The sequence below is a fragment of the Chrysemys picta genome, chromosome 4, assembly GCF_011386835.1.
Source record: "Chrysemys picta bellii isolate R12L10 chromosome 4, ASM1138683v2, whole genome shotgun sequence".
NCBI lineage: Eukaryota > Metazoa > Chordata > Testudines > Emydidae > Chrysemys > Chrysemys picta.
In genome coordinates, this window is record NC_088794.1 from 680549 (window position 1) to 1234027 (window position 553479).

General features: G+C 58.1%; 22 protein-coding genes, 4 long non-coding RNA genes and 1 pseudogene across 50 annotated transcripts; 10 read left to right on the forward strand and 17 right to left on the reverse strand.

Moving 5' to 3' along the window:
* The first annotated feature begins 14590 nt into the window (after window positions 1-14590).
* Window positions 14591-19290, forward strand: LOC135983280 (uncharacterized). The gene is made up of 3 exons (XM_065594105.1): window positions 14591-14913; window positions 15451-15783; window positions 16433-19290. The coding sequence occupies exons 1-3, from the start codon at window positions 14718-14720 to the stop codon at window positions 16651-16653; spliced, it is 750 nt and encodes a 249-aa protein (XP_065450177.1). The 5' UTR covers window positions 14591-14717; the 3' UTR covers window positions 16654-19290.
* On the reverse strand, window positions 18574-36321 carry LOC122172971 (tapasin-related protein-like). Its single transcript, XM_065594104.1, has 6 exons — window positions 36148-36321; window positions 33678-34004; window positions 32884-33183; window positions 20803-21103; window positions 20065-20171; window positions 18574-19643 (listed from the first exon to the last, which is right to left on the reverse strand). The coding sequence occupies exons 1-4, from the start codon at window positions 36227-36229 to the stop codon at window positions 20970-20972; spliced, it is 843 nt and encodes a 280-aa protein (XP_065450176.1). The 5' UTR covers window positions 36230-36321; the 3' UTR covers window positions 18574-19643; window positions 20065-20171; window positions 20803-20969.
* A 2413-nt stretch (window positions 36322-38734) lies between these two features.
* On the reverse strand, window positions 38735-225877 carry LOC122172980 (uncharacterized). Of its 10 annotated transcripts, XM_065594091.1 has the most exons (21): window positions 225625-225874; window positions 222774-222883; window positions 222106-222432; window positions 221495-221794; window positions 220513-220629; window positions 219673-219870; window positions 214605-214892; window positions 213909-214262; window positions 195690-195884; window positions 194945-195232; window positions 194247-194600; window positions 184869-185222; window positions 81277-81588; window positions 79787-80140; window positions 74276-74587; window positions 72994-73347; window positions 43571-43882; window positions 41621-41974; window positions 40611-40922; window positions 40152-40505; window positions 38735-39934 (listed from the first exon to the last, which is right to left on the reverse strand). In XM_065594091.1, exons 3-21 carry the CDS (start codon window positions 222200-222202, stop codon window positions 39921-39923), a joined length of 5223 nt encoding a protein of 1740 aa, XP_065450163.1. In that variant the 5' UTR covers window positions 222203-222432; window positions 222774-222883; window positions 225625-225874; the 3' UTR covers window positions 38735-39920. The 10 variants fall into 10 exon arrangements, with proteins under 10 accessions (XP_065450163.1, XP_065450161.1, XP_065450160.1 ...); XM_065594089.1 differs by lacking the exon at window positions 222774-222883 and having other exon boundaries at window positions 220513-220617; window positions 225625-225870; XM_065594088.1 differs by lacking the exon at window positions 222774-222883 and having other exon boundaries at window positions 225625-225869.
* LOC122173365 (uncharacterized) lies at window positions 143659-164958 on the reverse strand. Its single transcript, XM_065594099.1, has 7 exons — window positions 164187-164958; window positions 161092-161263; window positions 154974-155101; window positions 153812-153916; window positions 152152-152535; window positions 145595-145906; window positions 143659-144989 (listed from the first exon to the last, which is right to left on the reverse strand). Exons 1-7 carry the CDS (start codon window positions 164533-164535, stop codon window positions 144571-144573), a joined length of 1869 nt encoding a protein of 622 aa, XP_065450171.1. The 5' UTR covers window positions 164536-164958; the 3' UTR covers window positions 143659-144570.
* An 8068-nt stretch (window positions 225878-233945) lies between the features above and the next one.
* LOC135983278 (uncharacterized) lies at window positions 233946-265634 on the forward strand. Its single transcript, XM_065594098.1, has 2 exons — window positions 233946-234026; window positions 261703-265634. The coding sequence occupies exon 2, from the start codon at window positions 262506-262508 to the stop codon at window positions 265251-265253; it is 2748 nt and encodes a 915-aa protein (XP_065450170.1). The 5' UTR covers window positions 233946-234026; window positions 261703-262505; the 3' UTR covers window positions 265254-265634.
* On the reverse strand, window positions 237506-245243 carry LOC101937075 (natural cytotoxicity triggering receptor 3 ligand 1-like). Of its 3 annotated transcripts, none has more exons than XM_065594103.1 (5): window positions 245103-245243; window positions 239892-240227; window positions 239321-239623; window positions 238630-238745; window positions 237506-238125 (listed from the first exon to the last, which is right to left on the reverse strand). In XM_065594103.1, exons 2-5 carry the CDS (start codon window positions 240166-240168, stop codon window positions 238036-238038), a joined length of 786 nt encoding a protein of 261 aa, XP_065450175.1. In that variant the 5' UTR covers window positions 240169-240227; window positions 245103-245243; the 3' UTR covers window positions 237506-238035. The 3 variants fall into 3 exon arrangements, with proteins under 3 accessions (XP_065450175.1, XP_065450174.1, XP_065450173.1); XM_065594102.1 differs by lacking the exon at window positions 245103-245243 and adding an exon at window positions 240607-240878; XM_065594101.1 differs by lacking the exon at window positions 245103-245243 and having other exon boundaries at window positions 239892-240876.
* Window positions 245570-248374, reverse strand: LOC135983279 (uncharacterized). The gene is made up of 2 exons (XM_065594100.1): window positions 247357-248374; window positions 245570-246616 (listed from the first exon to the last, which is right to left on the reverse strand). The coding sequence occupies exon 2, from the start codon at window positions 246575-246577 to the stop codon at window positions 245570-245572; it is 1008 nt and encodes a 335-aa protein (XP_065450172.1). The 5' UTR covers window positions 246578-246616; window positions 247357-248374.
* LOC135983281 (uncharacterized) lies at window positions 253430-257669 on the reverse strand. The gene is made up of 3 exons (XM_065594107.1): window positions 257128-257669; window positions 255484-255816; window positions 253430-254717 (listed from the first exon to the last, which is right to left on the reverse strand). The coding sequence occupies exons 1-3, from the start codon at window positions 257321-257323 to the stop codon at window positions 254497-254499; spliced, it is 750 nt and encodes a 249-aa protein (XP_065450179.1). The 5' UTR covers window positions 257324-257669; the 3' UTR covers window positions 253430-254496.
* On the reverse strand, window positions 257819-260256 carry LOC112061608 (programmed cell death 1 ligand 1-like). The gene is made up of 3 exons (XM_065594108.1): window positions 260097-260256; window positions 259396-259728; window positions 257819-258351 (listed from the first exon to the last, which is right to left on the reverse strand). Exons 1-3 carry the CDS (start codon window positions 260149-260151, stop codon window positions 258185-258187), a joined length of 555 nt encoding a protein of 184 aa, XP_065450180.1. The 5' UTR covers window positions 260152-260256; the 3' UTR covers window positions 257819-258184.
* Window positions 265635-297123: 31489 nt separating the features above from the next.
* Window positions 297124-325444, reverse strand: LOC101943929 (guanylate-binding protein 1-like; annotated as a pseudogene).
* Window positions 325445-342615: 17171 nt separating this feature from the next.
* LOC101945830 (interferon-induced very large GTPase 1-like) lies at window positions 342616-365476 on the reverse strand. Of its 2 annotated transcripts, XM_065594109.1 has the most exons (9): window positions 365441-365476; window positions 358416-358513; window positions 357947-358294; window positions 357292-357576; window positions 356262-356405; window positions 355517-355573; window positions 355340-355396; window positions 355161-355217; window positions 342616-347324 (listed from the first exon to the last, which is right to left on the reverse strand). In XM_065594109.1, the coding sequence occupies exons 2-9, from the start codon at window positions 358468-358470 to the stop codon at window positions 342616-342618; spliced, it is 5712 nt and encodes a 1903-aa protein (XP_065450181.1). In that variant the 5' UTR covers window positions 358471-358513; window positions 365441-365476. The 2 variants fall into 2 exon arrangements, with proteins under 2 accessions (XP_065450181.1, XP_065450182.1); XM_065594110.1 differs by lacking the exon at window positions 355517-355573.
* Window positions 365477-392034: 26558 nt separating this feature from the next.
* LOC112061356 (uncharacterized) lies at window positions 392035-398519 on the reverse strand. The gene is made up of 5 exons (XM_065594111.1): window positions 398335-398519; window positions 397672-398046; window positions 396410-396550; window positions 394558-394637; window positions 392035-394346 (listed from the first exon to the last, which is right to left on the reverse strand). The coding sequence occupies exons 1-5, from the start codon at window positions 398396-398398 to the stop codon at window positions 394107-394109; spliced, it is 900 nt and encodes a 299-aa protein (XP_065450183.1). The 5' UTR covers window positions 398399-398519; the 3' UTR covers window positions 392035-394106.
* A 14500-nt stretch (window positions 398520-413019) lies between these two features.
* On the forward strand, window positions 413020-424029 carry LOC135983283 (uncharacterized). The gene is made up of 3 exons (XR_010600862.1): window positions 413020-416584; window positions 417400-418791; window positions 421213-424029. It is a non-coding gene; the product is annotated as an uncharacterized LOC135983283 (long non-coding RNA).
* On the reverse strand, window positions 422009-426538 carry LOC135983284 (uncharacterized). Its single transcript, XR_010600863.1, has 2 exons — window positions 426154-426538; window positions 422009-422373 (listed from the first exon to the last, which is right to left on the reverse strand). It is a non-coding gene; the product is annotated as an uncharacterized LOC135983284 (long non-coding RNA).
* A 1325-nt stretch (window positions 426539-427863) lies between these two features.
* LOC101938812 (CD276 antigen-like) lies at window positions 427864-437678 on the forward strand. Of its 3 annotated transcripts, none has more exons than XM_065591031.1 (4): window positions 427864-428426; window positions 429289-429651; window positions 430895-431179; window positions 436857-437678. In XM_065591031.1, exons 1-4 carry the CDS (start codon window positions 428372-428374, stop codon window positions 437219-437221), a joined length of 1068 nt encoding a protein of 355 aa, XP_065447103.1. In that variant the 5' UTR covers window positions 427864-428371; the 3' UTR covers window positions 437222-437678. The 3 variants fall into 3 exon arrangements, with proteins under 3 accessions (XP_065447103.1, XP_065447104.1, XP_065447105.1); XM_065591032.1 differs by lacking the exon at window positions 436857-437678 and adding an exon at window positions 432012-434263; XM_065591033.1 differs by lacking the exon at window positions 430895-431179.
* Window positions 437679-437907: 229 nt separating this feature from the next.
* Window positions 437908-464993, forward strand: LOC135982824 (uncharacterized). Its single transcript, XR_010600323.1, has 2 exons — window positions 437908-439499; window positions 464877-464993. It is a non-coding gene; the product is annotated as an uncharacterized LOC135982824 (long non-coding RNA).
* Window positions 441303-450331, reverse strand: LOC112060913 (uncharacterized). 2 transcript variants are annotated; one of them, XR_010600322.1, is made up of 2 exons: window positions 449656-450331; window positions 441303-443258 (listed from the first exon to the last, which is right to left on the reverse strand). It is a non-coding gene; the product is annotated as an uncharacterized LOC112060913 (long non-coding RNA). The 2 variants fall into 2 exon arrangements; XR_010600321.1 differs by lacking the exon at window positions 449656-450331 and adding an exon at window positions 444044-448149.
* On the reverse strand, window positions 452750-456085 carry LOC112060909 (uncharacterized). Its single transcript, XM_042847617.2, has 3 exons — window positions 455651-456085; window positions 454626-454940; window positions 452750-453769 (listed from the first exon to the last, which is right to left on the reverse strand). Exons 1-3 carry the CDS (start codon window positions 456060-456062, stop codon window positions 453582-453584), a joined length of 915 nt encoding a protein of 304 aa, XP_042703551.2. The 5' UTR covers window positions 456063-456085; the 3' UTR covers window positions 452750-453581.
* LOC101936712 (ADP-ribosylhydrolase ARH1-like) lies at window positions 457545-462674 on the forward strand. 2 transcript variants are annotated; one of them, XM_008176647.4, is made up of 7 exons: window positions 457545-457769; window positions 458946-459044; window positions 459346-459451; window positions 459666-459745; window positions 460002-460185; window positions 460494-460708; window positions 462199-462674. In XM_008176647.4, exons 1-7 carry the CDS (start codon window positions 457577-457579, stop codon window positions 462360-462362), a joined length of 1041 nt encoding a protein of 346 aa, XP_008174869.3. In that variant the 5' UTR covers window positions 457545-457576; the 3' UTR covers window positions 462363-462674. The 2 variants fall into 2 exon arrangements, with proteins under 2 accessions (XP_008174869.3, XP_065447106.1); XM_065591034.1 differs by lacking the exon at window positions 460494-460708.
* Window positions 464994-465776: 783 nt separating the features above from the next.
* On the forward strand, window positions 465777-469346 carry LOC101939076 (calcium-binding protein 5). Of its 2 annotated transcripts, XM_065591036.1 has the most exons (6): window positions 465777-466866; window positions 467124-467154; window positions 467569-467712; window positions 468060-468169; window positions 468400-468547; window positions 468861-469346. In XM_065591036.1, exons 1-6 carry the CDS (start codon window positions 466804-466806, stop codon window positions 468884-468886), a joined length of 522 nt encoding a protein of 173 aa, XP_065447108.1. In that variant the 5' UTR covers window positions 465777-466803; the 3' UTR covers window positions 468887-469346. The 2 variants fall into 2 exon arrangements, with proteins under 2 accessions (XP_065447108.1, XP_065447107.1); XM_065591035.1 differs by having other exon boundaries at window positions 468400-469346.
* A 2859-nt stretch (window positions 469347-472205) lies between these two features.
* Window positions 472206-476213, forward strand: LOC122173327 (clathrin heavy chain 2-like). 3 transcript variants are annotated; one of them, XM_042847619.2, is made up of 8 exons: window positions 472206-472390; window positions 472619-472844; window positions 473687-473836; window positions 474252-474370; window positions 474469-474636; window positions 475053-475166; window positions 475293-475466; window positions 475611-476210. In XM_042847619.2, the coding sequence occupies exons 1-8, from the start codon at window positions 472352-472354 to the stop codon at window positions 475788-475790; spliced, it is 1170 nt and encodes a 389-aa protein (XP_042703553.2). In that variant the 5' UTR covers window positions 472206-472351; the 3' UTR covers window positions 475791-476210. The 3 variants fall into 3 exon arrangements, with proteins under 3 accessions (XP_042703553.2, XP_065447102.1, XP_065447101.1); XM_065591030.1 differs by lacking the exon at window positions 473687-473836 and having other exon boundaries at window positions 475611-476213; XM_065591029.1 differs by lacking the exon at window positions 475053-475166 and having other exon boundaries at window positions 475611-476212.
* Window positions 476214-476576: 363 nt separating this feature from the next.
* On the reverse strand, window positions 476577-496601 carry LOC122173328 (inactive serine/threonine-protein kinase TEX14-like). 4 transcript variants are annotated; one of them, XM_065591041.1, is made up of 19 exons: window positions 496223-496600; window positions 495255-495397; window positions 494880-494994; window positions 494471-494636; window positions 491498-493827; window positions 491074-491204; window positions 490894-491004; window positions 490394-490517; window positions 489822-490003; window positions 489607-489746; window positions 488898-489088; window positions 488702-488810; window positions 488547-488623; window positions 488075-488236; window positions 477939-478206; window positions 477483-477577; window positions 477324-477388; window positions 476850-476936; window positions 476577-476765 (listed from the first exon to the last, which is right to left on the reverse strand). In XM_065591041.1, exons 5-19 carry the CDS (start codon window positions 491654-491656, stop codon window positions 476687-476689), a joined length of 1980 nt encoding a protein of 659 aa, XP_065447113.1. In that variant the 5' UTR covers window positions 491657-493827; window positions 494471-494636; window positions 494880-494994; window positions 495255-495397; window positions 496223-496600; the 3' UTR covers window positions 476577-476686. The 4 variants fall into 4 exon arrangements, 3 of the variants coding, with proteins under 3 accessions (XP_065447113.1, XP_065447111.1, XP_065447112.1); XM_065591039.1 differs by having other exon boundaries at window positions 488547-488810; window positions 496223-496601; XM_065591040.1 differs by lacking the exon at window positions 477324-477388 and having other exon boundaries at window positions 488547-488810.
* LOC135982781 (CD276 antigen-like) lies at window positions 487915-506427 on the forward strand. The gene is made up of 8 exons (XM_065590956.1): window positions 487915-487989; window positions 489815-489890; window positions 502405-502464; window positions 503968-504309; window positions 505206-505490; window positions 505590-505681; window positions 505769-505789; window positions 506141-506427. Exons 1-8 carry the CDS (start codon window positions 487915-487917, stop codon window positions 506348-506350), a joined length of 1161 nt encoding a protein of 386 aa, XP_065447028.1. The 3' UTR covers window positions 506351-506427.
* A 139-nt stretch (window positions 506428-506566) lies between these two features.
* Window positions 506567-515936, reverse strand: LOC103306964 (hydroxyproline dehydrogenase). The gene is given in 14 exon segments (XM_065591042.1): window positions 506567-506986; window positions 507423-507511; window positions 507650-507760; window positions 508691-508857; window positions 509179-509325; window positions 512992-513072; window positions 513464-513547; window positions 514567-514589; window positions 514592-514609; window positions 514612-514685; window positions 515205-515229; window positions 515232-515264; window positions 515267-515396; window positions 515691-515936. Coding segments are annotated over 14 exon segments (1332 nt in total). The 5' UTR covers window positions 515871-515936; the 3' UTR covers window positions 506567-506816.
* Window positions 515937-516164: 228 nt separating this feature from the next.
* On the reverse strand, window positions 516165-529106 carry EIF3C (eukaryotic translation initiation factor 3 subunit C). 2 transcript variants are annotated; one of them, XM_065591037.1, is made up of 21 exons: window positions 528948-529106; window positions 528536-528646; window positions 528022-528087; window positions 527406-527595; window positions 526900-527025; window positions 526759-526813; window positions 526557-526669; window positions 524778-524905; window positions 524243-524384; window positions 523961-524064; window positions 522430-522571; window positions 522009-522134; window positions 521647-521740; window positions 520914-521101; window positions 520044-520268; window positions 519064-519427; window positions 518337-518496; window positions 517449-517514; window positions 517273-517360; window positions 516685-516847; window positions 516165-516341 (listed from the first exon to the last, which is right to left on the reverse strand). In XM_065591037.1, exons 2-21 carry the CDS (start codon window positions 528631-528633, stop codon window positions 516256-516258), a joined length of 2724 nt encoding a protein of 907 aa, XP_065447109.1. In that variant the 5' UTR covers window positions 528634-528646; window positions 528948-529106; the 3' UTR covers window positions 516165-516255. The 2 variants fall into 2 exon arrangements, with proteins under 2 accessions (XP_065447109.1, XP_065447110.1); XM_065591038.1 differs by having other exon boundaries at window positions 528536-528641; window positions 528948-529079.
* A 1476-nt stretch (window positions 529107-530582) lies between these two features.
* CLN3 (CLN3 lysosomal/endosomal transmembrane protein, battenin) lies at window positions 530583-538734 on the reverse strand. The gene is given in 13 exon segments (XM_065591043.1): window positions 530583-531131; window positions 531989-532129; window positions 534305-534398; window positions 534587-534642; window positions 535848-535916; window positions 536452-536501; window positions 536718-536842; window positions 537123-537171; window positions 537174-537236; window positions 537239-537264; window positions 537369-537441; window positions 538002-538087; window positions 538655-538734. Coding segments are annotated over 12 exon segments (906 nt in total). The 5' UTR covers window positions 538042-538087; window positions 538655-538734; the 3' UTR covers window positions 530583-531011.
* A 3880-nt stretch (window positions 538735-542614) lies between these two features.
* Window positions 542615-552967, forward strand: LOC122173458 (collagen, type I, alpha 1b-like). 2 transcript variants are annotated; one of them, XM_065591045.1, is made up of 6 exons: window positions 542615-542660; window positions 543186-543294; window positions 543917-544068; window positions 551858-551909; window positions 551983-552097; window positions 552308-552967. In XM_065591045.1, the coding sequence occupies exons 2-6, from the start codon at window positions 543238-543240 to the stop codon at window positions 552661-552663; spliced, it is 732 nt and encodes a 243-aa protein (XP_065447117.1). In that variant the 5' UTR covers window positions 542615-542660; window positions 543186-543237; the 3' UTR covers window positions 552664-552967. The 2 variants fall into 2 exon arrangements, with proteins under 2 accessions (XP_065447117.1, XP_065447116.1); XM_065591044.1 differs by lacking the exon at window positions 542615-542660 and having other exon boundaries at window positions 543108-543294; window positions 552308-552965.
* Window positions 552968-553479: the final 512 nt, after the last annotated feature.

Genomic DNA, 553479 nt, shown 5'->3' on the forward strand with positions numbered 1-553479 from the left:
GATACCGGAGTGAATGTGGGGTCAGGTCCAGTTGGCACCGCTCCGCAGTCTCCTCCTAAAGCATCAATTGGGTAAAGGTCAGGAGCCCACTGGGCGCTCTCGTCAGGCAGGCGACTCCTCTGAGGGAGACGTATAAAAATCAGGCAAATTAAATGACTGCTCATCATCGGCATGTTCCTATTACGCCTCTGGCGTTCAGAGCAGCGACGCCGCTCCCCCACCCCCGTCTGTGTCTGAGTCCTTCGATGCTTCCCCAGCCGTGTCCCCGGCTTTCAGCTCGGCTTCCACAGCCCTTCACCCCCTATAGCCCCCCATATAACCCCTCACCTCGCCCCCTGCGTCCCCATAACCCCCATATAACCCCTCACTTCACCTCCTGCGTCCCCATAGCCCCCTATAACCCCTCACCTCGCCACCTGCATCCCCATACCCCCTATAACCCCTCACCTCGCCCCCTGCACTCCCATAGCCCCCCATATAACCCCTCACCTCGCCCCCTGCGTCCCCATAGCCCCCTATAACCCCTCACCTCGCCCCCTGCGTCCCCATAGCCCCTATAACCCCTCACCTCACCCCCTGCACTCCCATAGCCCATATAACCCCTCACCTCGCCCCCTGCGTCCCCATAGCCCCCTATAACCCCCTCACCTCGCCCCCTGCGTCCCCATAGCCCCTATAACCCCTCACCTCACCCCCTGCACTCCCATAGCCCCTATAACCCCTCACCTCGCCTCCTGCGTCCCATAGCCCCCATATAACCCCTCACCTCACCCCCTGCACTCCCATAGCCCCTATAACCCCTCACCTCGCCTCCTGCGTCCCCATAGCCCCCTATAACCCCTCACCTCGCCCCCTGCATCCCCCATAACCCCCATATAACCCCTCACCTCGCCCCCCTGCGTCCCATAGCCCCCATATAACCCCTCACCTCGCCCCCTGCGTCCCCATAGCCCCCTATAACCCCTCACCTCGCCCCCCTGCGTCCCCATAGCCCCTATAACCCCTCACCTCACCCCCTGCACTCCCATAGCCCCTATAACCCCTCACCTCGCCTCCTGCGTCCCATAGCCCCCATATAACCCCTCACCTCACCCCCTGCACTCCCATAGCCCCTATAACCCCTCACCTCGCCTCCTGCGTCCCCATAGCCCCCTATAACCCCTCACCTCGCCCCCTGCATCCCCATAACCCCCATATAACCCCTCACCTCGCCCCCTGCGTCCCATAGCCCCCATATAACCCCTCACCTTGCCTCCTGCGTCCCCATAGCCCCCTATAACCCCTCACCTTGCCTCCTGCACTCCCATAGCCCCCCATATAACCCCTCACCTCACCCCCTGCGTCCCATAGCCCCCTATAACCCCTCACCTCGCCCCCTGCGACCCCCATAGCCCCCCTATAACCCCTCACCTCGCCCCCTGCGTCCCATAGCCCCCCATATAACCCCTCACCTTGCCTCTGGCGTCCCCATAGCCCCCTATAACCCCTCACCTCGCCCCCCTGCACTCCCATAGCCCCCTATAACCCCTCACCTCACCCCCTGCGTCCCCATAGCCCCCCTATAACCCCTCACCTCACCCCCCTGCGTCCCCATAGCCCCCATATAACCCCTCACCTCGCCCCCTGCACTCCCATAGCCCCCCATATAACCCCTCACCTCACCCCCTGCGTCCCCATAGCCCCCTATAACCTCTCACCTCGCCCCCCTGCACCCCCATAGCCCCCCATATAACCCCTCACTTCGCCCCCTGCGTCCTCATAGCCCCCCTATAACCCCTCACCTCGCCCCCTGCACTACCATAGCCCCATATAACCCCTCACCTCACCCCCTGCATCCCCATAGCCCCCCATATAACCCCTCACCTTGCCCCCTGCACTCCCATAGCCCCCTATAACCCCTCACCTCACCCCCTGCGTCCCCATAGCCCCCTATAACCCCTCACCTCGCCCCCTGCATCCCCATAGCCCCACATATAACCCCTCACCTCGCCCCCTGTGTCCCCCATAGCCCCCCCCTATAACCCCTCACCTCGCCCCCTGCGTCCCCATAGCCCCCCATATAACCCCTCACCTCGCCCCCTGCGTCCCCATAGCCCCCCATATAACCCCTCACCTCGCCCCCCTGCGTCCCCATAGCCCCCTATAACCCCTCACCACGCCCCCTGCATCCCCATAGCCCCCCATAATAACCCCTCACCTCGCACCCTGCGTCCACATAGCCCCACATATAACCCCTCACCTCGCCCCCTGCGTCCCCATAGCCCCCCCATATAACCCCTCATCTCACCCCCTGCGTCCACATAGCCCCACATATAACCCCTCACCTCGCCCCCTGCGTCCCCATAGCCCCATATAACCCCTCACCTCGCCCCCTGCACTCCCATAGCCCCCATATAACTCCTCACCTCGCCCCCTGCATCCCCATAGCCCCCCATATAACCCCTCACCTCGCCCCCTGCGTCCCCATAGCCCACATATAACCCCTCACCTCGCCCCCGCACCCCCATAGCCCCCACATATAACCCCTCACCTCGCCCCCTGCGTCCCCATAGCCCCCCATATAACCCCTCATCTCACCCCCTGCGTCCACATAGCCCCACATATAACCCCTCACCTCGCCCCCTGCGTCCCCATAGCCCCATATAACCCCCTCACCTCGCCCCCTGCACTCCCATAGCCCCCATATAACTCCTCACCTCGCCCCCTGCATTCCCATAGCCCCCCATATAACCCCTCACCTCGCCCCCTGCGTCCCCATAGCCCCATATAACCCCTCACCTCGCCCCCTGCGTCCCCATAGCCCCCCATATAACCGCTCCACCTCGCCCCCTGTGTCCCCATAGCCCCATATAATCCCTCACCTGGCCCCCTGCACTCCCATAGGCTCCCATATAACCCCTCACCTCGCCCCCTGCGTCCCATAGCCCCCCATATAACCCCTCACCTCGCCCCCTGCATCCCCATAGCCCCCCATATAACCCCTCACCTCGCCCCCTGCACCCCCATAGCCCCCCATATAACCCCTCACCTCGCCCCCCTGCGTCCCCCATAGCCCCCCATATAACCCCTCACCTCGCCCCCTGCACCCCCATAGCCCCCCATATAACCCCTCACCTCGCCCCCTGCATCCCCATAGCCCCCTATAACCGCTCTCCTCGCCCCCCTGCGTCCCCATAGCCCGGCATAACCCCTCACCTCGCCCCCTGCACCCCCATAGCCCCCATATAACCCCTCACTTCGCCCCCAGCATCCCCATAGCCCCACATAGAACCCACTGCCCCTGCACCCCTGTAGCTCCCCATCATAACCCCCTCACCTCGCCCCTGCATCCATAGCCAGCCCCCCATATAACGCCTTCACCTCGCCCCCTGTGTCCCCATAGCCCCCCCATAATCCCTCACCTCGCCCCCTGAACCCCCATAGCCCCCAATATAACCCTTCACCTCGCCCCCTCCGTCCCCATAGCCCCCTATTACCCCTCACCTTGCCCCCCTGCACCCCCCAGAGCTCCCCATATAACCCCTCACCTTGCCCCCTGCACCCCCCATAGCCCCCCATATAACCCCTCACCTCACCCCCTGTGTCCCCATAGCCCCATATTACCCCTCACCTGGCCCCCTGCATCCCAATAGCCCCCTATAACCGCTCACCTCGCCCCCTGCATCCCCATAGCCCGGCATATAACCCCTCACCTCGCCCCCGCACCCCCATAGCCCCCATATAACCCTTCACCTCGCCCCCTGCACCCCCATAGCCCCCCATATAACCCTTCACCTCGCCTCCTGCACCCCACATAACAGCCACATGGCTCCCTCTTTCCTCCTATTATCCACCACATGCCCCTCCCCACCCCGTGTCCCCTCGTGCCCCTGCCCCCTTAACAGCCCTTCAACCCCCAGCCACAGAATGTGCCCCCCAAACCCATATACCCCCTTCAGCCCCAGTTTACTCCTCCGCCCTGAGCTCCAGAACTGGAACCCGCCCCCCAGCTCCCTCCCACCCCATCTACTCAGCCCCACTTTTAACCCCCCCAAATCCTTTCACCTCCCACCCTCAACCAGCCCCCCCAGTCCTGCCCCCCTCAGCCTGTCCCCTGCAAACTCCCCACCCAGCTCCCTGCCCTTCCCTACTGACCCCCCAGTGATCTACTCACCCCAGCCCCCAACCCCTCTGCCCCCAACAGCCCCAGCCATGCCCCTCAGCCCCCCACTGCCCCAAACCTCCCCCTCTGCCCCTAACAGCCACAGCCCTGCCCATCAGCCCCCCTGCCCCAACCTCCCCCTCAGACCCCAACAGCCGCAGCCCTGCCCATCAGCCCCCCCACTGCCCCAAACCTCCCCCTCGGCCCCCAACAGCCCCAGCCCTGCCCCCTCAGCCTCCCACTGCCCCAAACCTCCCCCTCTGCCCCTAACAGCCGCAGCCCCTGCCCCCAGCCCCCCACTGCTCCAAACCTCCCCCTCGGCCCCCAACAGCCCCAGCCCTGCCCCTCAGCCTCCCACTGCCCCAACCTCCCCCTCAGACCCCACCCCAAAGTCCTGCTCAGCTCCAATTGCCCCAAACCTCCCCCATCAGCCTCAAGCCTCTCCTTCAACCTCCCTATGGTGCCCAGCCCTCCACCCCCTCATCCCCAAGTGCCCCTCAGATGCACCAAACAACCCCTCCAGCCCCCTGAACAGCCCCAAACCCACCTTGATGGGTGGGACCCCCCTTGTGGGGTGCCACGGGATGTGCTGGGGTCCCCCCGAGCCCGCCGGCCCTGACAGCCTGGGTTCCCGGGCACTGGGCTGCTGTGTCAGGCTCTCAAATCCCTTCCCAGCACACACCAGGCCAGGCCAGGCCAGACCCAGCTGCAGACACAGACTGAAACCGGCTCTGTGTAGGCGGATCCAGCTAGGGGCTGCCGGGGTCTTGTTCTGGCCCGGGGGGAAGGGGAGGGGAAAGGCTGTTTGGGGCGGCTCTGGGGCCAGAAGGGCTGGGTCAAGCTCACCTACAAGGCCCTAGTGGGGGCAGGAGTGGGGAGTGCGGTGTGTTCCTAGCTGGTGCCGGGGCCCGTCTCTTGGAGCGGGAGGAGCTGGGAACCAGGCCTGCCCGCCACTGCTGGGTTAAGGTTGGCAGGTGTCCATTTTTTTGACTGGAACGCCTGGTCAGAAAGGGACCCTGGTGGCTCTGGTCGGCACCGCTGACCGGGCTGTTAAAAGTTAATTTATCAATTTGTTCCAAAACCTCTGTGACGTTGCACTCCATAATGTTTATGGAAATGTGCTTATGAGAGTGAAGATAATGTAACTGGAATATGCTTCATGCAAAAGGTCTCTTGTAAGGTATCATTACAAAGCTCATAATCTACTGAATGTGGTCATCCTATTTGCATGTATTATTTCTATGTCTGGAGTTAGGAGAATAAGATTTAAACTTGTGTTACTGATGTAAACATGTTAAGTGGAAGCCATTAAGGGTGCTTCAGAATCAATAAACTGTGAATGGGTTTGTTTACCTGCAAGTCTTCCTGGGTACAAGTCAGCCAGCTCCTAGGTAATGAAGAAGGAGGTCTTAGGCCTGGTCTACACTACGAGTTTAGGTCGAATTTAGCAGCATTAAATCGAATTAACCCTGCACCCGTCCACACAACAAAGCCATTTACTTCGACATAAAGGGCTCTTAAAATCGATTTCTGTACTCCTCCCCAACGAGGGAAGTAACGCCGAAATCAACATTGCCATTTCGAATTAGGGTTAGTGTGGACGCAATTCAACGGTATTGGCTTCCAGGAGCTATCCCACAGTGCACCATTGTGACCGCTCTGGACAGCAATCTGAACTCAGATGCACTGGCCAGGTAGACAGGAAAAGGCCCACAAACTTTTGAATTTCATTTCCTGTTTGTCCAGCGTGGAGAGCACAGGTGACCACAGATAGCTCATCAGCACAGGTAACCATGCAGGCTGATAATCGAAAAAGAGCACCAGCATGGACCGTGAGGGAGGTACTGGATCTGATCGCTATATGGGGAGAGGATTCAGTGCTTGCAGAACTTCGTTCGAAAAGACAAAATGCCAAAACTTTTGCAAAAATCTCCAAGGGCATGATGGAGAGAGGCCACAGTAGGGACTCAGATCAGTGCCGCGTGAAAGTCAAGGAGCTCAGACAAGCCTATCAGAAAACAAAGGAGGCAAACGGTCGCTCCGGGTCAGAGCCGCAGACATGCCACTTCTACGCCGAGCTGCATGCAGTTCTCGGGGGGGGGGGGGGGGGCGGCGCCACTACCCCATCTCTGACCGTGGATTCCGAGGTGGGGGTAATCTCAGCCATGCCTGAGGATTCTGCAGACAGGGAAGAGGAGGAGGAGGACGACGACGAGCTTGCGGAGAGCACACAGCACTCTGTTCTCCCCAACAGCCAGGAACTTTTTCTCAGCCTGACTGAAGTACCCTCCCAACCCCCAGACAATGAGGCCATGGAAGGGACCTCCGGTGAGTGTACCTTTGTAAATATAAAACATGGTTTAAAAGCAAGCGTTTTTTAATGATTAATTTGCCCTGAGGACTTGGGATGCATTCGCGGCCAGTACAGCTACTGGAAAAGTCTGTTAACGTGTCTGGGGATGGAGTGGAAATCCTCCAGGGACATCTCCATGAAGCTCTCCTGGAGGTACTCTAAAAGCCTCCTGGGCAGTGCAGCCTTATTCCATCCTCCATGGTAGGACACTTGACCGCGCCATGCTAGTAGCAAGTAATCTGGTATCATTGAATGACAAAGCCTGGCAGCGTATGGTCCCGGGGGTTGGTGGCATTCAAGCAACATCCGTTCTTTATCTCGCTGTGTTATCCTCAGAAAGTGATATCGCTCATGGTAACCTGGTTGAAATACAGGAATTTAATTAAGGGGTTACAGAGGTGGCCGTTCCTACTGGGCTGTTTGCCTGTGGCTGAAAAGAAATCCTTCCCTGCAGTTAGCCAAGGGGTGGGGGGGAATTGGCGCTGAGCGTTTCGCATTTGGCTAGCAGGGATCTTCCCTGATCCCAGCCACGCGGTGGGGGGAGGGGTAAAGCGATCATCCCAGATAATTTATGGGGGGGGGTTAGTTTGGTTTCTGCTGCTGCACGTTAACACAAAAACTGCAGCACTCAATGGGCTTTGCTTGGTATGGGAAAGGAGGGCGCTGCTTTTCTGAAGGCTACAGAAGCCGAAAGACAATGGCTTACCATGGCCGCATGCAAGCCGAATTCTGTTGCCCGGCCTTGCGTCTGTGATCTCTAACACCAAAGCCACAGGCACTCAATATTAAGATGCAAAATGCGACCTTGTACCGAAATCACATGTGCTATGTAATCTGAATAGTGGTGTTCACTGTGAAAGAGTATAAGCATTGTTCTGTAAAATGTATCTTTTAAAATACTTCTCTCCCTTTTTTCCCTCCCGCAGCTGCAAATTTTTCCTCCTCCGTCCCGAAGGCTATCTCAGATAAGGCGGTGAAAAAAACGCACACGAGATGAGATGTTCTCTGAGATCATGCAGTCGACCTGCAATGAAAGAGCTCATCTGAATGAGTGGAAGGACATGGTATCAAAGTACAGGAAAGCGGCCAATGAACGTGAGGACAAGAGGGATGCTCGAGATGAGAAGTGGCAGCAGGAAGATCAGAGGAGGCAGGATGCAGTGCTGGGGCTACTGCATGATCAAACAGACATGCTCCGGCGTCTGGTGGAGCTTCAGGAACGGCAGCAGGATCACAGACCACCGCAGCCCCTGTTAAACCACCCTTCCCCCCTCCCCAAGTTCCATAGCTGTCTCCTCACCCAGATGCCCAAGAACGCGGGGGAGGGAGGGAGGCTCCATGAACCCTGCCACTCCACCCCCAGTGGACAGCCCTTTTGCTTGGGGTTTTGAAGTGGCCTTTTCCTTCCCTCCTCCCTTCCTCCCAAACTCCACCTGGGCTACCGTGGACATGGAGCTGCTGGTGGTGCAGTGGAAGCTGGGGGGCCGCCTGGTGGCCGAGTTCGATAGCACCCCGTCGTACCCCAGGGCCGGGGCCAGCCTGTCCCTGGAGGGGCTGCGGGTCGGCAACGCCTCCCTGCTCCTCCCGCGGGTGGGGGGCGCCGACGCCGGGCTCTACACCTGCATGGTCGTCCACGCCCCAAGCCGGGAGAGCCGGCAGGTGGAGCTGCGCGTGGAAGGTAACTGCAGGATGGGCTGGGGGTGCACGGCTGGTTGGGGGGTCAGGGCTGGTTGGGGGGCAGGGCTGGTTGGGGGGCAGGGTCCCAGGGCAGAGGCCAGAGGGGCCGTGGCTCCAGCGTTGGGTCCAGAGCCGCCCCGTGGTCCCAGCACCTCTGGATAGATCCATTTTGGGAGCTCCTGCCCACGTGGCGATCAATGGGGGGAGGGTCCCAGCTGCATTGAGGGGTCAGCCCCACTAAGCCACCTCCCCAGCGGGGCAGCAGCTGCCCCTTCCCCATGGCCCAGCCAAGTCTCCATGGACAGCACCGTGGGGGCAGATGGGGGCGGTTGGGGGCCAGAGCCCCATCCCCCTCTGCACTCCCACTTCTATATACACCTCCGCAGCACCCCCCACTGCCAGAGTCCCACCCCCCATTGCACCCCATTCCCCACACAGAACCCCCATTTCACTACATGCCTCCGCAGCTGTCGCGGAGTATTGGGGAACTCAGGGCCCTGCACCCCCGGCTCCCTGAGATTCACCATGACTCTCAGCCAGCCAGTAAAGTAGAAGGTTTATTTGGATGACAGGAATACAGTCCAAGACAGGTCTTGCAGGCACAGACAACAGGATCCCCCTCAGTTAAGTCCAGCTTGGGGTCCCAGGGCATCCCAGCCCACCCCCCTTTGGGGGGTCAGAGCCATCTCTGCCTCCCAGCCATCTCTCCAGCTCGCTTCCAGCCCTCTGCCTTCAGCGACCCCTCCCACAGCCTTTGTCCAGTTTCCCGGGCTAAGGAGTCACCTGGCCTTCAACCCCTTCCTGGGTTCTCATGTTACACACTCAGGTATGCGCCTGGGGAAACTCCCATCCCCCAATGCAGACTATCCGAGCCACACTCCCCTGTCAGCATTCACAGACCACAGTGAGAACAGGCCCAGTTCATCACATCTCCCCCCTTCGAGACCGAACTGAGCAGGGTCACTTTAGCCAGTGACCCGGGGAAGTTCGAACCTACCCCCGTTCCCATGGATGCCCCCGCATCCCTCCCATTCCTTGGTGAGAATTACACCAGGCCCCTCCAGTTTCACGCCCCCCCTTAGGTTGGGGGTGCTTGATGGCACTCGCAGTTCGCATGTGGGAAGGTTTATGCGGCCTGTGCCCTTTTCCCACCCCAATACCTCTGGGGCTCCAACTGGGCTGTGGTCTTCTCCCAGCGCTCCAGTCTGGAGGTCTGTGCTTTGGGCTCTCTTGGTTTAGAGCCGCCCTTTTAACCTTGGCCACCCTCCGGAAAGGCTCCTCTATGCTGGGCAAGGGTCCTAAAGCTGTTTTCCCCTTGTCCCAGGCCTTCCTCCCCCTCTGACAGGGGTCACAGGATCCGCAGTACTGTCGGACAGTAACAAAGACCCCAGGCCAGTAAAAGCTCCGTAGCAGCCTCTGCTGGGTACGCCAGGTTCCCTGGTGCCCTGAGAGGGGAATGTCATGGGCCCGGCACAGCAGCTGGCGGCGATACTTCTGGGGTATCACCAGCTGCCTCCTGATCCCCCCGACTCCATTTTCCCTGGGGGAGCCCATTCTCGGTACAGGAACCCCTTCTCCCACAGGAACCTTTTCCGGCCACCTCGTCCCATGGTCTGTACCGCATTGAGGTCGGCCAGGTCCCTTATCTTCCGCAAGGAGGGATCTCTCTGCACCTCGGCCTGGAACTCAGCAGCTGGGACAGGGATGGCCACCTGCTCTTTCTCGCCCGCTGGGTCAGAAGCTGCAGCCTCCCTGAGCCGTGTCCCTGGGCGTTCCCTCCCCACCAGGTTAGGGTCCTGCGCCTCAGGCAAGGCACTCCCCCCAAGGCCAGGGCGCAGTGCCCCTCGCCGGCTCTGACTGCGGGTCACAACTAAGGCGGTCTGGGGGCTGCTTGGCCAGTCCTCTAGGTCCCCCCCCATCAACACCTCAGTGGGCAAATGGTGGTGCACTCCCACGTCCTTGGGGCCCTCCTTGGCCCCCCATTTCAGGTGTACCCTTGCTACGGGAACCTTGAATGGGGTCCCGCCCACCCCGGTCAGGGTCAGGAAGGTGTTGGGCACCACCCAATCTGGGGCCACCACCTCGGGCCGGGCCAGTGTCACCTCTGCGCCCGTGTCCCAGTATCCATAAACTTGCTTCCCATCCACCTCCAGGGGAACAAGGCACTCGCTCCGCAGGGACAGCCCCGCGCCAACCCTGTAAACGGAGAACTTTGAATCCGGAGCATCTGGCCCCCCAGAGAAGCTGGCCTGGGGCCCTTCTCTCTCTTGAGCAGTTGATAAGCTGCCAGCCCCTCTTGCGTGAGAAGCCTGCCCCTCGTCCGTCTGGGCCTCCACCAAGTTAACCCGGTGTGGGTTCGGTCTGCTCAGTCTGTCCTTGAGCTTGGGGCACTGGGCCCGAACGTGGCCTCTTCGGCCGCAGTAATAGCAGCTCATGTCCCGTGGGTCCCCTCGAGCCGGTCGGTTGTCCCTGATGCTGGGCATTCCCCGTGGGAGGGGATTCCCCATATTCCCCCTTTGGGAGGTCCCAGGGTGACTCTCTCTCTGCATCGCGGCGGGCCTGTTCCTTCGGGGCTCCTCCCTGCCACCCCCTGACCAGCTCTTTACAAACTCATCAGCCAGCTGCCCTGCGTGTCGCGGGTTCTCTGGCTTTCTGTCCACCAACCACAGCCTCAGGTCGGATGGGCACCGCTCATACAGTTGCTCCAGTACCAGCAGTTTAATCAGGTCCTCCTTCGTCTGGGCCCCACCAGCCCACTTGCTGGCGTATCTTTCCATGTGGACGGCTAGTTGCAGATATGAGATCTCAGGGGTTTTATCTTGACTCCGGAACCTTTCCCGGTACATCTCAGGTGTCAGCCCAGACTCACGTAGCAGGGCCTTTTTGAATAGTTCGTAGTCCCCTTTCTCTGCCTCTTCTAGTTGGCGGTACAATGCCACGGCTTTGGGGTCCAGTAAGGGGGTAAGGACCCGGAGTCTGTCCGCGGGATCAACCCGGTGCAGCTCGCAGGCTGTCTCAAAGGCCTCCAGGAAGTCATCCATGTCCTCCCCCTCCTTGCGTGGGGCCAGGATGCACTTATCAAAGCTCCGTGCAGTCCTGGGTCCCCCCTCACTCACCGCAGCCGGGGGTTCGCTGCCCTTCAATCTCGCCAGTTCCAGGTCATGCTGACGCTGTCTCTCATTCTCCTCCCGTTCATGCTGACGCTGTCTCTCATTCTCCTGTCTCTGTCTCTCTTTCTCCTCCCGTTCATGCTGACGCTGTCTCTGTTGTTCACGATCCTCCAGCTCTCTCAGTTTTAGCTCTTTCTCCCATTCCAGCCAATTCCGCTCCACGGATGCTGGACGTCGCCGGGAGGATCCTCTGCTGGCCGGCGAGTTTCGCCGGGAGGGTCCCCTGCTGGCCGGGGGGGCCACGGCGCCTTCGGTATTTGCTGGGCTCCTCCCCACCCTTCCCCTAGGCATAGGAAGGAGGGGTCCCGGGAAGCCCTCAGCAGCCAGCTGACCACTCCCAGCTGGGACAGACACTGGTGCCTGCGCTGCATTTGCCAGGCTGCTTCCCTGAGACACAGGGATCAGTTCATTCGCGCGATCTTCCGCCTCCAGCCGGGCAATGAGCTGTTCTTTGGTGAGCCTCCCAATGCACAGCCCCCTCTGCTTGCACAGCTCCACCAGGTCGCTCTTAAGCCGCTTGGCATACATCTTCCTGCTGGCCACTCACCGGCCTGTGTGCTCACAGCTCCCCACAGTTCCCAGGGGGCCCCCTAGTGTGCCAGCCCTTCTCGAGGTCACCACCTTTCTGCCAGGGTCGAGCTGCAGACTCCTCCGCCCCTGGGACCACTCGCTGCGATCCCCCCGGGGGGACCCTGTTACTGCAAAAGTCCTTCTCGCTGGTCACACACTCCCAGGGGTAATAACCGTCTCTCTCTCACTCTTCAGCACGCCTGGTCCCCGTCAATCCCCCTTCGTTTTACTGCTCCCCAGTCACTTACTGCAGGAAGCGCCGTCCACGGGGTGCAGTAGATCCCGCCGCTGCCACCAGTTGTCGCGGAGTATTGGGGAACTCAGGGCCCTGCACCCCCGGCTCCCTGCGATTCACCATGACTCTCAGCCAGCCAGTAAAGCAGAAGGTTTATTTGGATGACAGGAATACAGTCCAAGACAGGTCTTGCAGGCACAGACAACAGGACCCCCTCAGTTAAGTCCAGCTTGGGGTCCCAGGGCATCCCAGCCCACCCCCCTTTGGGGGGTCAGAGCCATCTCTGCCTCCCAGCCATCTCTCCAGCTCGCTTCCAGCCCTCTGCCTTCAGCGACCCCTCCCACAGCCTTTGTCCAGTTTCCCGGGCTCAGGAGTCACCTGGCCTTCAACCCCTTCCTGGGTTCTCATGTTACACACTCAGGTATGCGCCTGGGGAAACTCCCATCCCCCAATGCAGACTATCCAAGCCACACTCCCCTGTCAGCATTCACAGACCACAGTGAGAACAGGCCCAGTTCGTCACAGCAGCACCCCCCACTGCCCATCCCCGGCCAGAGCCCCACTTCCCACTGCTGCACCCCATTTCCCCCACAGAACCCCATCCTCCCCACAGCACTCCCACGTCTATACACGCTTCCACAGCACCCCTCACTGTCCATCTGTCACAGAGTGTGGGGGGACACAAGGCCCTGCACCCCCGGCTTCCTGCGATTCACCATGACTCTCAGCCAGCCAGTAAAGCAGAAGGTTTATTTAGACGACAGGAACACAGTCCAAGACAGGTCTTGCAGGCACAGACAACAGGACCCCCTCAGTTAGGTCCATCTTGGGGTCCCCAGGCACCCCAGCCCCCTTGGGAGGTCAGCGCCCCATCTGCCTCCCAGCCCTTCCACCAGCCAGCTCCTGAAAATCTCTTCCTTCAGCAACCCCTCCCACAGCCTTTGTTCAGTTTCCCGGGCCAAGGTGTCACCTGGCCTCTAACCCCTTCCTGGGTTCTCATGTTACACGCTCAGGTATTCTCCGTCGGTCAGTCTCCCATCCCCCAATGCAGACTATCCTAGCCACACTCCCCTGTCAGCATTCACACACCACAGTAAGAACAGTCCCAGTTCGTCACACCCCCCACAGCGCCCCCTGCTGGGCGAGGCGGGGGCGGGAGTAGGTGGGAGCTCCCCCCACAGCGCTGCCCCTGTGATGGAGGCGGCAGGGGCAGGCGTGCGCCGGTCGTGGTGACGGGTGTCCCCGGTTTGTGCCCCGCAGACCCCGCGAAGCCGCCCGCGGAGGAGCCGGAGGCCGTGGCCCCTCACGCCTGCGCCCCCGACCCCCTGGTGCTGGAGAAGCTGGACCAGGCGCTGACCCTCCTGCAGCAGATCAGCCGCACGCTGGAGGCGGCGGGCGCCGGGGGTGGGGGGAAGGCCTGAGCCCGGCCCTGAGCCCAGGGGGCGCCCGGGCAGCGCGGGGGGGAGGGGCTGATCTCGGCGCTGTGGGGTCTCTATGGGGCCAGCTGGGGGGGGATATGGAGAGAGCAGCAGGGGAGGCATCGCGGAGGGAAAGCACCAGGGAGCTGCTGGAACAGGATCGGGGCTGGGGGGGCAGAGGGGGGTGGGGGCTTTGCTTGGTGCTGCCTGTGGGGGATGTGGCAGGGGGCTGTGCATTGGGGCAGGGCGGGGGTTGTGTATTGGGGGGGATGGGGTGGGGGGGCTGTGCATTGGGGGGATGCTGTGGGGGGCTGTGCATTGGGGCAGGGTGGGGGCTGTGCATTGGGGGGATGGGGTGGGGGGGCTGTGCATTGGGGGGATGCTGTGGGGGGCTGTGCATTGGGGGATGCTGTGTGGGGGGGGCTGTGCATTGGGGCAGGGCGGGGTCTGTGCATTGGGGGATGCTGTGGGGGGGGCTGTGCATTGGGGCGGGGCGGGGTCTGTGCATTGGGGGGATGCTGTGGGGGGGCTGTGCATTGGGGCAGGGCGGGAGTTGTGTATTAGGGGAGATGGGGGCTCAGCTTTCGGGTGGCCCCATGGGGTGGCACTGGGACGCAGGTTGTGAGCTGTTGTCTGAATAAAGCCACTGGTGATGCACGATCTGTGTCCTTGTCTGCAATGCGGGGGGTGGGGGGTGAACCCCACAGCTGGGCCCCCATCCCCGCCCCACACTCTCTGTGCCTGGGGTGGTGGGACAGGCCCCCCCGGAGGGGAACGGGGGTTGCCCCATCCCAGGGAGTGCAGGGTCTGGCCCCTCTCCCTGCTGGGACGCTGCCCGGGAGGGAGGAGAGGGTGTCCCGTGGCCGGGGCATTGGCTGAGGCCTGGCCAGGCTCGGGCAGCGCTGCCCCCGGGAAGGGGCGACTATAACCCGAGGGGAGCGGAGCCCAGAGCCGGGTGGGGGGGTCACACACCCCTGGGCTGGGGTCCCCGCGCCGACACAGAGCAGGGCTGGGGCAGGGACCCGCCTCCGCAGGCCCGGCTGGGACAGCCCTACACGGGGGTCCGGGGGTCCCTGGGTCCCGGCCCCACGAGGTTACCGGCTGCCCCAGGATAAAAACAACCCGGGCAGACGGCGCTGACGTGCCTGGGGGGATGGGACGGGACGTCCCAGCCAATCAGGGGGCTGCTGGCCACGTTCGGGGCTTATCGGGGCCCTGCCACACGGCTGGCCCTTTATCAGTACGGCCCTGGCACTCCGGTGCAGTGACGATGCCTCCTGCCCCCCTGCGCGCACCCCCAGAGATGTGTCTGCGCGGGGCCGTGCTGGCCCTGTGCTGCGTGGCAGCTGGTGAGTATGGGGCCTGTCCCGCCGCAGGCCCCCCGGGTCTCCCCGAGACCGGCCCCTCGCTGCCCCGGGATCTCCCCGAGACTGGCCCCTCGCTGCCCCTGGGGTTCCCCTGTGACCTCCCCGAGACAGGGCCCCTTGCTGCCTTGGGGGTTCCCCCTGAATCTGCTCAAGATGGGCAGGAGGGCAGAGCCAGCTCAGGGGGGAGAGGGCCAGGCAGTTCCCCCCATCATCCCAGGGCAGGGTGTGGGGACCCCAACAGGAACGACCTGGCCTGGAGAGATTCAAGGCCCATCCAAAGGTTTGGGGGCAGTGGGAACTTTCCAGCAGGGAGCAGAGGCAACCCCAGCCCAGGAGGGGTCCGCCCGCCCCAGAGGATGCTGGGAGTGAACGGGGCACCCCCCCGCCCCAGAGGATGCTGGGGGAGAACGGTCACGCCCCAGACGATGCTGGGAGGGACGGGCGCCCGGCTGGCGGTGCAGTGGGCGGGCCCATGGCAGACCAGCCCCGGCGGGGGTGACCCTGCCCCTCTCCCCGCAGCGGCCTGGCTGCAGGTGTCGGTGGGCCCCTCGCCGGTGCGGGCGCGCCCCGGGCAGCGCGTGGTGCTGGAGTGCCTCGTCGGGGCTGACTACCCGCCCCTGGAGCTGGAGCAGCTGCAGGTGCGCTGGCGGCACGAGGGGCGCACGGTGCTGGAGTTCGCCGGGGCGGTGCGGGCGGCGCGGGCGGGACTCAGCCTGGCCGAGGACGAGGTGAGGAACGGGAACGTCTCGCTGGTGCTGCAGCGCGTCACCGTCAGCGACAGCGGGGAGTGGACCTGCTACATCCTCTACCCGCCCGACCAGGCCCAGGGCAGCCTCACCCTGCGCGTGGCAGGTGAGCACGGGGGGTGGGGGGGCAAAACAGCACCAGCACCCCCTGCTGGGGGGCACCGACCCACCCGCATGGCCTGTCCCCCCCCCCGGGCACCCGCACCCGCCCGCATGGCCATCTCCTGTCCCCCCACTGGGCAGTCCCCATCCGCCCGCACGGCCAGTTCTCCTGCCCCCACAGCGCCCCCTGCTGGGGGCACCGACCCGCCCGCACGGCCAGTTCTCCTGTCCCCTCCCCGGGCAGCCCCCTCCCGCCCCTCTCCTGCCCCCACAGCGCCCCCTGCTGGGGGGCACCGACCCGCCCGCACGGCCAGTTCTCCTGTCCCCTCCCCGGGCAGCCCCCACCCGCCCGCACGGCCAGTTCTCCTGCCCCCCCGGGCAGCCCCCACCCGCCCGCACGGCCAGTTCTCCTGCCCCCCGCCGGGCAGCCCCCACCCGCCCACACGGCCAGTTCTCCTGCCCCCACAGCGCCCCCTCCTGGGGGGCACCGCCCCACCCCACTCCTCATACTGCCTGCACCCACATGCCTTGCCAGTACCCGCCCTGCTCCGCATCACCGCCCTGCAGGGTGAGGCCGTGGTTGGAGTGGGGCAGGCTGCCAAGGGGCTGGGACCCTGCAGCGACCCTGACGCGATGCCGTGCTGTTGTTGCAGACCCGACGGTGCCCCCCAACACCTGCCCCCTGGGCGGGGGTGCCCCACGGCTGCGGCAGCTGGAGGAGGTGATCGGGGGCTGTGTCCGCTCGGCCAGCGAGCTCCAGCGGCACCTGGCCCGGCTGGCTGCCGAGGTGAAGGAGTGTCTGGGCAGCCCGGAGGCCGAGGAGAGCCCACCCCGGGCACAGGCTGAGAGCGCCAACCAGACGGCACAGGCATGAGCCCTCGGTCGTCCACCCAGCACCCGCTGGGCTCGCAATGTCCCCGGACACAGCTCCCGCAGCAACGGGGCTGGGATCCCCGGGGACGGACGGGGACACCCACATCACAGCAACGGCTTCGCTTCCGCAGGGTGTGACCGCAAATCCGGGGGGCCGGGATCCTGCGCGCACATGGGGACACAGGCCCCGTCTTCCCTAAGGGGCTTTGGGACGTCTCGAGCCGCTGGGGACGCCAGGGGCCGGATGTCAGATGGGGGAGGCTGGCAGGGTCAGGGGCTGACGGCTGGACGCCCATGGGGGGGTCTATCTGCATGCACTGTGGCTGTGCCGCTGGGAGACCCCGGGTAGCGAGCTGGGCGGGGACAGCGGGGGTGGGGGGCGTCCATGGGGGGCTGTTGTTCGGCGTGTCGGGAGGGGACTGCGTGGGGTGTGATCAGCTCCCAGTGCGGTGCCAGCTGCAGCGCGCGGATAAGGAATAAAACGCTCGTCACGCTCCGTGTCCTGCTGCCAGTCGGTGGCCGCGTGTCCCTATCCCCCGCGGCTCCGGCCCCTGTGGGGGGTGCAGGGACAGGTCCGATTCTTCTCCCCACAGTCATTTGCCCTGGGCTTCACCCCCCCATACCCCGATTCCCCACTGGGCTGAAGCCCACACTGGGTCTGCCGGCCCAGAGCCCCTCAGTAGCACCGGGCCCCCCCACCCGCTAGGGAAGGAGGTGCCGGGCGGTGGCGTCAGGGTGAGCAGAGGCGGGTACACCGGTGCAAGCCGGGCATAGCCGAGCAGTTGCCCAGCATGACGGGCTGTAGCTAGGGTGACCCAAAGGGAAAACGGGGCACCGCATGGGGCTGGCCGGAGCCGTCTCCCATCCCCCCATGCAGGGTTGGCATCGCCGCTCGTCCCCCCCATATGTTCCTCCACACCCCACTTTTTTGACAAAACTGGGCATTTGACCCAACTGTTGGCCAGAGCAAACGGGACAGATGCCTTCTTCTGCCAAAAGCCAGGATGGCCGGGACAGGGCTTGCAGAAGGGACTGTCCTGGCCAAACCGGGATGTACCGTCACCCCGTAGCCAACACATACCTCGGCGGTGGTGCCCGGGCAGCCAGCGTGTGCTTAGCCCCGCAGCACAAGAGGGAGGAAATGCCGCATGCCCCATGGAGATGGGGCCAGGCCCACTGCACCGGGCCTCAGGGGACACCCCGTCTGCCCCCCGGGGATTGGGGAAGGAGCTCTCCGAATGCACCTCTCCCTCTCCACCAAGCCCAGGGCGCACTGGGCAGGGGCTGCACCCCTCTCTTTGCACCCTGCCCTGGGCAGTGGCATCTGCAGGAGACCTCAGAGAACGATGGCCCCCCTGTGCCCAGTGGGATGGGGGAGCTGCTGCCCCATACCTGGCTGGGAGGGGGCTTGACAGACGGGGGTGTGGACAGAGCAGGCCAGGGAGAACGTGGGAGTCTCCATGGGGTCTCCCTGTCACTGATTTGGTCACAGAGACCCCCTTGGGACTGTCACCTGACGTGCTGAAGTTACCTCTGAGCCTATTTTCCCTGCCAGTTTGGGACTCCAGAACCCTGCCTTGTGGAGCCAGACGCCAGCCTGCTGCAACACAGACCCAGGTCTGGTCCACACCCCCAAAGCTGCAGACTTTAACCCCAAACTGCTCAGCAGGTCACCTGTCTCCAGCACCCAGACACCCAGCTCCCAATGGGATCCAAACCCCAAATCAATCCGTTTTACTCTGTATAAAGCTTATACGGGGTAAACTCATAAATTGTCCCCACTCTATATCACTGATAGAGAGATCTGCACAGCTGTTTGCTCCCCCAGGTATTAAATAATTATAAAAAGTAGGATTGAAGTGGTTCCAAGTAATAACAGACAGAACAAAGTCAGTCACAAAGCAAAATAAAACAAAACACGCAAGTCTAAGCCTGATACATTAAGAAACTGAATACAGGTAAATCTCACCCTCAGAGATGTTCCAATAAGCCTCTTTCACAGACTTGACTCCTTCCTAGTCTGGGCCCAATCCTTTCACCTGGTACAGCCCTTGTTCCAGCTCAGGTGGTAGCTAGGGGATTTCTCATGACTGGCAGCCCCCTTTATCCTGTGTCACGGACTCACAGATCGTGCCCACTCTTGGCCCCGTGCGGTCCCTGGGGGGAGCCCCCTTCAGTGCGACAGCCCTTCTCGGGGGTCCACTCTCTCTCGGGGTCAGGTCCCTCCACCTCCTGGAGCCGCACCTCTCTGAGCCTGAGCACGTCTGTCTCTGCCGTGGGCCCCCTCAGGGAGTCCACTCGCTCTGGACCCCCGCGGCCTCCACCCCCCCAAAGGGAATAACGCAACCCTGTTCTCTAGACTGGAAAATATTCCCCAAAGCCCCTTCACCCCCTTTCCTGGGGAGGCTAGAGAATAATATACCAACCAATTGCTTAGCAATGTGAGCACAGACCAACCCCCCCCCCCCCCCGCACCTCCCCATACTCTACAGAGATCCCCTGGAGAGGGGAAGCAGGACTGGGTCCAGGCAGGAGGCCGAACTGCGCCCACTCAGCTCTGTGGAGTACCAGAGACTGTGGGGTATTCCCCCGTCCCGTCTCCATACTGCCCGGTGATGGAAGTAACTCCATAGGCTGTGACTCATGCCGCTACACTGCGAAAGGGAGGTCTCGTTGGGGCCTTATCGAGTTTCTGAGGCCACTGAATGCGCCCAGAAGCGCAGGACCCACTGACACAGACTCGGGACTTTGCTACAGCTTGCAGCGTCCAGCGGGCCTAGCTTCCCAGGGCTGTGTCTGGGACCAGAGATATCGGCTGGTGTCATTCGGTCGCACAAACCAAGGAGCAGCTGACACACCAGAGGCTGTGTGTGACCAGCCCAGGGGTGGGGAGTCTCACAGCAGAGCAGGGTAAGGCTGGCTCCCAGAGTCAAGCGTTGGAGTGACCGAGCAGATCACTGATCCGGATAGCAACAGAGGGGAACGTCACAACTGGAAAGGAACAAAAAGACAAGTGAACATGGGCACAAACTGGAGAACAGCCTCCAGAGACTGAGACGACCTTCAGGAAGTGGAGAGCTTCCCGGTACCCCGGCACTTGGTACTTGGGCCCCTACCCGTTCCGTCTGACCTAGTTTATCTACCAGATGCACATGGTCAGAAACTATAAATAACGATTCTGTCTGAAAATCTATAAAGGTGAAAAATTGATTAAGCCTAAATTGGGTGGACGTGTGCCTCAGTTTCCCACCTTACAGGGCACTCCAGCCCCCCACAGGCCATTCCAGTCCCCCATAGCCTCTGGTGGTGACCCAGGGTATGTCACTGTCACCTCAACCTTACCCAGACTCTGAGCGAACTCTGAGGTCACGTAGCTCCTCCCCCCCGTGACAATGGGATTGATGTTTGTTACCTGCCAGGTGGATCTTCGTTGACAGACCCGGCGTGCACAGGCAACTAGGAAAATCACAAGGAAGACGAGGATCCATATGACAACTGCGACTGTGTCACCTGTTGACCCTGCGCCATGAGAGAGAGAGTCCGGCCGTGTTACCAGCATCAGAGCCAGGAGCAGTGGAACGGGGGCGGGGGGGGGGCGGGGGGAGGGACAGACACACATGGCCTGTGCACTGTTTAATGTGGCAGTAATTTGGGGGCGGGGGCTGCACTGTCTCCCCACCCTGCAAGCCTCGGCGCTGGCAGCGGGAGCTGATAAAGCTCCCTCCCCTCAACGCGCAGCCCCTGTCAGCGGCGCCAGCCACTTCCTGGGGGAGGGGAGACAAAATTCCCCTTCACCCCACTAAAGATCCTACTGCCACTGGCCCCCCATCCCTGAGGGCTCCAGCCCCAAGATACTCTCCCCACTGAACCAATCCCCATCCCTGAGAGCGCCAACCCCCAAATACCAGCCCCACTGTACCAGCCCCCCAGCCCTGAGGGCTCCAGTATTTCCCCCTCCCCTTGAATTTCCTCTGCACTTGTACATTCGATCCCCTCGTTAGCTCACTCTCTGGTCCCACGGCCCCAGGAATCTCTCCCCTCTGATGGGAGCTGGGCACTGGGGTGTGACGCGGGAAGAGTCTCCCCTGAGCAGTGACCGATCGGGGTGAGGGGCCCCCAAGGGAACCATTCCCCCTGCACAGACGCTTACATGTGACAGCCAGGGCGAACGCCTCCTGCAGGGGTTGAACCAGAGACGCGTGGCTGACGCGGCAGGTTAAGATGCTGCCTCTGTCCCTAAACATTGGGGTGAAGGTGTAGGTCAGGGTGAGGTTAAAGGTCCCATCCAGGTTCCTCTGCAGGGGAGAATATGTGGATTCAGGCCGAACCCGCCCATCTCTCAGCCACATGACGGCGATGTCCCGGGGGTAGAATCCCCAAACGTGGCAGGGGAAGGAGGGTTGTTGTGAATTTCGTTCCCGATCGCTGGGGGATGGAGATCCTGGGAGCGGCTGGAAATAAGGGAGAGAGGCAGAGTTGGAATCTGATGCACCGAGAGGCAAACGGCCCTGGTCGGTCTGAGCTCCCTGGGATCCTGCAGGAGCGAAAGGCCCATTTGCCTGGCTGGGCCAAGGACACGTTTGTGTGGCCCCCGACTGATCCAGTCCTGCAGGGGACAGCCAGGGAACTGGTCCTGCCCCATAGCTCCTTCTCCGCCCTGGTCAGTCTGGCCTCAGCAGCTCCCCCCTGCTCCCCACATGCTGCTGGCTCTGCCCACAAACGCCAGGGAGCTGCTGGATATTCCAGGTCTCTCGCCCCCGACGGCAGCTGGCTTCCCAGCAGCAGTGCCCCAGAGCCCAGCAGGAAGGGGGCAGGGTGGGTAATTCTGCTGTAGGAAAGTCCTGGGGCTCCCGCCAGGCAGCGGCTGCCAGGAGGCAGCAGGGTGGGAACGAGGTTTCAGTGAAGGTCTCAGGAGCGGCCGTCCTGGAGTGTGGATCTGACCTGAGCTTTGGGGAGCTCTGGCCAGGCCTATGTCGGTTATTCCCTAGTTAATCAGCTCTGATCGTTTGTGCCTCTGTTTCGAAGTGGGAATTTTCTGTACTATTTGTATGACTCCAGTGCGTGCCTCAGTTTCCCTGGGCACTTTGCATTGTTCCCAGTGGGCAGAGCAGGGTAAAAAGCTGCTCCGGGGGCAGAGCAGGAGCCGTGAGGTGTGTGTGTCACATAACTGGCGGGGGTGGGGGGGGGAATGGGTCATTACACGACTGGCTGAAACCAGAGGGTCAGAAAGACAAAGGGAGCCCCAAGGACTGAACAGCTGACACCTGCCCCCAGGAAATCCCAGCCGGCGAGCGGGTGACCCCAGCAGGGCTCGGCGGGAGGACAATGGACGCAGGTGACAGGAGGCTGGGATAAGAACTGGCTTTGGAGACACTGCAGCTCTGCCCTGGCCCGGGACTGACAGACAAAGGGCCGGGAACAGGGAGAGGGAACCCAGGTGACCCCAGTCTCCATAGGGGGTGTACCCCACAGGGCTCGGAGAGTCACTGGGCTCGGTGGCTCACAGGACAGTTTGGTTACATGCCTGCGGGGCCGTCAGATATTTTCTGAGGACAAGTCTACACTGTAAAATTAACGTGACCTAAATTACATCAGCGTACAGCTAGCACAGGAATTCAATTGCTTTGGCACGTCCATGCTACGGCCCTTGTGTCGGCGGTGCGCGTCTCTGGTGAGGTGGGAATGTTCTTAATGTTCTGTCAGAATGCTGCGTGTGCCTCAGTTTCCCCTATGGGTATCTAGGTGGTGGGACAAGGGTGTGTGATCGCTGCAGAGACCCCTAGGGGGCAGGTGTGACTGCGACTGGCAGCCTGGGCACAGAGAACGTCCGACACTGTATCCTGGCAACTGATGGCCGGGCCCATCCTCTGCAAGGAGCCAGACGGAGGTGATGGAGAACAAAGAGACCAGGTGACGGGTTTGCCCAGGAAAGAGACAGAGCCCGGAGGTGGGCAGCTGGGCATGACTGAGGCTGGGCTGCTGGAAGGTGGTCAGTCTCCTGGTGTCGGACTCAGGGGTGTGGGGGGAAGCCCACAGCCCTGGGCTCTGGACCCCCGCAAGACGGACTTTGCCGAATCTTCCTAATTTCTGTGCTAACAAGCTGTGTTCCATGCTGGGTTCCCAATGATTAATAAACCTTCTGTGACACACACTGGCTGGGAGTCACTGCTGACTGCGGAGTTGGGGTGCAGGGCCCTTTGGGGGCATGTAGGCTCCCCAGGTGTCCCAGCCAGGTGGACTCTCACTGCAGGAAGCTCACGGTGTAAACAGGGGGATGAATGCTCCCAGGACAGATCCAGGAAGCTCTGAAGACAAGGAGGCTCCTTGCCCTGGTGAGAGTGAGCCCTGAGGGGAGACACGCTGCACTAGACTCCTGGTGCTGCCAGAGCACCGAGACTGGGACTCTCCAGAGCTGGTGGCAGCAGTGGGATAACTGCACCCCGTGGATGGTTGGCTGCTGAGGTCACCAGAAGCGTCCAGCAGGAAGCGACTGGGAGCGGTGAAAGAAAGGAGAGTTAGAGGGAAGAGCAAAGAGATGGCCTAGAACCGTCTCCGTAGGAAAGATGTTGCAGACCTGTGCCGGGGAGGGGGCTGCACACTGGAAGGTGCATCGGGGCCGAGCTGATTGTGCAGCTAGAGGAGGAGGATTGATCTCAGGAGCAGGGTCCTGACCCACGCGGGGCGACCAAAGTGTCTGGGAGCAGCCGGAGCGGCAGCCAGGCATCCCCAAGACTCGCGTCCCCAGCCAGCAGGGGGTCTTCACGACCGGATTCCCCAACAGTGGCCTGGACTTGGAGCTGAGACTAAAAGAGCCGGGGGGCCACAAGAAGGAATGAAGGCCAGAGGCACCGACTCTGTGGGTGCTCCGGGGCTGGAGCACCCATGGGCAGCCCCCCATCAGCTCCCACCCACCCCCGGTGCCTCCTGCCTGCCGGTGGCCCTGCAGATCAGCATCTCCCGCCTCCCTCCCCGCACCTCCCACCCATTACAAACAGCTGTTCCGCGGCGTGCAGGGAGGCTGGGAAGATGGGGGAGAGCCGGGACATGGCGCACTCAGGGGAGAGGTCGGAACTGGGTGGGAAGAGGCGGGGTGGGGGTGGAGTGGGGATGGGAAAAGGTGGGGCAGGGGTGGGGCCTTGGGGAAAGGGGTGGAGTGGGGGCAGGGCCTGGGGCAGAGCAGGGGGTTGAGCCCCTCCCGGCAGTTTGAAAACTCGGCGCCTGTGTCGAGAGGACCATGGCAAACAGCGAAAGCACAAGGATGAGCTGCAGGAGAAGCAGCGGCAGCATGAACTTTACTGTCCAAGATGGACTTTGCTGGGTGAGTCACTGCTGAGTGCGAAGTGGGGGTGCAGGGCCCACCTGGCTTCCCCAGGAGTCCCGCCCAAGTGGACCTGCTGTGGGACGTGCACGGGGAGAACAGGGACGCTGAATGCTCGGAGGTCAGAACCAGGAAGGTGAAAAGGTCCCCAAGGGGGGCAGCACGCTACACCAGAGTCTGGGTGAGCCCCACACCGAGCAGTTCCAATGCACCGAAACTGCGACTCGGTGAGACCTGGGGTGAGGGGTGGGAAAACTGCAACCCATGGACGGTCGGCTGCTGAGGTGTGACGAAGCAGGGAGTTTTCTTCTTGTTTTTACTGGTTTGCATGCAGAGGGCGTAGGTGTCACGGAGTGTGGGGGAGTCAGGGCCCTGCACCCCCGGCTTCCTGCGATTCACCATCACTCTCAGCCAGCCAGTAAAGCAGAAGGTTTATTTAGACGACAGGAACACAGTCCAAGACAGGTCTTGCAGGCACAGACAACAGGACCCCCCCCCCAGTTAGGTGCATCTTGAGGTCCCAGGGCACCACAGCCCCCTTGGGAGGTCAGCGCCCCGTCTGCTTCCCAGCCACTCCACCAGCCAGCTCCTGAAACTCCCCCCTCAGCGACCCCTCCCACAGCCTTTGTTCAGTTCCCCGGCAAAGGCGTCACCTGGCCTCCAACCCCTTCCTGGGTTCTCATGTTACATGCTCAGGTCTCCTCCCTCTGCCAGTCTCCCATCCCCCAATGCAGACCGTCCTAGCCACACTCCCCTGCCTTCCCAGCCAACACTCCCCACTCAGCATTCAAAGACCACATTAAGAACAGTCCCAGTTCATCACAGTAGGACTCAGTTTCCCTGGGTGTTACTGGTTTAACAAGGTGGTGGGAGAGGGAGTTTGTGGTTACAGAAGGCCAGTGAATGGCCTGGAGGATGGATGCCCCAGTGACTGGTGACCTGAATTACTTTCCAAAAACTTATCAAAAATAGCATCCTGAAAAGCTGGGACCTGGATTGGGGTTCCCTCCGCCACCCCCTTCTCTGTCCCTGAGAAGTGTGACTGCTCCCCTCCAGGAGGTCAGTGACAGTTCCGTCTCAAAACCTGGGTAACGGCCTGATCAGATGCTGACTCATCCATTTGGTCCTGGGCATCCTCTCCCAAGTGACCAGTGAGGAGACATCCCTGTACCCCACTATTCCTTCCCCAGTTCCCTCCTCGGGGCCCCTCCTAAGACACATTTCTCTGTGCTCCCTAGGAAGGCGCCTGTCCCTTGTTCATCTGCAGAACTCTGCCAGCTAACAACTGGGACAGTTTCCTTAATCACGTCAGGGACAACAGCTCTCCTGCCCCTGCGCCTGAGGGCATGTTGCCTTCTGATGGAAAGGAGCCAGTCTCAGCCCCTCTCACACTTGGGACCACCCTGCTTCCCTGTGTTACAGAGTCACAGGGACCCCTCACCACCTCAGTGGTTTCTGAGATCCCCTCCCCCTTCTCTGGGTTCTCCTCTGGGACACATTGCTCTCTGCTCCCTAGAGCCGGGTCTGTCTCTGGTTCAGCTGCGACCGGCTGGCAGCTCACAACCTGGACAGTTCTCTCCCTGGTCGGCATCACACCCCCATCCCTTCCTGAGGTGGTGTTGCCTCCAGTTGCAGTGCAGGGGTTGGTCTCAACCACCACCCCTACCTGGAAGCATGTGGCTTCCCCCTGCTGTAGAAGAATCAAGGAGACTCTCCCCCATTCTCTCAGCAGTTCCTGAGACCTTCCCCTTTCCCTCGGGGGTCCTAGCATAACACTCCCTCCTGCTGCAGGCAAATACTGTAACCTGAGCGACCCGGAAAACATCATTACCAAGGAGCAGGTCGAAGAGGAGCTGTTCCATCACCCCCACAGTCACAACACTTTCCAAACCTTCCCACCCCACATGGATTTCAGCTAGTGGTACGAGGAACCTGCTTTCGCCCACCCCCACAATCTCTGCCATTTGGCCAGGCAACATACTGGCCTTTGGGACCACACGCTGCTTAACCAGAGAGATCTGGGCCCCTGTATCCCTCTGCCCCAAGTATTCCCTGCCATCAATTCTGACAATCTTAACGTGCTCCACATCTGGTTCTGCAGAGGCGAACCTCACAGAACCAATGACAGTTTGTGACGAACTGGGACTGTTCTTGCTGGGGTGTGTGAATGCTGACAGGGGAGTGTGACTAGGATGGTCTGCATCGGGGGATGGGAGCCAGCCCAAGGGAACATACCTGAGCTTGTAACATGAGAACCCAGGAGGGGGTTGGAGGTCAGATGACTCCGGGGCCCGGGAAACTGAACAAAGGCTGTGGGAGGGGTCGCTGAGGGCAGAGGGCTGGAAGCAGGCTGGAAGGAGGCTGGAGAGATGGCTGGGAGGCAGAGATGGCTCTGACCCCCCAAGGGGGGTGGGCTGGCATGCCCTGGGACCCCAAGCTGGACCTAACTGAGGGGGGCCCTGTTGTCTGTGCCTGCAAGACCTGTCTTGGACTGTATTCCTGTCATCCAAATAAACCTTCTGCTTTACTGGCTGGCTGAGAGTCATGGTGAATCGCAGGAAGCCGGGGGTGCAGGGCCCTGAGTTCCCCAAAACTCCGTGACAACTGGTGGCAGCGGTGGGATCTACTGCACCCCGTGGACGGCGCTTCCTGCAGTAAGTGACTGGGGAGCAGTAAAACGAAGGGGGATTGACGGGGACCAGGCACGCTGAAGAGTGGGAGAGAGACGGTTATTACCCCTGGGAGTGTGTGACCAGCGAGAAGGACTTTTGCAGTAACAGGGTCCCCTGGGGGGATCGCAGCGAGTGGTCCCAGGGGCGGAGGAGTCTGCAGCTCGACCCTGGCAGAGAGGTGGTGACCTCGAGAAGGGCTGGCACACTAGGGGTCCCCCTGGGAACTGTGGGGAGCTGTGAGCACACAGGCCAGTGAGTGGCCAGCAGGAAGATGTATGCCAAGCGGCTTAAGAGCGACCTGGTGGAGCTGTGCAAGCAGAGGCGGCTGCGCATTGGGAGGCTCACCAAAGAACAGCTCATTGCCCAGCTGGAGGCGGAAGATCGCGCGAATGAACTGATCCCTGTGTCTCAGGGAAGCAGCCTGGCAAATGCAGCGCAGGCACCAGTGTCTGTCCCAGCTGGGAGTGGTCAGCCCGCTGCTGAGGGCTTCCCGAGACCCCTCCTTCCTATGCCTAGGGGAAGGGTGGGGAGGAGCCCAGCAAATACCGAAGGCGCCGTGACCCCCCCGGCCAGCAGGGGGTCCCCCCGGCGAAGCTCGCCGGCCAGCAGAGGATCCTCCCGGCGACGTTCGGCATCCGGGGAGCGGAATTGGCTGGAATGGGAGAAAGAGCTAAAACTGAGGGAGCTGGAGGATCGTGAACAACAGAGACAGCATGAACGGGAGGAGAAAGAGAGACAGCATCAGCGTGAACGGGAGGAGAAAGAGAGACAGCATCAGCGTGAAGAGAGACAGAGACAGCATGAACGGGAGGAGAATGAGAGACAGAGACAGCATGAAGAGAGACAGCGTCAGCATGACCTGGAACTGGCGAGATTGAAGGGCAGCGAACCCCCGGCTGCGGTGAGTGAGGGGGGACCCAGGACTGCACGGAGCTTTGATAAGTGCATCATGGCCCCATACAAGGAGGGGGAGGACATGGATGACTTCCTGGAGGCCTTTGAGACAGCCTGCGAGCTGCACCGGGTGGATCCCGCGGACAGACTCCGGGTCCTTACCCCCTTACTGGACCCCAAATCCGTGGCATTGTACCGCCAACTGGGAGAGGCAGAGAAAGGGGACTACGAACTATTCAAAAAGGCCCTGCTACGTGAGTTTGGGCTGACTCCTGAGATGTACCGGGAAAGGTTCCGGAGCCAGGATAAAACCCCTGAGATCTCATATCTGCAACTAGCCGCCCGCATGGAAAGATACGCCAGCAAGTGGGCTGGTGGGGCCCAGACGAAGGAGGACCTGATTAAACTGCTGGTACTGGAGCAACTGTATGAGCGGTGCCCATCCGACCTGAGGCTGTGGTTGGTGGACAGAAAGCCAGAGAACCCGCGACACGCCGGGCAGCTGGCTGATGAGTTTGTAAAGAGCCGGTCAGGGGGTGGCAGGGAGGAGCCCCAAAGGAACAGGCCCGCCGTGATGCAGAGAGAGAGTCACCCTGGGACCTCCCAAAGAGGGAATATGGGGAATCCCCTCCCACGGGGAATGCCCAGCGTCAGGGACAACCGACCGGCTCGAGGGGACCCACAGGACATGAGCTGCTATTACTGCGGCCGAAGAGGCCACGTTCGGGCCCAGTGCCCCAAGCTCAAGGACAGACTGAGCAGACCGAACCCGCATAGGGTTAACGTGGTAGAGGCCCAGACGGACGAGGGGCAGGCTTCTCACGCAAGAGGGGCTGGCAGCTTATCAACTGCTCAAGAGAGAGAAGGGCCCCAGGCCAGCTCCTCTAGGGGGCTGGATGCCCCAGACTCAGGGTTTTTGGTTTATACGGTGGGCGCGGGGCTGTCCCTCCGGAGAGAGTACCTTGTTCCCCTGGAGGTGGATGGGAGGAAGGTCAATGGATACTGGGATACGGGCGCAGAGGTGACGCTGGCCCGGCCCGAGGTGGTGGCCCCAGATCAGGTGGTGCCCAACTCCTACCTGACCCTGACGGGGGTGGGCGGAACACCAGTCAAAGTGCCCGTGGCAAGGGTACACCTGAAGTGGGGGGCCAAGGAGGGCCCCAAGGATGTGGGGGTACACCCGTATCTGCCCACTGAGGTATTGATGGGGGGGGACCTGGAGAACTGGCCAAGCAACCCCCAAAAGGCACTGGTTGTGACCCACAGTCAGAGCCGGCGAGGGGCCCTGCGCCCTGGCCTTGGGGGGGGGTGCCTTGCCTGAGGCGCAGGACCCTAACCTGGTGGGGAGGGAACGCCCAGGGACGCGGCTCAGGGAGGCTGCAGCTTCGGACCCAGCGGGCGAGAAAGAGCAGGTGGCCATCCCTGTCCCAGCTGCTGAGTTCCAGGCCGAGTTACAGAGAGACCCCTCCTTGCGGAAGATAAGGGACCTGGCCGACCTCAATGCGGTACAGACCATGGGACGAGATGGCCGGAAAAGGTTCCTGTGGGAGAAGGGGTTCCTGTACCGAGAATGGGCTCCCCCAGGGAAAATGGAGTCAGGGGGGATCAGGAGGCAGCTGGTGGTACCCCAGAAGTATCGCCGCCAGCTGCTGTGCCGGGCCCATGACATTCCCCTCTCAGGGCACCAGGGAACCTGGCGTACCCAGCAGAGGCTGCTACGGAGCTTTTACTGGCCTGGGGTCTTTGTTACTGTCCGACAGTACTGCGGATCCTGTGACCCCTGTCAGAGGGGGAGGAAGGCCTGGGACAAGGGGAAAACAGCTTTAGGACCCTTGCCCAGCATAAAGGATCCTTTCCAGAGGGTGGCCAAGGTTAAAAGGGCGGCTCTAAACCAAGAGAGCCCAAAGCACAGACCTCCAGACTGGAGCGCTGGGAGAAGACCACAGCCCAGTTGGAACCCCAGAGGTATGGGGGTGGGAAAAGGGCACAGGCCGCATAAACCTTCCCACATGCGAACTGCGAGTGCCATCAAGCACCCCCGACCTAAGGGGGGGCGTGAAACTGGAGGGGCCTGGTGTAATTCTCACCAAGGAACTGGAGGGATGCGGGGGCATCCATGGGAACGGGGGTAGGTTCGAACTTCCCCGGGTCACTGGCTAAAGTGACCCTGCTCAGTTCGGTCTCGAAGGGGGGAGAGATGTGACGAACTGGGACTGTTCTTGCTGGGGTGTGTGAATGCTGACAGGGGAGTGTGACTAGGATGGTCTGCATCGGGGGATGGGAGCCAGCCCAAGGGAACATACCTGAGCTTGTAACATGAGAACCCAGGAGGGGGTTGGAGGTCAGATGACTCCGGGGCCCGGGAAACTGAACAAAGGCTGTGGGAGGGGTCGCTGAGGGCAGAGGGCTGGAAGCAGGCTGGAAGGAGGCTGGAGAGATGGCTGGGAGGCAGAGATGGCTCTGACCCCCCAAGGGGGGTGGGCTGGCATGCCCTGGGACCCCAAGCTGGACCTAACTGAGGGGGGCCCTGTTGTCTGTGCCTGCAAGACCTGTCTTGGACTGTATTCCTGTCATCCAAATAAACCTTCTGCTTTACTGGCTGGCTGAGAGTCATGGTGAATCGCAGGAAGCCGGGGGTGCAGGGCCCTGAGTTCCCCAAAACTCCGTGACACAGTTCCAATCGCCTGGGGGGTTCTGTGGTGTGGACAGCAGAACTAACATGAGCTATTGTTTGCCTGCTTCCGCCTAACACAGGGTATTTATTGCTCAGGTGATCAGTGGAATTACACCGATAGCACCTTCTGGGCTCTTCCGCTCTTCCAGGAGGTTTGGGATGAGGGTTAGAGGGATGGTTTTGGGGAGGTGAGAACCCAGCCCCCCAGCCTCTTGCTAGGGATAAAATGGGATCTCCCCGTCCCACCAGCTTCAAAGCCTCTTTCAGTGGTTTGTTTTCAAGAGATGCCTGGGTCGGTTCAATGGCATCAGCAGTAGACGCCATCTCCTGCACAGACCTTACGTCTTTGTCCCATGGACACGGCTTCACATCCGCCTGACACACGCCCAGGAAATGCCCTTGGGCAACCAGATCCAACAGGCCCTCACCTCTGCCCCTCACCCACTTTCCCAGCAAATCTTTCATTTTGTTCACAGATTCCCCATTACTCATCCCAATATCCCTCTTCAGACCCCTAAATGTAACTCTACACGTTTCAGGGGGAATCTGAAACCTTTGCAAAACAGTGTTTTTAAGTGTACAATAGTCTAAAGCATCTTCAATGGGCATTTCATTGAATGCATTCAGAGCGTTGCCAGTTAATTGTGCAGTCAGGGTAGGAACTCTCTTGGCATGAGGGATTCACGCACTGCACACGGCCTTTCAACGGTGGTCAGATACTTAGCAATATCATCCTCCTCATAAGTGTTCCCATTTGTGGATTTTGGGAGTGATGGGAATCGCTGGGGTTGGAGGGTTCTGGTTCTGCTTCTCTAGCAGCTCCAGTTGGTGTTTTCACTCTCTCTCTCCTCCCGCTTCTCCTTTGTCTCCAGTTCTTTCAGTTCCAACAGTCTCTGATGTTCTCTCTCCTTCTCTGCAACCTGCAGCCTAAAAAGCTCCAACTTCGCAATCACTTCACTGCTTTCTGTCATTTTCCTGCTCCTCTGTCCCTACTTCCCTTTCCCGAAATAAGCAAATAGGAAATAACAAACCAGTAGCCTCCTCCTAACGCTCATTAGCCACCACACTTAAAGCCTCACTTAAAATCTTTGCACCAGTGTTTGAAGTGCAAATCTTGCTAAGTACAAGCAGCTGTGTATTTCCCCCTGCTCGCTGCGCCACTGTGACAGGATCCCCGGGGTGCAGCCTGGGACTGTGGGACCACTGGGCCCCCTGAACTCTCTCCAGCCTGGGCTGTCTCTCACAGTGCCTTGCTAGTGACCAGCAGCAAACCCCTCCAGGCGCTGTGATCACTCAGCACAACCACATGTGGAGCCCCACACCCAGCTAGATTGCACGAATGCTCCCAGAGCCACTCGTGAATCACACCGAGAAAGGCACCTGCCAAATCTTCCCAGCTCCCAGCCTTGCCCCACAGGAATATACCTTCTTGCGCTGCTCAAGACGAGCAATGCAGATTTATTAATTGGTTCACCACTTCATGAATGGAAAGTGGACATACACCAGCCTTTGTAACCTGAGCAGATTCACCAGACACTTCTTACAAACTGACTGGTAAAGATAAACAGTTAAACAAGTGTATTGACTACAAAAGATAGATTTTAAGTGATAGTCAGTAACAGGCAAAAAGAGTTAGTTACCAACAGAAATAAAACATAAGCCTGCAGTCTAACCTCTCAACCCTATTAGACTGGACAACATCTAGGCTAAGTAGCTTTTCTCCCCCCACTGGATATTGCAGTTCCTAGTACACAGATTTCACCCTTGAAACCTGGCCCAGTGCCCTCAGTTGGGGTCTTCAGAGTGTCCTTGTTGCTTGCAGCGTAGGTAGGGGGAGGAGAAAGGCCCAGCGTGGGGCCCGTGTCTGTTTCATACCCTCAGTCCATGGGCTTGGGACACATAAGGCCAGGCCTGTCTGGGGGCATTACTGAGTCCCCAGGCCAGGTTGAGCAATTCCCCTGGTGGGGCCTCGTGCAGGTGAGTCATTGCGTTGTAGCTCCCTGGCTGGACAATGGCTGGTGATGGTTGTTTGACACCCGTCCGGGTGTTAGTTACTTTCCTTGCTGTTGCCTCTGGGGGAGCCAATATGTGGCTAATTCCCCAATTTACAGCATGTTTTAGTGACAGCCCTACAACACAATCTCATAACTTCACATGCACTAAAGATACACATCTATGGATAGAGAAATGACTCTCAGCAGATCATAACCTTTCCCCTGATACCTTACAAGACCTGCTTTCTATGTGAGATCACAATTACAAAAAATAAAGAGTATGGGGGTTACAGGACGCTCCCCCAAGATATAGAGTGCCACAATACCCATGTCCCAACAACGATTCAGTATTTTGTCAGGCAGAATTAGAGTCTTCTTCTGTCCCCAGCCTATGCAGTGTGTGTGTGTGTGTGTATGGGGACAGCTGGGGGTCAGAGGGAGCCGGCTGGCCTGGCATTTCTGTTATAAAGCCAAAGTCAGATCTGAGTGTTCCTCCGGCCTCCCACTGTCCCCACTACTGTACTGGGCCCCTTCAGCCCTAAGGGCTCCAGCATCGCACCCCCCACCCCCAATATTGCCCTAAAGTACCAGCATGGGTCTCTGCTGGGGTCCCATGTCAGACTCAACTGAGTGCCCCCTTCAGTCCATAACATCCAGTTGGGAGCCCAGCACCCCTCACCTGTGACAGCCAGGGGGAACTCCTCCCGCAGGGGCTGGGCCAGAGCCGCGTGGCTGACGTGGCAGGAGAAGATGCTGCCGGAGTCGCTCGCGCTGGGGGTGAAGGTGTAGGTCAGGGTGAGGTTAAAGGTCCCGTCCGGGTTCCTCTGGGGGGCAGAGTGGGTGGCGTCGGTAAGAACCCGCCTGTCTCTCAGCCACGTGATGGTGACGTCCCCGGGGTAGAATCCCCACACGTGGCAGGGGAAGGAGGTCGCTGCGTCTGTCCTGGCCGATCGCCGGGGGATGGAGAGTCTGGGAGCAGCTGGAATGAGAGAGACAGTCATTGAGCTGTGTCTCGACATATATGTGATAATTTTGGGTTACCCCCATGAGCCAATCTGAGTGTAAGTTACACAGATATCCCCAGTTCAGTATGGTGGGGCACGAAACACCCCGGGTCACTGTGAGGTTCTACCCCAGTAGGATGTAGGAAGGCGCGTCAGACACGGTGACTGAGGTGCGTGGTACAGAAGGTGTCAGTGCCGGGCAGGGCAGGAGGGGGCTGGGTTACAATTTCCCCGGCTCACATCTCTTAGGAGCAGGAAGCGAGTGGGCAGCAGAACCCGGCACTCAGCTGTGTGAGTGCACTTCACGTACCCGTTGGGCAGCTGGATTCCCCCTGAAGGAATTACATCCGGTGGGCAGGAGTCCTCACCCCCACCCCCTCCTCCACCTGCTGGATTGTGGGACCAACACAGGAACAGCCAGTCCCCAGTTCCCAGCCAGGGAACGTCCGAGCTCTTCTCCTGTCCTTACCGAGCACACGGAGGGTCATCTCTCCCTGCAGCTGCTCCGTACCGTAACCAACGACACATTTATACAGTCCCTCATCCGACACCATCACACTGGAGAGCGACAGGGATGCGTTCCCGTTCTCCAACTCCTGCTCCGACACGCTCGCTCCGGGCTGGGATTCTCCCCTGCCCTGGTCGTACTGCGCGATCTTCTCTTTCCACAGATACCACTGAACCCGCAGGGAGGTCAGATCAATCGGCCCCCCGACGTCGAACCGACATTCCAGCAGTGCCCCAGAGCCCAGCAGCGCCCGGGAGGAGGGATCTGTGAATATCTGCAGCCGGGAACCTGCGCAGGGAAAGAGAAAAATCACACTCTGGGGCTCGGTACAGGGCTGGGCCGGGGACAGGTCGCTGTCTGGGGATGGACGTGCCAGTGATGGGATCTGGTACCCCAGGGAGGGGGAGATGGTGGGGTACCTGGGGCAGGTGCCGGCTGTGCTCTGGCTCCCCTGGGTGTATCAGTTACTAGACACACCCACCCTTTCTCCTTCCCAAACTGTCCCACACAGGGTCCCTCCGAGCCGGGACAATGCAGCAAGGGGAGGTTTTGCAAATAGCTCTGGGCTTCTTCCCACATTCACTCCGGCCCTGTTCACACCCCTCGAGCGATCTCTGGTGCCCTGTCTGCACTAGCCCGGCTCACCCCACTGGGGCACAGAGCTGGGGCAGAGCTGGGGCAGAGCAGGGTTAGACGATACAGCGATAGAGTGCAATAAACACCGCCCCCCTTCCCCCCGTCTACACGCGCTCCCTGCTGGGCTATGGCACAGGGGGGACCCAGCAGAAGGGCTCTAACCCCCCTGCTTCCTTCTGGGCCTGAGCCAGCCCCACACCGAGTGGTCATAGGGGGGGCTCCTCTGGGGGCAGGTTAGTCCGTGGATGTTCCTGTCCCAATATCGGGGGCCAGCTGCTGTGGGAGGCAGGACCCAGACTAGAGGGGCGCTGGGATGCTCCGGCCTGGCTGTTCCCAAGCGCCTGTCCCCGGAGTAGGGTCAGGAGGTGACCTAGGGTTACCATACGTCCGGTTTTTCCCGGACATGTCCGGCTTTTCAGCAATCAAACCCCCGTCCGGGGGGAATTGCCGAAAAGCCACACATGTCCGGGAAAATGGCCGGCACTTCCTCTCCCCCTGCGGCTCTGCTCCACTCCTCCTCTCTCAGATTTACAGAGCCAAGCTGCCCGAGCCAGCGCTACTGGCTTCGGGCAGCCCCCCCCTGCCTCCAGACCCTGAGCCCCCAGCCAGGCACTTCTCCTACCCGGCTCTAGCTGAGCTGCTCCCGCGGTGCAAGGTCCGGAGGCAGGGGGGGCTGCCCGAAGCTGGTAACGCTGGCTCGGGCAGCTCTGCTCTGTAAGTCTGAGGGGGAGGAGCCGAGCAGCTCAGCTGGAGCCGGGGAAGGGACGTGCCCAGCCAGCTCTGGGTCCTGAGGCAGGGGAGGGCTGCCCGAAGCCAGCAGCTCGGCTCTTACAGTCTGAGCGGGGAGGAGCAGCTCAGCTGGAGCCCAGGTAGGAGAAGTGGGGTCCGGAGGCGGGGCTGGGGGGTGCTGAGCGGGCCGGAGGGGCCGGGGGGTGCTGAGCGGGCCGGGGGGCTGGCGGGGCTGGGGGGTGCTGAGCGGACCGGGGGGGCCGGGGGGTGCTGAGCGGGCCGGGGGGCCGGCGGGGCTGGGGGGTGCTGAGCGGGCCGGGGGATGCTTGGCCGGGGGTCCGGGGGCTGGCGGGGCCAGGGGGTGCTCGGCCGGGGATCGGGGGCCGGGCCGGGGGGTGCTGAGCGGGCCGGGGGGCCGGCGGGGCTGGGGGCCGCTGAGCGGGCCGGGGGATGCTCGGCCGGGGGCCGGCCCAGGCATGAAACGCCGGGGGAGGGGCAGCCTGGGCCGCTCCTCCTCCCCCCACACCCCCCCTTACCTGCTTCAGGCTTCCCGCGAATCAAATGTTCGCGGGAAGCAGGGGAGGGGGCGGAGTTGGGGTGGGGACTTTGGGGAAGGGGCGGAGTTGGGGCGGGGGGCATGGGCGGGGCTGGGGGTGGGGCTGGGGTCCGGTGGAGTGTCCTCCTTTTGGAGGCTCGAAATATGGTAACCCTAGGTGACCGGCCGGGTCACCGCTGAGAGGTTTTGCCCTGACAGACACCAAGATATTGGGCAGCAGCAGGTCCCCGGTGCCCTGTCTGAGCTCTGTGTGCCCGTCCCTTCGCTCAGACCCCGACCCCCCTCTCCTGCCCCCGGGATTCCCCGCGGCTCCCCCATTCCCTCCCCTGGCTCCTGTCACACCCTGGGGCATTCACACGGGCTCAGGGCAGACTCGGCGGCTGAGGCCGGGCAGAGCTGGGCAGTGACTGACCCACCGGTACCCAGGGCCCGTCCCCGGGACTTTACTCTGCTGGGAGCCCTGGGGCCCCGCCCTGCCCGCCCCCAGGACACCGGGGGGTCTGTACTTACCGGCCACCCCAAGGACGAGGAGGGGGAGGAGGAGACCCCCCCGACCCATGGTCCCCACCCTTCGTCCCCACAGAGTCGCCATCTCCGGGGCTGGCAGGGCCCCCAGCGAATTCCCTTTCACTTTCTGTGGCTGTAACAACAGGAAACGGGCGGAGAGAAGAGTTTACAGTTACTGATCCGGTTACACCCAGACACTCATCAAGCCAGAGCAGCCAGAGGGAAGGGCCCAGCCCCCCCACCCCCCGTGACCCCTTCCGCTGGTCTGGGGGTGAATCCCCTGGGGTTGGGGGGGCTAGGTCCTCCCAGGAATGGTGATGGGGTCAGTGGGGTGTTGTGTGGGGTGTGGGAGCCATGGGGGCTACTGGGTGTAAGGGGGGTTCTGTGAGGTGTGGGAGCCGTGCGTGTTACAGGCTGTAAGGGGAGTTATGTGGGGTGGGGGTTATATGGGGTCATGGAGGGCACACAGAGCTGGGGGGCTGTGGGGACAGGGAGGGATTTCTGAGGGGAGGTGGGCTATGCGGGGACAGACTCCCAGAGGGGATTTGGAGCTGGGGGGAACAGGGCGCTTGCTCCCCCTCGCTGGCCCCACAGACACGGCTCAGGCCCCGGCTCGGTGCCCGCGCTGGGCAGCTTATTTCTGTCCCTTCCACACCAGTGTCAGGCCCACGGGCAGCGCCACTATTCACAGCGTCCATCTGTCTGTCCATTAGCCGCCAGCCCTTCCCAGGCCCAAGAGGGGACCAGGCTCCCTGCCCCGAGCTCTCTCTGGGCCTGGGCGCAGCTCGCCCGGTTCCACTGTGCCCTGGGCCTTGGGATCACGTTAATCCTTGGCTCCCCCAGCCTAATGAGCTAATCACACCCCGAGCTTTCTGGGAAACTAATTAGGGGCAGGGCAATCACTGTGCTGGGGGCTAGCAGGGAGAGCCTGCCTCCGGTCAGGGGGCTGTGGAGGCAAAGGGGTTTGGGGGTGTGATAAAGTTATGAGGGAAAGTGGAGGGATGGGGTTGGAGTGTGGAGGCTTTGAGGTTTTAAGGGGCTGGGTGGGTGTGGGGCTGTGAGGGAGGCTGTGGATGGGGGGGATGTGGGGGGAGGAGGTAACGAGGGGGATTTGGGGCTCAGAGGAATGTCTGGGTGAAAGGGAGTTTATGAGGCAGTACGGGCAGCATCTGGGCTGGGGGATAAGGGTTGAGCCCCTGCCGTTGGGGCTCCTGCCCCTCCCTGGCACCCACAGACCCACCCGCCCCAGCGGTGCCCCTCGCCAGGCGCCCTGACCCAGAGCTGGAAGGAGCCCGGCTGCTCCACCTGCCCCCAGGGTCCCGGCCTCCCCCAGCTGGGCAGTGCCCGCGAGGAGCCCCCGTGCCAGCCGGCAGGAGGGAGAGGGCACTGAGATGTTTCTTTGCTGGGCTCTGGGGTCTCGTGTCCCTGGTGCTGCCTCCGGGCCCCTGGGAGGTGAATGCCGCCGGCGTCTCCAGTCGGACCCCAGGTCGCTCGGTCGCTGGGGACTCTGCAGTGTGTGGGTGGCTCAGCCGTGCTGCGTATTCGGGGTGTTGCGGTGGTGCTGGGAGCCCAGCCAGGGAGCAGGCCCCCTTGCGCCGGGCGCTGCACAGACACAGAACTCGGAGATGGGCCCTGCCCCGAGGAGCTCACACGCCCCGGGCTGTGGGTCGTTCCAGATGCCCTGGCTAGACGGTCCCTGTCTGGGCAGCTGGGGGCGCTAGACAGCGCAGTGAGAGCAGGGGGCGCCCGGCGGCTGGGGGCTCTGGTGGGAACGTTGCTCTCTGGGCTGGCATCACTCTGCCCTCGGTGGCTGCTGCCCCCTTTACGCCTGGTCAGTGCCCAGCCCTGGGTCTTTCTGTCCCCGCCCCATCACAGGCCCTGGGACCCGATACACGGGGGGATGGGGCCAATAGCGCTGGGAAAATAGCGAGAGTCGCACGTGGCCCTGATGATTCTTGTTACAGCTGCAGGTCTGTCGTGGTGGAAGAGAGTCACAGCCTGATTTTCCGGTGCCCGTGACTCACCCAGCAGCTGCAGCTCCTGTCCCACCGTGTCGCCGCTCAGTCCCAGGGACACAGGAGCTGCTGCTGCCCGGGGTGAGTGCGAGGCCGGCTCCCTTTCCAGCTCCCCGCCCTGGGGGAGCGTGCTGCTGCGGGTGGTCGGCGCCCCCGGCTTTGTCAGGGCATTTTTAAATCCCTCTTCCCCCCCTTCCCAACTTTCACTAAACTCACCATGTGTGAGCGGTGCCTAGGAGGGACCACACTGAGAATGCCACGCTCAGGGCAGACTGCAAGAAGCAGGGCAGACACACCCCAAAAACTGGCAGTTTGCTCTAGAATTAGATTCACCCAACCAGTACCAAAGTGAGCGTCTGCAGCCCCCCACTGGTTAACCAGAAGCCAAACACAGCCCCCGTTAGACACCCCAGCCCCTGACTCCCGGCCAGGCAAACAGGGCTCATCTAGGGAGAGGTGACTGAAAACCCAGTTCACCACACAGGAGGTTCTTCCAATCCCAAAGGATCAGACTCTGATGCCCAGGGCAATTCGTATCTCAGATCTTACCCCAGTACCACGCTGTCAGCCAGTCCTTAGTGAGCTAACGGAAGATTTATTAATAAAAGAAGAGAGAGTTATAAATGGTTCATAGATCACGTACATACAAACTCTCCCGATCAGCTCTGTCGCAGCGATGCAATGGACGGCTGGCTGGAAAAGTCTCTCTGGTAACTTCCAAACGAAGTTCAAAATGCTCCTTTTAGTTGTAAATCCACAGTCCAGAGAACTGGAGCAGGAATGAGGCAAATGGAGGGTCTCTGGTGTCTTTTATACCCTCTGCCACGTGCGTGGACATTTACTGTCCCAAGCAAAGCCACAACCCCCGTATATGGAAAGTTACTGACCAAGATGGAGTTCGAGGTCACATGTTCACATCACATGTCCTTACGTGTTTTGCTGAATCACAGGGGTAGCCATTGGCATAGGCACCGACTTCCCCGCTAGCCGGGGGATGCTCGACCCCCCTCTCCTGCCCCAGGCCCCGCCCCCACTCCACCCCTTCCCCCAAGCCCTGCCCCCACTCCACCCCTTCCCCCAAGCCCCTGCCCCACCTCTTCCCACCCCGCCTCTTCCCCTCCTCTTACCGCCTCCTCCCCTGAGTTCGCCCCATCCCCACTCCTCCCAGAGCCTCAGGCACGCCATGAAACAGCTGTTCACAGAAGGCGAGAGGCGGTGGGAGGGAGGGGGAGGAGTAGATCCGAGGGGCTGTGGGTGGGCGAGAGGTGCAGGAGGGCCTGGGGAGGAAGCTTAGGTGCTGGTGGGTGCTGAGCACCCGCTAATTTCTCTCCGTGGGTGCCCCAGCCCCGGAGCACCCTCGGAGTCGGTGCCTATGACCATTGGCTCCCGGCTGTCAGAGGTGTTGTCAGGAAGAGTTTTCTGGAGAGTTGATTCTTCCTAATGGCCCATCAAGCTCGAATGGCCCATTCACAAGGGGCTGGCGAGACGGGATGTGAACTACCTTGGGGGGTGTCATCCCCAGAACAAAACACATCTGAGATCCAAGCACACGGCCAATACTCAGCACTTCAGGCGCAGCGACGGTACCTGGGTTTCACCAGGGCAATCAGACTAGACAGACCGTCACTTTCCCATTGACACCACACGACCGGCTGCGACGCCGGCTGGGCAGGGCTGTTTCTATCTTCCAGGGGCACCTGGTCTCTGCTGGGGACTCCTGCTGCTTCTCTCTGCTCTGTGACCGTCTGGGGGTCCGGGCTGTCACGGGGAGGGGGCTAGAGAGAAGAGCACAAAGGCACTAAGGCCCCTGCCTGGGAATCCTCCCGCACCGTGCGGCCGCTCCCTGCTGGAGAGACCACCTCCCCCCTCAGGCCCAGAGAGCCCCGGGCAGGGCCGGCACCTGCTGTGTCGGGAGCAGACCTGGGGTAACGGGGAGAAATTACCCAGGTAACGTGTCTGGGCAAGATGATAAATCCAGCAGGGCTGGCTCACCTGTCACCTGCAGCTCCCGGCTGCGTCTCTCCAGGGGGGTCTGTAGGGTGACGTGTCCCACCCGGCAGACGTACTCGGCCCCCTGGTCTCTCTGCACCGAGGGGGTGAAGCTGAGTCTTGTCTCCTGCTGGAAGCTTTTCCCGTCCTGTGTGCGGGGACCTCCGGGCTCGATTCTGTACTCGGCAGAGCCCTGCAGGGGAACAGCAGCCCCGGCCCCCCGGCCCCTCCTGAGCCAGGTCACACTCAGCACCCCGGGGAAATGCCCCGTCATGCGGCAGCTCAGGGTGATTTCCTCCCCCGCCGTCACTGACTGGGGTTGGGAGATTTCCGACACCTCCGGGGGCCGCAGGAGACCTGGGGAATGAAACATCCAGAGACAGTTACAGGCCCTGCAAGGGGGAGACGGGTCCATCAGTGATTCCTGCTCATTCCCCATCTGACCCCAGGGAGCCCCCTCACCTGTATCCCCAGCTCTGATCTCTCTCTTGATCGAAGGCCCTTCGGGGCTTTGCTGAACGAACACTAGGATGCTGCGCTCTGGACGGGTCAGTCTCTGGCTGGGGATTCTCCAGACGCTGGTAGCGCTGAACGTGAGATCCGGGTTCTCACTGATTTCTGGGCTCTCGTCTTTCCAGCTCTCTGCCCCGTCACAGCTCCACCGGATCCGGTGAATCCCCCTGGGGTAAAAGTTCTGGATCTGGACGGCAAATGGCACCTCCTCCGGGGGCTCCCACTGCGGTAACACCTGGATCTTGGACACCTGCGGCCGGGCTGGGCAGACAGCAGGAACGTCAGTGACGGGGGCAGTCGGAGGCCGGGGGCTACATGTGACTCTGTGACGCCCCGTCCGTCTCAACCTCGATCCCCAGGGCCGGCGTGTCGTCCCAGCAGGAATTATTTCCCCAGCTTGGAGTGAGCTCCCCGCTGCCTGACCTCCCCCGGCCGAGTGCCAGGCCCTGAGCGTGGGGCTCTGTGACCCCCTCAGATCTGGGGGACTCCCCGCTGCCCAGGAGGAGAGGGGAGCCGGACATGGGCTCGTTCCCACTGGGAGACTCAGGGCTGTGCGGGGCCTGGCCCAGAAGTGGGGAGCAGGGGGAGGGAACAAGGAGCCACCCCCCAGCCCATCCCCCACCCCAGTGAGAGCCCCAGAGACAGCTGCAGCCCCTTCACTTGCGGGAGCCTGGGGCTGCAGCCCCCCAGAGGGAGCAGGGGGAGGTGGGGCTGCCCTCCGAGGGTACATGGCCCCGACTGGCAGGGAGAGGGGAGGGGCTGCACCCGCCAGGGGTGAGGGACTGAGCACTCGGCCCCTGCACAAACTGGGCTCCAGAGTGGGGGGCACGTGAGGGTCAGTGAGGGGCTGATGGGGCCAGAACTGCTCCGATTTCACGGACTGTGTTCGGCCGTTTCCCTTCACCCCCGGAATGGACCAGACGCTCCAGTGACCAGAGATTTCAGACAGAGACACTGACCCGTCACCTGCAGCTCCCGGCTGCGTCTCTCCAGGGGGGTCTGTAGGGCGACGTGTCCCACCCGGCAGACGTACTCAGCCCCCTGGTCTCTCTGCACCGAGGGGGTGAAGCTGAGTCTCGTCTCCTGCTGGAAGCTTTTCCCGTCCTGTGTGCAGGGAGCTCCGGGCTCGATTCTGTACTCGGCAGAGCCCTGCAGGGGAACAGCAGCCCCGGCCCCCCGGCTCCTCCGGAGCCAGGTCACACTCAGCGCCCCGGGGAAATGCCCCGTCATGCGGCAGCTCAGGGTGATTTCCTCCCCCGCCGTCACTGACTCGGGTTGGGAGATTTCCGACACCTCCGGGGGCCGCAGGAGACCTGGGGAATGAAACATCCAGAGACAGTTACAGGCCCCATAAGGGGGAGACGGGGCCTGGGGCGGGGGCTGCTCCCCCCTCACTTCAGACAGGAGATCTGACCCCTCAGTGGGGCTGTGTGACAAAGTGAGGGATTTTCTTGTTTTCTGTGGGGTTTCAATGGTTTGCATGCGGAGGGGGTGGGACTCAGTTTCCTTGGGTGTTACTGGTTTAACGAGGTGAGGGGAGAGGGAGTGTGTTTTGCAGAGGACCAGAGAGAGGACTTGGGGACCCAGCCGATGGCCGGGAGGATGGAGACCCCAGCGACCAGTGACCTGGCGACCTGGTGACCCAGCTGAGGAGACGCAGCCGGTTCTGGCCAGTGGGAGGACAATGGGCTGTAGAGTGAGGACCCAGTGACCCAACCAGCCGGTTCCAGCCAGAGGACAGAAGGGAGGAGAGGAGGCCCCGGTTTACGGCCCTGTTTACCTGGAGAGAAGACAATGGACAGAGGTGGGGCCTGGGACCGGGGATCTCAGATGCCCAGCTGGGAGTAGGGGGGCTCTGGGCTGGAGAGGGGGAGCAGGCAGAGCCCACCTGGATGCAGAGAGACTGGGATGTGCTGGGCTGAGGGAGGCCAGGCCTGAGGCCCTGAGAGTTTCCTGTGCTGTGTTCAACTCTCAATAAACCCTCCTGTTTTACGCTGGCTGAGAGTCACTCCGGTCTAGAGAACAGGGTTACATCAACCCCTTTGGGGGTGGAGGCCCCGGGGGTCCAGAGCGAGTGGACTCCCTGAGGGGGCCCATGGCAGAGACAGACTGTCACGGAGTATTGGGGGACTCAGGGCCCTGCACCCCCGGCTTCCTGCGATTCACCATGACTCTCAGCCAGCCAGTAAAGCAGAAGGTTTATTTGGATGACAGGAATACAGTCCAAGACAGGTCTTGCAGGCACAGACAACAGGGCCCCCCTCAATTAGGTCCAGCTTGGGGTCCCAGGGCATTCCAGCCCACCCCCCTTTGGGGGGTCAGAGCCATCTCTGCCTCCCAGCCATCTCTCCAGCCCGCTTCCAGCACTCTGCCTTCAGCGACCCCTCCCACAGCCTTTGTTCAGTTTCCCGGGCCAAGGTGTCACCTGGCCTCCAACCCCTTCCTGGGTTCTCATGTTACACGCTCAGGTATGTTCCCTCGGGCAGACTCCCATCCCCCGATGCAGACTATCCTAGCCACACTCCCCTGTCAGCATTCACAGACCACAGTAAGAACAGGCCCAGTTCGTCACACAGACGTGCTAAGGCTCAGAGAGGTGCGGCTCCAGAAGGTGGAGGGGCCGGACCCCGAGAGAGAGTGGACCCCCGAGAAGGTCTGTCGCACTGAAAGGGGCACCCCCCACGGACCGCACGGGGCCAAGAGTGGGCACGATCTGTGAGTCCGTGACAGGCTGTTACCGCATAAAATCACCCCATGTGTGACACTGTTACACCCCGACCCATCAGCGTCTCCAGCCGGAAAGGGGGACAAGGAATATTAGCTCCCAAAACTCCTTCATCCCTCAGGGACCCCGCGGGGGGCAGCGATTCCTGCTCATTCCCCGTCTGACCCCAGGGAGCCCCCCTCACCTGTGTCTCTGGCTCTGATCTCTCTCTCGATCGGGGGCTCTCGGGGGCTTTGCTGAACGGACACGGTGACTATAAATTCCGGACGGGTGATTTGGTCACTGGGGATTCTCCAGACACTGGTAGCACTGAACGTGAGATCTGGGTTCTGGCTGATTTCTGGGGTCTCGTCTCTCCAGCTCTCTGCCCCGTCCCAGCTCCACTGGATCCGGTGAATCTCCCTGGGGTAAAAGTTCTGGATCTGGACGGCAAACGGCACCTCCTCCGGGGGCTCCCAGTGCGGTAACACCTGGATCCCGGACACCTGCGGCCGGGCTGGGGGTGGGCAGACAGCAGGAGTGTCAGTGAGAGCAGGGGCTGGGGAGCTGAGGGGATTCACCCCACACTGGGATCCCATAGGGGGAAATCCCGTCCCTGCTCACTGTGTAATTCACAATCCCTTCTCAGATTGTTCTTCCTGCTTCCCATCCCCCTGGGGAACCAGAGACTGGGCAGCGGAGGGGGTGGGGATCTCAGATCTCTGCTTGTTCCCCTCACAACCTCCATCCCCCTCCCATCCGAGCCCCCATCACCGAGGGGAGACTGGGGACGGAATCCGGCCCAGGAACCTCCCTCCCTGCACCCTGGCTCAGCAGGGCAGGGGGGGCAGGTAGAGACCTGAAATCAAAGCAACACCCCACCCCAGACCGGCTCCCCCAGCCCTCACCGGCGACGTCCTCAGCGAGCAGGGAGCAGCCCCAGGCCCCCCAGACCCCGGAGACCGAACTCCTCTCGCCCGGCATCTCCTGACCCCCTCCAGGCCCAGCAACCCTGCTGGCAGGACGGGATCCCCCCCCGGCCATGAGGGGGAACTCAGCCCTGGGGACACTCACCCCACGGCCGGATCTCCCCGGACTCTCGCTGCTCTCGGATCCCGCTGGCCTTGTGGTGGAAGCTGCACCTGACCCGCGCCCCGTCGTCCTGCACCGTGGGGGTGAAGCTCAGGGAGGCCGCGAGGCAGGTCCCTGATCTGTCCTGTAAACAAAGCAATGAGCAGTGAAGTGGCACCTTAAAGACTAACAGATTTATTTGGGAATAAGCTTTCGTGGGTAAAAAACCCACTTCTTCAGATGCCTGGAGTGAAAATTACAGATACAGGCCTAGATATACTGGCACATGAAGAGAAGGGAGTTACCTTACAAGGGGATCTCTCCTCTGTCGCTCTCCAGCGCTGGGGCTGGGGGTGTAACAGCGGCTGGTGCTCAGGCCCCTCCCCAGCCTCGCTGACCCCGTCTGTCCCAATCACCGTCCTGTCCTCTCCGTGTATCCGCTCCCACGTCACAGCCATGTCCTCGGGGAACGTCCCCTCCATGGAGCAGCTCAGGGTCACCTCCTGTCCCAGGAGACACCGCGCCGGCCCCAGCACCTCGGAGACGGAGTAGGGGGCTCCCATACCTGGGGTCAGAGCGACACAGGGGGTCAGTGGGGGGGGAGTCTGGGCGACGCGTCCGGCCGGAGTTTGGGGCCGGGAACGTCATGGACCCAGAGCAGCCGGTGTGAGAAGCGGCTTCGTGCTGCCCCCAGCTGCCTGGGAGAGCGGCCAAGCGAGCTGTGGGGAGGCGCGGTGGGAGAAGGACAGAGACACCCCCCGGCCCGTAACTCTAGTGGGCGGAGAACGGCAGCCCCCACGCTGGGCACAGGGCGGGGGGGTCACTGGAGGGGGTGCTGGGAGCAGGTTCCCTGGCCCCTGCTGAGCTGGAGATAGGGGCACTGCCCGTCCCCCCCCCCCCGCCCACACTGCGGTGTCTGCGACCTCTGGGGAGACACTGGTGCTGTGAATCTCTCAGGGCCAGGGCTGGCCCCAGACAGGCCCAGAGGCACGTGCTCCCCGCCCCTGTGGTCCCAGCCCCCCAGGAGCCGGGGGGGTGATTGGCTGCCCTGGCCCAGGGAGGTGGGGCTGGAAGTTCCTCCCAGAGGTGACACGTGGGGCAGTCACTGTCCCCTCTTTACATTGTGCCCCCCAGTATCAGGAGGGGCGAGTCGTCTGCTGCGGGGGGCTCAGTCTGCAGAGACCCCCCTGGGGTGTCCCTGTTTGTGTCCCTGTCCCCTCAGCCTCCCCAGACTCTGCTCCCTCTGGGGCCACGCAGCCCCCCACCCCCCACTGGCCAATGGCACCGTCCCCCCGTTACCTTCCCGCCTCCTCCTCCTCCTCCAGCAGGAAATGGCAGCTGCAGCTCCCCCTGCGACCAGGATCCCCACGGTCGCCCCGATCGCGGCGCTGGTGTGATCCGCTCCGGTTCTTGGGACTAGAAGGAGAGAAAGTCAGACCCGGTGTGATGGTGCATCCCATAAGGCTTCATGGGGATATGCTTATGAATGTATATATGATATAACTGGAGTATGCTGTATGCTACATATGCCACGTGACATATCTCTGCAAAGGGTATGATCTACTGAATACATTCCTCCTATTTGTATGCATGTGTCATTTTTGTACTTGAAGTTATGAATATTGGCTGTGTACTTGCTTGATTTTTAAGAATCCTTTGTAAAGCATTTGTCAGCTTCTTGAGAAAGGAATGTGCAAGTTAAGTGCCCAATCAAGAAGCACTTAAGGGACAATGGATCCTGGGAGGCTCCAATCCACATAAGAAGGCTACATGAGGACATTCAAGGTAGCATGTGAACCATGGCTGCTGCCTGTAAAAACGGAGTCATGCATGGACATGTGACTTGCCCATGTGACTTCAAAACTCCATCTTGGAGCTGGACTTTGCATAGGAGAGAGGAGGGGGTCTCCCCCACAAGATAAAGTCTATTTAAACCCAGAGGAGACCCCTCCATTTTGTCTTCAGCTGGCTAAAGAGAGAGCCTCTCCAGCCCAAGGATACCTGAACAGGGCCGCCCAGAGGATTCAGGGGGCCTGGGGCAAAGCAATTTTGGGGGCCCCTTCCATAAAAAAAAGTTGCAATACTATATTCTCGTGGGGGCCCCTCTGGGGCCCAGGCTGCCCCCCCCCCCCCCCCCCCGGGCGGCCCTGTACCTGAAAGGAACTGGAACAAAGGACAATAACCATGGGGGTGTGAGTAATTGCTGGACCCGGACTAGGAGGCTAGGCTGTAAAAGGGAGCATTCTGGAACACCTCTGAGGGTGAAGTTTTATCTGTATTCAGTTTTCTTACTGTATTAGGCATAGACTTGCGTGTTCTATTTTATTTTGCTTGGTAATTCACTTTGTTCTGTCGCCTATTACTTGGAACCACTTAAATCCTACTTTCTGTATTTAATAAAAAAACTTTTTACTTATTAATTAACTCAGAGTATGTGTTAATACCTGGGGGGCAAACAGCTGTGCATATCTCTCTATCAGTGTTATAGAGGGCGAACAATTTATGAGTTTACCCTGCATAAGCTTTGGGTAGAACAGATTTATTTGGGTTTAGACCCCACTGGGAGTTGGGCATCTGAGTATTAAAGACAAGAACACTACTGTGAGCTGCTTTCAGTTAAGTCTGCAGCTTTGGGGCATGTGGTTCAGACCCTGGGTCTGTGTTGGAGCAGATGGGCATCTGGCTCATCAAGACAGGGTGCTGGGGTCCCAGGCTGGCAGGGAAAGCAGGAGCAGAAGTAGTCTTGGTACATCAGTTGGCAGCCCCAAGGGGGTTTCTGTGATCCAACCCTCACACCTGGCTCACGGCACCTCCCTGTGAGGCGCGGTGCCCTCCCCGCGCTCCCCCACCCGCCAGGGGGTGCAGGACGGAGGCGCAGGGCTGCCTGGGGTTGCTGGGCCTGGCCCTTTACAGTTTATTTTGTCAGGCAGAATTACAGCCTTGTTCTGTCCCCAACCCGGGGCCTGCGGAGTGTGTGTGTGTGTGTGTGTGTGTGTGTGTGTGTGTGTGTGTGTGTGTGTAGGAAAAGCTGGGGGGGCGGTCAGAGGGTGCCGGATGTGACGAAGTGGGGGGTTGTCTTGTTTTCGGTGGGGTTTCAATGGTTTGCATGCGGAGGGGGTGGGACTCAATTTCCCTGGGTGATACTGGTTTAACGAGGGGAGGGGAGAGGGAGTTTGTTTTGCAGAGGACTGGAGAGGGAACTTGGGACCCCAGCCAATGGCCTGGAGGATGGATACCCCAGCGACCGGTGACCTGAGACCCCGACCCGGAGACCCAGCTCAGGAGTTGCAGCTGGTTCTGGCCAGTGGGAGGACAATGGGCTGCAGAGTGAGGACCCAGTGACCCAACCAGCCGGTTCCAGCCAGAGGACAGAAGCGAGGAGAGGAGGCCCCGGTTTACAACCCTGTTTCCCTGGAGAGAAGACAATGGACAGAGGCGGGGCCTGGGGCCGGTGATCTCAGATGCCCAGCGGGGAAGCAGGGGGGCTCTGGGCTGGAGACGGGGAGCAGGCAGAGCCCACCTGGATGCAGAGAGACTGGGGTGTGCTGGGCTGAGGGAGGCCAGGCCTGAGGCCCTGAGAGTTTCCTGTGCTGTGTTCAACTCTCAATAAACCTCCTGTTTTATGCTGGCTGAGAGTCACTCCGGTCTAGAGAACAGGGCGGGGGGGGGGCATCGTCCCCTTCCGGGGTGGAGGCTCTGGGGGCCCAGAGCGAGTGGACTCCCTGGGGGGCCCACGACAGAGACAGACGTGCTAAGGCTCAGAGAGGTGCGGCTCCAGGAGGTGGAGGGGCCTGACCTCAGGAGAGAGTGGACCCCCGAGAAGGGCTGCCGCACTGAAAGGGGCACCCCCCACGGACCGCACGGGGCCAAGAGTGGGCACAATTTGTGAGTCCGTGACACCGGCTGCCTGGCATTTCTGTTATAAAGCCACAGTCAGATCTGAGCCCTCCTCCGGCCTCCCGCCGCCCCCCACTACTGTACTGGCCCCCTTCAGCCCTGGGGGCACCAGCATCCCATCCTCCACCCTCAATATTCCCCCATACCAGCATGGGTCTCTGCTGGGGTCCCATGTCAGACTCAACTGACTAACATCCAGCTGGGAGCCCAACACCCCTCACCTGTGACATCCAGGGGGAACTCCTCCCGCAGGGGCTGGGCCAGAGCCGCGTGGGTGACACGGCAGGAGAAGATGCTGCCGGAGTCGCTCGCAGTGGGGGTGAAGGTGTGGGTCAGGGTCAGGTTAAAGGTCCCGTCTGGGTTCCTCTGGGGGGCAGAGCGGGTGGCGTTGGTCAGAACCCGCCCGTCTCTCAGCCACGTGACGGTGACGTCCCCGGGGTAGAATCCCCACACGTGGCAGGGGAAGGAGGTCGCTGCGTCTATCCCGGCCGATCGCCGGGGGATGGAGAGTCTGGGAGCAGCTGGAATGAGAGAGACGGTCCTGGGGCCGTGTCTGGATGTATACATGATAATTTGGGGTTAACCCCATGTAACGATGCTGACTTTGGCACTCTCAGAAGTGTCCCACCAATGTGGAGAAAGTAGATAAGGAAAAGTTATTTACTTATTCCCATAATACAAGAACTAGGAGTCAAATGAAATTAATAGGCAGCAGGTATAAAACAAATAAAAGGAAGTTCTTCCTCACATAGCGCACAGGCAACCTGTGGAACTCCTTGCCTGAGGAGGTTGTGAAGGCTAGGACTATAACAGCGTTTAAAAGAGAACTGGATAAATTCATGGGGGTTAAGTCCATTAATGGCTATTAGCCAGGATGGGTAAGGAATGGTGTCCCTAGCCTCTGTTTGTCAGAGGGTGGAGATGGATGGCAGGAGAGAGATCACTTGATCATTACCTGTTAGGTTCACTCCCTCTGGGGCACCTGGCATTGGCCACTGTCGGTAGACAGGATACTGGGCTGGATGGACCTTTGGTCTGACCCCAGTATGGCCTTTCTTATGTTCTTAATTCAGACAAATTGCTTAGAGCAGGGCAGTTACAGCCCAAATCTGGGGTCCTTTGCACACCAAGGCACCAAACCAGCCAAACAGAGAAGACTTTGGTCTCACCCCACTGGCTAACCGCAAGTCACACAAGCAATTCCCTCAGACACTCCAGTTTCCCAGTATCACCACCAGTGCCACTCGTTATGGGGACGAATGGTTATGAAAACCAATACCCCAGTAAAAGAAAAATGGTTCTCTTGATCCCAAAGGACCAAACCCCAGACCCAGGTCAATGTACAAATCAGATCTTACCCACAAATCACGCTGTTGCCAATCCTTTAGAATCTAAAATCTAAAGGTTTATTCATAAAAGGAAAAAGACAGAGATGAGAGTTAGAATTGGTTAAATGGAATCAATTACATACAGTAATGGCAAAGTTCTTGGTTCAGGCTTGCAGCCGGGATGGAATAAACTGCAGGTTCAAATCAAGTCTCTGGAATACATCCCCCGCTGGGATGGGTCATTCAGTCCTTTGTTCAAAGCTTCAGCTTGTAGCAAAGTTCCTCCAGAGGTGAGAAGCAGGAGTGAAGACAAGATGGAGAAGATGCAGCAGCTTTTTATAGTCTCTTGTCATGTGGTCTCTGGTTTCTTTGTCCCAAGGACACTATCCAGCACATGGCTGGACACCTCCGAGTTCGGTCCCTAGGCCTGTCCCTGCCTTGCTGAGTCACCAGGTGTATCTGCTTCTCTCAATGGGTCAGTTGTGTAGCTGATGGTCCTCAATGGGCCATCAAGCAGGCTAGGCAGAGCTAATCTCAGCTTGTCTGGGGTGTCACCCAGAAGCAGAGCACAAGTGTGAACTACAGACAGTGTAGAGCCAATATTTATAACTTTAAATACAAAATTGATACACACACAGAGAGCATCATCATAACCAGCAAACCATAACCTTGTCTTAGACACCTTATTTGACCCCCTTTATACAAGTTTTGGTGCCACTACAGGACCTTGGTTGTAAAAATGATCTATACGGTCCCAGTTTGTAAATAACTTCACACCCCATGAGTAAATCTGAGTGCAAATTACACAGATATACCCATGTCCTGCCAGCAATAATTCAGTATTGTTCTGGTGCACAAAACACCATGGGTCACCTGTGAGGTTTTAATCCAGTAGGATGTCACGGGGTACTCAGGCGATGCCCTGGAACTGCTTCCTACAAAGCCAGTCGGGACTTTGGGGAGTCTCCTCTCTGTGAGCAGACTGTCACCAGGGCAAGGAGCTCACATGGCTTCACCTTCCTGGGTCTGACCTCGGAGCATTCAGCATATGCCCCTCCGTGCACTTTCCACAGTGAGTCCGTCCAGGCGGGGTCCTGGGGGAGCCAGAGGGTCCTGCACCCCCACTTCGCAGTCAGACGTGACTCTCAGCCAGCCGGGGACACAGACGGTTTATTAGCCGACGGGAACACGGCGTAGGGCAGAGCTTGTTAGCACAGAAATCAGTGACTTTCAGCCAAGTCCATCTTGGGGGGAGGGGAGCCCAGAACCAGGGCTCTGCCTCCCCCCGCACAAGCCCCAAGCCAGCTGAGACCGACTCGCTTCCAGCTGCCCGGCCCCTGCCGGCCCGTTGCTCCTCCTCTGTCCTGGGCCAAGAGTCACCTGGTCGCATCCCCCCCTGGGTCTCAGGTTACGAAGGGGCCACAGCATCCCTGCAGGCAGCTGGAGCAGCCCCCGCAAGTCACCCCCCCTTATTCCCACATAAGACTCACATAGGCTCACATACAACATAAGGAAAAATCCCCACTACCTCACACATGTAGGAAGGCGCGTCAGACACGGTGACTGAGGTGCGTGGTACAGAAGGTGTCAGTGCCGGGCAGGGCAGGAGGGGGCTGGGTTACAATTTCCCCGGCTCACATCTCTTAGGAGCAGGAAGCGAGTGGGCAGCAGAACCCGGCACTCAGCTGTGTGAGTGCACTTCACGTACCCGTTGGGCAGCTGGATTCCCCTGAAGGAATTACATCTGGGGGCAGGAGTCACAGATTTTACGGCCAGAAAGGACCATTATGATCATCTCGTCTGACCTGCCACATACACAGATCCGAGAGCCCCCCAGTCATTCCCGGCGCCAGCCCGGCACGTCTGGCGGAGCTAGAGAGTGTGTGTTAGAAAGACGTCCCGTCGGTAGTTAGAGACTCGGGAGAACCCACCACTTCCCTCGGTGAGTTGTTCCAGCCTTTGATTCTCCGCCCTGGGAAAGACGTGCACATGGTCTCTAGGCTGAATGGGTCTTGCTTCAACTTCGAGCCACTAGATCTCGTTCTGCCTTTGCCGGCTGGACTAAACAGCTGTCTGCTCTCAGACATCGGTTCCCCAGGCAGGTCCGTAGGGCCTGTGATCACGTCGCCCCTGAACCGGCTCTTGGTTACACCGGTTGGCTGTGCTCACAGGATACGGCCAACAGGGCTGTCAGTCACGGTGCCCGCGGTGAGACCACTGTGGGTCTGACGTGCGCAGGAGGGACTCCTGGCCTGAGGAACACAGGCCTCAGAAACTTGCTTATGGTGATAATTCCTGGGACAGGAACCTGTGTATAGGTAACACAGCTCCGGTGCCTGTGGCCTCGCATCCCTGCTGAAGCATTTGTTAAACATGTCCCTGAGTTCGCAGCAGTCAGGACCCGGATGCACCAGGAGGGTAGCAGGGATTCCGGTCACCCAGAAGAAGGAGAGGGCAGTAGCTAGACAGAGAAACCCCAACAAAACTAAACAGCCTGAGTGTCTTGCTGTAAGAGTTGTTTTCCAGAGCTCAGATCTGCTCAGGAATGTGACTCATCCCATGAGGGGTCAGTAAATACGGATTACACATTTAATTAGTGCCTGTCTAATTCCTCTTGTTTATTGCCAGGCTGCTAGCACTGGTGTACAGGCCACTGCTGAATTTCTTCTCTTTACATCCCTTGGTACCTTGATCCTTTCCATTCCGGTTACCTTGTCTCTGAGCTGTGTCCGAGCACATGAACTGCGTTTGCCCCCTGAGCACCCTCCCCTGGGATGCTAGTTTAAATCTCTCCTGACCACGGGCCTGTCACCCAGCAGATCGGTTCCCCTTCTCCCGAGATGGAGGCAGCCCAAGCCAGGCAGCCTGCTCTCCCCACAGAAGGCCACCCACATGGGCAGAACGTAACGGAGGCGGGTGGAGGCTAAGCCTCCCCAAACCTCACACCGCTGGTGTAGAACTGATGAATGAAATTGTTTTTAATTGTTCACTTTATTAATGTAACTTCATAAGCAAAGTTTTATGAATGAAACAATATTCATTCATAAAACCAGTTACCCCAATAACTGGCTAATTAACAGTTAAGATGCTTGTTAAGAGCCATAGCTGTTCAGTCAGCTGCCTTTGTAAGTTTCACTATCAATCCAATTCCTGCTTAAATCACTGAGACTTGCTCTGTTTCAGAATTGTAACTTCTGTTCACTGTTTGCCCTATTGTAATTCAAACCCCATTTTAAAACGCTTACTCCGTTTTGTAAAAGCTCACTGTTGCAAACCTTCATTGTTGCAAACCCTGCTGTAATCTTATTAGTTTAGGTTAGATGTGTGAATGAGGTATGTATGGATGATGGACTCAACCTCCAGGCCCAGCCTGTCCTGATGAAACAAAGTTCAAACACCAACGGCTGAAGATGTAGACAAGAGCCCTAACAAAGTAAGACGAGTCCACCCGAAAAAAAAAAGAACAAAGGTGCAAATGAAGGAAGATCAAAGATCTAAGCTAAGATCAAAGCCAGGTCCAAGGCTGAAAGTCACTCCTGCAATTGATGGGAGATCAGTCACACTGAACCCAGAGGCAGCGTGACACAGCAAGACCTATAGACTCTGGATTCAAACTAAAGCCTACAAAAAAGGATGGATGATATGGAAAACTTTGGAGGGTAACATTCTGCTGCCAACATGGAAGGGCATCGGTGCGCCCGACAGAGACCCAGCTCGTCCTTGTGCCCGGCTTTCCTGGCCAGTTACCGCCACAAGCTACGAACCCAAACTGCAAACTCAAGCCACAGACTCAAGCTACGTGCAGGACTGGTAACGATGCAGCAGCTGCAGAACATCTGATGGGTGTGTGTGTGTGTGTGTGTGTGTGTGTGTGTGTGTGCGCGCATAGGTATTAGGTATAAGATGTGTGTATAAGGATTAAGATATTAGTTATTGGTCATAAATCAAATTGTTATCATAATAAATGTGGCATCTTTGTCTTGCCCCCTGAAAAGATCCTGTGTAGTTTTGTCTGCATAACACTGGGGAGGGGGACAGTGGCGGATTACCACATGGGCCCATAGGGCCTATGTCCAGAGGCCACAGCCAATTTGGGGTCCCTGAAAAAATCTCCCCCTGCTGTGGCCCCAGGACTGGAGGAGCTTTTCCGGTCTCAGGGCCATGGGGGTGGGGGGCCGGAAAGGAGCAAACGGGGGGCAGGGCCACGGGGGAAAGGCAGAAGGGGTGGGGCCATGGCTGGAAGAGGCGGGGCAGGGGCTAGCCTCCCCAAGGGGAAGCTTCACCCGTCGCCCATGGTGGCCCAGCGCTCTAGGAAACCACCCAGGCTGCACCTCCAGTATCTGCCGGCGTCTCTCCTCTCGCTTGTGGGACAGGAAGGATCTCTGAGAAGGTCACTCGTGCTTTCCTCTTTCAGCTCCTTTCCAGGATACCTGGGGCTCCAGTGATCTGTGAAGGGTTTTCTGAACCCGTGTCATTGTATCATCGCCCAGGGAGCCTTGCCCGAGTCTCCAGACGCCCACCCGGTCCTGCAGTGAGGTGTATGGATGTTGCTCCAGGATAACAGCCTGACGTCCCGCTGGCCTTGTGGCCCCTGCTGAAGTCCTTTTAACACTGAGTCCCTGCTGAGGGCTGTTTGCCTTCTTTGGAGCGTCTCTTGGGCCTGTTTGACCTCCCCAAGGATTTGGCCGAGAATCCATCCCCCAACATGTCCTGTTCAGACCCCGGTTCCTTTGCCACAGCTCAGATTTCCAAGACGTTCTTCTCACCTACTGCACTGAGCACCTGACAACAACTGGACACGTCTCTACGCTTTGAATTTCTCCTTGTTCTCTTTCCTCTGGTGGTCACACCCAGTTCTGCTTCTGGCTCTGGGAGTGTCTCCTCTTTCCCCCTTGGTCACAATCTGCCGATCCTCCTCTTGGTTTTCCACCCTCCCCTGCTCCCTTGGAACCAATTCCTGTGTGTGGTGTGACGTGCAGCGATGCAGCCCGGCTGCCCAAGGACTCTGGTGGCTCTGATGCGACATGGGGCTGGTGGCGTCCGTCAGCACCAGGAATCTTTCCCTGCACTCGGGCCAGCAACCTGCGCACCTCATGCACAGGAAGTGTCGGTGGTCAAGCAGGAAACAGACCATGTGTCAAGGCTGATTCCCCACTCTGGCACTTCGAGTGCAGAAGGTGGGGGCCCACAAGGACTCTACAAATTAATACTGGTCACTTCAGGCTTGTATTGAACTCCCAAGGTTACAGCTTCTCTCTGACCTTGGCTTGGTAAACGCTGCCACCACCCAAATGCAACAAAACCCCCTGGGACCCAGGAAGGCACACACGGGAATTCCTCCCTGTGGGGTGCCCTCAAGCCCTTTCAACCCCCCCTCCGGGGAAGAGCTGAGAAAGAAAACAAAGGAAATTAGCTGTGGTTACCAACTAATCAAACAACATGCACAACCCTCTTAGGGACACAAACACCCAATCCTGTTCTTAAAAAAGGTAAATTTCATTAAAAACAAAAGAAAGAAAATACATCTGGAATTTGGCATTTTGCTGGATTTAAAAAGAGCAATTCCAAAAATCAAGCACCCAAAATAGCTTTCTTGGGGGTTCAGCTTAAAGGTTACAAGCAAACAAAAGCATCAGGGGTTAGCACAGAGGAATCCACAAGCCAATAAGAAATAAAAGAAATAACCCTGATCGCAACTAGCTAAACATTCTGATCTATGTACACATTTGGAGTTCAGACAAGTAGTTCTAGGCGGGATCTGATGATTTATGATCATACCTGGCTTAGCTGCTTATAGCATGGCTGCTCTGTCCCTCCAGCCCAGAGAACAACCGACAAAGGGGAAGTTTCTTTCCCAATTTTAAAAGGTTCTACCTTCCCATTGCTAGGCTACCGTGCCTGCCCGCCCCTCACAGCCCTTGTCCCAAAACTCTTTCCCATGTGCCCCCATGTCACCTCCAACCCACTTTCCCCAACATCCGGGTTCTTATCACCACCAGCTGCCTCCAACACCTGTAGCTTCACCACTCAGCCCTGAAAACTACGACCCTTACCCACTGCACTCAACCCCCATCACCATGCAGTATAGCCAGCCTGAAGTGCAGCACTCACTGCACAGCACTCCAGACAGGACATACGCAGATCTGTGATTGTACGGTTCCCTCACCCCACCCCCTGGCCCTTTCTGATTCCCAAACAGTTGTGTTTCTTTCAATAAATGAATTTTCTTTTCAATAAATGGATTTTTTGGCTCTGAAAACATTCTATATTATTTCATAAAGTAAAAGATACCTTAGCCCAGGAAAGCAACAGGCACTGCAAGTCAGCGTAGCAAACACAGATTCCTACTAACATTGGAACCACTGCTCTTCATTCCCGTGCAGGGCACCAAACATTACTGGTGGCTTTCAGCCTCAAATTGCTCCCTCAAGGCATCCCTAATCCTTGCAGCCGCGCTGGGCCCCTCTAATAGCCCTGCTCTCTGGCTGTTCAAATTCAGCCTCCAGGTGTTGAACGTCCGAGTTCCATGCCTCAGTGAATCTTTCACCCTTCCCTTCCCAAATGTTATGGAGGGCACAGCACGCGGATATAACCGCGGGGATGCTGTCATCGGCCAAGTCCAGCTTCCCATACAGAGATCGCCAGCGGCCCTTTAAACAGCCAAAAGCACACTCCACAGTCATTCTGCACCGGCTCAGCCTGTTGTTGAATGGCTCCTTGCTGCTGTCAAGGCTCCCTGTGTAGGGTTTCATGAGCCATGGCATTAACGGGTAAGCGGGATCTCCAAGGATCACAATGGGCATTTTGACTTCCCCTATGGTGATCTTCTGCTCTGGGAAAAAAGTCCCGGCCTGCATCTTCCTGAACAGCCAAGTGTTCCGAAAGATGCGTGTGTCATGCACCTTTCCGGGCCAGCCTGTGTTAATGTCAATGAAACACCCTCGGTGATCCACAAGCGCCTGGAGAACCATAGAGAAATACCCCTTCCGATTAACGTACTCGGATCCTAGGTGGGGTGGTGCCAGAATAGGAATGTGCGTCCCATCTATCGCCCCTCCACAGTTAGGGAACCCCATTTGTGCAAAGCCTTCCCTATTTCCTGCACGTTACCCAGAGTCACAGTTCTTCTGAGTAGGATGCGATTAATGGCCTTGCAAACTTGCATCAACACAATTCCAAGGGTCGACTTTCCCACACCAATCTGGTTTGCGACCGACCGGTAGCTGTCTGGAGTTGCCAGCTTCCAGATTGCAATAGCCACCCGCTTCTCCACTGGCAGGGCAGCTCTCAATCTCGTGTGCTTGAGCCGCAGGGTGGGGGTTAGGTCCTCACACAGTCCCATGAAAGTGGCTTTTCTCATCCAAAAGTTCTGCAGCCACTGCTCGTCATCCCAGACTTGCATGACGATGTGATCCCACCACTCGGTGCTTGTTTCCCGAGCCCAAAAGCGGCGTTCCACGGTGCTGAGCATGTCCGTGAATGCCACAAGCCATCTCGTGTCGTATGCGTTATGCGAGTCATCAGACTCCTCACTGTCAGTTTGGATCTTAAGCAGTAACTCCACTGCCAAATGTGCCGTGCTGGCGAGACTCGTCAGCATACTCCGCAGCGTGGGCTCCATTCCCACAGACCGAAAGGGAAGACAGAGCGTGCAGTACAGAAAACATTGAAAGATGGCGCCAAATGTGGACGGAAGCAGAGGGATTGCTGGGATGCGAACCGATGCATCATGGGGTGTTGGGACAGGACCCAAAATGCCCCCCCCACCCTTCCCATAAGCCACAGCACCAGAATGGGAAGAGGTGCTCTGTGGGATAGCTGCCCATAATGCACCGCTCCCAATGCTGCTGCAAGTGCCGCAAATGTGGCCACGCCAGTGCACTTGCAGCTGTCTGTGTGGACACACTGCAGCGCTTTCCCTACTGTGCTTTCCGAAGGCTGGTTTAACCCAAGGAGCTCTACCGCTGCAAGTGTAGCCATGCCCTAACTAACCACGTCTGGTGGAAGCCAGAGCGTAGCTGGTGTTTGCTGACGGGCTGTGGGGGTCAGAGCTGCTGGCCCAGGGCTGTGGCTACACACAGACACTCAGGGTGTGACCTGCAGGCTGTTGGTCTGGTTCTCAGGAGCCCAGGGTGGAAGCGACAGCAGGAAGCACTGGGAGGCTCCCCAGGGTACAGGGCAGGTGGTGACACAGCTGCTGACCGGTCTGGACTCACTGTCCCAGCAATATTAACCCACAGGTGAGCCAGGCCGATCCCAGCTCCGTATCTATCAGTGTTCAGCTGAGACACGGAGACCCTGGCATGAGCTGGCACCTGGTCTGCCAGCGTCACAGTCACACTTCAGGGGGGAGAGCGGCTGTGTCTGAAACCCATCACTGCCTCGCTCTGCCCGGGCCAGTGTTCGCATCCTCGCCTGCCTCGTCTACACATCCTGCCACTGGTTTAACTTTCCCTGTTTCACTGTCACTTACACCCGACACTTACCAGTTCACCCAGAACGGCTGTACACCGGTCACAGCCTGCAATCAGAGCGTCCACTGGGGGGTTGTGTTGGGTTACTGAACTTGGCTTCAGTTCACACCTTTAGTTAAACCAGAGCAACCCTGTGTAGACAAGTCCTCACTCCCTCCTCCCACCTGCTGGATTGTGGGACCAACGCAGGAACAGCCAGTCCCCAGTTCCCAGCCAGGGAACGTCCGAGCTCTTCTCCTGTCCTTACCGAGCACACGGAGGGTCGTCTCTCCCTGCAGCTGCTCCGTACCGTAACCAACGACGCATTTATACAGCCCCTCATCCGACACCGACACACCAGAGAGCGACAGGGATGCGTTCCCGTTCTCCAACTCCTGCTCTGACACGCTCGCTCCGGGCTGGGATTCTTCCCTGCCCTGGTTGTACTGCGCGATCCTCTCCTCCCACAGATACCACTGAACCCGCAGGGAGCTCAGATCGACCGGCCCCCCGACGTCGAACCGACATTTCAGCAGCGCCCCAGAGCCCAGCAGGGCCTGGGAGAAGGGATCTGTGACTATCTGCAGCCGGGAACCTGTGCAGGGAAAGAGAAAATCACGCTCTGGGGCTCGGTGCAGGGCTGGGCCGGGGGGAGGTCGCTGCCTGGGGATGGACGAGCCAGTGATGGGATCTGGTACCCCAGGGAGGGGAGATGGTGGGGTACCTGGGGCAGGTGCCGGCTGTGCTCTGGCTCCCCTGGGTGTATCAGTTACTAGACACCCCCCCCCCCTTTCTCCTTCCCAAACCGTCCCACACGGGGTCCCTCCAAGCCAGGACAATGCAGCAAAGGGAGGTTTTGCAAATAGCTCTGGGCTTCTTCCCACATTCACTCCGGCTGCTGAGGCCGGGCAGAGCTGGGCAGTGACTGACCCACAGGTACCCAGGCCCCGTCCCCGGGACTTCACTCTGCTGGGGAGCCGCGGGGCCCTGCCCTGCCCTCCCCCAGGACACCAGGGGGTCTGTACTTACCGGCCACTCCGAGGACGAGGAGGGGGAGGAGGAGACCCCCCAGCCCCATGGTCCCTGCCCTCCGTCCCCCCAGACCCATGGTCCCTGCCCTCCGTCCCCACAGAGTCGCCATCTCCGCACCTGGCAGGGCCCGTAGCGACTTCCCTTTCGCTTTCCGTGGTTCACAGGGAGCGGCTGTAACACCGGGCAAAGGGCAGAGATAAGAGTTTACAGTTACTGATCCCGTGACACCCAGACACTCACTGAGCCGGATCAGCCAGAGGGAAGGGCCCAGCCCCCCGCCCCCTGCCCATGACTCCCTCCCCGCTGGGCTGGGGGTGAATCCCCTGGGGTCGGGGGGCCTGGGTCCCCCCAGGAATGGTTATGGGGCTCAGCCCCCATCCCACCCTGTGCTGGCTGCGGGGTGAATTCCCCCACCCACCCCTGGGGATTCACCCCTGGAGGAAAGAGGAGGGTTTGGCCCCAGTATGTGGGAGGCTGGAGTCCCAGGAGGCCCCGTCTCTTCCCTTGGGGGGCTCCCGGTCAGTCAGGGGCTGCCCTGCGGGCAGAGGTGAACCTGTTCTTGCCCATCCTGCCCCAGGGTGAGGGCACCCCTGGACCCTGTTAGCACCCAGGCAAAGGGGCCCCATGTGAACCCCAGACTCCCCGCTGAGACGGCGGGAGGGATCAGGGAGCAGCCCGGCGTGACAGGAGCGATGGTCCAGCCGGGCTGCAGGGGGGTCAAGGCGGAGGCTGGGGGTGCCCAGAAACCCCCCAACCCCTCCCCCCAGGCTGGGGAGGATGTAATGGCCACACGGCTCAGGCCGTGGCTACACTCGAAACTTGACAGCGCTCCTGCAGCAGTGCTTTGACGTGCGAGTGTGGTCGCGCGCCAGCGTTGGGAGAGAGCTCTCACTCCCCCACAGAGAGCTCTCCCAGCGCTGCGGTACTCCACCTCCCCGAGGGGCGTAGCTCCCAGCGCAGGGGCACTGTTTACACGGGCGCGTTACAGCGCTGTAACTTGCTGTGCTCGGGGGGGGGGGGCGTTTTTTCACACCCCTGAGCGAGAAAGTTGCAGCGCTGTACAGCGCCCGTGTAGCCAAAGCCTCACACTTGCGTCTCCTCCACCTCATCCTCCCCACGCGCCACCCAGCCGAGTGTTAAACCCCTGCCTGGCTCTGCCTCTCCCCCACTGCCACTGCCCAGGGGGGAGCCGTGGGGGTTACTGGCTGTAAGGGGGATTACGGGGGGTGAGAGCTGTGGGGGAGGGGTCTGGGGGATAATGGGGCCGGTTGGGGGGGTCATGGGGGCAGTGGCAGCATTTGGAGGGTGAGGGATGTTGGGAGGCAGGTGGGTTATGGGGGGATAATGGGGCTCAGGGTTGAGAGGGTAACATGGTGCTGGGAGAGGGTCCAGGGGCAAGGGGTGTCATGGGGCTTAGTGGGGCTGATAACTGGGGCTGTGGGGGGCAATCAGGAGGGTTAATGGGCTGTGGGGGGGTTATGAGATGATGGGGGGTGATGGGGCACTAGGGGTCAGGTAGGGACAATGGAGCTGACAGGGATTATGGAGGCCAAGGGGGTTGTGGGGGCTGTGGGGGTCAGTTAGGGGCCAGAGGTAACAGGCCTCATGGAGGGACAATGGGGCAGGGAGGAGGTTATGGGGCACAGGGGCTGTCAGAGTTGTGAGGACCCACTGGGGCTGTGGGGGGCACACAGAGCTGTGGGGCTGGGGGGACTGGGAGGGATTTCTGAGGGGAGGTGGGCTATGCGGGGGCAGACTCCCAGAGGGGATTTGGAGCTGGGGGGAACAGGGCGCTTGCTCCCCCTCGCTGCCCCACAGACACGGCTCAGGCCCCGGCTCGGTGCCCACGCTGGGCAGCTGATTTCTGTCCCTTCCACACCAGTGTCAGGCCCACGGGCAGCGCCACTATTCACAGCGTCCGGCTGTCTGTCTGTCGGTCACCAGCCCTTCCCGGGCCTGAGAGGGGAGCAGGCTTCCTGCCCCGAGCTCTCTCTGGGCCTGGGCGCAGCTCGCCCGGTTCCACTGCGTCTTGGGCCTTGCGATCCGGTCTCAGCCAGGGGCTCGTTAATCCTTGGCTCCCCCAGCCTAATGAGCTAATCCCAGCCCCAGCTTTCTGGGAAACTAATTAGGGCCGGGCGATGAGCTAGCGGGGAGCCTGCCCCCGGTCAGGGGAGCTGTGGAGGCAAAAGGGTTCAGGGCAGCGTTATGAGGGGAAGTGAAGGGATGGGGGATGAGGGGGGAGGACAGGCGTGACAGGGGGAGTTTGGAGGCTTTGAGGTTTTCAGGGGCTGGGGGGGTGTGGGGCTGTGAGGGAGGCTGCGGATGGGGGGAGGATAGGTGTGTGGGAAGGTTTTAAGGGGCTGGGGGGGTATGGGGCTGTGAGGGAGGCTGTGGGTGAGGGGAGGATAGGTGTGTGGGGAGGTTTTCAGGGGCTGGGGGGGTATGGGGCTGTGAGGGAGGCTGTGGATGGGGGGGATGTGGGGGGAGGAGGTGTTGCGGATTGTGGGGGAGTTAGGGCCCTGCACCCCTCTTCCCGAGATTCACTGCGACTCTCAACCAGCCAGTAAAGCAGAAGGTTTATTTAAGGACAGGCACACAGTCTCAAGCAGAGCGTGTAGGTACGACCAGACCCCCTCAATTAGGTCCCTCTGGGAGGTTCAGGGAGCTTAGACCCCAGCTTGGGGTTCCCTGCGTTGCACCACCCAGCCCCAACCGAAACTAAACTCCCAACTCCTCCCGCTGCTCCTCTCCTTTGTTCAGTCTCCCGGGCAGAAGGTGTTAATTCTCCCCACCCCCGTTCCTGGCTCAGGTTACAGCTCAGGTAGCTTCCTTCAAGGGAAGTCCCACATCCCCACTGCAACCCCCCTGCAACATTCCCAGGTCAAATCTGCCCTGCTCCCTGCTCCGTCACATCTCTCCCCCCTTCGAGACTGAACTGAGCGGGGTCACTCTGACCAGTGACCTGGGGAAGTTCAGGGCTCCCTCTCCGGGACAATGCGTCCGCTATCAGGTTGTCACGTCCCTTCACATGGACCACGTCCATGTCATAATCCTGCAGGAGCAGGCTCCATCTCAGGAGCTTGGCGTTGGCTCCTTTCATCTGGTGCAGCCAGGTCAGGGGAGAGTGGTCGGTGTGCACGGTGAAGTGACGCCCAAAGAGATATGGCTCTAGTTTCTTGAGGGCCCACACCATGGCCAGGCATTCCTTCTCGATGGCCGCGTAGTTCTGCTCCCGGGGTAGCAACTTCTTGCTCAGGTACACGATGGGGTGTCTCTCCCCCTTTTCATCCTCCTGCATTAACACCGCCCCCAGTCCTGTGTCTGAGGCGTCGGTGAACACCATAAAGGGCTTGTCAAAGTCTGGGTTTGCCAGAACTGGGCCACTGACCAGAGCCTCCTTCAGCGCCCGGAGAGCCTCCTGGCACTCCTCGGTCCAGACCACTTTGTCTGGCTTCCCCTTCTTGCACAGCTCAGTGATGGGGGCGGCTATGGCGCTAAAGTGGGGCACGAACCTCCGATAGTACCCTGCCATCCCAATAAAGGCTTGGACCTGCTTTTTGGTTTGAGGAGCGGGCCAGTCTCTGATCACCTCCACTTTGGCTGGTTCCGGCTTTAGGCAGCCGCTTCCCACCCGGTGGCCTAGGTAGGATACCTCAGCCATCCCCACCTTGCACTTCTCCGGTTTTACGGTCAGCCCAGCCTTCTGGAGTCGGTCCAGCACTTGTCTAACCTGGGATATGTGGTCCTCCCAGGTCTGGCTAAAGACACAGATGTCATCGATATACGCCACGGCAAAACTCTCCATCCCCCTCAGTAGCTGATCCACCAGGCGCTGGAAGGTGGCCGGCGCTCCCTTGAGGCCGAAGGGCAGGGTCAGGAACTCATAGAGCCCCAGAGGGGTGACAAAGGCCGATTTCAGCCTGGCATCTGCATCCAGCGGCACTTGCCAATAGCCCTTTGTAAGATCCATGGTGGTAAGGTACCGAGCACCTCCCAGCTTGTCTAGGAGCTCGTCCGGCCTGGGCATGGGATAGGCATCGGCTACAGTGATGGCATTGAGCTTCCGATAGTCCACACAGAACCGGATCGACCCGTCCTTTTTGGGGACCAGCACCACCGGCGAGGCCCAAGGGCTGGAAGACGGCTGGATCACCCCCAAAGCCAGCATGTCATTGACCTCTCTTTCCAGGTCCTGAGCAGTTTTCCCTGTGGCTCGGAAGGGGGAGCATTTTATAGGCGGGTGCGATCCTGTCTGCACCCAGTGGACAGTCAGATTAGTGCGTCCAGGCTGGTTGGAAAACAGCTGCTGGTACAGATGCAGCACCCCTCCGATCTCAGCTCGCTGGGCAGGGGTTAGCCGATCAGAGAGGGGAATTGCTTCCAGGGGGAAGCCAACTCTTGTCCCAGGGAATAGATCTACTAAAGGGTCATCTCCCTGCCCCTCCCACTGTCCACACACGGCCAACACCATATTCCCCCTGTCATAATATGGCTTCATCATATTCACATGGTACACCCGGTGGTGGTGTGCCCGGTTCGACAGCTCCACCACATAGTTTACCTCGTTTAGCTGCTTGACAACCTTGAAGGGCCCTTCCCAGGCGGCCTGGAGTTTGTTTTTCCTCACGGGGATGAGGACCATCACCTGATCCCCAGTGGCGAAGGCGCGGGCCCGTGCTGTGCGGTCATACCAGACCTTCTGCTTCCTCTGGGCTCTGGCCAGATTCTCCCTGGCCAGGCCCATGAGCTCGGCAAGTCGTTCCCGGAAGGTCAGGACATACTCCACCACCGACTCTCCGTCAGGAGTGGCCTTCCCCTCCCATTCGTCTCTCATCAGGTCCAGGGGCCCCCTTACCCGCCTTCCATATAGCAGTTCGAAAGGCGAAAACCCGGTAGACTCCTGGGGTACCTCCCTGTACGCAAACAGCAGGTGAGGTAAGTACTTGTCCCAGTCATAGAATCATAGATTATAGGACTGGAAGGGACCTCGAGAGGTCATCGAGTCCAGTCCCCTGCCCGCATGGCAGGACCAAATACTGTCTAGACCATCCCTGATAGACATTTATCTAACCTACTCTTAAATATCTCCAGAGACGGAGATTCCACAACCTCCCTAGGCAATTTGTTCCAGTGTTTAACCACCCTGACAGTTAGGAACTTTTTCCTAATGTCCAACCTAGACCTCCCTTGCTGCAGTTTAAACCCATTGTTTCTGGTTCTATCCTTAGAGGCTAAGGTGAACAAGTTCTCTCCCTCCTCCTCATGACACCCTTTTAGATACCTGAAAACTGCTATCATGTCCCCTCTCAGTCTTCTCTTCTCCAAACTAAACAAACCCAGTTCTTTCAGCCTTCCTTCATAGGTCATGTTCTCAAGACCTTTAATCATTCTTGTTGCTCTTCTTTGGACCCTTTCCAATTTCTCCACATCTTTTTTAAAATGCGGCGCCCAGAACTGGACACAATACTCCAGCTGAGGCCTAACCAGAGCAGAGTAGAGCGGAAGAATGACTTCTCGTGTCTTGCTCACAACACACCTGCTAATGCATCCCAGAATCATGTTTGCTTTTTTTGCAACAGCATCACACTGTTGACTCATATTTAGCTTGTGGTCCACTACAACCCCTAGATCCCTTTCTGCCGTACTCCTTCCTAGACAGTCTTTTCCCATTCTGTATGTGTGAAACTGATTTTTCCTTCCTAAGTGGAGCACTTTGCATTTGTCTTTGTTAAACTTCATCCTGTTTAACTCAGACCATTTCTCCAATTTGTCCAGATCATTTTGAATTATGACCCTGTCCTCCAAAGTAGTTGCAATCCCTCCCAGTTTGGTATCATCCGCAAATTTAATAAGCGTACTTTCTATGCCAATATCTAAGTCGTTGATGAAGATATTGAACAGAGCCGGTCCCAAAACAGACCCCTGCGGAACCCCACTCGTTACGCCTTTCCAGCAGGATTGGGAACCATTAATAACAACTCTCTGAGTACGGTTATCCAGCCAGTTATGCACCCACCTTATAGTAGCCCCATCTAATTTGTATTTGCCTAGTTTATCGATAAGAATATCATGCGAGACCGTATCAAATGCCTTACTAAAGTCTAGGTATACCACATCCACCGCTTCACCCTTATCCACAAGGCTCGTTATTCTATCAAAGAAAGCTATCAGATTGGTTTGACATGATTTGTTCTTCACAAATCCATGCTGGCTGTTCCCTATCACCTTACCACCTTCCAAGTGTTTGCAGATGATTTCCTTAATTACTTGCTCCATTATCTTCCCTGGCACAGAAGTTAAACTAACTGGTCTGTAGTTACCTGGGTTGTTTTTATTTCCCTTTTTATAGATGGGCACTATATTTGCCCTTTTCCAGTCTTCTGGAATCTCTCCCGTCTCCCATGACTTTCCAAAGATAATAGCTAGAGGCTCAGATACCTCCTCTATTAGCTCCTTGAGTATTCTTGGATGTATTTCATCAGGCCCGGGTGACTTGCAGGCATCTAACTTTTCTAAGTGATTTTTAACTTGTTCTTTTTTTATTTTATCCGCTAAACCTACCCCCTTCCCATTAGCATTCACTATGTTAGGCATTGCTTCAGACTTCTCAGTGAAGACCGAAACAAAGAAGTCATTAAGCATCTCTGCCATTTCCAAGTTTCCTGTTACTGTTTCTCCCTCTTCACTAAGCAGTGGGCCTACCCTGTCTTTGGTCTTCCTCTTGCTTCTAATGTATTGATAAAAAGTCTTCTTGTTTCCTTTTATTCCCGTAGCTAGTTTGAGCTCATTTTGTGCCTTTGCCTTTCTAATCTTGCCCCTGCATTCCTGTGTTGTTTGCCTATATTCATCCTTTGTAATCTGTCCTAGTTTCCATTTTTTATATGACTCCTTTTTATTTTTTAGATCGTGCAAGATCTCGTGGTTAAGCCAAGGTGGTCTTTTGCCACATTTTCTATCTTTCCTAACCAGCGGAATAGCTTGCTTTTGGGCCCTTAATAGTGTCCCTTTGAAAAACTGCCAACTCTCCTCAGTTGTTTTTCCCCTCAGTCTTGATTCCCATGGGACCTTACCTATCAGCTCTCTGAGCTTACCGAAATCTGCCTTCCTGAAATCCATTGTCTCTATTTTGCTGTTCTCCCTTCTACCCTTCGTTAGAATTGCAAACTCTATGATTTCATGATCACTTTCACCCAGGCTGCCTTCTACTTTCACATTCTCAACGAGTTCCTCCCTATTTGTTAAAATCAAGTCTAGAACAGCTTCCCCCCTAGTAGCTTTTTCAACCTTCTGAAATAAAAAGTTGTCTCCAATGCAGTCCAAGAATTTGTTGGATAGTCTGTGCCCCGCTGTGTTATTTTCCCAACATATATCCGGATAGTTGAAGTCCCCCATCACCACCAAATCTTGGGCTTTGGATGATTTTGTTAGTTGCTTGAAAAAAGCCTCATCCACCTCTTCCACCTGGTTAGGTGGCCTGTAGTAGACTCCTGCGGGTGCTGATTCATAAATGTTTTCAGCATCATTTTTAGCGTCCCATTGAACCTCTCCACCAGCCCGTTGGATTGGGGGTGATATGCTGAGGCCCAGTTGTGCCGGACCCCACATCTCTCCCACAAGCACCGGAGTAGGGCCGACATGAAGTTGGACCCTTGGTCCGTCAAGACTTCCTTGGGGAACCCCACTCGGCTGAAAATGGTCAGCAGCGCATCCGCCACAGTGTCTGCTTCAATGGACGATAAGGGCACTGCCTCGGGGTAGCGGGTGGCGAAATCTACCACCACCAGGATGTATTTCTTCCCAGACCGGGTCGTCTTGCTGAGAGGTCCCACTATGTCCATGGCCACCTTCTGGAAAGGCTCCTCTATGATGGGCAAAGGTCTCAATGCTGCCTTCCCCTTGTCCCGGGCCTTCCCCACCCTCTGGCAGGGGTCACAGGATCGGCAGTACTGCCGGACGTTGGTGAAGACCCCGGGCCAGTAAAAGTTCTGTAGCAGCCTCTGCCTGGTGCGCCGGATCCCCTGGTGCCCTGCGAGAGGGATGTCATGGGCCAGGTACAGTAGCTTGTGGCAAAACTTCTGGGGAACCACCAGCTGCCTCCTGATCCCCCACGACTCCACTTCCCCTGGGGGAGCCCACTCTCGGTACAGGAACCCCTTCTCCCACAGGAACCTCTCCTTGCATCCTCTCCTCATGGTCTGTACCACACTGAGGTCAGCCAGGCCCCTTAGCTTCCGCAGGGAGGGGTCCTTCTGCAACTCGGCCTGGAACTCGGCGGCTGGGGAAGGGATGGGAACCGGCTCCCTCTCGTCGGCTGGGTCGGAAGCCCCAGCCACCCCGCGGCCTGTCCTTGGGTGTTCCCTCCCCACCCGGGAAGGGTTCGGTGCCTCCTGTGGGACATCCTTCCCAAGGTCAGGGCGTAGTGCCCCTCGCCGGCTCTGGCTACGGGTCACGACTAAGGCGGTCTGGGGGCTGCTTGGCCAGTCCTCTAGGTCCCCCCCCATCAACACCTCAGTGGGCAAATGGTGGTGCACTCCCACGTCCTTGGGGCCCTCCTTGGCCCCCCATTTCAGGTGTACCCTCGCTACGGGAACCTTGAATGGGGTCCCGCCCACCCCGGTCAGGGTCAGGAAGGTGTTGGGCACCACCCGATCTGGGGCCACCACCTCGGGCCGGGCCAGTGTCACCTCTGCGCCCGTGTCCCAGTATCCATAAACTTTCTTCCCATCCACCTCCAGGGGAACAAGGCACTCGCTCCGCAGGGACAGCCCCGCGCCAACCCTGTAAACGGAGAACTTTGAATCCGGAGCATCTGGCCCCCCAGAGAAGCTGGCCGGGGGCCCTGCTCTCTCTTGAGCAGTTGATAAGCTGCCAGCCCCTCTTGCGTGGGAAGCCTGCCCCTTGTCCGTCTGGGCCTCTACCAAGTTAACCCGGTGCGGGTTCGGTCTGCTCAGTCTGTCCTTGAGCTTGGGGCACTGGGCCTGAACGTGGCCTCTTCGGCCGCAGTAATAGCAGCTCAGGTCCCGTGGGTCCCCTCGAGCCGGTCGGTTGTCCCTGATGCTGGGCATTCCCCGTGGGAGGGGATTCCCCATATTCCCCCTTTGGGAGGTCCCAGGGTGACTCTCTCTCTGCATCGCGGCGGGCCTGTTCCTTTGGGGCTCCTCCCTGCCACCCCCTGACCGGCTCTTTACAAACTCATCGGCCAGCTGCCCAGCGTGTCGCGGGTTCTCTGGCTTTCTGTCCACCAACCACAGCCTCAGGTCGGATGGGCACCGCTCATACAGTTGCTCCAGTACCAGCAGTTTAATCAGGTCCTCCTTCGTCTGGGCCCCACCAGCCCACTTGCTGGCGTATCTTTCCATGCGGACAGCTAGTTGCAGATATGAGATCTCAGGGGTTTTATCTTGACTCCGGAACCTTTCCCGGTACATCTCAGGAGTCAGCCCAAACTCACGTAGCAGGGCCTTTTTGAATAGTTGGTAGTCCCCTTTCTCTGCCTCTCCCAGCTGGCGGTACAATGCCACGGCTTTGGGGTCCAGTAAGGGGGTAAGGACCCGGAGTCTGTCCGCGGGATCAACCCGGTGCAGCTCGCAGGCCGTCTCAAAGGCCTCCAGGAAGTCATCCATGTCCTCCCCCTCCTTGCGTGGGGCCAGGATGCACTTATCAAAGCTCCGTGCAGTCCTGGGTCCCCCCTCACTCACCGCAGCCGGGGGTTCGCTGCCCTTCAATCTCGCCAGTTCCAGGTCATGCTGACGCTGTCTCTCATTCTCCTCCCGCTCATGCTGATGCTGTCTCTCTTCATGCTGTCTCTGTCGTTCATGATCCTCCAGCTCTCTCAGTTTTAGCTCTTTCTCCCATTCCAGCCAATTCCGCTCCCCGGATGCCGAACGTCGCCGGGAGGATCCCCTGCTGGCCGGCGAGCTTCGCCGGGAGGATCCCCTGCTGGCGCCCTCGGTATTTGCTGGGCTCCTCCCCACCCTTCCCCTAGGCATAGGAAGGGGGGATCTCGGGAAGCCCTCAGCAGCGGGCTGACCACTCCCAGCTGGGACAGACACTGGTGCCTGCGCTGCATTTGCCAGGCTGCTTCCCTGAGACACAGGGATCAGTTCATTCGCGCGATCTTCCGCCTCCAGCTGGGCAATGAGCTGTTCTTTGGTGAGCCTCCCAATGCGCAGCCGCCTCTGCTTGCACAGCTCCACCAGGTCGCTCTTAAGCCGCTTGGCATACATCTTCCTGCTGGCCACTCACCGGCCTGTGTGCTCACAGCTCCCCACAGTTCCCAGGGGGACCCCTAGTGTGCCAGCCCTTCTCGAGGTCACCACCTCTCTGCCAGGGTCGAGCTGCAGACTCCTCCGCCCCTGGGACCACTCGCTGCGATCCCCCCGGGGGACCCTGTTACTGCAAAAGTCCTTCTCGCTGGTCACACACTCCCAGGGGTAATAACCGTCTCTCTCTCACTCTTCAGCGCGCCTGGTCCCCGTCAATCCCCCTTCGTTTTACTGCTCCCCAGTCACTTACTGCAGGAAGCGCCGTCCACGGGGTGCAGAAGATCCCGCCTCTGCCACCAGTTGTTGCGGATTGTGGGGGAGTCAGGGCCCTGCACCCCTCTTCCCGAGATTCACTGCGACTCTCAACCAGCCAGTAAAGCAGAAGGTTTATTTAAGGACAGGAACACAGTCTCAAGCAGAGCGTGTAGGTACGACCAGACCCCCTCAATTAGGTCCCTCTGGGAGGTTCAGGGAGCTTAGACCCCAGCTTGGGGTTCCCTGCGTTGCACCACCCAGCCCCAACCGAAACTAAACTCCCAACTCCTCCCGCTGCTCCTCTCCTTTGTTCAGTCTCCCGGGCAGAAGGTGTTAATTCTCCCCACCCCCGTTCCTGGCTCAGGTTACAGCTCAGGTAGCTTCCTTCAAGGGAAGTCCCACATCCCCACTGCAACCCCCCTGCAACATTCCCAGGTCAAATCTGCCCTGCTCCCTGCTCCGTCACAGGAGGTAACGAGGGGGATTTGGGGCTCAGAGGAATGTCTGGGTGAAAGGGAGTTTATGAGGCAGTACGGGCAGCACCTGGGCTGGGGGATAAGGGTTGAGCCCCTGCCATTGGGTACCTGCCCCTCCCTGGCACCCACAGACCCACCCGCCCCAGCGGTGCCCCCCGCCAGGCGTCCTGACCCAGAGCTGGAAGGAGCCCGGCTGCTCCACCTGCCCCCAGGGTCCCGGCATCCCCCAGCCGGGCAGTGCCCGCGAGGAGCCCCCGTGCCAGCCGGCAGGAGGGAGAAGGCACTGAGATGTTTCTCTGCTGGGCTCTGGGGTCTCGTGTCCCTGGCGCTGCCTCCGGGCCCCTGGGAGGTGAATGCCGCCGGCGTCTCCAGTCGGACCCCAGGTCGCTCGGTCGCTGGGGACTCTGCAGTGTCTGGGTGGCTCAGCCGTGCTGCGTATTCGGTGTGTTGCGGTGGTGCTGGGAGCCCAGCCATGGAGCAGGCCCCCTCGGAGATGGGCCCTGCCCCGAGGAGCTCACACGCCCCGGGCTGTGGGTCGTTCCAGACGCCCTGGCTAGACGGTCCCTGTCTGGGCAGCTGGGGGCGCTGGACGGTGCGGTGAGAGCAGGGGGCGCCCGGCGGCTGGGGGCTCTGGTGGGAACGTTGCTCTCTGGACTGGCGTCACTCTGCCCTCAGTGGCTGCTGCCCCCTTTACGCCTGGTCAGTGCCCTGCCCTGGGTCTTTCTGCCCCCGCCCCAGCACAGGCCCTGGGACCCGATACACGGGGGGACGGGGCCAATAGCGCTGGGAAAATAGCGAGAGCCGCACTTGGCCCTGATGATTCTTGTTACAGCTGCAGGTCTGTCGTGGTGGAAGAGAGTCACAGTCCGATTTTCCTGTGCCCGTGACTCACCCAGCAGCTGCAACTCCTGTCCCACCGTGGCCCCGCTCAGTCCCAGGGACACAGGAGCTGCTGCTGACCAGGGTGAGTGCGAGGCCGGCTCCCTTTCCAGCTCCCCGCCCTGGGGGAGCGTGCTGCTGCGGGTGGTCGGCGCCCCCGGCTTTGTCAGGGCATTTTTAAATCCCTCTTCCCCCCCTTCCCAACTTTCACTAAACTCACCACGTGCGAGCGGTGCCTAGGAGGGACCACCCTGAGAATGCCACACACAGGGCAGACTGCAAGAAGCAGGGCAGACCCACCCCCCCAAAGATTGGCAGTTTGTTCTTTAATTAGATTCACCCAACCAGTACCAAAGTGAGCGTCTGCAGCCCCCCACTGGTTAACCAGAAGCCAAACACAGCCCCCGTTAGACACCCCAGCCCCTGGCTCCCAGCCAGACAAACAGGGCTCATCTAGTGAGAGGTGACTGAAAACCCAGTTCACCACACAGGAGGTTCTTCCAATCCCAAAGGATCAGACTCTGATGCCCAGGGCAATTCGTATCTCAGATCTTACCCCAGTACCACGCTCTCAGCCAGTCCTTAGTGAGCTAACGGAAGATTTATTAATAAAAGAAGAGAGAGTTATAAATGGTTCATACATCACGTACATACAAGTGATTGCAAGCTCTGTCGCAGCGATGCAATGGACGCTGGCTGGAAAAGTCTCTCTGGTAACTTCCAAACGAAGTTCAAAATGCTCCTTTTAGTTGTAAATCCACAGTCCAGAGAACTGGAGCAGGAATGAGGCAAATGGAGGGTCTCTGGTGTCTTTTATACCCTCTGCCGCGTGCGTGGACATTTACTGTCCCAAGCAAAGCCGCAGCCCCCGTATATGGAAAGTTACTGACCAAGATGGCGTTCGAGGTCACATGTTCACATCACATGTCCTTACGTGTTTTGCTGAATCACGGGGTAGCCATTGGCATAGGCACCGACTTCCCCACTATCCGGGGGATGCTCGACCCCCCTCTCCTGCCCCAGGCCCTGCTCCCACTCCACCCCTTCCCACAAGCCCCTGCCCCACCTCTTCCCACCCCGCCTCTTCCCCTCCTCTTCCCGCCTCCTCCCCTGAGTTCGCCCCGTCCCCGCTCCTCCCCCTCCCTCCCCGAGCCTCAGGCACGCCATGAAACAGCTGTTCACGGCAGGCGGGAGGCGGTGGGAGGGAGGGGGAGGAGTAGATCCGAGGGGCTGTGGGTGGGCGAGAGGTGCAGGAGGGCCGGGGGGGAGCTTGGCTGCCGGTGGGTGCTGAGCACCCGCTAATTTCTCTCTGTGGGTGCCCCAGCCCCGGAGCACCCTCAGAGTCGGCGCCTATGGCCATTGGCTCCCGGCTGTCCGAGGTGTTGTCAGGAAGAGTTTTCTGGAGCGTTGATTCTTCCTAATGGCCCATCAAGTCGAATGGTCCATTCACAAGGGGCTGGCGAGACGGGATGTGAACCACCTTGTGGGGGTCTCATCCCCAGAACAAAACACAGCTGAGATCCAAGCACACGGCCAATATTCAACACTTCAGGCGCAGCGACGGTACATGGGTTTCACCAGGACAATCAGACTAGACAGACTGTCTCTTTTCCATTGACACCACACGACCGGCTGTGACGCCGGCTGGGCAGGGCTGTTTCTATCTTCCAGGGGCACCTGGTCTCTGCTGGGGGCTCCTGCTGCTTCTCTCTGCTCTGTGACCGTCTGGGGGTCCGGGCTCTCACGGGGTGGGGGCTAGAGAGAAGAGCACAAAGGCACTAAGGCCCCTGCCTGGGAATCCTCCCGCACGGTGCGGCCGCTCCCTGCTGGAGAGACCACCTCCCCCCTCAGGCCCAGAGAGCCCCGGGCAGGGCCGGCACCTGCTGTGTCGGGAGCAGACCTGGGGTAACGGGGAGAAATTACCCAGGTAACGTGTCTGGGCAAGATGATAAATCCAGCAGGGCTGGCTCACCTGTCACCTGCAGCTCCTGGCTGCGTCTCTCCAGGGGGGTCTGTAGGGTGACGTGTCCCACCCGGCAGACGTACTCGGCCCCCTGGTCTCTCTGCACCGAGGGGGTGAAGCTGAGTCTCGTCTCCTGCTGGAAGCTCTTCCCGTCCTGTGTGTGGGGAGCTCCGGGATCGATTCTGTACTCGGCAGAGCCCTGCAGGGGAACAGCAGCCCCGGCCCCCCGACCCCTCCTGAGCCAGGTCACACTCAGCGCCCCGGGGAAATGCCCCGTCATGCGGCAGCTCAGGGTGATTTCCTCCCCCGCCGTCACTGACTGGGGTTGGGAGATTTCCGACACCTCCGGGGGCCGCAGGAGACCTGGGGAATGAAACACCCAGAGACAGTTACAGGCCCCGTAAGGGGGAGACGGGTCCATCAGTGATTCCTGCTCATTCCCCATCTGACCCCAGGGAGCAGGGCCGGCTTTAGCAAGAGCGGGGCCCGATTCCTGGGGGCGGGGCTTGCTGCAAGCCCCGCCCCCAGGACCCGAGCCGCGCCGCGGGGGGGACGGGGACGGGGGGGACGAGACGCACTGCGCGGGGGGACGAGACGGGGGGACCCGAGCCGCGCCGCGGGGGGGGACCGAGCCGCACCGTGGGGGGGACGGGGACGGGGGGACCCGAGCTGCGCCGCAGGGGGACGGGGACGGGGCGGGGAGAGCCGAGCCGCGCCGCGGGGGGGGAGGGGGGAGGGGAGAGCCGCGCCGCGGGGGGGACGAGGGGAAAGCCGAGCCGCGGGGACGGGGACGGGGGGGACGGGGGGGAGAGCCGAGCCGCGGGGACGGGGGAGACGGGGGGGACGGGGAGAGCCGAGCCGCGGGGACGGGGACGGGGGGGACGGGGAGAGCCGAGCCGCGCCGCGGGGGGGGACGGGGACGGGGGGGACGGGGAGAGCCGCGCCGCGCCGCGGGGGGGACGGGGACGGGGGGGGGGAGCCGGGCCCCGGGGGCCGGGCTGGAGCCAAGCCGGGCCAGAGCCGCTGGGGTCTGCAGGAACGGGCCGCGCCTCCCCGGAGCCCTTCTCCCGCCCCCACCACCCCAGCTTACCTCGTGCTGCCGGCCCGCCCCTGCTTCCTCTCAGACTTCCCGCGAATCAGAGATTCGTGGGAAGCAGGGGAGGGGGCGGGGCGTGCAGAGGAGGGGAGGAGGGGCCGGGGAAGTGAGCTGGGGGCGGGGCGGACAGCTGCAGCGCTGGGCCCTCTTGGCGCGGGGCCCAATTGAGCCGGCCCTGCCAGGGATCCCCCTCACCTGTGTCCCCAGCTCTGATCTCTCTCCTGATTGAAGGCCCTTCGGGGCTTTGCTGAATGAACACTAGGATGTTGCGCTCTGGACGGGCCAGTCTCTGGCTGGGGATTCTCCAGACGCTGGTAGCACTGAACGTGAGATCCGGGTTCTGGCTGATTTCTGGGCTCTCGTCTCTCCAGCTCTCTGCCCCACCACAGCTCCACTGGATCCGGTGAATCTCCCTGGGGTAAAAGTTCTGGATCTGGATGGCAAACGGCACCTCGTCCCGGGGCTCCCAGTGGGGTAACACCTGGATCCCGGACACCTGCGGCTGGGCTGAGCAGACAGCAGGAGCGTCAGTGACGGGGCAGTCGGAGGCTGTAGATCAATCTCTGATAATTTTCATATGACTTTACATTGTGCCTCTTCATATAACCTTGTGGTGGGTCTACCCACGTGTGACCTCTGTTATCAAAGCCTCATTTAGAAACTTTGCATTGCCCTTGGTATAATATTATAGCCCCTAAGGATAGAATAAGATAGAAGAAAATTTATTTTTGCTAGCAGTAGAACAAGAGCTCTCCCCCCCCCCCTTAATCAATTGCCCTGTTGAATGAATGAGGTGTGGATGAGCAAGGCATGGAAGGCAGCACCTCCAGACAGCCTCAACTGTTGGAGAGGGGCTGGGAGCCAGACCCAAGGACAATAAAACGTGTCAAGTGGGCTCATTAAAGACAAGCAGACATACCGACGGCCTCAGGGGTTAGAAGCAAGCACCTTCTTTTGGAAACACCCTCTTTGCAGCATTGGGACAACACCCAGAAGGAAGCAGCACAAAGGACCAATGGACACAGCCACAGAGTTTGAATCTGGTCTAGATTTGCATAAGAGGAAAGCTGCTATAAAAGTGAGGTGTCTTGCAGAGGACCCCGGGTCTCGTCTTGTCAACATGGGAGCATCGATCCGGATCGGCAGAAGCCCGGCTCCACCCCCTCCCCCATCTAACTCACCTGGCCAGTGAAGTTAAGGGGAGCAACTAATTGGTAACAACAAGACGGAGTGTGTTTGTGTGTGTGTGTGAGTGTAAGTGTAATATATTATATGCATATAATACAGTGTTAATGAATACATGTATCACTAATAAATGTGGCGTTTTGCCTTATTCCCCCTGAAAAGATCCTGTGCAGTACTTTAAGTACAACATTTTGGTGGAGAATGCGAAAGGGGGAGCAAGCATAAAATCCACAGTTATTATAAAACCGGTGTGCACACCGCCAGCTTTAGCAAGCCTGGCACTAGAGGAAAAAGAGTGTAAACTTTCAGTTAATTAACCAAACTCTGAAGGATATAGGAGTTTAGGTTTAAATTGTGTTCATGACTGAGCTAAAGAGGAGAACTTAGTGTTTCTCACTCTGATCCGGGGAAGGATTAACCAAACTCTGAAGGATATAGGAGTTTAGGTTTAAATTGTGTTATAAAGGTACATACACCCTCAGCCGTAGCAAGACTGAGCTAAAGAGGAGAACTTAGTGTTTCTCACTCTGATCCGGGGAAGGATCTAATCCGGGGAAGGATTTGTATAATTGGTGTATGAACCCTCGGTGGTAGCAGACCGAGCAATACAGAGGGAAGCTTAGCGTCTCTCCCTCTGGCCCAGAGTAGGTTAAAAACGTAAGATGCAGATCTTGTTCTTTTAAACCAAACTCTGAAGGATATAGGAGTTTGGGCAGTGTAGTGTGGTTTATGTTTGTTTGTTTTATTTGTTTTGTTTTTGGTAAGTAATATTGTGGTAATTTCACAATTTTGAAGGAAATGTTTAAGGAATGGGACCAGGAAGGGGGGGGGCTAGTTGGAAAGCCCACCCTCCTTGCTAAATTGGTAGTGGAACAAGGCTTGTGCCCATGGAAAGGAACTGTTTATTGGAAAAAGCAGGATCGGGCCCAGGCAAGCAACAGATAGAAAAACTGAAAACAGGTTGGGTACAGAGAGTTAAAACAGCACTCTCAAATCTTACAGCAGCAGTAACATCAGGAGAAGAAACATTTAAGACCCCAGAAGGGGGCAGACCTTTGGGACCCCTCTGGAGATTGGGAAGGGGGATATTTGGGTAAATTCCTCCTCCCAGGGCCAAAATGCCATTGAAACAGTTAACAACAGTGCCTGCTTCTGCCTCAGATCTCCAGGCCATGGCAAAATGGCTGGAAATTTTAAAACAGAAATTTTTTTTCTAAATGAAGTGTTAACGCCCTTTTACTGAAAAAAAAAAAAAGGGAGGATTTACACTCACAAAAAATGCACCACTTAATTAGCATTTGTGCAGCCCCAAGTACCAAACACACTGTGGCAGAGACTAAGCAGGTTCTGCCATGGTGGAAGCACTGTGCTAATTTGTTTCCAAGCTTCTATCTTTCAGGCTCTGAACCAGAACATCAGGAGAGCTGGTACCAGCTGAAGAGTTATAAAATACCATGGTTATAGTGTCATAACAAAGTCTGTGTTCAGTGTTGTGTGTTGCATGTTCTGTGTCTGTCTCTAGTGGTGTCCTGTGCTAGCATTGGGTCCAGAGAGAGAGGGGATACTACACTAGACAGGGTAAATGTCTTTTCCTCTCTCTACTTCCCCCATCTCCATCCAACTTATCAATCACCCCTTGTGTCCAAAAAACTTTGGTTCCCGGTGCATCAGGTTTATTTGTTTTGTCAGGTTCTCTAATAATCATTTTGTCGTTGATTTTTGTTCTTGATACATTTGCATTGTTAGGTACATTTGCTTGTATTATTATTAATTCCACACTTTCCTCTATGCACTCTGGTTCTATTTCCCCAAGCCCTGAAGGGTAGTTCTTGGGCCCCCATAACCTGTAAGACCTTGGCCCATAATTGTATGGCCCCATCTTTCAGGTCCCCAGAAACCTCTAAGAACAACTGTAAAAAATAGGGAATTCTACAACATTTTAGCAACTGAATGTTAGTTTAAGTCCAAATCAGCTTAACCTTGGATAACAACTGTGGTACTCCTACAAAATCTTATTTGTTGTGTGTGCTTAAGAAGGTCCTGACCTCAGTGACTTTTATTGTTTGGTTTCAGAGTAACAGCCGTGTTAGTCTGTATCCGCAAAAAGAAGAACAGGAGTACTTGTGGCACCTTAGAGACTAACAAATTTATTAGAGCATAAGCTTTCGTGGACTACAGCCCACTTCTTCGGATGCATATAGAATGGAACATATATTGAGGAGATATATATACACACATACAGAGAGCATAAACAGGTGGGAGTTGTCTTACCAACTCTGAGAGGCCAATTAATTAAGAGAAAAAAAAAACTTTTGAAGTGATAATCAAGCTAGCCGAGTACAGACAGTTTGATAATAAGTGTGAGAGTACTTACAAGGGGAGATAGTCAATGTCTGTAATGGCTCAGCCATTCCCAGTCCTTATGAATAAGGACTGGGAATGGCTGAGCCATTACAGACATTGACTATCTCCCCTTGTAAGTACTCTCACACTTATTATCAAACTGTCTGTACTCGGCTAGCTTGATTATCACTTCAAAAGTTTTTTTTTTCTCTTAATTAATTGGCCTCTCAGAGTTGGTAAGACAACTCCCACCTGTTTATGCTCTCTGTATGTGTGTATATATATCTCCTCAATATATGTTCCATTCTATATGCATCCGAAGAAGTGGGCTGTAGTCCACGAAAGCTTATGCTCTAATAAATTTGTTAGTCTCTAAGGTGCCACAAGTACTCCTGTTCTTCTTTTTATTGTTTGATGGCTATTGCAGCATCAAACTTGGGCCTCATTTTGTTTGTCAATGTACCCAATTATTGTAATGGTAATGGTTTTGTTGTATTTCCAATTATTATAATTATAATTGTTTGCATTTGTGTTTATGTTATATCTGGTGTTTAGTCAATTGTAATGGTTTTAGTTATATTCACCTGGTTATAATTGTTTGGTTTGTTTGCAACAAATACAAAAGATTTATATGGTGACCACTCAAGAATTGTTCTTGAGAGGTCAAAAGGGGGACAATGTAGATCAATCTCTGATAATTTTCATATGACTTTACATTGTGCCTCTTCATATAACCTTGTGGTGGGTCTACCCACGTGTGACCTCTGTTTTCATGGAACTTTGTATCAAAGCCTCATTTAGAAACTTTGCATTGCCCTTGGTATAATATTATAGCCCCTAAGGATAGAATAAGATAGAAGAAAATTTATTTTTGCTAGCAGTAGAACAAGAGCTCTCCCCCCCCCCCCTTAATCAATTGCCCTGTTGAATGAATGAGGTGTGGATGAGGAAGGCATGGAAGGCAGCACCTCCAGACAGCCTCAACTGTTGGAGAGGGGCTGGGAGCCAGACCCAAGGACAATAAAACATGTCAAGTGGGCTCATTAAAGACAAGCAGACATACCGACGGCCTCAGGGGTTAGAAGCAAGCACCTTCTTTTGGAAACACCCTCTTTGCAGCATTGGGACAACACCCAGAAGGAAGCAGCACAAAGGACCAATGGACACAGACACAGAGTTTGAATCTGGTATAGATTTGCATAAGAGGAAAGCTGCTATAAAAGTGAGGTGTCTTGCAGAGGACCCCGGGTCTCGTCTTGTCAACATGGGAGCATCGATCCGGATCGGCAGAAGCCCGGCTCCACCCCCTCCCCCATCTAACTCACCTGGCCAGTGAAGTTAAGGGGAGCAACTAATTGGTAACAACAAGACGGAGTGTGTTTGTGTGTGTGTGTGAGTGTAAGTGTAATATATTATATGCATATAATACAGTGTTAATGAATACATGTATTACTAATAAATGTGGCGTTTTGCCTTATTCCCCCTGAAAAGATCCTGTGCAGTACTTTAAGTACAACAAGGCCGGGGGGCTACATGTGGCTCTGTGACACCCCGTCCATCTCAGCCTCGATCCCCAGGGCCGGCGTGTCGTCCCAGCAGGAATTATTTCCCCAGCTTGGAGCGAGCTCCCCCCTGTCTGACCTCCCCCGGCCGAGCGCCAGGCCCTGAGCGTGGGGCTCTGTGACCCCCAGAGCCGGGGGACTCCCCGCTGCCGAGGAGGGGAGGGGAGCCGGACGTGGGCTTGTTCCCACTGGGAGACTCAGGGCTGTGCGGGGCCTGACCCAGAAGTGGGGAGCACAGGGAGGGAACAAGGAGCCACCCCCCAGCCCATCTCCCACCCCAGTGAGAGCCCCAGAGACAGCTGCAGCCCCTTCACTCACGGGAACCTGGGGCTGCAGCCCCCCAGAGGGAGCGGGGGGAGGTGTGTCTGCCCCCCGAGGGTACATGGCCACGGCTGGCAGGGAGAGGGGAGGGGCTGCACCGTCCCCAGGGGTGAGGGACTGAGCACCCGGCCCCTGCACTCACTGGGGCTCCAGCGTGGGGGGCACGTGGGGGTCAGCGAGGGGCTGATGTGGGCAGAACTGCTCCGATTTCACGGGCTGTGTTCGGCCATTTCCCTTCACCCCCGGAATGGACGAGACGCTCCAGTGACCAGAGATTTCAGACAGAGACACTGACCCGTCACCTGCAGCTCCCGGCTGCGTCTCTCCAGGGGGGTCTGTAGGGCGACGTGTCCCACCCGGCAGATGTACTCTGCCCCCTGGTCTCTCTGCACCGAGAGGGTGAAGCTGAGTCTCGTCTCCTGCTGGAAGCTTTTCCCGTCCTGTGTGTGGGGAGCTCCGGGGTCGATTCTGTACTCGGCAGAGCCCTGCAGGGGAACAGCAGCCCCGGCCCCCCGGCCCCTCCTGAGCCAGGTCACACTCAGCGCCCCGGGGAAATGCCCCCCCATGCGGCAGCTCAGGGTGATTTCCTCCCCTGCCGTCACTGACTCGGGTTGGGAGATTTCCGACACCTCCGGGGGCCGCAGGAGACCTGGGGAATGAAACACCCAGAGACAGTTACAGGCCCCGTAAGGGGGAGACGGGGCCTGGCGGGGGCTGCTCCCCCCTCACTTCAGACAGGAGATCTGACCCCTGAGTGGGGCTGTGTGACGAAGTGGGGGATTTTCTTGTTTTCTGTGGGGTTTCAATGGTTTGCATGCAGAGGGGGTGGGACTCAGTTTCCCTGGGTGTTACTGGTTTAACGAGGTGAGGGGAGAGGGAGTTTGTTTTGCAGAGGACCGGAGAGGGAACTTGGGACCCCAGCCAATGGCCTGGAGGATGGACACCCCAGCGACCGGTGACCTGAGACCCCGACCCAGAGGCCAAGCTGAGGAGATGCAGCCGGTTCTGGCCAGTGGGCGGACAATGGGCTGTAGAGTGAGGACCCAGTGACCTAACCAGCCGGTTCCAGCCAGAGGACAGAAGCGAGGAGAGGAGGCCCCGGTGTACGACCCTGTTTACCTGGAGAGAAGATAATGGACAGAGGCGGGGCCTGAGGCCGGGGATCTCAGATGCTCAGCTGGGAGCAGTGGGGCTCTGGGCTGGAGAGGGGGAGCAGGCAGAGCCCCCCTGGATGCAGGGAGACTGGGGTGTGCTGGGCTGAGGGAGACCAGGCCTGAGGCCCTGAGAGTTTCCTGTGCTGTGTTCAACCCTCAATAAACCCTCCTGTTTTATGCTGGCTGAGAGTCGCTCTGGGCTAGAGGACAGGGTTGCGTCAACCCCCTTCGGGGAGTGGAGGCCTGGGGGGTCCAGAGCGAGGGGACTCCCTGAGGGGGCCCACGGCGAGAGACAGACATGCTAAGGCTCAGAGAGGTGCGGCTCTAGGAGGTGGTGGGGCCTGACCCCGAGAGAGAGTGGACCCCCGAGAAGGGCTGTCGCACTGAAAGGGGCACCCCCCACGGACCGCACGGGGCCAAGAGTGGGCACGATCTGTGAGTCCGTGACAAGCTGTTACCGCATAAAATCACCCCATGTGTGACACTGTTACACCCCAACCCATCGGCGTCTCCAGCCGAAAAGGGGGACGAGGAATATTAGCTCCCAAAACTCCTTCATCCCTCAGGGACCCTGTGGGGGGCAGCGATTCCTGCTCATTCCCCGTCCGACCCCAGGGAGTCCCCCCCTCACCTGTGTCCCCGGCTTTGATCTCTCTCTCGATCAGGGGCTCTTGGGGGCTTTGCTGAACGGACACGGTGACTATAAATTCCGGACGGGTGATTTGGTCACTGGGGATTCTCCAGACGCTGGTAGCACTGAACGTGAGATCCGGGTTCTGGCTGATTTCTGGGGTCTCGTCTCTCCCGCTCTCTGCCCCGTACCAGCTCCACCTGATCCGGTGAATCCCCCTGGGGTAAAAGTTCTGGATCTGGATGGCAAACGGCACCTCCTCCGGGGGCTCCCAGTGCGGTAACACCTGGATCCCGGACACCTGCGGCCGGGCTGGGGGTGGGAAGATAGCAGGAGTGTCAGTGAGAGCAGGGGCTGGGGAGCTGAGGGGATTCACCCCACACTCCGATCCCATAGGGGGAAATCCCGTCCCTGTCACTGTGTAATTCACAATCCCGTCTCAGCTTGTTCTTCCTGCTTCCCATCCCCCTGGGGAACCAGAGACTGGGCAGTGGAGGGGGTGGGGATCTCAGATCTCTGCTTGTACCTCTCACAACCTCCATCCCCCACCCATCCGAGCCCCCATCACCGAGGGGAGACTGGGACGGAATCCGGCCCAGGAACCTCCCTCCCTGCACCCTGGCTCAGCAGGGCAGGGGGGGCAGGTAGAGACCTGAAATCACAGCAACATCCCACCCCAGACTGGCTCCCCCAGCCCTCACCGGCGACGTCCTCAGCGAGCAGGGAGCAGCCCCAGGCTCACCAGACCCCAGAGACCGAACTCCTCTCACCCGGCATCTCCTGACGCCCTCCAGGCCCAGCAACCGTGCAGGCAGGACGGGATCCCCCCCCGGCCATGAGGGGGAACTCAGCCCTGGGGACACTCACCCCACGGCCGGATCTCCCCAGACTCTCGCTGCTCTCGGATCCCGCTGGCCTCGTGGTGGAAGCTGCACCTGACCCGCGCCCCTTCGTCCTGCACCGTGGGGGTGAAGCTCAGGGAGGCCGCGAGGCAGGTCCCTGATCTGTCCTGTAAACAAAGCAATGAGCAATGCAGCGGTGTGACGGAGCAGGGAGTGGGGCAGATTTGACCTGGGAATGTTGCAGGGGGGTTGCAGTGGGGATGGGGGACTTCCCTTGAAGGAAGCTACCTGAGCTGTAACCTGAGCCAGGAACGGGGGTGGGGAGAATTAACACCTTCTGCCCTGGAGACGGAACAAAGGAGAGGAGGAGCTGGGGGGAGGGGGAGAGAGGAGTTGCAGGAGGAGTTTTGGTTTAGTTTCAGTTTGGGCTGGGTGGTGCAACGCAGGGAACCCCAAGCTGGGGTCTAAGCTCCCTAAACCCCCCAGAAGGACTTGATTGAGGGGTTTTGGTTGTACCTACAAGCCCTGCTTGGGACTGTGTTCCTGTCATCTAATAAACCTTCTGTTTTACTGGCTGGCTGAGAGTCGCAGTGAATCCCAGGAAGAGGGGTACAGGGCTCTGACTCCCCCACACTCCGTGACAAGTGGCACCTTAAAGACTAACAGATTTATTTGGGAATAATCTTTCGTGGGTTAAAAAAACCCACTTCATCAGATGCATGGAGTGAAAATTACAGATACAGGCCTAGATATACTGGGACATGAAGAGAAGGGAGTTACCTTACAAGGGGATCTCTCCTGTGTCGCTCTCCAGCGCTGGGGCTGTGGGTGTAACAGCGGCTGGTGCTCAGGCCCCTCCCCGACCTCGCTGACCCCGTTTGTCCCGATCAGCATCCTGTCCTCTCCGTGTATCCGCTCCCACGTCACAGCCATGTCCTCGGGGAACATCCCCTCCATGGAGCAGCTCAGGGTCACCTCCTGTCCCAGGAGACACCGCGCCGGCCCCAGCACCTCGGAGACGGAGTAGGGGGCTCCCGTGCCTGGGGTCAGAGAGACACGCGGGGTCTGTGGGGGGGGTGTCTGGGAGACGCATCCAGCCGGAGCTCGGGGCTGGGAACGGTGGATCCCTGAGAGCAGGATGGTGAAACCTCCCCTGGGGATGGGCCCTGCCCTAGGTGACGCGTAGGGGGGCAGGAGGGGTGAAGGTCCCCCACAGATTTCTTCTTGGGCTGTTGGGGGAGGGAGGGAGTCCCGCTGTACCTGCCCCTCGGCTCTCAGCCCCTGTCCCTGGCAGTGGGGCCCTGGCGGGGAGCAGAGGGGGTGGCCCCCACCTGCCCTGTTGGGGGTCTCTCTCCGTCAGTCGCCACTCGGCATGTCAGCGACCCAGAGCAGCCGGCATGAGAAGCGGCTCCCTCCTGCCCCCAGCTGTCAAGGAGAGCGGCCAAGCAAGCTGGGGGGAGGCACAGCGGGAGAAGGACAGAGACACCCCCCTGCAGGTAAGTCTGGTGGGGGGCAGAGCACGGCAGCCCCCACGCTGGGCGCAGGGCAGAGGGTCACTGGGGGGGGCGCTGGGAGCAGGTTCCCTGGCCCCTGCTGAGCTGGAGGTAGGGGCACTGCCCGCCCCCGCCCCACACTGCGGTGTCTGCGACCTCTGGGGAGACACTGGTGCTGTGAGTCTCCCAGCGCCAGGGCTGGCCCCAGACAGGCCCAGAGGCACGTGCTCCCCGCCCGTGTCCCCAGCCCCCCAGGAACTGGGGCGGGGGGGGGTGATTGGCTGCCCTGGCCCAGGGAGGTGGGGCTGGAAGTTCCTCCCAGAGGTGACACGTGGGGCGGTCACTGTCCCCTCTTTACATTGTGCCCCCCAGTATCAGGAGGGGCGAGTCGTCTGCTGCAGGGGGCTCAGTCTGCAGAGACCCCCCTGGGGTGTCCCTGGCTGTGTCCCTGTCCCCTCAGCCTCCCCGGACTCTGCTCCCACTGGGACAACGCAGACCCCCCCTCCCCACTGGCCAATGGCACCGTCCCCCCCGTTACCTTCCCGCCTCTTCCTCCGTCTCCAGCAGTAAATGGCTAATGCAGCCGCAGCTCCCCCTGCGACCAGGATCCCCAGAGTCGCCCCGATCGCGGCGCTGGTGTGATCCACTCCTGCACCCGGACGGGAAAGGGAGAGAAAGTCAGACCCGGCTCACGGCACCTCCCCGTGAGGTGCGGTGCCCTCCCCGCGCTGCCCCCACCTGCCAGGGGTGCAGGACGGAGGCGCAGGGCTGCCTGGGGTCGCTGGGCCTGTCCCTTTACAGCATATTTTGTCAGGCAGAATTACAGCCTTGTTGTGCCCCCAGCCTGGGGCCTGCGCAGTGTGTGGAGGGGGGAAGATGAGGGTCAGAGGGAGCCGGCTGGCCTGGCATTTCTGTTATAAAGCCACAATCAGACCTGAGCGCTCCTCCGGCCTCCCACTGCCACCCACTACTGTACTGGGCCCCTTCAGCCCTGGGGGCTCCAGCATCCCACCCCCCACCCCCAATATTCCCCTAAAGTACCAGCATGGGTCTCTGCTGGGGTCCCAGGTCAGACTCAACTGAGTGCCCCCTTGTTGCGGATTGTGGGGGAGTTAGGGCCCTGCACCCCTCTTCCCGAGATTCACTGCGACTCTCAACCAGCCAGTAAAGCAGAAGGTTTATTTAAGGACAGGAACACAGTCTCAAGCAGAGCGTGTAGGTACGACCAGACCCCCTCAATTAGGTCCCTCTGGGAGGTTCAGGGAGCTTAGACCCCAGCTTGGGGTTCCCTGCGTTGCACCACCCAGCCCAAACCGCAACTAAACCCCAAGCCCCTCCCGCTGCTCCTCTCCTTTGTTCAGTCTCCCGGGCAGAAGGTGTTAATTCTCCCCACCCCCGTTCCTGGCTCAGGTTACAGCTCAGGTAGCTTCCTTCAAGGGAAGTCCCACATCCCCACTGCAACCCCCCTGCAACATTCCCAGGTCAAATCTGCCCTGCTCCCTGCTCCGTCACATCTCTCCCCCCTTCGAGACTGAACTGAGCGGGGTCACTCTGACCAGTGACCTGGGGAAGTTCAGGGCTCCCTCTCCGGGACAATGCGTCCGCTATCAGGTTGTCACGTCCCTTCACATGGACCACGTCCATGTCATAATCCTGCAGGAGCAGGCTCCATCTCAGGAGCTTGGCGTTGGCTCCTTTCATCTGGTGCAGCCAGGTCAGGGGAGAGTGGTCGGTGTGCACGGTGAAGTGACGCCCAAAGAGATATGGCTCTAGTTTCTTGAGGGCCCACACCATGGCCAGGCATTCCTTCTCGATGGCCGCGTAGTTCTGCTCCCGGGGTAGCAACTTCTTGCTCAGGTACACGATGGGGTGTCTCTCCCCCTTTTCATCCTCCTGCATTAACACCGCCCCCAGTCCTGTGTCTGAGGCGTCGGTGAACACCATAAAGGGCTTGTCAAAGTCTGGGTTTGCCAGAACTGGGCCACTGACCAGAGCCTCCTTCAGCGCCCGGAGAGCCTCCTGGCACTCCTCGGTCCAGACCACCTTGTCTGGCTTCCCCTTCTTGCACAGCTCAGTGATGGGGGCGGCTATGGTGCTAAAGTGGGGCACGAACCTCCGATAGTACCCTGCCATCCCAATAAAGGCTTGGACCTGCTTTTTGGTTTGAGGAGCGGGCCAGTCTCTGATCACCTCCACTTTGGCTGGTTCCGGCTTTAGGCAGCCGCTTCCCACCCGGTGGCCTAGGTAGGATACCTCAGCCATCCCCACCTTGCACTTCTCCGGTTTTACGGTCAGCCCAGCCTTCTGGAGTCGGTCCAGCACTTGTCTAACCTGGGATATGTGGTCCTCCCAGGTCTGGCTAAAGACACAGATGTCATCGATATACGCCACGGCAAAACTCTCCATCCCCCTCAGTAGCTGATCCACCAGGCGCTGGAAGGTGGCCGGCGCTCCCTTGAGGCCGAAGGGCAGGGTCAGGAACTCATAGAGCCCCAGAGGGGTGACAAAGGCCGATTTCAGCCTGGCATCTGCATCCAGCGGCACTTGCCAATAGCCCTTTGTAAGATCCATGGTGGTAAGGTACCGAGCACCTCCCAGCTTGTCTAGGAGCTCGTCCGGCCTGGGCATGGGGTAGGCATCGGCTACAGTGATGGCATTGAGCTTCCGATAGTCCACACAGAACCGGATCGACCCGTCCTTTTTGGGGACCAGCACCACCGGCGAGGCCCAAGGGCTGGAAGACGGCTGGATCACCCCCAAAGCCAGCATGTCATTGACCTCTCTTTCCAGGTCCTGAGCAGTTTTCCCTGTGGCTCGGAAGGGGGAGCATTTTATAGGCGGGTGCGATCCTGTCTGCACCCGGTGGACAGTCAGATTAGTGCGTCCAGGCTGGTTGGAAAACAGCTGCTGGTACAGATGCAGCACCCCTCCGATCTCAGCTCGCTGGGCAGGGGTTAGCCGATCAGAGAGGGGAATTGCTTCCAGGGGGAAGCCAACTCTTGTCCCAGGGAATAGATCTACTAAAGGGTCATCTCCCTGCCCCTCCCACTGTCCACACACGGCCAACACCATATTCCCCCTGTCATAATATGGCTTCATCATATTCACATGGTACACCCGGTGGTGGTGTGCCCGGTTCGACAGCTCCACCACATAGTTTACCTCGTTTAGTTGCTTGACAACCTTGAAGGGCCCTTCCCAGGCGGCCTGGAGTTTGTTTTTCCTCACGGGGATGAGGACCATCACCTGATCCCCAGTGGCGAAGGCGCGGGCCCGTGCTGTGCGGTCATACCAGACCTTCTGCTTCCTCTGGGCCCTGGCCAGATTCTCCCTGGCCAGGCCCATGAGCTCGGCAAGTCGTTCCCGGGTCAGGACATACTCCACCACCGACTCTCCGTCAGGAGTGGCCTTCCCCTCCCATTCGTCTCTCATCAGGTCCAGGGGCCCCCTTACCCGCCTTCCATATAGCAGTTCGAAAGGCGAAAACCCGGTAGACTCCTGGGGTACCTCCCTGTACGCAAACAGCAGGTGAGGTAAGTACTTGTCCCAGTCCTGCGGGTGCTGATTCATAAATGTTTTCAGCATCATTTTTAGCGTCCCATTGAACCTCTCCACCAGCCCGTTGGATTGGGGGTGATATGCTGAGGCCCAGTTGTGCCGGACCCCACATCTCTCCCACAAGCACCGGAGTAGGGCCGACATGAAGTTGGACCCTTGGTCCGTCAAGACTTCCTTGGGGAACCCCACTCGGCTGAAAATGGTCAGCAGCGCATCCGCCACAGTATCTGCTTCAATGGACGATAAGGGCACTGCCTCGGGGTAGCGGGTGGCGAAATCTACCACCACCAGGATGTATTTCTTCCTAGACCGGGTCGTCTTGCTGAGAGGTCCCACTATGTCCATGGCCACCTTCTGGAAAGGCTCCTCTATGATGGGCAAAGGTCTCAATGCTGCCTTCCCCTTGTCCCGGGCCTTCCCCACCCTCTGGCAGGGGTCACAGGATCGGCAGTACTGCCGGACGTTGGTGAAGACCCCGGGCCAGTAAAAGTTCTGTAGCAGCCTCTGCCTGGTGCGCCGGATCCCCTGGTGCCCTGCGAGAGGGATGTCATGGGCCAGGTACAGTAGCTTGTGGCGAAACTTCTGGGGAACCACCAGCTGCCTCCTGATCCCCCACGACTCCACTTCCCCTGGGGGAGCCCACTCTCGGTACAGGAACCCCTTCTCCCACAGGAACCTCTCCTTGCATCCTCTCCTCATGGTCTGTACCACACTGAGGTCAGCCAGGCCCCTTAGCTTCCGCAGGGAGGGGTCCTACTGCAACTCGGCCTGGAACTCGGCGGCTGGGGAAGGGATGGGGACCTGCTCCCTCTCGTCGGCTGGGTCGGAAGCCCCAGCCACCCCGCGGCCTGTCCTTGGGTGTTCCCTCCCCACCCGGGAAGGGTTCGGTGCCTCCGGTGGGACATCCTTCCCAAGGTCAGGGCGTAGTGCCCCTCGCCGGCTCTGGCTACGGGTCACGACTAAGGCAGTCTGGGGGCTGCTTGGCCAGTCCTCTAGGTCCCCCCCCATCGGCCCTTTGGGGCTCCTCCCTGCCACCCCCTGACCGGCTCTTTACAAACTCATCAGCCAGCTGCCCGGCGTGTCGCGGGTTCTCTGGCTTTCTGTCCACCAACCACAGCCTCAGGTCGGATGGGCACCGCTCATACAGTTGCTCCAGTACCAGCAGTTTAACCAGGTCCTCCTTCGTCTGGGCCCCATCAGCCCACTTGCTGGCGTATCTTTCCATGCGGACGGCTAGTTGCAGATATGAGATCTCAGGGGTTTTATCTTGACTCCGGAACCTTTCCCGGTACATCTCAGGAGTCAGCCCAAACTCTCATAGCAGGGCCCTTTTGAATAGTTCGTAGTCCCCTTTCTCTGCCTCGATGCAGAGAGAGAGTCACCCTGGGACCTCCCAAAGGGGGAATATGGGGAATCCCCTCCCACGGGGAATGCCCAGCATCAGGGACAACCGACCGGCTCGAGGGGACCCACGGGACCTGAGCTGCTATTACTGCGGCCGAAGAGGCCACGTTCGGGCCCAGTGCCCCAAGCTCAAGGACAGACTGAGCAGACCGAACCCGCACCGGGTTAACTTGGTAGAGGCCCAGACGGACGAGGGGCAGGCTTCCCACGCAAGAGGGGCTGGCAGCTTATCAACTGCCAGGTGACACCTTTGCCTGGGAAACTGAACAAAGGTAGGGGAGAGGTTTTTTTCAGGAACTGGCTGGTAATGGAGGGAGCCCAGATGGGGTTCTGCCCCCCTACAGGGCTGTGGTGCCCTGGGACCCCAAGATGGACCTAACTGGGGGGGGGGGGTCCCTGTTGTCTGTGCCTGCAAGACCTGTCTTGGACTGTATTCCTGTCATGTAAATAAACCTTCTGCTTTACTGGCTGGCTGAGAGTCATGGTGAATCGCAGGAAGCCGGGCGTGCAGGGCCTTGTCTCCCCCACACTCCGTGACAGGAGGTCAAGTGGGCCCAAAAGAAGTTCCAAAGAAGGCAAACAGACCTCAGCAGGGACTCAAAAGGAGTGGGCAGAACCATCACCAGGGCCCCCCACACACCCTGGATCTGTCCGGGTCCTAGGGTGACCAGATGTCCTGATTTTATAGGGACAGTCCCAATTTTTTGAACTTTTTGTTGTATAGGATCCTATTACGCCCCCCACCCCCTGTCCCTACCGGGTCCTGACTGCTGGGAACTCAGGGACGTGTGTAACAAATGCTTCAGGCCGGGTGCGAGGCCACAGGCACCGGAGCTGTTCTGCAGGCAGAGCCGTGGGGAGTGACCTGCCCAGCACGGAGCGCCCAGAACTGGTGACAGCGCCCGGCGAATGTAAACACAGGAACCAGTCAGCACAGAGCGGAGCTGTCGGGGGGTGCACAGGTTAACCACTCAGGAGCTGAGTGGAGATTAAGGATAATCTAGGCATGGCACAATATCTAAATGAATATTTTGCATCGGTCTTCAATGAGGCTAATGAAGGATTTAGGAATAGTGGCAGCATGACGGATGGGAATAAAGGAGGGGGGATTGACATTACCGTATCCGAGGTAGAAGCCAAACTCGAACAGCTTAACGGGACTAAATCGGGTGGACCGGATGATCTTCATCCGAGAATATTAAAGGAACCGGCGCGAGAAATTGCAAGCCCGTTAGTGATAATTTTTAATGAATCTGTAAACTCGGGGGTGGTACCATTGGACTGGAGAATAGCTAATGTGGTTCCTATTTTTAAGAAGGGGAAAAAAAGTGACCCGGGTAACTACAGGCCTGTTAGTTTAACATCTGTAATATGCAAAGTCTTGGAAAAAATTTTGAAGGAGAAAGTAGTTAAGGACCTTGAGATCAATGGCAATAGGGACAAATTACAACATGATTTTACGATAGGTAGATTGTGCCAAACCAACCTGATCTCCTTCTTTGAGAAAGTAACAGATTTTTTAGATAAAGGAAATGCGGTGGATCTAATATACCTCGATTTCAGCAAAGCGTTTGATACGGTACTGTGACGGAGCAGGGAGCAGGGCAGATTTGACCTGGGAATGTTGCAGTGGGGATGTGGGACTTCCCTTGAAGGAAGCTACCTGAGCTGTAACCTGAGCCAGGAACGGGGGTGGGGAGAATTAACACCTTCTGCCCGGGAGACTGAACAAAGGAGAGGAGCAGCGGGAGGGGCTTTGAGTTTAGTTTTCGGTTGGGGCTGGGTGGTGCAACGCAGGGAACCCCAAGCTGGGGTCTAAGCTCCCTGAACCTCCCAGAGGGACCTAATTGAGGGGGTCTGGTCGTACCTACACGCTCTGCTTGAGACAGTGTTCCTGTCCTTAAATAAACCTTCTGCTTTACTGGCTGGTTGAGAGTCGCAGTGAATCTCGGGAAGAGGGGTGCAGGGCCCTAACTCCCCCACAATCCGCAACAACTGGTGGCAGCGGCGGGATCTACTGCACCCCGTGGACGGCGCTTCCTGCAGTAAGTGACTGGGGAGCAGTAAAACGAAGGGGGATTGACGGGGACCAGGCGCGCTGAAGAGTGAGAGAGAGACGGTTATTACCCCTGGGAGTGTGTGACCAGCGAGAAGGACTTTTGCAGTAACAGGGTCCCCCGGGGGGATCGCAGCGAGTGGTCCCAGGGGCGGAGGAGTCTGCAGCTCAACCCTGGCAGAGAGGTGGTGACCTCGAGAAGGGCTGGAACACTAGGGGTCCCCCTGGGAACTGTGGGGAGCTGTGAGCACACAGGCCGGTGAGTGGCCAGCAGGAAGATGTATGCCAAGCGGCTTAAGAGCGACCTGGTGGAGCTGTGCAAGCAGAGGGGGCTGCGCATTGGGAGGCTCACCAAAGAACAGCTCATTGCCCAGCTGGAGGCGGAAGATCGCGCGAATGAACTGATCTCTGTGTCTCAGGGAAGCAGCCTGGCAAATGCAGCGCAGGCACCAGTGTCTGTTCCAGCTGGGAGTGGTCAGCCGGCTGCTGAGGGCTTCCCGAGACCCCTCCTTCCTATGCCTAGGGGAAGGGTGGGGAGGAGCCCAGCAAATACCGAAGGCGCCGTGACCCCCCCGGCCAGCAGGGAATCCTCCCAGCGAAGCCCGCCGGCCAGCAGAGGATCCTCCCGGCGACATTCGGCATCCGGGGAGCGGAATTGGCTGGAATGGGAGAAAGAGCTAAAACTGAGAGAGCTGGAGGATCGTGAACAACAGAGACAGCATGAAGAGAGACAGCGTCAGCATGAACGGGAGGAGAAAGAGAGACAGCATCAGCATGAACGGGAGGAGAAAGAGAGACAGCATCAGCGTGAAGAGAGACAGAGACAGCATGAACGGGAGGAGAATGAGAGACAGCGTCAGCATGACCTGGAACTGGCGAGATTGAAGGGCAGCGAACCCCCGGCTGCGGTGAGTGAGGGGGGACCCAGGACTGCACGGAGCTTTGATAAGTGCATCATGGCCCCATACAAGGAGGGGGAGGACATGGATGACTTCCTGGAGGCCTTTGAGACGGCCTGCGAGCTGCACCGGGTGGATCCCGCGGACAGACTCCGGGTCCTTACCCCCTTACTGGACCCCAAAGCCGTGGCATTGTACCGCCAACTGGGAGAGGCAGAGAAAGGGGACTACGAACTATTCAAAAGGGCCCTCAAAGCCCCTCCCGCTGCTCCTCTCCTTTGTTCAGTCTCCCGGGCAGAAGGTGTTAATTCTCCCCACCCCCGTTCCTGGCTCAGGTTACAGCTCAGGTAGCTTCTTTCAAGGGAAGTCCCACATCCCCACTGCAACCCCCCTGCAACATTCCCAGGTCAAATCTGCCCTGCTCCCTGCTCCGTCACACCCCTTCAGCCCATAACATCCAGCTGGGAACCCAGCACCCCTCACCTGTGACATCCAGGGGGAACTCCTCCCACAGGGGCTGGGCCAGAGCCGTGTGGGTGACGTGGCAGGAGAAGATGCTGCCGGAGTCGCTCGCGCTGGGGGTGAAGGTGTAGGTCAGGGTGAGGTTAAAGGTCCCGTCCGGGTTCCTCTGGGGGGCAGAGCGGGTGGCGTCGGTCAGGACCCGCCCGTCTCTCAGCCACGTGATGGTGACGTCCCCAGGGTAGAATCCCCACACGTGGCAGGGGAAGGAGGTCGCTGTGTCTGTCCCGGCCGATCGCCGGGGGATGAAGAGTCTGGGAGCAGCTGGAATGAGAGAGACAGTCCTGGGGCCGTGTCTGGACACATAATTATGGGTTACCCCCATGAGCCAATCTGAGTGTAAGTTACACAGATATCCCCAGTTCAGTATGGTGGGGCACGAAACACCCCGGGTCACTGTGAGGTTCTACCCCAGTAGGATGTAGGAAGGCGCGTCAGACACGGTGACTGAGGTGCGTGGTACAGAAGGTGTCAGTGCCGGGCAGGGCAGGAGGTGGCTGGGTTACAATTTCCCCGGCTCACATCTATTAGGAGCAGGAAGCGAGTGGGCAGCAGAACCCGGCACCAGCTGTGTGAGTGCACTTCACGTACCCGTTGGGCAGCTGGATTCCCCCTGAAGGAATTACCTCCGGGGGCAGGAGTCACAGATCTTACGGCCAGAAGGGACCATTATGATCATCTCGTCTGACCTGCCGCATACACAGAGCCGAGAGCCCCCCCCCAGTCATTCTTGCCGCCAGCCTGGCACGTCTGGTGGAGCTGGAGAGTGTCTGTTAGAAAGACGTCCATTCGGGAGTTAGAGACTAGGGAAAATCCACCACTTCCCCCGGTGAGTTGTTCCAGACATTGATTCTCCACCCTGGGAAAGACGTGCACATGGACTCTAGTCCCCAAAGAGAAACCGCTGAGCTTGAATTAATATGCAAACTAGATACCATTAACTGGGGTTTGAATAGAGACTGGGAGTGGCTGGGTCATTACACATATTGAATCTATTCCCCATGTTAAGTATCCTCACACCTTGTCAACTGTCTTAAACGGGCCATCTTGATTATCACTACAAACGTTTTTTTCCTCCTGATGATTACAGCTCATCTTAATTAATTAGCCTCTTACAGTTGGTCTGGCTACTTCCACTTTTTCATGTTCTCTGTATGTATAAATATCTTCTTACTGTATGTTCCAGTCTATGCATTTGATGAACTGGGCTGTAGCCCACGAAAGCTTAGGCTTCAATAAATTTGTTAGTCTCTAAGGTACCACAAGGACTCCTTGTTGTTTTTGCTGATACAGACTAACACGGCTGCTACTCTGAAATCTAGTCTGAATGTGTCTTGCTTCAACTTCGAGCCACTAGATCTCGGACTAAACAGCTGTCTGCTCTCAGACATCGGTCCCCCAGGCAGGACCATAGGGCCTGTGATCACGTCGCCTCTGAACCGGCTCTTGGTTACACTGGTCGGCTGTGCTCACAGGATACGGCCAGTGGTCAGTGCCTCCAGGGCTGTCAGTCACGGTGCCCGCAGTGAGACCTCTGCGGTCTGACGTGCGCAGGAGGGACTCCTGGCCTGAGGAACGCAGGCCTCAGAAACTTGCTTATGGTGATAATTCCTGGGACAGGTACCTGTGTAGACTCATAGACTATAAGGTCAGAAGGGACCATTATGATCATCTAGTCTGACCTCCTGCACAACGCAGGCCACAGAATCTCACCCACCCACTCCTGGAATAATTCTCTCCCTTGACTCGGCTGTTGAAGTCCCCAAATCATGATTTAAAGACTTCAGGTCGCAGAGAATCCACCAGCAAGTGACCCCTGCCCCACGCTGCAGAGGAAAGCGAAAAACCTCCAGGGCCTCTGCCAATCTACCCTGGAGGAAAATTCCTTCCCGACCCCAAATATGGCGATCAGCTGAACCCTGAGCATGCAGACAAGATTCTCCAGCCAGACCCTCCAGAAAAAGTTCTCTGTAGTAACTTTTAATATCCCATCATTGACCATTGTTACTAATTACCAGCGATGGCACGTTATTGACCTATTAACTAAAATCATGTTATCCCATCAAACCATCCCCTCTATAAACTTATCAAGCTTAATCTTAAAGCCAGAGAGATCTTTCGCCCCCACTGTTTCCCTGGAAGGCTGTTCCAGAACTTCACCCCTCTGATGGTTAGAAACCTTCGTCTAATTTCAAGCCTAAACTTCCCCACGGCCAGTTTATATCCATTAGTACTGAGCTGAAATAATTCCTCTCCCTCCCTGGTATTTATCCCTCTGATATATTTAAAGAGAGCAATCATATCTCCCCTCAGCCTTCTTTTGGTTAGGGTAAACAAACCGAGCGCCTCGAGTCTCCTTTCATACGACAGGTTTTCCATTCCTCTGATCATCCTAGTGGCCCTTCTCTGTACCCGTTCCAGTTTGAGTTCATCCTTTTTAAACATGGGAGACCAGAACTGCACACAGTACTCCAAATGAGGTCTCACCAGTGCCTTGTATAACGGAACCAGCTCCTCCTTATCCCTACTAGAAATACCTCGCCTAATGCATCCCAGGACTGCATTAGCTTTTTTCACGGCCACGTCACATTGCCGACTCATAGTCATCCTGCGATCGACCAGGACTCCGAGGTCCTTCTCCTCTTCCGTTACATCCAACTGATGCATCCCCAGCTTATAACTAAAATTCTTGTTAGTCATCCCTAAATGCATCAACTTACACTTCTCACTATTAAATTTCATCCTATTACTATTACTCCAGTTTACAAGGTCATCCAAATCTCCCTGCAGGATATCCCGATCCTTCTCTGAACTGGCAATACCTCCCAACTTTGTATCATCCGCAAACTTTATCAGGGTGTCCTGTGGCACCTTTGAGACTAACAGAAGTACTGGGAGCATAAGCTTTCGTGGGTAAGAACCTCACTTCTTCAGATGCAAGACTTGCATCTGAAGAAGTGACCTTCTTACCCACGAAAGCTTATGCTCCCAATACTTCTGTTAGTCTCAAAGGTGCCACAGGACCCTCTGTTGCGTTTTACAGATTCAGACTAACACGGCTACCCCTCTGATACTTGAAACTTTATCAGCCCACTCCTACATTTGGTACCGAGGTCAGTAATGAATAGATTAAATAAAATCGGACCCAAAACCGAACCTTGAGGAACTCCACTGGTAACCTCCATCCAACCTGACAGTTCACCTTTCAGTATGACCCACTGCAGTCTCCCCTTTAACCAGTTCTTTATCCACCTCTGGATTTTCATATTGATCCCCATCTTTTCCAATTTAACCAATAATTCCTCATGCGGTACCTGTGACGGAGCAGGGAGCAGGGCAGATTTGACCTGGGAATGTTGCAGTGGGGATGTGGGACTTCCCTTGAAGGAAGCTACCTGAGCTGTAACCTGAGCCAGGAACGGGGGTGGGGAGAATTAACACCTTCTGCCCGGGAGACTGAACAAAGGAGAGGAGCAGCGGGAGGGGCTTTGAGTTTAGTTTTCGGTTGGGGCTGGGTGGTGCAACGCAGGGAACCCCAAGCTGGGGTCTAAGCTCCCTGAACCTCCCAGAGGGACCTAATTGAGGGGGTCTGGTCGTACCTACACGCTCTGCTTGAGACTGTGTTCCTGTCCTTAAATAAACCTTCTGCTTTACTGGCTGGTTGAGAGTCGCAGTGAATCTCGGGAAGAGGGGTGCAGGGCCCTAACTCCCCCACAATCCGCAACAACTATCTCTCCCCCCTTCGAGACTGAACTGAGCGGGGTCACTCTGACCAGTGACCTGGGGAAGTTCAGGGCTCCCTCTCCGGGACAACGCGTCCGCTATCAGGTTGTCACGTCCCTTCACATGGACCACGTCCATGTCATAATCCTGCAGGAGCAGGCTCCATCTCAGGAGCTTGGCGTTGGCTCCTTTCATCTGGTGCAGCCAGGTCAGGGGAGAGTGGTCGGTGTGCACGGTGAAGTGACGCCCAAAGAGATATGGCTCTAGTTTCTTGAGGGCCCACACCATGGCCAGGCATTCCTTCTCGATGGCCGCGTAGTTCTGCTCCCGGGGTAGCAACTTCTTGCTCAGGTACACGATGGGGTGTCTCTCCCCCTTTTCATCCTCCTGCATTAACACCGCCCCCAGTCCTGTGTCTGAGGCGTCGGTGAACACCATAAAGGGCTTGTCAAAGTCTGGGTTTGCCAGAACTGGGCCACTGACCAGAGCCTCCTTCAGCGCCCGGAGAGCCTCCTGGCACTCCTCGGTCCAGACCACTTTGTCTGGCTTCCCCTTCTTGCACAGCTCAGTGATGGGGGCGGCTATGGCGCTAAAGTGGGGCACGAACCTCCGATAGTACCCTGCCATCCCAATAAAGGCTTGGACCTGCTTTTTGGTTTGAGGAGCGGGCCAGTCTCTGATCACCTCCACTTTGGCTGGTTCCGGCTTTAGGCAGCCGCTTCCCACCCGGTGGCCTAGGTAGGATACCTCAGCCATCCCCACCTTGCACTTCTCCGGTTTTACGGTCAGCCCAGCCTTCTGGAGTCGGTCCAGCACTTGTCTAACCTGGGATATGTGGTCCTCCCAGGTCTGGCTAAAGACACAGATGTCATCGATATACGCCACGGCAAAACTCTCCATCCCCCTCAGTAGCTGATCCACCAGGCGCTGGAAGGTGGCCGGCGCTCCCTTGAGGCCGAAGGGCAGGGTCAGGAACTCATAGAGCCCCAGAGGGGTGATAAAGGCGGATTTCAGCCTGGCATCTGCATCCAGCGGCACTTGCCAATAGCCCTTTGTAAGATCCATGGTGGTAAGGTACCGAGCACCTCCCAGCTTGTCTAGGAGCTCGTCCGGCCTGGGCATGGGGTAGGCATCGGCTACAGTGATGGCATTGAGCTTCCGATAGTCCACACAGAACCGGATCGACCCGTCCTTTTTGGGGACCAGCACCACCGGCGAGGCCCAAGGGCTGGAAGACGGCTGGATCACCCCCAAAGCCAGCATGTCATTGACCTCTCTTTCCAGGTCCTGAGCAGTTTTCCCTGTGGCTCGGAAGGGGGAGCATTTTATAGGCGGGTGCGATCCTGTCTGCACCCGGTGGACAGTCAGATTAGTGCGTCCAGGCTGGTTGGAAAACAGCTGCTGGTACAGATGCAGCACCCCTCCGATCTCAGCTCGCTGGGCAGGGGTTAGCCGATCAGAGAGGGGAATTGCTTCCAGGGGGAAGCCAACTCTTGTCCCAGGGAATAGATCTACTAAAGGGTCTTCTCCCTGCCCCTCCCACTGTCCACACACGGCCAACACCATATTCCCCCTGTCATAATATGGCTTCATCATATTCACATGGTACACCCGGTGGTGGTGTGCCCGGTTCGACAGCTCCACCACATAGTTTACCTCGTTTAGTTGCTTGACAACCTTGAAGGGCCCTTCCCAGGCGGCCTGGAGTTTGTTTTTCCTCACGGGGATGAGGACCATCACCTGATCCCCAGTGGCGAAGGCGCGGGCCCGTGCTGTGCGGTCATACCAGACCTTCTGCTTCCTCTGGGCCCTGGCCAGATTCTCCCTGGCCAGGCCCATGAGCTCGGCAAGTCGTTCCCGGAAGGTCAGGACATACTCCACCACCGACTCTCCGTCAGGAGTGGCCTTCCCCTCCCATTCGTCTCTCATCAGGTCCAGGGGCCCCCTTACCCGCCTTCCATATAACAGTTCAAAAGGCGAAAACCCGGTAGACTCCTGGGGTACCTCCCTGTACGCAAACAGCAGGTGAGGTAAGTACTTGTCCCAGTCCTGCGGGTGCTGATTCATAAATGTTTTCAGCATCATTTTTAGCGTCCCATTGAACCTCTCCACCAGCCCGTTGGATTGGGGGTGATATGCTGAGGCCCAGTTGTGCCGGACCCCACATCTCTCCCACAAGCACCGGAGTAGGGCCGACATGAAGTTGGACCCTTGGTCCGTCAAGACTTCCTTGGGGAACCCCACTCGGCTGAAAATGGTCAGCAGCGCATCCGCCACAGTGTCTGCTTCAATGGACAATAAGGGCACTGCCTCGGGGTAGCGGGTGGCGAAATCTACCACCACCAGGATGTATTTCTTCCCAGACCGGGTCGTCTTGCTGAGAGGTCCCACTATGTCCATGGCCACCTTCTGGAAGGCTCCTCTATGATGGGCAAAGGTCTCAATGCTGCCTTCCCCTTGTCCCGGGCCTTCCCCACCCTCTGGCAGGGGTCACAGGATCGGCAGTACTGCCGGATGTTGGTGAAGACCCCGGGCCAGTAAAAGTTCTGTAGCAGCCTCTGCCTGGTGCGCCGGATCCCCTGGTGCCCTGCGAGAGGGATGTCATGGGCCAGGTACAGTAGCTTGTGGCGAAACTTCTGGGGAACCACCAGCTGCCTCCTGATCCCCCACGACTCCACTTCCCCCGGGGGAGCCCACTCTCGGTACAGGAACCCCTTCTCCCACAGGAACCTCTCCTTGCATCCTCTCCTCATGGTCTGTACCACACTGAGGTCAGCCAGGCCCCTTAGCTTCCGCAGGGAGGGGTCCTTCTGCAACTCGGCCTGGAACTCGGCGGCTGGGGAAGGGATGGGGACCTGCTCCCTCTCGTCGGCTGGGTCGGAAGCCCCAGCCACCCTGCGGCCTGTCCTTGGGTGTTCCCTCCCCACCCGGGAAGGGTTCGGTGCCTCCGGTGGGACATCCTTCCCAAGGTCAGGGCGTAGTGCCCCTCGCCGGCTCTGGCTACGGGTCACGACTAAGGCGGTCTGGGGGCTGCTTGGCCAGTCCTCTAGGTCCCCCCCCATCGGCCCTTTGGGGCTCCTCCCTGCCACCCCCTGACCGGCTCTTTACAAACTCATCAGCCAGCTGCCCGGCGTGTCGCGGGTTCTCTGGCTTTCTGTCCACCAACCACAGCCTCAGGTCGGATGGGCACCGCTCATACAGTTGCTCCAGTACCAGCAGTTTAACCAGGTCCTCCTTCGTCTGGGCCCCATCAGCCCACTTGCTGGCGTATCTTTCCATGCGGACGGCTAGTTGCAGATATGAGATCTCAGGGGTTTTATCTTGACTCCGGAACCTTTCCCGGTACATCTCAGGAGTCAGCCCAAACTCACGTAGCAGGGCCTTTTTGAATAGTTCGTAGTCCCCTTTCTCTGCCTCTCCCAGTTGGCGGTACAATGCCACGGATTTGGGGTCCAGTAAGGGGGTAAGGACCCGGAGTCTGTCCGCGGGATCCACCCGGTGCAGCTCGCAGGCCGTCTCAAAGGCCTCCAGGAAGTCATCCATGTCCTCCCCCTCCTTGTATGGGGCCATGATGCACTTATCAAAGCTCCGTGCAGTCCTGGGTCCCCCCTCACTCACCGCAGCTGGGGGTTCGCTGCCCTTCAATCTCGCCAGTTCCAGGTCATGCTGTCTTTGTCTCTCTTCACGCTGATGCTGTCTCTCTTTCTCCTCCCGTTCATGCTGATGCTGTCTCTCTTTCTCCTCCCGTTCATGCTGACGCTGTCTCTCTTCATGCTGTCTCTGTTGTTCACGATCCTCCAGCTCTCTCAGTTTTAGCTCTTTCTCCCATTCCAGCCAATTCCGCTCCACGGATGCCGAACGTCGCCGGGAGGATCCCCTGCTGGCCGGGGGGGTCACGGCGCCTTCGGTATTTGCTGGGCTCCTCCCCACCCTTCCCCTAGGCATAGGAAGGAGGGGTCTCGGGAAGCCCTCAGCAGCCGGCTGACCACTCCCAGCTGGAACAGACACTGGTGCCTGCGCTGCATTTGCCAGGCTGCTTCCCTGAGACACAGGGATCAGTTCATTCGCGCGATCTTCCGCCTCCAGCTGGGCAATGAGCTGTTCTTTGGTGAGCCTCCCAATGCACAGCCCCCTCTGCTTGCACAGCTCCACCAGGTCGCTCTTAAGCCGCTTGGCGTACATCTTCCTGCTGGCCACTCACCGGCCTGTGTGCTCACAGCTCCCCACAGTTCCCAGGGGGCCCCCTAGTGTGCCAGCCCTTCTCGAGGTCACCACCTCTCTGCCAGGGTCGAGCTGCAGACTCCTCCGCCCCTGGGACCACTCGCTGCGATCCCCCCGGGGGACCCTGTTACTGCAAAAGTCCTTCTCGCTGGTCACACACTCCCAGGGGTAATAACCGTCTCTCTCTCACTCTTCAGCACGCCTGGTCCCCGTCAATCCCCCTTCGTTTTACTGCTCCCCAGTCACTTACTGCAGGAAGCGCCGTCCATGGGGTGCAGTAGATCCCGCCGCTGCCACCAGTTGTTGCGGATTGTGGGGGAGTTAGGGCCCTGCACCCCTCTTCCCGAGATTCACTGCGACTCTCAACCAGCCAGTAAAGCAGAAGGTTTATTTAAGGACAGGAACACTGTCTCAAGCAGAGCGTGTAGGTACGACCAGACCCCCTCAATTAGGTCCCTCTGGGAGGTTCAGGGAGCTTAGACCCCAGCTTGGGGTTCCCTGCGTTGCACCACCCAGCCCCAACCGAAAACTAAACTCAAAGCCCCTCCCGCTGCTCCTCTCCTTTGTTCAGTCTCCCGGGCAGAAGGTGTTAATTCTCCCCACCCCCGTTCCTGGCTCAGGTTACAGCTCAGGTAGCTTCCTTCAAGGGAAGTCCCACATCCCCACTGCAACATTCCCAGGTCAAATCTGCCCTGCTCCCTGCTCCGTCACAGTACCGTATCAAACGCTTTGCTGAAATCGAGGTATATTAGATCCACCGCATTTCCTTTATCTAAAAAATCTGTTACTTTCTCAAAGAAGGAGATCAGGTTGGTTTGGCACAATCTACCTATCGTAAAATCATGTTGTAATTTGTCCCTATTGCCATTGATCTCAAGGTCCTTAACTACTTTCTCCTTCAAAATTTTTTCCAAGACTTTGCATATTACAGATGTTAAACTAACAGGCCTGTAGTTACCCGGGTCACTTTTTTTCCCCTTCTTAAAAATAGGAACCACATTAGCTATTCTCCAGTCCAATGGTACCACCCCCGAGTTTACAGATTCATTAAAAATTATCACTAACGGGCTTGCAATTTCTCGCGCCGGTTCCTTTAATATTCTCGGATGAAGATCATCCGGTCCACCCGATTTAGTCCCGTTAAGCTGTTCGAGTTTGGCTTCTACCTCGGATACGGTAATGTCAATCCCCCCTCCTTTATTCCCATCCGTCATGCTGCCACTATTCCTAAATCCTTCATTAGCCTCATTGAAGACCGATGCAAAATATTCATTTAGATATTGTGCCATGCCTAGATTATCCTTAATCTCCACTCAGCTCCTGAGTGGTTAACCTGTGCACCCCCCGACAGCTCCGCTCTGTGCTGACTGGTTCCTGTGTTTACATTCGCCGGGCGCTGTCACCAGTTCTGGGCGCTCCGTGCTGGGCAGGTCACTCCCCACGGCTCTGCCTGCAGAACAGCTCCGGTGCCTGTGGCCTCGCACCCGGCCTGAAGCGTTTGTTACACACGTCCCTGAGTTCCCAGCAGTCAGGACCCGGTAGGGACAGGGGGTGGGGGGCGTAATAGGATCCTATACAACAAAAAGTTCAAAAAATTGGGACTGTCCCTATAAAATCAGGACATCTGGTCACCCTAGGACCCGGACAGATCCAGGGTGTGTGGGGGGCCCTGGTGATGGTTCTGCCCACTCCTTTTGAGTCCCTGCTGAGGTCTGTTTGCCTTCTTTGGAACTTCTTTTGGGCCCACTTGACCTCCTGTCACGGAGTGTGGGGGAGACAAGGCCCTGCACGCCCGGCTTCCTGCGATTCACCATGACTCTCAGCCAGCCAGTAAAGCAGAAGGTTTATTTACATGACAGGAATACAGTCCAAGACAGGTCTTGCAGGCACAGACAACAGGGACCCCCCCCCCAGTTAGGTCCATCTTGGGGTCCCAGGGCACCACAGCCCTGTAGGGGGGCAGAACCCCATCTGGGCTCCCTCCATTACCAGCCAGTTCCTGAAAAAAACCTCTCCCCTACCTTTGTTCAGTTTCCCAGGCAAAGGTGTCACCTGGCCTCTGACCCCTTCCTGTGTTCTCATGTTACATGCTCAGGTATTCTCCGTTGGTCAGTCTCCCCTTCCCCAATGCAGACTATCCTAGCCACACTCCCTTGTCAGCATTCAAAGACCACAGTAAGAACAGTCCCAGTTCGCCACATCTCTCCCCCCTTCGAGACCGAACTGAGCAGGGTCACTTCAGCCAGTGACCCGGGGAAGTTCGAACCTACCCCCGTGTCACGGAGTATTGGGGGACTCAGGGCCCTGCACCCCCGGCTCCCTGCGATTCACCATGACTCTCAGCCAGCCAGTAAAGCAGAAGGTTTATTTGGATGACAGGAATACAGTCCAAGACAGGTCTTGCAGGCACAGACAACAGGATCCCCCTCAGTTAAGTCCAGTTTGGGGTCCCAGGGCATCCCAGCCCACCCCCCTTTGGGGGGTCAGAGCCATCTCTGCCTCCCAGCCATCTCTCCAGCTCGCTTCCAGCCCTTCCGCCTTCAGCGACCCCTCCCACAGCCTTTGTTCAGTTTCCCGGGCCCCGGAGTCACCTGGCCTCCAACCCCTTCCTGGGTTCTCATGTTACAAGCTCAGGTATGTTCCCTCGGGCATCCCGATGCAGACCATCCTAGTCACACTCCCCTGTCAGCATCCACACACCCCAGCAAGAACAGTCCCAGTTCGTCACACCCCGTTCCCATGGATGCTCCAACATCCCTCCCATTCCTTGGTGAGAATTACACCAGGCGCCTCCAGTTTCACGCGCCCCCCCTTAGGTTGGGGGTGCTTGATGGCACTCGTAGTTCGCATGTGGGAAGGTTTATGCGGCCTGTGCCCTTTTCCCACCCCCATACCTCTGGGGCTCCAACTGGGCTGGGGTCTTCTCCCAGCGCTCCAGTCTGGAGGTTTGTGATTTGGGATCGCTTGGTTCAGAGCCCCCCTTTTTACCCTGGCCACCCTCTGGAAAGGTTCCTCTATGCTGGGCAAGGGTCCTAAAGCTGTTTTCCCCTTGTCCCAGGCCTTCCTCCCCCTCTGACAGGGGTCACAGGATCCGCAGTACTGTCGGACAGTAACAAAGACCCCAGGCCAGTAAAAGCTCCGTAGCAGCCTCTGCTGGGTACGCCAGGTTCCCTGGTGCCCTGAGAGAGGAATGTCATGGGCCCGGCACAGCAGCTGGCGGCGATACTTCTGGGGTACCACCAGCTGCCTCCTGATCCCCCCTGACTCCCTTTTCCCTGGGGGAGCCCATTCTCGGTACAGGAACCCCTTCTCCCACAGGAACCTTTTCCGGCCACCTCGTCCCATGGTCTGTACCGCATTGAGGTCGGCCAGGACCCTTATCTTCCGCAAGGAGGGATCTCTCTGTAACTCGGCCTGGAACTCAGCAGCTGGGACAGGGATGGCCACCTGCTTTCTCTCCCCGCTGGGTCTGAAGCCGTAGCCTCCCTGAGCCGCGTCCCTGGGCGTTCCCTCCCGACCAGGTTAGGGTCCTGCGCCTCGGGCAAGGCACCCTCCCCAAGGCCAGGGCGCAGTGCCCCTCGCCGGCTCTGACTACGGGTCACAACCAGGGCACCCTGGGGGTTGCTTGGCCAGTCCTCCAGGTCCCCCCCATTAACAACTCAGTGGGCAAATACGGGTGTACCCCCACGTCCTTGGGGCCCTCCTTGGCCCCCCACTTCAGGTGTACCCTCGCCACAGGCACCTTGAATGGGGTCCCGCCCATCCCCATCAGGGTCAGGTAGGTGTTGGGCACCACCTGATCTGGGGCCACCACCTCGGGCCGGGCCAGCGTCACCTTTGTGCCCATATCCCAGTATCCATTGACCTTCCTCCCATCCACCTCCAGGGGAACAAGGTACTCACTCCGGAGGGACAGCCCTGCGCCCACCGTATAAACCAAAAACCCTGAGTCTGGAGCATCCAGCCCCCAGGAGGAGCTGTCCTGGAGCTCTCCTCCCTCCTTAGCAGGTGGTATGCTGCCAGCCCCCGTTCCCTGGGAATGCTGCCTCTCGCCGGGCTGGGTCTCTACCCAGTCAACCCTCTGTGGGTTCGGTCTGCTCAGTCTGTCCCTGAGCCTGGGGCACTGGGCCCGTATGTGACCTCTCTGGTCACAGTGATAGCAGCCCATGTCCCGTGGGTCCCCTCGAGCGGGTCAGATGGCCCTGACGCTGGATGTTCCCCTTGGGTGGGGGTTCTCCATATTTCCCCGCTGGGAGGTCCCATGGTGACTCTCGCTCTGCGTTGTGACGGGCCTGTTCCTTTGGGACTCCTCCCGGTTATCCCCTGCCAGGCTGTTCACAAACTCGTCGGCCAGCTGGCCTGCGTGCTGCAGGTTCTCTGGCTTTTGGTCCATCAACCATCGCCTCAGGTCGGATGGGCACTGCTCATACACGTGCTCCAGTACGACTAGGTCAAGCTGGTCCTCTTTAGTTTGGGCCCCAGCTGTCCACTTGCGGGCATACCCCTGCGCCCGGTTGGCCAGTTGTAGGTATGTGACCTCACAGGTTTTACGCTGACTCCGGAACCTTTTCCGGCACATCTCAGGGGTCAGCCCAAACTCGCGGAGCAGGGCCTTTCTGAACAGTTCATAGTCCCCTGTCTCCGCCCCTTTCAGTCGGCTGTACACCTCCCTGGCTGTGGGGTCCAGTGAGGGGATGAGAAACTGGAGCCTGTCTGCAGGGTCAACCTGGAGCAGCTCGCAGGTATTCTCAAAGGCCGTCAGGAAGGTATCCATGTCCTCCCCCTCCTTACGCTGGGCCAGGAAGCACTTATCAAAGCTCTTTGCAGTCTTGGGTCCCCCCTCGCTCACCGCAGCCGGGGCCCCACTGCTCCTCAGCCTGGCCAGTTCCAGCTCATGCTGACGTTGTCTCTCCTTCTCTTCCCGCTCCTGCTTCAGTTCTTGCTGCCTTAACTCAAGCTCTTCTCGTCTTATCTCCCATTCGCATTCCAGCCGTATCTGTTCCAGGGACAGGGAGCTCTACCGGGACGATCCCCTGCTGGCTGCCGGGGTCAGGGTGCCCTCGGTATTCGCTGGGCTTCCCCCAACCCCTCCCCTAGGTATAGGTAGGCCGGGTCTCGGGATGTCCTCGGCAGCAGTCTGACCCCTCCCAGCCATGTCAGGCCCTGGGACCCACGCTGCATCCGCCGGGCAGCTTCCCTCAGGGACAGGGCTCGTTTTACTGCTCCCCAGTCACTTACTGCAGGAAGCGCTGTCCATGGGGTGCAGTACATCCCACCTCTGCCACCAGTTGTCACGGAGTGTGGGGGGACACAAGGCCCTGCACCCCCGGCTTCCTGCGATTTACCATGACTCTCAGCCAGCCAGTAAAGCAGAAGGTTTATTTAGAAGACAGAAATACAGTCCAAGACAGGTCTTGTAGGCACAGACAACAGGACCCCCCCCCAGTTAGGTCCATCTTGGGGTCCCAGGGGTACCACAGCCCCATTGGGGGGGGCAGAGCCCCGTCTGGGCTCCCTCGGTTACCAGCCAGTTCCTGAAAAAAACCTCTCCCCCTCCTTTGTTCAGTTCCCTGGGCAAAGGTGTCACCTGGCCTCTAACCCCTTCCTGGGTTCTCATGTAACATGCTCAGGTATCCTCCCTCAAGGCCAGTCTCCCATCCCCCAATGCAGACTATCCTAGCCACACTCCCCTGCCTTCCCAGGCCAACACTCCCCACTCAGCATTCAAAGACCACATTAAGAACAGTCCCAGTTCGTCACACCTCCCCAAGGATTTGGCCGAGAATCCATCCCCCAGCATGTCCCGTTGAGATCCTGGTTCCTTTGCCACAGCTCAGATTTCCAAGACGTTCTTCTCATCTGCTGCACTGAGCACCTGACAACAACTGGACACATCTCTGTGCTCTGAATTTCTCCTTGTTCTCTTTCCTCTGGTGATCACACCCAGTTCTGCTTCTGGCTCCATGGAGTGTCTCCTCTTTTCCCCCCTTGGTCACAATCTGTCAATTCTTCTCTTGGTTTTCCACCCTCCCCTGCTCCCTTGGAACCAATTCCTGTGTGTGGTGGGACGTGCAGCGATGCAGCCCGGCTGCCCAAGGACTCTGGTGGCTCTGATGTGACACGGGGCTGGTGACTGTCCATCAGCACCAGGAATCTTTCCCTGCACTCGAGCCAGGAACCTGCACGTCATGCACAGGAAGTGTCGGTCGTCAGGCAGGAAACAGACCATGGCACGTCCCTCGCATATCACAACAGCTGTTCCGACGCTGGCCACCACCGGTTATATAGAACTGGAGCCGGAGAAAGAGCTCGTCCCCTCCCCTCCTGCAAACTCCCTCCCTGCCCAACGCGGAGTGAGAATTAAATCCCAGACAGAGGCACAGAATTTCCAAACCCCGTCCCAGGAAGGAGCCGTTGGCTGCCCCCAGTGTTTGGCAGGAACCTTTCCCGAGAAGGGAACTTTGACACTCCCAGCAGCGGTTCAAAGGCGCCAGCACCAACCTCAGGGCAGACTGTTAAAACCCAGCCACAAACCCCACCGGGGCTGTGAGTTCCACACTTACATTTCACCAACCAGCTGCACCAAGTGCAAACTTCTCAGGCACATTAACAGCCTTGAACGGAGTCACAGGCGGTCTCCTGGGACACTCTGGTTCTCCCATTGCTGTAGTTAACCCACCTCCCCTAGAGGTGGTTGCTAGGTGGAGAGAAGAATTTGTCCTCGACCTAGTGCTGTTACACCGGGCATTACCTCAGCTTAACGCCGTCACTTAGGGGGGTGGGTTTCTCATGCCCCGAGTGACACACCTGGGTCAGTCTAACGTTTTAGTGTAGCCCAGGCCTCACTTCCTCTAGTTTGGGGGGTTTATCCCCCTCCTGCCATGTGGTCTGAGCTGCAAACTCCGCTGATGGGAGGAGTCCACTCGCCTGACTCATCTTCACGGGGCGGGGAGTAGACCCACAGGAAGAGTCGTTAGCCCTTTTGTGGACGGTTTCTCAATCCAGGTGTCAGAAGTTTCCAGCTGTGAGATCCAACCCTGCCCTGGCTGGTATCGGTGGGTCTCCTCTTTCGGGGGGGACATGACAATGTCTGTGTAAAAGCAGCTCTTCCACTAACGTCCCTCTCCGGTGATTCCTACAGCCACCAGGAAAAGTTGGCGCCTATGTGGGGAGGGGTCATTTGGAAACTAAGAACTCACTGGTCAATAATATCCTGGTGAATAGCAACAGAGGGTCCTGTGGCACCTTTGAGACTAACAGAAGTACTGGGAGCATAAGCTTTCGTGGGTAAGAACCTCACTCCTTCAGATGCAAGACTTGCATCTGAAGAAGTGAGGTTCTTACCCACGAAAGCTTATGCTCCCAGTACTTCTGTTAGTCTCAAAGGTGCCACAGGACCCTCTGTTGCTTTTTACAGATTCAGACTAACACGGCTACCCCTCTGATCCTGGTGAATGTGTGTGGCAACATGACATGTCAAGTTCTGGATCCCCCGAATAACGCTGGTTGCCACGTTCCAGCCCACGTAGCCCCGATTACACAGGACTGGACAGGCAGGGCTTTAACAAAGGAATGTGAGTTTACCTCACCTTGAACCAAGTCTACTTTGTTACGTGCAGAAAACGTTTTATCTTTATTTCTCCTGTAGCCATTTCTGACTTTAGCGTCTAAGACTTGTGCCCACTTAAAATCTCTCTCGTTGTAGTTAAATTAATTTTATTCCTTAGTTAAAATGAATCCAGTGCTGTGAATTGTTGGGGTAATTCCCTGTACGGCAGCAGACTGTTGTACACTGATCCCTGTAGAGGGCAACGGACCTGAGCTGTCTGGACTGCCCAGGAGAGGGCTGGACTGTGCAGAACACAGACTATTGGGGGAACGTCAGGGATGGAGAGCACGTTGTAAGCAAGTAACCACGTCTGGTGGAAGCCAGAGCGTAGCTGGTGTTTGCTGACGGGCTGTGGGGGTCAGAGCTGCTGGCCCAGGGCTGTGGTTACACACAGACACTCAGGGTGGGACCTGCAGGCTGTTGGTCTGGTTCTCAGGAGCCCAGGGTGGAAGTGACAGCAGGAAGCACTGGGAGGCACCCCAGGGTGCAGGGCAGGAGGGGACACAGCTGCTGACCGGTCTGGACTCACTGTCCTAGCAATATTAACCCACAGGTGAGCCAGGCCGATCCCAGCTCCGTCTCTGTCAGTGTTCAGCTGAGACACGGGGACTCTGGCATGAGCTGGCACCTGGTCTGCCAGCGTCACAGTCACACCTTCAGGTGGGAGAGCGGCTGTGTCTGAAACCCATCACTGCCCCACTCTGCCCGGGCCAGTGTTCGCATCCTCGCCTGCCCTGTCTACACACCCTGCCACTGGTTTAACTTTCCCTGTTTCACTTTCACTCACACCTGACACTGATCAGCTCACCCTGAACGGCTGTACACCGGTCACAGCCTGCAATCAGAGCGTCCCCTGGGGGGTTGTGTTGGGTTACTGCACTCGGTTTCAATTCACACCTTTAGTTAAACCGGCGCAACCCTGTGTAGACAAGTCCTCACCCCCACCCCCTCCTCCACCTGCGGGATTGTGGGACCAACGCAGGAACAGCCAGTCCCGAGTTCCCAGCCAGGGAACGTCCGAGCTCTTCTCCTGTCCTTACCGAGCACACGGAGGGTCGTCTCTCCCTGCAGCTGCTCCGTACTGTATCCAACAACACATTTATACGGCCCCTCGTCCAACACCGTCACCCTGGAGAGCGACAGGGATGCGTTCCCGTTCTCCAACTCCTGCTGCGACATGCTCGCTCCGGGCTGGGATTCTCCCCTGCCCTGGTTGTACTGCGCGATCCTCTCCTCAAACAGATACCACTGAACCCGCAGGGAGCTCAGATCGACCGGCCCCCCGACGTCGAACTGACATTTCAGCAGCGCCCCAGAGCCCAGCAGGGCCCGGGAGGAGGGATCTGTGAATATCTGCAGCCGGGAACCTGCGCAGGGAAAGAGAAAATCACGCTCTGGGGCTCGGTGCAGGGCTGGGCCGGGGGGAGGTTGCTGCCTGGGGATGGACGAGCCAGCGATGGGATCTGGTACCCCAGGGACCTGGGGCAAGTGCTGGCTGTGCTCTGGCTCCCCTGGGTGTATCACTTACTAGACAACCCCCCCCCTTCTCCTTCCCAAACCATCCCACACGGGGTCCCTCCGAGCCAGGACAATGCAGCAAAGGGAGGTTTTGCAAATAGCTCTGGGCTTCTTCCCACATTCACTCCGGCCCTGTTCACGCCCCTCGAGTGATCTCCGGTGCCCTGTCTGAGATCTCAGTGTGCCCGTCCCTTCGCTCAGACCCCGACTCCCCTCTCCTGCCTCTGGGATTCCCCATGGATCCCTCATTCCCCCCCCGCCCCGGCTCCTGTCACACTCTGGGACATTCACACGGGCTCAGGGCAGACTCGGCAGCTGAGGCCGGGCACAGCTGGGCAGTGACTGACCCACCGGTACCCAGGCCCCGTCCCCGGGACTTTACTCTGCCGGGAAGCCCCAGAGCCCTGCCCTGCCCGCCCCCAGGGGGTCTGTACTTACCGGCCACCCCGAGGAAGAGGAGGGGGACGAGGAGACACCCCAGCCCCATCGTCCCTGCCCTCCGTCCCCACAGAATCGCTTTCTCTGCACCTGGCAGGGCCCCCAGTGACTTCCCTTTCACTTTCCATGGGTCACAGGGAGCGGCTGTAACAACGGGCAAAGTCCAGAGATAAGAGTTTACAGTTACTGATCCCGTGACACCCAGACACTCACCGAACCGGATCAGCCAGGGGAAGGGCCCAGCCCCCCACCCCTGCCCTGTAATCCCCTCTCTGGTGGGCTGGGGGTGAATCCCCTGGGGTCAGTAGGAGCTGGGTCCCCAGGAATGGTGATGGGGCTCAGCCCCTGTCCCACCTCGTGCTAGCCAGAACAGCCCCCTGCATACCTCCCAGACTCGGGCTTGGGGAGCATGTGGGGGGTTTAACCCCATCTGGGGTTGCCAATTTGCTAATCCCGGAAAACTGAACAGCCTGGCCCTGCCCCTTCCCCTGAGGCCCCGCCCCCTGTGCTGCCCCTTCCCCCTGAGGCCCCGCCCCTGCTGTGTCCCTTCCCTTGAGGCCCCGCTCCCATCTCACCTGTCCCCCCCGCTCCATTGCTTGCTCTGCACCCCCGTCCCTGTCACTCACTCCCCCATCCCCAGTCGAAAAGGGACCCCAGTGGCTCTGGGCAGCACCGCCGACCGGGTCATTAAAAGTCTGGTCAGTGGTGCTGCAGGGCTAAGGCAGGCTAGTCTCTACCTGTCCTGGCACCGCACCACGCCCCGGAAGCAGCCAGCAGGTCCCGCTCCTAGGCGGGGGGGCATGGGGGCTCCGTGCGCTGCCCCTGGCCCAAGCACCAACTCCGCTCTCCCATGGGCCGGAAACTGGCTAATAGGAGCTGGGGGTGGGGGTGGGGGGTGCCTACAGGTGAGAGCAGCACACGGAACCTCCTGGGCCCCTCGCCTAGGAGCCGGACCTGCTGGCCGCTTCCGGGGCGCAACACAGTGTCAGGACACGCAGGCAGCCTGCCTTAGCCCCCCGACCCCACCCTGCTGTGCCGCTGACGGGGAGCTGACCGAGGTAAGCCTGAGCCCCAACCCCCTGCCCCAGCCCTTAGCCCCCCCCAAACCCAGAGCCTCCTCCAGCACCCCTAAACCCCCATCCCCAGCCTCTCCCCAGAGCCCATACCCCCCACACACCTCAACCCCCTGGCACAGCCCAGTGACAGCGAGTGAGGGTGGGGGAGAGCGAGCCACTGAGTGAGGGGGATGTAGTGAGTGGGGGCAGGGCCTGGAGGGAGGGGTAGAGCAGCGGGTGGGGCCTCGGGGAAGGGGTTGGGCTAGGGTGTTCAGTTTTGTGTGATTAGAAAGTTGGCAACCCTACCCTGGAGCAAGGAGCCAGGGTGGGGAAATCGGGGCACAGCGTGGGGGGGGGGGTCGGTCCCTGGAGCAAGCGGCTGGGGAAATAGAGGTGCAGGGACAGACAGGTTAGCCCCCCCGACAGCACCGGTCCCTACTTTGGAGCTCGGTCCAGGAGCCAGGCAGTTCTCGCCCTCGGGCTGGGGTCGGGAACAGCAGCCGCTAAGCCGAGCCGCTCCTCCAGGTCCCAGCAGCAGCAGCTCTTCCCGCCCCCAGTGCAGAGGCTGGTCACTGCAGGTAACTGGACTTTTAGTGTCCAGTCAGTGGTGCCGACCGGACGTTCCAGTCGAAAAGCGGACGCATGGTAACCCTAATTTCCCATCTCGGGATCTCCTGCAGTCAGGGGCATCCAGCAGCTCCTCTCAGCGCAGGGGGGAGAGCGGCCCCGCTGACTCCCCCATCACTGACCCCCCCCGTGTCACTGGTGCCTACTGAGCCCACCAGCTCCCTGGGCCCCAAACTCAGGGAATGGGGGCGAGAGGCGGGGGCTCCGAGCGCGGGAAACTGCCAGCTCTGCAGGGCGAGTGGGGCCAGAGCTGCCGTTACAGCCCTGCCCCCAGCAGCCGTTACAGCCTGTTACCGCCCCCCCGGGGGAGCCATGTGGGGAGGAGTTTGGGGTTGGGCTGAGAGCGGTGTTGTGGGGGGGATGGGGCTGAGAGGGAGCCATGGGGACAGTTGAAGGGGTGAGGTTGGGGGGCTGAGGAGGGAGTAGGTGGAGGGCTGGGGGCAGGAAGGGGTTGAAGGAGAAGTTTGGAGCAGTTGGGGAAAGTGTTGGGGCAATTGGGGGGGCTGAGGCAGGGCGGGTGCAAGGATGTTTCACGCCCTAGGTGAAACTTCCACATTGCGCCCCCCCCAGCCCTGCTGCAGCTCCCCACCCCCCCTCCGCCCCACAGCAGCTCCCCCCCTCCACCCTGAGCCCCCCACGGCAGCTCTCTCCGGCCCGCCATGCGGCAGCTCCCCACCCCAGCTCACCTCTGCTCTGCCTCCTCCCCGCGCACGCCGTCGCTAATCACTTCTCCCGCCTCCCAGGCTTGCGGCGCCAATCAGCTGTTTGGCACCGCAAGCTTGGGAGGGAGAGAAACAGAGCAAGGCGGCGTGCTCAGGGGAGGAAGCGGAGCAGAGGTGAGCTGGGGCGGGGAGTTCCCCTGCGTGCTGCCCCCCCTTACTTGCTGTAGGTGGCCCTCCCCATGTGCCCCTGTCCCAGCTCCCTCCGCCTAAATGTAGACGACGACTGGGGCGGCTAAAGATCCGGTCGCCACCAAAGGACCCAAAATGCCACCCCCCAAAGTGCTAGTGCCCTAGGCTAATTGGGGTCTAGTAATCCTGGGCCAGTGGGGGCACGTGTGGGAATGATCCACATCTGCCCGTGAGCAAACCCACGCAGTGTCGGGGAGGGGGATTAGTGACACAGGGCGTGCTCCTGGCCTGCCACTGGCACTGGGTTTCCGTGTGAATATTTTGGTTTCAGGGCTTTGCAATAGGGGGCCATCGGGGAGGGGTCAGGCAGGACGGAGGAGACGGTCGACTAACTGCTTCCCCTTACACGACTCGGTTTGATTCCCCTCCCAACCCACAGAGCTGGTTTGACCAGGTGGGGCCAAAGTCCAAGAAGCCATGAAGACACCTCCTGGAGAACAGCCAATGCTGGCAGGGTGGCAGATGACACTCCCTGGCTCGGTGCATTGTCTAGGGCTTGTCCCTCCAGAGGTCAGAAGCAGCATTGAAGACAAGATGGAGGAGATGCAGCAGCCTCTTATAGTCTCTTGCCATGTGGTCTCTGCTTTCTTTGTCCCAAAGCCACCTATCCAGCACATGGCCTGGGAAAACCTTAGCGTTCGGTCCATAGGCAGATCCCTGGTGCTTTGCTGAGGTACAAGGCGTATCTGCCTTCTCTCAATGGGTCAATTGTGTAGCTGATGGCCCTTAATGGGCCATCAAGCAGGCTAGGCAGAGCTAACACCAACTTGTGCTATGCTTCTGGGTGACACTCCAGACAAGTTTGAAATACAGACAGTATAGAGCCAATATTCATAACTTCCACTACAAAAATGATACACACATACAGATAGCATAATCAAAACCAGCCAATCATAACCTTTCCGTAGACACCTTACATGATAACCTTTGTACAATATTTGCTGCAAATGTATAACAGTGGTTACAACAATGATCTATATGGTTACAGATTATGTCAATAATATCACACCCCCAACGCAAAATTGATGCAAACATCACTGACTGCATCCCAAGAGCTCCCCATCCTGGGTTCTGTCTCACTACAGCTAGTACTGGGTTAGAAGCCGTACCAGTGTATAACAGAAATGGTTTATCAAAGTCATGTTCAATAACATGATTGAATATCTTTACAAACATGAAGTGTGTTCATGTGAATCACTTTTAACATGTTCAAGGGATTTTCCAAAAGATTAGGCACATTGTACATTTTTACAGTTTGTGGTAATAGCAACGGATTGGTTACAAAAATCACCATTAGCAATAACAAGAAATCCATTGCAAGTGTCCATCTACAGTCATGTTTGTTATGCCACACCTTTGGCTCAATACCATTGGGGTTTTGGCATTTTAGGGTTACCCTGTGGCTTCCCTTTGCAAAATTATGGTCTCTCTTTCCTCCTTGTCCTGAAGAATCAAACCCTGATTTCTCTTGCTTAACAGAATTCACTGGCTGATTGGGTGGGCTCTCTGTGCTGACAGCCACAAGTACTCCTGTTCTTCTTTCTTCCCCCAGTCAGTCAGGTAATTTGCATCAATACAGACAGAAGCCTGTCATCAGTTTTTAGATCCTTAACTGCTACCAATTCCAAGGCTGAACTCTGTCTTAAAGAGATACCACACAAATCCAAAGAGTCTGAGGGTGAGAGTTTGCTTGCTCTCCCCTGCATCCTTAAGCATTCAGCCATAAAACTGCTCTGCTCTGACACACCAGTAACCAAATCTGTCCTGAGACCCTGAAGCACAGACTGCTCACTTAAAGAATTAGCATGGAGACATTCCTGTTCCAACACCATCGTCTTCCCAACAAGCTGACCAAACACAGCCACTTGGTTATAGGGCTGCTCAACTTTCTTAACAGCTTTTGCTTCATCTGAGACCTTCTCTAAACTATTCACACTGGATCTTTCAAAAGGACAGTCAGTGGATCCATTCATCCTGTTTACCTCAGCCCATTTCTCCAATTTGTCCAGATCATTTTGAATTATGACCCTGTCCTCCAAAGTAGTTGCAATCCCTCCCAGTTTGGTATCATCCGCAAACTTAATAAGCGTACTTTCTATGCCAATATCTAAGTCGTTGATGAAGATATTGAACAGAGCCGGTCCCAAAACAGACCCCTGCGGTACCCCACTCGTTATGCCTTTCCAGCAGGATTGGGAACCATTAATAACAACTCTCTGAGTACGGTTATCCAGCCAGTTATCCAGCCAATGATAACCTTTCCATAGACACGTTACATGACAACCTTTGTACAATATTTGCTTCAAATATATAACAGTGGTTGCAACAATGATCTATACAGTTACAGATTATGTCAATAACATCACACAGTGCTGACCCCAATGCCCCAGGGCAGGACTAGAAGTGCTGTGCTACAGGAAATGTCTTCTTTAATTAGGTGTAAAATTGAAGCCTTGACATGGTGTGGTTAACAACAAACCCCGTGGTCCAGAGTTGGGGCTTTAACCCAGCATCCTGCCCAGATCTCATTCCAGTGATTCCATTCGGTCTTCCTGAGTTACTGTCACTTCAGTATTTGCAGTTGGTGATCGGTGTGACGGGTTGAATCACAGAAACCCCCTTGGGAGCTGCCACCCGATGTGCAAAGACTACCCCTGCTTCTGTTTTCCCTGCCAGCTCAGGACTCCAGCACCCTGTCTTGCTGAGCCAGACACTCCTGTTTGGCTCCAGACACAGATCCAGGGTCTGAATCTCCTGTCCCAAAGCTGCAAGTTTACCTGAATAGTGCGCTTGTCTTTAGCACTCAGATGCCCAACTCCCAATGGGGTCTAAACCCAGTTAAATCCGTTTTACCCTGTATAAAGCTTATGCAGGGCAAACTCATAAATTGTTCACCCTCTGTAACACTGATAGAGAGATATGCACAGTTGTTTGCTCCCCCAGGTATTAATACATACTCTGAGTAAATTACTAAATAAAAAGTGATTTTATTAAATACAGACAGTAGGATTTAAGTGGTTCAAAGTAGTAACAGACAGAACAAAGTAAGTCACCAAGCAAAATAAAATAAAATGCACAAATCTATGCCTAATCAAACTGAATACAGATAATCTCACCCTCAGAGATGCTTCAGTAAGTTTTTCTCAGACTGGACACCTTCCAGGCCTGGGCACAATTCTTTCCCCTGGTACAGCTCTTGTTGCAGCTCAGGTGGTAGCTAGGGGATTCTTCATGATGGCTTCTCTCCTCTCTGTTCTCTTCCCCCCTTTATATATCTTTTGCATAAGGCGGGAACTCTTTGTCTCTCTGGGTTTCCACCCCCCCTCACTGGAAAAGCACCAGGTTAAAGATGGATTCCAGTTCAGGTGACATGATCACATGTCACTGCAAGACTTCATTACTCACTTGCCAGCACACACATATACAGGAAGACTCACAGGTAAATACAGCCATCTGCAGACAATGGGAGTCGTCAAGATTCCAAACCATCATTAATGGTCCACACTTTACACAATTATAATAAAAAGAAGAACAGGAGGACTTGTGGCACCTTAGAGACTAACAAATTTATTAGAGCATAAGCTTTCGTGGACTACAGCCCACTTCTTCGGATGCATATAGAATGGAACATATATTGAGGAGATATATATACACACACACAGACAGAGAGCATAAACAGGTGGGAGTTGTCTTACCACCTCTGAGAGGCCAATTAATTAAGAGAAAACAAACTTTTGAAGTGATAATCAAGCTAGCTCAGTACAGACAGTTAGATAACAAGTGTGAGAATACTTACAAGGGGAGATAGATTCAATGTTTGTAATGGCTCAGCCATTCCCAGTCTTTATTCAAACCGGAGTTGATTGTGTCTAGTTTGCATATCAATTCTAGCTCAGCAGTTTCTCGTTGGAGTCTGTTTTTGAAGTTTTTCTGTTGTAATATAGCCACCCGCAGGTCTGTCACTGAATGACCAGACAGGTTAAAGTGTTCTCCCACTGGTTTTTGAGTATTTTGATTCCTGATGTCAGATTTGTGTCCATTAATTCTTTTGCGTAGAGACTGTCCGGTTTGGCCAATGTACATGGCAGAGGGGCATTGCTGGCACATGATGGCATATATCACATTGGTAGATGTGCAGGTGAACGAGCCCCTGATGGTATGGCTGATGTGATTAGGTCCTATGATGATGTCACTGGAATAGATATGTGGACAGAGTTGGCATCGGGGTTTGTTACAAGGATAGGTTCCTGGGTTAGTGGTTTTGTTCAGTGATGTGTGGTTGCTGGTGAGTATTTGCTTTAGGTTCGGGGGTTGTCTGTAAGCGAGGACAGGTCTGTCTCCCAAGATCTGTGAGAGTAAAGGATCATCTTTCAGGATAGGTTGTAGATCTCTGATGATGCGCTGGAGAGGTTTTAGTTGGGGGCTGAAGGTGACAGCTAGTGGTGTTCTGTTATTTTCTTTGTTGGGCCTGTCTTGTAGGAGGTGACTTCTGGGTACTCGTCTGGCTCTGTCAATCTGTTTTTTCACTTCAGCAGGTGGGTATTGTAGTTTTAAGAATGCTTGATAGAGATCTTGTAGGTGCTTGTCTCTATCCAAGGGATTGGAGCAAATGCGGTTATATCTTAGGGCTTGGCTGTAGACAATGGATCGTGTGGTGTGTCCTGGATGGAAGCTGGAGGCATGTAGGTAAGTGTAGCGGTCAGTAGGTTTCCGATATAGGGTGGTATTTATGTGACCATCGCTTATTAGCACAGTAGTGTCCAGGAAATGGACCGCTTGTGTGGATTGATCTAGGCTGAGGTTGATGGTGGGATGGAAATTATTGAAATCATGGTGAAATTCCTCAAGGGCTTCTTTTCCATGGGTCCAGATGATGAAGATGTCATCAATGTAGCGCAAGTAGAGTAGGGGCGTTAGGGGACGAGAGCTAAGGAAGCGTTGTTCTAAGTCAGCCATAAAAATGTTGGCATATTGTGGGGCCATGCGGGTACCCATAGCAGTGCCGCTGACTTGAAGGTATATATTGTCCCCAAATGTGAAATAGTTGTGGGTGAGGACAAAATCACAAAGTTCAGCCACCAGGTTAGCTGTGACATTATCAGGGATACTGTTCCTGATAGCTTGTAGTCCATCTTTGTGTGGAATATTGGTGTAGAGGGCTTCTACGTCCATAGTGGCCAGGATGGTGTTTTCTGGAAGATCACCGATGGATTGTAGTTTCCTCAGGAAGTCAGTGGTGTCTCGAAGATAGCTGGGAGTGCTGGTAGCGTAGGGTCTGAGGAGAGAGTCTACATAACCAGACAAGCCTGATGTTAGGGTGCCAATGCCTGAGATGATGGGGCGTCCAGGATATCCAGGTTTATGGATCTTGGGTAGCAAATAGAATACCCCTGGTCGGGGTTCTAGGCATGTGTCTGTACAGATTTGTTCCTGTGCTTTGTCAGGGAGTTTTTTTAGCAGATGGTGTAGTTTCTTTAGGTAATCCTCAGTGGGATCAGAGGATAATGGCCTGTAGAATGTGGTGTTAGAGAGCTGTCTAGCAGCCTCCTGGTCATATTCCAATTTATTCATGATGACGACAGCACCTCCTTTGTCAGCCTTTTTGATTATGATGTCAGGGTTGACCGCTACACTTACCTACATGCCTCCAGCTTCCATCCAGGACACACCACACGATCCATTGTCTACAGCCAAGCCCTAAGATATAACCGCATTTGCTCCAATCCCTTGGATAGAGACAAGCACCTACAAGATCTCTATCAAGCATTCTTAAAACTACAATACCCACCTGCTGAAGTGAAAAAACAGATTGACAGAGCCAGACGAGTACCCAGAAGTCACCTCCTACAAGACAGGCCCAACAAAGAAAATAACAGAACACCACTAGCTGTCACCTTCAGCCCCCAACTAAAACCTCTCCAGCGCATCATCAGAGATCTACAACCTATCCTGAAAGATGATCCTTTACTCTCACAGATCTTGGGAGACAGACCTGTCCTCGCTTACAGACAACCCCCGAACCTAAAGCAAATACTCACCAGCAACCACACATCACTGAACAAAACCACTAACCCAGGAACCTATCCTTGTAACAAACCCCGATGCCAACTCTGTCCACATATCTATTCCAGTGACATCATCATAGGACCTAATCACATCAGCCATACCATCAGGGGCTCGTTCACCTGCACATCTACCAATGTGATATATGCCATCATGTGCCAGCAATGCCCCTCTGCCATGTACATTGGCCAAACCGGACAGTCTCTACGCAAAAGAATTAATGGACACAAATCTGACATCAGGAATCAAAATACTCAAAAACCAGTGGGAGAACACTTTAACCTGTCTGGTCATTCAGTGACAGACCTGCGGGTGGCTATATTACAACAGAAAAACTTCAAAAACAGACTCCAACGAGAAACTGCTGAGCTAGAATTGATATGCAAACTAGACACAATCAACTCCGGTTTGAATAAAGACTGGGAATGGCTGAGCCATTACAAACATTGAATCTATCTCGCCTTGTAAGTATTCTCACACTTGTTATCTAACTGTCTGTACTGAGCTAGCTTGATTATCACTTCAAAAGTTTGTTTTCTCTTAATTAATTGGCCTCTCAGAGGTGGTAAGACAACTCCCACCTGTTTATGCTCTCTGTCTGTGTGTGTATATATATCTCCTCAATATATGTTCCATTCTATATGCATCCGAAGAAGTGGGCTGTAGTCCACGAAAGCTTATGCTCTAATAAATTTGTTAGTCTCTAAGGTGCCACAAGTCCTCCTGTTCTTCTTTTTGCGGATACAGACTAACACGGCTGCTACTCTGAAACAATTATAATAGGCCCTCAGAGTTACATTTTATATTTCTAGTTTTGGATACAAGAGTGGTACATTTATACAAATCAGATGATCATACTCAGTAGATTATAAGCTTTGTAATGATACCTTACAAGAGACCTTTTGCATGAAGCATATCCCAGTTACTTACATTCACTTATTACCGTATTTTCTCTAAAACTATCTCAGTTACATTATATTGACTTATTATCAAGTTTTTATAAAACCATATAGACTGCACAACGTCACACCCTCCTCCTGAACTTACTGCCAGAGACTTGGACACTGACCATGGCGGAGGCAGTATACCTAAAATTCATTTTTGGGCTCCCCTATGGGGCAGACACTCCTGTGTCCCCCAAAAGGGAAAGAGACCCTGACCCAGCTGTAGGCTCACAGCTTCCAGCTATGAGGGACCTTTCGCTGGCCAGCAAAATCCCCCCCCTTTCACTCAGGTTGGGTTTGCTTCCAGCTAGAGTCCTTGGGGTTTGTTCCCACCGCAGCAGTCACCAGGACCCCAACTTCCAGCTCCAGGATACATGTCTCTGTGCACCTCTTCCACTCCATTACAGCCAGGTCATGCTTCTGGGTCTTAATTGCTTTGTCTCTTAAGTCCAGGCTGGTGGGCAGCCTTTTCTTTTTCCAGGTCAGGCTTTCCACAGGCAAATTGTACATCAATTTCCATTTGTCTTCCCTTGAGACCATCACTTGATGAGCTGGGATACCACAGAGAACACCCTCCTGCCAGAACAGGCACCCCTCCACTCCTGTCTTGCTAAATTAGACACCCCAGTCAGCTTCAGCACAGACAGAGGTTGGGCCACACCCATCTGCAGTTCACTGAAACTGAGATGCACTCAGCTCAGGGGTTTCTTAGTTAACAGAGACATTCCCAGCACCCATTGTTCAGTCTTTCTGGGCAATTTGCAACTTGTGTAGTTTTAGCTTCTTTTGATCTTCATTCTTACTTTTCTGTCCCTACTTCCCTTTCCCCAAATAAGCAAACAGAAAATAACAAACCAGTAACCACTTTGTCTGTTCTCCAGCCACCACACTTAAAACTCACTTAAAATCACTACCAGTATCTCAAAGCAATCAGCTGTGCACAGATCCTGCCGACTACGCCACTGTGACGGGTTGGATCACAGGAACCCCCTTGGGAGCTGCCACCCGATGTGCAAAGACTACCCCTGCTCCTGTTTTCCCTGCCAGCTCAGGACTCCAGCACCCTGTCTTGCTGAGCCAGACACTCCTGTTTGGCTCCAGACACAGACCCAGGGTCTGAATCTCCTGTCCCAAAGCTGCAAGTTTACCTGAATAGTGCGCTTGTCTTTAGCACTCAGATGCCCAACTCCCAATGGGGTCTAAACCCAGTTAAATCCGTTTTACCCTGCACAAAGCTTATGCAGGGCAAACTCATAAATTGTTCGCCCTCTATAACACTGATAGAGAGATATGCACAGCTGTTTGCTCCCCCAGGTATTAATACATACTCTGAGTAAATTACTAAATAAAAAGTGATTTTATTAAATACAGACAGTAGGATTTAAGTGGTTCAAAGTAGTAACAGACAGAACAAAGTAAGTCACCAAGCAAAATAAAATAAAATGCGCCAATCTATGCCTAATCAAACTGAATACAGATAATCTCACCCTCAGAGATGCTTCAGTAAGTTTTTCTCAGACTGGACACCTTCCAGGCCTGGGCACAATTCTTTCCCCTGGTACAGCTCTTGTTGCAGCTCAGGTGGTAGCTAGGGGGTTCTTCATGATGGCTTCTCTCCTCTCTGTTCTCTTCCCCCCTTTATATATCTTTTGCATAAGGCGGGAACTCTTTGTCTCTCTGGGTTTCCACCCCCCCCTCACTGGAAAAGCACCAGGTTAAAGATGGATTCCAGTTCAGGTGACATGATCACATGTCACTGCAAGACTTCATTACTCACTTGCCAGCTCACACATATACAGGAAGACTCACAGGTAAATACAGCCATCTGCAGACAATGGGAGTCATCAAGATTCCAAACCATCATTAATGGTCCACACTTTACACAATTACAATAGGCCCTCAGAGTTACATTTTATATTTCTAGTTTTAGATACAAGAGTGGTACATTTATACAAATTGGATGATCATACTCAGTAGATTATAAGCTTTGTAATGATACCTTACAAGAGACCTTTTGCATGAGGCATATCCCAGTTACTTACATTCACTTATTACCGTATTTTCTCTAAAACTATCTCAGTTACATTATATTGACTTATTATCAAGTTTTTATAAAACCATATAGACTGCACAACGTCACAATCGGGTTTCCCTTCACTTCCTAGCCAAACCCACTGGCAGTGTTGCTGTTGTGCAGTTAGTCAGCAGTTGTGCTCCTCCCTGGAGGGGGCTGCATGTCAGTGGTGGTGAGCGTGTATATATCGTCGCCAAGCGCTCTGAGCGCCCTGTGGTGAAAGATGGCAGAGCAACGTGTGTTACTAGGATCTGATCTCTGGCACATGGCTCAGACATGGCTTGTGACAGATTCTCTGGAGCTGCAGTTTTTGTTACCCAGCAATGAACAGCTGCTGTTGTCCTGTCGCAAAGTCCCAACCCCTCCCTCCATCGGGGGAATAAAACCCCTTTGCTATATGCTAGATGTACCCACAGAGAATGCCAGCACTGCTGCCCCTTTCTTTCCCGCTTGTAACTGTTTTGATTGGAATTGTTACTAAAGTAGCCAATTGCTTGACTACACTTGCGGTTCAGCATTAAAATGTTCAGGACACCAAGTGACCCAGTTTAGCCAATGTATTGTCTAAAGCCAAGGCCGTTCAGTACGAAAAGGAGGCATGCGCACAGTATCACTCCTTCCGGCAAGTGGTTCTCGCAGTGAGCGATTCTCCCTAAGCAGACGCTGTGCTCTGAAGTACACATTCAAACTAGCCCGATTTACCCTAGGGCTGTTTATGAATTAAAAGCACTTCATGCGTCACCCAAGACTCAGATTCACCAATCAGCTTGTTCCCTTGTGTTCCTGGAGCACCTCTCTTCTCTGTTGTTTGGGATGCTGCATTCCAAGCGCTAGGGCCGCGAGGGCACAAGCCAACCCGTACTAGGGCACCATGTTGACAGGTTTAGTGCCTGCACCTGCCAAAAGGCACGTTTAGTTGTGCCGAGCATTGTGGGGCAGCTGCATGCTGACATAAGTTAAGAGAATTACGGGAAGAGCAAAGTACACTCAGTTGGCAGAACTTCCCAATATATACACCACTGTAAGCGCATGGAACTCACCCCTGCAGCACCTCCTGCTGGTTGTCTCAGGGAATTAGCTTTTCCAGCCATTGCAGGCTGGTGTCCCGCTGCTGCTGGGCCCCTCCCAGACTCTAGTGCCCTGTTATCTGGGGTGCTGCCCCCTGGCAGTAACCCCTCACTCTCAGGGTCTCCCCTCCCTGGGGACACCCAAATCCCACCTTGCCTCAGCTGGTGGCTACTGCCAGTCAGCAAAGAGCCCCTGCTCCCTGCCAGCTCAGGACTCCAGCACCCTGTCTTGCTGAGACAGCCACTCCCATCTGCTCCAACACAGACCCAGGGTCGGAATTACTTGCCCCAAAGCAGCAGGTTTACCTGAAAACAGCTCCCAGTGGTGTGCTTGTCTTTAGCACTCAGATGCCCAACTCCCAATGGAGTGTAAACCCAAATAAGCTTTATGCAGGGTAAACTCATAAATTGTTCACCCTCTGTAACACTGATAGAGAGATATGCACAGCTGTTTGCCTGCCCAGTATTAATAAAAACAAGGAGTCTGGTGGCACCTTAAAGACTAACAGATTTATTTGGGCATAAGCTTTCGTGAGTAAAAACCTCACTTCTTCGGTGCATCCGAAGAAGTGAGGTTTTTACTCACGAAAGCTTATGCCCAAATAAATCTGTTAGTCTTTAAGGTGCCACCAGACTCCTTGTTGTTTTTGTAGATACAGACTAACACGGCTACCCCCTGATACTTGACACCAGTATTAATACACACTCTGGGTTAGCTAATAAGTAAAAAGTGATTTTATTAAACACAGAAAGTAGCATTTAAGTGATTCCAAGTGGTAACAGACAGAACAAAGTAAGTCACCGAGCAAAATAAAACAAAACACGCAAGTCTATGTCTAATTAAACTGACTACAGATAAAAACCCTCACCAGTTCCAGTAAGCTTCCTTTTACAGACTAGTCTCCTTTTAGACTGGGTCCAGCAATCACTCACAGCCCTGTAGTTACTGTCCTTTGTTCAAGTTTCTTTCAAATATCTTTGGGGGGGGTGGAGAGTCTCTCTCTTTAGCCAGCTGAAGACAAAATGGAGGGGTCTCCCACGGGTTTAAATAGACTTTCTCTTGTGGGTGGAGACCCCCTCCTCTCTCCTATGCAAATTCCACCTCCAAGATCGAGTTCTGGAGTCACCTGGGCAAGTCACATGTCCCTGCATGACTCAGTCTTTACAGGCTGGAGCCATTGTCCACATGGCATCTTGCATGTCTCCAGGAAGACTTCTCATGTGGACTGGAGCATTCCAAGATGCATTGTTCCCCAAGTGTCTCCTGATCAGGTACTTAACCTTGCGAATTCCTTCCTAAAGAAGCTGACCAAATGCCTCCCAAAGCTTACTTAGAAACCAAGCCAGCATACAGCCCATATTCTTAACCTCGAGTGGAAAATGATATATATGTACAAATAGGATGAATAGATATAGTAGACCAGAACCTTTATGGAGATATGTTACATGGCACAGGCAGCACAAAACATTCCAATTATGTCATATTCCCATAAAGCCTTATGGGGTACAGCATCACAATGGGAATGAGGCTTTCCTGTACATGAGGAGCAGAAATCCCTTTGATAAACCATGAGGCAGATACATTTCAGCCAGGAAGGGAGGGGGAATGGTCCCCACTGTACCTGGGTGTATTCAGAAGAGTTCTGGCCAGAATTTCCCTGTGGGAGAATCAGCAGCGGCTGCAGGGGACCTCAGGTCCTTTTGTTACTCCCCATCTTCCCCAAAGCCCGTGTCACAGCAATCTTCCCTCAGCCACTACTGGCCCTTCAAGGGACAAGGCAGGTGGTGTCACTTCAGCAAAGCCAGGGGGTCACTGAGTATGGTTTAGCTGCCTGAAGGTGCTTAGAGCTGGCCTGGGCCCTGCCCTGGAGTGGTTTGAGACCCAACGCTGAGCCTGTTCAGCTCAGTGTGGTGTGGTGCAGAAAACAAAGGTTTTGAAATTAGTTATTTTCAGAAGCTCTCAGCCACAATCAGAGCAACGCATAGGGTCAGTGTGGGATGATCTGGGAGATGTGTCTGACATGAGCTCGGGGCTGGGAACGGTGGATCCCTGAGAGCAGGAGGGTGAAACCTTCCCTGGGGATGGGCCCTGCTGAAGGGGGCTCAGTTTCTAGAGGGCTGTTGGGGAAGAGCTAAGATCCAGGCCCAAAAGCATTGCAAAATGCAACAGTCAAAATTGCTGACAAGGCTTTTTAATGCCAGTGTGACGGAGCAGGGCGGATTGATGTGGGAATGTTGCAGGGGAATTACACTGGGGATGGAGGACTTCCCTTGCAGGAAGATACCTGAGCCAGGAGGGGGGGTTGGGAGGAAACCCCAAGTCCGGGGTCTAAGATCCTTGGCGCCCAGAGGGACCTGGCAGAGGGGTCCTGGTTGTACCTACAAGCCCTGCTTGGGACTGTGTTCCTGTCGTCTAATAAACCTTCTGTGTTACTGGCTGGCTGAGAGTCACGGTGAATTGCAGGAAGTGGGGTGCAGGGCCCTGACTCCCCCACACTCTGGGACACTTAGGAGTTTGGTGCTAAACTTTGAGCAAAGAGTCCCCTGAAATCCCATATTTGGGAAGGATAAAAGCATGCCGCTGTTGGGGCAGGTTGTTCTCCATCACTTCCCTATTCAAAGGAAAACAATAAAGGTTACACCAATGAGTATTTTGGGATGTTACACGCGTACTGAACCATGGTACCGAAAGATGCTGAATGAATATTGGCTGTGTTTTGTTACTTTAGTGTGGATGGTTTTGGACGGTGTCTGTGGAATGGTACAAGGGACAGCTGATGTAATGGTAGCGATTTATACTAACGCAGAATGCTCTGTCTTATAGTTTCTCATCACATGCATATGTGAGATAATAAAACAGATAAGTGACAATGATTCCCTCTGAAAATTTATAAATAAAGGTGAAAAATTGATTAAGCCTAAATTGGGTGGATGTGTGCCTCAGTTTCCCACCTTAGAGGCCACTCCAGCCCCCCACAGGCCCTGGTGGTGACCCAGGCTATGTCACTGGCACCTCAACCCTACCCAGACTTGTAGATCCCCACCCCCCACCCAGTGACAATGGGATCGATGTTTGTTACCTGTCTGGTGGATCTTTTGCTGATAGACACTGGGTCTACACAGAAATAGGAAAGTCATGAGGAGGACAAGGATCCCTGAGGCAAGTGTGACTGTGTCACCTGTCGACCCTGCGCAATGAGAGATAGAGTCCGGCTGCATTACCAGCATCAGAGCCCCAATGTGCCTAGCTGGGATGTAACGGCAGAACCAGGCCCCCTCCCCCAGTAAGTGGGTCAGACTCACCTCTGTGGCACCTCCTGCTGGTCATCTGGGGAATCAGCTCAATCCAGCCCAGAGCGCCCTCTACAGGCTGGTGATCCACCTTGTCATTCGCAGTGGCCCTCATGTCCCTCCCAAGACTGCAGTGCCCCTTTGCCCCAGGGGGTAGTACCCACACACACACCAGGTCTCCCCTCCCAGGGGAACCCCCACCCACTAACCCCACCTTGCCTCAGCACTAGGCCACTGCCAGTCACCAACTAGCCCCCGCTCCCTGGGGCAGACTGCAGTATAGGTAGGGTTACCATATTTCAACAATCAAAAAAGAGGACGGGAGGAGCCCCGCCCTAGCCCCGCCCCCATCCTGTCCTAGCCCCGCCCCTGCCCCTTCCACTCCCTCCCACTTCCTGCCCCCTCAGAACCCCCAACCCTCCCTCCCACTCCTTGTCCCCTGACTGCCCCCCAGGACTCCACCCCCTCCCTAAGCCTCCCTGCCTCTTGTCCCCTGACTGCCCCCTCCTGAGACCTTCCCCACATCCTAACTGGCGCCCTAGGACCCTACCCCCTACCTGTCCCCTGACTGCCCCAACCCTTATCCACACCCCCACCCCCTGACAGCCCCCCCCAGAACTCCTGACACATCTAAACCCCTCTGCTCCCTGTCCCCTGACTGCCCTCTCCTGGGACCCCTGCTCCTAACTGCCCTCCAGAACCCCACCCCCTACCTAAGCCTCCCTGTTCCTTGTCCCCTAACTGCCCCCTGAGACCCCCCCCACCTGTACCCTGACTACCCAAAACCTTACACCCCCAACCCCCAGACAGCCCCCCCCGAACTCCCTGACCCATCCAACCCTCCCCCTGCTCCCTGTCTCTTGATTACCCCCCCCCCCCCCCGAACCTCCCTGCCACGTCTCTGGCCCCCGGCCCCCTTACTGTGCTGCAGTAAACACAGCGGGGGGGGGGGGGGGAAGCAGGCTCGGAGCTCCAGGCAAACGGCCGGCGATCTGTGAGTGCAGGGAGGGCGGGGGAGGGAGGGAGAAAAGGGGAGTGGTGTCAAGTTTCAGGAGGGAGGAGGGGGAAGTGCAAGCAGGGCTCTGGCTCTGGCTTTTGGAGCACCGGCTGCTCTGTAAGCCGCGCGCACGCTCTGCATGGGGGGGGGGGGGGGGGGGAGGAGGAGGAGGGGAAGTCCGGACATTGACAAATTCCCCCCGGACGCTATTTTTAACCTGAAAAAGCCGGACATGTCCGGGGGAATCCGGACGAATGGTAACCCTAGTATAGGCCACTCATCACTGGCAAGGAGGGTTTGGACCTGCTGCCTTGGCCTAGCCCTGGGCTGCCCTCTGCAACCCCCAGTACCCCTTGGCCTTCCGCTAGGCCGCAGCCTGGGGCTATCCAGGCTAGAGCTCCTCAGCCTTTCCCCAGCCCTGCTCCACTACAGGTGCCCTGTCTAGCTCCCTGCAGCCAGGCCCTTCTCCCTCTGAAGACAGAGAGAGACTCTTAAGTGTCTGGATCCCAGCCTTCTTATACAGGCCAGCTGAGTTCTGACTGGGGCGTGGCCCAGCTGCAGCCACTTCCCCAATCAGCCCAGTGTAGCGGAGTGTGGGGGAGTCAGGGCCCTGCACCCCTCTTCCTGAGATTCACTGCGACTCTCAACCAGCCAGTAAAGCAGAAGGTTTATTTAAGGACAGGAACACAGTCTCAAGCAGAGCGTGTAGGTACGACCAGACCCCCTCAATTAGGTCCCTCTGGGAGGTTCAGGGAGCTTAGACCCCAGCTTGGGGTTCCCTGCGTTGCACCACCCAGCCCAAACCGAAACTAAACTCAAAACTCCTCCCGCTGCTCCTCTCCTTTGTCCAGTCTCCCGGGCACAAGGTGTTAATTCTCCCCACCCCCGTTCCTGGCTCAGGTTACAGCTCAGGTAGCTTCCTTCAAGGGAAGTCCCCCCTCCTCACTGCAATCCCCCTGCAACATTCCCAGGTCAAATCTGCCCTGCTCCCTGCTCCGTCACATCTCTCCCCCCTTCGAGACTGAACTGAGCGGGGTCACTCTGACCAGTGACCTGGGGAAGTTCAGGGCTCCCTCTCCGGGACAATGCGTCCGCTATCAGGTTGTCACGTCCCTTCACATGGACCACGTCCATGTCATAATCCTGCAGGAGCAGGCTCCATCTCAGGAGCTTGGCGTTGGCTCCTTTCATCTGGTGCAGCCAGGTCAGGGGAGTGGTCGGTGTGCACGGTGAAGTGACGCCCAAAGAGATATGGCTCTAGTTTCTTGAGGGCCCACACCATGGCCAGGCATTCCTTCTCGATGGCCGCGTAGTTCTGCTCCCGGGGTAGCAACTTCTTGCTCAGGTACACGATGGGGTGTCTCTCCCCCTTTTCATCCTCCTGCATTAACACCGCCCCCAGTTCTGTGTCTGAGGCGTCGGTGAACACCATAAAGGGCTTGTCAAAGCCAGGGTTTGCCAGAACTGGGCCACTGACCAGAGCCTCCTTCAGCGCCCGGAGAGCCTCCTGGCACTCCTCGGTCCAGACCACTTTGTCTGGCTTCCCCTTCTTGCACAGCTCAGTGATGGGGGCGGCTATGGCGCTAAAGTGGGGCACGAACCTCCGATAGTACCCTGCCATCCCGATAAAGACCTGGACCTGCTTTTTGGTTTGAGGAGCGGGCCAGTCTCTGATCACCTCCACTTTGGCTGGTTCTGGCTTTAGGCAGCTGCTTCCCACCCGGTGGCCTAGGTAGGATACCTCAGCCATCCCCACCTTGCACTTCTCCGGTTTTACGGTCAGCCCAGCCTTCTGGAGTCGGTCCAGCACTTGTCTAACCTGGGATATGTGGTCCTCCCAGGTCTGGCTAAAGATACAGATGTCATCAATATACGCCACGGCAAAACTCTCCATCCCCCTCAGTAGCTGATCCACCAGGCGCTGGAAGGTGGCCGGCGCTCCCTTGAGGCCGAAGGGCAGGGTCAGGAACTCATAGAGCCCCAGAGGGGTGACAAAGGCCGATTTCAGCCTGGCATCTGCATCCAGCGGCACTTGCCAATAGCCCTTTGTAAGATCCATGGTGGTAAGGTACCGAGCACCTCCCAGCTTGTCTAGGAGCTCGTCCGGCCTGGGCATAGGGTAGGCATCGGCTACAGTGATGGCATTGAGCTTCCGATAGTCCACACAGAACCGGATCGACCCGTCCTTTTTGGGGACCAGCACCACCGGCGAGGCCCAAGGGCTGGAAGACGGCTGGATCACTTCCAAAGCCAGCATGTCATTGACCTTTCTTTCCAGGTCCTGAGCAGTTTTTCCTGTGGCTCGGAAGGGGGAGCATTTTATAGGCGGGTGCGATCCTGTCTGCACCCGGTGGACAGTCAGATTAGTGCGTCCAGGCTGGTTGGAAAACAGCTGTTGGTACAGATGCAGCACCCCTCCGATTTTAGCTCGCTGGGCAGGGGTTAGCCGATCAGAGAGGGAAATTGCTTCCAGGGGGAAGCCAACTCTTGTCCCAGGGAATAGATTTACTAAAGGGTCATTTTCCTGCCCCTTTCAATGTTCACACACGGCCAACACCACATTCCCCCTGTCATAATATGGCTTCATCATATTCACATGGTACACCCGGTAGTGGTGGGCCCGGTTTGACAGCTCCACCACATAGTTTACCTCGTTTAGTTGCTTGACCACCTTGAAGGGCCCTTCCCAGGCGGCCTGGAGTTTGTTTTTCCTCACGGGGATGAGGACCATCACCTGATCCCCAGTGGCGAAGGCGCGGGCCCGTGCTGTGCGGTCATACCAGACCTTCTGCTTCCTCTGGGCTCTGGCCAGATTCTCCCTGGCCAGGCCCATGAGCTCGGCAAGTCGTTCCCGGAAGGTCAGGACATACTCCACCACCGACTCTCCGTCAGGAGTGGCCTTCCCCTCCCATTTGTCTCTCATCAGGTCCAGGGGCCCCCTTACCCGCCTTCCATATAGCAGTTCGAAAGGCGAAAACCCGGTAGACTCCTGGGGTACCTCCCTGTATGCAAACAGCAGGTGAGGTAAGTACTTGTCCCAGTCCTGCGGGTGCTGATTCATAAATGTTTTCAGCATCATTTTTAGCGTCCCATTGAACCTCTCCACCAGCCCGTTGGATTGGGGGTGATATGCTGAGGCCCAGTTGTGCCGGACCCCACATCTCTCCCACAAGCACCGGAGTAGGGCCGACATGAAGTTGGACCCTTGGTCCGTCAAGACTTTCTTGGGGAACCCCACTCGGCTGAAAATGGTTAGCAGCGCATCCGCCACAGTGTCTGCTTCGATGGATGATAAGGGCACTGCCTCGGGGTAGCGGGTGGCGAAATTTACCACCACCAGGATGTATTTTTTTCCAGACCGGGTCGTCTTGCTGAGAGGTCCCACTATGTCCATGGCCACCTTCTGGAAAGGCTCCTCTATGATGGGCAAAGGTCTCAATGCTGCCTTCCCCTTGTCCCGGGCCTTCCCCACCCTCTGGCAGGGGTCACAGGATCGGCAGTACTGCCGGACGTTGGTGAAGACCCCGGGCCAGTAAAAGTTCTGTAGCAGCCTGTCACAGAGTATTGGGGGACTCAGGGCCCTGCACCCCCGGCTTCCTGCGATTCACCATGACTCTCAGCCAGCCAGTAAAGCAGAAGGTTTATTTGGATGACAGGACTACAGTCCAAGACAGGTCTTGCAGGCACAGACAACAGGGACCCCCTCAGTTAGGTCCATCTTGGGGTCCCCGGGCATCCCAGCCCAGCCCCCCTTGGGAGGTCAGAGCCATCTCTGCCTCCCAGCCATCTCTCCAGCCTGCTTCCAGCACACTCCCTTCAGCGACCCCTCCCACAGCCTTTGTTCAGTTTCCCGGGCCCCGGAGTCACCTGGCCTTCAACCCCCTCCTGGGTTCTCATGTTACAAGCTCAGGTATGTTCCCTTGGGCCGGCTCCCATCCCCCGATGCAGACCATCCTAGTCACACTCCCCTGTCAGCATTCACACACCCCAGCAAGAACAGTCCCAGTTCGTCACATCTCTCCCCCCTTCGAGACCGAACTGAGCAGGGTCACTTTAGCCAGTGACCTGGGGAAGTTCGAACCTACCCCCGTTCCCATGGATGCCCCCGCATCCCTCCAGTTCCTTGGTGGGAGTTACACCAGGCCCCTTCCGTTCCACGCCCCCCCTTAGGTCGGGGGGTGCTTGATGGCACTCGCAGTTCGCCTGTGGGAAGGTTTATGCGGCCTGTGCCCTTTTCCCACCCCCATACCTCTGGGGTTCCAACTGGGCTGTGGTCTTCTCCCAGCGCTCCAGTCTGGAGGTCTGTGCTTTGGGCTCTCTTGGTTTAGAGCCGCCCTTTTAACCTTGGCCACCCTCTGGAAAGGATCCTTTATGCTGGGCAAGGGTCCTAAAGCTGTTTTCCCCTTGTCCCAGGCCTTCCTCCCCCTCTGACAGGGGTCACAGGATCCGCAGTACTGTCGGACAGTAACAAAGACCCCAGGCCAGTAAAAGCTCCGTAGCAGCCTCTGCTGGGTACGCCAGGTTCCCTGGTGCCCTGAGAGGGGAATGTCATGGGCCCGGCACAGCAGCTGGCGGCGATACTTCTGGGGTACCACCAGCTGCCTCCTGATCCCCCCTGACTCCATTTTCCCTGGGGGAGCCCATTCTCGGTACAGGAACCCCTTCTCCCACAGGAACCTTTTCCGGCCACCTCGTTCCATGGTCTGTACCGCATTGAGGTCGGCCAGGTCCCTTATCTTCCGCAAGGAGGGGTCTCTCTGTAACTCGGCCTAGAACTCAGCAGCTGGGACAGGGATGGCCACCTGCTCTTTCTCGCCCGCTGGGTCCGAAGCTGCAGCCTCCCTGAGCCGCGTCCCTGGGCGTTCCCTCCCCACCAGGTTAGGGTCCTGCGCCTCAGGCAAGGCACCCCCCCCAAGGCCAGGGCGCAGGGCCCCTCGCCGGCTCTGACTGCGGGTCACAACCAGTGCCTTTTGGGGGTTGCTTGGCCAGTTCTCCAGGTCCCCCCCCATCAATACCTCAGTGGGCAAATACGGGTGTACCCCCACATCCTTGGGGCCCTCCTTGGCCCCCCACTTCAGGTGTACCCTTGCCACGGGCACTTTGACTGGTGTTCCGCCCACCCCCGTCAGGGTCAGGTAGGAGTTGGGCACCACCTGATCTGGGGCCACCACCTCGGGCCGGGCCAGCGTCACCTCTGCGCCCGTATCCCAGTATCCATTGACCTTCCTCCCATCCACCTCCAGGGGAACAAGGTACTCTCTCCGGAGGGACAGCCCCGCGCCCACCGTATAAACCAAAAACCCTGAGTCTGGGGCATCCAGCCCCCTAGAGGAGCTGGCCTGGGGCCCTTCTCTCTCTTGAGCAGTTGATAAGCTGCCAGCCCCTCTTGCGTGAGAAGCCTGCCCCTCGTCCGTCTGGGCCTCTACCAAGTTAACCCTATGCGGGTTCGGTCTGCTCAGTCTGTCCTTGAGCTTGGGGCACTGGGCCCGAACGTGGCCTCTTCGGCCGCAGTAATAGCAGCTCATGTCCTGTGGGTCCCCTCGAGCCGGTCGGTTGTCCCTGACGCTGGGCATTCCCCGTGGGAGGGGATTCCCCATATTCCCTCTTTGGGAGGTCCCAGGGTGACTCTCTCTCTGCATCACGGCGGGCCTGTTCCTTTGGGGCTCCTCCCTGCCACCCCCTGACCGGCTCTTTACAAACTCATCAGCCAGCTGCCCGGCGTGTCGCGGGTTCTCTGGCTTTCTGTCCACCAACCACAGCCTCAGGTCGGATGGGCACCGCCCATACAGTTGCTCCAGTACCAGCAGTTTAATCAGGTCCTCCTTCGTCTGGGCCCCACCAGCCCACTTGCTGGCGTATCTTTCCATGCGGACGGCTAGTTGCAAATAGGAGATCTCAGGGGTTTTATCTTGACTCCGGAACCTTTCCCGGTACATCTCAGGAGTCAGCCCAAACTCTCGTAGCAGGGCCTTTTTGAATAGTTCGTAGTCCCCTTTCTCTGCCTCTCCCAGTTGGCGGTACAATGCCACGGATTTGGGGTCCAGTAAGGGGGTAAGGACCCGGAGTCTGTCCGCGGGATCCACCCGGTGCAGCTCGCAGGCCGTCTCAAAGGCCTCCAGGAAGTCATCCATGTCCTCCCCCTCCTTGTATGGGGCCATGATGCACTTATCAAAGCTCCGTGCAGTCCTGGGTCCCCCCTCACTCACCGCAGCCGGGGGTTCGCTGCCCTTCAATCTCGCCAGTTCCAGGTCATGCTGACGCTGTCTCTCATTCTCCTGTCTCTGTCTCTCTTTCTCCTCCCGTTCACGCTGATGCTGTCTCTCATTCTCCTCCCGTTCATGCTGTCTCTGTCTCTCTTCACGCTGATGCTGTCTCTCTTTCTCCTCCCGTTCACGCTGATGCTGTCTCTCTTTCTCCTCCCGTTCATGCTGTCTCTGTCGTTCACGATCCTCCAGCTCTCTCAGTTTTAGCTCTTTCTCCCATTCCAGCCAATTCCGCTCCCCGGATGCCGAACGTCGCCGGGAGGATCCTCTGCTGGCCGGCGAGCTTCGCCGGGGGGACCCCCTGCTGGCCGGGGGGGTCACGGCGCCTTCGGTATTTGCTGGGCTCCTCCCCACCCTTCCCCTAGGCATAGGAAGGAGGGGTCTCGGGAAGCCCTCAGCAGCCGGCTGACCACTCCCAGCTGGGACAGACACTGGTGCCTGCGCTGCATTTGCCAGGCTGCTTCCCTGAGACACAGGGATCAGTTCATTCGCGCGATCTTCCGCCTCCAGCTGGGCAATGAGCTGTTCTTTGGTGAGCCTCCCAATGCGCAGCCGCCTCTGCTTGCACAGCTCCACCAGGTCGCTCTTAAGCCGCTTGGCATACATCTTCCTGCTGGCCACTCACCGGCCTGTGTGCTCACAGCTCCCCACAGTTCCCAGGGGGACCCCTAGTGTGCCAGCCCTTCTCGAGGTCACCACCTCTCTGCCAGGGTCGAGCTGCAGACTCCTCCGCCCCTGGGACCACTCGCTGCGATCCCCCCGGGGGACCCTGTTACTGCAAAAGTCCTTCTCGCTGGTCACACGCTCCCAGGGGTAATAACCGTCTCTCTCCCACTCTTCAGCAGGCCTGGTCCCCGTCAATCCCCCTTCGTTTTACTGCTCCCCAGTCACTTACTGCAGGAAGCGCCGTCCACGGGGTGCAGTAGATCCCACCGCTGCCACCAGTTGTCACAGAGTATTGGGGGACTCAGGGCCCTGCACCCCCGGCTTCCTGCGATTCACCATGACTCTCAGCCAGCCAGTAAAGCAGAAGGTTTATTTGGATGACAGGAATACAGTCCAAGACAGGTCTTGCAGGCACAGACAACAGGGACCCCCTCAGTTAGGTCCATCTTGGGGTCCCCGGGCATCCCAGCCCAGCCCCCCTTGGGAGGTCAGAGCCATCTCTGCCTCCCAGCCATCTCTCCAGCCTGCTTCCAGCACACTCCCTTCAGCGACCCCTCCCACAGCCTTTGTTCAGTTTCCCGGGCCCCGGAGTCACCTGGCCTTCAACCCCCTCCTGGGTTCTCATGTTACAAGCTCAGGTATGTTCCCTTGGGCCGGCTCCCATCCCCCGATGCAGACCATCCTAGTCACACTCCCCTGTCAGCATTCACACACCCCAGCAAGAACAGTCCCAGTTCGTCACACAGCCTCTGCCTGGTGCGCCGGATCCCCTGGTGCCCTGCGAGAGGGATGTCATGGGCCAGGTACAGTAGCTTGTGGCGAAACTTCTGGGGAACCACCAGCTGCCTCCTGATCCCCCACGACTCCACTTCCCCCGGGGGAGCCCACTCTCGGTACAGGAACCCCTTCTCCCACAGGAACCTCTCCTTGCATCCTCTCCTCATGGTCTGTACCACACTGAGGTCAGCCAGGCCCCTTAGCTTCCGCAGGGAGGGGTCCTTCTGCAACTCGGCCTGGAACTCGGCGGCTGGGGAAGGGATGGGGACCCTTTCGTCGGCTGGATCGGAAGCCCCAGCCACCCCGCGGCCTGTCCTTGGGTGTTCCCTCCCCACCCAGGAAGGGTTCGGTGCCTCCAGTGGGACATCCTTCCCGAGGTCAGGGCGTAGTGCCCCTCGCCGGCTTTGGCTACGGGTTACGACTAAGGCGGTCTGGGGGCTGCTTGGCCAGTCCTCTAGGTCCCCCCCCATCAACACCTCAGTGGGCAAATGGTGGTGCACTCCCACGTCCTTGGGGCCCTCCTTGGCCCCCCATTTCAGGTGTACCCTCGCTACGGGAACCTTGAATGGGGTCCCGCCCACCCCGGTCAGGGTCAGGAAGATGTTGGACACCACCCGATCTGGGGCCACCACCTCGGGCCGGGCCAGTGTTACCTCTGCGCCCGTGTCCCAGTATCCATAAACTTTTTTCCCATCCACCTTCAGGGGAACAAGGCACTCGCTCCGCAGGGACAGCCCCGCGCCAACCCTGTAAACGGAGAACTTTGAATCCGGAGCATCTGGCCCCCCAAAGAAGCTGGCCTGGGGCCCTTCTTTCTCTTGAGCAGTTGATAAGCTGCCAGCCCCTCTTGCGTGAGAAGCCTGCCCCTCATTCGTCTGGGCCTCTACCAAGTTAACCCGGTGTGGGTTCGGTCTGCTTAGTTTGTCCTTGAGCTTGGGGCACTGGGCCTGAACGTGGCCTCTTCGGCCGCAGTAATAGCAGCTCAGGTCCCGTGGGTCCCCTCGAGCCGGTCGGTTGTCCCTGATGCTGGGCCTTCCCCGTGGGAGGGGATTCCCCATATTCCCCCTTTGGGAGGTCCCAGGGTGACTCTCTTTCTGCATCGCGGCGGGCCTGTTCCTTTGGGGCTCCTCCCTGCCACCCCCTGACCAGCTCTTTACAAACTCATCAGCCAGCTGCCCTGCGTGTCGCGGGTTCTCTGGCTTTCTGTCCAGCAACCACAGCCTCAGGTCGGATGGGCACCGCTCATACAGTTGCTCCAGTACCAGCAGTTTAATCAGGTCCTCCTTCGTCTGGGCCCCACCAGCCCACTTGCTGGCGTATCTTTCCATGCGGACGGCTAGTTGCAGATATGAGATCTCAGGGGTTTTATCTTGACTCCAGAACCTTTCCCGGTACATCTTAGGAGTCAGCCCAAACTTTTGTAGCAGGGCCTTTTTGAATAGTTCGTAGTCCCCTTTCTCTGCCTTTCCCAGTTGGCGGTACAATGCCACGGCTTTGGGGTCCAGTAAGGGGGTAAGGACCCGGAGTCTGTCCGCGGGATCAACCCGGTGCAGCTCGCAGGCCGTCTTAAAGGCCTCCAGGAAGTCATTCATGTCCTCCCCCTCCTTGCGTGGGGCCAGGATGCACTTATCAAAGCTCCGTGCAGTCCTGGGTCCCCCCTCACTCACCGCAGCCGGGGGTTCGCTGCCCTTCAATCTCGCCAGTTCCAGTTTATGCTGACGCTGTCTCTCTTCATGCTGTTTTTGTCTCTCTTTCTTCTTCTGTTCATGCTGATGCTGTCTCTCATTTTTCTGTCTTTGTCTCTCTTTCTCCTCCCGTTCATGCTGTTTTTGTTGTTCGCGATCCTCCAGCTCTCTTAGTTTTAGCTCTTTTTCCCATTCCAGCCAATTCCGCTCCACGGATGCCGAACGTCGCCGGGAGGATCCTCTGCTGGCCGGCGGGCTTCGCCAGGGGGATCCCCTGCTGGCCGGGGGGGTCACGGCGCCTTCGGTATTTGCTGGGCTCCTCCCCACCCTTCCCCTAGGCATAGGAAGGAGGGGTCTCGGGAAGCCCTCAGCAGCCGGCTGACCACTCCCAGCTGGGACAGACACTGGTGCCTGCGCTGCATTTGCCAGGCTGCTTCCCTGAGACACAGGGATCAGTTCATTCGCGCGATCTTCCGCCTCCAGCCGGGCAATGAGCTGTTCTTTGGTGAGCCTCCCAATGCACAGCTCCCTTTGCTTGCACAGCTTCACCAGGTTGCTTTTAAGCCGCTTGGCATACATCTTCCTGCTGGCCACTCACCGGCCTGTGTGCTCACAGCTCCCCACAGTTCCCAGGGGGCCCCCTAGTGTGCCAGCCCTTCTCGAGGTCACCGCCTCTCTGCCAGGGTCGAGCTGCAGACTCCTCCGCCCCTGGGACCACTCGCTGCGATCCCCCCGGGGGACCCTGTTACTGCAAAAGTCCTTCTCGCTGGTCACACACTCCCAGGGGTAATAACCGTCTCTCTCCCACTCTTCAGCACGCCTGGTCCCCATCAATCCCCCTTCGTTTTACTGCTCCCCAGTCACTTACTGCAGGAAGCGCCGTCCACGGGGTGCAGTAGATCCCACCGCTGCCAACAGTTGTTGCGGAGTGTGGGGGAGTCAGGGCCCTGCACCCCTCTTCCCGAGATTCACTGCGACTCTTAACCAGCCAGTAAAGCAGAAGGTTTATTTAAGGACAGGAACACAGTCTCAAGCAGAGCATGTAGGTACGACCAGACCCCCTCAATTAGGTCCGTCTGGGAGGTTCAGGGAGCTTAGACCCCAGCTTGGGGTTCCCTGCATTGCACCACCCAGCCCAAACCGAAACTAAACTCCCCACTCCTCCTGCTGCTCCTCTCCTTTGTCCAGTCTCCCGGGCACAAGGTGTTAATTCTCCCCACCCCCGTTCCTGGCTCAGGTTACAGCTCAGGTAGCTTCCTTCAAGGGAAGTTCCCCCTTCTCACTGCAATCCCCCTGCAACATTCCCAGGTCAAATTTGCCCTGCTCCCTGCTCCGTCACAGTCCCAATTTTAGAGGGACAGTCCCAATATTTGGGTCTTTGTTTTATATAGGCTCCTATTACCCCCCCACTCCCATCCTGATTTTTCACACTTGCTGTCTGGTCAACCTACCCCCTGCCAGGCAGGGCCGAAAAGCAGGGGCTTTAGAGGCTGCAGCCCAGGGCCCCTAAAGCCCCTCTCTTAATCCATTATCCGGCCCTGCAAACATGGGTGGAGGTCTCCGGAGCAGGGCCGGCTCTGGCTTTTTTGCCGCCCCAGGCAAAAAAGCCTCTGGCCGCCCACCCCCCCTCCCCACGGAGCGCCAGGGGGAGGGCGGAGAGCCCAGTCACAGCCCCGCTCTCCCCGGTGGCCAGAGCCGGAGCACCGCACTGCCCCCTCCAGGTGCCGCCCCAAGCACAAGCTTGGTGGGCTGGTGCCTGGAGCCGGCCCTGCTCCGGAGGAGCAGGGGGCATCTGGAGGCCGGAGAGAAGCAGCGGTTTCCCCTTCAAAGCGCCGCTTCTCTCTGTCCGGCTGCGTGGCCGCCCTGTGCTCCTCCTGATCCGCCGACCTGCGTTTGCAGCGCTCCCGCCACCCGCACCTCCCGCCTGCTCCCCCCCCCGACAGCTTCTGCCCCCAGAGCCCCCCCACGGAGTGTCCCCCCCCATGGCAGGGGTGCCGGTGCTCGGCTTCCTGAGTGCCCAGGCCTGGGGACCCCTATTGTCAGGGGGCCTCATGCCAGGACATGGTAGGTTGGTAAATCCGCCCCTGCAACCAACCCAGGGGTTCTCATTCGGCACAGAACCGTCCAGGCCCTGTGCAGCGCGGGGCAGGCCGAGGCCGGCTGCATGGCCTGTAGGGTTACCATAAGTCCAGTTTTTCCCGGACATGTCCGGCTTTTCGGCAATCAAACCCCCGTCCGGGGGGAATTGCCAAAAAGCCGAACATGTCCGGGAAAAATACCGGCCGGGCACTTCCCCTCCCACGGCTGCTCTGCTCCTCCCCTGACTCTTCGGATCTGTTTAAGAGCCGAGCGCTACGGGCTTCGGGCAGCCCCCATACCTCCGGACCCTGCGCCGCCGGAGCCCGGGAGGGGAAGTGCCCGGCCGGGGGTGCAGGGTCTGGAGGCAAGGGGGCTGCCCGAAGCCCAAGCGCTACCGGCTTCACGGTTTGCCGGGCAGCCTCCAGACCCTGCGCCCCCAGCTGGGTGCTTCCCCTCCCGGGCTCCAGCTGCGCTGGGGAAGTGCCGGCCGGGGGCGCAGGGTCTGGGGGCTGCCAGGCAAACCGTGAGGCCGGTAGCGCTCGGGCAGCCCTTTCCGCGTGGTTGGGAGTGGGAGGGAGGAGGGGGCGGAGTTAGGGTGGGGAAGGGGCGGAGTTGAGGCGGGGCTGGGGGTGGGAAATGGGCGGGGCCAGGGCCCCGTGGAGGGTCCTCTTTTTTTATTTGTTAAATATGGTAACCCTAATGGCCTGTCTCACGACTGGGTGATCGCAGCCGGGCTGGGCTGAAAACACCAGGCAGACGAGCCCGGCTCCAGCAGCCAGGCCTGCACGTGGCTGACTCAGCCGGGCCCCGGAGCGCGGGTTGTGATTTGGTTTGCGACGGACCCGCCGCCTTCCGATCGTTCCGTTCACTCGCTGCGGCACGGCTCTCTGGTCTCGTTAGAGAAACCGATGCTGGTTCTCACTGCAGCCCTGCTCAGCGCTGCGGGCCGAGTGAAGCGCTGACCCCGGGAGGGTCCTGTGGGACGGGGGGCCTGGGGAGTCTGAGTGGAAGAGGAGCTGGAGCCTCTGGGGGACAGTGGGGGGCTCGGGGGCTGGTGAGCTCCGCTCGCTGACCTGCAGCGGGACAGCGGAGTCTGGCCGGGCCTGCAGGCGCCCGTCGGGCGGGGGAGCTGAGCCGTGGCATCCTCATGATAGGGGCAGGGAGCAGCGAGGTGGCTCCCAGCCCCAGGTGCCCGGGGAACTGTCACCGCGGGGGTGAGGCTGGCAATCAGTAGCCCCCTCCTCAAACCAGCCCCCACCCGGAGAACCCCTGCTCCCCCCGCCTCCTGGGGGGATGTCTCTCCCACCCCCTCACCTTCCCCACACAGCTCCATGCCCTTGGACTGGTAGTCCCGGAGGTAGTTGACAGAGCCGGAGTACGTCCCGGCCTCTTCCTCCTGCACCCGTGTCCTCTGGGGACAGGTTGGCCTGGCCCTGCTGGCCAGCGCCTCATGCTCAAAGCCGGTCACCACGCTGACCTTACGCCACCATTTCACACTCAGGTGCTTGAGCTCCACGGGCTCTGGGACCACGGAGATGCGACAGCCTAGGGGCACGTCAGAGCCTGGCCGGGCCCACACCGGGGACGGGGGGACAGTTACCACCAGGGCGCCCCCTGCACAGACAGACAGACAGACCGACCGGGTTACGAGCTGTTCTGCGGGGATCACCCTGGGCGTTAGCATGGGGGGTGGGGGGACAGCCCAGGGGGAGACCCGCACTGCACCCAGGGACCCCCCCATCCTGGCTCCTGTATGGTAACATTGATTTGGGGATGAAATTGCTTTGTCCTTTATGAGAAGGTTACTGGATGAAATTGTTTTAATGCAAGTTTATACATTAATGTTCCATGCTGCGTTAGTAATATTGGAGAATTGTTCTGTCCTGTTAGGAGTTAGTTTCTGAAATTACTGTACAGTTCTGTGTGTGAATGAGTGTGTGCGGAATGTAAATAGATACGAGAAAAACTGCCAGTAAATTACAAAAGGGGGAGTGAAGAAACAAGATGCCAGTGTCATCATCCTGAGACCCTGATGGCTGGACGAGAGTGCAAATTAATGACCCTCAAGTGCAAAGGCATCCGCCCTACATGAAGAACAAGACACGAGATCAGGAAATGGAGGATAGTTGTGAAAACATGCTAGTGATGAAAGAGAAACTGCGAAAACAACTCGTTGGTGATTCAAGCATGACCCAGCAGAGTTCATAGGCTACAGGGGGATTTGTTGCTATAAAAGATAGGTGAGAGCTGAAGGGCTTTGGGTTCGTCCTGCCAAGACTTCCCCGGAGCATCATATCGCGACCGACGGAAGAACCTGGCTCCCCCCTACCCATGATCAATCTAGCTGGCCACTGGGGGGGGGGGGGGGGGAGAGAGAGAGAGAGAGACTGTATCGTCTTTTTCATTGTGGGTCTGTGTCCCCTCTGTGAGGGCCCAGTCGGTGCCCACAGGGAGCGGGAACATGAGGGGAGCTCCAGGCTGAGACCTGGCTGTCTCGTGTCCTGTGTGGGCTGGGGCGCTGGCTCCCTGCCCGGAGAGGGTTAATGTGGCACGGACAGGGGGTGAAGGCCAGGGGCATGGTCCCGCTCCCCGGCAGTTCCAAATGGCTGTGGTGGCAGCGACCATGGAGTTTCCTCCTGCCTCCACTGTGGCTCCGGGCCCTGTGCTGATCGGCTGGGATAGGAAAGGGAGAAACAGGCAGGCCAGGCGGGAGGTCAGGGGGCTGGACAGGACCCAAACCCCCTCCCCAAGGGAAGGACGGGAGGCCTGGTGCAGGGCTCTGTTCTGACTGTCTGCCCCCCTTTCGCGGTGCTGGATGGAAACCGACAGTCAGTTCTCGGGGAAATCTTCCAACCATGTTTCTCACAGAGCGCTCGGGTTCTGGTCCCAAAGCCTGAGGCTTTTGCCAAGCCCAGAAAGTTTTGACCAGCCCAGGCCTCGCCAGAGATGAAGGGCCCATTGGATCGGGGCGTAGCACAGACCACAGAATCCAGCTGGTGCTCGTGTGGCATGGGGGAGCGCCAAAGCACAAATCACAGTGATGTTAAACCCCCACCTCCCGTACTCACGCTGCGGCAGTGCCCGAGCCCCGGCACGGGGGTGCTGGGCGCTGCACACACACAGAACCGAAGTCCCCCCCCAACAAGCTCGCAATCGAAGTACCACGGTGGGAGGCTTAGGGCAGTGACAGGGTATCCTGGCCCCACCTTGCTGCCCTGGGTAAGGGGCCAGGTGTAGCCACCTTCTCCCCTGCTTTCAAACGGGCTGCGACTGTCGCTCCCCTCACCCCGGGCAGCTCCCAGATCCCCCCTTCTGAGTGTGGTATCTGTAGGGGTCACCCCTTTGCCCATGTGGTGCTAGCAGGGTCTCTCCACACAGCACTAAAGGGGTACCACCACTCCCGGGCCACACGGGGCCTAGGTCCTGGTCCTCGGAGCAGCTGCAACCGGAGGAAGTTGGGATAAGAGCCCGGTTAGCAGAGGCTCCAACCTGGGTTTCCTCTGCAGGGACCATGGGCACCTCCCACCCCCCGGGACAGGGCAGGTGGGAGCAGCTTCACCTCTGCCCAAAGGGCAGCCCTGACAGAGCAGGATGGGACGCTGGAGGAGGAGACCCCCCAGGGAAAGACGGGGGCTCCTGGGGTCAATGTTTCCCACATACTGAAGCCAAATCCCTCCTCTTTCCTCCTGGGGGTGACTCCCCTAGGGTCCAGGGAGCTGGGTCCCCTGTGACAAAGTGGGTTTTTCCTCCTTATTCTGTTGGACATGACTGAGCCTATGTGAGTTACTGTTTTGCATGAATACTGTGTGTGCCTCGGTTTCCCCGTGTATTGCCCCAATACCTCGGTGGAGGGAATAGGGTGGGTGACTTTTGCTGAGACCCTTGGGGGCAGGTGAGGTGGCTCCAGCTGCCTGTACATAAGCGATGGACGGTGCCCTTCATAACCTGAGACCCAGGAGGGGGATGCGACCAGGTGACACTTTGCCCGGGAAGCGAGACAAAGACCAGGAGGAAGGACAACGGGCGTGTCCAAGGTCGGGTCGCTGGAAGCTGCGCAGTCGGCTGTTTGGGACCATAACCGGGCGTGACTCAGCACCACGGCGCCTCCTGCTGGCTGTTCTGGGAATTAGCCCCCTGCGCAGGTGGCCTCTCGCCGCCGTCACTTCCTCTCTTGGACCCGCCTCGCTCACCAGACTGCGTCATCCTCTTCTGGGCATGGCCCTCTGGCCGTGCCCCACTCCATTCTCACCCCCCTTCCGGGGGGTCGGCAGGCCTCAGTCCCATCCCTCATCTCCACAGCCTGGATACTGCCACTCCCCTCAGTGGCCAGTGGGGGGCCCTCTACTTGGCCCCCACCTACCACCCCTCTGCCAATCTGCTGCCTATTTCTCTGGGCCAGCCCCCTCCCGGACCCACACCAGGGCCCCCATCTGCTCTAGCATGTCTCCCCGCAGCCCATCCTCCTCCCTGGCCCTCCAGGGAGAGCCTGGCCTCTGCTCTGCTGCGGATCAACCCTTTTTATAGGGCCCTGCCCAGCCCTGATTGGCTGCCCTAACAAGCTGTCTCCTTATTGGCTGTCTCAGTAACCCTCTTCCCATTGGTCGGGGCTCTGCACAGCGTCTCTAAGGGCTCCTTTAACCTCCTCTTACCTGTGTGGGGGCAGCTGCCCCACCACAGGGACTAAGAGGGGGGAGCCCAGGGCATCTGGCCTGGGGTCCCCCCAGGATTGACTTTGCTGGAAGTCCTGCTCCCGGTGCTAACAAGCCCTGTTCTAGGCTGGGTTCCCAAGGGCTGATAACCTGCCTGTGTCACACGCTGGCTGGGAGTCCCGGCTGGCGAGGGGGAGTCCCGGCTGGCGGCGGAGTGGGGGGCCAGGGCCCCTCCGGCTGCCCCAGGGCCCCGTCCAGGGGGACTCGCTGCGGGGAGCTCACGGGGTGACCAGGGGGCTGGACGCTCCGAGGTCGGACCCAGGGAGGCTGGAACTGAGCAGGCTCCTTGCCCCGGTGACAGCTGCCCTGCGGGGAGTTGCGCTGCCCGGAGCCCTGGCTGGCTTCCTACAGAGCCATCCCAGCGTGCCAGGCCTGTGGCTTCTGTGACAGGGGAACAGTGACCGACTGTATCTTGGAGTTCACGGGTGCAAGTCCAGCCAGAATCAGCCCTTGGCAGAATCAGCAGCTGCTCCAGGGGATCTGGGGTCTCCCCTTTGTCTTCCCCGAGGCCGGTGGTGTGAGTTCAGCAAAGCCATGTGTCTGCCTGAAGCAGGGAAGCTACATGAAGGCACTAGCTTGGGGCTGGCCTGGGCCTGCCCTGGGGTGGTGTGAGAGCGGACGCCAAGCCAGTGGCAGCGTGATGTGCTGTGTGTAGCCAACAAAAGCTTCGGAAAATGGGTGTTTTAAGAACCTCCCAGGTGTAGCCTTTTATTTGATTTAAAGTGAATTTAGTAAAGTGGTATTACACCACCGCGAGTTCGGCTCTACAGTAGCTACAGTTTCAAGCTCAACAGAGTGAAAGTCGCCTCTGCTGTGTGCTTCACACGGAAAGTCTAGGAACACACAAAGACCAAGGGTAGTGACCCCACAGACATTCACACGTACAAGGTCTCATCTGTTATACAAGTGTTATTAAAGTTACAGTTATACCCATTAGCATACAGAAATCCTATAGAGACCTATGCACAAGTTACAAATATAGCCATACTCACGCCCTTAACGGTATCCCTAGGGTCTGACGGCTGCCTTGCCAATTGACCAGCAGTAGAGGGATGGTTCCGGTTGGAGTTTTCCCCTAGGGAACACATTGTACCCAATTTGGGAGCCCTCGTTATCTTGTGATTCTGATACACCGACCACTCTGAGCATGTTCATGTGTTAGAAACATGTAATGCCCGGTACCTCGTAGTCAAAGTTACTCTGACGGTTAATTTTTCGTAGTATCACCCATCGGTACATCTTTTCCTTAATCTTGTAGCACAGGGTCATTCTTTGGTCACTTACTTAGATTCATAGATTCATAGATTATAGGACTGGAAGGGACCTCGAGAGGTCATCAAGTCCAGTCCCCTGCCCGCATGGCAGGACCAAATACTGTCTAGACCATCCCTGATAGACATTTATGTAACCTACTCTTAAATATCTCCAGAGACGGAGATTCCACAACCTCCCTAGGCAATTTGTTCCAGTGTTTAACCACCCTGACAGTTAGGAACTTTTTCCTAATGTCCAACCTAGACCTCCCTTGCTGCAGTTTAAACCCATTGACATAAGTTTAACCCAGTTTAAACTTATGTCAAGCATTTCTTAAGCCTATGGCCTAGTCTGGCTAAGCCAAAATCTTACAGGCCTCAGCCTGTAGGCCTCGCGTTCCAGCCCTCCTTCCTGAGATGTCTAAAGCATACGTATCCCTTCTGACTATGATCAGTCTCCTACAGCTTAACTCTCGTTAGCATACAGTGATGATACGTGACATGCCATGTTAGTCAATCATAACATCACACAATAAATGAATGATCAAAGGAACTAATTGGCTACACAGGCCTTGTTAGTAATTCCACCCGAAACCCTGATGATGTCAGAGACTTGCTGCTCTCGGATCCCTCTGGCCTCGTGGTGGAAGCTGCACCTGACACGGGCCCCGTCGTCCTGCACCGTGGGGGTGAAGGTCAGAAAAGAGACAAGGACGTTTTCTGACTGTAATTGTGCCACTCTCCAGCACTGGAGATGGGGGTGTAACAGTGGATGGTTCTCAGGTCCCTCCCCGGCCTCGCTGACCCCGTCAGTCACAATCACCATCATGTCCTCTCCATGTATCCGCTCCCACGTCACAGCCGTGTCCTCGGGGAACGTCCCCTCCATGGCGCAGCTCAGGGTCACCTCCTGTCCCAGGAGACACCCTTCCAATCCTCGTACATCTGAGATTCGGTAGCACAATTTCCTGCCTGGGGTCAGAGCGACATGCGGGGTCAGTGGGGGGCTCTGGGAGACACGTCCAGCCGGAGCTCGGGGCTGGGAACGGCAGATCCCTGAGAGCAGGAGGGTAAAACCTCCCCTGGGGATGGGCCCTGCTGCAGGGGGCTCAGTCTGTAGAGAGACCCCCCCAGGGTGTCCCTGGCTGTGTCCCTGTCCCCTCAGCCCTCCCCGGACTCTGCTGTCTGGAGAAGTGAAGGTGTCGATGGTCCCTGTTCACTTCGTTACCAGGAATCGCTGCCCCCCCACAGGGTCAGTGAGGCTCTGGGAGCTGATGTTCCCACCAGGTCTGGGTAGAAAACGCCTCCTTGCTCTGACCCCAGGTTTTTAGCCCCTCATTTATCCCTTAACCCTTTCCTTGCTGGTTCCCCCTGCCCCTTCTGTGCTGCCTCCTCCATTCACCTTCCTTTTGTGTGGATGGAATTTTAGGGCACAGCTGGTTGGCTCAGCCCCACAGCAGGTGTTTCTACCCAGACCTGGTGGGAGCATCAGCCCCAGAGACCGTTCATCCCTCAGGGACCCCGCGGGGAGCAGTGACTCCTGCTCATTCCCCATCTGACCCAGGGAGCCCCCTCACCTGTGTCCCTGGCTCTGATCTCTCTCCAGACTGGTGGGTCTCGCCGGGTCTGCTGAACCAACACTCGGACTCTGAGCTCTGGATTGTTAAATTTCTGGCTGGGGATTCTGCAGACGCTGGTAGCGCTGAACGTGAGATCCGGGTTCTGGGTGATTTCTGGGCTCTCGTCTCTCCAGCTCTCTGCCCCGTCCCAGTGCCACTGGATCCAGTGAATCCCCTTGGGGTAAAAGTTCTGTATCTGGACGGCGAACGGCACCATGTCCTGGGGCTCCCATTGCGGTAACACCTGGATCTGAGACACCTCCGGACAGGCTGATGAAAGACCGCGGGAGGGTTAGTGTGAAGAGCAGGGAATTTGATGAGGCTCATCCCAGCCTGGGATCTAACAATGTGAACTCCCTTCTCTCCCAGAGGTACATGGTGTGACGAACTGGGACTGTTCTTACTGTGGTGTGTGAATGCTGACAGGGGAGTGTGACTAGGATGGTCTGCATCGGGGGATGGGAGCCGGCCCAAGGGAACATACCTGAGCTTGTAACATGAGAACCCAGGAGGGGGTTGGAGGTCAGATGACTCCGGGGCCCGGGAAACTGAACAAAGGCTGTGGGAGGGGTCGCTGAAGCCAGAGTGCTGGAAGCAGGCTGGAGAGATGGCTGGGGGTCAGAGATGGCTCTGACCTCCCAAGGGGGGCTGGGCTGGGATGCCCTGGGACCCCAAGATGGACCTAACTGAGGGGGTCCCTGTTGTCTGTGCCTGCAAGACCTGTCTTGGACTGTATTCCTGTCATCCAAATAAACCTTCTGCTTTACTGGCTGGCTGAGAGTCATGGTGAATCGCAGGAAGCCGGGGGTGCAGGGCCCTGAGTCCCCCAATACTCCGTGACAACTGGTGGCAGCGGTGGGATCTACTGCACCCCGTGGACGGCGCTTCCTGCAGTAAGTGACTGGGGAGCAGTAAAACGAAGGGGGATTGACGGGGACCAGGCGTGCTGAAGAGTGAGAGAGAGACGGTTATTACCCCTGGGAGTGTGTGACCAGCGAGAAGGACTTTTGCAGTAACAGGGTCCCCCGGGGAGATCGCAGCGAGTGGTCCCAGGGGCGGAGGAGTCTGCAGCTCGACCCTGGCAGAGAGGTGGTGACCTCGAGAAGGGCTGGCACACTAGGGGGCCCCCTGGGAACTGTGGGGAGCTGTGAGCACACAGGCCGGTGAGTGGCCAGCAGGAAGATGTATGCCAAGCGGCTTAAGAGCGACCTGGTGGAGCTGTGCAAGCAGAGGCGGCTGCGCATTGGGAGGCTCACCAAAGAACAGCTCATTGCCCAGCTGGAGGCGGAAGATCGCGCGAATGAACTGATCCCTGTGTCTCAGGGAAGCAGCCTGGCAAATGCAGCGCAGGCACCAGTGTCTGTCCCAGCTGGGAGTGGTCAGCCGGCTGCTGAGGGCTTCCCGAGACCCCTCCTTCCTATGCCTAGGGGAAGGGTGGGGAGGAGCCCAGCAAATACCGAAGGCGCCGTGACCCCCCCGGCCAGCAGGGGATCCTCCCGGCGAAGCCCGCCGGCCAGCAGAGGAGCCTCCCGGCGACGTTCGGCATCCGGGGAGCGGAATTGGCTGGAATGGGAGAAAGAGCTAAAACTGAGAGAGCTGGAGGATCGTGAACAACAGAGACAGCATGAAGAGAGACAGCGTCAGCATGAACGGGAGGAGAAAGAGAGACAGCATCAGCATGAAGAGAGACAGAGACAGCATGAACGGGAGGAGAATGAGAGACAGCATCAGCGTGAACGGGAGGAGAAAGAGAGACAGCATCAGCGTGAACGGGAGGAGAAAGAGAGACAGAGACAGGAGAATGAGAGACAGCGTCAGCATGACCTGGAACTGGCGAGATTGAAGGGCAGCGAACCCCCGGCTGCGGTGAGTGAGGGGGGACCCAGGACTGCACGGAGCTTTGATAAGTGCATCATGGCCCCATACAAGGAGGGGGAGGACATGGATGACTTCCTGGAGGCCTTTGAGACGGCCTGCGAGCTGCACCGGGTGGATCCCGCGGACAGACTCCGGGTCCTTACCCCCTTACTGGACCCCAAATCCGTGGCATTGTACCGCCAACTGGGAGAGGCAGGGAAAGGGGACTACGAACTATTCAAAAAGGCCCTGCTACGAGAGTTTGGGCTGACTCCTGAGATGTACCGGGAAAGGTTCCGGAGTCAAGATAAAACCCCTGAGATCTCCTATTTGCAACTAGCCGTCCGCATGGAAAGATACGCCAGCAAGTGGGCTGGTGGGGCCCAGACGAAGGAGGACCTGATTAAACTGCTGGTACTGGAGCAACTGTATGGGCGGTGCCCATCCGACCTGAGGCTGTGGTTGGTGGACAGAAAGCCAGAGAACCCGCGACACGCCGGGCAGCTGGCTGATGAGTTTGTAAAGAGCCGGACAGGGGGTGGCAGGGAGGAGCCCCAAAGGAACAGGCTCGCCGCGATGCAGAGAGAGAGTCACCCTGGGACCTCCCAAAGGGGGAATATGGGGAATCCCCTCCCACGGGGAAGGCCCAGCATCAGGGACAACCGACCGGCTCGAGGGGACCCACGGGACCTGAGCTGCTATTACTGCGGCCGAAGAGGCCACGTTCGGGCCCAGTGCCCCAAGCTCAAGGACAGACTGAGCAGACCGAACCCGCATAGGGTTAACTTGGTAGAGGCCCAGACGGACGAGGGGCAGGCTTCTCACGCAAGAGGGGCTGGCAGCTTATCAACTGCTCAAGAGAGAGAAGGGCCCCAGGCCAGCTCCTCTAGGGGGCTGGATGCCCCAGACTCAGGGTTTTTGGTTTATACGGTGGGCGCGGGGCTGTCCCTCCGGAGAGAGTACCTTGTTCCCCTGGAGGTGGATGGGAGGAAGGTCAATGGATACTGGGATACGGGCGCAGAGGTGACGCTGGCCCGGCCCGAGGTGGTGGCCCCAGATCAGGTGGTGCCCAACTCCTACCTGACCCTGACGGGGGTGGGCGGAACACCAGTCAAAGTGCCCGTGGCAAGGGTACACCTGAAGTGGGGGGCCAAGGAGGGCCCCAAGGATGTGGGGGTACACCCGTATTTGCCCACTGAGATATTGATGGGGGGGGACCTGGAGAACTGGCCAAGCAACCCCCAAAAGGCACTGGTTGTGACCCGCAGTCAGAGCCGGCGAGGGGCCCTGCGCCCTGGCCTTGGGGGGGGTGCCTTGCCTGAGGCGCAGGACCCTAACCTGGTGGGGAGGGAACGCCCAGGGACGCGGCTCAGGGAGGCTGCAGCTTCGGACCCAGCGGGCGAGAAAGAGCAGGTGGCCATCCCTGTCCCAGCTGCTGAGTTCCAGGCCGAGTTACAGAGAGATCCCTCCTTGCGGAAGATAAGGGACCTGGCCGACCTCAATGCGGTACAGACCCTGGAACGAGGTGGCCGGAAAAGGTTCCTGTGGGAGAAGGGGTTCCTGTACCGAGAATGGGCTCCCCCAGGGAAAATGGAGTCAGGGGGGATCAGGAGGCAGCTGGTGGTACCCCAGAAGTATCGCCGCCAGCTGCTGTGCCGGGCCCATGATATTCCCCTCTCAGGGCACCAGGGAACCTGGCGTACCCAGCAGAGGCTGCTACGGAGCTTTTACTGGCCTGGGGTCTTTGTTACTGTCCGACAGTACTGCGGATCCTGTGACCCCTGTCAGAGGGGGAGGAAGGCCTGGGACAAGGGGAAAACAGCTTTAGGACCCTTGCCCAGCATAAAGGATCCTTTCCAGAGGGTGGCCAAGGTTAAAAAGGCGGCTCTAAACCAAGAGAGCCCAAAGCACAGACCTCCAGACTGGAGCGCTGGGAGAAGACCACAGCCCAGTTGGAACCCCAGAGGTATGGGGGTGGGAAAAGGGCACAGGCCGCATAAACCTTCCCACATGCGAACTGCGAGTGCCATCAAGCACCCCCGAACTAAGGGGGGGCGTGGAACGGAAGGGGCCTGGTGTAACTCCCACCAAGGAACTGGAGGGATGCGGGGGCATCCATGGGAACGGGGGTAGGTTCGAACTTCCCCGGGTCACTGGCTAAAGTGACCCTGCTCAGTTCGGTCTCGAAGGGGGGAGAGATGTGACGAACTGGGACTGTTCTTACTGTGGTGTGTGAATGCTGACAGGGGAGTGTGACTAGGATGGTCTGCATCGGGGGATGGGAGCCGGCCCAAGGGAACATACCTGAGCTTGTAACATGAGAACCCAGGAGGGGGTTGGAGGTCAGATGACTCCGGGGCCCGGGAAACTGAACAAAGGCTGTGGGAGGGGTCGCTGAAGCCAGAGTGCTGGAAGCAGGCTGGAGAGATGGCTGGGGGTCAGAGATGGCTCTGACCTCCCAAGGGGGGCTGGGCTGGGATGCCCTGGGACCCCAAGATGGACCTAACTGAGGGGGTCCCTGTTGTCTGTGCCTGCAAGACCTGTCTTGGACTGTATTCCTGTCATCCAAATAAACCTTCTGCTTTACTGGCTGGCTGAGAGTCATGGTGAATCGCAGGAAGCCGGGGGTGCAGGGCCCTGAGTCCCCCAATACTCCGTGACACATGGCAACAGTGGGTGTTGAACAGCAGGGGGAGGACGGGGGGGGGGGGGCGTGTGTGTATGGGAATACTCACTCCTGCTGCTCTGCAGGCCCCTAGGTCAGTGTTCTGCATTGCAAGGCTCGGGAGCCAGTGGCAGCTCCCATCAACCCTAAGTGCGGCTCCCTAAGTTCCCTCTAAGAGAAAGGCCCCTTCCCCCGGAGCTCCGTGCTGCCTGTCGGCAGGGGGGAGAGAGGCCCCTTCCCTGAAGCTAGCTGCTGACGGCAGGGAGAGGGCTTGGGGGAGTCCTCTGTCCCCAGCCCTGGGGCAGCCTGCCTGCACCCCAAACTGCTCATCCCCGGCCCCACCCCAGAGCCCGCACCCCCAGCCAGAGCCCTCATCTCCTCCACATCCCAGCCCTCTGCCCCAGCCCGGAGCCCCTCCTGCACCCTGCACCCTTCATCCCAGGCCCCACCCTGCAGCCCTCACCCCTGCATCCTACACATTGGCCCTCACACTGAAGGTTTTTTGCCAAAGTGGCCTCCACTTTAAAAATAGTGAAGAGCACTGCCTGAGAGCATCCGAAGAAGTGGGCTGTAGTCCACGAAAGCTTATGCTCTAATAAATTTGTTAGTCTCTAAGGTGCCACAAGTCCTCCTGTTCTTTTTGCCTGAGAGTGTAGTTCCCAAACTGTGGGTCAGGACCCCAAATGGGGTCGGACCATCCCGCAGGTGGGTTGCGGGTCCAAGGGACCCGATTCAGCCTGTGAGATGACGCCGTGCGCCCCCGACCGTGTCCAGCCCTGCTCCATGAATGCCGCCCCAACAGGGCATCACTCTGCTCTACAGGGCTCCTCGCAGCCTGACCTCACACACGGTGCAGCGAGGTCGTGCTGTGCGCAGCTCAATGGTGTCTGGGTCCCGGGAGGAAATAGGTCATTGAAATGGGGTCAAGCCAGCAAAGAGTTTGGAGTCACCCTGGCTCCAGCACACATTGGTTGATGCTGGGGTGCAAACTGGCTGCTCTCCTCCACCCTCCTGCCCTGCTTTTCCCCACCCGTTTCCTTTGGGACAGGGTCCCAGAGACACTGTCCTGGGAAAAGGCAGTTGGGCCCTGCCTCACCGGGGAGGGTGGTGGATAAACCCCTCTGTCTCCTCAGCTGCTGCTGGCAGTAGCAGGGGCTTTCACACATAAGTGAGCCCACCAGGCCAGAGCTCTCCCCTTTCCTTTGCTGCCCTTGCTCTTTGCAGGAGCCTTTCCTGGTGCAGGCCAGCCCCTGTGCCGCCTGCTGCTCCGGGCTGCCCCCGCGCCCTGTTGTCTACCTACCCTGCAGGGGGGTTAGCTGAAGTCTCAGGAGGTGCAGGGGGAGGGTTTGGAAGTTTTCCCATTTTGCCTGGCCTGGGAACTGCTGCATTAAATACTTTGTCCTGGGTTCCCCCCACCTCCTTGTCAGCATGCTCCGAACTAAGGGGAACGGCTGGAGTACGTGCAGTGGCTCTGAGCAGGTAGCACACACCTGCCAAAGGGGGAACGATCAAAGGGTTTTTCCCGCTTGTTTTCATGCGGGAAATGCAGACTCTGCCAATGGAGATCTGTTAGACAGTCACCTCTTCCTAGGCCAGGAAACCGGATTCACTGGGACGGTGACGTTTGCTCAGACCATTGAACCCTTTGCTAACCCCCCCATGCTATGCTGGTGGGAATCCCAGATCTCCAGTCAGAGCATTCCAGCTGAGTGCTGCCCAGCGGGGATCTGGGGTACCCAGTTATTAATCAGGGCAGTCTCGCCTACAGGGGCCACCATTCAAGCACCCCCACACACACACCCCTCCTTGCCAGGCCCAGCAGCAGAGAGACCAAGGACGGAAGGGGGCACAGAGCTCCCCTCTCACTCTGAGAGCACGTCCCTCCTTCGGGGTGCAGGACACCCTGGGGCCCTCATTGGCTCTGTCCCAGGCATCCCCCTGCGGCTAGAGGAGGGGGATCTGTGAGACACATCACAGCCCTGGGGACACTCACCCCACGGCCGGATCTCCCCGGACTCTCGCTGCTCTCGGATCCCTCTGGCCTCGTGGTGGAAGCTGCACCTGACCCGCGCCCCGTCGTCCTGCACCGTGGGGGTGAAGCTCAGGGAGGCCGTGAGGCAGGTCCCTGATCTCTCCTGTGTCGCTCTCCAGCGCTGGGGCTGCGGGTGTAACAGCAGCTGGTGCTCAGGCCCCTCCCCGGCCTCACTGACCCCATCAGTCCCAATCACCGTCCTGTCCTGTCCGTGTATCCGCTCCCACGTCACAGCCGTGTCCTTCGGGAACTTCCCCCCCATGGCGTAGCTCAGGGTCATCTCCTGTCCCAGGCGACACCACACTGGCCCCAGCACCTCAGAGATGGAGTAGGGGGCTCCCATGCCTGGGGTCAGAGCGACAAACGGGGTCAGTGGGGGGGGGGGGGTGGTGTCTGGGAGATGCGTCCGGCCGGAGCTTGGGGCTGGGAACGGATCCCTGAGAGCAGGAGGGTCAAACCTCCCGTGGGGATGGACCCTGCTGCAGGGGACTCAGTCTGTAGGTAGGTCTGTTGAGGAACAGCTAAGACTGAAGCCCTAAAAGGGAATAAAGCACCTCACAAACAATGCAACTGGCAAAACTGCTGAAAAGGCTTTTTAATGACTGAGGAGTTTGGTGCTAAACTTTGAGTAAAAAGAGACACTGAAAACCCATGTTTGGGAAGGATAGGAATACAGTGACATTGGGGCACTTTGTTCTCCATAACTTTCCTATTCAAAGAAGAACAATAGAGGTTACATTAATGAACAGTACAGGATGCTACAAGCAGCGCCGGCTTTAGGAAGTGCAGGGCCTGATTCGAACAGTACTCACCGGGCGGCGCTCTGGGTCTTCAGCAGCACTTCGGCGGCGGGTCCTTCACCCACTCCAGGTCTTTGGCGGCACTGAAAGACCCACCGCCGAAGTGCCGCCAAAGACTCGGAGCGCCGCCCGGTGAGTTAAAAAAAGGGATTCTCGGCCAGGGATTCTGGGCGCGGGGCCTGATTTGGGAGAAGCGGGGGAATCGGCCTAAAGCCGGCCCTGCTACATGTGTATGAACCATGGCACCGAAAGACAGCAAATGGGAAAAGTACAGGCTGTGTTGTGTTAGGTTAATGTGAATAGTTTCTGACAGTGTCTGTGGAATGGCACAAGGGACAGCTGACGTAATGGTAGCAATTTATACTAGCGCACAAAGAAGAAAAACAACTTGTGACAGTTTGGGGTCAAGGTGTAATTGGAAAGGAATAAAAACCCAAGTGGACAAGGGCCCAAGTTGGAGAACACCAGCGCAGAGACTGAGACGACCTTCAGGAAGTGGAGGGCTTCCCGGTACCCCAGAACTTGGTACATGGGCACCTACCTGCTCCGTCTCATTTAGTTTATCTATCATCTGCATCTGATCAGAAACTATAAATAGCAACGATCCTGTCTGAAAATCTATGAAGGTGAAAAATTGATTAAGCCTAAATTGGGTGGATGTGTGCCTCAGTTTCCCACTAGGCCACTCCAGGCCCCACAATCGCTGGGGGTGACCCCATGGCTACATCACTGTCACCTCAACCTGAGCCACATGCTCTGCTCCCATTGAGACGATACAACCCCCCCCCACCCCCAGTGTAAATGGAATCGGCGTTAGTTACCTTTCTTGAGGCGCTTCCAGCAGTAGACAGAGTATATCAAACAACAAATGACAATCACTCCGACTAGGACTCCAGATACAATTAAGCCTGTGTCAACTGGCCTCACTGCACCATGAAAGAGAAGAAGAATCAGGCTGCGGTACCAGCATCAGACCCAGGGGCACCAGAACCGGGGTGGGGGGTGGGAGGGGAAATGGCCCGCCCACTTTTCAACATGGATGCAGCCTGGGGGGCAGGGGGCTGCATTGCCCCCAGACAGCAAGCCTCAGACAGGCACGGAGCAGAAGCAGCAGGGGTTCTGCTTCGTGGTGGGGGAGCTGATACAGTGAGGGGGCTTCCCAGTGGGGGGGCCGAGATGGGCCTTAGCCCCCCCAGCCCCATCGCCACAAGGCCCCAGCCCTGCTCCTCCTCTTCCCCCCAAGGCTCCGCCCTGGCCAGGCTGGAAGCCGGAGCCGGGCAGTAGTAGGAGCCACCCGGGGAGCCTGGGTCACTGTGGAAGCCCCGGACCCTCCTCCTGCCCTGGGCGGTACCCCCGGGGGTGGGGACAAGGGCCGGGGGCTGCTCTCGGGCAGGTGCAGGGTCTGGGGCTCCCCACAGTGACCCAGGCTCCCTGGGCGGCTCCTACTACTGCCCAGGGAAGAGGAGGAGCAGGGGCGTGGCCATGGGGAGAGGAGAAGCCAGGTGGGGCCACAGAGGGGGTGGAGACAGCTGGGGCCTCGTGCCCCCGCCCATGTACTGAGGTTCTGGTACTGTTGATCAGACCCCCCATGTGCCTGGCTGTGACGGGCCCCCTCCCCCAGTAAGTGGGCGCCGGAGATACCAGGGAGACGATATCCTCCCCCCCACTCACCCATCTTACCTCTACTGCCCTAGGGCCCCTGCAGCCCCAAGGGGTCCACCCACCTCCCCCAATATTGACCCTATTGTACCAGCCACTACAGCCCTGAGGGGCCCCAGCATTTTCCCCTCCCCCCAAACATTATCTGCTCTTGTGCGTGCGGTCCCCTCTTTAGCTCACTCTCTGGTCCCACAGCCCCAGGAATCTCTCCCCTCTGATGGGAGCTGGGCACTGGGGTGTGATGAGGGAAGAGTCTCCCCTGAGCAGTGACCGATCGGGGTGAGGGGTCCCCAAGGGAACCATTCCCCCTGCACAGACGCTTACATGTGATTATCAGAGCAAACTCCTCCTGCAGGGGTTGAACCAGAGACGCGTGGCTGACGCGGCAGGTTAAGATGCTGCCTTTGTCCCAATCCATGGGGGTGAAGGTGTAGGTCAGGGTGAGGTTAAAGGTCTGTGACGGAGCAGGGAGCAGGGCAGATTTGACCTGGGAATGTTGCAGGGGGGTTGCAGTGGGGATGTGGGACTTCCCTTGAAGGGAGCTACCTGAGCTGTAACCTGAGCCAGGAACGGGGGTGGGGAGAATTAACACCTTCTGCCCGGGAGACTGAACAAAGGAGAGGAGCAGCGGGAGGGGCTGGGAGTTTTAGTTTCGGTTGGGGCTGGGTGGTGCAACGCAGGGAACCCCAAGCTGGGGTCTAAGCTCCCTGAACCTCCCAGAGGGACCTAATTGAGGGGGGGGTCTGGTCGTACCTACACGCTCTGCTTGAGACTGTGTTCCTGTCCTTAAATAAACCTTCTGCTTTACTGGCTGGCTGAGAGTCGCAGTGAATCTCGGGAAGAGGGGTGCAGGGCCCTAACTCCCCCACAATCCGCAACAACTGGTGGCAGCGACGGGATCTACTGCACCCCGTGGACGGCGCTTCCTGCAGTAAGTGACTGGGGAGCAGTAAAACGAAGGGGGATTGACGGGGACCAGGCCTGCTGAAGAGTGGGAGAGAGACGGTTATTACCCCTGGGAGTGTGTGACCAGCGAGAAGGACTTTTGCAGTAACAGGGTCCCCCGTGGGATCGCAGCGAGTGGTCCCAGGGGCGGAGGAGTCTGCAGCTCGACCCTGGCAGAGAGGTGGTGACCTCGAGAAGGGCTGGCACACTAGGGGTCCCCCTGGGAACTGTGGGGAGCTGTGAGCACACAGGCCGGTGAGTGGCCAGCAGGAAGATGTATGCCAAGCGGCTTAAGAGCGACCTGGTGGAGCTGTGCAAGCAGAGGCGGCTGCGCATTGGGAGGCTCACCAAAGAACAGCTCATCGCCCAGCTGGAGGCGGAAGATCGCGCGAATGAACTGATCCCTGTGTCTCAGGGAAGCAGCCTGGCAAATGCAGCGCAGGCACCAGTGTCTGTCCCAGCTGGGAGTGGTCAGCCGGCTGCTGAGGGCTTCCCGAGACCCCTCCTTCCTATGCCTAGGGGAAGGGTGGGGAGGAGCCCAGCAAATACCGAAGGCGCCGTGACCCCCCCAGCCAGCAGGGGGTCCCCCCGGCGAAGCCCGCCGGCCAGCAGAGGAGCCTCCCGGCGACGTTCGGCATCCGGGGAGCGGAATTGGCTGGAATGGGAGAAAGAGCTAAAACTGAGGGAGCTGGAGGATCGTGAACAACAGAGACAGCATGAAGAGAGACAGCATCAGCGTGAACGGGAGGAGAATGAGAGACAAAGACAGCATGAACTGGAACTGGCGAGACTGAGGGGCAGCGAACCCCCGGCTGCGGTGAGTGAGGGGGGACCCAGGACTGCACGGAGCTTTGATAAGTGCATCATGGCCCCATACAAGGAGGGGGAGGACATGGATGACTTCCTGGAGGCCTTTGAGACGGCCTGCGAGCTGCACCGGGTGGATCCCGCGGACAGACTCCGGGTCCTTACCCCCTTACTGGACCCCAAATCCGTGGCATTGTACCGCCAACTGGGAGAGGCAGAGAAAGGGGACTACGAACTATTCAAAAGGGCCCTGCTACGAGAGTTTGGGCTGACTCCTGAGATGTACCGGGAAAGGTTCTGGGGTCAAGATAAAACCCCTGAGATCTCATATTTGCAACTAGCCGTCCGCATGGAAAGATACGCCAGCAAGTGGGCTGGTGGGGCCCAGACGAAGGAGGACCTGATTAAACTGCTGGTACTGGAGCAACTGTATGAGCGGTGCCCATCCGACCTGAGGCTGTGGTTGGTGGACAGAAAGCCAGAGAACCCGCGACACGCCGGGCAGCTGGCTGATGAGTTTGTAAAGAGCCGGTCAGGGGGTGGCAGGGAGGAGCCCCAAAGGAACAGGCCCGCCGCGATGCAGAGAGAGAGTCACCCTGGGACCTCCCAAAGGGGGAATATGGGGAATCCCCTCCCACGGGGAAGGCCCAGCATCAGGGACAACCGACCGGCTCGAGGGGACCCACGGGACCTGAGCTGCTATTACTGCGGCCGAAGAGGCCACGTTCGGGCCCAGTGCCCCAAGCTCAAGGACAGACTGAGCAGACCGAACCCGCACCGGGTTAACTTGGTAGAGGCCCAGACGGACGAGGGGCAGGCTTCCCACGCAAGAGGGGCTGGCAGCTTATCAACTGCTCAAGAGAGAGAAGGGCCCCCGGCCAGCTTCTCTGGGGGGCCAGATGCTCCGGATTCAAAGTTCTCCGTTTACAGGGTTGGCGCGGGGCTGTCCCTGCGGAGCGAGTGCCTTGTTCCCCTGGAGGTGGATGGGAAGAAAGTTTATGGATACTGGGACACGGGCGCAGAGGTGACACTGGCCCGGCCCGAGGTGGTGGCCCCAGATCGGCTGGTGCCCAACACCTTCCTGACCCTGACCGGGGTGGGCGGGACCCCATTCAAGGTTCCCGTAGCGAGGGTACACCTGAAATGGGGGGCCAAGGAGGGCCCCAAGGACGTGGGAGTGCACCACCATTTGCCCACTGAGGTGTTGATGGGGGGGGACCTAGAGGACTGGCCAAGCAGCCCCCAGACCGCCTTAGTCGTGACCCGTAGCCAGAGCCGGCGAGGGGCACTACGCCCTGACCTTGGGAAGGATGTCCCACCGGAGGCACCGAACCCTTCCCGGGTGGGGAGGGAACACCCAAGGACAGGCCGCGGGGTGGCTGGGGCTTCCGACCCAGCCGACGAGAGGGAGCAGGTCCCCATCCCTTCCTCAGCCGCCGAGTTCCAGGCCGAGTTGCAGAAGGACCCCTCCCTGCGGAAGCTAAGGGGCCTGGCTGACCTCAGTGTGGGACAGACCATGAGGAGAGGATGCAAGGAGAGGTTCCTGTGGGAGAAGGGGTTCCTCTACCGAGAGTGGGCTCCCCCGGGGGAAGTGGAGTCGTGGGGGATCAGGAGGCAGCTGGTGGTTCCCCAGAAGTTTCGCCACAAGCTACTGTACCTGGCCCATGACATCCCTCTCGCAGGGCACCAGGGGATCCGGCGCACCAGGCAGAGGCTGCTACAGAACTTTTACTGGCCCGGGGTCTTCACCAACGTCCGGCAGTACTGCCGATCCTGTGACCCCTGCCAGAGGGTGGGGAAGGCCCGGGACAAGGGGAAGGCAGCATTGAGACCTTTGCCCATCATAGAGGAGCCTTTCCAGAAGGTGGCCATGGACATAGTGGGACCTCTCAGCAAGACGACCCGGTCTGGGAAGAAATACATCCTGGTGGTGGTAGATTTCGCCACCCGCTACCCCGAGGCAGTGCCCTTATCGTCCATTGAAGCAGACACTGTGGCGGATGCGCTGCTGACCATTTTCAGCCGAGTGGGGTTCCCCAAGGAAGTCTTGACGGACCAAGGGTCCAACTTCATGTCGGCCCTACTCCGGTGCTTGTGGGAGAGATGTGGGGTCCGGCACAACTGGGCCTCAGCATATCACCCCCAATCCAACGGGCTGGTGGAGAGGTTCAATGGGACGCTAAAAATGATGCTGAAAACATTTATGAATCAGCACCCGCAGGACTGGGACAAGTACTTACCTCACCTGCTGTTTGCGTACAGGGAGGTACCCCAGGAGTCTACCGGGTTTTCGCCTTTCGAACTGCTATATGGAAGGCGGGTAAGGGGGCCCCTGGACCTGATGAGAGACGAATGGGAGGGGAAGGCCACTCCTGACGGAGAGTCGGTGGTGGAGTATGTCCTGACCTTCCGGGAACGACTTGCCGAGCTCATGGGCCTGGCCAGGGAGAATCTGGCCAGAGCCCAGAGGAAGCAGAAGGTCTGGTATGACCGCACAGCACGGGCCCGCGCCTTCGCCACTGGGGATCAGGTGATGGTCCTCATCCCCGTGAGGAAAAACAAACTCCAGGCCGCCTGGGAAGGGCCCTTCAAGGTTGTCAAGCAACTAAACGAGGTAAACTATGTGGTGGAGCTGTCGAACCGGGCACACCACCACCGGGTGTACCATGTGAATATGATGAAGCCATATTATGACAGGGGGAATATGGTGTTGGCCGTGTGTGGACAGTGGGAGGGGCAGGGAGATGACCCTTTAGTAGATCTATTCCCTGGGACAAGAGTTGGCTTCCCCCTGGAAGCAATTCCCCTCTCTGATCGGCTAACCCCTGCCCAGCGAGCTGAGATCGGAGGGGTGCTGCATCTGTACCAGCAGCTGTTTTCCAACCAGCCTGGACGCACTAATCTGACTGTCCACCGGGTGCAGACAGGATCGCACCCGCCTATAAAATGCTCCCCCTTCCGAGCCACAGGGAAAACTGCTCAGGACCTGGAAAGAGAGGTCAATGACATGCTGGCTTTGGGGGTGATCCAGCCGTCTTCCAGCCCTTGGGCCTCGCCGGTGGTGCTGGTCCCCAAAAAGGACGGGTCGATCCGGTTCTGTGTGGACTATCGGAAGCTCAATGCCATCACTGTAGCCGATGCCTACCCCATGCCCAGGCCGGACGAGCTCCTAGACAAGCTGGGAGGTGCTCGGTACCTTACCACCATGGATCTTACAAAGGGCTATTGGCAAGTGCCGCTGGATGCAGATGCCAGGCTGAAATCGGCCTTTGTCACCCCTCTGGGGCTCTATGAGTTCCTGACCCTGCCCTTCGGCCTCAAGGGAGCGCCGGCCACCTTCCAGCGCCTGGTGGATCAGCTACTGAGGGGGATGGAGAGTTTTGCCGTGGCGTATATCGATGACATCTGTGTCTTTAGCCAGACCTGGGAGGACCACATATCCCAGGTTAGACAAGTGCTGGACCGACTCCAGAAGGCTGGGCTGACCGTAAAACCGGAGAAGTGCAAGGTGGGGATGGCTGAGGTATCCTACCTAGGCCACCGGGTGGGAAGCGGCTGCCTAAAGCCGGAACCAGCCAAAGTGGAGGTGATCAGAGACTGGCCCGCTCCTCAAACCAAAAAGCAGGTCCAAGCCTTTATTGGGATGGCAGGGTACTATCGGAGGTTCGTGCCCCACTTTAGCGCCATAGCCGCCCCCATCACTGAGCTGTGCAAGAAGGGGAAGCCAGACAAAGTGGTCTGGACCGAGGAGTGCCAGGAGGCTCTCCGGGCGCTGAAGGAGGCTCTGGTCAGTGGCCCAGTTCTGGCAAACCCAGACTTTGACAAGCCCTTTATGGTGTTCACCGACGCCTCAGACACAGGACTGGGGGCGGTGTTAATGCAGGAGGATGAAAAGGGGGAGAGACACCCCATCGTGTACCTGAGCAAGAAGTTACTACCCCGGGAGCAGAACTACGCGGCCATCGAGAAGGAATGCCTGGCCATGGTGTGGGCCCTCAAGAAACTAGAGCCATATCTCTTTGGGCGTCACTTCACCGTGCACACCGACCACTCTCCCCTGACCTGGCTGCACCAGATGAAAGGAGCCAACGCCAAGCTCCTGAGATGGAGCCTGCTCCTGCAGGATTATGACATGGACGTGGTCCATGTGAAGGGACGTGACAACCTGATAGCGGACGCGTTGTCCCGGAGAGGGAGCCCTGAACTTCCCCAGGTCACTGGTCAGAGTGACCCCGCTCAGTTCAGTCTCGAAGGGGGGAGAGATGTGACGGAGCAGGGAGCAGGGCAGATTTGACCTGGGAATGTTGCAGGGGGGTTGCAGTGGGGATGTGGGACTTCCCTTGAAGGGAGCTACCTGAGCTGTAACCTGAGCCAGGAACGGGGGTGGGGAGAATTAACACCTTCTGCCCGGGAGACTGAACAAAGGAGAGGAGCAGCGGGAGGGGCTGGGAGTTTTAGTTTCGGTTGGGGCTGGGTGGTGCAACGCAGGGAACCCCAAGCTGGGGTCTAAGCTCCCTGAACCTCCCAGAGGGACCTAATTGAGGGGGGGGTCTGGTCGTACCTACACGCTCTGCTTGAGACTGTGTTCCTGTCCTTAAATAAACCTTCTGCTTTACTGGCTGGCTGAGAGTCGCAGTGAATCTCGGGAAGAGGGGTGCAGGGCCCTAACTCCCCCACAATCCGCAACAAGGTCCCGTCCAGGTTCCTCTGCAGGGGAGAATATGTGGATTCAGGCCGAACCCGCCCGTCTCTCAGCCACGTGACGGCGATGTCCCTGGGGTAGAATCCCCACACGTGGCAGGGGAAGGAGGTCTCTCTAAATATAATTCCCAATCGCTGGGGGACGATGATCCTCGGAGCGGCTGGAAATAAGGGAGAGAGGCAGAGTTGGAATCTGATGCACCGAGAGGCAAACGGCCCTGGTCGGTCTGAGCTCCCTGGGATCCTGCAGGAGCGAAAGGCCCGTTTGCCTGGCTGGGCCAAGGACATGTTTGTGTGGTCCCAACTGATCCAGTCCTGTAGGGGATAGCCAGGGAACTGGTCCTGCCCCATAGCTCCTTCTCCGCCCTGGTCAGTCTGGCCTCAGCAGCTCCCCCCTGCTCCCCACATGCTGCTGGCTCTGCCCACAAACGCCAGGGAGCTGCTGGCTATTCCAGGTCACTCGCCAGAGCCGTAACTAGGTATTTTTGCGCCCGAGGCAAGAATATAAATTTGCGCCCCCCCCCAGGGCCGGCTCTTCGGCGTCAATTCAGCAGCGGGTCCCTCAGTCCCTCTCGGAGGGAAGGCCCTGCCGCCGAATTGCCGCCAAAGAATGAATGAGGGGGCGGTGGTAGAGCCTGTGATTTTGGGGGGTCAATTCATGATTTTTGACTGCTTGGGCTGGTAATGGTGCTTCCAAGATGGTCTTTGGTTCCAGTCCAGTTCCAATCCCGAGAGCGACTCACAGGTTAAAGGAGGAGGGAGGTGCTGGATATCAGCAGCGGCCACTAGGGATCAGCAGGTGTCCTGAGAATGCTGGGAGTTCAGGTCTGCAGGACAGGATTACTCTCCTTCTGGTGACTGGGACAGAGATGTGCTGACCATGGAACCCTAACTTCCTTCTGACCATGAGAGGTCTGGCCCCTGCCCTATCTCCCCCGCCGCCATCTGAAGAGAGCCCAGAGGGGCCCCACAAGGTGAAGGTAGCCAGGGGATCGCTCAGGCAAGGCAAGCCCTAGGGCCCTTTCTACACCAGCTGCTGCACAGCCCTGACCCTGGGGGTGAGGGAGATTCACTTCCCATTCGGGCCCAGGTTCCCCCTTCCATCTGGAGTGAAGCCAAGCAGTGACCCCACCTTTCTCCACCCCTCCCTTTCCTCCCCTCTGGCTGGGATAGCAGAGCTCTTATTCAGAAATGATCTCACTGAAACTCGAAGCCACATTTCCCTCCGATTCCACAGACAGACCTCCCTCACTTCCCCACCCCCATGACCTCCCTCCTTCTTTCCCTTCTCACACTGATTGGGCCCCCCTCGTGATCCCCACAGACTGCCCCAGCCATCAGAAATTCCCCCTCTCTTTTATTGTCCCTTCCCCTCACTGCAGACAGATCTGGGGCTCTGCCCGCTGTGGAATTCTCCGCTGCTTTCTGCATCCCGAAGAATGAATGAAGTGGCGGTGGTAGAGCTGCTGCCGAAGCGCCACCAATCGCGACTTTTTTTTTTTCTCCGCTGCTTTCTGCGCCCCTCGGCTTTGTGCGCCCGAGGCAAGTACCTCACTTGCCTCACCCTTGTTATGGCACTGTCACTCGCCCCTGACAGCAGCTGGCTCTCCAGAGCCCAGCAGGAAGGGGGCAGGGGGGGTAATTCTGCTGTCGGAAAGTCCTGGGGCTCCCGCCAGGCAGCGGCTGCCAGGAGGCAGCAGGGTGGGAACGAGGTTTCAGTGAAGGTCTCAGGAGCTGCCGTCCCGGAGTGTGGATCTGACCTGAGCTTTGGGGAGCTCTGGCCAGGCCTATGTCGGTTATTCCCTAGTTAATCAGCTCTGATCATTCGTGCCTCTGTGCCGAAGTGGGAATTTTCTGTGCTATTTTTATGACTCCAGTGCGTGCCTCAGTTTCCCTGGGCACTTTGCATTGCTCCCCAGTGGGCAGAGCAGGGTAAAAAGCTGCTCCGGGGGCAGAGCAGGAGACGTGAGGTGTGTGTGTCTCATAACTGGCGGGGGTGGGGGGGGGAATGGGTCATTACACGACTGGCTGAAACCAGAGGGTCACAAAGACAAAGGGAGCCCCAAGGACTGAACAGCTGACACCTGCCCCCAGGAAATCCCAGCCGGCGAGCGGGTGACCCCAGCAGGGCTCGGCGGGAGGACAATGGACGCAGGTGACAGGAGGCTGGGATAAGAACTGGCTTTGGAGACACTGCAGCTCTGCCCTGGCCCAGGACTGACAGACAAAGGGCCGGGAACAGGGAGAGGGAACCAACGTGGCTCCACAGCAGCAGGGCCCAAGGGAGCCTGGCTTGGCCAGGGTGGACTCGGGCTTCACCTTCATTTCTCTGCGCTAACCTAGGGCCGTGCAGGGCTGGGCCCAGTTCTCTAACACACCCTGCTCTGGTTTGCAAAGGCTGCTGGAGTCACTGCAAATGCTGGCTGAGGTGCATCCGTCACTGCAGGGGGACAAGTCCCTGCCAGGGTCTGGCTCAGCCGGACTCGCTGGGCAGAGCTCACGGGCTGGAGCAGGAGGGCTGCAGCCCAGGTGCTCAGTCTCGCAGGCCCTGAAGCTGCCTGGCCCATCCTTAAGGAAGGGTGGGACCCCTTAGGGGTCTGGCCCACTGAGACCTTCCGCACAGGGACTCTTTAAAAGCTGGGGGCCTAGCACCGATCCTGTGGCTCTGTGACAGTCTCTTACCCTCCCTCTGCCCCCTGGCAGGTGACACTGGAGCTAGGACCCTGGGGCATGGAGCTGTCTGACACGTGTCACGCTCACCCACACACATTCACACCTCTCCTTGCTTCACAGGCCAGCTCAGTGACTCTCAGACTTTTGTACCAGTGACCCCTTTCACACAGCAAGCCTCTGAGTGCGACCCCCCCCCAATATATTAAAAAGTGTTTTTAATTTATTGAACACCATTATAAATGCTGGAGGCAAAGCGGGGTTTGGGGTGGGGGCTGACAGCTCGCGACCCCCCAGGTAATAACCGCACGACCCCCAGTTTGAGAACCCCTGGCCACATGCCTGGCGTGATTCCAGAATCTGCTTGTCCCAATGGCGAAGCATGGAAGATAGGAACTGTTATTTGGCCCTTACCGAGCACATGGAGGGTCGTCTCGCCCTGCAGCTCCTCTCCCCCGTTCTCAATTAAACACTTGTACAGCCCCCCATCAGCCAGCGTCACGTTGGAGAGCGACAGTGAGGCGTTCCCACGCTGCAGCTCCTGCTCCGAGAGGCTTGCTCTGGGAACCTGGGAATCTCCCTTCCCCCAGTTATAGACTGCGATGCGCTGATCCCAGAAATGCCACTGAACCCGCAGGGAGCTCAGATCAATCGGCCCCCCGACGTCGAACCGGCATTTCAGCAGCACCCCAGAGCCCAGCAGGGCCTGGGAGGAGGGTTCTGTGAATATCTGCGGCTGGGAACCTGCAGGAGAGAAAGGCATCTGGGGAAACTGCAACAACTCAGGTCCCTCCTGGACGGTGTGAGAGGAGCTGGCTGGGAGAGACTTGATCTCCACGGGGGGGGGGACCAGACTCCCAACCAGGTACTGCCTGGTCTGAAGGTCCCAAATGCAGCCAGAGATCAGGCCACTGATCGCAGTCACTGGGGAAACCAAAACCAAGGGCTGTGTGTGCAGGAAAATGTGGTGGGAGAAAATCCCAAGTGAATCTTTAACATGTCAAATGCACCTAGAGCCTGGGGGCTTTTTAACATCTTGCATAGTTCCCAATAAACACACACACTGCAGGGTAACAAACCACAGCCCTCACCACAGCTCTGGGGGACGAGCAGGGCCGGTGCAAGCATATTTTGTGCCTTAGCCAAAACTTCCACCTTGCGCCCCACCCCCACTCCCCGTAACATCGGTTCATTGAGGGGCAAATCCCAATGAGCCTTTATAGACCCCAGGGGCTGCCCCCCAGACCAGGTTCCCTCCTCCCCACCCCCTGAACTCCCCTGGAGAGTGCACAGCCGCCCCGTGAGCCCTCCCCACCCCACCTTGGCCACCCCCGCCCCGAGTCCACTCACTGGCTTTGCCAGACATGGGCCGCTGCAGCAGCTCGGCAGGGAGGAGCTGCCTTCTGGGGGCTCCTGCAGCAGATGCATGTGGGCAGAGGCCCCCGTGCACCCCCCCCCCAGCTCCCCCTTCGTCACGCTCGGGCTCTGTGGCTCCCGGAAGTGTGAGCCACCGCCACCGCTACCGCTGCCCCTCCCACAGGCTCAGGGCCCCGTGCCCGGGCGGCGGCGGCTCACATGCCCAGGAGCCGCAGAGCCCGAGCGTGGCGAGGGAGGAGCTGGGGGGGCACACGGGGGCCTCTGCCCGCATGCAGCTGCTGCAGCCTGCAGGAGCCCCCGGGGGGGCGCCAGGCCTCAGGCTGGGCAGGAGGGGAGGGGGGACGCGACTGCTCCCCGCTAGCAACGCTGCCGCCTTTGCAGGGCTCCTGCCCCCCTGTGCCGCGCCGGCTCCTCCACAGCTGGGGCTCGCCGACGCTCTGGCTCCCCGGTGCCTCCGGAAGGCGGCTCCTCCCTGCCGAGCCAGGGCACCGCTTTCTGGCGCCCCCAGGGCCGTCCCTAGGATTTCTGGGGCCCTACGCAGTATTATTAAACATGTGCCCCTATGCCCAACGGCAGCCTGAGCTTGCAGCCCGGCGGGGGTGGGGGCGGAGGGACAAGGCAGAAAGAATAACAAGGGAGAAATGGATGGACAGAAAGGACAGGAAGACTTTGGAAGTAGGTTTTTTTACTATAGTAATTAAAATGTGTACTTTAGATAAGGGGGGTCTTTTGAAGGATTTATTTAAAAAACCATATGTCTGAAGATCCCAGCATTTAAGGCTAAAGATGATTGTGCATCTAAAAATCTATGCAAGGATTTTTTAGAGATGTGATTTTATAATCTTCACCAACTCACTAATGAAATATTTTTAAAGCAAATTTTACACTAAGGTCCCGTAGACTGACATGTCCTGAGTAAATAGTACAGTCATGCACAACTGGTTTTGTCAGTACATTCAGAAACTGACAGGAGATACCTGGGGGTTGGCAAATGCCTGTTAAATGTCTTCACTACCCCTTGAATGGCTCTTGAACAGTTTCAGGGTTGTGCTAATAGGTCTGGCCGGCTGGAGACTGTTTCTCTTTTAACTAGTAGATCCCCTGCCCAGGAAGACTGTGAGCCGGCAGGAAGGGTCAGAACAGGGATAGGAAAGCCAGTCGGGTGGACACGAAGACCCAGTGGTGCCCCAAATTTTCAGGAGCTTTACCCAGCTGCCTCTGCCTGAGGGCGGCCCTGGGCGCCCACAACCACTTGCCGCCCTAGGCCACTGCCTAGTTCACCTAGTGGTTGCACCGGCCCTGGGGATGAGATAGTGCGGGGTCCTCTATGCTCCCCCCATCCCTGCCACCCTCTGATGCCCCAGGGCCGGGCAACCCTCTGGTCTGTGGGCTGGGAGCCCCGCAGGGACCTGCTCTGGCAGCTCCTGTTTTCAGCCCGTTGGGTTTCCTGCCACAGGCTCTTCTCCCTGGGGGCGGGGAGCAGCTGTGTCTTGCCAGGGGGTCGACACCTCCCCCATTGGCAGGGCTGGGGCTCAGCCCCACACTCGCCGCAGTTTGGTTTGACCACAGGGGAAGAGACAAGTGTTGAGCCAGCAGCAGCTGAGGGGTGCAGGGGGAAATCAGGATTTCCTGGTTCCCCAAGGGGCAGCTGAATCCGCTCCCCCACCAAAGCCAGGCTGCCTGGTCTGAGGGGCCCGAATGCAGCCAGAGTGGAGGCCACCGAGTCCAACAACAAAAATAACCAGCATCGAACAAGTAACAAGTCGAAGCAGCGCCAGCCCCACACAGCCAAAATCTGGATCATTCTTCGCCCCCACCTGGCCCAGGGCAGGAGCTGCCCCCAAGAGGCGAGGGGCATTGCACTGTGTGGAGACAGAGGTGCCTAGAAGCTTCCTCTGACTGACAGGGGCTCTCGGCCTCTGCCAGTTTCACTGCCCCCCGCACTAGAACAACGCTCAGACAGGAAGAGCAGGAGGGGGCGAGTACATGGCCATACCTCCGGTAAGGGATACAGGGTAGAGAGGGAAGTGGTTTCCTCCCATGCTCCCCCGTTCGCCCCCCGGCTCCTGTCACACTCTGGGGCATTCACACGGGCTCGGGGCAGACTCAGCGGCTGAGGCCGGGCAGAGCTGGGCAGTGACTGACCCACCGGTACCCAGGCCCCGTCCCTGGGACTTTACTCTGCTGGGGAGCCCCGGGGCCCTGCCCTGCCCATCCCCAGAACACCAGAGGTCTGTACTTACCAGCCACCCCGAGGACGAGGAGGGGGAGGAGGAGACCCCCCAGCCACATGGTCCCTGTCCCCGTCCCCACGTCACTGTCTCCTTCTCTGGGCTGGCAGGGCTCCCAGCGAATTCCCTTTCACTTTCCATAAGTCACGGGGAAGACCATAAAAACAGGTAAAGGGTGGAGCTAAAGAGTTCTGATATCACCGGGCGAGGCTCAGACACACCCGCCAAGTGCTGGCAGGAACGTGCTCCTTGGGGACGTTGCTCTGCACCCCTCAGAGCCCAGCCGCTGGGAGACACTGTCCCAGGCCACCCGTACTCTGCCTAGGCTGGGTTTAAGGTGTGTTCTTCAGCCCTGCTAGCTGCTTTGGTTCAGCTAACACCTGCTAAAGCGCTAGTCGAGCCCAGGGGACCCCCTTAGTCAGGTCCATCTTGGGGCGGGCAGGGAGGCCAGAGCCCCGTTGGGATAGGGTTACCATTGGTCCGGATTTCCCCGGACATGTCCTCCTTTTTGTGCTAAAAATAGCGTCCGGGGGGAATTTGTAAAGCACTCACAATGTCCGGGATTTCCCCCTCCCCCGGCAGAGCGAGCGGCTGGGAGGGCTGCAGGAAAGTCCCGGGCTGGACTACGGAGCAGCTTCCTCCTCCCACCCGCCCCCCTCCCTGCATTCTGAGCCGGCCGGCAGCTCCTCCTCCTGCAGCCCGCTCCGGCAGCCCTGTGCAGGGCCAGGGACCGGGTTTTGTGTTGTGCAGGGGAGCTCAGCCATGTGTCCGGCTCGGCTCGCACAGAGCCCAACACCCTGTTCTGAGCAGCAGGGTAAGGGGGCCAGGGGGCAGGAGAAGGGGCAGGGAGGTTCTGGAGGGGGCAGTCAAGAAACGGGGGGGGGCTTTTTGGGGGGAGTGGAGAAAGTTTTGGGCAGTCAGGGTACAGGTAGGGGGTAGCGTCCTGGGGGGCAGTTGGGGGGGGTCTTAGGAGGGGGCAGTTAGGGGACAAGGAACAGGGAGTCTTAGGTAGGGGGTGGGGTTCTGGAGGGCAGTTAGGAGCAGGGGTCCCAGGAGGGGGCAGTCGGGACAAGGAGCGGAGGGGTGGGGGGCTGGGAGTTCTGGGGGGGAGCTGTCAGGGGGCAGGAGTGGGGAGAGGGATCGGAGCAGTCAGGGGACAGGGAGCAGAGGGGTTTAGATGGGTTGGGAGTTCTGGGGGGGCTGTCAGGGGGCAGGAGTGGGGAGAGGGATCGGAGCAGTCGGGACAGGGAGCAGAGGGGTTTAGATGGGTTGGGAGTTCTGGGGGGGGCTGTCAGGGGGCAGGAGTGGGGAGAGGGATCGGAGCAATCAGGGGACAGGGAGCAGAGGGGTTTAGATGGGTTGGGAGTTCTGGGGGGGGCTGTCAGGGGGTGGGGAGTGGTTGGATGGGGCGTGGGAGTCCCAGGGGTCTGTCTGGGGGTGGGGGTGTGGATAAGGGTTGGGGCAGTCAGGGGACAAGAGGCAAGGAGGCTTAGATAGGGAGTGGAGTCCTGGGGGGCAGTTAGGGGCAGGGGTCCCAGGAGGGGGCAGTCAGGGGACAAGGAACAGGGGGAGGGTTGGGGGTTCTGGGGGGGCGGGAAGTGGGAGGGGCAGGGGCGGGGCTAGGGCGGGGCTCCTCCCGTCCTCTTTTTTGCTTGTTGAAATATGGTAACCCTACGTTGGGAAGCCCGAGCCCCGTCTGGGCTCCCCTCCATTTTCCCAGCCAGCTCCAACTGAAACTCCTTCCAGCGTCTCCCTCAGCCTCCCTCTGGCTCTTCCCACAGCCTTTGTCCAATTTCCCGGCAGAGGTGTCACCTGACCTCCAACCCCCCTTCCTGGGTTCTCATGTTACATGCTCAGGTATCCTCCCTCTGCCAGTCTCCCATCCCCCAGTGCAGACCATCCCAGCAAAACTCCCCTGCAACCTTCCCAGGCCAACACTCCCCGCTCAGCATTCAAAGGCCACATTAAGAACAGTCCCAGTTCGTCACACGTCCCTGCTCCCTGCAGCACGGCGCCCCCTACTGACCCCCTGCCCCACTCTCTGCCGCACAGCACCCCCTACTGGCAGCCCGAGGTCTATCCCCACTCACCCCTGGGGAGCCCCCTATGCCTCTCCGCTCCACCAGCGCCAGTCCATGCTGCCGCTGCTTCTCCTGCAGCTTTTCCTCAGGCTCTCGCTCTCTCTCACGGTCCTCTCGCTCTCTCGGACTCAGCTCCGATCCCGTCCGTCTCCGACCCAGCGATGGGGAACCCGATTGTGAAGACCCCCGTCTGGTTGGGGACCAGACTCTCGGGGATGCCTGGCTACTGCTCCAGCTGCTCCCAGATCCTCTTGTAGCCCCGTCTGGGTCAGGAATCTGCTCCTTAGAGCGGTCCTCGTCCTCCAGCTGCACGATGAACTGGGCCTTGGTGAACTTCCCAATGCGTAACCCTCTCTTTGCACAGGATCACAATGTCCTTCTTGAGGTGATGGGGATAGGCCATCACTCCGCTGTTCCCAAGTTGCTCTGGACTCAGAGGCCTGTGTGCTCTCAGCTTCCCCACAGTTTCCAGAAAGAACCCCTAGTGTGCCAGCCCTTCTCGTGGTCACCACCTCTTTGCCACGGTTGAGCTTCAGACCCCTCCGCCCCTGGGACCGCTCGCTGCAATCCCCAGGGGAACCCTGTTACTGCAAACGTCCTTCTCTCTCCCAGGGTCGAGCGGCAAGCTCCTCCGCCCGAGACTGCTCGCAGGAGTCCTCCGGCGGGGGACCCCGTTACTCCAACAGTCCTTCTCGCTGGTCACACATTCCTAGGGGTTAATCGCCCCCTGAAACCGTCCCCTCTCTGTTTAACTGCTCCCCAGTCACTTACTGCAAGAAGCGCCATTCACGGGCTGCTGTAAATCCCACCGCTGCCACCAGTTGTCACGGAGTCCCCGGGCGATGCTCTGGAACTGCTCCCCACAAAGCCAGTCAGGACTCTGGGGAGCCTCCTCTCCCTCGGAGCAGACTGTCTCCAGGGCAAGGAGCTCACACGGCTTCACCCTCATGGGTCTGACCTTGGAGCATTCAGCATATGCCCCTCCGTGCGCTTCCCACTGCGAGTCCGCCCAGGCGGGGTCCTGGGGAAGCCACAGGGTCCTGCACCCCAACTCCGCAGTCAGACATGACTCTCGGCCAGCCAGTAAAACAGAAGTTTATTAGATGACAGGAACATGGTCTAAAATACAGCTTGTAGGTACAGCAAATGGGACCCCTCCGCTGGGTCCATTCTAGGGCCCAGCGAGGCAGACCCCCGTCTGCCCTCCCTTCCCGTCCCCAGCTAGCTCCAAAACTCAAACCCCGTCCAGCCCCTCCTTCTCTCGGCTTTGTCTCTTTCCTGGGCCAGGAGGTCACCTGATCTCTTTGTTCACCTTTAGCTATTTCCTTGCAGGGGGGGAAGGGCCCTGGCCATTAGTTGCCAGGGAGACAGAGTGTCAGTGATTTATGCACACTGGCCTTTCCCCACCACCTAGAGACTTAAGAAATGCATAGGGGAAACTGAGGCACCCACACAGTATTCAGAGGAAACATTAAGAACAGTCCCACTTCGTCACACACCCCTGGCCTGATTCCAGGATCGGTAACAGCAGCTCGTCCCAATGGCGAAGCTTGGAAGGTAGGAACTGTTCTCTGCTCCTTACCAAGCACGTGGAAGGTCGTGTCACCCTGCAGCTCTTCTGGCCTGTACCCGACTACACATCTGTACAGCCCCTCATCAGACCCCGTCGCATTGGAGAGGGACAGGGAGGTGTTCCCGCGCTGCAGCCCCGCTCCGAGATGGGAATCTGGAAGTCCCCCTTCCCCTGATCATGTGTAGCTATGCGCTGATCCCAGAAATGCCAGTGAACCCGCAGGGAGCTCAGAGCCACCAACGCCTGTTCCCGCCCCCTGGAAGTCAAGGGGCGGGACAGGAAGTATAAAAGCCGGCCGCCGGAGCTCAGTCAGGGCCTGGCCGCCGCAGGGAGCAGACGTGCCGCCGGGAGCTCGCGGCCGGGAGACCTCTGAGACCCGAGACCACTGCCCTAACTGGCCGGACCTGCCCCGAGCCCACTACGAGGAGAAGCCGCAGGAGCCCCCCCACACCCGGTATTGGGAGGAGCCATCGGGCCTGCCTCGCGCCAACTACAAAGGCGAGGAGCCCCCAGAACTCCTCTGCCCCTGCTGTTATCCGGAGGAGCCGCCCGAGCCCCAGTGGCCGGATTTCCCCGAGGAGCTGCCAGACCTGCCCCCAAGCCCCGGACCAGAGGAACCGATGCTGCTGGACTGGCCCGAACCCGGCGTCACCAACGAGGTAGGCCCTGAGGGGGAACACGGAAGTAGCCTGGGGGTAGCCGACCCTGGTCAAGGTGTAGACATATGTGAGCCGATGTCAGTGTGTTTTGGTCAGGACACCCCACGGACCAACAGCGACACGAGCCGCTGCTAGGGCCCCGGGCTGGGACGCAGTGGAGTGGGTGGGCCTGCGTCCCCCCTGCCACCCAACTCACAGGTGTAAGAGCCTGAGTCTACCTACTTCACTGAGTGTTGCTCCGCCCTGCACCAAAGGGCCTGAGCTGTGACGGTTTGTGCCCCGCCCTGATCCAGGGCCTGGGCCTACCAAACAAACTGATTGTTTGCTCAGCCCTGCCTGAGGGCCTGACCTCCCTGAACTGAGGGCCACTCAGCCCTGTACTAAAGGGCCTGGGCGTTGACTATCTGTGCGTGTAGTGAGTCGGTGTGGCTCCCCTCCGCCCAGGAGGGTCGAGCCCCGGCACGAACGTACTACACCCCCCCAATACCAAACTGGCCTTTCAGCAGCACCCCAGAGCCCAGCAGGGCCCAGGAGAAGGACTCTGTGAATATCAGCAGCTGGGAACCTGCACAAGAGGAAAGAAACATCTGGTTTGACTGTAGGGGAAACTACAACAATTCCTGTCCGTCCTGGACGGTGTGAGAGGAGCTGGCTGGGAGAGACCTGCTCTCCCAGGTCCCCAAGGAGCCTCCAGACTCCTAGAGAGCTGCTGCCTGGTCTGAGGGGCCCCACATGGAGCGGGGAGGATACTACTAATGCTAGTCACTGGGGACACCAAAACCAAGTGCCGAGTGTGCTGCAAACTGTGGTGAGAGAGAATCCTGAGTGAATCTTTAACGTGTCAAGAGCACAGCCACATGGACCTTTGGAGAGGCAATTTTTAATCTATCCACACAAACAATAAGGAAGTGTTATTTACTCTGTCTCATAACACAAGGACTAGGGGTCACCCAATGACATTAATCAACAGCAGGTTTAAAACAAAGAAAAGGAAGTATTTTTTCACCCGTCAATCCGTGGAACTCTTTGCCAGAGGATGTTGTGAAGGCCAAGACTATAACACGGTTCAAAAAAGAACTAGATAAGTTCATGGAGGATAGGTCCATAACCGTACTCAGAGAGTTGTTATTAATGGTTCCCAATCCTGCTGGAAAGGCATAACGAGTGGGGTTCCGCAGGGGTCTGTTTTGGGACCGGCTCTGTTCAATATCTTCATTAACGACTTAGATATTGGCATAGAAAGTACGCTTATTAAGTTTGCGGATGATACCAAACTGGGAGGGATTGCAACTGCTTTGGAGGACAGGGTCATAATTCAAAATGATCTGGACAAATTGTAGAAATGGTCTGAGTTAAACAGGATGAAGTTTAACAAAGACAAATGCAAAGTGCTCCACTTAGGAAGGAAAAATCAGTTTCACACATACAGAATGGGAAGAGACTGTCTAGGAAGGAGTACGGCAGAAAGGGATCTAGGGGTTATAGTGGACCACAAGCTAAATATGAGTCAACAGTGTGATGCTGTTGCAAAAAAAGCAAACATGATTCTGGGATGTTTTAACAGGTGTGTTATGACTTCTCGTGTCTTGCTCACTCTTCCACTCTACTCTGCGCTGGTTAGGCCTCAGCTGGAGTATTGTGTCCAGTTCTGGGCACCACATTTCAAGAAAGATGGAGAAATTGGAGAGGGTCCAGAGAAGAGCAACAAGAATGATTAAAGGTCTTGAGAACATGACCTATGAAGAAAGGCTGAAAGAATTGGGTTTGTTTAGTTTGGAAAAGAGAAGACTGAGAGGGGACATGATAGCAGTTTTCAGGTATTTAAAAGGGTGTCATAAGGAGGAGGGAGAAAACTTGTTCACCTTAGCCTCTGAGGATAGAACAAGAAGCAATGGGTTTAAACTGCAGTAAGGGAGGTCTAGGTTGGACATTAAGAAAAAGTTCCTAACTGTCAGGGTGGTTAAACACTGGAACAAATTGCCTAGGGAGGTTGTGGAATCTCCGTCTCTGGAGATATTTAAGAGTAGGTTAGATAAATGTCTATCAGGGATGGTCTAGACAGTATTTGGTCCTGCCATGCGGGCAGGGGACTGGACTCGATGACCTCTCGAGGTCCCTTCCAGTCCTAGAATCTATGAATCAATGGCTATTAGCCAGGATGGACAGGGATGGTGTCTCTAGCCTCTGTTTGCCAGAAGCTGGGAATGGGCGACAGGGGATGGATCACTGGATGATTCCCTGTTCTGTTCATTCCCTCTGGGGCACCTGGCCACTGTCGGCAGACAGGATACTGGGCTAGATGGACCTTTGCTGTGACCGAGTCTGGCCGTTCTTATGACCCGTGGCAGGGGGTACTCACGGGAGCTGCCCCCCTGGAGCAGGAGGACTTAGGAGGAGGAGCCAGTAACAGGCTGAATCTGTGGGGGCGTGGCCGAGGGATGGCTAAGCAGAGCCGGTGCTAACCCGTTGGTAGGTGACCATTTTTCATGAAAGGAAAACGGGACAGTGCGCAGGGCTGGTCTGAGGGCTCGCCTGAGCACGACCCCCCCACCACTCCCCTCGCAGGGCTGGCCCGAGGCCTCCCCCCTCCCACGCACAGGCCTGGAGCTGGCGTCACTGCTCGCTTGAGCCCTGCCTGCCCCCACACCATGAGGCTGGGGCTGGTGTCATTGCACCCCCCCGGCATGTTCCTCTGCACCCCACTTTTTTTGACAACAGTGGACATTTGTCCTGTTTGCTCTTGCCAACTTTTGCCAAAAAAGCCGGGACAGGGCTTAAAAGAGGGACTGGCCCGGCCAAACCGGGACGTACGGTCACCCTACCCATTGGGGGCCCTAAGCAGGAATATTTTGCCCTCCCCCACACACACAATACTAAAAAAACCGGTTACTCACCTTCTTGTAACTGTTGTTCTTCGAGATGTGTTGTTCACGTCCATTCCAATCAGGTGTGCACGCGCGTTGGCCAGAAGGTTTTTCCCTTAGCAGCATCCGTCGGGTCGGCCTGGGCACCCCCTGGAGTCACGGCGCCTAATAGAGAGCCCTGCCGACCCGTCACCCCTTCAGTTCCTTCTTGCCGCCTACTCCGATAGAGGGGTGGGAGGGTGGGTATTGGAACGGACGTGAACAACACATCTTGGAGAACAAGTTACGAGAAGGTGAGTAACCGTTTTTTCTTCTTCGAGTGCTTGTTCATGTCCATTCCAATCAGGTGACTCCCAAGCAAAATTAGGAGGTGGGGTCAGAGCTGTCCATTGACTGGAGCACTGCCCTACCGAAGGCTGCATCATCTCTGGCCTGCCCAGTAATTGCATAATGGGAGGGGGGCCGGGCTGGGGGGGATCCTCAGGAGGGTTTGGCGGGGAGAACGTCCCCCAGCCTCCACGGGTCTGAGAGCCGGGGGAACTGTATCCCCAAAGCAGCCCCCCGCAGCCACCTCTTTGAGTGTCACCTGGGCCCCCTGGCAGGGTTGCCACGGTTCCGGTTCCCATAAAGAGGGCACTGCTGGAGGGGTGGGGAGCAGGGGGGTACAATCGAATCCCTGCCCATGGTGTGCTGGAGGCTGGAGTGGGGGCACTCCCGGGGGGGCAGCAACAGCCGTCAGGCAGCACCTCCCTGCAGGACCCCATCCCCAGCAGGGCCTGGGGGGCGGGATCCTGTGGCTGCAGGGGGATGGACCAATCAGCTGTGGGACTGATAGGGAAACGGACCAATGGAGGCTCCGTCTGAGCTGCAGCTTGTCCACTCTGCAAAGACCTGGAACATGGCCTGTGATTTGTAAACCCCCCCGGACAGAGACAGAACCTCAGACACGAGGCTTTGTCCGGGGACACCCAGACGTGAGCCCCCCTGTCATAACTATAAAGGGAAGGGTAACAGCTGTCCTGTGTACAGTACTATAAAATCCCTCCTGGCCAGAGACTCCAAAATCCTTTTCCCTGTAAAGGTTTAAGAAGCTCAGGTAACCTGGCTGGCATCTGACCTAAAGGACCAATAAGGGGACAAGATACTTTCAAATCTTGGGGGGGGGGGGGGAAGGTTTTTGTTTGTGCTCTTTGTTTTTCTCCGACTCAAAGAATATTTCCAACATACCTCTGAACAGCATACTAACCCACAGAATCCTCCCTACCAGCACTACAAAAAAAAGGATTCTGCGTGGACTCCTCCGGACGGTCGAAACAACAGACTGGATTTCTACATAGATTGCTTCCGTCGACGTGCAAAGGCTGAAATTGTGGAAAAGCAACATCACTTGCCACATAACCTCAGCCATGCAGAACACAACGCCATCTACAGCCTCAGAAACAACCCTGACATCATAATCAAAAAGGCTGACAAAGGAGGTGCTGTCGTCATCATGAATAAATTGGAATATGACCAGGAGGCTGCTAGACAGCTCTCTAACACCACATTCTACAGGCCATTATCCTCTGATCCCACTGAGGATTACCTAAAGAAACTACACCATCTGCTAAAAAAACTCCCTGACAAAGCACAGGAACAAATCTGTACAGACACATGCCTAGAACCCCGACCAGGGGTATTCTATTTGCTACCCAAGATCCATAAACCTGGATATCCTGGATGCCCCATCATCTCAGGCATTGGCACCCTAACATCAGGCTTGTCTGGTTATGTAGACTCTGTCCTCAGACCCTACGCTACCAGCACTCCCAGCTATCTTCGAGACACCACTGACTTCCTGAGGAAACTACAATCCATCGGTGATCTTCCAGAAAACACCATCCTGGCCACTATGGACGTAGAAGCCCTCTACACCAATATTCCACCCAAAGATGGACTACAAGCTATCAGGAACAGTATCCCCGATAATGTCACAGCTAACCTGGTGGCTGAACTCTGTGACTTTGTCCTCACCCACAACTATTTCACATTTGGGGACAATATATACCTTCAAGTCAGCGGCACTGCTATGGGTACCCGCATGGCCCCACAATATGCCAACATTTTTATGGCTGACTTAGAACAACGCTTCCTTAGCTCTCGTCCCCTAACGCCCCTACTCTACTTGCGCTACATTGATGACATCTTCATCATCTGGACCCATGGAAAAGAAGCACTTGAGGAATTTCACCATGATTTCAATAATTTCCATCCCACCATCAACCTCAGCCTAGATCAATCCACACAAGCGGTCCATTTCCTGGACACTACTGTGCTAATAAACGATGGTCACATCAATACCACCCTATACCGGAAACCTACTGACCGCTACACTTACCTACATGCCTCCAGCTTCCATCCAGGACACACCACACGATCCATTGTCTACAGCCAAGCTCTAAGATATAACCACATTTGTTCCAATCCCTCGGATAGAGACAAGCACCTACAAGATCTCTATCAAGCATTCTTAAAACTACAATACCCACCTGCTGAAGTGAAAAAACAGATTGACAGAGCCAGATGAGTACCCAGAAGTCACCTCCTACAAGACAGGCCCAACAAAGAAAATAACAGAACACCACTAGCTGTCACCTTCAGACCCCAACTAAAACCTCTCCACCGCATCATCAGAGATCTACAACCTATCCTGAAAGATGATCCTTTACTCTCACAGATCTTGGGAGACAGACCTGTCCTCGCTTACAGACAACCCCCCAACCTAAAGCAAATACTCACCAGCAACCACACATCACTGAACAAAACCACTAACCCAGGAACCTATCCTTGTAACAAACCCCGATGCCAACTCTGTCCACATATCTATTCAAGTGACATCATCATAGGACCTAATCACATCAGCCATACCATCAGGGGCTCGTTCACCTGCACATCTACCAATGTGATATATGCCATCATGTGCCAGCAATGCCCCTCTGCCATGTACATTGGCCAAACAAGACAGTCTCTACGCAAAAGAATTAATGGTCACAAATCTGACATCAGGAATCAAAATACTCAAAAACCAGTGGGAGAACACTTTAACCTGTCTGGCCATTCAGTGACAGACCTGCGGGTGGCTATCTTACAACAGAAAAACTTCAAAAACAGACTCCAAGGAGAGACTGCTGAGCTAGAATTGATATGCAAACTAGACACAATCAACTCCGGTTTGAATAAGGACTGGGAATGGCTGAGCCATTACAAACATTGACTCTATCTCCCCTTGTAAGTATTCTCACACTTATTATCAAACTGTCTGTACTGGGCTAGCTTGATTATCACTTCAAAAGTTTTTTTTCTCTTAATTAATTGGCCTCTCAGAGTTGGTAAGACAACTCCCACCTGTTTATGCTCTCTGTATGTGTGTATATATATCTCCTCAATATATGTTCCATTCTATATGCATCCGAAGAAGTGGGCTGTAGTCCACGAAAGCTTATGCTCTAATAAATTTGTTAGTCTCTAAGGTGCCACAAGTACTCCTGTTCTTCTTTTTGCGGATACAGACTAACACGGCTGTTACTCTGAAACCTTTGTTTTGGGGGTTGTTCGCTCGCGGGACTGAGAGGGACCAGACATCAATCCAGGTTCTCCAAATCTTTCTAAACAAGTCTCTCCTATTTCAAACTTGTAAGTAAATAGCCAGGCAAGGCGTGTTAGTTTTCCTTTGTTTTCTCAACTTGTAAATGTACCTTTTACTAGAGTGTTTATCTTTGTTTGCTGTACTTTGAACCTGAGACTAGAGGGGAGTCCTCTGAGCTCTTTAAGTTTGATTACCCTGTAAGGTTAATTTCCATACTGATTTTACAGAGATGATTTTTACCTTTTTCTTTAATTAAAATCCTTCTTTTTAAGAACCTGATTGATTTTTCCTTGTTTTAAGATCCAAGGGGGTTGGATCTGTATTCACCAGGGAATTGGTGAAGGTTTCTCAAGGCTTCCCAGGGAAGGGAATTAGCTTTGGGATGGTGGCAGCGGACCAGAGCTAAGCTGGTAGTTAAGTTTTCATGCAGGCCCCTACATTTGTACCCTAAAGTTCAAAGTGGGGATACAGCCTTGACACCCTCCCTGACCTGTGCAGCACGGTTTGCTGCTCCTCCTCCCACCCCCCCCCCCCAGGCGGCCATTCCTGTCGGTCTCGGTCCTGATTCAATGGGCTGGTACGGTCGCTGGACCCAGAACAACTCAGCGTCCCGCCCGGCCCCCAGCTGTGGTGTGGGGTTAGGGATACCGTCCCGTTGGGAGTCTACCATGAGTCTCGTAATATTTGGTGTCAAGTCCCAGCTCCAGGAGTCATGTGATTATGGCAGAGTCTCAGCTTGCATTTAAACAGGCAGCATTTGCTATGGGGTAAGGGGGCAGCCCCCCCACAACTTTCTGTAGGTCCCTATGCTGCATTAGGTTGCGCACTGCCCCACCCCGACTTGGCAATCACAGAGAACGTTCTACACCTGACACAGCTCTGCTCCCGCCCCCAGGTTTTCTGAAATGACGCCCCTGGGTTTAAAAGAGAAGGAAGTTTCTCACCTTTGCCATTGCAGAGAAAAGCTGGAAACGTGACCCCTAAAGGCTCAAACCCTGACTGGGAATAAACAGCCCCACCCTGTAGTACTGGTGGCAGCTCCTGTATTCTGGGGCCTGACTCGTGATCTCTGGGGCTGGCGATGTGGGGTGCAGGGTCACCACCGGACAAAGGGGTGAGCGATGAGGCAAGGAGCCGGAACAGGGAGCATCGGCCCCCAGGCTTCATCCACACCAGGCACGTCAGTGATTTGTGCTTCATCTGCTGCCTTGTGCCGAGGGGCTCCACAGACAGTTCAGGGCGTGTGCACTGGGAGGGAGGGGGGTTGTGTTTAATCACGTCCACGCAGGCAAACAGCTGCAATACCCACCCCACCCGAAGGGGGTGCCCCACACAGCATCCTCTCCTCACTAGGAGAGACCCGGCCTCCGTCAGCCCCTGCTTGTCTCTGCAGCCGGCAGCTCACAGCCAGGCAGTGACACGACGTGGGGCTCAGACCCACAGCCTCAAAGGTGTTTCACCTCCTAGTGTCCGTTGATTAGAGTGAGGAGCCGAGATACCTTGGAGGATCTGGGCCTAATTGCCTTGGACAACATCTCCCCTGAACTGCCCCTCCGCCAATGCACCCCACATTACCCCCTTCTCCCCAGACATGCCCCTGCAGCCCCACAGCCCCAGCCACCCCCCCAAATTGTGACACACACCCCTTGCTCCCACACGCACTGTTCATGTCGTTAGCGAGCAAATGGAATGTGGGTTGTTACCAGTAAATCCCAGCGTGACAAAGCACAGGGAGGTCATTAAACTGGGACGTTCAGTCAGCGACCCCATGGGGCTGGGAGGGCAGCAGAGGAGGCCAGGGGGTCACAACTGGAGGGAGCCAAAGGCTGTAAGTGCCCGCCCAGTTCAGACCCATAGAAGGCCTGTGGCAGTTTCCCCTTTCCCCGGGACACAGACATCCCCAAGCAGGTCCAGCACCCTGTCCCCAGCCATCTCCTCAGTATGTCACCAAGGGGGCATGTGGGTCTCTGCCGAAAACTAAGAACAAGCTGCTTATCGTGGTCACTGTGGGATGTTTGTGGGAACAACTGGAGAGCTCAGGAACATGTCGGGTTTGGTTCCAGATCTGTGGGGAGCGAAACCCACCACCTGAGGAGAGGCTGTTAGAGAGCTGACCCAATCAGCACGAGAACAACGGACATCCCAGCGCAGAGACCAGCCCCGGTCCCTGGGCACCGCTGAGCCCGGACGGAGCAGGGCCCCCGGGGCAGAGACCAGCTCTGGTCCCTGGGCACCGCCGAGCCCGGACGGAGCAGGGCCCCCGGGGCAGAGACCAGGTCCGGTCCCTGGGCACCGCCGAGCCCAGACGGAGCAGGGCCCCCGGGGCAGAGACCAGAGTCTCCGCAGAGGCCAGACGAAGAATTTCTCCAGACCCTGCTGCTCGGCCGCGGCTCCCAGCACCTGCAGGACGGGCGGACACTTCACACCCAGCCCAGGGGACACCGACTGACAGGACACGGGGACTCGCTGAGCGCCTGATTTATTCACCTGAGCACGAACCCCAGGGCCAGACTGGGGCAGTGTGACAGAGATGGTGGCCAGGAGGGGCAGCCCAGAGCCCTGGCCTCCCCCTGCCCAGCCCCTGAGTAAGCAACCCCCAGACCAGCAAGTCCAGGGGGCCTCAGTTACTGTGGCCAGCTCCAGCCCAGGGCAGGGACCCACGTCAGACACAGGGAGAGCAGAGCAAGTGAGCAATGGCTACAGAGCAGCAGCGATCCCTATCTCCCGTCATACATGCTGTCAGGATTCCCCACACACACTCTAAACTCTGGGGTACAGATGTGGGGACCTGCATGAAAGATCCCCTAAGCTTATAGTTTACTAGCTTAGGATAAAAATTCCCCAAGGCACCAATTCCTTTCCTTGTCCTTGGACGGTATTGCTGCCACCACCAAGTGATTTACACAAAAATTCAGGGAAGGGTCACTTGGAATCCCTATCCTCCCAAAATATCCCCCCAAGCCCCTTCACCCCCTTTCCTGGGGAGGCTTGAGAATAAAATACCAACCAGTTCCCTTAGCAATGTGAGCACAGACCAGCCCCTTTGTCTTCAGGACACTGAAATTAATCAGATTCTTAAAAGAAGAACTTTATTATAAAGAAAAAGTAAAAGAAACACACCTGAAACATGAGGATTTCTGGTAACTTTACAGGGTAAATAAAAAGATTTAAAACACAGAGAATTCCCCTCTGGGCTAAGCTTCACAGTTACAAAAACAGGAATAAAACTACCTTTGTAGCATAGGGAAATTCACAAGCTAAAACAAGAGATAACCTAACGCATTTCCTTGCCCTACTTACAGTTTCTGTGGGTTTAGATGGATTATTCCAGGTATATTTTCAGATTTTGTACCTGCTTGGCTTCTCTCCCCGTCTGGAGAGGGAGCAACAAAACCTCCCCGCCCCCCCCCCCCCCCTCCCCAGATTTGAAAGTATCTTCTTTCCTCATTGGTCCTTCTGGTCAGGTGCCAACTCGGTGATTGAACTGTTTAACCCCTTATGGGTAAGGCGATTCAGTACAGCCGCCAAGGAGGGATTTTATGCTACTGCATACAGAAAGGTTGTTACCTTTCCCTCTATATTTATGACACACGCCATCGGCCGCCCCATGCCCCGGCTCCCCGGCTCCCCCAGCAGGGCGGCAATGGCCAGACGACTCCCCTGGTGGGCAGCTGGCACAGCACTGGCTATGCTGTCTGCTCGGAGTTGCCTGGAGAGGCGTCTGCTGTCCCATCTGCCTGGAGTTCTTCCACCCGCTCGGCCCTGTCTGCATCATCTCCCCCGCATGTGGCACTGGCCTCAGCCTCTGGATCCAGGCCCCCAGCTGGTGGGGCACCGACCACGGCATCTGCTGCCACTTTAGTCACTGGGGTGGTGCTGGCGACCCTGTCTCCTACCACACCGATTGCTGGCCTGGCACCGCCTGGGAAACCCTCTGCCAGTTCGGTGGTTGTGTCGTCGGCTGTGTTGCCTCCTGCCTGCTCCTCTGCCGATGTGTCGCTGGATGTGTGCTGATCCACTGTGTTGTCTCCCGCCTGCTCCTTTCCCAATGCGTCGCTGGTTACGCCCCCCTTTGCTGGCGTGGCTCTGGCCGTGTCATTCTGTGTCATCGTGGTGTCTCTGCATGTGTCACTCACTGACTTGGTCTCAGCCCCACCATCTCCCCCTGTGTTGCCTTTTGGTGCCGTGTCACCTGCCCCCTCCTCCACCAGTGGGCCGGTCACAGCAGCCGCCCCCGGGCTACTTGCGGGCTCCTCTTCTTGTCCCCTTTTCTCAGACGTGGATGGTTTGGTTTCTGCAGAATTTGCGCATCCTAGAAAACAAACCAAGCGGTGGGGGGTGAGTCGCTGAGAGGCCCCCCCGGGGTCAGTTCCTTTGGCAGAACCGGAGCCCCCGGGATACCCTGAGCCTGGCAGGGCCACAGGCTGCCCCAGGTCTGCCTGGGAACAGAGGGTTAATCCAGGCCCCAGAGCCCCTGCCCAGGCTGGCGGAGGAGTTTGATTCTGGGGGCCAGTCGTTGCTGAGATCCCCCAGTGGGGGAGGGACATGCTCAGGGTCAGAGATGCTGCGGGACTGAAACCACAAAGCAGCGTTACCAGCTCCCAGCAAATCCTGTCTCCTGCCCCAGGCTGGGTCCCCTCCGTGTTACCCATCCCGGCTCTGCAGCGCTGTCCCCGCAGGAGTCCCTCTGCCACGGCCCAGCCCCCGAGTCCGGCTGGAGCCCAGCTGAGCCCAGTCAGTCACTGTCTGATCAGACCTTCCAGCTCTCAGCTCCCCCCACAGCCAGCCGGGCTCCTCCCCCCTTTCCATCCTCCAGGCTGGGCACTAGGCTCACCTGCCCCCCTGAACCCCAACATTCACCCTGCCCCACTGCTGAGCTCTGTGCCCCCACCTGGACAAGGGACCCTTCTGCCCCCCTCTGCTCTCCTGACCCTTCCCCAGCCTCTCCTGAGAGCAGCATCCCGGGGGCAGCCCGAGAGCCGGGGCCGTATCACGGCGTTTGTAGGGGCAGGCGTGTGACCCTCGCCCCAGGGGTCTCTGCTCTGGGCACTGAGGCGCTTTGGGAGACCCCCAGTGGGGAACAGCCGGCAGCACCGGCTCTGCGGCCATGGGAGAGCTGGGCACAGCTGGGCGCATGTGCTTACACAGGGCAGAGAGGGGCAGATTGTCACCTAACCTGCCTGCACACGGGGCCAGTGCGAGTGAGGGGACCGGGGCTAGTGACTCCAGCCCCAGAGCGGGACGGCTGCCGTCACTGCTGGGCGGGACAGTGTCTGCCAGTGGGGGCAAGATCTGCCGGGTCTGTGACATGAGCCTGTCTGGCCACTGCAGTACCGAAATGTATCCAGTGCTGGGGGGTCGCACACTGCATAGCTTGTGTCGGCTGAGCTCCTTGCACCCAGCCAGGGGCTCCTTGCATCTCCCCATCCTCCCCCCAAAGCTCCCTGGTCCCCCTTCCCAGATCAGCAGGGTCCTGGCCACCGCTGCCCAGACCGTTCCCAGCAGGTTTGGAATTGAGGGGACGTGGTGTTCAGGTGTCACCGTGTTACAGCCAGACGGACACGCAGAGAAATGCCGTTCAGTGTGGGACCTCACCCCCTCGGCCAGCCAACGTCTGACCGTCTGGGACAGCCCCTAGCTCCGATGGCCACCGAGCTCCAGCCGGGCTCCCCTCCGCAGCTGCTCTAGATTAGCCGGAGCTCAGAAACGCCGGCTTGTTCTGGGCGGGCCTTGGGCGCTCAGCAGGGCTGCTGCTGGTCCTACTCCCCGTTATCCTGCTTCTCAAAGCTGGGACCTCACCGGCCCCCCGGGCACAGACGCTGCTCCGGAGCCGGGCCAGGGCCAGGGGGAGAATCCCGCAGCAGGACGGGCCTGGTGACCTAACGCCTGCAGCACAGTGTGCGTGCGTATCCCACCGTGCAGTGCTGGGCGGGTCTGGGGGCAGGAACACCCTGTGGGCAGAGTGACAGTGACCCAAGGGGGTGGTTGTTAACTCCAAGGGAGCGTGTGGATTGGCGTATCCCGGCGGCAGGCGAGCGGCTGTCAGAGGATGACAGGGCGCAGGATTCCCCCTGTGCTCAGGGTCTGTTCTCAGGGCTGGGGCCCAGCAGCCTTGACACAGTGGAGAGTTTGTGTAGGTCCCATAGAGCCCATCCTGTGCTCCTCACTCTCCAGTCGGGTCCCTGAGCCCTGCCACAGCTGGGCTCTCTGGTTATGGACTCTGCAGTGGGTGTGTCTGGCTGGGAGCAGACTCCTGTCCCTGTAGGATCCTGGCCCTATCATGCCAGCGTTAGGGTCCCTGCTCCTCCCGATGTCCCACTGACCCACATGAGGGGTGACACAGGCACCATGCGCTGACATTTGGGGTTCACCTGCTCTCTCCTGGCCATGCTCCTGCATGGCTCCCTGAACAAAAGGGGGCGCTGTGCTCACTCTGCCTGAAAATCTGCCCAGAACAACAGCTCCAGCCACGTTAGCAAGGAGCCGACCTGGACACGGGATGAGATTGGGTTTGGATTTGCAGTGGGTGTGAAGATCCATCGAAACTGACCCGTGTGCCTAAGAGCAAGTGTAGATGCCCAAACGTTTAAAGTACAGATCGTAACATAGCTGATCCCAGCCCAGGGGCTTCACACACAGACACAGCGAGGGTCTGCAAGGATATAAATTCATATCCGGAAACTGACCCGTCACCTGCAGCTCCCGGCTGCGTCTCTCCAGGGGGGTCTGTAGGGCGACGTGTCCCACCCGGCAGACGTACTCTGCCCCCTGGTCTCTCTGCACCGAGGGGGTGAAGCTGAGTCTCGTCTCCTGCTGGAAGCTTTTCCAGTCCTGTGTGTGGGGAGCTCCGGGCTCGATTCTGTACTCGGCAGAGCCCTGCAGGGGAACAGCAGCCCCGGCCCCCCGGCCCCTCCTGAGCCAGGTCACACTCAGCGCCGCGGGGTAATGCCCCGTCATGCGGCAGCTCAGGACGATTTCCTCCCCTGCCGTCACTGACTCGGGTTGGGAGATTTCCGACACCTCCGGGGGCCGCAGGAGACCTGGGGAATGAAACATCCAGAGACAGTTACAGGCCCCGCAAGGGGGAGACGGGGCCTGGTGGCGGCAGCTCCCCCCTCCCTTCAGACAGGAGAGATCTGTCCTCTCAGTGGGGCTGTTACCCCATAAAATCACCCCCGTGTGTGACACTGTTACACCCTGACCCATCGGCATCTCCAGCCGGAAAGGGGGATGAGGAATATTAGCTCCCAAAGCTCATTCATCCCTCAGAGACCCCGCGGGGGGCAGGGATTCCTGCTCATTCCCCCAGGGGTTCCCACAAATCAGCCAGAACCCAGATCTCACGTTCAGTGCTACCAGCGTCTGGAGAATCCTCAGCCGGGAACTGAACCATCCGGAGCTCAGAGTCCGAGTGTCCGTTCAGCAACGCCCCCGAGAGCCCCCGATCGAGAGAGAGATCAGAGCCGGGGACACAGGTGTGACAATGCGGTTCTGGCGGAACCCAACTGAGAGTGCCAACTCAGGACAAATTGCTCAAATAGGGCAGTTACAGCCCAAGGCTGGGGTTTTTTCCACCTCTAAGGCAAACCAAACCAGCCAGACTAGGAGGACTTCGGTCTCACCCCACCGGCTAACCGCAAGTCTCACAAGCAATCTCCTTAGACACTCCAGTTTCCCAGTACTCCCACCAGTGCCACTCGTTATGGGGACAAATGGTTATGAAAACCAATACCCCAGTAAAAGAAGAAAGGTTCTCCTGATCCCAAAGGACCCAGCCCCAGACCCAGGTCAATATACAAATCAGGTATTACCCACAAATCACGCTGCTGCCAATCCTTTAGAATCTAAAATCTAAAGGTTTATTCGTAAAAGGAAAAAGATAGAGATGAGAGCTAGAATTGATTAAATGGAATCAATTACATACAGTAATGGCAAAGTTCTTGGTTCAGGCTTGCAGCAGCGATGGAATAAACTGCAGGTTCAAATCAAGTCTCTGGAATACATCCCCCGCTGGGATGGGTCCTCAGTCCTTTGTTCAAAGCTTCAGCTTGTAGCAAAGTTCCTCCAGAGGTATGAAGCAGGATTGAAGACCCGATGGAGATGAGGCATCAGCCTTATATAGTCTTTTCCAGGTGTAAGAACACCTCTTTGTTCTTACTCTGGAAAATTACAGCAAAATGGAGTCTGGAGTCACATGGGCCAGTCCCTGCACACTTTGCTGAGTTACAAGGCTTATCTGCCTTCTCTCCATGGGTCCATTGTATAGCTGATGGTCCTTAATGGGCCATCAAGCAGGCTAGGCAGAGCTAATCTCAGCTTGTCTGGGATGTCACCCAGAAGCATAGCATAAGTTTGCCATACAGACAGTATAGAGCCAATATTCATAACTTCAACTACAAAACTGATACACACATATAGACAGCATAATCATAACCAGTAAACCATAACCTTGTCCTAGACACCCCATTTGACCCCCTTTATACAAGATTTGGGTGCCACTACGGGACCTTGGTTGCAACAATGATCTATACGGTCCCAGTTTATGTCAATAACGTCACAACAGGTGAGGGGGGCTCCCCAGGGTCAGACGGAGAATCTTGCTAACCATATGCCTGTTGCTCATCTCTCCAGCAGTTGTTGCTTTAGCTTCCTTTAGGGCTTCCTGCTTCACACCTGACACGCCCTTGGCCTTGTCATCAGCCTCTCTCTGAAAGGCTGGAGCAGAGCTCATGTTCCACACTGTCAACTTTCCCCATGTACTGCATCCCTAGATGTCTTTTACATTTTGGAAACAAACTTCATGTGCCAAGTGTCTCTTCATAACCTGGCCTCGTGCAGATCCCTGGAGTAGACCTGCGATATCAGGCACATCATTGCACACTGCTCATCAGGGAGATGGGCTGCCATGTGTTAGAGAGACAAGGTGGGGGAGGTCATCTCTTTTATTGGACCAGGTCACCTGAAGAGCTCTGTGTGAGCTCGAAAGCTGGTCTCTCTCACCAACAGAAGTTGGTCCAATAACAGATATCACCTCCCCAACATTGTCTCTCTAATATCCCGGGACCAGCATGGCTACAACAGCACTGCATATACATCTCATGTGTCAGTCATGCACTGGGCAGCCCTGTGCCCACCCAGCAGAACTCTGGGCAGGCTGCAGGCACCTCCAGCAATTGCATCTCTGATCACATGCAGTGCCCATGCTGCCTGGTCTCTCTGCTCCCCATGCTGGATCCCAGGCAGCACGTGAGGGATTCAAATCTACATCCCCCCACCCCACAGATCCCTTCAACTCCCAGGTGCCCCAGCAGCCCTTTATATCCTGGAAGACTCCTTACCCCAGGTGCCTCCTTGCCTGGGCCGTCTTCCCCTCATCCGACTGGGTCTCTACCAAGTTAACCCTCTGTGGGTTCGGTCGGCTCAGTCTGTCCCTGAGCCTGGGGCACTAGCCCCGTATGTGGCCTCTCTGGCCACAGTGATAGCAGCCCATGTCCCGTGGGTCCCATCGAGTGGGTCGGTTGGTCCTGAAGCTGGGTGTTCCCCTTGGGAGAGGGTTCACCATGTTTCCCCTTTGGGAGGTCCCAGGGTCACTCTCTCTCTGCGTTATGGTGGGACTGTTCCTTTGGGACTCCTCCCTGTTATCCACTGCCCGACTGTTCACAAACTCGTCGGCCAGCTGGCCTGCGTGCTGCGGGTTCTCTGGCTTTTGGTCCATCAACCATCGCCTCAGGTCGGATGGGCACTGCTCATGCACGTGCTCCAGTACGACTAGGTCAAGCAGGTCCTCTATAGTTTGGGCCCCAGCTGTCCACTTGCGGGCATACCCCTGTGCCCGGTTGGCTAGTTGTAGGTATGTGACCTCACGGGTTTTACGCTGACTCTGGAACCTTTTCCGGTACATCTCAGGGGTCAGCCCAAACTCGCAGAGCAGGGCCTTTTTGAACAGTTCGTAGTCCCCTGTCTCCGCCCCTTTCAGTCGGCTGTACACCTCCCTGGCTGTGGGGTCCAGTGAGGGGATGAGAAACTGGAGCCTGTCTGCAGGGTCAACCTGGAGCAGCTCGCAGGTATTCTCAAAGGCCGTCAGGAAGGTATCCATGTCCTCCCCCTCCTTACGCTGGGCCAGGAAGCACTTATCAAAGCTCTTTGCAGTCTTGGGTCCCACCTCGCTCGCCGCAGCCGGGGCCCCACTGCTCCTCAGCCTGGCCAGTTCCAGCTCAGGCTGACGTTGGTTCTCCTTCTCTTCCTGCTCCTGCTTCAGTTCTTGCTGCCTTAACTCAAGCTCTTCCTGTCTCATCTCCCATTCACATTCCAGCCGCATCCGCTCCCGGGACGGGGAGCTCCGCCGGGACGATCCCCTGCTGGCCGCCGGGGTCAGGGTGCCCTCGGTATTCGCTGGGCTTCCCCCAACCCCTCCCCTAGGTATAGGTAGGCAGGGTCTCGGGATGTCCTCGGCAGCAGTCTGACCCCTCCCAGCCATGTCAGGCCCCGGGGCCCACGCTGCATCCGCCGGGCGGCTTCCCTCAGGGACAGGGCTCGGTTCATCCAAGCGACCCCTCTCCTCCAGCCGGGCAATGAGCTGTTCTTTGGTGGACCTATGTGACGAACTGGGACTGTTCTTGCTGGGGTGTGTGAATGCTGACAGGGGAGTGTGACTAGGATGGTCTGCATCGGGGGATGGGAGCCGGCCCAAGGGAACATACCTGAGCTTGTAACATGAGAACCCAGGAGGGGGTTGGAGGTCAGATGACTCCGGGGCCCGGGAAACTGAACAAAGGCTGTGGGAGGGGTCGCTGAAGGAGAGTGCTGGAAGCAGGCTGGAAGGAGGCTGGAGAGATGGCTGGGAGGCAGAGATGGCTCTGACCCCCCAAGGGGGTGGGCTGGCATGCCCTGGGACCCCAAGCTGGACCTAACTGAGGGGGGCCCTGTTGTCTGTGCCTGCAAGACCTGTCTTGGACTGTATTCCTGTCATCCAAATAAACCTTCTGCTTTACTGGCTGGCTGAGAGTCATGGTGAATCGCAGGAAGCCGGGGGTGCAGGGCCCTGAGTTCCCCAATACTCCGTGACAACTGGTGGCAGCGGTGGGATCTACTGCACCCCGTGGACGGCGCTTCCTGCAGTAAGTGACTGGGGAGCAGTAAAACGAAGGGGGATTGACGGGGACCAGGCCTGCTGAAGAGTGGGAGAGAGACGGTTATTACCCCTGGGAGTGTGTGACCAGCGAGAAGGACTTTTGCAGTAACAGGGTCCCCCGTGGGATCGCAGCGAGTGGTCCCAGGGGCGGAGGAGTCTGCAGCTCGACCCTGGCAGAGAGGTGGTGACCTCGAGAAGGGCTGGCACACTAGGGGTCCCCCTGGGAACTGTGGGGAGCTGTGAGCACACAGGCCGGTGAGTGGCCAGCAGGAAGATGTATGCCAAGCGGCTTAAGAGCGACCTGGTGGAGCTGTGCAAGCAGAGGCGGCTGCGCATTGGGAGGCTCACCAAAGAACAGCTCATCGCCCAGCTGGAGGCGGAAGATCGCGCGAATGAACTGATCCCTGTGTCTCAGGGAAGCAGCCTGGCAAATGCAGCGCAGGCACCAGTGTCTGTCCCAGCTGGGAGTGGTCAGCCGGCTGCTGAGGGCTTCCCGAGACCCCTCCTTCCTATGCCTAGGGGAAGGGTGGGGAGGAGCCCAGCAAATACCGAAGGCGCCGTGACCCCCCCAGCCAGCAGGGGGTCCCCCCGGCGAAGCCCGCCGGCCAGCAGAGGAGCCTCCCGGCGACGTTCGGCATCCGGGGAGCGGAATTGGCTGGAATGGGAGAAAGAGCTAAAACTGAGGGAGCTGGAGGATCGTGAACAACAGAGACAGCATGAAGAGAGACAGCATCAGCGTGAACGGGAGGAGAATGAGAGACAAAGACAGCATGAACTGGAACTGGCGAGACTGAGGGGCAGCGAACCCCCGGCTGCGGTGAGTGAGGGGGGACCCAGGACTGCACGGAGCTTTGATAAGTGCATCATGGCCCCATACAAGGAGGGGGAGGACATGGATGACTTCCTGGAGGCCTTTGAGACGGCCTGCGAGCTGCACCGGGTGGATCCCGCGGACAGACTCCGGGTCCTTACCCCCTTACTGGACCCCAAATCCGTGGCATTGTACCGCCAACTGGGAGAGGCAGAGAAAGGGGACTACGAACTATTCAAAAAGGCCCTGCTACGTGAGTTTGGGCTGACTCCTGAGATGTACCGGGAAAGGTTCCGGAGTCAAGATAAAACCCCTGAGATCTCATATCTGCAACTAGCCGTCCGCATGGAAAGATACGCCAGCAAGTGGGCTGGTGGGGCCCAGACGAAGGAGGACCTGATTAAACTGCTGGTACTGGAGCAACTGTATGAGCGGTGCCCATCCGACCTGAGGCTGTGGTTGGTGGACAGAAAGCCAGAGAACCCGCGACACGCCGGGCAGCTGGCTGATGAGTTTGTAAAGAGCCGGTCAGGGGGTGGCAGGGAGGAGCCCCAAAGGAACAGGCCCGCCGTGATGCAGAGAGAGAGTCACCCTGGGACCTCCCAAAGAGGGAATATGGGGAATCCCCTCCCACGGGGAATGCCCAGCGTCAGGGACAACCGACCGGCTCGAGGGGACCCACAGGACATGAGCTGCTATTACTGCGGCCGAAGAGGCCACGTTCGGGCCCAGTGCCCCAAGCTCAAGGACAGACTGAGCAGACCGAACCCGCATAGGGTTAACTTGGTAGAGGCCCAGACGGACGAGGGGCAGGCTTCTCACGCAAGAGGGGCTGGCAGCTTATCAACTGCTCAAGAGAGAGAAGGGCCCCAGGCCAGCTCCTCTAGGGGGCTGGATGCCCCAGACTCAGGGTTTTTGGTTTATACGGTGGGCGCGGGGCTGTCCCTCCGGAGAGAGTACCTTGTTCCCCTGGAGGTGGATGGGAGGAAGGTCAATGGATACTGGGATACGGGCGCAGAGGTGACGCTGGCCCGGCCCGAGGTGGTGGCCCCAGATCAGGTGGTGCCCAACTCCTACCTGACCCTGACGGGGGTGGGCGGAACACCAGTCAAAGTGCCCGTGGCAAGGGTACACCTGAAGTGGGGGGCCAAGGAGGGCCCCAAGGATGTGGGGGTACACCCGTATCTGCCCACTGAGGTATTGATGGGGGGGGACCTGGAGAACTGGCCAAGCAACCCCCAAAAGGCACTGGTTGTGACCCGCAGTCAGAGCCGGCGAGGGGCCCTGCGCCCTGGCCTTGGGGGGGGTGCCTTGCCTGAGGCGCAGGACCCTAACCTGGTGGGGAGGGAACGCCCAGGGACGTGGCTCAGGGAGGCTGCAGCTTCGGACCCAGCGGGCGAGAAAGAGCAGGTGGCCATCCCTGTCCCAGCTGCTGAGTTCCAGGCCGAGTTACAGAGAGACCCCTCCTTGCGGAAGATAAGGGACCTGGCCGACCTCAATGCGGTACAGACCATGGAACGAGGTGGCCGGAAAAGGTTCCTGTGGGAGAAGGGGTTCCTGTACCGAGAATGGGCTCCCCCAGGGAAACTGGAGTCAGGGGGGATCAGGAGGCAGCTGGTGGTACCCCAGAAGTATCGCCGCCAGCTGCTGTGCCGGGCCCATGACATTCCCCTCTCAGGGCACCAGGGAACCTGGCGTACCCAGCAGAGGCTGCTACGGAGCTTTTACTGGCCTGGGGTCTTTGTTACTGTCCGACAGTACTGCGGATCCTGTGACCCCTGTCAGAGGGGGAGGAAGGCCTGGGACAAGGGGAAAAGAGCTTTAGGACCCTTGCCCAGCATAAAGGATCCTTTCCAGAGGGTGGCCAAGGTTAAAAGGGCGGCTCTAAACCAAGAGAGCCCAAAGCACAGACCTCCAGACTGGAGCGCTGGGAGAAGACCACAGCCCAGTTGGAACCCCAGAGGTATGGGGGTGGGAAAAGGGCACAGGCCGCATAAACCTTCCCACATGCGAACTGCGAGTGCCATCAAGCACCCCCGACCTAAGGGGGGGCGTGGAACGGAAGGGGCCTGGTGTAATTCTCACCAAGGAACTGGAGGGATGCGGGGGCATCCATGGGAACGGGGGTAGGTTCGAACTTCCCCGGGTCACTGGCTAAAGTGACCCTGCTCAGTTCGGTCTCGAAGGGGGGAGAGATGTGACGAACTGGGACTGTTCTTGCTGGGGTGTGTGAATGCTGACAGGGGAGTGTGACTAGGATGGTCTGCATCGGGGGATGGGAGCCGGCCCAAGGGAACATACCTGAGCTTGTAACATGAGAACCCAGGAGGGGGTTGGAGGTCAGATGACTCCGGGGCCTGGGAAACTGAACAAAGGCTGTGGGAGGGGTCGCTGAAGGAGAGTGCTGGAAGCAGGCTGGAAGGAGGCTGGAGAGATGGCTGGGAGGCAGAGATGGCTCTGACCCCCCAAGGGGGTGGGCTGGCATGCCCTGGGACCCCAAGCTGGACCTAACTGAGGGGGGCCCTGTTGTCTGTGCCTGCAAGACCTGTCTTGGACTGTATTCCTGTCATCCAAATAAACCTTCTGCTTTACTGGCTGGCTGAGAGTCATGGTGAATCGCAGGAAGCCGGGGGTGCAGGGCCCTGAGTTCCCCAATACTCCGTGACAACCTCCCAGTGCGCAGCCCCCTCTGCCCGCACAGCTCCACCAGGTTGCTCTTAAGGCGTGTAGCATACATCCTCCGGCTGGCCACTCGCCGGCCTGTGCTCTCCGCTTTCCACCGTTCCAGGGAGACCCCTAGTGTGCCAGCCCCTCTTCAGGTCACCCCCTCTCTGCCAGGGTCAAGCTGCAGACTCCTCCGCCCCGGGACCGCTCGCTGCGATCCCTCAGGTATTCTCCGTCGGTCAGTCTCCCATCCCCCAATGAAGACTATCCTAGCCACATTCCCCTGTCAGCATTCACAGACCACAGTAAGAACAGTCCCAGTTCGTCACACATGTGGATTCAGATGTCACCGTGTTACAGACAGACGGACACACAGAGAAATGCCGTTCAGTGTGGGGCCTCACCCCCTCGGCCAGCCAACGTCTGACCGTCTGGGACAGCCCCTAGCTCCGATGGCCACCGAGCTCCAGCCGGGCTCCCCTCTGCAGCCGCTCTAGATTAGCCGGAGCTCAGAAACACCAGCTTGTTCTGGGTGTGTCGGCCTGGGGCGCTCAGCAGGGCTATGCTGTTCCTACTCCCCGTTATCCTGCTTCTCAAAGCACCCCAGGCACAGATGCTGCTCCGGAGCTGGGCCAGGGGGAGAATCCCGCAGAGGGACGGGCCTGGTGACGTAACTCCTGCAGTAGCATTTGTGAAAGGCAGCACAGTGTGTGTGCGTATCTCACCGTGCAGTGCTGGGCGGGTCTGGGGGCAGGAACACGGTGACCCAAGGGGGTGGTTGTTAACTCCAAGGCGTATCTCTGCGGCAGGCGAGTGGCTGTCAGAGGATGACAGGGCGCAGGATTCCCCCCGTGCTCAGGGTCTGTTCTCAGGAATGGGGCCCAGCAGCCTTGACACTGTGGAAAGTCCCATCGAGCCCATCCTGTGCTCCTCACTCTCCAGTCGGGTCCCTGAGCCCTGCCACAGCTGGGATCTCTGGTTACGGACTCTGCAGCAGGTGTGCCTGGCTGGGAGCAGACTCCTGTCCCGTGGATCTCGGCCCCATCATGCCAGCCTAAGGGACCCTGCTCCTCCCGATGTCCCAGTGACCCACATGAGGGATGACATGGGCACCGTGCTCTAGCTGACATTTGGGGTTCACCCGCTCTCTCCTGGCCATGCTCCTGGCACGGCTCCCTGAACAAAAGGGGGCTCTGTGCTCACTCTGCCTGAAAATCTGCCCAGAACAACAGCTCCAGCCACGTTAGCAAGGAGCCGACCTGGACACGGGATGAGATTGGGTTTGGATTTGCAGTGGGTGTGAAGATCCATCGAAACTGACCCGTGTGCCTAAGAGCAAGTGTAGATGCCCAAACGTTTAAAGTACAGATCGTAACATAGCTGATCCCAGCCCAGGGGGCTTCACACCCAGACACAGTGAGGGTCTGCAAGGATATAAATTCATATCCGGAAACTGACCTGCTATCTGCAGCTCCCCGCTGCGTCTCTCCAGGCAGGCCTGCAGGGCTTTGTGTCGCACGCGGCAGATGAACTCTGCCCCCTGGTCTGTCTGCACCGAGGGGGTGAAGCTGAGTCTCGTCTCCTGCTGGAAGCTTTTCCAGTCCTGTGTGTAGGGAACTCCGGACTCGATTTTGTACTGATCAGAGTCCTGCAGGGGAACAGCAGCCCCGGCCCCTCTGTCCCTCCTGAGCCAGGTCACACTCAGATCCGCGGGGAAATGCCCCCTCATGCGGCAGCTCAGGGTGATTTCCTCCCCCGCCGTCACTGACTGGGGTTGGGAGATTTCCGACACCTCCGGGGGCCGCAGGAGACCTGGGGAATGAAACATCCAGAGACAGTTACAGGCCCCGTAAGGGGGAGACAGGGCCTGGCGGGGGCTGCTCCCCCTCCCTTCAGACAGGAGAGATCTGACCCCTCAGTGGGGCTGTTACCCCATAAAATCACCCGTGTGTGACACTGTTACACCCCGACCCATGCAGGCCCCCCAACCCTGCAGCCCCTGGGGTGTCCCTGTCCCCTCAACCTCCCCGGACTCTCTGCTCCCTCTGGCCCTGCACTCCCCTCTGTGCACCTGGGAGCTGCTGCTCTGCCCCTCCAGGCTCCCCCGTTTCTCCTGCCCTCTTTCCTCCCATATTACCCCCCCCACACACACTCACCTTTGTCTCCTGGCTCTCCCTGGACATCTTCCTCCTGTGCAGTAGCTGGCACCATGTTTGGGGCTGTCTCCCTCGTCCCCACTGTAGTGATGCTGGGGGCAGCGTCTCTCCCCTGCTGCCCAGCCAGCTCTGCCGAAGCTCCTGCCATCCCCGGCCCGGCTGGGCCTGCCTCGGCGTTGGCTGAGCTGTCCCCGTTCGGTCCAGGGGCCCTGGGACCTGGAGCAGCAGCGACGGCTTTTCCCCGTTCCTGGCACTCGCTCAGTTCGGATCCAGGAGAATCTGAACGGCCTAGAGAACAAACCGAGCGGGAGGCTGAGTCGCCGAGGGGGGCCCCGGGGTCAGTTCCTTTGGCAGAACAGGAGCCCCCGGGGTTACCCTGAGCCTGGGGGCCACAGGCTGCCCCAGCCCTGCCTGGGAACAGAGGGTTAATTCAGGCCCCACAGCCTCTGTCCAGTTCATCAATCCAGTCTCCTCATATTTAGGCCCAGACCCTCACTAGCCTGGCGTCCATTGAGAGAACTGAAATGGTTTTAAGCCAGTTCCCGATTCGGGGGGGGGGGGGGCTGACTCACGCTTGAGCCATGGGGGTTGGGAATACGGCTGGCCCCATGTGACCCCATCAGCCCCCCCATGCAGTGACCCCCCCCCCATCCTCCCACCGTGGGATCCACAGGCACATGGAGCGGAAGGAGACAGACCCCATAGCGTGACCCCTCTGGAGTCGCTCTCCCCTTCTGCCCCTCACCTGTGCCCTGCGCCCCGTCCTGCTCCTGTGTCTCGCTCTGCTCCTGGCTCTGACCATGTAACAGCGGCTGCTGCTCAGACCCCTCCCCGGCGTCGCTGACCCCGTCATTCCCCATCCCCACCGTGTCCTCGCCGCACGTCTTGTCTCCGCTCCCAGCTGGGTCCTCAGGGGGTGTCTCCACGGCACTGGAAGGACCTAGACAGAGACAATCCGACAGACGGGGTCAGAGCGACACGCGGGGTCAGTGTGGGGGGGTCTGGGAGACGCGTCCGGCCGGAGCTCGGGGCTGGGAACGGATCCCTGAGAGCAGGAGGGTGAAACCTCCCCTGGGGATGGGCCCTGCAGCAGGGGGCTCAGTCTGTAGAGAGACACCCCCCCCCCCCGCCCCTGGGGTGTCCCTGGCTGTGTCCCTGTCACCTCAGCCTCCCCGGACTCTCAGCTCCCTCTGGGGCAGAGCTGGTTGGGCAGCAGGAGAGAGACACTGCCCCCAGCATCACTGCAGTGGGGATGGGGAGACAGCCCCAAACATGGTGCCGGCTACTGCACATGTAAGGGGACTGTTGCCCCCTTACTAACACTCAGTGGGGGTGTTTTGGTGACTAGCTCCCAGCACTAAAAGGGGAGGGGTCGATGGCAAATCAGGAGCCTGAGACTGACAGTCCCCAGGTACAATGGGGAGAGGCCAATGTTCCAGATCAGCCTGATTGACAGGGCGGGCAGCTAATCAGGGAGTCAGGAGGCCAGAGGGGTCCTGTCCTCCGTGTGAACTGGAATGGCCTGGGACAGACAGAGTGGGGCCGAGCTAAGGAGAGAGCAGGGGCCCGAGCTGAGCTGCTGGGAGCAGAGCTGCAGCCCCAAAGCCAGAGCACAGCCCAGAGAGAGCAGAGCTGTAGCAACCAGAGCCAGAGGGGCCAGACAAGCAGCCAGGAAGCAGGTCAGAGCTGGGAGCAGAGTCACAGAAGCAGCCTGCAGAGCAGAGCTGTGCTGGGGGCAGAGCTGCAGCAACCAGAGCCAGAGAGGCCAGAGAAGCAGCCCAGGGAGCTGGAGGCAGAGCAGCAGCAGCAGCCGTGCTGAGGCAGAGTGGAGCTGGAGCCGGGGCTGGAGCAGTCCGGAGCTGGAGCTGGAGCCGGGGCTGGAGCAGTCCGGAGCTGGGGCTGGGGCAGTCCGGAGCCGTGTGCAGTCCGAGTGTGGTGAGCAGCTGGGGAGAGTGAGGGGGACCCTGGGCAGTGGGCCCAGCACAGGGAGACGCCTCAGCCAAGAGGCCTTGCAAGCCAGACTTGCAGGGGGATCATAACCCCGACCGGGCGGGGGCGACGCTGGGAAGAAGGGTCCTGCCACCGAGAGCCTGAGAGCGTGTGGCCACCGCCAGAGCAAGTGTCCAACCCACAGCGTCCCTGCAGCACAGACAGGGCCTGAGAAGCAGGCCTGGGACCTACAAGGAACAGACTGAACTGCCCTGACGTTCCAGAGACACTGGTTGTAATGTTCCCTGCCATAGAGCAGGGTGATGTGTTTTCCTTTAACCTTTCCCATTTTTCCTTATTCTTTTTTAAAATTAATTGTTAATTAAACTTGTATTTGCTTTAAATTGTATGAAATGATCAGTGGGTCAGGGAGGTGCCCAGTGCAGAGAGAGTACCCCGGAGTGGGGACACCCTAGCCCCTGTCCTAGGTGACCACAGCAGGGTTGGGGGTCGAGCCCCCCAGGAATCCTGGGCCCAGCCTTGTCGGGGTCACGAGGACGCTGCCAGACAGGAGAGTGGAAGGGGAGTCCTCAAGGGCAGGGAGGCCTCTGGGTAAAGGAAGTGGGAGCGAGGACTCAGATCCTTTCTCCAGCCCACTTCACCGGGGTAGTGCAGAAGCCAGGAAAGTTCCCCACAATAGCGGGACCATTCCCCCGCTTATACAAAGGAGGAAGATGTCCAGGGAGAGACAGGAGACAAAGGTGAGTGTGTGGGGGTGTGACAAAGTTCCTCCTCTATCTTGGTGGGTCCTGTGCTTATTGGCAGATTTTCTTGCCTCAGAGATTCACCATGTGGGTTGGGGAACAGCCCAGAGACCTTCCCCTCTGGAAGGACCCACAGTCCAGGTCAATTGGGAGGTTTGGGGGGAACCCGGGCCCACCCTCTACTCTGGGTTCCAGCCCAGGGCCCTGTGGACTGCAGCTGTCTATAGTGCCTCCTGTAACAGCTGCATGACAGCTACAACTCCCTGGGCTACTTCCCCATGGCCTCCTCCAAACACCTTCCTTAGTCTCACCACAGGACCTTCCTCCTGGTGTCTGATAATGCTTGTGCTCCTCAGTCCTCCAGCAGCACACCCTCTCACTCTCAGCTCCTTGCTCCCAGCTCTTCACACTCACACCACAAACTGAAGTGAGCTCCTTTTAAAACCCAGGTGCCCTGATTAGCCTGCCTTAATTGATTCTAGCAGCTTCTGCTTAATTGGCTCCAGCTGTCCTAATTAGCCTGCCTGCCTTAACTGGTTCTAGCAGGTTCCTGATTACTCTAGTGCAGCCCCTGCTATGGTCACTCAGGGAACAGAAAACTACTCATCCAGTGACCAGTGTATTTGCCCTCTACCAGACTCATGTACCCCTCTGGTCTGGGTCTGTCACATATCCCTCCCCCCGCTCAACGCCAAGGGGTTGGGCAGCTTGGGACGCCAGACAGTGCACACGTGACAAGCCATCGGCGTTGCCATGACTTGGCTCCCTGCTCTGTGTTGCACACGGAACTGGAAAGGTTGGAGGGATAAGAACCATCTGGTCACCCTTGTGTTCTTCTCCTTGTTCCGCTGCATCCATTGAAGAGGGGCATGGTCGGTCACGAGGACAAATCTGCGCCCGAGCAGGTAGTAGCGCAATGTTTCCATGGCCTATTTTACAGCGAGGCATTCTCTCTCCACCACTGCATATTTTTGTTCCCTTGGAAGGAGTTTCCAACTGAGGTATAGAACTGGGTGTTCCTCCTCCCCGACCATCTGTGATAGAATGGCCCCCAACCCTACTTCCGATGCATCCATCTGCAGGATAAACTCCTTGGTGAAATCAGGGGCTATCAGTACGGGGTTACTGCAGAGGGCAGTCTGTAGGTCTGTGAATGCTTCCTCTGCTGCGTCAGACCATCTCACCAGATCAGGTCCACGGGCTTTCACTAGGTCTGTCAGGGGGCTTGCCTTTGTGGCAAAGTGGGGGATAAATCGTCGGTAATACCCCACCACACCTAGGAACGCCCGGACTTGTTTCTTGCGACTTGGTCGGGGCCAATTTTGGATGGCCTCTAACTTGTTCACTTGGGGTTTTACCAGACCTTTTCCCACAATGTAGCCAAGATATTTGGCCTCCGTAAACCCTACAGCGCACTTGGCAGGGTTTGCTGTAAGGCCAGCTCGTCTGAAGGTATCGAGGACTGCCTCCACCTTCTCCAGGTGGGTTTCCCAGTCTGGGGTATGAATGACCACATCGTCCAAGTAGGCAGCAGCATAACTGTTACGCGGGTGTAATAGCTTGTCCATGAGGCGCTGGAAGGTAGCTGGGGCCCCATGTAGTCCAAAAGGGAGGACACTATATTGAAAAAGACCCTCTGGTGTAGAGAACACAGTCTTTTCCTTTGCGTCTTCCGCCAGGGGAATCTGCCAGTATCCCTTTGTCAAGTCTAGGGTAGTCAAGTACCGGGCATTACCCAAACGGTCCACTAGCTCATCTATGCGAGGTATGGGGTACGCGTCGAACTGGGATACTTCGTTTAGTCGCCAGAAGTCGTTGCAAAAGCTTGTGGTGCCATCAGGTTTGGGCACCAGCACGATTGGGCTGGACCACTGACTGTGGGATTCTTCGATGATCCCCAACTCCAGCATTTTTTTTACTTCTGGTCTGGTGTTAAATCAGGAGACACTCTCACCTGTTTGGAAGGCTTGTTTTCCTGGGTTAGGTCTTTTTGGACCGTTGTGCATGCCTCTTGTGCATGCCAGGGTTTCAGAAGGTTAATGTGATAAATCTGTTCTTGTTTTCTGCATTCTGGCTGCTGCACCTTGTAGGTTACTTCCCCCACGGGTTCAACCACCTCATAGGGCCCCTGCCATTGGGCCCCTGCCATTGGGCCAGAAGCTTGCTTTCTGCCGTGGGTACCAACACCATAACCCGATCCCCTGGTTGGAACTGTCGCACTTTTGCCTGGTGATTGTAATGGATTCGCTGGGCCTCCTGTGCCTTCTCCAAATGTTCCCGTACACTAGGGGTAACCCGGGCTATCCGGTCTCGCATCTGCATTACATGCTCGATTATATTTCTCCCCTCATTGGGTTCCTCTTTCCAGATCTCTTTGGCGATATCTAGTATGCCACGGGGGTGATGCCAGTATAATAACTCGAAGGGGGAAAACCCAGTTGAGGCCTGAGGTACCTCCTGGATAGCGAACATAAGGTAGGGTAGTAACATGTCCCAATCCTTCCCGTCCCGACTTACCACCTTCCTTATCATAGCCTTGAGAGTTCAGTTAAACCTTTCTACCAACCCATCAGTCTGCGGATGGTAGACCGAAGTTCTCAGGGTATGTATATGGAGCAGCGTACAGAGGTCCTTCATTAGCTTCGACATAAATGGGGTTCCTTGGTCGGTTAATATCTCCTTTGGTAGCCCCATTCGGGCAAAGATCCCCACCAGCTCTTTGGCTCTGGGTAGCGAGTAGCATAGTCCAAAACAACAAGTATATATTGGTGGCCCCGCGCCGTCTTCTCCAGGGGTCCCACTAGGTCCATGGCTATTCGCTCGAAGGGGACCTCTATGACCCTAACCTAGTGAGGAGGGCTTTAAACTAGGTTTGACGGGGACAGGTGAGCAAAGCCCACAGGTAAGTGGGGAACATGGAAGCCTGGGAGATGGGTCGGAAACAAGAGGGAGTGTGGGTTATATTGGCAGAGAGAAAGGAGAGTCAGGACAAAACTGGGAGGAAAGATCAAACCAGTATCTTAGATGCCTATATACAAATGCGAGAAGTATGGGGAATAAGCAGGAAGAACTGGAAGTGCTAATAAATAAATACAACTATGACATTGTTGGCATCACTGAAACTTGGTGGGATAATACACGTGATTGGAATGTTGGTGTGGATGGGTACAGCTTGCTCAGGAAGGATAGACAGGGGAAAAAGGGAGGAGGTGTTGCCTTATATATTAAAAATGTACACACTTGGACTGAGGTAGAGATGGACATAGGAGATGGAAGTGTTGAGAGTCTCTGGGTTAGGCTAAAAGGGGGAAAAAACAAGGGAGATGTCATGCTAGGAGTCTACTACAGGCCACCTAACCAGGTGGAAGAGGCTTTTTTTAAACAACTAACAAAATCATCCAAAGCCCAAGATTTGGTGGTGATGGGGGACTTCAACTATCTGGATATATGTTGGGAAAATAACACAGCGGGGCACAGACTATCCAACAAATTCTTGGACTGCATTGGAGACAACTTTTTATTTCAGAAGGTTGAAAAAGCTACTAGGGGGGAAGCTGTTCTAGACTTGATTTTAACAAATAGGGAGGAACTCGTTGAGAATGTGAAAGTAGAAGGCAGCCTGGGTGAAAGTGATCATGAAATCATAGAGTTTGCAACTCTAAGGAAGGGTAGAAGGGAGAACAGCAAAATAGAGACAATGGATTTCAGGAAGGCAGATTTTGGTAAGCTCAGAGAGCTGATAGGTAAGGTCCCATGGGAATCAAGACTGAGGGGAAAAACAACTGAGGAGAGTTGGCAGTTTTTCAAAGGGACACTATTAAGGGCCCAAAAGCAAGCTATTCCGCTGGTTAGGAAAGATAGAAAATGTGGCAAAAGACCACCTTGGCTTAACCACGAGATCTTGCATGATCTAAAAAATAAAAAGGAGTCATAAAAAAATGGAAACTAGGACAGATTACAAAGGATGAATATAGGCAAACACAGGAATGCAGGGGCAAGATTAGAAAGGCAAAGGCACAAAATGAGCTCAAACTAGCTACGGGAATAAAGGGAAACAAGAAGACTTTTTATAGGGTTACCATACGTCCGGATTTCCCCGGACATGTACGGCTTTTTGGTCCCCAAATCCCCGTCCGGGGGGAATTGCCAAAAAGCCGAACATGTCTGGGGAAATAGGGAGGCTAGGATCTCCGAATTTGTGTGTGTGGGTCGCCCGCTGTGACATCATCTCAGTGCGACACTCAGCTCCTGCCCAGGGCATGCTGGGGGCTTTAGTCCGGCCAGGTCTCACGCTCCAGGGAGAGCCGGGAGAGGGGAGCGGCCGAGAACGACAACTCCCAGCGACCCCTGCGACGCGACCAACCTGCCCCTGTGAGGCAGCAAGCCATCGGGGGAGGGGGGGGGCGTGGGCCCCTGTCCTTTGGGTGGGGGGTGTCTCTGGGCTCCGCTCAGCAGCCAGCGCCAGGCTGGAGGGTGCCCCCGGGGGGGGGGGGGTTGTGGATGCCAGCGCGTTGCGGGGAGCCGGCACTGTCCGGATTTGCGTCCCCTGGGGCTGGAGCTGCGCCCCCGGGCACCAGTCACGGGGCAAGCTGGAGAGTCCGGGGCGGCTGGCAAGCCTGGGGCATGAGAGGAGCCGCTAGTCGGGTTGAGCTGCCTGGAGGATGTTGTTGGGGTGTGTCTGCGGGGCAGGATCCCGCCCTTCCCCCTCCCCCCCCCCCCCGTCTCCGTTTACTTTCCTGAATGGAACTGGCGAAAATCAATCGGGCTGCTGCGTGCCCTGTGAGTCCTGTCCGTAACCCATGACCCAGGGGAAACGTTACCCAGGTCTTGCACCTCCATATCTTGTGAGGCGAGGCAAAGGTCAGGCTCCTAGCCACGCACCCCACTCGTGATACACAGCCATAAAAATACTTTATGCTTGTAGAGCTCCTGCAGTGTGAGCATCACAAAGCGCTAAGTGGAAAATCATAAATAGGTGGAAACGGATCGAGTGTAAGGCCTTGGTGGTGCAGGAAAATTCTCTCATTTTAACAGTACCAGTATAATGAAAGTGGGACAACTTCCTGGCATGGACTTGGTATCAAAGTGCTTGTACCAGTATAGAATTACATCCACACTTGGGATTGTACTGGGATAACTAAATTGGTTTAAAAAAACTATACCCCTAACCAAAATAGTTACCCTGGCACAAAATCTGTGTGTAGAGCAGGCCTTAGTGACTGGCCCAGGGTCACCGAATGAGGCAGTGGTATAGTCAGAAATGCAGTGCCAGAAGTCCTGTACACTAACAGCTGTCCTTCAGTTTTAGCAAAATAGCTACTATTGTTTCCATTCTGTCCATCCAAAAATCTGTAATTCAGTGTATTTCAACTATATTAAGGCTCTCCGAATTTGGGGGGGGGGGGTGTCGCCCGCTGTGACATCATCTCGGTGCGAGTTGTTAGTTTTGCTGCAGCCACTCGCACACGGGGTCCCCCGAGCGTCTTTTGCCGGAGCGCTACCGGCTTCACGGTTTGCAAGTTACTGTACCAAATAACTAAACCAGAGAACTGTATTTAAACGGTGAATGTGCTTTGACACAAATACTAAATAGAACCATGGTTACCACCTGGCCCTAGCAGAATCCCTTCTCCTTGACCATCATGATGCTATTCCTACCTCGCCATTATTCCTAATAATCAATATTAATTTTCACTGCATTCTCCATGGTTTAGATTTATTTTCTTGTTTAGAATAAGGTCCCAATCTTAACTGCTTATTTGTAGCATTACCACCATCATCATCATTACTATTTGTATTACCATGGATTCTTAAATAAAAACATCTCATATAGATAACCATGTCTCCCTCACTAGCAGCTTGTTTTGCTCACAGACTTTTCTCTGTTTCACCGTCACTTTGTAGGTTTTATAAACGTTTTACAGTTTATGAAGCACTTAGCAACCCCCAACCAAGAACAGAGTGGGAGGGAGAAGGGGGAATGCGGGGTGCTCAGAGGAGGGGGCAGAGTTGGAGTGGGGACTTTGGGGAAGGGGTTGGAATGGAGTTGGGGAGGGGGCGGAGGCAGGGATGGGGAAGAGGCAGAGTTGGGGTGGGGCCAGAGTCCCCATGGAGGGTCCTCTTTTTTCAGTGTTGAAATATGGTAACCCTACTTTTTATCAATACATTAGAAGCAAGAGGAAGACCAAAGACAGGGTAGGCCCACTGCTTAGTGAAGAGGGAGAAACAGTAACAGGAAACTTGGAAATGGCAGAGATGCTTAATGACTTCTTTGTTTCGGTCTTCACCGAGAAGTCTGAAGGAATGGCTAACACAGTGAATGCTAATGGGAAGGGGGTAGATTTAGCAGATAAAATAAAAAGAGAAGAAGTTAAAAATCACTTAGAAAAGTTAGATGCCTGCAAGTCACCAGGGCCTGATGAAATGCATCCTAGAATACTCAAGGAGCTAATAGAGGAGGTATCTGAGCCTCTAGCTATTATCTTTGGAAAATCATGGGAGACGGGAGAGATTCCAGAAGACTGGAAAAGGGCAAATATAGTGCCCATCTATAAAAAGGGAAATAAAAACAACCCAGGAAACTACAGACCAGTTAGTTTAACTTCTGTGCCAGGGAAGATAATGGAGCAAGTAATTAAGGAAATCATCTGCAAACACTTGGAAGGTGGTAAGGTGATAGGGAACAGCCAGCATGGATTTGTAAAGAACAAATCGTGTCACACCAATCTGATAGCTTTCTTCGATAGGATAACGAGTCTTGTGGATAAGGGAGAAGCTGTGGATGTGGTATACCTAGACTTTAGTAAGGCATTTGATACGGTCTCACATGATATTCTTATCGATAAACTAGGCAAATACAATTTAGATGGGGCTACTATAAGGTGGGTGCATAACTGGCTGGATAACCGTACTCAGAGAGTTGTTATTAATGGTTTCCAATCCTGCTGGAAAGGCGTAACGAGTGGGGTACCGCAGGGGTCTGTTTTGGGACCGGCTCTGTTCAATATCTTCATTAACGACTTAGATATTGGCATAGAAAGTACGCTTATTAAGTTTGCGGATGATACCAAACTGGGAGGGATTGCAACTGCTTTGGAGTACAGGGTCATAATTCAAAGTGATCTGCACAAATTAGAGAAATGGTCTGAGTTAAACAGGATGAAGTTTAACAAAGACAAATGCAAAGTGCTCCACTTAGGAAGGAACAATCAGTTTCACACATACAGAATGGGAAGAGACTGTCTAGGAAGGAGTACGGCAGAAAGGGATCTAGGGGTTATAGTGGACCACAAGCTAAATATGAGTCAACAGTGTGATGCAAAAAAAGCAAACATGATTCTGGGATGTATTAACAGGTGTGTTGTGAGCAAGACACGAGAAGTCATTCTTCTGCTCTACTCTGCTCTGGTTAGGCCTCAGCTGGAGTATTGTGTCCAGTTCTGGGCACCGCATTTCAAGAAGATGTGGAGAAATTGGAAAGAGTCCAGAGAAGAGCAACAAGAATGATTAAAGGTCTTGAGAACATGACCTATGAAGGAAGGCTGAAAGAATTGGGTTTGTTCAGTTTGGAAAAGAGAAGACTGAGAGGGGACATGATAGCAGTTTTCAGGTATCTAAAAGGGTGTCATAAGGAGGAGGGAGAAAACTTGTTCACCTTAGCCTCTGTGGATAGAGCAAGAAGCAATGGGCTTAAACTGCAGCAAGGGAGGTCTAGGTTGGACATTAGGAAAAAGTTCCTAACTGTCAGGGTGGTTAAGCACTGGAATAAATTGCCTAGGGAGGTTGTGGAATCTCCATCTCTGGAGATATTTAAGAATAGGTTAGATAAATGTCTATCAGGGATGGTCTAGACAGTATTTGGTCCTGCTATGCGGGCAGGGGACTGGACTCGATGACCTCTCGAGGTCCCTTCCAGTCCTATAATCTATGAATCTATGATGGGAAGGGGTACTAAAGATGCCCTCAAGTGGGGACGGGGACTGTGAAGCTGACACTTCGGGCAGGAGACACAGTACCTCCACACTTCTTCATGTATTCCGGGCCAGAAGAACCGTCGTAGGACTCGTGCCAGGGTCTTCTCTACCCCCAAATGCCCCCCAAAAAGATGACTATGGGCAAGGCTTAATACAGCGTTCTGGTGTTTTTGAGGTACTAGGATCTGCTGTACCTTCTGCCCCTGCACTGGTGCAACCCGGTATAAGAGATCCTTCTTCATTATGAAGTCGGGTCCTGGTCCCTGGGTTTTTCCTTCCACAGGGACTCCATCTATTTCAGTCACCTCCTTCCTAATGTTGTCATACCTTGGGTCTTCTGCCTGGTCCCATCCAAAATTTCCTCTCCCGGGGCTAATCTGCCCAAGATCTAGGGGCCCAGTCTCTGTTGCCGCTACTGGTTCAGAAGCATTAGGGTGGGGGTCAGACTCAGGTGCTTCTCCCTCCTGCGTGGCCTCCTTTTCAGCTGCGCGGGTCCGCCTACCTACAAGAGCGACCCTCTGGCTTTGGGTCAGTATTCGGGTTCCCAAGCCTTAGCTGCCCTTCTTTCCCTTTTTGTCTTTCTACCCTGTCTGGGAGTGGAGAACAAATCTGGGGATATTTCAGAGAAGATTGGGGGTTGACAGTCTGCTGTGGATGCCTCACCAATTTTAGGGTCCCCATCTTTCTCCAATCCCCCTACTGGGAGTAAGTTTCCAAACCCTGGGAAGTCCCTCCCTATGAGCACCAGGTATGGGAGTTTAGGGACTACACCTGCTGCTACCTCAGTAGTGTTCCCTTGGATCTCGATTTTTATTGGGATGGTGGGGTAGTAACGAACTGCCCCATGGACACAGGTTATCCCCGTACGTTTAACCTGTAGCAGCTGATTACACTTCACGAGCTTCCCTGAGATAAGGGTGATAGCACTCCCTGAATCAATCAGTGCCGTGGTCCCTACCCCAGTTAGTTTCACTGGTCTGGTATACATACGTGGGGTTAGTGAGACCCCCACAAGGTGGATCAGGGAGCATGGATCTGCCCAGTTCCCCAGGTTACACTACATAGGCTCCTCAGCATTGGGACACTGTGCAGCTATGTGTCCCTACTCCCCGCAGGCCTAACATCTGTATGGAGCCCTAGGCATTCCCCGGTCTCTTGGTTTGGGCAGTCTAACATCACGATCCTCTTCTCCCTCAGTGCTCCGACTCTTTGTGGCCTCTGATGGGCCTTCAGCCTCTCTCTTTTTCCAGCTGGGCCCTTCTGGTGGCCCAGTCACCTGAACTTTAGGGCTTGGTGCTGCTAGTGTAACCCGGGGTGCCTCTTCCTTAACTGGTCAGGTCAGCTCCCTCGCTGTCCTTCGCCTCTCTACCAGGGCGACAACCTCGTCATAGGTGGAGGGTTCGTTCTGGCTTACCCAGGCACGAAGGTCTGGTGGTAGTCCCCTCATGTATCGGTCGATGACCAGAACCGCTAGTATCTCTTCCAGACTCCGGGACTCTGTTTGCAACCACTTTCGTGCGAGATGGATGAGGTCATACAATTGGGACCGTGGGGTTTTGTCTTCCTGGTACCTCCAACCGTGATACTGCTGGGCCTGCACTGCTGTCGTTACCCCAGGAAGGGGTATCCCTGGCCAGGATCTCTGCTTTCAGCTGGCGGTAGTCTGCCACAGCCTCTTCAGGCAGATCATGGTAGGCCTTCTGGGCCTCCCCACACAGGAATGGGGCAAGGATGCCAGACCACTGATCTTGAGGCCAGGCCTCCCATAGGGCTGTCCTCTCAAAGGCCAAAAGATATGCCTCTACATCATCCTCCCGTGTCATTTTCTGCAGCCAATGGCTGGCCAGTATGAGCCGCATCCCATCATGGCCGCAATTCAGCTCTGTAAGGGACTTTACCTGGTTTACCAGTTCCCGCAACATAGCTCGGTCTTGAGCCGCCTGGTCCATCAGCAGGCGATTAGTCTTTTGCTGCAGCCGCACTGCCTCCTGTTGGGCGACTGCCTGGACACGGGTAGCCTCCTGCTGGGCCATCGTAGCTTGTATCAGTGCCCGCACTACGTCATCCATTGTGGTGGGAAAAAATAAACCCTCTCTTTTTTTTTTTTTAAATCACCCTCCTTCTTCCGCCGTGCTGTGCACCCCAAGATCCCACTTCTAACACCAGTGTGACAAAGTTCCTCCTCTATCTTGGTGGGTCCTGCGCTTATTGGCAGATTTTCTTGCCTCAGAGATTCACCATGTGGGTTGGGGAACAGCCCAGAGACCTTCCCCTCTGGAAGAACCCACAGTCCAGGTCAATTGGGAGGTTTGGGGGGAACCCGGGCCCGCCCTCTACTCCAGGTTCCAGCCCAGGGCCCTGTGGACTGCAGCTGTCTATAGTGCCTCCTGTAACAGCTGCATGACAGCTACAACTCTCTGGGCTACTTCCCCATGACCTCCTCCAAACACCTTCCTTATTCTCACCACAGGACCTTCCTCCTGGTGTCTGATAACGCTTGTGCTCCTCAGTCCTCCAGCAGCACACCCTCTCACTCTCAGCTCCTTGCGCCTCTTGCTCCCAGCTCCTCACACTCACACCACAAACTGAAGTGAGCTCCTTTTTAAAACCCAGGTGCCCTGATTAGCCTGCCTTAATTGATTCTAGCAGCTTCTTCTTAATTGGCTCCAGGTGTCCTAATTAGCCTGCCTGCCTTAACTGGTTCTAGCAGGTTCCTGATTACTCTAGTGCAGCCCCTGCTCTGGTCACTCAGGGAACAGAAAACTACTCATCCAGTGACCAGTGTATTTGCCCTCTACCAGACTTCTGTACCACACTGGTCTGGGTCTGTCACAGGGGGTAATATGGGAGGAAAGGGGGCAGGAGAAACGGGGGAGCCTGGAGGCACAGAGTAGCAGCTCCCAGGAGCACAGGGGGAGGGAGCAGAGAGTCCGGGGAAGCTGAGGGGACAGGGATACAGCCAGGGACACCTCAGGGGCTGCGGGGTTGAGGTTTAACAGTGTCACACATGGGGGTGATTTTATGAGGTAAAAGCCTCTGTCTAGTTCATCAGTCGGGTGTCCTGATATTTAGGCCCAGACCCTCAGCAGTCCTGGCGTCCATAGCAAGAACTGAAATGGTTTTAAGCCTGTTCCTGATTCTGGGGAGCCAAGGCAGACCCTCCACCTACTCGCAGTGCGGTGGGATGGGGGATGAGAGCAGCCCCCAGCCGTGTCCCTGCCCCCCAGGCTCCCCGCCCGGCAGAGGGAAGGTGGAGGGTCCTCCCCACAGCTGCCCATGGCTCTCCCTGACCCGGCTCTGGGGGTTGGGGGGAGATACCTCGGAGCCTCAGCCCAGTCCCCAGAGCAGAGCCCTGCAAATCCGCGGAGACAGGTATCCACAGATAATGTGTGTGGATCTGGGTCGGATGTGGATACACATTTCTGTGTCCGTGCCGGGCTCTACTGATCAGAGCGTTGAGCTGTGGGCTCTGTCGTTCCCACCTTCCCCCCACAGCCAACCAGGCTCCTCCCCCCTTTCCATCCTCCCAGCTGGGCACTGGGCTCACCTGCCCCCCGCACCCCAACATTCACCCTGCCCCGCTGCTGAGCTCTGTGCCCCCACCTGGACAAGGGCCCTTCTGCCCCCACCCCTCTGCTCTCCTGATCCTTCCCCTGGCCTCTCCTGAGAGCAGCATCCCGGGGGCAGCCCGAGAACCGGGGCCATATCACGGCGTTTGTAGGGGCAGGCGTGTGACCCTCGCCCCAGGGGTCTCTGCTCTGGGCACTGAGGCGCTTTGGGAGACCCCCAGTGGGGAACAGCCGGCAGCACCGGCTCTGCGGCCATGGGAGAGCTGGGCACAGCTGGGCGCATGTGCTTACACAGGGCAGAGAGGGGCAGATTGTCACCTAACCTGCCTGCACACAGGGCCAGTGCGAGTGAGGGGACCGGGGCTAATGACTCCAGCCCCAGAGCGGGACGGCTGCCGTCACTGCTGGGCGGGACAGTGTCTGCCAGTGGGGTCAAGATCTGCCGGGTCTGTGACATGAGCCTGTCCGGCCACTTCAGTACCGAAATGTATCCAGTGCTGGGGGGTTGCACATCACATAGCTTGTGTCGGCTGAGTTCACTTCACCCAGCCAGGGGCTCCTCGCATCTCCCATCCCCCTCACAAGCGCCCTGCTGCCCCCTTCCCAGATCAACAGGGTCCTGGCCACCGCTGCCCAGACCATTCCCGGCAGGTTTGGAATTGACGGGACGTGGTGTTAAGAGCATAAGAGCGGCCGTACCGGGTCAGGCCAAAGGTCCATCCAGCCCTATGTCCTGTCTACCGACAGTGGCCAATGCCAGGTGCCCCAGAGGGAGTGACCCTAACAGGTAATGATCAAGTGATCTCTCTCCTGCCATCCATCTCCACCCTCTGACAAACAGAGGCTACGGACACCATTCCTTACCCATTAATGGACTTAACCTCCATGAATTTATCTAGTTCTCTTTTAAACTCTGTTATAGTCCTAGCCTTCACAACCTCCTCAGGCAAGGAGTTCCACAAGTTGACTGTGCGCTGTGTGAAGAAGAACTTCCTCTTATTTGTTTTTAACCAGCTGCCCATTAATTTCATTTGATGGCCCCTAGTTCTTATATTTTGGGAACAAGTAAATAACTTTTCCTTATTCACTTTTTCCACACCACTCATGATTTTATAGATCTCTATCATATCCCCCCTTAGTCTCCTCTTTTCCAAGCTGAAAAGTCCTAGCCTCTTTAATCTCTCCTCATATGGGACCCGTTCCAAACCCCTAATCATTTTAGTTGCCATTCTCTGAACCTTTTCTAGTGACAGTATATCTTTTTTGAGATGAGGAGACCACATCTGTACGCAGTATTCGAGATGAGGGCGTACCATCGATTTATATAAGGGCAATAAGATATTCTCCATCTTATTCTCTATCCCCTTTTTAATGATTCCTAACATCCTGTTTGCTTTTTTGACTGCCGCTGCACACTGTGCGGACATCTTCAGAGAACTATCCACGATGACTCCAAGATCTCTTTCCTGATTAGTTGTAGCTAAATTAGCCCCCATCATATTGTATGTATAGTTGGGGTTATTTTTTCCAATGTGCATTACTTTACATTTATCCACATTAAATTTCAGTTGCCATTTTGTTGCCCAATCACTTAGTTTTGTGAGATCTTTTTGAAGTTTGTCACAGTCTGCTTTGGTCTTAACTATCTTGAGCAGTTTAGTATCATCTGCAAACTTTGCCACCTCACTGTTTACCCCTTTCTCCAGATCATTTATGAATAAGTTGAATAGGATCGGTCCGAGGACTGACCCTTGGGGAACACCAGTAGTTACCCCTCTCCATTCTGAGAATTTACCATTAATTCCTACCCTTTGTTCCCTGTCTTTTAACCAGTTCTCAATCCATGAAAGGACCTTCCCTTTTATCCCATGACAGCTTAATTTACGTAAGAGCCTTTGGTGAGGGACCTTGTCAAAGGCTTTCTGGAAATCTAAGTACACTATGTCCACTGGATCCCCCTTGTCCACATGTTTGTTGACCCCTTCAAAGAACTCTAATAGATTAGTAAGACACGATTTCCCTTTACAGAAACCATGTTAACTATTGCTCAACAATTTATGTTCTTCTATCAGAGGGGTAGCCGTGTTAGTCTGGATCTGTAAAAAGCAACAGAGTCCTGTGGCACCTTTAAGACTAACAGATGTATAAGCTTTTGTGGGTGAATGCTGCATGCGTCTGATGAAGTGGGTATTCACCCACGAAAGCTTATGCTCCAATACATCTGTTAGTCTTAAAGGTGCCGCAGGACTCTCTGTATGTTCTTCTATGTGCCTGACAATTTTATTCTTTACTATTGTTTCGACTAATTTGCCCGGTACTGACGTTGGACTTACCGGTCTGTAATTGCCGGGATCACCTCTGGAGCCCTTTTAAATATTGGTGTTACATTAGTTATCTTCCAGTCATTGGGTACAGAAGCTGATTTAAAGGACAGGTTACAAACCCTAGTTAATAGTTCTGCAACTTCACATTTGAGTTCTTTCAGAACTCTTGGGTGAATGCCATCTGGTCCCGGTGACTTGTTAATGTTAAATTTATCAATTAATTCCAAAACCTCCTGTTGTGACACTTCAATCTGTGACAGTTCCTCAGATTTGTCACCTACAAAAGCCAGCTCAGGTTTGGGAATCTCCCTAACATCCTCAGCCGTGAAGACTGAAGCAAAGAATTCATTTAGTTTCTCCGCAATGACTTTATCGTCTTTAAGCGCTCCTTTTGTATCTCGATCGTCCAGGGGCCCCACTGGTTGTTTAACAGGCTTCCTGCTTCTGATGTACTTAAAAAACATTTTGTTATTACCTTTGGAGTTTTTGGCTAGCTGTTCTTCAAACTCCTCTTTGGCTTTTCTTATTACATTCTTGCCCTTAATTTGGCAGTGTTTATGCTCCTTTCTATTTACCTCACTAGGATTTGACTTCCACTTTTTAAAAGATGCCTTTTTATCTCTCACTGCTTCTTTTCCATGGTTGTTAAGTCACGGTGGCTCTTTTTTAGTTCTTTTACTGTGTTTTTTAATTTGGGGTCTACATTTAAGTTGGGTCTCTATTATGGTGTCTTTGAAAAGCACCCACGCAGCTTGCAAGGATTTCACTTTAGTCACTTTATCTTTTAACTTCTGTTTAACTAACCCCCTCATTTTTGCATAGTTCCCCTTTCTGAAATTAAATGCCACAGTGTTGGGCTGTCGAGATATTCTTCCCACCACAGGGATGTTGAATGCTATTGTATTATGGTCACTATTTCCAAGCGGTCCTGTTATAGTTACCTCTTGGACCAGCTCCTGCGCTCCACTCAGGACTAAATCGAGAGGTGTCTCTCCCCTTGTGGGTTCCCGTACCAGCTGCTCCATGAAGCAGTCATTTAATGTATCGAGAAATTTTATCTCTGCATTTCGTCCTGAGGTGACGTGTTCCCAGCCAATATGGGGTAATTGAAATCCCCCACTATTATTGAGTTCTTAATTTTGATAGCCTCTCTAATCTCCCTTAGCATTTCATCATCACTATCACTGTCCTGGTCAGGTGGTTGATAATAGATCCCTAATGTTATATTCTTATTACAGCATGAAATTACTATCCATAGAGAGTCTATGGAACATGTGGATTCAGATGTCACCGTGTTACAGACAGACGGACACACAGAGAAATGCCGTTCAGTGTGGGGCCTCACCCCCTCGGCCAGCCAACGTCTGATCGTCTGGGACAGCCCCTAGCTCCGATGGCCACCGAGCTCCAGCCGGGCTCCCCTCTGCAGCCGCTCTAGATTAGCCGGAGCTCAGAAACACCAGCTTGTTCTGGGTGTGTCAGCCTGGGGCGCTCAGCAGGGCTATGCTGTTCCTACTCCCCGTTATCCTGCTTCTCAAAGCACCCCAGGCACAGATGCTGCTCCGGAGCTGGGCCAGGGCCAGGGGGAGAATCCCGCAGAGGGACGGGCCTGGTGACGTAACTCCTGCAGTAGCATTTGTGAAAGGCAGCACAGTGTGTGTGCGTATCTCACCGTGCAGTGCTGGGCGGGTCTGGGGGCAGGAACACGGTGACCCAAGGGGGTGGTTGTTAACTCCAAGGCGTATCTCTGCGGCAGGCGAGTGGCTGTCAGAGGATGACAGGGCGCAGGATTCCCCCCGTGCTCAGGGTCTGTTCTCAGGAATGGGACCCAGCAGCCTTGACACTGTGGAAAGTCCCATCAAGCCCATCCTGTGCTCCTCACTCTCCAGTCGGGTCCCTGAGCCCTGCCACAGCTGGGATCTCTGGTTACGGACTCTGCAGCAGGTGTGCCTGGCTTGGAGCAGACTCCTGTCCCGTGGATCTCGGCCCCATCATGCCAGCCTAAGGGACCCTGCTTCTCCCGATGTCCCAGTGACCCACATGAGGGACGACATGGGCACCGTGCTCTAGCTGACATTTGGGGTTCACCCGCTCTCTCCTGGCCATGCTCCTGGCACGGCTCCCTGAACAAAAGGGGGCTCTGTGCTCACTCTGCCTGAAAATCTGCCCAGAACAACAGCTCCAGCCACGTTAGCAAGGAGCCGACCTGGACACGGGATGAGATTGGGTTTGGATTTGCAGTGGGTGTGAAGATCCATCGAAACTGACCCGTGTGCCTAAGAGCAAGTGTAGATGCCCAAACGTTTAAAGTACAGATCGTAACATAGCTGATCCCAGCCCAGGGGGCTTCACACCCAGACACAGTGAGGGTCTGCAAGGATATAAATTCATATCCGGAAACTGACCTGCTATCTGCAGCTCCCCGCTGCGTCTCTCCAGGCAGGCCTGCAGGGCTTTGTGTCGCACGCGGCAGATGAACTCGGCCCCCTGGTCTGTCTGCACCGAGGGGGTGAAGCTGAGTCTCGTCTCCTGCTGGAAGCTTTTCCAGTCCTGTGTGTAGGGAACTCCGGACTCGATTTTGTACTGATCAGAGTCCTGCAGGGGAACAGCAGCCCCGGCCCCTCTGTCCCTCCTGAGCCAGGTCACACTCAGATCCGCGGGGAAATGCCCCCTCATGCGGTAGCTCAGGGTGATTTCCTCCCCCGCCGTCACTGACTGGGGTTGGGAGATTTCCGACACCTCCGGGGGCCGCAGGAGACCTGGGGAATGAAACATCCAGAGACAGTTACAGGCCCCGTAAGGGGGAGACAGGGCCTGGCGGGGGCTGCTCCCCCTCCCTTCAGACAGGAGAGATCTGACCCCTCAGTGGGGCTGTTACCCCATAAAATCACCCGTGTGTGACACTGTTACACCCCGACCCATGCAGGCCCCCCAACCCTGCAGCCCCTGGGGTGTCCCTGTCCCCTCAACCTCCCCGGACTCTCTGCTCCCTCTGGCCCTGCACTCCCCTCTGTGCACCTGGGAGCTGCTGCTCTGCCCCTCCAGGCTCCCCCGTTTCTCCTGCCCTCTTTCCTCCCATATTACCCCCCACACACACTCACCTTTGTCTCCTGGCTCTCCCTGGACATCTTCCTCCTGTGCAGTAGCTGGCACCATGTTTGGGGCTGTCTCCCTCGTCCCCACTGTAGTGATGCTGGGGGCAGCGTCTCTCCCCTGCTGCCCAGCCAGCTCTGCCGAAGCTCCTGCCATCCCCGGCCCGGCTGGGCCTGCCTCGGCGTTGGCTGAGCTGTCCCCGTTCGGTCCAGGGGCCCTGGGACCTGGAGCAGCAGCGACGGCTTTTCCCCGTTCCTGGCACTCGCTCAGTTCGGATCCAGGAGAATCTGAACGGCCTAGAGAACAAACCGAGCGGGAGGCTGAGTCGCCGAGGGGGGCCCTGGGGTCACTTCCTTTGGCAGAACAGGAGCCCCCGGGGTTACCCTGAGCCTGGGGGCCACAGGCTGCCCCAGCCCTGCCTGGGAACAGAGGGTTAATTCAGGCTCCACAGCCTCTGTCCAGTTCATCGACCCAGTCTCCTGATATTTCGGCCCAGACCCTCACTAGCCTGGCGTCCAGTGCGAGAACTGAAATGGTTTAAAGCCAGTTCCAGATTCTGGGGGGGCCTGACTCATAGTGCGTGAGCCAGGGGGGCTGGGGAATACAGCTGGCCCCATGTGACCCCCTGTAATGTTATTGACATGAACTGGGACCATAAAGATCATTGTTGCAACCAAGGTCCTATAGTGGCACCAAATCTTGTATAAAGGGGGTCAAATGGGGTGTCTAAGACAAGGTTATGGTTTACTGGTTATGATTATGCTGTCTATATGTATGTATCAATTTTGTAGTTGAAGTTATGAATATTGGCTCTATACTGTCTGTATGGCGAATATTGGCTCTATACTGTCTGTATTTCAAACTTATGCTGGTGACTCAGCAAGGGATGCGGGGACATGTGCTGGAACAAAGGAAGCACAGGCAGCATAGCAAGAGACTATAAAAGGCAGCTGCATCTGTTCCATCTGGTCTTCAATCCTGCTTCTTACCTCTGGAGGAACTTTGCTACAAACTGAAGCTCTGAACAAAGGACTGAGGACCCATCCCAGCTGGGGATGTTCCAGAGACTTGATTTGAACCTGCAGTTTATTCTATCGCTGCTGCAAGCCTGAACCAAGAACTTTGCCATTACTGTATGTAATTGATTCCATTTAACCAATTCTAACTCTCATCTCTATCTTCTTCCTTTTATGAATAAACCTTTAGATTTTAGATTCTAAAGCAGCGGTGACCAAGCTGAGCCTGAGAAGGAGCCAGAATTTACCAATGTACATTTCCAAAGAGCCACAATAATACGTCAGCAGCCCCCCATCAGCTCCCCCACCCCCGCTCCCAGCACCTCCCACCCACCAGCAGCCCCGCAGATCAGCGCCTCCCCCTCCCTCCCCACACCTCCTGATCAGCTGTGGCGTGCAGGAGGCTCTGGGGTGGAGGGGGAGGAGCAAGGGCATGGCAGGCTCAGGGGAGGGGGTGGGAAGGGGTGGAGTGGGGGCAGGGCTGTGGCAGAGCCAGGGGTTGAGCAGTGAGCACCCCCCGGCACATTGGAAAGATGGCACCTGTAGCTCGAGTCGGTGCCTATACAAGGAGCTGCATATTAACTTCTGAAGAGCTGCATGTGGCTCCGGAGCCACCGGTTGGCCACCCCTGTTCTAAAGGATTGGCAACAGCGTGATTTGTGGGTAATACCTGATTTGTATATTGACCTGGGTCTGGGGCTTGGTCCTTTGGGATCGGGAGAACCTTTTTTCTTTTACTGGGGTATTGGTTTTCATAACCATTTGTCCCCATAACGAGTGGCACTGGTGGTGATATAGTGGAGTCGCATCATACGCGCATTTAACTTATGCAAATTCAACTTTACGCGCTCGGCAAAAAAAAAGAAAAATAACAATTTAAATACAGTAGTGTGGGCAATTCCGCCCACCATTCCACTCAATGAGCGTATGCCCTGGAGTGAACGTGAGATGGGAGACGTGAATCTGCTGTTCCCTCAGTCAGTCTCAGTTCCCGCGTGCCTCTCATAGTGTGAGCATCTCGCCACGCTGAGTGTGATTCTAGTGTTTAAAGATACGTATTTTTCGTACAACATGGCCCCTAAACGCAAGCCAACTATTTCGTCTGGTGCTCAATTGAAGAAACAGCGATCTGTTCCAACGCTGAAGGAAAAACTGGCTGTGTTGGACTTATTGAGAGATGGTATGTCGGTCTCCAACGTGGCGTGTAAATACGGCCGCAATGAATCTAGCATCCATCCCATCAAGATTCGAGAGAGAGAAATTCGTCAAGCCATGGCATTAAGTGCTCCAATGACTGCTAAGGTGATGAGGCAGGTGCGTGATAAGACTTGGAAAAAAATGCCCAACCGCACTTACATTTCTAAATCAGAAAGACAAGCCCCTGGCTTCAAAGCAGCTAAAGACCATGTGACTGTGTTGTTTTGTGGCAATGCGGCTGGGCATTTAATAAAGCCGGGCTTGCTCTACAGGGCTGCAAATCCCCATGCCCTAAAAGGCAAGAACAAAAATCTCCTGCCTGTGTTCTGGCAATCAAATAAAAAGGCTTGGGTAACGGAAGCATTATTTATGGATTATAGGTTCCACAAGTGTTTCATTCTGGAGGTCAAGCGGTACCTCGAAGAGAAAGGACTTGACTTTAAAGTGTTGCTGATCATAGACAATCCTCCTGGCCATCCTGCAGCACTCCGGTTTGCACATAATGACATTGAAGTCGTCTTTCTCCCCCCTAATACCACCTCCATCCTCCAACCTCTCAACGAAGGCATTATTCACTGTTTCAAGGCCACGTACACGAGGCTTACGTTCTCACGGATAGGTAGCGCTATGGATGCTGATCCCAATCTTAATGTGATGGAGTGTTGGAAGTCCTTCAACATTGCCGATTGCATCACTTACATTAAACAGGCAATGGATGCAATTAAGCCTGAAACAGTCAATGCATGTTGGCGAAACCTATGGAAAGAATGTATGAATGATTTTAAGGGTTTCCCGACCATTGACAAAGAAGTGAAACGCATTGTTCAGGTGGCCAGGCAAGTGGGTGGTGATGACTTCGTCGACATCCCTGAGGAAGAAATTGAAGAATTAATCGAGGGCCATAGAGAAACACTGACTAACGAAGAGTTAGAGGAACTGATAAAATCGTCTACAGAAGACGAAGATGATGATGACGAACAGGAAGAGCCAGCAAGTTGGAATCTTCATAAATTTACTGAAGTGTTCCAAGCAGCGAAACACTTGAATGGTTTAATTTCTGAATAAGATCCCTCTATGGAACGAAGCCTCAAAATCACACAGACGATTTGAAACAGTATCAAGAAATGTTTGAGCAGCTCAAGAGACAACAGCGACAGTTGACAGTCACCATGTTTTTCAAGAAAAAACAACCAGCAGCAGATGAGCCTATGCAATCAACTTCTCGAGCTTAACCAGAGCCAACCACTTGGTCTACGACTCGCTCCCCGTCACCCAAGCTCTCCGTCACCTCCGTCTCCTGGATCGACATCAAGCCCTGATGACCCCCCCAATAGTGTTGTCAGGGGAAGAGGAGGACTAATCATCGGAGTGTGTACAGCATCCATCTTCATCGTCTCATCGTTCATCATACGGGCGCTGTACTAATCATCATCGTCATCGCATCACCATTGTCATAGCCGTTATATCACCATTATCGTTGTCGTCGTAGACTAGCAAGAATATCCAGGATGAATGGTGAGTGGTTAGGTTTTTTGTTTTCCTTTTTTATTCTTTCATTCTTCCATCTCTCTCTCTCTTTTATGTAATTAAAAATACTGTAAAATTATATTTGCATATGTACTCTATTATACACTGTACATTACTGTATACATTTATATATATTACTGTGACATTATTGACATAATCTGGGACCATATAGATCATTGTTGCAACCAAGGTCCTGTAGTGGCACCAAATCTTGTATAAAGGGGGTCAAAGGGGGTGTCTAAGACAAGGTTATGGTTTGCTGGTTATGATTATGCTGTCTATATGTGTGTATCAATTTTGTAGTTGAAGTTATGAATATTGGCTCTATACTGTCTGTATTTCAAACTTATGCTGTGCTGCTGGGTGACATCCCAGACAAACTGGGGTTAGCTCTGCCTAGCCTGCTTGATGGCCCATTAAGGACCATCAGCTATACAACTGAGCCATGGAGAGAAGGCAAATACGCCTTGAGACTCAGCAAAGTATGCAGGAACTTGCCCATGTGACTCCAGACTCCATTTTGCTGTAATTTTCCACAGTAAGAACAAAGAGGTGTTCTTACACCTGGAAAAGACTATATAAGGCTGATGCCTCATCTCCATCTTGTCTTCAATCCTGCTTCATACCTCTGGAGGAACTTTGCTACAAACGGAAGCTCTAAACAAAGGACTGAGGACCCATCCCAGCGGGGGATGTATTCCAGAGACTTGATTTGAACCTGCAGTTTATTCCATCGCTGCTGCAAGCCTGAACCAAGAACTTTGCCATTACTGTATGTCATTGATTCCATTTAACCAATTCTAACTCTCATCTCTATCTTTTTCCTGTTATGAATAAACCTTTAGATTTTAGATGCTAAAGGATTGGCAGCAGCGTGATTTGTGGGTAAGATCTGATTTGTATATTGACCTGGGTCTGGGGCTTGGTCCTTTGGGATCAGGAGAACCCCATTCTTTTAGTGGGGTATTGGTTTTCATAACCATTTGTCCCCCTAACGAGTGGCACTGGTGGTAATACTGGGAAACTGGAGTGTCTGAGGGAATTGCTGGTGTGACTTGTGGTTAGCCAGTGGGGTGAGACCAAAGTCCTCTCTGTCTGGCTGGTTTGGTGTGCAAAGGACCCCAGCCTGGGGCTGTAACTGCCCTGAGCAATTTATCCTGAATTGATACTCTCAGTTGGGTCCCGCCAGAGGCAGCATCGTTCCACCCCCACCCCATCAACCCCCCATGCAGTGACCCCCATCCTCCCACCGTGGGATCCACAGGCACACGCAGCGGAAGGAGACTGACCCCATAGCGTGACCCCTCTGGAGTCGCTCTGCCCTCCTGCCCCTCACCTGTGACCTGCAACCTGTCCTCCTGCTCCTGTGTCTCGCTCTGCTCCTGGCCCTGAGCAGGTAACAGCGGCTGCTGCTCAGACCCCTCCCCGGCGCCGCTGACCCCTTCATTCCCCATCCCCACCGTGTCCTCGCCGCGCGTCTTGTCTCCGCTCCCAGCTGCGTCCTTGGCGGGCGTCTCCACTGCACTGTAAGGACCTAGACAGAGACAAGGAGACAGACGGGGTCACAGCAACACGGGGGGTCAGTGTGGGGGGGTCTGGGACACGCGTCCGGCCGGAGCTTGGGGCCGGGAACAGCAGATCCCTGAGAGCAGGAGGGTGAAACCTCCCCTGGGGATGGGCCCTGCAGCAGGGGGCTCAGTCTGTAGAGAGACCCCCCAGCCCCTCAGCCCCTGGGGTGTCCCTGGCTGTGTCCCTGTCACCTCAGCCTCCCCAGACTCTCTGCTCTCTCTGGGGCCCCACAGTCCCCCACTCCCCCCCCACTGGCCAATGGCACCGTCCCCCCGTTACCAGGGCCGGCTCTAACTTTTTGCTGCCCCAGGCAAAAAAAAAAAGAGTGCCGGCCTGCCATAACACCCCCCCCAGCGCCGCGCTGCCAACCTCCCCCCCGAGCGCCGTGCCGGGCTGCCGAAACCCCCGCGCCCCCCCAACACCACACTGCGCCACCGAAGCCCCTGCCCCCCAAGCGCCACGCCAGCCCCCGCCCCCCCAGTGCTGCGCCACTGAAACAAAAAACCCCAAGCGCCCCCCACCACCCCAAGATTGGCCGCCCCTTCCAAGGTGCCACCCCAAGCACGTGCTTGGTCGGCTGGTGCCTGGAGCCGGCCCTGCCCATTACCTTCCCGCCTCTTCCTCCAGCAGTAAATGGCTATTGCAGCCGCAGCTCCCCCAGCGACCAGGATCCCGAGGGTCGCCCCGATCGCGGCGCTGGTGTGATCCGCTCCTGCTCTTGAGACTAGGAAAGAAAAGTCAGACCCAGCTCACGGCACCTCCCCCAGCCGGGGGCTGGTTCCCCATAGCAAGGGGACACTGGGGGCTGTTCGGCCGGGCCAAGCCCGCCAGGGCCGTTTGCTGTGCTGAGGATGGAGCAGCTGCAGAAGCAGCCAAAGCGGGGGGGGGTGTGAAATGGAGCCTCTCCCAGCACCCCTGAACTCAGATCTCTGCAGGGGAGACACCCCACCCAGGGGGCACTAGCACCCAGGCGGGGCTTCCCTTTCCATGGGGGCGGGGGACGGGACATTGGGAGCAGCCAGCCAGAGACACCCCCAGAGCAGGGGCATGTGGCCAGCCAGAGACCGTCCTGCAGGTCTGACCAGACTCTGTGCCCGGGCTGTTTGCTCCAGCCCTGCCCTCCCTCCCGGTCTCTGCCCCACACCTGCCCCTCTTCTCCCTGCCTTGTCCCCCTCACAGCCCCTTGTGATGAACTGGGACTGTTCTTAATGTGGTCTTTGAATGCTGAGTGGGGAGTGTTGACCTGGGAAGGTTGCAGGGGAGTTTTGCTGGGACTGTCTCCATTGGGGACGCAGCACGCGCCCTCCCCCCCTCCCCCTGCCAACCATCCCAGCAGAATCAGTCTGCTACTGCTTAGGGGGTGTGGAGGGGACAAGGGACAATGCGAATCTCTCCCAGTCAGCGATAAAGGGGGGCCTGGACTAGGGTGACCAGACAGCAAGTGTGAAAAATCGGAATGGGGGGTGGGGGGTAATAGGAGCCTATATAAGAAAGAGACCCAAAAATTGGGACTGTCCCTATAAAATCGGGACATCTGGTCACCCTAGCCTGGACCCCAGGATCCTGCCCTCCCCCCAGCCCAGACTCACCTGTGACATCCAGGGGGAACTCCTCCTGCAGGGGCTGGGCCAGAGCCGCGTGGCTGACGCGGCAGGAGAAGATGCTGCTGGAGTCACTCTCGATGGGGGTGAAGGTGTAGGTCAGGGTGAGGTTAAAGGTCCCGTCCGGGTTGCTCTGGGGGGCAGAGCGGGTGGTGTCGGTCAGAACCCGCCCGTCTCTCAGCCACGTGACGGTGACGTCCCCGGGGTAGAATCCCCACACGTGGCAGGGGAAGGAGGTCGCTGTGTCTGTCCTGGCTGCTCGCCGGGGGATGGAGAGTCTGGGAGCAGCTGGAACGAGAGGCAGAGAACGTGAGACAGCGTTAGCTCAGTGACCGTCACTGTCCAGCACGGGGCTGAGCCCCCGGCCACTACACCAGCACCCGGCCCGTTCCTGTGGCTGGGGTAGAACACGCTGTGTCTATGATGGGATGCACCGTTCTGAGACACACGGTGCACACACACGGTGCACACGCATGCACACCAGGTCTTTCACGTTCCCTTCCTCGCACGCACACGAGCCACTCAGCCTGCCAGCCTGAGCAGCCGTGGGACAACGGCTACTCACGGTTTCTAGGCCGGGACTTTTGTGCCATCCTTACCCAACACATGGAGGGTCGTCTCGCTCTGCTGCCGCTCCGCACCGTAGCCGACCACACATGTATACTGCCCCTCGTCCGACATTTGTATGTTCTCCATCCCCAGGGAGGCGTTCCCGATCCGTAACTCCTGCTTGGAGATGCTCACCCCTGGTGCGAATATTTCCTCCCCTCGGTCGTACTGCGCCACACTCTGATCTGAGAAATACCAGTGAACCTGCAGGGCGGTTAGATTGATCGCCCCCCCGATATTGAACCGGCATTTCAGCAGCGCTGCAGAGCCCAGCACAGCCGAGGAGGAGGGCTGGGTGTATATCGTCAGTGGGTCACCTGTAAAGAGAAACGGGTAAATACACCACACAGGTTTGCAGTCCTGGGAACTGTCTCTGACGTCAGGCAGGACCCTGTGCGGTCTGGGATCCTGCTGCAGAATCTGTTTCCAGCCCTTCTAGGAATGAAGGAAACCGTCCAAACATCCTCCGGAGTGTGACTGACACAGTGATTTCTGCAGAGAGCTCGAAACGATTGCTCGGAGAGGGATGAGGCACCCCAGTTCTAGCAGCATGGTGTTCACTCTGGAGCTGAATGACAACATGATCATTTATGTTGCTATTAAGGGCTAGCTACCTGCTTGGGGCTGCAAAGCATCAGGCACCACACATGACACTCACAGGCCTGGCCACGCTGTCTGCAGTCCAGCTGAGACGTCACCCCCAGAGACTTGGGTCTGTCACAGCAGGTCCTGGGTTCCAGGCCCAGCTCCACTGGAAGTGAGCTACCCCTGGGTAAAAAGGGGAGCGATGAAGGTCCTCCGCAGCCCAGGAAGGCGTGAGACTTTGCTCTCTTATGAAGTGTGGATAATTATTAACTAGAAGGCTAAAGAGCAAGCAGTGAACAAGGTGGCCATGTTCATTCTCAGCAAGCCTGGCAGAGTGAGGCCAGAATCCGTGGCCCCTAGCGAGTGTTTTCACACATAAGCAAGTGTTACCCACTGATTCAGTGTTAGCCACGTGTCCCCCTGTTGTGCCGGTTGACATAATAAGGCAAGATTTTAAGGCATGATTAGACTGCGGAACTCACTGCAACAAGATGCTGGTCCAAAGAATTTAGCAAGATTCTGAAAGGGATTGAACATCCACTTGGAGAACAGGAATAGCCAGAGTTAGAACGGTTCAGGCAAACATTTTGGAAGGGATATGAAACCTCCTGCTTCAGGGCTTCAGTTGATCTCTAGCGATTGGAGACCAGGATGTGACCTTCACGGGGAGCAGATTATCGACTGCTGGGAGATAAAGGAATATGCCTGTAGCCCAGGTGGGAGAGATCTGCGCTGCAAGCAAGCCTGCAGGCAGTGTGCCCCCGGGGCAGAGCTCCAAGCTCCACCGGTCAGGCCTGTTCCCAGCTGGGGACCCCTGCGTTTCTCGGCTGAAACCCACCAGCTTTCTTCAGATAAGAAATGGTCATTCTTTGGAGAGAGGCGCTGAAACGAGCGAAGGGCTTTGACTTGCAGGAGGCGGGCGTTGGTGTCTGTGGACTGTGGGTGCTGTCATGTTTATGCAAAATCGAGGCCTCCCCCTTGCAAAATGTCTCTGGACAGTTTACAGCCTTGCCGTAGGATCCCAGCTGGTACGGCCAGCAGGGCCCATCGTGCCCAGCCAGTCTGGTCAATAGTATAGCCCAGGCCGGAGAAGCACTCCAGGGATTCCTACATCGAGCAGAGCTCCAGCCGTGCCTCCAGAGAGACGCCCGATCGCGCTTCGCTGACTCCAGGCGCTGGAGAAGCACCTGTTCCCTGGCGAGTTGTTCCAGGAATTAACTCCCCTCCCTGTTAAACATGGTGACTCATTTCTAGCCTGAGCCCGTCCCGTTTCAGCTCCCCAGCCGCTGGGTCTGGTTCTGCCTTTGCTAGGGGACAGGCCCTCTGCTGCTAGAGTTTGTTCCCCACGTGGGCGCTTCTAGACCAGGGTCCTGCCAGCCCCCCTGAACCTTCTCTGTGCTCAGCTGAGCAGAGCGAGCGCCTTGGGGTACGTGCACGCCGCAAAGAGAAACCCGCAGCACCAAGTGGGCCCACGTCTATTAACTCCGGCTCGTAGGGCTTGGGCTGCAGGGCTAAAAATGTTCCCCACTGGGCTGGAGCCCGGGCCCTGAGACCTGACTCCCCTCGCCGTGTCTCCGAGCCAGGGCTCCAGCCCCACGGGAACGGCTACCCCGCTGTTCTGTTCACGCGGTTTCTTTGGGAAGTTTGAACAAGCTGACAAATCCCTGCCCGGTAAATATCAGCACCGAAACAGTCCCCACACCAGGGAGCTTAGAGGCATTAGAGAGGAATCTAGCCATGGGCTCCTGCTACTGAACAGGGTGTTACGGCAGCGTGAGCAGGTTACAGCGCCCAGGTCGTTTCCCACACTGCTACTGGCGACCCGGCAGCGCGAGCCGGGGCACTAGTCCTGGGCTGTGGGACTCGGTGCCGGGGGTTTTTCCCCAAGTGCAAACGGACCCCAAGTCTCTGTCCGTGAGGCAGATCTCCATCCCTCCGGCCAGGGTCCAGGAGCGCCTGACCGCGCTCACCACCGAGCCCCCGAAGGCCCCTTGGCTCAGCTCCAGGGGGTTTCCGGTTCTGCCTGCGGTGAAATCCTGCTGTTCCCCAGCTGTGCCCCGCACCCAGCACAGGCCCTGGCTTCCCGAGGACGGAGCTGGCCAGAGAGACGGCAGAGCTGCCGGCAAGTCCATCTGTGCAGAAAGCCCAGCTCAGCCCCCCGTCCCGCCGCACACGGCACCCATAGCCAGACCCCCCTGCACACGGCTCCCGTAGCCAGACCCCCCCCCCGCACACAGCACCCACAGCCAGACCCCCCCCCCCGCACACAGCACCCACAGCCAGACCCCCCCACACACGGCACCCGTAGCCAGACCCCATCCCCCGCACACAGCACCCACAGCCAGACCCCATCCCCCGCACACAGCACCCGTAGCCAGACCCCACCCCCCGCACACAGCACCCGTAGCCAGACCCCCCCCTGCACACAGCACCCGTAGCCAGACCCCCCCCCGCACACAGCACCCATAGCCAGACCCCCCTGCACACAGCTCCCATAGCCAGACCCCCCCCTGCACACAGCACCTATAGCCAGACCCCCTCACACACACACAGCACCCGTAGCCAGACCCCACCCCCCGCACACAGCACCCACTGCCAGACCCCCCCTCTGCACACGGCACCCATAGCCAGACCTCCCCCTCTCCCCCCCCCCACCCCCCGCACACGGCATCCATAGCTGGAAAGCAGCTCTCCCTCTCGCCCTGGTCTGTCCCCCACCATCCCGTCCCGCTGCACAGCCTGTCCCCTCCTGCCTCTCCCATGTACACAATCCCCTGCACCTCCAGGTCATTCACACAGGCCCAGAGCAGAGCTGGGCCCTGCATTGACAGAGCCAGTCTTGGGCTCCTTCCCCGGGGCTTTACTCTGACGGGGGGGGGCCGGGGCCCTGCCCTGCCCCAGGACACCAGGGGGTCTGTACTTACCGGCCACCCCGAAGATGAGGAGGGGGACGAGGAGAACCCCCAGCCCCATGGTCCCTGCCCTCCGTCCCCTTCGTCCCCAGCGTCACTGTCTCCTTCTCCGGGCTGGCAGGGCTCCCAGCGAATTCCCTTTCACTTTCCGTGGGTCACGGGGAGCGGCTGTAACACCGGGCAAAGGACGGAGATCAGGGATTCTGATATCGCTGGGCGAGGCTCAGACACACCTGGCACAAACGTGCTCCCTGGGACCGTCCCTGCCCCCCCCCAGCACTCTGGGGGCCCAGCTGGGGCAGGACCAGCCCGACACAGACGCTGCCCCAGGCGGGGTCCCTAGGCTGGGCCCAGGGGTGTTATTCTGCCCTGGACCCACCTGGGTCCGGCTAACACCTGCTGAGGCGCTGGTCGAGTCAGGCTGTGGATTACAGGATCACAGGCTGTCCTGGTACCCCGCCCGCCTGCCCCGTCTGAGCCTGGCCCCGCTGTGGGGCAGGCAGCGCTAGGATCCCCATTGCCCAGGGGAGACCCGAGAGGCTGAGTGACGGGCTGTCACGAACTCACAGATCGTGCCCACTCTTGGCCCTGTGCGGTCCATGGGGGTGGTGCCCCTTTCAGTGCGACAGCCCTTCTCGGGGGTCCACTCTCTCTTGGGGTCAGGCCCCTCCACCTCCTGGGGCCGCACCTCTCTGAGCCTTAGCACGTCTGTCTCTGCCGTGGGCCCCCTCAGGGAGTCCCCTCGCTCTGGGCCCCCGGGGCCTCTGTTGGGTGTGATTTGTTAGACTGTTATAGTTTATTAATATATGTGTATGTTAAACCCAATATGTCATTTGTAAGGTGTGATGAACTGGGACTGTTCTTAATGTGGTTTGTGAATGCTGAGTGGGGAGTGTTGGCTGGGAAGGCAGGGGAGTGTGGCTAGGATGGTCTGCATTGGGGGATGGGAGACTGACCAACGGAGAATACCTGAGCATGTAACATGAGAACCCAGGAAGGGGTTAGAGGCCAGGTGACACCTGGGCCCGGGAAACTGAACAAAGGCTGAGGAGAGAGGGGCAGAGCTGGCTGGTGATATGGCTGGGAGGCAGACAGGACTCTGACCTCCCAAGGGGGCTGTGGTGTAGTGCACTGGGACCCCAAAATGGACCTAACTGAGGGGGTCCTGTTGTCTGTGCCTGCAAGACCTGTCTTGGACTGTGTTCCTGTCGTCTAAATAAACCGTCTGCTTTACTGGCTGGCTGAGAGTCATGGTGAATCGCAGGAAGCCGGGGGTGCAGGGCCTGGTGTCCCTCCACACTCCGTGACACCTGGTGGCAGCGGTGGGATCTACTGCACCCCGTGGACGGCGCTTCCTGCAGTAAGTGACTGGGGAGCAGTAAAACTGACGGGGACCAGGTGTGCTGAAGAGTCAGAGAGAGACGGTTCAGGGGGCGATTCACCCCTGGGAGTGTGTGACCAGAGAGAAGGACTGTTGCAGTAACAGGGTCCCCGGGGGATCGCAGCGAGCGGTCCCAGGGCGGAGGAGTCTGCAGCTCGACCCTGGCAGAGAGGTGGTGACCTGAAGAAGGGCTGGCACACTAGGGGTCCCCCTGGAACGGTGGAAAGCGGAGAGCACAGGCCGGCGAGTGGCCAGCCGGAGGATGTATGCTAAACGCCTTAAGAGCGACCTGGTGGAGCTGTGCAAGCAGAGGGGGCTGCGCATTGGGAGGTCCACCAAAGAACAGCTCATTGCCCAGCTGGAGGAGAGGGATCGCTTGGATGAACCGAGCCCTGTCCCTGAGGGAAGCCGCCCGGCGGATGCAGCGTGGGCCCCGGGGCCTGACATGGCTGGGAGGGGTCAGACTGCTGCCGAGGACATCCCAAGACCCTGCCTACCTGTGCCTAGGGGAGGGGTTGGGGGAAGCCCAACGAATACCGAGGGCACCCTGACCCCGGCAGCCAGCAGGGGATCGTCCCGGCGGAGCTCCCTGTCCCTGGAGCAGAGGCGGCTGGAATGTGACAGGGAGATGAGACGGGAAGAGCTCGAGTTAATGCAGCAAGAACTGAAGCAGGAGGGGGAAGAGAAGGAGAAACAACGTCAGCATGAGGAGAACCAACGTCAGCATGAGCTGGAACTGGCCAGGCTGAGGAGCAGTGGGGCCCCGGCTGCGGTGAGCGAGGGGGGACCCAAGACTGCAAAGAGCTTTGATCAGTGCTTCCTGGCCCAGCGTAAGGAGGGGGAGGACATGGATACCTTCCTGACGGCCTTTGAGAATACCTGCGAGCTGCTCCAGGGTGACCCTGCAGACAGGCTCCAGTTTCTCATCCCCTCACTGGACCCCACAGCCAGGGAGGTGTACAGCCGACTGAAAGGGGCGGAGACAGGGGACTATGAACTGTTCAGAAAGGCCCTGCTCCGCGAGTTTGGGCTGAGCCCTGAGATGTACCGGAAAAGGTTCCGGAGTCATCGTAAAACCTGTGAGGTCACATACCTACAACTGGCCAACCGGGCGCAGGGGTATGCCCGCAAGTGGACAGCTGGGGCCCGAACTAAAGAGGACCAGCTTGACCTAGTCATACTGGAGCACGTGTATGAGCAGTGCCCACCCGACCTGAGGTGATGGTTGATGGACCAAAAGCCAGAGAACCCACAGCACGCAGGCCAGCTGGCCGACGAGTTTGTGAACAGTTGGGCAGGGGATAACCAGGAGGAGTCCCAAAGGAACAGGCCCGTCACAACGCAGAGCGAGAGTCACCATGGGACTTCCCAGCAAGGAAATATGGAGAACCCCCACCAAAGGGGAACATCCAGCGTCAGTTCCATCCAACCCGCTCGAGGGGACCCACGGGACATGGGCTGCTACCACTGTGGCCAGAAAGGCCACATACGGACCCAGTGCCCCAGGCTCAGGGACAGACTGAGCAGACCGAACCCACAGAGGGTTGACTGGGTAGAGACCCAGCCCGGCGAGAGGCAGCATTCCCAGGCAAGGGGGGCTGGCAGCGTACCACCTGCTAAGGAGGGAGGAGAGCTCCAGGCCAGCTCCTCTGGGGGGCTGGATGCCCCAGACTCAGGGTTTTGGTTTATACGGTGGGCGCGGGGCTGTCCCTCCGGAGAGAGTACCTTGTTCCCCTGGAGGTGGATGGGAGGAAGGTCAATGGATACTGGGACACGGGTGTTGCGGATTGTGGGGGAGTTAGGGCCCTGCACCCCCGGCTTCCTGCGATTCACCATGACTCTCAGCCAGTCAGTAAAGCAGAAGGTTTATTTGGATGACAGGAATACAGTCCAAGACAGGTCTTGCAGGCACAGACAACAGGACCCCCTCAGTTAAGTCCAGCTTGGGGTCCCAGGGCATCCCAGCCCGCCCCCCTTCGGGGGGTCAGAGCCATCTCTGTCTCCCAGCCATCTCTCCAGCCCGCTTCCAGCACACTGCCTTCAGCGACCCCTCCCACAGCCTTTGTCCAGTTTCCCGGGCTAAGGAGTCACCTGGCCTTCAACCCCTTCCTGGGTTCTCATGTTACACTCCCAGGAATGCGCCCCCCGGGCCGATCCCATCCTCCAATGCAGACTATCCCAGCACACTCCCCTGTCAGCATCCACAGACCACAGTGAGAACAGGCCCAGTTCGTCACATCTCTCCCCCCTTCGAGACTGAACTGAGCAGGGTCACTTTAGCCAGTGACCCGGGGAAGTTCGAACCTACCCCCGTTCCCATGGATGCCCCCGCATCCCTCCCATTCCTTGGTGAGAATTACACCAGGCCCCTCCAGTTTCACGCCCCCCCCTTAGGTCGGGGGTGCTTGATGGCACTCGCAGTTCGCATGTGGGAAGGTTTATGCGGCCTGTGCCCTTTTCCCACCCCCATACCTCTGGGGCTCCAACTGGGCTGTGGTCTTCTCCCAGCGCTCCAGTCTGGAGGTCTGTGCTTTGGGCTCTCTTGGTTCAGAGCCGCCCTTTTTACCTTGGCCACCCTCCGGAAAGGCTCCTCTATGCTGGGCAAGGGTCCTAAAGCTGTTTTCCCCTTGTCCCAGGCCTTCCTGCCCCTCTGACAGGGGTCACAGGATCCGCAGTACTGTCGGACAGTAACAAAGACCCCAGGCCAGTAAAAGCTCCGTAGCAGCCTCTGCTGGGTACGCCAGGTTCCCTGGTGCCCTGAGAGAGGAATGTCATGGGCCCGGCACAGCAGCTGGCGGCGATACTTCTGGGGTACCACCAGCTGCCTCCTGATCCCCCCTGACTCCATTTTCCCTGGGGGAGCCCATTCTCGGTACAGGAACCCCTTCTCCCACAGGAACCTTTTCCGGCCACCTCGTCCCATGGTCTGTACCGCATTGAGGTCGGCCAGGTCCCTTATCTTCCGCAAGGAGGGATCTCTCTGTAACTCGGCCTGGAACTCAGCAGCTGGGACAGGGATGGCCACCTGCTCTTTCTCGCCCGCTGGGTCCGAAGCTGCAGCCTCCCTGAGCCGTGTCCCTGGGCGTTCCCTCCCCACCAGGTTAGGGTCCTGCGCCTCAGGCAAGGCACCCCCCTCAAGGCCAGGGCGCAGTGCCCCTCGCCGGCTCTGACTGCGGGTCACAACTAAGGCGGTCTGGGGGCTGCTTGGCCAGTCCTCTAGGTCCCCCCCCCATCAACACCTCAGTGGGCAAATGGTGGTGCACTCCCACGTCCTTGGGGCCCTCCTTGGCCCCCCATTTCAGGTGTACCCTCGCTACGGGAACCTTGAATGGGGTCCCGCCCACCCCGGTCAGGGTCAGGAAGGTGTTGGGCACCACCCGATCTGGGGCCACCACCTCGGGCCGGGCCAGTGTCACCTCTGCGCCCGTGTCCCAGTATCCATAAACTTTCTTCCCATCCACCTCCAGGGGAACAAGGCACTCGCTCCGCAGGGACAGCCCCGCGCCAACCCTGTAAACGGAGAACTTTGAATCCGGAGCATCTGGCCCCCCAGAGAAGCTGGCCTGGGGCCCTTCTCTTTCTTGAGCAGTTGATAAGCTGCCAGCCCCTCTTGCGTGAGAAGCCTGCCCCTCGTCCGTCTGGGCCTCTACCAAGTTAACCCGGTGCGGGTTCGGTCTGCTCAGTCTGTCCTTGAGCTTGGGGCACTGGGCCCGAACGTGGCCTCTTCGGCCGCAGTAATAGCAGCTCAGGTCCCGTGGGTCCCCTCGAGCCGGTCGGTTGTCCCTGATGCTGGGCATTTCCCGGGGGAGGGGATTCCCAATATTCCCCCTTTGGGAGGTCCCAGGGTGACTCTCTCTCTGCATCGCGGCGGGCCTGTTCCTTTGGGGCTCCTCCCTGCCACCCCCTGACCGGCTCTTTACAAACTCATCAGCCAGCTGCCCGGCGTGTCGCGGGTTCTCTGGCTTTCTGTCCACCAACCACAGCCTCAGGTCGGATGGGCACCGCCCATACAGTTGCTCCAGTACCAGCAGTTTAATCAGGTCCTCCTTCGTCTGGGCCCCACCAGCCCACTTGCTGGCGTATCTTTCCATGCGGACGGCTAGTTGCAAATAGGAGATCTCAGGGGTTTTATCTTGACTCCGGAACCTTTCCCGGTACATCTCAGGAGTCAGCCCAAACTCTCGTAGCAGGGCCTTTTTGAATAGTTCGTAGTCCCCTTTCTCTGCCTCTCCCAGTTGGCGGTACAATGCCACGGCTTTGGGGTCCAGTAAGGGGGTAAGGACCCGGAGTCTGTCCGCGGGATCCACCCGGTGCAGCTCGCAGGCCGTCTCAAAGGCCTCCAGGAAGTCATCCATGTCCTCCCCCTCCTTGTATGGGGCCATGATGCACTTATCAAAGCCCCGTGCAGTCCTGGGTCCCCCCTCACTCACCGCAGCCGGGGGTTCGCTGCCCTTCAATCTCGCCAGTTCCAGTTCATGCTGACGCTGTCTCTCATTCTCCTGTCTCTGTCTCTCTTTCTCCTCCCGTTCATGCTGATGCTGTCTCTCATTCTCCTCCCGTTCATGCTGTCTCTGTCTCTCTTCACGCTGATGCTGTCTCTCTTTCTCCTCCCGTTCATGCTGTCTCTGTCGTTCACGATCCTCCAGCTCTCTCAGTTTTAGCTCTTTCTCCCATTCCAGCCAATTCCGCTCCCCGGATGCCAAACGTCGCCGGGAGGATCCTCTGCTGGCCGGCAGGCTTCGCCGGGGGGACCCCCTGCTGGCCGGGGGGGTCACGGCGCCTTCGGTATTTGCTGGGCTCCTCCCCACCCTTCCCCTAGGCATAGGAAGGAGGGGTCTCGGGAAGCCCTCAGCAGCCGGCTGACCACTCCCAGCTGGGACAGACACTGGTGCCTGCGCTGCATTTGCCAGGCTGCTTCCCTGAGACACAGGGATCAGTTCATTCGCGCGATCTTCCGCCTCCAGCTGGGCAATGAGCTGTTCTTTGGTGAGCCTCCCAATGCACAGCCCCCTCTGCTTGCACAGCTCCACCAGGTCGCTCTTAAGCCGCTTGGCATACATCTTCCTGCTGGCCACTCACCGGCCTGTGTGCTCACAGCTCCCCACCGTTCCCAGGGGGCCCCCTAGTGTGCCAGCCCTTCTCGAGGTCACCGCCTCTCTGCCAGGGTCGAGCTGCAGACTCCTCCGCCCCTGGGACCACTCGCTGCGATCCCCCCGGGGGACCCTGTTACTGCAAAAGTCCTTCTCGCTGGTCTCACACTCCCAGGGGTAATAACCGTCTCTCTCTCACTCTTCAGCACGCCTGGTCCCCGTCAATCCCCCTTCGTTTTACTGCTCCCCAGTCACTTACTGCAGGAAGCGCCGTCCACGGGGTGCAGTAGATCCCACCGCTGCCACCAGTTGTTGCGGATTGTCGGGGAGTTAGGGCCCTGCACCCCCGGCTTCCTGCGATTCACCATGACTCTCAGCCAGCCAGTAAAGCAGAAGGTTTATTTGGATGACAGGAATACAGTCCAAGACAGGTCTTGCAGGCACAGACAACAGGACCCCCTCAGTTAAGTCCAGCTTGGGGTCCCAGGGCATCCCAGCCCGCCCCCCTTCGGGGGGTCAGAGCCATCTCTGTCTCCCAGCCATCTCTCCAGCCCGCTTCCAGCACACTGCCTTCAGCGACCCCTCCCACAGCCTTTGTCCAGTTTCCCGGGCTAAGGAGTCACCTGGCCTTCAACCCCTTCCTGGGTTCTCATGTTACACTCCCAGGAATGCGCCCCCCGGGCCGATCCCATCCTCCAATGCAGACTATCCCAGCACACTCCCCTGTCAGCATCCACAGACCACAGTGAGAACAGGCCCAGTTCGTCACAACGGGCGCAGAGGTGACGCTGGCCTGGCCCGAGGTGTTGGCCCCAGATCGGGTGGTGCCCAACACCTACCTGACCCTGACGGGAGTGGGTGGGACCCCATTCAAGGTGCCTGTGGCGAGGGTACACCTGAAGTAGGGGGCCAAGGACGTGGGGGTACACCCATATTTGCCCACTGAGGTGTTGATGGGGGGGACCTGGAGGACTGGCCAAGCAACCCCCAGGGTGCCCTGGTTGTGACCCGCAGTCAGAGCCGGCGAGGGGCACTGCACCTGGCCTTGGGGAGGGTGCCTTGCCCGAGGCGCAGGACCCTAACCTGGTGGGGAGGGAACGCCCAGGGACACGGCTCAGGGAGGCTGCAGCTTCAGACCCAGCGGGCGAGAAAGAGCAGGTGGCCATCCCTGTCCCAGCTGCTGAGTTCCAGGCCGAGTTACAGAGAGATCCCTCCTTGCGGAAGATAAGGGACCTGGCCGACCTCAATGCGGTACAGACCATGGGACGAGGTGGCCGGAAAAGGTTCCTGTGGGAGAAGGGGTTCCTGTACCGAGAATGGGCTCCCCCAGGGAAAATGGAGTCAGGGGGGATCAGGAGGCAGCTGGTGGTACCCCAGAAGTATCGCCGCCAGCTGCTGTGCCGGGCCCATGACATTCCCCTCTCAGGGCACCAGGGAACCTGGCGTACCCAGCAGAGGCTGCTACGGAGCTTTTACTGGCCTGGGGTCTTTGTTACTGTCCGACAGTACTGCCGATCCTGTGACCCCTGTCAGAGGGGGAGGAAGGCCCGGGACAAGGGGAAAACAGCTTTAGGACCCTTGCCCAGCATAGAGGAGCCTTTCCGGAGGGTGGCCAAGGTAAAAAGGGCGGCTCTGAACCAAGAGAGCCCAAAGCACAGACCTCCAGACTGGAGCGCTGGGAGAAGACCACAGCCCAGTTGGAGCCCCAGAGGTATGGGGGTGGGAAAAGGGCACAGGCCGCATAAACCTTCCCACATGCGAACTGCGAGTGCCATCAAGCACCCCCGACCTAAGGGGGGGCGTGAAACTGGAGGGGCCTGGTGTAATTCTCACCAAGGAATGGGAGGGATGCGGGGGCATCCATGGGAACGGGGGTAGGTTCGAACTTCCCCGGGTCACTGGCTAAAGTGACCCTGCTCAGTTCGGTCTCGAAGGGGGGAGATGTGACGAACTGGGACTGTTCTTGCTGGGGTGTGTGAATGCTGACAGGGGAGTGTGGCTAGGATAGTCTGCATGGGGGGATGGGAGACTGGCCTTGAGGGAAGATACCTGAGCGGGGCTGGGTTGCAGGCAGCTCGCTGGTTCGGCCCTTTCCCGGCTCTTGTCAGGTGAAGAGTTTTGGGGAGGGGTTTTGCTCCGATGGCAGGAACTGCAGAGTGCCCCGGGCGGCCTGGACCTTGCCCTGCCGGCCTGTGACTCTGCCCCGAGGGGGCCGCGCCCTGAGGGGGGGCTCGGCCTGGGCGTAGCAGGGTCCGACCGGGCACAGGCAATGCCAGAGGCACTTGTCACTAGCGACAGGTTCGTTCTCTGCTGGCTACGCAGAGCGTGATCGGGAAGCTGAGTGTGAGACGCAGAGACTGTCTGAGTTCTATTAACGCCGTGATCAGTATAAGCAAAGTCACAGAACCAGAGAAACAAGCATCGTAGCGGGATCTGCACCGCGAACACTCACAGGGCCGCGGGCTGCGGGTTCCCCTTCCGGGGAGATAAGCGTTAAGGGTGTCACCCCCTGACGGCCCGAGATCCCCCTGAGGGCCGGGTTTGGTTCCCCACCTGTCCCTGATACCCCCCCCCCTTTCTGAGACCACATGGGATTACAGGTCTGTCTCATCTTACGCTGGGGTTACGTTCCACAGTCAGCGCGTAAAGCGAAAACCGCGTATAGTCAACATTACATTGAGTGGAATGGCGGGCGGAATCGCCCACACTACAGGTACAGTATTTAAACTGTTATTTTTCTCTCTTTGTTTTGTTTTGTTTTTGTTTTTGCCGACCGCGTAAAGCTGAAATTGTGCATGTTAAATGCGCGTAAGATGCAACAGACCTGTATGTCTCAGCCGCGTGCCCATGTTTGCCGTTCCTGGGGCTTGGACAGTTGTAAGTGTTTGCACAGCTGGAGGGGTCGCTGCGGCGCAGGTCAGGGGTCTGGCTGCATAAAGCTGTGGCGGGGGAGCCAGGATCATCCCATGCCCGGTGGCTAAATCTTCTGGCCCCGGCTCCTCACCCAAGCTAAGGTTTGTTAGCGCTAACGCGGCCACCAGGCCTCCAGCGACACCCCGGCTGCAGGTCCCTGCCAAGCCCATTGCAATCTGCAGCTGTCCCAGGGTCCCCGGGCGATGCTCTGGAACTGCTCCCCACAAAGCCAGTCAGGACTCTGGGGAGCCTCCTCTCCCTTGGAGCAGACTGTCTTCAGGGCAAGACGCTCACACGGCTTCACCTCCTGGGTCTCTCCTGGGAGCATTCAGCATCTGCCCCTCCGTGCGCTTCCCACATCGAGTCCGCCCAGGCGGGGTCCTGGGGCAGCCAGAGGGTTCTTCACCCTCCACTTCACACTCAGACGTGACTCTCAGCCAGCCGGGAACACAGAGATTTATTAGATGACAGGAACATGGTCTAAAACAGAGCTTGTAGGTACAGCAGCGAACGGGACCCCTCGTCCGGGTCCATTCTGGGGCCCAGCGAGCCAGACAACCCCATCTGACCTCACTTCCCGTCCCCAGCCAGCTCCAACTCTCAAACCCCCTCCAGCCCCTCCTCCTCTGGGCTTTGTCTCTTTCCCGGGCCAGGAGGTCACCTGATCCCTTTGTTCACCTTTAGCTATTTCCTTGCAGGGGGGGAAGGGCCCCAGCCATTTGTTGCCAGGGAGACAGAGTGTCAGTGATTTATGCACACTGGCCTTTATCCCTCCACCTAGAGACTTAAGAAATGCATTGGGGAAACTGAGGCACTCACACAGTATTCAGAGGAAACATTAAGAACAGTCCCATTTCGTCACAGCAGCGCAGCCTTAGTTCTATTTGCATGAATTTAACAAGCAGGGGCTGGGGCAGGGCAGCAGGAAGGAGCCTCTTGAAGCTGGGGAAATATTTGCACTGCAGCGTTAGATTTATTTGCACGAATTTGACAAGCAGCTGAACTCGTTCTGAGATAGAAACGATCACCTGAGCGCAGGTCAGGGGTCAAAGGTTGACGTGTGTGTGCCCCGAGGGTGCCAGGCAGGGAGTATCCGGGCCCAGCCGCCCCCAGGCAACGCCTGACCAAGCGCTGGTCCCAGCAGACGGGTCCATGGGGATCAGGGAGGGGTCACAGCCCAGTAACAGCAGCTGCTCAGGGCGTGCAGAGAGACGGCGTCACTGCTGGCCTGAGCGCTGACCAGAGAGAAAACCACACCCCAGCCACACACCAGACACAGCGAGGGGCCGGGGACACGGGGGCGACCACACAAGAGTCTGTGACGGTAGCAGAGGGGACACGGGCTGCATCTGTGCAGAGAGCTCCTGCTGCGGCCGGCAGCTCAGTCACACCCCGGAGCAGTAAGAGCAGGGTGCTGGACATGGCGGCTGGAACCCCTGTGACGGGCAGGGCCGGCACTTCCATTTAGGCGACCTTCACTCGCTCCGGGACCCACCACCGAAGTGCCCCGAAGACCTGGAGCGCGGAATGACCCCCCACCACAGAACTGCCGCCAAAGACCGGGAGCGCGGAAGGACCCCCGCCTAGGTCGACAAAAACCCTGGCACCGCTCCTGGTGACGGGTTGAATCACAGAACTCCCCTTGGGAGCTGCCATCTCATGTGCCAAGACTACCTCTGTTCCTGTTTTCCCTGCCAGCTCAGGACTCCAGCACCCTGTCTTGCTGAGCCAGACACTCCCATCTGCTCCAACACAGACCCAGGGTCTGAATTACTTGCCCCAAAGCTGCAGGTTTACCTGAAAACAGCTCACAGAAGTGTGCTTGTCTTTAGCACTCAGATGCCCAACTCCCAATGGGGGTCTAAACCCAGATAAATCCGTTTTACCCTGTATAAAGCTTATGCAGGGTAAACTCATAAACTGTTTGCCCTCTGTAACACTGATAGAGAGATATGCAGTTGTTTGCTCCCCCAGGTATTAATACATACTCTGAGTTAATTAATAAATAAAATTGATTTTATTGAATACAGAAAGTAGGATTTCTCATAGACTCTAAGGTCAGAAGGGACCATTATGATCATCTAGTCTGACCTCCCGCATGATGCGGGCCACAAAAGCTGACCCACAAACTCCTGGAAGAATTCTCTCCCTTGACTCAGCTGTTGAAGTCCCCAAATCATGATTTAAAGATTTCAAATCGCTGAGAATCCTCCAGCAAGCGGAGGTTCCAAGTAGTAACAGACAGAACAAAGTAAGTCACCAAGCAAAATAAAATAAAATGCGCAAATCTATGTCTAATCAAACTGAATACAGATAATCTCACCCTCAGAGATGTTTCAGTAAGTTTTTTCCTCAGACTGGACACCTTCCATGCCTGGGCACAATTCTTTCCCCTGGTACAGCTCTTGTTGCAGCTCAGGTGGTAGCTAGGGGATTCTTCATGATGGCTCCTCTCTCCTCCTTTTGTTTAGTTCCACCCCTTTATATATCTTTTGCATAAGGCGAGAACTCTTTGTCCCTCTGGGTTTCCACCTCCCCTCCCACTCGAAAAGCACCAGGTTAAAGATGGATTCCAGTTCATGTGACAGGATCACATGTCACTGCAAGACCCCCAAGCCTTCATTCCGCCCATCCTGACTCACGGGAAGGCTGCCTGCAAACAGAGCCCCAGTCAATTGTCCTGGTTGATGGGAGCCATTAAGATTCCAAACCACCATTAATGGCCCACACTTCGCAATAGGCCCTCAGAGTTATATTTCATATTCCTAGCTTCAGATACAAGAGTGATACATTTCTACAACTAGGATGATCACACTCAGTAGATTATAAGCTTTGTAATGATACCTACAAGAGACCTTTTGCATGAAGCATATTCCAGTTACATTATATTCACTCATTAGCATATTTGTACAAAACCATATAGACTGCACAACGTCACAGCTGGAGCGCCGGATGCCACAGGACAAGGGGGGCGTGGGAGGCACGGACAGCGCTGCGGGGACGGAGAGCCAGGGTGCTGCAGGCAGCGGTGGGATCCTCCTATCTGCTCCATGAGGAGATCACCTCCCGAGCCTGCTGGAACCTCTGATGCAGGGGGTCCCAGATCCGCTCCATCATCTGCTCCACCATCTGTGCGCCGGCCATGGGGGGAGAGCAGAGTTAGTGCCCAGAGGGAGAGATGTGGGTCACAGCTCGGGGCCCCGTCTCCACAGGGGCCAGGCCCCTCGGCTGTCTAGGGCTGGTTACAGGTGCTGATGCCAGCACAGGGCGTCTCCCTGGACAAGGTGCAGGGAACAACGCCCTGGGGGTCGCTTCTTCCCGGGTGTGAGGGTGACACACACACACCCCTGTCACTGGGGCAGGCCCTGTTTTTCCTGTGCCTTCCCGGGAATGTCTCTCAGGACACCCGAATCGTCCCGGCTCTTCGCCCCGCTCTGGAGCGTCTGGCCCCACAAGCGCCCGGCCGGGACGAGGCTGCACGGAGCGAAATGGGCTCTGGACCGTCCCTGGGAACGAGGGGTGAGGGGAGGACATGTCAGACCCAGCGCAGACAGGGCCAGAGGGATCCGTGTTAGCCGGGGGAGCGATGCTGGGGCCAGTGCTGGGCACTCGCTGGGCAAACTCAGCCCTCACCTTCCTCGGCCGGCTGCTGGTGTCGCAGTAGAGCCAGCCCCCCATGGCCATGGCCAGCAGCAGTGACGCTCGCAGCACCCACAGCAGGACCCTGAGCCCCATCTCCAGCCCGCCAGCTGTTGGGGACACACAGATCAGAGAGACCTCCCGGTCGCTGCCCTCCCTGCTCCGCCCGGGATCCCACCAAGCCCAGCGACTGCCAATCTCCCAGGGACCCCAGCGCCCACCGACTCCCGGTTCTCCTGCCCCCGACCCCAGCTCCTGGGGTATCGCACGGACACACTCGGACCCCCCAGGGACCTGCCTGCCCCGGTGGGAGCCACCCCCGGGCTACGTACGGCCCTGGAACCAGGGAGGCTGGAGTTCGGGGACCAGCGCTGCGGCCAACCGAGGGCTGAGGTACGGGGGAGAGGGCAGGGGCTGAGTCGCTCTAGACTGGGGACGTACCGGCCCAGCCCAGGATCGTTCCGTGGGGACGGAGCGGGCAGGACGAGGGGTAATGGGACCGGGGATTCCCAGCTGCAGCCCAGGACCCATCCCCCAGCAGCGCCTGGGATGTGAGCCCTGAAAACCGACCCCCTGAGAATGACTGAGGGGAACAAGGCTGCGCTGCTGGCTGGATGGGGCGGGCCGTGGTGGGGCTGATACCGCGGTGAGGGGCACCCAGGCCAGGGCGACATGGCGGCCTCACCCCTGAAGGAGATCCAGAAGTCGGCCTGGCGGGACTGGTTCAGCAGGGGGTGCCGTGCCCGGCAGGAGAACAGCACCCCCAGATCCCGCTCCGTGGGGGTGAATCTGTAGACGGTCACCAGGCTGAAGGTCCCGTCCCGGTGCCCCCGGCGCGCGGCAAAGACGAAGGAGGCGTTTAGCTCCTGCCCGTCCCGGAGCCAGGACACTGCGATGTGCTGGGGGTAAAAACCCCGCACGCAGCACACCAGGGCGCTGTCCTCATCCCTCTGCACCACGGGGCTGGGCACCTCGACCCGCGGCAGCGCTGGGGGAGACAGAGATGGGGAGTCCAGCAACCTGGGCGGGGAGGCTTCCAGGGCAGACTCCTGCCTGCCCCGCCCGCTAGCCATCTCCCCAGCCGCACCCTGCCCGCACCCTGCCGACCCCCTGCCCCGGCAGCTGCAGGCGCTGGCCCTGGCCGAGGCTCTGGGGCTGGGGCCGTGCCTGGGCCCCCTGCTCTGCCAGAGACCCAGCCCCAGCACCCAGGGCAGTGGGAATACGACCTGGGGAGGCCCCTGTGCTCGCACTCCTACCTGCAACTTGCACCTGGACCGTCCCCTCCCCGTGCTGCCCGGCATAGTGGACGGAGCAGCGGTAGTGGCCCTGGTCGGCCAGCGTGACGCCGGGCAGGAGCAGCGAGGCCTGGGTGTGGCCCTGCTGCTGGGAGAACAGGATGGCGCCCACCCGGGTGGTAATGGGGATGCCGTCCAACTCAGCCACTCGCTTCTCCTGGAAGTACCAGCGGACCAGCAGCATCTCGTCCCTCGCCCCACCGCGCAGGTCCGCGGGGAAGCTGCATTTCAGGAGCATGTCAGAGCCCAGGAGTGCCGTCACCGGGGAGGGGTCAGTGGAGACAGGGAACGCGCCGGCTGTGGGGGAAGCACAATACAGATCGGGGGTCCTGGGGGGGAAAGGCCCCATGTCCCATTCCCCCCACAGCCCACCAGCCCCCTGCCCTGGGGCGGGATTGGAGCTGGTGCCCCCCAGAGGGGAAAGGCCCCTGCCCCATCCGCCACCCCCTGAGCCCGCCAGTCCCCTGCCCTAGGGCGGGATTAGAGCCAGCACCCCCCAGAGGGGAAAGGCCCCCGTCCGAGTCCCTGCCCCCCTCCCACCCCCCAGCCAGCCACCCACAGCTGTTTTTTCAAATGACCCCCTGTGGTTTTGGGCTCCGGACCCCTCACACCCGGGCACTGGCTGGGGCAGATGGGGGTCAGAGAGGCAGCCCCCCCCGATTCCCCCCATACTCACCAGCGCTCCCCAGCCCGAGGAGCAGGGCGATCCCCACGGCCATGGCGGCGAGGCTGGACTGAGCCTCCCCTGCTCGCTGGGGTCGTGGGGCGGGGGCTGGGTCATTCCCCCGCCTGCTTAAAATACACCCGGCAGAGGTGTGTGTGTCTAAGAATAACACACGCACACATCCGCGGTGTGCGAACCACAGAGCCCTGCTCGCAGCCAGGAGGTGTCAGGCTGAACGGGGCCCCAAGGCTGCTTTGGGTTACAGCCCCCCAACGAGTGGGGGGTGTGACGAACTGGGACTGTTCTTGCTGGGGTGTGTGAATGCTGACAGGGGAGTGTGACTAGGATGGTCTGCATCGGGGGATGGGAGCCGGCCCAAGGGAACATACCTGAGCTTGTAACATGAGAACCCAGGAGGGGGTTGGAGGTCAGATGACTCCGGGGCCCGGGGAAACTGAACAAAGGCTGTGGGAGGGGTCGCTGGAGGAGAGTGCTGGAAGCAGGCTGGAAGGAGGCTGGAGAGATGGCTGGGAGGCAGAGATGGCTCTGACCCCCCAAAGGGGGGGGCTGGGATGCCCTGGGACCCCAAGCTGGACCTAACTGAGGGGGGCCCTGTTGTCTGTGCCTGCAAGACCTGTCTTGGACTGTGTTCCTGTCATCCAAATAAACCTTCTGCTTTACTGGCTGGCTGAGAGTCATGGTGAATCGCAGGAAGCCGGGGGTGCAGGGCCCTGAGTTCCCCAATACTCCGTGACAACTGGTGGCAGCGGTGGGATCTACTGCACCCCGTGGACGGCGCTTCCTGCAGTAAGTGACTGGGGAGCAGTAAAACGAAGGGGGATTGACGGGGACCAGGCCTGCTGAAGAGTGGGAGAGAGACGGTTATTACCCCTGGGAGTGTGTGACCAGCGAGAAGGACTTTTGCAGTAACAGGGTCCCCCGTGGGATCGCAGCGAGTGGTCCCAGGGGCGGAGGAGTCTGCAGCTCGACCCTGGCAGAGAGGTGGTGACCTCGAGAAGGGCTGGCACACTAGGGGGCCCCCTGCGAACTGTGGGGAGCTGTGAGCACACAGGCCGGTGAGTGGCCAGCAGGAAGATGTATGCCAAGCGGCTTAAGAGCGACCTGGTGGAGCTGTGCAAGCAGAGGCGGCTGCGCATTGGGAGGCTCACCAAAGAACAGCTCATCGCCCAGCTGGAGGCGGAAGATCGCGCGAATGAACTGATCCCTGTGTCTCAGGGAAGCAGCCTGGCAAATGCAGCACAGGCACCAGTGTCTGTCCCAGCTGGGAGTGGTCAGCCGGCTGCTGAGGGCTTCCCGAGACCCCTCCTTCCTATGCCTAGGGGAAGGGTGGGGAGGAGCCCAGCAAATACCGAAGGCGCCGTGACCCCCCCGGCCAGCAGGGGATCCTCCCGGCGAAGCTCGCCGGCCAGCAGAGGAGCCTCCCGGCGACGTTCGGCATCCGGGGAGCGGAATTGGCTGGAATGGGAGAAAGAGCTAAAACTGAGGGAGCTGGAGGATCGTGAACAACAGAGACAGCATGAAGAGAGACAGCGTCAGCATGAACGGGAGGAGAAAGAGAGACAGCATCAGCGTGAACGGGAGGAGAATGAGAGACAGCATCAGCGTGAACGGGAGGAGAATGAGAGACAGCGTCAGCATGAAGAGAGACAGAGACAGGAGAATGAGAGACAGCGTCAGCATGAACTGGAACTGGCGAGACTGAGGGGCAGCGAACCCCCGGCTGCGGTGAGTGAGGGGGGACCCAGGACTGCACGGAGCTTTGATAAGTGCATCATGGCCCCATACAAGGAGGGGGAGGACATGGATGACTTCCTGGAGGCCTTTGAGACGGCCTGCGAGCTGCACCGGGTTGATCCCGCGGACAGACTCCGGGTCCTTACCCCCTTACTGGACCCCAAATCCGTGGCATTGTACCGCCAACTGGGAGAGGCAGAGAAAGGGGACTACGAACTATTCAAAAAGGCCCTGCTACGTGAGTTTGGGCTGACTCCTGAGATGTACCGGGGAAGGTTCCGGAGTCAAGATAAAACCCCTGAGATCTCATATCTGCAACTAGCCGTCCGCATGGAAAGATACGCCAGCAAGTGGGCTGGTGGGGCCCAGACGAAGGAGGACCTGATTAAACTGCTGGTACTGGAGCAACTGTATGAGCGGTGCCCATCCGACCTGAGGCTGTGGTTGGTGGACAGAAAGCCAGAGAACCCGCGACACGCCGGGCAGCTGGCTGATGAGTTTGTAAAGAGCCGGTCAGGGGGTGGCAGGGAGGAGCCCCAAAGGAACAGGCCCGCCGTGATGCAGAGAGAGAGTCACCCTGGGACCTCCCAAAGAGGGAATATGGGGAATCCCCTCCCACGGGGAATGCCCAGCGTCAGGGACAACCGACCGGCTCGAGGGGACCCACAGGACATGAGCTGCTATTACTGCGGCCGAAGAGGCCACGTTCGGGCCCAGTGCCCCAAGCTCAAGGACAGACTGAGCAGACCGAACCCGCATAGGGTTAACTTGGTAGAGGCCCAGACGGACGAGGGGCAGGCTTCTCACGCAAGAGGGGCTGGCAGCTTATCAACTGCTCAAGAGAGAGAAGGGCCCCAGGCCAGCTCCTCTAGGGGGCTGGATGCCCCAGACTCAGGGTTTTTGGTTTATACGGTGGGCGCGGGGCTGTCCCTCCGGAGAGAGTACCTTGTTCCCCTGGAGGTGGATGGGAGGAAGGTCAATGGATACTGGGATACGGGCGCAGAGGTGACGCTGGCCCGGCCCGAGGTGGTGGCCCCAGATCAGGTGGTGCCCAACTCCTACCTGACCCTGACGGGGGTGGGCGGAACACCAGTCAAAGTGCCCGTGGCAAGGGTACACCTGAAGTGGGGGGCCAAGGAGGGCCCCAAGGATGTGGGGGTACACCCGTATCTGCCCACTGAGGTATTGATGGGGGGGGACCTGGAGAACTGGCCAAGCAACCCCCAAAAGGCACTGGTTGTGACCCGCAGTCAGAGCCGGCGAGGGGCCCTGCGCCCTGGCCTTGGGGGGGGTGCCTTGCCCGAGGCGCAGGACCCTAACCTGGTGGGGAGGGAACGCCCAGGGACGCGGCTCAGGGAGGCTGCAGCTTCGGACCCAGCGGGCGAGAAAGAGCAGGTGGCCATCCCTGTCCCAGCTGCTGAGTTCCAGGCCGAGTTACAGAGAGACCCCTCCTTGCGGAAGATAAGGGACCTGGCCGACCTCAATGCGGTACAGACCATGGAACGAGGTGGCCGGAAAAGGTTCCTGTGGGAGAAGGGGTTCCTGTACCGAGAATGGGCTCCCCCAGGGAAAATGGAGTCAGGGGGGATCAGGAGGCAGCTGGTGGTACCCCAGAAGTATCGCCGCCAGCTGCTGTGCCGGGCCCATGACATTCCCCTCTCAGGGCACCAGGGAACCTGGCGTACCCAGCAGAGGCTGCTACGGAGCTTTTACTGGCCTGGGGTCTTTGTTACTGTCCGACAGTACTGCAGATCCTGTGACCCCTGTCAGAGGGGGAGGAAGGCCTGGGACAAGGGGAAAACAGCTTTAGGACCCTTGCCCAGCATAAAGGATCCTTTCCAGAGGGTGGCCAAGGTTAAAAGGGCGGCTCTAAACCAAGAGAGCCCAAAGCACAGACCTCCAGACTGGAGCGCTGGGAGAAGACCACAGCCCAGTTGGAACCCCAGAGGTATGGGGGTGGGAAAAGGGCACAGGCCGCATAAACCTTCCCACATGCGAACTGCGAGTGCCATCAAGCACCCCCGACCTAAGGGGGGGCGTGGAACGGAAGGGGCCTGGTGTAATTCTCACCAAGGAACTGGAGGGATGCGGGGGCATCCATGGGAACGGGGGTAGGTTCGAACTTCCCCGGGTCACTGGCTAAAGTGACCCTGCTCAGTTCGGTCTCGAAGGGGGGAGAGATGTGACGAACTGGGACTGTTCTTGCTAGGGTGTGTGAATGCTGACAGGGGAGTGTGACTAGGATGGTCTGCATCGGGGGATGGGAGCCGGCCCAAGGGAACATACCTGAGCTTGTAACATGAGAACCCAGGAGGGGGTTGGAGGTCAGATGACTCCGGGGCCCGGGGAAACTGAACAAAGGCTGTGGGAGGGGTCGCTGGAGGAGAGTGCTGGAAGCAGGCTGGAAGGAGGCTGGAGAGATGGCTGGGAGGCAGAGATGGCTCTGACCCCCCAAAGGGGGGGGCTGGGATGCCCTGGGACCCCAAGCTGGACCTAACTGAGGGGGGCCCTGTTGTCTGTGCCTGCAAGACCTGTCTTGGACTGTGTTCCTGTCATCCAAATAAACCTTCTGCTTTACTGGCTGGCTGAGAGTCATGGTGAATCGCAGGAAGCCGGGGGTGCAGGGCCCTGAGTTCCCCAATACTCCGTGACAGGGGGATCAGCCCTGGCCCCACACTCTCCCCTCCCCTTTGCAGCCCCACAGAGGGTCGGGCAGTGGACGGTGAGTCAGAACTCCTGGGTCCAGTTCCCACCTCTGCCACCGACGGTCTGTGTGACCTGGGCCAAATCCCTTCCTCCCTCTGCTGTGCACGTCCGGCTCTGGGCAGCCTAAAATAGCAGGCCAGGGCTGCCTCAGACAGGCCTGTAACGCCCCTCCCCAGCCACAGCAGCTGCTCCTGCCCGGCTGGGTGCAGAGCGCGGCACATGTCAGCCGCCCGGCTCGGTTCCAAGGCTCGCCCAGGCCCCGGGCACCGGGACAGCCGCCAAGGTATCGGCGGGGAGCAGATCGTCCAGGTGCCTGCAGAGGTCCCAGTTGTCGGCGGTGGGAAGCAGCAGGCTGCCTCGGTTTCCCTCTCATCCCTCGCGTGGCACAGCGCCGCACGACTCCTCCAGGGACCCCGCTCGCGATGAGCTCCTGGCACGGGCAATGGCCGGGGGTCCGGACGCCCCAGCCACACGCGCTCGGGGCTGGGCAGTGGCACCAGGTCAGCCCCTTCGCTCAGGGCCCACCTGGGACGCAGGGCCCCCGGAATATCGCCAGGTACAGGAAGGCCCCCGGCTGAGTCCCCGACCTGCCCCCCCAGCGCCGGCGGCTGTCGAGGCAGCGGGGGTGGCCCCAGATCTCCTCCAGCAGCCGCTTGGCGTCGAGGGAACCATCCAGCCTGGTGAAGTACGTGTGCAGCTTCTCGCCGGCCTGCGCCTCGCCCGCCCCCACCTCCCACAGGCAGGGCCGCATGGAGATCACCCCGTCCGGCACCGTGCCCGCCAGGACCCCCTCCGCTGGCCCCAGCCCCGCCAGGATCTCCCGGGCCCGTCCCGGGAAGCGCGCCGGGGGGATCTGGCTCATGGCCCGGCACTGCGCCAGGTAGCCCGGGTACCGCCCCATCAGCTGGCGGAAGTCGTCCTTGAGGAACTGCACCAGCTCGTCCGCCGGCGCCCCCCGGTGGTGGAAGTGGGCAGCGATGCCGCGCAGCGCCACCTCCATGTCCTCGGCGGGCTCCCCCGGCCGGCTGCCCCGCTGGGCGTAGGTCACCAGGAAGACGATGCTGACCGGGCCGTTCCTGAAGTGCGAGACGTTGAGGCAGCGAGGGTGGGTGCCACAGAACTGGACGAGCAGGTGCCTCACGGTGCAGAGCCCGGACCCCGGCCCCGGCCGGCAATAGTAGGTCCAGGTTTTCTCGTAGCCAGCTGCCCTGCGCTGCCAGGCCTGGCACCACGGCCTGGCCTCCCAGAGATAGTGCGTCAGCGCCCGGGTGCAGCCGATGTAGAACCAGCAGCCGGGGTCCCCGGAGACCTCCTGAAGCCGGGCCTCCAGCTCGCTGGGGGACACCGCCTGCATCCGCCGGCACTGAGCGAACCGGGCGTGGAAACCGTGAACTGCGGCCAGGAACTCCTGGGCCAGCTTCCCCCGCAGGGCCGCGGCAGGGATCCCCGCGGGGCCGGCAGCCTCCAGCGCCCCCCTGATGGCCAGCAGATCCGCGTTCAGGGTCCGCAGCTCCTCCGCCATCGCTGTGCACGGCTGCCGCTCTCTCCCTGGGACGGTGCCCTGAGGGGGGACGCAGAGAGCAGGGTCAGCGCCCACAGCCTGATCCAACCCCCTGGATCCAGCCAGACACGGAGCGGGCTGAGGCTAATGGAGACGGCTTCTGGGGGAGGTTCCCAGCGATCACCCCCTGCGTTTGCTCTGGCCTGCCCCACATCGGGGCAGGCCACAGGGGATAGACAAGCCTCCCTAATGCACTGCGGGACAGGGGGAGTGCTGCTATCCCTGCTGCACAGATGGGGAAACTGAGGCAGGGAAATTAGCCCAACGTGATGCATCAAATCACTGGAAGACTGAGGATAGAACCCAGGAGTCCTGGCTCCCAGGCCCGCCCCCGCTCTAACCACCGGCACCACATTCCCTTCCAGAGCCGGGCAGGGAACCCAGGAGTCCTGGCTCCCAGCTCCCTCTGCTCAGCCTCTAACCCACCAGCCCCCACTCCCCGCCCAGACCCAGGGAGAGAACCCAGGAGTCCTGGCTCCCAGCCCCCCATGCTCTAACCCACCAGCCCCCACTCCCCTCCCAGACCCAGGGAGAGAACCCAGGAGTCCTGGCTCCCAGCCCCCCCTGCTCTAACCCCCAGCCCCGGGCAGGGAACCCAGGCGTCCGGGCTCCTTTCTCTGCTTTAGCCCCAGACTCTAGTTTCTGCGCAGCCAGAAGCGCCTCAGCCCCTGAGCGCAGGGACCCCCCCGCCCCCCAGTACTGAGCCCCCCCCCGGACCCGCTGCTCGCCCCGTCACTGACCGGGGGGGGGCGCTGTGAGCCGGGGGAGCTGCAGGGCCGAGCTGCCCCCCCCCGCACACACACACACACACACAGGGCGCAGCGAAAGCGAAAGCTGGAGAATTGCGCAATGTTTGCGCCTCGCCTCGCCGCTGGCAGCTCCAGCCCCGCCCGGCCCCCGGGGGGGGGCACCTCGGAGCCATTGGCAGTGACCCCCCCCCCGGCCCTGCGTAGCCCCCACGCTCCGCAGCAGCCACGGCCGCCCCCCCCCCCAAGCTGCCCCCTCCCCTCCGGCGTGTGACCGGCAGCTGCGCCTCCGGGCAGGGCTGTGTCCGCTCCCGGCGGGGGGGGCACCTCTGGGGGGGGCGGGGCACACGGGGACCCTTCGACCGTCGCTGGAAGGTGGGGTCGGGCCGTCTGGCTGGATGTGACCCCCGGGAAAACCCCACACCCGCTGCAGCGCTGCCCTCGGCTGGCTCCACGTCCACCCAGGGGGGGTCCTGAGCCGTGGGGACGGGGCCAGCACGGCAACCCCTGGGGCACCAACCTCCTGGGGGACCCCACGGAGACCCCCCCCCCCCCGCTCTCCCAGGCCTGCTCTGTCCACGCCCTTGTCTGTCGGCCCCCCTCCCAGCCGGGTATGGGGCAGCAGCTCCCCGTGGTCGGTGCGGGGTTCGTCCCTCCCTGAGAGCTCCTGCAGGCGTCACTGCCAGGGCAGGGTGCAAAGGGGGGGTGCAAAGAGGTGCATTCGGGGAGCTCCCCCCAGTTCCCAGGGACCAGACAGGGTGTCCCCTGAGGCCCGGTGCAGTCAGCCTGGCCCGGGACCCCCACAGTCCAGGGGACATGTGGGTAACCAGAGACACCCCCATGTCCGTGGGGTGTGCGGCATTTCCTCCCCCTGCGCTGTGGGGCTAAGCACACGCTGGCTGCCCGGGCACCACCGCCCCGTACGCGTTGGCTACAGCTCTCAGCAACTGCTCGGCCATGCCCGGCCTGCACCCGGCGTACCCGCCTCTGCTCACCCCGACCCACTGCCCGGCACCTCCTTCCCTAGCGGGGGGGGGGGGCGGTGCCGCCGGGGGGCTCTGCGCCAGGCAGACCCAGCGTGGGCTTGAGGGCAGCCCAAAACCTGCCCACCCTGGCAGGGGGCCACCCTGGGACGGGGCCCAGCGGGGAATCGGGGTGTGGGGGGGTGTCACGGGCCCTGCACCCCTCTTCCTGCGATTCACCGTGACTCTCAGCCAGCCAGTAAAGGGGAAGGTTTGTTGGGTAACAGGAACACAGTCTACAGCAGAGCTCGTAGATACATCCAGGACCCCTCAGTCAAGTCCTTTTGGGGAGCGCAGGGAGCTTAGACCCCAGCTTGGGGTTCCCTGCATTGCACCTCCCAGCCCCAACTGAAACTCCCAAATCCCTCCAGCAGCTCTCCCCCCATTCCCCTCTGCTCCTCCTCTCCTTTGTTCTGTCTCCCGGGCAGAAGGTGTGTTGCGGATTGTGGGGGAGTTAGGGCCCTGCACCCCTCTTCCCGAGATTCACTGCGACTCTCAGCCAACCAGTAAAGCAGAAGGTTTATTTAAGGACAGGAACACAGTCTCAAGCAGAGCGTGTAGGTACGACCAGACCCCCTCAATTAGGTCCCTCTGGGAGGTTCAGGGAGCTTAGACCCCAGCTTGGGGTTCCCTGCGTTGTACCACCCAGCCCCAACCGAAACTAAACTCCAAACTCCTCCCGCTGCTCCTCTCCTTTGTTCAGTCTCCCGGGCAGAAGGTGTTAATTCTCCCCACCCCCGTTCCTGGCTCAGGTTACAGCTCAGGTAGCTTCCTTCAAGGGAAGTCCCACATCCCCACTGCAACCCCCCTGCAACATTCCCAGGTCAAATCTGCCCTGCTCCCTGCTCCGTCACATCTCTCCCCCCTTCGAGACTGAACTGAGCGGGGTCACTCTGACCAGTGACCTGGGGAAGTTCAGGGCTCCCTCTCCGGGACAATGCGTCCGCTATCAGGTTGTCACGTCCCTTCACATCCAGGTCCTGAGCAGTTTTCCCTGTGGCTCGGAAGGGGGAGCATTTTATAGGCGGGTGCGATCCTGTCTGCACCCGGTGGACAGTCAGATTAGTGCGTCCAGGCTGGTTGGAAAACAGCTGTTGGTACAGATGCAGCACCCCTCCGATCTCAGCTCGCTGGGCAGGGGTTAGCCGATCAGAGAGGGGAATTGCTTCCAGGGGGAAGCCAACTCTTGTCCCAGGGAATAGATCTACTAAAGGGTCATCTCCCTGCCCCTCCCACTGTCCACACACGGCCAATACCATATTCCCCCTGTCATAATATGGCTTCATCATATTCACATGGTACACCCGGTGGTGGTGTGCCCGGTTCGACAGCTCCACCACATAGTTTACCTCGTTTAGTTGCTTGACAACCTTGAAGGGCCCTTCCCAGGCGGCCTGGAGTTTGTTTTTCCTCACGGGGATGAGGACCATCACCTGATCCCCAGTGGCGAAGGCGCGGGCCCGTGCTGTGCGGTCATACCAGACCTTCTGCTTCCTCTGGGCCCTGGCCAGATTCTCCCTGGCCAGGCCCATGAGCTCGGCAAGTCGTTCCCGGAAGGTCAGGACATACTCCACCACCGACTCTCCGTCAGGAGTGGCCTTCCCCTCCCATTCGTCTCTCATCAGGTCCAGGGGCCCCCTTACCCGCCTTCCATATAGCAGTTCGAAAGGCGAAAACCCGGTAGACTCCTGGGGTACCTCCCTGTACGCAAACAGCAGGTGAGGTAAGTACTTGTCCCAGTCCTGCGGGTGCTGATTCATAAATGTTTTCAGCATCATTTTTAGCGTCCCATTGAACCTCTCCACCAGCCCGTTGGATTGGGGGTGATATGCTGAGGCCCAGTTGTGCCGGACCCCACATCTCTCCCACAAGCACCGGAGTAGGGCCGACATGAAGTTGGACCCTTGGTCCGTCAAGACTTCCTTGGGGAACCCCACTCGGCTGAAAATGGTCAGCAGCGCATCCGCCACAGTGTCTGCTTCAATGGACGATAAGGGCACTGCCTCGGGGTAGCGGGTGGCGAAATCTACCACCACCAGGATGTATTTCTTCCCAGACCGGGTCGTCTTGCTGAGAGGTCCCACTATGTCCATGGCCACCTTCTGGAAAGGCTCCTCTATGATGGGCAAAGGTCTCAATGCTGCCTTCCCCTTGTCCCGGGCCTTCCCCACCCTCTGGCAGGGGTCACAGGATCGGCAGTACTGCCGGACGTTGGTGAAGACCCCGGGCCAGTAAAAGTTCTGTAGCAGCCTCTGCCTGGTGCGCCGGATCCCCTGGTGCCCTGCGAGAGGGATGTCATGGGCCAGGTACAGTAGCTTGTGGCGAAACTTCTGGGGAACCACCAGCTGCCTCCTGATCCCCCACGACTCCACTTCCCCCGGGGGAGCCCACTCTCGGTACAGGAACCCCTTCTCCCACAGGAACCTCTCCTTGCATCCTCTCCTCATGGTCTGTCCCACACTGAGGTCAGCCAGGCCCCTTAGCTTCCGCAGGGAGGGGTCCTTCTGCAACTCGGCCTGGAACTCGGCGGCTGAGGAAGGGATGGGGACCTGCTCCCTCTCGTCGGCTGGGTCGGAAGCCCCAGCCACCCCGCGGCCTGTCCTTGGGTGTTCCCTCCCCACCCGGGAAGGGTTCGGTGCCTCCGGTGGGACATCCTTCCCAAAGTCAGGGCGTAGTGCCCCTCGCCGGCTCTGGCTACGGGTCACGACTAAGGCGGTCTGGGGGCTGCTTGGCCAGTCCTCTAGGTCCCCCCCCATCAACACCTCAGTGGGCAAATGGTGGTGCACTCCCACGTCCTTGGGGCCCTCCTTGGCCCCCCATTTCAGGTGTACCCTCGCTACGGGAACCTTAAATGGGGTCCCGCCCACCCCGGTCAGGGTCAGGAAGGTGTTGGGCACCACCCGATCTGGGGCCACCACCTCGGGCCGGGCCAGTGTCACCTCTGCGCCCGTGTCCCAGTATCCATAAACTTTCTTCCCATCCACCTCCAGGGGAACAAGGCACTCGCTCCGCAGGGACAGCCCCGCGCCAACCCTGTAAACGGAGAACTTTGAATCCGGAGCATCTGGCCCTCCAGAGAAGCTGGCCGGGGGCCCTTCTCTCTCTTGAGCAGTTGATAAGCTGCCAGCCCCTCTTGCGTGGGAAGCCTGCCCCTCGTCCATCTGGGCCTCTACCAAGTTAACCCGGTGCGGGTTCGGTCTGCTCAGTCTGTCCTTGAGCTTGGGGCACTGGGCCCGAACGTGGCCTCTTCGGCCGCAGTAATAGCAGCTCAGGTCCCGTGGATCCCCTCGAGCCGGTCGGTTGTCCCTGATGCTGGGCCTTCCCCGTGGGAGGGGATTCCCCATATTCCCCCTTTGGGAGGTCCCAGGGTGACTCTCTCTCTGCATCGCGGCGGGCCTGTTCCTTTGGGGCTCCTCCCTGCCACCCCCTGACCGGCTCTTTACAAACTCATCAGCCAGCTGCCCGGCGTGTCGCGGGTTCTCTGGCTTTCTGTCCACCAACCACAGCCTCAGGTCGGATGGGCACCGCCCATACAGTTGCTCCAGTACCAGCAGTTTAATCAGGTCCTCCTTCGTCTGGGCCCCACCAGCCCACTTGCTGGCGTATCTTTCCATGCGGACGGCTAGTTGCAAATAGGAGATCTCAGGGGTTTTATCTTGACTCCGGAACCTTTCCCGGTACATCTCAGGAGTCAGCCCAAACTCTCGTAGCAGGGCCTTTTTGAATAGTTCGTAGTCCCCTTTCTCTGCCTCTCCCAGTTGGCGGTACAATGCCACGGATTTGGGGTCCAGTAAGGGGGTAAGGACCCGGAGTCTGTCCGCGGGATCCACCCGGTGCAGCTCGCAGGCCGTCTCAAAGGCCTCCAGGAAGTCATCCATGTCCTCCCCCTCCTTGTATGGGGCCATGATGCACTTATCAAAGCTCCGTGCAGTCCTGGGTCCCCCCTCACTCACCGCAGCCGGGGGTTCGCTGCCCTTCAATCTCGCCAGTTCCAGGTCATGCTGACGCTGTCTCTCATTCTCCTGTCTCTGTCTCTCTTTCTCCTGTCTCTGTCTCTCATTCTCCTCCCGTTCACGCTGATGCTGTCTCTCATTCTCCTCCCGTTCATGCTGTCTCTGTCTCTCTTCACGCTGATGCTGTCTCTCTTTCTCCTCCCGTTCACGCTGATGCTGTCTCTCTTTCTCCTCCCGTTCATGCTGTCTCTGTCGTTCACGATCCTCCAGCTCTCTCAGTTTTAGCTCTTTCTCCCATTCCAGCCAATTCCGCTCCCCGGATGCCGAACGTCGCCGGGAGGATCCTCTGCTGGCCGGCGGGCTTCGCCGGGGGGACCCCCTGCTGGCCGGGGGGGTCACGGCGCCTTCGGTATTTGCTGGGCTCCTCCCCACCCTTCCCCTAGGCATAGGAAGGAGGGGTCTCGGGAAGCCCTCAGCAGCCGGCTGACCACTCCCAGCTGGGACAGACACTGGTGCCTGCGCTGCATTTGCCAGGCTGCTTCCCTGAGACACAGGGATCAGTTCATTCGCGCGATCTTCCGCCTCCAGCTGGGCAATGAGCTGTTCTTTGGTGAGCCTCCCAATGCGCAGCTGCCTCTGCTTGCACAGCTCCACCAGGTCGCTCTTAAGCCGCTTGGCATACATCTTCCTGCTGGCCACTCACCGGCCTGTGTGCTCACAGCTCCCCACAGTTCCCAGGGGGACCCCTAGTGTTCCAGCCCTTCTCGAGGTCACCACCTCTCTGCCAGGGTCGAGCTGCAGACTCCTCCGCCCCTGGGACCACTCGCTGCGATCCCCCCGGGGGACCCTGTTACTGCAAAAGTCCTTCTCGCTGGTCACACACTCCCAGGGGTAATAACCGTCTCTCTCTCACTCTTCAGCACGCCTGGTCCCCGTCAATCCCCCTTCGTTTTACTGCTCCCCAGTCACTTACTGCAGGAAGCGCCGTCCACGGGGTGCAGTAGATCCCACCGCTGCCACCAGTTGTTGCGGATTGTGGGGGAGTTAGGGCCCTGCACCCCTCTTCCCGAGATTCACTGCGACTCTCAGCCAACCAGTAAAGCAGAAGGTTTATTTAAGGACAGGAACACAGTCTCAAGCAGAGCGTGTAGGTACGACCAGACCCCCTCAATTAGGTCCCTCTGGGAGGTTCAGGGAGCTTAGACCCCAGCTTGGGGTTCCCTGCGTTGTACCACCCAGCCCCAACCGAAACTAAACTCCAAACTCCTCCCGCTGCTCCTCTCCTTTGTTCAGTCTCCCGGGCAGAAGGTGTTAATTCTCCCCACCCCCGTTCCTGGCTCAGGTTACAGCTCAGGTAGCTTCCTTCAAGGGAAGTCCCACATCCCCACTGCAACCCCCCTGCAACATTCCCAGGTCAAATCTGCCCTGCTCCCTGCTCCGTCACAAGGTGTCACTTCTCCCACCCCCTCCTGGCTCAGGTTACAGCTCAGGTAACTCAATGTAACTCCCAGGCTCCATTCCCAGGTCAAATCCGCCCTGTCCCTGCTCCGTCACAGGGGGTGAAGCCCAGGGCAAATGACTGTGGGGAGAAGGATCGGCCCCAGTCCATACAGCCCCCACAGGGGCCGGAGCCACCGGGGATAAGGACATGCGGCCTCCGACTGGCAGCACGACACGGAGCGTGACGAGCGTTTTATTCCTTATCCGCGCGCTGCAGCTGGCACCGCGCTGGGAGCTGATCACATGCCGCGCAGTCCCCTCCCGACACGCCGAACTACAGCCCCCCACCCCCACTGTCCCCGCCCAGCTCGCTACCCGGGGTCTCCCAGCGGCACAGCCACAGTGCAGGCAGATAGACCCCCCCATGGGCGTCCAGCCGTCAGCCCCTGACCCTGCCAGCCTCCCCCATCTGACATCCAGCCCCTGGCGTCCCCAGCGGCTCGAGACATCCCAGAGCCCCTTAGGGGAGACGGGGCCTGTGTCCCCATGGGCGCGCAGGATCCCGGCCCCCCGGATTTGCGGTCACACCCTGCGGAAGCGAAGCCGTTGCTGTGATGTGGGTGTCCCCGTCCGTCCCCGGGGATCCCAGCCCCGTTTCTGCGGGAGCTGTGTCCGGGGACGCTGCGAGCCCAGCGGGCTCTGGGCGGACGACCGAGGGCTCACGCCTGTGCCGTCTGGTTGGCGCTCTCAGCCTGTGCCCGGGGTGGGCTCTCCTCGGCCTCCGGGCTGCCCAGACACTCCTTCACCTCGGCAGCCAGCCGGGCCAGGTGCCGCTGGAGCTCGCTGGCCGAGCGGACGCAGCCCCCGATCACCTCCTCCAGCTGCCGCAGCCGTGGGGCGCCCCCGCCCAGGGGGCAGCTGTTGGGGGGCACCGTCGGGTCTGCAACAACAGCACGGCATCGCGTCAGGGTCACTGCAGGGTCCCAGCCCCTCGGCAGCCTGCCCCACTCCAACCACGGCCTCACCCTGCAGGGCGGTGATGGGGAGCAGGGCGGGGTACTGGCAAGGCATGTGGGTGCAGGCAGTATGAGGAGTGGGGCGGGGCGGTGCCCCCCAGCAGCGGGCGCTGTGGGTGCAGGAGAACTGGCCGTGCGGGCGGGTGGGGGTGCCCGGGGGGGGCAGGAGAACTGGCCGTGCAGGCGGGTCGGTGCCCCCCAGCAGGGGGCGCTGTGGGGGCAGGAGAACTGGCCGTGCGGGCGGGTCGGTGCCCCCCAGCAGGGGGCGCTGTGGGGGCAGGAGAGGGGCGGGTGGGGGCTGCCCGGGGGGGGCAGGAGAACTGGCCGTGCGGGCGGGTGGGGGCTGCCCGGGGGGGGCAGGAGAACTGGCCGTGCGGGCGGTGGGGGTTGCCCGGGGGGGGGCAGGAGAACTGGCCATGCGGGCGGGTCGGTGCCCCCCAGCAGGGGGCGCTGTGGGGGTAGGAGAACTGGCCGTGCGGGCGGGTGGGGGCTGCCCAGGGTGGGCAGGAGAACTGGCCATGCGGGCGGGTCGGTGCCCCCCAGCAGGGGGCGCTGTGGGGGCAGGAGAACTGGCCATGCGGGCGGGTGGGGGCTGCCCGGGGGGGGGCAGGAGAACTGGCCATGCGGGCGGGTCGGTGCCCCCCAGCAGGGGGCGCTGGTGCTGCTTTGCCCCCCAACCCCCGTGCTCACCTGCCACGCGCAGGGTGAGGCTGCCCTGGGCCTGGTCGGGCGGGTAGAGGATGTAGCAGGTCCACTCCCCGCTGTCGCTGGCGGTGACGCGCTGCAGCACCAGCGAGACGTTCCCGTTCCTCACCTCGTCCTCGGCCAGGCTGAGTCCCGCCCGCGCCGCCCGCACCGCCCCGGCGAACTCCAGCACCGTGCGCCCCTCGTGCCGCCAGCGCACCTGCAGCTGCTCCAGCTCCAGGGGCGGGTAGTCGGCCCCGACGAGGCACTCCAGCACCACGCGCTGCCCGGGGCGCGCCCGCACCGGCGAGGGGCCCACCGACACCTGCAGCCAGGCCGCTGCGGGGAGAGGGGCAGGGTCACCCCCGCCGGGGCTGGTCTGCCATGGGCCCGCCCGCTGCACCGCCAGCCGGGCACCCGTCCCTCCCAGCATCCTCTGGGGCGTGTCCGTTCTCCCCCAGCATCCTCTGGGGCGTGTCCGATCTCCCCCAGCATCCTCTGGGGTGGGAGGGCGCCCCATTCACTCCCAGCATCCTCTGGGGCGTGACCGTTCTCCCCCAGCATCCTCTGGGGCGGGGGGGTGCCCCGTTCACTCCCAGCATCCTCTGGGGCAGGGGGGGTGCCCCATTCTCCCCCAGCATCCTCTGGGGTGGGGGGGCGCCCCGTTCACTCCCAGCATCCTCTGGGGCGTGTCTCGTTCTCCCCCAGCATCCTCTGGGGCAGGGGGGGTGTCCCGTTCACTCCCAGCATCCTCTGGGGCGGGGGGGTTCCCCGTTCACTCACAGCATCCTCTGGGGCGGGGGGGTTCTCCCCCAGCATCCTCTGGGGCGGGGGGCGCCCCATTCTCTCCCAGCATCCTCTGGGGCGTGTCTCGTTCACTCCCAGCATCCTCTGGGGCGGGGGGCGCCCCGTTCACTCCCAGCATCCTCTGGGGTGGGGGGGGCGCCCCTTTCACTCCCAGCATCCTCTGGGGTGTGTCCCGTTTTCCCCCAGCATCCTCTGGGGCGGGGGGGGGGGGTGTCCGTTCTCCCCCAGCATCCTCTGGGGCGTGTCTCGTTCACTCCCAGCATCCTCTGGGGCGTGACCGTTCTCCCCCAGCATCCTCTGGGGCGGGGGGGGTGTCCGTTCACTCCCAGGATCCTCTGGGGCGGGGGGACCCCTCCTGGGGTGGAGTTGCCCCTGCTCCCTGCAGGACAGTTCCTGCTGCCCCCAAAGCTTTGGATGGGCCTTGAATCTCTCCAGGCCAGGTCGTTCTCCAGCCCCCTGGCCCTGCCCCCCAGCTCTGTTGGGGTCCCCACACCCTGCCCTGGGGTGATGGGGGGAACTGCCTGGCCCTCCCGCTTTGGGGAAGCAGGGGCAGCTCTCATCTCCCCCCTGAGCTGGCTCCCGCCCTCCTGCCTGTCTTGGGCAGATTCAGGGGGAACCCCCAAGGCAGTGAGGTGCCCTGTCTTGGGGAGATCCCGGGGCAGCGAGGGCCCTGTCTCGGGGAGGTCACAGGGGAACCCCAGGGCAGTGAGGGGCCAGTCTCGGGGAGATCCTGGGGCAGCGAGGGGCCAGTCTAGGGGAGGTCACAGGGGAACCCCAGGGCAGTGAGGGGCCAATCTCGGGGAGACCCAGGGGGGCCCGCGGCGGGACAGGCCCCATACTCACCAGCTGCCACGCAGCACAGGGCCAGCATGGCCCCGCGCAGACACATCTCTGGGGGTGCGCGCAGGGGGGCAGGAGGCATCGTCACTGCACCGGAGTGCCAGGGCCGTGCTGATAAAGGGCCAGCCGTGTGGCAGGGCCCCGATAAGCCCCGAACGTGGCCAGCAGCCCCCTGATTGGCTGGGACGTCCCGTCCCATCCCCCCAGGCACGTCGGCGCCGTCTGTCCAGGTTGTTTTTATCCTGGGGCAGCTGGTGACCTCGTGGGGCCGGGACCCAGGGACCCCCAGGACCCCCGTGTAGGACTGTCCCAGCCGGGCCTGCGGAGGCGGGTCCCTGCCCCAGCTCTGCTCTGTGTCGGCGCGGGGACCCCAGCCCAGGGGTGTGTGACCCCCCACCCAGCTCTGGGCTCTGCTCCCCTCGGGTCATAGTCGCCCCTTCCCGGGGGCAGCGCTGCCCGAGCCCGGCCAGGCCTCAGCCAATGCCCCGGCCACGGGACACCCTCTCCTCCCTCCCGGGCAGCGTCCCAGCAGGGAGAGGGGCCAGACCCTGCACCCCCTGGGATGGGGCAACCCCTGTTCCCCTCCGGGGGGGCCTGTCCTACCGCCCCAGGCACAGAGAGTGTGGGGCGGGGATGGGGGCCCAGCTGCGGGGTTCACCCCCACCCCCCCGCATTGCAGACAAGGACACAGATCGTGCATCACCAGCGGCTTTATTCAGACAACAGCTCACAACCTGCGTCCCAGTGCCACCCCATGGGGCCACCCGAAAGCTGAACCCCTTCCCATCCCATCCCCCCAATACACAACCCCCACCCTGCCCCAATGCACAGCGCCCCACAGCATCCCCCCACAGGCAGCACCAAGCAAAGCCCCCACCCCCTCTGCCCCCCCAGCCCCGATCCTGTTCCAGCAGCTCCCTGGTGCTTTCCCTCCATGATGCCTCCCCTGCCGCTCTCTCCATATCCCCCCCCCCCAGCTGGCCCCAAAGATGCCCCACAGCGCCGAGATCAGCCCCCCCCCCCGGCGCAGCCCGGGCGCCCCCTGGGGTCAGGGCCGGGCTCAGGCCTTCCCCCCACCCCCGGCGCCCGCCGCCTCCAGCGTGCGGCTGATCTGCTGCAGGAGGGTCAGCGCCTGGTCCAGCTTCTCCAGCACCAGGGGGTCGGGGTCGGGGGCGCAGGCGTGAGGGGCCACGGCCTCCGGCTCCTCCGCGGGCGGCTTCGCGGGGTCTGCGGGGCACAAACCGGGGACACCCGTCACCACGACCGGCGCACGCCTGCCCCTGCCGCCCCGCCGCCTCCACCACAGGGGCAGCAACTGCGGCTGCTGCAGCCCCCACCTCGCCCAGCAGGGGGCGCTGTGGGGGGGAGCTCCCAGCTACTCCCGCTTTGCCCAGCAGGGGGTGCTGTGGGGGGAGCTCCCAGCTACTCCCGCTTTGCCCAGCAGGGGGCGCTGTGGGGGGAGCTCCCAGCTACTCCCGCCTTGCCCAGCAGGGGGCGCTGTGGGGGAGCTCTCAGCTACTCCCGCTCCCGCCTCGCCCAGCAGGGGGCGCTGTGGGGGAGCTCTCAGCTACTCCCGCTCCCGCCTCGCCCAGCAGGGGGCGCTGTGGGGGAGCTCTCAGCTACTCCCGCTCCCGCCTCGCCCAGCAGGGGGCGCTGTGGGGGGAGCTCCCAGCTACTCCCGCTCCCGCCTCGCCCAGCAGGGGGCACTGTGGGGAGTGGGCGGGGCGCTGGCTGTGGGGGCAGGGCCCAACTACTCCCGCCTCGCCCAGCAGGGGGCACTGTGGGGAGTGGGCGGGGCGCTGGCTGTGGGGGCAGGGCCCAACTACTCCCGCCTCGCCCAGCAGGGGGCACTGTGGGGAGTGGGCGGGGCGCTGGCTGTGGGGGCAGGGCCCAACTACTCCAGCCTCTCCCAGCAGGGGGCGCTGTGGGCACGGGGTGGGAGCTCTGTCCGGGGGCCGGGGAATGGAGCGGGTGCACTGGCTGTGGGTGGGAGCTCCCAGCTCTATGGAGAGCAAGGGGAGTGTTGGCCAGCCTGTGACAGGACCCCATGGCAGGGCCCTATGCATGACCCATAGCACGACCCATGACAGGGCCCGTGGCAGGACCCCATGCCAGGACTGCATGGCAGGGCCCCATGCATGGCCCATAGCAGGACCCATGGCACAACCCTGGCGGGCCCCATGGCAGGCCCCATGGCTCGACCATAGCAGGACCCATGCACAACCCATGGCATGACCCATAACAGGCCCCCTGGCGGGCCGGCCACCTTACCCTCGACTTGGAGGACGACCTGTTTGATGCGCACGTCGGGCGCATAGGTGACGTAGCAGCGGTAGTTGCCGGCACTCTCCGGGGTCACCTTGCTGAGGTAGAGCGCAGCGTTGCCGCTCCGTAGCCCCTCCACGTTCAGGTTGGCGCCCGGCCGGCTCCCGCTCACCACGTTGTCGAACTCCACCAGCTGCCCGCCCCGGTGGAACCACTGCACCACCAGCTGGCTCAGGTCCACGGGCGGCTGCGCCACGGAGAACTGGCACTTCAGCACCACGTCGTCCCCCACCTTGGCTCGCACCGGGGAGGCATCCGTCTCCACCGCCAGCTTGCCGGCTGCACGGGCACAGACAGCAGGGGAGGGTCAGCGGCCGGGAAGGGGGTGACGCGGAGACCGGCTTGGCCCAGCGGTGACGCTGACAGCCGCTCGGCCAGGAAGCAGCGGCCTCAGTAAAGCCGTAGGGTCCCTGCACCAGCACTGGGGATTGGGATGGAAGCGGGGACAGTGGGGGATTGTCTCTGCCCTGCTCCCTCCAGCTCCCGGCCCAGTCAGGGGTGCTGGCAATGGGGGTCTCCTGGGCCCCCCGATGGAGCCCTCCCCACCCTGCCCAGGGGGTCAGCCCCTCGGGGGCTCTGCCCTGCAGCGGAGGGCCGTGTTAGCCCCTCAGGGCGCCCCGTGTCCATGGCGGGTCCCGGCCACTCACCGCAGCCCCCGAGGAGGCCGAGGACGACAAGGAGGGTCAGCGGGGAGCGGCTCATCGCGACACTGGCGCTGTCTGCGTCTGCTCCGCAGGGCGTCAGGCTCAGACTGGCAGCACCCAGCCCCCGCTCGGCCAGGGGCAGCGTTATCGGGGGCAGCAGCGAACGGCTCCGTAACGGGCGGGAGGGCGCGGCCCAGCCACAGCTGGACCCCGGAGATAAGGCTTGTACTGATCATTCGCTGACATGTGCCCCACGGCGCCCGGCCTGGGTCTGTGCTGATCCCCCCAGAGAGCCTGGGGTCAGTGCCAGCCCTGGCCCCCCGGCCTGGGTCTGTGCTGATCCCTCCCCCAGCCTGGGGTCTGTTCCAGCCCTGCCCCCCCGCAGGCCTGGGGTCTGTGCCAGCCCTGCCCCCCCGGCCTGGGTCTGTGCTGATCCCCCCAGAGAGCCTGGGGTCTGTGCCAGCCCTGCCCCCCACACTGGCTGCCAAGCTGCCCGTCCCCGTTTGGTGCACACACACCCCCACTGGCAGCCAGGACCGGATTAACCTTTTGTGGGCCTGGTGCCAAACATATTTGTTGGCCCCCCTGGGGGCAATGGAGCCTGGCGCGAGGGGCCGGCCAGGGGCACGGCCTGGCAGGTGGCCCCGCTCCACCCAGCCCAGTGCAAGGGCACTAGTTACAAACCAGCACACTGTGCCCCCCCGGCCGAGACAGGCCAGGCTTCTGCCCCAGTCCCAGGGGGCTCGGCTCCGGAGAGACAGGGGGGCGGGCCACAGGTGGTGGGAAGCAGAGACTGCCCGGAGCTGGAGAGGCACTGGGGTCCGGCCAGGGGGCTGAGAGGAGCAGGGGGTCGGCGGGTGGGAGCCAGCGGGGTCTCAGGGCGCAGTGCAAGTGGAGCGGGTCGGGGCCCCTTCTGGGCATGGGCCCAGCTCCATGGCGCCATTGTAAACCCAGCACTGCTGGTGGCTCCTCCCCGACTGTCCCGGCCTGACCCCCACACACACTGTGCCCCAGGAGTGTCTCATGGGGCCAGGCTGGCCTGTCCCTGGGGTAACTCGGGGCTTCCCCGGGCCAGTGCCGGAGGGGCCGAGGGGCCCGGGAAGGTTCCGGGGTGGCCGAGGGGAAGGGGGGGGCGGCTGACGGCTGGGGTTTGGTGGCTGAGGGAGTCGGGGGGCAGGGTGCCAGGAGGCGGTTGGGGTGACCCCCGTGAGCCCCAGGGATTGCTGGAGGATGGGCGGTTATACGCACAGGCACAGCCTCGACCCCTCTCCACACCCCTGCCCCCCTGACAGCCCCCCCCAAACCCCTGACCCATCTAACCCCCCCGCTCCCTGTCCCCTGACCGGGGCCGCCGCCCTGGGGCCCAAGCTGAGACGGGGCGGAGCCGCTGGGGCCAGGGCTGGAGCCGCTGGAGCCAGGGGTGCTTGGCCGGGGCCGGAGGGAGCCGCTTGGCCAGGACAGGACTGGGCCGCGCCTCCCCAGAGCCCTTCTCGTCGCGTCCCCCCCACCCTAGCTTACCTGCTGCTGCCGCCCGCCCCTGCTTGTTTTCAGCCTTCCCGCGAACATCTGATTGGCGGGAAGCAGGGGAGGGGAGGAGCAGGGGGCGGAGCTGTGACGAACTGGGCCTGTTCTCACTGTGGTCTGTGAATGCTGACAGGGGAGTGTGGCTGGGATAGTCTGCATTGGAGGATGGGATCTGCCCGGGGGCGCATTCCTGGGAGTGTAACATGAGAACCCAGGAAGGGGTTGAAGGCCAGGTGACTCCTGAGCCCGGGAAACTGAACAAAGGCTGTGGGAGGGGTCGCTGAGGGCAGTGTGCTGGAAGCAGGCTGGAGAGATGGCTGGGAGGCAGAGATGGCTCTGACCTCCCAAGGGGGGCTGGGCTGGGATGCCCGGGGACCCCAAGATGGACCTAACTGAGGGGATCCCTGTTGTCAGTGCCTGCAAGACCTGTCTTGGACTGTATTCCTGTCATCCAAATAAACCTTCTGCTTTACTGGCTGGCTGAGAGTCATGGTGAATCGCAGGAAGCCGGGGGTGCAGGGCCCTGAGTCCCCCAATACCTCGTGACAACTGGTGGCAGCGGTGGGATCTACTGCACCCCGTGGACGGCGCTTCCTGCAGTAAGTGACTGGGGAGCAGTAAAACAAAGGGGGATTGACGGGGACCAGGCGTGCTGAAGAGGGGGAGAGAGACGGTTATTACCCCTGGGAGTGTGTGACCAGCGAGAAGGACTTTTGCAGTAACAGGGTCCCCCGGGGGGATCGCAGCGAGTGGTCCCAGGGGCGGAGGAGTCTGCAGCTCGACCCTGGCAGAGAGGCGGTGACCTCGAGAAGGGCTGGCACACTAGGGGTCCCCCTGGGAACTGTGGGGAGCTGTGAGCACACAGGCCGGTGAGTGGCCAGCAGGAAGATGTACGCCAAGCGGCTTAAGAGCGACCTGGTGGAGCTGTGCAAGCAGAGGCGGCTGCGCATTGGGAGGCTCACCAAAGAACAGCTCATTGCCCAGCTGGAGGCGGAAGATCGCGCGAATGAACTGATCCCTGTGTCTCAGGGAAGCAGCCTGGCAAATGCAGCGCAGGCACCAGTGTCTGTCCCAGCTGGGAGTGGTCAGCCGGCTGCTGAGGGCTTCCCGAGACCCCTCCTTCCTATGCCTAGGGGAAGGGTGGGGAGGAGCCCAGCAAATACCGAAGGCGCCGTGACCCCCCCGGCCAGCAGGGGATCCCCCCGGCGACGTTCGGCATCCGTGGAGCGGAATTGGCTGGAATGGGAGAAAGAGCTAAAACTGAGAGAGCTGGAGGATCGTGAACAACAGAGACAGCATGAACGGGAGGAGAAAGAGAGACAGCATCAGCGTGAACGGGAGGAGAAAGAGAGACAGCGTCAGCATGAACGGGAGGAGAATGAGAGACAGCGTCAGCATGACCTGGAACTGGCGAGATTGAAGGGCAGTGAACCCACGGCTGCGGTGAGTGAGGGGGGACCCAGGACTGCACGGAGCTTTGATAAGTGCATCATGGCCCCATACAAGGAGGGGGAGGACATGGATGACTTCCTGGAGGCCTTTGAGACGGCCTGCGAGCTGCACCGGGTTGATCCCGCGGACAGACTCCGGGTCCTTACCCCCTTACTGGACCCCAAATCCGTGGCATTGTACCGCCAACTGGAAGAGGCAGAGAAAGGGGACTACGAACTATTCAAAAAGGCCCTGCTACGTGAGTTTGGGCTGACTCCTGAGATGTACCGGGAAAGGTTCCGGGGTCAGGATAAAACCCCTGAGATCTCATATCTGCAACTAGCCGCCCGCATGGAAGGATACGCCAGCAAGTGGGCTGATGGGGCCCAGACGAAGGAGGACCTGGTCAAACTGCTGGTACTGGAGCAACTGTATGAGCGGTGCCCATCTGACCTGAGGCTGTGGTTGGTGGACAGAAAGCCAGAGAACCCGCGACAGGCAGGCCGGCTGGCCGATGAGTTCGTAAAGAGCCGGTCAGGAGATAAAAGGGAGGAGTCCCAAAGGAGCAATCCCACCACAACGCAGAGAGAGAGTCACCATGGGACCTCCCCGTGGGAAAATACAGAAAAACCCCATCAGAGGGGAACATCCGGCATCAGGACCATCCGACCCACTCGAGGGGACCCATGGGACATGGGCTGCTACCACTGTGGCCAAAAGGGCCACATACGGGCCCAGTGCCCCAGGCTCAGGGACAGACTGAGCAGGCCGAACCCACAGAGGGTTGACTGGGTAGAGACCCAGCCCGGCGAGAGGCAGCATTCCCAGGGAAGGGGGGCTGGCAGAGTACCACCTGCTAAGGAGGGAGGAGAGCCCCAGGCTAGCTTCTCTGGGGGGCCAGATGCTCCGGATTCAAAGTTCTCCGTTTACAGGGTTGGCGCGGGGCTGTCCCTGCGGAGCGAGTGCCTTGTTCCCCTGGAGGTGGATGGGAAGAAAGTTTATGGATACTGGGACACGGGCGCAGAGGTGACACTGGCCCGGCCCGAGGTGGTGGCCCCAGATCGGGTGGTGCCCAACACCTTCCTGACCCTGACCGGGGTGGGCGGGACCCCATTCAAGGTTCCCGTAGCGAGGGTACACCTGAAATGGGGGGCCAAGGAGGGCCCCAAGGACGTGGGAGTGCACCACCATTTGCCCACTGAGGTGTTGATGGGGGGGGACCTAGAGGACTGGCCAAGCAGCCCCCAGACCGCCTTAGTTGTGACCCGCAGTCCGAGCCGGCGAGGGGCACTGCGCCCTGGCCTTGGGGGGGGTGCCTTGCCTGAGGCGCAGGACCCTAACCTGGTGGGGAGGGAACGCCCAGGGACGCGGCTCAGGGAGGCTGCAGCTTCGGACCCAGCGGGCGAGAAAGAGCAGGTGGCCATCCCCGTCCCAGCTGCTGAGTTCCAGGCCGAGGTGCAGAGAGATCCCTCCTTGCGGAAGATAAGGGACCTGGCCGACCTCAATGCGGTACAGACCATGGGACGAGGTGGCCGGAAAAGGTTCCTGTGGGAGAAGGGATTCCTGTACCGAGAATGGGCTCCCCCAGGGAAAATGGAGTCAGGGGGGATCAGGAGGCAGCTGGTGGTACCCCAGAAGTATCGCCGCCAGCTGCTGTGCCGGGCCCATGACATTCCCCTCTCAGGGCACCAGGGAACCTGGCGTACCCAGCAGAGGCTGCTACGGAGCTTTTACTGGCCTGGGGTCTTTGTTACTGTCCGACAGTACTGCGGATCCTGTGACCCCTGTCAGAGGGGGAGGAAGGCCTGGGACAAGGGGAAAACAGCTTTAGGACCCTTGCCCAGCATAGAGGAGCCTTTTCGGAGGGTGGCCAAGGTAAAAAGGGCGGCTCTAAACCAAGAGAGCCCAAAGCACAGACCTCCAGACTGGAGCGCTGGGAGAAGACCACAACCCAGTTGGAGCCCCAGAGGTATGGGGGTGGGAAAAGGGCACAGGCCGCATAAACCTTCCCACATGCGAACTGCGAGTGCCATCAAGCAACCCCAACCTAAGGGGGGGCGTGAAACTGGAGGGGCCTGGTGTAATTCTCACCAAGGAATGAGGGATGCGGGGGCATCCATGGGAACGGGGGTAGGTTCGAACTTCCCCGGGTCACTGGCTAAAGTGACCCTGCTCAGTTCGGTCTCGAAGGGGGGAGAGATGTGACGAACTGGGCCTGTTCTCACTGTGGTCTGTGAATGCTGACAGGGGAGTGTGGCTGGGATAGTCTGCATTGGAGGATGGGATCGGCCCGGGGGCGCATTCCTGGGAGTGTAACATGAGAACCCAGGAAGGGGTTGGAGGCCAGGTGACTCCTGAGCCCGGGAAACTGAACAAAGGCTGTGGGTGGGGTCGCTGAAGGCAGTGTGCTGGAAGCAGGCTGGAGAGATGGCTGGGAGGCAGAGATGGCTCTGACCTCCCAAGGGGGGCTGGGCTGGGATGCCCGGGGACCCCAAGATGGACCTAACTGAGGGGATCCCTGTTGTCAGTGCCTGCAAGACCTGTCCTGGACTGTATTCCTGTCATCCAAATAAACCTTCTGCTTTACTGGCTGGCTGAGAGTCATGGTGAATCGCAGGAAGCCGGGGGTGCAGGGCCCTGAGTCCCCCAATACCTCGTGACAGGAGCGTTCAGGGGCAGGAAGGAGCAGGGGGCGGAGCGTGCAGGGGAGGGGGAGGAGCAGGGGGCGGAGCGTTCAGGGGAGGGGAGGAGCAGGGGGCGGAGCGTGCAGGGGAGGGGGAGGAGCAGGGGGCGGAGCGTTCAGGGGAGGGGAGGAGCAGGGGGCGGAGCGTGCAGGGGAGGGGGAGGAGCAGGGGTGGAGCATTCAGGGGAGGGGAGGAGCAGGGGGCGGAGCGTGCAGGGGAGGGGGAGGAGCAGGGGTGGAGCATTCAGGGGAGGGGGGAAGCAGGGGGCGGAGCGTTCAGGAGAGGGGAGGAGCAGGGGGCGGAGCGTTCGGGGGGAGGACGGGGAAGACAGCTGCAGGGCCGGGCGGCTGCAGGGGATGGGGGGAGCCGGGAAGGGGCTTTGGCTGCCGAGTGGCGGCTTTTCAGTCTATAAATAGCCGACCAGGAAAAATCCCAGAGATTTTTAGATTTTTAGAAATCCCCCCCGGACGGCTATTTATAGACCGAAAAACCGGACATGTCCGGGGAAATCCAGACGTATGGTAGCCCTAATCAAACAATTTCAACGAGTTTCCACCTTTTCAACAGCTTTTCACCATTGTCTCCCAAACACAACCACATGTCATAGACCTGTATTTAAAATTCATTTTGACTTAATTTTTATTCTTTTTAAGTTATGTTAAAGGGAAGTGTGGTTGTTAAAGTTTGTGCTTCTAAACAGTTAACAAAAGTGGAACGTATCACAAGCAAATATAAAAAGTTTGGTTAAAAAAGTCTGTTACTCACCCTTTTGAGAAAACAGAGTGTTCAGCAGGGGAAAGCAATACACCTTCTAATAGCAGATTGTGAACATCTATTTTAGCAGTTAGGAATTATATTTAGTATACGATATTAGTAATGTACCTCAAGTGAAAACAAATGTCTATACAACAACTGCAAAAGTATAGCTTGTGTTATAAAAGACTTTGGTCGCAATTACATTGTAAACACACTCAGTTAATCCGTTTCAGAGTAGCAGCCGTGTTAGTTTGTATCAGCAAAAAGAACGAGGAGTCCTTGGAGCACCTTAGAGACTAACACATTTATTTGGGCCAGGGCCAGCTCCAGGCACCAGCCCAGCAAGCAGGTGCTTGGGGCAGCCAAGGGGAAGGGGCGGTACGTCGGGCTATTCGGCGGCAATTCGGAGGCGGGTCCCTCTCGGAGGGAAGCACCTGCCACCGAATTTCCGCCAAAGAAGAAAGCGGCGCGGTGGAGCTGCTGCCGGAGTGCTGCTGATCGCAATTGTGATCGTGGCTTTTTTTTTTTCCGCTGCTTGGGGCGGCAAAAACCCTGGAGCCGATCCTGATTTGGGCCTAAGGTTTCGTGGGCTAAAATCCACTTCATGGGGTGCATGGAGTGGAAAATACAGTAGGAAGATAGATATACACAGAGAACATGAAACAATGAGGGTTGCCATACCAACTGTAACAAAAGTAATCAATTAAGATGAGCTTTTATCAGCAAGAGAAAAAAAACCTTTTGTAGTGATAATCAGGATGGCCCATTTCCAACACTTGACAAGAAGGTGTGAGTAACAGTGGGGGGGGGGGGAATTAGCATGGGGAGATAGGTTTTACTTTCTGTAATGACCCATCCACTCCCAGTCCTTATTCAAGCCTAATTTAATGGTGTCCAGTTTGCAAATGAATTCCAGTTCTGCAGTTTCTCATTGGAGTCTGTGAAGTTTTTTTGTTGGAGTATTGCGACTTTTAGGTCTGTAATTGAGTGACCAGGGAGGTTGAAGTGTTCTCCGACTGGTTTTTGAATGTTATAATTCTTGACATCTGATTTATGTCCATTTATTTTTTTGTGTAGAGACTGTCCTCCAGCATTTGCACGGCCAGGACCTCCCTGGGTAACTCGCTAATGAGCAGGTGAGACCTCTATGCTCTGACAGGCCCCATACACGGCTCGGGGGAGGGGAGAGTGGGGTTGTTGCGGAGTGTGGGGGAGTCAGGGCCCTGCACCCCTCTTCCTGAGATTCACTGCGACTCTCAACCAGCCAGTAAAGCAGAAGGTTTATTCAAGGACAGGAATACAGTCTCAAGCAGAGCGTGTAGGTATGACCAGACCCCCTCAATTAGGTCCCTCTGGGAGGTTCAGGGAGCTTAGACCCCAGCTTGGGGTTCCCTGCGTTGCACCACCCAGCCCAAACCGAAACTAAACTCCAAGCCCCTCCTGCTGCTCCTCTCCTTTGTTCAGTCTCCCGGGCAGAAGGTGTTAATTCTCCCCACCCCCGTTCCTGGCTCAGGTTACAGCTCAGGTAGCTTCCTTCAAGGGAAGTCCCCGCTCCTCGCTGCAACCCCCCTGCAACATTCCCAGGTCAAATCTGCCCCGCAGGGGTTTAGTGCTTAGAGCAGGGGTTCTAGGAGCCAGGACTCCTGGGTTCTCTCTCCAGCTCTGGGAGAGGAGTGGGGGCTGGTGGTTAGAGCAGCGGGGGCTGGGAGGCAGGACTCCTGGGTTCTTTCTCCAGCTCTGGGAGGGGAGTGGGGTCTGGTGGTTAGAGCAGCGGGTGCTGGGAGCCAGGACTCCTGGGTTCTCTCTCCAACTCTGGGAGGGGAGTGGGGGCTGGTGGGTCAGAGCAGGGAGGACTGGGAGCCAGGACTCCTGGGTTCTCTCTCGGCTCTGGGAGGGGAGTGGGGGCTGGTGGGTTAGAGCAGCGGGGGCTGGGAGCCAGGACTCCTGGGTTCTTTTCCCAGGGCACAGCAAGGCAGATATGTCCCCACAGGCCAGCTCCCCAGCTGGTCACTCAGCGTTGAAGCCGGGTGAATTCAGTGTCCGGCAGCATCTTCCTGCCCAGTCACCAGCCCCAGCCAGTCTGGAAAGTGAGAGAAAAAGTCTCCGGCAAAGACACCCAGAGCCCAGCTCAGCCGCTTGCTGGGGTGACACCTCTGCTCCTCCTCCAGCAGGGTGTTGGAGGGGCTGGGGGCCAGGACTCCTGGGTTCTCTCCCTGGCTCTGGAGGGCAGTGGTGTCTGGTGGTTAGAGCAGGGGGGTACGAGCCCCCCCGCTCCCTGCAGCACAGGACGCCTGGGGCCAGCCTTGACAGCTGCCGACACACATACCGGGGCGGGGGGACGAGCTGGGTCTCGTAGCTCAAAATCCCCTGAACGCGTCAGTCAGATGGAAACCGAAAGCAGCCGGAGCCTTTCCTGGCACGGGGCTGATTCTGGGAAACCCGGGGTGGGGAGATTCTCTCTTAGCTGGTGGCCCCGGCTGAGTGTCTCCGTCCCGGGTGTGTTTAACCCCGGAGTTTCCAGGCGCGGAGGCAGCTGCTGGCAGTACAGGGGCCATGACACACAGCACAGCGGTCCTGAGTGCACCCGAGTGCACTGAGAGTCTTTGCAGCGAGAAGGACTTGCTGCAAAGACTCCTGCTGCCCCCCTGCTTACGGCGCAGAGCTGAGCCCCAGTGCGCTGGGAGTGGGGGGCCGTGTCCAAGCTCAGATGCAGCCGCTTCCTCGGCCCCCCTTGCCTCAGTTTCCCTCTCCCCCTGCCCAGCCAAACTGCAAATCTTCCCTCCTCAAATAATGAAATTCCTGATGAAACATGAACCCACCGTCTTTGGCCTCCTGGGATCCCAGCACCCCCTACTGACCCCCGCCCCGCTCCCTGCAGCACGGCACCCCCTACCGACTCCCTGACCCCCTCCCCGTTCCCTGCAGCACGGCGCACCCTACTGACCCCGCTCCCTGCAGAGTCATTGAGATGCAGGGAGGGGGCCGAGCTCCCAACCCCTCAGGAAATGCTGCCCTGCCACACTGAGACCCAGAGCAGCTGTCTGGGGCCCACAATGTCCCCCTGGCAGAGAAAGGGGCCCAAACATCCCAAAAAGCCCCAATGCAGCCACACACACACAGGGCTCAGCCCCTCCAGGAGGGGCGGGGGGCAGGGACACACACACATACACACAGGAGCTGGTTTGGGTTTGGCCATTTGAGGGCCGGGTTTCACTAACCAGGCGTGAGCTGCGGCCCAGCCCAAACCCGACTGTCTGGAGCCGATGTGAGTTAAACGGGGCGGGTGAGTCGCTGTGTCCCAGGTTGCTGAGGCTTCGGGTTTGTTTCGAGGTGGCCGGGCCGAGCTCTGTATGTGAAAATATTAAATGCAGAAACCCACGTGCTCAGCATCACCTACCCCTGAGAGTGAGCTGGGTGGGGGGACAGGGTGAGAAATAGAACCCAGGAGTCCTGGCTCCCAGCCCCCACAGAGCTGCCTCTGTCCCTGCAATACCTCCAGTTTGGGGGGCGTCTGCCTGCCCTGGAGCCTGGCTGGGTCAGGAGAGCGAGGGGCAGCCAGGAGTCCCTGGAGCAGACCTGGAAGGGGATAAGCTGGGAAGTGGGGCAGAGGCCCGGGGTGTGTGTGTCTCTGTCAGGTCCCCTGGCCCTGGGCGCAGGAGCTCGGCCTGTGGGCTGGCAGCCGAATGGTGCCATGGAAGGGGCAGACCTAGGGAAATGCACTGAGGGTCATGCCCATGCCCAGGCCGAGGGCTGCCTGGCACCGCCCTGCCCTCTGTCTGAGCTGCTTCCCGCTCACCGTCAGCCCCCGGCCCTGCCCACGTCACTGAGCCCCAACCCCGCTCGCAGCCAGCGGCTCCGGGCAAACAGGCCAGCCGAGGTGGGAGCTGGGCACGGAGGTGCCAGGCCGAGCCCGGAGCCGCTGCCAGCTCACACAGGGTCCCGGGGCAGCCCGCTTGGCTGGCACGTTCCCAGCTGGTCTGCAGTCAGGCCGCGTTTGTATCTGGCAGGCAGAGCCACCCATCTGCTGGGTGAAGCGCGTCCACGTCCCCTTCCCCAGGCACCGCCAGGTTCCCCACAGGCCTCCCGGGCAGGGTCAGACCACTCCGGGCGGGGGTGTTCTGGGGAGCACCGGGGTGAGGGGAACCCCAGCTACAGGCCAGGGCACGGCAGGCCAGGGCACACGGTTCCTTGCCACTCAGCCAGCTCCCTCCCAGTGTGTCAGGCCCCCAAGCAGGCGCCCGCCTCCCACCCGGCCAGTGTGTCCCGGGATCTGGAACAGGGGGTTCTGCTGCAGGCGCTGGCAGACAGGGTGTGACGTTATTGATACAATCTGGGACCATATAGATCATTGTTGCAACCAAGGTCCTGTAGTGGCACCAAATCTTGTATAAAGGGGGTCAAATGGGGTGTCTAGGACAAGGTTATGGTTTACTGGTTATGATTATGCTGTCTATATGTGTGTATCACTTTTGTAGTCGAAGTTATGAATATGGGCTGTATACTGTCCGTATGGCAAACTTATGCTATCAGGTGACCTCCTGGCCCGGGAAAGGGATAAAGCCCAGAGAGGAGGGGCTGGGGGGGGTTTCAGTTTGGAGCTGGCTGGGGACGGGAAGTGAGGGCAGACGTGGGTGTCTGGCTCGCTGGGCCCCAAAATGGACCCAGCTGAGGGGTCCCATTCTCTGGACCTACAAGCTCTGTTTTAGACCGTGTTCCTGTCGTCTAATAAACCTCTGTTTTACTGGCTGGCTGAGAGTCACGTCTGAGTGTGAAGTGGAGGGTGAAGAACCCTTTGGCTCCCCCAGGACCCTGCCTGGGCGGACTCGCTGTGGGAAGTGCACGGAGGGGCATATGCTGAATGCTCCCAGGAGAGACCCAGGAGGTGAAGCCGTGTGAGCTTCTTGCCCTGGGTCTGAGTGTGTCAGAGAAATGCTCCCCGCCCCTCTGCACACCGGAGAGGGGGCTTGTCACAGAGTGTGGGGGAGTCAGGGCCGTGCACCCCCAATTCCTGTGATTCACTGTGACTCTCAGCCAGGCAGTAAAACAGAAGATTTATTAGACAACAGGAACACAGTCCCAAGCAGAGCATAGGTACAACCAGAACCCCTCAGTCAAGTCCTTCTGGGGGGTTAGGGAGCTTAGCCCCCAGCTTTGGAGTTCCCTGCTTTTCATCACCCAGCCCAAAACTGAAACCAAAACCCCTCCAGCCGGCTCTCTCCCCCTCCCTTTGTCTAGTTTCACAGGCAAAGGGGTCGACTCGCCCCATCCCCCCTCCTGGCTCAGGTTACAGGCTCAGGTATCCCCTCACCTAAAGTCATCCCCTGCTCTCCCATCCCCAGTGCAGACAGTCCCAGTAAAACTAGACGACATTCCCAGGTCAATCTGCCCTGCTCCCTGCTCCGTCACATCTCTCCCCCCTTCGAGACTGAACTGAGCGGGGTCACTCTGACCAGTGACCTGGGGAAGTTCAGGGCTCCCTCTCCGGGACAATGCATCCGCTATCAGGTTGTCACGTCCCTTCACATGGACCACGTCCATGTCATAATCCTGCAGGAGCAGGCTCCATCTCAGGAGCTTGGCGTTGGCTCCTTTCATCTGGTGCAGCCAGGTCAGGGGAGAATGGTCGGTGTGCACGGTGAAGTGACGCCCAAAGAGATATGGCTCTAGTTTCTTGAGGGCCCACACCATGGCCAGGCATTCCTTCTCGATGGCCGCGTAGTTCTGCTCCCGGGGTAGCAACTTCTTGCTCAGGTACACGCTGGGGTGTCTCTCCCCCTTTTCATCCTCCTGCATTAACACCGCCCCCAGTCCTGTGTCTGAGGCGTCGGTGAACACCATAAAGGGCTTGTCAAAGTCTGGGTTTGCCAGAACTGGGCCACTGACCAGAGCCTCCTTCAGCGCCCGGAGAGCCTCCTGGCACTCCTCGGTCCAGACCACCTTGTCTGGCTTCCCCCTTGCACAGCTCCATGATGAGGGCGGCTATGGCGCTAAAGTGGGGCACGAACCTCCGGTAGTATCCTGCCATCCCGATAAAGACCTGGACCTGTTTTTTGGTTTGTGGAGCGGGCCACTCTCTGATCACCTCCACTTTGGCTGGTTCCGGCTTTAGGCAGCCGCTTCCCACCCGGTGGCCTAGGTAGGATACCTCAGCCATCCCCACCTTGCACTTCTCCGGTTTTACGGTCAGCCCAGCCTCCTGGAGTCGGTCCAGCACATGTCTAACCTGGGACACGTGGTCCTCCCAGGTCTGGCTAAAGACACAGATGTCATCGATATACGCCACGGCAAAACTCTCCATCCCCTCAGTAGCTGATCCACCAGGCGCTGGAAGGTGGCCGGCGCTCCCTTGAGGCCGAAGGGCAGGGTCAGGAACTCATAGAGCCCCAGAGGGGTGATAAAGGCCGATTTCAGCCTGGCATCCGCATCCAGCGGCACTTGCCAATAGCCCTTTGTAAGATCCATGGTGGTAAGGTACCGAGCACCTCCCAGCTTGTCTAGGAGCTCGTCCGGCCTGGGCATGGGGTAGGCATCGGCTACAGTGATGGCATTGAGTCAGATGTGACTCTCAGCCAGCCAGGGACACAGAGGTTTATTAGACGACAGGAACATGGTCTAAAACCGAGCTTGTAGGTACAGCAAACAAGACCCCTCAGCCGGGTCCATTCTGGGGCCCAGCGAGCCAGACACCCACGTCTGCCCTCACTCCCCGTCCCCAGCCAGCTCCAAACTCAAACTCTCCAGCCCCTCCTTCTCTGGGCTTTGTCTCTTTCGCGGGCCAGGAGGTCACCTGATCTCTTTTGTGACGAAGTGGGAATGTTCTTGATGTGTTATTTGAATGCTGAGTGGGGAGTATTAACCTGGGAAAGTTGCAGGGGAGTTTTGCTGGGGCTGCCTGCATGGGGGGAAGGGAGCAGACTTGAGCATGTAACCTGAGAACCCAGAGGGGGGTTGGAGGCCAGGTGACACCTCTGCCCGGGAAACTGGACAAAGGACACAAAGGCTGGGGGAGGAGCCGTGAAAAGTCCTGAAAGGAGGGGGCTGAAGGGAGTTTCAGTTTTTGGAGCTGGCTGGGAAATAAAGAGGGGTGCCCCGACCAACAGGGCTGTGGCTTCCCTGGGGCCTCCAGATGGACCTAACTGAGGGGGTCCTGTTGTCTTTATTGGCAAGACCTGTCTTGGACTGTGTTCCCGTCATTGAAATAAACCTTCTGTTTTACTGGCTGGCTGAGAGTCATGGTGAATCGCAGGAAGCCGGGGGTGCAGGGCCCTGAGTCCCCCACACTCTGTGACAACTGGTGGCAGAGGTGGGATCTACTGCACCCCGTGGACGGCGCTTCCTGCAGGAAGTGACTGGGGAGCAGTAAAACGAAGGGGGATCGAAGGGGACCAGGTGGGCTGAAGAGTCAGAGAGAGACGGTTCAGGGGATGATTAACCCCTAGGAGTGTGTGACCAGTGAGAAGGACTGTTGCAGTAACAGGGTCCCCCAGGGAGTCGCAGCGAGCGGTCCTGGGGTGGAGGAGTCTGCAGCTCGACCCTGGCAGAGAGGGGGTGACCTGAAGAAGGGCTGGCACACTAGGGGTCCCCCTGGAACGGTGGAAAGCGGAGAGCACAGGCCGGCGAGTGGCCAGCAGGAGGATGGATGCTAAACGCCTTAAGAGCGACCTGGTGGAGCTGTGCAAGCAGAGGGGGCTGCGCATTGGGAGGTCCACCAAAGAACAGCTCATTGCCCAGCTGGAGGAGAGGGATCGCTTGGATGAACCGAGCGGCCAGCAGGGGATCGTCCCGGCGGAGCTCCCCGTCCCGGGAGCTGAGGTGGCTGGAATGTGACAGGGAACTGAGACTGAAAGAGCTCGAGCTCGAGTTAAGGCAGCAAGAACTGAAGCAGGAGCGGGAAGAGAAGGAGAAACGACGTCAGCATGAGCTGGAACTGGCCAGGCTGAGGAGCAGTGGGGCCCCGGCTGCGGTGAGCGAGGGGGGACCCAAGACTGCAAAGAGCTTTGATAAGTGCTTCCTGGCCCAGCGTAAGGAGGGGGAGGACATGGATACCTTCCTGACGGCCTTTGAGAATACCTGCGAGCTGCTCCAGGTTGACCCTGCAGACAGGCTCCAGTTTCTCATCCCCTCACTGGACCCCACAGCCAGGGAGGTGTACAGCCGACTGAAAGGGGCGGAGACAGGGGACTACGAACTGTTCAGAAAGGCCCTGCTCCGCGAGTTTGGGCTGACCCCTGAGATGTACCGGCAAAGGTTCCGGAGTCAGCGTAAAACCCGTGAGGTCACATACCTACAACTAGCCAACCGGGCGCAGGGGTATGCCCGCAAGTGGACAGCTGGGGCCCAAACTAAAGAAGACCTGCTTGACCTAGTCGTACTGGAGCACGTGTATGAGCAGTGCCCATCCGACCTGAGGCGATGGTTGATGGACCACAAGCCAGAGAACCGCAGCACGCAGGGCAGCTGGCCGACGAGTTTGTGAACAGTCGGGCAGGGGATAACCGGGAGGAGTCCCAAAGGAACAGGCCCGCCACAACGCAGAGCGAGAGTCACCATGGGACCTCCCAGCGGGGAAATACGGAAAACCCCCACCAAAGGGGAACATCCAGCGTCATGGCCATCCGACCCACTCGAGGGGACCCACGGGACATGGGCTGCTATCACTGTGGCTAGAGAGGTCACATACGGGCTGTCATAACTATAAAGGGAAGGGTAACAGCTGTCCTGTGTACAGTGCCATAAAATCCCTCCTGGCCAGAGACTCCAAAATCCTTTTCCCTGTAAAGGGTTAAGAAGCTCAGGTAACCTGGCTGGCATCTGACCCAAAGGACCAATAAGGGGACAAGATACTTTCAAATCTTGGGGGGGGGAAGGCTTTTGTTTGTGTTCTTTGTTTGTGAGTTTGTTCGCTCTTGGGACTGAGAGTGACCAGACATCAATCCAGGTTCTCCAAATCTTTCTGAACAAGTCTCTCAGATTTCAAACTTGTAAGTAAATAGCCAGGCAAGGCATGTTAGTTTTACTCTGTTTTCTCAACTTGTAAATGTACCTTTTACTAGAGTGTTTATCTTTGTTTGCTGTACTTTGAACCTGAGGCTAGAGGGGGGTCCTCTGAGCTCTTTAAGTTTGATTACCCTGTAAAGTTATTTTCCATACTGATTTTACAGAGATGATTTTTACCTTTTTCTTTAATTAAAAGCCTTCTTTTTAAGAACCTGATTGATTTTTCCTTGTTTTTAGATCCAAGGGGGTTGGATCTGTATTCACCAGTAGTTGGTGGGAGAAAGGAGGGGGGATGGTTAATTTCTCCTTGTTTTAAGTTCCAAGGGGTTTGGATCTGTATTCACCAGGGAATTGGTGAAAGGTTTCTCAAGGCTTCCCAGGGAAGGGAATCCATTGGGATGGTGGCAGCGGACCAGATCTAAGCTGGTAGTTAAGCTTAGAAGTCTTCATGCAGGCCCCCACATTTGTACCCTAAAGTTCAGAGTGGGGAAGCAGCCTTGACACGGGCCCAGTGCCCCAGGCTCAGGGACAGACTGAGCAGACCGAACCCACAGAGGGTTGACTGGGTAGAGACCCAGCCGGGCGAGAGGCAGCATTCCCAGGGAAGGGGGGCTGGCAGAGTACCACCTGCTAAGGAGGGAGGAGAGCTCCAGGCCAGCTCCTCTGGGGGGCTGGATGCTCCAGACTCAGGGTTTTTGGTTTACATGGTGGGCACGGGGCTGTCCCTGCGGAGAGAGTACCTTGTTCCCCTGGAGGTGGATGGGAGGAAGGTCAATGGATACTGGGATACGGGCGCAGAGGTGACGCTGGCCCAGCCCGAGGTGGTAGCTACAGATCAGGTGATGCCCAATGTAGTAAGAGGAGGCCCTGAGATATAAACCTTGGTATCAGAGGCCTGGTATGAGGCCTGAGGGGTCCACTGCATTGCAACCACCACCTTATGATAAAAGCCAGGTTCCAGTTAAACTTACACTGAGACCTAGACTGGTGCCTGTCGGAACGGGACAAGTAAGTGCACAGAGGGAAAGAGTAGCACATAATACTTTCACAGAATTGGTAAATCAGATGAAGGAAAATATGGAACAGTTCACAGAGCACATTAGGAGACAGGAGCTGCGACTCGATCGCAGGGTGAATAAAAAAGCTCACAGAAGCTGGCAAGGAAAGGGCTGATGCTGCAAAAAGAGACATACCTAAAAGGTCCTGGACACCAGATATCAGAACATTTGCATACTTGTAGATTCCACAGATAACATGGAACAGGCCGACCCATCCCAATGACAGGGGCAAAAGGGTAAAATGATGGCTAGAGTTGTTTTGTTCGAACCAACATGTACAAGGTGAGAGGCGGCACCTTAACACCTAGAATTGATGCATTAACACATGGCATTGCCCAAAACCAGTTAACTGCAGCAAAAAAGGGCACTCCCGCCATCCATCTGGCATGCACACAAAAGCAACAGACATTGGGGAAACAAATTCAGGTTTTACAAGAGCAGGTAACCACCCCCATTCTCCTCTCAAAGCCAGGATAAAAAACAGGGGCGCGGTTCCTAACTGTGCAGGTTCCCAACTGCTTTGACCCACGGAACCACTCTCCACGCTCATATCTGAAAATAGAACATTCTTTCTCAAATATTTTTACATACCGGTTAAGTTTTGTCCTTTATATGCTTTCTTAGTTTGCTAAACTTGCTGCTGCTGCCCATACTTTCAAATATCTTGATAGAGTTAATCTCTCTTGGCTCAGGTCTCGCTACCTTCCTAGGTAGCTCTTCACCCTCCCCTCCCTCCTTTCCCCAGCCTCTCCTCAATTCTGCTCTCTCTTTGTTTTAAAAGTTAAAAGTTATAGTTTTTACAGAAACCTCCAAAAGATAAAGCAATTGAAAACAGAATAAAACAAGAAACAAAAAGAAAACAAGGTAAAAACTTTACTTTAAATAAATCCAGTAAATTAAGTATTTTAACCCTTCAGGAATGCAACAGCTGGAATTATTCCTAACTTTCTTGAAGATATGGTTGCCAAGCAACAGAAACGCACACTCTGCTTCTAATCCGAACCACTCACTAATATTTGAAACATGGGCTTTTCTTATTTCCATATAGCAGAGTTTTAAAATAATGTTAAATATAAAGTAATGCAAAATTCCGTGTTACCAAATTAATACAATACATTTGGCAAATCTTATTTTTAACAATTTATGTAACAAGTTTTAAATAAGGTAATAATTTGTTTATTCAAATATAACCCTTTTTATTTTTTATTTTTGTTTGCCGTACTTTGTGTAGTTATGAATAGAATTCTGGCGCCATTTGTTGTTAATTGTAAGTTTGTCCTGTATGTCATGTGTGTTGTCTTGTGTCATGTGTGTTGTCTTGTGTTGTATGTTGTGTGGGTCACGTGACTATTTTTTATTATTTTTATTTTGTTGCAACAAAAGTCAATTTTATACCCTTTTAAAAATATGTGGTACCACACTATTTGAAGATCATGGTTGGGGTATAATCATAGTATTATTAGCACCAATTTTTTGTGCAAAGTTCAAAAAGGTTTCAGTTACAACTATATGTACATATATTTCTGCCTCAACAAATAATGCAATTGCATACAAAAAGAATTCTCTTATCAATCACAGTTTTGTTTTGTTTTTTTAAGTTTTTTTTTATTTGTTATTCAAAGAAAAAATGTAAGGGGAAACCTGAACATTAAGGTAAAGATAAGAAATTAACATTTTGTTAATATTGTTTGGGCTTTTTATAAACTTGTTTGCACTTTTAAATATAGTTATAAGAATGTCATAACCAAAATGTTTTAAAATAACAATTTATGCATAAAGCTAACCAATTTGAACAGGTTTCCACCTTTGGCTCCCAAACATAACAAAGCATCATGAAAGTATACCATCAAATACCCTCAAAGTACCTGTATTTAAAATTTATTTTGGTTTAATTTTATAGTTGGTTTAATTTTTTATGCTTTTCTTTTGTTATGTTATGTTAATGGGAAGCAGTGGTTGTTAAAGTTGTGCTTCTAAACAGTTAACAAGAGTGAAATTGGTATCACAAGCAAAAAACTTGGTAAAAATTCTGTTAACTCCTTTGCTGAAACAAATTGTTCATCAAGGGAAAGCAATACACCTTCTCATGGAAGATTGTGAGCATTTATTTTAGCCGTTAAACATTACATTCAGTATAAAATATTAGTAATGCACCTCAAATGAAAATGAATGTCTATACAACAATTGCAAAAGTATAGCTTGTGTTATAAAAGGCTCGGTCCCTATTACATTGTTCTTATTACATTGTAAACAAACTAAGTTAAACTGTGTATTAAGTTTGGGTTACTGAAAACAAAAACAAAAACAAAAAAGGAAAACAAACAAAAAACTTTACTATGTTAACTAACAAAAGTTGTTTAAGTTGCATCCCACAGACCAAAGACACCAGAAAATATCACACCCTGAAGACACCAGATGATATCAGTATACAGTGAAGAAACCCCGAAGCATCAAGAACAGAAAAATGAAGTGCTTTATAAATAAGAGACTGGTTAAATACACCTCTATCGACCATATATGGACAATTACGTTAACAATCAGCTAAAAAACACTAGCTGGACCAGAATAATCCATCATTTAATTTCAACTTGGTTACTATGTAAAAACAACTGTATTATCGTTGTACTGTTGTCTTATTGCTGTATTGTATTATTGCTGTACAACACTTACAATATGCATAACCTTGCTAAACTGTTTAACCAACTCACAGGTAAAAATCAACAAACAAATGGCAGCAAACAACGTGAAGGCAAAAAAAAAACCAAAGTGGTAAACAAACAAATAGTTACATAATAACTACAAATTGGGTAAACAAATTGCCTGTTAGTACCAGTCATAATTTGGGTCAGTGACACTGCATCCTAACTGAGGCACATGTTATTCAAAACAATCTTGTTCAGTGTCTGGGTACCAATACTACATCCTGACACAGAACTGTTCGATACATTGGTTATTGTCCATTCAGTAGGTTATCTGGAAGACAGCATCCATAAGAAACAACTGGATCTATGTCAACTACTGGTGTATCGCAGAGCCGTGCAACCAATGGAACAGAGACGCTGGCCACTTCTATTTCCTGCCCAGTGAAGCTAACCAGAGGGTGACAACTAGCAGTAAGGGTAACCTATAACATGAATGGACAGTACTGGGTAGTAACTAATTACAATATATTTCTATATAAAGGCCTCAGTGGTAGTGTCAACTACTCCAAATTTCTGTTTTACTTCTTATATACATAGCACTGTGGGACACACCATCACAATCCCTATCCAGTATTTCAAAACACTCAGCCTTCTACTACTGATGAGACAGGTGATAACTGGAATTGCCCTAATAGGAGTGTGTTTCTATCTGTGTCACCAAAGTAAAAGGGCCAAAGTACAACACCAGACTGGAAAAACATGGTTATGCTTGGATATAAGGTGGTGTCATATGTACACATACATACTATACATATATGCCCATACACTAGGGCTACCATATGTCTGGATTTCCCCAGACATGTCCGGCTTTTTGATCTATAAATAGCCGTCCGGGGGGGATTTCTAAAAATCTAAAAATGTCCGGGATTTCCCCCCGGTCGGCTATTTATAGACAGAAAAGCGGCGCTGCTCGGCACCCAAAACCCCTTCTCGGTTCCCCCCATCCCCTGCAGCCTTAGCACGCTCCCGGCCCCGCAGCTGTCTTCCCCTCCTCCCGTTCCCTGAACGCTCCGCCCCCTGCTCCACCCCCTGCTCCTCCCCCTCCCCTGCTTCCCGCCAATCAGATCTTCCCGCGAAGTCTGAAAACAAGCAGGGGCAGGTGGGTGGCAGCAGCAGGTAAGCTGGGGGGGGGGGCACGAGGAGGAGAGCTCCGGGGAGGCGTGGCCCTGGCCGAGCGGCTCCCTCCGGCCCAGGCTGAGCAGCGGCCGGTGGCCCCAGCAGCTCCGGCCCCGGTTACAGCCCCAGGGCGGCGACCCCGGTTCTGGCCGAGCACCCCTGGCCCGGCTCGGACCCCATCAGCTCCGGCCCTGATTCCGGCCGAGTGCGCTGGCCCAGCCCCAAGCCCCACAACCCCGGCCGGAGTGCAGCCCAATTCCTGGGCTCTTTAAAGTCGGCCCTGGTCACGGGACAGGGAGGGGGGGTTGGATGGGTCGGGAGTTTGCGGGGGGGTGGGACAATCAGGGACAGGGAGCAGGGGGGGTTAGATAGGTCAGGGGTTCTGGGGGGCTGTCAGGGGAGCAGGGGTGTGGAGAGGGGTTGGGACAGTCAGGGACAGGGAGCAGGGGGGGTTAGATAGGTCAGGGGTTCTGGGGGGCTGTCAGGGGGGCAGGGGTGTGGAGAGGGGTTGGGACAGTCAGGGACAGGGAGCAGGGGGGGTTAGATGGGTCTGGGGTTCTGGGGGGGCTGTCAGGGGGCAGGGGTGTGGAGAGGGGTCGAGGCAGGCAGGTAGCAGAGGGGGTTGGATGGGTCAGGAGTTCTGGGGGTACTGTCAGGGGGCGGGGAGCAGTTGGATAGGGCATGGGAGTCCCTGGGGGTCTGTCTGGGGGCGGGGGTGTGAATATGGGGTGGGGGTGTGGATAAGGGTTGGAGCAGTCAGGGGACAGGTAGGGTCGTAGGGAGTTCTCAGGAGGGGGCAGTCAGGGGACAAGAAGCAGGGTGGCTTAGATAGGGGCTGGGGTCCTAGGGGGCAGTTAGTGGCAGGGGTCCCAGGAGGGGGCAGTCAGGGGACAAGGAGCGGGGGGGGTTGGGGATTCTGAGGAGGGCAATCAGGGGCTGGGAAGTGGGAGGGTGTGGGGGGGCGGGGCTAGAGCAGGGATCCTCCCCCCCAGTGTCCTCTATTTTGCTTGTGGAAATATGGTAACCCTACCATACACACTCCAAATCTATATGCCATATTCATATAATTCATATATATTAATTATTTGGAAGTGCCTCTAAGGCTCAATCATAATACTACATTCCTCAGTCATGGTCCCGGGCCTAACATTCCCAGGCCCACCATAAGGGACTAAAAAAATAATTGAATAATAAAATCTGCCTATCAGTCGTACGTGGGAATGTGCAGACTAAAAAGACAGATGGGGCATGAGTGAATGGATGGTAAAATAAGGTAACCACATAACAGTGTTTAGCCCACTGGGTTATCTTTAGTCCATGCATTATGCTTTTCCGGGACGATGAGTAAACATCCTCCCCTTAAAAAGACAAAAAGTGGGGGAATGTAGTAAGAGGAGGCCCTGAGATATAAACCTTGGTATCAGAGGCCTGATATGAGGCCTAAGGCCTGAACTAAAGTAATGGTCAAGACTTTGCAAACATAAAGCAAAGTGAAGCTGTGAGCCAGAGGCAGGCCCTGCTCACAGAAGCTGGCAAGGAAAGGGCTGATGCTGCAAAAAGAGATGTTGCCAGCCCAAAGGGCCCAAGATGGCAAACAGGGGGTCCGTCGCCCAGTGTGCTTGGCACCAATAAAGACACCGAGGGGAGAAAGCAAGCCAAGTTTATTTCAGAGCTCTGAAATGGCACTAGGAGACCAGCATGTCTCAAATCCAGTGCAACAAATACAAACAACTTTTACCTTTTATATTCCAAGCAGTTTCTGTGCAAGCCTTTGTCTATTTCACCCTTACCCCTCCCTTCCAGACAACAGTTACAGCAGGTACACAGTGTGCATGTTAGAAACTTTCCCATTCAATGCTTATCTTTGGCCTTGCAAGGCCTGTGCAGCAGTCTTCCCTCGTCTTATCACTACAGCGTTTGTGAGTGAGCAGCTGTTTGCTAGAAAAGCTGACCCTTACATTTCTGCTTCAGCATGTGAGCAGTTAGCACAGAAGTAGGTGAGAGTTCACAAGATGGAGTCACTGTGGTTCAGGTAGGCCCAGAGCAGAAGAGCTTCATCGGCACTTTTGGCCTTCCGCTCTCCCGAGTTACCTGGTAGCTATGCCTAGTGACACCAACAGAGACAGACCTAAAAGGTCCTGGACACCAGCTATCAGAACATTCGCATACTTGTACATTCCACACACAACAAGGAACAAACTGAGCCATCCCAATGACAGGGCCAAAAGGGTAAAATGATGGATGGGGTTGTTTTGTTCAAACCAACATGTACAAGGTGAGAGGCGGCACCTTACTACGTAGAGGGGTTGCACCTCAATACGTCAGGAGTGATGTGTAACTTGTTTGTATCTGTGTATAAGAATGCATCCCTGAGTGGATATCTTTGTCCGGCCGAGGGGGCAGTGGAAAGTCCCGCCACTGCCAAGAGGCATCTATTAGTAGTATGCCCGGTAGACTAAGTAATCTACGGGGAACTGAAATTGTGTCCGAGGTCGCAATAAACCTACTCAATGTGACTTTGCATCTGTGGTTATTGGGGGTTCTCGTCGGGTCTGCTGTGTCAGCTATCTGCGCAGAGCTGGGGCAGCACACAGAGGGAACACACGCACGCAGCCGAGTGATATCAACAGGAGAAAGCAGAGCACCACACTGGTAGCCTCTGACAACACCCAACACCTTCCTGACCCTGACAGGGGTGGGTGGGACCCCATTCAAGGTGCCCGTGGCGAGGGTACACTTGAAATGGTGGGCCAAGGAGGGCCCCAAGGAAGTGGGGGTACACCCGTATTTGCCCACTGAGGTATTAATGGGGGGGGACCTAGGAGGACTGGCCAAGCAACCTCCAGGGTGCCCTGGTTGTGACCCGCAGTCAGAGCCGGCGAGGGGCACTGCGCCCTGGCCTTGGGGAGGGTGCCTTGCCTGAGGCGTAGGACCCTAACCTGGTGGGGAGGGAACGCCCAGGGACCCGGCTCAGGGAGGCTGCGGCTTCAGACCCAGCCAGCGGGAGGGAGCAGGTGGCCATCCCTGTCCCAGCTGCTGAGTTCCAGGCCGAGTTGCAGAGAGATCCCTCCTTGCGGAAGATAAGGGACCTGGCCGACCTCAGTGCGGTACAGACCATGGGGAGAGGTGGCCGGAAAAGGTTCCTGTGGGAGAAGGGGTTCCTGTACCGAGAATGGGCTCCCCCAGGGAAAATGGAGTCAGGGGGGATCAGGAGGCAGCTGGTGATACCCCAGAAGTGTTGAGTCTGAACTTTTGATGAGCTTAAACTTAACCCAGACTTGATGTCTCTGTCTGAACTTTTAATCAAAGCTCTGACCTGCGAACTACTCATGACACCCCCCTCCCCTTAAGTAGCCATCTCCCCTTTTCTCTTTCTGAATTTACATTTTAACCTGTTTTATCCTGTAGAATCTTGATTGATTATGCATGACCATTATGATCTGTTAATCACTTTGTTTACTTCTGTGTATAAATATTGATGCTCACCCCTAATAAACTTGCCACACTTACTCTGAAGCCTTTCAAGCTAAGGATAGTGTGAGCCCGTTGATCAACGAATTGGTGTCTGGTCTCTGACAGATTGTGAGCCCCATACCAACTCCGCACGAACTCGGGTGCTGGAGAGGTGAGTGAGGACTTGCTTTTTACCTAACAGAAGTATCGCCGCCAGCTGCTGTGCCGGGCCCATGACATTCCCCTCTCAGGGCACCAGGGAACCTGGCGTACCCAGCAGAGGCTGCTACGGAGCTTTTACTGGCCTGGGGTCTTTGTTACTGTCCGACAGTACTGCGGATCCTGTGACCCCTGTCAGAGGGGGAGGAAGGCCTGGGACAAGGGGAAAACGGCTTTAGGACCCTTGCCCAGCATAAAGGATCCTTTCCGGAGGGTGGCCAAGGTTAAAAGGGCGGCTCTAAACCAAGAGAGCCCAAAGCACAGACCTCCAGACTGGAGCGCTGGGAGAAGACCACAGCCCAGTTGGAACCCCAGAGGTATGGGGGTGGGAAAAGGACACAGGCCGCATAAACCTTCCACATGCGAACTGCGAGTGCCATCAAGCACCCCCAACCTAAGCGGGGGGGGGCGTGAAACTGGAGGGGCCTGGTGTAATTCTCACCAAGGAATGGGAGGGATGCTGGGGCATCCACGGGAATGGGGGTAGTTTCGAACTTCCCCGGGTCACTGGCTAAAGTGACCCCACTCAGTTCGGTCTCGAAGGGGGGAGAGATGTGAGGAACTGGGACTGTTCTTACTGTGGTCTGTGAATGCTGACAGGGGAGTGTTGGCTGGGATGGTCTGCATGGGGGGAAAGGAGCAGACTTGAGCATGTAACCTGAGAACCCAGAGGGGGGTTGGAGGCCAGGTGACACCTCTGCCCGGGAAACTGGACAAAGGACACAAAGGCTGGGGGTGGAGCCGTGAAAAGTCCTGAAAGGAGGGGGCTGAAGGGAGTTTCAGTTTTTGGAGCTGGCTGGGAAATAAAGAGGTGTGCCCCGACCAACAGGCCTGTGGCTTCCCTGGGGCCCCCAGATGGACCTAACTAAAGGGGGTCCTGTTGTCTGTATCGGCAAGACCTGTTTTGGACTGTGTTCCTGTCGTCGAAATAAACCTTCTGTTTTATTGGCTGTCTGAGAGTCATGGTAAATCGCAGGAAGCCGGGGGTGCAGGGTCTGGTCTGCCCCACGCTCCATGACAGCTTTGTTCTCCAACCCCTTTAGCATCCCCTTGCAGGGGGGGAAGGGCCCCAGCCATTTGTTGCCAGGGAGACAGAGTGTCAGTGATTTATGCACACTGGTCTTTATCCCTCCACCTAGAGACTTAAAAAATGCATAGGGGAAACTGAGGCACCCACACAGTATTAAGAGGAAACATTAAGAACAGTCCCAATTTGTCACATCTCTCCCCCCTTCAAGACCGAACTGAGCGAGGTCACTTTAGCCGGTGATCTGGGGAAGTTCGAACCCACCAACATTCCCATGGATGCCCCCGCATCCCTCCCATTCCTTGGTGGGAGTTACACCAGGACATTCCAGTTTCAGGCCCTCCCGTGGGTCTGTTGTGCTTGATGGCGCTTGCAGGCTGCATGTGGGAAGGTTTATGCGGCCCGTACCCTTTTGCCACCCCAATACCCCTGGGGTTTAAACTGGGATTGGGTCTTTTCCCAGTGCTCCAGTTTGGAGGGCTGCAATTCGGGCTCTCTTGGTTAAGAGCCCCCATCTTGACCTTGGCCACCCTCTGAACAGGTGTCTCTGTCACCCGCAGCTCAGCATCAGCCTCTTGCATTTAACACCACCATGTCGGAGGAGAGTGGTCAGTGTACACAGTAAAGCGCCACTCAAATAGATACAGCTGCAGCTTTCTAAGGACCTGCACCATGGCCGGGCATTTCTTCTCTGAGGCCGCACAGTTCTGCTCCCGGGGCAGCAGTTTCTTGCTCAGGTACCCAGTGGAGTGTGTCCCCGCCTCAGCATCAGCTTGCATTAGCACCGTGCCCAGCCCTGCGTCTGAGGCGTCAGTGAACACAGCAAAAGGCTTGGCAAAGTCTGGGTTTACCAGATTTACCGGGCCCTGGATTAGAGCCTCTGTGATGAAGTGTTGTCTCTGAATACTGTGTGGGTGCCTCAGTTTCCCCTATGCAGTTCTTAGGTATCTAGGTGGGGGGATCAGGGGGTGTGATTGTTACAGAGCCCAAGTGGGCCCCTGTGATCCTGTCTGCACAGAGAATGGCCGACTCCCTGTCTCCTGATGGCCTGGGCCCCTCATCTGCAAAGGTGCCAGCTGAAGGTGTTGGAGAACAAAGAGATCAGGTGACCTCCTGGCCCGGGAAAGAGACAAAGGCCAGAGGAGGGGCTGGAGAGTCTCAGTTTGGAGCTGGCTGGGGAAATGGAGGAAGGGCCAGACAGGGCTCTGGCCTCCCTGTCCCCCAAGATGGACCCAGCTGAGGGGTCCTGTTCACTGGACCTACAAGCTCTGTTTTAGACCATGTTCCTGTCGTCTAATAAACCTCTGTGTTACTGGCTGGCTGAGAGTCACGTCTGACTGCGGAGTTGGGGTGCGTGCAGGACCCTCTGGCTTCCCCAGGACCCCGCCGGGGCGGACTCGCTGTGGGAAGCGCACGGAGGGGCATATGCTGAATGCTCCCAGGAGAGACCCAGGAGGTGAAGCCGTGTGAGCTTCTTGCCCTGAAGACAGTCTGCTCCGAGGGAGAGGAGGCTCCCCAGAGTCCTGACTGGCTTTGTGGGGAGCAGTTCCAGAGCATCGCCCGGGGACTCCGTGTCAGCACCTCCCTGCAAGGCCTTGTAGTGCGACATATTCCTCCCTGACCCAGCCCAGGCCACGAAGCGTGGGGGTGGAGAGCTGTCAGCGTTCCAGTTGGAACTAAGCATTACTAAGGTGCTTGCCGGCAGAGCGTCCTGTGGCGGGGGTGTGATGTTATTGACAGAATCTGTAACCGTATAGATCACTGTTGCAACCACTGTTATATAGTTGCAGCAAATATCGTACAGAGGTTGTCGAGTGAGGTATCTATGGGAAGGTTATGGTTGGCTGGTTATAAAGAACGGTTACTTACCTTCTGTAAATGTTGTTCTTCGAGATGTGTTGTTCACGTCCATTACACATTAGGTGTACGCGCGCCGCGTGCACGGACGTCGGAAAATTTTTCCCTTAGCGGCTCCCGTCGGGCCGGCAGGGCCCCCTCCTTCCCGCCAGAGCGGCGCCCCGCTCCAGGGTATATATATCCCTGCCGACCCGACCCCTCTGGTTCCTTCTTGCCGGAGACTCCGACAGAGGGGAAGGAGGGTGGGAAGTGTAATGGACGTGAACAACACATCTCGAAGAACAACAGTTACAGAAGGTAAGTAACCGTTCTTTCTTCTTCGAGTGATTGTTCACGTCCATTACACATTAGGTGATTCCCAAGCTTACCATTGGAGGTGGGTAGGAGTCAAGGTACAACTGACTGTAGCACAGCCCGTCCGACCATCGCGTCCTCTCTGGTCTGATGATGGATCGCGTAATGGGCTGTGAACGTATGTATGGACGACCAGGTGGCCGCCTTACAGATCTCCTGGATAGGGACCTGCGCCAAGAAGGCCGTAGAGGACGCTTGGGCTCTAGTCGAGTGGGCCCGGATCTCTGGGGCCGGAACATTGGCGAGCTCATAACACGTGCGTATACAATGCACAATCCATGTCGACAAGCGCTGTGTCGAGATAGGCAGGCCTCTCATACGTTCCGCAATGGCAATGAACAGCTGGGGTGTTCTGTGGAACGACCTGGTCCGTTCCAGGTAAAATGCCAACGCCCTCCGGACATCCAGGGTATGTAGGCTGCGGTGATGAGGGTCCGTATGGGGTTTAGGAAAAAACACCGGTAGGCAAATGTCCTGCCCCATGTGAAACTGTGATACCACCTTTGGGAGAAATTTGGGGTGCGGCCTCAGTTGCACCTTATCTTTATGGAACACTGTATAGGGTGGTTCCGAAGAGAGGGCCCTCAATTCCGATACCCTTCTGGCCGACGTGATGGCCACGAGAAACGCCACCTTCCACGAGAGGTGCGTGAGGGAACAAGTGGCTAGGGGCTCAAAGGGAGGACTCATGAGTCTTGTTAGGACTAGGTTCAGACTCCACGCAGGGACCGGTGGGTGCGAGTAGGGGAACACCCTCTCCAGCCCCTTGAGGAATCGGGCTACCGTGGGGTTGGAGAACACTGACACTCCCAACTCTCCCGGATGGAAAGCCGAAATGGCGGCTAAATGCATTCTAACTGAGGCAGGCACAAGCCCTTGATTCTTGAGGTGCAGTAGGTAGTCCAAGATCGATGGAACTGAGGCTTGTAAAGGCTGTATGCGTTGAGGCTCACACCAGTGGGAGAACCTTTTCCATTTGGCCAGGTAGGTCGCTCTTGTAGAGGGCTTCCTACTACCAAGGAGAATTTGTTGAACCTGGTGAGAGCACCTGTGTTCCGCATCGTTCAGCCAGAGAGATACCACGCCGTGAGATGTAGCGATGACAGGTTCGGGTGGAGCAGGCGACCCCTGTCTTGTGTGACTAGGTCACGATGGAGTGGGAGGGTGATCGGGTCGACTATGGACAATTCCAGCAGGGTCGTGAACCAATGCTGGCGTGGCCAGGCCGGGGCGATGAGTATAATTATCGCCCTGTCCCTGCGGGTCTTGAGGAGGACCTTGTGGATGAGCGGGAATGGAGGGAAGGCATACCTCAGGCTCCCTCCCCACGGAATCGTGAAGGCATCTGCCAATGATCCCGGGCTGAGGTTCTGAAATGAGCAGAACTGAGGGCATTGACTGTTGTCCTTGGTGGCGAAAAGATCCACCCGGGGAAAGCCCCACCTCCGGAAGATTGAATGCAGGACGTCCCGCCTCAACGCCCATTTGTGCATTTGGTAGGATCGGCTGAGGCGGTCCGCTAAGCCGTTTTGGATCCCCGGGAGATACGTTGCGATGAGGTGGATTGCATGGGCTATACAAAAGTCCCATAAGTGGAGTGCCTCGCGACAGAGGGGAGAGGACCGGGACCCACCCTGCTTGTTTATATAGAACATGGCGGTAGTGTTGTCCGTCAGGACTGCCACACTGTGACCTTCTATGGTGGTGTGGAAGGTCTGACAGGCGAGGCGAACCGCTCTTAGCTCCTTTAGATTGATGTGAAGCAGTTTGTCTTCTCTGGACCACAGCCCTTGGGTCCGCAGTTCCCCCAGGTGCGCCCCCCAACCCAGGTCCAATGCATCTGTTACCAACGTCAGAGTGGGCTGTGGGGCAGCGAAGGGGATCCCTTCGCATACCTGTTGGCGATCGAGCCACCAGCGTAGCGAGCTGAGCACCTGGTTTGGGATCGTGACTACTTGATCCAATGGGTCTCTGTTGGGGCGATGCGTGTGGGCGAACCACAACTGTAAAGGTCGGAGCCTCAGGCGGGCATGTCTGACCACATGTGTGCAGGCTGCCATATGCCCCAGAAGCTGCATGCAACACCTTGCCGTTGTCATGGGGAACTTTTGGACCGAGCTCACGGCTCTGTGAATTGACCTGAACCGTGCCTCTGGTAGGCTCGCTTGCGTGGTTACCGAGTCCAGGGTTGCACCTATGAAGTCCAGCCTCTGTGTGGGGACTAACGTGGACTTGGGCACATTGACCCGGAGGCCGAGCTTGTCGAACGTCTGCAAGGCCAGCTTCACGTGCGATTGGCCCTCGGCCTCCAACCTGCCCGCGAGTAGCCAATCGTCCAGGTACGGGAACACACGCATCCTTCTCTTTCGAAGGAAGGCTGCCACCACGGACATGCATTTCATGAACACTCGTGGTGCTGACGCCAGGCCGAAGGGCAGGACCGTAAATTGGAAGTGGCGCTGGTCGACCATGAAGCGCAGGAATCGCCTGTGGGCCGGATTGATTGCGATGTGAAAATAGGCATCTTTCATATCGAGGGCAGCATACCAATCCCCCGGATCCAGGGATGGGATAATAGTTCCCAGGGAGACCATACGGAAGCGAGCTTTGATCAGAAACTTGTTTAGCTCGCGCAGGTCCAGAATAGGACGGAGGCCTCCTTTTGCCTTGGGGATCAGGAAGTATCTGGAGTAGAATCCTTTTCCCCTCAGGTCTGTTGGGACCTCTTCTACTGCTCCAGCAGCGAGAAGGGTCTGAACCTCCTGCGTGAGAAGTTGCTCGTGAGAAGGGTCCCTGAAGAGGGAAGGGGAAGGGGGATGGCAGGGAGGGAGCGAGGAAAATTGGAGGGTATAGCCCGCCTTCACTGTGCGCAGGACCCATTGGTCCGATGTTATGCGCGACCATGCCCGGTAGAAATGGGACAGGCGGTCTTTGAAAAACAGAGGAGGATCCGGTATGGAATGTGGTACGCTGTCCTCGAGTGTAACTTCAAAAGCCTGGTTTGTTCCCTGGCTGCGGCTTGCCCTGGCCGTGACTTTGGCTCTGGTTAGGCGTATTGTTACGCCTCCGCCTGTTATCCCTGCCTCGACGGCGGTAGGGTTCGTGCCGGGGGCGAGGGTGGTAATGCCTTTGCGGTGGCTGGGGTTTAAAGGGCTTACGCTGCGTTACCGGAGTGTGCATACCCAACGACTTAAGGGTCGCTCGTGAGTCCTTAAGGCTATGTAGCCTGGCGTCCGTCTGGTCGGAAAACAAGCCCGAACCTTCAAACGGGAGGTCCTGCAGCGTGGTCTGCACCTCCGGCGGGAGACCTGAAGCCTGTAACCACGCCGAACGCCTCATCACGACTCCTGACGCGATTGTCCTAGCCGCAGCATCGGCTGAGTCGAGGGAGGCCTGCAATGAGGTCTTGGCCACTGCCATTCCCTCATCCACCAGGGCCGTGAACTCCTGATGCGCGTCAGGTGGGAGGGAGGCCTTAAACTTGGCAACTGATGCCCACGAGTTAAAATTGTGCCTGTTTAGAATCGCCTGCTGATTGGCGATCCTCAGTTGAAGGCCCCCAGATGAATAGACTTTCCTCCCGAATAAGTCCAATCTCTTAACTTCCTTGCCCTTGGGGGCAGGAGCTTGCTGGCCATGACGCTCTTTTTCGTTGACCGCCGAGACCACCAGCGAACAGGGGGACGGGTGTAGAAAGAGGAAGTCAAACCCTCTAGATGGGGCGAAGTATTTCCTCTCTACGCCCTTTGCAGTTGGTGCACTGGAGGCCGGCGTTTGCCACACCGTCTTATAGTTGGACTGGACTGTCCGTATAATCGGGAGAGCGACTCTGGAGGGGCCCTCTGGGCTCAGGATATCGACCATGGGGTCGTCCTGCTCTACAGTCTCCTCTGCTTGCAAGCCCAGATTGAGGGCTACCCGGCGAAGCAGGTCTTGGTGTGCCCGATGGTCGATTGGGGGAGGGCCGGACACCAGTGTGCCCGCTACCGCCTCGTCTGGCGAGGAGGAAGAGGTCGGGGCCTTCTGCCCATCCTCATTGTCCAGCAATCCGGCATCAGCCAGTTGTTCCTCTACGGCCTGCCCCGCAGCGTGGGATTGGGACGGCACCGTACTCGGTGCCGAGTCCACTCCTTCCCGCTCCGGCGGTCTAGAGACCGTTGCCTCCCTATACGATGGCGGCTGGTGCCGCGGGGAGCGGGATCGGTACCCCGATGGCCCGGATCTCGAGGCCCTCGATGGGGATCCTTGTTGGTGGTAGGCCCAGGGTGTCCAGAATGGCCATTGGCTCGGTTGGCCCCATTGGGACTGACCGTAGTCCCTGCTGGCCTGTGACCTATGGGCATACCCGCCGTACCGGTCTGAGTCAGTCCCCGAGACCACGGATGGTGACCTGGAAGGCCACGGTGGAGCCGTCGGATGGTGCCGGTCCGGTTTTGGGGAGTAGCGCCTCCACGACCAGGACCTGGAATAGCGCCTCGCCGACCTGGACCTGGAACAGTACCGGTGATCGCGGGACCGGGAACGGCTACGACTGGTCGGCCTCGGGTAACGAACCGCCGACGCTTCGCGGTGCCGACTCGTGCTCGGTTGCTGAGTCAGTGCCGACCACTTGTTAAAGCCCGACTGCTGCGGTGCTTCCTGCGCCGAGGGCAACCGGGAGTCCACCGAGGCGGAGCTCGACCGGGACCGGTCCCTGGAATGGTGCCGGGACGGCGACCGTGATGGGCGCAACATCGCCGGCTTGCCTCTACGCGGCAGCATCGGCGGAGCGCCCTCAGCGCGTGCCGGAGCCTCGACGGACAAAGCGATGAGGTCCTTAGCTGCCTCAAACGTGTCCAGAGTGGAGGGCTGTTCCACAAGTTCCTCCAGCCCTTCATCTTCGCTCGACGCGCTCATCCCGGGGCTCGACGGGCCTTTCGGTGCCGGAGCCACTACCGGGGTCCGTGTTGGGGCCGTATCGGCCTTAGGGGCACTCGAGGTCTTTGCCGGTGCCGCCCTCTTGTGCGGGGAGCGTCCTCGGGCCTTAGGTTGGCCCTTCGCTTTCGCTGGCGAAGACGATCGGCGTCGTGCCCTTCCCCGCTGGGTCGGTGCCGCGGGCTTCGAGTGACCCGCCGGCGCCGGTTCCCGCACCGAAGCCGGTGCGCTCCGCACGGAGGCAGACGGTGCCGTCGAAGTGGAGGGCTGTAACGCCGTCTCCATGAGCAGCTGCTTAAGGCGAAAGTCCCTCTCTTTCCTAGTTCTGGGCTTAAAGGCCTTGCAGATCTTGCAGCGCTCCTTCTGATGAGCTTCCCCCAGGCAGCGGAGACACGAGGCGTGGGGGTCGCTCAATGGCATAGGCCTGCGGCACGTGGCGCAAGCCTTGAAGCCTTGGGCGTGTGGCATGCCCCGCCGCCCAGGGCCGGTGCCGGGGCTGAACAAACAACCCCAGCAGGAACTTTAAGTACTCTAATGAGCTGTTAACTACTGGCTCAACACTACTATAAACTAACTGATAACTGCTAGATAACACTAATGACTATTGCTAAGGGACACTCTCAGACGAGAGACAGAGTTGTTCCAATGCCGCCACGGACGGTAAGAAGGAACCGGAGGGGTCGGGTCGGCAGGGATATATATACCCTGGAGCGGGGCGCCGCTCTGGCGGGAAGGAGGGGGCCCTGCCGGCCCGACGGGAGCCGCTAAGGGAAAAAGTTTCCGACGTCCGTGCACGCGGCGCGCGTGCACCTAATGTGTAATGGACGTGAACAATCACTCGAAGAAGAATTATGCAGTCTGTATGTGTGTACCATTTTTGTATTTGAAGTTATGAATATTGGCTCTATACTGTCTATATGGCAAACTTATGCTATGCTTCTGGGTGACATCCCAGACACGCTGGTGTTAGCTCTGCCTAGCCTGCTTGATGGCCCATTAAGGCCCATCAGCTACAACTGACCCATTGAGAGAAGCAGATACACCTGGTGACTCAGCAAGGCAGGGACAGGCCTATGGACCGAACGCTGAGGATTTTCCAGGCCATGTGCTGGGCAGCTTGTGTTTCAGACAAAGGAAGCAGAGGCCACATGGCAAGAGACCATCAAAGGCTGATGCCTCATCTCCATCTTGTCTTCAATCCTGCTTCTTACCTCTGGAGGAACTTTGCTACAAGCTGAAGCTTTGAACAAAGAACTGAGGACCCATCCCAGCGGGGGATGTTCCAGAGACTTAATTTGAACCTGCAGTTTATTCCATCACTGCTGCAAGCCTGAACCAAGAACTTTGCCATTCCTCTAAAAGAACAGGAGTACTGCCGGGAGTGATTCCTGTGGGAGAAGGGATTCCTGTACCGAGAAGGGGCTGGTTTGGGGCAAACTGAATCTTGGAAAGTCGGGAGGCAGCTGGTGGTTCCCCAGAGGTACCGCCGCAAACTGTTGTTCTTGGCCCACGATATCCCCCTTTCGGGGCATCAGGGCATCCGGCCCACCAGGCAGAGGCTGCTGCAGAACTTTTACTGGCCCGGGGTCTTTGACGCGGTCCGACAGTATTGCAGGACCTGTGACTCCTGCCAGAGGGTGGGGAAGGCCCGGGGTAAGTGCAAAGCCCCACTGAGACCTTTGCCCATCATAGAGGAGCCTTTCCAGAAGGTGGCCGTGGACAGAGTGGGGCCCCTCAGCAGGGTGACCCGGTCAGGGAAGAGAGACATCCTGGTGGTGGTAGATTTCGCTACGCGCTACCCCGAGGCGGTGGCCTTGTCCTCTATCAAGACAGACACCATGGCAGATGCGCTGCTGACCATCTTCAGCAGAGTGGGGTTCCCCAAGGAGGTCCTTACAGACCAGGGGTCTAACTTCATGTCAACCCTGCTCCAGTGCTTGTGGGAGAAGTGTGGGGTCTGACACACCTGGGCCTCAGCCTACCACCCTCAGTCCAACGGGCTAGTGGAGAGGTTCAATGGGACCCTAAAGAGGATGCTGAAAACCTTTATGGACCAGCACCCGCAGGACTGGGACAAGTATTTACCCCACCTGCTGTTCGCATATAGGGAAGTGCCCCAGGACTCCACAGGGTTCTCCCCGTTCGAGTTGCTGTACGGAAGGAGGGTGAGGGGGCCCCTGGACTTGATGAGAGCCGAGTGGGAGGGAAAGGCCTCTCCCGATGGGGAATCGGTGGTGGAGTATGTACTGACTTTCCGGGAAAAGCTCGTGGAGCTCATGGGCTTGGCTAGGGGGAACCTAGCAAGGGCCCAGAGGAAGCAGAAGGTCTGGTACGACCGCTCAGAACGTGCCCGCTCATATGCTACTGGGGATCAGGTGATGCTCCTCACCCCCGTGAGGAAGAACAAGCTGCAAGTGGCTTGGGACAGCCCCTTCACGGTCATCAGACAGGTAAACGAGGTGAACTATGTGGTGGAACGGTCCAACCGGGCTCACAGCCACCGGGTGTATCACGTCAACATGATGAAGCCGTACTGGGCCAGGGAGAAGTTGGTGCTGGCTGTGTGTGGGCAGGGGGAGGAGAAGGAAGAGGACCCCCTGGTGGGACTCCTCCCTGAGGCTGGGGCTAACCCCTCGCTGGAGTCAGTTCCCCTCTCAGACCAGCTAACCCCTGCCCAGCAGGCAGAGATCAGAGCCGTGCTGCATTCATACCAGCAGCTGTTCTCCAGCCGGCCTGGGCTCACTAACCTGGCTGTCCACCGGGGGGGAGACGGGAACCAACCCTCCCATCAGGTGTTCCCCATTCAGGGTCACTGGGAAAACAGCCCAGGACCTGGAGAGAGAGGTCAGGGACATGCTGGCTTTAGGGGTGATCCAGCCGTCCGCCAGTCCCTGGGCCTCACCCGTGGTGCTGGTCCCCAAGAAGGACGGGTCGATCCGGTTCTGTGTGGACTATCAGAAGCTCAATGCCATTACCGTGTGCGATGCCCACCCCATGCCTAGGACCGATGAGATCCTAGACAAGTTGGGGGGTGCCCGGTACCTCACTACCATGGATCTTACCAAAGGCTACTGGCAGGTGCCTTTGGACCCGGAGGCCAGGGCGAAGTCTGCCTTCACCACCCCAGTAGGGCTCTTCGAGTTCCTGGTCCTGCCTTTCGGCCTCAAGGGGCACCGGCCACCTTCCAGCGCCTGGTGGATCAGTTACTCAGGGGGATGGAGGGCTTTGCTCTAGCGTATATTGACGATATCTGTCTCTTTAGCCAGACCTGGGAGGAACATGTGTCCCAGGAGAAGAGGGGGCTGGGTCGCCTCCAGGATGCAGGACTGACCATAAAAGCTGGAAAGTGCAAGGTGGGGATGGCAGAGGTTTTATACCTGGGCCACAAGGTTGGGGGTGGCCACCTGAAGCCGGAGCCGGCCAAGGTGGAGGCCATCAAGGCCTGGCCCGCCCCCCGGACTAAGAAGCAGGTCCAGGCTTTCATTGGGATGGCGGGGTACCACCGGAGGTTTGTGCCCCACTTTAGCTCCTGGCAGCTCCCCTCACGGAGCTGTGTCGGAAGGGAAAGCCGGACAAGGTGGTCTGGACCGAGCAGTGCCGGAGGGCTCTCTGTGCGCTGAAGGGGGCACTTATCCAGGGCCCGGTGCCGGGAAACCTGGATTTTAACAAACCCTTCCTGGTGTTCACCGACGCCTCGGACACAGGGCTGGGGGCGGTGCTGATGCAAACTGATACTAAGGGGGAGAGACACCCCATTGTGTACCTGAGCGAGAAGCTGCTGCTCCGGGAGAAGCACTACGCAGCTATCGAGAAGCAATGCCTGGCCGTGGGGTGGGCCCTTAACAAACTGCAGCCGTATCTATGTGGGCGGTGCTTCACCGTGTGCACCGACCATTCGCCCCGACGTGGCTGCACCAAATGAAAAGGGCTAATGCCAAGCTGCTGAGGTGGGCCCTGCTCCTCCAGGGGTGTGACATGGAGGTGGTCCATGTGAGGGGGAGGGCCAATGTTATAGCGGATGCTTTATCGCGGGGCGGGGACCTGAACTTCCCCAGGTCACTGTTCAGCCTCGAAGGGGGGAGAGATGTGACGAAGTGGGGGGTTTCTTGTTTTCTGTGGAGTTTCAATGGTTGCATGCGGAGGGGGTGGGACTCAGTTTCCCTGGGTGTTACTGGTTTAACGAGGGGAGGGGAGAGGGAGTTTGTTGTTGCAGAGGACCGGAGAGGGAACTTGGGACCCCAGCCAATGGCCGGGAGGATGGATACCCCAGCAACCGGTGACCTGAGACCCCAACCCAGATGCCCAGCTGAGGAGACGCAGCCGGTTCTGGCCAGTGGGCGGACAATGGGCTGCAGAGTGAGGACCCAGTGACCTAACCAGCCGGTTCCAGACAGAGGACAGAAGCAGGAGAGGAGGCCCCGGTTTACGACCCTGTTTCCCTGGAGAGAAGACAATGGACAGAGGTGGGGGCTGGGGCCGGTGATCTCAGATGCCCAGCTGGGAGCAGGGGGGCTCTGGGCTGGAGAGGGGGAGCAGGCAGAGCCCACCTGGATGCAGAGAGACTGGGATGTGCTGGGCTGAGAGAGGCCAGGCCTGAGGCTCTGAGAGTTTCCTGTGCTGTGTTCAACTCTCAGTCAACTCTCCTGTTTCATGCTGGCTGAGAGTCACTCCGGTCTAGAGCACAGGGTTGCATCAACCCCTTCGGGGGTGGAGGCCCCGGGGGTCCAGAGCGAGTGGACTCCCTGAGGGGGCCCACGGCAGAGACAGACGTGCTCAGGCTCAGAGAGGTGCGGCTCCAGGCGGTGGAGGGGCCTGACCCCAAGAGAGAGTGGACCCCCGAGAAGGGCTGTCACACTGAAAGGGGCACCCCCCAGGGACCGTGCGGGGCCAAGAGTGGGCACCACCTGTGAGTCCATGACAAATATACAAACAATTAACTTAAAAACTTGAAAATAAATTAATTGTAGTGTGAAATTATCTTGCTACATCGCAGATTCATCGGAGGACCCACTTCAACAATTTCTGATAAGGGGTGCAAGAACATATTTTGAGAACCAAAGGGGTGTAGGCTGCAGTAAAGGTTAAGAATCACTGCTCTAAGTGAATTGCTTGTGTGACTTGTGGTTAGCCAGTAAAGTGAAATAAATAAATAAAATTAAATAATGGAGATAGTCTATGATAGGATATCAGGGTTGGAAGGGACCTCAAGAGGTCATCTAGTCCAACCCCCTGCTCAAAGCAGGACCAATTCCCAACTAAATCATCCCAGCCAGGGCTTTGTCAAGCCTAACCTTAAAAACCTCTGTGGAAGCAAGGAAGGAGACTCCACCACTTCCCTAGAGAACCCATTCCAGTGCTTCACCACTCTCCTAGTGAAATAGTGTTTCCTAATATCCAACCTAAACCTCCCCCACTGCAACTTGAGACCATTACTCCTTGTTCTGTCATCTGGTACCACTGAGAACAGCCGAGCTCCATCCTCTTTGGAACCCCCTTCAGGTAGTTGAAAGCAGCTATCAAATCCCCCCTCATTCTTCTCTTCTGGAGACTAAACAATCCCAGTTCCCTCAGCCTCTCCTCATAACTCTCGTGCTCCAGACCCCTATCTCCTAGAACGGACCTTGAAAGGTCATTGAGTCCAGCCCCCTGCCTTCACTAGCAGGACCAAGTATTGATTTTGCCCCAGATCCCTAAGTGGCCCCTTCAAGGATTGAACTCACAACCCTGGGTTTAGCAGGCCAATGCTCAAACCACCGAGCTATCCCTCTGCCCAAGTTTTCTCTGGCTGGCTGGTTTGGTTTGCCTTAGAGGTGGAAAAACCCCAGCCTTGGGCTGTAACTGCCCTGCTCTGAGCAATTTGTCCTGAATCGGCACTCTCCGTTGGGTCCCGCCAGAACCAGCATCGTTACGGGGGGTTCCGCGGGTGAACAGGGCACTGGGGTAGAGAGGCGAGCGGGAGGCCAGGGACCCCATCGGAACAGGTTCCGGACAAAGTTGGTGACGACCTCGGTGGCCTTGCTGATGAAGCCGGCTAGCAGGGGGGAGGGCCACCTCGATCAGCTTCGCCAGGGCCGGTTCAATCCATGACCGGTTCCGGATCTCCTTGATCTGCTGCTGCAGGCACGAGATCTCGTTCTCCATGTGTCCAGCCTTCTCCCGGAGCCCCTCCCTCCTCAGGTCCTTCAGCTCCTGCGGGGCAACGAGAACTTGAGGGGGATCCCCAGCCTACCCCACGGGACAGCCCCCACCCCATGGGCAGGGAGGAGTGATGGCAACAGCGTGGGGCTGGCCTGGGGGGGGAATGGGGACCCAGGGCAGGGGGGCCAGAGTGTGTGGGTCCCTGCCGCCCCCTGCTGGAGGGTACAGGCCCTGCTCTGTCTGTGCACACGCTGTTCCCCACACTGAGCCCCCCAGCAATCCCATCTCTGGGGGATCCGCCCCACGGGCCCATCTAGCCCGGTATCCCGCCCCGGCCTGCCATTTGCCAGCGCCCCGGCTGCCCCACGCATGGGAGTCCCCCCTTGGGCAGGCTGAGGCCGGTGGCAGGGGCGCCCTTGCCTGGGCTGTGCCCATCCTGCCCCCTTAGCACCTGTGCCCCCCCCCCGGTACCTTGAGTTTCTGATCCACCATCTTGTGCTGCTCCTCCAGCAGCTTCTTCCTCTCGCCGTCCAGCTTCTCCTTCAGCTGCCGCACGTGCTCCTGGTAGCTGCATTCCTGGTCCTCCCGCTTCTGCTGCAGCTCAGCCTCCTTCTGCTGCAGGACCTGCCGCTCCCGCTCGGCCGCCTCGGCCCGGGCTCGCTGGGCTGGCACGGGGAGAGAGAGGTGGGTCAGCACGGGGAGGGCCACGGTGACTCTGCCTGCCGGGGCTGCAGCCCAGTCCCCTCTCCCCCGTCCCAGCAGCACCACATCCCCCGGTGTGTACCTGCCATCTCCTTCTCCTTCTCCGTCAGGACCACGTCCATCTGCAGGATGGACTGGGCCGCGACCTCCTTGGACTTGAGGAACTTCTGCAGCACCTCGTCGGCCTGGGGATGGAGAGTGGGAGCCACTGGTCAGGAGGGCTTGTCCCATAGGGCTGGATCTGGGTCGGGATTCTGGATTGCAGCACTGGAGAGTAACAGGGGACTGGCTGGCTTGAAGGGGGGTGGGCGCTGGGACACGGGGCCTTTCCCCTCTAGGGGACACCAGCTCCCATCCAGCCCCAGAGTCAGCATTTGGTTTCCACTCGACACCCTCGGCGCCTGTTCCAGATGAGCTGGGGGCCGAACCTGGTTTTTAACAGGACAAGGGCGATAACTGGCCCCACACCAGCAGCCCCAGCAGAGCGGCCGAGGGCTGGAGGGGCCACGGGAACCAGGCACCCCGGCACGTTGGCAGTGGGGATGGCTGTGAGGATGGGGTCGGCTCACATTCTGATGCTGCCCTGCTCTGGGAAGGATCCAGGAACTGCCCAGGTGGGGGAAGCTGATGCCTGGTTCTCAGCAGGGCTTCCTGGGCCACACAATGAGGGGGCACAAAGACACAGAGCCGGGCACCAGCCCTCTCCTACCTTTACCCCCTTCCCTGGCACCTGCCAGTATCTCTCCACCATCCGCTGCCGGTCGTCCAGGAAGCACTGGTAGCTCCCAGGCACTGAATAGACCCCCTGGCCGATCCGGTTATCCAGCTCGTCCCACAGCTCCTGCAGGGCAGCCGTGCAGCGGTCCGAAGATGCCAGTTCGTTCCGGCGGCAGAGCTCCTGCTTCTGCTCCTCCAGGCGGCGCTGCCAGGTTGGGCACAGACAGGGCAGGCGTGAGCCGGGGAGGGGCATAGACAGGGCAGGGTACGAGCCGGGGGGGAGGGTAGGAGCCAGGGCAGGGTATGAGCCAGGACAGGGCCCAAATGGGGCAGGAATGTGAGCCAATCTGCATGCGCCCGGGGCTGGAGATTGCTTGTGACTGCAGCTGGGTGTGTCCCTACCTGTGTGATGCTGGTGAAAGTGCATCTGGGGGGCTTTGCAGCTTGTCACAGCAGCAGTGTGAGAGGGAGCCCAGGCTGGTGGGACGGGGGGCTCTGTGATATCCCAGTTCCAGGTGGCTCCCCAGGGGGGAACCTATCACACCGGGGCTGGGAGATCCCTGGGAAAGGGGATCGGGGAGCCCCAGCCCCGCCCATCCCGCAGAGGGGCAGCTATCCCATTACCCCTGGGGCCAGCGCGAGGGGCCGTACCATGAGCTCCCCTTGGAAGCGGCAGTCGTCGTCCTTGAAGGCACGCGCCATGAACGCCCGCAGCGCCTCCCGCTCGCACTGGGCGTGCAGCTCCAGCAGCTCCTTCACGGTCTCCGTGGGCAGTGCCGCCTGCCGCCTGAGCTGCTCCTCGTAGACAGCCACGGCCTCCACCACCGCCGCCGAGTTCTCGATCTGCGCCAGGGCCAGCACCGCGCTCTCCACGCAGGGAACCGCCCCGCTGCGGATGGTGTCCACGTAGGTCACCGCCAGGTTCCCCAGCACTGTCGGAGAGGGACAAGGTCAGTGCCAGGTTCCCCAGCATGGCCGGAGGGGTGCTGGGGCAAGGCCCCCACCCCTCCCACACTCTCCAGGACCCCAGCTGCTCCCTGCCCCTCCCTGCAGGACAGACACCAAGTCTGTGAGTGGCCCCTCCCCCACCCCAGATGCGCCACCCTGGGGCCAGCCCTGACTGACAGCCCAGCGCCCCGACCCCACCCCCTACAGCCCAGCGCCCCCTAGTGCCGCCCTGGGGCCAGCACAGTGCCCCTCCTGGCTTTAGTTTCAGGGTGTTCCCCCCCCATCCCAGTCAGAAATGCACCCCCATCTCCCCCCCCCCATGAGCAATTGGTGCCTCGTTTCTCATTGGGACGCGCCTGGCGTCACCCCCACCCCCCAGCCATGGGGTGCTGCAGAGAAATGGCCCTACCAAATTCACAGTGCCTTATGGTCAATTTCACAGCCAGAGGAATTAAAAATTGGTAAATTTCATGTTTTCAAATGTTTAAATAGGGGGTTGTGGGGGGGCAAAGCTGTTGTTGGGGGGGTCATAGATAGGGTTACCATATTTGCACAGTCACAAAAGAGGACCCGGGGGGAGGAGCCCTGCTCTAGCCCCGCCCCTGCCCTGCTCCGCCCCCAATCACTCCCTCCAACCCCCTGACTGCCCCCCTCAGAACCCCTAACTCCCCCCTGCTCCTTGTCCCCTGACTGCCCCCTCCTGGGACCCCTGCCACTAACTGCCCCCCTAGGACCCTACCTGTCCCCTGATTGCCCCGACCCTTATCCACACCCCCACCCCATATTCACACCCCCGCCCCCAGACAGACCCTGGGGACTCCCATGCCCTATCCAACTGCTCCCCGCCCCCTGACAGGACCCCCAGAACTCCTGACCCATCCCACCCCCTCTGCTCCCTGCCTGCCTCGACCCCTCTCCACACCCCTGCCCCCCTGACAGCCCCCCCAGAGCCCCTGACCTGTCTAACCCCCCCTGCTCCCTGTCCCTGACTGTCCCAACCCCTCTCCACACCCCTGCCCCCCTGACAGCCCCCCCGAACTCCCGACCCATCCAACCCCACACTCCCTGTCCCCTGACCAGGGCCGGCTTTAACAAGAGCCCAGGAATTGGGCTGCGCTCCGGCCGGAGTCGCAGGGTTTGAGGCCAGGCCGGAGGTGCTCGGCCGGGGCTGGGCCAGCCGCCCTGGGGCCCAAGCCGGGCCAGAGCCGCTGGGGTCGGGGCCGGCGCACTCGGCCAGAACTGGGGCCGGTGCCCCGGGGCCCAAACTGGGCTGGGCCAGAGCCGCTGGGGCCGGCCGGGGCCGCGTTGCGCCTCCCCGGAGCTCTCCTCCTCGCCCGCCCCGCCCCAGCTTACCTGCTGCCGCCCACCTGCCCCTGCCTCTTTTCAGACTTCCCGCGAAGCTCTGATTGGCGGGAAGCAGGGGAGGGGGAGGAGCAGGGGGAGGAGCAGGGGGAGGAGCAGGGGGGCGGAGCGTTCAGGGGAGGGGAGGAGGGGGAAGACAGCTGCGGGGCCGGGGGCGTGCTAAGGCTGCAGGGGATGGGGGGAACCGAGAAGGGGCTTTGGCTGCCGAGCAGCGCCGCTTTTTGATCTATAAATAGCCGACCGGGGGGAAATCCCGGACATTTTTAGATTTTTAGAAATCCCCGCTGTACGGCTATTTATAGATCAAAAAGCCGGACATGTCTGGGGAAATCCAGACATATGGTAGCCCTATAGAATTACCACCCTCGCTTCGGTGCTGCCCCCGGAGCTGGACTCTGAAGCAGCTGCAGGAGGTTCCTGGAAGTGGGGGTGGGTCTGATCCCCCCAGCACAGCTGTGCAGGAGATGGACAAGTCCTGCCCCTCCCAACCCAGCCGGAGCTCGGGGGCCCCTGTGCTGGGGCGCTCCTAGGAACAGGGGGACATCGGATTTCACGGGGAAAGGGCTTATTTCACGGTCCGTGACACATTTTTCATGTGAAATTGGTGGGGCCCAACCAACAGCCCCTGGGGACCCAGGCGTCCCCCCCCCTCCCCGTGAAACGCGCCCACGGGGCTTTCTAGGCCTCTCCCCCTCTCCCCTGGGAGCCACTGACCAGATCTGCTGTCGGGCTCCCACCACCCGGCCTGTTCTCCCCTGGGGGTGGTTTCCACGGCTTTGCTCCACTCCTCTAGGATTTTCTAGCTCCCCTTCTAACTGCGCACCCTAGAGCTGGGCGCAGGCGCCACCATTGGCCCCACCAGCGCTGGACACAGGGGACCCCCTCCCAGCTCAGTTCATCCTGCCCAGCACCCCACAAGCCCTGCTGGCCCCCGGCCCAAGGGCTACCGATACTCACTGGCCCCAGTCATCACATGGCCACCCGGGATGGCCTTGGGCTTCGACGTCTCCCAGACATGGTGGCAGAACCGGGCCACCTGCTCCCGGAACTCGGGCTCCAGCTCGTCCTCCTGCAGCTCCTCCAGCCGGGCCAGGTCCCTCCTGCCAGCTGGCGGGACGAAGACGAAGCATTTCCGGGCCGGGAAGAACTGGCGGATGCACTCACGGGGCAGGTTGTAGAGCTGGGTTTGCTGGCTGCTGCCTGGGGAGAAGACGGGAACTAGGCAGCAGCCCTGCGCCAACATGCGGCTGCTTCTGGGGGGCAGCATGGCAGCTGTTGGACAGATTCCCCTGGGGGGGGAGAGACCTCGATATCCACAGAGGATTGAGGGGAGCCGGGGAACCATCCAAGCTGGAATATGGCCGGGACAGCGAATGTCCCAACTCCCAGGGACCAGTAACATCCGCAAAGGGTCAACAGCTTGGGATTGTGTGTCGAGCAAGTCACCCCCCCTGCAAGCACAGTGCCAACTAGTGCCGTCCTGGAGCCAGGCCTGACTGCCAGGGGACCCCCGCCCCCTGCAGCCCAGCATCCCCTAGTGCCACCCTGGGGCCAGCACAGGGCCCCTACCTGTCTTTAGTTTCAGACTGTTCTCCAGGTACTCGTCCTCGGTGATCTCCCGCCCATCCAGCTCCAGCTGTAGTGTGAAATCTCGCAGGGCCCACACGAAGGTCGGGAAGAACCGCACGAACTCGGCCGAATCTTCCCCCTCCTGCCGGCCGCCCCGACCCGTCGCCTTCACCTTGACATGCTCCATCAGTTCTGTCACGTAGCTGGGGGCTGGCTAAGGAACCAGAGATGAGGAACCCCCTGCACCCACTGCTTCAGGGCCCGCCCCCCCAACCTGCCTGCTATAGGGGCTCAGAAGGGACCGGGGGAAGGGGAGGATATTCCATCACACCACCAGGAAGCAGGGTGTGACGAAATGGGACTGTTCTTAATGTTTACTCTGAATACTGTGTAGGTGCCTCAGTTTCCCCTTTGCAGTTCTTAAGTCTCTAGGTGGAGGGATAAAGGCCAGTGTGCATCAATCACTGACACTCTGTTTCCCTGGCAACAAATGGCCAGGGCCCCTTCCCCCCCTGCAAGGAAATAGCTAAAGGTGAACAAAGAGATCAGGTGACCTCCTGGCCCAGGAAAGAGACAAAGCCCAGAGGAGGAGGGGCTGGAGGCGGTTTCAGTTTGGGGCTGGCTGGGGACGAGGAGTGAGGGCAGATGTGGGTGTTTGGCTCGCTGGGCCCCAGAATGGACCCAGCTGAGGGGTCCCGTTCTCTGTACCTACAAGCTCTGTTTTAGACCATGTTCCTGTCATCTAATAAACCTCTGTTGTACTGGCTGGCTGAGAGTCACGTCTGACTGCGAAGTGGGGGTGCAGGACCCTCTGGCTCCCCCAGGACCCCGCCTGGGCGGACTCGCTGTGGGAAGCGCATGGAGGGGCATATGCTGAATGCTCCCAGGAGAGACCCAGGAGGTGAAGCCGTGTGAGCTTCTTGCCCTGAAGACAGTCTGCTCCGAGGGAGAGGAGGCTCCCCAGAGTCCTGCCTGGCTTTGTGGGGAGCAGTTTCAGCGCATCGCCCGGGGACTCTGTGACACAGGGATCGAACCCACCACCCCCAAGGTCCAGAGCAGCCGCCTGCAGCACGGGACCTGAAGGAGCGACTCCAAGAGCTGGTGGCAGTAGCGGGTTTTTACTGAACTGTGGGTCACCATTTCGCGGAGGATGAAGCATCTGGTAGAACCACGGGGCCCGTCCCCGGGGATATGGGTCCCTGGCCCCCCGGCCCCCAGGCAAGGATACTGCAGCTGGTCCATGGCCTGCTGGTCGATGGTGCCCCGGCTGTTATAGACCAGGGTGCTGCTGAGCAGCACGGCCAGTGCGAAGATCCACGTGTCGTTCTTCGCGTCGCCCTGGAACAAAACCCACCGTCACCATCCTGAGCACGTCCCAGCCGCAGAGCTCACAGCCCATCGTGGAGCACGGCAGGATCGCCAGCTCCATGGCACAGATGGGGAAACTGAGACACGGGGGGAGGGATGGCCAGGGGAACAGCCCCACCTCTCCAGAATACCAGCCCAGGCCACAATGAATTCCCATTCTTGGACCTGGGAAAGTCACTCTTTGGGGTTGGCATATTTCCCTCCCCCACCCCGTTAAATCCCCAGCTCCTGGAGGCACGGTTGTAGATAAATCTCTGATAATTTTCATATGACTTTACATTGTGCCTCTTCATATAACCTTGTGGTGGGTCTACCCACGTGTGACCTCTGTTTTCATGGGACTTTGTATCAAAGCCTCATTTAGAAACTTTGCATTGCCCTTGGTATAATATTATAGCCCCTAAGGATAGAATAAGATAGAAGAAAAATTTCTTTTTGCTAGCAGTAGAATAAGAGCTCTCCCCCCCCACTCTTAATCAATTGCCCTGTTGAATGAAGGAGGTGTGGATGAGCAAGGCATGGAAGGCAGCACCTCCAGACAGCCTCAACTGTTGGAGAGGGGCTGGGAGCCAGACCCAACGACAATAAAACGTGTCAAGTGGGCTCATTAAAGACAAGCAGACATACTGACGGCCTCGGGGGTTAGAAGCAAGCACCTTCTTTTGGAAACACCCTCTTTGCAGCATTGGGACAACACTCAAAAGAAAGCAGCACAAAGGACCAATGGACACAGACACAGAGTTTGAATCTGGTCTAGATTTGCATGAGAGGGAAGCTGCTATAAAAGTGAGGTGTCTTGCAGAGAACCCCGGGTCTCGTCTTATCAACATGGGAGCATCGATCCGGATCGGCAGAAGCCAGGCTCCACCCCCTCCCCCATCTAACTCACCTGGCCAGTGAAGTTAAGGGGAGCAACTAATTGGTAACAAGAAGACGGAGTGTGTTTGTGTGTGTTTGTGAGTGTAATATATTATATGCATATAATACAGTGTTAAGGAATACATGTATTACTAATAAATGTGGCGTTTTGCCTTATTCCCCCTGAAAAGATCCCGTGCAGTACTTTAAGTACAACATTTTGGTGGAGAATGCGAAAGGGGGAGCAAGCATAGAATCCACAGTTATTATCAAACTGGTGTGCACACCGCCAGCTTTAGCAAGCCTGGCACTATAGGAAAAAGAGCGTAAACTTTCAGTTAATTAACCAAACTCTGAAGGATATAGGAGTTTAGGTTTAAATTGTGTTATAGAGGTACATACACCCTCAGCCGTAGCAAGACTGAGCTAAAGAGGAGAACTTAGTGTATGAACCCTCGGTGGTAGCAGACCGAGTAATACAGTGGGAGGCTTAGCGTCTCTCCCTCTGGCCCAGAGTGGGTTAAAAACGTAAGATGCAGATCTTGTTCTGTTAAACCAAACTCTGAAGGATATAGGAGTTTGGGCAGTGTAGTGTGGTTTATGTTTGTTTGTTTGTTTTGTAAGTAATATTGTGGTAATTTCACAATTTTGCAGAAAATGTTTAAGGAATGGGACCAGGAAGGGTGGGGGCTAGTTGGAAAGCCCACCCTCCTTGCTAAATTGGTAGTGGAACAAGGCTTGTGCCCAGGGAAAGGAACTGTTTATTGGAAAAAGCAGGATCGGGCCCAGGCAAGCAACAGATAGAGAAACTGAAAAACAGGTTGGGTACAGAGAGTTAATACAGCACTCTCAAATTTTACAGCAGCAGTAACATCAGGAGAAGAAACATTTGAGACCCCAGAAGGGGGCAGACCTTTGGGACCCCTCTGGAGATTGGGACAGGGGATATTTGAAATATTTGGGTAAATTCCTCCTCCCAGGGCCAAAATGCCATTGAAACAGTTAACAACAGTGCCTGCTTCTGCCTCAGATCTCCAGGCCATGGCAAAATGGCTGGAGATTTTAAAACAGATTTTTTTTCTAGATGGAATGTTAACACCCTTTTACTGAGAGAAAGGGAGGATTTACACTCACAAGAAATGCACCATTTAATTAGCATTTGTGCAGCCCCAAGTACCAAACACACTGTGACAGAGACCAAGCAGGTTCTGCCATGGTGAAAGCACTGTGCTAATTTGTTTCCAAGTTTCTATCTTTCAGGCTCTGAACCGGAACATCAGGCGAGCTGGTACCAGCTGAAGAGTTATAAAATACCATGGTTATAGTGTCATGACAAAGTCTGTGTTCAGTGTTGTGTGTTGCATGTTCTGTGTCTGTCTCTAGTGGTGTCCTGTGCTAGCATTGGGTCCAGAGAGAGAGGGGATACTACACTAGACAGGGCAAATGTCTTTTCCTCTCTCTACTTCCCCCATCTCCATCCAATTTATCAATCACCCCTTGTGTCCAAAACACTTTGGTCCCCAGTGCATCAGGGTTATTTTGTTTTGTTTTGTTAGGTTCTCTAATAATCATTTTGTTGTTAATTTTTGTTCTTGATACATTTGTATTGTTAGTTACATTTGCTTGTATTATTATTAATTCCACACTTTCCTCTATGCACTCTGGTTCTATTTCCCCAAGCCCTAAAGGGTAGTTCTTGGGCCCCCATAACCTGTAAAACCTTGGCCCATAATTGTATGGCCCCATCTTTCAGGTCCACAGAAACCTCTGAGAACAACTGTTAAAAATAGGGAATTCTACAACATTTTAGCAACTGAATGTTAGTTTAAGTCCAAATCAGCTTAACCTTGCATAACAACTGTGGTACTCCTACAAAATCTTATTTGTTGTGTGTGCTTAAGAAGGTCCTGACCTCAGTGACTTTTATTGTTTGATGGCTATTGCAGCATCAAACTTGGGCCTCATTTTGTTTGTCAATGTACCCAATTATTGTAATGGTTTTATTGTATTCCCAATTATTATAATTATAATTATTTGCATTTGTGTTTATGTTATATCTGGGGTTTAGTCAATTGTAATGGTTTTAGTTATATTCACCTGGTTATAATTGTTTGGTTTGTTTGCAACAAATACAAAAGATTTATATGGTGACCACTCAAGAATTGTTCTTGAGAGGTCAAAAGGGGGACAATGTAGATCAATCTCTGATAATTTTCATATAACTTTACATTGTGCCTCTTCATATAACCTTGTGGTGGGTCTACCCACGTGTGACCTCTGTTTTCATGGGACTTTGTATCAAAGCCTCATTTAGAAACTTTGCATTGCCCTTGGTATAATATTATAGCCCCTCAGGATAGAATAAGATAGAAGAAAAATTTCTTTTTGCTAGCAGTAGAACAAGAGCTCTCCCCCCCCCCACTCTTAATCAATTGCCCTGTTGAATGAATGAGGTGTGGATGAGCAAGGCATGGAAGGCAGCACCTCCAGACAGCCTCAACTGTTGGAGAGGGGCTGGGAGCCAGACCCAAGGACAATAAAACGTGTCAAGTGGGCTCATTAAAGACAAGCAGACATACTGAGGGCCTCGGGGGTTAGAAGCAAGCACCTTCTTTTGGAAACACCCTCTTTGCAGCATTGGGACAACTCTCAAAAGAAAGCAGCACAAAGGACCAATAGACACAGACACAGAGTTTGAATCTGGTATAGATTTGCATAAGAGGAAAGCTGCTATAAAAGTGAGGTGTCTTGCAGAGGACCCCAGGTCTCGTCTTGTCAACATGGGAGCATCGATCTGGATTGACAGAAGCCCGGCTCCACCCCCTCCCCCATCTAACTCACCTGGCCAGTGAAGTTAAGGGGAGCAACTAATTGGTAACAACAAGACGGAGTGTGTTTGTGTGTGTGTGTGAGTGTAAGTGTAATATATTATATGCATATGATACAGTGTTAATGAATACATGTATTACTAATAAATGTGGCGTTTTGTCTTAGTCCCCCTGAAAGATCCTGTGCAGTACTTTAAGTACAACACGGTACGGGGTGGGAGCTCTCATTGCTCTCCTTTTACTGAAGTAAGTTTCTAACTTATGTGGCTCCGTTTAAACTTTAGGAAGGCGACAACTCCTCTTCCCCCACAGGGTCCAGCTGCAGCAGCCCCCACTGCAGGGTGTGGGGTTTGCAGCTGCTCTTGTGCATTTCAGGTCCTGACTTTTTTTTGCCCCCTGGTGACTGGTGATGCCGGCTCTTCCCTCCACCTGCAGCAGAGCAATGCCGACATATGGCCAAGGCTGCGGGATCCTCCTCAAAGGATCCATCTTATCAGCTGTGTCTGAGCCCCTCTCCAGAGGGAATGTATTTATTGTCACACTCCCTCTGGCAGGCTGGGTGGGGAAACTGAGTCCAAGGTCACCCAGGGGGTCTGTGGAGCAGGGATTTGAACCCAGCTCTCCTGAATGCCAGGCCTGCCCTCCATCGCTACAGATGGTCAGGAAACTGTCACTGGAGAACGTTGAATTGTTGATACCAAAATCAACACTGGAGAATACTGAAGAAACAGGGTCGGTTCAGGTTTCCTGACTTGAAAAATTATTGGGAAAAAGTTTCAGAACTGTGGAAACAGCCTGACTGGCCATTTGTCTAACTGGAAACTTGCCATTTTTCAAGGCAAATCGACATCTCGCTGCCAATGTTTTGGTAAATTTGGACCAAGTTAAGCAAGGGAAAAAAAGGTGGAAAATAAAAATGAAACATTTGAAAATGATCAAGTTTTTTGCGTGACCCGGACCCAGGACACATTTCTGATTTTCAGACCCTGGCACTTTTTCCCCCATTTTGACTTTTCATCGTGATTCAGGATGGGAAACATTTTTGATATCTCAACAGTTCTCCCCGGGCAGGACAAGCATTTCCAGACACACCCCTGGGCCTCCCGTCCCAGCCACACCACGGCATCCCAGCCCTCCTGGCATTGGCACTGCCCCCCTCAGAGGGCGTCAGCCCCACATCAGCCAGCCCCTCCTTCCCCTACATGGAGCTCGCTGAGTCTGTCCCTTTTATTCGACATTGGTGAGGCCTCATCTGGAGTACTGTGTCCAGTTTTGGGCCCCACACTACAAGAAGGATGCGGAAAAATTGGAAAGAGTCCAGTGGAGGGCAACAAAAATGATTAGGGGGCTGGAGCACATGACTTATGAGGAGAGGCTGAGGGAACTGGGATTGTTTAGTCTGCAGAAGAGAAGAATGAGGGGGGATTTGATAGCAGCCTTCAACTACCTGAAGGGGGGTTCCAAAGAGAATGGAGCTCGGCTGTTCTCAGTGGTACCAGATGACAGAACAAGGAGTAATGGTCTCAAGTTGCAGTGGGGGAGGTCTAGGTTGGATATTAGGAAACACTATTTCACTAGGAGGGTGGTGAAGCACTGGAATGGGTTACCTAGGGAGGTGGTGGAGTCTCCTTCCTTGGAGGTTTTTAAGGCCCGGCTTGACAAAGCCCTGGCTGGGATGATTTAATTGGGAAGTGGTCCTGCTTTGAGCAGGGGGTTGGACTAGATGACCTCTTGAGGTCCCTTCCAACCCTGACATTCTATGATTCTATGATTCAGAGGGAGATCCTTAAATACCCCATCCCCTTTCCCAGTATGCCTTGCCCTGAACTACAAGTCCCAGCAGCCCCTGCGTGCCAAGGGGCATTCCATCCTGCTCTGCAAATTGGCTGATTCTCATACACTGATCCCCCCCCACACACACACACTCACCTTCTGCACGTCACCCAGCCCCTCGGTGTCCAGCAGCACCAGGGTGTGGCCGGCCCTGTGTGGGTGGGGCAGGCACCACATCCAGATGCCCTTGGTGTGCGACTGGGTTGGGGAGCCCAGCGAGAACCCTGGGGAGAGAGGGGTGGAGCTGGAACAGATGCAGAACAAGGGAACCCAGGAGTCCTGCCCCCCTAACCACTAGACCCCACTCCCCTCCCAGCGCTGGGGAGAGAATCCAGGAGTCCTGGTGCCCAGGGGCAGGACTCACATCTCTCACCTGTTCTCTTGCCGGCCAGTTTGTTCAAGAGGTAAGACTTGCCGGTGCGGTACAGCCCGGCGATGGCCACCACCACCACAGGCTGGGGGATCTCCGCCAGTACCCGCAGTGCCTCCTGCTGCACCCGCAGCTCCCCCGCCGGGCTGTTCTCGATCAGGCAGACGGGGGCCGGCATGGGGATCTCCATCACGCTGGGCGGGTGGCCTGCGGGACACAGAGCGGGGTGGGTCAGCACGGGGGGGAAAGCGGGTTAGACATGGGGGTCAATGAGACACAGAGCCAGGCCCCCCAAACTGCGGGAGTCTCTTCCACCCAACCCGGGTGCAGCGTATGGACCCCAGCGTCTCCCGCTGCAGCTCACCCCGGGCAAACAAGCCCTGGCGCTCCTGGGCATCGCTGCAGACACCCAGCCGATGCCCCTTTGATCACACCTGGCGGGACTGCTGCTGGACGGGCAGGACGGTCCAGTGGTTAGAGCACCAGCCTGGGGCGTGTCTGGGGAAAGTGGTGGCTCAGAGTGAAACGCTGCCAATACCTCCCCACTTTGTGCCACACGCAAACTTTATTAGCACATTCCCACGTTCTGTGCTAAAGTCAGTATGAAAACGTTAAATAAGGTTGGTCCCAAAACAGATCCCTGAGGAGCTCCGCTAGTGACCTCCCTCCAGCCTGACAGGTCACCTTCCAGTGTGACCCATTGTAGTCTCCCCTTCGACCAGTTCCTTACCCACCTTCCAGTTCTCCTATTAATCCCCCTCTTCTCCAATGTAACTAATAGTCTCTCGGGTGGAACTGTGTCAAATGCCCATCTGACACCAGGGAGATTGGATCTACGGCTTCCTTTGTCTGAAGCTCTCTTCTCAGCGAGAGACACCAGTGACTCCGTTACACCTCGAATCCAGCCATCGAAACCATCGGCCAAACACCTACAATTACTTTCTACCATTTCCACGACTCACCCCCCGTTGGTTGTGAGTGCCCAGCCAATCCCGTGATTTTGGGGCCTGACTCGTCTTTTGAAGGCTTGTACCGTGTGCAGGGACCAGACTTTTCAGCAGTAACTAGTCATTTGGGGCCTTGAGTTTTCAGCACCGTTATAAGGGGTCTTGGGTTTTAGAGCACCCGCCCCTCTGAAAATCAGGCCTTGAAAGCGCCTCACGCTGGGCGCTTAAAAACTGCAGCCCCCCAACTCCCTATTGCAAATCTTGGCCAGTGTCTCTTCAGGGAAATGCCCCATTCCCATCAATCTGTAGGGGACTGTTGTCCCAGAAGAAAGGGGAAGGGTGGATGGGAAATCAGGACCCTTCCAGGTCAGCCTGATTGACAGGGTGGGCAGCTAATCAGGGAGTCAGGAGGCCGGGGGGGGGGGGGGGGAGGGTCCCTGTCTTCCATGTGAACTGGAATGGCCTGAGTCAGACAGAGTGGGGCCGAGCTAAGGGGAGAGCAGGGGCCCGAGCTGAGCTGGGGTAGAGCTGCAGCAACCGGAGCCAGAGGGGCCAGAGAAGCAGCCCAGGAGCTGAAGGCAGAGCAGCAGCTGCAGCCGTGCTGAGGCCGAGTGGAGCCGGAGCTGAGGCAGGTGGGGCTGGGCAGGTGGGGCTGGAGCTGGGGCTGGAGCAGTCTGGAGCCAGGTGTGCTGAGCAGCTGGGGAGAGCGCGGGGGACCCTGGGCAGCAGGACCAGTGCAGGGAGACAGCCCCAGCTAAGGGGCTCTACAGGCCAGACTTGCAGGGGGGATCTTAACCACAACGGGGCAGGGGGCCATGCTGGGAAGAAGGGTTCTGCCACCGAGAGCCTGAGGGCGTGGCCACCACCAGAGCAAGTGTCCGACCCGCGGCACAGCCAGGGGCTGGGACGTGTGGGCAGCAGACTGTGAACTGCCCGGACATTCCAGAGACGCTGGTTGTGACGTCCCCGGGCCACAGAGCGGGGTGACGGGTTTTCCTTGCACCTTTCCCAGTTGATCCTTATTTTTTTAAACTGGTTGCTGTTTAATAACTTGTATTTGTTTTGACCTGTATGTGATGATCAGGGAAACATCCAGAGCAGAGAGAGCACCCCGGAGTGGGGACACCCGACCCCTGCCCTAAGTGACCACAACAAGGTTGGGGGTCGAGCCCCCCAGGAATCCTGGGCCCAGCCTTGTTGGGGTTACAAGGACTCTGCCCCACAGGAGAGCAGCGAAGGGGGACCTTGAGGGCAGGGAGGCCTCTGGGTAAAGGGAGTGGGAGCGAGGACTCAGATCCTTTCGCTAGCCCACTTCACCGGGGTAGTGCCGAAGCCAGGAATGTTCCCTACAATCAGAGGTGAAAGTAAGCCGGTACGGTATGGCACAGCGTACCAGCAAGAGCCAGTTCGCCGTGCCGGACTGCACCAGCTTCTGCGGCAGGGATTTAAAGGGCCCCAAGCCCTTTAAATCCCCCCTGTAGCTCAAAGGCCCGGAGCTCCGCGGCAGCTGGAGCCCCGGGCTTTTTAATTCACCCCTGAGCCCCGGGGGCTCCCAGCCACCTCTGCAGCTGGGAGCCCCAGGGTGATTTAAAGTCCCTGGGGCTCCCAACCACAGCCGGTGCCCCAGGGCCTTTAAATCTTGAGAGGTCCCGCCTCTTCCATATGAGGCCACGCCCCCCTCAGGACTCCGGCAGTACCAGTAAGTTACTTTCACCCCTGCCTACAATAGCAGGATCATCCCCTGCTTACATAGGCTCAGCACACACACACCACAGTCTTCAAGCACCCAGCAAACAAGCTGTCAGACAAACTCACCGCAAAGAGTGCATGGTCTCGCCTCCCCTTGGAGAAATCCCTCGGTAATGCTCCTGCTACCTTTGCCAGGTGTTTGTTCTCTCCTCTTGTAAATACAGAGGGCAGCCCCCAGGATCACAGCTATTCCCACAGCTCCTGCGACATAGACCCCAATGTGGCTGCGATCAGAGCTCTCAGCCTCTGAAGCTGCAATAGGAGAAATGAAAGGGATTTTTTCCAGAATTCAGGTTACAAATGGAAGGTAGATGGAATCATTGACCATGGTGGGAGGCTCTGGAAGAAACCTGCTTGAAATAATTCCCCCACTGCTGGTGAGTTCCCACCAGAGTCCCTGTCTGCAGGGTGGCTGTATCCTTTTCAAATGATGGGGCTGTATTTTAGACTAAAGTAGAGGCTGGCAGGTGGATGGAACCTTAGGAGATAAAATGGCAGCTGAGATGACAACAAACAGATATGGCAAAGATCTGTTAGGTCCGATCTCTTCCCAGCCTCCCCATCCCCTGGCCAGCCAGGATCGTTCCCTCCAGTTCCCTCTGTAGACTTGCCCCGCCCCATCACATGGAACTTGCCTCTTCTTAGCTCAACTCCCCTCCACTGTCCTTCTGTCTGTCTATCACAGGCCTCCTCTCTGCTCCCTCCCCACTGTGGGGGCAGCAGCCTCCTCTCTGCCACCCAGCCCCGTCAGAGCAGCTGACTTGTTATAACTCAGCCTCTGAGAAAACTATCTCCAGACAAATGATACCAGTGATAAGACCTCATCTCTACCTAAATCATTCCCTCAGCGTGGGGCAAACTTCAGTTCTTCCGTGTGGACCATTTCAATTTGTAACCTTCAGGTGCTCAGTTACATTGACTCACCCATATTGCACATGGGTAATATTTTCAGTTACTACTTCAGTTTGATTGAGGGGCCCTTACTAGGAACGGGCCTGGGTTAAGGGTAGTGGAAGAACCTGAACGTTTGCCTTCTCCTGTTCTTGGTGGCATGTTTGTTTCTCTTATGTCTAACCCTGATGTTGCATTAACATAACTTTCATATTTAATTGCGAGTCAGTCACCTGGAAGCTTGTGACAGACGCTGGTGTTCTGGCGTAAGAGTTTGTGGAGAACAGAACAGCAAACGGAGCGCTCGCCATGGACACTTGTTGTCAGGTTTCTCTGCACAATAAAGACTCCCTCCCTGGTTCTCAGGAATTCCGTTCGCTCCGACTGCGTCAGCCGCTTTCCATTCCCATCGTGCCACGTCACTTCGGGCTCAGGATAACCGCCTCTGGCCTCGCACTGCCAGCGAACCTCATTGCCATCCCGGTAAAGAACGCTGAGCTGTGGGGTTTCATACGGCACTGAAAAGCAAGAGAACCACCCTGAGGCAGAGCCTTGTGAATCCTCATGTGATGAGCAAACAGTGGGTTACCGGACAGACAGAACTGCGCAGGAAAGACTCCCTCACCACTTACTTTTTGTTTTATTTTAGTTCCGAACATACTTCCTGCTGCCATATCCCATTACAGCACGTGTTGACATGGGAATTGTCTGTAATGTTTTTTTATTCCTATGCGTGTCTTGGTTTCTCTCTGTGCTTTGCACGGCTACCCAGGGGGTGCAGGCGCTGCTCCTGGAGCAGAGCCAGGGGGATGTGATGTGCATGTGTCACAGAACTATAGGGGTCCTTAACAAGCAGGCTGACACCCACCCATGTCACTGAAGGGCCCACAAAGACAATGGGAGCCCCAGGGACTGAACAGTTGACACCTGCCCGGGGAAATTCCAAGAGGCGGAGCGTGTGAACTCAGCCGGGGCCTGTCGGAGGGCAATGGACCGAGAGGTGTCAGGCCGGGGATACGAGCTGGCTTTTGGAGAGACACCGGGCTCTCACCCCGGGCTGGCACAGAGACAGGGGAGAGAGCTAACAAAAGGATCCCATGGCAGCTTGGCTGGCTGATGGCACTGGCTTGGCCAGAACGGTCTGTGCTTTAACCCTTATTTCTCTGTGCAAACCTACAGCCTGCCTGTGCTCTGTGCCAGGTAGCCACTAAACTCTGCTCTGTCCTGGCAGCGCTGGGTGGGTGTCGCTACCAGCACTGGGCGAGGTGCGTCCATCCCTGCGGAGTGCACACCTCCTCACCTGGGCTCATTGAACAGAGTTAACGGACGGTGTGAAGCAGGGATGCTGGAGCCCAGAGATTCAGTCTGAGGAGGTGGAGAGGCTGCGTGGCCGACCCTAGAGGAGGAGCTTGGCCCCTTAGGGGTCTGGCACACAGAAGGGGCTCCTCCTACAGACGGGGTGTAGCACCGATCCTGTGGCTCCATGGCATTGCACATGGACGCTACAGCAGAGCCCTCCTGGCCGCTCAGACTGGTCCCAGACAGGACAAATCCGCAGCAGCCTCCCTTCCCGTTCCAGAGACTCCCCATCCGAGAGGCAGCCAGACTAAATCTCTCTGGGGACGTTACCATATTATCACAGTTTCAGTGTCTGGTGATAAACACGTTTACCTGATACTTGGAGAATGACGTCGCCCATGAGTACATAGTGAGTGTCAACGACGATGCACCGGTACTCCCCGCTGTCCGCTGGCTGCACATTGGTGAGGCCCAGGGAAACCCGCCCCTGGCTGAGCGTTCTCAGAGAGAAATGGGTCCGACCCTGGAACTCCCCAGCCTGGTCCTGCAGCCTGTCGGCCCCAGCGTAGTAGCTGTGCACCACAGAGCCCTCCCCATCTCGGAAGACGTGCCAGTGGATCCGGAGGTTCTGCATCTGCAGCTCTGGCAGTAGCTTGACTTTGCAGTTGAGGGTGACATTCTCTCCAGCTCGTGAGTGAACCGTTGTTTTTTCACCAGTCAGAGAAGGAATGTCTGAGAGAAGGAAGGAGCGGATGTTATTACACTGCCTGGAGACGTGGGGCTGCTTTGCGGACCCCCTTAGCAGTTCCCCATTATACTTCACGATCGCTTGGGATTAGAGCTGGATGAAAAGTTTCTCACTAAAGAGTTTTCCATCAGAAAATGCTAATGCAAACCTAAGTGTTCTGCAGCAATGTGCCAATTCCATCCAAACGACGCAGGCCGACAAGCCTGTCCACCAGCTCCCTGGGAGCCTGGCTGGCTTCGCAGCTGGCCAGCAAACGGGGCTGCCCAGGGGAGGAGCACTACTTGGGTTTCTTTTCTATTTCATTGTTTGATATTTGCATTACAGCAGCGCTGAGAATCCCAGATCAGGCTCAGGGCCCGGCTCTGTGGGACACATAGTCCAGGCCCTCAAGCGTTATAACTTACATTGGCCTGCGGTGACACATCCCAGGAGCACTGGAAACCAAAGCAGCCGCATCGTCTCTGCAGGAGGGGAGCATGCGCAGGAGCTAAAACGATATTCAGAAAGTAGAGAGTCTGTTCCTAGGAATGTTAGCGCTCAAGGTAACAAGGACCAGTACACTCGTCCTCCAGTCAATGACACCGACTCAACTCCCTGCCCATTACAACAGCTACCTGCGGAAGGACAGGGCCTTCTCGCCCTCAGCTAGTCCTCGGCCCACTGCTCAGCTTGAGAACTGGTAAAAGGGGATGTGGAAAACCCTCACAGCTGGTTTCTAGGCATAAACCCCCTGAAAGTATCCTGCTCGGGGTGTGAAACACTGTTTGCTCACCAGTCCTGTCAATACACCTAGGGACACATTCTTCCAGAGACTTAGAATCTCTCGCTTACTCACCTGCACTGAAGCCCGGCCTACACACTGAAACATGTAGCAGCTAAACTCAGTTCTAATGGACAGGAATCCGGGCAGGAACCGCAGTTACTGGTCCCTGTTTTATCACCATTCAGCCCCATGTACAAACTTTTAGAATCAGAGTTGGCTGCAGCAGGGTGCTTGTCAAATTTGATACAAGCCACTGTTGCTCGAGATTTAAGTGATTGGAGTTTCTAACCTACCAGTAATCACAACAAAGCTGATGAGAAACCAGAACTGTGCATTTTATTTTACTTTAAATTTTGGACACATTTTGATTTAGGTTTCAGTGGTAGCCGTGTTAGTCTGTATCAGAAAATAAAAAATAACAGGAGCCCTTGTGGTACCTTAGAGACTAACAAATGTATTTGGGCATAAGCTTTCGTTGGCTACAGCCCACTTCTTCGGATGTATGAAGTAAAAAATACAGGAGCAGGTATAAATACCTGAAAGGATGCGGATGCTTTACCGAGTGTGAGGTCAGTCTAACAAGATAAATCAATTAACAGCAGGTTACCAAGGGAGAAAAAATAACTTTTGAAGTAATAAGAGAGTGGCCCATTTGTGATGAAGTGGGACTGTTCTTAATGTTTTCTCTGAATACTGTGTGGGTGCCTCAGTTTCCCCTATGCATTTCTTAGGTATCTAGGTGGGGGGGGATCAGGGGGTGTGATTGTTGCAGAGCCCAAGTGGGCCCCTGTGATCCTGTCTGCACAGAGAAGGGCCGACACCCTGTCTCCTGATGGCCTGGGCCCCTCCCCGGCAAAGGTGCCAGCTGAAGGTGTTGGAGAACAAAGAGATCAGGTGACCTCCTGGCCCGGGAAAGGGAAAAAGCCCAGAGGAGGGGCTGGAGAGTTTCAGTTTGGAGCGGGCTGGGGACGGGAAGTGAGGGCAGATGTGGATGTCTGGCTCGCTGGGCCCCAGAATGGACCCGGCTGAGGGGTCCTGTTCTCTGTACCTACAAGCTCTGTTTTAGACCGTGCTCCTGTCATCTAATAAACCTCTGTGTTACTGGCTGGCTGATAGTCATGGTAAATCGCACAAAGTGGGGGGAGGTGCAGGGCCCCGACTCCCCCACACTCCATACAGACAGTTGACAAGAAGGTGTGAGAAATTAGTATTGGGGAAATTAAGTTTAGGTTTTGTAATGACCCAACCACTCCCAGACTTTATTCAGGCCTAATCTGATGGTATCTAGGTTTCAAATTAATTCCAGTTCTGCAGCTTCACGTTGGAATCTGTTTTTGAAGGGGTTTTTTTGTTGAAGAATTGCCACTTTCAGGTCTGTTATTGAGTGACGAGAGATTGAAGTGTTCTCCTTAAAGGTCTCTGTGTGACTTTCTCAGCCCAGCACGGGCAGGAGCCAGGAGGGCCCTGCAGGGACCCTGTTACAGTGTGCCACAGGCAGAGAATAGGAGTGTGACAATGCAGGAACACTGCCTGAGTCTGCAGAGAGCCTGAACCAATTGCTCTGAGAAGGGTGAGCTGCCCTGGGCGTGATGAACACAGCAACACTGCCTGAGTCAGCAGAGCACCTGGGCCATTGACTCAGAGCTGTTTAACCGTGTACACCAGAGTAGAAGCTGCCCAGAACCATTCACGGTAACAGAGCTGGAACAGACACTGGGTAGCATCAAATGTGGAACAGCTGCAGGCTATGACAACATATCTCCAGAATTCCTGAAAAACCTTGGCCCCCGTGCTCGGCTTTGGCTTGTGAAATTCTTCACCAGGGTCATCAGTGAAGGGAGGCTACCGAAGAGACGGCGCACTGCAGAAGTCATTGGCCTCCTAAAGCCTGGAAAGGACCCAAGTCAAGCATCAAGCTACACTGCTACCCCGATATAACACAAATTCGAATATAACGCAGTAAAGCAGCGCTCCGGGGCTGCACACTCCAGCAGATCAAAGCAAGTTCGATATAACGCAGTTTCACCTATAACGCAGTAAGATTTTTTGGCTCCCGAGGACAGCGTTATATCGGGGTTGAGATGTATCGTCCCATATCATTACTGACGGTGCGCTTCAAGGCACTGGAGTGCCTGGTCCTACAACACACATTACCCGACGTGGAGAGAATTATGAGCCCCGACCAAGCTGGTTTTCGCCGAGGCCATAACACATGTGATCAAGTACTCGCGCTGACCTCATTTGTTGAAAATGGCTTCCAGAGACACTTCAAAACAGGCGCTGTTTTCATCGACCTAACAGCAGCATACGATATGATATGGCACACTGGCCTGCTCGTAAAGGTATCACGTCTCCTGCTACCTTGGGTCACAGGTGTTGTTGAACTGTTCCTCCGCGATAGGCCATTCAGAGTCCATATGGGGGAGAAGACGAGTGCTTGAAGATGACAGAGCCATGGGTTACCCCAGGGCTCTGTGCTTTCTCCAACCCTGCTCAACCTTTACATCAATGAGATGCCAACAACGGAGTCACAAAAGTTCAGTTACGCAGACGACATCTGTTGCGGTATCCAGGCCCGGACATTCCACAAGCTCGATGCCACCTTAAACCGGGACATGGTAAAGTGAGCTGGCTACTGAAAGACTTGGCGCCTCCAGCCAAGAGTCATAAAACAGTCTCCAGTTTGTTCCATCTTCACCACGCCAGCGCAACCTGAGAACTGAATGTTTATCTGAATGGTCAGAAGGTGAAGCATGAAGTGGAACCGGTCTGTCTACGTGTGACCTTAGACCGCACACTGAGTTACCATGCCCACCTGAAGAAGGCAGCCGCTAAAGTTAAGACAGCCACAACAATCTTCTCAGCAAACTGGCAGGTTCGTTTGGGGTGCTCGTGCTCCACCTCTGCGGATGTCAGCTCTTGCCACCTCGTATTCGGTGGTGGAGCACTGCGCACCAGTCTGGAGTCGATTGTCACACACCCATTTGGTGGATATGCAGTTACATGCCGCCATGCATATCATCTCCGGCACCCTGTGTATGACTCCACTCCCATGGCTCCCGTTCTGAGCAATATCGCTCCTCATATCAGACGAGAGGTTGCCACTGGCAAGTTCCTGGAGAAAGTACTCGCCAACTCAAGCCTGCCGCTGCACAATGACCTTTTTAAACCACCAGCTGCATGTTTGCCGTCACATCGCCGATTATGGTCTCATTCGCCACACCAGGATATTAGGGCGGAAACACTCTGGCGAGATTTCAGAGTAGCAGCCGTGTTAGTCTGTATCCGCAAAAAGAAGAACAGGAGGACTTGTGGCACCTTAGAGACTAACAAATTTATTAGAGCATAAGCTTTCGTGGACTACAGCCCACTTCTTCGGATGCATATAGAATGGAACATATATTGAGGAGATATATATACACACATACAGAGAGCATAAACAGGTGGGAGTTGTCTTACCACCTCTGAGAGGCCAATTAATTAAGAGAAAAAAAAAAACTTTTGAAGTGATAATCAAGCTAGCCGAGTACAGACAGACAGTTAGATAACAAGTGTGAGAGATTCAATGTTTGTAATGGCTCAACCATTCCCAGTCCTTATTCAAACCGGAGTTGATTGTGTCTAGTTTGCATATCAATTCTAGCTCAGCAGTTTCTCGTTGGAGTCTGTTTTTGAAGTTTTTCTGTTGTAATATAGCCACCCGCAGGTCTGTCACTGAATGACCAGACAGGTTAAAGTGTTCTCCCACTGGTTTTTGAGTATTTTGATTCCTGATGTCAGATTTGTGTCCATTAATTCTTTTGCGTAGAGACTGTCCGGTTTGGCCAATGTACATGGCGAGAGGAATGGATATTTGTTTTAATCCCCAACCAGTCCCTCATCGCCGACCCCACAATCTGCCCGCCTGGTTTTGACCTGCCCCATCGCCAGTGGTCCCTGTTGAACCGGTTCCAGACCGGGCAAGGTCTCTATGCAGCCAACCAGTATCACGAGATGGGTACCCAGAAGTCACCTGCTACAGGACAGGCCCAACAAGGAAAATAACAGAACACCTCTTGCCATTACCTACAGCCCCCAGCTAAAGCCTCTCCAGCGCATTATCAACAATCTACAACCTATCCTGGAAAACAATCCCTCACTCTCACTGACCTTGGGAGGCAGGCCAGTCCTCGCTTACAGACAGCCCCACAGCCTGAAGCAAATACTCACCAGCAATTACACACCACATAACAAAAACACTAACCCAGGAACCAATCCCTGTAACAAACCCTGTTGCCAACTCTGTCCCCATATCTACTCTGGCGACGCCATCATAGGACCCAACCACATCAGCCACACCATCAGGAGCTCGTTCACCTGCACATCTACCAATGTGATATATGTCATCATGTGCCAGCAATGCCCCTCTGCCATGTACATTGGCCAAACCGGACAGTCCCTCCGCAAAAGAATAAATGTACACAAATCGGACATCAGGAATGGTAACATACATAAGCCAGTCGGAGAACACTTCAATCTCCCTGGACATTCAATAACAGATTTAAAAGTAGCCATCCTTCAACAACAAAAACTTCAAAAACAGACTTCAAAGAGAAACAGCAGAACTAAAATTCATTTGCAAATTTACCACCATTAATTTGGGCTTGAATAGGGACTGGGAGTGGCTGGCTCACTACAAAAACAGCTTTGCCTCTCCTGGAATTGACACCTCCTCATCAATTATTGGGAGAAGACTACATCCACCCTGATTGAATTGGCCCTGTCAACACTGGTTCTCTGCTTGTAAGGTAACTCCCTTCTCTTCATGGGACAGTATAATAAGGCCTGCATCTGTAATTTTCACTCCATGCATTTGATGAAGTGGATTTTTTACCCACGAAAGCTTATGCCCAAATAAATCTGTTAGTCTTTAAGGTGACACCCGACTCCTCATCGTTTTTGTGGATACAGACTAACACGGCTACCCCCGATACTAGACAGATGATGTGTACTTTAACCTATGGATGGAAAGATACGATAATTCTTGTAAAACTCACCAGTCAAGGCGGCTAATGGATGCTGCCGGGGTCTGCACTAGATCCAAATATATTTGATGCTTTTGTCCCAATCCTACAGGAAGGCAAGACACAATTAAGGGAGCAGTGAGGTAAAAGTTAGGTTACTAGAAACCCGTGGTTTGATCGGACACACGTGCCCAGGCCCACAGGAACATGCCTTGCCGGGGGATTTTGCTGGGGAAAATCCATTTACATTTGGCTGAGTTATAGAGGGTTTAAAAATCCCAGAATTTGCACATGCAGAGTAATATATATATATATTTTTTTACTAACAATGCTACTAATGATCTTCCAGCATTTCATTTGTTCTGCACAGGCACGTGTGACAAAGCTGAGTGGGATTTGCTGTCGCCTCAGTTCTGTTTCTTATCAGTGCAAGCAGTCCTGGGACATTCCCAGTAATCCGTCCTCGCTGCTGGGCAATAGTGTGGTTTAGAGGTGAGCCTTCAGTCTCCAGCACTTCAGAGCTGAGAATTAGCAGGACTATGAGCTCGGCTTCTTGGAGGAGACTTGGCGGCTTGTCTCTCCAGATCAAAGGGACTGGACTCTATGCCTCAGACTTTGACTCTGGTTCCTAGGCAGAGATTCAAGCCATCCCATCAGGAACCCCGGCTGGAGTGCCAGGAGCTCTTGGTTCTGTTGTCAGATACCTCTATTTAAAAGAAAAACAAAACCAATCAGCATTCCCAGCTGCAGTTTTCTGGCCTGCTGGATGAGATGCACTGGAATGTTTTAGATCAGGTGGCCCAAAGAGTAGATCTTTTTATCCCAGGACTGGGGTTTGCACTGTGGAAAAGTTTGAGAACTGATGCATTAAAAAGTCTTATACTGTTCAATGGATTGATTTCCCCCCCGCCCCTCGGTTCACAAAAAGAGATGCAGTTTGCGGTTCTTCTCCTATGTCAGTCTGCCATTATCTATGTTAGGTTCTGCTTCTTGACAAACACACACACGCAACTAGGGTGACCAGATGTCTTGATATTAATCGAGACTATCCCGCTGTTAGGGGGTTTGTCTTATATATGCGACTATTCCCCTCTCCCCCTGCCCCCATCACTGTCTGTTTGGTTTTTTAAATGCCTTATTTTGTATAGTTATAAATAGAATTCTGGTGCTGTTTTGGTTTTATAAACTTGTTTGCACCACTGCAACAGATAATCAGAAGTAGGATTGTTCAGACAATAACTCTATATCTTGATGAATTTTAAACTAACACCAGTGGCTTCAACGAGGGAAAGGAAAGTGTGTGTGTGCAGAACTCCGGACCCTAGCAGGGCTCCTGTGCGCCCAAACACCCCTCTGGCCGTCTTTCCAAACAGACCTTGCCTGTCCCTCACCTGTTCCGGGCTCCATGGGATGGGTATCCGTGACGTATTCCCCATCCCCAGCACTAGTGCGGTGGGGGAATTTGGGTCGGAGGTGAGGGTGTGTGTTGGGGGGGGTCTCCCTTGAACTCCCAGCCCCAGCAATGGGGCCAGTGGTGGTGCCCCGGCAGCCATGGGCAGGGAGTGTCAGTCACTGGCAGGGTCCCATGGGGGTGGGAGGCCCCTAGTAGCAGGGTGCAGGGGATGTGGCCTGTGGAGTGGTTTCTGTGAGCACAGAGCTGGGGGGGGGGTGTCAGTCCCTGTTGTGGGGGGAGGGGGGGGCCATTGCCTGCACACACACACCCCGAGGCCTGTAGCGGCGGAGGGTTGAAGGAGGCTGCCCCACTCCTCTGGGGCAGGCTGGCTGGGGTGCGGGCGCTGGGGGGCAGTGCCCCGGATCCCCCTCGGGAGGGAGCATCTGGGCCGTTCCGGCTGGCAGAGCCCCCGTGTCCCAGGGGCTCCGGGCTGGGCCTGTGCGTATAACCGCCCATCCTCCAGCAATCCCTGGGGCTCACGGGGGTCACCCCAACCGCCTCCTGGCACCCTGCCCCCCGACTCCCTCAGCCACCAAACCCCAGCCGTCAGCCGCCCCCCCCTTCCCCTCGGCCACCCCGGAACCTTCCGGGCCCCTCGGCCCCTGGCCTGGGGCGGGGGGGAGCCCCGAGTTACCCCAGGGACAGGCCGGCCTGGCCCCATGAGACACTCCCGGGGCACAGTGTGTGTGGGGGGTCAGGCCGGGACAGTCGGGGAGGAGCCGCTACTGCCAGAGACTGCCCCAAACGGGGACGGGCAGCTCGGCAGCCAGCACGGGGGGGACAGGGCTGGCACAGACCCCAGGCTCTCTGGGGGGATCAGCACAGACCCAGGTGGGGGGGGGGCAGGGCTGGCACAGACCCAGGCGGGGGGGGGGGGGCAGGGCTGGCACAGACCCAGGCCAGGGAGGGATCAGCACAGACCCCAGGCTCTCTGGGGGGATCAGCACAGACCCAGGCCGGGCGCCGTGGGGCACCTGTCAGCGAATGATCAGTACAAGCCTTATCTCCGGGGTCCAGCTGTGGCTGGGCCGCGCCCTCCCGCCTGTTACGGAGCCGTTTGCTGCTGCCCCCGATAACGCTGCCCCCTGGCCGAGCGGGGGGCCCAGGTTAGACAGGAAGACATGTCACTAAAGCCCCAGCGGATGCCAAACTGTGTAAAACAAAACTGTGTCTAAGTTTGGCGCGGCTGACAGAGCACCAGGAAAAGAGGAGAATAGACTCACCGATGGAGAGAAGGTCCCTCAGACTGTACTACACAAGGACGACCCCGGAGTCAGTTACTCAGTGGTGGGTGTAAAATTGAAATGAATTTGGGGAAACTTAGAATATGACCACATTGATTCAATGACAGGGTGCTACTCAAATCTACACGTTCTGTGCACCTCTGCTTCCAGGAACACACACAGTTCTAGGGCCCCTGGTTCTCAGGCTATAGCAATGTTCAGGGCCAGGACTTTCCCCTGGCCCCACCTGCCTCCCCGGACTTCCCCCTGGCCCCCACCTCCTCCCCCGGCCTCGGAAAGTCCCTGGCTCCCGGCATCCACTGCCGCCGCAGGGTCCTAGTGCCCCCACCCACTCGTGCCAGGGCACTGCCCTCCCGCCACGGACCCCTGCCTTTTCCGGTGGGACCCCCCACACCTCAAACCCCTCACCGCAGCCCTGCCCCCAGCCCGCACCCCAACCCTCTGCCCCAGCCCTGAGCCCCCCCACCCCTCATCCCCAGCCCACCCCAGAGCCCTCACCCCCCCACCCCAAACCCTCTGCCCCAGCCCTGAGCCCCCCCAAACCCCTCATCCCCGTCCCACCCCACAGCCCGCACCCCCCACATCCCAACCCTCTGCCCCAGCCCTGAGCCCCCCCAAACCCCTCATCCCCAGCCCTGTTCCACAGCCCACACCCAAACCCTCTGCCCCAGCCCTGAGCCCCCCACTCCAAACCCCTGCCCTGCCCCATCACAGAGCTGGTGGGGGGCCTCTGGGGCAGGGATGGGGGGTGTTTGCAAACCACAGGGTCAATGGCTGACACGGGGGGGGGTCAGTATCGGTGACTTGGGGAGGGGTCGCAGTGAGGAGAGGGGGAGACACCGGGGGGGGGTCAGTATCAGTGACGGGGGAGGGGTCGCAGTGGGGAGAGGGGGAGACACCCGGCAAGGGGGGAGGGTCAGTATCAGTGACCTGGGGAGGGGTTGCAGTGAGGAGAGGGGGAGACACCAGGGGGGTCAGTATCAGTGACAGGGGAGGGGTCGCAGTGGGGAGAGGGGGAGACACCCGGCAAGGGGGGAGGGTCAGTATCAGTGACGGGGGAAGAGGTCGCAATGGGGCGAGGAGAACAAACCGACCAGACACCCAGCCGGCCCCACAGGGCAGACGGCTGGAGGACTCAGCACTGGGCCGGGCAGAGGGACCCAGGCCCATACCCAGCCTGGCCTGGTTCGATCCCGGGGCCGTGGGCTGTGTTGGGGGCAGCGCTGGATGGCTCAGGTCAGTCTGGGATCCCAGCCCCACGGCTCCCGGTGGCTTCGCTGGGGTCAGAGTTTCCCCCGACTCCCCTTCCAGCCGGGCCAAGCAGCCACACGCCTGGCCCCGGAGAACGGCTGCCCGAGGGGACGCTGATGGCGAGCGCCGTTTACCAGCTCCCCGTGCCAGGCTGTGCCCAGACAGCCCCGACCGAGAGCCACTGGGCTTGTGTGCAGCCATGGCCACCTGGGCTGGGGTTGGGGTGTCTGGGCGCCACGTGAGACACCCCAGCCCAGCCTTTCCAGAGGCGCTGAGCGCCCATGACTGGGCTGAAAGGGGAGGCTAGCGGGGAGCTGAACACCTCTGGGAGTCAGGTGTTGCCAGCTGGGTGCTGTAGACTGGTGCAGACTCACCCCTGCAGCACCTCCTGCTGGTCATCTTGGGAATTAGCACAAGAGTCATCAGAGCGCCCTCTGCAGGCTGGTGTCCCACCTGTCATTGGCCCCCCATGTCCCTCCTGGACCCAGTGCCCGTGTCTTGTGTGCTGCCCCCTGGCAGTACCCCACTCTCTCTAGGTCTCCCCCCCAGGGGAACCCCTACCCACTATCCCCACATCACCTCAGTCATGGCTACTGCCAGTCCCCATCTAGCCCCCACGCCCCTGGGGCAGACTGGAGTCTATCAGCCAGTCATCACAGGCAACAAGGGGTTTGGACTGACTCACCCTCAGGCTGCCCCTCTGCAACCCCAATACCTATATGGGCCTAGGACCAGGCCCTGCAGCCTGGGGAGTTGCTGGCCTAGGGCTTCCCAGCTCCTAAGGCCTTTCCCCAGCCCTGCCTCACTCTAGGTCCCTGGTGAGTTCCCCAGCTAGCTAGCTAGCTAGCCAGCCTGTCTCTCCAGTCAGAGAGAGACTTCCACTTCTGGCTGCTCTGGCCTTCTTATGAGGCTGAGTGGCTCCGTTTGGGGCGTGACCCCAGCTGCAGCCACTTCCCCAGTCAGCCGGGGTTTTGCTCCTTTACACAGCCCCAACCCTCAGCAGGGCTTTTCAACCCCTTCCGGCTAGAGCGGGTGCTCACGCTGCTACAGTGCCCACGAGGGAAGCCCCACAAAGGGAGGGCTTCGCACCAGGCTTTGGCCATACGGTAGGTTCTGAAGTGGCCGCTGGATTGAGGTGCCTTCATGTTGGGGTGTCCAGGACGAGACAAGCAGGGCTAGGCACTCAAAAGAGCTGTGTAGGTACCAGAATAAAGTCAGCTTTTCAAAGTGCCCAGCTCCCAGCAGCAGCTGACTGTAACTACAGCTGTGGATGCTCTGCACTTCAGGAAACCAGGCCCGGGGTGTCTCAGGTTGGGCAGCCAGAAACTGCTCAGTGACCACTCTTGAAAACGTGGGCTAGGCTGAGCACAATACACAGCAGCTCTGACAGAGGCCCAAGGAAGTCTGCTGTGCTACCAGAGTGCAAGAAATGTCTGGGGAGCTCACGGCACCTGCCAGCGCTCAGAAAGCTTCCCCGAATGGCAGCAGTTTCACGTCACCATCACTGTCTGAGTGTGCAGCTCACGCGGGTTGTGGTACCCCTGTGAACTGTTGTGTTATTTTCTGCACTAACTCCAACAGAAGGGCATTGATGCTTTTACCTGCCAGGGCTTCTGTTGGTTTTGGGTGCAAAGGAAAATCACTGTAAGGAAAAAGTATAAGCTGGAAAACAATATTATCTGAATATTTTCTTATCTATTATTTTTGTGTGCCCAGAAACACGTTGGGGGCCTCAGAAAACAAGTAAATAGACAGCCTCTGTCGGACAGAGCCTGCATTCTGTGCCCAGCATGACAGGGCAAGTGAGGGGAAAGGAAGGAGGAGGGTGAAAATAAGATGAGGTGGTTGCTCAGCAAACCTTGGCAGGTCAAGTAACTCAGTATTTGTTTTAAATTATCCCTCCCTCCCTCTTCACTTCTCCTGGGATTGGCTGGCTGCAAACGTGAATTTGAGGAGGGATTTCACAGAATCATAGAACCATGGGGTTAAAAGGGACCACAAGGGACATCTAGTCTAACCCCTGCCAAGATGCAGGATGTGTTGTGTCTAAAAACCATCCAGCCTCCTTTTGAAACCCTCCAACGCAGCAGCTTCCATGACCATAGCGTCTGTTCCCTACTTGTAAGAACAGCAGGACAGTGGAGTTTTTCCTGAGATTTAATCTCAATCTGCTCTGCTGTAGTTTGAACCCATCACCTCTTGTCTGCCCTCTGTGGCCAGGGAGAGCAACTTTTTTTCATCTTTTTTATGGATTTGAATGAGGTGAAGGAGGTAGACTGGCAAACAGTCATTGTATTTTCTCTCTTCTTTTTAATAATCCCAATAATCCACATCTCTAAACATCATGAAATCAAATAAATCATAATAATTATCATTCATACCAAAAATGTTGCATTCCCTGGAGCTGCAGCATGCAAAGGGTTGGACCTGACCATCTTTCTCCTTTGTCAGAACCAAGGTGCAAGCTGAGCCTGCCCCAAAAGCCACTTCTTATCACAGCCTGACGACCCACACTGAGTCCACATGTTCCACCCGCAGGAGATTCCCATGGACAGGGGTCAGCTGTTCTGTCCTTGGGGATTCTATTGCCTTTGGGGACCCACCATTGATCTGGGTCAGTTTCAGCCAATCCTTTAACGACCCCTTCATTCCACCCCAGAGAGTTACGTGACACAACATCTCATGTCACCTGCTCTGCCCCAAGAGAGTATTTAACCTGCCGGCAGCCAATGGGTGTGATGCTTCCAGAGATACCCAGGGCTGGGAGGCACCTCACTATCATCTGCTCTTGGGAGGGAGGGAGGGAGGGAGGGAGACTCGTCTGTGCCTGCCAGGGGTCGGCTCTCGGACTCCACCAGCCACAGGTGACAGAAGGAACAGCACACTCAGCGTACCAGTTACACCTCAGATCACTGCTCAGCTTAACACACAGCACTTGGACTTGATTTCACTATAAACGTATCTAAGTGTATTTAACACAGAGCAGAGATTCACCTAACAGCAAGTAGGCAGAAATAGTGGCAGCAATTGGTTATATGTATGTAACCCTTCTGCCCATCTAAGTTGGCAGCAACAAGGGCCGGGTTCTGTATCTAGGGGTTCCGTTTCAATAACGCAATGCAAAACCGGCTCGAGCCCCCACCCAGTGACCTGGGACAATTACATACCACCCCCTGGGCGCCTCTAAGAGGCAATACTTCCCCTCTCGCAAGCACGGAGTCTGAGTGTAACAGAAAATGTTTAATAACATGAGGTAAACAACATCAGCATTAAATGGAAAAAACACCACAACTAGAGTTTTTAGACCAAACCATGAGCGAAGACCCACCCCAGCAAATTGGGCCGTGTCCTCTCCCGTTGGTTCTTGAAACCAGCGACCCAAGAATCACCAAAGTCCCAAAAGTCCACCAATCCCAAAGTCTCTTGGGTCCAGCAACCCAAGAATCACAAAAGTCCCAAAAGTCCGACAACCCCCCAAAGTCTCTGTCCATGATCAGTGCAGCCCCAGAGTTCAAGGGGGGGGGGTGAGCAGGGTGTTAAGGGGCACCTTACGTGATCCGAGGCCAACCGGCTGCTTCTCCATGGGGTTCCACTGCAGCCTTCACCACAAACTGCTCCACTCCACCCGCAGTCCCACGAACTGCTCTGGCAGCTGCTCCGCTCCGCTCCGCTCCGCTCCGCTCACCGACCTGTGAGCCGCGCTGCTCCGCTCACCGACCTGTGAGCCGCTCCGCTCCGCTCCGCTCACCGACCTGTGAGCTGCTCCGCTCCAGCCGTCCCTTGGGCCGCTCCCACAAGGCTCTGCTCGCTGCTCCTCCAGCCGCTCCGCTCACCGACCTGTGAGCCGCTCCGCTCCGCTCACTCCCCGCTAAGCTAGCTTAGCTATAGCTTCAGGCTCCCCCACTAGTTAACACAGCCTCAGTGATCTCAGCTCTTAAATAGCTTTAGCTCTTTTGTGATTTCAGCTCTTAGTGATTTCAGCTAGTAGTAGGGGAGCCCCAGTGCTGGTGCACTATTGGCCCAAAGTGAACTCAGCTCAGCAGTCTGTAACTAGACTCCTAAGGGAATCAAAGTTAGCTCTGACATTCAACAGTGGAGAGAGGAGGTAGTGCAATTGGTGTTTCAACCCCCTTGGGGAGGGGGCCACACCATCAGGTACAAATACCTGTCCCCATCCTCTCTCAATTCACTGGGTTTTGTAACCCATGCCCCTTGACAAGCAAATGCTACTTAGGTAATGGTGAATGACTCACTCAGTCCTTCTGTCATACAACAGTTCCACTGGCCTTGATTCACAGAATCAGGGTAACAAAACTTTATTCTTCCTGCCCCAATAACAGAGAAACTGGGGATCCCACACCAGCCAAAGTAACCACTTTGAGTTGCTGTGGTTTCATGCCAGGCGAGTGGGTGTGCCTATGCAAACAAGATCAGCCCCTGGAGTTCTTTTCCACCCTCGCCATAATTCACCACCAGATGTCAGGGTAGAGCTCATCCTGACTCTGCTTACATCCTCCCCCCAGCCGAAAATTTGTCGTCCCGACAAATCATACTCCCTATTATAACAACTCACTGGTTCCCTCCAAAGGGCCTCAGATAGCCCACTCTAGCTTCCACAAGCCTGTGTGCTAAACATATTGGTTCCTCACTAGTTACCCCAGGTGCATCATAAGTCAACCGTTTTACTGGTCTTATTACCCTGTCTCGTCTATTGAGAATCTCTGTTGCCGTGGTGGGCGGGACAGCCTCTTGACCGATGGATGGAGAGGTTTCCTTTGAGGGTCCCTCGGCTACTGGCATAGGCCCCTGCATTTCTAGTTCTAACAGTGGAGGGTCCAAGGTGCCCAGGACATCCTCCACCTGTATGTCTCCACTGTCCAATAACCTGGGTGTGTCATCACATGGGGGTCCCACCAGTGGCTCAGGGGTGTCAGGAATGGGCCTAAATACTTCTGCCATGGGGTTTAGGGTGGAAGAAGAGGAGCTCTCTGTTGATTCAGCCGATCGAGACTGAAATCTTGTCTCCATCCCAGGGTACACCATGGTTGTGTCTTCCTCCTCAGACTCACTCTCAGATGTGCTGCATGGGGGTAGGTTAGCTGCAGGGGGCTGGCTGTCCACGTTGGAGGGCGGCTTTGGTCCAGCACCTTCGTTCTGCCCAGTTGCCCTGTTGTGGCCCATCTCATACGGGGTGCCTACCAATTCCCCCACAGGGAGCAAAAGGTTTCTATGCACTGTCTTTGTCTGCCCTGGACCCTCTTCAGGTTTGATCTTGTAGACCGGCAGGTCTCCTAGCTTTTCCATCACCAAGTAAGGTATTGCCTTCCATCTGTCGGCTATCTTGTGTTTGCCAGCAATACCCAAATTTCGCAGCAGAACTCTGTCCCCCGGCTGGAGTTCTTGCAGACGTACCCTAGCATCATATCGATGTTTGTTGCGGTCGGCGTTCTTCCGAGCCGCAGATGTAGCTAAGTGATAAGCATCCCGCAGCTTTTCTCTCAGTCGGGATACATATTGCTGATGAGTTTCATAGCTATCTCCATCCTCTGATACACCAAAGCACAGGTCTATGGATAATCTTGGTTCTCGTCCAAACATTAAGAGATATGGGGTGACTCCTGTAGCATCATTCTTTGTGGCATTGTAGGCGTGCACCAGATATGCAACATGTTGGCTCCAGGTTGCTTTCTGCTCTGGTCGCAAAGTCCCCAACATATCTAATAGGGTTCGGTTGAACCTCTCTGGCTGAGGATCACCTTGCGGGTGATAAGGCGTTGTTCTAGACTTCTTAATTCCCGCTATCCTCAGCACCTCCTTCAGAAGATGACTCTCAAAGTCCCGCCCCTGATCCGAGTGTATCCGGGCTGGAAATCCATAAACTGAGAAATATTTCTCCCACAGTACTCGAGCAACCGTGGTGGCCCTCTGATCACGCGTGGGATATGCCTGCGCATATCGTGTATAATGGTCAGTCACTACTAGAATGTTCCCAATATTCCTCTTGTCTACTTCTAAAGACAAGAAATCGATGCATACCAGTTCCAAAGGTTTGGTGCTGGTGATGTTCTTGAGATATGCAGCCCTCGTGGGCAGAGTTTTCCTTTGAACACATCGAGCGCAGGTCTCACATTTCCTGCGAACATCTTCAGCCATCCGAGGCCAATAGAATCTACTACGAAGAAGTTCCAGGGTCCTCTCCATCCCTAAATGTCCAAAGTCATCATGCAGGGCCCTCATGGCCAGGGCTCTGTACTCTTTCGGCAGCACTAGCTGTGCTCGTTGCTTTTGTAAAGGGTCTGTGGTCACTCGATGTAGCACTCCCTGAATCAGTTTTAGTTTGGTCCATTCTCTCAATAGTAGTTTACCCTCCGGGTTAGGTGGGACAACCGCAGCTGGGCTTCGCCCCTCCCTTTTGGCAAGTAGTGTATCACGAATGCCAATATCTTGCAGCTGGGCTTCCTGCCAGTCAGCCGCATTGAGCATGGGCAAAGGAGATTGGTCCAACGCAATATAGTTCACTGAAGCAGAAGGCACGCATTCAGGGGGCAGGCCCAAAGCTTCTGCAGCACATCCATGAAGACTCTCATGGGACTCTGGCTCCCGGCGACTCACACTGCAAATAGCCCTCACTCCATCTGTGGGTATCATAGCAACTCCCGGTGCCTGTGGACGCCTGGACAATGCATCTGCATCTACATTGCTTCTCCCTGATCGGTATTGAATGCTGAAGTCATAGCTAGCCAAAGCGGCCACCCATCTTTGCCCTGTAGCATCCAGCTTAGCACTTGTTAACACATAGGTCAGTGGGTTGTTGTCTGTCCACACCTGGAACTGAGCACCATATAAGTAGTCTCGAAATTTCTCAGTGATGGCCCATTTCAAGGCCAAGAACTCCAGCTTGTGGGTGGGATAGCGAGTTTCACTATCAGACAGTCCTCGGCTGGCAAAGGCTACAGGTTTACGTCTTCCTTCCACTTCCTGGTACAGTACTGCTCCCAGACCCTCCAAACTGGCATCAGTATGCAGGATAAATGGCTTGCTTGGGTCAGCAAAGACTAGGACTGGAGCATGAGTTAGGCAAGTAATGATTTCTCGAAAAGCCCTTTCACATCTCTCATCCCACCGTGGCCCAAATGGTTCGAAGGGGCCATAGTGTCTCTGCACAGGAGGCTTTGGGGACCTTCCCTTATTCTTGGTCTTAGATTTGTTCCTGCTGGACTGGTATCCCCTGGTAAGATCATTCAGAGGTTTTACAATCGTAGCATAGTTTTTCACAAATCTGCGATAGTAGCCACTAAACCCAAGAAAGGTCTTGAGTTCTCTGTAGTTACGTGGACATGGCCATGTAGTGAGGGCTTCTATTTTATCGGGATCAGTACTCACACCCTCTTGGGACACGATGTGACCCACATACTTCACTGAGGTCCTGCAGAACTGGCATTTGTCAATTGAAAGCTTCAAACCATAATCCTCTAACCTATCAAGCACTTTAAGAAGTCTTTCTTCATGCTCCTCCAAGGTTCTTCCAAACACTATCAGGTCATCCAAATAAACTAACACTTGCAGTAAATTCATGTCTCCCACAACTTTCTCCATAAGACGTTGAAATGTGGCAGGTGCTCCAGAGATCCCTTGGGGCATGCGTTCAAACTGATAAAACCCTAATGGGCAGATGAAGGCTGTCTTCTCCTTATCTGCTTCACCCAGAGGGATCTGGTAGTATCCACTCCGAAGATCCAACACAGAGAACCACTGGCTTCCCAGCAAACAGTCTAAGGCATCTTGGACTCGGGGCATTGTGTACTGGTCAACCACAGTACGGCGGTTTAGGGTGCGGTAGTCAATACACATCCGGATTTTCCCATTCTTTTTACGGACCACCACAATGGGTGAGGCATATGGGCTGCGGGACTCTGTAATGATGCCATTCGCAGCCAGCTCCTGAAGATGTTGTCGCACATCTTCCATCTCGGAGAGGGCAATCCTCCTAGATCTCTCCCTGAAAGGTCGAGAGTCATGTAGTTTGATGTTGTGCTCGACTCCTTTTGCACATCCCACATCCCACTCATGCAATGAGAACACCTTGGATTTTTCACAAAGTTTCCTCCTCAGGCGATCTTTCCACTCCTCGGACAACGGTGAATCTCCAAAGTCAAACTTTGCAGGGTCTATTGGCGGAACTTGAGTCTCACACTGGGGTTTTACAATTGATTCAGGCTCAAAGAGATCCGCTATCTTTTGTCCTTGCTTCACAACAACATCTCGACTTGTTTCATTAGCAATCAGTATAGTCACCTTTTCCTGGGCTTCAGCAGGTAGGGTTATGACTCCACTGGGGACCAGCACTCCTTCCGGGAGCTCTCCTTCAACCGGCTGCTCTACCATTGCTAACGCCCCTTTACTGCCTTTCAGCCGAGTACTCATGACAAGCACTTCTTGCTCCGTCCTTGCAGGCACTACTAACGGGGTTGTGCCCATGTACTTCAGCGCCCCAATCGGTAGCTCAGATGTCTCCTTTTTAGCACCTTCAATCTTCCTATAGGCTTCAGCACAAAGCGTATGGATCATCAGGGTATTCAGGTACTGGTCCCCAGCCCGTCGTCTGCAGTAATCCGCGAGCACCTTGAAGAGACTGGAGTTGGTCCCTATCAGCACAGACACATCAGAGGTCCCTTTAGGGTCAGGGCATATTAATGCAGCTGTGTCCACCTCTTCTCTTACCCCAGCAACCTCCTCTGGGAATTCCAGGTGCACTATGACATACCCTTGGTAGGGGTATTCATCCATGCTGAGGCCACACAGACCAACGCCAGTCAGTGGCTGTATAGGCAGGTGCCTAAGCATTTGTTGGTAGAATGACTGAAATATAATAGTCACTTGAGATCCAGTGTCAAGCACGGCTTTACACTCCACCCCTTCAATCTTCACCATGACCTCTGCTCGAGGCCCTATCAGTCCTGCGGGGATCCCAGCTGGACAGTCTTTTCTGGGGGAATCTTCAAATCCTGCAGGCCTGGGTGGTCCCCGTCCCCGGACTCTCTGGCAGCTACCGGATCTCTCCCAACTGATCCTCAGCTTTCCATACACTAAGGAGGGGTTTTCTTCATTATGGCACTTGGCAGCACTGTGTCCATCTTGACCACATCGGTAGCAGAAGAATTGTCCTTTCCCTCTTCGCCCAGATGGGATGGTGGCTCTAAATGCTGACTTCTCCATCGCCACGGTCAGAGGCTCCTTATTCCCGGAAGTCTTAGCTTGGTCAATGGTGCTTTGCAGTTCAGCTATCCGTTCTGTCAGGACCTGCACTTGTTGGGCAAGTTCCTCTGTGGTGCTCACCATCAGTACACTGGCCATTTGCAGTGGTGTTGTGCCGGCTGGCTCCAATGTTTGGGCTTCCCAAAACTCGCTGGCAGCCTGCCTTTCTTCCTCTTCTCTGACCTCCTTTATCAGCTGGGAATAACTTGGGGGATGTTCCTGTCGTTCTCTTAGCCGGAGATGGAGTAGAATCGAGTTCTGATATTGAGCTCCTCTTACAATTTGAGCCAGTCTGGTCCGATCCATCTGTTCAGCAGTCACTGCACCCCTCATGACAGCTCTCTGAAGCAGTCTTTCCAGCCTCTGTATATAGGCTGAAATCTTCTCGCCAATTTGCTGTCGGGAATTAAGGAACTTACAGTAACTGTCTTCAGGGCCCTCTACACTCCCAAAGGTATGATCAAGGGCCTCTAGGCAGTCCTTCACACTGACCCCAGGGTCAATGAGCTTCAGGGTGCGAATCACATCTAATGCTGGGCCACTAAGGCTCTCTATCAGACATCTTCGCTTTTCTGCATCAGGTACGGCCCACTCCTGCAGCATTTCAGTGGTATGCTCCAACCAGGGTTCGAACTCCTCTGCCCCAGCAAATAACCTTAACTCACGACAAGAGTTTGACCTAGCATGGGACAACACAACCTTTTCCAATATTTGCCCCAGTGCTTTTGTCCAATCATTGGCTGAGGCTGTGGCCCCTGAGCTAGAGGCTGCAGGGCCGGGGCCCAACAAACCCGACATATTAGCCATTATACAAACAGTAATTTCCTCAAAATATAACCACAATTGTTTCCCAATGCAGGGGAACACTCAACAGGTGCTTGCGAGGGGTACTGACCCAGGGGATCCCGGACGAGCCCCCAAAAATGTAACCCTTCTGCCCATCTAAGTTGGCAGCAACAAGGGCCGGGTTCTGTATCTAGGGGTTCCGTTTCAATAACGCAATGCAAAACCGGCTCGAGCCCCCACCCAGTGACCTGGGACAATTACATACCACCCCCTGGGCACCTCTAAGAGGCAATACTTCCCCTCTCGCAAGCACGGAGTCTGAGTGTAACAGAAAATGTTTAATAACATGAGGTAAACAACATCAGCATTAAATGGAAAAAACACCACAACTAGAGTTTTTGGACCAAACCATGAGCGAAGACCCACCCCAGCAAATTGGGCCGTGTCCTCTCCCGTTGGTTCTTGAAACCAGCGACCCAAGAATCACCAAAGTCCCAAAAGTCCACCAATCCCAAAGTCTCTTGGGTCCAGCAACCCAAGAATCACAAAAGTCCCAAAAGTCCGACAACCCCCCAAAGTCTCTGTCCATGATCAGTGCAGCCCCAGAGTTCAAGGGGGGGGGGGGTGAGCAGGGTGTTAAGGGGCACCTTACGTGATCCGAGGCCAACCGGCTGCTTCTCCGTGGGGTTCCACTGCAGCCTTCACCACAAACTGCTCCACTCCACCCGCAGTCCCACGAACTGCTCTGGCAGCTGCTCCGCTCCGCTCACCGACCTGTGAGCCGCTCCGCTCCGCTCACCGACCTGTGAGCTGCTCTGCTCCGCTCACCGACCTGTGAGCTGCACCGCTCCGCTCACCGACCTGTGAGCTGCACCGCTCCACTCACCGACCTGTGAGCTGCTCCGCTCCAGCCGTCCCTTGGGCCGCTCCCACAAGGCTCTGCTCGCTGCTCCTCCAGCCGCTCCGCTCACCGACCTGTGAGCCGCTCCGCTCACTCCCCACTAAGCTAAGTTAGCTTAGCTATAGCTTCAGGCTCCCCCACTAGTTAACACAGCCTCAGTGATCTCAGCTCTTAAATAGCTTTAGCTCTTTTGTGATTTCAGCTCTTAGTGATTTCAGCTAGTAGTAGGGGAGCCCCAGTGCTGGTGCACTATTGGCCCAAAGCGAACTCAGCTCAGCAGTCTGTAACTAGACTCCTAAGGGAATCAAAGTTAGCTCTGACATTCAACAGTGGAGAGAGGAGGTAGTGCAATTGGTGTTTCAACCCCCTTGGGGAGGGGGCCACACCATCAGGTACAAATACCTGTCCCCATCCTCTCTCAATTCACTGGGTTTTGTAACCCATGCCCCTTGACAAGCAAATGCTACTTAGGTAATGGTGAATGACTCACTCAGTCCTTCTGTCATACAACAGTTCCACTGGCCTTGATTCACAGAATCAGGGTAACAAAACTTTATTCTTCCTGCCCCAATAACAGAGAAACTGGGGATCCCACACCAGCCAAAGTAACCACTTTGAGTTGCTGTGGTTTCATGCCAGGCGAGTGGGTGTGCCTATGCAAACAAGATCAGCCCCTGGAGTTCTTTTCCACCCTCGCCATAATTCACCACCAGATGTCAGGGTAGAGCTCATCCTGACTCTGCTTACATGTAAAACAAAATCATAATATGTCTCCTGGAGTCGAGACTTAACTAACAGGACATGCTCCTGCTCCATAGAGATCAGCTCATCCGAAGGCTTTCTCCCAGCATTTAACAGCCGTGACCTTCTGTTCATCAGACAAGCACACTGGCAGCTTGTCCCCAGGTGAAGGACACCGTGTGTTTCCGTGTATTCTCCTGATATACCAGCCTATTCCTTGCTCTGGTCATAAACAGCTCACCCCCTGCTGTGCGTACCTTCCTGTCGATCCTGTGATCTCTTGTCGACTTCGCAGTGTTGATTACCCGTTGGCTCCGTATGCAAATAGCCTCACATTGTAAGACACACAACCCACAATGGTCAGCCAGGGAGAAAGGTGTCTCCTACCCTCTGCCGGAACAGAACTCGTTTTTCACCTTCTGGTGACCTGTCAACGTGCATACCTTAAGAACCTCATTTTCAGTAGAGATACATAACTTTTTTAATAATATCCTTACGTACATCTCACAATGATTACACGTTACTGTTAGAATGTTAGTATGTTTCTGCTGGTTGGTAGAGATCTCACATGTCATGTTTTTGGTGCACTATTTTGGTGTGTTGTGAGCAAGATACAAGAAGTCATTCTTCCGCTCTACTCTGCGCTGGTTAGGCCTCAACTGAAGTATTGTGTCCAGTTCTGGGCACCGCATTTCAAGAAAGATGTGGAGAAATTGGAGAGGGTCCAGAGAAGCGCAACAAGAATGATTAAAGGTCTTGAGAACATGACCTATGAAGGAAGGCTGAAAGAATTGGGTTTGTTTAGTTTGGAAAAGAGAAGACTGCGAGGGGACATGATAGCAGTTTTCAGGTATCTAAAAGGGTGTTATAAGAAGGTGGGAGAAAACTTGTTCACCGTAGCCTCTAAGAATAGAACAAGAAGCAATGGGCTTAAACTGCAGCAAGGGAGGTCTAGGTTGGACATTAGGAAAAAGTTCCTAACTGTCAGGGTGGTTAAACACTGGAATAAATTGCCTAGGGAGGTTGTGGAATCTCCGTCTCTGGAGATATTTAAGAGTAGGTTAGATAAATGTCTATCAGGGATGGTCTAGCAGTATTTGGTCCTGCCATGAGTGCAGGGGACTGGACTCGATGACCTCTCGAGGTCCCTTCCAGTCCTAGAATCTATGAATCTATTATGTAGACATCAGACCCCGAGGATCCCTGTAAATTCCACTGGCAGTTGGCATCCCGGGGTCACTAGGTCACACTGGGTGACAATCCAAAGTACTGAGGGAAACTGAGGGATGCATAGAATAATAAAAATATTACATGTATCGGGGGTAGCCGTGTTAGTCTGTATCTACAAAAACAACAAGGAGTCTGGTGGCACCTTAAAGACTAACAGATTTATTTGGGCATAAGCTTTCGTTGCATCCGAAGAAGTGAGGTTTTTACTCACGAAAGCTTATGCCCAAATAAAAATATTACAGAAAGTCTCACTTAGTCCCTAGCCTCTGTTTGCCAGGAGCTGGGAATGGGCGACAGGGGATGGATCACTGGATGATTCCCTGCTCTGTTCATTCCCCCTGGGGCACCTGGCACTGGCCGCTGTTGCAAGACAGGATACTGTGTTATGCTTATAAGAAGCACACAGGATCTTTCTCAGGGGAAAAGGCAATACACCGCCTTTATTGAAGATACAACAATTAGCATATGCATTCAGTCACACCACACACACACGCTGTTCCGCCAGTAGACATTATAGTTACCAGTCCAGAGTCTGGATCAATCTAGTGGCCAGCTGGGTTGATCACGGGTAGAGAGGAGCCGGGTTCCATTGGTTGCAACACGATGCTCCAAGGAAGTCTTGGCACAAACCCAAAGTTTCACGGCAAGACACCCTGTTGATATAGTGATTTTCCTTCACTGGGGCCAGTGAGTTTTGCACCGTCATCCTGTAATCAATTGTTGTTTGACGAGTGCTTGTTTTCTTAAATTTGTCCTCATCACAGCTATCTTGTTCTTTCATTGATAGGTGCCTGTCTCATCTTTAGAGTCGTCAATCTGCCCTGCTCTGATATTTCAGTAGGGGCGTGTTGCAGCCTCCTGGCGCCCTTGCGTCTGTCTCCGGTTCCTCCCTACACCATCTGGTTCAGCGATGGCCTTCACACTTATCTCTTAACACACATTCCTCATTCACACACAACACAGAATTCATTTACACAGAACATTTTGAAAAGGAATATCAAATTGCAATGGAAAAGAAAACAATCGTGGCATTCTTTTATTTATTTAAAATGCTAAACTTACAACAAAGTGGTCACCTCAAAGGTCCGTTACTGCCTTGAAATCAGTCCAGACACACAGAAATTCTGGAGATGTGTCTCTACCAGTGGCTGTTAGGATATTCCTTTCTGCTGTTCTGGCAGGATATGATCAAATCATACATCAATACATTTAATACATGCTACATTCTTACCTTGCATCTGAAGAAGTGAGGTTCTTACCCACGAAAGCTTATGCTCCCAGTACTTCTGCTAGTCTTAAAGGTGCCACAGGACCCTCTGTTGCTTTTTACAGATTCAGACTAACACGGCTACCCCTCTGATACTTGACATTATTATCTTATTATTCTTTAGCCTTCATTCTAAATTATACAAAATACAAAAAATAAATCCTAGTACTACACTGGGCTAGATGGACCTTTGGTCTCACCCAGTATGACTGTTCTTATGTTCACACAGGGCAATTCATATTTTAACATGTGAGCTGGAAGGGGTCAATCCTAGACTATGTCTACACTATGAACTAGGGGCACCATTCCCCTGCTGAATACAAACCCTCCTGAAACTGGTGGGTACATACTTGGCATGGCTAAACTGTGCCTTCACTGCCGCTACCCACACTACTGCAGCTACATGGCCATTTATACGTGCGCTAGTGTGATGAGAGCTAGTGCAAATATGTGTACATGAACGGGGGACTCACGCCTCTTGTTTGTGGTGTATAATAACCTTAGGGAGGAACTTAGCTAGAACAGGTTAAGACTACATCTGCCTTGTCTTCAGTAGGTTTTGAACATGAGGTCATTTAACATGAGTTAAAAACACACCTGTTCAGTGAAGACAAGGTCTAAAGAATTGTTTTGCTGAAGGACGCTTAGGCTCGCCATGAGTAGGGTTACCATATTTCAGCAAGCAAAAAAGAGGACGGGAGGAGCCCCGCCCTAGCCCCGCCCCTGCCCCTCCCACTTCCTGCCCCCCCAGAACCCCCAACCCTCCCCCCGTTCCTTGTCCCCTGACTGCCCCCTCCTGGGACCCCTGCCCCTAACTGCCCCCCAAGACTCCACTCCCTATCTAAGCCTCCCTGCCTCTTGTCCCCTGACTGCCCCAACCCTTATCCACACCCCCACCCCCAGACAGACCCCTGGGACTCCCACACCCCATCCAACCACTCCCCACCCCCTGACAGCCCCCCCCCAGAACTCCCAACCCATCTAAACCCCTCTGCTCCCTGTCCCTGACTGCTCCGATCCCTCTCCCCACTCCTGCCCCCTGACAGCCCCCCCCCGAACTCCCAGCCCCCCACCCCCCCCACTCCTTGTCCCCTGACTGCCCCCTCCTGGGACCCCTGCTCCTAACTGCCCCCCAGAACCCCACCCCCTACCTGTACCCTGACTGCCCAAAACTTTCTCCACTCCCCCCAAAAAGCCCCCCCCGTTTCTTGACTGCCCCCTCCAGAACCTCCCTGCCCTTCTCCTGCCCCCTGGCCCCCTTACCCTGCTGCTCAGAACAGGGTGTTGGGCTCTGTGCCAGCCGGACACGTGGCTGCGCTCCCCAGCACAACAAAACCCGGTCCCTGGCCGTGCACAGTGCTGCTGGACCGGGCTGCAGGGGAGAGCTGCCGGCTCAGAATGCAGGGCAGATCCGGCTCCTCTACAGCTGCTCCGGAGTCCAGCCCGGGACTTTCCTGCAGCCCTCCCAGCCGCTCGCTCTGCTCTGCCGGGGGAGGGGGGAAATCCCGGACATTGTGAGTGCTTTACAAATTCCCCCCGGACGCTATTTTTAGCACAAAAAGGAGGACATGTCCGGGTAAATCCAGACGAATGGTAACCCTAGCCATGAGGGGTCATTGGTGTGGAACACGCAGGGAGAAACTCCCTAGAGAAAGAAGAGGCCACACAGGAACTGCACCCAGAGAGCGGGACTGTGGTTATGGCTACACTACAGAGCTTACAGCAGCACCAGTGCTGCTAGTAACACTGCTAGTTCAGATGCTCTAACCCGACGGGAGAGAGCCGCCCCTGTGAGTGGTGGTAGCTATATCGGGGGAGGGAGGAGCTCTCCCACGGACATAGCACTGTCCACACTGGCGTTTAGGTCGGTGTAACTTATGTCGCTTAGGGGGTGGTTTATTCATACCCCTTAGTGACATAACTTATACCTACCTAAGCTGTAGCGTGTACCTAGCCGGTGTGGGTTAACCCTCCCCTCTTTGTCTGCAGACCGTTCCGAGGTTCCTTTGGATTGCAAAATACCCACCCAAAGGGTTAATGGCCCAGGCTCGCCTTTCCATACCACGGGGAGGATTCCCCAGGTGTTTAAGGTAAGGAGCTGTGGGCTAGGTTAGGCAGGCTGATGAGACTGGCTGAATGTTCTCCACCACATTTCCACGGATAATACCGAGTGGCGGATGGCTCTGGAAGAAGGGTCTGTACTGCATTATTATATGTTGTAGACTGCCCTTATGCTCTCCAGGGCCTGCTCCTTGGATATTTTGACCCAGTCTTCAGGGAGATGGGCTGGTTTAGTATCGTACTGTCTGGCAAACTGGTGATTGAACTCTTTAAACACAAACTTCCAGTAATCAGAAGCCTCTGGGCTGGCGTCTGGCTGAATGCGCCAATCTGGGTAATGCTGGCGATAATCTCTGAAGGGAACCAGTTCCCCTTTTGTATCGGAATTGCTGAATGAAGCATTAGAGACCACATCAGAGGAGCATAACGAATAGTCAAGTGTTTCTGTGAGGTGATCCCTGCGTCGCCTCAGTCCCCGGGGCCGATGTACTGGTGCAGAGTGCTCTGTATGAACTGAGCCTTCTGCTTCACAGGGGACTCCGCAGAATGGACACTGCTTCCCACAGCCAAACACTCTCTTGAACAGCTCAGCCTGGGGCTTCACCTGGAACTTGGAGAGTTTCTCCTCTATGTTCACAGCTTTGAATTCTGATGCCAGGTTCTGCTCCAGCTCAGAGAGAGAGTCCTGAATGTCAGCAGAAAACTGGCTGGTATTGGCACTGGGTGTAAATTGGAAGAGCGTCGTTTCCAAACTGTCTTTGGGAAGGACTAGGTCTTTCTCTAGCAGCCTGCAAACGTTTGCTACGAAGTCAGAGACTGTGCTAGTTCCCCCATCGGTTGGTATCTCTAGAGCTCCTCTGACTTTCTCGATGATGGCGGAAAGGATCTCTGCTTCGAGAGCTTCGACACTCTCTCTGTTTCCATAGTGATCTGAAATGTCTCTCCGTATCGCTGCTTGGACAAAACTTTCATAGTCGTTAATGTATTTCATGTAGTTGCTAAAGTCCATCTCTTCCAGCAGCTTCTGTAGCACAGAGAGCTGGAAGGAGGCCCGGCTGCTGTATGCATTGGCCTTCTCACTTTTGGAAAGGTCATCTACTATCCTGATTCCCAGCCTTTTGTTAACATGTTCTGCCAGGGCAGGTTTGAGACAGCGCTCACAGAAATCCCCGGCTCTCCGCTGGCAGGGATCCTTTTCCAAGTACAGGTGTATAAATGTGGACAAATACTGAGGTTTCAGTTTCTCCAGCCGTTCCTGGAGATCATTTTCTTTGATAAAGTTTTCATGCATCTCCTGGAATGCATGGGCCGCCTCCCCCAAAATATGAAGTTTCAGCTCAACTTCAAAAGAAACTTTAGTGTGAAGCACATTCTCCTGCTGAAGCTTCTTGTTGATCATCTGCAGCAGTTCTCTGCCATAGGTCTCATCATAGTCCACTTTGGAACTCACCTTCTCTTCGATATAACGTTGGCACTTGTCCATTAAAGAACGAGCAAATTCCTCTGCTTTGTGCGGGTATTCCTGTGTGAACGATTCTCTCATGCCCCTGAAACACGTTAAATCCAAATACTCATTGTCAAAACTGAAAGATTTAATCCTGTAACTGCGCAAATTTCCTGCTTCCTGAAGTTTCTGCCTGACTGTGCTCCCTCGGTTCTCTAGGTCCTTTCTCAGCTGGAACTCTAGATCTTGGGAAACTTGGCGTTTCTTTAAACTAATGAGCTTTAACTCAGACACTGCTTCCTTCCACATCGTTTCAAATTCTACTTCCAGTTCCTTCTTCTCCAGTTTAAGTTTTCTCCTCTTGCAATCTTCCAGAAGGCTGACGACTTTCTTTTCTGTCATTCTCTTGTAGGTGGCCTGTATATTGTCTATTTTATACCTGCTTTTTTTAATAAGAATCGCTTTTTCACATTTGCTGGCTGAGTAACGTTCAAGTTCCGTCTTGAGTCTCTTTGTGCTTCTGATAAAATCTTCCCTGTACTTTTCTATCAGGTGTCGGTTTCTAGCTCCACTTTCAAAGTATCTCTGTAAACACTTCACAATCCTCTCTTCCCCTTTCTGCACTTTTTCCTGCGCCTCCTGTTTTAAGTTCCCAGCATCAGGTAGTTCATTACATGGCTGGTTCTGAATTGCCGTTTCTTGGTCACATACCCAGAGATGCATCTCCTTGCGGAGCTCCCACTCCCACTCCGAATACCTCAGACACAGCTGGTTATAGGCCTCGGCTACCAGGCTGTTTCTGAAGCTGAAGATGAAGTTCTCGTGTTTCACAGCGTTCCACAGATTCTTCACCCACTTGGTAAACAGGGGGATGTCCCTGGGGTTTCTGTTAGGTGTCCGGCTTCTCATAAAGTCAAGCAAGTATTTCTTTAGCTCATAAACACTCTCACTGTACCCCAGGTTCACTGGCGCCATGGGCGGGACTCCCTGCCACAGCCCAGGGATGTACCAGTTGTGTTTTTCCGGATCATACGCCATAATATCAGAAAAAGTCAGATCCCTGCTCAGTTTTTCCATCCTTGCTGCAGCTTTGGTCATTTCATTGAGATGTTCCAGGAAATGATTCCTGTCCCTCATGTTTTGTTCGTGGGCAGACACGTCACTGATGTTCTGATACACAAACTGGCAGTTGGGTTTGTGCCCTATTTCCTTCATCCTGAGAAAAGCATGGACCACGATTTGCAGAATGTCCTTCATTTCGCTGGTGTTCTCCATGGCCATGTTAACGATCGTTATGTCGCTTAACCCAATCACCAGTGTGGCCAGCTCATTGTCATGTTCATAACTGTCCTCCAGTTTGGCCAGCTGAGGGGCTCTCAAGCCTTCTGCGTCTATCACCAGGATAAAGTCGCAGCCCAGCTCCTGCTGAAACTTCTCTGCAACTTTAATGAGCGTCATGAAGGCTCCTCGCGTACATCGGCCGCTGCTCACGGCCAGCTGCAGGCCGAACATGGAGTTCAGCAGGGTGGATTTGCCGGTGCTCTGCACGCCCAGCACTGACAGAACCAGCAATCTGGACTTTTCCCCCAGCTTGTCATGGAGCTCGGTCAGAACATCTGTCACCCACTGCAGCGGGACGTGGGATGCGTCTCCATCGATGATCTCTAGAGCAAATCCACTCAGCATCAGGGTAGCGGCTATGCCTGGGAGATGGGTGAACTGCCTTTGGCTTTGGGCTATTTCGCCTCCCTTACACACTGAGTGTTCTGCCTCATAAAACTGCCCCAACTCCCGCATGAAATGCTCCACCCCTAAGGAACTGGCTGCAATTAATTCATCTAGCTTTGCTAGCTGCTCGGGGCTGTGGCCTGGAGTCCTGTATGTCTCCTTATATTCAGCCCGCAGTTTGGAAAGATTCTTCCTAGCAATGTGATCCAGTCTGAATTTCATCCATTTCAGGAAGTAGTGTTTTTCCACTGGAGTGAGCTGCTCTAGTGATGCCTTAAATGTCCCCATCCCGCCCGTGAGATCACGCCCGTTCTGCTGGGTCCGTAACTCCAGCAATTCCCGCCTCAGCTGAGATTTATAATCCTCTGTGGGGATTTCCCCTTGCTTCTTCATTTGACAGAGTTCTCTTTCTACTTCAGCCAGGCGTTTACATGGGACCCCTTGGAGTGTCAGTGCTCTGCCTTTGTACTCGCCAACGTCCTCTATTTCCCCAGCGATTTCGTCTGCTCTCTTTCTCGCTTCCGCACATTCCTCGCAGTCCTCGTCTACCTGGAATCCTTGTTCACGCGCTGTCACAGCCATGTCCTCTATGCTCACTGTTCTCTGGGGCTGCTTCGTCAGGTGTGCTAAGGTGTCCTGCAGCCTTGTCACAAAGTCTGAATCGTTTGCAGTGTTATCCTTCACAAGCACGTGGGACTGGGTCAGCTTCAGCAGCGGGGCCAGTTCATTGAGGAATCCCTGTGTTTTACTGGTTATAGTACTTCTGGGGTTGAGTATGAGGTATAATTTTGGTCTCAAGCTCTGCAGTGATGATAGGAGTTTGTATTTTCTCTCGCTGATATGTTCAGTGAATATAAACACAGCTGAGGAGATCTCTGCCAGGAAGCGGAACTGCAGCTGGTGGGACTCAATGTCTCCTCGCAGGTTAATAACCGCAATGGGCTCCTGGAAAGGATCCGAACTCTCCCTCCCCCCGGGGAAATACCAGGAGATCTCTACCAACCCCTCTGCGATTTCCCGAGGGACGTTCCCAGACTCCATGTCCCGATGGATGAAGAAATCGTGCTGCTGCTGAGGGGGGCTCAGGACCTTGTTAAGGATTTTGGACTTGGACAAGCTGCATCTCCCCAGCCGCACGAAGGAAAAGGTTGGCAGTGACGTGAGCACCAGGTTCTCCTCCCTGAACCCCCGGCTCTCTCGCAAGGAGAGTGGCCTCCAGTTCCTCACGATGTCCCGCATGGCCCACAGCAGGAGTGTGCACGTGGAGGTGCCCAGGGCAGGCAGCAGCAGGGGGAGGGCGAATTGGCACATGGACATCTTCAGCAGGATCTCCTGCCGCAGGAACGTGTCTGAGCAGCACAGAACGGCACAGAGCACATCCAGGGGGTTCACGCACACGCTTGGGGCTGGGCTGCTAGGAGGAATAACGGCCAAGGGTTCCTCCCCATCCTTGCTGATCCCATCGTCACCTGGTGCAGCGGGTACCAGCCTTGTGCGTCTGGCCATCCCGTTCACAGCCATGACCTTCCTGAGGAAATGCCACGGGATCTCCCCTAACGTCCGAGGGTTACTCTCTTCTAACGTCTCCGTGTTAATTTCCAGGATGTCGTCCAGTATCAGCTTTCTGCTTTGGTGTCCCTCCAGTCCCAGGCGCACTAGGAAGTCCTGGAGCGATTTCCCTTTTCCTGCAAAAACCAATACACATGTTAGTGGTGATGTTTGCATTGTCTGTGTGCCCCTCTCTCCACCCGGGTACTTCTCTCGGTTCACTCAGCTCTGTTCTGGCTTCTGCCAAAGCTATTGATGATCCTGCTGCCAGTGTGACAATGTAACTTCCATGCTTCCTCCTCCTCTCATTTCTAGCGCCCACTGAATCAAAGGAATCTGCTAATCTCCTCTATGGAAATTCATTTCTGCCCAATACAGCAACTTCATGCCTGAGAATGATCCCCTTCCCATCCCCAGTTCTCGTTTAATCCAGAACTCTCACGTCCTCCCCTTGGGCTTGTTCCATTTTTGCCTCTCTGTAAAATAATTTTCCAACCTCCAGCTGATCTTTCCACACACCTCGTCCCAGACACTGAGGCAATAGGAGCCCCTAACTGACTTTTGTAGCATTCATTATTTTATACAACTCTATCCAAATATAACAGTGTCATGTATCCAGTACGGCGCTGTGACGGAGCAGGGGAGTTACATTGGGGATGGGGGACAGCCCTTGCAGGGAGATACCTGAGCCAGGAGAGGGGTTGGGAGAAGTGACACCTTCTGGCCGGGAGACTGGACAAAGGAAAGGAGAAGCTGGGGGGAGGGGAAGAGAGCGGCTGGAGGAGTTTTTCGTTTCAGTTTGGTGTTGGGTGTTGGAACACAGGAAACCCCAAGTCTCTGGGCTCTAAGCTCCCTGCCCCCCCCCCCCGAAGGACTTGACTGAGGGGTCCTGGTTGTACCTACAAGCTCTGTTGTGGACTGCGTTCCTATTGTCCAATAAACCTTCCGTTTTACTGGCTGGCTGAGAGTCATGGTGAATCGCAGGAAGCCGGGGGTGCAGGGCCTTGTGTCCCCCCACACTCCGTGACAACTGGTGTCAGCAGTGGGATCTACTGCACCCCGTGGACGGCGCTTCCTGCAGTAAGTGACTGGGGAGCAGTAAAACGAAGGGGGATTGATGGGGACCAGGTGTGCTGAAGAGTCAGAGAGAGACGGTTCAGGGGGCGATTAACCCCTGGGAGTGTGTGACCAGTGAGAAGGATTGTTGCAGTAACAGGGTCCCCCGGGGGATCGCAGCGAGCGGTCCTGGGGCGGAGGAGTCTGCAGCTCGACCCTGGCAGAGAGGTGGTGACCTGAAGAAGGGCTGGCACACTAGGGGTCCCCCGGGAACGGTGGAAAGCGGAGAGCACAGGCCAGCGAGTGGCCAGCAGGAAGATGTATGCCAAGTGGCTTAAGAGCGACCTGGTGGAGCTGTGCAGGCAGAGGGGGCTGCGCAGTGGGAGGTCCACCAAAGAACAGCTCATTGCCCAGCTGGAGGAGAGGGATCGCTTGGATGAACTGAGCCCTATCCCTGAGGGAAGCCGCCCGGCGGATGCAGCGTGGGCCCCGGGGCCTGACCTGGCTGGGAGGGGTCAGACTGCTGCCGAGGACATCCCGAGACCCTGCCTACCTATACCTAGGGGAGGGGTTGGGGGAAGTCCAGCGAATACTGAGGGCACCCTGATCCCGGCGGCCAGCAGGGGATTGTCCCAGCGGAGCTCCCCGTCCCGGGAGCGGATGCGACTGGAATATGACAGGGAGCTGAGACGGGAAGAGTTCGAGTTAAGGCAGCAAGAACTGAAGCAGGAGCGGGAAGAGAAGGAGAAACGACGTCAGCATGAGCGGGACCAACGTCAGCATGAGCTGGAACTGGCCAGGCTGAGGAGCAGTGGGGCCCCGGCTGCGGGGAGTGAGGGGGGACCCAAGACTGCAAAGAGCTTTGATAAGTGCTTCCTGGCCCAGCGTAAGGAGCAGGAGGACATGGATACCTTCCTGACGGCCTTTGAGAATACCTGCGAGCTGCTCCAGGTTGACCCTGCAGACAGGCTCCAGTTTCTCATCCCCTCACTGGACTCCACAGCCAGGGAGATGTACAGCCGACTGAAAGGGGCGGAGACAGGGGACTACGAACTGTTCAAAAAGGCCCTGCTCCGCGAGTTTGGGCTGACCCCTGAGATGTACCGGAAAAGGTTCCGGAGTCAGCATAAAACCCGTGAGGTCACATACCTACAACTGGCCAACTGGGCGCAGGGGTATGCCCGCAACATTGGGCACTGCTCATACAGCTGGGGCCCAAACTAAAGAAGACCTGCTTGCCCTATTTGTACTGGAGCACGTGTATGAGCAGTGCCCATCCGACCTGAGGTGATGGTTGATGGACCAAAAGCCAGAGAACCCGCAGCACGCAGGCCAGCTGGCCGACGAGTTTGTGAACAGTCAGGCAGGGGATAACAGGGAGGAGTCCCAAAGGAACAGTCCCACCACAACGCAGAGAGAGAGTCACCATGGGACCTCCCAGCGGGGAAATATGGAGAACCCCCAACAAAGGGGAACACCTGGCGTCAGGTCCATCTGACCCGCTCGAGGGGACCCACGGGACATGGGCTGCTATCACTGTGACCAGAGAGGTCACATACGGGCCCAGTGCCTCAGGCTCAGGGACAGACTGAGCAGACCGAACCCACAGAGGGTTGACTGGGTAGAGACCCAGCCAGACGCGGGGCAGCATTCCCAGGCAAGTGGGGCTGGACCGAGGAGTGCCAGGAGGCTCTCTGGGCGCTGAAGGAGGCTCTGGTCAGTGGCCCAGTTCTGGCAAACCCAGACTTTGACAAGCCCTTTATGGTGTTCACCGACGCCTCAGACACAGGACTGGGGGCGGTGTTAATGCAGGAGGATAAAAAGGGGGAGAGACACCCCATCGTGTACCTGAGCAAGAAGTTGCTACCCCGGGAGCAGAACTACGCGGCCATCGAGAAGGAATGCCTGGCCATGGTGTGGGCCCTCAAGAAACTAGAGCCATATCTCTTTGGGCGTCACTTCACCGTGCACACCGACCACTCTCCCCTGACCTGGCTGCACCAGATGAAAGGAGCCAACGCCAAGCTCCTGAGATGGAGCCTGCTCCTGCAGGATTATGACATGGACGTGGTCCATGTGAAGGGACGTGACAACCTGATAGCGGACGCATTGTCCCGGAGAGGGAGCCCTGAACTTCCCCAGGTCGCTGGGCAGAGTGACCCCGCTCAGTTCAGTCTTGAAGGGGGGAGAGATGTGACGGAGCAGGGAGCGGGGCAGATTTGACCTGGGAATGTTGCAGGGGGATTGCAGTGAGGAGGGGGACTTCCCTTGAAGGAAGCTACCTGAGCTGTAACCTGAGCCAGGAAGCGGGGGTGGGGAGAATGAACACCTTCTGCCCGGGAGACGGAACAAAGGAGAGGAGGAGCTGGGGGGAGGGGAAGAGAGCGGCTGGAGGACTTTTTAGTTTCAGTTTGGTGTTGGGTGGTGGAACGCAGGGAACCCAAGTCTCTGGGGTCTAAGCTCCCTGCCCCCCCCCAGAAGGACTTGATTGAGAGGTCCTGGTTGTCAGGGCCAGCTCTGGCTTTTTTGCCGCCCCAGGCGGAAAAACCTCCCCCCGTTCCCCCAGCGGGGAGCACAGCAGAGGAGGGCGCCGAGCCCGGCTGCGGGCCCCGCTCTCCCTGACCGGCCGGAGCGCTGGGAGGAGGGCAGAGAGCCCGGCCGGGGTCCCGCTCTCCCCGGCGGCAGGAATGCTGGGGGGAGGGCGGCGAGCCCAGTCGCGGCCCCGCTCTCGGGCCTGAGCGCCGCCCCCCTCCAGGTGCCACCCCAAGCACATGCTTGGTGGGCTGGTCCCTGGAGCTGGCCCTGCTGGTTGTACCTACAAGCTCTGCTGTAGACTGCGTTCCTATCGTCCAATAAACCTTTGGTTTTACTGGCTGGCTGAGAATCACGGTGAATCCCAGGAAGAGGAGTGTAGGGCCCTGACTCCCCGACTCTCCGTGACAGGCGCATACTGTCTGCACAATTACATTACAAACTGCAATAAAAATGCTACTTTGGTTGCAAAGTCGAGCCCATGCGACTTTCATCCAGCCCCCTTGTATGCATTATGATACAGCATTTCATTACAGGACCACAGACTGTTTTTCCACAGGCCCCCTGCTTCATTCCATGTGCAGCGTGTGCATCCTCCAATTTGCTCCATTACCCCAGAATGAAGAGACCCCCCTGCTCCGTGTTATCCCCCAAAATCTTTGCGTGCTGTTAGTTTGATAGTTGTTAATAGTTATACATTAGGATACACCTAGGAATCCCCACCCCCTTTTTTTTTCTATCATCTATTTCTGAGCCTTCCGGGTTTGCCCTGGCACCAGAACCAGGCTGGGCCAGGAACCCCACACAGCTGTGCATTGTGACCAGCCAGCCACCCAGAACTGGACGTGCAGAGCCACCGCGTCCTCTGCCCAGGGGAGACTCGTTCCCAGCTCGCTGGGCAGTGTGCAAAGCTTTCACAACCCGGACTCATCAGGCCTGTTAGCATCGGCTCCAGGCTCATCTCACTGGCTGTGCCACAGCCTGAACAGCCCTCAACAACATTCGCTCAGCTCTCAACTCCCATCCGGGCTTCAGCACCAGGCACCTCCTGCCGGGGCTAGAGAGCAGGGTCACCACAGACCCCCTCTAGTGCCGGGGCAAATAGCTGGGGCCATCAGCACTCACTCGGAGGGAGTGGGGGGAGGGCCTGTGTCTCCTACCTCCTGCTGCTGCATTTCCAGCACCACCTGCCAATACCACCACCCCCAGCTGCTCCTCTGGCCCCAACCCCCAGCTGGCACCAAGTCTTGCTGTCACACCATCGGCACCAAGCGAGGACCCCTGACGCTCATTGACCCTGTCTTTGGACCTTGGCACCAGTGCCTGGGTGGGGTTGGGGGTTGTGTTAACCAAACTGTGCTGTTATGGGTTGAGGGTAACACCGCCTTACGTTTGGGACGAAGGAAAGGATGTGCCGCAAGAGGCACTCACACACCCTCCTACACACACGTCTTCCACAAGGGTTGTGTAGCTCAGCACCAGGGAGTGTCTGCTCCCAAGTGTGTGACTGGACAGAGAAGCAAACTCCCTTTATCTCAACGGATCAGATATGAACAGCTGACACTTAACTCTTTATTCCCCTCATTTGAAACCACTGGCGTGTGCGTGTGTGTAGTCAGCCCCAGCCTGAACTCAGTATTTATGTAGGGGTTTAAAATAACACATTAATGAGCAGTGAGATGGCAAAACTCCTGGATGACCCAAAATTATGTAGGTTCAAGCCCAGAGAAAACAATGGGCAGCAGGATGGTGAATACAATGCAGTGTAACTAATTTTAAACTAAAAAGAGGACGGTCGAAACAACAGACTGGATTTCTACATAGAGTGCTTCCGTCGACGTGCAAAGGCTGAAATTGTGGAAAAGCAACATCACTTGCCACATAACCTCAGCCATGCTGAACACAACGCCATCTACAGCCTCAGAAACAACCCTGACATCATAATCAAAAAGGCTGACAAAGGAGGTGCTGTCGTCATCATGAATAAATTGGAATATGACCAGGAGGCTGCTAGACAGCTCTCTAACACCACATTCTACAGGCCATTATCCTCTGATCCCACTGAGGATTACCTAAAGAAACTACACCATCTGCTAAAAAAACTCCCTGACAAAGCACAGGAACAAATCTGTACAGACACATGCCTAGAACCCCGACCAGGGGTATTCTATTTGCTACCCAAGATCCATAAACCTGGATATCCTGGACGCCCCATCATCTCAGGCATTGGCACCCTAACATCAGGCTTGTCTGGTTATGTAGACTCTCTCCTCAGACCCTACGCTACCAGCACTCCCAGCTATCTTCGAGACACCACTGACTTCCTGAGGAAACTACAATCCATCGGTGATCTTCCAGAAAACACCATCCTGGCCACTATGGACGTAGAAGCCCTCTACACCAATATTCCACACAAAGATGGACTACAAGCTATCAGGAACAGTATCCCTGATAATATCACAGCTAACCTGGTGGCTGAACTTTGTGATTTTGTCCTCACCCACAACTATTTCACATTTGGGGACAATATATACCTTCAAGTCAGCGGCACTGCTATGGGTACCCGCATGGCCCCACAATATGCCAACATTTTTATGGCTGACTTAGAACAACGCTTCCTTAGCTCTCGTCCCCTAACGCCCCTACTCTACTTGCGCTACATTGATGACATCTTCATCATCTGGACCCATGGAAAAGAAGCCCTTGAGGAATTTCACCATGATTTCAATAATTTCCATCCCACCATCAACCTCAGCCTAGATCAATCCACACAAGCGGTCCATTTCCTGGACACTACTGTGCTAATAAGCGATGGTCACATAAATACCACCCTATACCGGAAACCTACTGACCGCTACACTTACCTACATGCCTCCAGCTTCCATCCAGGACACACCACACGATCCATTGTCTACAGCCAAGCTCTAAGATATAACCGCATTTGCTCCAATCCCTCGGATAGAGACAAGCACCTACAAGATCTCTATCAAGCATTCTTAAAACTACAATACCCACCTGCTGAAGTGAAAAAACAGATTGACAGAGCCAGACGAGTACCCAGAAGTCACCTCCTACAAGACAGGCCCAACAAAGAAAATAACAGAACACCACTAGCTGTCACCTTCAGCCCCCAACTAAAACCTCTCCAGCGCATCATCAGAGATCTACAACCTATCCTGAAAGATGATCCTTTACTCTCACAGATCTTGGGAGACAGACCTGTCCTCGCTTACAGACAACCCCCCAACCTAAAGCAAATACTCACCAGCAACCACACATCACTGAACAAAACCACTAACCCAGGAACCTATCCTTGTAACAAACCCCGATGTCAACTCTGTCCACATATCTATTCCAGTGACATCATCATAGGACCTAATCACATCAGCCATACCATCAGGGGCTCGTTCACCTGCACATCTACCAATGTGATATATGCCATCATGTGCCAGCAATGCCCCTCTGCCATGTACATTGGCCAAACCGGACAGTCTCTACGCAAAAGAATTAATGGACACAAATCTGACATCAGGAATCAAAATACTCAAAAACCAGTGGGAGAACACTTTAACCTGTCTGGTCATTCAGTGACAGACCTGCGGGTGGCTATATTACAACAGAAAAACTTCAAAAACAGACTCCAACGAGAAACTGCTGAGCTAGAATTGATATGCAAACTAGACACAATCAACTCCGGTTTGAATAAGGACTGGGAATGGTTGGGCCATTACAAACATTGAAATCTATCTCCCCTTGTAAGTATTCTCACACTTGTTATCTAACTGTCTGTCTGTGCTGGGCTAGCTTGATTATCACTTCAAAAGTTTTTTTCTCTTAATTAATTGGCCTCTCAGAGGTGGTAAGACAACTCCCACCTGTTTATGCTCTCTGTATGTGTGTATATATATCTCCTCAATATATGTTCCATTCTATATGCATCCGAAGAAGTGGGCTATAGTCCACGAAAGCTTATGCTCTAATAAATTTGTTAGTCTCTAAGGTGCCACAAGTCCTCCTGTTCTTCTTTTTGCGGATACAGACTAACACGGCTGCTACTCTGAAACCTTATTTAGGAATGCTCATTTTCTCTGCCCAGGCCTGCTGCGCGGCTAGTGTGTGCGGGGAACCTGCAAACGTTGCCTTGGGATGCATTTCAGAGGAAGGTACTGTGGACCTGACTGATGCTCTATCTTCCCCTGTCTTGTTGTTGAGAAAGACTGTCCGATCTCCCTTCCTTAGTTCATTGCACACGTGGGTACTGAACGTTTCCACTCACAGGATACGATCAGATAACAGTTCAAACAGGGACAGCAGACAGCTCACTGGGTAGCTTGAGGCTAGTCCCAGTCCCAGACCTGTGTAGAACCCAGCGGTGGGGCGCTTACCTTCAGCCTCATTCTGCAGGGAAACCTCGTCCTCTTCACTGTAGCGTTCATGTGGAGCTGAAACCAAGAACACAGCCCTGAGCCAGAGTGTGGTGACCTGTCGCCGCACCGCGTGTTACCTGCGCTATTGCAGCCTTCGCGTAAAGAACGAGTCTCAGAATTCAGTGTCAAATACTTACCTCCATGCTCACGCTCCAGCAGGACATCCGTCTCTGCACCGTGCTGGTCATGTGGAGCTGAAACCAAGAACACAAATCTGAGCAATAGTGTGGTGACCCGTTGCTGCACAGTGTGTAACATGCGCTATTGCAGCCTTCATGTGACGGAGTCACAGAATTCAGCTCTGGGGTATTTACCATTGCAGTCTGTCTGCAGGCGAACCTCATCTTCTGCACTGTAGCATACAGGAGTATCTGAAATTAAGAGCATAACCCTGAGCCAGAACATGGTAACCCATTATCGTATGGTACAGTCAGACTGTGTTACACGCTTCCTGCAAAGAATGCTTCACAGCTCATCACTTGTGTTTGCCTAACTGCAGACTCTGTAGGTTACAATATTTCCTACAGGTAGCATCTGATTGCAGATCGTGCCCACTCTTGGCCCCGTGAAGTGACTGTCTCAGGGAAATTACCTGACTGACTATCCTAGAAGTATGAGGTATCGAAACCTGCCAGCAACTCCTCTGATGGACTCATTGAGGGATTGGTCCCCAGTGCGTTCACCTGGCTGCAGTGGGAAGCCTCTGAGTATCTTCTGGAAAAGAGCAGGTGGATTCCCTGCTCGCTAGTTCCCAGTGTTCCCTTTCCAGACCGATGGATGGGTCATGTACCAGAAGAAGACTTTGTCCTTATTGGTAAATTTGTCTAACAGCAGATCCATTAGTCTGAATCCTCTCGCCCTCCCCTCTTTGTAGACACATTATTAATTCCAACCCTCACAACTATCTCCTGGGCGGGTGATGTTTACGGGAGGGGAACATTTGGGTGCCCCACCTGCTCATCACTGGGCTGCCTACTCAGTGGTTCGTTATCCAGACAAATGGATCCCCTGGGAAGAAGAAGAAAAACGTAGCATGGACTAGTTCTCCACCGCTGTTACCTTTCTGAGAGCTCCGTCTTCTTCTCCGGTACATATAGACTCCAACACCTACCACAACCGTTACTACCACGCCTACGATGGCAAAAATCCAAGCGTTGCTGCGGCCAGAGCTCTCCGCCGCAGTCTTGTTCTCCCTCACCAAGGCTGCGTTTGGAGAGGTTAAAGGTAAGCTGTGGAGGGCTCAGGATACAGACTGTGATCAAATACTAGGCATGTGGGATCATTTCGCAATGGTACTGAAAAGACTTTGAGGACTGGATCTCCTGCCAGTGCATAGTCATTCAGGCCTGGCCTACGCTTCAAATTTAGTCAACGCAGCTTCGGCACTCGGGTGTGAAAATGCACAGCCCTGAGCGCTGCCGCTATGCCGAGCTAGCCCCCGGTGTAGATGCTGCTGGGCTGACAGATGAATGCGTCCCTCAACCTGGCTACCGTCGCTCAGGGAGGTGGCGCTCCACCAGTGACAGAAAACCCCTTCCATCGGCACAGGCTGTATCTGCACGACAGGGTTATTCTGACAGAGCTCCAGCACCCTGGCGATGTCACTAGTCCCCGTAGCATAGACATGGCCTCAGACAGCGGCAGGTGGGGAGTCTCCCGGGGAAGAGAGGACTCTATCACTCACCAGAATGAGCATGGAGTCCCTAGCCCGCATGGGAGAGGGAATGGCCCCATATGGTGTCAAAGTGTAAAAACACCTCTTTTCCCAGCAAGCCAGCCTTGATTCCTGGCAGCATCAGCTCAGCCCATCACAGAGAAAAACGGAGTCCCAGGAGCTCACTGCATCCTGGTTTTTCCTTCCGGACACAGCCTGCAAACCGCAACGTGCTGTTTGCTGTGGGCCGAGGTTAAAGTTCCTGCCACAACCTCCCCCTGGCAACTTTCAGACAAGCCACAGTTTGATCCTGTGCCCAAATGAAACCCTTCCCTGCCTTCCACCCCAGAGGTGGCTGCATGTCTGCGGTGCCCTGTCTACCCTGTGTATCAGGGAGGGTGCACCCCAGCGCTGGCCGAGGCTTGTCACTGTTACCTGTAACTCTCTCACAGACGCTCAGGTTCTGATTAAAGGGGGCGTGGATCAGAGAGCAGCAGAAGGTGCTGTCCTCAGGGCCGGTCACCACCAGGCGGCTCTGCACCTCGAACACTCCCTCACTGCCCCGACGAAGTTCTGCCGGCTCCGACTGGTTCAGCCTGTTTCTGTTCCCATCGTGCCATGTTATTTCAGCCTTGGGATAGCCCCCCCTGGACTTGCACTGCAGGGTCATCTCGCCCTCCTCCCAGGAAAGGAGTGTGACCTGGGGGGGTTCGTATGGCGCTGAAAAGCAAGATCTCTGGTTAGCCTTCGTGGGCACGGACCATTGAGCAGCCAACAACCTGATAGAGCCCAGTTCACGGCAGGGCTCAGCGGCAGTATCCTCCTTAAACCTCCGAGCCTGGCCAGTTCCTTGCATTGCATCCAGACAGCACGACGGACCAGCGCACCCCACCAGCTCCCGAGGAGCACTCAATGGTGCCGTCCTTGTTATTAGAATCAGGTCGAGTCTCGCTGCCTTGGAGAAGGGGTGACAGTAGCTCTTTCTGCAGAGTCACGCTCCTCTCACAAATGGAGCCCAGAGCACCCTGCAGACCTAGCTAACCCACCTCTAGTTTTGCTGCACTCGCTGGGCAGAGCATGGTCCGTTTACCTGACACATGGAGGATGACGCTCCCAATGACCACGTCCTGGCTGTTCACTATGATGCACCTGTATTCCCCGCTGTCTGACGGCCGCACCTGGCTGAGGTTCAGGGAGGCCACCCCTTCACTGAGCTCTTGGAGAAAGAGCTTCGTCCGACCCTTGAACTCCACCTCCTGGTCCTCCAGCCTGTCGGCCCCATCGTAGTAGCTGTGCACCACGGAGCCCTCCTCGTCTCGGAAGACGTGCCAGTGGATGCGGAGTCTGTTCAGCACAAAGTCTGAGGACAGCTTGAATCTGCAGCTGAGGGTGACGTCCTCCCCTGCTCTGGAGTGGATGTTTGATTTGTCACTCGGCTCTGGGAGAAGGAGAACGTGGTGTTATAGACTCCACACACGGCCGTGGGTTTGGTTTTATGTCCATGCCGGTATCGCTCTGTCACATACCACAGCCCCCTGGGCTCCTGCTTTGTAACTCACCCGATCCTGCAGTGACACATCCCAGGAGCACAGGAAACCAGACCACTCGTAGCATCTCTGGAGGACAGCACAGGGTACCGGGAGCCCTTGCTGTATTCCTAAAAGAGAGCGAATCGGCTTATGGACACGTTAACCCTTACAGCACTGGGGACAAGAACTGGTCTGCTGCCCTCAGCCAATTACACAGGGCAACTGAAGAGGAGGAAATTCATAGAACCGTAGCAACGTAGGCCCAGAAGGAACCTCAGTCGGATGTATGGTCCCGCCACCTGCCCTGAGGCAGGACTGAGTGTTATCTACAATACTTCATGCGCGGGTCCTTCCATTCCCATCCTCCCCCAGACAAGCACCTGGCCCCCAATTGCTCCACCCCAGTGAGATGCTGCATCCCCAGTCAATTCCCCTTTGCTTCATAAAATCATAGACTATCAGGGTTGGAAGGGCCCTCAGGAAGTCATCTAGTCCAACCCCCTGCTCAAAGCAGGACCAACTAAATCATCCCAGCCAGGGCTTTGTCAAGCCTGACCTTAAAAACCTCTAAGGAAGGAAACTCCACCACCTCCCTAGGGAACCCATTCCAGTGCTTCACCACCCTCCTAGTGAAGAACTTTTTCCTAATATCCAACCTAAACGTCCCCCACTGCAACTTGAGACCATTGCTCCTTGTTCTGTCATCTGCCACCACTGAGAACAGCCGAGCTCCATTCTCTTTGGAACCCCCCTTCAGGTAGTTGAAAGCAGCTATCAAATCCCCCCTCATTCTTCTCTTCTGGAGACTAAACAATCCCAGTTCCCTCAGCCTCTCCTCATAAGTCATGTGCTCCAGCCCCCTAATCATTTTTGTTGCCCTCCGCTGGACTCTTTCCAATTTTTCCACATCCTTCTTGTAGCGTGGGGCCCAAAACTGGACACAGTATTCCAGATGAGGCCTCACCAATGTCGAATAGAGGGGAACGATCACGTCCCTCGATCTGCTGGCAATGCCCCTACTTATACAGCCCAAAATGCCGTTAGCCTTCTTGGCAATGAGGGCACACTGTTGACTCATATCCAGCTTCTCGTCCACTGTAACCCCTAGGTCCTTTTCTGCAGAACTGCTGCCTAGCCATTCGGTCCCTAGTCTGTAGCAGTGCATGGGATTCTTTTCTGTCCTAAGTGCAGGACTCTGCACTTGTCCTTGTTGAACCTCATCAGGTTTCTTTTGGCCCAATCCTCTCATTTGTCTAGGTCCCTCTGTATCCTATCCCTACCCTCCAGCGTATCTACCACTCCTCCCAGTTTAGTGTCATCTGCAAACTTGCGGAGAGTGCAGTCCACGCCATCCTCCAGATCATTAATGAAGATATTGAACAAAACTGACCCCAGGACCGACTCTTGGGGCCCTCCGCTTGAAACCGGCTGCCAACTAGACATGGAGCCATTGATCACTACCCGTTGAGCCCGACGATCTAGCCAGCTTTCTATCCACCTTACAGTCCATTCATCCAGCCCATACTTCTTTAACTTGGCGGCAAGAATACTGTGGGAGACCGTATCTAGGGTGACCAGATGTCCCGATTTTATAGGGACAGTCCTGATTTTTTGGGTCTTTTTCTTATATAGGCTCGTATTACCCCCCACCCCCGTCCCGATTTTTCACACTTGCTGTCTGGTCACCCTAACCATATCAAAAGCTTTGCTAAAGTCAAGGAATAACACATCCACTGCTTTCCCCTCATCCACAGAGCCAGTTATCTCCTCACAGAAGGCAATTAGGTTAGTCAGGCATGACTTGCCCTTGGTGAATCCATGCTGACTGTTCCTGATCACTTTCCTCTCCTCTAAGTGCTTCATAATTGATTCCTTGAGGACCTGCTCCATGATTTTTCCAGGGACTGAAGTGAGGCTGACTGGCCTGTAGTTCCCCGGATCCTCCTTCTTCCCTTTTTCAAAGATGGGCACTACATTAGCCTTTTTCCAATCATCTGGGACCTCCCTCGATCACCATGAGTTTTCAAAGATAATGGCCAATCACATCTGCCAACTCCTTTAGCACCCTCGGATGCAGCGCATCTGGCCCCATGGACTTGTGCACGTCCAGTTTTTCTAAATAGTCCCGAACCACTTCTTTCTCCACAGAGGGCTGGTCACCTTCTCCCCATATTGTGCTGCCCAGTGCAGCAGTCTGGGAGCTGACCTTGTTCGTGAAGACAGAGGCAAAAAAATCATTGAGTACATTAGCTTTTTCCACATCCTCTGTTACTAGGTTGCCTCCCCCATTCAGTAAGGGGCCCACACTTTCCTTGACTTTCTTCTTGTTGCTAACATACCCGAAGAAACCCTTCTTGTTACTCTTAACATCTCTTGCTAGCTGCAACTCCAAGTGTGATTTGGCCTTCCTGATTTCACTCCTGCACGCCTGAGCGATATTTTTATACTCCTCCCTGGTCATTTGTCCAATCTTCCACTTCTTGTAAGCTTCTTTTTTGCGTTTAAGGTCAGCAAGGATTTCACTGTTTAGCCAAGCTGGTCGCCTGCCATATTTACTATTCTTTCTACACATCGGGATGGTTTGTTCCTGCAACCGCAATAAGGATTCTTTAAAATACAGCCAGCTCTCCTGGACCCCTTTGCCTTCATGTTATTCTCCCAGGGGATCCTGCCCATCTGTTCCCTGAGGGAGTCAAAGTCTGCTTTTCTGAAGTCCAGGGTCCGTATTCTGCTGCTCTCCTTTCTTCCGAAAGCTGACCGCTGCAGAGGAGCATGTGGCTCAGACAGAGACTTCTCTTAGGGGAGAGTCTAATGATAGAGAATCTCCAGGTTCTAGTCAGGAGCAGAGGATGGAGGAGGAGGATAATGTAAGGGCCAGATCAGATGAGAAACATTCACAAAAAAAAAGAATCCGACACACCAGAAAAGAGCAGACAAACAGTGACAAGTTTTTAAAGTGCTTGTACACAAATGCTAGAAGTCTAAAGAATAAGATGGGTGAACTAGAGTGCCTCGTGATAAAGGAGGATATTGATATAATAGGCATCACAGAAACCTGGTGGACTGAGAGCAATCAATGGGACACAATCATTCCGGGGTACAAAGTATATTGGAAGGACAGAACAGGTCGTGCGGGGGTGTGGGGGGAGAGTGGCACTATATGTGAAAGAAAATGTACAATCAAATGAAGTAAAAATCTTAAGCAAATCTCTATGGATAGAAATGTCATTCTCTAATAAGAATATAACATTAGGGATCTATTATCGACCACCTGACCAGGACAGTGATAGTGATGATGAAATGCTAAGGCAAATTAGAGAGGCTATCAAAATTAAGAACTCAGTAATAGTGGGGGATTTCAATTATCCCCATATTGACTGGGAACATTTCACTTCAGGACGAAATGCAGAGATAAAATTTCTCGATACTTTAAATGACTGCTTCATGGAGCAGCTGGTACAGGAACCCACAAGGGGAGAGGCAACTCTAGATTTAGTCCTGAGTGGAGCGCAGGATCTGGTCCAAGAGGTAACTATAGCAGGACCGCTTGGAAATAGTGACCATAATACAATAGCGTTCAACATCCCTGTGGTGGGAAGAACATCTCAACAGCCCAACACTGTGGCATTTAATTTCAAAAGGGGGAACTATGCAAAAATGAGGGGGTTAGTTAAACAGAAGTTAAAAGGTACAGTGACTCAAGTGAAATCCCTGCAAGCTGCATGGGCGCTTTTTAAAGACACCGTAATAGAGGCCCAACTTCAATGTAGACCCCATATTAAGAAACACAGTAAAAGAACTAAAAAAGAGCCACCGTGGCTTAACAACCATGTAAAAGAAGCAGTGAGAGATAAAAAGACTTCCTTTAAAAAGTGGAAGTCAAATCCTAGTGAGGTAAATAGAAAGGAGCATAAACACTGCCAAATTAAGGGCAAGAATGTAATAAGAAAAGCCAAAGAGGAGTGTGAAGAACGGCTAGCCAAAAACTCCAAAGGTAATAACAAAATGTTTTTTAAGTACATCAGAAGCAGGAAGCCTGCTAAACAACCAGTGGGGCCCCTGGACAATCGAGATGTTAAAGGAGCGCTTAAAGACGATAAAGTCATTGCGGAGAAACTAAATGGATTCTTTGCTTCAGTTTTCACGGCTGAGGATGTTAGGGAGATTCCCAAACCTGAGCCGGCCTTTGTAGGTGACAAATCTGAGGAACTGTCACGGATTGAAGTGTCACTAGAGGAGGTTTTGGAATTAATTGATAAACTTAACATTAACAAGTCACCGGGACCAGATGGCATTCATCCAAGAGTTCTGAAAGAACTCAAATGTGAAGTTGCAGAACTGTTAACTAAGGTTTGTAACCTGTCCTTTAAATCGGCTTCTGTACCCAATGACTGGAAGTTAGCCAATGTAACGCCAATATTTAAAAAGGGCTCTAGAGGTGATCCCGGCAATTACAGACCAGTAAGTCTAACGTCTGTACCGGGCAAATTAGTCGAAACAATAGTTAAGAATAAAATTGTCCGACACATAGAAAAACAAACTGTTGAGCAATAGTCAGCATGGTTTCTGTAAAGGGAAATCGTGTCTTACTAATCTATTAGAGTTCTTTGAAGGGGTCAACAAACATGTGGACAAGGGGGATCCAGTGGACATAGTGTACTTAGATTTCCAGAAAGCCTTTGACAAGGTCCCTCACCAAAGGCTCTTACGTAAATTAAGCTGCCATGGGATAAAAGGGAAGGTCCTTTCATGGATTGAGAACTGGTTAAAAGACAGGGAACAAAGGGTAGGAATTAATGGTAAATTCTCAGAATGGAGAGGGGTAACTAGTGGTGTTCCCCAAGGGTCAGTCCCGGACCGATCCTATTCAACTTATTCATAGATTCATAGATTCTAGGACTGGAAGGGACCTCGAGAGGTCATCGAGTCCAGTCCCCTGCCTGCATATTCATAAATGATCTGGAGAAAGGGGTAAACAGTGAGGTGGCAAAGTTTTCAGATGATACTAAACTGCTCAAGAAAGTTAAGTCCAAAGCAGACTGTGAAAAACTTCAAAAAGATCTCACAAAACTAAGTGATTGGGCAACAAAATGGCAAATGAAATTTAATGTGGATAAATGTAAAGTAATGTACATTGGAAAAAATAACCCCAACTATACATACAATATGATGGGGGCTAATTTAGCTACAACAAGTCAGGAAAAAGATCTTGGAGTCATCGTGGATTGTTCTCTGAAGATGGCCGCGCAGTGTGCCGAGGCGGTCTAAAAAGCAAACAGGATGTTAGGAATCATTAAAAAGGGGATAGAGAATAAGACGGAGAATATATTATTGCCCTTATATAAATCGATGGTACGCCCTCATCTCGAATACTGCGTACAGATGTGGTCTCCTCATCTCAAAAAAGATATACTGGCACTAGAAAAGGTTCAGAAAAGGGCAACTAAAATGATTAAGGGTTTGGAACGGGTCCCATATGAGGAGAGATTAAAGAGGCTAGGACTCTTCAGCTTGGAAAAGAGGAGACTAAGGGGGGATATGATAGAGGTCTATAAAATCATGAGTGATGTGGAGAAAGTGGATAAGGAAAAGTTATTTACTTATTCCCATAACACAAGAACTAGGGGTCACCAAATGAAATTAATGGGCAGCAGGTTTAAAACAAATACAAGGAAGTTCTTCATGCAGCGCACAGTCAACTTGTGGAACTCCTTGCCTGAGAAGGTTGTGAAGGCTAGGACTATAACAGCGTTTAAAAGAGAACTGGATAAATTCATGGTGGTTATGTCCATTAGTGGCTATTAGCCAGGACGGGTAAGGAATGGTGTCCCTGGCCTCTGTCTGTCAGAGGGTGGAGATGGATGGCAGGAGAGAGATCACTTGATCATTGCCTGTTAGGTTCACTCCCTCTGGGGCACCTGGCATTGGCCACTGTCGGTAGACAGGATACTGGGCTAGATGGACCTTTGGTCTGACCCGGTATGGCCGTTCTTATGTTATGTTCTTATGTTCCTTGTGTCAGGATCCTGAACTCGACCATCTCATGGTCACTGCCTCCCAGGTTCCCATCCACTTTTGCTTCCCCTACTAATTCTTCCCGGTTTGTGAGCAGCAGGTCAAGAAAAGCTCTGCCCCTAGTTGGTTCCGCCAGCACTTGCACCAGGAAATTGTCCCCTACACTCAGGGCCGGCTCCAGGCACCAGCTTAACAAGCAGGTGCTTGGGGCGGCCAAGGGAGAGGGGCGGCACCTGTGGCAATTCGGGGGCTGCAGGTCCCTCGCTCCCTCTAGGAGCAAAGGACCTGCTGCTGAACTGCCACCGCCGATCACGGCTTTTTTTTTTTTTTTTTTGCTTGGGGTGGCAGAAATGCTGGAGCCGGCCCTGCCTACACTTTCCAAAAACTTCCTGGATTGTCTGTTCCCGCCCACCTCCCCTCTTCAGCCTCCGGCTCATCTCCCAGCTCCACTATTCCCACCTGCCGGTGCACTTCTGTCCTGCTGCCTCTGGGCCGCCTTGGGCTGTCTTGTCTCTGGATGCGCTGATTTCCACACACTCGCAGCCCAATGACCTTAAAGAAACCCGTTTTGTTCTTCTTTTATTTATGGGGAAATTAGCCCATTTTAGGTGCCAGGGCCAAAGTCTAAAGCAGATGGGAATATCTCCCTATCAGAGAAAGAGTGGCTACACTTGCTAGTTTGGGCTGCATTATCTGTGTCTCCAGAGGTCTCAACACCATACAGCAGTAAGCTACATCCACAGTTTTTAATATAAAAAATTTTCTTCCCATTCACATTAATTTTTATGGAGAATGGATACAGTATATCATTACAATCCAACTTCTATTTTACTGTTATTAAATCATTTTAAAACAACATGAAGATGCAGCTATCTGGAAAGTCCAGAGCAAAGTGCTAAGGATAATTACTCTCCTGATTTAGATAAAACTTCTATGTCCTGCAGTTACAGTGTACTTTCACCCACTGGTGCAGGGGAGACGTCATTACTTAGGAGAACAGCTAGTCAGCAGCTGTGGCGAATATTGCCTAGAAAACTCACCAGCCTTCAAAACAGGATATGATCAATGACTAAATACTGAGGGGGGATGTCTAGCAGGAGTTGCAGGGTTCAGGATCTCTTCTTAGTTAACATCTTCGTTCGGGATCTGGAAGAAGGGGACAAACAACCCTTAAAATACAATTCACCGTTGATATTTGTAACCACGCCTCTTACTGTTCAGGTTGCTCGGCTCAGCGGCTCTCAACCTTTCCAGACGACTGTCCCCCTTTCAGGAGGCTGATTGGTCACGTTCCCCAAGTTTCACTTCACTTAACAACTTGCTTACAAAATCGGACATGAAAATACACAAGTGTCACAGACACTGTTACCGAACAGTTGCTGACTTTCTCATTTTTACCATATCATTCTAAAATAAATCCATTGGCCTAGAAATATTGTGTAGTACACAGAGCAGCATAAACAAGTCATTGTCTGTATGAAATTGAGTTTGTACTGACTTCGCTAGTGCTTGTTATGTTGCCTGTAGTAAAACTAGGTAAATCTCTAGATGAGTTGCTGTACCCCCTGGAAGACCCCTGCCTACCCCCAGGGTACCATCCCCCTGGCTGAGAACCACTGGCTCAGCTCCCCTTTTCCATAATACTGTTTGATGAGGGATATTGCAGCCTGCTCAGTTCCACAGACCTTGTATCTCGCTGTGGGGAGCCCCCTGCTCCCCATTAGGGTCACATGCTTAACTCTCAGTTCCAGACACTTTCAGTCCTGGAGCAGGAAGGAATGGGGAGGAAATACGGCTACACCAGGGCAAGAGAGAGGACCCACGCCCTGTATTGTGGCAATGCACATACACCAGGTGACAGAGGTAAGGCAGAGCAGGTAACATTAACACTGGCATTTCTGAACTCTGAATACGCAACCACCAACCGTACCACTTCTACATGGGGTTTCGGAACAGAGGAGAGCGGGTTTATGTCAATAAAACACCGGAAGTTACTGAACAGAGAGAAACAACAGAACCATCTTTGAGACCGAGCCAGCAAAGTAGCTCAAAGGGTGACCATACACCCCACTTTGGCTGGGACAGTCCCTTTTCTAAGCCCTGTCCCGGCCGTTCTGGCTTTTTTGGCCAAAGTGGGCATTTGTCCTGTTTGCGCTTACCAATCTGATCAGTTGGGAACAGCAAACGGGACAAATGCCAACTTTTGTCAAAAAAGTGGGGTGCGGGGTGGAGGAACGTGAGGGGGATGAGCAGCGATGCCAGCCCCACACAGGGGGGAAGCAGGGCTCAGCGAGGCAGGCAGAGCTCGGGCGAGCAGCAACTCCAGCCCTGCACAGGGAAGGGGGTTTGGGCAAGCGGCTCGGGCCAGCCCCGCAGGCAGGGTGGGAGCTTTGGCGAGTGGTTTGGGCCAGCCCCAGAGAGTGTCCCGTTTTCCATTTGGGAAACATGGTCACAGTACTCATCTTGAATTTCCATCTCCACATCTGTTCCATGGTCCAAAATATGAAACGAGCGACTTACCTACAGACTGCAGGGTCCTGGGGGGTGTTGGAGCAGCAGATCTAGTTCCAAAACACGGAGAGCTGCTTTGTATTTAAACACTTTATTTCCTTATGCACTTATAGTTAATTACTGACAAAATGCAAAAGTGAAACTACCTTGTGACCTTTAGACTCTAGGTACTTTGTATACACCCTTTGCCTGCTGATCGCTTTTTCATGTATTCACTCACAGAAACATGCCCATTTCCCAGCAGGTGGTGATGAATACTGGAGGTGGATGGGAGGGAGGTCAATGGATACTGGGATACGGGTGCAGAGGTAACGCTGGCCCGGCCCGAGGTGGTGGCCCCAGATCAGGTGGTGCCCAACACCTACCTGACCCTGACGGGGGTGGGCGGGACCCCAGTCAAAGTGCCCATGGCGAGGGTACACCTGAAAGGGGGGGCCAAGGAGGGCCCCAAGGATGTGGGGGGTACACCCGTATTTGCCCACTGAGGTGTTGATGGGGGAGACCTGGAGAACTGGCCAAGCAACCCCCAGGGTGCCCTGGTTGTGACCCGCAGTCAGGGCCGGCGAGGGGCACTGCGCCCTGGCCTGGGGGGGGGTGCCTTGCCTGAGGCGCAGGACCCTAACCTGGTGGGGAGGGAACACCCAGGGACACGGCTCAGGGAGGCTGCAGCTTCAGACCCAGTGGGCGAGAAAGAGCAGGTGGCCATCCCTGTCCCAGCTGCTGAGTTCCAGGCCGAGTTGCAGAAAGATCCCTCCTTGCGGAAGATAAGGGACCTGGCCGACCTCAATGCGGTACAGACCATGGGACGAGGTGGCCGGAAAAGGTTCCTGTGGGAGAAGGGGTTCCTGTACCGAGAATGGGCTCCCCTAGGGAAAATGGAGTCAGGGGGGATCAGGAGGCAGCTGGTGGTACCCCAGAAGTATCGCCGCCAGCTGCTGTGCCGGGCCCATGACATTCCCCTCTCAGGGCACCAGGGAATCCTTTTGTAGGAGCAGCAGTGATCTGTATCTTCTGAATAACCTGTATGCTCAAAAGGTCTGTTACACTCCCTGCCCCCTTGTCTCCTCTCCCTCTTTGAATACCTGTGAAGTGGATCCCCCCCCCCCCGCCCCGGAATGCTGGTGGGGTGAATGGGCTGGTTGAACAGCTGGAAGATCAGAAGAGCTCCCAGGTAGACAAGGTGTCTGGGACTCTGATTAGGCAGCGCGCACACACCCAATGCATGGACACTGCCTGAGGTGGAGGGTGACCAACCAGACGCGGCCACGTCATCTCTAGTTGCGGGCCATGAGGAGCAGGCCCTTAAAAGGGGAAGGGGCCATGTGCTCGGCAGTGCGCTCACAAGCTTGTACCTCCCGTGAAGGCCCTTCGCCAGGACCACCTGGCCAGTGGTTCGCCGCGTTGCATTCCATCGTGCCTCGGGAAAACTTACCTTCATCGCGCCGTCCATCGCTGTGCTGTGGGACACTTACCTTGAAGAATCCTGACATCTCCAGTACCGTGCCTGTCTGGGAGCAACAGAGGGTCCTGTGGCACCTTTGAGACTAACAGAAGTATTGGGAGCATAAGCTTTCGTGGGTAAGAACCTCACTTCTTCAGATGCAACATCTGAAGAAGTGAGGTTCTTACCCACGAAAGCTTATGCTCCCAATACTTCTGTTAGTCTCAAAGGTGCCACAGGACCCTCTGTTGCTTTTTACAGATTCAGACTAACACGGCTACCCCTCTGATACTCGACACCATGTCTGGGAGCGTGACCCCCCCGCTTTCTTTTGAGCTTAGCTCTCAGTATAATAAACGTGTTGCTTTCTGCCAAACTCTGGTCGGTCATTAGTCCTCCCTAAGCTTATTAGGTGGCCCAATTTTGGGTAACAAATCCAGAATACTAGGCAGAGGCTGCTACAGAACTTTTACTGGCCTGGAGTCTTTACAACTGTCCAACAGTATTGCAGGTCCTGTGCCCCCTGCCAGAGGGTGGGGAAGGCCCGGGACAAGGGGAAGGCAGCGTTGAGACCTTTGCCCATCATAGAGGAGCCTTTCCAGAAGGTGGCCATGGACATAGTGGGACCTCTCAGCAAGACGACCCGGTCTGGGAAGAAATACATCCTGGTGGTGGTAGATTTCGCCACCCACTACCCTGAGGCAGTGCCCTTATCGTCCATTGAAGCAGACACTGTGGCGGATGCGCTGCTGACCATTTTCAGCCAAGTGGGTGTAACGATGCTGGTCTTGGTGGGACCCAACTGAGAGTGCCAATTCAGAACAAATTGCTTGAAGCAGGGCAGTTACAGCCCAAGGCTGGGGGTTTTTCCACCTCTAAGGCACCAAACCAGCCAGACTAAGGGGACTTTGGTCTCACCCCACTGGCTAACCACAAGTCACACAAGCAATTCCCTTAGACACTCCAGTTTCCCAGTATTGCCACCAGTGCCACTCATTATGGGGACAAATGGTTATGAAAACCAATACCCCAGTAAAATAAAAACGGTTTTCTCGATCCCAAAGGACCAAGCCCCAGACCCAGGTCAATATACAAGTCAGATCTTACCCACAAATCACGCTGCTGCCAATCCTTTAGAATCTAAAATCTAAAGGTTTATTCATAAAAGGAAAAAGATAGAGATGAGAGTTAGAATTGGTTAAATGGAATCAATTACATACAGTAATGGCAAAGTTCTTGGTTCAGGCTTGTAGTAGTGATGGAATAAACTGCAAGTTCAAATCAAGTCTCTGGAATACATCCCCCGCTGGGATGGGTCCTCAGTCCTTTGTTCAAAGCTTCAGCTTGTAGCAAAGTTCCTCCAGAGGTATGAAGCAGGATTGAAGACAAGATGGAGATGAGGCATCAGCCTTATATAGTCTTTCCCAGGTGTAAGAACACCTCTTTGTTCTTACTGTGGAAAATTACAGCAAAATGGAGTCTGGAGTCACATGGGCCAGTCCCTGCATACTTTGCTGAGTTACAAGGCGTATCTGCCTTCTCTCAATGGGTCCATTGTATAGCTGATGGTCCTTAATGGGCCATCAAGCAGGCTAGGCAGAGCTAATCTCAGCTTGTCTGGGATGTCACCCAGAAGCATAGCATAAGTTTGCCATACAGACAGTATAGAGCCAATATTCATAACTTCAACTACAACACTGATACACACATATAGACAGCATAATCATAACCAGTAAACCATAACCTTGTCCTAGACACCCCATTTGACCCCCTTTATACAAGATTTGGTGCCACAACAGGACTTTGGTTGCAACAATGATCTATACGGTCCCAGTTCATGTCAATAATGTCACAGTGGGGTTCCCGAAGGAAGTCTTGACAGACCAAGGATCCAACTTTGTGTCAGCCCTACTCCGGTGCTTGTGGGAGAAATGCGGGGTCCAGCACATCTGGGCCTCAGTGTATCACCCCCAATCTTACGGGCTGGTGGAGAGGTTCAATGGGACGCTAAAAATGACGCTAAAAACATTTATGAACCAGCACCCGCAGGACTGGGACAAGTACTTACCTCACCTGTGTTCGCGTACAGGGAGGTACCCCAGGAGTCTACTGGGTTTTCGCCTTTCGACCTGTTATGTGTGTAACCCTTCTGCCCATCTAAGTTGGCAGCAACAAGGGCCGGGTTCTGTATCTAGGGGTTCCGTTTCAATAACGCAATGCAAAACCGGCTCAAGCCCCCACCCAGTGACCTGGGACAATTACATACCACCCCCTGGGCACCTCTAAGAGGCAATACTTCCCCTCTCGCAAGCACGGAGTCTGAGTGTAACAGAAAATGTTTAATAACATGAGGTAAACAACATCAGCATTAAATGGAAAAAAACACCACAACTAGAGTTTTTAGACCAAACCATGAGCGAAGACCCACCCCAGCAAATTGGGCCGTGTCCTCTCCCGTTGGTTCTTGAAACCAGCGACCCAAGAATCACAAAAGTCCCAAAAGTCCGACAACCCCCCAAAGTCTCTGTCCATGATCAGTGCAGCCCCAGAGTTCAAGGGGGGGGGGTGAGCAGGGTGTTAAGGGGCACCTTACGTGATCCGAGGCCAACCGGCTGCTTCTCCGTGGGGTTCCACTGCAGCCTTCACCACGAACTGCTCCACTCCACCCGCAGTCCCACGAACTGCTCTGGCAGCTGCTCCGCTCCGCTCACCGACCTGTGAGCCGCGCTGCTCCGCTCCGCTCACCGACCTGTGAGCCGCTCCGCTCCGCGACCTGTGAGCCGCTCCGCTCACCGACCTGTGAGCTGCACCGCTCCACTCCGCTCACCGACCTGTGAGCTGCTCCGCTCCGCTCCGCTCCAGCCGTCCCTTGGGCCGCTCCCACAAGGCTCTGCTCTGCTCTGCTCTGCTCTGCTAGCTGCTCCTCCAGCCGCTCCGCTCACCGACCTGTGAGCCGCTCCGCTCCGCTCCGCTCACTCCCCGCTAAGCTAAGTTAGCTTAGCTATAGCTTCAGGCTCCCCCACTAGTTAACACAGCCTCAGTGATCTCAGCTCTTAAATAGCTTTAGCTCTTTTGTGATTTCAGCTCTTAGTGATTTCAGCTAGTAGTAGGGGAGCCCCAGTGCTGGTGCACTATTGGCCCAAAGCAAACTCAGCTCAGCAGTTTGTAACTAGACTCCTAAGGGAATCAAAGTTAGCTCTGACATTCAACAGTGGAGAGAGGAGGTAGTGCAATTGGTGTTTCAACCCCCTTGGGGAGGGGGCCACACCATCAGGTACAAATACCTGTCCCCATCCTCTCTCAATTCACTGGGTTTTGTAACCCATGCCCCTGGACAAGCAAATGCTACTTAGGTAATGGTGAATGACTCACTCAGTCCTTCTGTCATACAACAGTTCCACTGGCCTTGATTCACAGAATCAGGGTAACAAAACTTTATTCTTCCTGCCCCAATAACAGAGAAACTGGGGATCCCACACCAGCCAAAGTAACCACTTTGAGTTGCTGTGGTTTCATGCCAGGCGAGTGGGTGTGCCTATGCAAACAAGATCAGCCCCTGGAGTTCTTTTCCACCCTCGCCATCATTCACCACCAGATGTCAGGGTAGAGCTCATCCTGACTCTGCTTACATCCTCCCCCCAGCCGAAAATTTGTCGTCCCGACAAATCATACTCCCTATTATAACAACTCACTGGTTCCCTCCAAAGGGCCTCAGATAGCCCACTCTAGCTTCCACAAGCCTGTGTGCTAAACATATTGGTTCCTCACTAGTTACCCCAGGTGCATCATAAGTCAACCGTTTTACTGGTCTTATTACCCTGTCTCGTCTATTGAGAATCTCTGTTGCCGTGGTGGGCGGGACAGCCTCTTGACCGATGGATGGAGAGGTTTCCTTTGAGGGTCCCTCGGCTACTGGCATAGGCCCCTGCATTTCTAGTTCTAACAGTGGAGGGTCCAAGGTGCCCAGGACATCCTCCACCTGTATGTCTCCACTGTCCAATAACCTGGGTGTGTCATCACATGGGGGTCCCACCAGTGGCTCAGGGGTGTCAGGAATGGGCCTAAATACTTCTGCCATGGGGTTTAGGGTGGAAGAAGAGGAGCTCTCTGTTGATTCAGCCGATCGAGACTGAAATCTTGTCTCCATCCCAGGGTACACCATGGTTGTGTCTTCCTCCTCAGACTCACTCTCAGATGTGCTGCATGGGGGTAGGTTAGCTGCAGGGGGCTGGCTGTCCACGTTGGAGGGCGGCTTTGGTCCAGCACCTTCGTTCTGCCCAGTTGCCCTGTTGTGGCCCATCTCATACGGGGTGCCTACCAATTCCCCCACAGGGAGCAAAAGGTTTCTATGCACTGTCTTTGTCTGCCCTGGACCCTCTTCAGGTTTGATCTTGTAGACCGGCAGGTCTCCTAGCTTTTCCATCACCAAGTAAGGTATTGCCTTCCATCTGTCGGCTATCTTGTGTTTGCCAGCAATACCCAAATTTCGCAGCAGAACTCTGTCCCCCGGCTGGAGTTCTTGCAGACGTACCCTAGCATCATATCGATGTTTGTTGCGGTCGGCGTTCTTCCGAGCCGCAGATGTAGCTAAGTGATAAGCATCCCGCAGCTTTTCTCTCAGTCGGGATACATATTGCTGATGAGTTTCATAGCTATCTCCATCCTCTGATACACCAAAGCACAGGTCTATGGGTAATCTTGGTTCTCGTCCAAACATTAAGAGATATGGGGTGACTCCTGTAGCATCATTCTTTGTGGCATTGTAGGCGTGCACCAGATATGCAACATGTTGGCTCCAGGTTGCTTTCTGCTCTGGTCGCAAAGTCCCCAACATATCTAATAGGGTTCGGTTGAACCTCTCTGGCTGAGGATCACCTTGCGGGTGATAAGGCGTTGTTCTAGACTTCTTAATTCCCGCTATCCTCAGCACCTCCTTCAGAAGATGACTCTCAAAGTCCCGCCCCTGATCCGAGTGTATCCGGGCTGGAAATCCATAAACTGAGAAATATTTCTCCCACAGTACTCGAGCAACCGTGGTGGCCCTCTGATCACGCGTGGGATATGCCTGCGCATATCGTGTATAATGGTCAGTCACTACTAGAATGTTCCCAATATTCCTCTTGTCTACTTCTAAAGACAAGAAATCGATGCATACCAGTTCCAAAGGTTTGGTGCTGGTGATGTTCTTGAGATATGCAGCCCTCGTGGGCAGAGTTTTCCTTTGAACACATCGAGCGCAGGTCTCACATTTCCTGCGAACATCTTCAGCCATCCGAGGCCAATAGAATCTACTACGAAGAAGTTCCAGGGTCCTCTCCATCCCTAAATGTCCAAAGTCATCATGCAGGGCCCTCATGGCCAGGGCTCTGTACTCTTTTGGCAGCACTAGCTGTGCTCGTTGCTTTTGTAAAGGGTCTGTGGTCACTCGATGTAGCACTCCCTGAATCAGTTTTAGTTTGGTCCATTCTCTCAATAGTAGTTTACCCTCCGGGTTAGGTGGGACAACCACAGCTGGGCTTCGCCCCTCCCTTTTGGCAAGTAGTGTATCACGAATGCCAATATCTTGCAGCTGGGCTTCCTGCCAGTCAGCCGCATTGAGCATGGGCAAAGGAGATTGGTCCAACGCAATATAGTTCACTGAAGCAGAAGGCACGCATTCAGGGGGCAGGCCCAAAGCTTCTGCAGCACATCCATGAAGACTCTCATGGGACTCTGGCTCCCGGCGACTCACACTGCAAATAGCCCTCACTCCATCTGTGGGTATCACAGCAACTCCTGGTGCCTGTGGACGCCTGGACAATGCATCTGCATCTACATTGCTTCTCCCTGATCGGTATTGAATGCTGAAGTCATAGCTAGCCAAAGCGGCCACCCATCTTTGCCCTGTAGCATCCAGCTTAGCACTTGTTAACACATAGGTCAGTGGGTTGTTGTCTGTCCACACCTGGAACTGAGCACCATATAAGTAGTCTCGAAATTTCTCAGTGATGGCCCATTTCAAGGCCAAGAACTCCAGCTTGTGGGTGGGATAGCGAGTTTCACTATCAGACAGTCCTCGGCTGGCAAAGGCTACAGGTTTACGTCTTCCTTCCACTTCCTGGTACAGTACTGCTCCCAGACCCTCCAAACTGGCATCAGTATGCAGGATAAATGGCTTGCTTGGGTCAGCAAAGACTAGGACTGGAGCATGAGTTAGGCAAGTAATGATTTCTCGAAAAGCCCTTTCACATCTCTCATCCCACCGTGGCCCAAATGGTTCGAAGGGGCCATAGTGTCTCTGCACAGGAGGCTTTGGGGACCTTCCCTTATTCTTGGTCTTAGATTTGTTCCTGCTGGACTGGTATCCCCTGGTAAGATCATTCAGAGGTTTTACAATCGTAGCATAGTTTTTCACAAATCTGCAATAGTAGCCACTAAACCCAAGAAAGGTCTTGAGTTCTCTGTAGTTACTTGGACATGGCCATGTAGTGAGGGCTTCTATTTTATCGGGATCAGTACTCACACCCTCTTGGGACACGATGTGACCCACATACTTCACTGAGGTCCTGCAGAACTGGCATTTGTCAATTGAAAGCTTCAAACCATAATCCTCTAACCTATCAAGCACTTTAAGAAGTCTTTCTTCATGCTCCTCCAAGGTTCTTCCAAACACTATCAGGTCATCCAAATAAACTAACACTTGCAGTAAATTCATGTCTCCCACAACTTTCTCCATAAGACGTTGAAATGTGGCAGGTGCTCCAGAGATCCCTTGGGGCATGCGTTCAAACTGATAAAACCCTAATGGGCAGATGAAGGCTGTCTTCTCCTTATCTGCTTCACCCAGAGGGATCTGGTAGTATCCACTCCGAAGATCCAACACAGAGAACCACTGGCTTCCCAGCAAACAGTCTAAGGCATCTTGGACTCGAGGCATTGTGTACTGGTCAACCACAGTACGCCGGTTTAGGGTGCGGTAGTCAATACACATCCGGATTTTCCCATTCTTTTTACGGACCACCACAATGGGTGAGGCATATGGGCTGCGGGACTCTGTAATGATGCCATTCGCAGCCAGCTCCTGAAGATGTTGTCGCACATCTTCCATCTCGGAGAGGGCAATCCTCCTAGATCTCTCCCTGAAAGGTCGAGAGTCATGTAGTCTGATGTTGTGCTCTACTCCTTTTGCACATCCCACATCCCACTCATGCAATGAGAACACCTTGGATCTTTCACAAAGTTTCCTCCTCAGGCGATCTTTCCACTCCTCGGACAACGGTGAATCTCCAAAGTCAAACTTTGCAGGGTCTATTGGCGGAACTTGAGTCTCACACTGGGGTTTTACAATTGATTCAGGCTCAAAGAGATCCGCTATCTTTTGTCCTTGCTTCACAACAACATCTCGACTTGTTTCATTAGCAATCAGTATAGTCACCTTTTCCTGGGCTTCAGCAGGTAGGGTTATGACTCCACTGGGGACCAGCACTCCTTCCGGGAGCTCTCCTTCAACCGGCTGCTCTACCATTGCTAATGCCCCTTTACTGCCTTTCAGCCGAGTACTCATGACAAGCACTTCTTGCTCCGTCCTTGCAGGCACTACTAACGGGGTTGTGCCCATGTACTTCAGTGCCCCAATCGGTAGCTCAGATGTCTCCTTTTTAGCACCCTCAATCTTCCTATAGGCTTCAGCACAAAGCGTATGGATCATCAGGGTATTCAGGTACTGGTCCCCAGCCCGTCGTCTGCAGTAATCCGCGAGCACCTTGAAGAGACTGGAGTTGGTCCCTATCAGCACAGACACATCAGAGGTCCCTTTAGGGTCAGGGCATATTAATGCAGCTGTGTCCACCTCTTCTCTTACCCCAGCAACCTCCTCTGGGAATTCCAGGTGCACTATGACATACCCTTGGTAGGGGTATTCATCCATGCTGAGGCCACACAGACCAACGCCAGTCAGTGGCTGTATAGGCAGGTGCCTAAGCATTTGTTGGTAGAATGACTGAAATATAATAGTCACTTGAGATCCAGTGTCAAGCACGGCTTTACACTCCACCCCTTCAATCTTCACCATGACCTCTGCTCGAGGCCCTATCAGTCCTGCGGGGATCCCAGCTGGACAGTCTTTTCTGGGGGAATCTTCAAATCCTGCAGGCCTGGGTGGTCCCCGTCCCCGGACTCTCTGGCAGCTACCGGATCTCTCCCAACTGATCCTCAGCTTTCCATACACTAAGGAGGGGTTTTCTTCATTATGGCACTTGGCAGCACTGTGTCCATCTTGACCACATCGGTAGCAGAAGAATTGTCCTTTCCCTCTTCGCCCAGATGGGATGGTGGCTCTAAATGCTGACTTCTCCATCGCCACGGTCAGAGGCTCCTTATTCCCGGAAGTCTTAGCTTGGTCAATGGTGCTTTGCAGTTCAGCTATCCGTTCTGTCAGGACCTGCACTTGTTGGGCAAGTTCCTCTGTGGTGCTCACCATCAGTACACTGGCCATTTGCAGTGGTGTTGTGCCGGCTGGCTCCAATGTTTGGGCTTCCCAAAACTCGCTGGCAGCCTGCCTTTCTTCCTCTTCTCTGACCTCCTTTATCAGCTGGGAATAACTTGGGGGATGTTCCCGTCGTTCTCTTAGCCGGAGATGGAGTAGAATCGGGTTCTGATACTGAGCTCCTCTTACAATTTGAGCCAGTCTGGTCCGATCCATCTGTTCAGCAGTCACTGCACCCCTCATGACAGCTCTCTGAAGCAGTCTTTCCAGCCTCTGTATATAGGCTGAAATCTTCTCGCCAATTTGCTGTCGGGAATTAAGGAACTTACAGTAACTGTCTTCAGGGCCCTCTACACTCCCAAAGGTATGATCAAGGGCCTCTAGGCAGTCCTTCACACTGACCCCAGGGTCAATGAGCTTCAGGGTGCGAATCACATCTAATGCTGGGCCACTAAGGCTCTCTATCAGACATCTTCGCTTTTCTGCATCAGGTACGGCCCACTCCTGCAGCATTTCAGTGGTATGCTCCAACCAGGGTTCGAACTCCTCTGCCCCAGCAAATAACCTTAACTCACGACAAGAGTTTGACCTAGCATGGGACAACACAACCTTTTCCAATATTTGCCCCAGTGCTTTTGTCCAATCATTGGCTGAGGCTGTGGCCCCTGAGCTAGAGGCTGCAGGGCCGGGGCCCAACAAACCCGACATATTAGCCATTATACAAACAGTAATTTCCTCAAAATATAACCACAATTGTTTCCCAATGCAGGGGAACACTCAACAGGTGCTTGCGAGGGGTACTGACCCAGGGGATCCCGGACGAGCCCCCAAAAATGTAACCCTTCTGCCCATCTAAGTTGGCAGCAACAAGGGCCGGGTTCTGTATCTAGGGGTTCCGTTTCAATAACGCAATGCAAAACCGGCTCAAGCCCCCACCCAGTGACCTGGGACAATTACATACCACCCCCTGGGCACCTCTAAGAGGCAATACTTCCCCTCTCGCAAGCACGGAGTCTGAGTGTAACAGAAAATGTTTAATAACATGAGGTAAACAACATCAGCATTAAATGGAAAAAAACACCACAACTAGAGTTTTTAGACCAAACCATGAGCGAAGACCCACCCCAGCAAATTGGGCCGTGTCCTCTCCCGTTGGTTCTTGAAACCAGCGACCCAAGAATCACAAAAGTCCCAAAAGTCCGACAACCCCCCAAAGTCTCTGTCCATGATCAGTGCAGCCCCAGAGTTCAAGGGGGGGGGGGTGAGCAGGGTGTTAAGGGGCACCTTACGTGATCCGAGGCCAACCGGCTGCTTCTCCGTGGGGTTCCACTGCAGCCTTCACCACGAACTGCTCCACTCCACCCGCAGTCCCACGAACTGCTCTGGCAGCTGCTCCGCTCCGCTCACCGACCTGTGAGCCGCGCTGCTCCGCTCCGCTCACCGACCTGTGAGCCGCTCCGCTCCGCGACCTGTGAGCCGCTCCGCTCACCGACCTGTGAGCTGCACCGCTCCACTCCGCTCACCGACCTGTGAGCTGCTCCGCTCCGCTCCGCTCCAGCCGTCCCTTGGGCCGCTCCCACAAGGCTCTGCTCTGCTCTGCTCTGCTAGCTGCTCCTCCAGCCGCTCCGCTCACCGACCTGTGAGCCGCTCCGCTCCGCTCCGCTCACTCCCCGCTAAGCTAAGTTAGCTTAGTCAGGCTCCCCCACTAGTTAACACAGCCTCAGTGATCTCAGCTCTTAAATAGCTTTAGCTCTTTTGTGATTTCAGCTCTTAGTGATTTCAGCTAGTAGTAGGGGAGCCCCAGTGCTGGTGCACTATTGGCCCAAAGCAAACTCAGCTCAGCAGTTTGTAACTAGACTCCTAAGGGAATCAAAGTTAGCTCTGACATTCAACAGTGGAGAGAGGAGGTAGTGCAATTGGTGTTTCAACCCCCTTGGGGAGGGGGCCACACCATCAGGTACAAATACCTGTCCCCATCCTCTCTCAATTCACTGGGTTTTGTAACCCATGCCCCTGGACAAGCAAATGCTACTTAGGTAATGGTGAATGACTCACTCAGTCCTTCTGTCATACAACAGTTCCACTGGCCTTGATTCACAGAATCAGGGTAACAAAACTTTATTCTTCCTGCCCCAATAACAGAGAAACTGGGGATCCCACACCAGCCAAAGTAACCACTTTGAGTTGCTGTGGTTTCATGCCAGGCGAGTGGGTGTGCCTATGCAAACAAGATCAGCCCCTGGAGTTCTTTTCCACCCTCGCCATCATTCACCACCAGATGTCAGGGTAGAGCTCATCCTGACTCTGCTTACATGTGGAAGGCGGGTAAGGGGGCCCCTGGATCTGATGAGAGATGAATGGGAGGGGAAGGCCACTCCTGACGGAGAGTCGGTGGTGGAGTATGTCCTGACCTTCCGGGAACGACTTGCCGAGCTCATGGGCCTGGCCAGGGAGAATCTGGCCAGAGCCCAGAGGAAGCAGAAGATCTGGTATGACCGCACAGCACGGGCCCGCGCCTTCGCCACTGGGGATCAGGTGATGGTCCTCATCCCCGTGAGGAAAAACAAACTCCAGGCCGCCTGGGAAGGGCCCTTCAAGGTTGTCAAGCAACTAAACGAGGTAAACTATGTGGTGGAGCTGTCGAACCGGGCACACCACCACCGGGTGTACCATGTGAATATGATGAAGCCATATTATGACGGGGGAATGTGGTGTTGGCCGTGTGTGGACATTGGGAGGGGCAGGGAGATGACCCTTTAGTAGATCTATTCCCTGGGACAAGAGCTGGTTCCCCCCTGGAAGCAATTCCCATCTCTGATCGGCTAACCCCTGCCCAGCGAGCTGAGATCGGAGGGGTCCTGCATCTGTACCAACAGCTGTTTTCCAACCAGCCTGGACGCACTAATCTGACTGTCCACCGGGTGCAGACAGGATCGCACCCGCCTATAAAATGCTCCCCTTTCCGAGTCACAGGGAAAACTGCTCAGGACCTGGAAAGAGAGGTCAATGACATGCTGGCTTTGGGAGTGATCCAGCCGTCCTCCAGCCCTTGGGCCTCGCCGGTGGTGCTGGTCCCCAAAAAGGATGGGTCGATCCGGTTCTGTGCGGACTATCGGAAGCTCAATGCCATCACTGTAGCCGATGCCTACCCCATGCCCAGGCCAGACGAGCTCCTAGACAAGCTGGGAGGTGCTCGGTACCTTACCACCATGGATCTTACAAAGGTCTATTGGCAAGTGCCGCTGGATGCAGATGCCAGGCTGAAATCGGCCTTTGTCACCCCTCTGGGGCTCTATGAGTTCCTGACCCTGCCCTTCAGCCTCAAGGGAGCGCCGGCCACCTTCCAGCGCCTGGTGGATCAGCTACTGAGGGGGATGGAGAGTTTTGCCGTATGACTGTAGGGGGGCGGTGTGGTTCCCCGGTGCCCTGGAGAGGGACGAGCTCCGCCGGACACCAGAGTGGGCAGAGCCAGAGCACGCCAAGCCCACCCCCCAGACGGTCAGAGGCCGGACAGGAAGTATAAGAGCCCAACCCCAGAGCTCACTCGAGAGGCAGCTGCTGGAGAGCCAGACACCTCCAACCCAGCTCCCGCCGGGGAGACTCCAGCAACCTGGAGACTGGCCCGACTGGCCCGTACTCAACATGGATCAGCGTGTGGGAGAGTCGCTGAGCCTACCCCTCGCCAGCTACCCCGAGGATCCAATGGTGATCATCCCCCCTGAGAACCCCACCTTGACCCAGGTACCCTACGAGGGGTAGTGTGGAAGTAGCCCGGGGGCAGCCGACCCCAGTCTGGCTGCCGCACTGCCAGAGCCCATGTCAGTGTGTTGCGACCAGGATCCCCACTGACGAAGCAGCGAGTTTCCGCCGCTGCTAGGGCCCCGGGCTGGGACGCAGTGGAGTGGGAGGGCCTGCGTCCTCCCTGCCACCCAACTCACAGGTGGCCGTCTCCCCCTCTCCCCGGCTGCTCAGAGCCAGGAGCCTGGGTGTGCTATTTACCTGTGTTTGCTCAGCCCGGCCTAAGGACCTGAGCCCTGAACTCAGGCTTGTTATCCGCTAATTATTACCTGTGCGTGCTCAGCCCCCTGCCGGACAGCTTGAGCCAGGATTCCTGCGGCCCAACCAATTCCCCAAGGGGCCGTGCAAGGACTAAAGGAGGCGATGTGGTTCCCCGCCACCCTGGAAAGGGACGAAGCTCGACGAACCCTCTCTACAATGACATTGATGTACATGGCGCACATTGAGAATGGAGACCCCAGCAACTGGCAACCCAGAGGCCCAGCTGAGGAGACGCAGCCGGTTCTGGCCAGTGTGCGGACAATGGGCTGCAGAGTGAGGACCCAGTGACCTAACCAGCCGGTTCCAGCCAGAGGACAGAAGCGAGGAGAGGAGGCCCCGGTTTACGACCCTGTTTCCCTGGAGAGAAGACAATGGACAGAGGCAGGGCCTGGGGCCGGGGATCTCAGATGCCCAGCTGGGAGCAGGGGGGCTCTGGGCTGGAGAGGGGGAGCAGGCAGAGCCCACCTGGATGCAGAGAGACTGGGATGTGCTGGGCTGAGGGAGGCCAGGCCTGAGGCCCTGAGAGTTTCCTGTGCTGGGTTCAACCCTCAATAAACCCTCCTGTTTTATGCTGGCTGAGAGTCACTCCGGGCTAGAGAACAGGGTTGCGTCAACCCCTTCGGGGGTGGAGGCCCCGGGGGTCCAGAGCGAGTGGACTCCCTGAGGGGGCCCACGGCAGAGACAGACGTGCTAAGGCTCCAAGAGGTGCGGATCCAGGAGGTGGAGGGGCCTGACCCCGAGAGAGAGTGGACCCCCGAGAAGGGCTGTCACACTGAAAGGGGCACCCCCCACGGACCGCACGGGGCCAAGAGTGGGCACGATCTGTGAGTCCGTGACAGCATCATTTTAGTTCATTCTTCAGACTCATCACGTCCAGGGGGATAATCCAAGTGCTACATTTTTTCGAATGAAGTTCAGCTGCTGGTGCTGAGCCGGCCGTTCAGTCACAATCTCAGCCCTTCACTTCTGAGCGGGCGGGCCTGGGAGCCCGGCGTTAGGGCACACAAACCAGAACATCACGCTGGAGCGGCTTCCTGGGGCCGTCTGGGAGCATGAGCGACGGCGGGACTTCTGAGGGACTCACCCCCGCCTCGCGTGGCTAGACGGATCTTGTGGAGGAGGAAGCAGGGGGGACCTTCTGCAGAAGCCACCAGCAAACGTAACCAGCCAGATTTGGTTCTCATCGATAATCTGCAAAGAATCCTGTCGCCAGGCTCTGCCTGTTGATTTCCTCGTGAATCCTTGCTGAACGGCTGCATGTCCATCGTTACATTCAGAGACGCTAATTAGAATAATAAAAGAAACGCTTAAAACCACAGGCACAAAAGATCAGCACTGATCTATCTGCCTGTCACGCTGCCCCTCTCCGCCCAGCTGCTACTGCGCTGTCTGATCTCATCCTCCCTGCAGGGCCTCTGTCTGAGAAAGCCCCTTTGCTCAGTGGTTTGTCTCTGATGTCAGCCGTGAGCTCCTTCAATCTGGCTTTTGAGCACATGGAGAAGCTGCTGCGCTCTGTCAGGGGGGTTATTCTGACTCTCTTTTGTGTCTAACACAGGCCTGGAGAATCCCACCCTGTTCCCCCTGTATTGAGCCAAATAACGTGTGTTTGACGGAAGCACCTTTCGCAGAGTCACCCAAGAGATGGCGAGTCCAGCACTTCCCTGGGGAGTTTGTTCCCGTGGTTAATCACCATTGGCACCAGGTTTCTCGTGTGAGTTTGTCTGCCCTGCTCCAGCATCGGCTCGTGTTCTGGCTCGCTCTGCTAGAGCGAAGAGCCCTTTAGTATCTGTTTCAGAGTAGCAGCCGTGTTAGTCTGTATCCGCAAAAAGAACAGGAGTACTTGTGGCACCTTAGAGACTAACACATTTATTAGAACATAAGCTTTCGTGGGCTACAACCCACTTCTTCGGATGCAGATCACAATCCTGATATGAAGAAGTGGGCAGTAGTCCACGAAAGCTTATGCTCTAATAAATGTGTTAGTCTCTAAGGTGCCACAAGTACTCCTGTTCTTCTTTAGTACCTGGTATTTTCTCCCCTTAGAAGCACTTACACACTGCAATCAGGTCATCTCCGAATCTCTTTGATAAAGTAAACAGACAGAGCTCTTTCAGTCTCTCAGGGGCAGGCATCTCCTCCAGCCTCACATAACATTTGTGGTTCCTCTCTGCAGCCTCTCCAGTTGTTCAGCAGGACCCCAGAACTGGACGCAGCATTCCAGCATCGGCCTCGCCACGGTGAAGCTGCAGGTTAGAAATAGGCAGACGGTGTTAGACAGACCCAATGTGCGGTGCCCAGAGCTGGGCTGGGCTGGTTTCTACGGCTCCTCCCTTAGATCAAAGCAGACAGCCCCATCCTCCTACAACCAGCACATCCTGAGAGAGATCTCACAGCACACTCCCGCAGCCAGGCGTGCTGAGATGCAACCCCTCCGGTGTTTCTCCATCCTCCTGCTCGCAGTGTCAGTCAGCTCCCAGGAGAGCGGTAAGTAAGAGCCGTTTATTGGTACGCCAGGGCTTGGTCAGCAGTGTGATGCCTAATGTGTATATTTATGCCAGGCACGGCAGTAAGGGCGCCAATACAAGCCACAGGATTGGTTCGCTGCTGCTTTCAGTGGCTGTGAAAAGAACCACATAAACTGATCATCTCTTTCCCGCACAGAGCGGGAAGATGGAAAGTATTTAATCATTGAATAAGAAGCATTAATTTAAAGTTTATAAGTTAACTTTAAAAAAGCTCAGACTATCCACTCCATCTCTTTGCGCAGGCAGGTTGCTCCCTGATGTGCCTTTTCTTACCTATGGGTGACAGCGTAAAGGGCTTGTGCGAGTTTTACTGTCTCTCCATTGATGTAGCCAATAAACAGACCTGAGAATGAACTAGACAATGACAGCACCACACTCTGTGTCCCCCTGGAAGATGCTGCTGCTTTCTCGTCTCCCACCCACTCCAAACTCGCGCTCCTTAGATGTTTCTTCCGTCCGTCATGTTGTGAGCTGCGCTCAGTTCGTCTGTCCCCCTGGTGAAAAGATGGAGGAATGAGTTTCCATTAGGTTTGGTGTGTTACAAGGAGGACTCAGGGACCAATCACTCTCCTTGGTCGGTAAGGACAGACCAAGCAGCAGCAGCTGGGAAACCTCCTCTAAAATCTTAAGAGAAACTTTGCGTTTTGAGTGACAGGAGCAGCAATTGGGGAAGACTGTAAAGTCTCATCCGTAAAGAGACTGCAGGCTGTGGATAAGCCATGGCTGAAATCCGTCCTGCCACAATGCTGAGAGATCAGCTAGAGCACTCGCAGGTCTCTGCGTCTGAGCAGTTACCGTACATCGCTCGGAACGCCTGCTGGCCCGGGGACAAATGGAGACTGGGTAGTAGCGACCTATCCGCGCACTGGAGAATGTCCGACATTTCCAGAACAGCTTCCTATTGTCACGTTTATTTCCTCACGGCATTTTTCTGGCTCTTTGTTCAGATTCTTGTTAATAAAAAGGCAGGTTTTAGTGGGTCTCGCTGGCCCTAGCAAGAATTTCCACCTCAGCATTAAGTCAGGGTTGCCTTCCTGCCCTGAGCTGTTGATACGCCCACTCTTTGTAAATGCTTTCCGTGGGACTCACACGCCTGCATGCACTACGGTCTTTGGACAGTCTCCCCCAGCACTAGAAATATGAAAAGAAACCTTTGAAAAAGGCTCTTCGGTGTTAAATAGCCACAATCCCAGAATCGTCGGCTCACGAAGGCAAGTGGAGCGCCCCGGTTCTCCGTCCCTTGGAGGCTGTAAATCGCAATGGGGCGTCTCACTCTGAAAGCTCCACTCTGGCTCACCCGGTCGCTCTGTTCCAGATGCAGGAATTGTTGGGTGAGAGTCCATGGGGCTGGATGGGCACAAGGGGCCCTGCTGGCCTTGACATCTGTGCAAACAGCTGTCTAAGCAATGCCTTGGGACCATGTCTACAGTGGCAAGTTTTAGGAAACCTACCAACAGGCTGGTAAAAGCGCCGAGAGCCAGGCCATACTCTTATTACACCTTACCTGTATTGCCGCAGTCCTGGGCCAAGACCCCGCAGTGCCAGGCGCTGCACAAGCCCAGAACAAAAAGCCGGCCCCTGACTGAGGAGTTAGATTGTGGCAGTGCTGGAGTGACAGCAGGTGACTTTCGGAAAAAGCCTTCTCGCAGATCAGGGCCCAGCCTGCATGCAGCCTGCGCCAACATCTCTTATTAAATGTTGCACTTACTTTGCTACGGGTAATTCATAGACTCCATGGCCAGACGGGAACAGTGGGATCATCTAGTCTGACCCCTCTGCATAACCCAGGCCAGAGACCAGCCCCCAAAGTCACTCCTAGAGCAGATCTCTTAGGGAGACGTCCAGTCTCGATTTAAAAATTCCCAGTGCTGGAGCATGCACCACGACCCGGGGGAAATAGTGCCAGTGGTTAATTACCATCACTGTTAAAAATGCACGTTGTATTTCCGGTCTGGGTTTGCCTAGTGTCAACTTCCAGTCTTGTCTTCTAGCCACTGGATCTTGGATTGGACTTTTGGGGGAGGCTGGGTCTTTGTGCCAGACGCATGTATGTTCTGTACACTGGAAGTTCCCAGTCCCGCTGATCCAGCCAGTGCAGACTCTGTTTATTTCACTACTGTGAGACCAGCCATGGCGCTAGCGCCAAACGCTTAAGAGTATTCCCTTGCTTGGTTTCTATTTCTCATGATTCTGCCCTTCACTGCAATGTAAATACTTCTTAAAGTGCACTTTGTGATGGACTTCATAGAATCATAGAATCATAGGATATCAGGGTTGGAAGGGACCTCAGGAGGTATCTAGTCCAACCCCCTGCTCAAAGCAGGACCAATTCCCAACTAAATCATCCCAGCCAGGGCTTTGTCAAGCCGGGCCTTAAAAACCTCCAAGGAAGGAGACTCCACCACCTCCCTAGGTAACGCATTCCAGTGTTTCACCACCCTCCTAGTGAAATAGTTTTTCCTGATATCCAACCTGGACCTCCCCCACTGCAACTTGAGACCATTCCTCCTTGTTCTGTCATCTGCCACCACTGAGAACAGCCGAGCTCCATCCTCTTTGGAACCCCCCTGGGGTGCAACCTGGAACTGGGGTACCTCTGGCACACCAGTCTGGGCCCCCTCTCACACTGTACAATTGTGACAAGCTGCAGCCGGCCCCTGGTCCTGCACTCACACAAACCTTTCCACAGGCAGGGACCCACCCAGCTGCAGTTACATGAAGGCTTCTCCTCAGGCACTCATGAACTAACACTAGAGAGATTCCAGCCAGCTTCCCCCAGCTCCCCAGCCTAGCACCCCAGAGCTGTCCCGTCTTGCCCTGGTCAAAAGCCCGACCAGTATAGGTTTGTTACTCAGTCCGCCCCCACTCCAAGGGTTTTGTTTCTGAGCAGATTCCCCCATTCCCCCCAGATTCCCCTTTCCAATTCTAGCAAAACACACTGTTTTAAGTAAAAAATATCAAACAGCTTTATTAACTACAGCCAGAGAGATGTTAAGTGATTATAAGTAGTGAGCGTACAGATCAAAGCAGATTATCTAAGAAATAAAATAAATTCACAGTCAAGGTCTATAAACCAGACGGGCTTTGAACCAAGCCGTGTCTCACCCGCTTAGCTAGCACAAGCAGGTTACAGCTTTTGCATACAAAGGTGGGAATTCTTCTGTCCTGCCTGGGCCCCTTCCCCGGCTCAGTCTTTGCTCCCCAGGTGTTCTCAGGTGTTCAGTTGTAGGGGAGTGAGGCCCAGTGATGATGTCACTTCCCCTTTTTATAGCTTCTTCCATGTGGAGGGAAAGAACTTCCTTGTCCCAAACAAAGCCCCCAGCACCGTTTGTGGGGAAATACAAGCACCAAAATGGAGTCCAATGTCACATGATCTAGTCACATGCCCTTGCCTGCTTGAGTCATGGCAGCCATTACCCATATTTTGGCTGAAGTGTCCACAGGAAAGCTTAGCAGGTGAGGATAAGCTTCTCCCACGGCCCATTGTCTTTGCTGATGGGCCATTCAGCTTGGGTGGCCCCTTCACAACGCACTGGCTAGACGGGATGGAAACTGCCTTGTGGGTGTGACCCAGGAGCAAACACATCTGAAGTACAGATCCATAGTCAATACTCAGAACTCCACGTTCAAAAATGATACACGCACACAATAGCCAACCATCACTTTCCCACGCACACCTCACATGGCATAGTTTGTACAAGCTGCATCACAATTATATTAAAGCCATATCATAATGATATTGCCATGACGAATATGGGGTGTAGTGTCACACACTTCTCCAGCAGAGAGAGGGCATCGCAGGGGCCAAGAACTGTCCTGCGACAATGACAGGCCAGATTATCCCACAAGACAGGCTCTATTCTTCAGCTAGATACTGGGCTGATGAAATGCGACCCAGGGGACGTCATGGCTGTCAGGCGGCCCTGGGGTCTGAGATCCTGGGGTCTGAGATCCTGGGGTCAGACATGTAGAGAGGAGAGCTGACATCCTCCTGGGAAATTCCTTTCCCAGCTGGAAGCTGCCGCAGTGGTGAGAAATACAGGATTTTAGGATGGGAGGGAGCAGTGTCCCATTAGACCATCCAGTGACTTCCGGCTTGAACTGCTGCTTCTCATTGGATCTGGGCAGTGATGATGGTCGCGTATGTTGCAGGGCAGGAGGGCGTGTATTCTCTCTGGGGCCACCCAGGGGGGCAAGTGGGGCAATTTGCCCCAGGCCCTGCAGGAGCCCCGCGAGTCCTGGCCCAGCAGCGGTCCAGGTCTTCAGCAGCATTTCGGTGGCAGGGGGCCCTTCAGTGCTGCCGAAGACGCAGAGCGACTGAAGGGCCCCCTGCCGTGGAAATGCTGCCAAAGACCCGGACCACCGCCAGGTGAGTACAAGCGCCGCAGCTCCCCCGCTTTGCCCCAGGCCCCCTGAATCCTCTGGGCGGCCCTGATTCTCTCCTTCTCTCCTCCCTGCAGGCGGGTGTCTGAAGCGGATCGGTGAGTTCTCCGTCCTGCAGCAGCCCCTGCGAGCGGTGAAGGAAGCCGGAGACTCCGTAGAGATGAACTGCACCCTGGCGCTGCCCGCGGGACACCCCAGACCTAGCAGCGTCCTCGTCACCTGGCACAGGGGGCTCAGAGGGGACGGGCTGACGGGCACGGTGAAGCTCTCCGAGGTGGAGGAGCTGCGAGGGCGGGTGGAGACGGCGTGGCTGGAGAACGTCTCTGCCAGCACCCTGCACATCCACACCCTGCAGCGCAACGACTCGGCCCTCTACCTGTGCCTCTTCGTCGTCTTCTCCTCGGCCCAGCCCTGCGTCCTAGAGGGGAACGGGACCCGCCTGACGGTGACAGGTACGGCGGGGGCAGCACCTCTGGGCGCAGCGCACAGCAGGAGCTGCCGGGAAGAGGGGAATTAGAGCATGGGATTAAGGAGCTAATGCAGCCAGCTGGTGGCCAGATACTGCAAGGGGTTTAAGCAGCCATTGGCGGGGCCCGGAGGAACTGGGTACACAGGAACTGCTCTATCAGTTCAAACCCCACCTTTATTACCGGCGTGTAGGTAAGTCGGGGAGCCCCCTCGTGGGCACTGGGAAATCGGGTTAGTGTTCGTCAGTAAAGAACGATCTGAAGCCAAACCCATCTCAGGTGCTCTCAGGCGGGGGTAAGGGCATCGCACCAAAGGGTCGATCCATGTAAGGAAGTTAATTGGTTAAATCGATTGTGCCCAGGGGCCTCGTCAGTAACACATTTAATCCCAGGCTGGTCCCCAGCCCGTGCCTACATCCCGCTCAGGTCAAAGCAGGCACGAAAGTTAAGCACGTCTCGTCTCAGTGCTTTGCTGAATCGGCGCCTTACTGACCCCAGTTGCCTTTTCCGGGCCTGTGTTCTTAGTGCACATCAGGCAATTTAAACGTCTGGCCTTGATTGGCAGGCATTGTCCAGGGAAGTGGGTAGGGTGCTAGCCAAGCACACTGGAGACCCCAATTCAATCCCCAGTTCCGCCACAGACTGCCCCTGTGACTGGGGTCAAGTCACTTCACATCCCCAGGCCTGAGGTCTCCAGCTGTCCAAGGGGGTAATAGCACCACCCTGCTTTGCAGGGAGCCCTGCGGATAAACACAGGAAAGTTGTGAGGTGCTCAGATGTAAGGGGGGGGCAGGCTCCACGGAGTGAGGAGACTGAAAAGCCCAGGTCAAACATGCAGAGAGCAACAAACAGCAAGGAAGCCAGAAACACAAGGGAAGGGGGAATGTTTTAAACAAGGCTTGGTCAGAAAAACCCGTCAAAGCTGTGTTGTGAGGGAAAATTAGGTTTTCAACTAAATGAAAAATTTTTAAAGCATTTTCCACAGAAAATATCCAAATATTGTCCAAAGCGCTGGACTTCTGGACAAAAGCAGGGTTTTCAATGCAAAGTTGAATTGTTTTCTATTCTCATGGAAATCGTCTGTGGAAAGCAGCACCCCCATTTGCTGACTAGCTCTGGTTTGAAGCTTTAGCGAGAAGGGCCGTGACGGGGGTCGCAGGAGGTGCTGGCTGCGATTAGCAGGTCACTCGGCCCAGAAGAAGCGTAGTTAGTTGAGTAGCACTTGGAGATGGAGAACGCTGCGTATCGGTAAGCGCTGTGTGTTATCGGGGAAGTGCTGTCTCTGAGTCTGAGCTGTCTGTAAAACCACCATCTATACCTCGTGCCACAGAGAAAGCAGGGTCACATGAGCGATGTCTGGCTGTCAGCTGCTCTTCCCCGCAGAGACGGTAACACCACCAAATGCTGAGCGTGGGTTTCCCCTTCCTCCTGTAGGCTTCTCTGCTCAGGGGAACAGGACCCAGATCAGCTCCGAGCACCGGGAACTGCCTGAGCATCACTGGACCGTCCGGCTGCTGGCGCTGGGAGCGGGGATTGTTCTCACGGCTGCCGTTGTGCTTTGCCTGCACAGGACGAGGGCAGGTGAGAGGCAGGAACTAAACCCATAATGCAGCTGCCGTTGTGAAGCAGCCACCCGAAGTGTTCCAGCTCGGGGCATCTCCCTGCGCTTCCATTCCAGGCACACCTCCGGCAGGTGATATGAGCAGTGTGGCCTGGGGCGTGCTATTGAGTGCGATAAGCTGCCATATTTCTGAGCGTGAATTCTCACTGCGTTACAGGGACCCCCGAATGAAGCCACAGAAACCATTTCACAGACCAGGACTCAGGAGAACAACCAGAGCAAACTCCTGCCCGGCGGCCCGCTCGGAACATGCCCGGGTGGCAGCAGACCGTGCGCGGGAATCGGAGCATATTCCAGCTCAGCTCCTGCCCCCCTCCCCTCGTGCCAGCAGCAAAGAGCTCGCCTTTGCACACCCCTCTTGTCACCTGCTTCTGACTGCTCCAGAATCCTTTACCGGGGGCAGGGAGAGGCTGTGTGACTGTCCTGCTGCCCCTTGCAGCTCGGCTGCCTTCGGCTAGGGAGGCTGGGGAGAAGCCTCACCTCTTCGTTCTTGCTCCTCTGCCGACAGTCAGAGCGGCACTCACCTCATTGCTCTCCTCTGTGCCTCCGCAACCTTCGCCATTCACATCAGGGCCAGCGACCTCCTGCCAGGGAGCACTGGGGAGATATCGCAGCCACAGCAGGGAACGGCTCTTCGATGGCTCTGAATTTTATATGCATTTGTCCAGATTTTATTTGTTGTAAATTCTATAATAAAGTCGGTATTTTAACAGTGGGCATCAAACGAATACATTTGATTTCAACTATAAATTCAGGGCCATGCCTGGCTGGTCTAATTCTTATAAAAGCCACCAAGAAAAACAGGCAAGGGAAGGAAAGTGCTGCATAGTTCCCAAGATAAAAAGTCCTGTTAATCTGGAGTTAAGGCTCAGACTATGTACTAGCATGTCTTAGTAATTGAAGTATAAACAAATCTTCCCGGGATGCACCATCTTTTAGTCAGTCAGTCAGGGAATTTGTTTTGGGGACCCCCTACTCCCTGAACTGTGTCCTCGAGCCAGGGAGTGAGGGTTTGGGGATTTTATAACCAGCTACGTATTACACCTGTGGAGGGATTTACCACCTCCTCCCACTTGTGAGTCCTTTGGGCTGTAACCCAGCCAGCCACACTGCTAAACCACCGCAGAGAAGAGCTCGTGGTCATCGGTCATCAAGGGCCCCAACAAACTACGCGTACCAACGGGACATAGATCTTACTTTGCTACCTCAAGTCACGTGACTGGGGAAAGTCACAGGTATTAGCAGCGTGGGCACCGGTGACCCTAACAATAGTGTCATTACTGAACACTAACTGTTTAATGTAATTACTGTGTTTGTTTGTGTTATTTCTTGGGAGTCTCCAACTATCTGGCAGGTAAGTGGGGGTTACCCTGTGGTTAGAATTTTCTTCCCAAGCTGCCCTGGTGACCCTGCCGGGAAGGAGTGAGGAGGGTGGAGGCACCACCAAATAAATTCATAGGGAAAAAGAAAGAAGATACACTCTGCTGAGTGGGTGGTGGGATCCGGAAGAACTCAGCCCTGTCCATCAAAACCTGTAAACCAACTGGCATTGAAGAAGGTAACAGGATGGAAAGGGGGCAATACACCAGTTATGCCCCATCCCTGCTCCAGTAACTCAGCCATGGTGCTCATCTGCTGTGGCAATGCGAACGGGATAATGAATTACAGGACTCTAATCAGATCTGCTTGGCTCTAGGGTCTCTGCAGTGCCCTGCCTAGTCCACCCCTCTCCCGCTAGGGAATCATGGTTCATTTCAGCAGAGATTCGTCTGTGCTACAAGACAGGGAGGGGATGAGCTGTCGGCACTCAGGGGCAGACAAAGCTGATGAGTTTCAGGAGATGCTGAGTCACGTACCGTACCTTCCAGTCAGGGCCGGCTCTAGGTTTTTTGCTGTCCCAAGCAAAAACATTTTTGGCTGCCCCCCACCCCAGCCCTGGGCTCTCCCCAACCCCAACTGCACCCTCCTGCCGCCCCAGCCCTGGGTCACTGGTAACTCGCTCCCAGGGCGGGTCATTCAGCAGGAATTTTGGATGTGCACAGAACACAGACAGGATTGGTTCCCATATGGTTACAGAACTGCAGTAAAGTGGAACAATTTTCAGCTTGTGTGATTGGAGGATGTCTGGATGCATATTATAAGACTGTCCGACATAAATGAGGAAAAGTTGAGGTGCCTTTATTATTCTTTTGTTCCATTCTGTGTTTCTATGGGGAATTTGCCAATGCGATATCACTGTCTTCCTTTTAAACAAATAAAACTAAAAAAAAGGCAATGGCTGTTGAAAATAGCAATTCCAGTCCTAATAACCACTGGGAAGCATTTCTTGCTCCATTTATTCTACTTTTTCTACAGCAAGTTACAGTGGATCCGTATCTTTAATTTGGGAGAAATGAAGTAACAGCTGCCCAAACTGAGCTTGAGCACTCCTGAATTTTGAGGTGTTCAAATCTGGAAGGCAGGTGCTGGATTCCCTTTCTGAATATGAGCTAAATCTGGAAAGGAAAAGTCAATTTCTGCTTCCTTGGCTCAGAAGTGTAAATCCTCCTACGTGCCTGGTGCTGTATCTAAAGCTGCCCAGGTCCTAGTAGAGCCTCCCCTCCCTTACTTTTCCGTTTAAATTCTAGTGGGATCCACGTACCTCCCTTGCTAGGCTTCAGATAGAGAGGGGCACTGTCCATTTAGTCCACCCAATTCTTTCTTTGGGGGAGAACCCAGGGCAGGGGTGGCAGGAGGTGCGGGTGCGGCGGGGGAGGGGGAGCCCAGAGCTGGGGCAGCAGGGGGTGCAGGTGCAGGGAAGAGCCCAGGGCTGGGGGGGGGGGGTCAGCAAAGAACCTAGAGCTGGCTCTGCCCCTACCATTCCCAGCAAGCTGCAGCGTGAGGTTTCAGTTCCATGCTCCTTCCCCCTCCCTTTCCTGTGGCTAGTGGCCAAGGGAATGCTGGGAAATGTAGTTCTTTCCCTGCTCCAGGGCTGGCTCTATAGGCAGGGAGCTAACCAAGGAACTACAGCTCCCAGGGCCCCCTGTTGGTTCTCAGCTCCCAGGCTGGATTCTTGCGCCCCTGCAAATGGGCCGCCCCAAGCGACTGCTTGCTTTGCTGGTGCCTAGATCCGGCCCTGGCTCCAGGAGGCTGGCAGAGCAAATATGGACCAGATAAGCAGGGTCTCTCCAACCAGCCATGCTGTGAATAGACCAGCCAGGACTTGGGCTGGGAAACGTTGGGTTTATTCACAATTACACACGAATGAGAAGGTTCCATCAGAAGAGGAAGAAAGCCGTACATAGCTCAAACTAGGAGCACAGGGAAGGTTTTTACAGGCCAGGGGCACTGCCAGAACAGCTCAGGAAATGGACTTTTTCAGTCCATAGGACACTCGGTTGGAACAGAAAATTGAAATGTCGAAACATTGTGTGGAACGAAAAGCCCCCCAGAATTTCAAATCAGAAATTCTGACATGAAAAATGTCAGCACTTTTGACAGAAACTAATCATCAATTGTCACTTTAAAATGATATTTCAAAGCTAAGCAACAATTTTTGTTTTATTTTTTGACATAACTTTTCATTTTGCTTTTTTAAAACCAAAAATAAATGACATTTTATGTCAAAACAAAAAGTGTCACTTTGTTCTCAAATGTTGATTTATAAACGGTAATTTGCATTTTGACATTTCTTGCTGGAAAATTGACATTTTTTCAGCAGAATAAAGATTTTCCCAAGAAAATTTTCAGTTTAGACAAAACTGTATTTTTTGGCAGGACAATTTTGGCCCTCTCAGGTGATTTGCGTTTGGAATGGGTCACCACGGGATGTGGCAGATCTTTCACCACCTGGAGTCTAACCCACAGTTGGAAGTTCTCTTTTCAAAGCAGTAAGTGACTTACACGCATGGACCTGTGTGCCTAAACCACTTAGGTGCAGCCCCGCTTGTGTAGTGGGGAAGAGTAATTCCCTCCGATGTCGAACTCACAGGGTGAGATTCTCTGGCCTGGGCTAGGCAGGAGGTCAGACTGCCTGGGCACGAACGGGATTTTGCAACTTAGTTACACCGAGTTTTCCTGCCCAGGTGCTTGTCATCAAACGTACACGGAGCAGATGCCAAAGATACAGACAAGCACCCAGCGTAGGAACTCGGCACTAAGATGACAGTAACTACACAGCTATCCCGTCCTCCATTGGCTAAAAGCCAGAAAGACAGCGCTCGGCTGTAGCTGCCCTAAGGAAATGCCCCCTTGGCTCAATACAGAAAGCTGTCTGCTCTGCCCTTTCTAACCACAGCGTAAACCGTGTCGGAGGGAGACCTTGCTGGGGAACTTGCTCTTCTCGTTCTGCTCTGTGTCGGCGGCTGGATGCGGCGATCGGTGTACGTGATCTCTTCTGCCGTCATTCGGGAATTTACCCTCGGCACTCTCCTCTGAGTCTGTGGTCGGATACTCAGCTCTGCATACGTGATCTCTTCTCCCTCACTCGGAGACTCCTGCAGCGCAAGGAAATTAGGCTTGGAAATGCCCTAAGCTACTCCACCGTGGGATACGGTGGTGCAGCCCTGTAGACAGAACTGGCTTATAACAGGCGACAGCAACCCCCATGTGCTGGGCCCTACAGCGCTGCAAACTCGTAACAGTACAGCAGGTTTATTGCTGACGATGACAGCAACAAACATACCTGAATGTGTGGACTCAACTCACCTTCATCAGCCGAAGGCTGTGACCAGCGCAGTCGCCTGCCCCAGCACGAGGTGATGTGTGCAGCACTCTGGAAGCAAGCCCTGTTTGTGGACAAACAGAAAGTGACGCTGGGTCATGGAGAAAGAAGATCCAAAACCAGGCCGCTCTGTCGGGCCAAAGACAGGTAACTGCTTGTCATGTTAACTTGTCTGACGCGCTAACAGCAGCAGCTGTTCTGAACGTTCACCCAGCAATTCAAAAATTCACATCTGTTCAAAGCTGACGCTTATCAAGGGCTGAGCAAGATTCAGGCACGTTTGAGGGTCTTGTCCCTTAAAGCCATTTGGGGTTAGCTGAGCAGTTTAAAGGCTCGGACACTTTTCTAGGGAAAAACACTATTTTTCACACTCAGTTAGAAACACACACACACACACCCGTCAGCTTTGACCCGCTAAATCGAGGTAAAAGGTGTTACTGTGCGTTGAGAAAAGGTTCTGGTTCGGTTGGGGTTAGCGAACATGTCTTGCCGCAGCCTGGCTTTCAGCCGGCACGGTCTCTGGGGCAGGGCCTGTCTACGGGTCTATCGACAGCAGTCTGGAGCCCAGGGGAGCGAGCCCCCAGCCCGGGGCGACAGACGAGCGCTCTACGAAGCGCTGTGCACACGGGGCTCTGCACTTGCAGCTCAGGCTGGATCTCAAGCTCTGGCTGTAGAACTAATGAATGAAATTGTTTTTAATTGTTCACTTTATTAATGTAACTTCATAAGCAAAGTTTATGAATGAAACAACATTCATTCATAAAACTGGTTACCCCAATAACTGGCTAATTGACAATTAAGATGCTTAACCTCCAGCCCCAGCCTGTCCTGATGAAATAGAGTTCAAACACCAACAGCTGAAGATGCAGACAAGAGCCCTAACAAAGTAAGAAGAATCCACCCTAAAAAGAAAAGGTCCAATAGAAGGAAGATCAAAGCCAGGTCCGAGGCTGAAAGTCATGTCTGCAATTGACGGGTGATCAATCACCAGACCCAGAGGCAGCGTGACACAGCAAGACCTATAGACTCTGGATTCAAACTAAAGCCTACACAAAGGATGGGTGAGATGGAAAACTTTGGAGGAGGGTAACATTCTGCTGCCAACATGGAAGGGCATCGGTGCGCCCGACAGAGACCCAGCTCGTCCTTGTGCCCGGCTTTCCTGGCCAGTTACCGCCACGAGCTACGAACCCAAGCTGCCAACTCAAGCCACAGACTCAAGCTATGTTCAGGACTGGTAATGATGCAGCAGCTGCAGAACATCTGATGGATGTGTGTGTATGTGTGTGTGTGTGTGTGTGTATAGGTATTAGGCATAATGTGTGTGTGTATAAGGATTAAGATATTAGTTATTGGTCATAAATCAAATTGTTATCATAATAAATGTGGCATCTTTGTCTTGCCCCCTGAAAAGATCCTGTGTAGTTTTGTCTGTATAACATGGCGCCCACCCCCTCCTTAGGTGCGACTGCAATCAGGGGCGGCTCTATGTATTTTGCCGCCCCAAGCACGGCAGGCAGGTACGCGGATTCGGCGCCGTGCCTGCGGGAGGTCCCTGCCGCCGAATAACCACTTGGCACGCAGGTGCCTGGAGCTGCCCCTGACTGCAATCGACACGATTCAATAATTTCCCAGCTCACCCGCGTTACTAACCACGACCGATGGAGACAGCAGCCGGGTTTCGGCACCGCCAGCGATGGGGTTACCATGTCTGTAGCCGGTGCGGAGTGCTGGTTCAAGTCACATCAGCGAACTGGATTCTAAAAGCACCTTTTGCCTCATCCAGCCTAGACAGCTCCCAGGTCGCAGCGCTAGAGACTCACGTCAGCTCCTCACCTGTCCTGTTTCTGTGCAGACACAGCAGGAAGGCGCCCGCTACAATCCCCAAGGCTCCCAGGCCCAAGGAGAGAACCTGCCAGCTGGCCAGCGCGCTGCGATGTGGGCCGGGCCGGGTCGTGTTTCCCGGAGTGGAGAAACCTAAGAGAGAAATGGGAAGTGCCCACTCAGAGTTAACCTCCCGGAAAAGAGAACGACCCTTGAAATGTGTGCAATCACTCCTGCTGATTTTAAACTCACATTCGCCTGCTTTGTCTGTCTCCTGATGGCCGGGGAATGCAGCGAGGGGCACCCCCACAGCTACACCTCACAAAGGGCAGAACATAGCGTGGGTGAGCTGAAGACAAAGCGTTCTCGATCGAGGGATCCGGCTGTGGACACTGCCAGAGGAGACCAGCCGGATCCAGACGCCTTAAGGAGCTGCTGTGAAACCTTCCGCTTTGAAAGGGTGTCTCCAGTGACACTCACAACACGGCCACCCCCTTCTACCCTCCAGCGCTACAAGCAGCCGGCCCTGAGACAGATCAATCGCAAAACAAACCAAGACAAGAAAATGAATCAATGGCAAAGAAAAGCCCCAAACGTTCCCCCAAGCAGAGCTTTCCCCCGGACAGGCAGACGGACGGGCCAGAGACGTCAAGCCGTCCGCTGCGGACGTGGCCCAGAGCCACCAGGGTGTTCACTTCCAGTGAAATCAAAGGACGTGAGGTGCCAAGGACCTTTGTGGATCTGGGCCGTAGCTACTGCTATTGATTTGACATGGCAGGGATGCTGCGGGATGCCCTGCGATAGACAGACCGCTAGGGCAAGGCTAGCTTGGCTGTGCCTTTCCATTACACCCCCTCCTTTCCAGCGGTTTATCACTGTCTCTGACTTTTCCCTTTCAGCTGAAATCTCCCTGGGGGTGAATTTAATTGTGAAAGTTCTGGCATAAATAAGCAGGAGGGTTTGGGAGAGCGGCATTTCTCTCTCTGGCAATTGTCTTGTGCCCAGCTCTCCTCTCCTGCCACATAGAACCAAGAACGGCCCCTGTCCGTGTCCCGGGTGTCGAGCCATTCTGTGCACAGGAGGCTGGACGGGCCCAGCTGGCCTGAACGTGGACCTGTGCACAGGCAGGACACCCACCAAGCGAGTCGGGCTGCAGCATGAAGGTCTCTGTTGACTAGTGACCCAACTCGGTGTATCTAATCCCATGCTCTAATTCCCCTCTTCCCGGCAGGTCCTGCTGTGCGCTGCGCCCAGAGGTGCTGCCCCCGCCGTACCTGTCACCATCAGGCGGGTCCCGTTCCCCTCTAGGACGCAGGGCTGGGCCGAGGAGAAGACGACGAAGAGGCACAGGTAGAGGGCCGAGTCGTTGCACTGCAGGGTGTGGATGTGTAGGGTGCTGGCAGAGACGTTCTCCAGCCACGCCGTCTCCACCCGCCCTCGCAGCTCCTCCACCTCGGAGAGCTTCACCGTGCCCGTCAGCCCGTCCCCTCTGAGCCCCCTGTGCCAGGTGACGAGGACGCTGCTGGGTCTGGGGTGTCCCGGGGGCAGCGCCAGGGTGCAGTTCATCTCTACGGAGTCTCCGGCTTCCTTCACCACCCGCAGGGGCTGCTGCAGGACGGAGAACTCACCGATCCGCTTCAGACACCCGCCTGCAGGGAGGGGAAGGGAACCTCTAGTTCAATACTTGTGCGCTCTGGCCCGGCAGCCTGGCGAGCGGTGGTGCCTCCTGGCAGCCGGGGCAGCGGCAGGGTCTCGCACGCACGCAGGCACACACGTGCACAATTCCACACACACACACACAGACACACGCGCTGCCCCCACATTGATGAAGCCTTGGTTGCAGCAGACACGCCGTGCGTTGAGGATGCACAAGGGACCCGTTAGGAGTGACCGTGCGAACTGACCGGTGCCTGTGGACGAACTCCGCACTGACTTACCCCTGTCCGGGGAGCTGCCCAGGAGCGGGAGCTGCAGGAGGGACACGCACACTAGGAGCCACATCTCAGCCACTCCAGGGGCTGCAGCTTTGGGGCTGTTTTGTACTGGGAGGAGCCTTGAAAGCAACACCCCAAATGAAGAGACGACACCATCCACAGCCCAGACCCAGGGGAGGGAAGGGGAGGGGAGGCTCGGTAGTAACCCTCTCCATTCCCATCCCCTCCTTAGCCTGGCCCACCACAAAGTGCTTTACACAGACCCGACTGTGTCTGCTGTAGTCACTTCCCTCAGCTCCGCCAGGCAGCCACTTCTGGGCTGGAACCCGCTGCTCTGAACAGCAGAACTGCACAAGCATTTACGGGTTTAGAGGCATTTTTCACACAAGCAGGGATCCTAGTTTTCCATGATAAAAACCCCCAAATTTTCTGATAAAAACCCCCATAAAAATCCACATTTTTCTGCAAATAAAATGAAACACTGAACTTTAGTTCCCCGGCCACAGTATAGCGATAGGTACCAGTTGAACACAATGGTTTATGGATGTACAGCAGAACCCCGTTGAGCCCCCATTACCCGGCTCTCCGTATTAACTGAACCACTGGCCTGGGGCGGGGGCGGGGGCTGGGGCTGACCACCCCCCCGAGCCCCAGCCGCGGTCAGGCCTGTGCAGCTGGTGGTCGGGTGAGTCTGGCGAGCCGGATAATGGCGGCTCAGATCAATGGGGTTCTACTGGGTATATTTGGATTTTTTCACAAAATGTAACAACTAAAGATTCTCTGTAAAAGCACAAACTCTGCCTATTTCTGTGGCAAACGGATTTCTAGGATCCCTGCACATGAGTGCAGTCACCTCTGGGATGGAGAGAGGTGACCCCATGAACAACGGGCACTCAGCAAAGGGTTTCGGTGTTTGCTTCTGCGTGTTTGGATTTTCTAACTGGTTATACGGCAGTGGGGGAGTAGGAATCAACACAACTGCAACTTGCATCAGTTGTCTCCATTCTGCTGTGTTAGTTACTCCCCCTGTCTGGGGGCGCCTGGTCCCCACCCCCCGGGTTGGTGTCAGCCACTAAGGGGGACACCTGAGTCTGCAGAGAGCCTGAGCCGATTGCTCTGAGACAAGAGCTGGCCCGTCTGACATCTCAGTTAACAGATACCAGCAGCTCAGCCGGCTGTTCTGGGCTGGAGGCCGGTATCGCTGGGGGAGGTTCTCTGGCTGGGTTATGCCGGAGGCTGAGGTGCATGGACAGACTGTGCCCTTCTGGCCGTGACAGACGCAGTCGGAATCTCGAGTAGGAGCCGAGAGGTTCCTTTATCTCTGGTGCGGCCGCGGCTGGAACGCTGTGTCCAGCCCTGGTTGAAGTAGGATGTTAATCGATTGGAGAGGGGTCAGAGAAGAGCCGTGAGAAGGATTCCGGGATTTGACCCCCTGCCTTGTAGTGACAGACTCCAGGTGCCCATCTGGTCGGCCTCACAAAGAGAAGGTGAAGGGGTGATTTGGTCCCAGCCCGCAAGTACCTACGTGGGGAGCAGAGATTTACTAACGGGCTCGTCACACTAGCAGAGGAAGGTCTGACATGATCCAGTGGCTGGAAGCAGAAGCTGACAATAAGACACATGTTTAACAGTGGCAGTAACTAACCCCTGGAACAATTCCCCAGGGCTGTGGTGGATTCTCCGGCCCTGCCCATGTGTAAATCAGGACCGGTTGCTTTGCTAAATGCTCTGCTCTGGGTGATTTGGTGCAGGTCTCTGGCCTGTGCCGTACAGGAGGTCAGACCAGATGATCACAAAAAGAAGAACAGGAGTACTTGTGGCACCTTAGAGACTAACAAATTTATTAGAGCATAAGCTTTCGTGGGCTACAACCCACTTCTTCGGCTGTAGTCCACAAAAGCTTATGCTCTAATAAATTTGTTAGTCTCTAAGGTGCCACAAGTACTCCTGTTCTTCTTTTTGTGGATACAGACTAACACGGCTGCTACTCTGAAACAGATGATCACAGGGGGCCTTGCATGACATCGAGGGAGACGTTGCCGGGACGCTGGGTTAGCAGCCCGACCCTCGGGACAGCGGCGTGGAGATTGGTAATGACTCGCAAGGGTCAGGGCCGTACGGTCTCCTCTCTGACTGGCACTGGCCCCTGCTCTGCCCCCTCACTGGGGTCAGTTCTCAGAGGGGCGGGGCCCCCCACTGAGCCCCCTCAATGCTCCCTGTAGTAGCTGGTAGCGACGCCTGCTCGGTCTGGGCTCCCATCTACCGGGGACCCGTGTCCGGGTATTCACAGCAGACGGAGTCGCGCTGGCGAGCCAGAGCTGGCCGCGCCCGTGGCAGGCCTGGTGCAGACCCAGGCGAGGGGGTCGGGGGCGAGGGGCCAGGCGACAGGAAGGGGCGACACAGACAGAGCGCGAAGTTACTACTTTCCACTCTGTGTGGTCAGGGCCGGATACCAGAGCCTCGCTTCTGACATCAGAGACCTGTTGCGAGACGCAAACCACGCAGGCTGCGCTCAGGGGACACGTCCCGGGCGGACAGCAGCAAAGCAGGGCCAGTGACTGTGTGCTCAGGGCAGGGCGTGGGGCTCGGCGGGGGGGACGTGTTCATGGCCTGGGGGTCACAGTGTGGGGCTTTCAATTCTCACCTCCCTGGGGGCACAGGGCATTTCCCCCCCAGGCTCCCAGCCCGGCGCGGGATTCGGGAGCAGCCCAGCCTGTTCCGATGGGATTTCCTCAGGGGGTTCACGTCTCAGAACAGAGTTCAAATAGCCCAGGCTGTACCAGCCCCCCCGCGGCCCCGGCTGCTGTGGCTTCACGGCTCCGGTACCCGGGCTGGGGAGAGCAGAGCTGGCTCCCGGGTGGCTCCGGGTCTGCATTCAGAGTAGCAGCCGTGTTAGTCTGTATCCGCAAAAAGAACAGGAGTACTTGTGGCACCTTAGAGACTAACACATTTATTAGAGCATAAGCTTTAAGAAGTGGGCTGTAGCCCACGAAAGCTTATGCTCTAATAAATGTGTTAGTCTCTAAGGTGCCACAAGTACTCCTGTTCTTTTTCCGTGTCTGCAGTGCAGGCAGCCCTCGGCGGCATTTCTCCCTCCACGCAGGGGCAGGCCCTGGAGAGCGGGTGGGGGACACGCGGTCACAGGGAAACTGAACTCAGGGCACAGCTAAGGTGGGCGAGTCCCGGGTTTTCTGATTTCCCGGCAGTGCTGAAAACATCGGGGTGGGGGTGGGGGTGTTGGGGGGGAATTGCTTCACCTTGAACCAAAAGCAAAAGGTGCCAGAATTGCCACCGACTGAGACGGCCAATCCCGGGGGGATTCAGGCCAATCCCAGGGGGACTCAGGCCAAACCCCAGGGGGACTCAGGCCAATCCCAGGGGGACTCAGGCCAAACCCCAGGGGGATTCAGGCCAATCCCAGGGGGACTCAGGCCAACCCTGGGGGGACTCAGGCCAACCCCAGGGGGACTCAGGCTGACGGACGCAGCCGAAAGCTAGTTCAGGGCAGGTCTCTGGCCCGGGTGGTGCAGGGGCCCAGAGCAGCTGATCGCCGGGGTCCCCTCTGGCCGCGGGATCTGTCAGTCTGGGAACAAAAGTCGTTCGAAAGGAAACGGTTTGTTTAGATTTCAGGCATTTGAAACCGTTGCTTACGTTTTTAAAAAGAAAAAGGAAATTGGGAGCTGAAATGTCCCGGAGTCGCCAAATCTGCGTTTTTCCCCAAAAAGGATTTGCTTGACAAGTTTCACCCAGCTCTAGCCACCGGGCGTCACTTGCCAGAGGGAGGATTTCTAGCTCTGGGGGCAGAGATTGTGTCTGAAGGGTGTCAGCTCCCTGCCTGCCCGGCTCCACACGGCTCCCAGCTCCGCACGGCTCCCGGACGCGCCCGGCATTTCCCTCAGGCTCCTGGGCACGGGGGGGGCCATGGGGGCTCCATGCACTGCCCCCACCCCGAGCGCCGGCTCCACAGCTCCCATTGGCTGGGGGCCAGCGCACAGAGCCCCCTGGCCTCTCTGCCTAGGAGCTGGACTTGCTGGCTGCTTCTGGGAGTCGCCTGAGGCCACCCTGAGCCTGCTCCCCACACCCCTTCCTGCACCCCAACTCCCTGCCCCAGCCCTGAGCCCCCTCCCACACCCCAAACCCCTCACCCCCGTGCACCCCAATCTCCTGCCCCAGCCCTGTACCCCCTCCAACACCCAAACTCCTTCCCAGAGCCTGCACCCTGTACCCCCTCCCGCACCCCAACCCCCTGCCCCAGCCCTGTACCCCCTCCGACACCCAAACTCCCTCCTGGAGCCTGCACCCTGTATCCCCTCCCACCCACACCCCAACCCCATGCCCCAGACCGGTGAAAGTGAGTGGGGGTGGGGGAGAGTAAGCGACGGAGGGAGGGGGAATGGAGGGAGATGGGGCAGGGCAGAGGCGGGGCCTCGGGGAAGGGGCGGGGCAAGGGTGTTGGGCTTTGTGAGATTAGAAAGTTGATGTCCCTGGAGACAGAAGCAGAAAGTGGCTCCTGGCTCACGGCTCTCAGCAGCCACAAGGACTCTGGTAACGGGGGGGTTGCCTGGGCCTGGTGCCCAGACCCCAGGGCCGCGTCCCCCCGAGCGGTATAAATCAGACGAGTGCCGGCCGGCCGGGCGAGAGCGCACTCAGGCGCGGGGAGGAGAGAGGGGGGTTTGAAGCCAGTCTCCAGGCGGGTTTATGGCAGGGGTGATATTTTGAGCAGTGTAGACAGATGTCGTCCCTTGGTCTCAGGCACGTCGCTCGCGTTCCAAAGGGAGCCGGTCTGCGACGGCCGAGCCCCGCCGGGATCAGCAATGCTGGGGGGCTGGGAACACGCTGGGGTCACGGCTCCTATGGGACGCTGGAGAGAAAGTGCCGCTGGCTCCACCTCCCCGCTGGCCCGCCGGCTGCCTGCCCCTCTCTGTGCCGCCCCGTTCCCACCTCTAGCCTGCACCCGATTCTGCACCTGGCCAGGGCCGGTCTCTGCAGGGGCTGCTCCGCACAGGGATCGGAGCCGCCAGCGCGGGTTGTTCTCCATGGGGACCCGTGCGCTGGGCACTGGGCCCTCCCCACCCCGGGGGTCCGGGGAAGGAGGGACTGAGCCAGGGAACAAGCAGACGGGGCAGATGCTGGTTTCATTCGGATTCAGCGCTTGGTCCCCGGTTGTTATTGATTCTCTGTGTCCCCAGAGCACCTGAGAGCCCCAGTCCTGGAGCAGGGCCCCGTGGTGCCGGGCGCTGCCCAGACACAGGACAGGGCCCTGCCCCCAGGAGCTCGGGTCTGGCCCCAGTGCTGTGGGCAGCGTTGGCCTGAGGGGCTCCAGACGCTGAGTTGAATCACCAGGGGCTGCTGCTCTGCCAGGCAGGGGCGCCCCCCCGTGGGCATCTGGGGCCGTCGCAGGCAGCGTTCCCACAGGGCACCCTACAGACTCACCCCATCGCCCGCTGGTCCTGCCCCATTCCCCTGCCCCACTCCTTGCAGTGCCCTGTGTGACGAACTGGGACTGTTCTTAATGTGGTCTGTGAATGCTGACAGGGGAGGTTGGCTAGGATGGTCTGCATTGGGGAAGGGGAGACTGACCGAGGGAGAATACCTGAGCATGTAACATGAGAACCCAGGAAGGGGTTAGAGGCCAGGTGACACCTTTGCCCGGGAAACTGAACAAAGGCTGGGGAGAGAGTTTCAGGAGCTGGCTGGTGACATGGCTGGGAGGCAGATGGGACTCTGACCTCCCAAGGGGGCTGTGGTGCCCTGGGACCCCAAGATGGACCTATCTGAGAGGGGTCCTGTTGTCTGTGCCTGCAAGACCTGTCTTGGACTGTGTTCCTGTCGTCTAAATAAACCTTCTGCTTTACTGGCTGGCTGAGAGTCATGGTGAATCGCAGGAAGCCGGGGGTGCAGGGCCCTGAGTCCCCCACACTCTGTGACAACCCCACTCCCCTCCCAGAGCCAGGGAGAGAACCCAGGAGTCCTGGCTCCCAGCCCCCCTGCTCTAACCACCAGCCCCCACTCCCCTCCCAGAGCCGGGGAGAGAACCCAGGAGTCCTGGCTCCCAGCCCCTCCTGCTCTAACCACCAGCCCCCACTCCCCTCCCAGAGCCGGGGAGAGAACCCAGGAATCCTGGCTCCCAGCCCCCCCTGCTCTAACCACCAGCCCCCACACCCCTCCCAGAGCCAGGAGAGAACCCAGGAGTCCTGGCTCCCAGCCCCCCCTGCTCTACCCCACTACACCCCACACCCCTCCCAGAGCCAGAAGAGAACCCAGGAGTCCGGGCTCCCCGTCCCCGCTCCCCTCGCAGAACCAGGTGTCTCACCCTATGCTTCTCAGCGATGCCCTTGTGCAGGAAGATGCAGGCGGGCCGCAGTGGGGAGGAGCGGGAGGAGGAATCGCAGTAGGCGGGGTGGCTAGTAACACGCACCGAGTATCCCTGGCACCCCGTCATCCCGGGGCTCCTTCTTCCCCGAAAGATAGACGCCCGAATGCCTGAGTTCCCGTAGGGCCCGACCCCCGTGGGCATCACCCCACTGGTTCCCGGGGCCAGGGACAGGCCCAGGGGCGGCAGGTTTCCCTGCAGACGTTGGCTGGTGCCTGTATTAATGAAACACCCCCTGCCACAGCTCAGGGCCCGGCCCCTGTACCAGCCGGGCACCCTCCTCAGGCTCCCCAGCCAGCGCCTCTCCGGGGGAGCCCGTGTCTCTCTCTCCCCCCTGCCCGGGGCATTTCCCGCGCCCTGCCTACGCCGTGAGCACCCCAGAGAGTCCGGCTGCCTGGCCACCCCTCTGTTTGCTTTTCTCCTCAGTCACAGTGCCTGGTCTAACCGCCACGGGCCAGGTGCCACCAGCCCTTCCACGACGGCCCCTTTATCCCGGAGGTAAAAGCAGTGCAGAGAAAACACATTCCCGCAGCCAGAGACACGACACGCAGGCTAGTGACCGTACCGGCGCTCGCCCCAGCGCCCAGCCGGGACTGTCCTGCGCCTCCCAGTCCATCGCCCCCTTCGCACCAAACCAGACCCGGGACGGGGCGGCGAGCCGCGCGGCTGCCCAGCCTGGCTCCTGGCAGAGCCCTGAAGGGGGGTGAGCCGGGCACGGGGGCTGGGCTCAGAGCGCAGCTCCAGAAGGACAGAGCCGAGTGGGGTCATTTCCCTTCCCCTCCCCCCCCGGGAGCCTGAGGAAACCCCCTTCACCCCGGCTGGCCCACGAGGTGACCACTAGACAGCCCCACAGGAGCAGGGTAACGTTCACGTTTTCGGTACAAAGGGCTCCCAAAATACCTCAGCTTAATTCCGTGAGGTTTGTCCAGGTCATGGCAGAGTATTGTCATATATGTGACGCCTCACCCCCAAACGACAGCCCCCACTCCTGCCTCTGGCCCTAGACACTCCGGGGCCAGGGAGGGGCAGGTCAATGGGACTAAGTGTCAGGCCACGCCGACGCGCTCCGATACGGCAGGGACGGGGGGTCGGGTCCCCGCGAGAGCAGGTGTCACCGGGCAGCAGCCAGCCGAGGGGGCAGTAGCCGAAACGCTCGCTTGGCTTCATGCCACGGCAGCCCTGGGGGTCGGGCAGCAGTGCGAGCGGGGGTCTGGGAGCCGAAGGGCAGAGCTCTGAGCCCCACGTGCAGCCGGATCGGCCTGGCCAGGGGCCAGCACCACATCCACCCCGCCAGGTAGTGACAGCCCCGGGCACCCGGCAGAATGGGGGTGTGACATTCTGTACCTTGGGGGGCGCCCTATAGCCCCCACATTCCTCATCGGTGTATAATTGTGATCTTGCATAGCCAGCAGGGCGTGTGAGGTATCCGCTGAAAGTCCCTGTTCTAGCTAAATACGTGTCATTAGTGCAAGCTCTGAGCGTGTGTTGTGTGGTTGTCACTGAGAACGTGCTGTGAGTTGGGGAATCAGCCAGATATTGGCTCCCCAGAGGAAACAGCAAGGAAAGTAACCAACACCTGGGCGGGGTGTGAAACAACCATCACCAGCCATTGTCCAGCCAGGGAGCTACAACGCAATGACTCACCTGCACGAGGCCCCACCAGGGGAATTGCCTCAGCCTGGCCTGGGGACTCAGCAACGCCCCCAGACAGGCCTGGCCTTGTGCCCCCCAAGCCCATGGACTGAGGGTATAAAACAGACACAGGGGCCCCACGCTGGGCCTTTCTCCTCCCCCCCACCTACGCTGCAACAACAAGGACACTCTGAAGACCCCAACTGAGGGGACTGGGCCAGGTTTCAAGGGTGAAATCTGTGTACGAGGAACTGCAATATCCAGTGGGGGGAGAAAAGCTACTTAGCCTAGATGTTGCCCAGCCTAGTAGGGTTGAGAGGTCAGACTGCAGGCTTATGTTTTATTTCTTTTGGTAACTAACTCTGACTTTTTGCCTTTCATAGAATCATAGACTATCAGGGTTGGAAGGGCCCTCAGGAGGTATCTAGTCCAACCCCCTGCTCAAAGCAGGACCAACCCCAACTAAATCATCCCAGCCAGGGCTTTGTCAAGCTGGGCCTTAAAAACCTCTAAGGAAGGAGATTGCACCACCTCCCTAGGGAACCCATTCCAGTGTTTCACCACCCTCCTAGTGAAATAGTGTTTCCTAATATCTTTGGTGGTCAATAAACTTCTTTTACTGTTTATCTTTCCCAGTGAGTTTGTAAGAAGTGTTTGGTGAATCTGCTCAGGTTACAAAGGCTGGTCTATGTCCACTTTCCATTCATGAAGTGGGGAACCAATGAATACATTTCATTGCTCGTCTTGAGCAGCGCAGGACGGTACATTCCTGAAGTACGAGGCTGGGAGCTGCGGGGGGATTTGTTTGGTGCCTGTCTCGGTGTGATTCGTGAGCGGCTCTGGGAGCATTCATGCAATCGAACTGTGTGTGGTTGTGCTGAGTGATCACAGCGCCTGGAGGGGTGGCTGCTGGTCACTAGGAAAGCATTGCGATAGACAGCTCAGGCTGGAGAGTTCAGGGGGCCCAGCAGTCCCACAGTCCCGGCTGCACCCCAGAGATCCCGTCACACCTTCTGCCAGGTGGAGCCGGCAGCAACCAGGGCCACGTTCAATATCTAGGGGTTCCTCTGCACCGACACAGCACAGAACCGGCTCCAGCCCCCAGCCAGTAACTTGGGGAAATTACACCCCCCCACCCCCGGGCACCGCTGAGAGGCAAAACTTCCCCACTCATAGCACAGAGTCTGAGTGTAGAAAAGACACTTTTCACGAGAGGAGGGAAGTCGCCCGGTGTTAATTAGGGGAAATGCCACAAGCAGGATTCATACACATAACGCTGTGAGCAGGACGCCTGCCCCAGAGTGCATGGGGCAGAGCTTCCCCCACGTGTTCCTGAGACCTACAACCCCCAGTTCCTTTCCTGTACCCCTCCCGTCTCCCTCCACCGCGCCCCACTCACAGGGGGGTCCCTGGTCAGTGAGGACCCCGCGTCTGTGTGAGCTCCCCTCCCACCCAGGAGAAGGCACCTGGCTTGTTCCCCCCTCTGAGCACTTGATTTGGCTGGTCCCCCTGCCAGCCACGGTGCCTCTCCACTAGCCGCCCCACCAGCCACGGTGCCTCTCCACTAGCCGCCCCACCAGCCACGGTGCCTCTCCGCTAACTGCCCCACCAGCCACGGCTCCTCTCTACTAGCCGCCCCGCCAGCCACGGCGCCTCTCCGCTAACTGCCCCACCAGCCACGGCTCCTCTCTACTAGCCGCCCCACCAGCCACGGCGCCTCTCCACTAACCGCCCCGCCAGCCACGGTGCCTCTCCGCTAGCCGCCTCGCCAGCCACAGTGCCTCTCCACTAGCCACCCCGCCAGCCACGTCTCCTCTCCACTAGCCACCCCGCCAGCCACGTCTCCTCTCCGCTAGCCGCCCCGCCAGCCACGGTGCCTCTCCGCTAGCTGCCCCGCCAGCCACGTCTCCTCTCCACTAACCGCCCCGCCAGCCACGGCTCCTCTCTGCTAGCCACCCCGCCAGCCACGTCTCCTCTCCACTAGCCACCCCGCCAGCCACGTCTCCTCTCCGCTAGCCGCCCCGCCAGCCACGGTGCCTCTCCGCTAGCCGCCCCGCCAGCCACGGCTCCTCTCCACTAACCGCCCCGCCAGCCACGGCTCCTCTCTGCTAGCCACCCCGCCAGCCACGTCTCCTCTCCACTAGCCACCCCGCCAGCCACGTCTCCTCTCCGCTAGCCGCCCCGCCAGCCACGTCTCCTCTCCACTAACCGCCCCGCCAGCCACGGCTCCTCTCCACTAGCCGCCTCACCAGCCACGGCTCCTCTCCGCTAGCCGCCCCGCCAGCCACGGCTCCTCTCCACTAACCGCCCCACCAGCCACGGTGCCTCTCCGCTAACCGCCCCGCCAGCCACGGCTCCTCTCCACTAGCCGCCCTGCCAGCCACGGCGCCTCTCCGCTAGCCGCCCCGCCAGCCACGTCTCCTCTCCGCTAGCCGCCCCGCCAGCCACGTCTCCTCTCCACTAACCGCCTCACCGCTCCACCAGCTGCTCTTGCTGGCCATCCTTTACTCACCTTCTGCTGCCACTTGCCTCTGTGGTGACCTCGGCAGGTCAGTCTCTTGAGGTCACCCCCAGCCCTCGGTGAGTGTCAGCTCTCGCGAGCACTTGACATAACAAAAGCTGTTTATCTGTGTCTTGAACAACGGGAGGAACAAGCTAAACCAGGCAGGGCTCCGGCATTTGAGTCCCTGGCTTAGCAAGGTCCTTTCAGCTGAGGGTGACTCCCCCCCCCCCTCCACTGGGGACAGGTTAAGCACAGTTCTGCTCCCCTTTATTCATACAGTAAAGACAACAACACTGATAACATTTCACTCCCCAGCGTTCAGCACTAAAGTGACGTGTAAGCCAACACCAGCCAAAGCTGATCACTCGGAGCAACGCAGCTCTGTCTGCTGGGTACCTAGGCAGAGCAGGTGTGTTCATGTAAATCTAGTTTGCTCCGGCAGTCTCTCCCCCGCCCAGCTGTCTGTCAGGGGGGAGTCATTCCGGTCCTGCTGACATATTTTTACTCAAAGGAGGGAGCTAAGGATAGGTGTGTGCGTGAGGGAACTGGCCAGTGTGTGAGTCCCACACCCAATGGGTGAGACTTGACATGTCAGAGGCCAGGTCATCTCGACAGTCCCCTTGTACGATCTCAGATATGGGCCACCGGCAGGCAGCTCACGTCCTGGGATGCTGACAGATGGGGGCCTCTGTCCCCTCAATATCCCATCAATGATTTAGATAATAGCATAGGGAGGACACTGGTACATTTTGCGGCTGATACGAAGCTGGGAGAGGATGAAAGTGCTTTGGAGGACAGGATTAAAATTCAGAATGATCTGGACAAACTGGAGAAATCATCTGAAGCCAATAGGATGAAATTCAATAAGGACAAATGCAAAGTGCTCCACTTAGGAAGGACCAATCAGTTGCACACATACACAATGGGCAATGACGGCCGAGGAAGGAGTCCTGTGGAAAGGGATCTGGGGGTCAGAGTGGATCACAAGCTAAATATGAGACAAGAGTGTAACGCTGTTGCAACAAAAGCAAACATCCTTCTGGGAGGTATTAGCAGGGGTGTTGTAAGCAAGACACGAGAAGTAATTCTTCCACTCAACTGATTAGGCCTCAACTGGAGTATTGTGTCCAGTTCTGGGCACCACATTTCAGGAAGGATGTGGGCAAATTGGAGAGAGTCCAGAGAACAGCAACAAAAATGATGAAAGGTCTAGAAAACATGAGCTATGAGGGAAGATTGAAAACACTGGGTGTGTTTAGTCTGGAGAAGAGAAGACTGAGAGAGGACATGAGAACAGTTTTCAAGTATGTAAAAGGTTGTTACAAGGAGGAGGGAGAAAAATTGCTCTTCTTAACCTCTGAGGACAGGACAAGAAGTAATGGGCTTAAATTGCAGCAAGGGCGGTTTAGGTTGGACATTAGGAAAAACTTCCTACCTGTCACGGTGGTTAAGCACTGGAATAAATTGCCTAGGGAGGTTGTGGAATCTCCGTCATTGGGGATGTTTAAGAGCAGGTTGGACAAACCCCTCTCAGGGATGCTCTAGATAATTTGATTTAGTTGGGGATTGGTCCTGCTTTGAGCAGGGGGTTGGACTAGATACCTCTTGAGGTCCCTTCCAACCTGGATACTCTGTGATTCTGTGACTCTAATACTCAGTCCTGCCACGAGTGCAGGGACGGGACTAGCCACCTCACGAGGTCCCTTTGTGACACCAGGGTGCGAGCTGGACTTTCAAAGAGCAGTGTCCCCTTAACTCTCCAGCCCAGAGCACCTCTCCCACGGCTCTGCCAGTGACCGGCAGCCTTTTCCGGGCCTTGCTCTCCCCAGCCATTAGCCTGTGACGGCCCAGCCAGCACAGATACGCAGGCTGTGCCGGCCCCTCCGGCACCGTGTAGAGGGAGACGCCCGCACAGCCCACAGCCCCCGCCTTGCCCCCGGGAATGTGCATCTTGCACAGCTCCGGACCCCCCTGGGTCAGTGTACGCTCGTTGATTAGTTCATCGTCCCATCGAAGGGTAACGGACGGCACCAGCCGTGGTTAACCTGAGTCGAGATTCCCCAGACGCGCCCGTCAGAGAGAAAATATTCAAACGAGGAGATTACCTAGAGACAGACCGATCTGAAATGATGGTAAGTGACCCAGCCCAGCAGTCAGAGCGGGTTACAAAAGGGAAGGAAAGGGTAAAGCCACAATTGAATTCCTGAACTTTATAAGGCTGATGGTTCCACAGGCCGAATGGATGGGCCCCCAGACGCTGCCGTACACGTCCCAGGCTGTCTCCATTCAGCGGGGGCCAGTCCCCCAGGTCAGCCATGGAGCTTTGTCTTTCCCATGTTCATGCTGCCAGGCAGGGATAGGGGTGGAGAGGGGACCAGATGCCTTTGCCCGCTTTTCACACTGTGCCGGGTCACGGGCTCAGGCATCCCTGGCCTGCGTGAGCTGCCACGTGTCCTTCAGGTGACTGGTAAATTTCTCGTCTACACCTCTCCGATGAAGCAGTTAACGGTGTGTCCACCCCTGTGCTCATTCCTAGTGTCTCTGAAGGGCTGGTCGGTGGGCGTCCCCCAGAACGACAGCGTGTTTCAGTAACAAACACATAGCAGAACCTTGCACCTCCACGTGCAATGACTCTACATACATTTTAGCCGGACAATGAGGTTCAGCAAATTATGACTTTTCAAATGAGACCTCACATGGCATTGTTTGTACAAAACACGTCATACCCCTACAGCTGTGGGGACTGTGGGCTGGAGGGTGTTACCTGGGGTCCAGCGGGTCACGCCCTTCCAGGCCTTCCCCTCTGGGATTCTACGGTGAAAGGCTGGTCTGGCTGCTGGGGGGACGGGAGGAGGGCAGCAGCGAGACCGATGGGGACGGGGGCCTTTCCCCAGTGCCGGCTCCTGGCAGATCCTCCAGCTCGGATCTCCCAGCCTGGTGCTTTGCCGCTGTGGCCCTGCTCATTGCCAGCAGCCGGGCGGCCTCGGGGCAAGTGATGCCTGGGCAAACTTGTATTTTGGTGCCTCAGGCCCTCACTGCCTCCCCGGGCCCCCATGCACCCCCCCATCCCCCCAGGCCCTCACTGCCTCCCCAGGCCCCCATGCACCCCCCCAGGCCCTCACTGCCTCCCCGGGCCGCCATGCACCCCCCCATCCCCCCAGGCCCTCACTGCCTCCCCAGGCCCCCATGCACCCCCCCAGGCCCTCACTGCCTCCCCGGGCCCCCATGCACCCCCCCATCCCCCCAGGCCCTCACTGCCTCCCCGGGCCCCCATGCACCCCCCATACCCCCAGGCCCTCACTGCCCTCCCAGCCCCCCAGGCCCTCACTGCCTCCCCAGGGCCCCCACTCACACCTCCCCAGCCCCCCAGGGTGCTGCTGCATCCCTGGGCTCCCCACCCCCATCACCACAGGCCCCCATTTCCTCCCCTGGCCCCCCACCCAGCCCCCCGTGCCAAACTCCCGCTGCTGCCCTGAGCCCCCCACGCAGCCCCCCGTGCCAAACTCCCGCTGCTGCCCTGAGCCCCCCACCCAGCCCCCCGTGCCAAACTCCCACCCGCCCATCCCCCCAAGCTGCTGCTGCCTCCCTGGGCCCCCCACCCACTCCCCCATCCCTCACTGTTTCCCCAACCCCATTGCCCCGAGCTCCCTCTCGCAGCCCTGGAGCCCAGACCTGCCCTGCTTCTTGCCTTTTGACCCCGGCGCTCACCCGTAAAGCCCATCAGCAGATCAAACCCCCATGGCTCCTGGCCCCCTGGCACTGCCCCAGCCCCCCATGTGGCCGCCCCGTTCTCCGTGTACACCACCACGTACACCACCCCCGGCCGGTGCTCCCCGCGGTGGCTCCCGTTCAGGCACTTGGGGGAGGCCCCGTACTGGTCGATCAGGCACCGCTCGCTGAACCTCGCCAGGTCTCGGCTTCTCACCCAGCAGTAGTAGACGGCTTCTTTGATGAAGGACGCCTTCCTCTGAGGCCAGTCCGCCGACTTGGGCCCCGTGCTTCGGAGATAGGGGGACACCGTTTCGGTGTAGCCAATGTAGAAATACTTTGCATGGCTCCAGAAGATCTCCAGGATTTTCCTCTCCAGCTCTTCACACGACAGCTCCATTTCTGGCACCATCCTCCGGCTCCTTTGGCCACGCCGAGCTTAGCCCCAGGGCCCCACAGCCTGCGTCCAGCCGGTGACCTGCACGGGAGAGACACGTCCCCTTTCAGCCAGGCGTAGCCCAGCCGGCCCCTGAGCGTGAGCTCCCCGTGCCCCGCGGTGACTCAGTGAGCAAGGACAAGCCCTGCTGGGGTAAGCAGGGAGCATGGAGCTGGGTGGGGGTCGATGCACAGCGTCTGTGGGTCCATCACGGCCCGGGGGGCGGCAGGGCTGGAACCCGGCAGTGTAGCCATTTGGCTGGGGCTGGAGCCTGAGCTCTGGGACCCTCCAGCCCACCTGAACATCTGCGCTGCACTTGTACCCCGGCGAGCCCGAGTCAGCCAGGCCGGCCGCGGGGGGCACCGCAGCGCAGAGACGCCCCAGGAGCCCAGCGCTGGAGCCTGCCTCTGGCGCCGGTGTCTGCCCGGCTCAAGAGAGGGCAACAGACTGGACGGGGCTCAGGGAAGGGCCACGGGAAGGAGGCGAGGGCCGGAAAACCCGCCTGGCAGCCCGACGCTGAGGGAGCTCGGATGTGGAGCCGGGAGGGAGGGTGAGAAATGACACGACCAGGGGTGACATTACACCCCATATTCCTCATAGAAACGTTCTGATGAGATAATTCTGGCAAACCTCTGCTGTGATTTGTACACGATACCCCACGAGGGGTGTCACCTGGCACAGGAATCCATCGAGGATACCAGGGCTCGCCCCCTGACAGACGTGCGAACCCCGCTTGAAAACAAACCCTGTAAGGCAGGGAGCGACCTCATTGGGGTTCTTCTCTTTCTCTGACTCCCTGCCCAAGGCCGGTGCTTGGAAACACCCGAGAAACACGGACTGAAGTGGGGACAAGGGTTGAACCCAGGCTAGAAAGATTCCTAGCCTGGGAAAGTGAGACCTGGAGTTTTAAGCTGCCAGGAAGCGCATCTGGCCTTCAAGAGTCTCGGCAGCCTGCCTGAAACAACGTTCGGGGGAGTTTGCTACAGCTCCAATTTCATTACTGTTGTCAGCTTAGATTGTGTGTTTTGTTTATTTCCTAGGTGTGACCAAGTGAGGTTTTATTCACCTTGTTGTGTTGCAGGTGAGTCTTACTGTCCTGTACTAATACTGTGTGTGCCTCGGTTTCCCTGGGTGCTGCACCCGGTGGCGGGAACTGGGGGTGTGAGTTTTGCTGGAAATGAGGCTGCTGGGCTGTCTGCACGTAGGCGATGGCCGATGCCCTTTGTAACCTGAGAGCCAGGAGGGGGGTGCTACCGGTGACGCTTTGCCCGGGAAGCAGGACAAACGCCACACGGGTGGGTCAGAGGCCAGGCAGGGGGGTCCAGGGCAGTCTGCTGTGGGGGGACTCAGATGGGGGAGTCCAGGCTGTCTGGCCCGGGGTTCCCCCAAGATGGACTTGGCTGAAAGTCACTGATTTCTGTGCTAACAAGCTCTGTGCTACCCAACAAACCTTCTGCTTTACCTGGCTGGCTGAGAGGCACGTCTGAGTGCGGAGTTGCGGGGCAGGCCCCCTGGCTGCTCCCCCAAGGGGAAGTGTGGGTGGGAACAGGGATACTGGCTGCTCCGAGGTCAGACCCAGGAAGGTCGAAGCCAAGGAGGCTTTTTGCCCTGGCCAGCGAGCTCTGAGGGGGTCGCGCCGGCTGGGACCGGTGCCAGACGCATTCACGTGAGAAATAAGGCACAAAGATTCGGCGGGGAAGGGAATAGGCAGGTGCTGGTGCTCACTGGGGCTGGGGCAGATTCTCCCTCCTTCACAGGCTCAAAACTCACCGCTCGAGCCCAGCCGGGAGCGATGGGGCCGGGGCAGGAATCGCCGGGGAGAGTCTCCGGCCTGGGTCACGCAGGAGCTCAGACGGGATGGGCACCACGGGCCCTGCTGGCCTCGGCGTCTGGGAAACTCCAGTCTCTGGCCAGGACCCAATCCCCCCACAAACACCCAGCTCTCCCACCACCCCAGAGACCCCTGGCAGCCCCAACTCTGACCCCCGCCCCCTGCCTGGACTCACCCAGCCGCGGGAGGAGCCGTGTTAGCGCCGTGGCCGTTCCCTGCTCCGCATCGCTGCTCCCAGCGCCTGGCTTTAAACCACATCGGGCCCCGCCCCGCAGGGAATCGGTGACGCTTTGTTTGCAGACGGGCCGGTCTCTGTCAGGTGCGTTTGCTGCACGACAGACCTGTTCCTCCACTGTTTCCAGGTGTTCTCCTGTGTGGGGCGAGAGGCCCAGAAGTGACGTCTCTCCCATCCTTTAGAGCCTTTCCCTTGGCGAGAACGAGCTTGTTTTAAGCTAAGTTCTCAGCCCCGTTTGAGGAAAACGACAGGTCCCAAAATGGAGTTCAGTGTCACGTGGCCTGTCCCACGCCCTGCAGAGTCATAGCCGCCATTATCCACCGGTGAAGCTCTGCCACGGTCCATTGTCTTTGCTGACGGGCCGTTAGTCGTCTCTAGGATAATTATATTCAGCAAATCAGTTTTGCGTCCGAAGCTCTGAACACGGACTGTCTCCGTATCTCAAACGTGGTTCCACCTGGGGACCGCCCACGAGGCAGACGGCTTCCAGCCCAGACAGCTGGCTGGGACCGGCCTGTTCAGGGCAATGGGCCATTAGGAAAAGCAATAGGCCTGAGGTGAAGCGTATCCCACCTGGGGAGCCTGCCTGAGAACGCCCCAGACAGCCTGGGAGCGAGGGCTGCCATGGCTCCGCGGGCGTGGGACCCACACGCGTCACATCGGCAGCAGCGCTGGCTGGGTTGGTCTGAACGGATGATAGGCGTGTGCATGGGGCTGCCTGGAGAGACCACGGGGACCCACGACCGGCCACGGACACACAAACTTCTACGGGAAGCAGGGGAAAGCCAGGGGACCAGATTGGGCACGCAGGCTGGGGGGCCAGAGAGGCAGGGATGTGGTCCCCATGGGCGAAGACCCCATTAGCCCTGGATTGCAGGTGATGGCAAATAAATGCCACCTTGCGTTGCTGACAATTCCTGCTGGCTGCATCGTTCCCAAAGGGGTAAAGTCTCTGGCGGGGTCTAAATCCATCTGGACTCGCTGGGGAGCCCTGGGGGGACGGACGCCTGGGGGAACCAGAGGGCCCAGCTTGGGGGGGTGCGGCCACAGAGCACGTCGCCCTGGAGCCCCAGCTTGGCCAGACGTGGCTGCAGAGATCACTGGGGAGATGGTCTGGCTGGGGCTGTGCGGGGGGCCGGCTGGATGGGCCCCAGGGCCCGGCTGGCCTGAGGGGCTCTGGGCCTGTGTGCAGTAGGGAGAGCCGCTCCCCACCCGCAAAGACACAGTGACTGGCTATCTCAGCACCTGCCCTGGGGGGTGATTCCCAGCAACGCTCCTGACTCTGACTCAGCTCCTGCAAGCCACCCTGGGGGGAGAGGGCGGGGGGGCCGACACTTACCAGGCTCACGCAGTGAGTCACCGGATCGGCTCGCCCAAGAGTCCTGAAGGAAGTGAAATATGAAATTGCAGAACTACTAACTGTGGTTTGTTACTTATCGCTTAGATCAGCTTCTGTCCCAGACACCTGGGGGATAGCTCATGTGAATCCGATTTTTAAAAAAGGCTCCAGAGGAGACCCCGGCAATCACCGGCCGGTAAGTCTGACTTCAGTACCAGGCAACTGGTTGAAACTATAGTAAAGAACCGAATTGTCAGACACATCGATGAACATAATTTGTTGGGGAAGAGCCAACGTGGTTTTAGTAAAGGGAAATCATGCCTCGCCAATCTACTAGAATTCTACTAGAGGGGGTCGACAAGCACATGGACATGGGGGATCCAGTGGACAGAGTGTGCTTGGACTTTCAGAAAGCCTTTGACAAGATCCCTCCCCAAAGGCTCTTAAACCAAGTAAGTGACAAGGGCTAAGAGGGAAGGTTCTCTCATGGATCAGTAACTGGTTAAAAGACAGGAAACAAAGTGTGGCAACAGGGTTAAAGGATTTAAAGTTGTAAGAAACAGAGCAACTGTCATGCTAAGTCTTAGCCTAATATCGCGTGATCTGTAGAAGCAGGGCTCACGTCAGAAGCGTGTGGGAAGACAGCAGAGTAGAGTCAGCGTGACCCTGCCTTGAGATAGCGATGTTTTGCGAACAGAAGTGAGAAAATACAGGAATGGGCAGGACAGAACATAAACAAACTGCAGATGTTTGTGATTAATGCAGGCCACTAAACTGTATAAACGCTTGTGTGATATTGTTTGTACTTTGAAGAACCGAGGCAGAGATGCTCTCTGCCAGCTGTGTCCTTCCCTTGCAATTGCATGTCCTCAATGAAGCTGTCTCTGACTTTGTTGCTTCCAACCTGAGAGTGGAGTTCGTTTCTTCCACAAAAGGGTAGGAATAAATGGTCAGTTTTCAGAACGGAGAGGGGTAAACAATGAGGTGACAGCGCCCCCTTGTTCCCTCCAGGGATCCCCAGCGAGTCCAGATGGATTTAGACCCCGGCAAAGACTTCACGCTTTTGGGAATGATGCAGCCAGCCCGGATTGTCAGCGGCACAGGGCTCCAGGCGGCCTTTGCAAAGCAAGCTGGTGTTTATTCATCCCCTGCAATCCAGGACTAACGGGGCACACACACAAGAATAGATCAGGGATTTTTAAAAACTGTATTATTACAGTTTGTAACTAATTCGGGGGATTGTGTTATTATTGTTGTTGTTGTTGTTGTTGTTGTTGTTACTTCTTGGTACTGCCTCCCCTTAGCAGTGCCGGTTTCATGAAAGAAAGAAAGAAAGAAAGCTACTCTGTAATATCGACAAGTGCTTAACAGCAGCGAAACACAGAACGTTAGACACTGCGCAGATGACAGGCGCTTATTTTCAAATTGTATTTTTACTTAGATCTGTAAAATAACAAAATTTGTGCAAAAGTGAGTGCGGTGCCGTGTCTCATACCAATAGCAGTAATGGAGTCAGGTGTTAGTGAGTCACGTGCGTGATTGTGATCGGTAAACAGAAATGCCAAAACAATTAGAAAAATCAATTCCTGTTCTTAATACCAGAGAAAACCCTTAATCACGGACGTTACCATGAGGTCAATATGTTTTTAGTGGAGTGACTAACCTGGAGTAGGTAATGGCAGGAACAGAGCGTGTCGGTGAGAGAAAGCACCAGACCGACCGTTCAGCGTGTGACAGCCGGAGCCGGGAAGCCGCCCGCCAGGCAGAGTTCCTTGCTCAATTCCGGGCCCAGACGCGGCTGGCTTTTTGGGCTGGGTTCTGAGTTACCGAGTGGCGTTACGCAGACCGCTAGCACGCTTTGTGCAGCTTTTAATCGTCAACTCCACTTACGATAATCAGATTTGGGTTTGTATTTTTTTATTTGTTCATCACATGTTGTAAGTAGCGGGTGACAGGTTCTGGGTTTGGGGGGTTCTTCCGCTTTTGTTTTTTGCTTTTCATCCTCACTCCATCTCTGCTGCGCGCACACACAGATCTAGGGGGAACTTTAAAAGCCTTTAAAAAACCTTCCTTGGTTGGCCCCGAGGCAGGTCCGAATTGTGTTTATAAACAGGGTGATTAAGAGAAGAAAGGGCTCTTAGGATGTTTCCTAAAGTTAAAGGATCTGTTCCAAGCTTGGGGAACCGCAAAAAGTGAGTCACCGAAATGATAGAAAGTAACTGAAGATTTTTCTACAATTGTTTCAATTGTTGGGTTCAAGAGGTGGTAACAGAGTTACTAATCTCACACAGGACGTGCAGTGGATCCAATCCACCCGGATGTCCGGAAGGGTTTGGATCCAGTTCCACATGGGAAACTATTCGTTACATTGAAGAAGATGGAGATTAATAGGAGAACTGGAAGGTGGGTAAGGAACTGGTTGAAGGGGAGACTACGATGGGTCACACTGGAAGGTGACCTGTCAGGCTGGAGGGAGGTCACTAGCAGAGTTCCTCAGGGATCGGTCTTGGGACCAACCTTATTTAATGTTTTGTTACTGACCTTGGCACAAAAAGTGGGCGTGTGCTAATAAAATCTGCAGGTGACACAAAGTTGGGAGGTGTTGCCAACACAGAGAATGACTGGAATATCCTACAAGAAAATCTGGACGACCTTAAGTATTGGGAGTAGCCGTGTTAGTCTGTATACACAAAAACAATGAGGAGTCCGGTGGCACCTTAAAGACTAACAGATTTATTTGGGCCTAAGCTTTCGTGGACGACCTTGTAAACTGGAGTAATAGAAATGGGATGAAATGTAATAGTGCAAAGTGCAGGGTCCTGCATTTAGGGACTAACAACAAGAATTTGTGCTATAAACTAGGGACGGATCGGTTGGAAGTGACAGGAGGAGGAGAAAGACCTGGGCGTGTTTGTTGATCACAAGAGGATGACTAGGAGCCGTCAATGTGATGCGGCCGTGAAAAAGGCTAACACGGGCCTGGGGAGGATCAGGTGAGGTGTTTCCAGAGGAGACAGGCCCAGGAAGTGTTAGGATACGCTGGTGGAGCTGGTGGTGAGATCTCAGCTGGAGCACTGTTTGTGAGCAATTCTGGTCTCCCAGAGGTTTTTACCCACGAAAGCTTATGCCCAAATAAATCTGTTCGTCTTTAAGGTGCCACCGGATCCTTGTTGTTTTGTAGATACAGACTAACACGGCTACCCCCGACACCAGGGACCCACAGACACCAGGACCCAGAGACGGAGCGTGGACTGTGACGAGTTCTCTGCTGCTAACAACTTCCACCCCCCGGGCAGGGAGTTTGTTTGTAAACACAGGCAGGGTGATTCAGATAACGAAAGGCTTGTTATTACATTAAATTAAATTAAATTAAATTAAATTAAATTAAGGTGATCCTGAAAACACTGCCAGGCTCTCCAGTTAAAAGACAGGGAACAAAGGGTAAGAATAAATGGTCCTTTTCAGACTGGAGAGAGGTAAATAGTGGTGTCCCCTGAGGGCTTGCGCTGGTCTGGGAAGGGCCAGGGCTGTTCAGCATATTCATAAATGATCTGCGAAAAGGGGTAACCAGGGAGGTGGCAAAGTTTGCAGATGATACAAAATCCCTCAAGATAATTAAGCCCAAAACAGTCTGGGAAGAGCTACCTTTGCCTTGGCAGACTTGGCGAGACCAGAGCGTTGGGAATCATTAGGAACGGGCGAGAGAAGATGGAAAATGTCAGAACACCGCTATATAAATCCCTGATACGCCCACAGCTTGAACACTGTGCGCAGATGTGGTCGCCCCATCTCCAAACACAGACTGGAATTGGAAAGGGTTCAGAAAAGGACAACAAACATGATTGGGGGTCTGGAACAGCTTCTGTCTGAGGAGAGATTAAAAACACTGACACCGTTCAGCTTGGCAAAGAGACGGTTAAGGGGAGATACGATTGAGGTCTATAAAACCATGACGGGTGTGGAGAAAGTGGATAAGGAAGTGTTGTTTACTCCTCCTCATAACACAAGAACTAGGGGTCACCCAATGACATTAGTTGGCAGCAGGTTTAAAACAAAGGAAGTATTTCTTCCCCCAACGCCCGGACAGCCTGGGGAACTCAGTGCCAGAGGATGTTGTGAAGGCCAAGACTATAACAGGGTTCAGAAAAGAACTAGAGAAGTTCCTGGAGGGTAGGTCCATCAATGGCTATTAGCCAGGATGGGCAGGGATGGTGTCCTAGCCTCTGTTTGCCAGGAGCTGGGAATGGGCGACAGGGGATGGATCACTTGATGATTCCCTGTTCTGTTCCTTCCCCCTGGGGCACCTGGCACCAGCCCCTGCCGGCAGACAGGACACTGGGCTGGACAGAGCAGTGTGGCCGTTCTCATGTTCTTAAAGAAATGAGGCCCCGTGATCCATTGGCCACATGCCCCGACATCCAGGCTCAGCAGAGACAGAACTAACTGAACTGAAATAGCCAAAGGCCGAGCTGCTCTCTCCAGGTTTGGGTGGGCCTGGGAGACGCTCTCCTCCCAACCCTCACACACAGTTGTGCCGGGCAGAGGGCTGTGAGGTGACTCAGCCGGGAACACCCCCAGGCTCCAGCTGCAGGGGGAAGCCGCTCTGCTACCAATCAGCTTGGCTGGAAAGCAGCGGCTGAGTGGTGCCCCACAAGGACTTGACATTTCCTCGCTGACTTTTAGCTTTAAAGCAGGGGCTGACATGGGCTCCTGTGATTCGGATCCACTGTCTCCTGCCATTAGCAGTGTGACGAAGTGGGAATGTTTTTAATGTTTTCTCTGAATACTGTGTGAGTGCCTCAGTTTCCCCTTTGCATTTCTTAGGTATCTAGGTGGGGGGATCAGGGGGTGTGATTGTTGCAGAGCCCAAGAAGGCCCCTGTGATCCTGTCTGCACAGAGAATGGCCGACACCCTGTCTCCTGATGGCCTGGGCCCCTCCCCTGCAAGGTGCCAGCTGAAGGTGTTGGAGAACGAAGAGATCAGGTGCCTCCTGGCCCCGGAAAGAGACAAAGGCCGGAGGAGGGGCTGGAGAGTTTCAGTTTGGAGCTGGCTGGGGAAATGGAGGGAGCCCCAGGGCCGGAGTCTGGGCTCACTGCCCCCCAAGATGGACCTGACTGAGGGGTCCTGTTCGCTGTACCTACAGGCTCTGTTTTAGACCGTATTCCTGTCATCTAATAAACCTCTGTGTTACTGGCTGGCTGAGAGTCACGTCTGACTGCGAAGTGGGGGGTGTGACAGTGCCGCCCGTGGAGCCAGCTGAGGTCACTCAATCAGGGAGAACTGCAAACAGAACGGGGCAGCCAAACCCCAAACGCTGGTGGATCTTCCAATACTTAGATTTCCCAACCAGCCTCTGTATTACCTCACTGGTTACTCAGAGTCCAACCAACGCAGTTCCCTTAAAGTGCCCAGCGTCCGGCCTCCGTCCAGACACACGTCAGATATGATGATGTTACTGACAATCTGATCTCATCATATAAAAGAAAAGGTTCTTCCAACCCCAAAGGATCAGCCACACACCCAGGTTCAATTATAACTTAGATCTTACCCCAAAATACACCCTATAGTCAATTCTTATTAACTAAGCTAAAATGTATTAAAAAGAAAAGCAAGAGAGTGTTGGTTAAAAGATCAATCTACAGACAGACTTGAATTCAATTCTTGAGGTTCAGACACAGCAGAGATGAGCTTGTCGTTGCCAAAAGTCCTTTTAGAAATAGTCCAGAGGTTATAGTCCAATGTCCATATTCAGGGTGGCTCCAGTCAGTGACTGGGGATCTCAATCCTTGTGGCTTAAGGTTTCCCCCTCTTGAAACCCAAAGCAGATCTGAGATGAAGCAGGATCGTGTCCCAGGGTCTTATACATTTCCAGCAGCCTTTCGGCCTGAGAAAACAATAGGCTTAATTCTCCTTCTCCCAAACATCCTGGCAATTAGCACAGGGTCATTTATCCATTAAACAGTTCAGATCCAGGTTACCACAACCTTCAAAGAGACATAAAGACAATAATACTATTTCACTCAAGTGTCTTCCTAAATATTAATATTCCTTTTTTAATCTTTGAATTAAAACTATAGCAATAGACAAGACTTGTTTGCTTATATCACAAGCCCTGAGTAAACATCTCCCCTTCTATCTCTAAAATGCAGACTTACATTTCAAAGCTCTATTCATTTATCTATCTTCCTACCCAGTCTAGGTTCACCCATGGGTCAGGTCAGTCGGTGAGTTAATTCACTCTTTCTGGCCCTGTCACCTTCTAATGAAATATTATATTACACTCATAACGTCTCAGGGGGTGCAGGACCCTCTGCCCCCCCCCCCAGGACCCCGCCGGGGCGGACTCGCTGTGGAAAGCGCACGGAGGGGCATATGCTGAATGCTCCAAGGTCAGACCCAGGAGGTGAAGCCGTGTGAGCTTCTTGCCCTGAAGACAGTCTGCTCCTAGGGAGAGGAGGCTCCCCAGAGTCCTGCCTGACTTTGTGGGGAGCAGTTCCAGAGCATCGCCCGGGGACCCGTGACAGGCAGCCTCCAGACAAGTCCTGCCCCCTGCCCCGGAGAGCTGTTCCGATTCCTGATCTAAGAAGGTCCTTTAAACTCTGAGATAAGCCTGACCTGGGCCCTTCCTACCACCGAGCTCAATAACCAGGCCAGTTCTTCCCCAGAAGCTCTGCTGGAAATCTGCCAGGTTCATTCCCACGCAGAAAGAGCAGCTCTCATGCCAGAAAACTGGAACTTTTCAGCCAAAAAACCTGAAACACGTGGTGGCTCCAGGATTCCAGGCTTTTCAATGAAAAGTTTTAATTTTCAGCAGGAAAAACTTTCCAGCCAGCTGAAACCAGGACAAGGTCCCGCTGGGAAGGCTGGGTTCCCCCTTCGCACCCCCCGGGATGAGTAGAGGGCATGGCCCAGAACAATCCCAAGTATTCCCTCTCCAGCGCCCCGCCCCGGCTCTTTTCCTTGTCCCATCTTCCCCTCTGCCTCCTGCCCCATCCCGCTCCCTGCTGCTTCCCTCTAGGGTGACCAGATCGCAAGAGTGAAATATCAGGACACGTTGGGCGAGCGGGGCGGGGGAGGGGAGAGGACGACAATGACAAACACAGATGCACAGAGCCATGAGAGGGGGCCCTAGGAAGCTGCAAGAGGGGTTGTACGGCCCCTGCTGCAGCCCGCACCACAAGCCACAGGGCAAGGACACCTATTGAATTCAATGAGAATTTTGCATGTGAATTGATGTACCTAGTTCTGAGATGATAAAGCCAGAAGGGATCCGGTGATCACCTGGTCTCACCGCCTGTATAGCACAGACATAGAACTTTCCCCAAATAATTCCTAGAGGATAGCTTTTAGAAAAACACCATAACCCTTAGTATATTGTTAATTGTTAATTACTCTCACCATTGAAAAGGTATGCCTTATATCCAGTCTGAATTTGTCTAGCTGCAACTTCCAACCCTTGGCTCATGCTCTACCTTTCTCTGCTAGACTGAAGTGCCCATTAACAACTCTTTGTTCCCCATGTAGATACTTACAGTCTATAACCAAGTCACTTCTTAACCTTCTTTTTGTTAAGCTAAATAGATTGAGGTCCTTGAGTCGATCACTATAAGGCATGTTTTATAATCCTTTAAATCAGTCTTGTGACTCTTCTCTGAACACTCTCCAATTTATCAATATCCTCCTTCAATTGTGCACCCCAGAACTGGACACTGGATTCTAGCAGTGGTTGCACCAGTGCCAAATACAGAGATAAAATAACCTCTCTACTCCTGCTTGAGATTCCGATATTTAGGCATCTGGTCACCCTATTTCTGTATGCATTTCCCCAGGTTTTTTTGTAAAAATCAAAACTGAACTGCCCCAGAAATTCTGGCCTGTGGAATCATCGTGAAACTCGCATGGCTCCAACCCTGCCGATGAACCTTTAGATCCACTGCACAGACTTCTGCCACTTGAGCTAATGGAGTAAGTGATGGCAGAGGCAGTAGGTTGTCATCCTATATGTGATAGATCAGCTCTATAGGGGGATGAGACACTTTTTTTGCCAGTGGGTTTCACAGATACCTGCTGACAGAAGAGGAACTGTGAAACTCAGGAATCCTGGGTCTATTCCAGGCTCCTGACTGGAGTGGTCTCTAGTGGTCAAAGACCCTTCTTCCCCGTCCCCTCCAGTCTATGTCTATCCTATTACTGTCTAACCCGTCCCAGCTCCTCATCTGATTTCAACTGCCCCCCACTACCGCTCTGGATTCCTTGGGACAGGGTCTGGAGGGGATGAGACAGAGGGGAGCAGGACTGGAATGGGGGGAAGTTGAGGGGGTGGGACAGCAGGGGGAGCGATGGGGTGGGATGACGGGGGAGGCTGAAGAAGAGATTTGGGGTAGGGCAAGGCTGAGGGCAGTGGGTTGGGGGAAACAGGGGGACTGTGGGGGAGGCAGAGGGAACAGGGTCAGGGTGGAGGCTGAGGGCAGTGGATTGAGGATGGGGGCACAGGGGGGACACTGCAGGGGAAGCAGAGGGAACAGGGTCAGGGTGGGGGGCTGAGGGCAGTGGATTGAGGGCGGGGGTGTGACGAACTGGGACTGTTCTTACTGTGGTCTGTGAATGCTGACAGGGGAGTGTGGCTAGGATAGTCTGCATTGCGGGATGGGAGTCTGCCCGAAGGAGAATACCTGAGCATGTAACATGAGAACCCAGGAAGGGGTTGGAGGCCAGGTGACACCTTGGCCCGGGAAACTGAACAAAGGCTGTGGGAGGGGTCGCTGAAGGCAGAGTGTTGGAAGCGGGCTGAAGAGATGGCTGGGAGGCAGAGATGGCTCTGACCCCCCAAAGGGGGGTGGGCTGGGATGCCCTGGGACCCCAAGCTGGACCTAACTGAGGGGGTCCTGTTGTCTGTACCTGCAAGACCTGTCTTGGACTGTATTCCTGTCATCCAAATAAACCTTCTGCTTTACTGGCTGGCTGAGAATCATGGTGAATCGCAGGAAGCCGGGGGTGCAGGGCCCTGAGTTCCCCAATACTCCGTGACAGGGGGCACAGGGGGGATTGCGGGGGAGGCTGAGGGAATAGGGTCAGGGGGGCTGAGGGCAGTGGATTGAGGGTGGGGGGCAGAGCGGGGACTGTGGGGGAGGCTGAGGGAACAGGGTCAGGGTGGGGGCTGAGGGCAGTGGATTGAGGGTGGGGGGCAGAGCGGGGACTGTGGGGGAGGCTGAGGGAACAGGGTCAGGGTGGGGGCTGAGGGCAGTGGATTGAGGGTGGGGGGCAGAGCGGGGACTGTGGGGGAGGCTGAGGGAACAGGGTCAGGGTGGGGGCTGAGGGCAGTGGATTGAGGGTGGGGGGCAGAGCGGGGACTGTGGGGGAGGCTGAGGGAACAGGGTCAGGGTGGGGGCTGAGGGCAGTGGATTGAGGGTGGGGGGCAGAGCGGGGACTGTGGGGGAGGCTGAGGGAACAGGGTCAGGGTGGGGGCTGAGGGCAGTGGATTGAGGGTGGGGGGCAGAGCGGGGATTGCGGGGGAGGCTGAGGGAATAGGGTCAGGGGGGCTGAGGGCAGTGGATTGAGGGTGGGGGGCACAGGGGGGACTGCGGGGGAGGCTGAGGGAACAGGGTCAGGGGGGCTGAGGGCAGTGGATTGAGGGTGGGGGGCAGAGCGGGGACTGTGGGGGAGGCTGAGGGAACAGGGTCAGGGTGGGGGCTGAGGGCAGCGTGGCTGAGGGGAGCCCCCCAGAGGGACCTGCCAGGGGGCCAGGTGAGCCCAGCAGTGCTTACCTGGAGCGGCTCCCAGGAAGCATCCAGCAGGCAGGTCCCGCTCTGGCTCCTAGCCTGGGGGGTCGCGTCGCTGGCGGGTCGGGTCACATCGAGGGGGGCGGGGGGGACTCAGTCTCTCTGCGTCTACAAGCCACACACCCCCAGCATGCAGCCGCGCTGCGGAGAATTGCTCCCTGCCTGCCTCACCTGTGCGCCTCGGGCTGCTGCAGTCGGTCGGGTCCTGCCAAGGGGGGTGTATCAGCACAAAGTGCTGCCCTCCCCTTTTGCTACTGGGAGCGGTTTCTGCCACGCAGCGTAGCAGTTTGGTAAACTGTTTGTTAACTTGCTACCGCCTGTCCATGGGGTTGCGAATCAGGAGGGGATGGGGAATGTGGTAAAAAACGATCCCGATCTGCTTCCTGACCGGAGTGGCCGCTTTCATTGCATTCGTGAAAGGGGAGGTAGGGTTTGTAGGTATAGAGCGTGCCCCTGAGCCCAAGTTGAGACCACAGTGGCCCCTTTTCATTTTTTCCACTGGCTTCTCCTTGCTTAGTTCCAATGACTGGGCTGCTCATGCACCTGTCACTGGTCCAGGGATGGTTGCAAAACGGGAGGGATGGGGTTGTGGTGGAAAACACTCCCGGTCTGCTTCCTCTGGGGGGATGGTTGCAAAACGGGAGGGATGGGGTTGTGGTGGAAAACACTCCCGGTCTGCTTCCTCTGGGGGATGGTTGCAAAACGGGAGGGATGGAGTTTGTGGTTGAAAACACTCACAGTCTGCTTCCTCCTGGCTAATGTGCCAAGTTGATCTATTGCATGATTGAGGCGCGCTGTTTCACTTTTTTGTGTGTGAATCCGTGAAAAGGGATTTTTTTGACTTTACTCTTCCAATTTGCATCATATACAAAGCAATTTTTGGGGCCCCTTCCATAAAAAAAAGTTGCAATACTCTAGTAACATGTATTTTGAAATCTAAAAAATAACCAGTGACATACATTCAAAAATTAATTTGTAATAATTTGAAAATACACTAAATACATTATTTAAAAACATTAAATGCTTTAATGGGATGTATACATTTGCAATTACATAATGGGCTGTTGCTGGGTGATGGTGATGGTTAGGATGGGGTCGGGGGGGGTGCCCCAGCCCTTACCATGGCGCTTACCCCCTCTCCTGGAGCCTCAGCGTGCTGCGACCAGGAGCGGCCCCGGACAGCGTTGGAGCCACCGCGCTGCAGTGCGCCAGGGCCGCTCCCGGACGCGGCACGCTGAGACACCGGGGGAAGACGGAGGCGGGGGCAGCCTCCGACATATTCGTGGGGGCCCCTGCGGAAAATTGCCCCACTTGGCCCCCCCATCTGGGCGGCCCTGGCCCTGCAACACTTGTATAGGATAGAGAGGGGCTGCGGTGATTAAGCTTTGACAGGCTAGGAATTGGAGGCCTGTGCCTTTAAGACCCCAGCCCCAGGAACCTGCCCCCTGCTCCGAGGCTGACATGCAGCGTCCCTGTGAGAACAAAAACAGCCTCTGCCCCCCCCACACCCCTAGATTAGCGAGCACAGTGTGTGGCTCATCCCACGGGGTCACTGTTCCCCCCCCTCCCCCTCCCTAAACGGGGGTTTTGTACCCGCACGGGGTCTGGCAGTGTCTCCCCCCCCCGCCCTGGCTTAACCCCGGCTCTCACCCCCCCCCCCCGCTTAACCCCGGCTCTCACCCCCCCCCCCACCGATTTTTGCCCTTCAGCCCCTCTTCTGCCGCTAGCTACAGTAGCTTGAACCCCCCAGGCCAGTAAAATTCTGCCCCCTGCTCAGACCCTGACAGCCCCCCGCTGCGATTTGCCCCCTTAATCCTTTTAAACCCCCCCAAAGAGGAGGCAGCAAATCGTAAGTGGAAGTAAGGGCAGAGAGAGGGCAGTGGCTACAACGAAGGTTACTGGGCATGCTCAGTTCGAGTGAGCATGCTCAGTACACCCAAAGTAGCGAAACGGGAGCGAGAGCAGTTTGTGTTGATACACTTGTGGCGGCCGGACGCCAGCTGGGAGCTCAGCTGTGCAGCGCTGCCCCAGGGGCCCCGAAAGAACAAGTGAGTGGCCCCGGTGGCGCCGGCTTTCCGCGGCCCCCCGGATAGCGGGATGCGGGACAAGTCCCCTAGAATCGGGACGTCTGGGCACCCTGCTTCCCCCAGACGCGCTCCGCGTTGGGCAGGATCGGCCCCGGCTGTTCTCCCCTCCGGCCAAGATGCTGTGGGTGCTGTGGTGTCCCGTGCTGCTGGGCTGGGTCACTGCGGGACCAGGTGAGTTAGAAGCCGAGAGCGGAGGGGTGCGGGGGCCCCGCTGAGTCACACAGGCCCTGGGATCCGCTGGCTGCAGCTGCCCTGACGCGTGTGGGGGGCCTGGCCCGAGAGCACTGTTCTTTATCTTACAGCCAGACACGACTCCTGGCTCCCCACACGGGGGGCTCCAGCTACAGGGGAGGACATGTGACCGCCCCACGTCTCCTTTGCCCGGCGACCCCCTGCCTTGTGCCCAGCATGGAGCCGCCGCGTCCTCCCCGCCCCATGTGACCTGCGGGGGCTTTGTCCTCCGGCTGCGTCTCCCCCCACACGTCCGGCCGGGGTCCCTGGCCGCCGGGCGCAGGCGGGGAACGGGCGGGAGCCACTGGCCGCTCCGGGTCCCGGCTCTGTGCAGCGCAGCAGCGACCTGCAGGCCAAGAGCCCGGCTGGGAAGGGGGCTGCTGGGGCCAGGGCCAAGCCGAGACCAGGTCCCGCTTGTGCCGGGCGCTGCCCAGACCCCGAAGATCAGGGCCCTGTCGCACTGGGCGCTGCACCGACCCCGACCGAGCTCAGGCCCCGTCAGGCCGGGCGCTGCCCAGACGCAGAGTGACACGCAGCCCCCATGGCGCTCACAGTCTGAACAGACAAAGGCAGGAGGGGAAACAGAGGCACTGAGAGGGGCAGAGCCCACGGCAAGGCCCCGATTTTCCAGTGTGGCCCCTGACTTGGCAGAGCCCCACCGGAGCCTGGTCAGCGCAGGGCCATCTGCAGACCAGGCCCTGGTGGCTGCAGTGAGGCTCTCCGAAGTCAGGAGCCGTCCTGGGCCCAATCTGAGTGTGGTGGGCTCATTCCCACGGGTTCTCGTGTGTGTCCCTTCTCTCAGACACGGCCCCTCAGGCGAGCGACAGCCCCCAGCTCTGGGCCCGGGCCGGCCAGGACATCACGCTGGTGTGCAGGGCCCGAGCGCCCCCAAAAGCCGACCTGCGTCACCTGCGCGTGCACTGGCACCTCCTGCGGGAGCCGGCGGGGGGCTCCGTGGTGCACAGCTACCACACGGGGGCCGACCAGCTGGGAGACCAGGCCGAGGAGTTCAGGGGCCGGACGCGGCTCCTCCTACAGGGGATCCGCCAGGGGGTGGTGGCCCTGAGCCTGACCGGCGTGCGGCCCTCGGACAGCGGCACGTACCGGTGCTTCATCATGGACAGCCAGGCTGACAGCATCATGGACATCGTCCTCCACGTGGCAGGTAACCGCTTGCACCCAGATCAGGTGCGCACGCTCCTTGCAGGCTGGCACCTGGGCCCATCCACAGCCGCGGTCTTGGGCGGCAGGGTCCGCAAGGGAGGCTTTGGCTCTGCAGATAAACAGGGCAGCGGGTGTTACCCGCACAAAACTCTCTGTCGCAGACACTCTAGGACACCTCACCTTTTCCCAGTCCCTCGGGCTCCAGGCAAAAGGCACCGAACTTTACCCCTCTGAGGCTCCAGGCTCTACTCCTCCGTGGGCTTCGGGCAAACCCCCTTTCCCTGTGGGCTCAGGGCTTAATCTTTTGTGGGTTTACGGGGTCTTTTACCAGTGAAAGAGCCTTACACAGTAATATCCTACGTAACGTCTCTTTATTAACAATCCCCAAACCAGACGGCACACGCTACGCAGGCAACGCTCACCACTCCCAATAAGGCAGGTGAACTTTTCCTGCTGGCCAGTCAGGATCAGGTCCTCTGGGGGAGTCCAGTTTCCTGCACACTGTGATTGGCAGGGCGTTGAGGTCTGGCAGCTCTGATCTCTGGGGCTGTGTCCTGGAGTTGCTAAAATATCACTAACCAATCCTACCATCATGTAAAACAATTCTTTACACAATCATACCCCACCACTTTCATTGTTTTACACCTTACCAAATTAGTTCTGCAACGGACAGAACCCTACAAATAAACCACAGAGACGTGGGAACCGTAAAGGCAAAACAATAGAGACGTAGGGATTTCACTGTCACCACTGTTGGTAAGTGGTTCCCGGCCAGAAGGAACATTCTCTTTAAAGAGTTTAAGGTCTGTTTCTTTACCTGGCGGCGGTGGGTGCGATGAGGACAGACGCGCCCTGTGATCGGCCCCATATCACAGGGTTTTGATGTCGTTTGGATGGCACGTCTCTCCTGATCCCGACACGGCTAATCAGTCCTTGCGTCTCCCTGCCGTGCTGCTCCCATTGGTTGTTGCTGGTGCGGGCTGAGGGCGCACAGCGTGAGCTCTCACGCCCATGGTCAGGGCAGCGTTGTCAGCCCAGGTATTACAACACACCCCACGTGTTCCCTGCACTGGCCGGGGGGACCCCAGGAGAATTGCAATGCGGGGTTGGGGGGCGGCTCATATCTCACACTGTTGGTAGTCCTAGATCTGACAGGCCCAGGCCAGCCCCCCACATGCCCCAGACAGGAGAACCTCACCCAGCAATTCCCGTGTTCCTGCATTTATGGATCTCTCCTTTCCCAGCCCCGTACGAGCCCCCGCAGCTCGCAGTGCTCTCCCGGGCTGGGGGGCGGCTGGCCCTGCAGTGCCGCTCCGCGGGGGGTTACCCCCAGCCCGAGATAACGTGGCACGACGGGAATGGGACCCGGCTCAGCCAGGACAAGCCGGTGGAGCTGCAGCGGAGCAGACAGGGGGCCTTCGAGGTGCGGAGCAGCCTGTCGCTGATGCCCCGCCCCAGGGGGTCCGTCTGCTGCGCCCTGAGCCACCGGCCCCTGCAGCAGAACATGAGCGTCTGCAAGACCCTCCCAGGTGAGCGGGGCCGGGACGCTACCCACAATCCCCGGGGGCAGACGTGGGCGGGCGTCAGTGCTGTGGGGCGAGAGCCCCCTTCCCCCGCGCCCCGTCGTCACCGCTCACTGGGGTTTGGGGTGACAACTTAACCGGATGCAAGCAGAAAATACCACCCCCTCCCCAGGCTGGAGGTCGGGGGCAGGGGGGATGTGTGCTTGGAACGGTGGCACGCACAGGCCCTGCCCATCACCAGAGCCGTTGGCTTCGGCATGAAAAGCCGAAATTTCCCACAGAGCCAGAATTCAGAAACATTTCAATGTGGAAAACATTGACGGGTTCTGCTTCAGCAGGGTTAAACCATTAACATCAGCTCCACAGGCATTGCGAGCGCTGGTGGGGCAGTCCATACATAGCGCTAGTACACTCCGACCCAAGCAATAGACTAGAAAGTAGAACGAAAACTGAAGGGCCTCAGGCGAAGCAAACCAGGTTTTACCGTATTGAATGCAGAAGTGAAACTCCTTCATTTTGCCTTTTCCTGCCAAACCCGACACGTTCCCAGGCCCCACGTCACTATTCCCAGGGCAAACGGTTCCCCTGACCATGTCCCCCCGGCGCTCGTTAACCGGTACGGTGCCCGTAGCCAGGATACCCGACTGCCCCCGTGTTGCTGACCTCGCGGGTGCCCCAGACCTGGCCCTCGGCTCGGGCACAGGTTCCTCTCGTCCCCCTGTCCGGCTCCGTTGCTGGGTCCCTGGGGGGGGGGGGCTGTAGCCATCACCCCAGCCAGCAGAATAGCTTGAACCACCCAGGGCCACATGGGGACCTGAGTCTGACTCTCTCTCCATAGCCTCGGAGGTAGGGAGCCGACCCGAGGAGCCGTACGTCATCCTGGGGCTAACCCTTGGGTACGTGGCCATTGCGGTGCTCATTGTCCTGCTGGGCACTGCAGCTGTGCGACTAGGGTGACCAGGCAGCAAGTGTGAAAAATCAGGACAGGGGGTGGGGGGTAATAGGAGTCTATATATGAAAAAGACCCAAAAATCAGGACTGTCCCTATAAAATCAGGACATCTGGTCACCCTATGTGCAACCCACGGAGCGCGTGAGTGGGGGAAACCCGCGAGGTCCGTGTAGATAAATTTTTGATAATTTTTATATGACTTTACATTGTGCCTTTTTATATAACCTTGTGGTGGGTCCACCCACATGTGACCTTTGTTTTTATGGAACTTTGTATCAAAGCCTCATTTAAAAACTTTGCATTGCCCTTGGTAGAATATTATAGCCCCTAAGGATAGAGTAAGATAAAAGAAAACAATTTTTTTGCTAGCAGCAGAACAAGAGCTTTCCCCCCCCTTTTAATCAATTGCCCTGTTGAATGAATGAGGTGTGGATGAGCAAGGCATGGAAGGCAGCACCTCCAGACAGCCTCAACTGTTGGAGAGGGGCTGGGAGCCAGACCCAAGGACAATAAAACGTGTCAAGTGGGCTCATTAAAGACAAGCAGACATACTGATGGCCTCGGGGGTTAGAAGCCATCACCTTCTTTTGGAAACACCCTCTTTGCAGCATTGGGACAACACTCAAAAGAAAGCAGCACAAAGGACCAATGGACACAGACACAGAGTTTGAATCTGGTATAGATTTGCATAAGAGGAAAGCTGCTATAAAAGTGAGGTGTCTTGCAGAGGACCCCGGGTCTCGTCTTGTCAACATGGGAGCATCGATCCGGATCGGCAGAAGCCCGGCTCCACCCCGCCCCCATCTAACTCACCTGGCCAGTGAAGTTAAAAAGATCCTGTGCAGTACTTTAAGTACAACATTTTGGTGGAGAATGCGAAAGGGGGAGCAAGCATAGAATCCACAGTTATTATAAAACTGGTGTGCACACCACCAGCTTTAGCAAGCCTGGCACTAGAGGAAAAAGAGTGTAAACTTTCAGTTAATTAACCAAACTCTGAAGGATATAGGAGTTTAGGTTTAAATTGTGTTGTAGAGGTACATACACCCTCCGCCGTAGCATGACTGAGCTAAAGAGGAGAACTTAGTGTTTCTCGCTCTGATCCGGGGAAGGATTTGTATAATTGGTGTATGAACCCTCGGTGGTAGCAGGCCGAGCAATACAGAGGGAGGCTTAGCGTCTCTCCCTCTAGCCCAGAGTGGGTTAAAAACATAAGATGCAGATCTTGTTCTGTTAAACCAAACTCTGAAGGATATAGGAGTTTGGGCAGTGTAGTGTGGTTTATGTTTGTTTGTTTTGGTAAGTAATATTGTGGTAATTTCACAATTTTGAAAAAAATGTTTAAGAAACGAAACCAGGAAGGGTGGGGGCTAGTTGAAAAGCCCACCCTCCTTGCTAAATTGGTAGTGGAACAAGGCTTGTGCCCATGAAAAGAAACTGTCTATTAAAAAAAGCAGGATCGGGCCCAGGCAAGCAATAAATAAACTGGAAAACAGGTTGGGTACAGAGAGTTAAAACAGCACTCTCAAATCTTACAGCAGCAGTAACATCAGGAGAAGAAACATTTAAGACCCCAGAAGGGGGCAGACCTTTGGGACCCCTCTGGAGATTGGGAAGGGGGATATTTGGGTAAATTCCTCCTCCCAGGGCCAAAATGCCATTGAAACAGTTAACAACAGTGCCTGCTTCTGCCTCAGATCTCCAGGCCATGGCAAAATGGCTGGAGATTTTAAAACAATTTTTTTTTTTCTAAATGAAGTGTTAACGCCCCTTTACTGAGAGAAAGGGAGGATTTACACTCACAAGAAATGCACCACTTAATTAGCATTTGTGCAGCCCCAAGTACCAAACACACTGTGGCAGGGACTAAGCAGGTTCTGCCATGGTGAAAGCACTGTGCTAATTTGTTTCCAAGCTTCTATCTTTCAGGCTCTGAACCAGAACATCAGAAGAGCTGGTACCAGCTGAAGAGTTATAAAATACCATGGTTATTGTGTCATGACAAAGTCTGTGTTCAGTGTTGTGTGTTGCATGTTCTGTGTCTGTCTCTAGTGGTGTCCTGTGCTAGCATTGGGTCCAGAAAAAGAGGGGATTTAAATTTTATTAGAGAATATTTAAAAATAAAGACGGTACAAACGATTCAAGGAGTCAGGTGTCAGTCATTGGGGGGAACATACAGAGTATGTGGGGATGTTGTTGTGTTGGGGTTGGCAGCTCACATAATATATACGGACTGTAGTGTCCCCAATGGGGGGGTGGGTGGCGGGCGAGATCAAGACCTAGTTGATAATCGGTGAGGGTCAATCATCCATACATGGGGTACCAGTAGCCATGGGCACAAGTAGGTGGGTTGGGTGATGGTGATGGGGCGACCCTCACGGGGTGGGATCCAGGGGATCCAGGGGAAAGAAGCCCTGCAGGGTGGGGGGGGGGTTGATAGGTCCCATCCCCCTTGCGGGCGGGTGAGGTCTCCCCGGCTCACTCCTGAGTATTGACGGTGGCCGGTGAGGTTGGGTGGGTTCAGGGCTCGAGAGACAAGGCCCATCGGGGGGGGGGGGGGGGGAATATAGGCCACTTCCCCTTTGTCGGTGGGCAGGGTCCCCTTGGCACACTCTTGTTATCGGCGGTGGCCGGGTTCAGGGCTGGGGCGGGGGGGGAAGGATGGGACCCCTCCCCCTTCCAAGTGGGCAAGGTCTTCCTGGTTCGCCCTCAGCACTGGAAGCGGCTGGTGGGGTTGGGTGGGAAGGGGCTCAGGGGGGTAGGATCTCTGCCCCCTTGTCGGTGGGCGAGGGCTCCCCGGCTCGCTCTTGGCATTGGCGGCGGCCAGTGAGGTTGGGTGGGCGGATTTGGGGCTCAGGCCTAGCGGGGGGGGAAGGGTGGTAGGTCCCTTGTGGGTGGGCGAGGTTTCCCTGGCTCGCTCCCGGAGTTGGCGGTGGCCGGTGAGGTTGGGTGGGTTAGGGGCTCAGGGGGTAAGGTCCAGTGGGGGGAGGAGGGGGGAGTTAGCGAGTCCCTCCTCCCTTGCAGGTGGGCGAGGTCTAATCGGCCCGCTCTTGGTATTGGCGGTGGCCGGTGATGTGTTCCGTGTAAATGTCCCGGGACCAACGGATAGTGTCTGAGACCATCAGGCGTCTCATGAGCCGTGCATAGTGACGGCCCACTCCACAGGTCCTCAGCACTCTCTCGTTGCACGGGTCCCAGGCGCCCAGGGCCCCGACCAGCAGGGCGTCTGTGTGTACTTCATAAACTACACTAGACAGGGCCAATGTCTTTTCCTCTCTCTACTTCCCCCATCTCCATCCAATTTATCAATCACCCCTTGTGTCCAAAAAAAACTTTGGTCCCCAGTGCATCAGGGTTATTTTGTTTTGTTTTGTCAGGTTCTCTAATAATCATTTTGTTGTTGATTTTTGTTATTAATACATTTGTATTGTTAGTTACATTTGCTTGTATTATTAATTCCACACTTTCCTCTATGCACTCTGGTTCTATTTCCCCAAGCCCTGAAGGGTAGTTCTTCTGCAACATTTTGGCAACTAAATGTTAGTTTAAGTCCAAATCAGCTTAACCTTGCATAACAACTGTGATACTCCTACAAAATCTTATTTGTTGTGTGTGCTTAAGAAGGTCCTGACCTCAGTGACTTTTATTGTTTGATGGCTATTGCAGCATCAAACTTGGGCCTCATCTTGTTTGTCAATGTACCCAATGATTGTAATGGTAATGGTTTTGTTGTATTTCCAATTATTATAATTATAATTGTTTGCATTTGTGTTTATGTTATATCTGGTGTTTAGTCAATTGTAATGGTTTTAGTTATATTCACCTGGTTATAATTGTTTGGTTTGTTTGCAACAAATACAAAAAATTTATATGGTGACCACACAAGAATTGTTCTTGAGAGGTCAAAAGGGGGACAATGTAGATAAATCTCTAATAATTTTCATATGACTTTACATTGTGCCTCTTCATATAACCTTGTGGTGGGTCTACCCACGTGTGACCTCTGTTTTCATGGGACTTTGTATCAAAGCCTCATTTAGAAACTTTGCATTGCCCTTGGTATAATATTATAGCCCCTAAGTATAGAATAAGATAGAAGAAAAATTTCTTTTTGCTAGCAGTAGAACAAGAACTCTCCCCCCCCCCCCCCCCCGCTTAATCAATTGTCCTGTTGAATGAATGAGGTGTGGATGAACAAGGCATGGAAGGCAGCACCTCCAGACAGCCTCAACTGTTGGAGAGGGGCTGGGAGCCAAACCCAAGGACAATAAAACGTGTCAAGTGGGCTCATTAAAGACAAGCAGACATACTGATGGCCTCGGGGGTTAGAAGCCATCACCTTCTTTTGGAAACACCCTCTTTGCAGCATTGGGACAACACTCAAAAGAAAGCAGCACAAAGGACCAATGGACACAGACACAGAGTTTGAATCTGGTCTAGATTTGCATAAGAGGAAAGCTGCTATAAAAGTGAGGTGTCTTGCAGAGGACCCCGGGTCTCGTCCTGTCAACATGGGAGCATCGATCCGGATCGGCAGAAGCCCGGCTCCACCTCCTCCCCCATCTAACTCACCTGGCCAGTGAAGTTAAGGGGAGCAACTAATTGGTAACAACAAGACGGAGTGTGTTTGTGTGTGTGTGTGAGTGTAATATATTATATGCATATGATACAGTGTTAATGAATACATGTATTACTAATAAATGTGGCGTTTTGTCTTATTCCCCCTGAAAAGGTCCTGTGCAGTACTTTAAGTACAACATCCGTCCTGGGAGAGGCCAGCGGGCGTCACCGGGAAACCACCCACCCGTGGGCACAGGCCCTATCACCTGGCCTGCACTCAGAGCCCTGGGGAACCAAGACGTTCAGCCGCCATCAGCCAGGCTACGCGACGGGCGTAAACCAAGCGGTATCGATAACCGAGCTCGCAGCAGCTCCAAGGGCCAAGGCTTGATGCCCAGCGTTGGCCACGGTAGCAAGAGGAAGATGAAGCACATGCTGCCCACGGGATGCTCCACAGTGGCAAAGGACTCGAGGTGCTCCCTAGTGTGCCGAGATCGCGCGCAAGGTAACTGTGGCGCGAGCCGCTCGGCTTGCTAGCAGGGTGACCAACCCAAAGGCCAGCCTGTGCAGCGCGGAAAACGAATCCATTGGCCCCTCCTTTGTGTCACTGGGTTTAATGAAATACAAACCTGCCCCCTTGAGTCTCCTGCCTGCAAGCTGCTTTCCTGCTAGACCGCAAGGCCGGGCTTTGGCCACGGAGGCTCCCAAAGAACAGCGGCCGCCCACAGCGCGTCTCCGCTGTCGCTCCACAAGCGCTGTGACAACGATGGGAATTCTAGTGATATGTTCGTGGGGCCTGTGCACGCCTCTGGGCTTCGTCCCGCTGTGCGAGGAGGGCAAAGGACTGAGTGGGACGAACTGGGAATCTTCTATAGCTTTTTTTTTTTTAAGTCTGCTGCGTGCCTCAGTTTCCCCCTATATATTGCATCCGAAGAAGTGAAGTTTTTACTCACGAAAGCTTAGGCCCAAATAAATCTGTTAGTCTTTAAGGTGCCACCAGACTCCTTGTTGTTTTTGTAGATACAGACTAACACGGCTACCCCCTGATACATGGGGGGAAGGACAGTTTGCTCGCAGGGCAGGGTGTGTGTGTCGCCTCGCTGTCTGAGCCTGGTCTCTTGTGCCCTCACACTGGCTTTCTTTGGCCAGCCCCTGGTCAGGACGGTTCTTGGCCCCTGGCCCCTAGGGAAGCTTCAGTCCCATGGGGGTGGGGCTGTGTTTCCGGAGGCAGCCGGGGCAGGGGTGTTTCCCCATCGCTGTCCCAGGCCTTTCTGCCTCCCCCCGTTGTTGATCTCTCCTCTTACCCCCGTGCGTTGCAGCGGTGGGTGCCTGCCTCCGTGACTGGCTGCTGGGGGCCGGGGGGAGGCTCCCCTCCCACGGCTGCCGCGGCTCCGAGTGCGGTTTGCAGCCCCCGTTCCAGCCGCAGGGGGTCACTGAAGGACTGGCCCGGGCGACCCTGCCAGCGTGGGCACAGGGAGAGGCTATAATGGTGCTTGCTGAAGCGTGGCCGGGCTCTGGGCCCCCCGGGACCCCTGGGCTGGGTGTGTCCCGGCCAGCAGCCAGGGCCGGGCTCAGTGGACTGGCCGGGCAGGGCTCGGAGTTACTGCAGACGCGTCTCTCCCAGGCGTCCGGCCGCGGGGGCTGGTCCAGGCACTCAGGGTCCAGCTGCTGGCTGTGTTTGGGGTCGGGAAGGAATTTCCCCCGGTCAGGCTGGCCAAGGCCTGGGGGGTGTTTTCTTCCAGCGTGGGGCGGGGTCACTCGCAGTCTACAGCGAGTGTCCGTGGGGGAGTCTCTCTCACTGTCTGTAACCCAGGATGTGGGGGCGTCCGTGACTCAGCCAGAGGTTGGGGGTCTGTCACCGGGGTGGGGGGGAGGTTCTGGGGCAGGAGGTCAGACGAGAACATGATGGTCTGGGGGAGGTGGGGAGGCTGCGTGGTCGACCCTGGAGGAAGGGTGGGACCCACTGGGGTCTGGTTCACTGATGGGGCCCTGCTAGAGATGGTGCGAGAGCAGAACCCGGGGGTGGGGGGCGACACTTCGGGCCCTCGTGCCACCCACTTTTCGGCAGCTTTCATTGCTCCTGGGTCTGGCGTGGCTGGATTCACTGCCTGGAGCCCCAGAGAGAGATGGGGGTCGCTGGTGCCCAAGGCCCAGTCTGGGGGTCCCCAGGCCTGCCCCAGGGAGCTGGGTGGGTCCTTGGGGCCCGACCTGCTTAGGGTCACCGTAAGGGACTGGTCACAGGCTGGGCATAGGCCAGACCCTGGGCTCCGGGACACCCGCCTGCGAGTGGTGCGGTGACGCCGAGACAGAGGAGCCGGGTCCTGGTGCCGGCGTTTTCCTGCCCAGCTGGAGCCAAACCTCCACCACAGGCAACTGCCGCTGAGGGCATCTGGGCCAGGGCAGAGTCCCCCCGGGGCGTCCCACGGACTGACCCTGCGGCCGCAAGCCCTGCCCCCTCGCCCCACCCTGCCCCCACCTTGCCTTGGCTGTGTTCCTGGCGCTGCCGGGGGGTGTCCTGTTTCTCTGGGGGCAGGGGAGGGAGCAGGGAAAGGATGGCTGGGCAGAGATCAAGGGATGCCGGTCTGTTACCAGGGAAACATCCTCAGGGAGCGGACACCATACTAGGAGGGACTGGTCTGGGAGCAGGGATTATAAATACTGTCGACCTGGAGGTAATTAAGAATAAGTTAAGTTCCTTGTCACAACTGCAAGATCGTCTCATTCACAAGCAGGCAGATAACACTGTGGATTAGTAGCAGAGGGGCCTGTGGCACCTTTGAGACTAACAGAAGTATTGGAGCAGAAGCTTTCGTGGGTGAATGCCCCCTTCGTCAGACGCAAGTAATGGAAATCTCCAGAGGCAGGTATATATCAGTGTGGAGATAACGAGGTTAGTTCAATCAGGGAGGGTGAGGTGCTTTGCTAGCAGTTGAGGTGTGAACACCAAGGGAGGAGAAACTGTTTCTGTAGTTGGCTAGCCATTCACAGTCTTTGTTTAATCCTGATCTGATGGTGTCAAATTTGCAAATGAACTGGAGCTCAGCAGTTTCTCTTTGGAGTCTGGTCCTGAAGTTTTTTTGCTGTAAGATGGCTACCTTTACATCTGCTATTGTGTGGCCAGGGAGGTTGAAGTGTTCTTCTACAGGTTTTTGTATATTGCCATTCCTGATATCTGACTTGTGTCCATTTATCCTCTTGCGTAGTGACTGTCCAGTTTGGCCAATGTACATAGAAGAGGGGCATTGCTGGCACATGATGGCATATATAACATTGGTGGACGTGCAGGTGAATGAACCAGTGATGTTGTAGCTGATCTGGTTAGGTCCTGTGATGGTGTTGCTGGTGTAGATATGTGGGCAGAGTTGGCATCGAGGTTTGTTGCATGGGTTGGTTCCTGAGTTAGAGTTGTTATGGTGCGATGCGTGGTTGCTGGTGAGAATATGCTTAAGGTTGGCAGGTTGTCTGTGGGCGAGGACTGGCCTGCCTCCCAAGGTCTGTGAAAGTGAGGGATCATTGTCCAGGATGGGTTGTAGATCACTGATGATGCGTTGGGGAGGTTTAAACTGAGGACTGTAGGTGATGGTCAGTGGAGTTCTGTTGGTTTCTTTCTTGGGCTTGTCTTGCAGCAGGATTAGGATTGTGGATTAGGTACAAATAGGTCTGGGAAATCCAAAAGCAACATGGAATATGTGGTGGTGGTTGAGCACCACCTCCTGGCTGCTGTATGAACAACAAAGAGAATTAGGGAATAAAACTGCCTTGGCCATAGGACGTACTGAGATGCAAATTTTTAGTTTAGCATCCCTGGAGCACGTTTTGGGTGATATCTGGGAATGTTCTGGTATTAATACATCTTTTAAAACAACAAAAGTTACAGAAAATCCGACGTTTACTCTAGTTCAAACCTGCCAGTGGCCCGGGCCCCAGGCTGCAGGGGAAGGTGAAACCCCCCCAGGGTCTCAGCTAGTCTGACCTGGGGGGAAATTCCTTCCTGACCCCAAATACAGCGATCAGTTAGACCTTGAGCGTGCGGGTGAGACCCACCAGCCGGACGCCTGGGACAGAATTCCCTGTAGTAACTCAGAGCCCTCCCCATCTAGTGCCCCATCCCCGGCCATCCGAGATCTCTGCTGCGAGCAGTCGTGGATTGGCCACACGGCATCGTAGGCAGTCCCATCATCCCCTCCCCTCCACACACTTATCAGCGCCGGCTTGAAGCCAGTCAGGGGTTTTACCCCCACTGTTCCCCTTGGGAGGCTGGAACGATGCTGCCTTTGGCGGGACTCAACTGAGAGTGTCAATTCAGGACAAATTGCTCAGAGCAGGGCAGTCACAGCCCATAGCTGGGGGTCCTTTGCACACCAAGGAAACCAAACCAGCCAGACTAAGAGGACTTCGGTCTCACCCCACTGGCTAACCGCAAGTCTCACAAGCAATCTCCTTAGACACTCCAGTTTCCCAGTATTACCACCAGTACCACTCGTTATGGGGACGAATGGTTATGAAAACCAATACCCCAGTAAAAGAAAAGAGTTCTCCTGATCCTAAAGGACCAAGCCCCAGACCCAGGTCAATATACAAGTCAGATCTTACCCACAAATCACGCTACTGCCAATCCTTTAGAATCTAAAACCTAAAGGTTTATTCATAAAAGGAAAAAGATAGAGATGAGAGTTAGAATTGGTTAAATGGAATCAATTACATACAGTAATGGCAAAGTTCTTGGTTCAGGCTTGCAGCAGCGATAGAATAAACTGCAGGTTCAAATCAAGTCTCTGGAATACATCCCCCGCTGGGATGGGTCCTCAGTCCTTTGTTCAAAGCTTCAGTTTGTAGCAAAGTCCCTCCAGAGGTAAGAAGCAGGATTGAAGACAAAATGGAGGGTGGTTTCTAGGGCCTTTTATATCCTCTGCCATGTGGCTTGTGCTTCCTTTGTCCCAAGGACAAGCCACCCAGCACATGGCCTGGAAAAATCTCCAAGTCTGTCCCTAGGCAGGTCCCAGCCTTGCTGAGTGTCACGGAGTGTGGGGGAGTCAGGGCCCTGCACCCCTCTTCCTGAGATTCACTGTGACTCTCAACCAGCCAGTAAAGCAGAAGGTTTATTTAAGGACAGGAACACAGTCTCAAGCAGAGCGTGTAGGTACGACCAGACCCCCTCAATTAGGTCCCTCTGGGAGGTTCAGGGAGCTTAGACCCCAGCTTGGGGTTCCCTGCGTTGCACCACCCAGCCCAACCTGAAACCAAACCAAAACTCCTCCTGCCGCTCCTCTCTTCCCCCTCCCCCCAGCTCCTCCTCTCCTTTGTTCGGTCTCCCGGGCAGAAGGTGTTAATTCTCCCCACCCCCATTCCTGGCTCAGGTTACAGCTCAGGTAGCTTCCTTCAAGGGAAGTCCCACATCCCCACTGCAACCCCCCTGCAACATTCCCAGGTCAAATCTGCCCCGCTCCCTGCTCCGTCACACTGAGTCACCAGGTGTATCTGCTTCTCTCAATGGGTCAGTTGTAGCTGATGGTCCTTAATGGGCCATCAAGCAGGCTAGGCAGAGCTAACACAAACTTGTCTGGGGTGTCTCCCAGAAGCAGAGCACAAGTTTGAAATACAGACAGTACAGAGCCAATATTCATAACTTCAACTACAACATTGATACACACACAGATAGCAAAATCATAACCAGCAAACCATAACCTTGTCCTAGACACTTTATTTAACCCCTCTTAATACAAGATTTGGTGCCACTACAGGACCTTGGTTGCAACAATGATTGATACGGTCCCAGTTTGTGTTAATAACGTCACACCCTCCTGATCGTGAAGAAAAGTTTGAAAACCTGACCCGAGCGCCCCGTAAACGTTCGGAACCAACATTTATTATTGCTTAAAACCTCATGATTTCTACGCCAATCACATGGTTTTGGGGTCAAATTGGGAGTGGGGAAGGGAAGGCCAGAGGCGCTGAGCACCCGAAGGAGAAATGTGGACCCGTGGTTAGGGGAGGGGACGGGGCTCTGGTTCCCCCGGCCCTGGGGACCGTTCCCTAGCGCCTGCTCCTGGCAGATCCTGCTGCTCAGATGGCCCAGGCCTGGTACTTTTCCTTTATCTCCTTGATCTGCAGCAGCAGATAATTCTTCCATGGATCCCGCACCACTGCCCCACCTCCCCGAAATGGTCCTCTCCACAGGGCCGCCCGGTTCTCCGTGTACACCACCACGTAGACCACCCCCACCCTGGGGGGCTCTCGTTCAGGCACTTGTGACGGTCCCTGTATCGGTCGATCAGGCGCTGCTCGCTGAACCTCGCCAGGTGTCTGGCTGTCACCTGGGAGTAGTAGACGGTGTCTTTGAGGAAGAGATTCTTGAGTTCTGTCCACTCCTCCGACTTGGGCCCCGTGCGTCGGAGATAGGAGGACACCGTTTCAGTGTAGCCAATGTAGAAATACTTTGTATGGCTCCTGGAGACCTCCTGGATCTTCTCCTCCAGCTGTTCACACGACAGCTCCCAAACCGGCACCATCCTCCGGCTCCTTTGGCCACGCCGAGCTCAGCCCCAGGGCCACAGCCTGCGTCCGTCCTGGTGATCTGCACGGGAGAGACACATCCCCTCTCAGCCAGGGCTCAGACAGACAGACAGACAGACTGAGCCCCCCTCGGCAAGAGCCCCCCCTGCCAGGCGGGACAGGATCCTGGGGGCATATCCAGCAGGAGCGGTAGGGATGGGGCATCAGGGAGCCCAGCGCTGGATCCTGCCTCCGGCGTCATACTGACAGACTGGACGGGGCTCAGGGAAGGGCCACAGGAAGGATACGAGGGCCGGAAAACCCGCCTGGCAGCCCGAGGCCGAAGGAGCTTGGACGTGGAGCGGGAGGGAGGGTGAGAAATGACTCGTTCCGGCTCTAGAAGTAGCTCCACAGGAAGAGATTTCCGAGAGCCGGGGGCTCCTCCCCCAGCCGACAGTGGCAGAGTGAGGGCCCAGGCTGGGGGCTGGCGCCAGACGCGTTCACACGGGGAAAAAGGCGCCAATGTTCAGTGGGGCGGGGACTAGCCAGGGGCCGGCTTGCTGGGGCTGGGCGGAGGCTCCCTCCCTCGCCAGCTCAGGAAGCGCCGCTCGAGCTCAGCCGGGAGCGATGGGGCCGGGGCAGGAATCGCCGGGGAGAGTCTCCGGCCTGGGTCACACAGGAGCTCAGACGGGGTGGGCACCACGGGCCCTGCTGGCCCTGGCGTCTCTGAAACTCCAGTCTCTGCCCAGGACAAACCCCCAGGACAAACCCCCAGCTCTCCCCTCCCCGTGCCCCGACCCAGCTCCCCCCACCCCAGGGACCCCTGGCAGCCCCCGGCTCTGACCCCCGCCCCCTGCCCGGACTCACCCAGCCGCGGGAGGAGCCGTGTTAACGCCGTGACCCGTTCCCTGCTCTGCATCGCTGCTCCCAGCGCCCGGCTTTAAACCACATCGGGCCCCGCCCCGCAGGGGAATCTCAGCTGCATTTCCTGAAAGTTACCCAATGCAGCCCAGCTGGGCGGCCCCTGTTCCTCTCCGGGAACCACCGACTCCGGCAGCAAGCCCAGCACGCCAGGGACTCAGCGCCCGCTTTGACCCCACGCACAAGCGGATCCGCTGGCTGCTAGCGGAAACCAAACCCACCCACCGGGGAACGGGCCAGAAACCGTTCCCAGATGGGGTGAGTGGGAACCGCTGTTGTGTGTCAATGGGGCCAGACTCCCAGCTGGGGCCCGGAGCTGGGAGCTGAGCCAGCCCAGGGGAGAGGACCCGTGGGGTAATAACGGGGCCTACGAATGCCCCGTCGGCGAGCATGCAGTGTGAGATGTGGGAGCTCGGAGAGCGGCCTGGACACCTCGCATGGCTCGGTGCAAAGGGGACAGCGGGGGGCTGAATCCGTGCAGGCAGAGAGAACACAAGGGCCGTGTGGGGATCGGCCTGGTGAACAGGTGACGTGGGGGGCCGGAAATCAGTGACCCCGATGGGGTGTGAGAAATTGGGTCTAATTGGTGCAGAGGTAAGGGGAGGGGGGGAGCTGGGCATCGCTCCATTCCGGGGTCCCCAGACAGAGACTTGGGGGGCGGGGGGAGGTGACAACAGAACTCAAGGGCTGGTGGCGGGAAGACGGGGAAGGAGCGAGCGCTGCCCCCCCGACCCCGCCGTCTCCTGGGACTCTGGGATCCCCTGTCACATCCCTGGGCCTTCGTCGTCCTGATCCTGAGACGTCCCGACCAGCCCAGGCCAGAGCGCAGCCCCACCCCGACAGCAGCGGCTCCTCCACTGGCTCCCAAACAGGGCTGGGGACGGGAGAATTTGTCACACCTCCCCCACATCCTTTTCCTTCCCATCTTCTTTCCCTCTCCTGACCCTCTCCTGGGGCTCCCCAGGGCTTGGGGGGGCTGGACAGACGGGAAGCCGGGCCTGTGTCTCCAGCAGACAGGGTGCAGGCAAGTGACCGGCAGAGCCAGACACTGCGTTTGCTGGCTGGGCTACTCGCCTCTCTCCCTGGCGCGTCCCTCCCCCCTGCTAGGAAAGGGGGTCGGACCCTGTCAGGGGTCCCTCCCCCACCCTGAACTCTGGGGTATAGATGTGGGGACCCACATGAAAGACCCCCTAAGCTTATTTCTACCAGTTTAGGTTAAAACTTCCCCAAGGCACAAATTCCTTCCTTGCCCTTGGACGGTATTGCTGCCACCAACAAGTGATTTACACAAAAATTCAGGGAAGGGTCACTTGGAATCCCTATCCCCCCAAAATATCCCCCCAGCCCATTCACCCCCTTTCCTGGGGGGGCTTGAGAATAATATACCAACCAATTGCCTTAGCAATGTGAGCATGGACCAAACCCCTTGGTTTTTAGGACACTGAAAATCAATCAGGTTCTTAAAAGAAGAATTTTATTTATAAAAAAAAAAAGTAGAAGAATCACACCTGCAAAATCAGGCTGGAAAGTAACTTTACAGGTTAAATAAAAAGATTTAAAACACAGAGGATTCCCCTCTGGTTCAGCTTCCCAGTTACAAAACAGGAATGAAATTACCTCTTAGCATAGGGAAAATTCACAAGCTAAAACAAAAGATAATCTAGCGCCTTTCCTTGCCCTTACCTACAATTTTTGTAATCTTAGATGACTCATTTCTGGTATGTTTTCAGGAGATGTTTTACCTGCCTGGTCTCTCTCTCTGTCCAGAGAGGGAACAAACAACTCCCCCACCCCAGATTGGAAAGTATCCTCTTTCCTCATTGGCCTTTCTGGTCAGGTGCCAACCAGGTGATTTTAGCTTCTTAACCCCTTAGGGGTAAGGCGATTCAGTACAGCTGCCAAGGAGGGATTTTATGTTACCCTTATCCCTATGTTTATCACAGACCCCCACAGTTGCAGCCCCACTGTGCCCCCATCTTCGCCAGACCCCAAAAGGCTGGATCTCGCCCTTCCAGTGACCAGCCCCGACCCACGGTCCATCCCCGACCTCTCTCCGGTACCGGGCCCCGGGGATGCTGGGACAGTGGCAGCCTGGCTCAACGCTTGGCATTTGCACGGCTCGGCCGGGCTGCCCTTGTGCTCTGTGTCACGCAGGAGCCGCGGGCGCCCAGCGCTGAGCCGGCCGAGGGCTCTGGATCCCGAACCCGACCGTGTGTCGGGCCGGGGACGTGTCGCACTGACACCTCTCGCTCTTCCAGCACAATTCACACGATAGCCCCGGGGTCCCTGCTGCCCCGCGTGGGGCAGCATCGCTCTGGGGCGCCCTTGCCCGGCTCTTCGGCCTGACGGGCAGCCTGCGGGGGGAGGGGGTTGGGAGCTGCCCAGCTGAGGGGGAGCCGCAAACCCGGCACCCGCAGAGCCTGGCGGCAGGGAGGGCGAGGGGCCGGGGCTTGCCCCCAGCTCTGGCTTGTCCCCGAACGCACCCTCCCCTGGTGGGCCCCGGGAGCGACGGATCCGCTGCTTCCCCGCAGCAGGGTGGAGGGTGGGTCCAGCGACCAGAGCCAGGCGCGCCCGGAGCCCGTGCAGTGCCGTGCCGCGAGCAAACCGCCCGAGAAACAAGCGGCCCTGGCTGGCGTGAACCGGCTGTCCCAGCTCCAGGCCGCTGCTCCTGTGTCGCCCCTCAGGGGTCAGGTGAACCGGGATCCGGAAGAAAGGCCTAAACTTGGGGGTTTGCTCCCCAGGTCCTTTCTCTGTCTGGGGGTCTCTGGAGGAGCCGGCGGGGACCAGGAGACGCATGTCTGCCCCGGGGGCTGCCAAGGCTGAGAACTGAGACGTTCATTAGAGAAGGGCCGTACAGTTCCCCAGGGACACAGACACAGTCGCACTTGTAAGGGGTTCACCTCGTTCAGTCCTTCCCCAGGGTTCCTCAGGGTGCCCCAGGCTCTCGCCCGCCCATCCCAGGGCTCCACGCAGCGTCTCACCCCTCCCGGCCCCTCACCAGCTGCATTGCCACCCGGCAGGAGCACGGGTTACTTCACAGGCATCTCTGCAGCCAGCCCAGAGTTTCTGCTCCACGTTGTTAGAGCAACAGGTCAACTATTTTCTTATAAGCCCAGCTGTCATATCAGGAGCAACGGCTGTCTCTGCAAAATACCCGCTGCAGCCCTCTGTGCAGCAAGATTATGCGATAAGACAAGGTGGCCAAACCACCAGCCTAGGTGAGACAGACAGACACTGCTATTTTAGTCTAACATATGCCTCAGAGAGGAGTGCAGGGGGGAGAGAAGGGGGGTGCTAAGGAAAGAGGTGATAAGTTCAAGTAAAATGTTAAACCGCATCCTGTTATGTATCCATCCCCTTGCCCCTCTCTCAATCTGCATACAATGCCCTTTGAAAAGTTCCTTCCGCATACACGTATCAGGTATGCATGCTAAGTTGTTTGTTGCTAGGTATAAAAAGGCTGCTCTGTACTTGTAAGGGGCTCTCTCTCTGGCATTAGCCGAGGAGAGCACCCACTCAGCTGACTGGTCAATAAAAACTTAAAGCCGTCTTCTAGACTCCCGTGCCTCCTTGGGGTAATTGGGCAGCTCCAGGGGGAAACGAGCCCATTTGGCTAACAGTACCTTCTGCATGTCCATTCTGCGTGAGGGAGAGGGTACAGGGGTCTCTGCAGGGAACTGTGACTCTACGGCACTGTGAGGCGGGCTGGGCGCCTTGTTATTCCTTCTGCCTTGTCCCTCCGCCCCCGCCCCCGCCGGGCTGCAAGGTCAGGCTGCCATCGGGCATAGAGGCACCAGTTTAATAATACTGCGTAGGGCCCCAGAAATCCTAGGGACGGCCCTGGGGGCGCCAGAAAGCGGTGCCCTGGCTCGGCAGGGAGGAGCCGCCTTCCGGAGGCACCGGGGAGCCAGAGCGTCGGCGAGCCCCAGCCGTGGAGGAGCCGGCGCGGCGCAGGGGGGCAGGAGCCCTGCAAAGGCGGCAGCGTTGCTAGCGGGGAGCAGTCGCGTCCCCCCTCCCCTCCTGCCCAGCCTGAGGCCTGGCACCCGCCCCGGGGGCTCCTGCAGGCTGCAGCAGATGCATGCAGGCAGAGGCCCCCGTGTGCCCCCCAGCTCCTCCCTCGCCGCGCTCGGGCTCTGCGGCTCCCGGGCATGTGAGCCGCCGCCCGGGCGCGGGGCCCTGAGCCTGTGCGAGGGGCAGCAGCGGCCGCTCACACTCCTGGGAGCCGCAAAGCCTGAGCGCAGCGAGGGGAGAACTGGGGGGGCACACGGGGGCCTCTGCCCACATGCATCTGCTGCAGGAGCCCCCAGAAGGCAGCTCCTCCCTGCCGAGCTGCTGCAGCGGCCGAAGTCCGGCAAAGCCAGTGAGATGTGCTGGGGGGGAGGGGGAGGGGCGCGCAAGGTGGAAGTTTCGCCTAGGGTGCAAAATATCCTTGCACCGGCCCTGCTGTCAGGTAATTAGTGTCTGACCCGACCACAACTTCCTGCAGCTGGAAACATTTAACATCGATACGAACATTTAAAATGCTTAAAACGTATAATTTTGCAGAGCTGAACACTGAAATAAGCGATTCAAGTAAAAATCAGAAAAAATGCGTAAACCGAAGCGAGCTAGTCCGGCAACGCGAGAACAAGGCTGCCTAGATTCTGCCAGGCTTTTAACGGGGCTGCTTCTGATCGTGAGCGAGGCCTTGGCCCAGCCAGGTTCCCGCCTCACCCCCTGTTCTCGCCCAGCCTGGGCTTCCCCAACCCTCTCCCGGAGACTCCCCTGGCCGGAGGGGGACTCGGCCCCGAGAACTGGAACAAAACTCCAGCCAAGGCAGGTGCGGGAAATGACAGCGAGCCTGTGTGACGGAGCAGGGAGTGGGGCGGACTGACCTGGGGATGTCGCAGGGGAGTTTTACTGGGACTGTCTGCATTGGTGCTGGATGGGGAGGGGATACCAGGGTGGGACTTCACCTGAGCCTGTAACCTGAGCCCAGGAGGGGAGTGGGGCCAGGTGACACCTTCTGTCCCAGAAACTGGACAAAGGCTGGGGGAGGAGCCGGGGGGGAGGCTGGGTGAGACGGCTGGAGAGTTGCAGTTTGGAGCTGGCTGGGGAAACAGAGGGAGCCCAAGGGCTGGGGTCTCGGCTCCCTGCCCCCCAAGATGGACCTGACTGAGGGATCCCGTTTTCCATACCTACAAGCTCTGGTCTGGACCGTGTTCCTGTCGTCTAATAACCCTTCTGTGTCACTGGCTGGCTGAGAGTCCCGGGGAATCGCAGGAAGTGGGGGTGCAGGACCCTGTCTCCCCCTCACACTCTGTGACACCCTGTTCCAACCAGCCAGAGGAATTCCCGGGGCTTGGCTGGCCGGTGGCCGCACAGAGCTAGCGGGGCAAGCCGAGGCTGCAGGCCCTCTGGGATCGACGGGCTGGGGGCTGACACCCCCAGCTCAGCGCAGACACGGGGAATCTCCGGCCCTGGCTGGAACAAAGCGCAGGCGGGCTGGTGCCTAGAGCTGGCCGAGGAACGTGTGGGACAGAACAAGGCCCAACGCCCCCATGACTGGCCCAACTCACCTGGGAAAAAGGCAGGACCTGCCCCGGCGCGGGAGGACTCGCAGCCTTCGAGGCAAAACTTCAGGGAACCCCAAGAGCTGTTTCCTTGCAGAGGCCGTGGAGAACAAGCCCAGCGCTGAGCTCCCGGCCGACGCCCCTGCCCTGCGCCCCTAGGACGCGTGGCCACGGAATGAGGAAACAGACGAAAGATAAACTCCTGCAGTCCTTGTTTATGTCACTTTCCGCTGCAGCCGCTGGAGCCTGCGTCGGGGCGGAGAAGAAACGGGGCAGGGCCCTCATGGGACTCCCTGGATCTCGGCTGGATTCTCTGCTTCGGGCTCAGCCCCTGGGTCCCAGCTGGGCCGGGAAATGATCTGGGAACGTGACCCCAACAGGCTCAGAACAAGGAGCCCCCCCCACACACACACACACACACACCCCACCAGTGCTGCTGTTTAAAATCTCCTGGATTTGGAGGCAGGAGGAGGCGGGAGGGGGCTGCAAACTCTGCAATAACAGCGCCAGCGTCTGAGCGACCTTTGTGAAACATTCACAGACTTCGCTCGGGACGTGCTCACAGCAGGGCTCCGTGTCCACCGGTTCATCCAGCGCCTGGCGTGACAGGGGCCCCAGGCTGGGCCGGGGTCCATGCGGGTCTGGGCCAGGGCGATGGGGGTCCCTGGCCAGGCTGGGGTCCGGGCCGGGGTCCGGGCGGGTCTCGGGCAGGGGCGACAGGGGCCCCAGGCTGGGTGGGTCTCAGGCAGGGGCGACGGGGGCCCCAGGCTGGGCGGGTCTCGGGCCGGGCGGGGGTCCGGGCGGGTCTCGGGCCGGGGCGACGGGGGCCCCAGGCTGGGCGGGGGTCCGGGCGGGTCTCGGGCAGGGGCAACGGGGGCCCCAGGCTGGGCGGGTCTCGGCCGGGGCGATGGGGGCCCCAGGCCGGGTGGGGGTCCGGGCGGGTCTCGGGCCGGGGCGACGGGGGCCCCAGGCCGGGCGGGTCTCGGGCAGGGGCGACGGGGGCCCCAGGCCGGGCCAGGGTCCATGCAGCGCCCGGCCCACTTGCAGTTCTGCTCAGAACAAAGGCAAGGTGGCAAGGCGGCAAGGCCATGTTGGATCTGAATTGACGACATGACGGGCTGTGCCGGCGGCTCTGTGAGAAGCGAGGGGCTGGGATCCAACACTAGGTCCACCCCACCCCCCCATCACAGCCTCGGCTTGGATACAGACACCCCCACCTCTCTGGCTGGGAGGTCTGTTCCCCACTCTCCCCTTCCCCAACAGCAGGGAACAGGAGAGGGACAGGCCCCAGGCAGAGCCTCTCCAGGCGCGGGAGAATGAGCCCGACCAGAAGCCAGGGGGACGGGCTCTACTGTAACGCTGCTGCCTTTGGCGGGACACCCCTGAGAGCGTCAATTCAGGACAAATCGCCCAGAGCCGGGCAGTCACAGCCCAAAGCGGGGGTCCTTTACCATTAAGGCACCAAACCAGCCCGACAGAGAGAACTTCAATGTAAAGGGAAATCGCGTCTTACTAATCTATTAGAGTTCTTTGAAGGGGTCAACAAACATGTGGACAAGGGGGATCCAGTGGACATAGTGTACTTAGATTTCCAGAAAGCCTTTGACAAGGTCCCTCACCAAAGGCTCTTATGTAAATTAAGCTGTCATGGGATAAAAGGGAAGGTCCTTTCATGGATTGAGAACTGGTTAAAAGGCCGGGAACAAAGGGTAGGAATTAATGGTAAATTCTCAGAATGGAGAGGGGTAACTAGTGGTGTACCCCAAGGGTCAGTCCTCGGACCGATCCTATTCAACTTATTCATAAATGATGTGGAGAAAGGGGTAAACAGTGAGGTGGCAAAGTTTGCAGATGATACTAAACTGCTAAAGATAGTTAAGTCCAAAGCAGACTGTGAAGAACTTTAAAAAGATCTCACAAAACTAAGTGATTGGGCAACAAAATGGCAAATGAAATTTAATGTGGATAAATGTAAAGTAATGCACATTGGGAAAAATAACCCCAACTATACATACAATAGGATGGGGGCTAATTTAGCTACAAGGAGTCAGGAAAAAGATCTTGGAGTCATCGTGGATAGTTCTCTGAAGATGTCCGCGCAGTGTGCCGAGGCGGTCTAAAAAGCAAACAGGATGTTAGGAATCATTAAAAAGGGGATAGTAATAAGACGGAGAATATCTTATTGCCCTTATATAAGTCGATGGTACGACCTCATCTCGAATACTGCGTACAGATGTGGTCTCCTCATCTCAAAAAAGATATACTGGCACGGGAAAAGGTTCAGAAAATGGCAACTAAAATGATGAGGGTTTGGAACGGGTCCCATATGAGGAGAGATTAAAGAGGCTAGGACTCTTCAGCTTGGAAAAGAGGAGACTAAGGGGGGATATGATAGAGGTCTATAAAATCATGAGTGATGTGGAGAAAGTGGATAAGGAAAAGTTATTTACTTATTCCCATAATACAAGAACTAGGGGTCATCAAATGAAATTAATGGGCAGCAGGTTTAAAACAAATAAGAGGAAGTTCTTCTTCACACAGCACACAGTCAACCTGTGGAACTCCTTGCCTGAGGAGGTTGTGAAGGCTAGGACTATAACAGGGTTTAGAAGAGAACTGGATAAATACCTGGAGGTTAAGTCCAATAATGACTATTAGCCAGGACGTGTAAGGAATGGTGTCCCTAGCCTCTGTCTGTCAGAGGGTGGAGATGGATGGCAGGAGAGAGATCACTTGATCATTGCTTGTTAGGTTCACTCCCTCTGGGGCACCTGGCATTGGCCACTGTCGGTAGACAGGACACTGGGCTGGATGGACCTTTGGTCTGACCCCAGTACGGCCTTTCTTATGTTCGCCAAAAGTGTCGGTTGTGCAATGAAAACAGGGAATGATTATTCTTATGTATGGGTAACCAGAAGTTATAAAAACAATTCCCTCAGACACTCCAGTTTCCCAGTATCACCACCAGTGCCACTCCTTATAGGGACGAATGGTTATGAAAAATAAAAAATGTTCTCCCGATCCCAAAGGACCAAGCCCCAGACCCAGGTCAATATACAAATCAGATCTTACCCACAAATCACGTTGTTGCCGCCAATCCTTTAGAATCTAAAATCTAAAGGTTTATTCATAAAAGGAAAAAGATAGAGATGAGAGTTAGAATTGGTTAAATGGAATCAATTACATACAGTAATGGCAAAGTTCTTGGTTCAGGCTTGCAGCAGCGATAGAATAAACTGCAGGTTCAAATCAAGTCTCTGGAACATCCCCAGCTGGGATGGGTCCTCAGTCCTTTGTTCAGAGCTTCAGTTTGTAGCAAAATCCCTCCAGAGGTATGAAGCAGGATTGAAGACAAGATGGAGATGAGGCATCAGCCTTTTATAGTCTCTTGCCATGTGGTCTCTGCTTTCTTTGTCCCAAAGACACCGATCCAGCACATGGCCTGGAAAACCTCAGAGCTCTGTCCATAGGCCTGTCCCTGCCTTGCTGAGTCACCAGGTGTATCTGCTTCTCTCAATGGGTCAGTTGTAGCTGATGGGCGTTAATGGGCCATCAAGCAGGCTAGGCAGAGCTAATGCCACATTGTCTGTATCCCTGCAGCCCCTTCGCACTGTCCCCACGTGTCTCTGTGCCCCAACTCAGCCACCTCCCTTCCCCCACGTGGCCCTGCTCTGTTCTAGAGCCACAGGGGCCCCTAGTGGGCAAAAGGTGGAACTGCAGCAACTTTCCTGCAGAAGTTATTTTCTGCGGGGTCGGGAAATTATGCACAGCACATGAATTATGCGCGCAGTGGCACAGAATTCCCCCCAGGAGTAGAAGGTGACAGGGCAGGAGGGATCCAGGGTTGAAAGTGCCATTTCAGCTCTGAACGAGGCTCCTTTCAGCCCTGCAGAAATTATTCGAGTTCCTAAAGGAGCCGAGTGCCATGGGTTTCATTCCCGGTTCTCCCTTCCCCGCCTCCTGTGCAGACAAAGCACAACGGCAGCCGTGAGAATGATTCCTGCTCCCAGCACCAGCAGCCGGATGGTCCAGTGATGTGGGGACAGCGTTCGATGTCCGGGCTCAGACTGGGTTGTGTTCCCCTGCAGACCGGGCCGGGTCGTGTTCTGAGCAGGGGGACCTGAGAGAGAGAGAGAGAAAGAGACATCCTGAGATCTCCTCCCAGTCAGCTCTGTCTGCGGAACTCTGAGGGGCTGCGGGTCGGGAGTGAGGGGCACCGGCAGAGCTGGGGGGGGGCAGGGCTGGGCTAGCAGGGGCTGCGGGTCGGGAGTGAGGGGCACCGGCAGAGCTGGGGGGCCAGGGCTGGGCTAGCAGGGGATGCGGGTCAGGAGTGAGGGGCACCGGCAGAGCTGGGGGGGGGGCAGGGCTGGGCTAGCAGGGGCTGCGGGTCGGGAGTGAGGGGCACCGGCAGAGCTGGGGGGCCAGGGCTGGGCTAGCAGGGGGCTGCGGGTTGGGAGTGAGGGGCACCGGCAGAGCTGGGGGGGGCAGGGCTGGGCTAGCAGGGGCTGCGGGTCGGGAGTGAGGGGCACCGGCAGAGTGGGGGAAGGGGAGATGGGGGCGGGGCAGAACTGGGGGACGGGACGGGGATACAGGGGCAGGGCAGGACTGGGGGACAGGCTAGAAGCGGGGAAGGGGATAGAGGGGCAGGGCAGGATCGGGGGGCAGGCCGGGAGTGGGGAAGGGGATACAGGGGCAGGGCAGAACTGGGGGACGGGACGGGGAGACGGGGGCAGGGCAGGACTCGGGGGCAGGGCAGGACTGGGGGGCAGGCTGGGGGCAGGGCAGGGGAGGACGGGGGGGCAGGACTGGGGGCAGGGAAGGGGATAGAGGGGCAGGGCAGAACTGGGGGCGGGACGGGGAGACGGGGGCAGGGCAGGACTCGGGGGCAGGGCAGGACTGGGGGGCAGGCTGGGGGTGGGGAAGGGGAGACAGGGGAGGGAAGGGGAGACAGGGGCAGGGCGGGGGGGGGGGGGTACCTGTGACGACGAGGTGGGTCCCAGACCCCAGCAGCAGACAGGGCTGTCCCGAGAGCAGCAGGACGAGGTGGCAGCGATAGACGCCCGAGTCGTTGCCCCGCAGGGCCCGGATGCTCAGGACGCTGGTGGAGCCGTTCTCCAGCCGGGCCTGGCCCAGCCCCGTCGCCAGGCGGCCCCGGTGCCAGCTGGCCCTGAGGGCCCCGGGCGGCGGGGGGGGTTCCACAGTGCAGCTCATCTCCAGGGACGCCCCCTCCGGCCGGGCTGCCCACGGGGGGCGCTGCTGCACCCAGAACTCAGAGCCCCCCAGGCAGCGACCTGGGTGGGGGAGGAGAGTCAGAGCTGGGAGACGCTGGCCAGGCCCCCTGTGACAGAGTGGGGAGGGGGGCGGGCTGGCCTGGGGATGGGGCGGGGGAGTTGTACTGGGACTGGGATATCGGGGGTGACTTTACGCTCAGGTATCGTCCCTCAAGTGACCTGAGAGCCCGGGGGGCTGGGGCCAGGTGACACCTGCCCGGAAACTGGCCCAAGGCTGGGGGAGGAGCCGGGGGGGTGAGATGGCTGGGGATGGGGTTCAGTTTGGAGCTGTCTGGGGAAGCAGAGGGAGGCCCAGCACCGGGGTCTGGGCTCCCTGCCCCCCAAGATGGACCTGACTGAGGGGTCCTGTTCGCTGTACCTACAAGCTCTGGTTTAGACCATGTTCCTGTCGTCTAATAAACCGTCTGTTTTACTGGCTGGCTGATCGTCCCGGGAATCACAGGAAGTGGGGGGTGCAGGGCCTTTTCTCCACCCACAGTCCGTGACACCCCCCACCGAGATCCCCCCCGCCACCCAGCCCCCCCACCCTGCACTAGATTGGGGCTCCCTCACCACCCAGCCTCCCCCACCCAAGACCGGGGCCCCCTTGCGGCCCAGCCCGCACCCCCACCCCCCGAGATCCGGGTTCAGCACCCACCCCCAGAGCAAGGACCAGCCCCTGCCCCGCAGCTCCATGCGTCTGGCGTGGAGGTTTTGCCCCCTGCACTCACCGCGCTGCCGGGAGCCGCCCGCCAGCCACAGGAGAGTGGCCCAGAGCAGCAGGCGCATGGCGGCCGAGCACCCACCCCACATGCAGCCCCCGGCCCTGGCGACGCGATGCCCGGCGGGGGGAGCAGCGGCGCCTTCCTGAGTTTGCAACCAGCCTGGCACGACAGCTCCCCCCATGGGGCCGGCTCCCGCTGCCCCCTGCCCCACGCCCAGCTGGCTCTGTGGGGCCCAGCACGCGGCTCTGAGCTCAGAGTCCCTGGGGGCAGGAAATGGTCTGGGGGCAGGAAACGGGTTGGGGGAGTGACCAGCGGACGAGCTGTGGGCTCTGATGCGGAGACAGGCGCAGGGCAGGAAATGGCAGTGAGAGCCGGGGGGAGGCAGAACTACCCGGCCCCCACTCCCACACAGCTCCATGTAGCCAGCCCCACACCCCTGTCTACCCAGCCCCCCTGCCCTCAGCCAGCCAGCGCCCCGCCCCGCCATCCCCATCTAGCCACCCAGCCCCCGGCCCCACACAGCTCCATGTAGCCACCCCCACACACCCAGTCTATGCAGCCCCCCACCTGCCCCACACCCCCGTCTACCCAGCCCCCCGCCTGCCCCCACACCCCCGTCTACCCAGCCCCCACCACACAGCTCCATGTAGCCTGCTCCCACACCCCCATCTACCCAGCTCCTCCTGCCCCCAGCCAGCCAGCCTGCCCCCAGCCAGCCAGCCCGCCCCCCGCCCCCACATCCCCATCTAGCCCCCCAGCCCCCCACCCACACAGCACCATCTACCCAGCTCCCCACCCCCCCAGGCACCCAGCTCCCCACCCCACACAGCTCCATGTAGCCACCCCCACACACCCCGTCTATGCCAGCCCCCCGCCTGCCCCCACGCCTCCGTCTACCCAGCCCCCCGCCTGCCCCCACACCCCCGTCTACCCAGCCCCCATCACACAGCTCCATGTAGCCACCCCCACACACCCCATCTATGCAGCCCCCCGCCTGCCCCCACACCTGTCTACCCAGCCCCCCGCCTGCCTCCACACCCCCATCTACCCAGCCCCCACCACACAGCTCCATGTAGCCTGCTCCCACACCCCCATCTACCCAGCTCCTGCCTGCCCCAGCCAGCCAGCCCGCCCCCACAGCACCATCTAGCCCCCCAGCCCCCCACCCACACAGCACCATCTACCCAGCTCCCCACCCCCCCAGGCACCCAGCTCCCCACCCCAGCACCCCTGTCTACCCAGCCCCCCCAATCCCCCCCTCCATCTAGCCAACCCCCCTGCCCCATATGCAGCCAGGCCCCTGCCCCCCATCCAGCCCCCTTCTCGCGGGCTCTGGTTTCTCTGGCCCCTTTAAGGGCGCCTGGCTGCAGCTGGCCCCGGGCCAAGGCCGCGTTTAGAGACAGGAATCGCTGAGCCAGCGGGGCGGGGGGGCGGGGGGCATACACAGGGACAGACGGACGGACGCAGGGAGGGCCGGACACAAGGACAGACAGGGGGACGGGCAGGGCCCGGCAGGGACAGACGGACACAGGTGGGCCTGACGCCCCCAGCCAGCTGCAGGCTCCATGGAGGGGACGTAAGTGCCCCCCTCCCCCACCCCAGGCTGTCCCCAGCCCCGGCCATGGAGCTGAAGGGGGGAGAGAGTTGGGGGGCAGGAATAGGGGGGTGGTTGGTACTTGGGGGGGCCGGACCCCTGACCCCCCCCCACACACACACACTGTTACCCAGGCAGCAGGGCACAGAGTGGCAGGGGGGAGGGGGAGCAGTGGGGGGGTTGGTACTTGGGGGGGCTGGACCCCTGACCCCACACACACTGTTACCCAGACAGCAGGGCCCTGAGCGGTGGGGGGAGGGGGTCTGGTATTTGGGGGACCAGATCCCTGACCCCGTCTCCCCCCAGGGTCCCCCCCCCGGGCGGCGTACCGGGCGGCCATGGTGCTGAGCGGGGCGGGCGACGCGCTGGGCTACCGGAACCAGCGCTGGGAGTACTGCCCCTCGGGCCCCCAGATCCACGCCGAGCTGGCCCAGCTGGGGGGGCTGGGGGGCATCCAGGCCGCGCCCCCCGACTGGCCCGTCAGCGATGACACCGTCCTGCACCTGGCGACCGCGGAGGCCCTGGCCACCGGTGAGAGGGGCACAGATCTGGGGAGAGGAAAAGGGGGGCACAGATCCAGGGGGTGGGCATGAGGGGCACAGATCCAGGGGGGCAGAGAAAAGGGGGCTGTGACGGTGCTGCCCGTGGGAGCCAGCTGAGGTCACTCAATCAGGGTGAACTGGAAACAGAACGGGCAGCCAAACCCCAAACGCTGGTGGATCTTCCAATACTTAGATTTACCAACCAGCCCAAAACAGCCTCTGTAGAACCTCACTGGTTACTCAGAGTCCAACCAACGCAGTTCCCTTAACGTGCCCAGCGTCCGGCCTCCGTCCAGACACACGTCAGATATGATGATGTTACTTGACAATCTGATCTCATCATATAAAAGAAAAGGTTCTTCCAACCCCAAAGGATCAGCCACACACCCAGGTCCAATTATAACTTAGATCTGACCCAAAATACACCCTATAGTCAATTCTTATTAACTAAGCTAAAATGTATTAAAAAAGAAAAGAGAGAGAGTGTTGGTTAAAAGATCAATCTACAGACAGACTTGAATTCAATTCTTGAGGTTCAGACACAGCAGAGATGAGCTTGTCGTTGCCAAAAGTCCTTTTAGAAATAGTCCAGAGGTTATAGTCCAACGTCCATGATTCAGGGTGGCTCCAGTCAGTGACTGGGGATCTCAATCCTTGTGGCTTAAGGTTTCCCCCTCTTGAAACCCAAAGCAGATCTGAGATGAAGCAGGATCGTGTCCCAGGGTCTTATGCATTTCCAGCAGCCTTTCGGCCTGAGAAAACAATAGGCTTAATTCTCCTTCTCCCAAACATCCTGGCAATTAGCACAGGGTCATTTACCCATTAAACAGTTCAGATCCAGGTTACCACAACCTTCAAAGAGACATAGAGACGATAATACTATTTCTCTCAAGTATCCTACCCAGTCGCTACAGTTGGGCCCTGGGTCAGGTCAGTCTGGGAGGTAATTAACTCTTTCTGGCCCTGTCACCTTCCAATGAGATATTAGATCACACTCAATGTCACAGGGGCACAGATATGGGGGAAGGGAATGGGGGGCACAGACACGGAGGGGAAATCAGGGATCAGGTTGGGCCGGTTAGCTGGACCCAGAGAAGTTGGGGTGTTGGGGGAGGAAGGGGACTGGCTGGGGGGCCCCAGACTGACCCCTCTCTCTGCCCCCCAGGACTGGAGGGGGAGGCGTTGCTGCAGGAGCTGGCGCGAGGGCTACGTGGCAGCGATGGGCGACATGGAGGGCAGGAACCCGGCCCCACCAGCATCCTGGGTATGGTAGGGACACCCCCTCATGCCTGGCACCCCCTGGGCACTGGGGCCCCCCCATGCCCACCAACACCTAGCCCACAGCTGCCTCCTGGGGCCCCCCTCCACTGTCCCTCCCAGCTGCCCCACGCGCCCCCCGGAGCCTAGCAGCCCCCACGCCTGTGACATGTGGGGGGGCGCGTGGGAGGGTTGTCGGCTATGCATACCTGGGCTGGGTGTGGTGTGGGGGGCTGGGGACAGGAGGGGGGTGCTATTTTGGGGACCCTGCAGGGCGCCCGTGTGACCCCCACTCTCTCTCCCCCCAGGGACGTCCCAGCTGCGCCCGGGCGAGCCGGCCGGGTACCGGATCCCCTTCAACCCCAGTGCCACCGGCTGCGGGGCCGCCATGCGCTCCATGGCCATTGGGCTCAGGTGGGGGGCGGGGCCCCAGGGGCCATGGGGCACCCCGGGGAAGGGGGTGGAGGTGGGGGGTCTCAGGAGGAGACTGGGGACAGAGCATCCAGGAAGATGGGGGCTCTGGGTCTTGGGGGTCTGGCGGGTGCATCCCAGGGGGCGCTGGGGGGTTCTGGTGTCAGGGGACACCTGGCTGGGGGGCATGACCCTGCACTGCCCCTGCCTCCCCCAGGTACCCGCGTCCCACAGAGCTGCCGACCCTGATCCGGATCAGCGTGGAGAGCGGGCGCATGACGCACCATCACCCCACAGGTAGGGGGCACAGGGGCTGGAGGGGAAAACGGTCCCACACTCCCACCCCGGCATCCCCCTCCCCCTTGCAGGGGACTGGGGGGCCGTGTGGGGGGCCATCCTCCCAATCTCCCATTGGGGGTTTCTGGGAGGGCTGTGGGAGGTCCCACAGGGAACTGGGGGGGCCCGGTCTGAGCAGTGGCTCTGCCCCCAGGCCGGGGGGGAAGGGTACCGGCGTCTCTGTGCGGGGCCCCTGATGGACGCTTCCCCGCTGCAGGGTACCTGGGGGCGCTGGCCTCGGCCCTGTTCACGGCCTATGCAGTGCGGGGGCTCTCCCTGGCGCAGTGGGGGGCCGGCCTGCTGCAGACGCTGCCCCTGGCCCAAACCTACGTGCGGGACGCGGGCATCGACACCCAGCCCAACCTGGACGCCTGGGGGTACTTCCCCCAGAAATGGACCTGGTGAGTGCAGGAGGTAATGGGGGGACAGAGCCCCGGGCGAGGCTGGGGGTGCCAGGCGCAGGGCAGGGGATGGGAAAGGGGGTGCACAAACCCTGGGGGGTGGAGCCGGGGTGTCAGGCGCAGGGCAGGGGATGGGAAAGGGGGCGCACAAACCCTGGGGGGTGGAGCCGGGGTGCCAGGCGCAGGGCGGGGGATGGGAAAAGGGGCGCACAACCCCTGGGGGGTGGAGCCGGGGTGCCAGGCACAGGGCGGGGAAAGGGGGGTGAGGCCGGGAGCAGTCAGCGGTCTGGTCTCATCCCTGCCCGCAGGTATCTGGCTGAGCGGGGCCTGGCCGAAGGACATGGCCCCCCCCGGTTCCCCTCCCCCTACGGCCCGGCGGAGCGGGACGGGGTCTACCAGACCTTCAGCCTGGAGGGCTGGGCGGGGCGCAGCGGGCACGACGCCCCCATGATCGCCTACGACGCGCTGCTGGGCGCTGGCGACTGCTGGGACGAGCTCTGCAGCCGGGCCATGTTCCACGGGGGTGAGTCCGGCTGCCCCAGAGCCAGCCGCATCCCCGGCCCCACCATGCCCTAGGGCCAGCCGCACCCCTTATGCTGCATCCCAGAGCCAGCCGCATCCCCGGCCCCACCGTGCCCTAGGGCCAGCCGCACCCCTTATGCTGCATCCCAGAGCCAGCCGCATCCCCGGCCCCACCGTGCCCTAGGGCCAGCCGCACCCCTTATGCTGCATCCCAGAGCCAGCCGCATCCCCGGCCCCACCGTGCCCTAGGGCCAGCCGCACCCCTTATGCTGCATCCCAGAGCCAGCCGCATCCCCGGCCCCACCGTGCCCTAGGGCCAGCCGCACCCCTTATGCTGCATCCCAGAGCCAGCCGCATCCCCGGCCCCACTGTGCCCTAGGGCCAGCCGCACCCCTTATGCTGCATCCCAGAGCCAGCCGCATCCCCGGCCCCACCGTGCCCTAGGGCCAGCCGCACCCCTTATGCTGCATCCCAGAGCCAGCCGCATCCCTGGCCCCACCACGCTCCAGGGCCAGCCGCACCCCCAGTCCCGCTGCTCCCCAGAGCCAGCCGCACCCCAGGGTCAGCCGCCTCCCAACTCTGAGCCCTGTATAACCAGCCCCCTCCGCCCGCCGCATCCTGGCCCCGATGTTGGTATACACAGCTCCTAGAGCCCTGCCCCAGAGCCAGCCGCATCCAAACTCCAATATACACAGCCCCCAGCTCCCTGCCCCAGAGCCAGATGCATCCTTGCCCTGATGCTGGTATACACAGTGCCCGGCATCCCGTCCCAGAGCCAGCTGCATCTCGGCCCCCATATACACAGCCACCAGCACCCTGCCCTAGAACCAGCTGCATTCTGGTCCCGATGCCAGTATACACAGTCCCCGGTGTCTCACCCCAGAGCCAGCTGCATCTCGGCCCCCATATACACAGCCACCGGCACCCTGCCCTAGAACCAGCCGCATTCTGGTCCCGATGCCAGTATACACAGTCCCCGGTGTCTCACCCCAGAGCCAGCTGCATCTCGGCCCCCATATACACAGCCACCAGCACCCTGCCCTAGAACCAGCTGCATTCTGGTCCCGATGCCAGTATACACAGTCCCCGGTGTCTCACCCCAGAGCCAGCCGCATCCCGATGCCAGTACACACAGCTCATGGCCCCAGAGACTACCTCACCCCGGTTGACCCCGGCCAGACTCTCCCAGCTGGGGCAGGGCCCAGGGCGACCCCCAAACTCATCCTCCTGCCTGGCCAACCTCCCTGCCCCCTCCAGGACTGTGCCCCTGCTGTGCTCCAGCTTCCACAGGCCCTGCTCAGCCCCCCAACCTCCACGGCTGCAGTGGGGCAGGTTAATTGGCCTAGTCCGACCCACACTGACCCACTCAGGGCTCGTGTGGGGCAAACACCCCATTGCAGGATCCCCATGTGCCCAGCCCCCGCCCCAGAGGGGTCCCCGGGTGCCCCACCCCAGAGGGGCCGCGTCTCACCTGTGCCGATCTCCCCGCAGGAGACAGCGACTCGACGGGCGTCATTGCAGGGTGCTGCTGGGGGCTGGCGCACGGGCTGGCCGGGGTCCCCGAGGGGAATCACCGACACCTGGAGTACCGGCACCGCATGGAGGCAGCCGCCGACCGGATCCACGCCCTGGCCTGGGGGGAGAGCGCCCCGTGAGCGGGGGGACCCCGCTCTGCCCGGACACCTGGGTTCCTTCTTAACCCCACCACCCTGGCCTCCCACCCTGCACTCAACAGCCAACCCCACCCCAGGCCAGGGCTGGATTTGGGGGGTCCCCCATTCCCCAGATACATGGGGGAGGGGCACCAAATTCCCATCCCCCCCAGTGTTCGCTCCTGGCACCCCATGAGCCACGGGACCCCACTCGCTAGCACCTCCTACTGCTGCACCCAGGACACCAGGTCTCCCGGGTCAGCGTCGCTGCTCCTGGCACCATCCTGCTCAATAAACCCGTCTCCTGCTGTCCCATGCCGGCGGGGGTCATTTCAGGGGGGCCCGGGGCCTGTGCCAAGGAGCAGGCATCCCCTGGGGGATGGGCGAGGCCAGGGTGCAGGGGAGGAGTGGCCAGAACCCAGGCGTCCTGCTCCCTGCAGCGCAGCACCCCCAGCACCCCACTGATCCCAGCACTGACTGCCAGGGAAGGGCCCCCCACAGCCCCCCACGCCGGCTGCCTGCTGTGCTGTCCTTTCCTAGTCCTGCTCTGCAATCCCCCAGGGCCACCTTCCCGCAGGCCTTGTGCCCCAGCGGGGGAGATCAGCCCCCCAGGAACCCAGGCCCCCCTCTGCTCTAAGGGCTGTGCCCCCAAACCTGTTACTGGCTCCCCAGAGGGGCCTGCAGCCCCCAACTTTCTGCTCAGCCCCACCCGGCTGGGCCCCATCAGCCATTAAACCAGCTCCTGTCAGCGCCCACCCGCTCTTCCCCCAGCTGCTCCCAGCTCTGGTCATTGGCCTCCGCCAGCCAGCCGAGGTCACTCAATCCGGGTGAACTGCAAACAGAACGGGGCACCAATGTTGTACTTGAAGTACTGCCCAGGATCTTTTCAGGGGGAATAAGGCAAAACGCCACATTTATTAGCAATACATGTATTCATTAACACTGTATCATATACATATAATATATTACACTTACACTCACACACACACACAAACACACTCCGTCTTGTTGTTACCAATTAGTTGCTCCCCTTAACTTCACTGGCCAGGTGAGTTAGATGGGGGAGGGGGTGGAGCCGGGCTTCTGCCGATCCGGATCGATGCTCCAATGTTGACAAGACGAGACCCGGGGTCCTCTGCAAGACACCTCACTTTTATAGCAGCTTTCCTCTCATGCAAATCTAGACCAGATTCAAACTCTGTGTCTGTGTCCATTGGTCCTTTGTGCTGCTTTCTTTTGAGTGTTGTCCCAATGCTGCAAAGAGGGTGTTTCCAAAAGAAGGTGCTTGCTTCTAACCCCGGAGGCCGTCAGTATGTCTGCTTGTCTTTAATGAGCCCACTTGACACGTTTTATTGTCCTTGGGTCTGGCTCCCAGCCCCTCTCCAACAGTTGAGGCTGTCTGGAGGTGCTGCCTTCCATGCCTTGCTCATCCACACCTCATTCATTCAACAGAGCAATTGATTAAGAGTGGGGGGGGGGGGAGAGCTCTTGTTCTACTGCTAGCAAACAGAAATTTTTCTTCTATCTTATTCTATCCTTAGGGGCTATAATATTATACCAAGGGCAATGCAAAGTTTCTAAATGAGGCTTTGATACAAAGTCCCATGAAAACAGAAAAAAGAAGAACAGGAGTACTTGTGGCACCTTAGAGACTATGAAAACAGAGGTCACACATGGGTAGACCCACCACAAGGTTATATGAAGAGGCACAATGTAAAGTCATATGAAAATTATCAGAGATTTATCTACACCAAACCCCAAACGCTGGTGGATCTTCCAATACTTAGATTTACCAACCAGCCTCTGTATTACCTCACTGGTTACTCAGAGTCCAACCAACGCAGTTCCTTAAAGTGCCCAGCGTCCGGCCTCCGTCCAGACACACGTCAGATATGATGAGGATTCCTGACAATCTGATCTCATCACATAAAAGAAAAGGTTCTTCCAACCCCAAAGGATCAGCCACACACCCAGGTCCAATGATAACTTAGATCTTACCCCAAAATACACCCTATAGCCAATTCTTATTAACTAAACTAAAATGTATTAAAAAAGAAAAGCGAGAGAGTGTTGGTTAACAGATCAATCTACAGACAGACTTGAATTCAATGCTTGAGGTTCAGATACAGCAGAGATGAGCTTGTAGCTGCCAAAAGTCCTTTTAGAAATAGTCCAGAGGTTATAGTCCAATGTCCATATTCAGGGTGGCTCCAGTCAGTGACTGGGGATCTCAATCCTTGTGGCTTAAGATTTCCCCCTCTTGAAACCCAAAGCAGATCTGAGATGAAGCAGGATCGTGTCCCAGGGTCTTATACATTTCCAGCAGCCTTTCGGCCTGAGAAAACAATAGGCTTAATTCTCCTTCCAAACATCCTGGCAATTAGCACAGGGTCATTTATCCATTAAACAGTTCAGATCCAGGTTACCACAACCTTCAAAGAGACAGAGACAATAATACTATTTCCCTCAAGTATCAACATAAATATTAATATTCCTGTTTTGATCTGTGAATCAAAGCTCTAGCGATAGACCAGACTTGTTTGCTGATCCCACAAGCCCTGAGCACCCAGCTCCCGTCTACCTCTAACAGCCCCGGCTGCATTTCCCAGCTCTGCTCATGAACAGATCTTCTGAACCAGTCGCTACAGTTGGGCCCTGGGTCAGGTCAGTCTGGGAGGTAATTAACTCTTTCTGGCCCTGTCACCTTCCAATGAGATATTAGATCACACTCATAATGTCACACTCCCCCAAAATCCCCAACCTCAATTGTCCCCCCACTCTGAGCCCCCCGGCTGGGCAGTCAGGTGGACAGGACATCTGAGTTCCTGGTCTTGTCCTCCTGCCCCATTGTCCACATGCAGCCCGGGGGAAGCCACCTGCCATGGAGACAGGCAGGAAACCCATTGGCCGAGAGTGGGTTCTCCCTTGGGCCCCTCCCACCAGGGTGATGTGCAGAGACAGCCTGGGCACCGCCCCAAAGGACAAACTGGGGCCACGGGGCTAAGTCTGTCCCATTCGCGCCCCCCACCCTGTGTGATAACCAGAGCAAGACACCTGCTGAGAGGCTCAGTGAGAATCCAGAACGATACCACACAAGAACCCAAATCAAGGAGAGAAGAAGCAGGCTGCTCCCTGTGTCAGGGAGAGACAAAGCAGGCTGCTCCCCGCGGCAAAGGGCTTCACTCACCCCCTGGCTCTAGGCTGGCTACCCCACTGACTCTCCACACTGACAAACTGCCCCCAAAAGGCCCCGTCTCCACTGCACCCTGCAGCCAGCTCAGCTCTGTGGGGGGAGAACGGGGGGAGGCTGGACTAACTTACAGCATTAAAGGCTGCACTGGGTGAGCTGCATTCACACTAGCAGCACTTTGCTGTATTGGGGGGCCGGGGGGATCAGGCGGTGGGAGCCTTGCGGGGGGGAGTTTTCTTAAGGTAGAATTGACAAAGCAGGGTCTCACAGGGTAGAATAGTGGGGGGGCTAAGGGACACCCCCATATCTCGGGGGACTCTGGGCAAGCAGAGGGGGATTCTGCCCCCACCCTCTGACTGAAGCCCCCAGTGGAGGGGGAGCTGAGCTGGGTTTTCTGGGGTCTCTTGCAACTCCCACCGTAACAGAGGGGGGCCATCCCATATCACCCAGCAGAGAGGGGCCCCTGCCCTAGAGGAAGGGCTTCACCCCCACCCCCACCCCATGGGGGGAATCTCCTGTAACGGACACCGGTGATATCCCATAAGAGACCCCAGCCCCACCCCATGCCCCACGATGGGATTGAACCCCAGAATGGGGTCCTACACCCCACAATTCCCCCCTGCAAAGCTTGCCATCCCATAATACCCCCAGCCCCATATGCTCAGTGCCCCAGAGATGGGTGTTAGCCCTCCCTCCACAACCGGGTTCTGGGAACCAAGGTTCCTGCGTCCCAAAATTTCCACCTTAAAAGCTTTGGAGGGGACACCCCATGAGACCCCCTGCCCCACCTTTGCAGGGGGGCTGAGCTGCAGGGAGCGCCCCGTGGGGGTCACAAAGGGGATGTGAACCCAGGACCCTAATCAGAGACATGGCACTGAGCCCTCTGCATCTGAACCCAGGCATCCTGGCTCCCAGCCCCCCTGCTCCAACCACCAGCCCACACTCCTCTCCCAGAGCTGGGGAGAGAACCCAGGAGTCCTGGCTCCCAGCCCCCCCTGCTCTAACCCCCCAGCCCCGACTCCCCTCCCAGAGCCAGGGAGTGAACCCAGGCGTCCGGGCTCCCAGCCCCTGTGCCAGCCAGCAGATGTTGGCCAGGCGGGTTTATCCAGCAGCTGCCCTGGTCAGGATGGCGACAGGTCGCGGGGGTGAGGATAATCCCCTGACGTGGGAGCGACTATAAACCCCCCCACCCAGCCTGGCACGGCCGCCTCCTCCTCCAGCCACGGCTCTGGCTCCGGGGCAGCCGCCGGCACCATGCAGAACGCCCTGGGGCCCGCCTGCATCTTCCTGCGCAAGGGCATCGCCGAGAAGCATGGGGTGAGACGCCTGGTTCTGCGAGGGGAGCGGGGGCTGGGAGCCCGGATGCCTGGGTTCTCTCCCGGCTCTGGGAGAGGAGTGGGGGCTGGTGGGTTAGAGCAGGGGGGGCTGGGAGCCAGGACTCCTGGGTTCTCTCCCGGCTCTGGGAGGGGAGGGGGCTGGTGGGTTAGAGCCGGGGCGGGGCTGGGAGTCCGGACACCTGGGTTCTCTCCCCAGCAGGACCGCACTGGGTCCCTGAGTGTGTCTCTTTATTGCAGCACCGGGAGCTGGGAGCCGATGAAATCGAAGGTAAGAAGCCCACAGGAGGGGAGTGGGATCTAGTGATTAAAGCAGGGAAGGAGGGGTGGGGCTGGGAGCCCGGACGCCTGGGTTCTCGTTGCAGCCCAAAGGAGAGAGGGGTCTAGTAGGTTGGTGCAGGAGCCCCCAGTACTAGCCCCACCCCCAGGAGGGCTGTGGGGGAACACAGGTGCTGCAGGTAGGGAGGGGGCCCAGCAGTCCTGGGTTCCCCCCGGGGGGGAGCTCAGCCCGGACGGCAGGGGGGGCCCAGCCCGGTGGGGGGGGATCAGCAAGGTGGGGGGGGGCCCAGCCCGGCAGGGGGGCTCAGCCCAGCAGGGGGGGCCCAGCCCAGCGGGGTGGGGGGCTCAGCATGACTGCAGGGGGCCCAGCCCGGTGTGGAGGGCTCAGCCCGGCGGTTCCCGGCAGAGCTGCGCGAGGCCTTCGCGGAGTTCGACAAGGACAAGGACGGGCTGATCGGCTGCAAGGACCTGGGCAACCTGATGCGCACCATGGGCTACATGCCCACCGAGATGGAGCTCATCGAGCTCTCGCAGCAGATCAACATGAACCGTGAGCCGGGGCTTCACGGGGTGACCGGGGGGGCTCCTAGCGGGGGGGTGCTTGGGAAGGGATGGGGCTCCTGGCAGGGCGGTGCTCGGGAAGGGACGGGGCTCCTGGCAGGGCGGTGCCCGGGAGGGGACGGGGCTCCTAGCAGGGGGGTGCCTGGGAGGGGACAGGGCTCCTAGCAGGGGGGTGCCCGGGAGGGGACGGGGCTCCTGGCAGGGGGGTGCCTGGGAGGGGGCGGGGCTCCTGGCAGGGCGGTGCCCGGGAAGGGGCGGGGCTCCTGGCAGGGGGGTGCCCAGGGGAGTGGGGCTCCTAGCAGGGGACCCCCGGCTGACCCCCACCTCCCATTGCAGTGGGGGGCCGGGTGGATTTCGAAGACTTCGTGGAGCTGATGACACCCAAGCTGCTGGCCGAGACGGCCGGTATGATCGGGCTGCAGGAGATGAGGGACGCCTTCAAGGAGGTGAGGGAGAGAGAACCCAGGCGTCCGGGCTCCTAGCCCCCCCCGGCCCTAACCCCCCTCCCCTCCCAGAGCCAGGAGAGAACCCAGGAGTCCGTGCTCCCAGCCCCTGGCTCTAACCCCCCTCCCAGGGCTGGGAGAGAACCCAAGTGTCTGGGCTCTCAGCCCCCTCTCAGAGCCAGGGAGCGAACCCAGGAGTCCTGACGGCTGCCCCCTCCCCCCCCCCCCCGCAGTTTGACACCAACGGGGATGGGGAGATCACGCTGGACGAGCTGCAGCTGGCCATGCAGCGCCTCATGGGCGAGCGGCTCACCCCCCGCGAAATCAGCGACGTGGTCAAGGAGGCCGACATCAACGGGGACGGGACCGTCGACTTCGAGGGTACGTGGGACGCCCTGGGGGATTGTGGGTAACGTGCCGCTCGGCCAGAGCCCACACGGGTCACGCCCCATGGCCCTGGCAAGGGATTGTGGGTAACGCGCCGCTCGGCCAGAGCCCACACGGGTCACGCCCCACGGCCCTGGCAAGGGATTGTGGGCCGGTGTTGGTGGACCATGGCCTGCCAGCTCTAAGAGGGGATTGTGGGTAAGGCACACTTGGTGTGAGTGGCGCAGGGCTTCTGGGGGCTGGGATCCCCTGGTGGGGTGGCTCCGTGGGGCTGGGATCGGTACTAATGGGGGTCTTTCCCCTGTAGAGTTTGTGAAGATGATGTCACGCTGAGGGGGCCGAGCCCCGCCAAGATCAGAGACTGACCTTGGAGGGGGGGGTCGAGCCCAACTGGCTGTCAAGACACCACCACGAGTGACTCCCAAATTGCTGCGTCCTGCCCCCCCACCTCCCTGCCAACTACCCCCAGAGTCCCCAATGCCTTCCCCAGCCCCCTCCCACAGCCTTCCCCCACACCATGTCCCCCCAGACCTCCACCGCCCCCAGCACTCACTCACCTCCCCCTCCACTCCCCACGGTCCTTCCTTTCCTGTCCCCCCCGCCCCATGGTTCTCTGGATCCCACCGTCCCCCCAGGTCTCCTCCCCGGACCCCTCCACCACAGACACGCAGCCCTTGTGTGCAATAAAAGCCGTGTGCTGAACCCAGGCGTCCGAGGGAGGCTTTCTTGGCCAGGGGATCACGGTTACAACGCGGCAGCGGGGGCTGGGGGGAGGCCGAGCCGAGCGCAGGGTGAAGGGCTTAGAGTCAATAATCACAGCCCGCGGGGACAACATATGGATGGGAATAACCGGCTTAGCATGGGTGGCTGGGGGGGCAAGGCAGGGCACGGCTGGGCTGGCAGGGGCTGCAGGTCGGGAGTGAGGGGCAGCGGCAGAGCTGGGGGGGCAGGGGGCTGCGGGTCGGGAGTGAGGGGCAGCGGCAGGGCTGGGGGGGCAGGGCTGGGCTAGCAGGGGCTGCGGGTCGGGAGTGAGGGGCACCGGCAGAGCTGGGGGGGCAGGGCTGGGCTAGCAGGAGCTGCGGGTCGGGAGTGAGGGGCATCGACAGAGCTGGGGGGGGGCAGGGCTGGGCTAGCAGGGGCTGCGGGTCGGGAGTGAGGGGCATCGACAGAGCTGGGGGGGGCAGGGCTGGGCTAGCAGGGGCTGCGGGTCGGGAGTGAGGGGCATCGACAGAGCTGGGGGGGGGCAGGGCTGGGCTAGCAGGGGCTGCGGGTCGGGAGTGAGGGGCATCGACAGAGCTGGGGGGGGCAGGTCCGGGCTGGCAGGGGCTGCAGGTCGGGAGTGAGGGGCATCGACAGAGCTGCGGGGGGGCAGGGCTGGGCTGGCAGGGGCTGCGGGTCGGGAGTGAGGGGCACCGGCAGAGCTGGGGGGGGGGGCAGGGCTGGGCTGGCAGGGGCTGCGGGTTGGGAATGAGGGGCACCGGCAGAGCTGCGGGGGGGCAGGGCTGGGCTAGCAGGGGCTGCGGATCGGGAGTGAGGGGCACCGGCAGAGCTGCGGGGGGGCAGGGCTGGGCTAGCAGGGGCTGCGGGTCGGGAGTGAGGGGCACCGGCAGGGCTGGGGGGGGGCAGGGCTGGGCTAGCAGGGGCTGCGGGTCGGGAGTGAGGGGCATCAACAGAGCTGGGGGGGCAGGGCTGGGCTGGCAGGGGCTGCGGGTCGGGAGTGAGGGGCACCAGCAGAGCTGGGGGGGGGCAGGGCTGGGCTGGCAGGGGCTGCGGGTCGGGAGTGAGGGGCATCGACACAGCTGGGGGGGGCAGGGCTGGGCTGGCAGGGGCTGCGGGTCGGGAGTGAGGGGCACCAGCATGGCAGCCCGTCCCCCTGTCCTCCCCAGGCACAGCTGTCTGTCATTAGGGGCTGAGATTAAATTGCGGCTTCAGCTCCAATCCTGGGAGTTTTTAATCCGGAAATATCGTTAAATGAAACGAGCAGCCGAGCCGGATAATCCCCCCGGCGCCCTGGGATTGCTCCAGCACCTGGGTGTCCTGGGGCTGAGATCGGGGGTGGGGGAGTCCGTGGGTCTGTGGCACTGCAGGGAGATGGACGTACCCGCAGCCCCCCGCCAGCCCAGCCCTGCGGTGCCCCTCACTTCCGACCCGCAGCCCCTGCCAGCCCTGGGCCCCTCCCCAGCTCTCTACCACTCCCTCCCCCTTCAGTTCCTGCTCCCTGGCTCTACACCCCAGCGCTCGGCTGTGTACAGACACATCCTGCTCTCATGGGAGGGGCTGAGACCCTGCGCCCCAAACAACGGGACCCCCGATCTCGCTCACCGCGGGTCTGTGCCGTGCCCGGCCCGATGGGCCCCGATCTCGCTCCCCGCGGGTCTGCGCCACGCCCGGCCCGATGGGCCCCGATCTCGCTCCCCGCGGGTCTGCGCCACGCCCGGCCCGATGGGCCCCGATCTCGCTCCCCGCGGGTCTGCGCCACGCCCGGCCCGATGGGCCCCGATCTCGCTCCCCGCGGGTCTGCGCCACGCCCGGCCCGATGGGCCCCGATCTCGCTCCCTGCAGGTCTGTGCCGTGCCCGGCCCGATGGGCCCCGATCTCGCTCCCTGCGGGTCTGTGCCGTGCCTGGCCCGATGGGCCCCGATCTCGCTCCCCACGGGTCTGCGCCACGCCCGGCCCGATGGGCCCCGATCTCGCTCCCCACGGGTCTGCGCCACGCCCGGCCCGATGGGCCCCGATCTCGCTCCCTGCGGGTCTGTGCCGTGCCTGGCCCGATGGGCCCCGATCTCGCTCCCCACGGGTCTGCGCCACGCCCGGCCCGATGGGCCCCGATCTCGCTCCCTGCGGGTCTGTGCCGTGCCTGGCCCGATGGGCCCCGATCTCGCCCCCCACGGGTCTGCGCCACGCCCGGCCCGATGGGCCCCGATCTCGCTCCCCACGGGTCTGCGCCACGCCCGGCCCGATGGGCCCCGATCTCGCTCCCTGCGGGTCTGCGCCACGCCCGGCCTGATGGGCCCCGATCTTGCTCCCTGCGGGTCTGCGCCGCGCCCGGCCCGACAGGCCCCGATCTCGCTCCATCCCCACTGCTGTGAGCAGTGGGACCCACTGCCCTGCGGCGGAGTTAAGGCCCTTGGGCTGAGGGGTCAGTTCACACCAGGGCCCCGGCCGGGCTGCTGGCTCACATACAGGCCCCGATCCCTGGAGCTCTCACACTCGCTGGGCCTGTTCCCCGATGCAGACCGCGGAGGCTGGGACCCTGCCAGAGCAGGTGGCACGTAGGGGAGTGGGGGCCCCGTACACCGTGTGTGCCCCACTGAGAGTCCTGGAGAGAAGTGGGGGGAAGGGCTGGGAAGGAACCCCAGTGCAGGGGGAAGGGGAGTCATAGTCTGTGACTCAGGACTCCTGGGTTCTCTCATGCATCTGAGAGGGATGTGGGGTTTAGTGGTTTAGAGCAGGGGGGCTGGGAGCCAGGACTCCTGGGTTCTCTTGCGGCTCTGGGAGGGGCGTGGGGGCTGGTGGGGTAGAGCCAGGACTCCTGGGTCCCAAGCTGCTCTCTGTGATGTTGTCAGAGGGTGGGCTCCACCCGTTCGTTAGCGCTGATTGCACCAGGGTGTGGCCAGGCAGTGCCGGGGGGAGGGGATATATCAGACCCCTGTGGAGGCCCAGTAGGGAGCTAGTGAGCAGGGGGAGGGGGTTTCCCTGGGGTAGGGCTTTGGGGTGCAGTGTGTCTTGCACAGCTGGGTGCCTGGGGCCTCCCCAGGGGTGAGCTCCCTGCCCCCAGGCTGACCTGCCCCCTCAGCCATGGGCGAGTCCCCCGTGCGAGTGGAGGTGCTGACCCAGGTAAAGGGAAGGGGGCTCTGGGGTGTCATGGTGGAGGGCTTTGGGAGGTGACTTGTGTTGGGGAAGGTGGGGGAGTGGTGATCCCTGAGGGAAGAGTGTCTGGAGAAGGGGGGACCCTGGGCTGGGGGACCCCTGGAGATGCACAGCTGTGTTGGGGGCAGAAAGGCTCTGGACTGTGGGGGGGATGACCTAAGTGCTGGTGTCCCTCTAACCCCTCTCTCCCCCCAGCTGCAGCACCACGGCATCCCCTCAGAGCAGATCACCTACCCTCGCGTCACCCTCTCCGCGCCCTGGCGGCTCTGTGTCCGGCATGGCCTCCCCGAGGACCCTGCTGGGGCCCGAGTCACCCTGCTCGACCTGCGTGAGCCCCACGGCCCAGCCACCCACAGCTGGCCCCTGCACCAGGCCCAGGGTGCGCTGGCCCACCCCAGCCAGCCCCTGCTGGCCCTACGAGGTATGGGGGTCTCATGGGTACGAGGAGGGGGGCAGCAGGGGCCAGACTCCCAGGCCAGGGAACAGGGTGGGAGGTGTTCTGGGCTGACTGGTAATAGCATCAACTCTCCATAGAGGCCCCGGCCTGACCCTGAGACCCATGGCCACACTGCACCCCAATGGGGATCCTCACCTCCCCCATGGCTCAGTTGACCCGTCTCTGCCCCCAATGGGCCATGTGGCTGGGCCCCGGGGTGCTGACTCGTCTCTGCCCGCAGCGGGCTGTGTGGCCATGGGACCAGGCTGGGCCCCGGGGCGCTGACTCGTCTCTGCCCACAGCGGGCTGTGTGGCCGGGCCGGGCCCCGGGGCGCTGACTCGTCTCTGCCCGCAGCGGGCTGTGTGGCCATGGGACCAGGCCGGGCCCCGGGGCGCTGACTCGTCTCTGCCCGCAGCGGGCTGTGTGGCCGGGCCGGGCCCCGGGGCGCTGACTCGTCTCTGCCCGCAGCGGGCTGTGTGGCCATGGGACCAGGCCGGGCCCCGGGGCGCTGACTCGTCTCTGCCCGCAGCGGGCTGTGTGGCCGGGCCGGGCCCCGGGGCGCTGACTCGTCTCTGCCCGCAGCGGGCTGTGTGGCCATGGGACCGGGCCGGGCCCCAGGGCGCTGACTCGTCTCTGCCCGCAGCGGGCTGTGTGGCCATGGGACCAGGCCGGGCCCCGGGGCGCTGACTCGTCTCTGCCCGCAGCGGGCTGTGTGGCCATGGGACCAGGCCGGGCCCCGGGGCGCTGACTCGTCTCTGCCCGCAGCGGGCTGTGTGGCCATGGGACCAGGCCGGGCCCCGGGGCGCTGACTCGTCTCTGCCCGCAGCGGGCTGTGTGGCACAGGTGTTCGATGTGGCGCAGCGCTGCCTACGCTGGCAGTGGACCTTTGCCCACCCCCTGGAGTTCTGGGCCTGGCTGGAGCCCAACACGCTGGCGCTGGTGACGGAGGAGGAGGTGTTCCACTGGGCCCTCAGCCGTGAGCATGCCACAGGCCACCCCCGTCGGGGAGCTGACAGGCGCCCTGGGAGGAGGGTGGGCTGGTCAATGGGGGGCTAGCCTGGGGGTCCTGTGGAGCAGGACTGGTTGGCATGGGGGGGGTCCGGCAGGGGGTTCTGTGGGGAGCAGGGCTGGTCAGCGGGGTGGGGTTTGGGCAGGGGATGCTGTGGGGAGGGGGGTTGGTTGGCAGGGGGCAGGCAGGGGCTGTCGGGGGGGTGGCCGGTTGGCGTGGGGTGGAGTCAGGCAGGGGGTGTTGTGTGGGGGGGGGACTGGTCGGCGTGGGGCGGAGTCGGGCAAGGAGTGCCGTGGGAGGTGGCCGGTCAGCGTGGGGCAGGGGGTGCCGTGAGGGGCGGTCGCTAAGCTCCTAACTCTAGTCTGTACCCCCCGGCCGGCAGGACCAAAGCCGCGGCGTCAGTTCTGGCGCCATGAGCAGCTGTGGCGCACGGAGGTGGTGGGATACCAGCAGGACGCCAGCGGGCTCTGGCTGGCGCTGTCCACGCTGGGCCTGGACCAGGTAAGGACACCCCTCCCCCCCCCCCCCCCCCCCCCCCGCCAGCTGCCCCCAGAATCCCAGGGGCCCCTCTGCCCGGCTGACCCCGTGTCTCTCCCCAGAAGGGCCAGGTGGTGGGGCTGACCCAGCTGTACTGGCGGGGGGGGCGGCTCTCCCAGGTCATCGAGGCCCAGGCGGTGGCGCTGCCCCGGCACAGCTTCTCCAGGAACCCCCACCCCTCCTCCGCCTTGCTGGCCGCCGTCCGGCACGGGGCAGAGCGCTACGGGCAGGTGTGTGACTGGGGGGGGCTGGCTCCCGGCGGGTTGTGGGTAGTGCCTGGGGTGGGCAGGAGTGGAGGGGGGCTGGCTCCCGGAGGGTTGTGGGTAGTGCCTGGGGTGGGCGGGAGAGGAAAGGCAGGGCAGGTGGGGGCTGGCTCCCAGAGGGTTGTGGGTAGTGCCTGGGGTGGGCGGGAGGGGAAAGGCAGGACAGGTGGGGGCTGGCTCCTGGCGGGTTGTGGGTAGTGCCTGGGGTGGGCGGGAGAGGAAAGGCAGGGCAGGTGGGGGCTGGCTCCCAGAGGGTTGTGGGTAGTGCCTGGGGTGGGCGTGGAGGTAGCAGAGGGCAGTGCCAGGGTGGGGGGCAGGCAGGTGGCAGATGGGGGCTGGGGAAGGGCTGTACCCGTCTGACCACCCCCCCCCCTCTCTCTCAGTTCCACGTGGTGGAGCTGGGCCCGCACCAGCCAGGCAACGCTGCCCTGCTCAGTGCCCGCGCCAGCCTGGCCTTCAAGGGTGCCCGGCCCGGGGACTTCCCCAGCGCCGTGCAGGTGAGCCGGGAGCAGGGTGTGTGGTGGGTCCCTGGGGGAGATGAGGGGGGTTGCTGGGGGTGCCTGCCAGCAGCGTGGGGCTATCTGGGCGTGCGTGACCCAGCCCCTCTCCTCCCCTCCCCACAGTTCGCCCCACGGCTGGGCCTGGCCCTGGTGCTCACCAAGCACGCCCTGCTCTTCCTGGCCGACGTGGAGACCGCCCAGCCCCTGCACCGCGTCCAGCTGGCCTGGGACATCGTCTTCACCACGGTGCCCGACCCCCCCCGCCACGGCCTGGTGGGGGTGTGCCGCAGCGGCAAGGTGAGCCGGGGGGCAGCCTGCCGACGGGGAGGGATGCCCTGCTGGGAGGCTGGGCTAGGGGCACGGGTGGGGAGGGGAGAGCCCTGGGCAGCTCCAGCCCTGCACCCCTGACAGCCCCTCTCTCCTTCCCTGCCCCCTCTGCAGGTGCTGTCGGTCTCGCTGGGCCTGGACCCCCTCCTGCAGCTGCTGTCGCACCGCCCTGCCAGTCTCTATCTCACCCAGCGCCTGCTGCAGCTGGTGGGGCGGGTGCCGCGCCCCGGGGCCAGCCCAGACCCCAAGCCGGGGGGCTGGGGAGCAGGCAGGGCTGGGGGGCTCTGTCACTAGGGTAACTTGTACCGGGGGGGTGGGAGGTCTCTGGCGCTGAGGTGAAAGCAGGGACTGGCCTGAGTCTCCTGCAGCCCCAGGGGCTGGGAAGGGGAGGAGTCGGCCTGAGGTTCCCATCAGTGGGGGGGGGGGGTAGGAGACCCTCTCTGCAGCTCTCCTGTCACTGACTGGGGGGGGCACCCCAGCTGCAATGTCCTGTGTCCTCCTGGGTTTTACAATAAATGAAAGAAGCTGGAGCCCTGGGCTGGGGCTGGCATCCGGCATCCAGCTGTGTGGGTCTCTGCCTGGGAGCCCTGGGGCAGGGATGTGTCTCTGGCTGGGAGCCGGGAGCAGGGGGCTCTGGTTAGATGCCAGTGGGGAGGGGATGTGTCTCTGCCTGGGAGCCCGGAGCAGAGGGCTGTGGTTAGATGATGGGGGGGGGGGGGGGGGGGGGGCTGAGGGAGGATGTCTCTGGCTGGGAGCCGGGAGCTCTGGTTAGATGCCGGGGGGGGGGGGGGGGAATGTGTCTCTGGCTCGGAGTCAGGAGCAGGGGGCTCTGGTTAGATGCCGGGGGGCGGGGGAGGGGGGGGGGGGAGATGTATCTCTGGCTGGGAGCAGGGGGCTCTGGTTAGATGCCGGGGGGGGGGGGAATGTGTCTCTGGCTCGGAGTCAGGAGCAGGGGGCTCTGGTTAGATGCCGGGGGGCGGGGGGGGGGGGAGATGTATCTCTGGCTGGGAGCAGGGGGCTCTGGTTAGATGCCGGGGAGGGTGGGGGCGTGTTGCCGTCTCACTGTGCACAGCCCCCAGCTCTGGCCAGGCCATTTATTTGTCATCGAGGGGGGAGCAGATCTCGGCCCGTTCACAGCGGTTGGGGTGGGGGTCTTAAAGGGAGGCCCAAGCCCCCCTCTCTCCCACACCCTAGCTGTCCTGGCGCAGGGGCACGGTGCCACTCTCGGCTGCTGCGTGGGACCGAGCTGTCCTCTTCTGTCGTGCTGCCCTAGAGGGGGGAGCTGGGGTTAGTGGAGGGTGGCAGGGCTGGGGGAAGGCCCCGGGTGCTGGGTGAGGGGGGCAGTGTCCCTACCTGCTCTGCTCCCTGCCCTCCGGCCGCCTGGTCCCGGCGTCTCCCGTGCCCTTCAGCTCGTCTATGATCTCCTGCAGCAGGTCCAGCCTGGGGAGTGGGGGCAGGTTAGCAGGGAGGTGGGGGTGGCCCAGCCCCCCCCCCCATGGTGCACCCCATGGCTGCTGCAGGGAGCGATAGCTGGATCTGTCAAGCCACCAGCCTCCCTCCTCCCATTACACCTGCTCTCCAGCCCCAGCCCCCCTCGCCTCACCGCTCCCCCCACTCCCAGGCCTGCTGTGATAACGGGGACATGAGCCAGGGTCATGTGCTGCCCAAGGGGGTGCTGCTCCCCATAACACGTGCTGGAGGGTGGTTCTCAGCCCTGCTCCCTCCCTCCCCAACGTGGGGGACTGCAGCAGAGGCTGCTGGGTAAAATGCTGAGGGGAGCGCTGGCCTCTGCTTCCCTCCCCACTGCAGGGCTGCCCGGCCACTCACGACTGCAGGGTGCCAAAGGGGCTGTCCAGGGTCAGCTCACAGGCCAGGTCGGAGCGTCCCAGGCCCTGCAGACAGACCGGCGGGGGGGGGGGGGAGAGTCGGTGATGGTGGCAGATCTGGGGGGGCAGCTGGGGGGGGGGGTTCTCCTTTCTCCGTTACCTGTTGCTGCTCCTGCATTCGTACCCAGGCAGAGAAATCGATGAGGGTCTGCAGGGGACGACCCCCAGGCCCTGTGCTGGCCCTGCTATGCTTGCCTGGGGAGGAGGGAGTGGGTGAGTGTGGGACACTGCCCTGGCCAGGGTGGGAGGAGGGGCCCCAGGTCAGGGGGTGCTGGCCAGGCCTTGGCAGGGGGAGGGATAACAGCCTGGGGGCAGTCACACCCCAGGAGTGGGGGGCCAGCATTGCTGGGCAGGCCCTGTGCTGCTCCTTGGTGCTGTCAGCCAGGCACCTAGGGGATCCCAAAGTTGGCACCCAGAGCAGCACGCCTGGGGCTCTGCAAGGGGGGCTGCCTACTACCCCCCCATCCACAGAGCTCGGTGGAGCCCAGTGTGAAGGGGCTGGGGGGGAACCCACCTGCTCTGTTCTAGTGGGGGGAGGCTGGGAGGTATGACTCACCTGCTGGGGCCATGGGTGGCTGGCCGGACCCTTGCAGGGCCCCCAGGCTGCAGCATGCCCGGGTGGCCCCTGTTTGGCCAGCCCCACGCCTGCCGCAGCGTCGCTGGGCCGGGAGCGCCCCCTGGAGGCTGACGAAGTCCTGCAGGGCCTGGATGCCAGAGGCAAAGCGGCGCTCCAGGGTTTCCAGCGAGGCTTGGGCCTGATCCAGCAGGCAGGCTGAGGCTTGGAGGCTGCTCACGCAGGGCAGGGCTTGGGGCCGGGCCGGCTCCTACGGGTGACACAGCCGGGGTTAGATGCTGGGGATAGGGGGGTAAAGTCGGCCGTCCCGACACTCAATTAATAGATTTTACCCACCCCTTAACGCTATCCCCTCAACGTTAACAGCGTTTCTCCTGTTGCAAGAGCACCCCAGCTCACAACCTCCTTACAACCTGTTGTAACTAACGCACACGGCAAGCCTCGCTACGCTTGCGTTCACCAGTGCCCACGGCAGCTCCAGCTCTACGCCCCACACGGGTAGGGCTATTGGCTGCGGTACCAGGCAGGTCATGGGTAAGCCTTGCAAGCGGCTTCGCCTCTCTCTCCCAGTCGGCCCTGCAACATGCACCTTCCTTGGAACGGGCTGTAATTCCACAGCAGGTTCTGCATCCAGCACAGGAGACTTCCTGGGGGCAGCACCTCCCCTTCCTTGGGCATCGCTGCCCGCTCTGCAGCCATATCTGCCAGTGGGAGCTGTAATGGGGCCTCACAGCGTAGCCCGATTCTAGGCTCTGGGGGGGTTCATAAAAGTAGTTAAACCCCAATCATTCATCGCCAGAGATGAATGATGCTCTCCCCTTCGTGTCTCTGTTCTGTCACAGCCGGCCCATCCTAGTTCTGTGGGACAGCCAGATTGCTACTAGCAGACGTAGTGGCCGGCTCACTTCCAGGGAACCGTACCAACTGCCCAATTGCCAACCAGCGATTCCTGGCAAGAGTTCTGATCTCTCTCCTTCCTTCTTCTGTCCGGAGCTGATCTATGGGAATCCCAGGTCGTTTCTGAACAACCTGATAGGGTTCTGATTTCCAACGGTCTCCTGGCTTGTTCTTCCATTTTACTCCTGAGTTCCTTATCAAACCGCAGTCACCTGGGAGTAGTTCTTGCTCTCGTATGCACTGGTCACGTCAGATCTTATTCTGAGTTGCGCTCTTCACTGCCGCAGCCATAGCCAGTCAATAGGCGTTTCTCCTGTTGTTGTGTTGTTTTCTTTACACACTGAAGACGTCAAGGCCACCTCCCTCTGGAGTCACTCCAAAACAAATGTCCACGGGTAGTCTCGCTTCCCTCACAAACATTAGACAACGAGGGGAGAATCCAGTGGCATCATTCCTGGCACAATTATAAGTGTGTGCTAGTTGTGAAACATGTTGGCTCCATTTGTGCTTTTGTATCGGGCTGAGAGTCCCAAGCATGTTCAAAAGCGCCCCAGTGAAACGTTCTGGCTGTGGGGCCCCTTGTGGGTGATATGGTGAGGTCCGGGATTTCTTTGCCCCAATTATTTGTAGTAGTTCTTTGATAAGTGTAGTTGCAAAGTCACACCCCGGATCAGAGTGAATTCTGGAAGGCCAGCAGTAGTGCACAATACTATCTTGGCTACAGCGGGAGTGCGCTGATGTTTCACGGGGAATGCTTGTGCTTACTGAGTGAAATGATCTGTTACCACTAATACGCTAGTGTTCCCTTCGTTGTCAGATTCTAGGAACACACAAGATCCATGGGTTGCTTGCTTTGGATGTTAACTAACTGGGCACATGGTTTGGGTAACGTCTTCCAAGCTCAACAGCTGGCACAATTCTTACCAATATTCCTCTATAACCCTCGCTAATCTGGGCCAATAGAACCATCTTCTTACCCTCCCAAGTGTCTGGTCTACCCCAAAGTGCCCTCCTTCATCATGCAAGGACTTCAGCACCAGGTCCCTGAATTCTCCTGGCAACATCAGCTGATGATAATGGTGATGAAGTGAGTCCCTCGATAGAACAGGCCTCTTTTCGATGTTAACTGGTTCCACTCTCTCAAGATCAGTTTTGCAGCTGGATGGGCATTCTGTATGGTATTCCCAGGTCTCCCCCGGCTTTCAGCAGTCAGGGTCACTTTCAGGCTGGGAGCTCTTGAGTGCGAATATCTTCCCCTTGCAATCTGGGAAACAAAGTAAGATCCAGTTGGGTGGCATCTGTATACCCCTTGGGTATAGCATTGGGAGGGGCTCCCAGCAGTTCCATGATGCCATTGTGCATCTGATTCAGGCTAAGAGGCTAGCTTATGCAAACCCTCACTCCAGGAGCTGGGATGTCAGTCCATTCCTGGCCTGGCACCCTCTCTGTCCAGCCGGCAGGATAATGCATCAGGCCCTGGGCGATACTACATTTGGAAGTCAGAGGCGGCCAATGCTGCTAACCACCTATGCCCTGTGGCATCCAAACAGGCCGACTTCAAGACCTAAATTAAGGAATTGTTTTCAGTACAGATTGTGAATTTTGCTCTATAAAGATAATCATGAAATTTCTTGGCCACAGCCCACTTTGGTGCTAGTTTGTGAGCTGGATAGATATTAGACTCCTACTGGTATAAGCAACTGGTCCCCGTCCACAGTATTGAGTTTAAAATGGGACCGTGCCCACACTTGGAAGGGTCCCCACATGGGCTCCACCCTGAAGATCCCACCCTAGCCTCTTCCCCCCCCCCCCCGAGGCCCCACCTGCCAACCCCTCCTCTTTGCCCCCCGCCCCCATGTGAGCTGTGGCACGGCCTCAGGGAGGAGCATGGGTGGGCCAGGGAGCAGGGCCATGGTCCAGGCACCAGGACCCACAAAAGGTTAATCCGGCCCTGCCCATCCATCTGTATATTCTTGATAGACGATTCCTCCAAATCCTTCCATATTAGCATCAATGTGTAGAAGATACGGTTAGTTAGTATCAGCAAAAGCTAACACAGGAGCATGCACCAGTGCATCTATTAACATCAAAACAGCATTCTCACGACAGAGTCCACTGGCTTCTTTGACTGGTAGTTGTCAGGTTCTGCATCCAGATACCCTTTTCCTATGGGGAATATGCCTTGGTGAGTTCATCTAAGGGATGACAAAGGGCAGAAAATCCCGCTACAAATCACCTATAATAATTGCAGAAACCCCCCGACCAAAAAACAACAAACAAAAACCCTGTAATTCTTTCAAGGTTTAGGGGCTTGATCATGTCCACAGGGTTTTTGGTTTGTCCGGATCTGCAGCAACTCCATCTCGAGATGCAGTGTATGCCCTACGGACTTTGTTTTCCTGACAGAACTGGCATTTGTCTAGAGCTAGCTTCAATCCATGTCACTGCAGACAGTCATACATTTTTTAATAAGCATTCTTCGTGCTCTTCCAAAGTGCAACCGAATACTATCAAGTCATCCAGATACACCAGGACTTGCAGAAGGTTCATGTCACCCCCAACCATCCACTCAATTAATCTCTGGAATGGCCCCACATATTCCCTGAAGCCGAGTGGACAGATGAAGGCTCTTTTGCGTATCTGATGGTTTTCCTTTTTGGATCTGAGAAGCAGTTACTAACCGCTTCCTATTAGGCAGTGACTCTAAGGCATCATCCACTCATTGGTCAGGTACATCTATTCAAAATGTGATAATCTATGCAAATGCATAATCCTCATTCTTTTTTCTGGCCACAACAACTGGGGAGGCATAAAGACTTGTAGGATTCCTTCAGTCTTCATCTCCTGCACAGGTTTCCGAACATCTTCGATATCTGCAGGTGCTAGTCCCTTCGATCTTTCATAGAAAGGCCTATCATTCTGCGGAATGTGATGTGCCAAGGAGTTGACCAACCCACTCACAAGTGGAGAACACTTGGGCTCTCTGCACGAGTTTCCATTTCAATCTCTCTTTCCACACCAGAGGAATTGGGGAGTTCCTAAAGTTCAACTTCTCTGGGTCAAATATGGGTATAATCTTCCTGCGGGGGGCAGATGGGCCACCGCTGCAGCCCAGTATACCTGCACTAACACAGTTCCCTGAAGGATAGTGATTGGGTGCTCAGTTTCATTAGCCACCAGTAGCTTTACTGACGCGTTCTGTACGAGACGAGGTTTTGGCTACACCTCTCTTCAACATCAGTCCTCCCCGCAGCACATCTGTATCTGAGGCTTCAACCAAGATCAACTGATTGATTGGTGGCTGTGACGAAGTGGGAATGTTCTTAATGTGTTCTTTGAATGCTGAGCGGGGAGTGTTGGCCTGGGAAGGTTGCAGGGGAGTTTTGCTGGGACGGTCTGCATTGGGGGTGGGAGACTGGCCTTGAGGGAGGATACCTGAGCATGTAACATGAGAACCCAGGAAGGGAGGGGAGCCCAGACGGGGCTTGGGCTTCCCAACAGGGCTCTGGTGTCCCTGGGGCCCCTAGATGGACCAAACTCAGGGGGTCCTGTTGTCTGTACCTGCCAGACCTGTCTTGGACTGTGTTCCTGTCGTCTAAATAAACCTTCTGTGTTACTGGCTGGCTGAGAGTCATGGTGAATCGCAGGAAGCCGGGGGTGCAGGGCCTTGTCTCCCCCACACTCCATGACAGTGGCCTTCTGATCCCCTTGAGCCATTCCATCCTAGCAGGAATGGTAACTGGAGTCCCATATCCTAGTTTCACCGGTCCTCCGAGTCCACCTGGTCTCGCTCTCCTTCTTTAGCTTGGTATACATCCAAACACGGCACATGGAGCTTCAGGCTTTGTGTATATTTAGGTCCAGCAAACTCTTGGCATAGCTGGGCCAAAGCTCCGGCCATGGCTGCATGTGTTCCTACAATACAAGGCGCCAGGTTTGACTATCTGGTGGAGACAGATCAAAGCAAGAGTGTCTCTCTCAACTCCAACCACATCCTTTGGGAATTGTAACTTCACTAGCATATTTCACAGATATGGGCACTGGTCATCTCCTGACCCCCATGTGGCCAACCCCGTTAGGGGCAGATGGAGCAGATGTTGCCAGTAAAAGTGTTCAGAGACAATAATGAGCTGAGATAGGGTTACCCCCATCCGGGGGGAATTGCCAAAAAGCTGAACATGTCCGGGAAAATACCGGTCGGGCACTTCCCGTCCCGGGCTCCAGCTGCTCTGCTCCGGCGGCGCAGGGTCCGGAGGCATAGGGGCTGCCCGAAGCCGGAGTGCTCGGGCAGCTCGGCTCTTAAACAGAGCCGAAGAGTCAGGAGAGGAGCAGAGCAACTGAAGCCCGGGAGGGGAAGTGCCCGGCCGGGGGCGCAGGGTCCGGAGGCAAGGGGGCTGCCCGAAGCCCGAGCGCTACCGGCTTCACGGTTTGCCGGGCAGCCTCCAGACCCTGCGCCCCCAGCTGGGCGCTTCCCCTCCCGGGCTCCAGCTGCGCTGGGGAAGCGCCGGCCGGGGGCGCAGGGTCTGGGGGCTGCCCGGCAAACCATGAAGCCGGTAGCGCTTGGGCAGCCCTTTCCGCGTGGCTGGGAGGGAGGAGGGGGAGTTAGGGCAGGGACTTTGGGGAAGGGGCCGGGAATGGGCGGAGTAGGGCGGAGTTAGGGCGGGGCCGGTGGTGGGAAAGGGGCAGGGCCAGGGCCTCTTTTTTTATTTTTTAAATATGGTAACCCTAAGCTGAGAGCCACTATGAAGAACAGCTGTACATGCTATTCCCTCAATAGCCACTCCAACCTCAGACTTTGGTCCACAGTCCTACAGCCAAGCCTGGCGTAGCTGGAGGCAAAGCCTAAGCCTTCACATCTTTGAGTTGGGGGAGCGAAGGTGACTACGGGACCCAGGGTGAGTCCTTCTCTGATCGCTCTGAAGTTTCCCACTGTCTTACTGACATAGAGGGCTTTAAATTGTTCCCCAACTCTCTACATCAACAACAGAAAGGCATGGGCTCCAAGAGGCAAGGATTCCACCAGGCCTTATGACTTTCTTGACCCCTGCCTCTTTAGTCCAGCAGTCCATCTCGCATTTGCTCTGGGGGACAAATACTTGACCTCTTGTCATTTGTTGGGGAGACACTAGACCAGGAGTCGGCAACCTTTCAGAAGTGGGGTGCCGAGTCTTCATTTATTCACTCTGATTTAAGGTTTCCCGTGCCAGTCATACATTTTAACGTTTTTAGAAGGTCTCTTTCTATACGTCTATAGTATAGAACTAAACTATTGTTGTATGTAAAGTAAATAAGGGTTTTTAAATGTTGAAGAAGCTTCATTTAAAATTAAATTAAAATGCAGAGCCCCCCCGGACCGGTGGCCAGGACCCAGGCAGTGTGAGTGCCACTGAAAATCAGCTCACGTGTCACCTTCGGCACACGTGCCTACCTCTGCACTACAGAGTGCTGTTTCACTGTCAGGACGGCTACTTTCTCTCGCAATTCACCTAGCTGTCTCATCCTATCGTCACTTTCAGGAGGGATGTTATACTAAGCAGCTTCCAAAGTACACACATTTCAGTCCCTCGGGAAGGGTTATCTTTAGAGTCCTGAGTTTCCCATTCCCTGACCTCTCTGGGCAGTGTAGAAAAAGATGGGGAATTTCCCTTTCTGTCTTTTAATCGCATCAATCCAGCATGTCTCACACCATTTCAAACTTGCTCCAGTCTGAGGCAATCCAAATCACTCCCTGCAATTCCCTTCTTATAATGGACCCTCCGCAGGAGTTGTTCCACCTCTGCCAGATACTGAGATAGCTTCTCTCCCAGTTCCTGATGGGTGGTCTGGAATTTTAATATAACATCCTCTCCACTTTACCTCTCTTCTTTGGAAGCTCTGATTCAGCTGCAGTTGCCTCTGGGCTACTGGCCCAGGTCCGTGCAGACTTTCCACTAGTCTCTTTTTTCGCTTTTGGCGCATGCCCATTCCTATTCCATCTGACCAGCATGATCCAACCAGGTCTCAAATTCTTCTTCATGTGCAGGGGTAGGTTTTATCCCTGAAAAGGTTCTTAGTTCCAACTTCCAGGCCTACCACTTGTCCCATGGCCTGGGTAATGGCCTTCAGGAATGATCTTCTGTCAAAGGGTGAGAAGATGGGGCAGGACTATCCAATGCCCTCAGATCTTCTTCCCTATTTCCCATTCTCTGGGGAAAACGCTGAACTTCTCCTTGAAAGTCAGATGTCTCATCCCATGGGCATAGTTCTAGCTTGTAGAGTCCATTGCATTCCCTCGCCATCCACAGTTATGTCTCCAGGTCCCATCTGCACATCGAACCTCCTGGAGGCATACCATCTCTGTTCTGTCTCCTGATAGCTTCTGCCATGGAAGGTGACCTGGCCCGAGGCCTTTTCTGTAGCCATGGCCTGTACAATCTGTACTCTGGAGATACCCTGCCAAAGCCTCCCACCACCACAGCCTGTTGTGGGTCTACTTCATCCCCGTCACACCACTCTGGGACCTGTCCTCTGTCCATGCTGCCTCACACGGGATAAAAGGGAGTTGGTTTTTTCTCTTTACAATCCCAGCGGTGCCTCCAGGAGTGTAAGGGGGTTTTACGCGTTGCCATACCACTAAGGCCTGGTCTACACTAACCCCTCAATTCGAACTAAGGTACGCAACTTCAGCTACGTGAATAACGTAGCTGAAGTTCGAAGTACCTTAGTTCGAACTTACCTCGGTCCAGACGCGGCAGGCAGGCTCCCCCGTCGACTTCACGGTACTCCTCTCGCCGAGCTGGAGTACCGCAGTTGACGGCGAGCAATTCCGGGTTCGACTTATCTCGTCCAGACAAGATAAGTCGAACCCAGAAGTTCGATTTGCTTGCCGCCGAACTACCGGGTAGTGTAGACCTACCCTAAGGGCAGCTAATCGTCAACAGGAGCTCTGACCTGGCGCTGTCCCTCTGCTCTGGCCGCAGTGGGTTTCAGCGGCCTGGTTCTTAGCTACGCCCTGGTGTTGCCTCCACCTGACTGTTGTCACAGAGTCAGAGGATCAGTGCTACAGCCCCAGCTCTGGAACTGTGTCTAGAAGGAACCCCTTCAGTGAGCCAGACCCCCCAGGGGTCTCACACTTCCTTCAAGGTTAGCCACGTGGCTTCACCGCCCCCTCAGACTGAACATCGACCTGGGCCTGCATTCTTCCTGCTTCACTCTGTGAGCTGTGTTCACTGCATCTCACTGAGACAGATGCCCAACAGAGACTCGTCCACTCTGCAGGGACTAATGCCCCTCACCCAGCATTTGCAGTGACCCTCACAGTGCACTATCTACGCCTGGGGGCATTCTGCACCAAAAAATTAAAAATTCTGCAAATTGTATTTGTCAAAATAACACTACATAATCATGTCAGTTTCAATTATTTTGGTAATTTATTTCAAAATACCTGTCAGCAAGTACGTCTGAAACAATACAGATGCACACAAAAATCCCCCCAGGAGCAGAGAGTTAAAGAAACCCCTCTGACAACCCAGTTCCTGTTTCTCTGCCCCCTTCCCCCTCCCAGAGCCCAGCCAGGGGGCCAGACACCCACAACACCTCCCCGCAAAGCCCAACCGCAGGGTCCCCCGGCCCAGATACCGGCACCCCTTCTCCCGCAGAACCCAGCCGCAAGCCCCCTCGGCCCAGGTACCCTCCCCCCAGAGTCCAGCCAGGGGGCCCCCCTTGCTCAGACATCCACCCCCAGAGCCCAGGGATCCAGGGGGAGAAACAGCCTGATGCTCATCCCAGGCTTGCACGGAGTTTCCTGCGCGCTGCCCTCTCCTCCCAGGGCAGTCTGGGAGCTGCAGCTGCCAGGAGCCCTCCAGCTCCCTCCCCATCCCCCCAGCAGTGTCTTCTATGTACGAGCTGGGCTCTACCGGGTTCAGCAGCCCATTTCTGCGGGGGGGAAAGGAAATTCTGCACGCATGTTAATTTCTACAAAATTCTGCATTGCTCAGTGGCGCAGAATTCCCCCAGGAGTAGGAGATGCAGACCAAGACGTGGTTAGATGCCGGGGTGCAGGCCGGGGAGATGCAGACACAGACGGGATTAGATGCTGGGGTGCAGGCCGGGGAGATGCAGACGCAGACGGGTTAGGTGCCAGGGTGCAGGCCGGGGAGAAGCAGACGTAGATGGGGTTAGATGCCGGGGTGCAGGCCGGGGAGATGCAGACACAGACGGGTTAGATGCCGGGGAGATGCAGACACAGACGGATTAGGTGCCAGGGTGCAGGCCGGGGAGAAGCAGACGTAGGTGGGGTTAGATGCAGGGCTGCAGGCCGGGGAGATGCAGACACAGACGGGTTAGATGCCGGGGAGATGCAGACACAGACGGATTAGGTGCCAGGGTGCAGGCCGGGGAGAAGCAGACGTAGGTGGGGTTAGATGCAGGGCTGCAGGCCGGGGAGATGCAGACACAGACGGGTTAGATTCCGGGGTGCAGGCCGGGGAGATGCAGACACAGACGGGTTTAGATGCTGGAAGTGCAGGCAGGGGAAATGCAGACACAGATGGTTTAGGTGCTGGGGGTGCAGGCCAAGGAGACACAGACGGGGCTAGGTGCTGGGGGTGCAGGCTGGGAAGACAGACGCAGACAGGGTTAGATTGCGGGGGTGCAGGCCAGGGATACACAGACAGGGTTAGGTGCCAGGGGTGCAGGGCAGGGGGTGCAGGCTGAGGAGATGCCGACACAGACGGGGTTAGATGCCGGGGTGCAGGGCAGGGGAGATGCAGACACAGACAGGATTAGATGTCAGGGGTGCAGGGCAGGGGAGATGCAGACACAGACGGGTTAGGTGCCGGGATGCAGGCCGGGGAGAAGCAGACATAGATGGGGTTAGGTGCCAGGGTGCAGGGCAGGGGAGATGCAGACACAGACGGGATTAGATGTCAGGGGTGCAGGGCAGGGGAGATGCAGACACAGACGGGTTAGGTGCCGGGATGCAGGCCGGGGAGAAGCAGACGTAGGTGGGGTTAGGTGCCGGGGTGCAGGCCGGGGAGAAGCAGACGCAGAGGGGTTAGGTGCCGGGGTGCAGGCCGGGGAGATGCAGACGCAGACAGGATTAGATGCCGGGGTGCAGGCCGGGGAGATGCAGACGCAGACAGGATTAGATGCCGGGGTGCAGGCCGGGGAGATGCAGACGCAGAGGGGTTAAATGCCGGGGGAGCTGAGGCGAGCAGGGCAGGGGGCACAGACCCACATACCGTGGTGCTGGAGCCTGGGCTGCCACTCTCACTGCCCCTTGTCTCCTCCTGGCTGCTGCTGTCCACCTCCAAGCTGCTGTCTGAGGCTGCTCTGGCCTGGCGCGCCAGGGGGCTGGGCTGCCCCTTGCCCTGCAGCCCTGGCACTGGGCTGCCACTGCCCGGCTGGGGGGAAGCAGGGGGCATTGCTGAGAAAGGGGCTGGGGGGCTGGAGTGAATCCTGCCCCATTCCTCATCTCTTTACCTTGTTCCTTGGCCCTTACCCCCTCATTCCCTCACTCTGCCCCTGGTGCCTGTGCCCAGCCGTTCCGCCCTGCACTTACCAACTCCTGGTAGCTGGGCGCTGGAGCCCACCCTGTGATTTCCACCCAGCCATTCTCACCCCCACCCCTGGACCCTGCCTGCACCCCATTCATCCCGACCTCCTGATACCTGCCCCCAGATGCTGTCCCAGGGTCTTGCCCCACCCCCTTACCTCAGCCCATCGGCCTGCGTTGCCATCGGCTGCTGCCCGCTCTGGACTGCCATCCCCTACCTCATAGTAGAGTGGTTCTGGGGAGCAGAGGGGTGGGGGTGAGGGCCTGGCGTCAGTACCCCCTGTCCACCCCACCCGCACCCCATGGCTCTCACCTGCAGGGGCTGCAGGGAGGCACTCCAGGGGGGTCCAGGCCTCTCCTGCCCACGCGCACAGCCTCCTGGGAGACAGGGACAGCGGGCCGCCCAGCCGCCCCGCGGCCTCCTGGGAAGGGGATGGACAGGTCAGTTAGATCCTGGTGGGGCAGAGCAGGGTGGGGAATCCCCCCAGGGAATCCCCTCCCCCCGTTACCTGCAGGGCCTTGCGCAGGACGTAGCGAATGTCAGGCAGGGAGCCACAGCGTTCCCGCTCCCGGAAGGCCAGCCCAGCCCTCACCACCTCATAGCAGGGTGGGGGCACGCAGGCATCGGGGGCCAGAGCCCGGCCTGCCTGCATCCACTGCCGCACAGCCGCACCCGCCGCCCCGTACCAGGGCACGGCACCTGGAACACAGAGCAGCCGGGTTAGCTCCAGGGGGGCTGGCCCCACTCCCCTGCCCATCACCTCCCAGGGGCCAGTGCCTGGAACACAGAGCAGCCGGGTTAGCTCCAGGGGGGCTCACACTGGCCCCACTCCCCTGCCCATCACCTCCCAGGGGCCAGTGCCTGGAACACAGAGCAGCCGGGATAGCTCTGGGGGGGCTGGCCCCACTCCCCTGCCCATCACCTCCCAGGGGCCAGTGCCTGGAACACAGAGCAGCCGGGTTAGCTCCGGGGGGGCTGGCCCCACTCCCCTGCCCATCACCTCCCTGGAACACAGAGCAGCCGGGTTAGCTCCGGGGGGGCTGGCCCCACTCCCCTGCCCATCACCTCCCAGGGCCGGTGCCTGGAACACAGAGCAGCCGGGTTAGCTCCGGGGGGGCTGGCCCCACTCCCCTGCCCATCACCTCCCTGGAACACAGAGTGGCTGGGTTAGATTGATGGCGAGGGTCCAGCCCCACTCCGCCTCGCCGGGCGCTGACCTGTGAAGATCTCCTGGGTGACGGCACAGAAGCTGTACAGGTCGGAGGTCGTGGAGGCTGGGCGGTCACGGATCACCTCCGGGGGCAGCCAGTTATAGAGCTCAGGGGGTGGTGTGGGGTCCCGAGACCCAGTCTCGGCCCTGAAAGCCAAGGGAGAGAGGCTTCAGAGTGGGGTTCTCCGAGGGTCCCCCAGGCCTCACCCTGACAGGACTCACCGTGGCTGCATGTACTCCAGGCTGCCGAGTTTCGCCAGGCCGGGGCGTGCCAGCTGGACTGCGTGGGAGGTGAGAGCGCGGTGCACATACCCCTGCCCGTGCAGGAACAGCAGCGCCTCACACAGCTGCAACAGCAGGCGCAAGGCGGCCAGGCAGGAGGGGGGTGCCGGGGGGCGGGGTGCCTGCAGCAGGAGACACAGCATGAGTGGGGAGCCCCTTGCCCCCCCATGTTCCCATCCCACCTCCTTGCACAAACAGCCTGTCACACCGGCGCCAGGCCGGCTCCCCTCTTAAGACAGGGCCCGGTAGAGGGAGCCCCTCACCCTGGCCCCAGGCCGGCTCCCCTCCTGGTGCAGAGCCCAGTACAGGGAGCCCCTCACCCTGGCCCCAGGCCGGCTCCCCTCCTGGTGCAGGGCCCAGTACAGGGAGCCCCTCACCCTGTCCCCAGGCCGGCTCCCCTCCTGGTGCAGGGCCCAGTAGAGGGAGCCCCTCACCCTGGCCCCAGGCCAGCTCACCTCCTGGTGCAGGGCCCAGTAGAGGGAGCCCCTCACCCTGGCCCCAGGCCAGCTCACCTCCTGGTGCAGGGCCCAGTAGAGGGAGCCCATCTCCACCCTCTCAAACACCAGACGCACCTCGCGCAGGTCCAGGGAAGGGCTCACGGCCAGGAGCAGCAGCAGCTGCGGGTGGTGCAGATGGCTACAAGGGAGAGGGCGGCTTATTGAGGTGTAGCCCAATGCAGGGCCTCCCACGGGGAAAAGGAGGGGCAGCCACAGCCGCTCCGCTAACAGGAGAGGCTCCCCATGGGGACAGGGGCAGTGATGGCTAACGGGGGAAGGGAGGGTTCACAGGGCTGGGATTCAGAGGGGAAGAGCCCCCCAGGGCCGGGATGCCCGGGACAGTGAGTGGGATTGGGCCGGGATGCCCGGGGCAGTGGGATTCGGAGGGGAAGGGCCCCCCGGGGCCGGGATGCCCGGGGCAGTGGGATTAGGTGGCCGGGGTTCCCCGGAGCCAGGATGCCCGGGGCAGTGGGATTCAGTGGGCGGGGCTCCCTGGGGTGGGGTGGAGGTGCTACCTGCAGTGCTGTTGCTCTGCCACCAGCAGGTCTGTGGGGCCATGGGGCCTGCTGCCTGGGGGCTCCGGTTTCAGCCCTCGCACAGTGACGAGCTGTCCCTTCCATAGGCAGCTGGGTGGTAGAAAGGTGGGGTCAGCATCGGGGATCACCCTCTCACATACCCCATTCCCCCACTCTTACTTGCTCATGAGTGTGTAGGGCCCATTCTCATAGCTCCGGTCCGGCTCGGCCTGGGCCCGCAGCAGCTCGTCCGGGTCCGCGATGGGGGTGACAGAGGCGAAACTGGGGCGCAGGGGGCCACTGGGGCACAGCTGTGGGGGGGGTACACAAGGGTGATCAGATGGGACTGCCCCCCGTGGAGATCAGGTTACCCCCCACCCGGCTGTGCCAACCATGCCCTTAGCCCGTGAGCTTCATACTGCCCCCACACCAGCCATTCAAGGGCCCCACTTACCTGGGAATGCCCCATCCCTTCAGGGACCCCCACTTACCTGGGAGCACCCTCCACCCCTCCAGCCATTCAGGGACCCCTGCTACCTGGGAATGCCCCCTTCACCAGTCCAAACAGAGACCCCTGTTTACCTGAAACCACCCCCCTGCTTACCTGGCCAAACCCCACCACAGGCCCCCTGCCACTCCAATCCGTCCCGGAGCTGTCCAGAGACCTGTGCGGCAGGCTGAAAGTTAAACTTTTACGTACTAACCCCCTGCCCACCCCACCCCATTTTGGCACTTCACTGTGGCAGAGAGAGGAGGGGAGCATCTCTAAATAGCAGGGACTGGAGTAGGGTGACCAGATGTCCCAATTTTATAGGGACAGTCCCGATATTTGAGGCTTTTTCTTATATAGAAGCCTATTACCCCCCACCCCATCCCGATTTTTCACAGTTGCTGTCTGGTCTCCCTAGATTGGAGTCACAAGGGGTCTCAGAGACAGACACTTCAGTTATAACCAGCCCCCACCCCTGTGCTGCCCTCTTGAGGCTGGTTTCAGAGGAGTAGCCCTGTTAGTCTGTATCAGCAAAAACAACTAGGAGTCTGGTGGCACCTTAGAGACTAACAAATTTATTTGGGCCTAAGCTTTCGTGGGCTAGAACCCACTTCATCAGATGCATGGAGTGGAAAATACAGTAGCAGGTATAAATACACAGCACATGAAAAGATGGGCGTTGCCTTACCAAGTGGGGTCAGTGCTAAGGAGCCAATTCAATTAAGGTGGACGTGGGCTATTCTCAACAGTTGACAAGAAGGGGTGGAAATCACTTGTGTAGCGCTAATGAGGTCAATGTAATCAAGGTGGCCCATTTCAAACAGTTAACAAGAAGGTGTGAGTAGCAGCAGTTTTTGGAGTGAGCCATCCACTCTTGAGGCTGTTTCATGCCACCAAATAAAAATAGGTTTCCCGCTCCCCGAGAATGCAGTGCATCACCTTGACATGCTCAGACAGGACTATGGCCTGTGAGGCTGCAGGTCCCATCATGCAATGCTCCATCTTGATGGGAGTGGACAGGCCGTGGCTCTATACGATAGTTCCCAGCATGCAACACACCATCTTTAGCCAGCACTAACCCAGACACTCCCTATCCACTCATGTCACGATAGAGTAGGGGTCGGCAACCTTTCAGAAGTGGCGTGCCAAGTCTTCATTTATTCACTCGAATTTAAGGTTTCACGTGCCGGTAATACATTTTAACGTTTTTAGAAGGTCACTTTCTATAAGTCTATAATATATAACTAAACTATTGATGTATTGTCACGGCGTCCCCGGGTGATGCTCTGGAACTGCTCCCCACAAAGCCAGTCAGGACTCTGGGGAGCCTCCTCTCCCTCGGAGCAGACTGTCTTCAGGGCAAGAAGCTCACACGGCTTCACCTCCTGGGTCTCTCCTGGGAGCATTCAGCATATGCCCCTCCGTGCACTTCCCACATCGAGTCTGCCCAGGCAGGGTCCTGGGGAAGCCAAAGGGTCCTTCACCCTCCACTTCACACTCAGACGTGACTCTCAGCCAGCCAGTAAAACAGAGGTTTATTAGACGACAGGAACATGGTCTAAAACAGAGCTTGTAGGTCCAGCAAACGGGACCCCTCCGCCGGGTTCATTCTGGGGCCCAGCGAGGCAGATCTGCCCTCCCTTCCAGTCCCCAGCTAGCTTCAAACTCCCGTCCAGCCCCTCCTTCTCTGGGCTTTGTCTCTTTCCCAGGCCAGGAGGTCACCTGATCCCTTTGTCTCCAACGCCTTCAGTTGGCACCTTTGCAGAGGAGGGGCCCAGGCCATCAGTTGCTAGGAGACAGAGTGTCCGGCATTTATGTACCCTGGCCCTTTGCTCTGCAGCAACCATACACTCTTATCCCACCACCTAGATACTTAAGAACTGCATAGAGGAAACTGAGGAAAACATTAAGAACAGTCCCACTTCGTCACATGTATGTAAAGTAAATACGATTTTTGAAATGTTTAAGAAGCTTCATTGAAAATTAAATTAAAATGCAGAGCCCCCTGGACCGGTGGCCAGGACCTGGGCAGTGTGAGTGCCACTGAAAATCAGCTCGTGTGCCGCCTTCGGCACGCGTGCCATAGGTTGCCTACCCCTGCGATAGAGCATTACATGCTACATTACCTGAGTCTCATCGGAGCAGTGCATGACGGGGATGGTAACCTCATGCGCTACCTCCCATCCACTCACATCAGAATGGCTGCTGGGATCAAGATGGAGCAATGCATGCTGGGAGCTGCTGCACTGTCAGAACCCCAGCTTTGTGGGGAGGGGGTCTTACCAGAAGGAAGCAGAGAGCAGGGAGGACAGGGAGGAGAAGAAGGAACGCGGGCTGCGTGGCGAGCCCCCTACCCTGCTGGAAAGCGTCTGTGTGGCTCCCTGCTCCCCATGCTGAGTCAGCCCCACCATTCGGGCACGGCACTGCTGAATGAATGCCAGCACCTGGAGGGGGCGACAGGCAGACAATTCAGGCTAAGCTCCTTATCCCATACAGAGGCCCCCAGTGCTTAATTTGTGCCAGGGCTTGCCAGGGCTGAGCCTTGGCACCTCTTGGCCTGGTGGTTCAGAGCCCCGTCGCTTCCGGGCCGGGCGGGTCAGAGCCCCGTCGCTTCCGGGCCGGGCGGGTCAGAGCCCGTCACCTCTGGGCCTGGCAATTCAGAGCTCCAGCGTCTCTGGGCTGGGCGGTTCAGAGCCCGGCACCTCTGGGCCTGGCGGTTCAGAGCCCCGTCGCCTCCGGGCCGGGCGGGTCAGAGCCCCAGCGTCTCTGGGCTGCGCGGTTCAGAGCCCGGCACCTCCGGGCCTGGTGGTTCAGAGCCCCAGCGTCTCTGGGCTGGGCGGTTCAGAGCCTGGCACCTCCAGGCCAGGCGGTTCAGAGCCCCGGCGCCTCTGGGCTGGGCGGTTCAGAGCCCGGCACCTCCGGGACTGGGAGTTCAGAGCCCCGGTGCCCCCGGGCCGGGCGGTTCAGAGCCCCGGTGTCTCTGGGCTTCCTGCATCGGTTGTGAGTATACAAAAATTGCTTGAGCCCAGGCACCTCTGTCATTACCAATTAAGCACTGGAGGCCGCCCACCTCGATTGCATAGGTACCTCGGCATTCTGGTCACTCCCAGCTTGTTCGGCCCAGTCCTGGGGGGTCCTGCCCTGCTGATCATGGCGTCTCAGGTCACCCCCCGCCTCCAGGACTTGGGCGAAGAGGGGCCGCTGGCAGGAGAAGGCGGCGGCGTGGACAGGGGTGCTGCCATCGAAACACCGGCTGGGGAAGGACGTGCACGGGACAGGTGTTAGGAGGCACTGCCGAGACCCCAGGGCAACAAGGGAAGATTTTCCCACAATGCACTGCTTCCAGTCTGGCTTGGGGGAATGGGATCCAGAGCCTTCCCAGGGCGCCAGCTCCGATCTGGCCCCAGACAGGGGACTGGTTGGCTCCGGGGGAGGGGAATGGGATATGGGACCTTTCCTCTCTCAGGCCACTGGCTCCACCATGAGGGCCACTCACTGGTTGGGATCTGCTCTGAACCGGAGGAAGAGCCGGGCGACCGCGGTGTGTCCCAGCAGTGCGGCGACGAAGAGACCTGTCTGTCCAGCTGTGTTTTGGCCGTCCACATCCACCCCTAAGGAGGCAGGCACAAAGATTACCCACAGCTGACCAGGAATATGGCCCATCACCCAAAAGGTGTGACCCACAGAGACCACATCTCCCAGCATGCAACGCTCCCATCTTCATCCGAGCTGCAGGAGTGTGGCTCATGGGGACCCCAGCTCCCAGCATGCAATGCTCCCATCTCGGCTTGGACACTCAGTTCATGGCAGAGCCTTGCACGCTGGATCCATGGTCTCTCTAGGCCAGGGCGGATTCACTGAGGGGCTTTACCTCTCTTCAGCAGCCTCTTGGCCTTCTTGAGCCTGCCCTCAGTCGCGTGCTGGTGTAACTGCCCCGCCAGGGAGCACGGCTCGGCGACATAGCCCAGGCTGGCGGGGCAGCATGGCGGAAGCACTGGGGGCTTCGGCATTGCTCTAGAAAGAGGGAGAGGCAGAAGGGAGGTTACCCGAGCTGGCTGTACTAAAGGGTGGAGGGGCGTCACCTGACAGTGCCGTGTATTTTATACACCCCAGGGTTCCCCTTGGGGTATGCTGGGGATCGGTGCTCTCAGTCGGTGGCTTTCTGCCTGTGCTCCTGCCCTTTCTCCCCATTTAAGGGTGGTCGGCCACGTCTGAACAAACTAACCTCTTGGTCACTCTTGGCATGACCCCCCACACACACACACCATGCTCTCCCCCCACCCCACCCCCCAGGAGGGTCCCAGTGCTCTCAACCCATTAATCCCTGCCCCGGGGGTCACTCTCCCCCCATGCCGGGGTGGGTGGCCATATCGGAGCAAACCAAACTCTCCTCCATCCTTGGCATGACCACAGTCCCCGCAGCCTACGTGTGGGCTAAAGAGCCTCCCCACTGCAGGCGGGGACAGAGTTACCCAGCTAACTCCCTGGGGGGGGGCGTCACTGTTGCCCACTCGCCCCCTTTCAGGTTCGGCGGCCATATTGGTGTGACCCAAACACCCGCCCGCCCACCTGTGGCATGGCCACCGCCCACCCCCATGCCGGGGGAGCGTATCCGTTCACCTGCCCCATGCCCGCCCTAGTGCGGGGGGTGCTCTCGCCCCACCTTGAGCTGGGCGGCCATTTTGGAACGAATGCTGTGGGGTGGGCGGCCATACTGGGGCCAACCGAAGTCTGGCCCCCCCTTGGCGGGACTGCGCCCCTCCCCCCTTTGCTACGGCCCAGTCCCTTCCCCCACAGGATGTGGAAGGCCCCCCCCCCACCCCAGGGGCCAGTCAGCACCTGGGGGGGGCTCTGAGGGAGCACCCCAAGAAATCAATAGGGGAGCAGTGAAATCTGTCACTGCGCATGCGCGCGGCGTGTGGGGGTTACGGGAGGGGGTGGTGCCTGTTGCCGGGGCAGTTCGCCGGCCCCCTGCGCTGTGATTGGCTGAGAGAGCCTCGGTGGGCGGGGCCGGAGTCCGGAGCCCAACGGCCGCCCCGGCGCGAGGAGCTGGAAAAAGGCGCCAAAAGGCGGCCGGGGTCGGGCTCGCGCTGCAGCCGTTGGCGCCTCAGCGCCCCGCCCCCCTTGCAGCGGGAGGGGGGGCAGGAGCCCACGGGCCCTCCACAGGGGCCGCCCCGCCCCCACCCAGCCGCGTCACTGCGGGTCACTGCGGCCCGGCCAAGTGCCCCCCCGACCCCCCCCGCCTTGAGACAGAGACTCGGTCATGTCCGCGTGGGGGCGGGGCTGTGGCGTGGGGGGGCTCAGGGCTGGGGCAGAGGGTTGGGATGTGGGGGGGGGGTGGGCTGTGGGGTGGGCTGGGGATGAGGGGTGGGGGGGCTCAGGGCTGTGGGGTGGGCTGGGGATGAGGGGTTTGGGGGGTCTCAGGGCTGGGGCAGAGGGTTGGGATGTGGGGGGGTGAGGGCTGTGGGGATGAGGGGTTTGGGGGGCTCAGGGCTGGGGCAGAGGGTTTGGGGTGGGGTGGGCTGGGGATGAGGGGGTGGGGTGGGGGGGTGCGGGCTCTGGGGTGGGCTGGGGATGAGGGGTTTGGGGGCTCAGGGCTGAGGCAGAGGGTTGGGATGTGGGGGGGTGTGGGCTGTGGGGTGGGCTAGGGGTGCGGGCTGGGGATGAGGGGTGGGGGGGCTCAGGGCTGGGGCAGAGGGTTTGGGGGGGGTGCGGGCTCTGGGGTGGGCTGGTGCGGGGGATGAGGGGTTTGGGGGCTCAGGGCTGAGGCAGAGGGTTTGGGGTGGGGGGGTGAGGGCTGGGGATGAGGGGTTTGGGGGGGCTCAGGGCTGAGGCAGAGGGTTTGGGGTGGGGGGGTGAGGGCTGGGGATGAGGGGTTTGGGGGCTCAGGGCTGAGGCAGAGGGTTGGGATGTGGGGGGGTGTGGGCTGTGGGGTGGGCTGGGGATGAGGGGTGCGGGCTGTGGGGTGGGCTGGGGATGAGGGGTTTGGGGGGGCTCAGGGCTGGGGCAGAGGGTTTGGGGTGGGGGGGTGCGGGCTGTGGGGTGGGCTGGGGATAAAAGGTTTGGGTGCAGGCGGGTGAGGGCTCTGGGGTGGGATGGTGCGGGGGATGAGGGGTTTGGGGGGGGCTCAGGGCTGGGGATGAGGGGTGTGGGGTCTCAGGGCTGGGGCAGAGGGTTTGGGGTGGGGGGTGCGGGCTCTGGGGTGGGCTGGGGATGAGGGGTTTGGGGGCTCAGGGCTGAGGCAGAGGGTTGGGATGTGGGGGGTGCGGGCTGTGGGGTGGGCTGGGGATGAGGGGTTTGGGGGGGCTCAGGGCTGGGGCAGAGGGTTTGGGGTGGGGGGTGCGGGCTGTGGGGTGGGCTGGGGATAAAAGGTTTGGGTGCAGGCGGGTGAGGGCTCTGGGGTGGGATGGTGCGGGGGATGAGGGGTTTGGGGGGGGCTCAGGGCTGGGGATGAGGGGTGTGGGGTCTCAGGGCTGGGGCAGAGGGTTTGGGGTGGGGGGTGCGGGCTCTGGGGTGGGCTGGGGATGAGGGGTTTGGGGGCTCAGGGCTGAGGCAGAGGGTTGGGATGTGGGGGGGTGTGGGCTGGGGATGAGGGGTTTGGGGGCTCAGGGCTGAGGCAGAGGGTTGGGATGTGGGGGGGGTGGGCTTTGGGGTGGGCTGGGGATGAGGGGTGGGGGGGGTGCGGGCTGTGGGGTGGGCTGGGGATGAGGGGTTTGGGGGCTCAGGGCTGAGGCAGAGGGTTGGGATGTGGGGGGGTGCGGGCTGAGGGGTGGGGGGGCTCAGGGCTGGGGCAGGGGTGGGGGCAGGGCTGCGGTGAGGGGTTTGAGGTGTGGGGGGTCCCACCGGAAAAGGCAGGGGTCTGAGGCGGGAGAGCAGTGCCCTGGCACGAGTGGGTGGGGGCACTAGGACCCTGCGGCGGCAGTGGATGCCGGGAGCTAGCAGAGCGGAGGCAGTGGGGAGCTGCAGGGGCCACCCACCTGCTTGCGGCAGGGACTGCCCGGGCCCAGGGATGCATGTGGGGGCAGCAAGTGGGGGCTGGGGGCACCAGGCAGAGCCAGGCGAGAGACCTGGCCCCAAATATTGGTGGTGCTGGGCCCTCAATATTGCTGGATCCCGGGCACCAGGGGCCCATAGAACTCGCCGCCCCTGCCAGCCCCTCTATCACCCAGTCCTGGGGGGGTTTGTCCCATCATGCCTTTGGGGCAGCTGCTCATGGGGGCATGGCACAAGCACGGTATCCCCTAGCGGGGCTTATCAGAGTCCCCGGGCGATGCTCTGGAACTGCTCCCCACAAAGCCAGTCAGGACTCTGGGGAGCCTCCTCTCCCTCGGAGCAGACTGTCTCCAGGGCAAGAAGCTCACACGGCTTCACCTCCTGGGTCTCTCCTGGGAGCATTCAGCATATGCCCCTCCGTGCACTTCCCACAGTGAGTCCGCCCAGGCGGGGTCCTGGGAGAGCCAGAGGGTCCTGCACCCCCCACTTCGCAGTCAGACGTGACTCTCAGCCAGCCAGTAAAACAGAGGTTTATTAGACGACAGGAACATGGTCTAAAACAGAGCTTGTAGGTCCAGCGAACGGGACCCCTCCGCCGGGTCCATTCTGGGGGGCAGGTGTAGAACTGATGAATGAAATTGTTTTTAATTGTTCACTTTATTAATGTAACTTCATAAGCAAAGTTTTATGAATGAAACAATATTCATTCATAAAACCGGTTACCCCAATAACTGGCTAATTAACAGTTAAGATGCTTGTTAAGAGCCATAGCTGTTCAGTCAGCTGCCTTTGTAAGTTTCACTATCAATCCAATTCCTGCTTAAATCACTGAGACTTGCACTGTTTCAGTATTGTAACTTCTGTTCACCATTTATTACACTTGCCTACAGCGTAACTTCTGTTCACTGTTTGCCATAAGGACTGGGAATGGTTGAGCCATTACAAACATTGAATCTATTTCCCCTTGTAAGTATTCTCATACTTCTTATCAAACTGTCTGTCTGTACTGGGCTAGCTTGATTATCACTTCAAAAGTTTTTTTTCTCTTACTTAATTGGCCTCTCAGAGTTGGTAAGACAACTCCCACCTGTTCATGCTCTCTGTCTGTGTGTATATATATCTCCTCAATATATGTTCCACTCTATATGCATCCGAAGAAGTGGGCTGTAGTTAGGGTGACCGGATGTCCCGATTTTTGGAGCTTTTTCTTATATAGGCTCCTATTACCCCCCACTCCCTGTCCTGATTTTTCACACATGCTGTCTGGTCACCCTAGCTGTAGTCCACGAAAGCTTATGCTCTAATAAATGTGTTAGCCTCTAAGGTGCCACAAGTACTCCTGTTCTTTTGGCGGATACAGACTAATATGGCTGCTACTCTGAAACCTGTTTGCCATATTGTAATTCAAACCCCATTTTAAAACGCTGACTCCATTTTGTAAGGGCTTGCTGCAACCTTCATTTTCGCAAACCCTGCTGTAATCTTATTAGTTTAGTTTAGACGTGTGAATGAGGGATGTATGGATAATGGACTCAACCTCCAGCCCCAGCCTGTCCTGATTAAATAGAGTTCAAACACCAACGGCTGAAGATGCAGACAAGAGCCCTAACAAAGTAAGAAGAATCCATCCTAAAAAGAAAAGGTACAATAGAAGGAAGATCAGAGCCAGGTCCGAGGCTGAAAGTCATGTCTGCAATGGACGGGTGATCAATCACCAAACCCAGAGGCAGCGTGACACAGCAAGACCTATAGACTCTGGATTCAAACTAAAGCCTACAAAAAGGATGGGTGAGATGGAAAACTTTGGAGGAGGGTAACATTCTGCTGCCAACATGGAAGGGCATCGGTGCGCCCGACAGAGACCCAGCTCGTCCTTGTGCCCGGCTTTCCTGGCCAGTTACCGCCACAAGCTACGAACCCAAGCTGCCAACTCAAGCCACGGACTCAAGCAGGACTGGTAACTATGCAGCAGCTGCAGAACATCTGATGTGGGTGGGTATTAGGTACAAGGTGTGTGTATAAGGATTAAAATATTAGTTATTGGTCATAAATCAAATTATCATAACAAATGTGGCATCTTTATCTTGTCCCCTTTAATAAGATCCTCCTAGTTTTTATTGGTATAACACAGGGAGGCGAGAGCCCTGTCTGGGCTCCCCTCCATTTCCCCAGCCAGCTCCAAACTGAGACTCTCCAGCCCCTCCTCTGGCCTTTGTCTCTTTCCTGGGCCAGGAGGTCACCTGATCTCTTTGTTCTCCAACACCTTCAGCTGGCACCTTTGCCGGGGAGGGGCCCAGGCCATCAGGAGACAGGGAGTCGGCCCTTCTCTGTGCAGACAGGATCACAGGGGCCCACTTGGGCTCTGCAACAATTACACAGCCTGATCCCCCCACCTAGATACCTAAGAACTGCAAAGGGGAAACTGAGGCACCCACACCATATTCAGAGACAACATTAAGAACATTCCCACTTTGTTACAGGGGCCAAGCCATTCACACCCTCACTGCCAGCACATGCCTGCCTGACCCCGAGCCCTGGGCTAGCCACTCACGCCAGCGCCATGCTATGCAACCAGATACTAGACCAGGGGTTGGCAACCTTTCAGAAGTGGTGTGCCGAGTCTTCATTTATTCACTCTGATTTAAGGTTTCCCGTGCCAGTCAGACATTTTAACGTTTTTAGGAGGTCTCTTTCTATACGTCTATAGTATAGAACTAAACTATTGTTGTATGTAAAGTAAATAAGGATTTTAAAATGTTGAAGAAGCTTCATTTAAAATTAAATTAAAAAGCAGAGTCTCCCGGACCGGTGGCCAGGACCCAGGCAGTGTGAGAGCCACTGAAAATCAGCTCACGTGCCACCTTATGGCACGCGTGCCATAGGTTGCCTACCCCTGTACTAGGGTGACCAGATGTCCCAATTTTATAGGGACAGTCCCGATGTTTGAGGCTTTCTCTTATATAGGCTCCTATTACCCCCCCACCCCCGTCCCGATTTTTCCCACTTGCTGTCTGGTCACCCCAAGACACCCCCACGTACTGGGCTGCAGGGAGGGACAGCCCTGGCTACCCAGATGGACAGTCTAGCGGCACTAGCTTGGCATGGAGGAGTCACGCCGTAGAGAAGCAGGCGAGGGGACATCAAGCGTGCCCTGAGCCTGTGCCGCCCGCTCATCTCGCTGACATGCTCCTGCCGGATTACTGGGGCTTGGCAGCGGGTTCGCTCCTGGAGCGGCTCATGTCAAAGCTGCCAGGGGCCGAGGGGCTTTATCCAGGCTGGGAAACGAGCCGGACATCGGTCAGGCTCAGAGTCGTTGGCATGGGTGGGTGCCTCCCGCAGGGGCTCACATGTCACCGAGTTGGGGGATAGAGAGATGGCGCTGTACAGGGATCGGGTTTTAAATCCAGGCTCCCCATGCCAATCTGAACCCTGGACCCCAGCCACTGGGCCAGGGTTGGCACGAGCGAGGGCTTAGCAGACGTGCTGCTGCCAAGCGCTCGAGAGCAGAGGACTTGGCACCAGGCCCAGAGCAGGACGTGCCAGCCACGCCCGCACATGACGGGGCCAGCTCAAGCCACCCCCAGCTCCCAGAGCCCCCTGCGCAGCTCCCCCCCGGGTCCCTGTCAGCAGCTGGGCTGGGGCAGCAGGGCAGAGTCAAAGTGTCTGAACGCAGCAGCTGCCCGCAGGGAAAAATGAAAGTGGCCCCGCAGCCTGGGGGGATCAAGGCTGAGGATAGGGAGGGAACGGGGCTGCCAGGGCCGCTTTCGCTTTCCCTTCGCCTCGGCCCGGCTGGGAACAGGATCGGCACAGCACGGCAGCCGAGCAGTTCGGGGTGCAGCCGCAGGGACACTGCCCCGGTGCTGATGAGAGAGCACCGGCTGCCCCATGAGTGAGTTGGGGGTGGGACCCGGGGTCTTTCCCCTCTAGGGGGCGCCAGCTCGGATCCAGCCACAGGGCAGGGAGCTCGGGACAGAGTGGGAATGGGGCTGGTACTGGGTTATGCTCACCCCTCTCCTCTCCCCCCACAGGCCGCACGGTCGCTCTCCTGCTCTTCACCCAGCTCAGCTCCCGGTGGGGGCTGAGAACGGGTACGTACAGCTTGCCCCGCCGTGGGGACCCCGGACGCAGCCCTCACCCTCTCGCCCCGCCGTGGGGACCCCGGACACAGCCTTCCCCCGCTCGCCCCACCGTGGAGACCCCGGACGCAGCCCTCACCCGCTCGCCCAGCCATGGGGACCCCCGGACGCAGCCTTCCCCCGCTCGCCCCACCGTGGGGACTCCGGACACAGCCCTCACCCCCTCGCTCAGCCGTGGGGACCCCCGGACACAGCCTTCCCCCAAACCCCCCGCCGTAGTCCTCCCCCGCTCACACCCGGACACAGCCCTCCCCCGCCGTGGGGACCCCCGAACACAGCCCTCCCCGGCTCACCCTGCTGTGGGGATCCCCGGACGCAGCCCTCACCCCCTCGCTCAGCCGTGGGGACCCCCAGACACAGCCCTCACCCCCTCGCTCAGCCATGGGGACCCCCGGATGCAGCCCTCACCCCCTCGCTCAGCCGTGGGGATCCCCGGACGCAGCCTTCCCCCGCTCGCCCCGCTGTGGGGATCCCCGAACGCAGCCCTCACCCCCTCGCTCAGCCGTGGGGACCCCCGGACACAGCCTTCCCCCAAACCCCCCGCCGTAGTCCTCCCCCGCTCACACCCGGACACAGCCTTCCCCCAAACCCCCCGCCGTAGTCCTCCCCCGCTCACACCCGGACACAGCCCTCCCCCGCCGTGGGGACCCCCGAACACAGCCCTCCCCGGCTCACCCTGCTGTGGGGATCCCTGGACGCAGCCCTCACCCCCTCGCTCAGCCATGGGGACCCCCGGATGCAGCCCTCACCCCCTCGCTCAGCCGTGGGGACCCCCAGACACAGCCCTCACCCCCTCACTCAGCCATGGGGACCCCCGGATGCAGCCCTCACCCCCTCGCTCAGCTGTGGGGATCCCCGGACGCAGCCTTCCCCCGCTCGCCCCGCTGTGGGGATCCCCGGACGCAGCCCTCACCCCCTCGCTCAGCCGTGGGGACCCCGGACACAGCCCTCACCCCCTCGCCCCACAGGGGGGACCTCTGGACGCAGCCCTCCCCCAATCCCCCCGCCGTAGTCCTCCCCCGCTCACACCCGGACACAGCCCTCACCCCCTCGCTCAGCTGTGGGGACCCCCAGACGCAGCCTTCCCCCGCTCGCCCCGCTGTGGGGATCCCCGGACGCAGCCCTCACTCCCTCGCTCAGCTGTGGGGACCCCCGAACACAGCTCTCCCCAGCTCACCCCGCTGTGGGGATCCCCGGACGCAGCCCTCACCCCCTTGCCCCACAGGGGGGACCTCTGGACGCAGCCCTCCCCCGCTCACACCCGGGCACAGCCCTCACCCCCTCGCTCAGCTGTGGGGACCCCCGAACACAGCTCTCCCCAGCTCACCCCGCTGTGGGGATCCCCGGACGCAGCCCTCACCCCCTCGCTCAGCCGTGGGGACCCCCGGACGCAGCCCTCCCCCCCTCCCCCCACCGTCGGGACCCCCGACGCAGCCCTCGCCTCTCTCATTACAGACGAGCTACCTGTGCAGCTGCCCGCGACCTCTGAGGCCGTGCTGGGGGGCACAGCACTGCTGAACTGCACCTACCCGCCCGCGGCGGACCTGATCCTGTACTGGACCCGGCTGGGACCGGACAGCGAGAGGAACGTCTACACCTACAACAGAGGGGAACACCTGGCCTCACATGACGACCGTGCCTATCAGGGCCGGACCACTGTCCCAGCTGGGCAGCCCGGGCGCGGGGACGGGGCCCTCCGGCTACACAACGTGACGCTGGCTGACGAGGGCAGGTACCGGTGCCGGGTAAAGAGCAACCGCGGCATGGGCATAGCGGAGACGGAGCTACGGCTCATAGGTAAATGGGACACAGGGCCTGGCCCCTCGACGGGTGGGGAATGGCCCCTCTCAGGGGTGCCGGCTCTGATCTGGCCCCATGTCGGGGGCCTGGCTGGCTCACAGGAGTGGGAAATGGAGCACGGGGTCTTTCCCCTCTCGGGGGCGCTGTCTTCAATACAACGCGTATAGGAACAGCCACAGGTCAGATCAATGGTCCATCGAGCCCAGTATCCTCTGTGACCGTGGCCAATGCCAGGCGCTTCAGAGAAATGAACAGCACAGGCAGTTATCGTGTGTCCATCCTCTCGCCCACTCCCGTCCCTGCTTCCAGCAGGCAGACGCTACGGCCGCTCAGAGCGGGGGGTTGTGTCCTGACCCATCCTCCAGGAACTTGGCTAGTTCTTTGTTGAGCCCTGTTATGGCCTTGGCCTTCACAACATCCCCCTGGCACCGAGTTCCCCAGGCTGTCCGGGCGTTGGGGGAAGAAATACTTCCTTTGTTTGTTTTAAACCTGCTGCCAACTAATGTCATTGGGTGACCCCTAGTTCTTGTGTTATGAGGAGGAGTAAACAACACTTCCTTATCCACTTTCTCCACACCAGTTAGGATTTTATAGACCTCAATCATATCTCCCCTTAACCGTCTCTTTGCCAGTCTTATTAATCTCTCCTCACACGGCAGCCGTTCCATGCCCCTAATCATTTCTGTTCCCTTTTCTGTCCCTGTTCCGATTCCAGTCTGTCTGGTTGGAGGTGGAGGTCCCCTGTCTTATTATCTCTCCCTTTCCTAATGATGCCCAACCCTGGTCGCTGTTTTGACTGCGGCTGGACACTGAGTGGATGTTCTCAGGGAACTCTCCGCAGTGCCGCCAAGATCTCTCAAACCCCGTCCTTTTCACGTGGCTCTTTCCCACAGGCCTCTATCATCTATCCTGGCTCCAGCCCCAGCTCTGCTCCCCCTCCCTGCAGAACGTGACACTCACCTGCCTCGCAGAGGGCGGCTATCCCCTCGCCACCGTCACCATCCACGACAGCACTGGCAGGGACTACGGGGCTGGGACACGAGCTGCCAAGGACCCCCAAGGGCTGTATAGCGCCGCCCACACAGCTGACGTGCCCTGCTCCCCCACCGCCAGCTACACCTGCATCGTCAACACCACCCTCCACCAGCAGAACCTCACCGGGACGCTTGGCCTGGAAGGTGAGGACCCAGGACTCTGGGGGGCAGAAGGGGGTCGAGGCAGCCTGGCCTGCTAGGCCAGACCCTGCCACTCACTTGGCCATGGTTTTGTCTCCCCAGAGCCGCAGCCAGCATGGAAGGGCTGGGCCGGCGTTGGCGTTGGTATTGGCATGGGCGTGGCGGTGGTAGTGCTGGGGAGCGGAGCACTCTGGGTAAGCGCCTGCCCCACTCCTGACTCACTCCCACGGCACTCTGGAGGCCCCACACGCTCACCCTGGCATTGTCTTTCCTTCCTACAGGCTGGGCACCAGAGGAGGAAGGTGAGATAGTGGGCAGGGGGGAGGGGTACTGAGATGGGGCCATATTCCATTCCCACCCCACCCCCGAGCCAGCCAGTCCCTGCCCTGGGGCCGGATGGGAGCTGGCACCCCCTGGAGGGGAACGGCCCCGTATTCCATCCCTCGAACCAGCCAGTCCCTGCCCCATGGCCAGATGGGAGTTGGCACCCCCTGGAGGGGAACGGCTCTGTGTCCCATGCCCTGTCCCCATAGTCTGCCAGTCCCTGCCCTGGGGCCGGATGGGAGCTGGCGCACCCTGGAGGGGAACGGCCCCAGCTGTCACTCTCAGCCAGGGAAGGCAGGGCCATGACCCTCTCTGTGTTGCTCTGACAGGGGCAGAGGCACCAGGGACCCAGCCCCCCACGGGAGGTGGACCCAGCCCGGGAAGAGGCCCTGTTGGAGGACACCGGCCCCACCTGCACAAGGAGGGGGGACCTACCAGACATCCTCCAGGAGCCACCCCCAACCAGCAAACATCTCACACCGCACCCGTCGGTCACTGAGCCCTGCCCCACACCTCGCCCTGGGCCCAGCAGTGCCTAGCAGCCCCCTGCAGCTCGGGGCGGCCGCAGTGCTGGGAGCCAGGACGGCTGGGTTCACCTCCTGACGGGAGCCAGGACGCCTGGGTTCACCTCCTGACGGCCTGAGACGGTTTCCCCCTTCAATGGGTTGGAGCTTCGCTCGGCATCACTACCCAGCCCCCCAGCCCAGGGCCCCCCATTGTCAATAAACACGGCTCTGGAAGGGGGACCCCTGGGGTGAGGTGCATGTGGTTTTATTGGGCAGGCAGTGGCAGAATCATTGGGGGTCCTCGCTTCCAGGGGGATGCTGGGAGTAGGAAGTGTCTCCCCCACACCCGAGCCTGCCTGGGTAAGTCAGGCTACAATTCCCCCTCCCAGAATCCCTCAGGGCAGGCTGGGAGGGGCCCGGCTGGCTCACTCCCACAATGTCTCGGGGCAAAGAGCAGGACGGGTTGTGGGGGGCAGCGGTTCTCGGACGCCTGGGTTCCTCAGGGGCGGTGCAGCAGGCGCCTCCAGAGCTCGCGGCGGAGGAGGTCCCGCTCTTTGCGGATGCCCTGCAGCACGCTCTGGTTCTCCTGGGCCCGGCGCACCAGGTACGGCAGCACGTCCTCCACCGCCCCGTACGGGATGGACTTGTAGATGGCGTATCCAGCCTGGCCTGCAGGAGAGAGACGGTCAGCAGGGGGCGCCGCGCTGTGAGAGGGGGCAGCGGGGAGGGGTGTACGCTGTGAGGGGGCCAGCAAGGGGGGGAGGCGCTGCACACTGTGAGGAGGTGCAGCGGGGGGGGGGGACCGTGCTGGGGCGGAGGGGGGTGCTGCGCACTGTGAGGGGGGCCAGCGGGGGGCGTGTCTCCACGCAGTGTGGGAGGGGCCAGTGGGAGTGCTGTGCGCCATGAGGCGGGAGTGCCGTGCGCCGTGAGGGGGGGTAACCGCACTCTGAGGGGGGGCAGCGGGGGGGCACCGCACGCTGTGAGGTGGGGCAGCAGGGGAGGGCCACGCCTGTGAAGGGGGCAGCGGGGGGTCTCCACATGCCATGAGGGGGGCCAGTGGGGGGGGGGCGTGCGCTGTGAGGGGGGGCAGCAAGGGGGGGTGTACCCAAGGCCAGGGAGACGTGGTCACACATGCCCAGCAGCTGCCCGAAGCAGACGGCCCCTCCATCCTTGGCAATGCCCAGCTCCTCCATCCTGTAAGGGGACGCGGATTAGGCACCGCGGGGGGGTCTCTGCCCTGCCCCTCTGCTCCTGCCCCCCGAGCCGCCATCCTTCACCCCTCCTTTCCACTGCGGGCACGAGGGAGCAGTGCATGCTGGGAGTGTAACCGACCTGCGGATGGCGTGGCTCACAGAGGTCTCGTTGTGGCTGGCCACGATCAGCTGGCACTGCTGCCCATCCCGTGCCACCAGCTCCAGCAGCAGGTCCAGGCAGTGCTGGTAGCTGCAATACAGAGTGCCAGTGTGGGTCCTGCCCCCCAATCTCACCCGGCGCCGGCGTGGGCCCGGGACCCCGGCGTCCTGCCCCCCAATCTCACCCGGCGTCCTGCCCCCCAATCTCACCCGGCGTGGGCCCGGGACCCCGGCGTCCTGCCCCCCAATCTCACCCGGCGTGGGCCCGGGACCCCGGCATCCTGCCCCCCAATCTCACCCGGCGTCCTGCCCCCCAATCTCACCCGGCGTGGGCCCGGGACCCCAGCATCCTGCCCCCCAATCTCACACGGCGTGGGCCCGGGATCCCGGCGTCCTGCCCCCCAATCTCACATGGCGCCGGCGTGGGCCCGGGATCCCGGCGTCCTGCCCCCCAATCTCACATGGCGCCGGCGTGGGCCCGGGACCCCGGCGTCCTGCCCCCCAATCTCACATGGCGCCGGCGTGGGCCCGGGACCCCGGCGTCCTGCCCCCCAATCTCACATGGCGCCGGCGTGGGCCCGGGACCCCGGCGTCCTGCCCCCCAATCTCACATGGCGCCGGCGTGGGCCCGGGACCCCGGCGTCCTGCCCCCCAATCTCACATGGCGCCGGCGTGGGCCCGGGACCCCGGCGTCCTGCCCCCCAATCTCACACGGCGCCGGCGTGGGCCCGGGACCCCGGCGTCCTGCCCCCCAATCTCACACGGCGCCGGTGTGGGCCCGGGACCCCGGCATCCTGCCCCTCAATCTCACACGGCGCCGGCATGGACCCCTTGCGTCCTGCACCCTCAACCTCGCCCGGGGATCATTTCTCCTCCGGTTCAGCATGAGACCCAGGCGTCCTGCACCCCACTACACATGCACACAAACCATGGGGTCACCACAGGCCCCCCAGCTTCCTGTTGGGGTCAAGGCACCAGGGGCTGCGGGGGAGCCAGATATCCAAGCCCCTACCCCACTCACCTGTGGTTGGTGGCCTCCCAGGTGGGGTGCAGGGGGTCAGGGTATCCCCTCTCCCGCGCCAGCCGCCGCTCCTGCTCCAAGTAGGCCCCACGCACCAGCTTCACCCCGAAACAGAAGCCCCGGCGCTCGGCCAGCGCCGCGTCCGCGCCAAGCCGCACCAGGCAGTCCTGCGAGAGCAGCACCAGGCTCAGGGGACGGGCCTTGGGGGGAGACTGGACAAGTGGTGCAGGGGAGGGGCAGGAGGAGGCTGGTCAAGGGGGTGCAGGTGGGGGCAGGAGCGGGGGCGCAGGCCAGGGGGTGCAGGCTGGGGGAGGAGGGGCTGGAGGAGGCTGGCCAAGGGGGTGTAGGTGGGGGCACGGGGGAGGCCAGCCTAGGGCATGCAGGTCGGCCCAGGGGTTGTGGCGGGGGCTTTGGGGGCACTCTGGCCAGGGGGTGCAGGCTGTGGGAGGCTGGCCCAGGGAGTGTGGGCCGGGGTGGGGTTGGGGTACCTGCAGGTAGCACTGGTAGGTGTTCCACACCCAAGGCTGGGCGCGATTCCAACGCCCCATCAGCGCCAGGGTGACAAGCGTCAGCGCGGGGTTCACGTAGGTGTACTCGGCGTCCACCAGCACCCGCACCCCCGCCTCCACCGCCCGCTGTGGGGAGACACAGTCAGACCCCCGGTACCCCCGACACCTGCACTCCCACCTCCACCACCCGCTGGGGGGAAACGCAGTCAGACCCCCGGTACACCCGCACCCCCGCCTCCACCGCCCGCTGGGGGGAGACACAGTCAGACCCCCGGTACACCCGCACCCCCGCCTCCACCGCCCGCTGGGGGGAGACACAGTCAGACCCCCGGTACACCCGCACCCCCGCCTCCACCGCCCGCTGGGGGGAGACACAGTCAGACCCCCGGTACACCCGCACCTCCACCGCCCACTGGGGGGAGACACAGACCCCCGGTACACCCGCACCCCCACCTCCACTGACCGTTTGGGGGAGACACAGTCAGACCCCCGGTACACCCGCACCTCCACCAACCACTGGGGGGAGATGCAGTCAGACCCTGGTACCCCTCACACCCGCACTCCCACCTCCACCGCCCGCTGGGGGAAGAGATATAGTCAGACCCCCGGTACCCGCACCCCCACCTCCACAGCCCACTGGGGGGGGAGACAGTCAGAACCCCGGTAGGAGAAGGAGTGCTAGGCAGAGACGGGCTCCACCTAACGAAGAGAGGGAAGAGCATCTTCGCCAGCAGGCTGGCTAACCTAGTGAGGAGGGCTTTAAACTAGGTTCACCGGGGGAAGGAGACCAAAGCCCTGAGGTAAGTGGGGAAATGGGATCCTGGGAGGAAGCACAAGCAGGAGAGCGCAAGAGGGGAGGACTCCTGTCTCATGCTGAGAAAGAGGGACGAGGAGTTATCTTAAGTGCCTATACACAAATGCAAGAAGCCTGGGAAACAAGCAGGGAGAACTGGAAGTCCTGGCACAGTCAGGGAACTATGCTGTGATTGGAATAACAGAGACTTGGTGGGATAACTCACATGACTGGAGTACTGTCACGGATGGATATAAACTGTTCAGGAAGAACAGGCAGAGCAGAAAAGGTGGAGGAGTTGCGTTGTATATAAGAGGGGAGTATGACTGCTCAGAGCTCCGGTATGAAACTGCAGAAAAACCTGAGAGTCTCTGGATAAAGTTGAGAAGTGTGAGCAACAAGGGTGATGTCATGGTGGGAGTCTGCTATAGACCACCAGACCAGGGGGATGAGGTGGACGAGGCTTTCTTCTGGCAACTAGCAGAAGTTGCTAGATCGCAGGCCCTGGTTCTCATGGGGGACTTTAATCACCCTGATATCTGCTGGGAGAGCAATACAGCGGTGCACAGGCAATCCAGGAAATTTTTGGAAAGTGTGGGGGACAATTTCCTGGTGCAAGTGCTGGAGGAACCAACTAGGGGCAGAGCTTTTCTTGACCTGCTGCTCACAAACAGTGAAGAATTAGTAGGGGAAGCAAAAGTGGATGGGAACCTGGGAGGCAGTGACCATGAGATGGTTGAGTTCAGGATCCCGACACAAGGAAGAAAGGAGAGCAGCAGAATACGGACCCTGGACTTCAGAAAAGCAGACTGACTCCCTCAGGGAACAGATGGGCAGGATCCCCTGGGAGAATAACATGAAGGGCAAAGGGGTCCAGGAGAGCTGGCTGTATTTTAAAGAATCCTTATTGCGGTTGCAGGAACAAACCATCCCGATGTGTAGAAAGAATAGTAAATATGGCAGGCGACCAGCTTGGCTAAACAGTGAAATCCTTGCTGATCTTAAACACAAAAAAGAAGCTTACAAGAAGTGAAAGATTGGACAAATGACCAGGGAGGAGTATAAAAATATTGCTCAGGCATGCAGGAGTGAAATCAGGAAGGCCAAATCACACTTGGAGTTGCAGCAAGCAAGAGAGGTTAAGAGTAACAAGAAGGGTTTCTTCAGGTATGTTAGCAACAAGAAGAAAGTCAAGGAAAGTGTGGGCCCCTTACTGAATGAGAGAGGCAACCTAGTAACCGAGGATGTGGAAAAAGCTAATGTAATCAATGATTTTTTTGCCTCTGTCTTCACGCACAAGGTCAGCTCCCAGACTGCTGCACTGGGCAGTACAGCATGGGGAGAAGGTGACCAGCCCTCTGTGGAGAAAGAAGTGGTCCAGGACTATTTAGAAAAACTGGACGTGCACAAGTCCATGGGGCCGGATGCGCTGCATCTGAGGGTGCTAAAGGAGTTGGTGGATGAGATTGCAGAGCCATTGGCCATTATCTTTAAAAACTCGGGGGATCGGGGGAGGTCCCAGATGACTGGAAAAAGGCTAATGTAGTGCCCATCTTTAAAAAAGGGAAGAAGGAGGATCCGGGGAACTACAGGCCAGTCAGCCTCACCTCAGTCCCTGGAAAAATCATGGAGCAAGTCCTCAAGGAATCAATTCTGAAGCGCTTAGAGGAGAGGAAAGTGATCAGGAACAGTCAGCATGGATTCACCAAGGGCAAGTCCTGCCTGACTAACCTAATTGCCTTCTATGAGGAGATAACTGGCTCTGTGGATGAGGCGAAAGCAGTGGATGTGTTATTCCCTGACTTTAGCAAAGCTTTTGATACGGTCTCCCACAACATACTTGCCAGCAAGTTCAAGAAGTATGGGCTGGATGAATGGACTATAAGGTGGATAGAAAGCTGGCTAGATCATCGGGCTCAACGGGTAGTGATCAACGGCTCCATATCTAGTTGGCAGCCGGTTTCAAGTGGAGTGCCCCAAGGGTCGGTCCTGGGGCCGGTTTTGTTCAATATCTTCATTAATGATCTGGAGGATAGCGTGGACAGCACTCTCAGCAAGTTTGCAGATGACACTAAACTGGGAGTGGTAGATACGCTGGAGGGTAGGGATCGGATACAGAGGGACCTAGACAAATTAGAGGATTGGGCCAAAAGAAACCTGATGAGGTTCAACAAGGACAAGTGCAGAGTCCTGCACTTAGGACGGAAGAATCCCATGCACTGCTACAGACTAGGGACCGAGCGGCTAGGCAACAGTTCTGCAGAAAAGGACCTAGGGGTTACAATGAACGAGAAGCTGAATATGGCATTTTGGGCTGTATAAGTAGGGGCATTGCCAGCAGATAGAGGGACATGCTCATTCCCCTCTGTTCGGCATTGGTGAGGCCTCATCTGGAATACTGTGTCCAGTTTTGGGCCCCACACTACAAGAAGGATGTGGAAAAATTGGAAAGAGTCCAGCGGAGGGCAACAAAAATGATTAGGGGTCTGGAGCACATGACTTATGAGGAGAGGCTGAGGGAACTGGGATTGTTTAGTCTGCAGAAGAGAAGAATGAGGGGGGATTTGATAGCAGCCTTCAACTACCTGAAGGAGGGTTCCAAAGAGGATGGAGCTCGGCTGTTCTCAGTGATGGCAGATGACAGAACAAGGAGCAATGGTCTCAAGTTGCAGTGGGGGTGATCTAGGTTGGATATTAGGAAAAACTATTTCACTAGGAGGGTGGTGAAGCACTGGAATGGGTTACCTAGGGAGGTGGTGGAATCTCCATCCTTAGAGGTTTTTAAGGCCCGGCTTGACAAAGCCCTGGCTGGGATGATTTAGTTGGAATTGGTCCTGCTTTGAGCAGGGGGTTGGACTAGATACCTCCTGAGGTCCCTTCCAACCCTGATAGTCTATGAGTCTACGCCCGACACCCACACCCCCGCTTCCACCACCCACTGGGGGGAGACATGGTGAGAGCCCCCCCTCCAAGCTCCTGCGCATGGCCCCAGCTCTGACCTGGGTGACCCCGTCCAGCCGCAGCAGGGAGGCCTGTAGGTGCCGGTTCTCGGCTGGGCTCAGGCTGGAGAAGTTCGCCTCCTGGGGGCAGCGTTAGGGGCAGCGTTAGTCCAGCTCTAAGGAATGTGCACAGGGCAAGCCGGGGGCGGGGTGGGGCAGGGCTGGGCTCCTGAGGGGGGGTGGGCCGGGGCCCACAGCGGGTTCTGGGGTGAGTCCAAGCGCCCCTGGGACTGACAGAAGCTGCGTGGTCCAGGCTGACCCCTAAGACCTTCCTTGGGGAGAGATGCTGGCTGGGGCCAAAGGGTGGGTGGGGAGCAGTGTGGGGTGGGAGCAGGGCAGGGAGCAGTGTGGGGCAGGGGCCCTAGCGTCACACTCAAGGCCTGGCTAAAGGCAGGACAGAACCAGCCCCCCTGTGTCTCGGAGATGGGGCCGCCCTAAGGGCAGGATTTGGGGGCGAGGGGACAGCACTGACCTCTCCACCCATCACAGCCATGACTCTGTCCATGTTAAACTCCGACAGCCCCCCCGGCTCCCCCAGCCGCAGCGACACCGTCCTCTGGGGGGAGACAACATGGGGGGAGTCGGGGGGCTGCTGGGGCACCCCCAATCCCGCCACCTCCTCCCCTATGCCCCATCCCCTTCCTGTCCCCCTCAGCCCCCCCATCCCGCCACCTCCTCCCCTACGCCCATCCCCTTCCTGCCCCTGCTCCCCCTCAGCCCCCACCTCCTCCCCTACGTCCCATCCACCTTCCTGTCCCCCTCAGCCCCCCATCCCGCCACCTCCTCCCCTACGCCCCCATCCCCCTTCCTGCCCCCCTCAGTCCCCCCATCCCGCCACCTCCTCCCCTACGCCCCATCCCCTTCCTGCCCCCTCAGCCCCCCCATCCCGCCACCTCCTCCCCTACGCCCCATCCCCCTTCCTGCCCCCCTCAGCCCCCCCATCCCGCCACCTCCTCCCCTACGCCCCATCCCCCTTCCTGCCCCCCTCAGCCCCCCCTCCTCCCCTACGCCCCATCCCCCTTCCTGCCCCCCCTCAGCCCCCCACCTCCTCCCCTACGCCCCATCCCCCTTCCTGCCCCCCCTCAGCCCCCCACCTCCTCCCCTACGTCCCATCCCCTTCCCTTCCTGCCTACCCCCGCTCCTCCCCAGCGCCCCATCCCGCCACCTCCTCCCCTATGCCTCCCACACCTCCTCCCCCTCCCCTTCCTGCCCCTTTTCCCTCTCAGCCCCCCACACCACTGCCTCCTCCCCCATTCCCCAGCCCCCTTCCTGCCCCTGCTCCCCCCCACCCCCTTCCCTTCCTGCCCCTGCTCCCCCACACCCCCTTCCCTTCCTGCCCCCTGCTCCTCCCCAGCCCCCTCCCTCCCCCTATTCAGTGGGTCTCACTTGCTTGCCCAGCTGGCTCCCGCCCGCCAGCCTGCAAACAGATTGGCATGGGCAGCAATGAGGGGACCCAGGTGTCCGGGCCCAGCCCCTCAAGTCCCCATAGGCATGGAGCAGAGTCCCAGGCCCCCTACATCTTTCTCTCCCAAAAGGGGGCGTCAGCAGCTCCCCCCCCCCGCCCCCAGTACTCACACAGAGCCGGGCGCTCATCAGGCTGTCACCTTCAGCTGCATCATGGCTGGGGTCCCCCCTGGGCCGAGAGCCCCACGCAGCCTAGCACGGCCCCCCGGTTCCCCTCGTACCAGCCCTCCCTGTGGGGAGAGAGAGCTGGGCCCCCGCCCGGACCCCCCCACACATCCCCCCGGTTCCCCTCGGCCCAGCCCTCCCTGCGCGGAGAGAGAGCTGGGCCCCCGCCCGGACCCCCCCCACAGCCCCCGGCCCAGCCCTCCCTGTGCGGGGAGAGAGCTGGGCCCCTGCCTGGACCCCCCCCACAGCCCCCCAGTTCCCCTCGGCCCAGCCCTCCCTGCGCGGGGAGAAAGCTGGGCCCCCGCCCAGACCCCCACCCCACAGCCACCCGTTCCCCTCGTACCAGCCCTCCTGTGGGGAGAGAGAGCTGGGCCCCCGCCCGAACCCCCCCCCACAGCCCCCTGGCCCAGCCCTCCCTTGGGGTGGGGAGGGGGAAGAGAGCTGGGCCCTCTCAAATGTGGAACCCACCCTCCGGGACCATCCCCACTGCCCCCCCAAGACCCATCCTCTGGGACTCCCCATAACCAAACTCCCTTGGATTCCCATAATGCCCCCCCCCCCATAATCCCATGGCCCCACCCTACCCTTCCTTGTCCTGCCCCACGTCTCCTCGATGGGCACGGCCAGGAGGGGGCGCAGCCCAGGGCACGGAGGCGCTGCACTGTGACCCCCACCTCAGGGGGCGTCTGCCCCGCCACAAACTGTCCGTAGAAGGAGGCGCGCAGCAGGGACCCCCAGAGCCGGTGCCCCAGCAGCCGCCGGGACACGGAGAGCAGCTGGGGAGGAGACGGGCATCAGTGACCCCCATCAACAGCCCCCTGGCACACACCCCTCACTGGGGGGCCTACTGCAGGAGCCGTAGGTTGTGGTGTGGGGCAATCTCACAGTGGGACACAGGGCATGGTGTGGGCAGTCTTGCAGAGCAGCAGGGGTTCTCATGGGGGTGCAGTCTCAGCATGGGGCCAGGCCCAGGGAAGAGGGGTGACCCAGCTGGCGGGCAGGGTCTGGCTGGGGGGGCCATCCCAGGGAAGTGTGGGGCAGGGGGGGCCCCGTGTGGGGCAGGGTCTCACCGTGGGGGCCCGGCGCACCAGCCCTGGCAGGCCGCACAGCCTGAGCACCAGCAGCCCCCGTGCCAGCTCCCAGCCGCTCTTGAGCCGCAGAACGGCGCCGTCAAAGCTGAGCTGGGCCCCATGGGGGGCTGGGGCCGCCCCCCCCGCCCGCTGCAGCCAGCGCCCCCCGCGCCCCAGCATTGCGCCCGCTGTCTGGCCGGGCCGGGAGCGAAGGTCGCCCGCCGTGGGGCAGGGCCAGCGGAGAGTGAAATCCAGCCCTGCGACCCCCAGGGCAGTCACTCATTAACCCCCTGGGCCAGCCCCCCTGCTCTGCCCCAGGACCCCCCCCCCCCCCAGCGTGGGAGTGAATGGGGGCGGCGCCCGGCTGGGCCAATCCTGTGGGGCTGCTGGCAGAGAAGGGGGCCCTCAGGTGGCGGCTTCCCACCCTCTGGGTCCAGCCCCCCCGGCCCCCCCAGGAACTCCAGGCCACGTCTCTCCCGCTCACGCTGTTTATTCCAACTCCAATACAGCGCGTGCCGCCCCCCCTCACCCCCACCCCCCGGCGAGGACCCAGGCGTCCGGGCGCTCAGTAGTTGGCCTGTCGCTCCTGCTGGCGGTAGCCGCCCCGGCGCATGTAGCCGCCCTCGTTCTTGCGGTAGCCGTCTTTCTGGTCTGGGGGAGAAGGGGGGTTAGAAACAGCCACAGGGAGGGGCTCACCCCCCAGGTACCCAGCGTGGGGTAGGGGTTCGGGGCAGAGGGCAGGCTATGGGGAGCAGGCACTCACCCCAGGGGATGGGTGCCTGCGGGCAGGTGGTGCATAGGGTAGATTGCTGTGGGGCAGACCGTGGGCAAGACACCTCGGAAGTACCCACCCTGGGGGGGTGGCTGTGTCAGGGAGGGGGGACAGGTGTGGGGCAGGCCGTGGGGCAGACTCACCGCGGAAGTACCCACCCTGGGGGGGTGGGTGTGTCAGGGAGGGGGGACAGGTGTGGGGCAGGCCGTGGGGCAGACTCACCGCGGAAGTACCCGCCGTAGGTGCCCTGCTTGTGGTCGAAGACGCGCTCGTTGTTCTCCACCAGGTTGCCCAGTTTCTCGGCCAGCTGCAGGGCCATGTTCTGCAGGGCGGTCGGCTCCGTGCGGTGCATCACCACCGTCTGCGTGGGCTGGTCCAGCGAGGCCTGTGGGGCCGGGGGTCAGCGGGGGGCCTGGCACCTCCCCCCAGCCCCCCAAGTGCCCTGTGTCCCCCCCCCAGCCCAGCCCCTGTGGTGCATCACCACCGTCTGCGTGGGCTGGTCCAGCGAGGCCTGTGGGGCCGGGGGTCAGCGCGGGGCCTGGCGCCGCCCCCCAGCCCCCCAAGTGCCCTGCGTCCCCCTCCCAGCCCCACCTGTGCCCTGCCCCCCCCCAGAGTACCCTGACACACCCCCAGCGAGCCAGCCCCCACAACCCCCCAAGTGCCCTGCATCCCCCCCAGGCCTGCCTGTACCCTGACAGTCCCCCCCAGGCGAGGCAGCCCCCGGCGTCCCTCCCACCAGCCCCCCAAGTGCCCTGCATCCCCCCCAGCCCAGGCCCTGCCCCCCGTGGCCGGACCCCAGCCCCCCCGTACCATGAGCTCCTCGTTGATGATCATCTTGCTGATGATGCTGTGCACGGTGGGCAGGTCCAGCTGGAACATGTCCGACAGGATCTCCATGCTGGGGGGGCAAAGAGAGAGGGGGCTTAGGGACAGGCCCCGCCCCCAGCGCTCAGGCCCCGCCCCCGGCACCCAGGCCCCGCCCCTACCTGATGGAGTCATAGACGCTGCTGTAGGTGAAGAGGTAGGTGCGCAGCGACTCCTCCTGGATTTTCCTACAGGGGCAGCAAAGGGGGCGTGGTCACCGCTGGCTCCGCCCCTTGCTGAGCTCAGGGCACCGCCCACAGCCGGAAATCCCATGGCTGGGTATGGGGCCCTTCCCCCTCCCCCCCGCTCCCGCCCCCTGCGCCACCCCAGAGCCCTGCTCCCCAGCCCGTTCCACCCCATAGCTCCCGCTCTCCCCACATGGCCCCAACCAGCCCCCCTGCTCCCCCCACGGCCCCCCGCCCCACCTATAGCCCCCAAACTCCCACCCCTGCTCCCCAGCCCATTCCGCCCCACAGCACCCGCTCCCCGCATGGCACCAACCAGCCCCCTGCTCCCCCCATGGCCCCCTCCTACACCTCAGCCAGCCCCCACACCCCCACCCCTGCTCCCGCCCCCGTGCCCCCCCTACCCCACTATAGCCCCCAAACTCCCACCCCTGCTCCACAGCCCATTCCGCCCCACAGCTCCCGCTCCCCGCATGGCACCAACCAGCCCCCTGCTCCCCCCACGGCCCCCTCCTACACCTCAGCCAGCCCCCACACCCCCACCCCTGCTCCCGCCCCCGTGCCCCCCCTACCCCACTATAGCCCCCAAACCCCCACCCCTGCTCCCCAGCCCGTTCCACCCCATAGCTCCCGCTCTCCCCACATGGCCCCAACCAGCCCCCCTGCTCCCCCCACAGCCCCCGCCCCACCTATAGCCCCCAAACCCCCACCCCTGCTCCCCAGCCCATTCCGCCCCACAGCACCCGCTCTCCGCATGGCGCCAACCAGCCCCCTGCTCCCCCCAGAGTCCCCTGCCCCACCTATAACCCCCAACCCCCCACTCACCGGACCAGCATGGTTCGCACTTTGTCGGCCTCGGGGAACAGGTCCCAGACCTTCCCGTTCATCTTCTCGTTGATGATGAAGCGGTGGCAGGTTCGCCAGTCGCCCATCTTCATGGCCTTGGACGCCGCCACCACGTGCTCCCGCATCGACTCGGGGGGGCCTGGGGGCAGCGGGAGAGCAGGCGCTATGGGGCGGTTCCCCTGGCTCCCATCCAGCCCCGGGGAGAGGGGAGGGGGGATTGCTCACCTGGTACTATGACCCTATGGGGGGGAGCGTGCGTGGCTGGCTCTGGGGGCCCCGCGGTCGGGCATACGACCCCGGCTGGGATGACTGCGATTGTGCGGCCTGGGACAGTGCACAGGTGTCTGGCTGGCCAGGGGGCACTCACCCAGCAGGGGCCGGCGCCGCGGTCATGGGGCTGGCCAGGGGCAGCGCGTGGGTGCCCCTGGTGGGTGCCGGGGGGGGGGGGGAGAAAGAGAGAGGCACTCACCCAGCAGGGGCCAGCGCCGCGGTCATGGGGCTGGCCAGGGGCAGCGCATGGGTGCCTGTGGGGATGTGGGTGTGCTTGGGGGGCATGGGGCAGCGCATGGGTGCCTAGGGGGATGCGGGTGCCTGTGGGGGAAACAGGGCAGCGTGGGGGCACGGCTATGGGGGACATGGGGCAGTGCGGACGCACGGGGTAGGGCTGTGGGGGGAATGGGGGGGGATGTGGGGCAGGGCCACTCACCCAGCAGGGGCTGGCGCTCGCCCACGCGCAGCTGGTGGTGGAACTGTTTGCTGATCATGCGGCGCCGGGCGTCGAACTCGTGGGCGGCCATGTAGGGGATCTCGAGCAGCATGGCCGACACCAGGTAGACGCACTCCAGCAGCTCCAGGTTGATGTGCATGTGGAAGGGGACCTGGCGCCGCTTCTCGATCTTCTCCTGCTCCTGGTTGCGCTCCTGCAGGCTGCGCATCAGCAGCCCCTGCCCCAGCAGCTCCTTGGCGCGGCCGGACGACTGGATGTCCAGCAGCGCGTTGTGCGCGTCCTTCGTCATCCCCTGCCGGAAGGCGCAGATCCCCAGCTGCACCATGGTGCGGTTGTACAGGATCTGCGGGGAGAGGGGTGAGAGCCGGCCCGCGCCGCCCCACGGCCTGCCCCCCACCGCCCCGCGCCGCCCCACGGCCTGCCCCCCACATGCCGCCCCACGGCCTGCCCCCCACCGCCCCGCCCCACGCCCCGCACACACACCCCGGCCCTGCACCATGGTGCGGCTGTACAGGATCTGCGGGGAGAGGGGTGAGAGCCGGCCCGCGCCGCCCCACGGCCTGCCCCCCACCGCCCCGCCCCACACCCCGGCCCCTGCACCATGGTGCGGTTGTACAGGATCTGCGGGGAGAGGGGTGAGAGCCGGCCCGCGCCGCCCCACGGCCTGCCCCCCACCGCCCCGCGCCGCCCCATGGCCTGCCCCCCACACCTCCTCCAGCCCCTGCACCATGGTGCGGTTGTACAGGATCTGTGGGGAGAGGGGTGAGAGCCGGCCCGCGCCACCCCACGGCCTGCCCCCCACGCGCCGCCCCACAGCCTGCCCCCCACCCCATACACACACCCCGGCCCCTGCACCATGGTGCAGCTGTACAGGATCTGCGGGGAGAGGGGTGAGAGCCGGCCCCGCGCCGCCCCACGGCCTGCCCCCCATGCGCTGCCCCCCACGGCCTGCCCCTCACCTGCACCGGGGGGTCGGCGTGCTGGATGTTGTCCTGCAGGTGGGACATGAGCATGAGATCGCGGGCCTGGAACCAGCGGCTATGCAGGGCGTGGTGGTAGATGTGGCACAGGATGGCGCAGGTGCGGATCCGGTCCGTGCGGTCCTTGGCGTAGATGTACTTGCAGAGCCGGTCCATGAGCACCGCGCTGTCCTCCCCCTCGTTCTCCGCCTGGTCCTGCTCCGACTGGGGGGAGATGGGGTGAGACAGGGACCCCAGAGCCCCCCTGATCCCAGAGTACCCCCCCAACCCCCTTGTTCTCCGCCTGGTCCTGCTCCGACTGCGGGGCCCCCTCGACTGCCCCCAGAGCGACTGCCCTGCCCCCAGAGCCCCCCCGACTGCCCCACCCCCAGACTGCCAGGGCCGGCCCCGAGCACCCCTCTCCAACTGTGGGGCCGTGGGGCGAGACGGAGCGCCCCCCTCCAACCACCAAGGGCCCCAGAGCGCCCCACCCCACTCCGACCACTGCACCCCGGCCCAGAGCGCCCGCAGAGCACCCTGCTCTGACCACTGAGGGTCGGCCCCGAGCGCCCCACTCCAACTGCAGGGCAATGGAGTGAGACCGGCCGGCCTGGAGGCCCCCCCCAAGCATTGTCCTCCGACAGCGGGCAGACAGAGGTGAGCCAGGGCCCCAGAGCCTCCCCATGCCCCACAATGGCCCCCAAAGCACCTACCCCACTGCGGGGGCCTGGCAGGGCCCCACAGGAGAAAAGAGAAGATCAGTGTCAGGGGGCTGGAGGTGGAGGTCGGTACCTTGGAGTCTCCGTGGGGCCCTGCTGGGGGGGGGGGGGGGGCTGGGGGCTGCAGACAGGGGGGTTGGGGGGTCAGTACCTTGGAGTCGCCGGCGGGGCCCTGCTCCCGCTGATGCGCCTTGTAGTCGAACTTGTAGTAGGTGTGCAGCACCCGGCGCAGGTACCCGCGGCAGATCTCCTCCGTCGTGCCCTTCTCCTGCAGGTAGCTCTGCACCCGCCCGATGATCCCGCACACCCGCCCCTCGTCCTTCAGGTGATCCACGTACTCTGGGGAGGGCAGGGGGGGGTCACACCCCGTCCTCGGCCCCCCGGCACCCAGCCCCCCCAATCCCCGGCTCCCCAGCCCCCGCAAATCCCGCACACCCGCCCCTCGTCCTTCAGGTGATCCACGTACTCTGGGGGGGCAGGGGGGTCACACCCCGTCCTCGGCCCCCCTGCACCCAGCCCCCCCAATCCCCGGCTCCCCAGCCCCCGCAAATCCCGCACACCCGCCCCTCGTCCTTCAGGTGATCCACGTACTCTGGGGGGGCAGGGGAGTCACACCCCGTCCTCGGCTCCCCCGCACCCAGCCCCCCCAATCCCCGGCTCCCCAGCCCCCCCAATCCTGCACACCCAGCCCTTGTCCTTCAGGTGCTCCATGTACTCTGGTGGGGCAGGGGGGTCACAACCCGTCCCCAGCCCCCCAATATCCCACACACCCGCCCCTCGTCCTTTGGGTGTTCCACACATGCTGGGGGGCAGGAGTTTCCCCACGTTTCCCCCCCCAAAGGGTTACCTTCCTTAGGCCTGAGTCCCCCGCCCCCCTCACTCACCCTGGGAGTGCGGGTCCGTGTTCTGCATGATCTTGGTGAACTCCTCATCCATGCGCTCCACCAGCGTCAGGATGCAGCCGCGCACCCGCAGGGGCTGGGGGGAGGGGAGAGGAGTCACCCCCTGGATCCAGGCCCCTGCCCCCAAGCCCGCCCAAAACTGCTCACGCCAGTGCTCAGCCCCCCATTTCGTACCCACCCCCAGGGACTCACTCCCACCCCCCTTCTCTGGCCGCACCCAGTGGCGGTAGTTCCGCTGGCTCCGTCCCCAGCATTAGCCACCCCAACGGTACGGGGTGAACCGCCCCGCGAGCGCGACCCCAGCCCCTCTCCCACCCCCCGGGCGCTGAGCGTGGCCCCGGTACCTGCTCGAAGTTGGACAGGTTCTCCGACTCCTCCAGGATGTTCTCCCCGATGAAGATGTTGGGGTTGGCGAAGAGCATGTCCAGCAGCTCGTCGATGCTCTCCAGGCACTTCTTCCACATCTCCGGCTGCGGCACAGCGGGGTCAGGGGGCGGGCAGCAGGGGGCCAGAGGCCCCGCCCCCTCACCTTCCCGGAGGTGGCCGGGTTGGGGCCCCGCCCCCTCACCTTCCCGGAGGTGGCCGGGTTGGGGCCCCGCCCCCTCACCTTCCCGGAGGTGGCCGGGTTGGGGCCCCGCCCCCTCACCTTCCCGGAGGTGGCCGGGTTGAGGTGACCCAGCCCCAGGCCCTGCCCCAGCCCCCTCACCTCCATGTAGGTGGCCAGGTTGAGGTCCCGCCCCCAGCCCCAGGCCCCACCCCCCTCACCTTCATGTAGGTGGCCAGGTTGGGGTTGTAGTCGTAGAGGGAGGCGACGATGTTGAACTTGATCTTGAGGTCCATGGCGATGCCCAGGTTGTTCTCGGCCGCGATGGTCACCAGCAGCTGCAGCAGCTCGATCTGGGCCGCCCTGCACGGCGGGGAGACCCGTCAGCCGCCCCAGGGCATGCTGGGAACCAGCCGCCTCCCCGGAGCCCACCCCCGTCAGCCGCCCCGGGGCATGCTGGGAACCAGCCGCCTCCCCGGAGCCCGCCCCCGTCAGCCGCCTCCCCGGAGCCCGCCCCCGTCAGCCGCCCCGGGGCACGCTGGGAACCAGCCGCCTCCCCGGAGCCCACCCCCGTCAGCCGCCCCGGGGCATGCTGGGAACCAGCCACCTCCCGGAGCCCACCCTCATCAGCCACCCCGGGGCATGCTGGGAACCAACCGCCTCCCCACAGCCCGCCCCGTCAGCCGCCCCAGGGCATGCTGGGAACCAGCCGCCTCCCCGGAGCCCACCCCCGTCAGCCGCCCCGGGGCATGCTGGGAACCAGCCGCCTCCCCGGAGCCCACCCCCGTCAGCCGCCCCAGGGCATGCTGGGAACCAGCCGCCTCCCCAGAGCCCGCCCCCATCAGCCGCCTCCCCAGAGCCCGCCCCCATCAGCCGCCCCAGGGCACGCTGGGAACCAGCCGCCTCCCCGGAGCCCGCCCTCGTCAGCCGCCCCGGGGCATGCTGGGAACCAGCCGCCTCCCCGGAGCCCACCCCCGTCAGCCGCCCCGGGGCACGCTGGGAACCAGCCGCCTCCCCGGAGCCCGCCCTCGTCAGCCGCCCCGGGGCACGCTGGGAACCAGCCGCCTCCCCGGAGCCCGCCCCCGTCAGCCGCCCCGGGGCATGCTGGGAACCAGCCGCCTCCCCGGAGCCCACCCCCGTCAGCCGCCCCGGGGCATGCTGGGAACCAGCCACCTCCCCAGAGCCCGCCCCCGTCAGCCGCCCCGGGGCATGCTGGGAACCAGCCACCTCCCCACAGCCCGCCCCGTCAGCTGCCCCGGGGCATGCTGGGAACCAGCCACCTCCCCAGAGCCCGCCCCCATCAGCCGCCTCCCCGGAGCCCGCCCCCGTCAGCCGCCCCAGGGCACGCTGGGAACCAGCCGCCTCTCCGGAGCCCACCCCCGTCAGCCGCCCCGGGGCATGCTGGGAACCAGCCACCTCCCCAGAGCCCGCCCCCATCAGCCGCCTCCCCGGAGCCCGCCCCCGTCAGCCGCCCCAGGGCACGCTGGGAACCAGCCGCCTCCCCGGAGCCCGCCCCCATCAGCCGCCTCCCCGGAGCCCGCCCCCATCAGCCGCCCCAGGGCATGCTGGGAACCAGCCACCTCCCCAGAGCCCGCCCCCGTCAGCCGCCTCCCCGGAGCCCGTCCTCGTCAGCCGCCCCGGGGCATGCTGGGAGAAGGGCCCTGCCCAGCTCCTGCTGCCCCACCCCCCTAGGCACAGGAGGGGGGGACCCGCTGCCCCGCCCCAGGGCATGCTGGGAGAAGCCCCGCTCACCGGTCCGTGCCCTTCTTCCCGCGGGCCTGCAGGATCTCGTTCAGCTTCTTCACCACCACGGCGTGGTTGATCTCGGTGCCCTTGGCGAACATCTTGGGCTTCTCCTGGTGGGGACAGAGAGTGGGTCAGGCCTGGGCTTCAGCCCCCCTGCCCCACGGGGGGGATCTTCCCCGGCCCGGCCCCCCTGCCCCACAGGGGATCTTCCCCAGCCCGGCCCAGCCCCCTGCCCCACAGGGGATCTTCCCTGGCCTGACCCCCAGGGTTCCCCCGCCCGGGTCTCACCTTGACCAGGGGCGCCCCCCCTTTGACCTTCTCCCACTCGCCGCCCTCGTCCTCCTCGTCCTCGTACTTCTTGGCCTTGCGGTCGTGCTTCTTCTTGGCCTTCTCATCCCGCTTCTTCTCCGTCGACTTCTTGTCCTCGTCCCTGGGGGCAGGGAGTGGGGGATGGGACCCCGAACCGCCAGCGCCGATGCCCCCCGGCAGCCACCCTCAGGGACCAGGGCCACCGGCACTGGACATGGGACCCAAGCGTCCGGGACAGTTCCCCTACACCCCCAGCCCCCGGGAAGGGGACCCAAGCGTCCGGGACAGCTTCCCTACACCCCCAGCCCCCGGGAAGGGGACCCAAGCGTCCGGGACAGCTTCCCTACACCCCCAGCCCCCGGGAAGGGGACCCAGGCATCCGGGACGGCTCCCCCAGGGTCCATGAAAGGGAATGGGACCCAGGCATCCGGGACAGCTCCCCCACAGGGCCCTACAGCCACCAAGGAAGTGGGGGAAGAGTCCAGGCTGAGATTCGCTAGGCCCCGCCCCTCACTTCTTGAGGAATTTGGAGGCCAGTGAGGTGTATTTGCCGTCGTCCTCGTCAGACTCGGAGTCTGTGTCGGAGTCGGATGAGCCCCAGTCCTCGTCGTCGGAGTCAGAGTCCTCCTCCTCCTCTTCCTCCTGGGGGAGACAGAGCATGCTGGGAAACGCCCCCCCCGGCCTGGCGCCCGCAGCGGAGCATGCTGGGAAACGTGCCCACCCTCCCCCCGGCCTGGCGCCCGCCGTGGAGCATGCTGGGAAACGCCCCCCGGCCTGGCGCGCAGCTGAGACGCAGAGCGCACGGGCGAGCAATGGGAGCTCTCCAGTGGCCGCAGACCGACATAGGTTGGACCAACACCGTTTTGTAGCACACGCAACTCCTGGGGGAATTCTGCGCTACTGCGCGGGTACATAATTAATGAACTGCGCATATTTTTAATTTTTTGGGCAGAAAAAAAGCTTCCATCAAAAGGTTGCTGCAGTTCCACCTTTTCCCCACCAGAGGGCGCTGTGGCGATAGAACACAGCAGCAGCTCCCGGACAGCGAGGGAAGAGAAAGAGCTGCCAGGAAACAGGCTATGGGGGGGGGTCAGACAGCGTGGGTGCTGGGGGGGGGTCAGACGGGCTCATAGGGGCTATGGGGGGGCAGACAGCGCAGGGTGCTGGGGGGGGTCAGACGGGCTCATAGGGGCTATGGGGGGGGCAGACTGGGGCAGGGGCGGAATGGGAGTGGAGGCGCAGGGCCACTGGGGGGAGGGAAGTGCACAGACACACGGTGATGGGGGAAGGGGTGTAGAGACACATAGGGGCAGGGTGGTGGCTGGGTGGGGGCACACACACACATGGGGGCAGGGGGTACAGGGACACATAGGGGCAGGGTGGTGGCTGGGTGGGGGCACACACACACATGGGGGCAGGGGGTACAGGGACACATAGGGGCTGGGTGGTGGCTGAGTGGGGGCACACACACACATGGAGCTGGGGGAGCAGGTACAGGGACACATAGGAACAGGGGTGGCTGAGTGGGGGCACACAGACACATGGGGGAGGGAGTACAGGACCACACAAGTGACAGGGGAAGGGGGTGCAGAACCACATGGGGATGGGGGAGTGTGTGTCTGAGTGGGGGTGGAGGGAAACATGTGGACAGGGGGTGCAAGGACACATGGGGGTGGCGGGGACAGGGGCAGACGTGCCTGACTGAATGGGAGAGGCTAGGGGTCAGCCAGGGTCTGCATGGGGGAAGCTCCCTAACAATCCCCCCCCCCCCCCAAAAAACCTGACTTTTCGCACCCACACCCAACAACCCTCCAAGTTCACACCCAGGCTCCTTCCCTCTCCCTCAGCTCCTCCGTTACCCCTGACTCCCCCCAGTCTTTGCCCTGCTTCTGAGGGGGCGGGAAATCCGGTTCCGTACGGTAGTTTACATGAATTATTACGGGGTTAATATGCCCAGTAAGGAATCTACTCGTCAAAAGAGATTTTCTGAATCGTTCCCGTCGTATCGTTACTGACGTACCTGCCGACAGGTGGCGTGAAATAAATTGCCAAAATAATTGAAACGGACGAGATTAGATTGTGTTATTTTGACAAATAAAATAGGCAGAATTTTTAAATATTGTGCGCAGAATTTTTAATTTTTAGGCGCCGAATTCCGCCCAGAGTAACACACGCGGCCTGAATGAACCTTAATCCAGCGGCCCCCCACTACCGCCCCCCCCCCAGGGCATGCTGGGAACTGCCACACATGGGCAATGCCACCCCCCCCACGCACGCCAGGGAGCGCCCTCACCTCCATCTTCTTGAGGAACTTGCTGCGTGACTCGCCCGAGGGCTCCTTCTTCTTCAGGAAGGCGGCCGCACTCATGCCCTCGCCATCATCATCGTCCTCCGAGGAAGAGGAGCCTGGGGGGGGAGGAAGGGGACGGGGTGGGGGGAGATCAGTGCTGGAACACAGCCAACCCCGCCCCCCGCCCCCATGGCGCCAGCCTCACCTTCCGAGTCGTCGCTCTTCCTCTCCTCGTCCTCGTCCGCCGACTGCTCGGGGTTCTGGGGGGACAAGTGGGGTGAGACCCTGCGGGGCAGCCCCAGCCCCTCCCTCCAGCCCCCCCCCAGCCCCTGCCCCCCCCCGGCACCTGTCTGTAGCTGCTGATCTGGCTCTCGTAGTCCCGGTTGTACTTGCGGATCTTCTGCCGCAGGGTGCTCAGGGCCTTGGCGTTGTTCTTGTTCATCTTCTTCTTGCCCTCCTTGTCCTCCCACAGCTGGGGGGAGACGGAGCTCAGCGGGGGGAACCCGGCCCGACGCCCCTGCAGCCCCCCCCGGCTCCCAGCCTTGCCCCATAGCTCCTGCCACCGCCCCCCGCCCCCACTCTGCCACAGCCTCCGGCTCCAGTCCTGCCACTGAGCATGCTGGGAAACAGCCTGGTGTGCTCTGCCAGGGGCCCCCGTCTCTCCTAAGTACCATGGGACCCCCCCACACACCCCACTCTGGGAGCTCAGCCCCCACGCTGCCAGGCTGGCACCCCCCAGGCAGTGGGCGGGCGCCCCACCTCGTTGAGGTCGCCCCCCCAGGCAGCAGCAGCCCCCCCCATGGCGAGCAGGCCAGGACAAGCCCCCGGGCGGCGGCCCCCCCACACGCCCACCTCGTTGAGGTACTGCTCCAGGTCGGCCAGGATGCGCACGTAGAAGCGGGGGACGCCCTCCTTGTCCACGATGCTCTTGGCCTTGCCGTAGGCCTTGCCCAGCAGCTCGAACTCCTCCAGGCACTTGGTCACGTCCCGGATCTTCATGGCGTTGCGGATCGTCTTGATCAGGTTGGTGAGCTCCTCGAACCTGCGCCCGCAGCGGGTCAGCAAGGGGTCCAGCCCCCCGCCCCGGCTCCATGCCCACCCCCTGGGTCAGCGCGGGGTCCGGCCTGGACCCCCTGCGGCCCCACGCCCATCCCCACCCTCTGGGTGAGCGCGGGGTCCGGCCACCCCATCCCCACCTCCACGGTCAGCTCCGGGTCCAACCTGGCCCCCTCCCCAGCCCCACCCCCTGGGTGAGCGCGGGGTCCGGCCCCCTCCCCGGCCCCATCCCCACCCCTGCCCAGCCAGTGGGGCTCAGCACAAGGTCAGGCCCCTCCCAGCACCCCACAGCTGCCCCAACAACAGGGGTCAGTGCAGGACAAGTCTCCTCATCTACCTAGCCCCACCCGGCCCCCAATGGGGCAGCTGCACCCCCAGCACCCCCCAGCTGGGCCCGGCTCCCCCCACTCACCGCTTGTCCTTGGCGCTGCGCACCACCCGCTTGGTGTCCTCCTCATCCTCACTCAGCACGATGGGCCTGGGGGGAGGGGGGCGCAGGGAGGTTACACGGGGGGGCCGCCGGCCAGGCCTCGATCCATGGGACCCCTTCCCCACGGACACCCCACTGACCCTCACCCCAGAGGCACCCCGAGCTCCCCCAGCCCCTCCCCCCCACGGGGAACCCTGAGCACCCCCGGTATCTGTCTCCCCCAGCCCCCCCCCAGGTTTCCCAAGCGTCCCCGGCCACTCCCTCCCCCGCGGTACCCCCCCAGCCCCTCCCCCTCACGGGGAACCCCGAGCACCTCTGGCGCCTGTACCCCCAGCCCCCCACCAGGTACCCCAAGCGTCCCTGGCCACTCCCTCCCCCCCGCAGTACCCCGCCAGGCCCCCCCCGGGTACCCCCCAGCCCCTCCCCCCGCCTGTCCCCGCCCAGCCCCCCGCCAGCGCCCCCCCCCGGGTACCCCAGCGCCCCCCCCCGCACTCACTTGCTGTAGTTGCCCCCGACGGGTTTGGGCACCAGCTCGTCCCCGGAGAGCGATGACTCCGACTCGCTGTCCGAGCCCGTGGTGAAGAACCGGGACATGGCGCCGGCTGGTCTGCGGGGGGGGGGGCGGGGGGTCAGGGGGTCAGGGGCGGGGGGGCACTGCCCCCCTGCGCTCCTCCCCCCACTGCCCCCCCCCGCTCCCCCCCGGACCCCTCCCCCCCACTGCCCCCCTGCGCCCCCGGGACCCCTCTCCCACTGCCCCCCTGCGCCCCGCTGTTCCTCGCACCCGTCCCGGACCGACCCCCCGCTGCGTCCCCCCCGGACCCCTCCCCCCTGAGGGCCCCCCCCGCAGACACCCCCAACTCCCCCACGAGCTCCCCGCGCCCCCCCCCCCGGACCGACCCCCCCCTCACCGCGCACGTTGCTGCTACTCGGGTCGGGCCTGCGCTAGCGAAGACAGGAAGGGGGAACAGCGCATGCGCGCCAGGAACCGGCTCTGTACCGCGGGGGATGCCGGGAGACGTGGTTCTACTGGGACCGCCCCCCAGGGCATGCCGGGAAATGGAGTCCGGGGGCGGGGGGGGGGAGCGGGGCGTGCTGGGAAATGGAGTCCCGGGGGCGGAGTAGGGGAGCGGGGCATGCTGGGAAATGGAGTCCCGGGGGCAGGGGCGGGGAGGGGAGCGAGGCATGCTGGGAAATGGAGTCCCGGGGGCGGGGGAGGGGAGCGGGGCATGCTGGGAAATGGAGTCCCGGGAGCGGGAGGGGAGCGGGGCATGCTGGGAAATGGAGTCCCGGGGGCGGGAGCGGGGAGCGAGGCATGCTGGGAAATGGAGTCCCGGGGGCGGGAGGGGAGCGGGGCATGCTGGGAAATGGAGTCCCGGGGGCGGGAGCGGGGAGCGGGGCATGCTGGGAAATGGAGTCCCGGGGGCGGGAGGGGAGCGGGGCATGCTGGGAAATGGAGTCCCGGGGGCGGGAGCGGGGAGCGGGGCATGCTGGGAAATGGAGTCCCGGGGGCGGGAGGGCAGCGGGGCATGCTGGGAAATGGAGTCCCGGGGACGGGAGCGGGGAGCGAGGCATGCTGGGAAATGGAGTCCCAGGGGGCGTCCCAGACCCCCAGGCTCAGTGGCAGACCCCCCCCCCCCGGCGCAGTGTCTGTCCATGGGCCGGACCCCCAGGGCTCTCGCTCTACCCCAGGGCCGGCCCCACGCCCTGGGCTCCAGCCTCCTGCTCCGCCTGGCAGGCAGCCCCCCCACGGGGACAGACACCCCCAGCCAGAGCCCCCCCAGCGCTGCTGCTCCCCCCTTGGGTCTCGCCCCCTTCGCTGGGCAGCCGGCGACACCCCAGCAGCCTTCCCCGGGGGCCTGAGCTGTGCCACAAGGCACAGCTTGGGGGAAACTGAGGCACACATGGGCCTCATAACCCTATTACCGAATGACGGGAAATGGAGTCCCGGGGAGCAGGGCAGGATGGGAAGGCCGTGGGGAGAGGGGGTGGATTGGAAAGGGAGGGGGAGGGGGCAGGATGGGAAGTGATGGGCTGGGCGGTGGCTTTTCCCCCGGGGGGTGTGTGTTAATCCCCTCCCCCAAATGCCGATATCTAGCAACACTCCCCTCCCGCCCCCATGGCCCGGGGGGGGAGAGCCAGGCAGGGGTGCAGGCAGGGACAGATGCATGGACAGACCCCCCCGACCCCCACATTCAGGGCTCATTGTCCCCCAGAGCGACTCGGGGCAGCTCCTGCCCGTGAACCCCTCAGCCCTGCTCCGGGTTAGCTCTGGTGTAGACAGGCCCCTGCGGAGGTCCCAGTCCCAACCCCCTTCCCGCCCCTGCCCAGCCCCTCCACGTGCCCCCTGGGGCATGATGGGAAATATGGCCTGGGGGTCACCCTCCACCCCAGCGATGGCAGTGACCAGGGGCTGCAGCAACAGGCAGGCCATCAAGGGGGCAGGGAGGCCCCAGTGTGGGATGACTCTGCCCCCAGCCCCACAACCCCCTCGCTGGGGGACCTGAGGACTCCTCCGAAGGCAAAAAGTGACACAGACACAGTGGTAACGCCCGGAGCCCGCTCGCCACGGGAACGGGCCCTTTATTGATGGGGGGCAGCTCCCCCCACATACACCAATGGACCCCATAGATCCCAGCCCCCCACACTCCCAGCCCCCCACATACCCACACCCCAGCCCCACAGATCCCCCACATACCCACACTCTAGTCCCATATACCCCACCTCCCCACATACCCACACTCTCAGCCCCCCCATTCACCAGCCCCACTCAGCCCTTCCTATCGTGCTCCCTCCCATATACCCCATATACCCCCTACGCCCTGACTCCAATGCCCCCAAGTCCAGCTCCATACCAGCCCCTGCACCCTCGGCACCTCCCAGCCCCCGAGGCAGAGACAGCACCGGGCCGGCTGGGGGCACACGTGGAGCCCAGCGGGGTGGGGCCCCCGGTGCCCAGGACGCGCGGGGCCGGCTCAGGGCAGGCGGCAGAAGTAGTCGTGGACCGGGAACGCAGCGGCTCCAGCCAGCGAGATGCCCAGCGTGTCGGCCACACAGCCCACGCCCATGGCGAACTCCCGCTCCTCCAGCGGGCTCTGCGGGGGGGGGGGGGCAGGATTAATGGCAGCGCAGCCCTGCCCCCTTTCCCCCCCACACACCCTGCTCCCTCTTCTGTACACACCCCTCCCCACACACCCCTCCCCATACCCTCCTTTGCCCCCTCTACCCTTCCCCGTCCCCGACACCTCCTGCTCCCTCTCCTGTATACCCTCCTTTTCCCCCCTCCCCACACCCCCCTCCCCATACCCTCCTTTTCCTGCCTCCCCACACCCTGCCCCCTTCCCGCATACACACCCTGCTCCCTCTCCCCTACACCCTCCTGCCCCCATCCCCACAGCCTGCCTCCCCATCCCATACCCTCCTTTTCCCTCTCCCCACAGCCTGCCTCCCCATCCCATACCCTCCTTTTCCCTCTCCCCACACCCTCCTTTCCCTGGCACACAGCCCTGCCCCCATGGTGCTATGCAGTACCCTTCCCCCCTGCCCCCCACGAACCCAGCCCCCGCCCCAGACCACTTTGTCTTGGAGCTCCCGTGTTACGTTAATACCCCCATCCTGTCTTCCATTGGGCTCTCAGCTGGCACCCCATTAAACTGCTGCCCCCGGGGTGCCCTGTGTCCTGGCACTCCCCAGTGCCCTCCCAGCCTGGTCCCCCCCGCCCTCTGGTGTCCCCCCAATACCTTCCTGCACTGGTGTCGTCCCCCCCCCGGGTGCTCTGTTACTTCCCTTCCCCCCCGGTGTTCTCCCCCCGCGTGCTCTGTTACTTCCCTTCCCCCCCGAGCCCCCCAGTGTCCCCCCCTGGGTGCTCTGTCACTTCCCTCCACCCCAATGTCCCCCCTGGGTGCTATTACTTCCCTTTCCCCCCAGCCCCCCGGTGTCCCCCCGGGCACACCTCCAGGCTGATGTTGTGGAAGGTGTTCACGTAGCCGGCTCCCCCCAGCAGCCCCTCGTACAGGATCAGGGCGAAGACCAGATAGATGCTAGGCAGGAACATAAAGTACACGGCGGGCAGGAGGAACACCATGTTCAGGCACTGCAAGGGGCAGGGAAGGGGGTTAGTGATCAGTGTGACACACCCGGCCCCATGCAAAAGGGCCAGGGGAAGGGGATTGGCGTGACACACCCGGCCCCATGGAAAAGGGCTGGGGGAAAGTGATTAGCGTGACACACCCGGCCCCATGGCCAAGGGCTGGGTAGGGTAACTGGATGTCCCAATTTTATAGGGACAGTCCCGATTTTGGGGGCTTTTTCTTATATAGGAAGGTATTACCCCCCACCCCGTCCCGATTTTTTACACTTGCTGTCTGGTCAGGGGAAGGATTTTTTACACTTGCTGTCTGGTCAGGGGAAGGGTATTAGTGTACACACAGAAGGGGGTGGGGGGACTCTGAAGCCCAGTGAAGTGGGGTTGCCCTCCTAGGGCACAGCAGGTGGCGCCGCACCCCAGAGGGGGATCTCGGGGTGGGAGACTGCAGGGAAGGGGCGGGGGGGGGGGAAGCAGCAGGGAGGGGGGCACCCCAGCGATGGAGCTAGTGACTGGGGAGGGGTGGGAGGTTGCAGGGAGCGGAAGGGAAGTGTGACACTACACCCCCTATTCATCATTATGATAGGACTATGATATCGTTAGAATGCCTCTTGTACAAGACGTATCATGGGAGGTGTCACTGGAACAGGTTTGCTGGGATTCTCTCGTTTGTGTATCTGAAGTGATGAATGTTGACTCTGTATCTCACATGGGCTCACTCTGGGTGACGCCCACAGCCAGCCCTGCAGGTACACCCGTGAAGCCAGACCATGCTGATGGCTCATCAACAAACACAATGGACCCGGGAAGAGTTTGGCCTCCCTGGGAACGTCTCAGCCAAGCTGGGAGGGGCTGGGAGTCCTTAGAGGACAGGATTAAAATTCAAAATGATCTGGACAAACTGGAGAAATGGCCTGAAGTTAATAGGATGAGATTCAATAAGGACAAATGCAAAGTGCTCCCCTTAGGCAGGACCAATCAGTTGCACACATACACAATGGGCAATGACTGCCGAGGAAGGAGTCCTGTGGAAAGGGATCTGGGGGTCATAATGGATCACAAGCTAAATATGAGTCAAGAGTGTAACACTGTTGCAACAAAAGCGAACATCATTCTGGGAGGTATTAGCAGGAGTGTTGTAAGCAAGACACGGGAGTAATTCTTCCGCTCTGCTCCGCGCTGACTAGGCCTCAACTGGAGTATTGTGTCCAGTTCTGGGCGCTGCATTTCAGGAAGGATGTGGACAAATTGGAGAGAGTCCAGAGAAGAGCAACAAAAATGCTTAAAGGTCTAAAAACATGAGCTATGAGGGAAGATTGAAAACACTGGGTGTGTTTAGTCTGGAGAAGAGAAGACTGAGAGGGGACATGAGAACAGTTTTCAAGCATGTAAAAGGTTGTTACAAGGAGGAGGGAGAACAATTGTTCTTGTTAACCTCTGAGGACAGGACAAGAAGCGAGGGGCTTAAATTGCAGCAAGGGAGGTCTAGGTTGGACATTAGGAAAAACTTCCTGTCAGGGTGGTTAAGCACTGGAATAAATTGCCCAGGGAGGTGGTGGAATCTCCATCATTGGGGATGTTTAAGAGCAGGTTGGACAAACCCCCGTCAGGGATGGGCCAGATAATACTTAGTCCTGCCACGAGTGAGGGGACTGGACTAGACACCTCGCTTAGTTTGTGTTTTGTTTATTGGCCGGGTAATCTGCTTTGATCGGTTTGCTACCACTTAGCATCACTTACAATCGTCTTTTGTAGTTAATAAACTTGTTTAATGTTTCTCTTTCCCAGCGTGGTTTGAGTGACAGGTCTGGACAAATCTTTGCGTCTCTTTCCCCCATCGAGGGGGAAGCGAATCCATTAATGGTACAGACCCCATGCGGTGCAGGACGGGCTAGTCTGGGGGTGGGGGGCAGGGCTGGGGAGCCGGGAAATCAGCCCCTTGTCCAGGAGTGGCTTAGGTGAAGCACTCAGTTGGGCACGTGGCGCCACTTGCTGTCGCATTGGGGGATAACAGAGGGGGGCTGGAGGTGGGCAGAGGTGGCTGGGGGAAGGCAGAGGGTGGCCGGGGGAGGGCAAAGGGGGGTTGGGGGGCAGGGCAGAGGGGGGCTGGAGGCGGGCAGAGAGGGGCTGGGGGAAGGCGGCCGGGGGAGGGCAGAGAGGGGTTGGGGGGCAGGGCAGCCAAACCTGCAGCAGGGCGAGGACCCAGATGTGGCGGATCCGGACGCAGTGCAGGGAGGACCGGGATACAAACACTCCGGCCTGGTAGAGCATCTGGTACCTGCACCAGGGAGTGCGGGGGGTCAGTATTGGGGGGCCCACGAGTCTCTCCCAGGGATCTTGGTGACCCCAATCCTCCCCACCCCATGGGACTCAACCCCAGCCCCCAGGAACCCTGCTCCGTGGGCAGGGGTGTCCAGGCCCTGGGAACTTGCGGCAGGACGGGAGGGTCCCTGGGGGGGGTCTCACCAGCGATATTGCTGAGCGTGTGTCAGAGCCGAGTCCCGGAAGTACAGCAGCTCAAACTGGGGGGAAACGGGGGGGGGTGGGGGGTTAGTGATACAGATATGACCCCCTCAACACACACCAGCAACACTCCCCTCTGCCCTGGCCCCTCCCCCCCAGTACCCCTCACCCGCCCAGGCACCTCGCTCTGCACCCCAAGCCCCCCATGCCAACACACAACTCCCCACAGCCCCCCACTGCCAGCTCCCCTTGTTCCACAGCCCCCCAGTGTCCTGTCCAGCACCCCCCAAAGCAACCCCGTGTGACACCCTGTACCCCATGGTCACCACTTTTATATGGTTATGATATATTTTGTACAAAGGATGCCTTGTAAGGTATATTTTGGAAACTCATAATCTGCTGAACATCATTGTCCAGCTGAAATGTGCATACCAACATTGTATGTGGTGCTGAGATCTTGCTTTAGGATTGTTACCCAGAACTACAGCGTATTTCAGTAATGCCCCCAGACAAAGGTGCACTGGCACAATAACTAGGTGTTAAAAGTCCATCACTGCTGGGATGACATGGGATTTTTCAGTGTATTTTGTGTGCCTCAGTTTCCCCCAATGTGCTGCATTATTAAGGGGGCGGGAGGGTGTTTTTTTGGCAGAAGAATCCAGAGATCCAGGTGGGGCCTGGGCCCAGACAATGGGCAGGCGATTTGCGGGAAGCCAGCTAGTTTGAGCAGCTGGAGAACACAGAGAGTGTGGAGGAGACCAGACTGAGGCGGGCCTGGGGGCGGGGGCTGCTGGAGAGACGCATCTGGACTGGGGAGAAGGGGGGGGGCTCTGCAGGTGGCACTCAGACGGGCTTTGATGTGACCTGTCCGTTCGTCCAGGCACCCCCCTGCAGTTCCCCCCCGGCTGAGAGGCACGGCACTCTCCAGAGGTCGGGGGGGGCACACGTCTCCCGCCGGCGTTGGAGCCGAGGGGACTCGCTGCAGGAGGCAGTGGTGCTGAAGGCTCCAAGGTGCAGGGAAAGCCCAGGGGTTACCCCAGCGAGGGGTGGACACTGAGGGGTCCCCCCAGGGTCCGGTACAGAACCTCAGAGAACAGCGGCCACAGACCCCCCAGGGCAGAGACCCCTCCAGCACCGGGTCAGAGCGTCGGGGGGACGGACACGCCCACCTGGGCGACTGACCGGAGCCAGCGCCGGGTGCTGGGGCCGCCCGTAGCGACGCACGGCTTGGGGGCCAGGGAGCGGCGCAGGCCCCCCCACTCACCAGGCCCTGGTTGATGAAATACTCGGCGAAGTAGACGAGCGCCAGGGGCAGCAGGTATTTCAGGAGACCCTGCGGGGAGAGGGGGGGAGAGGTGCACAAGCAGCCAGACGGGCGCGCTGCAGGGGGAGCCCCCCCCCCCCCTCCCCGGACGCCTGGGTCCCTCTCCCCGCCCCGGTCTCTGGCAGAGCTGTAATGGGAGCCCCCCACCCCCCACACGCCTGGGTCCCTCTCCCCGCCCCGGTCTCTGGCAGAGCTGTAATGGGAGCCCCCCACCCCCACATGCCTGGGTCTCTCTCCCCAGCTCCAGTCTCTGGGACAGCTGTGGGGAGCCCTCCCTGGACGCCTGGGTCCCATTCCCCACCCCAGTCTCTGGGAGAGCTGCGGGGAGCCCCCCCCGCACGCCTGGGTCCCTCTCCCCACCCCGGTCTCTGGGAGAGCTGCAGAGGGATCCCCCTCCCCGGACACCTGGGTGGGTCCCATTCCCCGCCCCAGTCTCGGTTCTCCCAGTTCCACACACCCCCCTCCGCTGGGCTACTGGAGAGAGACCAAGAGCCAGGATGCCTGGGTTCCGGCCCTGCCCCCGCGCCCCTCCCCCCCATCCTACCTTCACAATACGCCCCTTGGCCTGCAGCGTCAGCTCTGCGCCCCCACCACCTGGGGGGGTACAGATGTCAGCTGGGCCCCATGGCCCCCGCCACCAGCCCCCCAGCCCCCACCCAGGGGGGACGCTCCACAAAGCCAGCCCCCCCCACTGCTCCCCACACAGTTCAACCCCCCCCAGCCCCCTGTGCCCCCCAACACAATCCCCCTCAGCTCCCCATCCTCCTCCCTCCCAGCCCCCACCCACACACTGATCCCTGTCCCCCTTACCCTGCTTTGCCGGGGGCCCCCCCATGAGGGGCTGGCGGGCGGTGGGCAGGGGGTCGTGCAGGACAGCGGAGTCACTCCAGCGCCACTGCGGCACCGCAGGGGGGGGCACCAGCAGGAAATAATAGCTGGGGGCAAACAAAGGGGGGTAAGAAACCGGGGGGGGGGTGTCTCCCAAAAGGCCTCCCACAGCCCCTCCCCCCACACCCCCCCTCGCTGGTCCCCCCACAGCCCCTCCCTGGCCTCCCACGGCCCCTCCCCCCTCGCTGCCCCCCCCCCACAGCCCCCTCCCCCCGGCCTCCCACGGCCCCTCCCCCCTCGCTGCCCCCCCCGGCCTCCCACGGCCCCCCCCTCCCCCTCTCGCTGCCCCCCCCACGGCCCCTCCCCGGCCTCCCACGGCCCCCTCACCTGAGCAGCATGGCCAGGGGCAGGCTGAGCATGGCCAGCAGGGTGTGACGGGGCTGAGGCCGGCCTGCGTCAGCCCCAGGTACGACAGCGCCCCCAGCAGGCCGGCGCCCCCGTGCCCGACGACCAGCATGACACCACCTCGCTGGGGGAGAAACGCGGGGTGAGATCCCACCCCCTTGCCGCCCCCCCAGCCCCTCCCCCCACACCCAGCGCCGCCCCCCCCCCCCGGCTCCCCGCGCCCAGTACCTGGGGTAGAAAGCCGTGAGCGCCAGGAAGCTGATCTCCCCCAGCCCCGACGAGACGCTGGCCAGGACCACCCCTGGGGGGACACACAGCACTTACCCACAATGCACCTGTCCTCCCCCCGCCGGCACGGCACTTACCCACAATGCACCTGTCCCCCCCCGCACAGCACTTACCTGTCTGTACCCCCACACAGCGCTTACCAACAATGCACCTGTCCCCCCCCCAGCTCGTACCCACAATGCACCTGTCCTTCCCCCCCCACACAGCGCTTACCCACAATGCACCTGTCCTTCCCCCCACACGCAGCGCTTACCCACAATGCACCTGTCCTCCCCCCCCACACAGCGCTTACCCACAATGCACCTGTCCTTCCCCCCACACGCAGCGCTCACCCACAATGCACCTGTCCTCCCCCCCACACAGCGCTTACCCACAATGCACCTGTCCTCCCCCCCCACACAGCGCTTACCCACAATGCACCTGTCCTCCCCCCCCCCCCGCACGGCGCTTACCCACAATGCACCTGTCCTTCCCCCCCCCGCACGGCACTTACCCACAATGCACCTGTCCTCCCCCCCCCGGCACGGCGCTTACCCACAATGCACCTGTCCTCCCCCCCCGCACGGCGCTTACCCCCGATGCTCATGGCCACGGTGGTGGAGAAGGCGACCATCAGGAAACTGCCCCAGGCACAAAGGATGCAGAGTGCCACCCGCGGGCTGGGGGAGAGACGGGGTCAGCACGGGTTCCCCACAGCCCCTCATGGCCACCCCAACCCCCCACGGTCTCCCACAGCCCCCTACGGCGGCCACCCCCAGCCTGGGAGAAGAGACGGGGTCAGCACGGGTCCCCCACAGTCCCCCACGGCCACCCCTGGCCCCCTACGGCCACCCCAACCCCCCCACGGTCTCCCACAGCCCCCTACGGCCACCCCCGGCCCGGGGGAGAGATGAGGTCAGCACGGGTCCACCACAGCCCCCACCCAGCCCCCTATGGCCATCCCAACCCACCACGGTCTCCCACAGCCCCCTATGGCCACCCCGACCCAGGGGAGAGACGGAGTCAGCATGGTCACCCACAGCCCCCCCCAGCTACCCATGGGCTGGAGGGAGAGAGATGGGGTCAGCATGGCTCCCCCACAGACCGCCCGGCCCCCATGGCCCCCCACAGCCACCCGCGGGGAGAGACAGGGTCAGCACGGGTCCCCCACAGCCCCCCCACGGACTGGGGGGGCGACAGGAGGGTCCATGTGACGAACCAGCCCCCCCGCCCCGCCCCCCACTCACCCATAGGGCACGCGGTGGATGTAGAAGGGGGCACTGAATTTGATGAGCAGGGTGGGCAGGATGTCAGCCAAGAGCACAGCCTGTGGGGGGGACACAATTAAGCGGGGGGGTTAGAAAACAAGGCCAGCCCCACCCCCCTCCCCAGGCCCCACCCCGCAGCACTTACCCCGGTGGAGATGGGGGTTGCAGTCGTAGCGGGAGGTGTTGGACGCGTTCCCGCCGGGGCGTGTCACCGGGGGAGTCTGGGGGCAGGAGACACCGTTACTGGGGCAGACGCTGCAGATCCCTCCCCCCGGCGCACGCGGACTCCCCCACCCTGGGGGAGGAGGGAGATCCCCAGGGGTCGGCCCCACAGACGGGTTCCTCCAAGGGACTGTTCCAAAGCGGGTCCGTGACAGACTCTCCTCAACCCCCACCCAGCCCCCCTGCAGCCCCCCAGGCTGTCCCCACTGCTGGGCTCACGGATCCGCTCACCAGCGCTCGTAGGAGCCTTGCGGGCGGCCCTGGTGCCCTGCCCCCCAGGGACGGTGCTGGGCCAGGGGGTGTCTCTGTGCTAACTACCCCCCCCCGCGCACCCCCCCGCCCCGCCGCCAGCGTGGACCCACCTGGGTGGTCCCGTTGGTGTCCAGCGCCCCCCTGCTGGCTCAGGATGTCATGGGCCGCGCTCAGCATCACCACGTAGGCAAAGTTATTGCAGAGGCCGAGCACCCTGCAGGGACGGGGGGGGGGGGGGGGTTAGAAACAGGCCAGAGGCCCCCCCATCTGCCTGGCCCCCGGGTAGCGTGGAGGGGATGAGGGAGACCCGGGCGGGCCAGGGGGCGGTGGTGTGGAGAGGGCGTGAGATGCGGAGTGTGCTCATGCCCAGGCGGCGAGTGTGCGAGCGTGTCCTGGGGGGGGGCGAGTGCACCTCGCAGCGAGTGTGCAACACACGGCGGCGGGGATCGACGGCCACTGGAGCAAGCGCGGCCATGGGCATCCGGCGTGAGAGGCAGGGCGGTGGGGAAAGGCCCCAGGAATGTGCGTGCGAGGGTCCCCGTGCAAAGCCACTCACCAGAAACCGGCTAAGTTCCTCCAGCAGGTGGCGCGGGCGGGAGGTGGTGCTGGTGGCTCCTCATCTGCAGGGGGAGAGGGCGAGCGTCAAGGGGGCAGACCCGGGGCTCGGGGAGGTGACGAAGTGCAGTTTTCCCCTTGTTTTGTTGTAAGTGAGCCTTAATGTTCTGCGTGAAGACTGTGTGTGCCTCAGTTTCCCCTCTGTTACACTCAAGGATCTCGGGGGTGGGGCAAGGGTGTTGGTGGGCAGGGACCCAGGCAGGTGTGACTGGGGCAGGCTGCCCGATGCCGACACACACTCTAGCCTGGCAGGGAAGGTGCGGGTGAGGCCAGGTGACCCATTGGCCCAGGACACAGACAAAGGAGGGGGGTCGGCAGGGCAGAGGAGTCAGTGTCGCAGGCTGGGCTGGGGGGAGTCCAGGGCACCCGGCTCCGGGTCCCCCTCAAGATGGGCTTGGCTGGAAGTCCCGGATGTCTGTGCTAACGAGCCCTGTCCTACGCTAGCTAATGACCCGGCTGGGTCACACGCCGGCTGGGAGCCCCGGCTGGCTGCGGAGTGGGGGGCCCCAGGGGTCCGGCCAGGGGACTCGCTGCGGGGGGCTCACAGGGTGAACGGGGGCTGGACGCTCCGAGGTCGGACCCAGGAGACCCCTTGCCCTGGACAGCGAGTCCTGCGGGGAGTCGCGCTGCCCCCGAGTCCTGGCTGGCTTTGTACAGACCAGTCCCAGAGTGCCAGGCCCGGGCTCCCAGGAGGGAGCAGACCCAGGGTTTGAAAGGGAACAGGGGAGCAGACCCGGGGTTCGGGGGGGTTCGGGGGGGCAGACCCGGGGTTCGGGGGGGGCTCGCGGGGGGGGCAGACCCGGGGTTCGGGGGGGGCTCGCGGGGGGGGGCAGACCCGGGGTTCGGGGGGGGCTCGCGGGGGGGGGGCAGACCCGGGGTTCGGGGGGGGCTCGCGGGGGGGGGCAGACCCGGGGTTCGGGGGGACTCGCGGGGGGGGGCAGACCCGGGGTTCGGGGGGCGGGGGGGGCTCGCGGGGGGGGCAGACCCGGTGTTTGGGGGGCTCGCGGGGGGGCAGACCCGGGGTTCGGGGGGGGGCTCGCGGGGGGGACACTCACCCTCCGAGTCAGACAGGCGCTGCCAACCCTGCGGCTCCATGGCGGCGGCGGGGGGGTCACGGCTCGGACATGGGGGGCCCGTCCTGCGGTGGGGGGGACTTGCCTGAACACCAGGGATGTGGGGTGAGCCGGGGGGCGACTCCTTCCCCCCAAGTCCGCCCCGCCCCCGTCCGAGGACCCGGGACCCGCAGCCAGAACCGACCAGCTGCGCCGCCTGGAGCCGGGTCACGTGACCCCAGGGCAGTCATGTGACCGCACTTCCCGTTTCCCCGGTGTCACACTCCAACCCGCCCCCTCCCCTCGCCCCGGCTCCAAGGGGTGGGGGAGCCCCGAGCCTGCGGGAGGGGCGGGGGGAAGCTGGGGTTTGCCAGGAGTCAAGATGGCCGCCGTGTGACTTCGCCCAGACCTGAACGGCTGAGATTGCCAGGACCCATCATGGCGGCCGCCAGCGTCACCCCCCTGCATGTGAACGGCCGGGATTGCCAGGACCCATCATGGCGGCCGCTAGCGTCACCCCCCTGCATGTGAACGGCCGGGATTGCCAGGACCCATCATGGCGGCCGCTAGCGTCACCCCCCCTGCATGTGAACGGCCGGGATTGCCAGGACCCATCATGGCGGCCGCCAGCGTCACCCCCTGCATGTGAACGGCCGGGATTGCCAGGACCCATCATGGCGGCCGCCAGCGTCACCCCCTGCATGTGAACGGCCGGGATTGCCAGGACCCATCATGGCGGCCGCCAGCGTCACCCCCCTGCATGTGAACGGCCTTTACCAGTAACAGCAGTGACTCCTCTCCCCCCCCCCCCACAATGCTTGCAGTTGCCATGACTACCGTACAGCCCAGTAGTGGGGGGACGGGGGCAGGCTGTACAGCCCAGTACGGACCAGGCAGCCCTAGAGGGACCCGTCACAGCAACAGGGCCCCAGGGTGCCCAGTACAAAGCAGCCCGGCCCAGTTGGAACCAGTATAAACCAGTCGGGCCCAGCCAAGCCCAGTAGCTCCGCTGCCCCAGGGGCCCAGCAAGCGCCGACCTGGCCCCACAGGGCCCAGCCGGGGCAGAGCCTGGGGGGGAGGCCCTGAGCTGCAGTGTTGGGCTAAGGGGAGGGGACGCTGGGTTGGGGGGACTGGGGGGAGGGGATGCTGGGTTGTGGGGACTCGGGGGGGGGAGACGCTGGGTTGGGGGGACTGGGGGGAGGGGACGCAGGGTTGTGGGGACTCGGGGGGGGAGACACTGGGTTGGGGGTACTGGGGGGAGGGAACGCAGGGTTGGGGAGACTGGGGGGGAGATGCTGGGTTGGGGGGACTGGGGGGAGGGGACGCAGGGTTGTGGGGACTCGGGGGGGGAGACACTGGGTTGGGGGTACTGGGGGGAGGGAACGCAGGGTTGGGGAGACTGGGGGGGAGACGCTGGGTTGGGGGGACTGGGGGGAGGGGATGCAGGGTTGTGGGGACTCGGGGGGGGGAGACGCTGGGTTGGGGTACTGGCGGGAGGGAACGCAGGGTTGGGGAGACTGGGGGGGAGACGCTGGGTTGGGGGAACTGGGGGGGGGAGGGGACGCGGGATTGGGGGGAGGGAACACAGGGTTGGGGGAACTGGGGGGGAGACGCTGGGTTTGGGAGCCTGGGGGGGAGGGGACGCCGGGTTGGAGGGGGAGGGGGGCTCTTGTTTTTCATCTTGTCCCTTGTCCTGGCCACAAACCCACAGTTTCCTCTAGCTGTGTCCTGCCCCCAGCTCTTGCAACAGGGCCTGAGTCACTGCAGGGGGGCAGGGTGCCGGGGGGTGCAGGTAGCCCAGGGTCGTGCAGAGATCCGGGAGGTTCGGGGGGTGCAGGGAGCCGGTAGTGTGGGGTGCACAAGGGATTTGGGGTGCACAGAGAGCCGGGAGACCAGGGACGCAGGGGGCCGGGGGAGGCGGGGTGTGCGTGGAACTGGGGGGGTGGGGGGTGCAGGGAGCCAGGGGGATGCAGGAGGCAGGGAGTGCAGGGAACTGGGGGAGATGGGGGGGTGCAGGGAGCTGGGTGCAGGGAAGATGGGCTGCAGGGGGGCGGGGTGTGCAGGGAGCTGGGGGGGCAGGTGGGGGTGCAGGGGGCCGGGGAGGTGGGGGGGGGTGCAGGGAGCCGGGGGGGGAGCAGGGGAGATCAGTGGGGCGGGGGCATAGGAGGGCCAGGTGTCTGGGGAACTGGGGGAGGTTGGGGGGGCAGGGAGATGGGGGGTGCAGGGAGCCGGGGGGGGCAGGGAGATGGGGGGGCAGGGAGGCAGGGGAGATGGGGGGTGCAGGGGGCGGGGGCGTAGGGGGGCGGGGTGTGCAGGGCAGTGGCTGCGGTTCCCAGTCCCTAGCACATCACTTCCCTCCCCGGACGCAGGGGAAGCGGCAGCCACCCCCCAGCTCCCCGCGCCTGCTGAGCTCCGGGCCCCATGGAGCTGCTCCAGCGACACCTGCCCGGGCTGCACCGCGTCCTGCGGGGGGCACTGGTGAGTCCCCCACCCAGCCAGCCCCGGGGGACAGGGCACAGGTGGGGGGCCCTTCCAAGGCTGTGGGTGGCAGGCCTGGTGGTGGAGGCTGCAGGGGGCAGGCGGGGTAGTGGGGACCAGAGGAAGGGGGGGACAGACAGAGGGACAGGGCTGGGGCGGATGGGGGCAGGAGGGAGGTGGGGGCGAGCGGGGTGCTGGGGACCAGAGGAAGGGGGGGACAGATGGAGGGACAGGGCTGGGGCGGATGGGGGCAGGAGGGAGGTGGGGCCAAGTGGGGTGCTGGGGACCAGAGGAAGGGGGGGACAGATGGAGGGACAGGCCTGGGGCGGATGGGGGCAGGAGGGAGGTGGGGGTGAGCAGGGGGCGAGCAGGGTGCTGGGGACCAGAGGAAAGGGGGGGAAAGATGGAGGGACAGGGCTGGGGCGGATGGGGGCAGGAGGGAGGTGGGGGCGAGCGGGGGGCAAGCAGGGTGCTGGGGACCAGAGGAAGGGGGGGGACAGATGGAGGGACAGGGCTGGGGTGGATGGGGGGCAGGCGGGAGGTGGGGGTCACAGGCATGGCAGGGGCTGGGGGCTCTGTCCGGGGACCATTCTGCCCCACTCAGCCTCGTGCCTCCCCCCAGGATTACGTCTCCACCTTCTCCACCTACCTCTTCGGGGACCAGGCGCACCCGGGCGCAGAGGATCATGGGAGAAGCGGGGAGACGGACTCCCCCGAGCACCCCAAGGGGGTGCCAACAGGCACCTATGGGGAAGGAGACCCACAGCATTATGGGTAACGAGAAGGCAGAGGGATGGGGTGGGGGGGCAGGGCACATGGGGACCCCTCACCCGGCACCGGGACCCCACTGTCCCGGAGTCCCAGCCCCGGCGCCAGGGGGGAGTGGGGCGTCCCGGGCCCGGCGCTGGGGTGGGAACGGGGGGGTCCCAGCACTCTGGGACTGGTCTGTACAAAGCCAGCCAGGACTCGGGGGCAGCGCGACTCCCCGCAGGACTCGCTGTCCAGGGCAAGGGGTCTCCTGGGTCCGACCTCGGAGCGTCCAGTCCCCGTTCACCCTGTGAGCCCCCCGCAGCGAGTCCCCTGGCCGGACCCCTGGGGCCCCCCACTCCGCAGCCAGCCGGGGCTCCCAGCCGGCGTGTGACCCAGCCGGGTCATTAGCTAGCGTAGGACAGGGCTCGTTAGCACAGACATCCGGGACTTCCAGCCAAGCCCAACTTGGGGGGACCCGGAGCCGGGTGCCCTGGACTCCCCCCAGCCCAGCCTGCGACACTGACCCCTCTGCCCTGCCGACCCCCCTCCTTTGTCTATCTCCTGGGCCAATGGGTCACCTGGCCTCACCCGCACCTTCCCTGCCAGGCTAGAGTGTGTGTCGGCATCGGGCAGCCTGCCCCAGTCACACCTGCCTGGGTCCCTGCCCACCAACACCCTTGCCCCACCCCCGAGATCCTTGAGTGTAACAGAGGGGAAACTGAGGCACACACAGTCTTCACGCAGAACATTAAGAACATTCCCAGTTCGTCACATCTCTCCCCCCTTCAAGACTGAACTGAGCGGGGTCACTCTGCCCAGTGACCTGGGGAAGTTCAGGGCCCCCTCTCCGGGACAACGCGTCCGCTATCAGGTTGTCACGTCCCTTCACATGGACCACGTCCATGTCATAATCCTGCAGGATCAGGCTCCCCCTCAGGAGCTTGGCGTTGGCCCCTCTCGTCTGGTGCAGCCGTGGCGGGCGAGTGGTCCGGGTACACTGCAAAGCGCCGCCCAAATAGATCCGGCTGCAGCGTTTTAGGAGCCCAGCCCAGGGCCAGGCATTGCTCTGTGGCCCCATAGCCCTGCTCCCGGGGCAGCAGTGTCCTGCTCCGGTACCCGATGGGGGGTCTCTCCCACTTAGCTTCAGCACCGTGCCCAGCTCTGCGTCTGGGGCATCAGTGAATGCCATAAAGGGCTTGTCAGAGTCTGGGTTTCCCAGCACTGGGCCCCTGACCAGAGCCTCCTTCAGCGCCCGGAGAGTCCCTGGCACTGCCCAGTCCAGACCAGCTTGTCTGGCTTCCCCTTCTCGCACAGCTCAGTGCTGGGAGCTGCCAGGGAGATAAAGTGGGGCCCAAACCTCTGGCAGTGCCCCCCATCCCGATAAAGGCCTGGGCCTGGTTCTCAGTCTGGGGAGTAGCCCAGTCTCTGATCGCCCCCACCTTGGCCGGCTCTGGCTTTAGGCAGCCACTCCCCACCTTGTGGCCCAGGTACGACACCTCGGCCATCCCCACCTTGCACGTCCCAGCTTTTACAGCCAGCCCTGCATCCTGGAGGTGACCCATCCCCCTCTGCACCTGGGACACCTGGTCCTCCCAGCTCTGGCTAACGACACAGATATTATCCATGTCCGCTAGGGTCCAATTCTCCATCCCCTCAGTAGCTGATCCCCCTGGCGCTGGCAGGTGACCGGCGCCTCCCTGAGCCCGAAAGGCAGAACCAGGGACTTGTACAGCCCCAAAGGGTGACAGCAACTTTCAACCTGGTCTCTGGATCCAGAGGCACCTGCCAGTCACCTTTGGTGAGATCCCTGGTCGTGGGGTACCGAGTCCCCCCAGCTTGTCTAGGGTCTCGTCAGGCCCAGGCATGGGGCAGGCATCGGACACGGTGATGGCACTGAATTTCCAATAGTCCCCACAGACTCGGATCGACCCGTCTTTCCTGGGGACCAGCCCACGGGAGAGGCCTCGGGGCTGGAGGACGGCTGGATCACCCCCAAAGTCAGCATGTCCCTGACCTCTCTCTCCAGGCCCTGGGCTGTGTTCCTAGTGACCCTGAATGGGGACACCTGATGGGAGGGTTGGTTCCCGTCTCCCCCCCGGGGGACAGCCGGGTTAGTGAGCCCCGGCCGGCTGGAGAACAGCTGCCGGGATGAATGCAGAACGGCTCTGATCTCTGCCTGCTGGGCCGGGGTTAACTGGTCTGAGAGGGGAGCTGATTCCAGCAAGGGGCCGGCTCCTGGCTCAGGGAAGAGACCCACCAGGGGATCTTCCCCCTTCTCCCATTGGCCACACACGGCCAGGACCAGCCTCTCCCTGTCCCAGTTCGGCTCCATCAGGTTGACCTGGTCCCCTCGGTGGCTGTGAGCCCGGCTGGGCAGTTCCACCACATCGTTCTCCTCACTCGGCTGCTGGATGACCTCGAAGGGCCCGTCCCAGGCAGCTTGTGGCTTGTTCTTCCTCACCGGGACGAGACCCCCTCACCTGGTCCCCGGTGCCATAGGCTGAGCGGTCGTCCCAGAGCTTCTGCCTCCCTGGGGCCCTGGCTGGGTTCTCCCTGGCCGGACCCATGAGCTCAGCGAGCCTTTCCCAGAAAGTCAGTCCATGCTCCAGCACTGGTTCTCCCTCGGGGGAGCCTTCCCCTCCCCAAGCCAGGGGTCCCCTCACTCCCCTCCCATACAGCAGCTGCAAAGGGGAGAACCCCGTGGGTTCCTGGGGCACTTCCCTGTACGCGAACAGCAGGTGAGGTAAGTACTTGTCCCAGTCCTGCGGGTGCTGATTCATAAATGTTTTCAGCATCATCTTCAGGGTCCCATTGAACCGCTCCCACTGGGGGTCCGAGGGGCCTGAGCCCAGGAGACTTCACGCAGACATATAGGCCGGGGCCAGGAGTGGGAGCCAGTCTGTCACCCCGCCCATCTGGCTGACAGCGTCTATGGCCTTGGGACCCAGCAAGGGGGCTAGATACCAGGGCTTTTCTGCAGGCCCAACCTGGTTCCAATTGCCAGCCTCCCAAAGGCCACGAGACGGGCATCTATATCTCCCCCTCCTGAACCCGGGGCAGCAATTTAGGGTTGAGGTTCCCTGCGGAATTGGTACCCCAGGTCCATCCCCACTCACCCCTGGACAGGTCCCTCTGCCTCTCAGCTCCGCCATCACCAGTTCCTGCTGCCGCTGTCTCTCCTGTGGTTCTGCTTCGTGCTGCCTCTGTCTCTCATGGGCCTCCAACTCCTTCGATCTCAGCTCCAATCCCCTCTGTCTCAGATCCACCGACCGGGAACCCGGCGGAGACCCCCGGCTGGTTGGGGACACGGGTCTCCTGGACGCCCGGCTGCTCCCAGCCTCTCTCGCAGCCCCAGCTGGGTCAGGAACCAGCTCCTTAGAGCGATGCTCCCCTTCCAATCGAGCAGTGAGCTGTGAGCTTTCCAATGCGCGGCCCTCTCCCTGCACAGCTCCACAACGTCCTTCTCAAGGGGCTGGTTCTAGGCCAGTGGTTCTCAGCCAGGGTCCGTGTACCTGTGGGGATATGCCGGTGTCTTCCAGGGGGTACAGCAACGCAGCTCGAGATTTGCCTGGTTTTACAACAGGCCACAGAACAAGCACTGGCGATGTCAGAACAAACTCAGATTTCCCACAGACATGGACGTGTACTAGACGCTGAAATGTAAGGACAATGTTTATATCCCAACCGATTTCTTTTATAATGCCATGGTTAAAAGGAGGAAGTCAGACATTTGTCTGCACTAGTGTGAGGTGACACTTTTGTATTTTTATGTCCGATTTTGTAAGCAAGTGGTTTTTAAGGGAGGTGAAACTTCAAGTTGTCATGGAGTGTGGGGGAGTCCGAGCTCGTCACCCCCCACTTCCTGCGATTCCCCGTGACTCTCAGCCAGCCAGTGACACAGAGGTTTATTAGTCAACAGGAACGCAGTCCCAAGCAGGGCTTGTAGCTACAACCAGGACCCCTCCGCCAGGTCCATCTTAGTTCTGCTCCCGAGGTAACAACTTCTTGCTCAGGTACACGCTGGGGTGTCTCTCCCCCTTTTCATCCTCCTGCATTAACACCGCCCCCAGTCCTGTGTCTGAGGCGTCGGTGAACACCATAAAGGGCTTGTCAAAGTCTGGGGTAACCAGAACTGGGCCACTGACCAGAGCCTCCTTCAGCGCCCGGAGAGCCTCCTGGCACTCCTCGGTCCAGACCACCTTGTCTTGCTGCCCTTTTCCAGCCGAGTGGGGTTCCCCAAGGAAGTCTTGACAGACCAAGGGTATAACTTCATGTCGGCCCTACTCCGGTGCTTGTGGGAGAAATGTGGGGTCCGGCACCACTGGGCCTCAGCATATCACCCCCAATCCAACGGGCTGGTGGAGAGGTTCAACGGGACGCTAAAGATGATGCTGAAAACATTTATGAATCAGCACCCGCAGGACTGGGACAAGTACTTACCTCACCTGCTGTTCGCGTACAGGGAGGTACCCCAGGAGTCTACCGGGTTTTCGCCTTTCGAACTGTTATATGGAAGGCGGGTAAGGGGGCCCCTGGACCTGATGAGAGACGAATGGGAGGGGAAGGCCACTCCCGATGGAGAGTCGGTGGTGGAGTATGTCCTGACCTTCCGGGAACGACTTGCCGAGCTCATGGGCCTGGCCAGGGAGAATCTGGCCAGAGCCCAGAGGAAGCAGAAGGTCTGGTATGACCGCACGGCACAGGCCTGCACCTTCACCACCGGGGATCAGGTGATGGTCTGTCCCAGAGTCCCTGGGCGATGCGCTGGAACTGCTCCCCACAAAGCCAGTCAGGACTCTGGGGAGCCTCCTCTCCCTCGGAGCAGACCATCTTCAGGGCAAGAAGCTCACACGGCTTCACCTCCTGGGTCTCTCCTGGGAGCATTCAGCATATGCCCCTCCGTGCGCTTCCCACAGCGAGTCCGCCCTGGCGGGGTCCTGGGGAAGCCAGAGAGTCCTGCACCCCCACTTCGCAGTCAGTCGTGACTCTCAGCCAGCCAGTAAAACAGAGGTTTATTAGACGACAGGAACACGGTCTAAAACAGAGTTTGTAGGTCCAGAGAACCGGACCCCTCAGCTGGGTCCATTCTGGGGCCCAGTGAACCAGACACCCACGTCTGCCCTCACTCCTCGTCCCCAGCCAGCTCCAAACTGAAACCCCCTCCAGCCCCTCCTTCTCTCGGCTTTGTTCCTTTCCTGGGCCAGGAGGTCACCTGATCCCTTTGTTCACCTTTAGCTATTTCCTTGCAGGGGGGAAGGGGCCCTGGCCATTTGTTGCCAGGGAGACAGAGTGTCAGTGATTTATGCACACTGGCCTTTATCCCTCCACCTAGAGACTTAAGAAATGCATAGGGGAAACTGAGGCACCCACACAGTATTCAGAGGAAACATTAAGAACAGTCCCATTTCGTCACATGGTCCTCATCCCTGGAAAAACAAAGTCCAGGCCGCCTGGGAAGGTCCCTTCAAAGTTGTCAGGCAACTAAATGAAGTAAACTATGTGGTGGAGCTGACTAACTGGTGTACCATGTGAATATGATGAAGCCATATTATAGAATCTCAGGGTTGGAAGGGACCTCAGGAGGTATCTAGTCCAACCCCCTGCTCAGATCAGGACCAATCCCCAGACAGATTTTTGCCACAGCTCCCTAAATGGCCCCCTTAAAGATTGAACTCACAACCCTGGGTTTAGCAGGCCAATGCTCAAACCACTGAGCTATCCCTCCTGAGGAATGTGGTGCTGGCCGTGTGTAGACATTGGGAGGAGCAGGGAGATGACCCTTTAGTAGATCTATTCCCTGGGGACAGGAGCAGGGTAACCAGACAGCAAATGTGAAAAATTAGGACAGGGGGTGGGGGGTAATAGGAGTCTATATAAGAAAAAGACCCCAAAATCGGAACTGTCCCTATAAAATCAGGACATCTGGTCACCCTAAACAGCAGCTGGCCCCCCCCTGGAAGCAATTCCCCTCTCTGATCGGCTAACCCCTGCCCAGCGAGCTGAGATCGGAGGGGTGCTGCATCTGTACCGACAGCTGTTTTCCAACCAGCCTGGACGCACTAATCTGACTGTCCACCGGGTGCAGACAGGATCGCACCCGCCTATAAAATGCTCCCCCTTCCGAGCCACAGGGAAAAACTGCTCAGGACCTGGAAAGAGAGGTCAATGACATGCTGGCTTTGGGGGTGATCCAGCCGTCTTCCAGCCCTTGGGCCTCGCCGGTGGTGCTGGTCCCCAAAAAGGACGGGTCGATCCGGTTCTGTGTGGACTATCGGAAGCTCAACGCCATCACTGTAGCCGATGCCTACCCCATGCCCAGGCCGGACGAGCTCCTAGACAAGCTGGGAGGTGCTCGGTACCTTACCACCATGGATCTTATAAAGGGCTATTGGCAAGTGCCGCTGGATGCAGATGCCAGGCTGAAATCGGCCTTTGTCACCCCTCTGGGGCTCTATGAGTTCCTGACCCTGCCCTTCGGCCTCAAGGGAGCGCCGGCCACCTTCCAGCGCCTGGTGGATCAGCTACTGAGGGGGATGGAGAGTTTTGCCGTGGCGTATATCGATGACATCTGTGTCTTTAGCCAGACCTGGGAGGACCACATATCCCAGGTTAGACAAGTGCTGGACCGACTCCAGAAGGCTGGGCTGACCGTAAAACCGGAGAAGTGCAAGGTGGGGATGGCTGAGGTATCCTACCTAGGCCACCGGTGGGAAGCGGCTGCCTAAAGCCGGAACCAGCCAAAGTGGAGGTGATCAGAGACTGGCCCGCTCCTCAAACCAAAAAGCAGGTCCAAGCCTTTATTGGGATGGCAGGGTACTATCGGAGGTTCGTGCCCCACTTTAGTGCCATAGCCGCCCCCATCACTGAGCTGTGCAAGAAGGGGAAGCCAGACAAAGTGGTCTGGACCGAGGAGTGCCAGGAGGCTCTCCGGGCGCTGAAGGAGGCTCTGGTCAGTGGCCCAGTTCTGGCAAACCCTGGCTTGGGCCGTTTTCCTGTCGGCTAATAACCCTGTGTCACTGGCCGGCTGAGAGTCCCGGGGAATCGCAGGCAGTGAGTGCAGGGCCGGGACTCCCCAACGCTCCCTGACAGCCGGCCACAGGGAGCACATCCCACCACTGCCACCAGTTGTGATGGAGTCCCAGGGCCGGTCTGTGGAACTGCTCTGTGTGAAGCCGGCACGACACCCCGCAGGGCTCGTTGTCCGGGGCAAGGAGCCGCCTCCACTATGGTGCTTCCTGGGTCTGGCCCGTGAGCTCCCTGCCGCAAGTCCCCCTGGACAGGCCCCTTGGGCAGCCGGAGGGGCCCTGCCCCCCACTCAGCAGCCAGCCGGGACTCCCAGCCGACCACCTTGCAGGGGACGGGCCCGGCCAGGCCGTTCTCTGTCCCAGGCAGCCAGTCGCAGTCACACCTGCCCTCCAGGGGGCGCTGACACAGTCACACCCTCTCCCCCCACCAGACACTTGAGTGACACACAGGGGAAACTGAGGCACACACAGTATTCAGAGAAAATAAGAAGCTTCCCACTTCGTCACATGTGGCCCCTCTGGGGCAGGGCGGGGGTGGGGGGCTAGTTATATAGGGACCCCTCGCCGGGTGCTGGGACATGGCCCCTCTGGGGAGGGGCTGGGCACATGGGGACCCCTGGCCTGGTGCGGGGGGCAGGCGGGCCCCTCTGTAGTGGGGCAGCTGGGCACACAGGGACCCCTGGCCCGGCGCGGGGGGCAGGCGGCTCCTCTGTAGTGGGGCAGCTGGGCACATGGGGACCCTTGGCCCGGCGTGGGGGGCAGGCCTCACCTCTCTTTCTCCCCCGCAGGGAGGAGGCGCCGGGGGGGCAGCACAAGGATGCAGGACGCCCGACCCCGCAGGTACGTTGGGGGCAGGTGCCTGGGCACTTCCCCACTGAGGTTTGCCCCCCCTTACCGCTCTCTGCCCCCACAGGTGCCCCCAGATACCCAAGACCCCGCCCCCCAGGGGGGCCACCCAGTGCTGACGGGGTCCGGAGCCAACATGGGGTCTGTGTCAGACCAGGACACCCCCAACCCCCTCTGGTCACGTGAGTGGGGGCTGGCGGGTGCCATGGGGGCAGAATGTTGGGGGCGGGGACGGAACGTTGGGGGCTGAATGTTCGGGGGGGGGCAGGGCCAGAATGTTGGGGGCTGGAAGGTTCTGGGGGGGCAGCAATGAAGGGGGTGAAGGGGATCAGGGGGAGCTGTGGGGCAGGGCAGGCGTGTCTGACCCATTCACCCCTCTTCTCTCCCCACAGGGCCGGGGGCTGTGAGCCTGGAGCCTAGATCTGGGGAGCTGACAGCCCCAGGGGGACGGGCACCACCCCCCAGCCCCTCCCTCAGCCGGGAGCCCGGCCCCCCAGCTCTGCCCCCGGCCAGCGAGGAGGGGTGGGGAGGGGGGCGCAGCAGCTGGCAGGGGGCCCCGAAGGAGGAGGAGGGGCCCGAGGAGGGGGGGTTCCTGGGGGACCGTGCCCAGGGAGGGGCCCATGGGACCGGCCGCATCTGGCTGGAGGAGCAGGGGGAGCCCAGGGGGAGCCCCTGCCTAAGGGCTGAGAAGGAGGGGGGCACCGGGGGGGGCCAGCCCCATGGAGGAGGGAGGAATTGGGGGGAGTGACACCCAAGGGGGCCCCGGGGCCGGCAGCCTCTGGCTGGGGGAGGAGAGGGGCCAGGAGAGGGGGCCAGGGAGGAGCAGCCCCCAGCTGGGGACCCAGGGAGAAGGGGGAAGAGGGGGAGTCCAGTCTGGGGGGCCAGGCAGAGGAGGGGGACCTCAGGGGGGGCAGCCAGGAGTTGGGGGCCCCCATTGGGGAGTGCGAGGAGGGGGACAGGGCTGTGGGGCCCAGCAGGGGCAGCCCCCAGTCAGAGAGTGGGGAGGGGGGTCGAGAGGGGGACCCCCAGGGGGGCCGTGTCTGGCTGGGGGATCAGGGGGAGTGTGTGGACAGGGGAAGCATCTGGGCAGAGGAAGAGAAGGGCGAGGAGGAGCCAAGGAGGGAGGGGGAACCCCTAGGGGTGGGGGAGGTGGAGGAGGGGGAGCTGAGGGGAGAAGGGGAACCCCTAGGGGTGGGGGAGCGAGGGGAGGGGGAGCTGAGGGGAGAAGGGGAACCCCTAGGGGTGGGGGAGGTGGAGGAGGGGGAGCTGAGGGGAGAGGGGGAACCCCTAGGGGTGGGGGAGCGAGGGGAGGGGGAGCTGAGGGGGGAGGGGGAACCCCTAGGGGTGGGGGAGGTGGAGGAGGGGGAGCTGAGGGGAGAAGGGGAACCCCTAGGGGTGGGGGGAGCGAGGGGAGGGGGAGCTGAGGGGGGAGGGGGAACCCCTAGGGGTGGGGGAGGTGGAGGAGGGGGAGCTGAGGGGAGAGGGGGAACCCCTAGGGGTGGGGGGAGCGAGGGGAGGGGGAGCTGAGGGGGGAGGGGGAACCCCTAGGAGTGGGGGAGGTGGA

Bases quoted from the DNA above. Each gene is read 5' to 3' on its own strand.
- LOC135983280 (XM_065594105.1), top strand. From the start codon at position 14,718: ATGGGACGGGACGTCCCAGCCAATCAGGGGGCTGCTGGCCACGTTCGG. The intron at 14,914-15,450 runs GTGAGTATGGGG...CTCTCCCCGCAG, and splicing joins CCTGTGCTGCGTGGCAGCTG to CGGCCTGGCTGCAGGTGTCG. The intron at 15,784-16,432 runs GTGAGCACGGGG...CTGTTGTTGCAG, and splicing joins CCTCACCCTGCGCGTGGCAG to ACCCGACGGTGCCCCCCAAC.
- LOC122172971 (XM_065594104.1), bottom strand. From the start codon at position 36,229: ATGGCGACTCTGTGGGGACGAAGGGTGGGGACCATGGGTCGGGGGGGT. The intron at 33,184-33,677 runs GTAAGGACAGGA...CTCTCATTCCAG, and splicing joins GATGACCCTCCGTGTGCTCG to CTGCTCCCAGACTCTCCATC. The intron at 21,104-32,883 runs GTGAGGGGTGCT...CCTTATTTCCAG, and splicing joins GTTCCCCCTGGCTGTCACAG to CCGCTCCCAGGATCTCCATC.
- LOC122173365 (XM_065594099.1), bottom strand. From the start codon at position 164,535: ATGCCTTTCTCTCCTGCAGGTTCCCAGCCGCAGATATTCACAGAACCC. The intron at 161,264-164,186 runs GTAAGGGCCAAA...CCTTATTTCCAG, and splicing joins GACGACCCTCCATGTGCTCG to CCGCTCCGAGGATCATCGTC. The intron at 144,990-145,594 runs GTGAGGGGGCTC...CTCTGACCCCAG, and splicing joins GATCAGAGCCAGGGACACAG to GCAGGAAATTGTGCTACCGA.
- LOC122172980 (XM_065594088.1), bottom strand. From the start codon at position 225,673: ATGGGGCTGGGGGTTCTCCTCGTCCCCCTCCTCATCTTCGGGGTGGCC. The intron at 221,795-222,105 runs GTAAGGATGGCA...CTCTCGTTCCAG, and splicing joins GACGACCCTCCATGTGTTGG to CTGCTCCCAGACTCTCCATC. The intron at 74,588-79,786 runs GTCAGTGTCTCT...CTGTCTGCTCAG, and splicing joins CCGGGAGCTGCAGGTGACGG to CCCAGCCGCAGGTGTCCGGG.
- LOC101937075 (XM_065594101.1), bottom strand. From the start codon at position 240,279: ATGGGGCCTTTCCCCCCCAGGACCCCCGATCTGTATTGTGCTTCCCCC. The intron at 239,624-239,891 runs GTAGGAGTGCGA...TGTCTCCCCCAG, and splicing joins GGTCCAGGTGCAAGTTGCAG to CGCTGCCGCGGGTCGAGGTG. The intron at 238,126-238,629 runs GTGAGGGCTGAG...GCCGGCGCACAG, and splicing joins CCAGCAGCCGGCCGAGGAAG to ATGGTGGAGCAGATGATGGA.
- LOC135983279 (XM_065594100.1), bottom strand. From the start codon at position 246,577: ATGGCGGAGGAGCTGCGGACCCTGAACGCGGATCTGCTGGCCATCAGG.
- LOC135983281 (XM_065594107.1), bottom strand. From the start codon at position 257,323: ATGGGACGGGACGTCCCAGCCAATCAGGGGGCTGCTGGCCACGTTCGG. The intron at 255,817-257,127 runs GTGAGTATGGGG...CTCTCCCCGCAG, and splicing joins CCTGTGCTGCGTGGCAGCTG to CGGCCTGGCTGCAGGTGTCG. The intron at 254,718-255,483 runs GTGAGCACGGGG...CTGTTGTTGCAG, and splicing joins CCTCACCCTGCGCGTGGCAG to ACCCGACGGTGCCCCCCAAC.
- LOC112061608 (XM_065594108.1), bottom strand. From the start codon at position 260,151: ATGAGCCGCTCCCCGCTGACCCTCCTTGTCGTCCTCGGCCTCCTCGGG. The intron at 259,729-260,096 runs GTGAGTGGCCGG...GTGCCCGTGCAG, and splicing joins CGGCCTCCTCGGGGGCTGCG to CCGGCAAGCTGGCGGTGGAG. The intron at 258,352-259,395 runs GTAAGGTGGCCG...TGTGCCCCGCAG, and splicing joins GGTCGTCCTCCAAGTCGAGG to ACCCCGCGAAGCCGCCCGCG.
- LOC135983278 (XM_065594098.1), top strand. From the start codon at position 262,506: ATGTACGCCAAGCGGCTTAAGAGCGACCTGGTGGAGCTGTGCAAGCAG.
- LOC101945830 (XM_065594109.1), bottom strand. From the start codon at position 358,470: ATGCTACGAGTGGTCTGGTTTCCTGTGCTCCTGGGATGTGTCACTGCA. The intron at 357,577-357,946 runs GTAAACGGACCA...CTTGCTTTTCAG, and splicing joins CGTCATCCTCCATGTGTCAG to CGCCATACGAACCCCCCCAG. The intron at 356,406-357,291 runs GTAACAGTGACA...CTCCAAACGCAG, and splicing joins CGTCTGTGAGAGAGTTACAG to CCTTGGTGAGGGAGAACAAG.
- LOC112061356 (XM_065594111.1), bottom strand. From the start codon at position 398,398: ATGTGGCTCCTAGTGTGCGTGTCCCTCCTGCAGCTCCCGCTCCTGGGC. The intron at 398,047-398,334 runs GTAAGTCAGTGC...CCCTCCCTGCAG, and splicing joins GGGCAGCTCCCCGGACAGGG to GCGGGTGTCTGAAGCGGATC. The intron at 394,347-394,557 runs GTGAGTTGAGTC...CTTGCGCTGCAG, and splicing joins ACAGCCTTCGGCTGATGAAG to GAGTCTCCGAGTGAGGGAGA.
- LOC101938812 (XM_065591031.1), top strand. From the start codon at position 428,372: ATGCTGTGGGTGCTGTGGTGTCCCGTGCTGCTGGGCTGGGTCACTGCG. The intron at 428,427-429,288 runs GTGAGTTAGAAG...CCCTTCTCTCAG, and splicing joins CTGGGTCACTGCGGGACCAG to ACACGGCCCCTCAGGCGAGC. The intron at 429,652-430,894 runs GTAACCGCTTGC...CTCCTTTCCCAG, and splicing joins CATCGTCCTCCACGTGGCAG to CCCCGTACGAGCCCCCGCAG.
- LOC112060909 (XM_042847617.2), bottom strand. From the start codon at position 456,062: ATGGAGCTGTGTGGGAGTGGGGGCCGGGTAGTTCTGCCTCCCCCCGGC. The intron at 454,941-455,650 runs GTGAGTGCAGGG...TCCCCCACCCAG, and splicing joins GGGCGGCTCCCGGCAGCGCG to GTCGCTGCCTGGGGGGCTCT. The intron at 453,770-454,625 runs GTACCCCCCCCC...TCTCTCTCTCAG, and splicing joins GACCCACCTCGTCGTCACAG to GTCCCCCTGCTCAGAACACG.
- LOC101936712 (XM_008176647.4), top strand. From the start codon at position 457,577: ATGGTGCTGAGCGGGGCGGGCGACGCGCTGGGCTACCGGAACCAGCGC. The intron at 459,045-459,345 runs GTATGGTAGGGA...CTCTCCCCCCAG, and splicing joins CGGCCCCACCAGCATCCTGG to GGACGTCCCAGCTGCGCCCG. The intron at 459,746-460,001 runs GTAGGGGGCACA...TCCCCGCTGCAG, and splicing joins GACGCACCATCACCCCACAG to GGTACCTGGGGGCGCTGGCC.
- LOC101939076 (XM_065591035.1), top strand. From the start codon at position 466,804: ATGCAGAACGCCCTGGGGCCCGCCTGCATCTTCCTGCGCAAGGGCATC. The intron at 467,155-467,568 runs GTAAGAAGCCCA...GGTTCCCGGCAG, and splicing joins GGGAGCCGATGAAATCGAAG to AGCTGCGCGAGGCCTTCGCG. The intron at 467,713-468,059 runs GTGAGCCGGGGC...CTCCCATTGCAG, and splicing joins GCAGCAGATCAACATGAACC to TGGGGGGCCGGGTGGATTTC.
- LOC122173327 (XM_042847619.2), top strand. From the start codon at position 472,352: ATGGGCGAGTCCCCCGTGCGAGTGGAGGTGCTGACCCAG. The intron at 472,845-473,686 runs GTATGGGGGTCT...CTCTGCCCGCAG, and splicing joins GCCCCTGCTGGCCCTACGAG to CGGGCTGTGTGGCACAGGTG. The intron at 475,167-475,292 runs GTGAGCCGGGAG...CCCTCCCCACAG, and splicing joins ACTTCCCCAGCGCCGTGCAG to TTCGCCCCACGGCTGGGCCT.
- LOC135982781 (XM_065590956.1), top strand. From the start codon at position 487,915: ATGCAGACGCAGACAGGATTAGATGCCGGGGTGCAGGCCGGGGAGATG. The intron at 504,310-505,205 runs GTAAATGGGACA...TCTTTCCCACAG, and splicing joins GACGGAGCTACGGCTCATAG to GCCTCTATCATCTATCCTGG. The intron at 505,491-505,589 runs GTGAGGACCCAG...TTGTCTCCCCAG, and splicing joins CGGGACGCTTGGCCTGGAAG to AGCCGCAGCCAGCATGGAAG.
- LOC122173328 (XM_065591039.1), bottom strand. From the start codon at position 491,656: ATGCTCCCCTCCTCTCTCTGCCACAGTGAAGTGCCAAAATGGGGTGGG. The intron at 490,518-490,893 runs GTAGCACCTCCA...TCTCCCTTGTAG, and splicing joins GCAGAGCAACAGCACTGCAG to CCATCTGCACCACCCGCAGC. The intron at 476,766-476,849 runs GTAGGGACACTG...TCCCCCCTCTAG, and splicing joins GAGGGCAGGGAGCAGAGCAG to GGCAGCACGACAGAAGAGGA.
- EIF3C (XM_065591037.1), bottom strand. From the start codon at position 528,633: ATGTCCCGGTTCTTCACCACGGGCTCGGACAGCGAGTCGGAGTCATCG. The intron at 524,906-526,556 runs GTGAGGGCGCTC...TGTCTCCCCCAG, and splicing joins AGTTCCTCAAGAAGATGGAG to GAGGAAGAGGAGGAGGAGGA. The intron at 524,065-524,242 runs GTGAGACCCGGG...TGTCCCCACCAG, and splicing joins GGGGGGCGCCCCTGGTCAAG to GAGAAGCCCAAGATGTTCGC.
- LOC122173458 (XM_065591045.1), top strand. From the start codon at position 543,238: ATGGAGCTGCTCCAGCGACACCTGCCCGGGCTGCACCGCGTCCTGCGG. The intron at 543,295-543,916 runs GTGAGTCCCCCA...GCCTCCCCCCAG, and splicing joins GCGTCCTGCGGGGGGCACTG to GATTACGTCTCCACCTTCTC. The intron at 544,069-551,857 runs GTAACGAGAAGG...TCTCCCCCGCAG, and splicing joins GGAGACCCACAGCATTATGG to GGAGGAGGCGCCGGGGGGGC.